The 553114-nt window shown below is 41.4% G+C and overlaps 13 protein-coding genes across 42 annotated transcripts; 6 read left to right on the forward strand and 7 right to left on the reverse strand.

Annotated features, from left to right (window-relative positions):
- The first annotated feature begins 1228 nt into the window (after window positions 1-1228).
- Window positions 1229-12307, forward strand: trpc4b (transient receptor potential cation channel, subfamily C, member 4b). The gene is given in 12 exon segments (XM_068725567.1): window positions 1229-1266; window positions 2658-3060; window positions 4557-5075; window positions 9189-9534; window positions 9772-9911; window positions 10209-10522; window positions 10633-10828; window positions 10918-11112; window positions 11398-11439; window positions 11572-11661; window positions 11746-12193; window positions 12196-12307. Coding segments are annotated over 11 exon segments (2688 nt in total). The 5' UTR covers window positions 1229-1266; window positions 2658-2682; the 3' UTR covers window positions 12216-12307.
- A 5823-nt stretch (window positions 12308-18130) lies between these two features.
- On the forward strand, window positions 18131-30447 carry postnb (periostin, osteoblast specific factor b). 2 transcript variants are annotated; one of them, XM_068714716.1, is made up of 22 exons: window positions 18131-18268; window positions 18775-18873; window positions 21951-22015; window positions 22212-22369; window positions 22447-22611; window positions 22705-22851; window positions 23175-23316; window positions 24226-24438; window positions 24569-24703; window positions 25388-25536; window positions 25691-25827; window positions 26007-26137; window positions 26242-26372; window positions 26681-26783; window positions 26919-26986; window positions 27320-27365; window positions 27483-27500; window positions 27903-28097; window positions 28188-28235; window positions 28726-28782; window positions 28871-28909; window positions 29555-30447. In XM_068714716.1, the coding sequence occupies exons 1-22, from the start codon at window positions 18150-18152 to the stop codon at window positions 29581-29583; spliced, it is 2394 nt and encodes a 797-aa protein (XP_068570817.1). In that variant the 5' UTR covers window positions 18131-18149; the 3' UTR covers window positions 29584-30447. The 2 variants fall into 2 exon arrangements, with proteins under 2 accessions (XP_068570817.1, XP_068570827.1); XM_068714726.1 differs by lacking the exon at window positions 28871-28909.
- Window positions 30448-49937: 19490 nt separating this feature from the next.
- spartb (spartin b) lies at window positions 49938-57454 on the forward strand. Of its 4 annotated transcripts, XM_068714769.1 has the most exons (9): window positions 50236-50467; window positions 50710-51551; window positions 52775-52972; window positions 53991-54132; window positions 54236-54430; window positions 54524-54682; window positions 54764-54854; window positions 55071-55117; window positions 56241-56447. In XM_068714769.1, the coding sequence occupies exons 1-9, from the start codon at window positions 50440-50442 to the stop codon at window positions 56345-56347; spliced, it is 1809 nt and encodes a 602-aa protein (XP_068570870.1). In that variant the 5' UTR covers window positions 50236-50439; the 3' UTR covers window positions 56348-56447. The 4 variants fall into 4 exon arrangements, with proteins under 4 accessions (XP_068570860.1, XP_068570849.1, XP_068570870.1 ...); XM_068714759.1 differs by lacking the exons at window positions 50236-50467; window positions 55071-55117 and adding an exon at window positions 49938-50012 and having other exon boundaries at window positions 56241-57454; XM_068714748.1 differs by lacking the exons at window positions 50236-50467; window positions 55071-55117 and adding an exon at window positions 49955-50204 and having other exon boundaries at window positions 56241-57454.
- Window positions 57455-61305: 3851 nt separating this feature from the next.
- On the forward strand, window positions 61306-101780 carry LOC137875533 (serine/threonine-protein kinase DCLK1-like). 2 transcript variants are annotated; one of them, XM_068714881.1, is made up of 16 exons: window positions 61306-61523; window positions 61936-62308; window positions 62526-62872; window positions 70543-70642; window positions 71409-71525; window positions 93541-93635; window positions 94521-94608; window positions 94705-94874; window positions 95206-95325; window positions 95592-95738; window positions 96525-96658; window positions 96834-96911; window positions 97072-97168; window positions 97309-97389; window positions 97497-97610; window positions 99503-101780. In XM_068714881.1, exons 2-16 carry the CDS (start codon window positions 61948-61950, stop codon window positions 99665-99667), a joined length of 2214 nt encoding a protein of 737 aa, XP_068570982.1. In that variant the 5' UTR covers window positions 61306-61523; window positions 61936-61947; the 3' UTR covers window positions 99668-101780. The 2 variants fall into 2 exon arrangements, with proteins under 2 accessions (XP_068570982.1, XP_068570991.1); XM_068714890.1 differs by having other exon boundaries at window positions 97075-97168.
- On the reverse strand, window positions 101716-292668 carry nbeab (neurobeachin b). Of its 10 annotated transcripts, none has more exons than XM_068714813.1 (57): window positions 292184-292668; window positions 245320-245551; window positions 243701-243801; window positions 243362-243457; window positions 242210-242331; window positions 239448-239574; window positions 236946-237065; window positions 234899-235045; window positions 229503-229700; window positions 229249-229382; window positions 227494-227602; window positions 225126-225278; window positions 223496-223664; window positions 217928-218007; window positions 217485-217547; window positions 216996-217093; window positions 216424-216516; window positions 214787-214895; window positions 214600-214681; window positions 214375-214498; window positions 213331-213523; window positions 212170-213168; window positions 211059-211276; window positions 210613-210766; window positions 209643-209823; window positions 208506-208633; window positions 207862-207906; window positions 207286-207451; window positions 205185-205602; window positions 200055-200209; window positions 198549-198672; window positions 197668-197787; window positions 196732-196859; window positions 192660-192721; window positions 188432-188496; window positions 186346-186454; window positions 184073-184239; window positions 174460-174584; window positions 166945-167091; window positions 161303-161439; window positions 139942-140059; window positions 139753-139855; window positions 139092-139207; window positions 136524-136636; window positions 127623-127763; window positions 126461-126580; window positions 122894-123046; window positions 120329-120496; window positions 115606-115695; window positions 114397-114589; window positions 113436-113507; window positions 113122-113277; window positions 112223-112393; window positions 109570-109671; window positions 109020-109216; window positions 108330-108481; window positions 101716-103481 (listed from the first exon to the last, which is right to left on the reverse strand). In XM_068714813.1, exons 1-57 carry the CDS (start codon window positions 292448-292450, stop codon window positions 103391-103393), a joined length of 8721 nt encoding a protein of 2906 aa, XP_068570914.1. In that variant the 5' UTR covers window positions 292451-292668; the 3' UTR covers window positions 101716-103390. The 10 variants fall into 10 exon arrangements, with proteins under 10 accessions (XP_068570914.1, XP_068570897.1, XP_068570905.1 ...); XM_068714796.1 differs by having other exon boundaries at window positions 198549-198666; window positions 207862-207927; XM_068714804.1 differs by having other exon boundaries at window positions 114397-114574; window positions 207862-207927.
- Window positions 158314-160677, forward strand: mab21l1 (mab-21-like 1). The gene has a single exon (XM_068714902.1). The coding sequence runs from the start codon at window positions 158706-158708 to the stop codon at window positions 159783-159785; it is 1080 nt and encodes a 359-aa protein (XP_068571003.1). The 5' UTR covers window positions 158314-158705; the 3' UTR covers window positions 159786-160677.
- A 3605-nt stretch (window positions 292669-296273) lies between the features above and the next one.
- Window positions 296274-365634, reverse strand: stard13b (StAR related lipid transfer domain containing 13b). 5 transcript variants are annotated; one of them, XM_068714915.1, is made up of 18 exons: window positions 365522-365634; window positions 354702-355782; window positions 347635-347769; window positions 346297-346443; window positions 340834-340867; window positions 305952-306023; window positions 304763-304844; window positions 302633-302696; window positions 300295-301658; window positions 300012-300182; window positions 299658-299817; window positions 299332-299530; window positions 298891-299104; window positions 298374-298488; window positions 298046-298267; window positions 297618-297835; window positions 297329-297505; window positions 296274-297166 (listed from the first exon to the last, which is right to left on the reverse strand). In XM_068714915.1, the coding sequence occupies exons 2-18, from the start codon at window positions 355665-355667 to the stop codon at window positions 297049-297051; spliced, it is 4458 nt and encodes a 1485-aa protein (XP_068571016.1). In that variant the 5' UTR covers window positions 355668-355782; window positions 365522-365634; the 3' UTR covers window positions 296274-297048. The 5 variants fall into 5 exon arrangements, with proteins under 5 accessions (XP_068571016.1, XP_068571025.1, XP_068571042.1 ...); XM_068714924.1 differs by lacking the exon at window positions 365522-365634 and adding an exon at window positions 357346-357458; XM_068714941.1 differs by lacking the exons at window positions 340834-340867; window positions 346297-346443; window positions 347635-347769; window positions 354702-355782; window positions 365522-365634 and adding an exon at window positions 327361-327609.
- A 1192-nt stretch (window positions 365635-366826) lies between these two features.
- hdac12 (histone deacetylase 12) lies at window positions 366827-370285 on the forward strand. The gene is made up of 8 exons (XM_068714962.1): window positions 366827-367179; window positions 367266-367409; window positions 368735-368894; window positions 368981-369177; window positions 369290-369440; window positions 369646-369762; window positions 369848-369990; window positions 370071-370285. Exons 1-8 carry the CDS (start codon window positions 366859-366861, stop codon window positions 370092-370094), a joined length of 1257 nt encoding a protein of 418 aa, XP_068571063.1. The 5' UTR covers window positions 366827-366858; the 3' UTR covers window positions 370095-370285.
- A 266-nt stretch (window positions 370286-370551) lies between these two features.
- On the reverse strand, window positions 370552-378031 carry trmt9b (tRNA methyltransferase 9B). 2 transcript variants are annotated; one of them, XM_068714974.1, is made up of 4 exons: window positions 377828-378031; window positions 373490-373689; window positions 373145-373318; window positions 370552-372645 (listed from the first exon to the last, which is right to left on the reverse strand). In XM_068714974.1, exons 2-4 carry the CDS (start codon window positions 373644-373646, stop codon window positions 371690-371692), a joined length of 1287 nt encoding a protein of 428 aa, XP_068571075.1. In that variant the 5' UTR covers window positions 373647-373689; window positions 377828-378031; the 3' UTR covers window positions 370552-371689. The 2 variants fall into 2 exon arrangements, with proteins under 2 accessions (XP_068571075.1, XP_068571085.1); XM_068714984.1 differs by lacking the exon at window positions 377828-378031 and adding an exon at window positions 376519-376647.
- A 4478-nt stretch (window positions 378032-382509) lies between these two features.
- On the reverse strand, window positions 382510-385353 carry n4bp2l2 (NEDD4 binding protein 2-like 2). Of its 2 annotated transcripts, none has more exons than XM_068725688.1 (6): window positions 385267-385353; window positions 383986-384995; window positions 383724-383848; window positions 383122-383210; window positions 382959-383035; window positions 382510-382875 (listed from the first exon to the last, which is right to left on the reverse strand). In XM_068725688.1, the coding sequence occupies exons 2-6, from the start codon at window positions 384993-384995 to the stop codon at window positions 382710-382712; spliced, it is 1467 nt and encodes a 488-aa protein (XP_068581789.1). In that variant the 5' UTR covers window positions 385267-385353; the 3' UTR covers window positions 382510-382709. The 2 variants fall into 2 exon arrangements, with proteins under 2 accessions (XP_068581789.1, XP_068581874.1); XM_068725773.1 differs by having other exon boundaries at window positions 383986-385000.
- An 842-nt stretch (window positions 385354-386195) lies between these two features.
- brca2 (BRCA2 DNA repair associated) lies at window positions 386196-399622 on the reverse strand. Its single transcript, XM_068714995.1, has 27 exons — window positions 399489-399622; window positions 399018-399116; window positions 398581-398802; window positions 398290-398353; window positions 397811-397863; window positions 397679-397707; window positions 397457-397568; window positions 397320-397375; window positions 396765-396855; window positions 395941-396612; window positions 391381-395835; window positions 391096-391194; window positions 390950-391019; window positions 390412-390863; window positions 390150-390340; window positions 389865-390052; window positions 389584-389754; window positions 388950-389322; window positions 388715-388870; window positions 388477-388624; window positions 388291-388403; window positions 388002-388200; window positions 387728-387894; window positions 387484-387622; window positions 387141-387397; window positions 386774-386917; window positions 386196-386690 (listed from the first exon to the last, which is right to left on the reverse strand). The coding sequence occupies exons 2-27, from the start codon at window positions 399070-399072 to the stop codon at window positions 386316-386318; spliced, it is 9051 nt and encodes a 3016-aa protein (XP_068571096.1). The 5' UTR covers window positions 399073-399116; window positions 399489-399622; the 3' UTR covers window positions 386196-386315.
- A 677-nt stretch (window positions 399623-400299) lies between these two features.
- Window positions 400300-452530, reverse strand: frya (furry homolog a (Drosophila)). 9 transcript variants are annotated; one of them, XM_068715044.1, is made up of 61 exons: window positions 452409-452530; window positions 436530-436723; window positions 432846-432899; window positions 431842-431981; window positions 431616-431706; window positions 431337-431416; window positions 431154-431234; window positions 430153-430321; window positions 429912-430004; window positions 429684-429782; window positions 429000-429101; window positions 427775-427878; window positions 427286-427394; window positions 427034-427120; window positions 426325-426496; window positions 426074-426206; window positions 425734-425841; window positions 424761-425016; window positions 424371-424553; window positions 424191-424277; window positions 423509-423768; window positions 423186-423375; window positions 422818-422942; window positions 422329-422386; window positions 422061-422152; window positions 421690-421862; window positions 421048-421208; window positions 420290-420400; window positions 419610-419764; window positions 419200-419302; window positions 418942-419113; window positions 418296-418552; window positions 418057-418203; window positions 417789-417957; window positions 417461-417551; window positions 417291-417373; window positions 416638-416788; window positions 416228-416331; window positions 415251-415436; window positions 414208-414409; window positions 413618-413739; window positions 413314-413501; window positions 412710-412804; window positions 412029-412609; window positions 411753-411850; window positions 411502-411672; window positions 411232-411372; window positions 410515-410694; window positions 409587-409751; window positions 409356-409430; window positions 409095-409265; window positions 406964-407164; window positions 405902-406045; window positions 404906-405069; window positions 404615-404822; window positions 404133-404282; window positions 403946-404044; window positions 403764-403847; window positions 402197-402307; window positions 401897-402102; window positions 400300-401798 (listed from the first exon to the last, which is right to left on the reverse strand). In XM_068715044.1, the coding sequence occupies exons 2-61, from the start codon at window positions 436647-436649 to the stop codon at window positions 401540-401542; spliced, it is 8871 nt and encodes a 2956-aa protein (XP_068571145.1). In that variant the 5' UTR covers window positions 436650-436723; window positions 452409-452530; the 3' UTR covers window positions 400300-401539. The 9 variants fall into 9 exon arrangements, 8 of the variants coding, with proteins under 8 accessions (XP_068571145.1, XP_068571118.1, XP_068571108.1 ...); XM_068715017.1 differs by lacking the exon at window positions 452409-452530 and adding an exon at window positions 446829-447315 and having other exon boundaries at window positions 419200-419299; XM_068715007.1 differs by lacking the exon at window positions 452409-452530 and adding an exon at window positions 446829-447315.
- Window positions 452531-469402: 16872 nt separating this feature from the next.
- On the reverse strand, window positions 469403-527187 carry b3glcta (beta 3-glucosyltransferase a). Of its 2 annotated transcripts, none has more exons than XM_068715087.1 (15): window positions 526972-527187; window positions 518552-518595; window positions 505239-505278; window positions 495447-495598; window positions 489290-489366; window positions 488476-488587; window positions 486307-486443; window positions 486107-486170; window positions 485050-485181; window positions 482436-482505; window positions 480308-480421; window positions 473931-474030; window positions 473325-473444; window positions 472291-472435; window positions 469403-470536 (listed from the first exon to the last, which is right to left on the reverse strand). In XM_068715087.1, exons 1-15 carry the CDS (start codon window positions 527033-527035, stop codon window positions 470369-470371), a joined length of 1539 nt encoding a protein of 512 aa, XP_068571188.1. In that variant the 5' UTR covers window positions 527036-527187; the 3' UTR covers window positions 469403-470368. The 2 variants fall into 2 exon arrangements, with proteins under 2 accessions (XP_068571188.1, XP_068571196.1); XM_068715095.1 differs by having other exon boundaries at window positions 469404-470536; window positions 495447-495556.
- Between the last annotated feature and the right edge of the window lie 25927 nt (window positions 527188-553114).

Raw genomic sequence — 553114 nt, forward strand, 5'->3', positions numbered from 1 at the left:
CATTTATTAGAGAAGGTACAATAAGGAAGCCATTTCTTAGTTTCACATACTACAGCGGATCTGTAACATACCAAAGTCTTTAGAACAGCAGGTGGATAACATGAAGACAAGATTCAAGGACAGAGGATCTGATGATGAACAACCAAACACAGCATTGAATGAAGTATTTGCAGATTCAAGAGTGGAAAGAGGCCACTCCAAGTCTTCCATGGTATGTGCCCATGAATACTCAAACCAGGCACAGCAAAAAAAAAACGTGATTTCCTGTACAACCACCTCATCAACTGTCCCTGTGGTGACGTATACAAGACAAAAATAACTTTAAAGACTAGAATGCCGGAACTATTCTGCAAACAGAAATGCGAACAAAGACAGTCCAGTTGAATGAAATGAAACATCCTCCGACATAATGGAATTAAGAGAGTTCAGATTTTCAGAAGAGGAGGCAACTTGAAGGATTCTTTTTTAAATGTATCAATGCAGAGGTGATGAATTGGAATTGACTATTTTCTTTAGAGGTGGATATTTAGGTAATTCCCTGAGTCACAAAGAAGACAAAGCAAGTGGTGTGTTGCTACTCATCATGGCCTTTATTTCTTATTCCCTCTGTTTAAATTGAAATCTCATTGTTTTCTGATCTGCTCTTTTTTGCCCTTTTGAATTTATGTTACTAAATGATCCTGCTAATAATGAATACAAGCTCAACACTCCCTGTATCCATTTCTTCTTCACAGCCTCTCATCGGACAGAACCCCTTCATTCCTAATACGGCTTCATAGTGAAACATTTGCAGGACCATGTGTGGAAATTTCTTGCAGAGAACACCCAATGAAGCTATTGACATTGTGGCACTGGTACTACCAATACAGCTGTGCTACATCAACACTCACATATCTCACTGATGGGATCATTTGCAGCAGGCTAGATTAAGTAGAGCAACCTGTAATTACCTATTTAGTATTTTCACATTCGGAAATTTGAGCATATTCAGTTTTATCAAATTATATGGCTCCAATGTTTACTGCCAGTTGCAGCAGTTGCGGTACAGTATTCGTGTTTTCTTATGCTATATTTACATAAAGTCATCCTCACACAAGCCGTTAAAGTAGTAGCAGTTCCCAGAGGCCACCAGCAGGGGAATCTTAGCAATGTTGAGCTCCATCAAGGGACACCTGCGGCTTCCTCCCTCCAGGTCATTCGCTGATCATTGATCACATGATTAAGGAAAGTTGTTGTCCGCGCATCTCTCAGTGCTCTCCTTTTCAGGTAGGAGTCTCGCAAGTACATGTTTATTTGTGTTTTTGGTAAACGTATACACTTGTGAAAGAAACATAACTCTTGCAAACCATCTTGAGAAGATGATGCTGAAGTGCAGGCTTCTCCTGAAGCTATGAATAGTTGTCTAGTGCTGCAGTGACTGGGGCTACACCTAGCAGACATTTGCAGAATTACTTTTTGTTTGTTTAAAACATATCTTAGCTCATATTATATCGTGGATTATATTTTAACTTGCTTAACCGGTATCAAAGAGACTTCAACAAGGGCTTACGCTGCGTGGGTTTTGTTGATTAGTTGTAGCGCAAGCAACGGCTTCACGATTTTAATCAGTCAGAAATAAATAAATTAAGCATAAATAAATACGTATAAACTATTGGGATTCCTATATGTCCACGATACGTACTTTAATTAGCCTATCAAACCTGAAAAGTGAACAAAGATAAAGGGATACCTTTACTGCCCCATCTTATTAAGAAAACTTGTTGCTGGACTTTAACATGACTGTCCTGACAATATTAATAAAAAAGTAAATGTATTGCTTTTACATGAAAATGAACAAGGTGGAACTGGTTGCCCTGATGGGAAACTGCCCTCCTACACCAAAACTTAGGGGCTACACTGATACAGAAGAAAAGGGGCGGCGATCTCTAAAGATGCGTTGTCCGCCGATTAACAGTTTATATACGAAGATACAGTCTGTCACCTGATGCGACGCGTGTGTTTTGCAGAGACGTGCAGGACAGGGCAGTAACATTTGCGTAAAGCTCCAACAGACGACAGAGCGAAAGGGGTGGAGGGGCACATGCGAGTGATAAGTTACAGTGTCTCCAGTGGAGACTTTTACTGATAAGATGATGATGCGCCTGTTTTCTTTCTGACTGCCTCATCCTCTGCTTCTCCGTCGAGTGGTTCTTGAGTAAATCACAACTGGAAAGCAACAGGAGGAAGGTAAAGTTTCCGTGTTTTGTTTGTGCATGATTATTGCCGAGTTGTCATGAGTGATTACGCACGTTTCTAACGAAAATGTGTCGGGTTTTTTGTCATCTATTTAGTCGTCTAGTTGTAAATTGTGAATGAAAAAATACTTTTAATCATGTTTCAGGTTACGTTCATGTTTAAACAATAATTTGAATGAAAAACACAAATAGGCCTAAATCTTTTTAGGCACAATTTGTTGTCAAATTAGCATTAAGCTTATAAACTAATACTGACCTAAATGCTTTGTTTTCCGTTGTGACATTTTGGTTTCGTTAGATTGTCCAGATGATTATAGAAAGACTGTTTTGGGGGGTTCCATACTGATACTGTGTCTGAAACATGAAAGCTAACACTGCAACTTGATTTTCTCCCTTGTCTTATTATTTCTCATTCATTCTCAGTTGAGACTTTGAGGCTGTAGCAGCAATGTCACAGCTATATTACAGGAAAACTGACAACTCCTCATACAGGGACCGCATCCCCCTGCGGATCGTGCGAGCCGAGTCTGAGCTCTCTGCCCTGGAGAAGGCCTACCTGGGTGCTGTTCAGAAGGGGGACTATGCCAGTGTGAAACAAGCCCTGGAGGAGGCTGAGATCTACTTCAGGATCAACATCAACTGCACCGACCCCCTGGGGCGCACAGCGCTGCTCATTGCCATTGAAAATGAGAACCTGGAGATCATTGATTTGCTGCTCAGCTTTGACGTATATGTGGGTGATGCCCTGCTACATGCCATCCGCAAAGAAGTGGTGGGGGCCGTGGAGCTGCTGCTCAACCACAAGAAGCCCCGTGGAGAAAAACAGGTAGTACGTTCATGGGCACATCACATGTACAGTTTACATTCCCACAGGGTCTTGTTGTTGAAGTTGTTGTTTATTGCTAACCTTTCTGGCATCTGTCAATTCCATTTCATTCATTTTTGGACTTCAAGCTAATGTTCACAAGACTTTTTTTCTAAGCCGCTTTTCTTCTTTAACAGAATTTCAACCAACCTGCCCACACAGTTATGCCTCCTGTGATTACTGTACTGTACTGTACACTCATTTTTACATTTGTCACCAACCTGTGTATCAATTTTCCAGAAACCTTTGTCGAGGTTAGGGTACTTAGTCGTCTTACTCATTAGGGCAGAAGAATCATGAGGTCTCACTGTCGGCTACGAATCCCAGTTAGGCTTCTAAAGTTGTTTCTATTATGTGATACTTTCTTTTTGAAAACATCCTACTCACAGTCTGTCTGAATTGCAAATGCACGTACTGTACAGAAAAAAGGAGTCAGTGGGCAAATGTACAATATGTGGTGCCTTCAATCTGCTTCGATGCAAAACATTGTCAGCTGTCCTGTTTAGCATAGTAAAACATGGTAGATCTATAAGTTTGAAACTCAGTCTGTTAATGTTGTTTTTTAATTTATTCTTCAATGAATCAATTCACCTTTACAGCAACATTTATGTATACGATCAAAACATTTTTTAACAGAGTACAGTATATTACGCTCCCGTTAAGTAAATTTTTTTTTATTTTTTTTCATTTTTTTCTAACACTGGCAACTTGCCTGGACTGGACTACAACACTCCAGAACTGTCAGAAACAAATGCAGTTTAAAAAATCGATTTTCCTAGATTTTGGTAACATGCCTGCCATTCTTCAAAACTAGCACTAGCTGGACAGCTGCTTTTAAGCTACTAGAAGAGCACAATATAACCATTTAGGTCAATGTTATGTCAGCTATCAGTGACAAGTTTTCAGTCTTTTTATTCTTAAGTCTAAAACTGATAGAGAGAGAGAAACAAAATGATTGCGCTTTCCTCCCTTTCCTTCCGTTTCAGACATGGCTGTGTTTATTTTTGGAATCTATCTTTCTTTCTATCTATTTTCTTCAGTGTTGTTGGTTTTTTTGCCACAGCTTTTACAACAAATAGTGATGCTCCACTGTTTGGGTTGCTTTCAAATTCTTGACATCTTTGTCAATATGTTTTTGACACTGCTGGGTCTCCCTGTAATGGACTTGGTGTATTATCTGAAGACGAGGGGAAAAAATGAAGGATGTAGATATTTTGAGGCCAGCTGAACCACAAGCCATTAGCTTGTGGTTCAGTGTGCTTGTTGTTAGGCACGATCGTCAGAGACCCAAGACAAATGCAATTAGACCCATTCAAACCAGTTGTTTCAGTTCATGTGAGGGGTTTAAAAAGCAATGTTGTTTTGTGAACTATCTTAAAAAAAAACTAGTATACTATAAATGTATTCTGTTTCATTTTCTCCTAACTTTTCTTCGCCTCTCTCTGCTTCCTGAAAAGGTTCCACCAATTCTACTGAACAAACAGTTTTCAGACTTCCCCCCAGACATCACTCCAATCATCCTTGCAGCTCACACCAACAACTACGAGATCATCAAACTGCTTCTGCAGCGAGGTGTTTCCATGCCTCAGCCACATGCTGTGCGCTGCAACTGTGTGGAGTGTGTGTCCGGTTCAGACGTGGACGGCCTACGCCACTCACGCTCCCGTCTTAACATCTACAAGGCCCTTGCCAGCTCGTCTCTTATCGCCCTCTCCAGCGAAGATCCTTTCCTCACGGCGTTTCAACTCAGCTGGGAGCTGAAGGAGCTCAGCACAGTAGAGAACGAGTTCAAGGCAGAGTATGAGGAACTGTCCAAAATGTGTAAACAATTTGCAAAGGACCTCTTGGACCAGACCCGGAGCTCTAAAGAGTTGGAAATAATCCTCAACTACCGCGATGACATCAACCCTCTGCTGGATGAGATCACCAATGATCTGGCCCGACTGAAGCTGGCTATCAAATATTGCCAGAAGGAGGTAAGCTCTTTGTAGATTATGATATCCTCTTTGTCGCATTATTGCAGTGTCCTACAGTATTTCAATAACAATTTGTCTTGGTAATACTGGCACACACACACGCAACAAGGAATACATGTTGCATTATTTGAACAACATGGACTGGATAACAAGAACGGTTCCAAAATGAGTTGTAAATGGCCTCAGATGGGTGGAGATGTCCTCAGGGAGTTTAGAGCAACATATAATTGCCAGGCTGGCTCTTAGCAATGCATTACAGTAGCACTCTAAGACGGTCCCGTGACAATTGGCTAATTGGGGATAATGATGGAATAAGTGATGGCCATTTCCCTGAAATGCATACTCCATAATATTTTAATTAGGGAGGGGACCTTTTACTGTCTTTTACCATCTTCTCTGGAGTATTTATCCATTGGATGCAATGCTAACTTTTTGTCATTTGTTTTGAAATAGAGCCACTAAAAAAACTTACAAATTGTGGTTACACAGTGGCAGTAACAGAATGAGATATGTCAAAAGGGTTTTATATTAATCAACACTATTTCAGCACCACTTGTGAGGTTTATATCAGCATGTGTCTGTAAATGTAAATACTTTGCATGGATTTTTGCTTAACACAGCAACAGGTGATAACAATGGAAGCTGGTAAAAATGACTTCTCTTTATAGTGGGAGGTCAGGAAATGTGGCACGATAAAATTGTACTGCATTTACACAAGTAAAGAAAAGCTCAGGATCGTTTTGTTTTTTCTGTTGGTTCTTGCACAACCGGCTTTATATAAAGTATAGACTGAGTCTCAGCAGTTGTCTTTCATTTGTTCCACTCATTAAAGAGACTACGTTGAGCTTTTGGGTTTTGTTTGTATACAGTAGGTGTGTAGTAATTGCATACTTAAATGCTCATAAACTATCTGGCACTGCTCATCTTCTACATTTAGTTTTGTCTCGCCTTCAGCAACTAAGAGTCTTTCCATGCAGTGCTTTTCTGTTGTATTTTGATGCGACAGTTGGTAATGTGAGAATGACAGATCAGTGTGACTGTTAGCAGCCCCGTGTGCCACAATTGGTCTCCATGGCAAAAGGTTTTACAGCTCAACTTCAAGGGCTCAGTGGCTATTTGTTTTAACACAGATGGGTGTTTAGGACAAGATTTCTTTGGTCAATTGTGGACTACATTTTACATTGATCATCACTGCACTACCACACTACTACTACTACTACTACTACAACTACTACTGCCAATAATAATAATAATAGGAGTGATAATGATAATAATCACAGAGTCTTCTGCAGTGAGATTTGACTTCCTTGAGATTAAAATTCTTTAAGACTTGACTCAAGCTTTGGAAACAGATGCTGTCAGTTTTCAGCCAGTAAAATCCTGGAGCAATAATGCATGAGACAACTTTATCTTGTGTATTTAAATACTTGGCCTGTGTGTCCCGTAGTGATGCTGAATCAAGAAAAAATCATTGAACTTGATAAAACAAACAGCTTAATGGGTTCGTTTTACTCCGACCAACCTCTGTTAGAAGAAGAGCGGCTGTTTCCTTTTATTTCACATATTTACGATTAGAATGCATTGTAGAGATTTGTTCTTAGCTCTGTAAAAGACACAATTAAGAAAAAGGTCCGAACCATGTAGCTTTTAGAAAACTTATGTTTGCTTATAAAAACTTTGTTGAGACAGACTGTAGACTTCACCTGAACTTTCCTCTCAAAAAGGTCAAACTTTTAAGTAGGCATTGTTATTATATGTACCAACAAACAGATGTCTGAGTGAGTTCCATAGTTTTCATTTCAAGATCGGATATTGATGGAGTAAACAACTCCTTGGATTAGATTGGAGGGTGTCATCTATGTAGGCCTGTACGAGGTTTTGAGCAACAGATACCCCGCAAACTAACACCACATAACTCCGGACAGTTTTTACAGCCAGCTAAAATGTGTCAAGCAAGGCTGCAAACAGTAGGAAGTAAGTCAAATTGATTGAGTGTTCATTGTTATATCCTGCACAGATGTGGCCAGTGAACAGTTGTTGTATTCTGACAGTATAGTAGGTTTTATGCATAGAGCACGCGTGATATAGTTGTCCATTGGTTTATTGATGCTAACAACCAGACAAATACCACATTATTTAGCTTGGTTGCATTAAGAGTTTGATATTTTAGACTTCCTTGAAGAAAAAGCACCAAAGTGGTGACAGAGTTTTAATGGACTAGACTAGTGCTTATGACAATGTTCACGAGCACTTATAGTACATTACTGGATGTTAACATCATTAGTGGAAAAATCTCCCTTTATTGTATTCAGTTAAGATGTGTCTTTCTGTTCTCCTCCTACCCTGCACTCATTTTAACCTCGACACTCAATCTGCTCTGACTTGGGTTGTGTTTTCTTGGACCTGTAATGGTAAAATGATAATGAAACGATGCGTGGTAAAATTGTGGTGGATTAAAAAGTAGAAAATGTGCTTTTATTTGTTGAGCAGAGCTTGATTATCAGGTTGGTAATTTATCATAATGATGAATGATTTAAGTGGAATTACAGATCCTAGCTCATAGTTAAGTTCACATCTTAAACTATCAAAAGTCTCTCTCATAAGTAAGCGTTACATAATACCATGTGACCAGAGAACTCATTGCTCTGCATACAATCTCCTGCAGCGTAGCGTGGCGCCCCATGATGGCTTGTTATTTTAAAATTTAACAAGTGCAAAACATGGTCAAGTGTTGAATAAAAAATGTAATCGCTGAATAAGCGTTGTTGTGTTTCTATCTACAATATGCATGTACAGAAACGTAAACTGACGGTTAATGTTATCTACCAAAAATGGCAAAAAATTATAGTATACATTTAATTTTCTGTGGAACTGATTTAGGTCATGTTAAAATAAACTGACATGTTTTTTATTAGCTAATTAATAGGCACAACACAGCATGTCATCACTAAGAACATGCCTTAGGAGATAATTAATATTTTTTTAGGAGGAGAGTGGTGTGACGTGTGAAAGAGGGGGGGTTTCAACTTCCAAAAATGTCCTCAGGCAAAATCTGTTCCCAGCAGATGCCACCTTTTTGCCTCCAGTCATGTAACAGAAGGTCAACATCTCACAAGGCCGAATAGGAAACATTAAAGATGTCAGATTCTGCATTGATAGATGACCTCATCATCCCCCATGTAATGCTATATAGAACCATAATGGGGGTCCATTTGGCCGTAACTTGGTTAAGCTGAAATTAACTTCGATCCCCGTCTGCAGATGTCCAGCAGATGTTTGTATCAAATCTCACAGTCAATCACTTCTCAACAAGAATCGGAAATGTTTTCCCACTAGAAACTTTTGTCTTTCATGCTTACAAGATAAAAGTCTGTTGTTCATTTTGTGTCATACAAGTCTACAATCATGTAGTGATTGGACTGAACTTTTGCGATTGGATGTTAGATAAGTTGTGCTAAAAATAAAATAGACAACCTACAGTAAGAAAAAAAATCTGATCTGAGGTGTTTATACCTCTGGTTCCAGTGGCAGTTTAGATTTCATAAAACAAACACAGGCTAAGGATGTGATACTAACCAACATTACTATATCTTGTCAAAAATATAAAAAAAAAAACATATAGCCTCTTCTTATAGCATAATAGTAAAAATACACATGTATCCACTGGAGTAAGCAATTATGTCAGCAGTTTTGTTTGCAGACATTGTTGTAATTATAATGTATTTAACATGCTTATTTAAATCAAAACATGTAAATGCTAGTTAGCATTTACATCATTTATTTCACTGTATAGAGATGAGATGGTACTGAGATCGTTATTGCCAAGATAATTGTAATAATTAAAGTTGACATCCCAACATTAGGGAGATACTGTAGTGCAGTGAGCACCATGACACAAGCATTTTGAATACAGCCTTTAATGTCTTGTTAATTGTTGGTTTTATGTATAGTTTTGTTTTTTGTTGTGTACAGTTTGCAGGTCTCTAATGCAGGTAGTTTAAGCTTAATGGCCTTTGTTCTGATTTGTCCATCCTTTTCTCAATGGAATTTACGGAAAAGGAGGTAGTTAATTTTTTGTCCATATGTCTTTCTTTGTCTCTCTCTTACTTCTAGTTTGTTGCTCAGCCCAACTGTCAACAGCTGCTGGCATCTCAGTGGTATGATGAGTTCCCAGGCTGGAGGAGGCGTCACTGGGCTGGGAAACTCATCACATGTATCTTCATTGGCCTCCTCTTTCCACTGTTATCCATCTTCTACTTGATCGCTCCAAAGAGCCGTTATGGCTTATTCATCCGTAAGCCTTTCATCAAGTTCATCTGTCACACTGCTTCCTACCTGACCTTCCTCTTCCTGCTCCTGTTGGCCTCGCAGCATATAGCCTTTTCACCCTCGGATTATCAAGACTATCAAGGCCCAGCACCCACCATTGTGGAATGGCTGATCCTGCCCTGGGTGCTTGGTAACAACACACACACACACACACACACACTCTAACAGACTGCTGTTTATCCTGATGTTATCGTGCACTATTGTACATCTCTACACATTTGGAAAAAGTCAAACAAAGGTGCTTACTGTGACCATGACCATACTGTTCTACCTGCACACCAGTTGTTTGTCGCATATTCTTTCCTGTGGAACTACTGTATACTTGAGTGATGGTTTTGACAAATAACCTTTTGTTCTTCTCTCCGAGGCTTTATATGGACTGAGATCAAACAGATGTGGGATAGTGGTTTCCAAGACTACATAGATGACTGGTGGAACTTAATGGACTTCATTATGAACACCTTGTATATTGCAACCATTTCTCTGAAGATTGTTGCCTTCACAAAGGTATTGTACATCTTACAGTGCAAGGTATTTGACTATGATTATCAACACAGTATATCAAAGATTGCAGCATTTTAATGGAATTGAAAAAACAGGTATGTTAACCCCAGCTTTTAACTTTGCTGCAGCCTCAATCATAGTTTACTATTAAGAGGAAAGGGAAAATATATGGTATCACAATATTGTACTATTATGCAGTAGAACAGTTAATTTGTGTGCTGAAAAACCTGAAACGTTACAGCATCTATTTTTTAATGGTAGTCTATGAATTCATTGTTCTTGTTCTCTTCTTTTTTACAGTACGGTGGGCACAAAGACAGACACTGCTGGGATATGTGGCATCCGACTTTGGTTGCAGAGGCATTGTTTGCCATTGCCAACATCTTCAGCTCCTTGCGCCTCATTTGCCTTTTCACTGCCAACTCCCATCTGGGCCCCTTACAGATTTCACTAGGCCGCATGCTCCTGGACATCCTCAAGTTCCTCTTCATCTATTGTCTAGTGCTGCTAGCCTTTGCAAATGGCCTCAACCAACTCTACTTTTACTATGACACAAATGTGGTCAATGGATGCAGGGGTATTCGCTGTAAAGATCAAAACAACGCCTTCTCAACGCAAGTTGGAGTTCTCAAATATTTTGTCCCTGACAAATCTGCTTTGTTATTAATTACACTGTTAGTTTTTCAGCAGCGCATTGTGTGATGTATGGTTGTTTGCTTTTCAGGCTGTTCGAGACACTGCAGTCATTATTTTGGTCTGTATTTGGACTGATTTCCCTCTCTGTGACCAACGTGAAGCCACCCCATGAATTCACTGAGTTTGTAGGCCGCACCATGTTTGGCACGTATAATGTCATCTCCCTGGTAGTGCTTTTGAACATGCTAATTGCAATGATGAACAACTCCTACCAGCACATTGCTGTGAGTGCTCGAGCTTACATATATTTTTTTTGTTTTACCACACTAATTTGTATTGTTTTTTTACAAATTCTTTTTGTTTTTCTTTTCAGGATCATGCAGATATAGAGTGGAAATTTGCAAGAACAAAATTATGGATGAGCTATTTTGAAGAAGGGGGAACTTTGCCATCTCCATTCAATATCATACCCAGTCCAAAGTCAATTTATTATTTTTTTGGATGGATATATACACATTTATTTAAGAGGACTATTTTAAAAAGGCTTGAAACCTTTGAAACTTTGGGGGTAAGAAGATATTTGATATTTGATATTTCTTCTGATCTATGTTGTCACCCATGCATTGCATATGTTTTCAATGCCTGTCTGGTATTATAGAGTCAAAGCTGGTGCTCCAAATGAATGAAGAGTAAATTACATCACCTGTTATCTTCAGAATTGTATTATAAGTTAACCAATAATAAAACGTTGTATTAAGAAAGGGCAAGTAAAGTAAGATCAATTTGCCCTACCATTGCAAACCGAAATAACTTAATCACTTGGTTAATGTATCATTTTTTCTTTTTGTTTCAGAGGCGTGCGGCTGAAAATGTAAGATTAAACCATGAGTATCAGGTAATGACTTGTATTCCTCAATGAACTGTAAATATTTGATGTATTGTTCTTGACTTTGGTCATTTTTGATGAAACTTTATTTTAAAACAATGCCATGGTTTTTTACCTCAAGACGTTATGTATCTTTTTTAGGAGGTTTTGAGGAACCTCATGAAGCGCTATGTTGCAGCAATGATCAGAGATGCCAAGACAGAGGAAGGGCTAACAGAAGAGAATTTCAAGGTAGTATGCAGTCAATTACTCAAGTTTGTTTTTCACTGCTGTGTTATCTCTGCTGTTTAATCCCTGGTTCTCAATACTTGATAGGAGCTCAAGCAGGATATCTCCAGCTTCCGCTATGAAGTCCTCGGAATGATGAAGGGTAAACCTCAACGTGGGGTCGCAGGTAACGTTGCAAGCTCCAGCTTGGCTTACCCTGGAAACTCGTTCAAGTATTCTCCCAAATTCCCTACTGATGAGTCTCAACAGAAGCTAAACGTGTTTGACATCAGCTCCCCCACCCTGCAGAGCGAAGCTGGCACCACCACCAGCTCTGTGGGCTCTAACAGGCAATCACGTTGTTCAGTTGTTCTGTCCAGCATAGGACAGACTCAGAAGGAGCTATCTAAGAATGTCTCAGATTCTGGGTCCCTCCAGGGACAGGAACTCCCCTCTCCGAAATATGATCAAATATACTCAGAGGAAGATACGGCGGGATTTGGTGGACAGAACCTTCAGACTGAGAGAGTGATCGTTGAAGTCGTACAGAAAGTGGACAAGGACATTCAGGAGATTGAAATTTCTTGCAAAGAACACACTAAGGCAGTAAAAAATGGACCAAAAAAATCTAAAAATTAATTTGTGTTTATAATGGAGAGATTTTGATAATGATTTAAAACATTTTTGGATTAAAACTTTCAGTAATTCAACTACCATTTGTAAAACAGTTTATCAATAATAATCGTATTATCTCATGATTATAAGTTAAACCATATATGCAGTTAAAATAATCTTGTATCCTGCAATATATATATATATATATATATATATATATATATATATATATATATATATATATATATATAGATATATAATGGTATAGTAATATTATGTTATCTCACATTATATGACATGCATTCACCTCTGATTGATAGAAGATGCAACAAAACTGAGAGAGGATAGACCTCAGTAAGGGCTAACTTGAATAGTGAAGCAACTTCCTAATTCCTATTTTACTATGAGCGTTTAATTCCAAAGAGCCCTGACATCCTGCTGCCTGTTATATCCTCTTCCACCTTGAACTGTCTTATGACTGTGATATGCAAAATCATCTTCTCTATGTCTTTAGAAAAGTAATATTCATTGTATACTTACAATATCCATTCCTCCGCCACTGAGTTAACAGAAGTTTAGTTGTATTTAATACCGGACTGAATTTTATATTAAATTTGGACAAATAATCCTGTTGATTAACTAGCAATGTAACACCTAGCTAGTTCAGAGTGTAGGGTCTTTTTCTCTTTTAATCCACCATGAACTCCCTAACCTGTTTAAGGTGAGAGCAACATATTTTACTGGTATTCTGTCGTTGAAGCAGAAGAGGCACGCAATGCAATCTAATTGAGATTTGTTGCGAGCTGTATTCCTTAACCTGATGTGCCATATACTGTAAGTTGCAGGCCCTTATTTGAACTGTGTGTTACTGTGCTATTTTATTTATTACTTATAATGTAATGAAATTGCTCTGCAAATAAATAAGAGAATGTAATTCAAGAAACATTGTTCCTATTTTTTTTGAGTCATTTGTTGCCACTCCTTTCAACATGCTGTACTCTTTATCCATTTTGAAATATGCATATTGCTAACATTAGGACAGAGAGAATATGGCACAACGACAGCGAAGAAAACAACTGAACTTTTTAAGTTGGCCTTTAACTTGAGTTGCTTTACGGCTGGAATCTTCGCTCTCATGTTGTTTACTGCAGAAAAGATTTCAGTAAATAGTTTGTTACCTTCTCTCTGGCTGTATATACAGTGGTCCCTCTAACACCAGGGGTATTCAGTTAACATTCCAAAAGGTCCAGATTGAGAAAATCTCCTCGGGCAAAGGTCCGGAACATTACAATAATATCTAACTTGTGCTATTTAGTGCCATATATATATATATATATACATACATACATACATACATATATATACATACATACATACATACATACATACATACATACATACATACACATATATATATATATATATATATATACATATATATGTATATATATATGTATATATATATACATATATATATGTATATATATATATGTATATGTATATATACAGGTGCTGGTCAGAAAATTAGAATATCATCAAAAAGTGATTTATTTCACTAATTCCATTCAAAAAGTGAAACTTGTCTATTATATTCATTCATTACACACAGACTGATATATTTCAAATGTTATATCTTTTAATTTTGATGATTATAACTGACAACTAAGGAAAATCCCAAATTCAGTATCTCAGAAAATTAGACCAATACAAAGAAAGGATTTTTAGAAATCTTGGCCAACTGAAAAGTATGAACATGAAAAGTATGAGCATGTACAGCACTCAATACTTAGTTGGGGCTCCTTTTGCCTGAATTACTGCAGCAATGCGGCGTGGCATGGAGTCGATCAGTCTGTGGCACTGCTCAGGTGTTATGAGAGCCCAGGTTGCTCTGATAGTGGCCTTCAGCTCTTCTGCATTGTTGGGTCTGGCATTTCGCATCATCCTCTTCACAATACCCCATAGATTTTCTATGGGGTTAAGGTCAGGCGAGTTTGCTGGCCAATTAAGAACAGGGATACCATGGTCCTTAAACCAGGTACTGGTTGCTTTGGCACTGTGTGCAGGTGCCAAGTCCTGTTGGGAAAATGAAATCTGCATCTCCATAAAGTTGGTCAACAGCAGGAAGCATGAAGTGCTCTAAAACTTCCTGGTATACGGCTGCGTTGACCTTGGACCTCAGAAAACACAGTGGACCAACACCAGCAGATGACATGGCACCCCAAACCATCACTGACTGTGGAAACTTTACACTGGACCTCAAGCAACGTGGATTGTGTGTCTCTCCTCTCTTCCTCCAGACTCTGGGACCCTGATTTCCAAAGGAAATGCAAAATTTACTTTCATCAGAGAACATAACTTTGGACCACTCAGCAGCAGTCCAGTCCTTTTTGTCTTTAGCCCAGGCGAGACGCTTCTGACGCTGTCTGTTGTTCAAGAGTGGCTTGACACAAGGAATGCGACAGCTGAAACCCATGTCTTGCATACGTCTGTGCGTAGTGGTTCTTGAAGCACTGACTCCAGCTGCAGTCCACTCTTTCTGAATCTCCCCCACATTTTTTAATCGGTTTTCTTTCACAATCCTCTCCAGGGTGCGGTTATCCCTATTGCTTGTACACTTTTTTCTACCACATCTTTTCCTTCCCTTCGCCTCTCTATTAATGTGTTGGACACAGAGCTCTGTGAACAGCCAGCCTCTTTTGCAATGACCTTTTGTGTCTTGCTCTCCTTGTGCAAGGTGTCAATGGTCGTCTTTTGGACAACTGTCAAGTCAGCAGTCCTCCCCATGATTGTGTAGCCTACAGAACTAGACTGAGCGACCATTTAAAGGCCTTTGCAAGTGTTTTGAGTTAATTAGCTGATTAGAGTGTGGCACCGGATGTCTTCAATATTGAACCTTTTCACAATATTCTAATTTTCTGAGATACTGAATTTGGGATTTTCCTTAGTTGTCAGTTATAATCATCAAAATTAAAAGAAATAAACATTTGAAATATATCAGTCTGTGTGTAACGAATGAATATAATAGACAAGTTTCACTTTTTGAATGGAAATAGTGAAATACTCTAACTCTAACACAGTGCACTAGATGCACAGTTACCATAGACATCCTCCTTCTGAGAGATTTTTCTCTCTTTCAGACCTGTCAGAGAACAAGCATTACCCAAGGTTCTGGTGCACTCTTAGTTTTCGAATAAATTCTTGTTTGGTACATTATTCACATCCTGCATGCCTGTCCAATCAGCTGTAAACTGAGTGATGATCGTCCAATAATAACATCATTCTGAAAGGGGCAATTCTGCATGTTGACGTTGATTTAAAGTATTAACTAAGTTAATTTAGGGGCCTTAACACTGTTAAAATGTACCACTTAACAACACTGATTATGTTTTTTTCCCAGCTCTCTCTAATCATTTTGTGATTATGCGGTTAGAAGACTAATTACTTTGTGTTGAATTATTACTACTTATCAAGCATCAGGCGCCCTCTAGTGATGTGTAAGAATGTAAAAGACTAGTGTATTGTTGTGGGCTAAATGAAGATATGTAAACATGGCATGACTGTATAAAGACTGTATACCCACCCATGAACAGTACTTTTAAAGTGAAAAAAAAAACTCTCAGCACATCTGTGCAAAACATTCACATACATATGTTAGGTCTTCCTTTAAGCAGCTTTTAACCACTAACATTGAGTTTATTGTGGTACAGTAGTTGCTGTATTGTTGCTATAAATACAGTGTTTATTGATATTAGTAGGGTTTAATTATTATCAATTGTATTGGTGTGCTATTGACGTTTAGTTACTTATATTCTGTATTTCCACAGATATTCAACTTCACACCTTCATAGCTTAAAACTGAAAGCAACCTGCGGTGCTGGATGAAGTCTTTAGGTTTCTGTTACCATAGCAGCTGTGAGCAAATCACACTGTCTATAGGAAGCCAATCAATTTAGCTGGATCTTTGTTCTTTATCTGAAGAGCTGTCATTTTTTCTCTTAAAGTTCCACTCCAATAAGGATATACAAAGAGAGTAAACTACCCATGACCAAGACATACCTTTTCCCATTTCTTTGTGACACATGCAGTGTTTGTGTCAGTGTGTGAAAGAATGAGAACATTCAGACGGTTTCTGAATCAAAATGTAAAAACACTCTGCATTTTATTATCACTGCAGCTAGTTCTTCGGTACCATTATTCCTCCATGCAAGCCAGTACTGTCTGAGTCTTCACTTTACTTTTGTTGGATATGGGGAATTGTTAATGTATTCCAGTCTTTAGCAGAAGAAAAGACTGTGAAGGGATTTAATCTGTAAGTGCTTTTCTGAAGGCATTGACTAATCAAGGTCATAAGAGGCTCGTTACCTTGAAAGTATCGCATTTTAATGAAAATTTGGTTTGCGGAATGGTTCATTTTCAGATATTTTTTGTTTTTCTACTCACTGGATAAAATACACACATAACACACAAGCATATGCAAGGCCACTGGTTTTCAGTCTCAGATCTGTGCTGCAGTATTGGATCCTGGACTGGCTCTTTTTCCCACTCTAACAATCCACTGCTCACATTTGTAACATCTGTCTAGCCAGGAGGTTGGACAACATGTGGCAGAGTGAATGGTGCAAGTGATGCCACTTGGGCATCCTGTGAGTAACAACACCCACTGGTAAAGCTTAACAACAGCTGCACTTTTAGAACTTACAATGTTTGATGCCATATGTCATTTTGCTTATTAGTAAGGAATCAAGAAGATCCAATAGCATATTTTAAATTTGCGGATTTAATATGTTTGACACGTGTGCTCATGTTGTTTGTAGGTTGCAGCTTATTATCATTTTCTTCAAATCATTTTTGGATTTCATATAGTGCAAGTGTGTGCCAATTCACAGACAATTGCTCACAACAACAAGTGCTGTTTCTGTAAGATGCGATTGTACACGTTTTCAGATTTAGAACTGAAAAGAACTGAGACTTTACATCTCAGTTTAGGTGTTAAGGTTGGGTGGTCATGGATTGATTGGAAGTCTTAAATATCTCAAATAGTGATTTACCTCAGTATTTAATGCCTCTCTAATGTAAAAAAAAATATTATCCACTTAAAGTACTGATGCTCCTTAACACTCACTGCCTGCACTCTTTCCCACCACTTGGTGGAGCAAACTACATTCTGAAATATTTATATGATCAGTGTTCTGACATTTCTTCAGAACAGAGATTGTGCAATGTTTCTTTGTTTGCGGTTCAAATGAATGACACTTTAACAGAAGCGATGCAGCTGGATAGTGCATTCCATCATGTCTCTAAAAATGTGCAGAGCAGTGCAGCGAGAAGTATATTTACTTAAAAATCATCTAAAACCAAATATTGAGCTTTAAATTCTTAAATAGTTGTTTTTAACAAAAGATGTTTCCTAATGTTTTTATGTTTTTATTTTTTCCAATGGAATAAAATCGACTCTTTTGTTGAAGCATTCTCAAATAACACTGCCAGTGTTCTAGAGCTGTAATGTGACATCTAAACAAATTTATTAAAACAGGTTAAATAAACACGTTTAGAGTGTTTTGGTATGACAAAGCTTTCTGTGAGAAATGCATCAAAATGTGTGCATCTTTAAATATGCATAAAAGAGGCAAATATTACAAAACATTTTGTGAATGTGATGGTGGTCCCGTTTATTTTATTTTTTTAAATGGTTAACTTATTTAAATACGAATCATCATAATTTATCACACCAAAAAACCCAGTATATTTGTTTATAGAATGTGGTTTTTAAGAGGTTCTGGGTGGTCCATGCATACATGAAATGTTGCCATCCTCCAGGTTGAGACTAGTATAAAAACTCCCACTCTGAGTCTGCTCCCATCACTCTGGGTCTGGAGGGGCTAGCTTAGAAATCAAGGATGAAGCTCCTTTTTGTAGCTGCATTTGCACTCTTTGTGCTCTCCACATTTGACAAGGCCGACTCTTCAGCTTATGACAAAATTGTTTCCCACAGTCGCATCAGGGCAAGAAAAGAAGGGTAAGCTTATCAATATGTTTCATTCTGAATTTTTTTACACCCTTGTAATGTCATGTTAGTTCATTTTGCATGCAAAAGTATTGAGCCTTGAGCATAACAAGCATAGTTCTAAACATTTCAGCATATTTGTCTCTGCTAAATCTGCTATATTGTATGCAGTCACAATTGTTTTAAAATATCAATTGTTAATTTATGACATATTATATAACATAACATTACGTTTCACTTAGAAAAGGTACAAACCAGCAGGGTTATAGTTGTCAAATTATAACCCAAATCTGACAAACCAATTTTATATCCAGCAGATGTGGATGTTGTTATTTAGAAATATTTTACTGTCTGGTTTCAGAAGCAGCTGGGCCAGTTGCTAAATATACAAATTACACTCTTGACAGTAATCTGATGTCTTATCCAGCAGGGCTGTTTGTCACATAAGTATTCTTACTCCTGTGTTTTACCTGCTGATATATGCTTCATTCCTTTTTTCTACTCTCTATTCTCATCAGACCCAATGTCTGCGCGCTCCAGCAAGTCATGGGGACCAAGAAGAAGTACTTCAGCACTTGTCGTAATTGGTACCGTGGGGCCATCTGTGGAAAGAAAGCGTAAGTGTATTTTCATGTTTCCAATAGGACAAGTTATTTCTCTTGTTTAAAAATGAACATTCCAAGCAAATTCAATGACTAAAAGGTTTACTGAGTGCTCAGTTCTGTACGTTTTTTGAAAATATATCATTTATCTTCAGTGTCTGCTTCTTCTCCTGCTTCTTCTCTAAGGGTTTCGTGGAAACTTGAATGTTTCCATAGAGACAGACATCTGTTATCTTACTTTGAATAAGCTACCGCTTAAAATGAAAAACACATTTGTAGACACAGCCCTAAATCCTTTGTATTGGAGACTGTCCTATTCAACCCTCTGTGCGTTCAGGTTCTCATAACTTAGGAAGCCTGGTTGTCGTTGAGTTATGAATCACTGATTCCAGGCTATGATGTGGCAGCGAAATGTTGACTGTATTCATGAATGGAAAAGTGTTCAGCTCATTCATACTAGACGGCCTCTTTTTCTCATATTATTCCAGCCCCTTCAGCACTTTTGTGTTTAAACATGGATCAAAGCCATGCCTATTTTACAGTCTCTCGCTTCCTCTCTCTCTCACTCGCACAAACACACACATTCAGCTTGCCCTTGACGCTTGCATTATGCCTAAGTCATGCTAAACAGGCTTAGTTCTTTGTGATGAATACCCACTGTTCATTGAACTTGGCAAATGATAATGTTGGAAACAGCCAAAGAATGTTTATCTATTTCAATGGGAGCCTGACATGGGACTGTGGAATCAATCAAAATATAACTGGGCCAAAATTGAATTCACATGATAGACTGGATTACTAACTTACACCGGTTACAGTATGATGATGCAAGGTGTCCTGAAATCACAACTTATAACTAGTAATTACAAGTTTGAGCTACACCCATTTAGCCAAAACTGAGCTGCACTGGAGGCAGAAATGTTCTGATTAGTTGATGAAGTTGACTTTTCATTAGTGTTTTAGTGGAGTTGATTTAAAAGAAAACTGTTTCGCTAATCAGCTGTTCACTTTGCCTGCTGCAGAGTACATACACCTTTGACTTCAGCGTCTCTGTCCCACACTGATTTAGAATAGGATCAAGTTTATTCTAAATGGAATTGGTATAACTTATGCAGCAAGGTTAACTTGTGTATAAGATCAAATCAAATAAGATATATCTATACTGTATCAGAGAAGCAGCAGGAAAGCATTACAATCTCAAACATATAAACTAATTCCCGCTAACTCACTGACCAAAATGATCTAATATGGCTTAGATTGCACTTTTTACAGTGGTGTCTGGCAATTGATGCTGTGCAACTTCATTTAGCCAGCCAAATACTTACATGTCCCATTGAGTTTTAATTCAAGAAGTAAGATTATTTCGGCTTCCAGAGCAGCTCTCTCTCTCTCTAAGAAGAAAACTTTGCACAACCAAACTTCCAAACTGCCCATTAGTGATGGGTTGAATTGGAATAAGACCACATACAGCTTATTATATGTTTGACAAAATGATCATGGTTCATGGAACAGTTATTTTATAGAGATGCTGACAAGTCAAATGTTTCCTACGCCATGGCCAGATACAATCCCTCTGTGTGGGAGAGCGGTGTAGCGAGGATTTTGCTGACTCTGCCCCAATAGGGCTTGTATGATCTCATCCCAGTGCCCCCAACTCCATTCAACTTTGATTCAAATACAGCTGTTAAAGATTTGCAGTCAGCCATGACCCAGAAGCGTCGGTCTGTACCCTGTCTGAGACAGTTGAAATAGGTTTTTCTTCTTCTTCTTTTTTTTTTTATGATGTGTTGGAATCTCACTATTAGAGGTGTTTTGCCCGAGAGCAACTATTAACAATTACTGCACGTATAGCATCTTTTAGTCATCCATTCATTAAATCTAATAACGTCTTTGTTTGTCCCTAACCATGCTGACAAAGTCACAATTGTCTGATTTGAACTACATATGGCACACATATGGAGCATTCCTGGTGTGCAGATCTCACAGGGAAACTGCTGAGAGAAACTGCTAAATCTTGGTGCAGTCCTCATCTTCCATCTCCTTTTGTGTCATGTAGAACCAGCGTTGTTCACTCCCATACACAACCAAATGAAAAGCTATTGTTACATTATGCCATTTACAAGCGATCAAAGAATTAATAATGTTTTTTCTATTTTTCAAGATTATTTAAATCATGTTGAGCTGATTAATGGGGGAAAGAAGCAGCTTCGAGTTTTTTAACGATTCTACTGCAGTCTGCAGTAATGCACTCCCCAGCCAACTCTGTTCTTTATGTCTTGTGTTTCTTTTATTGGTGTTAGTTATTTGAGGTGAAACGTACGTTTCAAAATGTCTGGTTTTGCAAGAGCTGGAAACAATGATATAGTTCCAACATGTTCAAACCTGCTGACCCAAGGGGCATAGTCATGTTTATATGTAGCAGCTGCACTTTGGATTTTACTACCCTCCTCGGGCTACATTGTCCAGCACTATTTAGTACAGACACTGCTTCTCAAATGTTTGTCCAACAGCAAATAAACATATATCATGTGTGTTAATTTATATAAACTGAAATCACAATAGTTATCTTTCTAAATTATAAAAGTAAAAAAAACAGCTCTAAAACAGCTGGTGACAATTCAATAATGTTGTTTTTCAGATTAGCCCAACTGTTTAAATAAAGACCATCAAACCTTTTAAATGTTCCTTGTCAACCAAAATTTCCTAAAACTCAACTGTAATTGGACTGCAGTTTTTCAAGGCCAAAATGTTTCTGAGGTTAACCAAATAAGTGCAATCGTTCAAACTAATTGTTTGGCTTCAAAGAGGAGGTCTTGGTACTATAAATCTACTACTGTAATGGTAGCACAATCCTTGAAGCACCCACCAATAGGTTTTGGCCTAAGCTGTAGGATCCCATGGTCGGTTTGGGTTATAAAAGAGATAATGACTAACATCTGGAAACACTGAATACACCAATGTGGAATGACGATTCAGCTCAAAACATGGCAGCCAGAAAAAAAATGTTTTACAATGTTGAAAGATGCTTTCAGGCCATGTGCTACTTATTTAAGATAATACCCACATTTGTGATTTGTGTATTTTGCCTGCAGGACTGTGCTTTATGAGTGCTGCCCAGGGTACATGAAGTTGGAGGGCATGCGTGGTTGCCCTGCAGGTACAGTGAGTTAAGTCTGTATATAAAGTTTAGATGAGGCCATATCCTCCAACTGTAGAGCAGCTGTATGCTAGTTTTGAAATTAGACCAAATAAACTAGAAAAAGATGGTGAAGCATACTTTCCACACATGTAGAGTCTATTATTGGAATGGCAGGCTGACGTCTATTAATGCGTATTGTAAATCTCTTTCTCAGTGGCCCCGATTGACAATGTGTACGGCACCTTGGGTCTGGTGAAGGCCAGCTCAACCCAAAAATACGTTGATCTTTCTAAGCTAAAGCCTGAGATTGAGGGATCTGGATCCTTCACCTTCTTTGCCCCCAGCAACGATGCCTGGGAGCTTTTGGATGAAGTGAGTCAAGAACAAAATAATAAGCTAGAGGCTCTCTGTCTGTGAGGTTTTAACATCTCGTTTTCCTCACCTATCAGGCAATGAGGGGTGCACTGGTCAGCAATGTCAACATTGAACTGTACAACGCTCTGCATTATCACATGGCCAACAAACGCTTCTTGACTAAAGATCTAAAGAATGGAATGACAGTCACCTCCATGTACAATGACCTTGGTCTCCATATTAACCATTACTCCAATGGGGTGAGTATTATCATTCAAGATTACCACGTGGTCCTTTTGTAGTTGTGCTATAAACACTTTTCAGTGGTATAACATTGTGTATGTTATGTGCAGGTGGTGACTGTGAACTGCGCTAGGATTATCCATGGCAATCAGGTTGCCACCAATGGCGTTGTGCATGTCATTGACCGTGTTGTCAGTGCTGTTGGAAACACAATCCAGGATGTCATTGAGGTTGACGATGACCTGACAACTCTGAGCGTGAGTAAATACATACAAGGATAGACAAAATAATGTAAACACCTCAAGGACCAGGATTGTAAAGAAAGTTCAAACACATTACAAGTTATTAGAATGGAATGCAAGCATGCAGAGCAATTTAGAAAATATTGCAGGTAAAAAACTCACCTATGCAGGGATTTAGAGGGAATGGAAAAACACATGCAGAGTTTGCATTTGCAATATAGTTACTTTAAAATATATTTTTTTCAGATGATTAGATTGTTATGTCTGTCTCTTGCAAATGTTTCTACTGTTTATTTAAGTTAATTGAACATAATCCTGCTGGTGAAATCACCATGTAGGATGTGGCTCAAACGGCTGGATTCTTGGAGAAGCTGGGTCAACCAGGACATTACACTCTATTTGCCCCCACCAACGAAGCCTTTGAGAGTCTGGGCAGTGAAGTGCTGGAGAGACTTCAGGGCGACAAGGAGGTCCTCAAGGGTAAACTAGACTTTTATTCAAAGAGGTCAATGCCTTCTAAAACATTGCATTGGAAACTGAGGATTTATATTAACTGTTGCAAACTGGGACCATGTTTACATTTGTCGATGAGGTACAGGAAAATAAATTCGGTGATTCCCTGTTGGCATTTTTCTTAGACTAAGTCAGCCATTTTTTCACATGTTCAACTTCTCCCAACTCAAAACAGATGACGCAGCAATTGATCCGAAACTTACACACATTTGGCAAGCTGTACATAATAGAGTTGAGACTTGTAAAAATAAGTCTCAAGTTTCAAGTCACGCATGAAATTGTTAATGGAAGGTCAAACAATTTGACACATTTGACAGTTTTGGTTTGATATTTTTAGAGGTATACATGTTGTGAGTAAGTCAGGATTAATATACTGTAGCTATCAGTATTTTTCTCAGACATTTGCAAGAATTCTTCCTCTATAATCGTCAATCAGAGCAAGTTAAAGCTTTCAAGTATACAGTGACTGTAAGCTCTTAAAAAATCTGGGAAAAAACAATTAAATAGTTTTTTTTAACATTATCTTGTTTTGTGTAGACACTGAGAGGAAAGAAACAGCTGCTTTATTGAGCAAGCTGGTCAAATTGGCAACAACACAAAACTTTTTTATTGGTCCACAGCTTGCCTTATGATGTGAGATCAGACCATTTCACACAACGTTAAACAGAACTGTTAGAAAATCACAAGTCTTCTGACTCAAGGACCCAAGGGATCCAAAGGGTCCTCGGGTTCCCAAGGCATTTTTATCCTCAGCTGCAGTGAAACATGCAAAAGAACATAAAATAGCCCATGCAGCAAACTGACCTACTTCAAATAAACATCTATCTTCACCTAAAGTTAACTATACATTAATTCAAAACTGTCTTGCTTTTTCAGCTCTTCTGAATTTCCACCTTCTGGACTCAGTCCAGTGCTCTGAGGCCATCATGGCTGGCACCTCTTATGAGACCCTTGAGGGCAACAATATTGATATTGGCTGCGATGGTGAAAGTCTAACAGTCAACGGTATTAAGATGGTGCGCAAGAAGGACATTGTCACCACCAATGGTGTCATCCACCTTATTGACCAAGTGCTCATGCCAGACTCAGGTTAGACTCCCATCTTTTCCTCTTATTTAAGCATACCTGGTTTACTTTATGAATATATAATGCACCAGGTGTTTCATCTTTTTCTGTAATCCATATTTTAATGGTGGTGGGATTCTCTTTGTCCTTTAAGCTAAACAGGTGATGGAACTGGTAGGAAGTTCCCAGTCAACGTTTGGTGACATGGTGTCCGAGCTGGGCCTTTCTTCTGCCATGAGACCAGGCGCTGAGTACACATTGCTGGCTCCCTACAATGATGCCTTCAATGGTGAGCAACATACTGTTCATTACATCATGAACGCCCCTCTGTTTTTCACTCAGCACGTGGCTAAATATGAACCTAAGCTGCTCACACTCAGTCACAGTCTGGAATGCAGAATAAAGGAGGATATTTTGTATTTCCCCTTTGCATGCTGAGTCATAATGTGAATATAAATGTACATAAATGGAGCTTCAGGGAAATCATGGATTTATTGGAATACTGCAGAATCGTTATGCCATGTAAGACCAAATACCCACTCCCCCTGACAACATTCCTGGACACCCAAAGGGAGTAAAGATGTTTTGTGTCTGTAACAAGAATGTGTAATTGATCGAGGCAGAATACTTTTATCTTCAAAGGCATACGTAAAAAGGTGCATAAGTATGCACAAGCAACAGCTGAATGTAACAGAATATTCAAACTGTAAATTATTTCATGTAGAGGACATTATGTCTTATGATTTATAGGTTAATTTTGTCCACCTACAGAACTATAGAAAATCAAGTCACTAATGGCAGATGGGTCTTTGCGCAGTTAGAATGGTTGCTACTGCTCTCTGGACATTATGTTCAAAATAATGTTAATATAAATGCAACTTCTGATGCGAAAGCCAATACATTAGATGCAAATGTACAATGTTGCTGGTATGTTTCATTGTAATGGGGAATATAAAATGTCTTTCCTCTACAGATGAAGTGATGTCCATGGATCAGAGTTTGCTCAAGACTATCCTGGAGAGCCACATCTTGAAAAGAAAGATTGTCCTGGGAGAGTTGTTCAATGGCCAGCGGCTGGAGACCATTGCAGGAAAATTTCTGAGAGTCTTCATCTATCGCACAGTGCGTCCTCTTCTCTGAAGTTGTGCCCAAAAATTGTGGCTGTGTGCCACTAAACACACGATATATACATTACCCCTGTTATTTGACCATCAATCGTCATATCTTTGAGACATAACGAATTCCCTTGCCTTTAACTCGTGGATTATTTCTGCAGGCTGTGTGCATTGAGAATTCCTGTCTGGTAAGAGGCAGTAAAGAAGGAAGCAATGGGGCCCTACATCTCATGAGGACTCTGTTGAAACCAGCGAAAAAATCGATGTTTGAAATTCTGACAGAAAATAGTGGGTTCAAGTAAGTAAAGAGCAATGTTGTGTAGTAAAAATGGACTGCCCATATTAAAAAGCAGCACAACCACATATTTCTGTATCTTTCCATTGAATCAACATGGCACATATGGGAAAGTGCTGTTGTTGCAATATGTTAGTGGTTTCTGTAACAGACAAGTTGCTGTTTTCTTCTCTTGGCTGCAGGATCTTTTTGTCTCTGATGGAAGCTGCTGGCTTGACAGACCTGCTGAAACAAGAGGGAGACTTTACTCTGTTTGCCCCAAGCGATAAGGCTTTCGCTGGTTTGAGTGAAAGGGATTTGTCCTTGTTGAAGAGTAGGTCTTCCATACTACCTTTATAAATGTGTTTCAAGCCCTTATGTTACTAGTTGAAAATCACAAACAAAACAAGTTCATATTTTTGCTATTCTTTATTTCAGGTGACGTAAATGCTCTCAGAACCATCCTTATGTATCACATCAATAATGGTATCTTCATTGGTGGTGGTTTGGAGACTGGGGTGACAAACCTTCTCAAGTCTCTTCAGGGCAGCAACCTCAAAGTGATGTCTGTATGTATTTAGAACAGCAAGACTAAACATTTATCTTGTGTCAATAAACTTTTCACTTTTATATTTTGTGTTATCTTTAAGTATAACAGTGTAAAACTGTATTTAAATTATTCATTAAGATTATAATAGTCTAGATCATTATTATCTGATAAAATATCATCCTGAATTGTATAACTCAGTAACTTTAACAAACTAATATAATGATTTACTGAAGAATAGAGTTAATTCCTTATTTTGAAATACAGGTTAATTTAAGCCCATCATTGTGTGTTTTTCTTGTTTGTAATTGTTTTAACTGTCTTTCTCAGGCAAACAACTCTATGCTAGTGAATTCTGTCCAAGTCCCTGAATCTGATATCATGGCCACAAATGGAGTCATCCACTTCGTCAACCAAGTCTTGTATCCAGGAGGTAAAATGTTTACCCTGTCAACTTTGTTAATATTAATATTACTTTAGTAAATCTGTCAAGTGATGCACTCTCTGCCCTTCTTTTATAACAGTTGTAAAGGCCCAACCTAAGTTAACGCCCTGTGCTTTCTTTTAGATATCCCTGTTGGAAGCCAGGATTTACTCATGCTATTGAAGAGGCTCATCAGTTACATGCAAATCAAGGTGTCATATCAAAGAAATACATCCAGTTATTAAAGCTGTGGCAGGGTGCAGTTTTCTGTGTGCAGGCGTTGTTGTTACTTATTACCTCTAAGGCTGCCAAAAATATAATTTATGTAACTCAAGGTGAAGTACAGAACAAGACCCTGCTTGAAAACCATCTGTACACAGCATCCTGCTAGTGGTTTTGAACAAGGGCTTTTTGACTCAGAAGTTGGTTTTATAGATTAATTGACAATTGGCTTTATTATGCAGCATACACAAAAATGATGGTCATACTATACATGTTGTCAATGTGTAATCAGCTGTAACAGATTTTCTACTTATTTTTTACAGTACATTTCAGGGTTCAGATATCAGGAAATCCCCCTTACATTTCTGAGTAAGTATCAGTATTATTATGTATATTTGTGTGTGTGTTTTGCTATACAGACGTTTTAATCTCTTAAGAGGCATTCTTCTCTCTCAATAATGGTTTTATATCTCCTGTTGTTTTTAGAGAAGATCATCATCGAAGGTACAGTAATGATGATTGATTGATATGTCATTAATGAAATAGTTGCATGCATAGAATTGTCGAAAAACTAGTCTGCTTCCTGCTGAATTGAAAACGTGTTGATCACACTTTTCGTTAAACCCTGATTCTACAAATGCATGCTCAAAACGCAGTTGTAGCATTTGACAGCTGAAGTATCAGAGAGAAGACAAGAGTATCTCTTATCTGCTACAGGCTAATTCTCGTACCAGTCAGCAATTATTATTATTATTATTATTCGCATTTTTGTCAAAAGCAAACTTTTAGATCCAATGAAAGCTCCAATATTATGATACCTGAAAGCAAATATTCTCTATTTTGGAGGGCAATGCTGTACTGCCTGCAATTTGAATGTAGTGCAACGTGCTGTGTTTTTCTTTCAAGGGGAACCCACTATCACCAAGGTTACCAGGGTCATTCAAGGTGAACCCTCCATCACCAAGGTTACCAGGGTCATTCAAGCTGAACCCTCTATCACCAAGGTTACCAGGGTCATTCCAGTTGAACCCTCCATCACCAAGGTTACCAGGGTCATTCAAGGTGAACCCTCCGTCACCAGGGTTACCGGGGTCATTGACGGTAAATGTGTTTTACTTTAATAAATACGTCAGTAGTTTTAAATCATTAATCATCTCACAAATCTCATGAATTGCTGTCGTCTGTCTGCAGCCTCTCAGTTCTCAGTCAGCTCTGGCTCCACCAACATCACTCTGGAAGGTCAGTTAAACTGATTATGATTTAAACAGAAGAAATGTAAGGATGAGTCCAGTTATATTAAGCATTGGGGCTTATTGTTCGATGTCACTATCATGATCAATGGTGTTCATGTTGAGTTGTTTTGCTCTCTTCCCTGCAGTGGCAAATCTGGTTGGATTTGTAGTGAAATATTTTTATATCTCTCTTATAATATTAAATAATATAAATTAGATTACCACTGGTTCAAGTAATCCCATAAATAGATCCAAATCATAAATTTATAAAATACAAACATACTACACTTAATGTTTATGACGATTATAATGTTAATCTCATGAAATTAAGCTGTTTAAATTATTTAAATCGTAATGTTAGAATTTTTATATTAAGGCTAAAATAACCAGAATACAATTTGATTTTCTTTAAGGTTAAGTTTCTTGCGACACAATAAAATGCATCTCTGTACAAAATATTTCAATTTCACTTTAAGTCTGTTTTCTCTTTCCTGCAGGAACGGATCTTTCAAACATTGAGGGGGAAAGTGAAAGACTTGCCCAAATTATCCAAGGTGAGTCTTATCTGTGTGTTCATCTCAGTGACAGTGAAAGAATAATTCAAACATAATGTGGGATTTATATGTTTGTTTGCCTTTGTAGAAGGCACTTCAAGGAGAACCCCCCCCCGGAGAGTTTTAGGTAAAGAAAATCAGCGAGTCTACAAAAAACCTGCATTTGTAATAAATGCAGCGTAGCCTGTTAGCTAAATCAGGCAGTCAACATGAGTCCGCTGCTATGTTCTCATGGCGTATTCTTCTCCCTGTATCATTTATCCAACGCACTTCTTCTATCATGGTGGATGTACTGAAAGGAATAATTCAACATTTTGAGTAATGCAGTTTCTTGCTAGGAGTTAGATGAGAAGATTGATACCAATGTCGAGAATAGTATCAATCTTCTCATCCAACTTTTGGCAAGAAAGCAAATAAGCTCATTTCCCAAAATGTCTTCCTATTCCTTTAAGCTGACTGTGCGCTGCTCCATCTTTTGCTGCCATGCTTGCGGCCACAATGCTCAAATGAACGCTGTGCTAATGCCCCTGCGGCTGCTGTTCATACTTTATTGCATTTGAATGAGCCCCACCTCCACCGCAGCATCCACCTGAAGGCTTGGAGTCTATACGCCTCCGTATGGATAAAGTTATAATCATCACCCCCTGCTGTGCTGCTGAGCTTGATATTCCCTTGTGGCCATCAGAGCCTAGATTCAAATACATATTCCACATTCTCATAATAATGTATTCCACATGAGTTGGCTGACTGACATGTATTGTTTTTTTAACAGCTGGCAACAGGAGGAGGGGAAGGGACTGAGCATGGACGGATGAGAATATCGACCATGTAAAGGCAGAGAGAGACACCAAACCCAGAGGTTGAAACTGGTGTTTTTTAATACAGAATACACTTAAAATGTCAGTGATTTTAAATGTTTTTTAAAAGTATAATTGACAAAAGTAAAAAATTGCTTTGAATGTATATCTATTATGAGTGTTCAATGTCTCAAAAGCGTATGTAAACAGGGTTCAAATTTGCATTTTTGGCATTACTTTAAAGACGCCAAGCAAGTCAAGGTAGCAATATTTGTTTTAAATCCGAACCATTAGAGTAGCTATAAAAATATTTCAGTTCTACACTTTAAACTTTCACTAGAGGTTAAGGTTAAAACAAGGAGATTTTACGAGCGGTATTGGAAGATTTATATATCTCAGCATGATAAAAAACAGAAAAATAAATGGTGTGTTTTTCAGACTTCAATGATTTTTTTTCGTATCCCATGGCTGTGAGTTGTTTATGGTTTCATGTAAATTTTGTCTATGCTTGTATTTTTTGGATCGATGTATCCAACTGCAGATTGTTTCCTTTCTATTTTTTAAACATCTTCCAATAAAGTGCATTCTCTTATCTAAATATGCCAATTTGAAAAGGCCGTTGTTTGGAGTCATTTCTAATGTACTTGGAAGGCTTTTAAGTAGTCGACTATGGTTTAGAAAAGAGTTTGAATATCAAATGTCAAATCTAAATGTGTCTGCATTTTGTATTTCCAAGAACAGACTAGTCTCTTAGACTCTAAGATTTCTGAGTCATCTTTTTCAATGCCATCTTTTTAATGTATATTTAGGAGGGAGCTTGGCAGCCCATTTTTGAAAACTTTGTAAAATTTGAAATAAACTGGGTTTAATGTGCAAAAAAACTCTTTTTCCATTTTTCCTGGAAAATATGTATCTATATAAAACTGTACATGAAACACTTTTAATGACGCCCATGTCTATAATGCACTATAAAAATACTGATAATGCCTTTTAATCTGATTTTAATACCGTATACTTATAGTTATAATCAGTCATTCATATTCATAATTCGTTATAGCAATAACCCTAACACATTATGAAGCATTTTGAAGGCCAGTGGTACAGATAAATGATAAATTGATAAGATCAAGTATCGTAATGCTTCATAATTGCTGCTCAGTCAAGTCAGCTGTCTATAAGACTCTGCCGAACACGGTGACATCATTTTATATTTGTGGTGTCAATGTGTGAGCATGAGAGCAGGTTACAAAACAGGTACTGTCTGTTAACTTTGTGAGTTAACATTGAGTTCAATAGGGCACTTGGTTGGCATTCATTTCACTTTCAGGCTCCCTGAGCTAAATCTGTAAGTCCATTTGATTCCATAGATCAGGGGTCACTAATAGGCGGACCGCGGTTCGGATTCGGACCCAGACCCCGTTGTATCCGGACCCAGGACCTAAAACAGATAGATAATTGAGAATTGAGAATCAGAATGTCCTGGTCCTCTCTGAGTGACACATTGAGGTGGTCTGCTATCAACCTGAGGTGAAATGATTTTGTAACTATGCACCATTTCCTCTAAAATCACATCTGAAAAACAACAGACACGTTGTTACTATTCATAGGCTTCTTGAATATACACACATATATATATATGTAGCACTTAAGACCTTGAGACCACAGCTCACCGCTTTGGCAATAGAAGCTTTGAACATCGTCCATTCCTGTTCGATGCCCCCAACCTCCACAGGGATGCTAGAAAAGCTCCACCGGAGGTGTGAGTTGAGGATCTCCCAGACACGGGCCTCCTCCAGACGTTCCCAGTTTGCCCGCACTACCCGTTTGGGCATACCAGATCTGTCCAGAGTTTTCCCCCACCCTCTGACCCAACTCACAACCAGATGGTGATCAGTTGACAGCTCCGCCCCTCTCTTCACCTGAGTGTCCAAAACATACGGCCTCAGATCCGATGAGGATCTGAGGCCATATATATATATATATATATATATATATATATATATATATATATATATATATATATATATATATGTATATATATATGTATATATATACATATACACATATATATATATATACATATACACATATATATATACATATATGGCAAAATAATAGCACAAGTTAGATATTATTGTAATGTTCCGGACCTTTGCCCGAGGAGATTTTCTCAATCTGGACCTTTTGGAATGTTAACTGAATACCCCTGCTAAAGATGCATGTCTGCGACCAGCACAATATGTCCTACATTTTGACCTAAAATGGTGTATGAAAGGAAAAGTGTGGTAATGAGGACAAGTTGTTTGGACAATCTACAAAATCATTTTCAAGCTCCTCTTCTCTCTAGCGATGATGTCACTGCTCTAAGTCTGAACATTCAATACACACCCATTATTTTCAGAAAAATTTGAAAGCCCAAAAGCAATGAACTGCAGTAACAGAAGTCGTAGTAGTAGTATCAGTACTATTTGTAGTAATGGTAGTGGCAGCAGTAGTAGCTGCAATAGTAGTTCTATCAAAAGTAGTAGTTGCAACAGCAGCAGTTGTAGTTGCACTAGTGGCAGTATGAGCAGCATCATTAGCAGCAGCAGCAGTAGTAGTAGTAGCAGTAGTAGTAGTAGTAGTATCAGCAGCATCAGTTGCAGTAGTAGCAGTAGCAATTTTAGTGGTAAAAGCAGCAGTAGCACCATTACTAGTAGTTGTGGTAGAAGAAGGAGCAGTAATACTAGTAGCAGCAATGGTAGTACCAAATGTGCAGTAGTAACAGCAACAGCAATAGTAGTAGTTTCAATATTAGTAGTAGCAGCAGCAGGTGTTATAAAACTCTACTAGAAACAGTACTACTGGTAGTAGTAGTATCAGTAGTAGGAGTAGGAGTATAGGAATAGTAACAGCAGAAGCGACAGCAATAGTAATACAAATATCAATGGTAAAAGCAGTAGTAGTAATAGTAGCCGTAGCAGTAGTAGTACCGGTAGTGCCAGCAATAGGATTATTATTATTAGTAGTAGTAGTAGTAGTAGGAATATCAACAGTAGTATTAGTAGCTGTAGAAGACGTAGTACTATCAACAGTATTATTATCATATAGGTGTTTACAATGTACATTGGGTTTTACAATCTATTTGCCTGAACATTTCCTAGTCCTTTGTGTGTGTGTGTGTGTGTGTGTGTGTGTGTGTGTGTGTGTGTGTGTGTGTGTGTGTGTGTGTGTCACTGTCTCTCTGTGTGTCAAACTGCACTAATTAGCTCATCTCAATCACCTGTTTGTGCCTGCAAAGTGACTTATCAGTTATAGGCTTTGCATAGGTTACATAGGTTGTTGAATATTGTTTTCAAAACATTTTTAGAATGTTGTTTTCAAAACATTCTCGGAACATTATATATCCCTTACATTCTCAAAACGTTCATTTCCTAACGTCCGTGGAACGTTGTTTTCAGAATGTTCTCTGAACTTGTTTCCCCTAATGCTCAAACTTTCTTGGAATGTAACATTCCTAACACTCTCGGAACATTATATCCCTAACATTCTCAAATGTTATAAGCCAAACATTCTCGGAGCATTGTTCTCCAAATGTTCTCTGTACATTATTTTCCTAACGCTCGGAACGTTATATCTCAAACATTCTGAAGGTTCCAAACGTTCCGAACATTCTTAGAATGTTGCTTCCCTACCTTTTTCGGAAAGTAATTTTGGAACGTTCTCAGAAAGTTATTTTTCTCGGAAGGTTGTATTCCTAAAGTCCTCTGAATGTTTTCTGGAATCTTCTGGGAACATTATATTCCAAACTTTCTTAGAACATTATCTTCAAAACATAACGTTTCTGAAAAGTTGTTATCCAAAAGTTCTCAGAACTCTGTTTTCCATAGTCGTTTTCCTAACGTTTTTGGAACGTGGTTTTCAAAAAGTAGTTTTCAGAAATTTCTCCGAACATTGTTTTCCTAATGTTGTTTGTTTTCTGAAAGCTTTCAATAGGTTATAATCCAACTTTCACAGAAATTTTCTGGGACGTTGTTTACAAGTATAACAAATGAGGTATTATTTTTCATTGGATAGGTAATGGTAGAAAAATTAAGACATTGATCATCGTTGTTTTCCTATGATATTTGGAATGTTGTTTTCAGAACGTTCTTGAAACATTGTTTCGGAGCAGTCTTGGAATGTGTATCCCTAATGTTTTCGTAACGTTGTTTTCTTAATGTTTTCGGGACTTTTTTTCTTCCAAGCATTCAAAGAATTTCACCTTCACAAAAAGACCTTGGAGCCTCAAAAACGTTCTTGGATCCTCGTATTCTGAACATTCTTGGGACGCAGATTTCCTAGCGGTTTTGGCTGTAGTTTTTCTTACGTTCATAGAACTTTTTTTTTTTAACGTTGGTAACAATAAAAAATGAAAGACATTGATCATCATTGTTTTCCTAACGTTTTCGAAAAATTGTTTTCAGAACGATTTAAAAGCATTGTTTTTAAACAACAAGATTATGATAACATGAATCAGCATTTCCACAATTAGGCCCAAAAAGATAATAGTCAGTGTGCTGTACACAAGGCTTAGTGTTCAGCCACACTGAATAACTTATCCGTTGTATAATGTGATTACAAATGAATCATTCATCAGTAATTGTTATTTTATTTACAGTGGGTATTATGATAATATCAACAATGAATGCATTGTTATATGTTGAGGTTGCAGGGATATTGTGTGAGCTGTTGTGTGCAGACATTTGGGACATGTTATTTGGCTCATGTGCAAAACCCTTCAGTGCTTTTTATGACTTCTTGGATGAAGTAAAATGGGTACAAATTGCAAACTCTTGTAACATACAGAACTAAAGCACAAACACGACATATAAAGATATTTTTTGTACATTGTTTAAAAATTAATTTAGAGCATACAACTATAGGCTTTATTAGCCAGGCAGCTGGTTTATCACAGCTTGAAGTGATGAAGTCATTGTTGTCTTGCCATTTAAATACTGTTTTATTCAGCAATACTAAAACGAAATCTGTTCATCCAGCCAGTGACCCGTGGAAAACCAAACAAATGATTTGCCTGCCAACCAAACAAAAACTACGATAATATGTTACTCTATTGTTTGCTATACAGCAAGATCAACGAATGTAAGAAAAATAGAAGATAGCCCTTAAATCCTGTACCAACACATTCATATCTGAACTCTGTGGTTGTTGCAACAAGTTTTGTAAAACTTGCTTGCTTTACTTGGGGAGTTTAGTGTCTTGTCCATGGTCTTGTCCTGTGTTATGAGGGTCCTGTTACAACTGACTGACCCTAATTCAGTATCATTATTAGTCTTTAATAATGCTGGTGGGAGGCTGGGAATACAGTCTCCATGAGTCATGGCCATAAAAATAAAAAAAACATTTATTCCTCTGCTTGTTTGTTTGGCAATATTTCCCCTTTGTTTAGACTGTATCAGTCGCTATTGCATTAGGTGTACCAGCAAATATTAAGTAACTATTTAAGCAAACCACTACAGTAACATGAAAATCTTTCTAGTGAGAGATTGAATACATTCTGCAGTCAGGTGCACAGCAGGACATGAAAATTGAGAAAACATCTGCTGGAGGATCCTATTGCTTTTCCATTTGGTTTTGGATTGTCCACACTGTATTCTTCAGTGATCTCCCAATCAAATATTAAATAATTTATTAGACTGCTGGTATCACCAACAATTGATTCAAACTTCACTCAACAGTTTCCACTGCTCATCACTATCAGCAACAGGCAGCTGTCTGCTCATTCTTAAGTGAAACCACACAGGAAGCTAATTCATTTCCAGTATCGTTATCTGACAGCCTTTTGTTGTTTGTAATTGTGTGACCTAACACTGTATTAATGACATGAGTTTCAGCCTTGAAAGTTGCATCACCGTGTACATTTTTTTAAAACGTGTTCTTTGTGCTACAGACTGAAATTAGCATCTTAGATTGTATAATAGTGCTGCATTAAATTTGATATCCCTGAAACAGGCAGAGCAGAGCAAAGTCTTCCAGAATCCAAAAATCAATTAATTATTTGATTATATACATACTGTGCAATGACAATATCAATATATTTGGTTATAAACTCAGCCTTTCAGGTGTGAATTATCCAAATAAGGTCTAAGTGTATCTAATCACACTCCAAAATCTAGGATGTTTGCATATTTGCATTTAGAAAAGTATGATGAATAGTATAATGTCCTTGATGTAATATACACGTTTACCTCATCTGACCTACAAATGTTGGAGTTCAGGGAAGGTTTCAGTCTGTTTTTAATTGGCCCAAATCAATCAAACATGTATAAGCATACCAGGAGAACTCTCTGGCTCAGTAAATGTGTGCACCAGTGAATGCCTTTTATGCAGCTGTGTGAAAGTAACTCTTCATCTGGATGCATCATTGACTCCAAAGAGCTGACATGTTCCTGGCATGGTTGTTGAGCTTTGGATGAGTTTTCACTACAGTGCCATCATGTATAGACTTGGTGACAATAAAATAAAACCTTAGTCTTTATCCAAATGAGTCAGTCTGACACGGCTAAACAACAATATAAATGCATGAGACATGCATGCAGCTAGATGAGGGTCGACTGGCAATTTCAAGACAGACAGACAGGTGTCAGCATGGACAGATTGAGGACAGTAAGGTGCAGTTACGTTCTAGTGCTGACAGAGCTAGGCACTAACTAACCATTTCTTTAATTGAGCTTTAAATTAACTGTATGTTTGTAGTTCTCTAATGGTCACTGGGATGGAGTTCCATTCTAGTGCAGCTCGTACAGAAGATGCAGACTGACTGAAAGCACTTTTCCTGAGTGGGATAATGCAATCCCCTCTTGCTGCACCTCTTGTGAGCTGATATGCAGTTATTCTTGACATCTAGTATAGACACTAGGCGTGATCAGATTCATCAGTGCTTTAATTTCTCTTATTTTAAAGTAAAAATGTGAATTTACAATTGTGGTTTATAGTAAAACAATCCAATCTGTCAGTTATTTTCCTATTGGCCAATAGAGTCACTGGGGAACTGTTAGTTCTCATAAATTTAGACTGCATCATTTCCACTAACAGTAAGGTTAAGACTTTCTAAGGCTATCTAACTAAAAAGTAAATGATACACAACCAAATGTTTGCAGGACTCTTATCAGGTTTGGTATCATGTGAGCTGTTAAACCATCCTAACTAACATTAATAACTATACTGGGTAACGCCATTTGACATTTTAGATAGTTGCTAAAGATCTGTAGAGCACAGCGACTTTTGATTTCCATTTCTGTGGTATGTGTCATACAGAGAAACAGTTACATAACCTGTCATACTCTGACAGACTGCCAGGAATCATTGCTAGAGCGACATAAATGGAGCCCAATAAATAATCCTCTCTATATTTAAGTAAAATCTTTTGCCAAGAGTTTTATATACTTTTATGCTATGTGGCTAAAAATCTTATCTTAGCATGCCTATATATACTTCCACACCTAAATGTCTTGGGTTAGCACTCTATTTTATTTTTTATTTAATATAAATGTAGAAATTCCAGCTATAATTTCAAATATATCATAATTATTAATCAGAATAAAATCAGTAACTCTATGCAAGTCTTATCGTATGACTATGTCCAAAACATGCAGACCTTTAACTTTGTTTGACTGTTTCCAGTCATGAATAACAAGATGTTACATAATATTTGGGCTGCTAGAATGATGCATGGGTGGAAGATTACAGGTTCATCCCCGGGATAAATGTATTATAAAAGAACAGATTTCTCAAAGATGTTTTAAAAATGAATACTAACCTGCTTTCGTCTCCATCACGTTTGATATCTGTCAATGAAGATTAAAGGACACTTTAATGTGTGAGCATTAAAGAGCAAATCTGGCAAAATGAACTCTGCAGATAGTTTAGAAAAATGTCAGTATATTACAAGATTCAAATTCTATAAAGGTCTAAAATGTGATTGAAATGGTCACAAATGAATATGGTTAGAAACTGAACATGACTGACATACTTCTGTTTCTGCAAACATCAGTGCATAACATTTACCAACACAGCACCATTATTTATTGAGACTGACAATTTGTTCTGCAGTCAAAAACGTCAAAAATAATTTGAAAGATGCAATAATCACAATAAAATAGTAATGGTTGCTTTAAGAAATCAATACGCAATTTTTACCAAATAGAAATGTATAAAAGCCTTGGAAGGGCACATTTAGTTTATTTTTAAAACCCAGTTTAAATGCTCTTATGCAATAATTATGTAACAGCTTCTGAGCCTTACCATTACTTGGGAAAGGCACCATTACTACAAATGGGAAAGTCACTAGATTATTGACACACAGAAGCAATAACTCTGTGGACCAAGTTATTCCTGGACTCTTTTCTGGTGCTGGATTAAAGTTTTGTGTAACTGACATAAGAATGGCCTCTCTGACTTATATCTGTACCTGATATCCATGTACTGAATGTCTAAACTGCTTGACAAAATGTGAGCTATGGACAGCAATTCAGAGATGTGGCTACCTGTCAATATAGCCAACTCTATTTCAGGCCTATACAGTTTGCTATTGAATAATGATTCCTGCAAATAACTGTTATGGGTTGGATAGTGATAGCTGGATTTGATGCTGTCAGTTTATTATACACATTGTGTTTTGTTTGATTTCTGTATTTTCATTATACTTTATGGTATTGTATGTTCATGTGTTTACCTAGAGCAAAACAGGCACATGAGAGACAAGATTTGATAGTGTAACATTTTTATTCGTTCTCTGTTAGTAAGAACTCTAAGATCCAGTAGTCGGATTATTCTTAGTTTTGACAAATCTATCATTTGTTATCATTAATGCATTTCTTCTGAACTACGTTCATGTGCGGTTTTGCATTTGAACTGTTGACTTATTTTGAATTATATCCTGACAGCGGAAACCTCCTGCGTGCTGATGAAGGACACCTGAGGATACGATGTTCAAATCAATCTTGTTAAAAGCAATTCATCGCCTTCAGGTTCAACATCTTTCAATGCCTGGGCCAACCCAAATACTGTGAAATGGCCTGTACTTATTATGAGCCCTGGCTTGCAGGACAGCTTAGATGACATAATAAGGATTTTAACTATTTCAGAACCTAGCAGAACCCTGTTTATTAGTGTATATTGTACGCCGTATCATCTAATGGTAATTTCTATGACATTAATGGCAGACTTGTAGGTGTTAACTTCTGTACTAATTGTTTCATTGTCTTTTTTGACCAAGAAAGAAGTTCAACAGCTGGTAAATGCTTTTCAGTGCAACTTAAGTGCTTCAAAGAAGTGTCGTAACTTCTGTCTAAACAGAAGATATAGAAAGTCTAGTGTGACGTTAAAATGAGCATTCTGCTCTCTTCTGGAGCACCATCCTCCTACATCATACATGCACACATATTGGACAGTGGTGTCATGACACACTTTGTTTTTATTGGATTTTTACTTGAGCACTCTTGGCTTCAGTGACAGCAAGAAGAACATTACTTTTTATTTGGAAAGTGCAACACAGTTGTAAATACAACATAGCCAACAGACCATGCGCAGGTTTGACTTCAGTTGTATTTTTTCATAACTCACCCTCATGAAAAACATCCCGACATTTTCCACTGTGCCACAGAAGAACATGCAGTGTAGTGATCAAATGTGTATCCAAATGGTGTAACACCGATTAGTGATGTAACTCCTCAGAATATAATTTACCACAACTTTTACCTTTTGGCTAATACCATTATATAACCTGTTCGGGAAGTAGCTAAAGATTAAGTAGCTTAAAAGGGTAATCAACTGATTTTACATATCAAGGCCAGTTTATTTGTCACAGAATGCAACTTTTTCAACCCTAATGCCAGGCAATGGACTGTCAATATTAAAAGATTCTGCAAAACCCCAGGATACATTCAATGCCAATGATTTGAAATCCCCTGTTTCTACAATAACTGCAGATAAAAACTACAATATGGTTAAGGTTGCAAAAAAGACAGTTATTGCAAATAATATGGCACAGCATTATAAAGCAAGTAAATACCTGGTTAAGTTGTGGTTAAAGTTAATACTATGGCAAAAGTTAACTGCAGGTATGTAATGGGATACAAACTCAAATCTCCTGCATAAAAGTCTGAGGAGCTACACGCTCATCATCCTCAACAATCTCATCATCCTTACTTTCTGCCTGCACTGGATATAAATTGTGAGACGCAGAATTGACCATTGCAGAAAGACATATTAACCAGGAATTCTGGACTGACTTTTCTATAAACATATCTCTATAATTTCTTCTGTGGTTTTGGAGGACGTTTTGTCTTGTCTGAGATGATAACCTAAGCGATGACACCAAAGTTATCTCGGCTTGGGCTTGAAGGCTTAGCATTTTGGACAGAAAGCCTATACATAACAAATGGGGGGAAAAGCATCTCGCGTGAGGGAAGGCTGCAATGACACTACCAAGTTGCATAGTGGGAAGTGTAGGATAATGCATCCTGGAGCTTGGATTAAAAGTTTGAATATCTTGCCCTCTGCTGCATGATTTTCCAACTTCCAACTCTTTAGAAGCTAGAGGGCTCGCTTAACAACAGCTTTTACTGAAGTTACGTAATTATTTATTCTCTGACTCTGTTGTAAAATACGTCTTTTTTATTTTCAGTGAAGTATACCGGGTTTTTTTTTTTAAAGTTATAATGCATCAGAATGGATTTATGAACAGACATGCACAGAAGAGCCAAGGAGACTGAATTACAGTACGTCAGGGAATGATGTTAAAAAACTATCCACTGCATGTGACTTAATAATTAAACCATTAATGCACAGGTTCACAGTTTCATCACTGTTTGGGCTTCATATAAGACTTTTGTTTTTGCTGCTGGTTACAGGAGTGGGAAGGCAGTATTTCACTCTTTTCCTTCATGATCAGTTAGCTGGTCGCCAACAACACTCCCCTTCCCCTCCTCCAGCAGTTTCTGGGAGTTATGAGCCACGTAGACGGGATTCCCTGTGCTTCATGGTTCAGATTTCCTGTCTGCCATTTCCTCTCTCCAGCCAGTGATATTGTGATGGTCTGAGAAATAGCTCAGTGTTTTTGCATCACTGCAGGCGGACAAACATTACAGACAATACAATAATCTTGCCAACTAACTAAATCATTAACTACACTTCAACACACATGGAAGAATTTTTATGCAAAATTCCCTGGAAGATGATTCTCTGCAGAGAACTTGATGTGAAAGGAGCAGATTTGTGTAAAGTTTCCTTAAGCCACGCCTGAACTAACCTCATTATCCCCATGGACTGCAGCCATCATCACATATTGATGTTTTCAAGGATGATTCAAACCCACAGAGGTTCATTTTGAGTTCAAGAAAGAGTCTTCAAAGAAAGTGGTCAAGTTACTGGAAAATGTGAAAAAATGATTTACAATATATTTTGAATTTTTCATGTGATGCAATGCTGAAGTCCATCAAAGCTGATCACTTGAAAATGAATACCTCATTAAAGTCAACGGACCGACTAAAATATGTGAGTTCAAACAGCATTTTGAAAATGTTTAAAGGTCCTCTTTAGACTTCTTTTAAGATGCACAAAAAATATCTGCTTTGAATGGTAATTTGCCTCTGATATATAACTGCTGGATACAAGATGACTCCTACTTCACTGAACGGTCTATTCCGTGTATGTGCTCTGGATGCTTTGAGTTTGCACAGCGCACTTCTGTAAAATGAATGTTGGACTTTGATTGGTTGCCAAACACAAAATCCTGCTCGTAGGTACAGGCCATAAAGTCAGATTTAATGTGAACATAGAAACTCTCCCCCTTCGGCAGATCAAGTTGAAAACAGCCTTCTAGTTTCAAAATCTGCTTGGAGGGGGGGGGACTTCAAACTTTGAAGCTCTATGGGAAATTTGAGGAGATTAGGAGATAGGACAGTTAAAAAGGTAATATTGTGTGTCTTAACACAGTACTTTACACCATGACTGGTGAGTCATAGGGTTGTGGGGTACATATTGGATTACAATACCTTTTAAAAATCCATTATTTCTTAAATTTTTGTATGTCAAGACAATGTAGCAGAGCCACACCTACATGCAGCTGATGAATTCCTTTCTGTGTGCTGGCATGCTGAACACATCTCCATTTTCCACTCTTGGAAATGTAGCCAAGAGTGTTGTAATTCATGATGTGTTAAGACAAGTGGGAACATTACTGTACGGCAAGATTTGTGGTGACTTCTTACCTTATTTGTGGGCTATGCTACACGAGTAAATAAATTAATTTGACTATTCTTTATGTGATACACATCTGGTATCAAAAACAGGATACAGCCAAAATGAAGAAACCCCACCTCAAAGTTTGTGTTGGTGGCTGTATCGTGGCACAATGTTCTTTTGAAAGTGTCAGAAAACCTCCAGGTCATACAGAAACAGAGCAGTGGGCGGAGCTCTAAAAAGACATTTGGAGAAACAAATGGACACATGGTAACCAAATGATATTCATTCACACTAAAGGTGTTTTTTCCTTTACATTTTGATATTATATGATTTTCCTTTTATTTTTAGCCATTGTAAATTGCAAAAACTAAATATATATGGTCGAAGACGTGGTATCTGTAATAGCAGACTTGCTGTGCGTAATAGCGCACGGCCGAGTATGCAGTTGGCTCAGTTACGCGTGACTTTATACGCCCCCAGGAAAGCTCAATTTGCACATGCAATACATTGTTAGAACGCCTGAAGTCTCCTCTAGACGAGGGGCTTGGCAAGCCTAAACGTATCGCTAGCTGTTACTAATGAAATGCAGTCAAACAATAACAAAGCAGATCCCCGTTTTCAGGACACGGTAAAGATAGCTCGGTCTCCTGGCTTCAATACATTACTGTCAGTGAACACACAAGGCTTATCCAGATGCTAACATAGTGCACTATTGAAAACCGGCGTCATTATGATCGCCAAAGTCATTTTTAGACACAAACACACCATAAAGAATCATCAGAAAAAAAACGCACATGAAAAGTGAAAATTATGACCTCGTTGGTTGACGGCTTGTACAAGAAAACTATTAGGTTTGTACTATAATTACTTGCCTTTTCTAAAGCCCGTAGCTCCATGGTAACATCTGCTAGCACATTCACTGTAGAGTCGGGTCTGTACTGTATCTTTCACCGTCGAAATGCTGCAAGACCCGACTTGCAGCAGTTAAGGCGACTTTGGACAGTATGCGTTTGGGCTTCTCTTGTGAAAAATCTATAAGAAATAAAAGAAAATGTATGTTTTCTTTGCAAAGATGAGGATTTTGTGCATGCTGGAATACCTAACATGGCCATGTTTAATGACGTAGTTTGCCTGAGCAAGCGGTCAGAACAGAAGGGGAGGAGTCCTCGTCCTCGTGGAGTGTTAGACAAATTCCTACTTCTGCATCATGCTGCATTCGGATAATGAAGCTGAAAAAACATAACTTGTCAGTCATGATGATAATAACAGAATCTTTTCACTCTCAGGGATGCTTGGACTGAGTGAGTCCTTTTATTTCAATCATTTACCCCCATGAGTGGCTTCTGTTTTTCACATCACTGTATTCTGCATCATTATAAAAATATATAATTTATTACAAAAACATCTTTCCATCTAAATGAAGTTTGCTGATTATTTAAAAAAAAATTGAATACAAGCAATACCATAAATATGTTCCTTATTTTTCTATCTCTTAGATTGTTCGTTGGCTGTCTTGATGTTGATGTAGTTGATCCAATGTGCTTGGCCTTCCTCCCACACTTTCCTGCCAATGATATTTTAGTGTCTTGGGAAACCGCACCAATGATGTTTGCATGTGTTTGTGAATCTTCCATTACTGGCATTGTTATTAGTATTGCTCATCGACTTGATATTTTTAAAGTATGGCCAGTGATTTGAGGTTCACACACAAGGCAAATATGGCAAGATACGGCACATTAGACCTGACTCAGACTCCTGAATCGGGTTCATGATCATTGATAGCTCAGTCATGACTATCAAACATGGTGTGACAAAGACAGAACTTACATTTCTGATAACCTCAGGCAACTTTGTAGTTTTTGAAATGGAAATGTAGTTCATCAGACTAGCTGGAAGCAAAGCCATTACATGTGTCTATGTTAGAACAGATCCAGTTCTGCTAAGAAAGTATGCAATATGCACATTACTATAAGCATTAGATAACTTCTGCACTGGTAAGTGCACTTACCTCCATGGACTTGAAGTTTAAACAGAGTAATACATCTTATCTAAATATCATGTTGCTACAATTAAGCAAAACTACTTCATGTGCTTTCGTATTAGAGTATTTCACAACCACGTGATCACAATTCACTAGTTGAGCCATGCACAGACACAATTTAAACTGCCTTCAATATTTTTAACGGTATTATAAATGTAAGATCACAGAAACAAGCTGCAACAGGGGCAAAATGTACTTTAATATCTCTGAACCTAAACTATGTTCAGGCACAACAACCTGTTAAACTTTAAGTTTATGGGAAACATAAACCTTTTTTAGTGCAAATGACGTCACTTATCTTTGTCATTTCTCCCGAGGTAAAGTGTTCATGTGTGCGGTGCTGTCAGATTGCTGGAAGGACTTACTTTTGCCTCCGGTAAAACTAATAACATTTAACAGCTGAATGATTTATTGAAGAAACTTGTATTTATTTATTTATTATGAGCGAGCACTTAAGATGTACCATAATGTTACCTTGTATAAGACTGTTTCAGATTACTTGTACCCCACACTCCATATTTAGCACTTTCAATCAGACACAGCAGTTGCTCTGAGGACAGAGTGTTTTTCCAAATATTGAGTCTTGGTTAACCTCGAGAATGAAAGCTCAAGACTCTGCAGCTTCTTGGAATCAGAAAGGAACAGGATCCCTCTGCCCATAAATCAGGGGACAGAGAAAGTTTTACAAGAGAGCTTGATCCAGTCCCGTTTTCTTCATCCATCAATTTTTAATCAGCCTCCTTTTATTTATGAGGATGTCATCTGAGAACAATGAACACTTACTAAAAATCTGAACTAAAAGAAAATGGGATGAGCACATTTACACTGAATGGAAGCTTTTCGCCATCAATATGATCTAACACCCATCTGTCATTTCTTATGATTAATGGAGTGTCTTCACATTCCCTCTAATACCTTTTTAAGCTGAAGATGAGTTATAAATGAACACCTGAGGCAACAGTTTAGAGCTCCACCCTGACCGAGTATCAGACTCTATCACTTTGAGCCTTTCTCTCATTGACACAAAGAATTATTATATCCTAATAATTACATCCTGTGGTGCTTTTCTTCACTTCAACACAAGAAAAATTATCAAACAACTCCTGGATTATTATTTCAAACAGGACTCAGTTAAACAGTTGTTGTGAACTTGCTGGGTGACACTTTTCTTGAAGCCGGAGCACATATTTGGTGACTCAAGGAGAGATTTGTATGCACTGTGGGGACAATAACTCACCAAATGATGAGCCTCAGCAGATGGTGAAGGGGAAACTGGGACTTGAGGTTCTGATGTCCATAAGGAACTGCATTAATTCATATGAATTTTATTAGGTATGCAATTGTGTCTGAAATATAATAAAATGAGAGACAGAGGACACAGCTGCTCTATTTTTTCAGTTTCTGTCTTCAAAAGGGAAAAAAGACAACCCAAGTTTTGACACTAGCCTTAATTGGAATCGTGTGTTTTTCCCCTCCGTCCTGGTTGCATTCTTTCCATCTCGTTCTGTCTATAGTTACAACATCGCTTCTTCCATCACGCTTTAATAAATCTGTTTATCTCACGAACCGGAGACACAGGGCATTCCATAATTATACCTTCTATTTTTTAGATAGAATACTTTTAATTGGTGACAGCATATGTTGTTCTATATTGATTTCAACATGTGTAGATGTAATCATTTTGCTGTGTCTTAGTAATTAACTTCACATGGCAGTACAGTGACATAGCTTCCTTGTTCCATGTTGATAGCTCATTTAATGGGTTTACCAGAGGAGCTGTGAATACTGGAGACAGTAATTACAAGTGACCACTGCAGTTGATAGAAAAACTAGAGCAAAGCATGTTTTTAATTCAAAGTTTGATTTGACAGTCACAATTGTATCTATGCTACAAATTACACATATCAAGATTTTTCCACCAAAAAGTCCCATGTGTGACCCTCTGCTTGCACTAACACGTGTTACACCCATGTGTTTTTGCAGTTGTTTAGACCCGGAGCTGTTGCAGCTCTTCTTCTGACCTATACCCTGTCATTATTTGAAAAAAAAAGAGAAGTGGGGTGTAGAACACCAGTAAGAAAGTATGGCCATAATTGTATCCAGAGCTGAAATTATAAAATCTGGAACAGAGAAAAACAAAAAAAGTACAAAACAGTTCTGTGTCTAATTATTAAAAACATTCTTAAATGTAACTGTGTGTTGCAGTGTAGGCAGGGATTAAACTGAAGACCAGCAGTCCAGAAAAATAAGATACCAGAGAAAGAGCAACATTTTATGATTTTGTTTTGATTTGCAATGACGCAAAATGTACAATATAAAAGCTAAGAGTTGTACTGTAGAGGAGATCCACAGAGCAGCCTGTAAAAAGCAGCAGTAAACGGCAGCACATTCCTTCAAGGCTCATGTCCAGTTTCATCCGCTGAGATGTTCCATAAACATTTATAGAGGTTTAATTTATATGTTCGTGCCATTCAGGCAACTACATTGAGGGGAAAACTCAAAATTTCAACTTCATGAAAACACAGCTTGGTGAATTTAAATGTACTTAGATAGCTAAGTATCAATTGAATCAATAAACAAATTAGAATTTTATTTAGCGTGTTATTCTTCTTTCACCAAGCGCACATGCATATCATTTGAATGTTGGCTGAGTTATCATTCCTCATTTATCACTGTGCTATCATTCCTTTCACTGAGTACTGAAACAATCAAGTCTGCTCATTTGCACAAAGAATGCTGACAGGCTGTTTTTTGATTACATGTAATCTTAATGTGGCTTCTTTGTGTGTGGCAACTGTTGATGAAGAACAATAACAATGAGAACAACATAAAGAGGTGATGGTATCAACTGTGCAGCGATTATGATAGTCCGTGGTTTCTTTAACAATGAAACTACATTGTTATTATTATGTCATATTGAAATATTAGTGCTCTGACCGAACCACATCTATGCTTCTATATATTTAAAATAAACCATTCATGCAAAACCATGACTGTTCACATATGTTGGTCATATGTGAACATTCACGAAAGACAGAATACGAGTATCAGCAGTTTGTTTCAGTTCCAGTCCTTTGTTGTTGTTGAGCTCACTAGGAAACAGTGAATTTACAACTTCCTCATAGGGGTGCAGCTAGAAAAGTAGCCAACAATATGAATACATGCAATATACTGGCAGTACAATCAATTACATCTCTGATGCATAATGAACCATATAATGTGCACAGCCAGATAACTAAATAAAGTGAAGTATATAGAGGTTACAGTGCTGTGTGCTGTATTTTACTATGATTTTATTCTCAGGAGAATCATCAACAAATTGTCTTTTACCTACGCTGGCTTAAAATGTTGACAATATGTACAATAGTAATTAAAAAAAATAATAAGCACCCAACTTTTAGGAGGTGAGATAACTTACAAATAACAAGCTTTGTCTGTGATGGGGACCATAAATATGATTTGTTACAACATAGTTAAATAATATATGCACTTGAACCAGAGCACCAATGTATTACCTCACCATGTGTGAAGTACGTGTCCAGTCTGGTCCCTCTGCTGTGGCATCTGTACAGGATGTATGCTGGGAACATGTCAAACTGGTGATGAGACCGATGTTTATCACATGCCTTCAGGCTGACAGCAACTATGTGGACTCAGCAGAAAGTGGTGTCAGCCACAATAGCAAAATGGACACATGAAAAATTGTGAAAAAAGTGGATTATGCATGTTTGTTTGACTTTTAATGCCTCTAGCCCTCTCTTTTTAATGTCCATATGCTGCCGATTAAATGTAATTAGTGGCACATTTATGCCAAGCTGAAGGCCTAAAAATTTCCATGCTCTGACAAACTGCTTGAATTCTGAGGGTTATAAAAGATTTTGATGTACTTGAACCCACAGTAGTATAACCACCACTCTGTCTTCATTTCCACGTCGCGTCAGAGCTTTCCATTTAGGATATGATTTGGCGCCCTCTGCAGAATATAGTCATCCATCAGTACTCCTCTCCTTATGATAGCACTCTTCGGTGTATTTCTATTTAATACAACTTTGTCTTTACAATAGTAAAGATGAAATTACTGCAGATAAAATATTATCATTATAACTTATCATTGTGATAATAGGTGTGCACACATACAAACTTTTCACATACAGACTACAGTATGATATTTTACCACAGTTTGGCATTCGCTGTGAGGAATTTAAATGAAGCACAGAAAGGTGAAGAAGTGCCTGAAGCAGACAAGATGGCTTGTCTGCCTCACTCAACCAGTTGGTCCTGAGAAATATGTGTCTAGTGAATCATTAACTATGTGGCAACAATTGTTGAGATAGATAGATAGATAGATAGATAGATAGATAGATAGATAGATAGATAGATAGATAGATAGATAGATAGATAGATAGATAGATAGATAGATAGATAGATAGTAACTTTATTGATCCCGCGAGGGGAAATTATTTCGTTACAAGCAGCAATAGGTTCCAGAGCAGCAATAGGTCACAGGTATAACAATCTTAATATTATATATATATAAAAAGAAAAATACACATGTCACAATACACAATATATACAATTATAATGATAGTAAAGATGTTATATAAAAAATGCACACTATATACACAGTGAATAGAATAACAGAATAATATTAAATCAACTAAATAAACAGTAGTGCAGTAGTGCAGTGGGGAATTCAGCAATCAACCTTATTTTCATAATTTGTTCATTTTTAAGTGGTCATTTTCTGTCTCTTTTTGCTTTATAACATGTTACACGTTGCGTTGATGTTGCATTGTTGGTCACGTCCTGATGGAAGACATTTCCAGCTAAACAAATCTAGTATAAACGTAAATAAACGTAATTAAGTCTGGCCACTAACTTTGTCCTTCCACTTCCGATAACTTTAGTTTGGTCAATGTATTTTGAAAGAACTTACCGGAAGTAGTAGTTTGCTGCCATGTTTATATTAACGCTGGCTTGATATATTTTATGTCTTGTAGTTTCTCACTTTGGCCACCAGAGGGAAGTAAATACTCATGAATATTAAATACACTCAGGTCAACTCTGCTTCGTTCCTGCGCCAGTCTTGTATGCGTACTGCTCTCCAGTGGCCACAGTGACGAATTGCAACACATTAGTCAAAGCAGCGTCAATAGTAGTATGCATATTATTTATTTATTATTATGGCTTATACTTTAAAGTTGATATGCTCATTTCATCACCTACATCCACAACTCTACAATCATACACCCCAATGTCATATTTAACTGATAAAGTATGATATTTGATATTAATATTTAAATCCCCCTATCCTGCAAAAAAAATCACATTAAGAAGCCATTATCCCTCTGATACACAACGTTTGATACGATTGCCTTTTTTAAACGTAATTTAAAATTCAGAGGCTGTTCTTGCCTCGTTTACCGTTATGTGTCGCTAACTTTATCCAGTATGGTTCTCATTAGCATAATATTTTATCTGTTAACATTCTCTAAATCTACTAATTTAGTGGTGAAAAATCCACGAACATGATGTAATGCACATGCGCTTTCAGGTGTGGTGATGATATAAAATGTATTTCTTTAAACGTCTTGTCTGTTAAAAATCACATCACGAACGGTCCATTCCGCTGCAACTCTATAACGCTGCTAGTACACGCTGCTAACTTCCATTGCAAAAAAGCCCCATTGGAGTGAAAGGAGATGACGGGACTCTCTCTAAAGGGCTCTGGTAGCATGCTGCCGTGTCCACATCATAGACACACATTTGCAGCAACGAACTGCTACATATTAGTAAAACCAGCGTCAATACAGTTCGCTGTTGATGTTTTCCGTCAGTATATTTTTTTGGTCACTGTATTTTGAAAGCCATGAAGTGTTAGTATGCTCCAACTGACGTTGACTTGACTAATTTTAATCAGTTGCAGTTCCTCATTGAGGCCACTTGGTGGCAGTACAATCCAGTGATTCTAATACGAACTACCCTGTCACCATTCATTCAGCCTCGAGACCGGTCGAAAAAAACGTTAGTCCAGTTTGCGTTGCGTGATAACACTTCCGGTAAATACTTTCAAAATAAAACCGAAAGTGAAGATCACGCTCGAGGCAAACGTTATGTTGTCGTGTTGAGGCGAAGCATCGACACATCCTGTCACGATACTTTTAAAGGTAAATACTGTGGAGAGTAGTGTGTAACACCACTACTCTATATTGGTGAGTCGTGAACAACTTTATTTAAGAAGTTAACGCTGCTCGAGAGCCAGACGGACCCTTTTGACCAGAGTTTTGACACGTGACGTTAGCTACAAGATAGCTAACTGGCTGATTAAGCTTATCTTCGGATTGTTTTCGCTCACTGGGGTAAGCGTGGATACCGTTAGCTACTGAAGGGGCTAGTGTTAGTGCAAACTAGCTAATAATACTTTGTTAACGGACTTCTCCATGTTGTATTTATGTTGCTGTTAAATGTACAATGACATGACGTATCAGCTGAACGCGTGTAAACAGAGACGTTAGCTGTTGTTAGCTCGTGTTGGCAACTCATATCATCATCATTAGCCTGTTGTAGCTACTGCTGCGACCTCTCCTTTTCCAGATGAACCAGCGCACAGAACTAGAATCAGGTAATAAAACATCAGTCAGAGACATTAATAGTCAATTCAGCTCCACGAAATGTCCACTGATTGTGGATGAGCTGATCTTAACAAAGTTAAATATAAGGAACGTTAGAGTAGCTTTAAGTAACTTTAAGTATTATGAAGTGTTTTAAATTCTAGTTATGGTGACCCCCCCCCCCATCATTGTAAGCCAATGATTGGATGGACACACAAATTGTAAATAAAGCTAATTGTGAGTGTTATTTCAGAGGGAATGGAGAAAGCTAAACAAGATGCATTCGACAGTGCCAGACTTCAAGTGATCAAAGACGGCTATGAGAGGGCCTTTGAGTGCATCAATGAAGGTCTCACTGTAGATGAAGCTGGAGACAAGGCCCAGGCCCTGGAGCTGTACAAGCGGGGGCGACAGCACCTTCTCAGGGCCATCAGTGTGCCTTCTGGGGGAGAGGAGTGTGTCGGCAGCGCCTGGGAATCAGCCAGACAGATGCAGCGGAAGATGCAGGAGACGCTGAACAACATCACCACCCGGCTGGCCATAATAGAGACCAGCTCTGACCTGGAATCTGCACCTGCACTGGACAATAGCGGTGTGTCTGGCCCTGGTGCCACAAAGGCGTCTGAAAAAGGTCTCTACCCAAACCTTCCCACCCAAAACAAGCCAGCTCCACCAAACCCTCTCTCTGCTAATGGCCAGGCAGCAGGAGCTGTAGGAGGCCTGCCTGCGTGCAGCAGTGAGGGTCTACCGCTCTCACCCAGCAGACAGCAGCCCGTGGCTCCAGCCGAACAGCCTCCAGCTTACTCTCCTCAGGCGGCCGACGGCCACTTATCTGTCTCGTATGGAACAGACGCAGGGGAAATGTCATTGGTCGGGGACGAGTTCTACAGTCGTACATCTAACTCGACGCCGTCTCTCCAGAACATGGGTGAAGATGGAGAGCAGCTGGTGTACATCCCTCATGGTGTGCAGATATTCTTTGTCACGCCTGAAGGGCAGGTGAGCGCTCCGTCGTACCCGGGCTACCTGCGGCTGGTCAAGTTCACCACTGACCATGACGACAGGATGCCCAACCGACCACCAGCATTTTTGCAGGTAAGAGAAACCCCCCCCCCCCCCCCCTTGTTTCAGCACACTAAAAGCCTGAAAGGACTAGATATGCAACTCTTATGCACATCTGATGCAAGAAGTGAAATGTCATCACTGCCGTGTCACCAGTCTCTTTTTGTGCCCTTTAACCTGATTTTGTAAGACGTTGAGTCATCAGCAGGCGGCGAGAGGCTTGTTAATGATCTCCTTGCCTCGCCCGATGGACGTGATCATGTGAGCGTTGTTTACTCGGCATCCTAAGCCCAATGGGTTTATGGATATGATGTCATCCACCTGAGAATTCCCAAATCGGGATCATTACTGGTTTAAGATTAGGACACAGATGGTACCTTACTCATGACCTAGAAATGAACTAAGGGCTATGTTCGCAAACAATACATATCGTTGCACTCCTCACGTGTTATACGAATGCCACCGAAAGCTCATCTTTTTCCCAGTATGGTGCTGAAAATACGCAGTGAAATACAGCTGTACAATCTGATGCAATCAAAGCCAGCAGCACCACAGTGACGCCTACATCGAAGAGGGTTATCATGTTTGGTTTTTGTTGAGATAACAAAGGTTTTCACAAGGACGGCTGAATGTTACGTTCTGTTGTCCTCGGCCAGTGTGCAGACCATCGGGCCTTTGAACCAATCGGGGATAATCACGGGAACCATAGATAAGAAATCCCATGAAGCTATGCAAAGGAATCGGCTCAAGACTAAATCAATACTTATCTGTTTTTATCCAACTCCTCTTGTTTTGAGCAATTTTGTGTTGTGTTTTTGTGTTTTCAATAACCGATACACTGACGCTAGTGGATCATGAGACTGAAATTTGACTCTTCATTGAGGAATTTCCCGGGTGCTATTGCCAGCGAGTGACATCAGTGATTCACATGAGTGCTAAGTAACTATCTAAACCCTGCTTACACTGTTATGCCCTATAATCCTGTTGGACATGCAGCAGTCAAAGGGTCCAGTGTCCTCTGAGACGGTTCACTGTGTTGCACTAATTAGACTCTCCATGAGAAATTTAAGGCTTGTCATTTCGAGGTTATATTTAGAATCCTGTGTTTCAGCCCGATGTACTTCCATAGTTCAGAAATGAATTGAACATTTGGGGCTGATACACATCATTACAACGTCAAGCGTGTATCTATTTACACATCAAATATTCCAGCTGTCTTTATTTTTCATATGTTTTTTTAATTTACTTCCTGGCAGGTGTGTGACTGGCTGTATCCTCTCATGGCCTCGGACTCGCCAGTGTTGCTGTGTAACACTGGCGTGTTTATGTTTCCGGACATGATGGCGCCAACTCCGGGCTATTATGTGGGGGTGGTGCTGTCCGCTGAGCTGCCTGCTGCAGACAGACAGCTGTTCCAGGACCTGCTCTCCCAGAATACGGATCTCAGAGTTCAGGTCATTGTCACCCAACACAAGTGTTGACATTTGTTGGGGAAAAAAATGCAAATGGGGGCAATATATTTGAATATATATATATATATATATACATCAATACAGGTCATCTGCAGCTTAATGCCATTCACATCAACATATGTTTACATACGTTTTTGAAGTCGGGGTGAATACATTTATCCTCACACATTAATATTATTATTTTGGTTTAGAAATTCATCTTGGAAATGCAGATGAAAGTGCAGACTGACATAAGTGCACAAAAATAGTGCTGACAACCTCTCCTCTCCTAAAATCATCACATATTCTGTAATCTTTGCAAACACTGCAGATGTTAAATCTATTCCTCCCATGAAAAGCTCTTAGTTACTGCTTACGCGATACTTTGAGGATCTAACACTTTTCACTGTTTTAGCCTTTTGCATGAAACTTTTGCTCCGTCTTACTTCTGAGCTGGCACACTTCTGCAGCTTACCCCTGCCTCAGCATTGTGGGGCTTTGAAACAGGCAGGTGAGGGGAATTAATCAGTCATAATGCTCTTATCTGCAGCAGTTGGAACAACCTTTAGAGTTTCAGCTGGAAGACAAGTGCCAGTTCAGCCATGGTGAAGGTGCAGACGCTGGCTCAGATCGATGCCAAACGAGGTCATTTTTGATGCACGCAATCAGGCTACTTATCTTCTCTGATGGACGTAATTCCCTATCAGCAAGTACGCAGTTTTGTGTTTTGAATTTGTAGATCAAGTAGAAGATGTGAGGTTTTTCAGCACAATGGGAGACTGTTTTCAGACTGCTCGGAGACCTTTTCACAGTCTCTTTGTAGCAAACAAATAGTGCATTGTAACGAGAAGCACAGAATAGTGAGAGGATCTACTGTGTGAGTGGGGGGGGGGGGGGGGGGGGTGTTACTTGTAGACAAGCATATGAACAGAGATGTGTACAGGTTGCACAATATAGCAGGTCTTATTTTTCAGCATGCATTGTCTGTCCTCGTCTTGAAACAATGTGTCTCTATGATCAGGCTCCAGATGAAGCTGCAGACACCGTTAATCTCAGTCAGAAGGTGTCCATCGCTACACCTGAGGAGACTGCACCAGCGGTGACCGAGGAGGAGAAGGCGCTGCCCGAGTGGAGTGAAAAGGTGGCAAGTGGGATCTTGACAGGTGAGGTCGAAACCGCATCTCCCCGCTCAACATCTTGGTGCTTTTTGTTTGTTGACAATCCGACAGGAAAGACTAGCCTTGTGTGATCCCGTTGTCCTATCAGGTGCGTCATGGCTAAGCTGGGGTCTGGTGAAAGGAGCCGAGTTCACAGGCAAGGCCATTCACAAAGGGGCATCTAAGCTCCGAGAACACATCACCCCGGAGGACAAACCCACCCACGTCAGCCCCTCGGTCACCAAAGGCCTCCATGTTGCCAAGCAAGCGACAGGAGGAGCTGTCAAAGTCAGCCAGTTTCTAGGTGACTAAGTCGTCCCCAGTCAGCATGTTTCACTCCCCTTGTCTGGTTATTTGGCAGCGGACCTCCTAATGAAGTAATGCTGTGTTACTGCAGTGGACGGGGTGTGCATGGTCGCTGGCTGTGTGGGTCGAGAGTTGGCTCCACACGTGAAAAAACACGGCGGCAAGCTGATCCCAGAGTCTATGAAGAAAGATAAGGATGGGCGGTCCAACATAGATGGAGCGATGGTGGTGGCTGCCAGTGGAGTGCAAGGTAGAGTACTTACTATTCTCTAAGAGGAAATGGTTTACCAGAAGAGTACTAACATGCTGTGTATTTTGTGTATTTGCTCAGGATTTGCGACCATGTGGACTGGTTTGGAAGTAGCAGCAAAGGACATCACTACGAGTGTAGCATCAGCGACGGTCACCACCGTGAAACACAAGTAGGTCTTCTCTTCCCTTTTTGGTTACTTCTTGAGCACTGTCACTTGCTTTAATATAAAGTAATGCACATTTTCCTCACCCCTGCTTACTAAACAGGTTTTTGATGTGTGTGTGTGTGTGTGTGTGTGTGTGTGTGTGTTGCAAAGGACCTCCTGCATTACACATGCAGAACCAAACATGCACTCACTTATGTTCCTTTTCAATTTACTTTGCAGATTTAGGGGTCTACAAAACATCCTTGACTCACCTAATGACAATAAGCGTAATTTTTCCTAATTTTACACAGCTCTTCAACTCTTCATCACTACAAGCATGCTGTGCCTTTTTTTTCTGAATGATTTGGCTTAATGCTGTTCCAATCCACTGCCCTTCCCTGAGTAACAATTCACATGATGGTGCTGCTTTTCACTGATTTCTCTCAATGTTTCTAATGGAAATTTCACAATTAGTAACTTTTCTGTCCCACCTGATTTTAAAATCTTCCTATATGTACAATATAGGAAGATTGTATTGGTGCTACATGTTCCAATGGTGAGCAACATATCGACGCAATATAGCTGATTATTGATTTCTATAGGGTTGGGTGGTTATCATGTTACACATTATGAGTTGATATATTTATCAAACATTTTTTTTATACAATTTCTCCCTTGAAAGGTGCTCAATATGAAATTCAGAGCATTTCTATTGCCTCCACGCAGCTCTCAGCATGGAGACGGCTGAGCAAACAATGGCAACATTGCTGAAAGAGACAACATTGTTTACCTTTATGTTGCCGGTCTGAAAAACGTTTATCAGCTGTAAGCACCATGTGAGCCCAGTGCAGAGCGACGCTCACATGTACTATAAGGCATGCACACCCTGTCTGGCCATGTAAACAAAGCACAGAGCGCACACACACACACACACACACACACACACACACACACACACACACACACACACACACACACACACACACAGGGAGAGAGACTTCATACTCAGCTCAGGTACTCTCTTGTATATTTACATTGCTTTATTAATGCTCTGAATATTGTGTAGAGTCTTTTAAGGGAAGTACTTGATTTGACGGGTATTTATTAACTGAATTAGGCAAAAATAATTGTTTTGTTTTCATTTCAATTTCAATATACATTGATATTATGGATAAATAAATAAATATTACCATTACAGTTGATTATATCCATATTTCCCACCCTTAGATTTCTGAACCACAGTGGAAAAACATCATTAAAATTCTTAATTTAATATTGTGCTTGCATGGGTGTAACATACAGCATGGCGTCTTTGCTATCCTTGCACCGCATATTAATTAATTCTCCCCGAAATCCTTCTGTTTCTCGCCTCTTGCTCTGACCTCTCACTCAATCTGACTCCTGATGAAGGTACGGGGCGGCGGCAGGACAAGCCACGGACCACGCTGTCAATTCTGCCATTAATGTCGGCCTCACTGCCTTCAATGTTGACAACTTGGGGATCAAAGCTGTGGTGAAAAAGACTGGCAAGCAGACGGCGCGGACCATTTTGGAAGACTACAAGCTCCAGGAGAAACCAGAGAATGGGAAGCAAGTGGAGAAATCGGGCAAATAGCAGGTAGTGGCCTGCCTCATTCCATAAGCCACACCTTTAAAGTATAATTTATATTCTTCTATCAAATACATTTTATAAAACTGAATATTCATTATTTATAAAAAACATGTTCTATATTTACAATATAACTACTGTTATATGCATATCCTATAGTTTGGCATAGCTCTTGAGCACTTTAATCTTTATGTTAAATTAGATAGAGGACCTAAACAGCAGATTTCATAACTCAAATTAAAACATGGTTTCAACGTTTATTGACAAACATTCAGGTATTATCACTTAATTTGGGAGATATCGGTTTAATTCTGCTCTTTGTACTAAGACAGCATTTAACTATTGCTGACTAGACGCTGGAAACGTTCCTAATCTTTGTGAAGAATCTGTGTGTTTGAGTTTATCCCTGGTAGGGTAAGTGCAATTTATATACTTTGAATGAATGATTAAAAAATAATATCTGTCAGTATCTTTGGATATAATCAGACCAAAAAGCGTCTGTTGTACTGTTGTTTAAAGTGAGGTGTAATCACTGCTGCCCACTGTGCCTGCAAACATCAAATGATGTACAAAAACCGAATGTCTTGAGAAAGCTGAAACTGTAACACTTAGTCGATAGTCATTATGTGTTTTTGTGAGATCTTCATTACGTGTTAAGAGTTTTTTTTTTTCCATCTCCTATGAATGAGGGTTTCTGGTACAATGCGCTGTGCTATAGTCTGCTTTTCAGTTCAGTTGGATCACAATGATGTTTATAGTATTTCATATTTAAATCTAGATGTTATTTTGAAGGACAACGTTTAGATAAATGTGAATTTTGAAGTGTGATGCTGATTTTGTTTGCAAACCTGTTTTAGTCTTTTGTTTTTGAGTGATCTGGTTTGTAATCTTTCTAAACCCCAGCTTGAAGACTTCAGCAGGTTAATGTAAATGTTAAATGGCTTTCTAGTATTCTAGTTGGCCCTTGAGATTTATTTCCCTCCTGAAACACTGAGAACTTTATGAAAAAATAAAATATTTAAAGAAATAAGAAATTCTGTATTTTTTGTTTTTGAGCAGTATGGTTTTATTGTTTAAATCTAATAAAAACTACCTTACATCTGTCAGCCTAATACCTCCATCTAGTGGCTGTATGTCTTACATGTTAATTACAGAGTATTTTTACAGTCTAATGAACTGACAGTTTATTCTGTTACTTATAAATATGAACATCAACAGAGGAAATCATTTTTTGTCCAGCCAGGGTTGTAGTCCTTTTTATGGGCTTCATGTTTTTTTGTTTTTTTTGTGCTGCCGAGTCAGCTGAATTTCACTCAATACAAATGTAATTAAAAACTGAAAATTTGGGCTTGCTTGCAACTTTTAGTCAAACATGCAAATTTCAAAGATTAAAATTGTCTATATATTTGTTTCTTATTCATACCTAATGTGACAAAGTATTCAAAAATATTTGTATTCAACTGAAAGACAAACTTATATAACACAAGTACTCATTTAATGTGGATTGGTTATTTATAAATAAAATCAAATGGATGATACAATAAAACATGACTGATCTGCTTTATTTACTTCAGATATTGAAGAGATGCAGGGCTATTGTTTCTTACAATGTTGTGTTAAAAAGTAAAAGATGCACTAAAGATGATCTGAGGTTCCATTTGTAAATGGGGAAATCAGAAATGAATTTATTGGGGCCCATATTATATGCTGCACACAGACCTCGTGGACTTTGTCAATACAAGCTAACTTATTTGTTGGCTGCAATTATGCCCTACAGTATACAGATATTAATTGCATATCAAACTACTGTATGTTGACCAACTTAAGCAAATCATAGCCATGCAGCTCTAGGTCAATATAAAAGAGAGAAAAATATTGTTTACATATCCATTATAGACCAAACTAACATTAACACTTTAACCAATATATCTATTTCTCTAATATTTGGCCAATATATGCTGTTAATACTACGCATATCATCTGTAATGTCTCCAGTCGTATTGTTTGTTGGAACCTGTGCACCGTGAAAGAACAATGTTTACAAGATTAGCATCAGGGGAGCACAAGTTACCGTTGGTCAAAATTCACTGATGGTAGAGCAACAGCAACCACCAGGCCAGGAGTGACATCCCATAACGCATGGCTTGAAGATGGGTGCGGCTCCACCTGTGGTAAAAAGGCTGGCTGATCATTGCTGACATGAAAGCACATGAAGCCGGGTTCATAAATGCAGAGGTCGGATTTATCCAGTTATTTTCCACAGACTGAAACAAGGCACAGAAAGATTGATCCTGGCACACTGGCAGCATTTGTCCCCAAGGAGCAGACGATTTGTCCAACAGTATTGGCGGAGCATGCACTGTGGTCAGGCCGTCAGCTGGAGGAAGCATTTGAGCCATTGTCAGAGGATTGGTTATTGTGCTAGATGTCCGACTTACTTGTCGACAGATCTTCTGCCGAGTGTATCTTCTTGAGACATGATCTGAAATGGAATACTAAATCACACTGCAGCAAAGATTCTCCAACAATGCAATACCTTTATTTGAAAATTGCTATCCCAGGCCTATGAGAATTACTTTTTATTTATTGGTTTATTTGGTTAGGGACAGTGCACATTAATAAAACATTTCTGTAAATGCGCCAGAGCTAGCCAAGAGGCTATTTTTCATCTGTAGTCCCAGGGCAGATGTTACACATCTTAGTCAATACAACTGCATCAAAAGACACAAAATACAATAAATAAATATTCCTACCCTCAGTTGACTTCTTAGCAGTTGGCTTTGCTCTGTGCGAAATATTCTTCTTTAGTCGTAATAACTCTTTGGCTAGGAAAGTATGTACCGTATCTTCTGCGGCCTTCGTATGTTTTTCCTCGAACTACTCACATTCTCCTCAACAGCTTTATTAACCTGTGGAAAACAAGACATTAAGTCATGAAAATGATCACAGCAAAAGATTGTCTTCCCCTGCTGCCAAAGGGGTACAGTAGACCTACTTTCTGCTCGGAGGCAGAGTCTCCTTCAGGTAGTTCATGTACCTCGCAGTGAGCTCTAATGTGGTTGCTGTGTCTAACTGACCATTGACAAAGGGCAGAAGGTCACACGAGCGTCCACAAGATGTTCTGATTTGTAGCCTGCAGAATATATGAGGATTTGACCCAAAAGTTATTGTTGATTCAGTTTCACCACTAAAATTAGTATCCCCAAATTAGAAGTATGACACGCACAACAACATAAAGTACAAAATTCCCAAGACTGTGCAGAAAACAAGAATTTCAGCAGATAACACAATCTGGAATTGACTAAGTCTAACCTCCGTTTCTGGTCCTTGTAAGAATGAAGAGAAGCCTGTAGGTCACGTTCCTTTGCTGGGGGGTAGCACTTCTCTCTATATTTCATCTTTAAGATCCTCCTTTGTCCTTACAGCAAAAAACAACATTGATTTACATATTAAGCAACTTAAACAAAGGAAGATGAAAAGTGATCAGTGCTCTTCTCTAGTCAAGTCAGTTTTTAATATAATTACAAGCTGTACAGCATTAGACACTATCCCTAGATCCTTACTGCTCAGGTGCTGAGGTTGAATATGATTGGAATGACTTACTCCCAGGTTATTGACAATAAATGAAGTCCAACGCTTATCATGCTGTTATATCTGAGGTGCTTTGAAAGTGCATCTCTAAAGACCCACATTACGTCCCAAATATTCACTGAAAACATATGAGCATTTGTCTATAAGCATTCAAGTATCTAACCATCTAAATCTCTATACTCTCTGGGGCAATAAACAGAGACACAATGAGAAAAAGATGAATTTTCAACTAATATTTTAAGATACAAAATGTTGAAAGTAGAAAGTAAAGACAACTTTTGAAAAAGTTACAAGTTTGTCCATTGTTTTAATATCTTTTAGTTGGACAGCCTGATCAGAAAACAACCTTCATCATGTTGAGGTTAAGTGAATTGTGCCTGCAGCAGGCCAACTGGACAACAGCCCTATAATAAAGTAATTGGTTATGTCAGGTTGAACAAATTCAAAAATGCTGATAGTCATAAAAGTAACATTACGTCACTTGTCCTAGACCTCCTCCTCTCTCCCACATCAAATATTCACACAAGATGTTGGTCTATGGAAGTGTGACAGACTGCTGTGAAGATTTTGTTACAAAAACACGTGCAAATCACCCATTAAGTGGGATTCTGCTCATACATATGTGGTGTTTATTAGTTCCTGTGTGGAATGCGTCCTTCACCAGCTCGTCATTACTTATCCACGCGCTCCAGGTGAACCAATCAATTACAAACATCACCTACACCTGTGTGGGTTGGTCTCAAACAGGCCAGATACCTTGTCGTATCACATTTGTGGTGCTCAATCTGTAACCCCAGCATGTTACTCTGCTCGGTCACCTCGTGAAGGTATTTTTAAACGCCTAATTTCCTGCAGTGCAATTTAAATTGTAACGTTAACGTAACCGGAAATAAACAAGAACCCGTTATGACTGTTAAAAACAGCTAATGTTATGGGCTATATTAACGTTAGGCTAGCCTACTTGGCTATGAACTGGACACTAACTGGCCAACGACAACGTTACAAATTCATTGACTATGGTAGATTGGTAGCTTTAACTGTATTAGACGCTTCTCTGTCCTTGTGTGCTAATTAGTGAATGGCCATATGTGGATTTGTTTTATTAATATGTAGCTAGTATCACAGGTATGAGGTCAACGTGAACGCGCACCATGTAGCTAAACTAGCATTGAGGTTTCTATGAGGGTGCGTTCTGACAACAATGTGCACGAGGAGCGCTGACCCCCAAGCGCTCTGATGTAAATCACTGCGATGGCAGAATGGGAGGGTAGGGGAGGGTGGAGGACACCGGCTACAGCCCTGCCTCCTCTCTGCATGCGAACACAGCGGAGTAGACATACGGCAGGCAAGCAGGAAGACAGCACCATCACGGGGGCAACAAAAGGACGCATGCTTAATCTACAAGGCATCAAATGAATAAATGATTCATTGAGACAAGTTCTGCTTACAGGGGGAAAAAAAACCGCTTTATTGCATTTGTCCTGGCCTCAAAGGTAAGAGAGATTGTACCAGTACAAGAAAATCCATATGTTCTAGACCATTTTCTTGCTATGTTATATATTTTTATTGTTTACCTATCAATAAGCTTTCTGCCACTATTCTGTACCAGACTTACACTATTGGATGTTCTATTATCCACTGCAAACGCATGTGAATTTCATGCTGTAAAGATTGAATTGAGTATCACCAGGGAGCATGAAATGGGTGTGACATGTTAATTCGTAATGTGTGTAGGAGCAGCAGCAGCAGCAGCAGCAGCAGCAGCAACAAAGCCTGTATCAGTGCTGTATCAGGAGTGTAAACAACTGACAGAAAGCCTAATTGCACTAATGTCTTATACAAATTCAAATGAAATGGCATATTCAAAAAGTAAGCTTTCTCCCTGTATTATTTACGGTCTAACAGCACTGCACAGACATGGAGCTGGAGCACTTTGATGAGCGGGACAAGGCTCACAGGTACACCCGAAGGGGCTCAAGAGGGAATGGGCTCCCCAGTCCCACTCATAGCGCTCACTGCAGCCTGTACAGAACCAGGACACTGCAAAAACTGACCTCAGAAAAGAAGGCCAAGAAGATTCGTTTCTATCGCAATGGGGACCGCTACTTCAAAGGGATTGTGTATGCCATTTCTCAGGACAGATTTGGGTCTATAGAAGCACTGCTGGCTGACCTCACACGATCTCTGTCAGATAATGTCAACTTGCCACAAGGGGTGCGGACCATATATACCATTGATGGGACAACAAAGATCACCTGCATGGACCAGCTGGTGGAAGGTGAGTAGTGTTCTTGAATTGTTGTAAGTTTGCTCCAGATTATGTTTATATTGAGTAATGTGAGATCAATCAAGCCGCAAACCCAACCAAAATTAACAGCTAATTCAGATCAAAACAAAATGCACGACTTACTCCATCTTGTACAGCAGAATAAGCCAGTGGCACACTATCATGTGATAATCACTCAAAGATCTCTTTCTGTCTTGATTTTCTGCAGGGGAGAGCTATGTTTGTGCATCCATAGAGCCCTACAAGATGCTGGACTACACAAAGAATGTAAATCCAAACTGGGCTGTTGGTGCTTGGACTGCTGTGTCCATCCGTGACCCTTCTTCCCTTGGAAGCGCCATGGCTGGATCCCCGGAAACTAGGGAGAGCAAGGACTTTATTAAGCCCAAACTGGTAACCATTGTCCGCAGTGGAGTAAAGCCTCGCAAGGCCGTACGGATCTTGCTCAACAAGAAGACTGCACACTCCTTTGAGCAAGTCATGACTGACATCACGGACGCCATCAAGCTGGACTCTGGAGTCGTCAAAAAGCTATATACTGTTGACGGCAAGATGGTAAGTGTTAACTTTTCATTTCTAGTGGTGATTCTGTGAGCCTCACTTTCACTCATTTTTCCCCAACATGCTTCCGAGTAGCGTCCACTGGAGAAAATTACATTTAGGGAATGACTAGATAAAATAATTTGCTTGTTTGTTTTTTTATACTTTTTAAATCCAACATTTTTTTTTTTTTTTATATTTTTATATTTAAACTAAAGAAATAATGTAATACACTGTGGAGCATGATGACACATTATGTGTGTGTGTGTGTGTGTGTGTGTGTGTGTGTGTGTGTGTGTGTGTGTGTGTGTGTGTGTGTGTGTGTGTGTGTGTGTGTGTGTGTGTGTGTGTGTGTGTGTGTGATGTTACTTTCTTCTGAAGTACACAGTCAATATTAAGTTTTAAAGCTAGCTACAGCATGTATGTCACAATATGTGATATGGTGTCTACCAGTAAATGAAGGAATCATATCTACTTTAGTTTGTGAACGTCACATAGGCATTGCCCTACCTCTGTCTGTGACTTCAAGGGCTCCCTTTACTCACAGGGGAAGCAGCTGGCTGCACATTTGTAACCAACATTGACTAATCTGTATGTTTTGAAAATGAACCTAATTGCCATACATTTAAGAGACGTTAACCCTTTTATAAAGCCCATATTCTACTACTACTGTTTATTTACAGTATGCTTATTTCGAAGGGAAGCAGCCAGGACAACCTTAAGACGTTCTCTATACCTGAGAGACTGTCATTAATCTTACACCCTGTTCCACCACTGATAAATTAATTGCTCACATTGGGGAAGTAGAAACTATGCTTTTGTTGGATATAAATCACTGGCATGACCTTCTCTTATCTGTTCATAGCTTGGCTGTGTGCAGTACCGAGATGCATTTGGTTGTGGAGACTAGTATTTTACTGCTTTAGTTTAGATGTTCTCTCCACATTCTGTCTTTCCATTTGTGGTGCTGTATCTCGCATAAGAATCTTACATCCCCACACTGCACATGAGGCAGACCTGGTACACATTTCCTTCAATGCAGGCTGAGTTTTTCTAGCGCAGTAAGGGAATTTTGAGGTTTTAAAGAAGTAGAACTTTTCCACTGTCATTCTCTGAAAATTGCTTTCTCAGAGAGAGACTGACTGACTGACTCACTCACTCTGCCCGGTAGGTTCAAAGTCAACTGGGAAAATGTACTAACTGTATTACAAGAAATGTGTTTATAGTACCCTATCTCAGTAGCACACTGTTGAATAGTTAGGTTTTCACTTAATGAGTTAGTAATACACACAGATACAGTAGCCATTATTTACATTATTATACTTTGTTGACATCCTGGCACACGTGCCTTATTTCACACTACATTTTACTCATAAGTAATTAATATTCTTCAAGATATTATCACAGTTATGGGGGATGGGGGCCATTATGGGTTGATATGATTGAATAATACTTCACATAACGCATAACTTCACATAGAGCTCAACTGAAAAAAATTAATTTCAAAACATCCCACAGAAATAATGAGCTTTTTAACTTCCCTTTATCACCTGCATTGTGCATTAGTATCCTTATCACACAATATTATTATTTTTTTTTCTTCTGATGGTTTCTATGGTGACATGGTTTCCTGAGCTGGTTGCTAAGGAACAGCCTCTGCGGCAGAGCAATGCAGTAGTGATGTCAGGACTGTAGGTGTAGTGTGAGAGGGCTCATAGCGGCAGTGCTCGACCTGTCAACCTCTTGATACACATGGCGGCAAGACGGAGCACATGGCTCAGGCATCATCCCATTCTGGTGTGGTGTGTAGAGCGTACAGTTCAGGATTCTCACACCAACAAACAAATCTGCCTCTAGAAATCCTCTGAATTATTTTAGGAATACAGATTGTTTAGCAAAGCATAAACGGGTATGGCATTGCAATAGATCAAAGGTGTGTGTGTGTGTGTGTGTGTGTGTATATGTATGTATGTATGTATGTATGTATGTATGTATGTATGTCTGTCCATCCATTGTGTATACTCTGAAAGTAAAATATTAGAACTTCTTTCTCTTGTTCTCCATTTGTCTCTCACACAAGGTATCTTTGCTTATTCAGCTTAGTGATTTCATTGCCATGCTTTCCTAATGAGCTGTTGTTATGTGCTTGGTGATGCAGCTCTGTGCTCTAGTTTCCCTGTCTTTTGTACTTTTTGTCATGTTGGTACTGCAGATGGCCAAATAAGCACCCTTTGGCATCACAGGGCCTGTTTTCATGTGTGTTTAACCTTTTGTGGTAAAAGAGCTGCTTGTGCTGTTGGTCCTGAGACGATGCCATTCTGCGGAAACAATTATCTCTCTCGCAGGTTTGTTGTATAAAACAATCATCAAACTCAACCAACAGATTAGCCTATATATTTACTTAAAATGGTACAACTGCTTGTTATGTATATGTCTGGTATTGGTGTATTTGCTGCAGTTTTAAAATGAATATAATCTCTGCTGATATCTTCAGTCAGTCATGTATAAAAGTAATCGACAGACGAGTTCTGTTTTCACATTTGTTTTGGACTCATGATTCACATTTAGTGGATCTGCTTCTCAGGTGGCTCTGCTTGATGGCTGTGATCCCTGGCCAAATGGGCACAGCCAAGTTAAAGTTTTTGGGTTGCACTTTATACACTTCAGATGACTAATAGTTTATAAAACATTTTCCACACTGAAAGTAGAACAATCATATAAGGTAGAGAGAAACAAACAGTCTGCAGACGAGGTCCGTAGCAAGAATACGCGCTATGGCCTGGTGTGTTTGTGTGGGATGGAGCTGAAAACATTTGCATGACTTAGGCCATGGTATTCCATATGGCATGGCTCTGCTCTGTAATTGTACTATGCACATTGCTAGCTTCTGTGTTTTAGAGTCAACACTTCTTGTTGAAATAGATGTCAAAACAGCCACCCAAAGACGGAGCCTGGCATGACATCACTGCACGAAATCAGAGGCTTAATTCTCCATCGTAAAATTAGTAAATCAGTAGATGTGAAAGACAACCTCTTTGCATTTAAGAAATGAAATGCAGAGTGGAAGAGGTTATGAAACGTCTGGCGCCCCGTTTGTCAGAGAGTAAGTTGACCTTGACTCTGCCACTTCCTGGTTTGGCCTGTGTGTGTCCATACTGGATCTCTATTGGTCTCTGCTCATACCACAGATGTCATTCCTGTATGATGCATAGTGGCCATATTTTGAAATCAATTATATTTCACAAAATTATTATAAAAGAGCATCAAATGATGTTCTCCTCCAAAACGTAAACATAGGTTTGGTTTTAGGAGACCTCCCAGGGATTTGGTATTTAAGATATTTATTAACAATAAAAAGACTAACTACCTTTCTGGTGCGAATGTAACATAGTGAATTAAATTACTTTTTTTTTTTTGCTGTTGATGGAATAAAATATTCTCAAACCTTGCTATTTTTAAATATCTCTCTGTAACTAAAGGATGAAGGAGATAGTGAGGATGTCTGGCTTTCTGCTCACCTACTGCTGTGACTTGGCTGTTGAACACAAAACAATGACATGCTCAGTGTCCGACTGCATTTGGTGTGTAGAAAAGACATTTTCTGCCTTATCCTCTTTTTGTTCTGGGAGGCTACTGTTATGCTTGAGCCAAAGTGGAAGTTTCTGTTGTACTTTAATTTGTACACTGCAGAAACGTAACAGCATTTGTAATGAGAACTAAGATATGTCTGTATACATAAATATAGATAATCATTAATTTAACATCTAAACATGTTTTAAATATATTGATACATAATATATCTGCTGCTAAAATGCATACCTTGTTCGAACCGCTACAATTGAAATAAAGGAATTCAAGACTAGGACATTGTGATTAGGAATGCTGGAAATGTGAGGGCTAGAGTTATAGCTCATGTGTGCTTGAGTTATGGGTGTGTTCTTATGGATGTACTCATAGTGCTGACTTGCAGTTTTTAAGGCAGCTATTACTCTAATCTGTCTATGCAGCAACTGCAGTTATGTCACAAAATTCTGCAGCACATCTGAATATTGGATAATGTATGTCACTGAAGATACTGTTTTCCATCCTCTCTCTCTCTACTGGACATTCTTAATCCTGCACGATACAAATTTTGAAAAAAAAGTAAAACATGTTCTGAAACTGTAAATGAGGGCAGCCCATGCAAAATGAACTAGAACAATTAGAAAATTGCATGTGGAGATGAGTCATGTTTCTCTCTGACATTCTGAGTGACGCTGCTTTGTTCCGTCTTCCGCTTCAAAGGGGCGATTCAGCACCCTGGAGAGCTCCACCTGTCTACTGTTTGAGCAATGTTTTATTACCAGTTTGTGTCTTGTGTATAATCTATGCTCTTTACTCTGGCTCAGATGGATTAGATTCCAAAGCATGCATACCTCCTGTTGTTTTTCAAACAGATAAAACCCTGACGATCAATATTTGTACAGGGTGCTTCAGAACTGGTGTGTGTGTGTGTGTGTGTGTGTGTGTGTGTGTGTGTGTGTGTGTGTGTGTGTGTGTGTGTGTGTGTGTGTGTGTGTGTGTGTGTGTGTGTGGTGGGGGGGGTGTTAGGGGGGATGGTAGGCCTTATGGAGCTGCTGTGTCACTCAGCCAGCAGGCATCAATATAAAGCACAATCTCAAATGCCTCACTTACGCTGCTCCATCATAAGTTTGGCGTTTTCCTATTTCCTAGTATTCCGGATGAACAATATGTAATATGAGTTATTTAAGAGTTGCATATAACGGATAAAGAGTGGCTCTTGTTAAGTCAGCGAGACATATTTGACTCGAGACCTTTTATATGAATGGATCCATATTTTGTCACTCTATAGTTGAACACATGTGTTGTTTTGAGGGTGTGTATTGTTGATTAGATCTCTGATCCTATTGGGGAATATTGTCACTTCTTTCTGCTCCGATTTACTCATTGCTTCAGATAGAAATGGAGGGTTATGGTGGGTGACCATTAACCATAGGTCTGAAGCCAGATTTCAACCCACATCTTCATTGTGACATGATGTTGTAACTGATTCTGTCTTACCTAGACTGATTGTGTCATTGTTCTATTGTCTGCTGTTCGTAATGTCCAGTGCTCCAGATAGGCTCTGACAGGACAATCTTAAAGCAGTCGTGTCCCTCTCATCGTCTCAAACTCAGCTGTGATTCTGTCTGGTCTCCTTGACAACGGCTGTGCATCTCTCCTCCCTTTGGGATCTCACACTCTTGGAGGAGGGGTGGGGGGCAGGGGCTGTCAGAGTGGAGCATCTGCAGAGAAAATGTCCATATTAAGCCTCCCTCTGTGCTCAATTTCATAAAAAGATTTCATGGTGGGAATAACCTGTACCTATTTATATATTTATCTGTAACCTGCAAAAAAGTAATTCCAATCCCTTTGTTTGGTGAACAATCCAGCGTTTCAATATCTTGGATGAAAAATATCAAAGTTGCATATACCGTATTCTTTTAATTAATGACCATTTTAAAGGTTACATTTCTTCCAAAAATAATCTGAGATTTGTACAAATATAACCAGAATATATTCACATTCATAACTGAGGATGATAACATTTAATACATGGTTAGAGGGCAGTCGGGTTGACAGACTGTGGTGGTGGCTTCCTTGTCGGTCCGCTTCATGTCAAAGCACTCAATTCATCCTATTAGGCTTCTGCTGAACTCCTCGTGGTTCTTAACGATGAGACAATAAATAATGTATGTACATATTAGATGTTTGCAATTGTCTCGTTTTATAAACCTTTTTGTCCCTCACTACATTGTACGAAGACAATCCTCATGTTTTAGGTGACAATCATGCAGGTTCACCAGAAAGTCCTTAAGCTCAGACTCCAGTTGGACCTTTGGCAGCGACCAGCCCTCCGCTGACAGAGATCCGGCGTTGCTCACGCCTTTTGACCTGCAGTAGGAAGCTCCACCTTAAAGAAGGAGAGCTTCGCACCCCGCAGCAGCTTCTCCTTCTCTGGCCAGGAGTAGAGCTTTGCCTCGCTGCAAAGTCAAAACAAGATAAATGTCCACTTAGGGACGAATAATTTATATGGAATCACATTTTTGACGATGGAGCTTTTGCAGAGTCCACCTTTCTGTAGAGAAAAATGAAAACATGTTCTGGCGCATTGCTGTAGTTAAGCACATCAATAACCCTTTTGAGTAGAAGGTCAGGACTCCATTAGCATCTTCATTTATTTATGACACTGCATCCACTGCGATGGGGTCTTGTGTTAATGACCACAGCAGATCCATCTACTCCGTCATCTAGTTTCTCCTTGTAGAAAAGTGAGGGTTGTAATTTACATTTCTCTGATATTATTGAGGTCAAAGGATATGTGATATGTTATTTTACCAAAAGTTGTTAAATATCAAAGGCACTATTTAACTTCCTACCATTTTAATAATTTATTTCAGTTTTAGAGATTGTAGGCTTATTTTGTGTATTCAGTTTGTAATATTAGATTAGTTAAGTTTATACCATCACTTACCATATTTGGGCCAAAATATCTAATAACTTATGGGTCTGCTTCCATCTGAGAAATAATACGCTCTGTTTCTTGGTGACACATGATTAGCTCCCAGAATGGATGACTGAATACAATCCAACGGGTTTAAAAGGAGCTTTTTTTTTGCTTAGTTTCCCTAGATGCATGTTCATATGCAAACAGGCTGATACACCAGTAGAAAGAAATGTTAATTACATTATTCATATGCTGTACACTGTAGCTTTTATTTTCCTTTGTACTTTGGCCATTTTGAAAATGCGATTACAGCATATCTTCTCAATTGTAATCCTTAATTCAGTGGTATTTCTTTCCTGGTTTTGTCTCTTGTACACTGAGAACCTGAAAGAAGATGTGTACATATGTACAAACATTTATATAATCTAGATTTGAGAAGATTTTTCCAAATATGGTAAATCATGATAAGGCTCAAGTTAAAAAAACCAATTTGTTGATCGTAACTTCATCAATCACAGTCATGTTGTTTACGGTGACGCACCGGTGTCATGTGGACGTGTGTGTCCTTTTGACTTATACACAGCACCAGGTATTCTATTGAAGTATATTACAGAATAAACTCCTCTGTATCCTTTAAATGCACAGATATGTCATTATTTAAAATTGTCGCTTGGGCATGTGGAAGTATGGCATTAATACAATATAATTGCTAATCGTAATTACAGATAAAATCCAATTACACAGATGTATATATTTTTTATTTCTCTTTTTTTTTATTGCACTTGTGAGTCTGAGCCGGTACATTTCATTCAATTTATTTTGTATGGATGTCATTGTTGCCTCGATAACATAATATGCTGTCTAAAAACTATACGACTCTTTGAGGTGTTTTGTTGGGACCTGGTCACTGCCATCGCACACTGAAATATTACTCAACCTCTGATACTGAACCAAGATACTCCATTAAAGTTTGATAGCGGTTAAAAACTTGACTTGACTGCAGCAGCAGACTGTCTGTGTAATGAGTGAAACATGATTGTTCATTTGATTTTTTTATTTTGGAGTGTTACAGTTATTACGAGAAAATGGTACTGTCTTTGGACTTGATATTATGTACAGTGTCACTGGGTAGAGTACACATCACTTATCAAACTTGTTTTTGAACTGTAACTGAGAGAAGCGTCTCCATCTTTACCAGGTCACCTGCCTTCAGGACTTTTTTGGGGAGGATGATATCTTCTTTGCCTGTGGCCCTGAGAAGTTCCGTTATCAGGATGACTTCAACTTGGATGAAAGTGGTAAGTGTTTCTTCATTTATATGGTCGCTCAGTGGAGAAAACATGGGAGTAACGCTGTTTGTGAATAGCTTTTTATTAAACCATCCTTCTTTGTGGCCAAAGTAAATTCAGGATAGTCCAAACATGTGGGACTTTTATTGTTGTGCTGTTCCAGATTTGTTCTCATACATCTATTCTTTCTAGTGCTGTTACTGCTATTGCTCATACCTTTTGGAGCTCTACTAAAATGCAGTATCAGGTGTCGCTGCCATCTTGTTCCCTGTTACCTTTTTTTCATTACAAATCTTTTTGTTTAAAATGTAGACGCCATATTTATCAAACAGAGCGGGACTCTCTGATACCACATACTGAAGATCCGATTTCTGATTTTATTAAGATCACTTATATGGAGTGGTGTCACAGCTTTACCACAGTATTTATGCTTACAGTTGTTATGGTGAGGAGAGAGTTGGACTGAAATACAATTTTGCTTCACATTGAATACAGATGATATGAAGGGCATTATCATTAACTTGACCTAGTTTATAGTTGTGGTATAAAGTTTGATGAATGTGCAGGTCAGAATAAAAGAGGATGTCATCACTAATACTTTGTGGCTCTGTGGTTTATAGGCTGTTGTACACAAAATAAAATACTTCATATTAATTAAATTAATCTGTCTGTCACATACTCAAGTCTGACAAAATGGTAGAATAAAGTAGCCTTGTATTATTTAGGAAAATGTTGCTCCAGCAGTGTAAGTCTTTAAGTGTTTCTTTCTATATAGACTGCAAGGTGGTAAAGTCTGCATCATATGGCCGGCTCCCCTCCATTCAGGGTCTCTCTTCACCAAGAGGTGGTGGGATGTCCCGCAGGAGCAAGTCCCCGTCATCCACTGGTTCAGGTGTGTGTGGGTTTGTGTCGAAAAAAGTAAAAAACAATCATGTCAAAAGTGAAAAACAGTCATTATAGTATGTCGAAAAAAGTAAAAAACAGTCATGTCGAAAAAAGTGAAAAAGTCATAGTATAGCATGTTGAAAAAAGTGAAAACCAGTCATAGTATAGCATGTCGAAAAATGGAAAACAGTCATAGTATAGTATGTCGAAAAATGGAAAAAACAGTCATAGTATAGTATGTCGAAAAAAGGAAAAAACAGTCATAGTATAACATGTCGAAAAAAGGAAAAAACAGTCATAGTACAGCATGTCGAAGAAAGTAAAAAACAGTCATTACAGTATGTCGAAAAAAGGAAAAAACAGTCATGTCGAAAAAAGTGAAAAACAGTCATAGTATAGCATGTCGAAAAATGGAAAAATACAGTCATAGTATATTATGTCAAAAAAAGTAAAAAACAGTCAAAGTACAGCATGTCGAAGAAAGTAAAAAACAGTCATAGTATAGCATGTCGAAAAATGGAAAAAACAGTCATAGTATAGCGTGGATAAGTGGAGAACAGGGCTGCCTTACAATCAGACGGACGGTGGTTCGATCCCCAGCTCCTGCTCTGCTAGTCTCATGTCAATGTGTCCTTCAGCAAGACACTTAACCCCAAAATTGCTCCCGTAGCTGTGCCTGAAGTGTGTAGATAGATACTGAATTTTATGTCGCTTTGGATAAAAGCGTCTGCTAGATGACTGTAATTTAATGTCGAAAAAAGTAAAAAACAGTCATATATAGCATGTCGAAAAATGGAAAAAAGCAGTCATAGTATATTATGTCGAAAACAGTCATAGTATAGCATGTCGAAAAAAGTAAAAAGACAGTCATAGTATATTATGTCGAAAACAGTCATAGTATAGCATGTCGAAAAAAGTAAAAAGACAGTCATAGTATATTATGTCGAAAACAGTCATAGTATAGCATGTCGAAAAAAGGAAAAAACAGTCATAGTATATTATGTCGAAAACAGTCATAGTGTAGCCTGTCGAAAACGGTCATAGTATAGCATGTCGAAAAAAGTCATAGTATAGCCTGTCGAAAACAGTCATAGTATAGCATGTGGAAAAAAGGAAAAATACAGTCATAGTATAGCATGTCGAAAAAAGGAAAAAACAGTCATAGTATATTATGTCGAAAACAGTCATAGTGTAGCCTGTCGAAAACGGTCATAGTATAGCATGTCGAAAAAAGTCATAGTATAGCCTGTCGAAAACAGTCATAGTATAGCATGTCGAAAAAAGTGAAAAAACGGTCATAGTATAGCATGTCGAAAAAAGTCAAAAAACAGTCATAGTATAGCATGTCGAAAAAAGTCAAAAAACAGTCATAGTATATTATGTCGAAAACATTCATAGTATAGCCTGTCGAAAACAGTCATAGTATAGCCTGTCGAAAAAAGTGAAGAACGGTCATAGTATAGCATGTCGAAAAAAGTGAAAAACGATCATAGTATAGCATGTTGAAAAAAGGAAAATACGGTCATAGTATAGCATGTCGAAAAAAGGAAAAAACAGTCATAGTACAGCATGTCGAAGAAAGTAAAAAACAGCCATAGTATAGCATGTTGAAAAAAGGAAAAAACAGTCATAGTACAGCATGTCGAAAAAAGGAAAAAAACAGTCATAGTATAGCATGTGGAAAAATGAAGAAAACAGTCATAGTATAGTATGTCGAAAAATGAAGAAAACAGTCATAGTATAGTATGTCGAAAAAAGGAAAAATACAGTCATAGTATAGTATGTCGAAAAAAGGAAAAAACAGTCATAGTATAGCATGGATAAGTGGAGAACAGGGCTGCCTTACAATCAGACGGTCGGCGGTTCGATCCCCAGCTCCTGCTCTGCTAGTCTCATGTCAATGTGTCCTTCAGCAAGACACTTAACCCCAAAATTGCTCCCGTAGCTGTGCCTGAAGTGTGTAGATAGATACTGAATTTTATGTCGCTTTGGATAAAAGCGTCTGCTAGATGACTGTAATTTAATGTCGAAAAAAGTAAAAAAACGGTCATAGTATAGCATGTCGAAAAATGGAAAAAACAGTCATAGTATAGCGTGGATAAGTGGAGAACAGGGCTGCCTTACAATCAGACGGTCGGCGGTTCGATCCCCAGTTCCTGCTCTGCTAGTCTCATGTCAATGTGTCCTTGAGCAAGACACTTAACCCCAAAATTGCTCCCGTAGCTGTGCCTGAAGTGTGTAGATAGATACTGAATTTTATGTCACTTTGGATAAAAGCGTCTGCTAGATGACTGTAATTTAATGTCGGAAAAAAGTAAAAAACGGTCATAGTATAGCATGTCGAAGAAAGTAAAAAACAGTCATAGTATAGCATATCGAAAAATGGAAAATACAGTCATAGGCCGCGGACCTCTCGCTCTTTCTCTGTTGTTTGAGCAACGAAGTCACGCTAAGAAAAATCAGCTGGATCCGGCTTACAATGAAAAAGTTTTTAATAATTCACAAATGCTAAAAAAACAATTACAAACTGAATTACACTGTCGACAGTAAGGAATCGCGAAACCGAGTTCAAACACTCTCCCCCCTAACCGGCCAACAAACGCCAGTTTACAGTAAAGAAGATCGCCAAGAACTGAATAACGTCTCTTCGAACAATGGTTTTATACCCAAAAGTCAGTGGTTTACATTCAAAATCTAGTAACAACTTCAGTGACTGGCTAAAATTCAATTGTCTCCTCCTGGCCTCAGACAATGCTCTCCATTGGTCCAAGTGTTGATCCTGGCAATGTCCGTTGGTCCACCTCCTCGTAAAAGCTCCGTTCATCCGACCCCCGCTTGACCATCGTCCTGTCTCCCGCGGCGCCGATTCCCCTCCGACTCATTTCATCTCCATATATGGTCATGAAAAACTCTGAAACTCTCGCCCTTCCTCTCCTTGCCCTCCCTCTACTCTAAACAGTCAACTACTATACTTCTAGTCTAATACATTCAATTGATTAAGATTGTGTGGTTTAACACTTTTGTAAGTAATATATGCTACACTTATACTATCCTTTACAAGTGAATATACTGTAAACCTATTATACATTACATAAGTGAATATTTTGTGAACATGTGATATTTTATACTTTCTTTAGGTGTGCTTTAAATCATACTAATGTACTTCTAAACTTAAATTCCTCGCAATAGCATGTCGAAAAAAGTTAAGAACGGTCATAGTATAGCATGTCGAAAAAAGGAAAAAACAGTCATAGTATAGCATGTCGAAAACAGTCATAGTATAGTCTGTCGAAAAAAGTGAAAAAACGGTCATAGTTATAGCATGTCGAAAAAAGTCAAAAAACAGTCATAGTATATTATGTCGAAAACAGTCATAGTATAGCCTGTCGAAAAAAGAGAAAAATGGTCATAGTATAGCATGTCGAAAAATGGAAAAAACGGTCATAGTATAGCATGTCGAAAAAAGTCAAAAAACAGTCATAGTATATTATGTCGAAAACAGTCATAGTATAGCCTGTCGAAAACAGTCATAGTATAGCATGTCGAAAAAAGTGAAAAACGGTCATAGTATAGTCTGTCGAAAAAAGTGAAAAAACGGTCATAGTATAGCATGTCGAAAAAAGTAAAAAAACAGTCATAGTATATTATGTCGAAAACAGTCACAGTATAGCCTGTCGAAAACAGTCATAGTATAGCCTGTCGAAAAAAGTGAAAAACGGTCATAGTATAGCATGTCGAAAAAAGTAAAAAAACAGTCATAGTATATTATGTCGAAAACAGTCACAGTATAGCCTGTCGAAAACAGTCATAGTATAGCCTGTCGAAAAAAGTGAAAAACGGTCATAGTATAGCATGTCGAAAAAAGTAAAAAACAGTCATGGTATAGCGTGGATAAGTGGAGAACAGGGCTGCCTTACAATCAGACGGTCGGCGGTTCGATCCCCAGCTCCTGCTCTGCTAGTCTCATGTCAATGTGTCCTTCAGCAAGACACTTAACCCCAAAATTGCTCCCGTAGCTGTCCCTGAAGTGTGTAGATAGATACTGAATTTTATGTCGCTTTGGATAAAAGCGTCTGCTAGATGACTGTAATTTAATGTCGAAAAAAGTAAAAAAACAGTCATAGTATAGCATGTCGAAAAATAGAAAAAACAGTCATAGTATAGCATGTCGATAAAAGTGAAAAACAGTCATAGTATAGCATGTCGAAAAATGGAAAAAACAGTCATAGTATATTATGTCGAAAACAGTCACAGTATAGCCTGTCGAAAACAGTCATAGTATAGCCTGTCGAAAAAAGTGAAAAACGGTCATAGTATAGCATGTCGAAAAAAGTAAAAAACAGTCATGGTATAGCGTGGATAAGTGGAGAACAGGGCTGCCTTACAATCAGACGGTCGGCGGTTCGATCCCCACCTCATGCTCTGCTAGTCATGTCAATGTGTCCTTGAGCAAGACACTTAACCCCAAAATTGCTCCCGTAGCTGTGCCTGAAGTGTGTAGATAGATACTGAATTTTATGTCACTTTGGATAAAAGCGTCTGCTAGATGACTGTAATTTAATGTCGAAAAAAGTAAATAAACGGTCATAGTATAGCATGTCGAAGAAAGTAAAAAACAGTCATAGTATAGCATGTCGAAAAAAGTGAAAAACAGTCATAGTATATTATGTCAAACAGTCATAGTATAGCATGTCGATAAAAGTGAAAAACGGTCATCGTATAGCATGTCGAAAAATGGAAAAAACAGTCATAGTACAGCGTGGATAAGTGGAGAACAGGGCTGCCTTACAATCAGACGGTTGGCGGTTCGATCCCCAGTTCCTGCTCTTCTAGTCTCATGTCCATGTGTCCTTGAGCAAGACACTTAACCCCAAAATTGCTCCCGTAGCTGTGCCTGAAGTGTGTAGATAGATACTGAATTTTATGTCACTTTGGATAAAAGCGTCTGCTAGATGACTGTAATTTAATGTCGGAAAAAAGTAAAAAACGGTCATAGTATAGCATGTCGAAGAAAGTAAAAAACAGTCATAGTATAGCATATCGAAAAATGGAAAATACAGTCATAGGCCGCGGACCTCTCGCTCTTTCTCTGTTGTTTGAGCAACAAAGTCACGCTAAGAAAAATCAGCTGGATCCGGCTTACAATGAAAAAGTTTTTAATAATTCACAAATGCTAAAAAAACAATTACAAACTGAATTACACTGTCGACAGTAAGGAATCGCGAAACCAAGTTCAAACACTCTCCCCCCTAACCGGCCAACAAACGCCAGTTTACAGTAAAGAAGATCGCCAAGAACTGAATAACGTCTCTTCAAACAATGGTTTTATACCCAAAAGTCAGTGGTTTACATTCAAAATCTAGATAACAGTGACTGGCTAAAATTCAATTGTCTCCTCCTGGCCTCAGACAATGCTCTCCATTGGTCCAAGTGTTGATCCTGGCAATGTCCGTTGGTCCACCTCCTCGTAAAAGCTCTGTTCATCCGACCGCCGCTTGACCATCGTCCTGTCTCCCGCGGCGCCGATTCCTCTCCGACTCATTTCATCTCCATATATGGTCATGAAAAACTCTGAAACTCTCGCCCTTCCTCTCCTTGCCCTCCCTCTACTCTAAACAGTCAACTACTATACTTCTAGTCTAATACATTCAATTGATTAAGATTGTGTTAAACCACACAATCTTAATCAATTGAATGTATTAGACTAGAAGCATGTCGAAAAAAGTGAAAAACGGTCATAGTATAGCATGTCGAAAAAAGGAAAAAACAATCATAGTATATTATGTCGAAAACAGTCATAGTAAAGCCTGTCGAAAACGGTCATAGTATAGTCTGTCGAAAAAAGTGAAAAAACGGTCATAGTATAGCATGTCGAAAAAAGTCAAAAAACAGTCATAGTATATTATGTCGAAAACAGTCATAGTATAGCCTGTCGAAAACAGTCATAGTATAGCATGTCGAAAAAAGTGAAAAACGGTCATAGTACAGCATGTTGAAAAAAGTGAAAAACGGTCATAGTATAGCATGTCGAAAAAAGGAAAAAACAGTCCTAGTATGTTATGTTGAAAACAGTCATAGTATAGCCTATCGAAAACAGTCATAGTATAGCATGTCGAAAAAAGTGAAAAACGGTCATAGTATAGCATGTCGAAAAAAGAAAAAACAGTCATAGTATGTTATGTTGAAAACAGTCATAGTATAGCCTGTCGAAAACAGTCATAGTATAGCATGTCGAAAAAAGTGAAAAACGGTCATAGTATAGCATGTCGAAAAAAGTGAAAAACGGTCATAGTATATTATGTCGAAAACAGTCATAGTATAGCCTGTCGAAAACAGTCATAGTATAGCATGTCGAAAAAAGTGAAAAACAGTCATAGTATAGCATGTCGAAAAAAGGAAAAAACAGTCATAGTATATTATGTTGAAAACAGTCATAGTATAGCCTGTCGAAAACAGTCATAGTATAGCATGTCGAAAAAAGTGAAAAACGGTCATAGTATAGCATGTCGAAACAAGTGAAAAACGGTCATAGTATAGCATGTCGAAAAAAGGAAAAAACAGTCATAGTATATTATGTCGAAAACAGTCATAGTATAGCCTATCGAAAACAGTCATAGTATAGTCTGTCGAAAAAAGTGAAAAAACGGTCATAGTATAGCATGTCGAAAAAAGTAAAAAAACAGTCATAGTATATTATGTCGAAAACAGTCATAGTATAGCCTGTCGAAAACAGTAATAGTATAGCATGTCGAAAAAAGTGAAAAACAGTCATAGTATAGCATGTCGAAAAAAGTGAAAAACGGTCATAGTATATTATGTCGAAAACAGTTATAGTATAGCCTGTCGAAAAAAGTGAAAAACGGTCATAGTATAGCGTGTCGAAAAAAGTGAAAAACGGTCATAGTATATTATGTCGAAAACAGTCATAGTATAGCCTGTCAAAAACAGTCATAGTATAGCATGTCGAAAAAAGTGAAAAACAATCATAGTACAGCATGTCGAAAAAAGTGAAAAACGTTCATAGTATAGCATGTCGAAAAAAGGAAAAAACAGTCATAGTATATTATGTCGAAAACAGTCATAGTATAGCATGTCGAAAAAAGTGAAAAACGGTCATAGTACAGCATGTCGAAAAAAGTGAAAAACGGTCATAGTATAGCATGTCGAAAAAAGGAAAAACAGTCATAGTATATTATGTTGAAAACAGTCAAAGTATAGCCTGTCGAAAACAGTCATAGTATAGCCTGTCGAAAACAGTCATAGTATAGCATGTCGAAAAAAGTGAAAAACGGTCATAGTACAGCATGTCGAAAAAAGTGAAAAACGGTCATAGTATAGCATGTCGAAAAAAGGAAAAAACAGTCATAGTATGTTATGTTGAAAACAGTCATAGTATAGCCTGTCGAAAACAGTCATAGTACAGTATGTCGAAAAAAGTGAAAAACGGTCATAGTATAGCATGTCGAAAAAAGGAAAAAACAGTCATAGTATAGCATGTCGAAAAAAGGAAAAAACGGTCATAGTATATTATGTTGAAAACAGTCATAGTATAGCCTGTCGAAAACAGTCATAGTATAGTCTGTCGAAAAAAGTGAAAAACGGTCATAGTATAGCATGTCGAAAAAAGGAAAAAACAGTCCTAGTATATTATGTCGAAAACAGTCATAGTATAGCCTGTCAAAAACAGTCATAGTATAGCATGTCGAAAAAAGTGAAAAACGGTCATAGTACAGCATGTCGAAAAAAGTGAAAAACGGTCATAGTATAGCATGTCGAAAAAAGGAAAAAACAGTCATAGTGTATTATGTTGAAAACAGTCATAGTATAGCCTGTCGAAAACAGTCATAGTATAGCATGTCGAAAAAAGTGAAAAAGGGTCATAGTATAGCATGTCGAAAAAAGTGAAAAACGGTCATAGTATAGCATGTCGAAAAATGGAAAAAACAGTCATAGTATAGCGTGGATAAGTGGAGAACAGGGCTGCCTTACAATCAGACGGTCGGCGGTTCGATCCCCAGCTCCTGCTCTGCTAGTCTCAAGTCAATGTGTCCTTCAGCAAGACACTTAACCCCAAAATTGCTCCCGTAGCTGTGCCTGAAGTGTGTAGATAGATACTGAATTTTATGTCGCTTTGGATAAAAGCGTCTGCTAGATGACTGTAATTTAATGTCGAAAAAAGTAAAAAAACGGTCATAGTATAGCATGTCGAAAAATGGAAAAAAACAGTCATAGTATAGCATGTCGAAAAAAGTGAAAAACAGTCATAGTATAGCATGTCGAAAAATGGAAAAAACAGTCATAGTATATTATGTCAAACAGTCATAGTATAGCCTGTCGAAAAAAGTGAAAAACGGTCATAGTATAGCGTGTTGAAAAAAGTGAAAAACGGTCATAGTATAGCGTGTCGAAAAAAGTGAAAAACAGTCATAGTATAGCATGTCGAAAAAAGGAAAAAACAATCATAGTATATTATGTCGAAAACAGTCATAGTAAAGCCTGTCGAAAACGGTCATAGTATAGTCTGTCGAAAAAAGTGAAAAAACGGTCATAGTATAGCGTGTCGAAAAAAGTCAAAAAACAGTCATAGTATATTATGTCAAAAACAGTCATAGTATAGCCTGTCGAAAAAAGTGAAAAACGGTCATAGTACAGCATGTCGAAAAAAGTGAAAAACGGTCATAGTATAGCATGTCGAAAAAAGGAAAAAACAGTCCTAGTATGTTATGTTGAAAACAGTCATAGTATAGCCTGTCGAAAACAGTCATAGTATAGCATGTTGAAAAAAGTGAAAAACGGTCATAGTATAGCATGTCGAAAAAAGAAAAAACAGTCATAGTATGTTATGTTGAAAACAGTCATAGTATAGCCTGTCGAAAACAGTCATAGTATAGCATGTCGAAAAAAGTGAAAAACGGTCATAGTATAGCATGTCGAAAAAAGGAAAAAACAGTCATAGTATAGCATGTCGAAAAAAGGAAAAAACGGTCATAGTATATTATGTCGAAAACAGTCATAGTATAGCCTGTCGAAAACAGTCATAGTATAGCCTGTCGAAAAAAGTGAAAAACGTTCATAGTATAGCATGTCGAAAAAAGGAAAAAACAATCATAGTATATTATGTCGAAAACAGTCATAGTATAGCATGTCGAAAACAGTCATAGTATAGCCTGTCGAAAACAGTCATAGTATAGCATGTCGAAAAAAGTGAAAAACGGTCATAGTACAGCATGTCGAAAAAAGTGAAAAACGGTCATAGTATAGCATGTCGAAAAAAGGAAAAAACAGTCATAGTATGTTATGTTGAAAACAGTCATAGTATAGCCTGTCGAAAACAGTCATAGTACAGTATGTCGAAAAAAGTGAAAAACGGTCATAGTATAGCATGTCGAAAAAAGGAAAAAACAGTCATAGTATAGCATGTCGAAAAAAGGAAAAAACGGTCATAGTATATTATGTCGAAAACAGTCATAGTATAGCCTGTCGAAAACAGTCATAGTATAGCATGTCGAAAAAAGTGAAAAACGGTCATAGTATAGCATGTCGAAAAAAGTGAAAGACGGTCATAGTATATTATGTCGAAAACAGTCATAGTATAGCCTGTCGAAAACAGTCATAGTATAGTCTGTCGAAAAAAGTGAAAAACGGTCATAGTATAGCATGTCGAAAAAAGGAAAAAACAGTCCTAGTATATTATGTCGAAAACAGTCATAGTATAGCCTGTCAAAAACAGTCATAGTATAGCATGTCGAAAAAAGTGAAAAACGGTCATAGTACAGCATGTCGAAAAAAGTGAAAAACGGTCATAGTATAGCATGTCGAAAAAAGGAAAAAACAGTCATAGTATATTATGTTGAAAACAGTCATAGTATAGCCTGTCGAAAACAGTCATAGTATAGCATGTCGAAAAAAGTGAAAAACGGTCATAGTATAGCATGTCGAAACAAGTGAAAAACGGTCATAGTATAGCATGTCGAAAAAAGGAAAAAACAGTCATAGTATATTATGTCGAAAACAGTCATAGTATAGCCTGTCGAAAACAGTCATAGTATAGCATGTCGAAAAAAGTGAAAAAGGGTCATAGTATAGCATGTCGAAAAAAGTGAAAAACAGTCATAGTATAGCATGTCGAAAAAAGGAAAAAACAGTCATAGTATATTATGTCGAAAACGGTCATAGTATAGCCTGTCGAAAACAGTCATAGTATAGTCTGTCAAAAAAGTGAAAAAACGGTCATAGTATAGCATGTCGAAAAAAGGAAAAAACAGTCCTAGTATATTATGTCGAAAACAGTCATAGTATAGCCTGTCGAAAACAGTCATAGTATAGCATGTCGAAAAAAGTGAAAAACGGTCATAGTACAGCATGTCGAAAAAAGTGAAAAACGGTCATAGTATAGCATGTCGAAAAAAGGAAAAAACAGTCATAGTATATTATGTTGAAAACAGTCATAGTATAGCCTGTCGAAAACAGTCATAGTATAGCATGTCGAAAAAAGTGAAAAACGGTCATAGTATAGCATGTCGAAACAAGTGAAAAACGGTCATAGTATAGCATGTCGAAAAAAGGAAAAAACAGTCATAGTATATTATGTCGAAAACAGTCATAGTATAGCATGTCGAAAAAAGTGAAAAAGGGTCATAGTATAGCATGTCGAAAAAAGTGAAAAACGGTCATAGTATAGCATGTCAAAAAAAGGAAAAAACAGTCATAGTATATTATGTCGAAAACAGTCATAGTATAGCACGTCGAAAAAAGTGAAAAAGGGTCATAGTATAGCATGTCGAAAAAAGTGAAAAACAGTCATAGTATAGCATGTCGAAAAAAGGAAAAAACAGTCATAGTATATTATGTCGAAAACGGTCATAGTATAGCCTGTCGAAAACAGTCATAGTATAGTCTGTCAAAAAAGTGAAAAAACGGTCATAGTATAGCATGTCGAAAAAAGGAAAAAAACAGTCATAGTATATTATGTCGAAAACAGTCATAGTATAGCCTGTCGAAAACAGTCATAGAAAAGCATGTCGAAAAAAGTGAAAAACGGTCATAGTATAGCATGTCGAAAAAAGTGAAAAACGGTCATAGTATATTATGTCGAAAACAGTGATAGTATAGCCTGTCGAAAACAGTCATAGTATAGCATGTCGAAAAATGGAAAAAACAGTCATAGTATAGCGTGGATAAGTGGAGAACAGGGCTGCCTTACAATCAGACGGTCGGCGGTTCGATCCCCAGCTCCTGCTCTGCTAGTCTCATGTCAATGTGTCCTTCAGCAAGACACTTAACCCCAAAATTGCTCCCGTAGCTGTGCCTGAAGTGTGTAGATAGATACTGAATTTTATGTCGCTTTGGATAAAAGCGTCTGCTAGATGACTGTAATTTAATGTCGAAAAAAGTGAAAAACGGTCATAGTATAGCGTGTTGAAAAAAGTGAAAAACGGTCATAGTATAGCGTGTCGAAAAAAGTGAAAAACAGTCATAGTATAGCATGTCGAAAAAAGGAAAAAACAATCATAGTATATTATGTCGAAAACAGTCATAGTAAAGCCTGTCGAAAACGGTCATAGTATAGTCTGTCGAAAAAAGTGAAAAAACGGTCATAGTATAGCGTGTCGAAAAAAGTCAAAAAACAGTCATAGTATATTATGTCAAAAACAGTCATAGTATAGCCTGTCGAAAAAAGTGAAAAACGGTCATAGTACAGCATGTCGAAAAAAGTGAAAAACGGTCATAGTATAGCATGTCGAAAAAAGGAAAAAACAGTCCTAGTATGTTATGTTGAAAACAGTCATAGTATAGCATGTCGAAAAAAGTGAAAAACGGTCATAGTATAGCATGTCGAAAAAAGGAAAAAACAGTCATAGTATAGCATGTCCAAAAAAAGAAAAAACGGTCATAGTATATTATGTCGAAAACAGTCATAGTATAGCCTGTCGAAAACAGTCATAGTATAGCATGTCGAAAAAAGAGAAAAACGGTCATAGTATAGCATGTTGAAACAAGTGAAAAACGGTCATCGTATAGCATGTCGAAAAAAGGAAAAAACAGTCATAGTATATTATGTCGAAAACAGTCATAGTATAGTCTGTCGAAAAAAGTGAAAAATGGTCATAGTATAGCGTGTCGAAAAAAGTGAAAAACGGTCATAGTATATTATGTCGAAAACAGTCATAGTATAGCCTGTCAAAAACAGTCATAGTATAGCATGTCGAAAAAAGTGAAAAACGGTCATAGTACAGCATGTCGAAAAAAGTGAAAAACGGTCATAGTATAGCATGTCGAAAAAAGGAAAAAACAGTCATAGTATATTATGTTGAAAACAGTCATAGTATAGCCTGTCGAAAACAGTCATAGTATAGCCTGTTGAAAACAGTCATAGTATAGCATGTCGAAAAAAGTGAAAAACGGTCATAGTACAGCATGTCGAAAAAAGTGAAAAACGGTCATAGTATAGCATGTCGAAAAAAGGAAAAAACGGTCATAGTATATTATGTCGAAAACAGTCATAGTATAGCCTGTCGAAAACAGTCATAGTATAGCATGTCGAAAAAAGTGAAAAACGGTCATAGTATATTATGTCGAAAACAGTCATAGTATAGCCTGTCGAAAACAGTCATAGTATAGCATGTCGAAAAAGTGAAAAACGGTCATAGTATATTATGTCGAAAACAGTCATAGTATAGCCTGTCGAAAACGGTCATGGTATAGTCTGTCGAAAAAAGTGAAAAACAGTCATAGTATAGCATGTCGAAAAAAGGAAAAAACAGTCCTCGTATATTATGTCGAAAACAGTCATAGTATAGCCTGTCGAAAACAGTCATAGTATAGCATGTTGAAAAAAGTGAAAAACGGTCATAGTACAGCATGTCGAAAAAAGTGAAAAACGGTCATAGTATAGCATGTCGAAAAAAGGAAAAAACAGTCATAGTATGTTATGTTGAAAACAGTCATAGTATAGCCTGTCGAAAACAGTCATAGTACAGTATGTCGAAAAAAGTGAAAAACAGTCATAGTATAGCATGTCGAAAAAAGGAAAAAACAGTCATAGTATAGCATGTCGAAAAAAGGAAAAAACGGTCATAGTATATTATGTCGAAAACAGTCATAGTATAGCCTGTCGAAAACAGTCATAGTATAGCATGTCGAAAAAAGTGAAAAACGGTCATAGTATATTATGTCGAAAACAGTCATAGTATAGCCTGTCGAAAACAGTCATAGTATAGCATGTCGAAAAAAGTGAAAAACGGTCATAGTATATTATGTCGAAAACAGTCATAGTATAGCCTGTCGAAAACGGTCATGGTATAGTCTGTCGAAAAAAGTGAAAAACAGTCATAGTATAGCATGTCGAAAAAAGGAAAAAACAGTCCTAGTATATTATGTCGAAAACAGTCATAGTATAGCCTGTCGAAAACAGTCATAGTATAGCATGTCGAAAAAAGTGAAAAACGGTCATAGTACAGCATGTCGAAAAAAGTGAAAAACGGTCATATTATAGCATGTCGAAAAAAGGAAAAAACAGTCATAGTATATTATGTCGAAAACAGTCATAGTATAGCATGTCGAAAAAAGTGAAAAAGGGTCATAGTATAGCATGTCGAAAAAAGTGAAAAACGGTCATAGTATAGCATGTCGAAAAAAGGAAAAAACAGTCATAGTATATTGTCGAAAACAGTCATAGTATAGCCTGTCGAAAACAGTCATAGTATAGCATGTCGAAAAAAGTGAAAAAGGGTCATAGTATAGCATGTCAAAAAAAGTGAAAAACGGTCATAGTATAGCATGTCGAAAAAAGGAAAAAACAGTCATAGTATATTATGTTGAAAACAGTCATAGTATAGCCTGTCGAAAACAGTCATAGTATAGCATGTCGAAAAAAGTGAAAAACGGTCATAGTATAGCATGTCGAAAAAAGGAAAAAACAGTCATAGTATATTATGTCGAAAACAGTCATAGTATAGCATGTCGAAAAAAGTGAAAAACGGTCATAGTATAGCATGTCGAAAAAAGGAAAAAACAGTCATAGTATATTATGTCGAAAACAGTCATAGTATAGCCTGTCGAAAACAGTCATAGTATAGCATGTCTAAAAAAGTGAAAAAGGGTCATAGTATAGCATGTCAAAAAAAATGAAAAACGGTCATAGTATAGCATGTCGAAAAAAGGAAAAAACAGTCATAGTATATTATGTCGAAAACAGTCATAGTATAGCCTGTCGAAAACAGTCATAGTATAGCATGTCGAAAAAAGTGAAAAACGGTCATAGTATAGCATGTCGAAAAAAGTGAAAAACGGTCATCGTATAGCATGTCGAAAAATGGAAAAAACAGTCATAGTACAGCGTGGATAAGTGGAGAACAGGGCTGCCTTACAATCAGACGGTTGGCGGTTCGATCCCCAGTTCCTGCTCTTCTAGTCTCATGTCAATGTGTCCTTTAGCAAGACACTTAACCCCAAAATTGCTCCCGTAGCTGTGCCTGAAGTGTGTAGATAGATACTGAATTTTATGTCACTTTGGATAAAAGCGTCTGCTAGATGACTGTAATTTAATGTCGGAAAAAGGTAAAAAACGGTCATAGTATAGCATGTCGAAGAAAGTAAAAAACAGTCATAGTATAGCATATCGAAAAACGGAAAATACAGTCATAGGCCGCGGACCTCTCGCTCTTTCTCTGTTGTTTGAGCAACGAAGTCACGCTAAGAAAAATCAGCTGGATCCGGCTTACAATGAAAAAGTTTTTAATAATTCACAAATGCTAAAAAAACAATTACAAACTGAATTACACTGTCGACAGTAAGGAATCGCGAAACCAAGTTCAAACGCTCTCCCCCCTAACCGGCCAACAAACGCCAGTTTACAGTAAAGAAGATTGCCAAGAACTGAATAACGTCTCTTCAAACAATGGTTTTATACCCAAAAGTCAGTGGTTTACATTCAAAATCTAGTAACAGTGACTGGCTAAAATTCAATTGTCTCCTCCTGGCCTCAGACAATGCTCTCCATTGGTCCAAGTGTTGATCCTGGCAATGTCCGTTGGTCCACCTCCTCGTAAAAGCTCTGTTCATCCGACCGCCGCTTGACCATCGTCCTGTCTCCCGCGGCGCCGCTTCCTCTCCGACTCATTTCATCTCCATATATGGTCATGAAAAACTCTGAAACTCTCGCCCTTCCTCTCCTTGCCCTCCCTCTACTCTAAACAGTCAACTACTATACTTCTAGTCTAATACATTCAATTGATTAAGATTGTGTGGTTTAACACTTTTGTAAGTAATATATGCTACACTTATACTATCCTTTACAAGTGAATATACTGTAAACCTATTATACATTACATAAGTGAATATTTTGTGAACATGTGATATTTTATACTTTCTTTAGGTGTGCTTTAAATCATACTAATGTACTTCTAAACTTAAATTCCTCACAATAGCATGTCGAAAAAAGTGAAAATCGGTCATAATATAGCATGTCGAAAAAAGGAAAAAACAGTCATAGTATATTATGTCAAAAACAGTCATAGTATAGCGTGTCGAAAAAGTGAAAAACGGTCATAGTATAGCATGTCGAAAAAAGTGAAAAACAGTCATAGTATATTATGTCGAAAACAGTCATAGTATAGCCTGTCGAAAACGGTCATAGTATAGTCTGTCGAAAAAAGTGAAAAACGGTCATAGTATAGCATGTCGAAAAAAGTGAAAAACGGTCATAGTATATTATGTCGAAAACAGTCATAGTATAGCCTGTCGAAAACAGTCATAGTATAGCATGTCGAAAAAAGTGAAAAACGGTCATAGTGTAGCATGTCGAAAAAAGTGAAAAACGGTCATAGTATATTATCTCGAAAACAGTCATAGTATAGCCTGTCGAAAACAGTCATAGTATAGCCTGTCGAAAACAGTCATAGTATAGCATGTCGAAAAAAGTGAAAAACGGTCATAGTACAGCATGTCGAAAAAAGTGAAAAACGGTCATAGTATAGCATGTCGAAAAAAGGAAAAAACAGTCATAGTACATTATGTTGAAAACAGTCATAGTATAGCCTGTCGAAAACAGTCATAGTATAGCATGTCGAAAAAAGTGAAAAACGGTCATAGTATAGCATGTCGAAAAAAGGAAAAAACAGTCATAGTATATTATGTCGAAAACAGTCATAGTATAGCATGTCGAAAAAAGTGAAAAAGGGTCATAGTATAGCATGTCGAAAAAGTGAAAAACGGTCATAGTATAGCATGTCGAAAAAAGGAAAAAACAGTCATAGTATATTATGTCGAAAACAGTCATAGTATAGCCTGTCGAAAACAGTCATAGTATAGCATGTCGAAAAAAGTGAAAAAGGGTCATAGTATAGCATGTCAAAAAAAGTGAAAAACGGTCATAGTATAGCATGTCGAAAAAAGGAAAAAACAGTCATAGTATGTTATGTCGAAAACAGTCATAGTATAGCCTGTCGAAAACGGTCATAGTATAGTCTGTCGAAAAAAGTGAAAAACGGTCATAGTATAGCATGTCGAAAAAAGGAAAAAACAGTCCTAGTATATTATGTCGAAAACAGTCATAGTATAGCCTGTCGAAAACAGTCATAGTATAGCATGTCGAAAAAAGTGAAAAACGGTCATAGTACAGCATGTCGAAACAAGTGAAAAACGGTCATAGTATAGCATGTCGAAAAAAGGAAAAAACAGTCATAGTATATTATGTCGAAAACAGTCATAGTATAGTCTGTCGAAAAAAGTGAAAAAACGGTCATAGTATAGCATGTCGAAAAAGTAAAAAAACAGTCATAGTATATTATGTCGAAAACAGTCATAGTATAGCCTGTCAAAAACAGTCATAGTATAGCATGTCGAAAAAAGTGAAAAACGGTCATAGTATAGCATGTCGAAAAAAGTGGAAAACTGTTATAGTATAGCATGTTGAAAAAAGGAAAAAACAGTCATAGTATATTATGTCGAAAACAGTCATAGTATAGCCTGTCGAAAACAGTCATAGTATAGTCTGTCGAAATAAGTGAAAAAACGGTCATAGTATAGCATGTCGAAAAAAGGAAAAAACAGTCATAGTATATTATGTTGAAAACAGTCATAGTATAGCCTGTCGAAAACAGTCATAGTATAGCATTTCGAAAAAAGTGAAAAACGGTCATAGTATAGCATATCGAAAAAAGGAAAAAACAGTCATAGTATATTATGTCGAAAACAGTGATAGTATAGCATGTCGAAAACAGTCATAGTACAGTATGTCGAAAAAAGTGAAAAAACGGTCATAGTATAGCATGTCGAAAAAAGGAAAAAACAGTCATAGTATAGCATGTCGAAAAAAGGAAAAAACGGTCATAGTATATTATGTCGAAAACAGTCATAGTATAGCCTGTCGAAAACAGTCATAGTATAGCATGTCGAAAAAAGTGAAAAACGGTCATAGTATAGCATGTCGAAAAAAGGAAAAAACAGTCCTAGTATATTATGTCGAAAACAGTCATAGTATAGCCTGTTGAAAAAAGTGAAAAACGGTCATAGTATAGCATGTCGAAACAAGTGAAAAACGGTCATAGTATAGCATGTCGAAAAAAGGAAAAAACAGTCATAGTATATTATGTCGAAAACAGTCATAGTATAGCCTGTCGAAAACAGTCATAGTATAGCATGTCGAAAAAAGTGAAAAACAGTCATAGTATATTATGTCGAAAACAGTCATAGTATAGCCTGTCGAAAAAAGTGAAAAAGGGTCATAGTATAGCATGTCGAAAAAAGTGAAAAACGGTCATAGTACAGCATGTCGAAAAAAGGAAAAAACAGCCATAGTATATTATGTCAAACAGTCATAGTATAGCCTGTCGAAAAAAGTGAAAAACGGTCATCGTATAGCATGTCGAAAAATGGAAAAAACAGTCATAGTACAGCGTGGATAAGTGGAGAACAGGGCTGCCTTACAATCAGACGGTTGGCGGTTCGATCCCCAGTTCCTGCTCTTCTAGTCTCATGTCAATGTGTCCTTGAGCAAGACACTTAACCCCAAAATTGCTCCCGTAGCTGTGCCTGAAGTGTGTAGATAGATACTGAATTTTATGTCACTTTGGATAAAAGCGTCTGCTAGATGACTGTAATTTAATGTCGGAAAAAAGTAAAAAACGGTCATAGTATAGCATGTCGAAGAAAGTAAAAAACAGTCATAGTATAGCATATCGAAAAACGGAAAATACAGTCATAGGCCGCGGACCTCTTGCTCTTTCTCTGTTGTTTGAGCAACAAAGTCACGCTAAGAAAAATCAGCTGGATCCGGCTTACAATGAAAAAGTTTTTAATAATTCACAAATGCTAAAAAAACAATTACAAACTGAATTACACTGTCGACAGTAAGGAATCGCGAAACCAAGTTCAAACGCTCTCCCCCCTAACCGGCCAACAAACGCCAGTTTACAGTAAAGAAGATCGCCAAGAACTGAATAACGTCTCTTCAAACAATGGTTTTATACCCAAAAGTCAGTGGTTTACATTCAAAATCTAGTAACAGTGACTGGCTAAAATTCAATTGTCTCCTCCTGGCCTCAGACAATGCTCTCCATTGGTCCAAGTGTTGATCCTGGCAATGTCCGTTGGTCCACCTCCTCGTAAAAGCTCTGTTCATCCGACCGCCGCTTGACCATCGTCCTGTCTCCCGCGGCGCCGCTTCCTCTCCGACTCATTTCATCTCCATATATGGTCATGAAAAACTCTGAAACTCTCGCCCTTCCTCTCCTTGCCCTCCCTCTACTCTAAACAGTCAACTACTATACTTCTAGTCTAATAGATTCAATTGATTGAGATTGTGTGGTTTAACACTTTTGTAAGTAATATATGCTACACTTATACTATCCTTTACAAGTGAATATACTGTAAACCTATTATACATTACATAAGTGAATATTTTGTGAACATGTGATATTTTATACTTTCTTTAGGTGTGCTTTAAATCATACTAATGTACTTCTAAACTTAAATTCCTCACAATAGCATGTCGAAAAAAGGAAAAAACAGTCATAGTATATTATGTCAAAAACAGTCATAGTATAGCGTGTCGAAAAAGTGAAAAACGGTCATAGTATAGCATGTTGAAAAAAGTGAAAAACAGTCATAGTATATTATGTCGAAAACAGTCATAGTATAGCCTGTCGAAAACGGTCATAGTATAGTCTGTCGAAAAAAGTGAAAAACGGTCATAGTATAGCATGTCGAAAAAAGTGAAAAACGGTCATAGTATATTATGTCGAAAACAGTCATAGTATAGCCTGTCGAAAACAGTCATAGTATAGCATGTCGAAAAAAGTGAAAAACGGTCATAGTATATTATCTCGAAAACAGTCATAGTATAGCCTGTCGAAAACAGTCATAGTATAGCCTGTCGAAAACAGTCATAGTATAGCATGTCGAAAAAAGTGTAAAACGGTCATAGTACAGCATGTCGAAAAAAGTGAAAAACGGTCATAGTATAGCATGTCGAAAAAAGTGAAAAACGGTCATAGTATATTATGTCGAAAACAGTCATAGTATAGCCTGTCGAAAACAGTCATAGTATAGCATGTCGAAAAAAGTGAAAAACGGTCATAGTATAGCATGTCGAAAAAAGTGAAAAACAGTCATAGTATATTATGTCGAAAACAGTCATAGTATAGCCTGTCGAAAACGGTCATAGTATAGCATGTCGAAAAAAGGAAAAAACAGTCATAGTATGTTATGTTGAAAACAGTCATAGTATAGCCTGTCAAAAACAGTCATAGTATAGCATGTCGAAAAAAGTGAAAAACGGTCATAGTATAGCATGTCGAAAAAAGGAAAAAACGGTCATAGTATGTTATGTTGAAAACAGTCATAGTATAGCCTGTCGAAAACAGTCATAGTATAGCATGTCGAAAAAAGTGAAAAACGGTCATAGTATAGCATGTCGAAAAAAGGAAAAAACAGTCATAGTATGTTATGTTGAAAACAGTCATAGTATAGCCTGTCGAAAAGTCATAGTATAGCATGTCGAAAAAAGTGAAAAACGGTCATAGTATAGCATGTCGAAAAAAGGAAAAAACAGTCATAGTATAGCATGTCGAAAAAAGGAAAAAACGGTCATAGTATATTATGTCGAAAACAGTCATAGTATAGCCTGTCGAAAACAGTCATAGTATAGCCTGTCGAAAACAGTCATAGTATAGCATGTCGAAAAAAGTGAAAAACGGTCATAGTATAGCATGTCGAAAAAAGGAAAAAACAGTCCTAGTATATTATGTCGAAAACAGTCATAGTATAGCCTGTCGAAAACAGTCATAGTATAGCATGTCGAAAAAAGTGAAAAACGGTCATAGTACAGCATGTCGAAAAAAGTGAAAAACGGTCATAGTACAGCATGTCGAAAAAAGTGAAAAACAGTCATAGTATAGCATGTCGAAAAAAGAAAAAAACAGTCATAGTATATTATGTTGAAAACAGTCATAGTATAGCCTGTCGAAAACAGTCATAGTATAGCATGTCGAAAAAAGTGAAAAACGGTCATAGTACAGCATGTCGAAAAAAGTGAAAAACGGTCATAGTATAGCATGTCGAAAAAAGAAAAAAACAGTCATAGTATATTATGTTGAAAACAGTCATAGTATAGTCTGTCGAAATAAGTGAAAAAACGGTCATAGTATAGCATGTCGAAAAAAGGAAAAAACAGTCATAGTATATTATGTCGAAAACAGTCATAGTATAGTCTGTCGAAAAAAGTCAAAAACGGTCATAGTATAGCATGTCGAAAAAAGTAAAAAAACAGTCATAGTATATTATGTCGAAAACTGTCATAGTATAGCCTGTCGAAAACAGTCATAGTATAGCATGTCGAAAAAAGTAGTCATAGTATATTATGTCGAAAACAGTCATAGTATAGCATGTCGAAAACAGTCATAGTATAGCATGTCGAAAAAAGTGAAAAACGGTCATAGTATAGCATGTTGAAAAAAGGAAAAAACAGTCATAGTATAGTATGTCGAAAACAGTCATAGTATAGCATGTCGAAAAACAGTCATAGTATATTATGTCGAAAACAGTCATCGTATAGCATGTCGAAAAAAGTAAAAAAACAGTCATAGTATATTATGTCGAAAACAGTCATAGTATAGCCTGTCAAAAACAGTCATAGTATAGCATGTCGAAAAAAGTGGAAAACGGTCATAGTATAGCATGTCGAAAAAAGGAAAAAACAGTCATAGTATATTATGTTGAAAACAGTCATAGTATAGCCTGTCGAAAACAGTCATAGTATAGCATTTCGAAAAAAGTGAAAAACGGTCATAGTATAGCATATCGAAAAAAGGAAAAAACAGTCATAGTATATTATGTCGAAAACAGTCATAGTATAGTCTGTCGAAAAAAGTGAAAAACGGTCATAGTATAGCATGTCGAAAAAAGTAAAAAAACAGTCATAGTATATTATGTCGAAAACTGTCATAGTATAGTCTGTCGAAAACAGTCATAGTACAGCATGTCGAAAAAAGTAAAAAAACAGTCATAGTATATTATGTCGAAAACAGTCGTAGTATAGCGTGTCGAAAACAGTCATAGTATAGCATGTCGAAAAAAGTAGTCATAGTATATTATGTCGAAAACAGTCATAGTATAGCCTGTCGAAAACAGTCATAGTATAGCATGTCGAAAAAAGTGAAAAACGGTCATAGTATAGCATGTTGAAAAAAGGAAAAAACAGTCATAGTATAGTATGTCGAAAACAGTCATAGTATAGTATGTCGAAAAAAAGTAAAAAACAGTCATAGTATAGCATGTCGAAAAAAGTCAAAAAACAGTCATAGTATATTATGTCGAAAACAGTCATAGTATAGCATGGCGAAAAAAGTGAAAAACGGTCATAGTATAGCATGTCGAAAACAGTGGGTGGGTCACTTGACACAAAGAAACAAAGTAAATATATTGTTCTGAAACTTCACACAGTTTTCTGATAGGACTGTAGGTATCCTGGAGTATTTCATCATTATGCTGATTGTTTGTTTCCAATTCTAATGTACCGACAGCTAACGGCACTGCTAGCAGTCAGCTGTCCACACCTCGATCTGGGAAGTCTTCGAGCCCCTCTCCGACCAGTCCAGCTAGCCTCCGAAGACGACGGGTAATAAAAATGGATGTTCCCGTAAATAAGTTAATGTCTTAAAGATGTCATACATCATACCAGAGCAACTTTGGGTAGGAGTTCAACAAGTCTCTTCACCAATGTATATTATTTAAAAGTATTCTAGTGACATGGAATTAAACAGAAGTGTTGAACATGATTGATCCATTTCTCACCTTTTTAAAATATTGGCGAGCAAATTTGTGTGAGCCTACAATAGCTATACATCGTTGACCTTACTGTTTGTTTGTGTCGCTCAGTAATGCAACTGGAAGCACTGCTAGTGTTGTTTGTGTTACTGAGAAATCTTAAGAAGATGACATGGGTGATTGCAGGTCTGTGTACACAGGTGTACAGATATACATATCAGCTTATATGCATGTTTCTGAGTGTTAGAGCTTGTGGGATTTTTTTTTTCTGTTTGTACATGTATTATGATGTTTTAGAGCTATCTCTTGAGTAAAATGTGGTTTGTACTGCAGCAACACATTTTTGCTGTGATCTGGGAAGGACAAGCAAGTTTGAGACTGCACAGCACAGTCAGTCGACTCTGGAGCGAAATCCAATTTTCAGTGATACCATCATTAATTAATCAGAAGGCTGGCTGTGTTTGGTATTGTGGCTGTGGTGGAGGATATTATTTTCTCTCAATCCATTTTGTAACCTCTTGCCAGTCTTTATGCTGGTGGAAAGGTTAGTATAATGTTTCACAAAGCTTTATTTATCTAATTTTAAATGGCATACTCAAGGCTGGTTAGAGTGGAACAAATAGGCTTTGTGAAAGCTGGTAATCACATTTTTTAAAGCTTTGCCTCTAAGGTTTGTGTAAAACAAGTGCATCAGTGTGTCTTTCGTTCTTAAATCATGGCTGTCTCTTATTTCCAGGGATCTCAACACAGTGGCTCTTCACTCTCTTTAGCGTCTACCAAGGTTTGCAGCTCAATGGATGAAGGAGATGGGCCTGGCAGTGAAGGTAAGAAGTAGTCATTGTGGAAAAATACTGTTTGCAAGCAATGTAAAGGCTACAGTTCATATCTTTACATTATAGATCTTTTGTTTTTCTCCACAGCTGAGCCCGTGGATGAGTACCGCACAGTGCCTGTGCCCATAGCAGAGAGGTACAAAGTGGGGAGGACTTTAGGGGATGGAAATTTTGCCGTGGTCCGAGAGTGTGTGGAGAGATCCACTGGAAGAGAGTACGCTCTGAAAATCATCAGCAAAGATAAATGCAGGGGAAAGGTGAACTTACATCTACATCCGCTGACTTTTCACATCACCAAGTTTGGTCAGATTCATTATCAAGAAGTTTTCCGTGTACAATCTTGAGTTGTGTTTTGGATGCTCATTCATTCATTCTTTATTTTTCTTCATCAGCAGATGGTGCTATCTCCTCTGGGACTAAATTGTCTTTCTTTCTTTTTCATGTACCAGTCTAATATCAGATAAAGCTAATTAGGTAGTGTTAACGAGGATCAAAAGTATTCTTAATTGCTGATATGTTTCTGTATACATTCTTTTCTCTGTGTTGATAGATGTTCTTCCTTTGATTGATATTCCTTTTATTACCCAGGAGCACATGATCCAGAGTGAAGTGTCAATCCTTCGGCATGTGAAACATCCCAACATCGTACTTTTAATTGAGGAAATGGACACCTATAATGAGCTCTATCTTGTAATGGAGTTGGTTAAGGTAATACATATTTGTTAATTGTTCAAAGCAATTTTACGCTCAAATGCATTAAAAATCCTATTTTAGGGCTAATTGTGAAATTTTAGGATCAATAAGTTTTGTTCTTTTTTTTGTTTTTTTTTTAACTAAAGATCGTTTTTGTACCATAGTTTTATATTAGTCCATCTAAAGGGATTTTGACTTGATTCCTGTTAATGGATAAAGCTACATCAGCCCATTAACATTGCAGCCAGTGCTCTTTCACACCCTAAATACTGTTTCTCCAGGGGGGCGATCTCTTTGATGCAATCACCTCCTCAAACAAATACACAGAGCGAGATGCCAGCTGTATGCTGTTCAATCTGGCAAGTGCCATCAAGTACCTGCACAGCCTCAATATTGTCCACAGAGACATAAAACCAGAAAACCTGTTGGTAAGTATGACCCTACACAGATTCTGTACTGGCAGTGAGTGGAGACAAATTGTAAATGCTTCCCATTTTCAAACCTCATAGGTCCATGTTCCCCTATTGATCCTCTTTCCCATTGTCACTTTTCTCCTCAGTTTGTACATGCAAGTTTGCACTTAGAACTAACAATTACACATGCAACATGCATAGGATAAATACATGAAATCATGAAAAGAAATTACTGTACACAATTCCACAAGGTATTTCCTGTGTCATATCACTGTAGTCATTTGGAACTCAGGTTTCTAACACCTCCCTTCTGTAAAGTCTGACCTAGATGTAAAATAGCTTTGATCTATTAACTCTATTAACTAAACTGTTAGAAGCAGAATACTTAAGTATCTTCATTGAATGAATGCAGGATATTCATTCGCATCAGCAAAAGAAAAGACTGAAATGAAAACAAGGCACAAACCTCAATTACATTAAACTCAGTCGCAACTGCACTTTTTATTTGAGCCTTTGCATTTATTATATAATATTCATGTAATGATTTAAGCAAAAACAAAAAAATTATTCTACAGAGACCGCCCGTATTTGCGTTGTATCTTTTCTGGTACTTTTCCAAAACGGTCTGTTTTTACTGTAATGCAATTGCAGCAAAGTCCCTTCCCAGGTCTTTATTTCTTCTATTCTCTGCACTCAGTGTTACCTAATTTTATAATCACGTCAAGCTCATTAATGAATATGAATTGGAGACCTATTTACTTGCAGTTTCTCACTTTCTCTTACTGTCTCATTGTTTCACAGGTGTTTGAACACGAGGACGGTAGTAAGTCTCTGAAGCTAGGTGATTTTGGCTTGGCTACTGTCGTCAACGGGCCCCTCTATACTGTGTGTGGCACACCCACCTATGTAGCACCAGAGATTGTCGCTGAGACCGGGTGAGTCAGAGTCCTCATCCGAGACATGATTATTAAGGCATTTGCTGTAAAAAGAAAGTAGAACAAAAGAAACATTTGCCCAATCAAAAACTTCTACAGTAATTCTTGTGAACTATTGCTACTTGCAGATGTGCTTAGTCTTACTGATACCGGATAGCTTCCTCTTCAATTACAGGTATGGCCTCAAGGTTGACATTTGGGCAGCTGGTGTCATCACTTACATACTGCTGTGTGGCTTCCCTCCTTTCAGTGGGTACGTGCTCCTGTATCAGGGTGTTTATTTTGAAGTATGATGTTTTAACCACATTAAATTGTCATTATTCAGAATGTCTAATGTATGCCATCACATTACAGACTATTATGTGGAACTTTAGTTTGAGCTTCTAAAATACCTGTTGTTTTATTTTCTACAGCAGTGGTGAAGATCAGGATGCTCTCTTTGAACAGCTTTCGCGGGCCCAGCTTGATTTTCCTGCTCCATACTGGGACAGTGTTTCTGAGACTGCCAAGGTTGGTGCCTGGAAGTGATCTCCTCATCTGCCATTGTTATTCTCCATGTGAAACGCCACAATCTTTCAGTGGTGTGTTGAGATGGTGTCTCACATTAGCCATGAGTATCCAGTATAATAATGTAGCCTGTCTTTTTTTAGGATCTGATCACTGGGATGCTGCAGGTAGAGGTGGATCAGAGATTTACGGCTGTACAGGTGCTCGATCACAGCTGGGTCAACGTAAGTTCAGCATTTTAAAGTTAGTCCTTTCACCGGACTCACCTGTGTACATACAAACATGATAAAGCAAGTAGAGTTTCTGAAGCTTTGTTCTTTGCATTTTCCAGGATGATGGCGTGTCAGAGAACAAGCACCAGCTGCCTGTGGCCGGGAAGATCAAGAAGCACTTCAATACCGGGCCCAAGCTCAACAGCACCACTGCAGGAGTGTCAGTCATTACAGTAAGCTCTGCACCCCGTCACACACAGACACTGCATGCATCTCTGCATTCGTAGATTACATTTGGGCTCCTTTTTTATGTGCATTAGCAATGATGCTTTAAATGTCATTCAAAATTGCGAAAAATCATTTTGAACCAGTGTCCCCTATATGCAACTGCAGCTTAAATCCTCATTCTGTGCCAAAGCTTTTTAACTTCATCCTTTGGATGTCATTGAAATTCAGTCGTGGTTCAGTTGAAACTAGCATTGTACGTTTGGCAAAGCAGCAAACTACTCCATTAGCCATATTCTATCTTTTGTCATTCATAATTTAGTGACTTTCTGCTTTGTTCTGTGTATACACCAGTTCATCCGTCTGCCTCTTGCTGCCAGGGTTTCCTGTGTGTGCTATGGTCTCTCATCCACTTCTTTTAGATGGACTGTCAGCACCGTCATTAGGAGATCTTATGAATAACAAAGTTGGCCTACAATGAGACGGTTTCCGTTCATATGATTTCTTAAATAGTTGGAAGTAATAGCTGGATTTTTAGGTTTGGCTGTGTAAAGTTCACAGAATGTCAGTTGACAGTGACGTGACAGTCACATTTTATGCCAGTTTTTGCTCTCTCAACACAGCAGTTATAAAATCAGTTCAGAGTTGAGCACCTTAATGCTAATCAGGTCAGTGATTCTTGGAGTTCAAGGTGATCCTCTGAGTTGCACTCGTCTCTCTTTGCTTAGCTGCACCAGGACTTTACCATCCAGAGGTCAGTTTCTTTGGCCCACAAGCATCATCCAGGATTGTACTAGATAGGGTATGACGCAGCATAGCACAAATATGCAGTCGACCGATAGTGGACTTTGAAAAGGCTGTTATAATACAGATAGTTTGGGGCAGCAAAAAGCCGATATTCAATTGATCAGCCGTTACCAAACCGTAATAAACATCTGGGTGAGAGCCTTTTTATTTTTTTAAAAGAGAGAGGTGAAAGTTTCACCATGACATCAACTAGTAGTTCTTATAGGCCAAGGTGCTGGCAGTCTTCATTTACCACCTTCAAAGGGTTTGGCCCATTGCCAGACAATGAAGCCCTTCTCATGCCTCGCCCCTTATCTAACTCATCAAATGTATCACTTTATCATGTTCCTTCATTTCACTAGTGCTGTAGCTGTTTGTTCAGTTTAAATGCTGTTTACTTATTCTGCATAGAAAAGTTGCACATCCATTATGCAAAGTGTAGTCATAAAAAGTATCACACTATAGTATGAAACTTTAAAAAGTCATAGTATCGAATGCCATTAAAATTCCAGGAAAGATTAATAAAAAGTCATGTTATAGCATGCCCAAAGAATCTTGATATTCATAGAAAAGTATGCCAAGTATATCATAGTATGCTGTAAAAACAATTCACTCTAATAAAACAGTCATAGTATGCCATTAAGATATCGTACTATAGCGTGTCACAAAAATGACATTTAAAAAGTCATGGTATATAACACATTTCAATATAGTATGCCATGAAATATTCATTGTATAGTATTCCATGAATACAGTATGTCATTCAAAAGTATTCTATAAAAATATCACACTATAGTAAGTCACAGTATGCCATTAAAAAAAAAATCTTAAATAACTCCTTAACTAAAAAGTCATAGTAAAGTAAAATACATAATGGCAGACCTTGTTGTTGCCCTGCTTCTGTTGAAGTCTGCCCTGTTTTCTGCGTCACTAAACGTTAAACTCTAAAGAGAAGAGTAGTGCGGTTAATGCAGCTTTTTCCACATACAGCTGCATGCTAACTTTAGCTCATCTAACATTTGCCCCGTGTCTCACTGGTGGTTGATTGGATGCCACTCCTCATCTCGAGTCATGTGGAGCACCTAACAGTGGCTGCTGTGTCACCCTCTCTCAGACCACGCCACTTGATAAGGAGAAGCAAGTTTTCCAACGGAGACGCCACCAGGATGTGAAATTCGCACCCCACCTACCACACGGTATCGGTGCCAACACCTCTGAGACTGAGGACTATTCCCCAAGTTCGGCTGACACTGTTCGTTCACCCACTTCTCCGTTCTAACACTCTCCCAGAGGCCACAGCCCACATCTACCCCTCTGGAAGTAGGAAAGGGTGGAGTGCAAAATGGAAAGACCCAATATTGGGTTCAGTCTGCTGACCTTAGGCTGCATACCTACCTGCACCTATTTAAGTTTCCCCCAGTCATAATACTTTTACTTTAATTATAAAATGCATTGATGATCTCTAGATCAAAGAATACAATTTAAGAGCATGCAATAATTTTTTTGAAGTTTTCCTTTTTCATCTCTTCAAAAAGGTCACAAAACTGTAAACGCCTTATATGTTCACCAAACCCTGGTTCATTGTAGTACCCTAGAGCCCTCTACTGGTTTATAGTGTATACTGCAGGAAAGACGGCCTGCTTCATGAAGCACGTAGCTTTTTAATGGAACATGTAAATAAAAAACATTCAAACCTTAGCTTTTAAACATTAAATTAAATGATTTTGTGATATGATGGTAAATTCAACTTATCGTGGTTTAAACACCAATGCTTGTTTAACAATTACTCTCAATACAACAGTAACAGTCACCTTCCTTTTAGATTTCTCTGTGCCGAGGTACTTAAGGTTCTGGTGCATAAACCTTAGGCACATTGTTTAATACGACTTAAGAAACTGAAATGACATGCTGCTATATTGTACCGTAAGCATTATCCGTACTTAAAATGTTTTTTTTTTGTGTAGGGCAAATATTGTCCTGCCACCCAGTACCATTACTTTTATGAGGGTGGTAATCTTTGACTATTGATAGTCCAGCTCACCTGGGTGCTTGAGGATGATTATTGAAACGGTAGATTTGTTACACGTCTGTTTGAGTGGTTGTAATTCAGTGGTGGTACAGATGAATGTCAGTGCTGTGTAGTTGGTAGTAAGTGCATGTTTAAAGCCTGGCCTTGGCTTATATGGATTTAAGTACAATTAGGTGTAGTGCCCAATGAACACAGTATCAAATTTGTCCTTTGAAATGCTGGAATGAGTGACAATGGATCTATTGCTGGTATTATAGGCAGTCAACTGACACACTTCTCTATCAGATGGGAGCTATTGGCTCTTGTGCAACGTGGATTTTTGTTTTTTTAAAGAAACAAGTTAAATGTTAAACAACAGTGCTTCCAGTAAAATCCATTATTTTAACATTTGTTCAGTCAGTAGTAAGAAGTCTTGCTCAACAGACTGTGTTCTCTGACCACTTCATACATTGGTTCACCAGAGACCGTTTGTTGGTGTGAATGTCCTGTTCCCTTCATCAGAGACTGTAACTTGCATGTGTGGTAATATGCATCCTAAATCAGTTGTATGGTCTTCTACTGTTTGCTATACGCCTGTCAGATATCAAGTCATTTCTGTTGTCTTTGTACATGCTGTCTTGGTGAATGCAGTTCAGTTAAGGCAGACTATAGTCATACCACAGCCAAGTTAAAACTTGTATACACGTATTTAACAGAAAAGTAATATCACACCGCTAACTTTGTTGTAAAAGGGCTTTTAAGTTTTTGAATAGAAGGGATTGAACCAAAAAGCACAAGGACAGAAAGTTGTGATAGTGACTTTTTGGGAATGTTTTGCTTTCAAGAACCTTTTTTGTTTATATACATTATGACAGAATGGTACTCTAAGACAACTGGGAATGTCAGTATTAGGTGGAAGCGGATGAAGAATGTGAATGCTGTATTATAGTCATCCATATTCCATTACTGTAAGGATGTTAAAAACTATTTAGATTAGAAAAAAAACATTAAAACAATTGATTGTAGTTAAATATAATTCAAACAATGTAGCGATCTGCAATGAAACCAAACCTGGGAATAAAAAGGATTTAATTAACTTGTGAATCAGCGTAACTGTTTTTGCAAGATGACTTGTGGTGGACCTACTAAATCTGCAGCAACAAATTTAGACAGCAGGTGGCAGTATAATCAAACAAGCTTATGACATCTTATAATTCCATTTATAGCATGCATTTACTGAGCACTAGTTATAGATACTTTATCATGGGATTGCATTAATACATGCATGAATGCTTTGGAGGCAGGCACACATACACAAGTTAAAGCTCACTGGTATATTTATTCAGTTTTATTATAAACACAAAAAAAATAATGAAAGCAGCTGAATTTAGTTATAATCACAAGCTTCAAACATCCCACCTCTTTCAAAATGTATGCAAAAACAATTGATAATGCAACAAAAATATATAAATCATAGCATATTTTAAAATATATTACACTAAGTCAAAATGCACTGCTTAATTGTAACATGTAAACAAAATTGTTTTTGTCAAACAAATTCACAATGAGAATTATTTCACAGGACAGCAACGTGTAAACCCATAGCCTTGATTAGTTCTGAGCATGTCGAACGTCAGCTTTGGGTAGAGTGGTGTCTGGCAGCACCATTGGAAAATCAGAATGCAAACTCAAAATGTATTTGCATATTTTTGTTCATTTTAAATTCTCAACTCACAGCGACAGACTTCTCCAATTAAATGCAGACACAATAGCTTTCACATCACCAAAAATAGACCATAGTCATATTTGTAACACTTCATCCATCATTCGATAAATTGTCAGGCAGCTGAACTCCTTTACAACAACCAAGTGATAATATTGCTTACCAATGCACGGTGTCTCAGCATGAACTGGTGTTCATGAATTCACATATCCAAAATAAACAAGCAAAACTTTTTGCAAAAATAGGCAAACCGAGATGGACAAGTAACAGTACTAATGTTTGCATTTACAACAATTGTAGACTGCCTTTTAAAATGACACTTCCTTTGACAGAGGTTCTTACAGTTTTACCACAAACACCGTAACAGTCATGAGATACCGCTCAACAAATCTGGTATTAAATCCTCTGGATATGTTTTTGGAAGAAGCTGAAACAAACAAAAGATTGATAACTGCTGTTTCAAATGTCCCACTTGTATTATTTTAATTCTGTCATTGATAAACCAAATGGTCCTCGATTCAAAGTTAATATGGAAATATCACAATTTATTGTCATGATTAAAAACAAATATTTCACAAAGGACTAAGCTCACACTGAATTTTACTTTTCTTCCACATAGACAATCAAATACAACAAACTAACAATGAACATTTTGTCTTTTCACATACATTTGACCACTGTTAACAATGAGCAAACAATGGCCATATACATGTATTATTAACCAACTAATATCTGAAGTTGAATGAAGACAATTTTACATAGCTCGTGTGATGGAAATGTTGGTAACATGGTGGCTAGTTTAACAGCATTTAGATCTTTTTCTCAGCCTTTACACTGTCCATATTTACAGTATAAGTTCACTTTTTTTTTTTAGAAAAGTGTTCCCAGTGAGATATGTATCTGCCATACAAATGTTGTATAAATGTTCCTAATGAGGATTCATTTTTGTTTTGCATTTTCACAGTTTAAAACAGGAACGTTAACGCTTACATGTATGTTTTAGTAACTGTGATCTCAGTCTCTCTTTGCCCAGAACAACAGAGCTGTTTGAGTTGGGGAAATGTGTCAGCTGGTGCTCGGGTAAGACATGAAAACCGACAGACACACATAGCAACAAGTTTGCCTTAGAGGCCACATGTAAACACACCTTGTTCTTCATTAGTGTCTCCATGGTGATGTTCTCTGGCTCTCCTCCATCTTCTGCAGCACATCTCGGTCACTGGTTGGTAGGTATTTCTCTTAATCCTCCTGCTGCATTGATCTGTCTCTCCTCAGTACCTGTTCTGATGCTCGTAGTGCCATCGGTTGAAATCAATGTTAAATGCCACGATGCTGCCGGAGGCCATGCCTGTGATCAAAGTCCTGAAGAGCAACAAAACCATGAAATGACATCCTAATGTCAAGAAACCGCTTATAAACATAGAAAATCGCTACATTAATCTCATCATTTTGTCATATTGTGATTTATTGTATTATGTTTTCATATTTCAAAAGGTATATTTATACATGCAAGGAACTAATGTATTAAAATGTGTTCATTGACAAAGATTACTTCCATAGTGTTGAATGAAATGAGCACAGGAGGTCATCAAGGGCTCTGACTTTAAATCACGGGGTTCCTCTGACAACTGAAGCAGACCATTGAGTCCTAGTATCTTCCTGCCACCACTTTGCTCTTGTGTCCGAGGCTGACTGGTATGTAGGAAAAGCAGCTGATTTCACAGGGTCGTCTTGTACTGCTACAGCCCAAGGGCTTAAATGCTCAAGTACAATGAACAGAGCAGCAGCAGAATGTGCCTCTGTAAATCCAGTGGCGGTGCATGGCTCACTTGTGTTACCTAATGTCAACTTACTGATGGGAGATGTTGTAAATTAATTAAGTAGTGCTTAATTTCAGTAAAAAGAAATCTGTGAACAAATTCCATCCTTAATCGAACCATTCTCTGCTTACCTTAACAGGTGGTGCACTTATTTTGCTCAAGAACCAGGCCTCTGTTTTGGGCCGGACCGTAAGTGCTGAGGGGCAATTGACCGGTGGTTGTAAAGTGTAGCTTGAATGTTCAGACTCTATAACCTCTCTTGACTGCCAGGGTCACATGATGACATCAGGCTTATAGCCCCAGAGCGAACACTGTTTCCTCTACGCCGCCAAGCCAGCTCCCATTATATTTACTCCTTACAAATCTTGCAGAGATGCACATGTTAAGGAAAAACATGCTGCCGACCTGACAATAGACTTTTGCAGTATCCAAAATGTTTTGTTCCTATGGCAACTGTAGGTTCTATTTAAAAGAAAAGCATGGTGGATATTCCACTAACTAAAATGCACAGTGACATTTAACCGCAGTTAAGATGCGTTAGCATCGTAGCACACACAGCCACCAGTAAGCGAGCCCCTCCAATGATTCAGTAAAGCCAACAACACGTCTCATTCTTATCATTCACTAAAATATACAAACCATTTGGATTTGCCTCTCAGTAGGGTTGGGCAATGTCTATCAAATTGGCACCTGAATATGTCTAAAGTGAAACATTGCGCCGGGAGGCACTTAAAGAAACTATGTACTATGATCGTGTTCTTTTATGACCTACTATGACTTTGTGTGATGTTTGTATGAAATACTATACTATGCATTTTGAGGTTTGTTTGACTATACTATGACTTATTGAGACATCTTTTATGGCTCACTATTTTGTGATTTTTTTTTTTTTTATACAAAACACTATACTGTGAAATTCTTATAGCATAATATACTATGATTATTACTTATGATTTTTGATATATTGCATGTCATAAACAGTGACATTGTTGTGACTTACTTCTGGTCATCAAGCTATGATTGACATTTTCATGAATTTGTTCTAACATTTTTCAAGACATTCTAAACCATTTAACACTTTTAAATGACCTTTTTATTAATTTATTTCATGAAATGTAGAGATGTTTTAATGACGTACTATTATTTATTATGGTTAATTATACTATGACATCTTGTATGGAATAATATTCTACTATGACTATGCTTTATGACATACTATGATTTTTTTTATACGACATACTAAACAATAACTGATGACATTTTAATGATATACCATACCATGACTTTTTGTGCCATACTCTAACAGAGATACTATGCTAAGACATTTGATGCTTATTTGTGATATACTATATGACTTTTTTTAAGCTTACTGTGTGACATTTTTTGATGGATTTATATAACATACTATACTATGAATGTGTGTGATGTTTTTAATTACATAATAAACTATAACTTGAAATGGCATTATACTATTTTTTTCATTATAAACTATGCTATGACATTTTTTATGATACACAATACTATGCTAGGATTTTTTTTGACAATTTTCATGATATGTACTTTTGACTTTGTGTGAAATTTAACTTTTTCTGTGACATTGCTTTCATAATATTCCATACTAAAGCTTTTGTGTGAAATGTTTTGACATGCTATATTATGACTTTTTATATTATAATATTTTCATGGCTTTTTTTCAACTAACTACACTATACGATCACTTTCTGCGACATGCGATACCATGACTTTTTTCTACATCGTATGCTATTGATTGACTATAATATGACTTTTATCCACATACCGAACTATGACTTTTTCGACTACTATATTATTATTTTTCTGTGCCTTCATTTTGGACTTGAGTGGGTATGTTTGCCTGGTAGTGGTGCTTCACATTGCTGCTAATAATCGTCACGGTCTCTGAACATATGAGGATGAGACACACTGGTTTTAAACTGCTCGTGGGAAGAATTAACATGTAGGAGCCTGTCCATTGTCGGTCAAAGACTCTGGTCTCACTGACCACTTCTCTCTTTTTGGAGAACACCATGTGAAGTAACTTCTCTGACTCGCATACCATTCTCCAACTACTGGGTCTGTAGCCCGTCTCTCCTGTATGTGTAAATCTCACTCGAGTCGGGAAGTCTATCAGAATACACGTTTGATTGGCTGAGCAGCATCACCTGAGATGATTTACAATGCATGTAATTGGTCTGGACCGCTGAATGAATGCCGTAAAGATTAAAAGAAGTTAAAATAGAAGCGCTCCGTCAAAATGTAATTATTCTCTATTGGTTGTAGGTCCAGGGTCCAGATACAACAGCATCTGGGACCGGATCCGGACTGTGGTCTGCCTATTAGTGAATCCTGGGCTTTACTGAGACATTTACATGACTTTTTTCGACGTAATATACGAGGATGTTTTTATGACTTTTTTCATCATACCATACTATTACTTTTTTTGGCATACTATGCTACGACTTTAAAAAGAAATTTAAATTCCGATGTACTGCAACTTTGTGACACACCGCCTGGTACGGCGGTTGCACCACCCTAAGGCTCTACAAAGGGTGGTGAAAAGTGCTCAGCAGCACATCACCAGGATGGAGCTGCCATCTATCGAGGACCTCTACGAGCTTTGTTGAAGGGAACCTGGGATCTAACATTTCCATTGTTGAACATATGTTAAATAAAAAAACATGAAAATTGTTATGTCATTTCTATGATGTTATTTAGAAAATGTATGGCATTCAAAATATTGAATTGAATGACTTTTAAAGTTATTTTTCTTTGACATGCTATACTACGACTTATTTCGCCATACGTAATGATATTTTCATGGCTTTTTTTCAACATACTATACCACCACTTTTCTGACATACAACATGATCAATTTCTGCGACATGCTATACAATGACTTCTTTCTACATCCGATGCTATTAATTTTTTCCACATACTATCCTATTACTTTTTACGACAGACTACATTAAGACTTTTTAGGACTATAGACTGTATAACAAAGAATGGATAATATATTTTATGTTCATTCTTCACACAGGCAAATCAAAACCAGTATGTCTCATATGTTCAGAGACCCCGACGATTATTAATAACGTGGAGCGCAACTACCTGACAAAGCACAACTCCTTTGAGCAAACATACCCACTCACAATCAAAATGATGTCACAGAGAAATAAACCTAAAAGCCCAATGTGATCAGAATCCTAACACATTCATTCAATGCCCAACAATGATGTTAACGAAGAGGAATAGAGCTGAAACAGGTGGTTTCCGTAAACACAGATATAGTCCCTGCACACAGATTACTCTTTTTAGAAGATGAGGCGAATATAATTGCATAGCTTTTTTGATTGACATAACTCCACACCTGAATTAAATGAATATAAAGTTGCAGGGCAAGGAAAATTCACTTAAATTCATTTTTCTCAAATTAAGTTTACTTATTTAAAGAGTAATTTTTCAAAAACTGTCTGTCATGTATTTTTTTTTTTTTTTTTAAATCCAGCCCTTATTGTACTTGAAATGTAAGAAGAACCTTTATTTATTATTAGAGTATGTATTACTTATCCAATAAATATTGTTGCGATATTATTCAATCGAACGTTCTTTCTTTTGATGTGACAGTCAGTTGTACATAGGTTGATACAACTGCTGGGCTACTTGAATATATATGAGGAAATTCTCTCTACCTAGACCTCGCTGAATGTTAATTGAATACTCCTGTACTATACTATGACTTAATGAAATACTACACAATTACTTATTTCATTAATCATTTGGGGGGCTAATTTTTGTATGATATATTACACTATGTATTTTGGTAACGTTTTTCACTATGATTTTTTTCTGACATGCTATGGCATAACTTGTCATGATATTTTTGTGACATATTATACTTTGACCTTTTTCATGTCAAAATACACTGCAACGTTTTTTTTATTACTATGAATTTGTATGCATTATTTATGACATGAGATACTAGATTCTGATCATATTTACATTTTTAAGGCATACTATTCAGTGAAAATGTTTATGGCATACCATATTTTTTCACATACTATATGACATTTTTTGTGACAACCTATGTTCAGAAATATATACTATGACTTTAATTACGTGCTACTCTATGATTTCTTTAGAACATTTTGAGGTGAAATCTTTAATGGCAGACTATACTATTCATTGATTCAAATATAATGCATGTATTTCTTGCCACATTCAGGGGCTGCACTAAATGTTAACGAAGGCCAAACTTTGAGAAGCTATACTGTATATGATGAGTGGGAGGCAAAGCATTAATATGGTTTTCTGTATACATTGTCTCAGCTCTTTGTGGCCTCAAAACTGCTACCATACAACTGTCTGCTCTGACCTTTGATCGTGTGACAGGTCCATAGCTCGGATACCAGCATCACAGCCAGGGTAGACGTAAAGCTGTTTGAAGTCACAGGCCTGCCACACCTCCACCACACCATTATCCCCACCTGTGGCAAGGTTGTGGCCATCACTGCTCAGCAGAATAGCCTACAATTGGTACAGAGAGCAGTTCAACATGTCACTTTTATTGTACCTTGTAACGATAGTCGTCTTGCTGGAGCATGTAAAAGATGTAATTGAATGACAAATGGCTATATACACAAATTGAACACCAACATTTGTGATCGTAGAGCTTCATGTGCAATATGAGAATAACGTGCAGCAGCGATGTGCAGTTGCTTTGTACACTAAGTGTTGTACATATTTCAGATGGATAATGGTAATAATACTATTTAAATAATTATAATAATAATATTTACATCTCAAAACCTGGCAGGGACGACTTAAATTTCCCTCCCCCTAAAACAACGTATATTATGACCCAGGCCATGTAAAGTTGATCCACAAACATACTCTATCAGTCAGATTGCTCTGTTCACAGAATGCCTCAGTATTTGAATCCAAGCTTATATACTTAAAGATTTGTAGCTGCCCACTATTTGAATCGTTAAAGTATCTAAGACTGCAGATGAGCAAAGATACATTCACACGTCTAATGGATTATACTGGTGTCAAAAAGTCCTACCCTGGTGGAATCATTGACTTCCATCTGTGCCAGCAGTTTTCCATTAATGCTGAAGTTGCAGAAGCGCCCCCTCTCATAGTAGATGATGCAGTGGCCCTCACTGGACACTGAGATGAGCCGGGGGCACTGATAGTAGTCTGGTCCCTCCAGAGCCCGAAGCAGGTCCCCTGTGATGGTGTGGACCAGACATGGACCTTCTGCCGAACCGAAACATACACAGACAAATATGAGCAAACTGCTATCATGTAAAACATCTATGCTGTCTTTATAAATCAGTCAATAACATGTCTACAGTTCTACAGCGTGCACAGAGATAGATTCCTTGTTCCACCACTTTCTGTGAGGCGTTTGCATGTTGTTCAGCTGGGTAAACATGCAGGTCTAGAGTTTTCATTGAAATAAAATATCTGTCTCTCTATGTGGGTTGGTAATAGACTGGTAACCTAAAGTATTGTATTCCAATCTGCCAGCTCAAAGCACGAGTGCCCCTCACTTGCTCTTTCCTCTCGGATGGTGATGACATTAAAGGGGAACAGAAAAGTACACTGACCTTTGGCTCCGCTGATGACCAGGCCCAGCTCTGCACAGACGGACACACACACAACTTCCTGGTCATGACCCGTCAAAACTGCTCGTGGTGCTGGATAGTCACCTAAAGAATGACACATGTACAATATAATAAAACTAATGTATTGGCTTAATTGATTAAATGTATTGAATGACACTGAAAACATCACCTAAAAAAATCTGAATATCCAAATAGGTGATCAAAATGTATTGGTTGAATTCCCAAAATTAGGAATTCTGTGCAATGGTCTTCAATAACCACCACACCTTCACGAGGGAATAAAGTCAAATCACATGAGAAACACAAGCACAGTGATTGTGACACACATCTGCGAGTAGGCAGGTCCCTTTGAATTGTCATGTAAATGCGAGGATGCCCACTGATGGCAGCCGAGCCACTTGATTTCATCCCATGTGTCACATGATTGATGATGACCAGGGGAGAGGTTAGTGAGGGGAGTTCCGCGGCACCGGACCCGACCTCTTGGCTCATTCAGAAACGCACTGATCTCCAATACTGAATAAAACCTCATCATGTCCCTAAATACAACTGCGTCTTATGGAGAGTTTAACATATTGAATCCATTACTAACATAATGTAATCAAAACAAAAAATGAAATGCAGACCAAATGCAGCCAATGAAAAGCAAATAAACTGTCTAAAACGTACATGAAGTATTAAACCATAAAGGTAGGGGAGGAGTTAGATTGGAATTCAACAGAAAAAAAAATACTTATATTTAATTGTATATTTTGTAATATTCTTTTATTTTTTATTTTATTGTTACTTTTAAATAAGATAATCACACTACAGTTTGTGTGCTCCACTAGTGATGTCAAACTAACATATACACTATTTGGTGGTGTCCACATGTGACTCAAAGTTCAGCCAATTCAGTAAAAGTTTCTCTATCCTCTGCGATAACAGTTAAGTCCTGATAGATGATGTGGACATGTGTCAGACCGCTCTCCTCCTCTCTTATCCCCTCCTCCTCCTCCCCCATCATCTCCTCGTCTTGCTCGGCATATCGCCTCTGCAGCTGTAGCGGTCCAGTCAGTGAGCTGGACTGTGATCGATGCAGCACAGTCCCTTAGAGACCAGGACCTGAGCAGCGCTGTCAGTCCCAGCACCCACTGCTGAGGGAAGCTGAATAGGACAAGTGTCAGAAAAAGCCTCCAGGGGGAAAAAGGGTCCTTGTGCAGCTCACCTAACCGACAAAAGATTCAATCAGCCTGCATTGCGTACCCCCCACCCTCTCCTAGCCCTTGGGACAAGCCGAAGTCACCCACCACAATTACCCAGTGCAAATATCCCCTTGCACCAGTGTGATGGGCCGAATCTGTGAGGCAGGGCCATGATTGAGCTGGAAGTTGTTTTAATTATTATACATTTAAGACCTTTTGGGGCGCTTGTGAAATCAATTTCTTTGGCATGCCACAGGGATGAGGTAGCAGTGATCCGGAGGGCTGCTGCTACATATTCACACAACCTTCAACCAGCAAAATAGAAAATGGAATAGGTATGAAATCACCAGAATGAGACTAGAAAAGATTGTTCAATGAAAAAGCAAATAAGTACGGGAATAAAGAGGACTCTGGTGCTCTGTGTGGTATATGACATTATTTTGAGGGCTTCAAGTGTGAAGACATGAAAGGGCAGTCGGGGTTTATGCCTGCCATCTATATCTGAACATGACTGATAATGACTCGCTGTAGATACTTGTACAATGCCGTGTCAAACATACAGTATGTAAAGTTTTTAGCCGATTCTGCACTGCCCCTGTTCCTTCACACAGTCCGGGCTCCCACACACTTGCTCTGCATTCTAGAACCCAGCTAGATTGTTATCTGCTGCCCAAAGTGTTTCTGACATCATGATATATTGATTAATTATTGATAAGACATTGGAAGTGATGTGATTGAGTGAAAACACATCCTGTGTCTTGTTTCTTGAGATGAGCCGTGTAGTTTCCTTCTCCATTGTCCATTTGAAGATGCATTGTAAGCACTAGCAGTGTGAATATCAGGGGAATACTGTTTGCCAGTGCTTTTGCCCCTTGCTAATTGGAGGCATCCAAGCTGAAATTCTTAATTAACTGTCGGAGCCTCTGTGAAGTTAATTAGAGAACACTTGCAACTAAACCGGAGCTCCTAGAATCTGAGGCAATTTGAAATACAAAATTGTTATAGCACACACACACATACTCTCCCCATCTTCAGTTTTCTAATTCCACACCATATATGGTGCTCCTCACTTGAAATGTTCTGTATATCTGTTTCCCCTACCCTGATGGATTGTTTTGAACACACACAATCAGTGAGAATATGCAACTAAATGAACAGAGCAGAAGAAATAACACTGGGGTCTACCATTTTGAATGCCAAGACATCTGGAGTCCTCTATTTGAAAGCAGCACTAATATATCATATCTACAGTGCTGATTAATGATCCCCTCTCTATCTCTCCACATTATTTGATTTCTAGGGTAGAATGCCTTTTTTCCCCACTATTGATCAAAGCTTTACAACCAAGTATCATTTTTCACTGATGAAATACTCAACAACGTAAAAAGATTCCTGTAACCTTGTATACACTCTGTGTGTGTGAGCATGTGTGTAATCTTTCTCTTACTCACTGTTATTGGGATTGTCGCCGATAATATGGTGCCGTCCACTCCAATACCACAGCAGAAGTGTGGCATCCCTGGACCCAGAGACGATGTAGCAGTCTCCTCCAATGTAGGACTCTGATCTGGCCAGACACGTCACCACGTCCCAGTGGCCGAAAACTATCTGGGTCAGCTTGCCTAAAGGAAATATGTACAAACATGTTCTTGGTGTTGATAAAAAAAAATTGCGAGTCAGATGTTTCCGAAATGAAACACGATAAAAAGCCCCACTAGCCCCCCTGTAGTTAAGGGAGTATTGAATGAAATAGTGGAAACATGTTTTCGATGTGATTAAATCAGTAGTTCCCAGCCTTTTGGTTTGTGACTTCTTAAAATGAAACAATGTCTGCTTGTTACCCCTCATCACAGTTTCTGGTTTTAGTGTAGACAGAGTTGAGCAGTCCAACCCACAATAGTGTTTTTTCTCTCTTAGTTTGTAATATCTAAACGATTTTTGTAGGCGGGAAGAGTTGAACGTTTCCAGTATTTAAGGGAAAAGAAAAAGAAGAAAAAGAAACAACAGATCAATCCTCTTGTGAGATTCATCTCTTCCCCTTGTGGCTGTCGTAACCCCCAAGTTTGGAACAATTTAGTTAAATGCTGCTTGTCAAGTTGGAGTGAAAATAATTGATATAATTAAACAGGTATGTTGCTGGTATTATCATTTTGCTCCCAGGGAATTATTGTCAATGCAAAGGAAATTAGCAGAAACTTATCAGTGAGTTCCAGTGTATTACAGAATATTCATCAATTTGTCTACAAGGCCTGTCAGGAGAGACAATACCGTATTATTCCTATCGCAGCACTCAGCCCTCCACACATCGGCGCACACCTCTACAGGAAATAGAGTTTACACTGTAACCTACCTGTCTCGGAGGAGTACACACGAAAGCTCTTGTCCCAGAAGCCACACACCAGTATGTAACGGTTGTCAGCTGTCACCACAAAACAGTGTGTTGTGATTTGGATGCTCTGGTCCACTAGGTCTGTGATCTGACGCTTGTTGCTTCCAGTATTGTTGGCTGTGAAAGAAAAAGAAAAAACAGAACTCATGTCAATAGCTGAGGTGTTCAAGTTATTAATTAAGACCCTTATAGCTAAATCAGATATAAAAGCCAAAGGTCCATTTTTTTTTGGTTTGATGGTGTTTTCTCAATTCAAAACAAGGAAGCTTACTCACCAACCAGAGCATCCATCTCTATAGGAAGGTGATGGGCCTGCTCAAGAGAGTAGCCTGGTGCTCCTCGGAGACCTGGATTCAGACAGGGATACATAAGGACATTATTTCTCACCGCTGCATGTGTGCATTCATGCATTCTTAAACACACGTGCGTGCGCACAGACACACACACACACACACACACACACACACACACACACACACACACACACACACACACACACACACACACACACACACACACACACACACACACACACACACACACACACACTCTCCTCCATCAGGTCGATCAGAAAAATTTCCATCTGTCTTACTAGGCGTTTTTGTCAGAAGTGTCAAACTGAATGGAGACATTTCATCCATACAATCTGTATCTGGAGCCAGTTTCAAAACGGCAACATGCCTGAAAATATGGAAACCATATTATCATCATTATTCTGAAAAGCCAAACCACATTTCCCTCCTCTCCGACAGGATGGCAAGGGTGCTGCAGCTGTGTTCATTAGTGTGGGAGCAGCCAGAGCAGCCACACAGTGCGGACTCTTTGGTCCTGAGCTCAGTGTGTCTCTACAGTGACAGATGGGGACGTGTGAGGAGAATGTGGCGCAGTTGCGGCCTAATTTCCTAGTAACCATTGCTTTGGCCCTCTGACCCAGAGGTGAGGCTGATTCTCAAGGAGGGGCTCTGTGGGTAATGTTGTTCACACATGTCTGAAAAGGAACATGTGGAAACACTCATGGTCAGCTTACCTAGGAGGTGCTAGCCTCTCACATAGCCAGCTGGCTACAGCTCTATTATGAGTGGTGGGCAGGTTTGTGTGAGACAGTGATGAAGTGATTTTACAGGGCCACTGCTGTGGTAGGTATCACATGTGGTATTGCACTTTTCTTTTTTTTTTACAAGGGCATATGTGTATGCTTGAACACAGCACCTGCCATGTGTGTTGAGCTCCACTCACCAACGGTATTGTGCCATCGGTTGACGGCAAATACGCGGCTGCAGGTGACAGTGACCACAGCAGGTATGGTGAGATGGGGCAGGGTGTTGGCGGCAATATGGGTTACCGGCGAATTGGATGGAAACTTCAACACCATGATGACATCCTGCTGCATCTGGTCCTTGAACATGAGGGGACTCTGTGGAAGGAAACACTATTGAGTAGAAGAGAGAAAAGACGGGGTGCAAAGGATGGAGGGATGTAATGGTGGTATAGGAGGAGGAGTACAAGGAAAGAGGAGCGGGAAGAGGAAGGGGACGGAGCAGGAAGGGAGGGGATGGAGAAGAGGTATGAAAATATCGGAGAAAAAGAATGGAAAGAACCAATTAGTGTGGAGGTTGGAGGAAAAACTAGGTTCAGGCACAGAGGAGAGCTTCATGCACTGCCCCCTTTGGACAGTGCAGTCAGACGAGGGACTGGTCAGACAAGGGTAAGACATGGAAAACTGAGATGGCGTATGCTGTAAACATGAGATGGTGCATACATGACACACATGTATCAGAAAGATTGACATTTGTCCAGAAAGAACCATTAAAAGAGGCTGCATGAGTTTTTGAAGATGCGCTCATTTCACCACTGTAAAAATTCAGCTCAACCTTTAGAACACTGGCTTATACTACATGTATAGCATACGTAAAAGCAATGGAGGTGATGGTGATCCTGACCATACTCTGAGTTGTGAGCCAGATTTAGCTCTCATCTTGTCCCAAATTTGGAAGGCTTTTGACAGTAGCGTATGAAAATATATACGTCTGTTGCAAACGTAGAAAATGTATCTAAAATGTATCTCTTACAAAGAGAGAACCATGTTGAGATAATGACGAAAGAGGGGAGCTACTAGGCCAGTAGGGAGCACTCTTCCCTTTACACCACACTGCTAGTAGGAAGTAACAACTATAAAACAGGTTCTGGTATATACAACTGGTACTGAAAATGTGTTGTTATACTGTGGGTCTGTGACCTACATGAGGTAAGCCCTTTGAAATATTTAACTTTTATATATATATATATATATATATATATATATATATATATGGATAGTAATAAATCAGGGACAACACAGGCACGCACACCATCACCATCCAGGCTTGCACAGGTCGACACATCCTTTCTCACACACACCACCACCAGAGGTGCATGGAATTTTCCCAGCATGCTCGTGGCTCTCACCAGGTGCATGGCGGAGCTGCGTGGAGGATGTGGCTCAATAAGCAACTGAGATGGCGTCTGTCCAAAGCTCTGGATCTGTGCCTCTGTGGCCTGCGGGAGAGAGAGAGAGAGCAGAGAAGGGGAGAGAGAGAGAGAGAGAGAGAGAGCGGCTGTCACAATCAATATGCATCAAAGTGATGGGTCAATGCGTTACTTGACAATGCAAGCAAATCCTAACTCAGCCGTGCTTCTGAGGAAAGGGGGAGGTAAAGGAAAAGGGGAGCACTCCCAATCCGCCTGGGTGCTCCTCCCCCCCCCCCCAAGCCTGCAGAGTCATCCAAGTGTTAGTATGGAAGAGACAAGCCTTTTCCTATTAACATGCTTCAGTTAACCATTCCCATTTCCAGGCGCAGGGGCCCCCACTGCATAAACGTTAACCTGGAGTGACATCCAGCTAGGACTGCAGCAGGCCGGCCTGCTTTTAGATGTTCTTGTGCTTGAAACAAAGGGGAAAAGCATGTCCATGCGCACACATAAGTATGAAACAGAGGCACAAAATCACACAAGCAGACCAAAGCAATTTGGCAGAGGGTACCTTGATGAAGGATGACTTATTGGTTATATAATGTGAGTATGGATGCTTGAGACAAAGAAGAAAAAAAAACTAAAAACAGCACATGTCGCACCAGGAAAAAAAAGCTGGAGGAATCAAGCATTTACTATAATTAGAAAATAACTTCCTTTTATACAGACAAAAGATCTCCCTTGCCTCCAGTGAGTGAGGAAAGAACAAGCAGTAAGAGCTGCTGAGCTTGACTGAAAGTGGGGCACTCCATGGTGGAAGTGATTGATGTGACTGGAGCCACTTCCACCATCAGAGGGGAGCTTGTAGACGTCCGTCAATGCCACTGTGCACAATGGAACATACATCGCTCAGCCTCTCGCCCGCCCTTCTGACTGCCTGGGTGACTAGCCCTCATTTTTCCTCCGCCTGTACACACCACTCACAATCAAAAGGACCTATTGGGTAGCACATGCCACAGAGGGAGATGTGGGAAGGGAAGTTTGGAGGTGATACTGATTCAGGACAGGCCACCTGCAAGCCAAACAGTCTCCCCCAACACCCCCTGGTCACTTCCTATCTTTCGCAGCACCAAAAAAGGCGCTGTCCACACGGTTGAGCGCTGTCGCACTGCAGTGAAAGTTTCGTGTGAGTTGGTGAGCACATTTGGCAACCATTAAGTGCTAGTCAGTGTTTCTTTACAACGCAGTCCGTCAAGTAATAAGCAGCTGACATTATGGCTATTTAAGGTTAGGTTTGGGGTGAGGGTCATGATGTCTGTTCAAATAAAGAAATTTGATACAAAGATCAGAAAGACTGAAGAGGCCATGTGGACAGCATCACCATATTTCTTATGATGATTCTATTAAAAGGGAAACTGGGCAGCTGCATGTCCCGTTTTAGTTGTCTTAGACAACCTTGACACCCAATAATTGTTTCCAGAGAGCAAGGGGAATGATTTGTTCGTATGTGTTGGTGTTTTTGTGTGTGTAGGGGGAAGGGAGTCTGACTTGTTGAAGGTTACCTCAAGTACATGTTCCTCCACTGTACGATCAAAACATGTCAATATTCTTCAGGTGCTTCAACACTAATCCTCTCTGAGGTATGTCAAAAACGTATCTCTATATCTCCGTTTGAGATGGTGAGCACTTAACAGGCAGTTCATTAGTTTAAGTCACTTCAGGCTCTGCTTTTTTGGCTGATAAGTGACACTTATTGCCAAAGCCATCTGGATGATCTCCCCTCCCAGCAACAACTGCCTTGCTTGGGTGAGCACCAAACATCCGTCATAACACACCGTGTCTGCATGTCTGTCTGTGTGACTTTGTTCGCATCTGATTTTGGCATGAGCGAAAGGCTTCAGAGGTGAGCGGCTGCAGCTCTTTCTCTATCTGCTGCCTGGTTCCCAAACTGGTGACAGAGAGACTCCGTGGAGGACGATCCCCCCCCAACAGCATCCTCCAGTGCACTCATGCAATACGGCAACACAACAGCTCTGTCAGACAGAATGCAAACATGGCCTTGCAGTGACCCGCTAAGAAGCGTGGGATCATGCTGAGTCACGACACCTGAGATCAGCGATGGCTAGTACAAATATGAAGCTGCTCAACCTTTAACCTTCTGACAGACTCTGCAGATCGCAGAAGCAAATTGCTTTCATTAGTTAATTCTGGCTTTTAAGTAGTTAAACTGATTCTAAAAACAGATAAAGCAGCACAGAAAGCATACTGACACATGCCAATAAACATAAACAAACTATTAATGTAATTGTGATACTCCCTCATGTGACGACACTGCTGCCCATCCTTTTTTTTGTTTAAGATAAGCTTAGTTGGATTTATTTAAGTCCTTAAGTACTAACAAAGAATTAGCCTGAGGGTGTTTCTTGAGTGACAGCTTGGGAGTTGACATGAGCACTACTGTATATGTGGGAGCAGAAATGTCTCAAACAATGTGTTTACCAGTGGGTGATTATCTCTAGTGCAGTTATCATCAGTGACAATGTACACTGATTCCTTTTCCATGTGATGCATATAAAAGAAGTTTCTTATCATTAAGGTCAAGCATTTAAACACTTGTGTCCCAACACCATGAGAAGATCAAGGTGAAATCAATTTAAATAAACCTCAGCTACTTCAAACACTTCATTGGCTAGCCACAGCACACTTTGTTGTCTCCGTCGATTCAGAGGGGACGGGAGGGACAGTGGCAGCTGAGGAGGAATGGAGTCCCACTGATGAATAATTTGTCTGTTTACTTCTGAGTGACACAGCGGTCTGAATCAAGGGGTTGCTGTCATGTTTTTCCATAAGAGAAGGCTGTCAGGGGGAGCACTGCATAGAAGGACTGCTGTTCCGGCAGTGTGCCCAGTAGACCCGTCATCGTGCCCTCAACCAGAGGCCCGGCGGCGTGTCAGAGGGTGTCATCATTTCAATCTGACACACGGGTGGAAATTATCTCTCATGACCTCTAATTTATCGACATTTCAAATGCCTTAATTGTTATGACTAACGCCAGATATGCAGCTTCACCTGTCAGGCCCAGAATGAATCAATACCCCGGAGTCAATCGTCACATTTCAGCAGGTCTTAGCGAGACATTCATTGGGCATTTTTCCATGCTCCACCTCACTGACTCAGCCAGGCAGCTCACAGACCTGGCCTGTGCGGGATAGAAGGAGTTGTAAAAAATTATGTGAATGATGACACGATAAATCCTGCAGAAATCACCAATCAATCATTTCACTATAGACTGTGAAGGACATTGCTCAACTTGAATCCAATCATTTCATAGGAGAGAATCAAAGTACAGTAAAACTGTTGTAATGTAATCAGCCTGAAGAAATACTGTACTTGGGAAATTATGATACTGGCTTTAAAAAAATACTGATAAGTTAATATACATTTTTTTATTTTCTACACTATATTTTTTTCATGTTATTGTTAAAAAATTACAATGATCTCATTTGGAATTGCCAATCATCTGTGCAAGGAAAGACAATTATTATACATTAACTGCACTGTCTAGACTTATTCATAATGCATTCTTAGGATACTGCTTGGTTTTAGAGTATGGAGTTTAAATATACAAGGTTATACTTTATGTATCAGGGAGAGGAAGAATCTATCTGGAATGAGAAACATGATTGAAGGTATGAAGGCTTGTCGTAATTAGTGCTCATCATACCAGCATTACATCAGTTGCAATTAGCTGAGGCAATTTCTCTCTCCAGCACAAATACATTCACATGTCACAATAGCGACAACATCAACTGGGCACAATTAGGGAGTCTGAGTAGCAGGCTTCCTAATGTGCAACTAACTAACAGTACTGTCATCTCTCAGGGTAACAGTAGGCGGGGTGTAAGACAGCTAAAACCCCTCATGCAAAATATGCTAAATAAAAAAGGCATCACCTAAATCTTCCTCAAAATGATGGAAACCAAACCTCTCACAATACGGTTTGGTAATTAGATCAGCCAAATATTCTGCAGGTGATTTGCATAGTGGTCACTTGATAAATAAAGGCGCCCCTGGAAGTGACAGTATATAAATGACTTGTTTTGCAGACAGCAGATGGTGGATATCACAGGGAGAGACAAGCTCAAACTGGAAAGTACCACAATGCACGCCAGCTGCTACAGTCTCTGGTCCCCTTTCCCCTCTACGCAATTAAGCTATTCACGAGTAGTACAGCCGAGCTAATAGATATTCAATTAATTTGTTAAGAACAAAAGGATTCAGTCCCTCATCTATTGACAGAGTGACCTCTGTTGATTGATCAAAGAGCTCAATGAGATTCATTGATCTGATTAAGGAAAGGAACATACAGTATATTGAGCACCAGGAAGAAAAGAGCAAAGAATCCCGATGTTAGGAGGATCTATGAATAATGCGGACAGATATTAAAAGATTACTGTTTATCTGAGAGAGAAAGAGGAAATTAATAACTCATGTCATCACAAAATGATGCTAATCCCAAGGCAAACTCGATGACTCAGCAGCTCTGCCAAATTCTCTCACGGGCTACATTTGCATGACACAATAATTGATTGACAGATGCGTGATATGAATGCTCCCGGAGCTCCAACACATGCCAGGACAAATAGAGACAGGAAGTTGTGCCTATGGTAAATAAGAGAGGGGGGGAGGGGCTTTGTCTCCATGGCAATGTGTGCCTTACCTCTCTGAGCAAAGGGTCAGTGATACTGTCCAGCTTGACGGAGCCCTCGTAAGTCAGGTAGTGAAAGACGTTGAGGGCACGCACCGCCTCCGGGCCTCGCTGCTTGTAGCCGAAAATAAGGTCAATCCACTGATGCAGCTGACATGACACAAACTCGCTTTCCAGGGCCTGTGAGAGAAGTACAGGGCAATTAGAGGTGAGAGGCATACCAGCAGCACACGGGCCAAAAGACAACACAAAGTGTACTTCCACACAACGAAACACAGCCTACTTTACTTTATACACAAGTGACCTACCAGGGCATTACATCACATACAACCACCCAAAACTAATTATGAGTACTGTAAGATTTTTGTTTTACTCAAGTTAAACAAATAAACATTTGACTGTTTTACTATGCATAAATACTATTTATATATTATATATAAAATAATAATGAGGAAAATAAAAACAAACTGTATCCCCTCCTTTTAAGGCAATCAACTAACTCAGGACAAGCCTCTCATATCACATTTCTCTGTCTACTTAAAATACCCAACAGGCCACGTTTGCATGGAGACAAAGAAATTGGTTCAAATCTAACAGGGATCCAGTTTACTGTAAAACCATCCGCAGGAGCAACATTGATAAATTACTCGTGAGCATTACAAGAGAGATTTGATTTCTTGTGGGAGTGTTAGTGAGAGATTTGGGATATGATTCAATGCTGATAATTATTCTAAATATACCAATGGAAGCCATGCAATGGGGGGTTGATGTATTGTTCCACAACACGGTACAACATAATTCCAATGCATCCTGGTGTAAGGCTTTGCTAGAGGAATTTACACTCCTCCCCTCCCGTCAGGAATAACAGCCATTACCAACAAAGCCTGCTCGAGCACACAGAGGCAGAGTTTGCCACAGGGCATATCACTTCAATTGAAAGTGGCACATGCAAAGATGGGAAGTGGGAGGAAGAGAGAGAGAGAGGGAGGGAGTGAGGGAGGAAGGGACAAAGAGACGGAGGGAAGGGAAAAAGAGGTAGAGTGAGACAGAGGGGAGGCAGAGAGAGAGATTCACTGACAGAAATGAAATAATAGAGGAAGCGAGAGTGTGGGCTAGCTAGGGATCAGAACAAAAGAAAGACAAAAAAATGGAGGACTATGAATGTCTGGGCGTTGAATACACTGGTCTGCGAATGTAACAATGCAAGGCAGAATCACACACATGTATCCTTCAACAGGGGGAAAATATCTTTTTTCAGTCATCCTCTCTCCTTGTTTTGGAGATGCAGACATGCCCTTAACAACTCCCCGCCTATCCCGTCTCTCTACCCTCCTCCCCCCAAACTGCCGTATACAAGCCAGAAAGAGCTCAACCAGGCAGCATGGGTAGAGCACAGGGAAAGGTCACCTACAGAAGACCAGCCCAGATCTGTCACTCCAGCTGAAAAGGTCAAGTGTGTTCCCTGAGCCTCTTTCAACCTCTGGTCCAAAAACACTGTGGCCCCCAACCTCAGGAAACATAACCTGCAACCTGCATGAAACTGTGTCTTCCTAGCAGTATTATTAAAGTTTCTGAGGTTTTAAGGAGGAACTACTCATCAAGCCTAAATTAGAATGCATATGTGGCCATTCATCATGTAATTTTGAACGAAATTGAGTTGAGCTGTTGAGTTTCTACAGTAAGTGATTCCAGATTAAAAAGGGAGAACGAGGATTATCTGACGGCAAAAGATATGTTGGATCTCCATTTCCTTCTCCGTGCTGCTCCTGAAATCTGCTGGGAGTAGTGGTGGACCACATGTTGATAGGCTGTCTGTTTTAAGCGTGCACACGCAGACGTGCGCACACATGCACACAGAAAGGGCCCTGCACACTGCCAAAGTGATGAGTCCCGACATTACAGAAGGTAACAGTATAGGGCAAACTTGCCCTCAGTCCTGTCCTTTAGTGACATCACTGGGGTCAGGGGTACAGCGTTAGTATTGAGCGGTGCACTTTATTAGATGCTTCATGAATAAGACAAGGAGACACAGATGCATGGGAAGGTTAGCAGGAAGAGTGGGAAATGGATTTCTCTACTGCTGTGAGACGGAGGCAGAAGAGCTAAATGCAAAGAATGAACTTTAAACAATACATCTAAATTACATCGTGACCTTTAGTAGAATCTCAGTTTAGCACTAAAATGGGCAATGTTGATGTATATTATAAGTACAAGGATATACTACTGTACGTAACATGACTGTACTGTAGTGAATGAGGATGGTCTCTGCTGATGAGTGTAAGAAGGGGCCAATAATCATTACTCTGTCATTATTCATCTTGGTAATAATGACAGAGTTAGTAAAGTTATTTTCATTACTGCAACCTAAATTGACGAGGAATAAAAGGAGAAGTAATGTTTTGTGGGCAGAGACCCAAAAAAAAGCATAAAATGGACAATAATGAGGTGGTATGTTTCGTTATTAATATTTAGGTTTCCTAATATTATATTTGAGTAATAAAGGTAGTAGTATCATATTCAGGTAGAATTTTGGCAAAAGTAACTACCATTTTAGCCTGACACATGCCTAAACCTTACCATCCGGTTGATCCTAACAAGATCTTCAGGCTTCTTGGCCCAGGCAGGCAAGTCCACGTCACAAACCATGGTCCTGCCCTCCCTCATTCCCAGATGGTAGCCGTTGCTGTTGACAAACATCTCTGGGAGGTAGTAGAATTCAGGAATCAGTTCCTGCGTTTGAAAGGAAGAGAGATGATACATTTTTACAGCTCACTGACGAGACCACAACTTTTAATACCACAATTTTCACCATATAAATCGGCCAACAATTCAACAAAGTGCAAGAAATAACATGTGTGATGACAGAGCCACGAAAAAACAGAGAAAAAAAAAGGCTCTGTATCCCACTGAGATGAAGTGAGAATTCGAGGGGAAAGGTAACACAAACAAACTTAACAGCAGGCCATGAGAAGGCGGTGAGAGGTGCTAGTCCAGTTATTCCAGGCAGAGGTGTAATGTGTGTTAAATGAAACTGGAACTGAGTTGGGTTTTTCTGCCTGGTCTCTGGGCTCTTGTGATGGGGTCAGGACCTCGCAGCAGAGGGGAAGTCAGCACGGTAAAGGAGCCCCCTACATAAAGCCTGGTGTGATTCTATACACTGAAGAAGAGAGCAAATATTTACCTGTGGTACCTGTGTTTTGAAGACTATTCCTACATTTCTGGGAATTTCTCCTGTGTCGAATGACCACACTGGTATTTATACATTTAAGTACTAACTACGTATCATTTCATGACTTTCGGTCAACCATTTATACAGTATATCATGAACATCAGAGATTATTCCAAAACTCTCACAACATTTATGTTTGCTTATTATTTTGTCTTTCCAAAAAACACATCTTTCACAATGCTCTTTGGCAGGTCGATTTAGATGTCACACTGTCCTTGAAAGTAAGAAACTTATGACATACAGCTCCAAAAAATAAGAAATTAGATGATATTTAATGATGACCTATCTCAATAGCAAAAGCTAATAGCAATCAGAAATTAAATGGTGGCTTTCTGAATGTCAAGCAGTTGATCTAAAAACTATGGCATGCTTTGGATAGGTAATGGGCTCAACATGCAAAACTACCGATATGGTTATTTAAGAAATTCTAAAGATAAGGCATTTGCAACATAAATTACTGTATGTATACTCTCTACGATTTTGCAGTCCCCACTCTGACCCTTTATCCTCCTAATCATACAGCTCAGAAAGGATGAGTTAGTAAAGCCTCTGCACAATGAGGCATATGCACACGAGGAATGTAGATCCTCCACTCTGTCCTCATTAGAAAACAAACTCACAAGACAAGTTAAATGCTGTTGTCTGTCTCTTAGCCTGAGATTATAAAGGAGGGTGCAAGACAGTATTTTAACTCCTTGTAAAAGGCTTGTTTTATGAATACTGTGTTTGTCAGATTCAGTAGTACAATGAAGTTTTATATTGCCTATGGGATACATAACGTGCAGAGCTTTTAGGCCCCTATAAATCACGGGGTTTTGACAGAACAAAATAGCATGACATGGTACAGGCCAATAACCCTGCTGGTCTGCTGTTGGTCACATTTCACCCTCCGCACACGAAAGGGAAGGGAGTAAAGTAGCCATTCCTCTCGGTTTCCCTCGGTCTCTCCCATACACACAACCGCACTTTCCCTCCCCTTTTTCATTCGTAAACTTCCTGCCGTAACTCACCGCCAAGCCGTTAAAACTGCCAGCTCTGTTTTCAAGCCAGCCTCCCATGGCAGCCATTAATTCTGCAACAGCATCGTAATGGGCTAACAAGTCAATCACACATGCCTCCATTGCTTTACACTGTGTCACCTTAATGACATGTTCGTCAAAATCTGTCACCGGTGGAGTGCTGCTGGATTCCTTCAGACAGCATGGTGGCAGTTTGTGTGTGTGTGTGTGTGTGTGTGTGTGTGTGTGTATGAGAGTGTATGTATGTGTGCCCACTACTTCCAAGAAAAGTCTGTCTATCCCTGCCCATGGTGGCTGTGCCAGCTTAAACAAGCTGTGTATGCACATAGAAATAAATGAGAAGTTTGGATGCACAATAATGATGGGGTGGTCGAGGAGGTGAGGGTTTGGTCGGCACAGGATTGTTTCCATTTGACTTGCTCTTTTAGGAGGTCATCCCCATCAGGGGTTCAGCCTCCTTTGGTCTTGTCGTCATTACGGCTGGAGGAGGCCGGGGTTAATGAAGGGGAGACCCTGGTAAAAACAAGCTGCCTTTTAATCTGAGACCCGATGGCCCGCTCGGTGTACTGGGCCGGAGCTGACCTTAACCCCGGACTCTCCGCTCGGTCTCAGTTGCTGCTTTGTGGCTGTGCATGGCATTTGTGTGTCTGTCTATATTTGTTTGAGTGCCTTTCAGTTGGCATAAATGCAAACCTATGACTTTGTATTATTTTATGTAATATTATCATATTGAGCAATGCCCTTTTAATACATAGTAGATTATATAAAAAATAACCTAAATACTAGGTTAAAGGTATGCAAGGAAAAATAAGAGAAATAACTGATGTTGAAATTATAATGAAAAGGATCACAGCAACATTCTAACAGTCATTAAAGTGGCATTGCCTCATAGTTTACCCTTATGGCAGCATGAGTAAACCAAACAAGCGCTTGCATAATATGTTCCTGCTTCTAATACATTATGAAATACTGTTAGTAATCCAGCATTGTCCTCCACAGTACAATGCCTCTCCCAATAGATCACTAACCATCCAATGTGTGTAAAAACAAATGCATGCAGACATACAAGTAGTTGAAAGTAGGCTGTATTTGTTAACAGGGTGGCTTTGACTATTCAGCTGTTCGCTGGCTCGCAGCTTTCTGCCTCTGTCTCACAGAGTTGGCTGCTCTCCCCCCCATCCTGGCGAGTAAAAGCCCTGTCCGTACATAAAAGACTACATTTTAAATAGCTTTTGTCATTAATGCTTTATTAATTGCCTGGGGCAACACTACCCGATGCAGGGTGTGCTAGAAATATATGACACTTTGAGGTCAGTGCGTATTCCTGCTGCGTGTTATGCAGTGGGCAAAATGGAGGCGTATCAGCAGGGTTCAGCGTTTTCGGTGACTGCTCTGTGGATTTGCAGTGGGAGGGCTTTGTCTTTCTCTCAGACACAGCCTTTGTTCAAACTCATGAGTGCTTGCATGCACTGATACGAGATCAGTCTACCTTTGAGATGGTTTGTTTTCTGCATGAGATAAATCAAATGTGCATTTCTAATTGCTTAGGGTATTCCTGTACAATATGGGTCTCTGTGATTCGCTGTTTGGATGAGACATTTATAATTAATGGTATAGGTTTTTGCAGTGGTTTTGAAGCACATTGGCTGAGGAGGGGAGCATATATTGCCAATTATACATACTGTAAACATTGTGCAACATATTGACTATCATTGTCCTATAATACGATACCCAGATGTCCGTAACACCAGCTTATAAAAGGTGTCTGGCAAGGAAACACATAGATAATGATCACGTATTTGATTTCCACTGGTTTTAGGGAACTCTTTTCTAGACCTTTGTATCCTTATAAATGTAAACGTGAATTTTACTTATCGCTTTTCTTGTGATTCTCACCTTTACGTCATGGGTGTCCCTCTGACAGTTTCTCCAGGAGCGGGCAACGGCTGAAAAGGTGCGGTCAGGGTGGTCGAATTTGTTGCTATTGGCACTAAGGAGGAACGTGGTGAAGGGCTCCTACAGAGAAAGCAAATAAGACATTACAAAGATCAAAGTTCTCCACCCTCTTGATCTCCATTTCAGTTGTAACATAATCAACATAATAAAAATATCAGCACTGTTTTGAATTTACTGGATTACCATGCGGCTTATTAAAATACATCTGAATATTCTGAATTACTAGCACTATTTCAATGTTATTCTTTTCTGCGGTAGACTACAGGATCTCTGTAGAGATCAGTCTTTCATTGTATGCAAGCCTGGGGGAGAATTAATTAGTGTTCTTCCTGAATACAGTAAGCCATAATGATAATTGGCTCAAATTTGGCTCTCTCCGCCTGAGATGGCGACCATCGCCGGTTGGAGCGGATGGATCACTCACCAGAGGAAGAAAGGGATTGTGGGGGAAAAAAAACCACAGAGGCCAATCTAACTGCTGTCAAGGGAGCTCCCTCGGTTCATCAGCCCATTCCTACTAATGATGAGGGAGGAGGATAAATACAGTACAAAGCTCTGTCAAATAATAAGCTGATTTCAAAATCAAATGTACACCAACTCAAAGAAGCTGTGCAGCTTTTAAGGGCCTGTTTTGTGAGGAACAGAATGGGTTAGAGTGTGTATGCCTCCTCCTCCTCTTTCAGAGTAAATGAGGACAGTGCTCAGTAACCTTGATGGACATGTCTCCGGCGCTCACTAGGTTGCCTGAAACACATAAACCTGTCAGAGCAGCCTCTGTAAATCATTACCCAGCCACTCTTTATTTAGTTCACATATGCCGGTTTACTGGCCTGTGAAATGTGTTTTCTGAGCGCCATTGGTCTAACTCAGGCCCAATCAAATTGAGATGTTGAGCTGTTTCCTGTGCAGAAACCGACAGACCTCAAAGTAACAGCATCATCAAGTCTGACAAGTGACAATCAACTAATGCAGACTCAAAAATGAAAAGCCGTCTACGGGTGTGGGTTAGACGTCATTCCTATTCAGATGCTTGACTAATTTGGGGATTTTGAACACACTACAATAATGAGTGTGAAGATGGTTGAAGGAGTGAGTTACTCACCACTCTGACAAGCCAGTGCAGGGTGGAGGCAGCTGTGGAGTAGTGGGAGTTGTAATGACAAGGTGGCGTCTGGTCATCTTCCCAAGTCTCATAACGTTCAGCATAGAATGCTGCACGCTTCGGATTCAGAGCACCAACAGGCTGGAAAGAAAACAAGAAAACATGAGGTCAAGTTCTTGCAAATGAGTCATATTCTCCTGATTTGCCTGTGTAAGTAAAGCGAAGGTTTTCCCCTCATAGAAACCCTGAAGAAATTGTACACATTTCCTATTGTGAGGATTTTTAAGTCATATGCTTTGTGATACTTATCATGCTCAATATATTACAACAAACCACAACAACTACAGAACACTGTCAAAGTGATCAACCAGTTATCATATCGACATAAAACTGAATAAGGAACCTCGATGTATCTTTCTTTCTATTCCAATTCCTATCTTTAAACTGTTGAGGGTTTGGATACAAAAAAAAGAAGCTTCAGTGGGTGTTTGGTTCAGTGAGCAGCAGACCGTCTGTAGATCTGAGTACTATACCAGGTGTGTGTCTGGGCAGCATATTAACAATATAGTAAAAGACAAGTCGTGATTTATAGACAGGTTCAAGGATTTTAAAATATATATTGAGTAACAGTAAGCCATCGAGAGAACTTTATAATAGAAGTGATATGAGGTCTTTTTTTTGTTCTTACAGCCTTCTCATCGCAACCACACAGTCTGGCTTAACTTACATTACAGTGTCATCAGGTTAGTAGAAACGTCACTTTATGTGTAGCTGCTCCAATATTTGGCTAGTTGAAATACTGGAAGCAGAGGCTGTTGTCATTTTCACTGAAATCCAGTTACTACAAGGCATTTTAAGGAGTTTGGCTTGTGTTCAAATCACCAAAATTATCTCTGTGGGTCAGTATACAAGCAAGACAATGCTTTATCACAGAATATGTTACGCAATTGGGAATAATCTACACTATGTCAAATTATGAAGATCGGTCTCTTTGAAATGGAAAAGTATTTTTTGTTTTTACAATGTATCATCTACGATCTTATGTTCTCCAAAAACAGAAAAACTCAGTCTTCACGATAAGTAAAACCTTTTATGAAACATCGGTACTGAACTATTCATATAATGCAATGAATTTGACTTACGCATTGGAAAACCACACTAGTTACACTCAAAGCATAATGTAAGAGGGACCTGGCTTGTTTTTTTCTGCATGAACCACCCAGTGCTAATCTATTTTGAGTCTCAAAATGGAAAACGTTACAACTAACAGCAGGTCTCATGACCGGTCTTCCATCTAAATCAAAGTTTAATGATCATGCGGCTAAATGACAGTCAAGAAAGAATCACTGGAAATGCGCACTCCATATACTTGTAAAATAGATTATTAGTGCAAAAAACATCCATAGAAAGTTAATGTTTTTCGAATAGCCCATACCATGTGAAGGGTCGTTTTTTACATCCTATATAGTGGTTGATGTGATGGTCCAAACACATGAAGCTACGGTACTTCTACTATGATTTACAGGTAATAATATCTAGTTGGGTGCGTAGCATTAACTACTGCCTTCCCATTACTTTTGTTAAGACAGAACAAGGAAATAGGACAGAAAAGTTTAATTGAGTTTAATTAAGACAGACTTGCAGAGTCAAAGTAGTTCCCCATTACGCTACATGTGGTGAGGCCGGCAGACAGGCTGGGGGAAGAGTTCAGGGCAGTCAAGGAGCTTTACTCTGGGATTTGTCCGTCAGACCCCATTATTCTCCTGAACCCTAAAAATGTCCTGTTGCGCTGTCTTCTGTCTAAAATTTACAAGGGTATGGTGGCAGGGGTGAGCAGGATGGCGCGCCGAGGATGGAGGGAGGAGATATGCGCGCCTCCTGCTAAATGTTGTGGGTAATCCATGTGGATTAACCCTGGCTGACCTGATTTACACCCAACGCACCCACCGAGCCGAACACTTTACTCAGCACAGCCACTCCCGTCTGTGTTCAGAGCCCCTCTGAGCTACTGGCCGCTGCTGATGGGCGGTACCACGATATATACAATACAGTGCAATCTAGTAATGCAACACCACACGCTATGGTCTTATATCAGTAGGATTAAATCATTAGTGACATTTTGAATCTTATAAAAAATATATACAGTAGATATAGTCAAGAAGTAGAGGAAAACCCATTTGCTAAAAAACACTCTTTTATGATCATACAATTTTCTTTCTTTTTTTTATAAACATCACTGCAATATTTATTCGACATCCATGCAATTATTTCATAGTTAGGCCAAACCTTGGATTGCATTGTGAATTATTTAACCGCAGCCTCAGTAATAATTTCAATATTGTACTGACACCATCATTGGGTTTTTGCCCTTTGGGGGCTGTTTCATTTCCATGTGTTCTTAAGGCAACAAAATTACTCCCATTAAACATACGTTTAGTGGTGAAGAAATTGCTTTCCCTGCCTTTTCAATCACCCTGTCCAATATAAGAGCCTTGGAGGCATATTGGCAGTCAATATTAATATACTCAGTATCACTGACTCAGTTACTGATGGGAAAGGGAGACTGGTAATGTAATCAATGGCAGCTTTTCCACCTGAAAGCTGCAGCTCAGAGGTCAAAAGAAATAAAATTAAAAATTCACTTATTCTAACATTATTAAAATTGCACTATTATTCTTTAGGCTGGGTTCAGTTTGTATGCAACCTCAGTGCGACAGACAGACTCTCTTGGTCATTTTGAAGATTAGTCATATCCATGTGTGGCACAGTGCACATGCCTGAAGCTCCAAGTCAAAATGAAATAGGGCCAGTTTTTTTTTTTGGTTCTTCCATGTATGGCAGTCCACATCAGTGTTAGCACAATTGAATAGACTGAAAGAGAAGTTTATTGAGATCTGCGTAGATTTATGGGGTGATAACGGCCTTGCATGTGACGTCTTGGCCCAGCTGGATCGGGGCGCAAGCCGCAAGACGTCTCGCACTCTGTAAAACCGCCGCTAGTGTAACTAATGCCGGGGCTGTATGAAAGATCCAGATAATACATGTGACAGAGGGAGAGGAATAAGGAAAAGACAGCTGCAGGGAATAGGAATATGTGGGAGGAATAAGTAAACAATTCACATAACAGGTATTAGAACTTAAGGCAAATATTTTGATTTACAGTGTTATTAAATGTTTGACTAGTCCATTTAAATATTGTACGAGAAAAAGCTGGAAAAAAAAACTAAGCAATATTAGCATAGTCAAGAGTATGCGATATGAAAAATTCAATTGTGCTTAAATGGATATTAAAAGCTGACATTTAATGCTAGACTCAATTTGGCTGCCACTACCCTCTCAACCCTTTCCTAACCACAAACACTTCTAAAATGAAACACCAAGTTACAAGGAAGGGATGTGAAGACATGTTTGTTGACAGTTATATCCTATTAATTCTTATTTTTGGTGCTACATAAATGAGGCAAAAATGTTCTCACAGTGTTCTCGGGTTTTTCAGCCGTGAAAGCATAAACATAGTAATACGTAAAATAAAAAGTTTTCTCTGTGACTTGAAAAAGTAATGCTTATGTCTTGTTTTCTTGAAAATGTGTGTTGTTGCTGAGACAGGATAATTATACTGACTGTATCAGTTCACCTATATCCTTGAAGGGTTATTCTTCGGCACAGGTTGCTGTCATCTTAAAGGGAATTTGCAGCTGGCAGATTGTTGGACACCGCTCAAATTGACTGTTATATAAGAAAAATACAGCAAACTCAATAAAATGTAAAAAGAAAAAGACAAAATTTAAAAGGGTAACAAATGGCCAGCTGGCTCTTTCACAGGTAACTAATACAGTTGCATTGACGCAAATAATAAAGTAAATTCAATGTATATTCATAGATGTAAGGTGCATATGTAAACATAAACAGAGGGCTGTTAATTAAAAAAACATGAATCAATTAAAGCAGAAGGAAAGTGGAAGGAAAACAAAAGTCGTTCTGGTGGCTTGTGGTCTCGTTTGTAGTATATTACAAAAATGGGTTGTAAAGTGTTGAGTGTTGGTTAGTGAGCTCATTGTATCCCACCAAAGTCAATATATAGAATATAGAGACGACTGCAATTCCCTGTCCCAGCAAATCTTGAGCAATGGATGGTTGTATTGAGTCCTTGTGCATTCAACACCTTTGTGTTCCAGTTCTTTTTGGATGTGACACAATGGTTGTGATTGGAGTTCATATTTAAATAGGTGATGATTATTACCACAACGTTTCAACTCATTAATTCTGTGGAACGTTACAATCTTATATAACAATTGAGAGAATATCTGTCCCAACGGTCACTGTTTTCAGAATGAAATGCATGTAATGTGTCATAGTATGAAGGCAGTGTTCGAAAGATAACCAATAAAAGACACCATGTCAAATTGTAATAAATGGACCATAGTTAGCCTTGAAAGAGACTCTACTTCCACAGTATGTTTGTTTGCTGGCTGCTAGTAGAGTTCAAGCATAAATAAACTAAAAGGCTACTTCAAGGTTAGTCTAAATCCTGTATATCTTCACATAGACTCGGTGTGCAGCTTAGGCCATAAAGAAACACTATAAATATGGTATATTCTGTATCTCAAATTCAGGTCAAATAACACTGTCCAAAAATGAATGTATGCTTCTGATATGCTTTTATTTGGACTCAAATATGAGAAGAAAGTTTGATTGATTAGCAATTGTAAATAAAACCCTATTTATGATAAGATAGGATAGGTACTTCAGCAGTCTTTTAGTACCTCTCTTTCTGTCATAGCCACATCTGTTAATAATCTCAAATCAGGCTTTGCTTACCTCTATTCAACAACAGATAATCACCTCTTCCCTTTTCCCTGCATTGCATATCATACTGATCACAGGTATAAGACAATGAAAAGAACTGGTTTAGACAGTTCCACATTTGCTCCCATCCGAGTTCATTTCTTGTATAACACCTGACCCAGTGAAATACATCAACACAACTAAACAAAGTATGATCAAACTTAGATTTGGCTTCAGATTCAATCAGGATCATTTCTGCCGTTGCTTTCCAAATGCAGGAAATGAACACAGCTGCTGGTGAATGAGTGTGCAGAGAGTAGCTCCATTTGCTTGGTTATATCTAAGCTACCTCCCAAAGAGACGCATATTGCATTTTATATTTCAGAAGTAATTACATTACAGTATGTTGCTATGGTGCTCTGTCAGGAGAAGTCACGGTCATTTTTGCTTGCCTTTTCAGAGGCAGCGCTGCATGCAGCTCCAGTCTAATGCAATCAAGTTGCTCAAACTCAAGATAAAGCAGATGTACTTCCAAACAGCCTGACTGGAGTGGAAGTGAAGGTGAAGAAGGCTCCATTATGGAAAGAAAAATGCAGAGGGGGGTCTTTACAACAACCATGCTCTGTGTTTATTACTCAATGTGTGTCTCTAAGAGATGCTCAGCTTTCAATGAGAACCACAGCAGGAGCTTTAAGAAGGAAACCGATATTAAAAAAAGGTTTCTCTATCTCAGCGCAGCTCATTCAAAGTATGCTTACCAGGGTAGATTAACATTAGCAATATTATGCCAGTCATTTGAGTTAACACTTTAAATGGCACTGTGTTGAGAAATGCTCATTTCACTTTTTGCTCTTGCCTGTCTTCTGAAATGATATTTTACAAAGAATACATCTAATACATTTTAGTCAGTGGGTGAAGAAGCAGCGTTATTAAACCATAGCTGCTTCTTTTGCCTTCTTATGCAATTCTATGATTTTACATCACATCATTTAACAGCTATGAAGAAGATTGGCTTCCCCCTATATATCATCCACTTGTCACTCCATCAAGAAATAATCATTAGAATCTAATGAAACACTTCACTGCATGAATGTGTCTGACGTCCAAATATGCACAACTCTGGCCCGAGGCAAAGCAATGCAGTGTTCAAAAGCACTGTTCACAGCTGACTGAATGCCCAACCAGCAGGTAATTGTAGGTGTGTGCAGAAGGTTTGGGAGGATATTACTTGGAAAATCAACACAGAGCTCCGGCAATTTGAACAATGCCGTCCATCAAGTGGCAGTAACCACTAATTAACAAATAGGTCACAGGTATGACTCTGATCTGTGGGAAAGTAAGCCTCCCAAATTGTGCAATGCCAGCGTGGGAGTATTTGAGAATCATTCATAGTAATAATGATGCTTCAGTTTGCAGTGTTTAGCTGCAATAACAATTTAGCTTTAACTTTTATATTGATCTAAGACCATATGACATAATGCTGCAGCTCACTGTGCTCTGGAGTAGCAGATCATATTATTGAAATGCAGAAGAAAAAAAAATAGACACACAAATTAAAACAGAAAATGGACAAAAAGAGCTTTATGTAGCAGCCACTACGAGAAACAGAAACATACTGATGTGACTGTAGCACCGTGTATCAAAGAACTGAAACCTGGCTGTTAGATTTGTCCTTTTCTTTACTTAGTCTTTAATCAGACAGTTGTTTAAATTCTAATTTTGTTCTTGTATTATTCAAGTAAAGTTCTTGTGCAACTGTTTGTGGTTGGCACAATGAACATTCAAGAATCTGGGCTTTTTTTTGTTGAGTGAAAAAAAGGATTGTTACCATCCACACAGCCTGTGTGGTACACAGCCACACCCACTGGACATACACCTCAGAGAGACACACACAGCCCTAATATACAATGAAGAAGTCTCTAGAGACTGTGCTGCTGCCTCTGATCCATAATTGAACAAAAGGGCAGACCAAGCAGAGAGGAGAAGTGTGGGGGCCTCTGTCCCTCCCTGCTACACTAGCTGTGAACTTTTGGAGCTATAACAGCCCTGGGGTTCCAAGGACAACTGTCAGGAGACACAGGCTGTGAACTCATGCTAATAAAGGCAGCTCAGCCCTGTAAACAGCATGGGAGGATGTCACTGGAATACATTACAATACATAACTGTCTCCCCAGGGCAGGAGGTTTGCACATGGCTCAGCCCTGATCATCCCCCAAACACACACACGCACGCACACGCACACACGCACACACACACACACACCTTGGCTCTATCAGTCCACCTGGATGGCCCACAGGCTTGAGCCACCAATAGCAGTGCTGAGACGACGGTGGCAAGACGCACATCTGGGCTGTTAGTCCAAAAAATTTACTGAAATGCGAATAAGTGCTCCAGAGCGGCTGGTGCTCATTTTTCAAATTCTCAACACTCAAACTCGTCCATGATTCTTTGAGTGTTTCATAGTAACCTTTTTTTTTTTTCTCCCTACTTCAAAGTTATCCTCCACACCCACTACAAAACACAGCACACGCATGCCTTGAAAAGCTGAAAATTGATACAAACTGTTGAGAGCTGAGATGGCAAAGTGATTCTCTCAAGTCAGAATGTTGGCATTTTGAGGGAAACAAGGGGGAATGAGGGAGCGATAAAATGAGCGAGAGAGAGAGAGAGAGAGAGAGAGAGAGAGAGAGAGAGAGAGAGAGAGAGAGAGAGAGAGAGAGAGAGAGAGAGAGAGCTCAGACAGGAATGTGACTGTTTTCAGGTCAGTGAGCTGCAGTTTGCATGAGCAAGAGAGAGAGAGAAAGAGACAGAGAAAGAGAAGGGGGTGGTAAACAAGTAAACCAGGCCACCGTTTGTGCTGCCTTTTACTCTTCAGTCAAAGGCAGAGCAAACATAAAGCTGGACTTTATCTCACATGGTTGTGGGGCATTAGTGTCATTGTGTCTGAGCTCTTGTGATTTGGCAGCGCTCGCAGAACTCTTGCTACTGCACAGCGTGATGCGTTTTTGACGAGCCACATTTAGAAAGACTTTCACTGCAACACTGTGCTCATGACCCGCTCTTATCAATTCATCAACCTTGAAAGTCTCATTCAAGCAGAAACTTAAATTATTAAATAACAATGTTTTATGAAAACACTTACCGCTATAATCTTTAAATAATACAGTATGTGATACGTTTTTGTGTAAAAATCTGTTGTAAAAATGAAGACTGGAAAATAATTCAATATGAATCCTCTAGTGTTGATATGACCACATTCTTTTACAATGTGTTTAAATGATTCCGAACAAGCTGTAATTAAAAACTAATACAGTTAGTTATTGAAGTTTGTCCTTTACACATACTAGTCTGGTATCAAACACAGGGCGCTGCACTGGACAGATCTGAGTATGATAATATATAAGATATGCAGTATATCGACAATGGAAAACATTTTTATCAAGCCACATCCAGCAGATACGTAGCAACATTAGCATTCATCTGGAGTCGCGTGTATGGCCACCCGGGAATGTAAATCCAATATTCAATTTTCTCTTAGCTCCGTTTTGCTCTTTATCAACTCCTGTCTTAAGTATGTGGCTCTTAAGCAGCTAAATGCTCCAATGTGTTAACCAGCTAGTCACTAACTTTGTCTGTCTGGCCTGCAGAGTTGGGTCATAGTTCTCTGTGGGTTCATCATTACGAGCGAGCCCTTTGACATTATAGCGATAATGTAAAAATATGAACTATAACAACTTTAACGAGGTCATAACGGTTTTAAACCACATGACCCAGGGTCTACTATACAAGGCACATATGGTTATAAAATGTACAACCCGCTCTAATGCAGAAACCAGGAAGCCACTATAAGCTTACAGTCAAGTGCAAACTATGTGCTGAGACAATACTTAAGAAGTGGGTTACGTATTGGAGAGCATTTCAGGATGTTACAATCAGCATTTTCCACTTTTGCATTCCATCTCATGAGTTTATATTCTGAACATGGTTCGTTAGCTATTAAATATGATATCATTTTACAGTCAGGAAATCCCCTGCCGTCAGAGTCAGCTGCAGCTACTCCCCCCCCCCCCCCGTCTCGCTGTCATACTGAGGTGCATGGCCAAGGGGCCTCGGTACCTTTGAGAGATCTCTGAAGTTCCCTGGCAAGGTCAGGTTCAGCTCCTCTGAGTCGTAGTTGGTGAGGACCCAGGGAAAGACCGGGTACTGGTTCAGGTCATTGTATGTCCTCCCTAGACACACACAGAGCAGACAGAAATCTGTGAGTGATGAAGGGCTGGAAGGGAACAGAGGGGTTGAAAGCGGGGCAAGGTACACTTGAGGCTTCAGTTACATTGGGGGATCAGCATGCAACATTCCAACAAGCCCCCCAATCTCAGAGCCCTCAATCAGACGTACTTCCTGTCTCATACGGCGTCTGCCAGTGAAACGCATAAACTAATGGCAAACTTTCTTTGCTATGAGGGAATGTTTTCTGTGCTCCCCATGCCTTTTCCTGCCGAGTACTTTTATCAATGGGCTGTGGGAGTAACAGGAGGCCTGAGGAGGCCGTCTTTAAGTGTATAGAAAACATAAGTATCTCTAAGTTGTGAGGAATGGATGTAATTTGAGGGATATAGATTCTTTTCAGGGCCATGACTCTAAATCCCTGAAATGTCACTGCAAGTTTGATGTGCTGATTGGCCAGATGTGAATTTCCTCTATGCTTTCGCAGCAACAATATGGTTTTCAGATGGCAAAACGTGTCATAAGAAATCCATGGGAAAAGCCACGAGCATCTACCATGTTGTTATTAATGCTCTATTCTCCTTTTGAAGATGACACTGATACAGCTGTGAGGTCAGGTGATGGTCAGTTGTAATCCAGGATAGGGCTGCTATTGATGGTGTTGTTGGAATGTTTACTACTGGTAATAAATCAAACTAAAAATGTAGACTCAAAGTAAAAAAGGCAAGAATAGTTCATTTTACCCACAAAGAACTATTAAACTATTAAAATCTAAATTGTAAAAGGGAGCAGAACTAATTCTAACGTCTAACCACATTCCTATGACATCCTTTCTGAATAGAATATAAGACTTACCAAATCCACAAACATTTCACACAATTTATTATTTTCTATGTTGTTGATGGTGACTAGTATACCACGCTATCCTAAGACTAATACTAATACAGAAACAGTGTCAGGTCAATTGAAACTTAAAAAGTTACACATTATTGCATTATCACAAGGTCCAATGCAGGAAATGAGACACTCATGCTTTAACATTAATAATATTACATTTTCATGACAGTCCAAGTATACCTTAGATCAACAAGTTCAATTTGCTCAAATGTTCAAAGAACTTCGTCTTGTGAAGATGACACATAGCTCTATCTAATAACGGCCAGCACATCCAAAGCTTTGAGCATTTCAAATCAAGGTATAATCAAGAGGTGCCAACTAGAAGGTCAGAATAATAGATGCTGTTTTATTACATCGATATGAAAGCTCATGCGTAAGTATACAATATTATGCAATAGAACAAAATGGGTAAAACTCATTCTGAATGTGCTTGCTGGAGCCGTACAGTTCTTAATGAATACCTTCAAAACTGTATTAACTTACACCAGTCCAGCAAAGGTGTCTCTGCCCACTGCTGCAGGTTGGCATTAAATAATCTAAATCTAGCTGAGCGAGTGATAATGCGTGACAGGCTAGTCAATGGGAAGGTTTTGCAGAATATCCAGGGTCTGAGGGAGGATACAGAGCCTAATTACCCAGGTTAATGCCACATAATGAAAAGCTACGCCAAGTGTGGAAGAAGAGTTGGGTGTGTGGTTCGACCTGATGGTGCTGAGGCCTGAGTTAGGGTGGCAGGATGTTAATAACAGTGGAATAGTGTTTAATTAGAAGACCACTTCCCGTTCGCACCTCTTCCCAGCACTTCACCCCCCGCCTGTCTGCCACCCCACACTATTCTGACATCCCTGTCAGCCCAGGTCATTACCAGGGATTTTTAATGAATTTTGGGCATGTTTTTCTCTCTGCCTTACATCTAATTAGCCGACAATAATGTATCGAACTCAAGCACAGGCTAAATATAAATATGCATGAATATGCAGCGAGAGAGAGGATGACACCTCTCAGAGCAGAGTAGCGTGCAGTCGCTCTCGCCTACCCTGTTAGTTGCAGTTCAGATCAGAGAGTCGACAACAGAACCTCTCAACTCCGCAGACACACATGTGTACGCTCTCACAAAGCCAGGCACTAATTATCTGGAAAACTCTGCTGTGCCTGCTCTTTGCTTCAAACAGCACACTCACATGAACAGTGAAGTATACCGCTATGAGCACCACTTAAGGTTACCATGGACTCTTAAACAAATTCGACAAACCTGAGGCCACTTATAGTATGTTTTCAGTGCCACTGACACATAAAGTTTATTGATCATGATAGCAAAACTTAAAGTCTAAGACTCTAATGGTGAAGTGATTCACGTAGATAATAGATTAAAACTTCACCTTTTCACTGGATGTGAATTTTCCCCGGAATAAGGAAGAAAACAAATCAGAATCTATCTATTTAATTGATGGCTGTGAAAAAGAGAATATGGTATATCATTTCCATACTTACAGCTATTTCCAAACTAAAAGTCTGGAGTTTCTCTTGGGAATCATATCATTGTAAAGCAATATGAGTCCTTACCTGATATAGTGTTGAGAAACATGAGGTACTCGAAGTTGGAGATCTCTCTCCTCTGCCAGCGCTGGGTCATGTTGGAGGATTTAAAAAGCTGCCGAGGGGTGGCCAGGGAGATGCGCCTGGAAAATAAACATTTGAAAAACAAATCAGGAATTAGAAGATTGGTGGTAGTTGCAATATTATAAAAACCTATACTCTTACAAGCTGTAAATTAGAGAATAATTATGGCAACCAATGCAATGGCATTCATAATTACACAATTTTGATTCCAGTAGATTAAATGAAAGGTAGGCTAATTTCCTATATGTTAATTCAGGATGGCTTGCATTCACATCCACCTAATTAACATAAGCCTTAAGGAAATGAGCTTGTTTTGCAACAGTGTATAAATGGGCCTGTTAGCACCACGAGAGTGGTCAGTGGCCTGGCTGCAGCTCTGCTGTATAGAGTCTTCTGTCAGAGAATTGGGTCAGTTCAGTCAGGGTCAGCGCACATCCACTTCAATAACTGGACCAATGGGACTTCAAATGACTCTGCTGCAGGCTAGGCTGAACAGATGCTTCACCACACAATGCAGAGGAGGCAACATCGGCTATGAAGGAATTACAAACGTGGAAAGATTAAACAGCACTGAATTCATTTTCTTTTGGCATACATGACCCACCTGGCCTGTGGAAGTCCATAGCTGGTGCCCACTCCCACTCGAGGAAGACTGTAGACCACTTTCTTTACCGTGGCCTGGTCAGGAAAGTTGAACATAACTGATGCTGTGAAACAGTGAGAGACATCCCTTAGCGATGAAGAGGAAGAGAAGCATGGATTTGAAAAAGCTGTAATTGGCACTTCAACTTACTCCTATTGGCCATAAAGACCTCCATCGCTGTGTTCTGCAGGAGGTAGCGTCTGGAGAACACCGCCCGAATCTCACTGAACATCCACTTCCCATGTAAACCCTCAGTGTATGCTAAGACCTGGAAGGGCCGAGAAAGAAGAGAAAATGTCCTTAGGATATAACAGCTGTATAAAACCAGAGATCATGTCAGGTTACGACTGTCCAGTTCATTGTGTTCAATGTTAAAGCTGCGTATGACAAAATAAGAAAGCATCACCAACACAGTATGTTACAGATATGATAAGTCAAGTGTTCCAACAGGCTGTTTGATTATTGTGGAATGTTTCTCTACAATGCCACTGGCAAGCTCTAAGATTATGATATTATGATATATTTGAACTAATCAAAGTATCAGTGTAAACTAAGCCATTGCTTTGTTGCAACATGGACACAAAAGCAATAGTAGTAGATATGACCTACTACAAAGGAGAGATCAGTGTTCAACATTGGTTTACCGCTTTACTATTAAACGGTTGGCAGCTGTTGCACTTTCCCGTACTTCTTTGTGAACCGTCTTGTTTATTGGCACCACAGCAATAGTTGGTGAGACATTGGTGCTTTAGTTTACTCATTATTTCACCACTGGGATTAAACCCTTCTGCTCGCAAGCTAATTCCTCTAACCATAAGGCTAATCAAATAAATTCTTAAGAACTATTCCACCAGTTTTATTCAAATTGGAATAAAAATATCACACCAGTACTGGTTCATTCATTCTTTATTTGTAACAAAGCGTGACTGAGACATACCGGATCTCAAGGCACTTTTCTACATAATATGAAACTCTCTACAGATTCTCTTTGCGTGTTTCACACTTTTTCAGGTGGTCTATAAAACTCAAGTGGTCAAAAAAGGACCCCTGGGTTAGTGACACATAAACAATCAATAACGACCACCATGCCAAGGAGAAGAGCGACTAGACAAAGGATCATTAGTGTATGCAGCACCACTGGGACTGCAGGTCCACACAAAAAAACAAGACAGTTGTTCTGACAGGTGAGAATGGTCCCTCACACACCTCCTCCCCTCTTTCCATCTCACTTCCATCTGACTGAACAATTTTGTCCAACAGTGTGAACCGAGGAGCAACCTCATCAACTCCCCAGGTTATAATCACACATAGGTTCAGTTCAGAGAGAGTGTGTGTAAGAGAGAGAATAAAGATATAACAGTATAGTAAGAAGGTGAGGCCCTACAGTACATTAGTGTGTGTGTGTGTGTGTGTGTGTGTGTGTGTGTGTGTGTGTGTAGGTGTCTGTGCGTGTGTGTGGGGGGTGATTGAGGTGGAGTATGCAGGGAGGGAGGGAAGCCGGAGTGAGATGTTCAGCTGGGTTAGGTCTGATGCTAATGCTCATTTAAAATAGTGACAGGCTGGAAGAGTGCAGCGCGAGCCGGGCTGCCTTAATTTCTCCCTGGAATAGCTCATGCTCGACCTCCGTGCCACATCCAAAATCTCTGGAGCTCAATTAAAATTGGATTAGGTGGAGATGCTGGATGTGCAGCACAGCATCTCTGGTGCTCTCCTCCCAGTAATGCCCTGCCTGACACCTCTGCAACCCCCCAACTCAAACAGTTGTCATAGAGACAGCATGGCCCAGAGGAGGCAGCGTGCTGAATGGAGAAAGAGTAGAGCGGTATGGAGGTGAGATGGAGGGACGGCTATGGAGCTGCAGGCACACTGTTGAGGGCCAGCAGCAGCTCACTAGGAGGCAGGGTAGCTTTTATCCCCTCCCACCCCGCCCCTCAGCCAGATGCTGTGGAAGTAGTCTTCTGAGTGCAATGCTTAAAAGGCAAGTCATACAGATATGCATCATGGGAAGGTTACAATAGCTTACTCCATCAAGGCACTAGTGAGCTGTTATTTGATTACATATCAAGTTATGTTGATGTCGAGAGACTTTGACTGGTTTGCCATTTTCAAAGTCTCTATTCATTTGAATCTTTTTACTATTTTATTCTAACAGTGCCATACATTTGCCTCCTAAATATTGAATTATTTATATCATGTATTATAAAAACAACCCAGCAAATAATAAATAATGCTGTTTACACAGGTTTGTCACTTCAGGCTCTCAAGATTTGAAAATATATAGATATAAAAGAGTTATAATATGGCAACTGATCATCAATATAATATTGTTTTAGCATTGGCTGTTTCTTGTTACCCAGCTTAAGTGAACATTTTGCTGCCATGACAAAGTGCAGGCCAAAGGGCTAGCTGTCAACAAAAGAGAGGCTAAAGAGGAGAAAAAAGAGCGGATTTCAAACAGCCCAGATCAAAAAATTTGTCATAACAACAAAGCTTTGGTCTAAACCAACACACAGGGGCCCCTGTAGACTTGGAGGTTTGACAAAGCCCAGCCCTCATTTTTGGAGGCCCAGCTGTAAAAAATGCCATTTAATGAACCTGTCTGCTGAAGCTGTCCCCTGCCTGTCAGAGGTGTCAGCTAGTGACAAGCGCTGGGGACGGCCGCCTCCAGTCACAGACAGGCCTGCCAGCTGGAGACTTCGGCCCCAATCTAATCACGCCACCAGGAAGGGACCGGCGCTCTGCTCTTGGTCTGTCACGCTCAGGGCTGGGGGAGCAGCGAGGGGGCGGGTGGAGGGGTCTGGTATGGCCGACAAGTGCAGCCTTTTGTTTCCACACAGGTCCCTCCACGCAGGCTCATTAAGACCCACAGGCGCATGCGCCGCTCCGCCAGCTGCAGGGAAATATACCACTACAGCATAATAGCCATAATGCAATTTAACGTCTCTGTCCTCTCTTTCCTTTATTCCCCTTCTCTTCCTTCCCTGATTTGACAGAGGGCAGGCTGCATTCCGCCTGTAGAACATCACAGGTGGAGAACGGAAAAAAAATATTGTGACAGATGAGATGAGGCGAGGCACAGGTGACACCGGTGTTTAGGCTGAAACTCATATATGATAATGTGCAGATGCTCAAATTGAGCACATCATAGTTAAAAGTGATAGAAAGCCACTTCATGCATGGAAATAGATTCTAATCATATCTGACTTCCGAATAGCTTTAACCCAACATTGGCTGAGACACTATGACAGAGGTTATTAATAAATCTAATGAAGCATTTTCTATAAAACCTGATGCAATTTTACAATCCCCCTCCACTGCGTTTATACAAAAACAGGAAAATAATACAATTCAGCGAGACCTCCAAGCCAGCATGACTGATATATTTATATGAGGCTGTGGAGCACTCTGACAACCTGGTATCACAGCACCTCCGCTGCATTCATCTAAGATTTGTCTAATAGGCTTCCACTATAAAGCCTCACAACTGCATGGTCCCAGGCGGCCAGAGAGAACAGCGAAGTGGAAGAATAAGGGGAGGATACGAGAGGCAGTTTCATTTTGAGTGGTATGACTACTCCCCCAGGAGCGAGTGGGATGGATTTCACACATGGCAATTTGGAGGATCAGCACACACTGCATATACAGTATTCAATGGCTGACCCAAGGCAATATGGGCCAAATCTGAGAAGAGGTTGAGCAGGCGGGGAAGGCAAAGCCTGGTAACAGCGAGAGCAACTCTCAGCCCAGTGGGAGAGTATCGTCAGCCATATACGATGTGGTAGACCAGAGGGGGGGGGGGGGAGAGGGAGAGAGAGAGAGAGAGAGAGAGAGAGAGAGAGAGAGAGAGAGAGAGAGAGAGAGAGAGAGAGAGAGAGAGAGAGAGAGTGAGTTTAATATACAATTTCAATGTCAAATTAAACTATGGATAGATAGCACTATCTGTAAGGAAGAACATATCATTTCTTATAATTTGAGTGAACTGACCCTTTAAAGGAAAAACATAGGAACAAACATATTGTATGTATTCTTCTTTCTACAAATAACTCAGGTGCTCCACACACTGTGAAATTAAACTTAAATCATATCAAACGGTGTAATGATATCCTAGTTGTCTGACCACGACATGCCCAAATTCACACTTTTACTTCAGCTGTAATCCCTTTTCCATCCTGCAAGAATTATGCCTGAGCATGAAAGCTAGTCGCTCATCTGATCCCCCATAAATATGACAACTGTTATGAAATGTATAAAACAAAAATGTAAAAAGATCCCCACAGATTATTAAAAAAAATAAAAAAAATAAATCAGCATTCCACTTGGCTCCTCACTGTGAGAGCCATATCTCAACTTCAATAAAGTAGCAAGCTCCTAATGCAGGTATTGGGGGGAAAACAAGATACAGATTTGCATAATCAGTGTCACTATACATTTGGGTGGTAGCTGGAGTGTGGCAAGATGACACAGCTCGGGTGCTCTAGCAAGACCAGTGGGATAAAGGAGATGAATATGCATTAAATATGCTGGCAGTTCACTGCCCCAAATGTCCAGCCAAGTTTGTCAATAACATTTATGTCAGGGATGGTATTTCACGCACATTAGCAGGCCCTGCAGCGCCGTCTTCAACACCGACATGGTAGGACAGGTGGGAGGGGCCGTTGTCCTAGTATGCAATTTCTTCTTAAAGAGTCAAGGCTCTTTAAAAATTATTTTCCGGCTACGTTAAAATATAAAGCCTCAAGAAATGCAATGGAAATAAGAAAAAAAAAAAAAAAAAAAATTGTTACTCAGACTTGTGGTTCCCTAAAGAGATGATACACAAAGTTTGGCATCGAGCCACGAGGCGCCTGCAGAAGGCTTCTGTGAGGATAGAAGAAACAACACAAAATATAATGTAGAAATATGTTTCCTCAAAGATATGCACAGAGCATTATGTCCAAGTGCAGCAGGAAAATTCATATTCAGTGAAGTAAATGTAACTAACCCCATTTTATGTATTTTCTTCTATTTAATAAACAGTCATATAGTTACTTGTACATTCAGACACAACTGCCTTTTTTAACATGTTAACATGTAGTTGCATGCGTGTGCCGATTACAAAGGCATGTTCACACGTTTACCCTTCACAGGAGTAGTGCACAATATGGGTATTTAAAATAGTGCTGAAACTACTAGAAAAAAAAGACACTTTTAAGGTGATCACTACTGAAATCACAGCTAGGTGGATCACAGTCATGAAGCATTTCAGCTAATTTCAACATACACTGGCCCTATTTTCCAATGGAGACTGTTAATTGAATTAAATCATTTAGCCTTTTATTAACCAACCACATACAGTTTGGGAGCATATGATTTGACCTCTTTGTGGCTCTAATAATCCGTGTTTTTAAAAAACGTAGACATCAAAGTACTGATTTAACACTTATTTTAAAGCATTCAATGCTTGTATGACTGTTCTAGGTAGCAGTGTTCCATATGGTGAATAAGTTGTTTCAGAATTAAAGTCCAGAAATGTTCATTATTTTGTCTCCTCCCTGTACATCATTGCAAATGATGTCTTGCAAGTAAATGTAATGTAGCTAGCAAGTAAACAAACAAAGAAAGGGTCACAACTAACATTTAAATACACATATGAACACGCTCAAGTGATGACCCGCGCACAGCCACAACCACACACATACATGAACACACTTAGTGAGCACATCATCCAGATAAACAGCTTGAGGGTGCCTTCACTAAGGCGCTTGAGAGAAGGGATGCAGTCATTTGGTATGTGGTCTTCTCAGCAAGCTTTTCCTAATAGGACTTTTTCAGGGACTTGTCAGCCTTAAGATGACTGAAATCTTCCTGGCCTGGGTACCCGCTTCCTCTGGCTGCCACTGAGAGTGCCAAGCTGATCGCTATAAATCCCACTTTGCTTTTTTTTTTTCTTCTTCTTTTTTCTTTTTTTTGCGCTTGTGCGTGGGAGGGATAGGGGCTCAGAGCAAGGCCGAGACGAAGAGAAAGAACGAGACAAGGATGGAGAGGCGGAGAGACAGAGGAAGAGAGGGACAGAAAGAGCAAGTGGTTAGACGAGAGGGCCTGATGAGCAATGAGCGCCTCACTCGTCCTCAATTAATCTTGTCTCTCTACCTTTGCTTTGCCGCTTCCCTCAGCACCAAGGTAATAATGACACCCTCATCCATTATCCTTTTATCCCTGTTATTCAATGGAAATTGCTTAATAACATGTTACAGAATTGGCCTCCTCCGTATAATTCTTTCTGTCATTCGCAGTATATCATCTGGAAAACACACAGCCCCCTTTCTGCTGGACGCTCTTTGAGGATTATCGTGGGTGACACCTTCGGGGTGCAGCCAGAATCTGGAGCATCATTTTTTCAGGCATAAAGTGGAATTACCCTGACTTATCTGTCATTGCCAAAAGCACAACAAGCCATTCAGGGCCAAAGCAAAAGGTGGAACAGGTTCTTATCGGCTTCTCTGAACGAGAGAGCTTGTAAATTTATGCTAATGAGGGTCTTTTGTCATCCAGCCTCACCCCTTGGGGCTGAACGGGGCTTGCAGGGGTATGATAATCTGGCTGTTGAGTGCACTAGATAATTTGTACTTTATCCTCATGTAATTATATAGTTTAAATCTTTTTACCAATGCTAATCCTAAGACATGAGGAAGTGTCTTAACCATGTCTGTGCTTCTTAGCGGCGCTAGTTAGCGTGCATCTGACTCTCTCTCATAAAATCACGTAGGAGGAGTGCAGCACCGATATAATTACTCTGACTTTCTGTAGCCCGTGCTGTGAATCCTCATATCATTTTGATCCACCTTAGCAGGCAGGCAGAAAGCCAAGCTAGCAGCCTGGGGGTATGGGAGACAACTCAGAAAAAGGTGAAAACGTTGTAGCATGGCAGAATGAGCCCTCCGCATTTTTGTGAAGAAAGAAAGATGGAGGAGAGCAGGAAAATGGACTGAAAGGAGTAAAAGCAAATGCAGAAGGGCGGCTTTGCTGTCCAGTGGGAGTCCAAGGCCATCTTGTGTGCCAAAGCCGACAGCCCCTGACAAGCTGCTTGGCGTGCTGTAATTTGACTAATTACATTGGATTAAACCATATTAATGCAAGCTGTTTTCTCCAGGGTCACTGACCCACCCAGTGTGTCCCTTACTAGTTCCCCCCTATCTGGTGTAGACAAAACATACACAAGAAAGAAAGAAGCCTCTTTGTTTCTTGGAATTCTAAAACAACCATCATGTATCTATATCCCTGACATTATTTTTATAATGGGAGAGAATGTGTTTCAAAGCATCCATCGCAGAGATAGCTGTGAGATTCAGACTGCACTTTCCTGAGGCACATCGTCACAGGATTCTTTGAAAACAAACCAAGTCCGTTGCCGGCTTTATCTCACAAAGTTCACAAAAATGTTTTTTACACATTTGATGGGGGTAGTGGGGCTGAGGAGGGTCTCCGCATGCTGACAACAACAGATCAACGTTTCATTTTAATTAGATTTTTATCTTAACAAAATAGCGGAGGGGAAATCTGAGTAATGAGGCGCTGTTTTTATGTGTAGTTTGGTCACACAGTTGTTTTTCTGGAGAAATGGTGTGTTGAAATCCATGATAAGTATAAATAATAAAGGACACGTCATTTGATCCGTTTTAAAAAATGAGTAGATCAGTGCTCAGAAAACCACAGAGAATACTTTGTACAAAGAAGGAGGGAAACCAACCCTCATTTGCATTTGCAAAACTCCAAAATGAAAGGGGGGAAATGAGCCATAGAATATGTGTGTTTTAATACAAGTGCTCTCCCAATTGTACCAAATCAATCTGAGTTTCACACAATGGAGAGGCAGCTTCACTGTTTGTATGTGCCCCTCTCCCTTGAACATGGTGTAATAATAGTCTTAAACCAGGCGTTATAAAGAGAGAATACCAAAGAGGCTTACAGCCTTGGTTTCATGAAACATTTAGGCAAAAGTTCCAAGGGCTGAGAATGATGAAAGAAGGTAAGCTTGAAAATGGGCTTCTGGGATCCCCAGCCCTTATTGTACAGAAGTCACATCGAATTAATACTGAGGGCCATTTGCAGCCTTTCTTCTCCTCAGCTTTTCAGAACGGATTAAGCTATGAAAACTCAGAAATTACTAAAGCACCTATTAGGCATTATGCTCACCCAGTCTCCTCTTTCCCTTTGAAAGTCTGTGAATGTGCTTCACTTCACTCGCACTTCAAATTACAAAATGTTTGTATACTTAAAAGAAGGGCAATTTTATAAAATGTGTCATGAAAAAAATTCACTGTATATCCCCACGTGCACTATGAGGAACCAAATCGCTGCAGTGTTGCTTACTTTCTCATCTACATATTTAGATGTAGAATTTATTTGCCATTCTACAACCCAATTATTTATAACTTTGAGAATCTTACATAAAACTTTGGCCTGAATCGTCAAACTAAGTTACAACAAAGTATTCTGGTCAGTCTACTGAAGGCCCCTGAGAGTGTTTCCACACTGACGAAGGGCCAGTAGTGCTAGGGCTCTCTCAGGCTCTCCGCACCCGTCTTTGCTCTCTCAATGCCTCTTCAAAGAAGCGCAGGGAGTGCATGAATTGTAATTATGGCTCCTAACAGGATTCAAGAGCGCCCAAATGATGGCACTTGAGAACCAGGTCGTGTGGAGTTAAACGGCTGTCAGACACTCAAAGCTCCCCAGCATGTGAACAAACCCACAAAGGCTGAACGTGTCCACTTCTAGGGCCCTCCTACCCACTTTCCCTCTCATAAGCAGAGATTAAAGATCAACCAAGGCCCCTTTAAAGGCCCACATAGCCTTTGTGCATTATTACTCACATTCCAAGGTACAAGAAGGGTTACAGTTTTCCAGGTGAGATACTAAACCCAAAAACCAGGGATTACAAATGAGTTAAGAGCTGTATGATGTTGACTTGAATAAGAATCACTGAAAATATGTTATGTATAAAGTACTAAATGCTTGGCAGAATTCAAGGCAAACAAGACTGCACCAGTGGGGCATATGAGGGGGGAAGCAAAGGCTTGTGAGAGATCAGGTAATTGGTACCACCTGAGAAACCAACACAAACCGCAGTGTCAGATTATCTCCCGACCTCGCCTTCAGAATAACGGAAAAGATCATCTGTGCTCCCCAGACAGTTTCAATGACTCACCAGGGCACAGGACCCCTCGGTACACATTAAAGAGACCAGCCTTCAGTCAGGCCCTATCCAACTTCAGCCCCTTCCTACTCCCCAAAGGCAGCCAAAAGAAACCAACCTGCAGCGTGAAGTCCCTATGCATGACCCTTATTAAACTCCTAATTGGATTGAGAGCAGCTAAGAAAAAAAAATTCAACATTGTTCATTCAGCTGAGATTTTCTTTAGCATTCCTTCCAGTAGTTTGCCTCTCCAACAATAACATTCAAAATCAAGTCACTGAAAACTTCTTTTTTTTTCCCTTTTCAAAACACAACCAGATTTTCCAAAAATGGGAGTTTAGGCAAAACCTTTTTCACCTTTTCTTTCAAGGCAAAGGTCTATTTGATTTTCACAGGGGGCAAGTGACAGGCTGAAACAAAGCCCAGCCCTAGCTATTGTGTAGCCTTTCACTGTTGTAATGGTCTTAAAATGGCTACAAGCAGGGCCCCATTCAGTGGTGACCAGGCTGCTCAGCTCTCTTCTCCATATCCAAGAGAAAATCTGCACCAAGCGGGAACTCTGAGGTCAGCTGATGAGTGAATGAGAGGCCGAGTTCACTTATAACAGTCTCAGACTATCAGAGCCTGAGCCCACAAGTTCTCAAAACATTTACACTAATTATAAAGAATAAATACTGCCATACCAACAACATCAATCAAGTTCATTACAGAAAATAGCATAATGACAATAATTACAATAATATCTCATTAAGAAAGAGAATGAGAGACAGGGGAGAATTAATAGCAGACAGGTGTACAACACACCGCAATTACGGAACCTGAAATTAGTTCATTGCCTGAAGGCAAACAGAAGAGAAAGGGAAGGTTGTAAGTGTGTGTGTGTGTGTGTGTGTGTGGGGGGGGGGGGGGGGTTTCAGGACTGTACTGGGAGTAAGACAGAGAGAGGCTCACTGACAAAAAAAGGAATTGCAAATAAGCAAACAAAAATGTCTTAAATGTGTAAATTAGGAGGAAAAATAAGAGGGAAAAGCAGCTTTTCCCTGCAGACTGGTGCCTTAGATGAGAAGGGAGCAGCGAAACGTGATCAAGGGGAGCCGTGGAGCGGTGCGGCAGGCGTCAAGATGAGCACTCAGCCAGCGAGTGGCAGCTTCTCCTTTTCCAGTCAATCATTCATTACAGAGCCAAGTGCTGTGGAGGAGTGCCTCCTCTTTTTGACCTATCATATTACTGCCTCTGTAAACTCCTAATCCTCCCTTCGTTAGATGGTGTCAACAGCCGACATGCTCTTACCCTGCTCCCGCACTCAGACACCTCCCAAGCCCTGCCAAGACCACAGAATTGACACTCTAATAAAATCATTTGAAATTCACCAGGGTAGAACGGCACAACTTGATCCATCTTTTCGGTGCCTTCATCTACCTTTTTGACTTGTTTTTGTCATTAAAAAGAGATTCAGAAAATTCACATACTAATTAGTTAACTTAACTTTTCCATCAATTCCAGTAAGCACCACTAACACAGTCTGACTTTAGCTGTGTGGCCTTTCATTGGCTGGTCTGAGTGGCCTGCTTCTGTTTTCTGCCTTGGGGCTGTTCCTGAGCAGGTGAAAGCCTCAAGGCAGAAAACAGGCACATCAGCACTTCTTCTTCCATCATGACTCTTTCATGGGGAGCCCGTCTCCTGTGCTTCTTTACAGCCCAGTGAGAGGACTACTATAATGAGTCCAACAGATGAAAGCCCAGCAGGACAAAACAACATTCAGATACATCTATATACACACACACACACACACACACACACACACACACACACACACACACACACACACACACACACACACACACACACACACACACACACACACACACACACACACACACACACACACACACCTATCAGGGACTTGCTGGGTGAATGTTATTTAGTTGAACAAAAGAATCAGAAGCAGGCTGGAGAAGAGGAAACCAGATCAAGCATCTGTGTTTTGGCAGAGCTCCAAAAAGGAGTGTTGGAGTGGGTGATTATGCATGTGTCATGCTGATCACAAACAGCAATCAAGTTCATCACAGGCAAGTGCAAACATATCACATACCTTACTGTCCTTCACTCGCATGCATGAGCGCACACACCCCTGTTCACTTTTTCTCACACACACACACACACACACACACACTCACTCACTCTCACACACACATCCATACAATGTGTGTAGGGGTTTAGGTGGGGTCCCAATTTAATCTGACAGATACCAGATAGTAGATACTCAAGGAAATGACAGCACTGATTTAGGATGGTTCTGGGTTTAGCTGAATGTGACACTGACGCAACAAAACTATTACACATGAGTGAAGGCCAGTAAAGTTCATTCATTCCTTAATGACATACGCCTTTATAGTTCGTTAGGATTTGAAAATATCTTACCTTACTGGGAATATATATATATATATATATATATATATATATATATATATATATATATATATATATATATATATATATATATATATATACACACACATTTATGTGATAAACTTTGTCACGGTTGAGGCACACCTACCACATAACACGGTTTCAGGGATGTTAATTACCATATAAAATAAGCAATTGGCACCCTGCCCCATATGTCCCACTTTTTCAGCGAGGAAGATGGAAATGAAGCGGGGTAGATTTGATTGTGACATGCTCTCCGTCTGTGCTTCACAATGTGTGGCTTTGCCAGTTACAGGCTAATATTCAGCACAGCTCACCCCCACCAGAACTAATGAAAGTAGACAAAATGTCTCTGCTGCCATCTTTGTCTAGCATCCGCTCAGGGTGAGCCTCCCTCTCTCCCTCCTTTCCTTTTCACCTCCCCTCTTTCCCCTCGCTCTTGAAGGGAGGGTGACAGCGGCATAAAATGGTGGCGAGCAAATGTGCCTTCCATGTGGCAGCAGTGTGGGGGTGACAGGGCAGGCTGAGGCCAGCGCTATCAGCAGTGTGTGGCTGTTGCTTTGAACAATTTGGATGGTCGCCATTGAGGATCAGGGCCGAGCTGACGAGACACCAGCGGTTCCAAACAAAAGCCGCTCAATATCAAATCAAGAAACAGGAGGGAGGCCACCCATCCCGAAAACTAAACACTTCTCTGGTCAATACAAACATCGGTCTCTAAAGGTGCCTTAACCGACTGTATATCACTTAGTTAAACCTCGCAGGCAGTTTTAATGTTCAGAATTACATTTAGAAAGAATTATAGATGATGGTTTAACCAATATATTATTTTAGATGTAAATATCAGATAGAATTAAGATGATTCTAAGACTCTACGGATAGATGTTATACGTTGAACAAATTGTAAAATCCACAACAGATTAGAGAAATCCCCTTGATTCCACTTGAAATCTAAGATCTAAAATGTATAAATATCACTTAGAGTATATCCAGCATGCACTAAACTACTGAACAAAGCAAACTCGCCTCATCCAGTAATTTGTGGTTCAGTCATTCGGGGGGTTGTTAGTTAACCCTAAGCTCTGAGGATGATGAAGCAAGGGCATAAATCACAGAGTGAAACAAGGCAGACTCCTCCGATTCATTAATGGAAATGATCTGTCAATATGCTGGAGTCAATTCACACGTGTCAGCTGGGCTCAGCACACAATGGGCCAGCCAACTTATGAACTCCCAGCACCACTCCGCCGAGTCCATAAAACAACTGGCATCGCCGCTGGGGAGCACCCCGAGACACCACCCTCTCGCACAGACCACCAGATGACACAGATGGGGCGAAACCAAACAAAGACGAGACTCCCTTTGTACAAAGAGGGACCCCTTTCAAAAGCCATTCATGCAACAAATTGGGGAAATCTGGCCATGCAACACTCTGGGTTTGCTCTTTTATTAGCGTGGGCCTTACGTCACAGTAAGAGAAATCAGATTTATGGCTCTCTGCTACAAAGGAGGTTAAAATCAAGCACACTTTAAAGACACAACTTCTTTTTTTTTTTTTTTTTTTAAAGCCATGTTAACCAACAACAGTTTAGCTGTGTTAACCAGGAACAGCCTGTTAGTTTGTTCATGAGCCACAGAGTAACAGGCCATTTATCTTTCTACAAAACTTTGCCATCCTGCACAATAATGACCACAGAAGAGCTGCTGAGGAAAACGACACACAAGGACGATGCTGATCCTTTCTTATACTAGAGTGGATGGACTGTTTAGCTAAAATTAGAGCTAACTTTTCCGACATGACATATTTTCATTGTTAAATCATCTTGACACGCTTGCAAGCAATCGCGAGTTGATTATAGTTCCTATTTTTTTCTTCAAGGCATCGGTTTAAGCATGAGATAGTATTGAATATTCGTAATAGAGAATATTGACTATTAATAGCAGTCACAGGTACTGTAGGGGACTCCATTTTATGATAGCAGCATCAAGCTCTAGTACTTTCAAAGGCAGCCCATCAGTTAGGCAGCTTTGCTTCCATGTAGGTCATGAAATATAAGCACACAGGCTTTCTCTCAGTAGGCCCTGTGCTTTTTTCTTTTCTTGTTCTTTCTCAGCTGCAGACCCGTGCTGCTGCAGCAATCTGCATAGAGGGACATTTGTCATCATTAGCCTTGCTCTGACAGTTGGCACCCGGCACTTCAGATCTCGAGGACTGGCAATTATGAACCCTTCATCCCTTATTTAGGCAACATTGCCTAATTTTATCACAGGCCTCACCAGCAGCATTTGATTACCAACAGTCCCAAACCTAGAATATGCCACCGATTCTTCCACTCTCGTTTGTTTTGTGCTTCAATGTACTCCTACTCTGAGATCACATGACGCGTGGGAGAGAACCGTGTTCAGTTAATCCGAGATTTGAAATTACTTATAAGACACGGGGGGGGGGGGGGGGGGCTGCAAGGAGGACTGTAGATGAGCATCATGGGGTCAGTGGGCAAATGATTACAGCGCCCACCTTTAGATGGCAGACATCTCGCAGACATTAAGATTAATCACACTGCTGCTGGTGAACGGTTGCCTTTGACGACAGACAAGATGGAAGTCAGGCACAAGGTTTTCTTTGATAAATAAAAAGGAAACAAAAAAGAACTACATGTTCACAAATAAACTAGTTTGAATTATTTTTCTACAACAATCCAAGCTCTACGGATTTGTGGAAAATAGGAAAAAACATGCTGAATAAAGCAATAAGACAGTCACAATCCTGCCCCAGTCTCAACACATTCGATGTTTAGCATCGTCACGTACAACAATATACAAAGGCTAAACTGTGTGCTTATAAAACCACTGGAGAGCACTGTACCAGCACTCGACTGCATACCTGCGCAGGAAGAAAGTCCACTGAACACAATGTAAGCCTGTATTTCCCTTTTGTGAAGCAAACCAGACATTTTCTGGATCGTTATTTTGGCAAACAAAACGGATTTGTGCTAAATTCATGCAAATACATGCATGTAATTTATCACGAAGGCTGACAAGCGCACCATATTGCAGAGGGGAGGGGTGAGGGGCCAAATGAAGCTGAGACAATCAATTAAGAGTCATAATTTACACTTTCTTCCACCTCTCCGTCTTCTCAAAATGTCCATCATGCTGATAAGTTTGATGTTTTCCGCGTGTATGTGCCATGGTGGATATGGTTCATAGTGAACAGAGCCTGTTGAGGTGATCACTGAGGGTCTCTGAGAGCCCCTGGCCACGTGGTCCCGCTTCCTGACTTCCCCAAAGGAGGCTGCTAATACACTGTGGAGAATAAAACAAATGAATGGACACAATCCAAAGGGGGTCCTCAGTGAGGCTCCGGGCCCAAAAATTAGCTGGCCTCCTACAGAGACACCATATTGCTTGGAATAATAACATCCTGTTATTAAAAATCCCAATGACAATTTCATTTTGTGACAAATAAAATTATAGGAAATGTGTCAACATGAGAGGCTATCCCATGAGATTAAAGTATATTATTTCTCACAGTTTGAAAGCCAGTGTTGTCACTTCTCTGAAGTGTCACTGCTTTTAATCTGATTTATATTGAAATATGTCATCCTATTAAGTCCACTTTGACTAATCTGCATATTAGCTTGGGAGCTAGCTGTTAAACTCCCTTTGTATGGAATATGGCTTGAGAGTCCCTTTTTGAAAACTAAATGACCCCAGAAATGTAATGAAAAAGCATATGGCAGACCTTATTTGTTCTCGTGTAATAGGATTATTAAAATCATAAAATGCCATCCATAATTACGATACCAGTCAGAGGATTGTTGGTCATTTAAGGTCTTGATCCAGCTTAAAATCAGCCAAATGCTGTAATTACATCGCCATTGATTATGTAGGCATGAGGAAATACAGGAAATTGAAACTTAAAACGGCATGCATAATTGCTACGGTAAAACCTTTTGTTTATAAAATATGGATAAAGCCAGAACCACAGAGGATAGTGTTGGCCAAAGTAGCCAATAAACATTCATGGATGTAAAGTACGAGTTTCTCATTTTCCCTCCGGAGAGTCACTTTCAAAATATTATAATTTTTCATTTAATTCTTGGGGCTACATATTGTTTTGTACATACAATAAAAAATTATTTTACTCATTTGTATATGAACACATATGCTTTAGTTAAATGATATTACTAGTTTGTGTGTATTAATACTGCATAAAGCCTCGAGGATGAAATATAAAATAAAGCAACATACATTGAATGGCTTTGGGTACAATCAGTAGGATATAATTTCAAGTCACTCATAGAATGAGTGGTGTCATCAAAGGGCAATTTCAGCCATCAGACAAGCACCATTGACCTTATGCCCGGGCATGTTAACAGGACTATCAGTCTTGCCAGAAGAAAGGAAAAAGAAAAATGGAGGAAAAAAATGAATAAGTGTAGAGGCATGCTCTGGAAACAAAGAGGCCTTGAAAACAGGGTCACATGCTCGTGCAAAATTAGGGGAAGTAGAAGTCATTGTATTGATTTACACAATCGTGCATGCATTTTGCCGGGTCAGAAATAGGCCTGTGCGGGAATCACAGCCCCCATATATCACACTGAAGGGCCTCCAATAGCTTAGCGGGATAGCGAATGAAGCAACAAAGCTTGCAATGTTGTAATGGTAAAGATATGGCAAAGAAGATTCGATTGTCTAAGGCGAGACCTGACAACTGCTGGCGTCTTGGGACTGCAGAGCAGGTTGAGTTACTGTGAGATCTGTGCAGCCACATGCTTTAGATTAAGAGGTGATCATCACAATGAAAATCCCCCCTTCCATCGCACATATGTATGGCCAAAGGCCGGAGCACAAACTCGAGAGGTGGAACTGGATTCGGAGGTATCTGTAGTGAGGCTAGTCTGGTTTCAATAAAAGGCAAGTACCTGCTGGGCCACAGACAGTGAAGTGAGAGGAAAAACTATCAAAGCCTGAGAGCTTTGAGCTACCTCTCACCACATGAAAACCCTCCATTATGCAGCCTTCAAGACATTAAACATACATACATTTTCATATGTGAAATGTATTCAGTCCTGAATGTGATAAGTGCCAGAAATATGGATTTAATCTTGTGATTTCATTTTTGTTAAAAGAAAAGGAAAGAAAAAGATGCTACTCCACAGCTGTAATTTCTGCCTGGTAACAGTATGAAATTATCACTGGCTACTGGCAGTGTGTCCGTGACAGGCTGTGATGATAATGGGAGTCACCTATCTATCAGGGTCCTTCCCACACACGCCACCTCCTGCTCAGCCGCATCCATGTAGCGAGTCAGAGCTGACGAGTGCCGGTCTGCCCTCCTAATGTCTGGTCTTCTGCAGTTCTGACTAGAGCCGAGATGAGCGTAAATGCCTTTGTGTTCCTTATCTGATCCGCGCAGCATTATCTTTTTGAAGTCCTCTTCAAAGCATGCACTGTACCTTGTGAGATGGAGTGCCAGTGCAATGATGAGAGCCAGGGAGGGTTTAGTGTGGATGCAAGATCTCTTTATTGTGAATCACTGCCTATACCAGACCAACGTAGCTGTGCCTAGAAACAACACACTAACACATCATGGGGCTTCATATAAAATGGTCAGCCATATTGATCTTAATTGTTAGAATTATAAGCAATTAATGCTTTTTATATTGTTTTCTTTCCCCCCCTATTTTAACATTGACACTATGTTCTTCTTGCTGTTGTTTTGTTGCTTATATCTGTATCTTGTTGAAGAAAAAAATATAATAACCAATAACAAGGTTGTAGAATATCAATGTCTATTATTCAGCTAAATCTAATAATTAATTTTGATTGCTGACATTTATGAAAACAAAAACAATAACAAATTCAACATTACAAGCATTTTCAATATAACCTAACAATTGTAAAAGCACACGTTCACTCTTTGAAACATTCTTCTTTCTTTAGGCAGATTGACACACATTGCATTATAACATTTATTTGTATATTGGTTAATGTGCTTTTCGTTTTTGAGCAATGCAATAATTAATCAAATAGATGTATATTGTAAGATATATGTATATTGTATATATTATGTAATGTACATTACAATATACATTAATGAATTAAATGACTGCGTGTGGAATTGTTGCACAACATACTACAGAGGTCTGCCGCACAATAAACGAGCAAAACAACCTGCATGGCCAAACAAGCTCGCGATGTAAACTGGAGATATAAACTCTTTTATGCACGATAATGAATGTGTCAGATATGATCCCAATGCTAAATGTAAATAGCACGAACACTGTTCACGTCTCAGAAAGAAGCCTGATACCAGATTGTTCGATTGAACTATTAAAAAAATATTTCATAAATATTTTAATAACCTGTGGCATCAAAAATAAAACACACAAATGAGACAAACTCAATTTATAAATTGCGATTACATTTTCGTTTAAAAAAAACAAACAACTATTCCATTCTAATCTGTATTTATCTGATGCGCTTTATGTAGAAGAAAAGAGATCCGGTCCACTGAAAGAAAAGAAAATATTCAAATAATATGGCTAATTTTTTTTAGTTCTATCATCCGAACACATAAATACTTAACAGTTCTAAATCCACCTACTGTTTCATACATGATTCAATATAGCGGATTTAAAAGCAGCAGATACAGTCCAAGGAAAGCAACGCAACGCAGTGAAATTGCAGTTGTTTTTTTTCCCTTCTCTCCAAATACGTAGGTGTACTTCCGCTCCTCGATATACTACTACTACCTGTACTTTTTACTCGTATATAGCACCCGGGGATGAATTTGTTTTCGATAAACTGGGAAGCGGTGACGCATCAGACAGCGATTGGACATCTTGGTTTCAACTCCTCCCTTATAATAAAGAGTGTGTGTGTGTGTCTCCTGTTGTAAAACACAGCAACACCGGGCGTCTGCGTCTGGAGGGAACACTCCACTCTGCGCAATTACGCGGACTCCTAACTGGCACAGTGATCAGAGAAAAACCAAAAGGTATTTTTCGGGCTACTGAACCTCACAAGGTAGAAATGGACTTTTAAGCAGGACATCCTGATAGATCCGAGGACTTGCATCGTGCACTTCAATGCAGTTTACGGTACACCAGCTGTGAATGTTATGATATGATTAGAACGCATGTGCTCTGAGCGCTGCTTTAAATAGTTGTCTTATAAATAGACTTTTTTTTTCTTTTTAAATAGATTTCTTTCTTCTCTAAAATTGGCTCCCATACAAACAGCCGCGTTGGATCCCTCGGCTTACTGCGAGACTCCGGTGTATAACCCGGATCTCTGCCCAAACATGATAGCCGCCCAGGCAAAGTTGGTGTATCACCTCAACAAATACTACAACGAGAAATGTCAGTCTCGAAAAGCAGCCATCTCCAAGTCCATCCGGGAGGTGTGCAAGGTGGTGTCGGATGTCCTGAAGGAGGTCGAGGTGCAGGAGCCCCGCTTCATCAGCTCTCTCAGCGAGATGGATAACCGTTTCGAGGGACTGGAGGTCATTTCACCCACCGAGTTCGAGGTTGTACTCTATCTAAATCAGATGGGAGTATTCAACTTTGTGGATGACGGATCTCTCCCGGGCTGCGCCGTGCTCAAGCTCAGCGACGGCCGCAAGAGAAGCATGTCTCTCTGGGTCGAATTCATCACAGCCTCCGGTTACCTCTCGGCTCGCAAGATCCGCTCGAGATTTCAGACGCTGGTGGCGCAGGCAGTGGATAAATGCAGCTACAGAGATGTTGTCAAAATGGTCGCTGACACGAGTGAGGTGAAGTTGCGCATTAGAGACAGATACGTGGTGCAAATCACGCCGGCTTTCAAGTGCACTGGGATCTGGCCACGAAGCGCTGCGCACTGGCCTCTCCCTCACATCCCCTGGCCGGGACCCAACCGGGTGGCAGAAGTGAAAGCGGAAGGTTTCAATCTTTTATCCAAAGAGTGCTACTCCCTGAACGGCAAGCAGAGCTCGGCGGAGAGCGACGCCTGGGTCTTGCAGTTCGCCGAGGCCGAGAACCGGCTCATCCTGGGTGGATGCAGGAAGAAATGCTTGTCAGTCCTCAAAACGTTACGTGACCGTCACCTCGAACTGCCCGGACAACCTCTGAACAACTACCACATGAAAACTTTGGTTTCCTACGAGTGCGAGAAGCATCCCAGGGAGTCAGACTGGGATGAGAACTGCCTCGGCGACCGCCTGAACGGGATACTATTGCAGCTCATTTCGTGTTTGCAGTGCAGAAGGTGCCCGCATTATTTCCTGCCTAATTTAGACCTGTTTCAAGGAAAACCTCACTCTGGTCTAGAGAATGCGGCCAAACAGACTTGGCGACTGGCAAGAGAAATACTGACCAACCCCAAAAGCTTGGAGAAACTCTGAGGTAAAAACAGAAACGTGTTAGTTCACCTCGTCTTAAAACATTGTGGTAAAGAGGCCTAACGAGCTCTTAAACGGACAGAACAAATATTGCCAACCAATTTGCAAAGTCTTGTGAAATGTGACTGTCCTCTGTTATGATTTGGTCTAGCCTGTTTCGAGATGATTTTTTTTTTTTTTTATGACAGTTGAGTTTGCCATTTTCCCCCCCGTGCACCTTTTGGTGGTGTCAATAATTAGGAGCAAGTCTAAATTATTGGCAACCATTAATTCAGGAGGCCACATCCACAGTGGGTTCTTTTCTCTCCGTGCCACATGGCTGCCTAAATTCTACATTTTCCTTAAATGCTTTAAAATAAAGCCCCGTGACAAACTTTGGAAGAAAAAATAAATACAAACACGCATCTGTACATTTTATACTGTAAATACATTCATAGATTGTGATTCAAGTGGTCTGAAAATTGTGAATGTTGTTCTGTGACACGTAAATAGGATCCACCTGTTTAAATCTACTTCTGAACTTTTTCTTTATCTGGTAGAAACGTTATTAATTTATACTTGCATCAGTGGTAGTCTGATTCATCTGTTTCAATGGACATTGTCTAATTTTTGAAAGTTTACATTTTGATAGGCGTACAACATTTGCTACATTGAAAACATTCCATCAATTTACTTGAATTATTATTTAAAGTACTCGAACATGTTTGGTTGTTGTTGATCTCTACCATGCTTAGGCCTACATGATAAAAAATGAAAATGATAACATATATATAGTATATATATATTACAGTTTAATTGAAAAAATGCACTTGAAATACACTGGATTATAACATCTGTGATCTGATTTTTTCTGTCTTTGATCTAATTTAAAGAGCTAATAAAACGAGCTGTTTTATATTTGTGTCCCATTACGGTTTTCTCAAATGTGTTTTTGACAGTAGGCCCAGCAATAATAATATAATGGGACCTTTAATTGTGGGGGCCCTTAGGTGTTCCACGATGAGTTTGACAGGGAAATAGGAAAGGATCATTTTCATAGTCAACATTTTAAATAGATCTGCAGCTGCCGAGCAGTTGGCATTTCTTGAAATCACAACACCATGTTCAAGAAATTTGCGTGCATTTATATTTATATTTATATATATAAATTATATATTAAAATTCGTGGATAAACCATCAACACTTGATGGTTGAACCTGCACCACGAAAAGTCATAATAGTCATCTTATGATATTTAAAAAAAAATGCATACATGCAGCAAATTTAAACAAAGTAGAAATCGGGATTTACAATAACGTGCTGGGCACAAAACGCCATTTAATAAAAAAGCAGGGCACGGCGTGCAGGCGCAGCGCGTGTGCAAATCAGCGCCTTTTCGTTTGAATTTAAAATATAATAAATATTCACTACATTTCGGGCAGTTACAGAGAAAAGAAGAAACAACAACCGCAGTGAAACATGTCGGAAGCCGACCTGCCCGCTTTAAACTTGGGCTGCACACTTGCTTGCAGCTTACTTACCTTTGAGTCGACCCTTTTGAAGGCAGGGTCATCCTCGTCCACCTCGAAGTAGATTTCAGTGGTGGTGATGGACAGAGTCCCCCGGGCCACCAGGACGGGGGCAACAAGCTGGGCCGGGCTGCTCAGGACCACTGGGCCTGCAGAGTGTGTTGGGGGGCAGCAGCCACATAATGAATCAGTAACATGCACAGAATAAAAGATGATATTTATGTTGAATTAAGCGAGGCTGGGGTTAATCCTGCTGATCAATGCGATACCATCATACCAGCGGCCTGTTTGCGTCTAACTACCGATACACACTGCGCGTGTAAACATTAGGGATTTAAAAAATGTATCCACGTAGTTTATTCAAATAGAATTCATCACGAGAGCTCCGTGAAAGTCTTCATTTGTATAGCTTGTGTTATTCATCGCGCTGCAAAACAAAGGCGTTTGAACACTTTTGTTATAATGCGTATAGCTACAGTGGATTTACCAGGATAGATACACAGAACCTATCTGTACAGTTAGTAAACAAGTGACGCACTAATAACAGTTAAGGGCTTTATGACAGGATCGGATCAAACGCAAACAAACACCGAAATCAAGAAAAAAAAAATGTTTTCCTGAAGTTCAAAAAATGTAATAAAACCATTCCTTATTCCCCTCGCATGGTAAGATCACCATAACGCATTTGCAGTGCAGTTCTGAAACAGGAATTTACGTCACTGACATTCAGGGCTGCTTTAAAAGGAGCAGCCTATAAAGGGATTCTGAAAATTTAAAAAAAAAAAAAAAAAGAAAAAGAAAAAGAAAAAAGCTGCTTTTTAACCGTTTAACAATGCACACAGATACAGATTAAGACATGTAGGAAAACAATCAAACTACAAGCTCGTTCACAAGTCAAAATACTTGGGTATGTGACCCCGCCAGCTGATAGTGATCACGTCTTTATTTCAGCCCCCCCCCCTCCCCTCCCCTCTCTCTCTCTCCCCCCCCTCTTCCTCTGCCTCATCCTCCATGTTCTCAGATCAGTGTCGCTGTGGAGCACCGTTACAGTGATTTGTCTGCTCTCAAACGAAAGCTCTCGAAATCAGGATATTTATCGATCCCTTAAACTCCAAAGAGCCACTTTAATGTCTCATCAATCTTAATCTGCGTTCCTCAGCCAATTATAGCCGATAGTGTTACAGGAATACAAGTGGATTTCGGTCTCAACTCCCAGAGCGCCCCTCCATCGCTCTTGCAGGCTGCGCAGTCAAACCGCCCTCTCTGGGTTTTTCCTCAGCGTTGCTCGGGTCCATTAACGGTGATCCTATCTGCTGATGCTATCAGCACAGGCGCTACACGTTGCACGCTTCATACGAAGAGGAAATACTTGCATATATTTTTTTTTACTGCATTTGAAATAATGTTTAGTGTAGTCCATTTACAAAAGAAGAAAAAACAGTACATACGTTTAAATTATGCAATTGCAAGCCATTAAAAAGTAAAACTAACATTGCTTTTATATGCATATTTCTGCCAAATGAGGAGATTGTCTTTATTTTCACTCAAGCCCTTAAAAACAAGCCCATTCACCTCTTGCTAAAAATAACACTTCTAGGGCTGATGTATTGTACTGCGGCCCTAAAGGGCTACAAAGAGAGGAAGACACCAGCCTGAAGCATTAAGCCACAGGATCCATTGCTCATGGGGAGGAAGAGGATTAGGCAGTAATCCCTCAGGGATCTTTCCATAATTAGGCTATATGGCATTAAAATGTTTACACGAGAATAATGAAATTAAGGGCAAGTTACGCAGGATGAGTGGTGTGTAAATAGACTAAAGCTCGGAATACTCCGCTGTTGGGTCTTTCTTTTAATGGAAACGCAAATATTTATCAAACAACAGGGCAATTTAATGAAGTAAGGTGTGGTGGGAGTTTGGAAGAACTGCTGAAAAGATGGGTAGAATATCATCCGCTGGACTGCAGTGGTTGAGAAGGAGAGCTTTTATATGTTACATTATGAGAGAAATACAAGTGGAAGTGGGTTACCTGAGCACCATCATTCACTTTCAAACACGTGCATATTGACTTACTGTACACTACACACACACACACACACGCACATGCACAGCTGCAGCCATTATGCAGTATCTGAGGAACAGTGCCTTGTTCATTTGAGTCATTGAATGGTCTCTTTTCAACAACATTTACATGTAAAAGCTTGAGAAAATCTGCTCTACAGACTATTTAATAAGGCTGCAGCATCATTAAAAAAATATACATACATAGAATAAAAACACAATATTTATTACAAATTATAAAAATGTTCAGGGTTATATATATATATATATATATATATATATATATATATATATATATATATATATATATATATATATATATATTATATTATAAAAAGAAAATAAAAAAACAAAAGCGAAACAACACCCGTCTTGCTCTCACTTCTTTTCCTGAGATTACACATTCAGAAATGTTGGGTTGGGTTTTTGCTCTTTTATAAACATGTCACCACTCAAGGGATCAGTATTGTGAATGGGGACTAAAATGGATACAGAAAGGCTAAATTAAGGCAGAACAAAATGGTTGTGGCTGCTAAACCACACTTTGGGATTTAAACCAACATGGTTCCAGTATGCCAGCAGAACAGTCAAATCTACAGACTTGCTTGACATGAGAAATGCCTGGTGAGGCTCAGTCTCCCCTCTGCTGTCCTCACACACGCTCATCTTACGTTTCTATGTTACCTCATTTTGGAGACAGTATATGTGCATAGAGAAAGGCTAATTTAATGCAAGCGCAAGCACTGACAGCATTTTCAATGTCTATGGGGGAGCAAAACTAATCATAGGTTCAGTAACCACAACGGCCTGGGCCATTGAGTGCAGGCACCGCCCCTTTGGCAGCAGCAGCAGGCACTGACCCAAAGGCTGGCAGGAGGAGCCCTGCTGTTGACAAGGATCTAGTCCCAGATCTCTCATTAAGGCTGTTCATGCCTGAGATTAGATACAGGCCAAACACAGACAGTGCATCCTGGTATAAACATAACCCACATTTTACAGTGTGAGGGAGCTCCCCTATTGGTAAAAACATGAGCTCCACTTAAATTTATTATAAAAAAATATATATATCCTAAAATCCAAGCACTTAATCCTAGAAGTCAATGTTTATCCTTAAGATTTAGTTAATAATTTGAAACAAGCTCACACATCATGAATGTATCACAAATATTCAGTCACAGCTTTTCTGTTTTGAACAAGGTCATTATTTGGATGATACATCCTGCTTGTATGTTAGCCCTCGCCTTCCTCCCTCGATTGGGCATGGAGTGTTGGGCTGCCTGCTGGCCCTGGGACAAAGAGGAGGGGTCAGCGCCCAGCCCCCCCCCTCTGAGATTCATCTGTCGGATCTTAGGGGATTTCAGCGCTCAGCAGTGCCCTGGTTCAGCCTGAGCCTCATTTACTAAGCCATGATAACTAGGCAATGTATACAGGGCTACATGTCTGTGAGTCTCTCCATCACAGTACCTGGAATCAATTACATACATGCATTTATATCCGTTACCGTTAACATGTTTCAGTTGCAGCCCAGATCCTCCTGGATTAGTAAAGACATTTTGGTAACAGTAAAAATGTTATGCAAACAAACTTGTGACACTTCAGTTAAAACACAGTTTACCACATCAAGCTGCTCTGTAGACTGAACAATTCAACTTGTAGAACCTAGTCACAAAATCCATAACTTTAGATTATTATTGCAATTCCATTACCAGAACCAGAACCTCTTCCAATTGCAATGGTCCTTTGTGTTACGTACTTCACAATCTAGCTAGTAAATTATCTGAGGATAGGAAAATCTCAAAATTAGACTTGCATTATTATTTCATTTTTTTTAAGAATACACAACGTATCAGCCTATACAGTCTCGGAGCAGTGAATGTTCATTTACATTGTGTGAAGTAGCCAATAATGCAAAATAAAACCACATCCAGTGACAACAGCTGTCAACAACAATGTCCCAGACTTCTCACCATTAGAGGAGAAACCTCGACTTCTTCACTGCTCATTATCATTGTCACTGGAAAGTTATTATTGGAATGCTGCCAGGGATGAGTATTACTTTATATTCTACAAAAAAGGCTGCATCATTAGGCAGCCTCTGCTTTTTTTTTTAAAACACCAATTATTACTGTGAGATGTTCAGAGAAGATTGGGCTTTATTGATGAGTATGTGGGACAGTACTCCTGATCTAAATCTGGATAGCTGACCTCATGAAAAGTCATGGCGGTTACTCGAAAAGTGTGACGGTTGGCTTGATAGTGCGATGCCAGAAAATTACAGGAACTTTGGGCAACCCTGGCCTTGGCAGTACGCTGCACAAAATTGACTGAATTTTGTCAGACTAATTATAAGAGCTGGGTTAAAATACAGGGGTGAAATAAATCAAAAATGTAATATTCTATTGGTCTTCCCTCAACTGTTAAATGGCAAATTATACCCTTAATGATTGTCAACCGTATGAGAGAATGAGGGTTAGTTTGACTGCGGGATAATTGAGTTGCTGTCTGCTCTCCCTTAATATCGCACATCAACATGGAAAATACACTTTCTTGGCTAACTTCTAGGAGTTGCTTGGTTCAGTTAAAATATAAAACATTTGATTCATTTCAATGAGGAAAGAGTATTGCTGTGTTTTCAGATTGTGAATGGAATGGACTGGGATCGTATTTACTGAAAAATGTATGCATTTGAAGAATGTGTTGATTGATTATGTTGCAATACAAAGTTTGATTGTGTGAGTAATATTAATAGACTGGGTTTTAAATCAGAGTAATGAAATACAGCATCTGATTGTATGAGATTTTCTCTCAGTGGCTATTAATAATTAATATGGCCTTAAAGTGTAGTGATCGATATACAGAAGCCTCGGCGCAGCAGAATTTCCTTTGATTAATAATGCTCTTTGCATTTAAGTATAATAAACTTAACACAATTACTCAATTTATATATAAATAGATTTTGAATGGTGTCGCCCAACCTCTGAAGATACAGACGAGGTCAGGTGACCGGTTAAATAAGGCCACTGCAAAGCTAAGCATTAGCAAGCAGTGGTTCACATCAACTTTAATTACTGATCGCTTGAGGAATCCTAGATATGACTCCTAAATGTGACATATCTGGATTGATCATCTTTCCGGTGTTAGTTTAACTTTAGAAGACTTGCCTCTGGAGATAAACACTCGAGGAAGGAACCGTGCTGACAAGATCCAAAACAAAACAGAAGGACACATCATGTCGCTGTCAAAGCAAAGCAACGCTGTCCAGATTAGAACACAGAGGCACAGTCTATGACTCTAGAACTACATTGATAGTGAACTAGTGAACTGCAGGAAGCAACCTGTGAACTCAAACCTCTAATGCAATAGATAAATAGATTTGGAATACTAAACAGTAGCCAAATATCTCAAAGTCTCCCCCTTTCAGTTGTACTGTTGCCAGTGCACCATAATGATTAAAAGCCACTACACTGATATTAATCATGTACACTTTAACTACGCCAGCAATTAGGAAGACGACAGATAAAAGACAAGCCCTAGCGCTACAGCTGAGGCGCTGCGGTCTTGGGGTTAATGGAGGTGCTGGTGTGCTGACTTACCACCCAGGTTGTCCATCTCCTTCTCCTGCAGCAGGCTGACGGCATCCTCGTCTCCCTCCAGCATCAGCTCTATCTCCGGGTTCTGGCTCGTCACGGTTTGGCTGCGGAAGATTTTCTTGGATTTGACCACCTCGTCGTCCTCTGTGCCTGTCAAAAGAATTGCGGGGAAGAGAAAGCGCTAAATATTGCACTGTGACCTTTCAAGCTCACTATGCTTAAATGGAAACGAATAGCTGGCTATGGTCTGTTCACCTATTTCCTATTCTGCAACTTACTATTGCAGTTTCATTAAATGCATTTCTGTCCGGCAATACTGCACTATCCTGTAAGTATGAAATGCTTCAACTGTTGTACTCATTGACTGAGCAACAGCCTGCTTCCAATGTAAGGCAAGGCAATACAATTTAAATGATACAGTACATTTCAGTAACGCATAAAAAACAACATAGAAAATCATATAACATATTTAGTAAGCATTCATCCAAGTGTTATTTGAAGAAATAGGAAAAAATAACCTGATAACCACAGTATGAGCTTAACAGGTTTATTCTAATGAAGTTCTTGCATATCCACAAGTTCAAACACGAGCGTCTTCTTTTATGGGTTATTAAAATACATAACATATAGTCAGATATATAAAGAGATATAAACCGTGGAGAACCTCTGTATGAAATGCATAATATGTGCAGGATGAAGCGGAAATGACATGCTCACTAATGTACTTGCCATAGCATATGAAAGAATGTCAGGGTACACGTTCGTTCACTGAATACACTTTGCGTGGTTGAACATCAGAGGTGTTTCAGCTTTTATTTTTAGACAAGGTCAACAATGAAACACTCTCTGTATCTTGAAAGACCAACAGCTGAGTCGGGGGATACATCTCGAGCTCGGAGTCGATTAGAGATATCATTTGCCGCTTTTGGAGACTTGACAAGAGTGAGACTTGAACAGGCAGCACAATTAGGAGGCTGCCTACAGCAGGACTTCATCATATGGCTATAGTGGAGCAAGCTCATTGAAAAAGATGTGTTCATACATCCTGCAAAACAAAGAGGTCTCTCAACACATTTATCAGCTTGAATCTGCCCATCTCCAACATGTGCCTGCCACACGGCTGCTCACAGCGTTTATGTGAATTTGTCTTTCTGAAGTACAATGCAGGAAATAACCAGAGGAAAAACTTGCGTGTATGAAAGGAACACGAATCAAGAAACGGGAGGTGGCTGACACCCGTCTGACATGTTTCATTTCAGCTCAGTTCTTAATTCGCCTCTCCCTCCCCTGAGGAACATGTACCTCGTCTTGAAGAGGTCACATTTGACTGTTGTCAACACTGCTACTGAGAAAGAAAGTCTGCTTCCTGCTCTGTCTCGTATCTGGAGTGCTTTCATCAGACGGAGGGAAGAAGTCTGTGCGTTTCGGAAACAAATTCTGTGTAATGTTAAAGGCAAAAGCCAGCCAGCGGTCAGAGATCAAAGCAGAACGACTGAAACTTAAAACTGTAATTCTGTAAACTGTCACTGCGCTCCGAGTAAATGAGGGAAAGTTCGGCAGACGGGCTGACGTTCTGATTGGCAAGTCTGTGCGGGGTTGACTTGACCAAATAAACTATGCTGATTTCTATACACAAATGACCAACATCAACTGCTGTGGGGGGGGGACCATCTTTACCCACAATGCAATTTTGTTCTCACAGACAAAGTAATATGGTTATAAATAACAAGAAATGAAGAGCTATGACATGCAGGAGAAAATGTGCTGACATGAAAAGAGATTTTCTCATGACTGATAGCCCGTTGACTCGGAGACACTCTTGTATTAAAAGTGCGCCTGTGAGAAGGGTCGCCATTCGTCACTATTAAAGGACTTGCTGTGCAGCGGGATTACAAACGTGTTCACCGTTGAACACTAAATGGCAAAACAAAGAGAATGGCCCTATGAGTATCTGATATAACTCACATGAATTGCATAAAGTGAAAAAGAACAAGGGACAAGTGCAGGCTGGGGCAGATATTATGCATATACATATAATCATCATATAGTGACTGATTTAAACATTCTTTTTCCAGTTGATTTTATGATGTGAGAATTTGAAATTCTTCTACATTTATATTTTAAAAGAGGGGGAAAAAAGTGAGAAGTCCATCAAAAGCCACTGCCGTTGACTTCTGCACATCTCTGGGGGAAAAAAAAAAAATCAAAAATCACAGAAGTTTAATTTCATGTCTACTCTCAAGCCCTTCAGGAACAGTGCCAGGAGGAGCAACCGATCACCAGTCTCACGGGTCCTCTTGTTCAATCACTGAGTTAAAGCTGCCTCAGAGTGCACTAATTACACTCAGTAAAGTGCATTTCAGAGCTTTCATGACCCCATTGGAGGCTGATGAAGACCTGCCAGCTGTGACCAATGGAGGACGCCCCTGAGCACTCATCACTGGGGTTCAACAAGGATCCATGGTCCCGAGTTCGCTCTAGGGTGTCTACCGATTGGTTGTTGTGGGACAATTTTTCACACACGTCCAAGACATTGACCATAAAAACAACAAAAACATGCTGACGGGTGACATTTTTTTACTTCTTTTATAATGTTCATGATCACAAAAAATGACCCGATGGGTCTTATACAAGCACCAAATACATTTTTCAAGACTTTGAGTTTCAGCCCAGAGTCAGAGAGAACTTATTAGTGTTTCTGTTACTGTAAGTAACCTCCTTCATAGATATAAAACTAAAATGATTTCAATAAACTTTATAATCTCAGATACAGTCTCCCACTTTGGAAATATGTCAGTGTTCAGTACTTTTACTATTGAGGGTTAGGAATAGAAAAGAGTTGAAAGGCCTTAAAAAGACTGTTGAATTAAGCACAATACTGTTGCCAAGTGTCCATGTTTCACGTACTGCACCACTGGCACCGGCCTTTCCTTTCATTTTTATAGCCTCAGCGTGAGTTTTTCAACATCTCAAATGTATTATACACCCAGCCTCAACCACTTCACTGCCAGTCCTTAAAAAAAAGAAAGAAATCCTCAACATAATGTTTCAATAAACGTGTACAGGTAGAAAGAAAAGCAGAGTTCCCAAATACTTTGTTCACGACCATAAATAAAACACAAAATACCTAAAGGTTTTCTTAAGGTGCTATGATCTGGATGATGCTGGAAAAGGAAGCAAAGCAAAGGGCAGCCTCTTGTAGAAATCACTGAATGTTTGTCGAATGATACGAGAAGCTACATTTTGGACCCAGCTGAAGACACCCAGCTATCTCGACCTCTTTCTAAACAAAGACTTGGAAGCAGAGCTTAAACTCCGGACTTCTGCAGGAACCATTCTGTGCTGCGTCTCATTCTGTCAGATCTCTGTAGATAACACGCATTCGCACAAACCCCGGCTCCATAGCTTATTTATCATACTACCTTATAATGAACATCAGTGTTTCGTGCAGTCATTCATATAACATGAGCTCTATAGAACGTTTTAAATATATCTCCTCTGTTTCTCAGACTATCCGTTTTAGATCCTGCCCTCCTACGCACCCTCTCCACGGGCTCCACATTCCACATGGAGAGAAAAAGTCCAGTCCATGGGATTGCATTACCGGCAGGGCGATGCAATTCTGCCCTCTGTCTCTTCACTTTTATTTACTCTGCACTGAAAGATGAATTTTCAAGGGGGGGGGGGGGGGGGGGGGGGGCAAAGGGGTGACAGCTTCATACTTCCTGTGATGCAAGCCACCCGTTTTGCGGAGAATGTGTTTTGAGACTGTAAAAGTAAACAATACAACTTTGATGTAGAGAGAGTTTATACGGTGCAGACACTTCCTCTTGGGGCTGATCTTTATTCAATACCCTGGGATGTGCAGTGCGTGTGCTGCCAGAGGTTACACACAACCTCATCTTCTCCCTCATCAGAACATTAACAGCAGTGCGTGTCCAGTACTCTCCACATCTGGACCGGAGCGCTCGGTTCACACCAGACTTTACCGAAAGGCTGCATTCAAATGTCCGTATGTGCACGTTAGTAAATCTCTGGGTGTCCTTTGTCACAGTTGAATATATTTGATTGTAAAGCAGGAGAAGGTTAATATCACATCAGGACACTGGTGCCTCTAAAGAGCTATAAAGATCTCTGCCCAGGTCTCCGCTCTGAGAGAGGCCGCTCACCTGAAATGAGACAGCAAGGACACCGGGAGGTAAAACACCCCGTTAAACATTTGGATCAATATTAACGTGACTTCCATTTCATGCTTGCCCAATTCCAATCACCTAACAATATACTCTGATACCGGGCCGAGGCTGGCTGTTAACAGGGCAGGTTATTACAGGCGCAGGGCAGAGACAGAATGTGCTGGCTAAGCTGTCAATGCTGCTAATAGACAACGAGGCAGAGTTTAAGGCAGAGTTTAACCTCCCATCACACGTGTTCATGAATGTTCACGCTCTCACACACACAAGGACACACAAATTGCACACAAGTAAAAAAAATGTATAAAAAAATACACTGGTTTTGCCAATATATCAAATTAATTTAAAAAAAGTTTCACTTTAACACTTGACCTCTCAACATGTTTACGAAGAATGTTGAATATTTGTATTGGAATAAACAAATTCAAGGAAAGCATTGAACTTTTACAAAAAAAGGTCAAGTTTCAAAATGGAGGTTTAAAAAATATAATTGGTCAAATACTCTCTCATGGAAATCCACAAAACAAAGAACACATGAAGCCAGTTTCTAAAATGGCAAAGAATCTTTTATTTTGTTATTCTGTAAAGAGAAAACACAAACGATTGTGAGACTCTTGCAATAGTCTGCTGTCAAAAACGACACAGGCCACTCACTCTTTGTGAAAAAAAACAACTAAAAAAAACTTTCCTGCTGACTTTCATTTCCCCCAAGCGAGCTTGTGAGACTGACGCTTACTGTGAACACAACAGTTTAAGTCTGCCCTCTTCAACTTCAAGATGGTGGCTGAGCGTATGTTGTCATATCCTGCTGTCAAACCAGAAACCGTGTATTCAATTTGGACAACCTACTTCTGCAACAGTCCCAGATTTTAAAGCTGTAATAATGACTCTCAAGGGCCAACTCAAACAACCTCCTTTGTTTTTCTACTCTGGTGCTTATGCAGCCGGAAACCCACTAACAAGTTCAATAGGATCCCTGTCAAATCGAGGAAACACAGTCGGGATGTTATGACTAATGGATATCCAACCTCTGAGATTCTGCACCAGGGTTATCTTCTAAAGACAGGTCCTATCTTTAATATCACGCTAATTAAAAATGAATATTCATTAAAAAAAAATAAAAAACGCAGACAAACTGTCACAGTACATTTAAAATAAAAAACTGCCAACGAAATCTACTGAAGCTCTAAAAAAAGAACAAAAGATCCTTCTCACTTAAACTCATAACAAAACCTCCGCTGTGCAACCACATCAAAGCCTGAAAGTGCAGCTCACCTCTCAGCGAGAGCAAGAGGGCCATCCCACCGCGGGCCATCCCCTTCACTTGACAAGTTTATACATTATTCTGCTCATTAAAACTACTGCCTGTCAGCGGGATGTCAACAAGTCTTCAGTCAACTTCAGAGAGATGAATGTCAAACAACAGAGACAAAACTAATAGCTGAAAAGTATAGTCTAACGACCTGATGGACTAATATGAAGTGTGTTTGTAGCATTGTCTTGAGCACATCGGCCACATAAGTGATACACATGTATACTAATTTGAGCACAGTGTAGGTAAAAAGGAGGGTGGCATCACATCCACGCACCTCAGAAGCTCCACCAAAAATAGAGTGTTTGCATTAGGGCTGGGCGATATTTTGATGTTATATCAACATCTTGATTTGAGACTAGATATCATTTGGAAAACGGATTTCTGCATAATGTCTTTTCCTGGTTTTAAAGCCTGCATTACGGCATAGAGACGTAATTTGACTTACCAGACTGTTCGAGCTGTTTATAAATCTCATTGTGTAAATATTTTGGTCGACGCTACATTATTGTTGCAATATCGATATTGAGGTATTTGGTCAAAAATATTGTGATATTTAATTTCTCCATATTGCGATTCTTTTTTGGGCGCTGTCACCCGCTGCAGAGCACTATTCTGGTGGCATCGAGCCAGGGAGGAGGGGCCAACTCTGTATGTTGTGTTCAATCCCAATCGACAAATCCGACTCATTCTGCCTTAAAGTTACAAAAGACTAATAACATAAAATACTCTTTACAACAAGAACACATAAGTAAACAGCTACAAAAACAGTAGATATCCACAGCTGAAATGGCTGAAAGGTATAAGCTGAAGCCAGAGTTTATTATGCATACCCTTATTAGTTATTAGCAAGGTGATGTGCAGCATACTGAAAATATGGGCCAAAAGCGTGGATCATGCTGCAGAAATAGGTGAATAGGAGAGTTTTCTATTTATTAAAGCTGTGCTGGTATTTACAGGTGGGCAATGTTGATACAATGCAATTAATTTTCAAACAACACGGAAGTTCTTAATAACCTGTAATCTTTCTAAGCGGGTTAAAAGTGCTTAAATTGTAACATTTGTTAGCTTGAGTCCTCTCCTCAGCAGTATCTACATGTCACCAAAAGCTCATGAATTAGCATATGGCTAAGAATAATGGAACCAGCACAAAATCTAAAGCAGACGGTGCAATTATTGCCTGTGTGTCTCTATATGGACCACCTGCAGCTGAAGCAGCAGCTGGCACGCGTTTATCCACGGTGCTGCCACGAGCTTCATACAGCAGAGCTAGCAAAGCAGCAAGACGACATCCCGAACCCACCCGATGGTCAGCTTCAGTATAGCTAAACACTGAAGCAGCCAGTGGTCAGTGAACCTTGTGATCATTGTGCATGTGTTGCTGTAAGTCTACGGTCATTTTAAAAGGCTACCCTGACCATAATGCATTGCATGTTTTCTATTTTCTAGAAAGTAAACGAGACGCTTACTCCGTTAATTTCAGAATCAATACATTCGCCCATGTGCCGTTAATGCATTCGCTCTGCTATATAATTACAGATGGGAGAGAAGGGCCCATGGTGTTTTATAGTACGAAGCTGCTTTCCTTTATAAGGTCGGTGTTGCATGACATAAGGCACAATTTAGATGGTGGGGCAGCACTGAAAGAATGTTTGGGTCAATACAAAAAAAGTTTCGGGCAAAGAGAAGAAACAATAAAGGGAGAGAGCCAATTTGTTCTTGAGTATGTGTTGTGATGGAAATAAAAAAAGTGCAATAAAATGTATGTGTCATGTTCAATTCACAGCACTCATAAATATGTCACCTATAAAAAGAACTCCTAACTTCCACTAAGCAATATGCTAAACAAGCTTGGGCTAACTTTAATGATTTTTTCTTTTATGCTTTCAGGCAATGTTGATATTCTACATTTAATATGGGGTAATGATATTCTTGAAGGTTAAGCTCCCGAATTCTGATGGCTTTAAAAATAAATACTCAATCAATACTAATCAAAAAAAAAAACAATAAACTCACCATACTCCAGCAGTGACTTGCATGTGACATCCAAGTGGGTGGATCCAAATGGGTTTCTGACAAATCTCCGCCTCCGCCGCAGGTCATCTTCCCAGTAGTCAAGTCGCCAGAAGTCGTGCAGCTGACTATGAGAGAGACAAGAAGACAGGCAGGTCAGATGGAGCACACACCCCTCACTGATGGTCTGATTACAGCAGCCACTTCCTTATCAGGGGGAAACGTCTTGAGGAGGAAAGTAAGGCCACAGATAGCAGATTTAATAGGACTAGTGGCATGCTCTGCAGAGGTCCAGTAATGTTACCTCTGCTAAAGTCTATAGCATTAGAACAGCAGGGAGCAGCAGCAGCCGCAGCACACATAAATCACAGGCACTCCCATTAACAAATACAGCATCAAATTACAAGTATAAATGGCACAGCTTGCCTCCTTTTTTAACAATGTTTTTTAACAAGTCTTGTAAATCAAAAGGTAGGAACCTCTACGCAGACAGCGTGGGGTTTAATGATCGGGGTCTTGGGGCGGTTGAGGCATGAGCCTATAAAACAAGCCCCCTCCCTGCATATGCGGAGCCATGATTAAAATAATGTGCTGAAATATTCATTGAAATGATTCCCAGAGCCCTGGAGCAACCCGACTGAAAATTGCATTTTTATTCATTATTAATAACAGCGAATTAGGGTCGTAAAAAAAAGAGAGAAAGAGAAGAAAACAGTTCCAGCATGTGGTAACCATCTTTGTAAATGATTATTCCAACATTAGTGAGGACCTGGGATAATTTTATTGCTTGCAGCTAATGCAAACCATTAAGCACGTGGCCTAGCATTAGGTTACTAAGTGCTGCTTGTTCCAACTGTGCGCTAGCAGGATCTGTTTTAAAGCCTCTATGTTTCCTTTAGGGGGAAATGCAGCAACAACAAAAAAAACTGGGGGCTTGGTTTAATTTACACTTGACAGTGAGGCGCAATACATAAACAATAGTGAGGATTCAAATAATTGGTGTGCAGTTGACAGTACGGTAAAATGTGATTACATCAGCCTGGCTCGAGGTTCATTTTCAGCCAAATTTTAAGGAATATGGCATCATTCAATTTGATTTTGTGGATCTTCAACAGCCACAGTATGTGAGGATATGACAGCACATTCCAATACCCACACAGCACATGAAGTACATGCTACAATAGAACAAAAGTCGTTTAGCTATTATCGAAAACGTTGCCTTTGCCTCTGTATTATAAAAAAGTAAAACGCTAAAAGCAGCCACCCAAAGCTCCATATAAAACCTTGGATCTAGTGCTTTAAGAAGAGATTTTTCAGTGCATGCAGGACACAGTAAGAGCTTGGCAGGCAGCTAGTCTATCGCATTGTATGGTTTCTGCAGCCTTCCCTGCCACAGCATTGAAAGCAGTCTGAACAGATTAAAGTGTTACAGGGGATCACATCACAAAATACAGCCTCCTTGCCCCATGAATATAATATCTACAAAATGTCAGAAATCAAGAGGCTCAGGAGACTTAGCTGGGCTCTGACAGCAACAAGAGCTCAGTCTCAGTTAAGTATCAATCAAAATTGAGTCCATGTGCGCACGTTGTATGCACAAAGTATCAGGAGTCGCTGTATGCAAAGCGAGACTCGACGCCTTGAGCTTGTCCCCTGTCAATCTCCCTCAAAGCTTAACGGAGGAAAAGAGAGATGTCAGTGGGTTGAAAGGAGAAACCCACGTAAATGATATTGTAAATGCGAGATTACACAGTGTGAAAAATGCAAATCCACTCTAGGCAACTGGGCGATTACTCCTGAAGATTATGTCCCCTAATTCTTGCAAATAGACAGCAGATGCCAGTGGGGGATAAATCCACCACTTTGAAGATTTCCTTATAACAGTATTAACTGCATTTGATGCTTTTTATTTGGCCTGCTCAAGGACGCTCATTTGGGTTTTTGGTCTAAGCCATCCATTTGTCTTCAACAGCAATCAAATGCACACCATACCAAACCCTTTAGTTACAATGACTGATTCATGAGTTGAATGCCAATATTTTTGATGGGTCTTCCCCTTGATCCGTCCTGTGCAGATGGTTTCAGTTTGAATGTGGTATTCTGCTATTTAAATAGGACCTGTGATGTTCTAGACTGCGTGGTAAGTGCTTGACCGGATTTGGACCGTGCCAAAGTGCTGTGCTGCAGGAACCTCCTCTCTGAGGGTGGTCCAAAAAGTGCTCAGGAGGGATTGCACCCCTGATGGAGATCTATAGCTGGGAGCTACTGAGCTGTCACACAAGGGATTTCTGAGGTGCCACTGAGCTGCCAAAGAGCACATCGTCTTAAAAGCATGATGGGAAATGAGGAATAAGTAAGAAGTTCAACTTTTTTTGTCAAAACCAGTGTCATCCTCACTCATATGGGACTCAACTAGTGGTGTAACGGACCTTGGTTGATCCGTAATCCGTACGGATTGCCCATCGAGGTTCGGCACGCATGTGAACCGCAAATTAATTACACAGTTTAACGTTAACTATGTGAAATCGGTAAAATATGCGATCACGACATCATTTATGCTTTTCTAGTCACCGATCTCTGACAATGTTACATTGTAAACAACTAATCTGTGTTTAAATTGACACAAGGAGAACGAAGTTGCGTTCAGTTACATTATGAGGCGTTCAGGCTTTGTTCAGTGAAAATGAGTATTGGGCGAAGGTAAATTATTACGTTATGATGTGTTCACGTGTAATCTCGCAAAATGTAGTTTTGGTGATTAATTTGAATAAACATAGTTGTTTGAAGGAAATATTTTCACAACAACAACATAGATATTAGAGATGAATTATTTCCTAATCATTTGAATTGTGTGTTTTAATAAAAAATAAAAAAAACATAAATTACTATAAATAAAAAGAAAGTATTTAGAGTTTTTGATGGTTTACACTTCAGACTTCAGAGCGGTTGAAAATCATTTTTGGGACGGTGGCAAAAGAAAACAATAGTCTGGATCCTTGTAGACCAGCTGCTATAATAATAATAATAATGAATCAATATGGGTCATCAATGATCGACAATTAGTATCAGTGACAAAAGAAAAACCTGATCAGGGATTTTCTTTTGTGCCGATCCGATCTGTGACTCTGATCCGTGAGTTTTATGATCCGTTGCACCACTAGACTCAACCATATAATAAAATGGCACACGTTCCCACAACTGCACAATGGTCATTTCGGAATCATTAATAGAAAGCTAGTTGTCTGTATTGTCTGTGAAACAACAATAACAAATTGTCCACAGAATAGCATTCTTTATTAAGAGCGGTCGGCTCGGGACCTCCTTATTTTCCACATCAAATTTGTCTTGCTTCATGACAACCATAAAGAATGGCTGCGAACTGGCCTCCTAGAAACTGCCAAAATGTATTAGTCCCGTCACCCATCAATCACCCAAATGGATTTCAAACTGCATTTTAAAAGCTAATTTTCCAGCACTGATAACCTACAGGAAACGGGAGCACCATTATTTATGGATGCTTTCAGACTTGCTAAGTGCAGTAGGATAAATGTGTATGAGGACTATCGTCTATTCTCTTTGCTTTTAAATAGGTATTTAAAGCACACCTTTCCTCAAGGAGCCACTGTTGAGATTTTTGAGTTGCCAGATCTAACACCCCAGTGTGCAGGGAATGCGTTTTGTTTGTAAGAGGAAAGGGAAAGCTGGCAGGCATAATTCAAAATAAGATGGGGAGGAAAATAAAAGGATTGATAACAGTTTTATAGGAAACTATGACATCATTCTAGAAGAGAGAGATACTTTTGACAGCTGACAAGAGCTCATATTAGATTAGAGGGTGATATATGCTTTGTGCTGCTGGTATAATAGGGCAGCAGAGACCCTTTTGTTTTTCGAACAATAGTATTGGTGTTAGAGTAAAAAGGTAAACTTGAGCCAGTGCAAGGAAAAAAACAGTGCTGTTACGAGGTTAAATGTGCCTGTTTGAGGCCTAAATTGTGTGTCAAATCACCAAGCCAGTGCTCCATGCTGGATTCATAAGATTCACTAAGATTCACGCAATTGCGTTGCAAAATAAAATCCCATTTGATTACAGTTAAATCATTGAAATAAAAGCAATTACACAGATCTATTGTCAAAAGCAATAACTTAGAACCTTCATGTTTTTCCAAGTCACTTAAACCAGAATGGCTCAATGCAACATGTACGGGGCTGGATTGCAGACAGATGAGGATCTCACGGTTAAATATTTCCTTTTTATTCTATTTATCCTATTTATGAGATTTGTGTGAGGCGGTCAGGAGGAAGGACAGGGACATGCTGATTCAATAAAACACCATTATATTCCTTTTAAAAGCTTCCACTGGTGACATGAGTAGGGGGTAATTATAATAAATACCCGTAATCAGTGACAATTCTATTCAAAGGCGCAGTGACTGGTTTCTATCACACACACACACACACACACACACACACACACACACACACACACACACACACACACACACACACACACACACACACACACACACACACACACACACACACACACACACACGGACACTGAACACATGTCAGTTTATAGTGCAACTCTGAGAACAAGTGGTCTTTTCTTTCTTTTTCAGTTGTCCCAACAGGCTCCGACTACGAGCTACACAGTACATGAGGAATTTGTTTGAGATGCAAGGGTGTAAAAGTCATGACGAAAAATAAAATAAGACAAAAAAATATAAATGCTTGACTATAAAATAAACAAAAGAAGTAGTTCATTGCTACCTCCTTAACATTTACCTGCCCAAACAGAATTATTGAGTACAGAGATGTAGGAAAACAACTGTCATTTGACTAAATCACATTACTTAATGGAACCGGTCCTTTGATGCCTTTAAAATGACAACCAGATATGCGGGTCTGTGATGATACAGAAAACCATCAGGCAGCCAGCAGACACTAAAACCAAAGCGAGGAAATTCTAAAAACATTGTCTGTCAACAATTGCATTCTTTCTGGTAAGCATTTCTACAGCCCATTCCTCAACATACTGCTGCTGGATAAAAAAAATAATACTAAATAAATAAAATAAAGGCACTGTGCATGAACAAGTTGTGACTGGAAACCATATGGTGATGAGCATTTCTCAGCCCACTGCTTTCAAAGTAACCTTAAAACTAAGAAAAAAAAAATACTCAGTGATTTCCTCTATAAAAACACATCAAGTTTGATCATGCCTCTGCTGAATCCAAGTGTGAAGTGACTATATGGCCGCCATCATGATCGGATTACCGCAGAGGGTAAGAAGACTTTCATCTCTGAAATTTCGCCATTGCCTATCATCACTACGCTCAACGCTGTTGCAGACGTGCGGAGAGCAAGCTAAGATTCAAATGCGTCTAGTTATCGGATATGACTTTTCTTTTGTAGATTGAGAGATAGAGCACAGACACAGGGAGGAATGGGTATTGGACAAAGACGAAAGGGAAACAACACAGCAGCAGCAAGATTAACTCCAGGTCATCTGGTGTAATGAAGACAGACGTACGCGATCAGACGAAGGATGAGGAGCCCTACTGTACTGTTGGTGAACTCCCATGGATCGCCAGCTTTGTGGATCCCCATCTTTCATCGGAAATGGGGCACAGTCAGACCGTGCCCAGTTCAATTTCAACACCCGGGCGAAATTGATGATTGTGTGAGTGGGCCTCTTTCCAGAGATAATTAGCACAGTGTGCAAGGTTAAGAGTACCCCACGGGACTAGAGCCTGCTGTAGGTCAAGAACAAATGCAAGCAGAGAGAATATCAGCTTGCAAGAACAAAAGGAGCATCATGTGATGAGTAAGATCTAATTAAATGAAGAATAAAAACATTATCACTCGCAAGCTATTATAAAAGGGGCGTCGTTTTATTGACTGAAGAATTAAAGATGCTATGCAGAGGACTGGGTCAGACCAAAAATAGCTTTGGAGGAGTGGGCAGAGTAGAAACCTCTAAAGTCTGCATGCAACCATAGCAAAACATGGCTTCTAGGATTACCTCATTCTACTATATTCTTAGTAATTGTAACAGAATATTAAACATCGATGACAAGAATCTGTTTATTTAAAAAAAGTGAAGTAGTTACATATTTTGCGACACTGGATGTCAAAAGGAATACTATTTTTGAATTATATCCATTTTATTATCAGAATGATTTTGGTTTTTATTATCAGGACCAACCAGAGACCTTGGCCTTTCTTTTCCACCCCAGAGGGGCCATCAGACCTCGAACCCTCTGAGGCTATAAAGGTGCCCCCCTCCTGTGCTCGAGGACTTCTATTAGAATTGATAACCCTTCCAGGCGAGACCAAATACTCCGTGCGCATCGTGAGTAAAAAGGTTCATTCCATCACAAAGTTATTATCCACAGGCAGATTGTTACCATTCATCAAGTGTGAGAGATGAAACTCACTGTTAGTCAAGGGAAACGGCTGTTTCACTGCCTTGCCACAGATCAATATATGCCGCCATTTTCCTTTCTCTCCTCTGCTACAAAAAAGTAATTATACAGAAGAAATGTTGACAATCGATAGACTAGTCAGGTAAGGTTAAGGTCTGCTGTGGGGGCCAGCGGAGGCTCCTCCGTCACCTGTCACTGATGCTGCTGATGTGAACACGGACGCCTGCATGGGAACAAAGGGAGGTTTGTCTCCATCAGCCCCTTTTACATTTCTGTTAAGGTGGTTGTGTCGAAACAATTAGTAACCGAGGAGTGCTGGAGAGTGAACGGTAGACAATGACGAAAGGAAATTGCAGCTTACTGTAAGTTTCACCTGTACGTAGGTGTGCCTGGATATCTGCGTATCTATAAAGAATACATTGGCTGTGCAAGTGTTTTAAAAACATTTGTGACGCAACATTAAAAGGATGCAAAAAACTTGGCACATACACCCGTCTGTATAATTCTCAAAGTCTATTTAAATCGTTTAATGAGTTACAGATTTTTGAGGTGTATGAGACATTGAAGAGTTGCTTCTTGATTTACTCCTCAGCAGTGTGAGAGAACTGCAGAATGAGAGCGACTTTATAGTATCATCACAGTGAGGCAGTCCTACGCCGCAAAAGTGGTGGACCCTATTCTTCAATGAATTCATCAACCTCGCCTTGACATCTACTTTCACTTTAGACGAGCCTGAACTTTATAATCCACTGGCAGGGTTCAGAGGTCAACAGCAGAGGGGACCAGAGGGCATGAAAAATCACTCCCTCCCTGGAAAAAACTCTGACATCCAATTTTCAACTTGATTTATCAGTGTAAAGCTAAAATTGATAGTGTGTCATTACTGGGCAGGGAGCTGTCTTGGAGAGATGTATCAAAGCCTCCTCATTTTGATTTAGCACGGCGGATCAATATAACCCTATACTGTTTCAATTTGAGGAGTATTGATTTTCCCATGCTGACTCTATACAGCGGGACATTCATCATCAAGCAAGCATATAGTATGATCTAACAGGGCACCATAGGGTCCGATCTGCTTATTCTTCACTCAGATCGCACGACTGCAGAGCAGCTGTTTTCAAGCCTTGCACTGAATATTTCCTTTTCGTCAGCTGTTGTCGTCGGTGCCGCGACGCAGTGTCTTACGCTGGTCGCCACAAAGAGAACGACTCAAAAATGGATGTCAGAGATGCAGATAATGTGCAGATGTCTGTAATTCAGACAAAAGCAGATTGATCTTATGGTAAGTCAGATGGTTAAATCATATTCTAATGAGCGCCGCTCAAAACACAGACTGGTAAACTATGAACGTGTATGTTATACTAGTTTCTGCCCCCTGCATGCCTGAGAATAATTTTGTTTATAGACAAAAAACAAATATCTTTTGGCATGTCTCCAGGCAGAACTTAGGAGTAAAAGGCAAAGCAATTTCTGTGCATGATGGCGAAAACAAACATTGATAAGTCTGTCTCTCTCTCTCTCTCTCTCACACACACACACACACACACACACACACACACAGAGACAGACATAACAGACAGCCACCTCAAAATGCTTGAGGGCTTTATATCTTACAAGAGCAGCATAAATGGGAAAGTTAATGTAGCATTGAATAAGACTAAGCTGCTGAACTGCAACACTGCCTTGAGCTTGTGAGCATATTGCATCATTTTTCTTCACCAGCAGGTTACCATTAAATTTGAATTTGTTGGAAGTTTTGCGGTATCATTTACAATGCACCCACGCTCAATAACCTTTTGTTTCAATGCAAATGCTATGCCTCTGAGGGGCTCCATAAATATTTGAACATGAGCCCAGAATTCAATGCAATAGATTTTGTCACTGGTGCTACTGCTATGGTGCAGCCAGTTTTATACTGCAGCCTTCTCAGTCACGGCCAACATATATACACATATACATATTATATTATTTTTTAAACATTTTTTTCATTTGACAATATCTATAAAAACTAAACATAATTGTTAGACCATTCCAAGAAATGAATCACAACACGTTGATAGCATAGAAACAAAAAAAGAGTGAACAATGCCAAAATACAAACATTTGATTTCATGAAGTAAGTAGACATGGTGTGCCACAATGCATAATCTAATGAATCTATAAAGAAATAAACAGAATGTAGCTGCTTATGACAGAAAGTCTTTGAACTTTACTGCAAGTCAAAAACAAACTATAGCCGTAAAAAATAATCACGCCAGCCAGAATATTATATGGTATAAGATACAGTATGAAATAAACCCAATTTCAGCAACCACGGTTGAACATCTGCATTGTATTTTCAAAATGTAATAATAAAAACCAAAGCTACCGTTTCAGCGACGCGGCTACATTTGTTTTGGCAAATCAGCAGTGGTGGTCTGTGCCTTTCAAGGGCCTTGTCTTGCAGAATGCAGCTCACAGCATAATTAGGTATTCTAATTATTGTTTGGGTGAACATGTTGCTGTCTGACTGCACATTTCTGCATCTGAATCCTGTGATTTAGAGTCTGCAAGCAGCGACTGAAGCTCCCCATGTAGACTTTATGACAATTGATGACGTGCTGTTACATCTGTAACAACAGATACATGTTAAAATGATCAGCTCTTAGCTCAGCACACAATAGTATGTTGTAACACGTCTGTTTGTCCATTATAGCTAGCTCTTGATCCTGCCACTCCACTCTGTATCTGTGGGACCATGTGGATGCAGGTGAGAAGTGGGAGGCAGAGCAGGAGAGCCCGCGGTTATTTTAACAGGGCCCATGGGGAAGTCTGCAACTACCACCAGGTGCTGGGCTGTGTTACTGAGCGGGTCAATGAATGCCTGGACAACACTGCAGAAACACCCCAACCCCCTTCTTCCCCCTCTGCTATCCCGGTCTGTCGGAAGACTGGCCAATCAGCTGTCCCCAGGGGATTAAGCCACTCCACACTGTAATTGCGTTTGCTGACCTGATCGCTGACCCTATCGGATCCTGGGAAAATGACATTAACTGGTGGTCCAATCCCATCACTGCAGAGTTTTGTGAAGAGGTAACTTCTGTCCTCTAGGTTGGACCTAAGGTTGAGCAGCTATGGTTCACGTTCAAGACTTAGTGGGGCCCACGTTGGTCCGAAGGTGAACTTGTACAAGTGTGAGGGCTTACCTCTGGGCCAGGGTCCCCCAGGCACTGTGCTTGTTGGTGAGGATGTTGACGATTTTCTGCTTTAACTGGTTGGCCGTCACATGGTCTCTGTGTTTAGCGGCACTGATCAGGTGGTCGCACATCTTCTCTTCTTCTTTTCTGTCAGCAGCATATTGGGCACAGTTGGACTAATTTGAGATTTAAAACAAAAGGGGGGGAAAAAAGAAAAATATAGTGTGAACCTTGTTGTATATTTATGACTTTCAGTACAGTATCCACTGCCAAAAGTGATGCCTGACGTTATACTAATAGCATTTGAGAATGTTTTACTTGAATAAAGCCAGAATAATATATTCCCTCTAATGGAGCATTTGTCACACTGAAGAATGTTATGGCTTCATTCAACACACTTGAGTGCATAAAGATATTAGTGGACAGCTGAGAGATATATTTCTGCTCCCTTGGAGGAGTGCAGTAAATCATGGCGAGCACATGAAGGCAGTCCATTCCCTAACTGCGGACAGATGAGGCTCCCCGCTAGGTAGCCGTGGATGGTGCTATTAGAGGAGAAAGGAAAATACTCTAATAGATCCACAAAGAATATAGTCTGTCAAGGTTAACAAATCTACACTGCCAATATATCTAGGAATATGTTATTGTCTCCTGGTATAGGAATGGTGTCAAATGCCTGCAGTCATTTTCCAGAACAAAATGTACCATGAGGACACATTGCCTCCTGTAAAATGCAAACCTAAAAAAATAAGAATAGTGATGATACCTTAGTCCAAATAATGTTTGATATCCAAATGATAGGGTTAAATTAATCTATTTAAATTAATCTATTTAAATATGAATTGGCCTCAATATGAAAAAATGGCGATATTGGCTTTAAATCAATTTCCAGAAGTCAGTGCAACTCTATAAGTGTTCCAGGTGGCTAAAAGTAATCTAGAGGAGCACATCTGACCTTATCTTTGCTGCTAAAACAAGATTGTCTCACTATGCCACCCTGGGGGAACCCTTGCTAATATTCAAAATCTAATTTGCTAACAGAAGCTGGAAGTTAATTGAATTCCCTGTTTCAAATTTGAATTCTGTCAGATATTATACTTCAACATATTCTTCATACGGCGGATAACTCAATCTCCGCTTGTCAACTCACATCACCACGTGACGCAGTGACAAATATCAAACGTTATTTATCACTTTAAAGCATATGACGCTTTGCCCTGACACCAACTTAATTGTAAAAATGTCTTATCTGCGTCCTGAATCTTCAATCTTGGAGAGTGGGTAATAAAGTAACATCAGGCTTAGATGAAAAGTGTAGGCTGTCTGGCGTTGGCAGACAGAACGGATGGGGCCAGGTACACTTCCCCGTTCTACTGACATTGCATATCTAGCCGTCTCTTCCAGTTTATCTAGCAGGTCAAGGATCCTCAAGAACTGTATATCAAGCAGCTGTTTGAGGATGGCTGCTTTTCCCAGATAAGAAACTCATCACTCCACACATGTACCCGCTGCTAACAGAGGCGGTGAACTGAGTGTGTGTGTGTGCAGGTGTGTGTGATTGTATGTCATCTAATGTTCTACAATAACCAAACAAACTAGTTTAATACAGCACAGCTTCTTCATATTTTGCTATCAATCTTTGTGGCATTTATTTGCTTCATGTGCTAATTTGCTGACCGGCTTGCACTGAAAAATGACAAGGGCCGCGTTTTTCTTTCTCGTATTTTCTATAAAAGACAAAGATTAGGGAAATATAAAAGCTAAATACTGATTACTGCAAGAAAATTCATATTCCAACATTGCTTAAATCTCGTTAGCTTTTCCTTTCATGTATGAAATATGAGAGGTTTGATGTGGGCAGGCTAAATACAGACTCAGGAGGCTGTCCTGTGAGTTGGTTGGCAAATATATGAAAATCCTAAATTAATATTAATTGTGTTTCACTTTGCTACCAGCAATTTAATTATTTGATAGGAATTGTAGGGGTCAGGAGATAATCCTCAGCAGGACACAATTACTGAGCATGTACACCTGAAGGATATTTTGTTTTTATCAATTAACATAACTTGTATTACTGTTATTTAGAGTTCCATAGAGGATTGACAATATATTCCATTTTCACAGAAGATAGTAAAATTGGAGTTTGGAGAACCGGTGATCTGCAATACTGCTATTCACTGCTGGTTATACTCTCTTTTGTGCAATATTTTGTCAGTAGCTCGACTCTGTGCCCAACTTTACCATTTCGGTTCGGCTGCATTAAAGCGTTGCACAGTTTATACCTCAAACTCTGCGTGTTTGTGGACGTCCTCCGCTCGCTGTCGGTTCAGGATGAACTCGGCCTCGTTGGCGACTCGAACTATGTGGTCCTTCATGGCATGGCAGAGCAACCTTTGATATTCCAGAGAAACGGCGTACATTTACACACAAAATATCATTAATACGGAAACATCCAGTTCTTTATGAGATACAATCTGTCCTAATGACACCTCTAGGGGAGGAGCAGGGTTAAGGCAAAATATAGCTAGTCAGGATTGTGCAACATTCTGCTTGTTGAAAGAGCAGACTAGTAAACAGCATCATTTGTCTGTGTTATATTGCAAGGCTGCAGGTCAGTGACAGTTCCCTCTGTAGCATTAAGGAGGGAATGGAGTGTCATTAGAGCATTGAAGCTTGTCTGGCATACTGCTGATTGACTGAGCATCCCTTCCCACTGACCAGAACATCAACCCAGTGCCTGTATTGCTGACGAGTCAGGCCCGTGAACAACTTCTCACATGGCTGACTCTGGAGGCTCCATGGTCTCCACCCACATTCACATTTAAATTCCGCTATCCTTAATAATTGAGAACACCCTGGCTACTGTGTGCAGATTACATGCCATTTTACACACCATTAGGCTAGCTTTGTTTTAATTAAAGCAGCCCCTGTTCCTCTCCAGTGCTTGATACAGATTGTAATTTCCCTCTTGTCCCAAGGAGAGGCAGTAATCCCGAGGCTGCATTCATCAGCTGCTATTGCCTCTTTAATTGTTGACAAGCAGTCATTAATAGACAGACGTTCAACTGTTCAAAGACAGAGGCTGACAACGCCAAGCTTTGTTTCGAAACCAAGAATAGATGAGAAAGCGAGTTGACGGGTGATATTTGGAGACTGAATGAAAAACCACTTCTGTGCTCATATTTTATAGAAAGGCAACACTAATCAATACAGGTGATCACACTCTTTGTTCAGAGGTTGTCACCTAATATCATTGACAATCCCAGTCAAAACCTGACAGTTTGTTGCTTGTGCTGTAAACAATAAAAAGAATTGTAAAACTGGTCTTTGGAAGTGCAAAATGTGTTTGTGTATTCTAAGATTGTGTCTCACAGGACCCTATATTTTGTCTTGTTCTTCAGGGTCAACATTGTGATCCCTGCATTATTTGCTTTTGAGACTTTAATAAACTGTCTTAACAGAGCTGTGTGCATAAAGAAAAAGACACTGCATGTCTCTGTAAATACTGTACCAACAGTAAACCTAAGGCAGCGCTCTCACATAGATAGTGACTTACAGCTACAGTCACACAAGAGAGGCCCAGTGGTAGTAATCAAGTAAAGTGATCCCTTTACTTTTAGACAGTTCAGGGCATTTTCAGTATGTTGCAAAGTGGCTTTGCTTTCAAACAGCTGCAACATGAAACAGAGGAACAGCACACAACTACCTGATGTATCCGTTGCCACACATGCAGCAGGAACAACGTCTTTGTCGGCCACGCCTTGTAAGGCAAACAGATTTACCAGACTCTCGCTACCTCTGGATCTGTCTAGTTAGGCAGAGCAGGTGTGCAGAGACTTGAGTAACACTGCGAAATTATGTATCCGTCAGCAGCACCCTGGACAGCGCCGTGTGGCCCGACTGACTGAAGCTCTTTGTTCCAGGGCCAGCAGGGGACTCAGAGAAGCATGGCTGGGCTGCGGCAAGAGCCCGGGCATGGAGAAGGTCTGGCCAGATGGGTCAGCAGATGGGCAAGGAGGCTGAGCCGCCCCTGATCTGCTCCGTGGAAAAACCCTGAGTCTGGCCACACCCAGAGACGTAGAGGAAGAGGGAGGGGGACAGAAAGAGAAACGCAGACACTGGGACGTACAGTATGACACGCACAGACGGAGATATAAGAAGGCAGACGATAGGAGAGGGTGACCGCGCTTCAGTTGATATTCTTACTTCATCCATCGCCACGACCGTATTTACCGTTGACCCCTACTGAGCAGTCACCAAGAGGTTTAGAGATAATCCATTTATTTTTAAAGGACATACTTAAAACGGAAGGACAAATAAAAGACTGCTTGGCTGACTTTATGTATTAAAGAGAATGGACACATTTACCTTCCTTCGTTGATTAGCTCAATGAAAGCCAGGCCAGCGTTCTTCTGAATGGAGTTCTGCCATTCCTGAAATGAAACAAATTTGTGATCCGTTACTTACAGAAGAGCTCCGTTTTTTGGGTGTAGTTTTTGGGCTGTAAATGGTTTATTCAAAGTTCTAAAGCACAATATAAATACATCCTTATAATCAATATAAGATATGGGTTGAGAACAAATCATGTCAGTGTAGCAAGGTTTACCCAAAAAGGCAGTAAAGCTAAAAGAATACTTTCTCAAACAGCTTTACTTAAAACAAGTAAAACACAGTAAAAAAAAACACCATTTTGATCCAGCAAAATTCACATTTCACCATCCAAATTGCATATTGCAACTGTAATCTAGATTACATGTCATACTTTGTAATTCAAGTGGGTAAACAAAGCATTTCGTTCATCTACCCTTAGACAAAAGGCTTGTGGCTATAAAAAGTTAAATTCCTGCACAGCCAGCGAGGCCACCCTTTCTTCCTATGTGAAAAGAACTGTACACACAGGAGGGATGTAATTGTGGGATGAAACTGTATCCTCTCACTTAAATACAGCCATTTCCTCTGTCCCTTACAGTGACAGATTACTGAGCAGGCTCACTGAGCCCTGCAGTGTGCGCCTGGAAGGGATCCCAGCCCTGGGCCAGAGTGCTAGCACTTGCTGTCTCACAACATGCTCTGGAAATGATTAAAAAACAGTTTGAGAGCGTGCCTTTCACTGTGGGAAATCCAGCTCTCCTGTACCCTCACTGAGGTGCAAATGGAAGAGAAAACAGAGAAGGCCACAGTTCAAAAGAGGAGAAAAAACAGAGGAAAATGAAGGGAAAAAGGTTTTCAGTCCTGAGGGCTACTAATGTAGTAATGTGTAAACTATTCACATTCATAAGGAGCCTTTGAACTAGACTATCCCTTTCAAATTTGCCGAAAATAATGTTTTCATTTTCAACGGAAAGACTATATTGGCGGTTTTACTCCGTAGTTGTAGATGCGAAACAGTGATCCACTGCTTTTTCTATGTCAATGCCTGGTCAAGGTAAGCAGCATTTGTTGTGTACAGTACCAGAATAACTGACATTATTACGTATGGGCATGTGTTTTTGTACACAGTTGTCGTGCCTGACACATACAGGTTCACGCAAGAGTACGCAGTCTGACCCTACAACGCGTTAAGTCGGGGAGATGGGGCTGACAAACTGCTGAGCATCTGGTATCCAAATGTTCCCCATGACCCCCTTCCTCTGCTACAGTATCTGCCTGGAATAAGCTGCTTTTGATTTGGACAGGGATCACGTACAGCCAGTCGTCTGAGGTTCCACTTGCACCACGCTCACGTGACAAAAATAAATACAGAAATCAAGGCAGATGTGACACTGGGGCGTTGCCAGGAAAATGGCAGTAGGTCAGTGGAGGTATAGCATGAACTAGTCAAATTTGGTATCTTGTCTGAGCTATGCTTGTTGACAGCTGAGAAAGCACTTCAGAGGCTCTCTTTTTTTTTTTTTACTGGAGAACAGAGCTCCCAGAGGAGGCTGCCTTTGATTGCATGAGATTCCTCTGCTGCCCATTTGAAGAGAATTAGACATGACATGCAACTGCTTAAAAAAAAGAGAAAGAGATGTGGTCCTTGATGTAAATGCAGACCATGACCAGAATGCAACACCTCTGGCAGGCGGTTGGAAGTTTTTTTAGTAGCTTGGATTTCTTTTTCATTATTTAATTTGAATGTGCATCAATTAAGTTGTTGGCCTTTTAAGGGCAGGCGAGGTCAACAATAACAGTTACCTACTTACATATTCAGCAGGCGTGGGCAACATTTGCGTTGGTCATGTTTCAGGTGAGCTTACAAATGAAAGTCCAACGGTTACTAAACTAGTCACTACATTTTTACTGTGAGGAAAAGGATCTTGCTAACACTGTATTTGGCGTTGGACACGTTGTATACAATTTGTTTGCCTGAGCTTTTTCTTTTTGCCTGCGACTGCTAGAAACAATTTTAATGAGAGCGGTGAAACTAAAGAGTGCTTCATAGAACTTTTGTGTGGAATACCAAACAATTTGCTGGAAGCTGCTAAAAAGCAACACGCAACACTTAGAAATGACGATGCCGTAGGTTCACTTGGAACAACGTTACAATTCTTCCATCCATCTTCAATAAAACCACCACCTTTATGTCGGACCTAAACTCCCAACAACTCCCAACCCACAGAACAGTTTTCTGGCCTTGAGAAGATTTTCTCTTCTCCCACTTTCATCTTCCTGAAATTCAACAGGGCACCGCGTATTTGTGGCGTTTCAATCCACCCTGTCAGTGTGCAGGAGCGTTTGCTTTTATCTGCTCTGCTGTGCTCCGTTATACTCTCCACATCTGGAGGCCTGCCCTCACTAAATCTCCGAGGCTCCACTCTAGATCCCCCCCCTGTATGTTTAAGCTGTTACAAGAAACAGAGCTGCTTGACCTTTTCATTCAGCTGCCCAGGCTGAGGAGAGACACACAGTGTCTGCAACCGTGGCAAGCCACACGATGATTGCTGCGATTAGTATGCATAAATAAAAAAAGGCAGATCATTAGCACTAATTCATTCATAAAACTGACAGGTCACAAAACAGAGAGGGAGTAAAGGTCAGTTAAGTGCCCTCCTGGCTGTCTTAAAACATTAATGTTGAAATATGTGAGGGATACTTTGAAGTTGGCATTTTTTTTAATGATGTCAGCCACAGCTCATCCTGCATCTGAGAAGACTTGTTGGGCTTTTTGAAAGCACTTGAGATACAGTATGTAACACCAAAGACATTATTTAGGAGTATATGACAATGTGATTATCAGTCAGAGCAAACATATCTGCTTGTGATAAAACAGCTCTGCATACATATCAGCTTTGTCACCTGAAAGAAGAAGTAAGATAGAGGACACTGATACCAATTATCCATCATTACAGAGTGATTTTAAACTCATATTAGCTGGCAACATGACTGGATTCATTACTGATCGAGCAGCATTATGATACAAAGCAATGGCTCATCTTTATTTGAAAGGTTGTAGAAGGACACCAAGCTATACGGTCCAGTTTCAAGCCCTCGCTGTCTGATCGATATCTCAGCCTGGATTTCATCCCTAGAGCCCTTAATGGCAGGAACCTCTGGAGCTGCAGTAATGCTATCTGTGTAAAGGGGGGGGGGGTGGACTCAGACCCCTAACAGCATGCTGACGCTCTCATCTGCAATAAATCCAAGAGCTGAAAAAAGCAACTTCCCACAGATACTCCACAGACAGAAAAGCAGTGCAAAAAGGAGCCCGTCAAAAACCTTCAAAAGAGCAACAATAACTCAATGCTGGCTGCCCTATTTATGTACGTTCTTTGGAGGAAAGCCCCTGAATAATGGCCTCCATATAACAGAGGCTGAGCTCCCTGCTGAAGAGGGCTTTGGACTGCGGATACCACGGAGCGCACATAGTGGCAATCCACCTCCTCAAGGCTCTGGCCCTGCAGTCTGGATCCACAAAGAGGCACCAAGTAATGGCTTCCTTATGGGCTCCCGACGCAAGACTGATGGGCTGACAGAAGGTATGTTAAATATCTCCTGTTCTAACTGCTACATCGGGGCTTTGACCTTCTCTAAAACAAGGGCTTAACAAGAGATTCAGAGGGTCAGGTCGGAGGTGATCAGTCACTAGCAGCGTTGCACAAGGTGGGACTCATTCTTTGAAGGAGGGCTCTGGACTAAAGCTCTGGGGTGTAGTGAGAAAGTCCCTGGATTCTCAGAGAGCTGTTAGTGTCGGCATGCCGTCATCGGTTTGGACAATTTGCTTGTGGAACATTTTACAAAAGAAATCTTCAAATCAAAAATGTAGCTTGTTTCGACAGTGCTCTCAGCATTTAACAAAGCATTAGCCATGAAGTTATACAGTAAAGTATTAGCAGTTTTGACAGGATAAAGACTGAACCTATTTTTTGTGTTTAAAATATATATTTAAAAAAAATTGGAGGTGCGTGAAATAATGTAATATTGACCATGTCCAATTTGAAACAAATCTCAAGCTGACATCCACATAGTGTTGACAGAAATGATATCTAGAGAGGAGTAGCAGATAAAGGCATATTACACAGGGAAAGGAAGCGAGGAGGGGAACTAGAGGAGGAGACAAAGAGAGGCTGAGAAAGAGGATTGTGAAGAGGAGGAGAAAGAAAAAAAAAAAAAAAGTCACCTGAGAACAAAGCAGCATGACGAGCTCCACTACCGAAGTGCTTGACTTCATGCACACGAGACCTGTAGAGACAAAACAGAAGAACAGAATTATATATTAACTATAAAGGTAGTATATAACACAGTATAGCCGTGGGTGCAATCAGTCCTTATAATATAATATAATATAATCGGTCGTGTCACAGTACAAGATAATCATTTAAGAATAAATAATCACGTTTAAATTTCTGACACATAGTTTAGAACTTGGATGAAGCTATATTGTTTTTGGCATAAGGTCAATGTCAGGCAGTGCTAAAGAATTTATAAACCCCTAAATTGTGCTTCCAAGTTGCCCTTCATAAAACTGTAAAAATAATAATTTGCATGGCTACATAACAGATGAACACATGTTTATGTTCCACACACACACACACACACACACACACACACACACACACACACACACACACACGGAAGTGAACACACACATTCACAGCTTCTTTCCTCATCTCCATTCTGTAGCCGGTGAGCCGCAGAAGCAGACAACTCTCTAATGAAACAAGGGCAGGTGTGAAAAGCTCATTTGCAGAAACAATGGCTGCAACTGGTCTCGTATTCTGCACCTCCAACTCCCTCTGTTGCACTTGGCGAGAACCATTAAAAGGTGCAGTCATTAAGTAAAGGGAAGAATGCAACTCTCCAGGACTCATTAAAAGCTGGCAGGAGTTTAACTCTGTGCCACACAGCAGCCATTGTTCCATGGGTGACGGGGGTGTCGATCAGAGAGAATTGAATATTCTTAAGCTAAGATTTCAGTTAACGTCGTTGCACTTTGTTGTGCATTGTACAGTACAACATACACACGAATCCTAATATTAGTGGCACTATTGGTTGTACTCACAATGATTCTCAGGGAGTGACACAATAGTATGCAGTATATAAATCGGACCACCTTTTAGAGAGGGAAACAGACCTTAACTTAATGACATATGCAACATATATTCTGTTTTTAGGTTTACTTGCCTTGGGACTACAGATGAAAAATAGCCTCTTGGCTAACTCCGGCACATTTACAGCAATGGTTTTATTAATGTGTCCCTTATCAAATAAACCAAATAAATAAATAAATAAAGAGACTAATACTGGACAACAACAAAATATATAAGCTAATATTATAGCGTGATATTAACATTGAATTGACTCGGTTTGGCTAAATGCTGTGCAATGTAACAAAGAATTCTAAATATTCAGCACTCTGGACGTACGGATCTCTTGGTCGCCGATCTCCACCCCTGCCTCTATTCATGAGCGAAGAGTGTCCGAGGGAGCGCATTGCAAATACTCTGAGAGGATGTGACCCTTCTCTTGTACACAGAGTGCCACTGCTGACCCTCTTGTTATAGCAGTGACATGCTGAGCCATAAGTCAGTCCAGTCTGACACAGGAGTCAGGTGGCCAACTGACCCTGGCCTTGTGCTGGTAGACAAACTAAATGCATTCTATTTAAACACGGCCTGCCAGTCCTTTCCTGTAAACAGGGCAGGGTTAAGGCACGGGTGAATGTGGCATTGTGGGGCAATGCGCCGGCAGGCTGGGCCACTCTGGGGACAGCGAGAAGCAGGCGGCAGGCATCACAACAGCGGCAGTGTTCACACACAGGACTTAGCCACCAACTCCAAGTGCAAAGCTCAGGGTGCACTCAACATAATTGCCGCAGTGACCACGTCTGCAGTGGGGGGGGGGGGGGGGGTTGAAGGAATAGGGTGAGGCGAAGGGGCACACGGGGCACTGGGGGGGCTTGACCTCGGGCAATCTAAGGAGTGATGGATGACTGGTAATTACTGGTAAATGGAGCGCCTTTGCACTACAGCACAGTATTTCAACTGTGAGCCTGGGAATGGCCAGGGGAAGAAAAAAAAAAAAGCAGAACGAGAGGGAGGGACAGCTCCACCATTTGGACAAACACACTTGCAACTGGGACTGACCTGAGTTTAAGATTTACGGTACATGCGGTGAATCTGCGGGTTTGTTTTGTCAGATAAACCTGCTCTAATTCATGTCAGGCAAAGGGTGCACTTTTCACAAACCCAGACAGGGTTAAACACGTCTGGTGAGGAGCAGTGAGGCCCGAGCTGTCTATCCGCGACCTTGTTTGTGGGGTTACACTCTCAGCTCAGCTCTGGTTTGTCAGCTTGGTCAGTCTGCTGACAGACTTTGAGTGAAAGGGTAACAGACATATTCACACTTGTCAAGGCTATGCTACCTGATTTTGCATTCCTTTTTTCCGTGAGTTTGAGTGAGTAGCCTTAGCCACATGTGCATGGCATACCCACATGGCTATCTACATATGAATATATGGATGATATATGCATGATGTATGGAGGAAAAATGACATGTGGCTGTTTGTGGAACTTTACTTGCTGGAATGGAAACAGTAATTCTTGAAATGCCCTTTGGATGTCTGCAGATGAGAACTTAATTCATCATTTCTACAGGATGGGCAGTATAGTATGGAATATTATACAGTAATGGCATCAAATTATTAAGACGCAGCTCATAAGCCTCCCTAAATCGATTACTTTCAACGCTTAAATTAAATCCCAGTAATACATTCTGATAAAAATAAGTTCTAGCTGCTTGATAACAAAAATAAGCCAAGAAAAACAGCATAAAATAGTTTCTATATTATGTTATGCAAAACACAATAATACTGGCAACAATTAATAATATGAATCAATAATACACATCTTTTAATTAAAAGTAGCTGGCAGTGTAAACGGTGCAAACACACAAGTAAACTATGCTCAGGAAAGTGGACACGTGTCAGACAACTTCTTTCAGAATCCAGCTTTCACAAAGTCATGGGAATGCATTCTTCCAGCCTGCTGTCATTCTTCGCATGGACTTCTGAAACTAATATCGGTTTTGCTTACACTTAAAAGAAAAGACTTTGGCAGTGAGAAACCACAGAGATATAATTTCACTTTGTGCAAACTGCAGACTGAAGGCCACACATGAATTTCGCACTGTGCACGCACAGGCAAACGTCTGCACACACAATCACACGCATGTGTGGTAGCGTGTGTGCGTGTGGTGGCAGCGTGTCCTTGCATATGCAAGCCAAAACAAGTATTGGGAATGGAGTGGCAGAGCACACACATGCAGGCAGACAGTCCCTGAGGTTAGGCACAAGTAGCACTGTGAAAGACTGCCAACCTGGGGCCTGAGGAAAGCACCGGGAGCCTTCACACAACCACCAGGAAATGTGACTGGAGCCCAGAGTGGAGTGCAGCAGAAGGATCACACACTGTGTGCAAACACTGTGCACAACCAAGCCAGTCAGACCAGCACTTTGAATATATGCAATGTGACTGCTCCAACGCTTTTTAAAATAAAATCACGAGGCTTCAATGGGAAGGACATTAATCTTGAAGGCTGGTTTATTGTGACAGAGATTACCAAGTTTGCGCTGAAGCATCCATGATTCCAGGTTTCGTTGCAATGCTACATCACTTTAACATCAACAAACCATTACTGCATTATCGCTTCGACATTACTTAACAATTAACAAGGGCTCTGTAAGAATCTATACTTTCATTCCAATGTAAATACAGTTAAAAGATTTCAAAATGTCCTACAATCACAAAACATCCGACAAACATCACTTCCCAAAAAAAAAATTGACTAAAAATGACAAAAATCCAGCAAGAAGCAGGATGACCTAAGATACTAAAAATATCACTGGCACGAGGCAAAGGCCACCAATTACTTCAACATGACATCTGTTGTGACTGTGAGACGCTGATGTTTAAAAATACTACATCTCGGAATAATCCTCAATATGTAGAGAGAATCATGAGGAAGACAAAACGCACAGACGTCACAAGATGAATGAAAGGGAAAGCAGATTTAATCAGACTGTGACAGACTCCCAGCTTGTGTGCAAAATAGTGACTCTCCTGTCAACACCTACTACTGTGTATGCATCCATCAATGAGGCAGCCGGTGTAGTACATGCAATGGTACGGTGAAAGGGGGGCAGGACTCCACACACGGCTTGGGGAATCAAATGCACTCCACAACATCTGTACCTTCGATGAGCAGCTCTTGCCCATGGCTGCCCAGCAGGGTGCGTGACAGAAAGGGTGCAAAGTCCACGAAAATCTCTCTCAGCAGGGGCGCCACCTTCTCCAGGGCCCTCTCCAGCTTCGTAGTGATGCTGTCAAATAAAAACACATCAAAATAAAAGTCACACAAGGAGATTAGACACCTGACAGGAGTATACATGTAAGGGAGGTAGTGTTGTGCCCTTCCATTGAGGGTAAGAGCAGTGATGGCCTCACAGTAAACCCAGTGCACGCAGCTAACACCAGTTAGTGTGTAGCCTGACTGACGGAGTCCTAGTGGGTGCAGAGTGTAACCAACACACAGAGGATGCAAACCAAGCCGGATGTCTGCGATATCATGGTTGCTATCACTGTAGATGTCAATAAGAGATACGATTTTATTGTCAAAATTTTGCCTATGTTTTTTTGGCATTTAAAGAGGATTTCTCAGCAGTTTGTTTGCATTCTTTGTTGTGACATGTTACCAAGCTTGCACATGAGATAACAGTTGACTGCATAGGGAAGTTTTTTTTTTTTTTTTTTTTTTATCTCCTACACACTCACTACATGCTGCTGCCTGACATTATCTAAGCACCTCAGACAAACTGTGAGCTGGAGTCATGCAGCAATACAACTCAAGACTGTATACAAGCAGAGATACGACTCAAGCTGCAACATATCTCTGCGCTCCTACGTATGTGTACAAACACAGATTCTAGGCAACATGAGGAGAGGAGAGGCTTGTTTTCCCAGCTAAGATGGACAGAAAGCAGCGGGATAGAGAGACACAGAGAGAGGGAAGAGGGAAGGTTTGGTTTAGGATTCGTATGGAGTGTACAGTGTAATCTGCCTTCCAGCACCCTGGGAAAACACAGCAGAGGGATGACAGGGGGTCTAGGTGGCTAACATAAATGTCCTTGCCTAAGACACTGGCCTGCATCTCTGGAGGCTGCTTGTAATCCTGTCAGGGAGCTAAAGGGTTTGAGCTCAGGAGGTGTCAGTCCCTGGCGTAGTGGACACTGGTCCACTTCACAAAAGGCACTGAAATAGAGAGAAGAATGACAAATGAAGCCACAGGCAGTACTTGCTTCATGTTGTTTTGTGACTTGAAGGTTGGGCTCATGAATGAATTATGATATGATAAAATACATAAATATACTCATATTTTCAGTTCAGCTGGATGTTTTTGTTTTTTTTTCCTCATCTAAAATATAAGGCTCTCTAGCGAGACAGTAAGCCTACTATCATTGACTTCACGGTTACGCTAAGTGATGTCGGTTACTGCTGCCATGGCAACTGAAAAGAGAAAGAGAGAGACTCTGGAGAAAGACCTGGTCTCCGAGCAGTCAGTGGGAGAGCAGGACTAAGGACGCATGTCACAAACTATTAGAGCAAGTGAGGAAGATGAGTCAGGGTCACAACAAGATACAACAGAAATACACAAAGAATTAGGACAAACTTCGCCATGTTGTTCACAAAAAAAAAAAAAAAACACTTCCATTTTTATGTTGGATTTTGTTTTGATGTAGAGGCAAAGGAAATTGTTTCATCAAAGGTGAGCATCTAGACACCGTTGTTATCCATCAAATCAGATCAGGGAAAAGAAATTATTCAGTTCAATGGAGAAGCAAAAGCAGAAAATAGCAGAACATTTTGAGGAAAAACAGTGCGTTTGAAAAATGTGCTAAATACACAACTCTGCGTTTGAGTACGTTTCATAAATATGTCACACAATTTGAATGGAGTGAATTAATGAACACAGGAAATACAAGTATGGCTGAACAGTAAGGACCCTTTTGTACCTCATGTTTTCTTCTGTGTCCTCAGGCATGGGGGCCACCGTCTGCACGGCCGGCAGATTCTTACTGGTCGCTCCGTTCACAAAACTGGAGGAAGAGGAGGTAGAGGGGGCACCATCAGCTGCTCCTGCAGGGAAGACCAACACAAACATTAGTACTAAATATTAGTACTAAATATGTGGAATAATCTTTAATCATTTTACAGAGAGGAGAGGATTAACTTTTAGGGAATTAAAACATATTAAGTCAAATATATTTAAAATACTATTTTATATATTAAAATAATGAATTAAATAAGAGTAATAATAATAATGTATAATTTAAAAATTGGGTTTAATACAGTCACAGTTATGTGATCAAATCTAAAAAAAAAAAAAATTAAATATGTTCTTCTCCAGAGGCTGTAAATCCATGTGATGGCACAAAGAATAAAAGAATTGAAAAAAAGAATGGGAAGTTAGAAAACCAGCCGCAATCTGGCCTGACAGTGGACTTCAGCAGTCGGCGCAAATTTCAAGTCAAACAAATAAAACTGTCACATCGTGCAGCACATATTTAACTAAATCCAAGTGCACCTATGCTGGTTGCTCAAGCTGGTGTCATCAGCAACATATGGAACTATTTTGCTTACTAAATAAAACATTGCAAAAAAATGGTTATATATTCCACTTAGTTTCGGTATCAAAGCCAAACTTCGGGAATAGTGACAGCAGTAATTTAAAGGTCAGCCCTGAGTCAGAAGTATGAAATCATTAGGTTAAAACCACAGCGAGTGTGGTCATGGGGTCTGGGTGAAGGCCTGTGGCTTCAGCTGAAAGCACACTTTGACTTGGATAAATTTCTCACATTCCTTTAGTGGGACTCAGAGAGGAGAGGCTTTTTTTTTGTTGTTGTTGAATAGAGCACATTAAAAAGGTGTTGGAGCTCCTAATGGTTCTTGGTGTTAAGTGGGACCTTTCAGAGGCCCAGACTACAGGAGCCCTGAGGTGGAACTGGCTTAATGCAGCAGAGAAGCAACGTGACAGCAGGGGGAGGGAGAGAGGGCTAGCGGCCAATCAGACAGGAACACCGAGTACACAGGAAAGCCGTGCGTACAAACCATTGTCACTACTATAAAAAGGCATTTGTTTAATATATAATTCAGGTAGATTTAAATGGACTTGTTTGGTTTGGTTGTTCAGGATCAGGAGGAATACTTGTGGCTGAGGGAGAGCAGTATTTGTTGAGCGGTGCACAGAGCCGCCGCAGACACCGATTGGAAGGTAAAGAGGGCCATCTAGTGGCAACACTGAGCTCCTGCAGAGGCACGCAGGATCACATGACCCAGTTGATGGAAAGTGCTTTGTTTCTATTCCCGGACTGGCATCAGACAAAAGCAAGGTCTTGAAAAACGAACAGCAATAATTGAACACGCCGTAAAACATTTGCATTCAAAATGAACTACATTACTAGGGCGGAATGCTGGAATTTAAGCATAAGCACATTCTAGTAACCTTGTGCTTGACCTACCCGTGGTGTTGATCATGCTTCTGGGGTTCGCAGAGGCAGCAGCAAAGATGTTGGGGGTGCTGCCAGCTGTCAGCCCAGAGGTGCTGCTGCTGCTTCCCACTGTGTTAACTGTGAGGCTGCCAGGGGAGGTTTTCTTCACAGGCACCACCACACTCCTACAGGAAACACACACACACACACACACACACACACACACACACACACACACACACACACACACACACACACACACACACACACACACACACACACACACACACACACACACACACACACACACACGATACTTTATTCACACATGCACGCACAAGTTAAACTGAACAGTTAGAATATGAGAAACAGAAATTCTTCGGAGTTAACAACTAATGAGAAATGGATTGAACCGGGGCAGTTGAGTGGCACAGTAAAGAGGAAAAGGTTGTGGGTTTATTATGCCCAACGTTTACAAGTATTTTTTCTAACAAAGTGCCCTCGAGCAAGACACTAAATCCCAAACAGCTCCAGAGTGCTGCAGGTAGTAACAGCAGATTGTTGGTGAATACAACCTTGATATTTTTATAAGTAAGGTTGTAGTTGAGCACAATAATTGGGAGTCTAGCCTGGGACCAGGGGTTCTAATTTAATTCGGCAGCCATACACAGGCTAGCTTTAAGACAAATGCTGTCATAATAAAACTGACTTTCAGTCAATCCAGCATCTGGAACAGAGTTTTGAGAAGAAAAAAAAAAAAATCCAGGATTTCCTTGACTTTCAAGATAACTGTTGACTTTCTAATCCTCCTTTCTGAAAAACAAAACAAAATGCATTTATATTTCAGAGGAGAAGAAGAGAGTAGTCGTCCTCAACGTCTCTTGGTGCTCTCAGGCCCTGCCAGCATGAGCATGCCCAGACAGACGTTAGTCAGGACATTGGGAAAGGTAAACATCCTGACCTGTAACTCCATCCGTCAGCGTAACGCAAGCAACGAAAACACGCACGCACGCACGCAAGAGGCTGAAGTAAATAAACCGGAGGGCAAGAGGCCAGCAGCCAGCTACTACACTTTCCCTTACATCTGCTGGGCCCTCTGAAGAGCTGAACACATCCTCAGCCTTAATTAGCAGCTCTCCAGGAGCAACTTGGCAGTAGTTACGGACACACATTTGCATAGCTACCACTTGTGTTCAAACTGACAGAACTACAGCTCGTTGAGGATGAGATTCAAGACCTTTCCATTCGGCATTTGCTCTGCATACAGAGCAGCATCTGGTTTTTGACATAAAGTACATATTTGCGGATCATGGCTTACGTTTGACAAGTTTTCGATAGAAGACTTCTTTTTCTGAAGAAACAGAAACTTTGATAGGAGATGTGCAAGAGAGGGCACCAAGAAACTGAGAAGTCAGAATAAACCATGATAAATAATTAGGTATGTTAAGTCGAGTACAAAAAGAACATAGTACCACAAACAAACTTGTATAATCCTTTTCATTTCCAAATATACAAGCATACACACACTGTGCGCACACAACTGGATATAAACACTGTATAGTGGATAATGTAGGCGACACCTCGATACAAACAGACATATTTTCCTTCTGGACTTAATGTATATAATTATCTTCATGGTTTATTCGGACTTCAGTTTATTGCTTTTATAATATACATTATATATAAACATCGAGCAGACAGCATATATTATCTGGAGCTACCAGACTCTTAAAGCCAGCCAGACCACGGTGATAATCCTCTAACTGAGAAGCTAAGACCACGGAAAACAACATATTGTAATTCATTAATGAGCGCTGGCTTCCCTTTTATTTCTGTGCTAAAAGGGAAAGCGGCCGAGGTAATGAATTAAACATAACAAGAAAAGCTTGTGGAGCCTTGAGATGAAAGTTACACTTGTGACCTCATGTAACGGCGCAGGAAACACAGACGCGCCACTAACCCGCCAGACCTCTGCTCAAATGCAATCTGATTGGCCAAGGATTAAAGATGATGCAGTGAGCGCGGCCCTGCAAGAGCTCCCTGACAGGAAGGAGAAGGAGAGCTTGTCCTTATCAGGTCTGCAGTTGGCCTTAGGGTTTGTGAGGGTGCCAGATAATGTCTTGTCCAATCTCCGGCAGTTACTCTGGGTGACACAGGCCAGGCCTCTGCTCTGTCACGAGCTAAGCCTGCTGTCATCTGAAGCAAATCCCCAGAAATCCTTCCTCAACAAAAACAACACAGACTTTTACCATTTCATGTTGCAATTACACTGTATATCCACAGTCCATCTCATAGATGAGGCAAAACATGCTGGACTCCATAGCAAACAAATCAAACGTGGCTTTTTGTAATTTGTATCACATCCTCTTCCACTGTTTCTCAAAGTGATCAAAACCATGTTTTTTTTTATGTAACAAATGAAATAGCTCGGTAATTTCTCTATGGATGAAATATGCAAAAAGTAGATTATGTTACACATTAAGTGACACGCTGTTGTTTCAATGACAAACACCTAACAGGCGAGCATCCGAAAAATAGTAGTACAATATATATATATATATATATATATATATATTATTTTTTATTTTTTATTTTTTATTTAGCAGATCAAAATCGACTCCGTTAAGAGAGAGAGAGCGAGAAAAGCTTAAAAGCCAACTGGAATTTTATCTCCAGAGATACAGCTGTGCTTTGAAGAACACTGATGACAGGAATAATTTATTTAGTCGATCTCCTGCTGCTCTCCTGTGAAATCTCATCGACACATATCAGAACATCAGGAGCGTGTTTTGTTTTGATTGCCGGAAGTCGGCGTGAAATTAATCTTGCTTTCCAAAATGCATCCCTTGCGTGCATCTTCCAGCAGAGAGCCGTCTGTTCTTTGACATAACCAGGACGTTACATTTGATCTACAGGACGCAGATAAAGCACGGACCTCTTTTAATGAATAATTAATTAGCAGAGTACTCATGAATCATGTATAGATTATCTAGCGCATATTTTATTAATAGAATTGTCTTAATTGAGTTGCAGATAATAAAGAAAGGATTAATCTTGGAGTTAATATTAATGAGTTCTGCGGCTGTGTGAGATGAATGCTGTGTAAAGTATAAGAAATGTTGCCTCTACGTATAAATCCAACAGATGGAATCCAACCTAACGGTGCTTTAATTCAGGAATACATTGATACACACACAGATGAAATATGCTCACTGTACATTCCACACGCAAACGTAATTGAAACCAATTATCATTGCTCTACAACAATGGGAAAAATCAAATATGTAAGAGCAAATAATGAAGCTAATATGGAGACTTCTGGTAAAGGAGAGGGGGAAAGGGAGTAAGTTCGGTAAACCTGAATTATTTCTGTACTGTAGTCTCATCTGGTCTAATGTACATCTGGATGTTGAGCAACTCAAACCTCTATGAAAGTGTGTACTGGAGGGGCCTCTGCGACGACTGCTCCTGTGCACTCCACTTTAAGCCATTTTTCCCCTCCTTTTTTCCTTTTTGATGTTGTCACTCCCAATCTATTGTCGCCCTGACAGACAAATGAAAGGCCTGTCCATGTCTGGCAGCTCATTTCGCTGGCAGGTGGCAAACAATTAGACACAGCAAATAGAGGCTAGAGGGGGGGGGGGGGGGGGGGGGGGGGGGGGACATGAAAAGCATGAGACAAAGTTGTATATGTGGTCAGGAGGGTTTGTGTGAAAGCATTTCAAAAATAATACACTTTGCTGTGGCGACTCATTTCAGGCTGCCAGGTCCCATTACGGGTGTGAGCGGTGAGGGCGACAGGGCTGGCCATGGTGTGGCGTGAGGCCGCTTCTGTTTAATCTGTCATCAACGCCCTGGAGACCCCCACCCTCTCAGCTGTCCTCTCTCCACACACTCCTCCATCTTCTCCCCTATTCATCAGGCTCACCTCAGCCCAGCTCAGCAGCAGCATGCATTAAAAAGAAGGGAGGCCTCATTGTTCCTTCTGACTCGGCGTGTCCTCTGCAGTCTCTCTGGAGCCCGTTTGTGCTAAACAGACTCAAACTACTTTCAGAAAAATTATGATTTTCAAAACTTTATCAACCATAGGAGATAGGGATCAGATGCTTGAAGCCTGAAATCCCCTGCAGGAGCAGGTTTGTAAACTCCCAAATCCATACAGATTACTGTGTGGTTTTATCTAATCCAGGAACGTAAATAAACGGCAGCAGTGCCTCCGTGCTCCAGAGACCTTTTCAAACAGAGGAATTCCTTACCGTGGGGGATGAGTACAATACCAGTGGCCTGAAATGAATAATGTGTGGCGTGCTACTTAGAAACCATTAGTGGTAAACTGGATAACTAAAATAAACTCAGAGGATTAACATCAGCATTTGAGTGATAGCACTTACACACACATCTTTTATGGCATGAAATGCTTTTGTTGGGTTAAATCTCAGAGGATGGTACAGTCAAACGTTTATTATCATTAATTATCATGTTCATGTATCAGATCATCTAGATTTCCTTTTGCCTTTAGCACAGTTCAGTTAACTGGGGTTTCAGCAAGTTATTGCTTCTCACCGTAACTACAAATCGTGCACCGCATACTTTACTGTCCAGTCCAGTTTAGTTTAGATTTTTAGTCAACATCGAGTTACATATAATATTACTAAAAATTGTGTTTTAATGGCATGATTTACCAAGTAATGACCATGTGAATTTGATGAAATCATTGCATTGTATTTGACAATTGATTAATTGATTTTCATTGATTTTCATACTGTAAAGACATAACTAGAATCCAATGAGTGCTTGGAAAAATACAGTGTTTCAAAATGGTTAACTGTGATGATAGTTTGTTTATTATGAGATTTATTAAACTTGGCAAAGGTTGTCTGGCACGTCAGGGATGCAATCATAGTGTGTCTGTGTTTGGTAGATATTTTTTGCTTCCTAAGAAGGAGATCGACCATTTAAACAGCTAATTTAAGCATTTAAAGAACAGAATTATACATAAATATCATATAAATATCATATATGGAGCCTCAAAGAAGTGTAGTGATTTCAAAGTGATCTAAAAGTTTAAGTGTATCGGATTTGTAGTAAATGGGACATGCCAGACCTCTGGTACACTTCTTTTAACAGTGATTTTCTGAACTACCAATGACACTTCCTCACCTGTCAAATGAGTGAAACTGCATGGGCAGCATGGCCTGTGTCTGGGTGTTGGCAGCAGGGTCTGGGTAGGACACCGCCTCCAGCCCAGCCTCCAAGCCCTCCACTGGAGCTGCCACCAGGCTCTTCAGTATCTCCTTCACATTGATGCCCTTGTTGGGCTGGCTAATGCTGATGATGGAGGAGGGCGGCTTCAGCATCTCCCCGCTGGGCGATTCAGACAGACTCTCCTGGGACTTCTTCACCTCTGAGGACAGCGTAGATATGAGCAGACCCCCGCTGTGGTCCAGATCAGACCCGTTAAGGATGCTGGCTAGCTGCTCCTCTCCGATCCCAGAGTCCGTGTGGGGAAGGGAGCTTTCCATGCGGAGGTCTGACGGCGCAGGATGGTCCTTACTGCTGTCAAATGCTAGGGGTGTTTCTGTAGAACAAACACACATGGAAAACAGGGAGTCAGCCACACAACAATATACTGTATGAACAATGCTAATATCCACATTGGATAAGAGAGTTCAGTGATTCAAATAGTCAAAAATGTAATTTTCTGTTGATCCCTACACTATATTGATCAACATATCACAAATATTTTCATAGTCAGTCTATCCATGCCTACAATTAACATTATGTCAAGAGGAGTAAGAAATGGGGATTTAAAATTGAATAATCAACCAATAGCATTGACTTAAATTGAACTGCATTCAGAGCTAGCGTTACATTCCTAGCCAAAGAGCAGATTCATTATGTGTAGAAAGAGCCATCGGCCAGCACAGCTTCTTAGATCTTTCTCCGGAAGCTCTGATCCTCTGGTGAGGTTCTCTCTCAGTTATTCTCCTTCCACGCTAATAAAACATACATGAATCCTTTTCTTCAGCTGCCTCCTGCCTAAAGGCTTGGGAGGCTATCTATTGAACTGCTTTAAAGCAGTGACAGAGGAGTCAGATAGCTGCTCTCTTATTATGGCACATAATATACTGTATACTGTACCTCTCTATATACTAGAGATGCAGAGTGTCAACCAATAATCAGATTTAAATCTGCAGCGTTCTGTCTGTTCATACATTGAAAACGCATCATCTATGCAACAAACAACCGTTTGCTTTTTTTATCCTCAGAAATGTGCAGAGGTGCCTTTCTAGTCTGATTTTGGTTCACTCTAACCCAGTAGTTACCTACAGTAGATGCAAGGCCGGCTCTATTAATATTCATCACATGCCCCCCTAACGAGGTCAGCAGGGCCTGATTTAGCCAGCAAGTCGTCTGGCTTCCTGGTCCATCAGACAATCGCCTGCCACATGCCGTCTGGAAAATTCCCCCATTTTCTGGTGAAATTTATGAAGGCGGCAGTGTGCCTCCCTCTCCTCCCAGCAACCTCTATGATCCCATTCTCCTCTGGTGGATTGCTTGCCTAATGGGCACTGACAGATGGGGCTGAAAATAGCAAGCCTGGCTCCACTGCCCCAAAAACCCACAGTAGTTGGCCTGCATGCTGCTTCTTTCCCATCTCTCAACTTCTCCCTGCTCATCTTCCTTTTTTTTTTTATTTTCTGTGTGTTCCAAGCTCTTCAAATTGCACCCTCATATTTCCTTTGGCCTCTCTCCTCTTCCTATTGTTCCTTTTATTCACATCACCTTTTGTGTGAATGGAAGTTGATAAAGTACGCTCGCTCGCGCATCTCATAATAGCGAGTTGGCACTGCAGCAGACATTGCATTAAACCTTTGTAGGCAGCCACTGATTTCCTTTCATGTGGCTTAATGTATGATTTATGACTTGAGGCAAATACTACCTTTCATTTCTGAGAGAACTATGATGTCTAATCAAGTTCATAACTTCTATCTCCAGCGCCAGTCTCCATTTGCTTCCACATTTAATTCTGTGCGATGCAATTAGCAAAGCTCATGAATAAATCATAGGTGAGCCGGTGGAGTGCAGGCAGGGTATCCCTGCTATTTTACTCAATGAGCTTTCAGCTCAAGCTGGCAGCAATGCATCAGAAAGGACCAAGGACACCTCCTATTCATTTATATCAGACGCGGTCACCACAAGCTAAGATTAGTGAGCAGGAAGAATGGATGTAAGAGAGGTAGGGCACAGCTGTCAACACCTGTGCTGGTTGGCGAGTTGATCTCCTGACGCATGTTTCGGCCCGATTGGCTTATTCTGGCAGTTTCGCGTTGGGGCTCCAGGATGTCGCGGTACTTGGAGACCATGAGGACAGAGATGAAGTACACCACAGCTAAAGCCAGGAACTGGGCTTGCTTACTGTCATCCTGTGGGGAGGAATCACAATACGGTTATGCCCCTCTCTATTCAGAAGATCTCATTTCACACAGTCCACTGCTGCTGTCTGAAATGGTTCACTCACAGCTAACGCAGCTTGCATAGAGCATGAAAACACATTCAAAGTACTAACATTACTCTGTAACATATTTCTAACACTTGCTTTGATATATATCCCTTCAAATGTTTTGGGCTTGTGTTCAACAGACAGCAGCTCGGTCGACAAAGGCCCCTTTAGTGTTTAACCTGTTGATTGAAAGGTATTACATTGCACAACTGTTTGTCTGACAAAAAATTAAATAATCCTATCATCGTCTCTACCTGCAGCCAACAAACACACACACACACACACACACACACACACACACACACACACACACACACACACACCAGCACTCACCACATCACGAAACACCACAGCGCGCAGTCGATTGATGTCCACATCCTGCAAAAGGCGATCAGGGTCCTTGATGGGAGACAGGTTACTAGGGACAGTCTCTATGGCTGTCTAAAGCAGAGAGATAACAGTATGGCATGCTACTCTGTTCAGTCGAAGCTCAATCAAACTCATTTTTGCTATTACTTTTTGTTTTTACATAATTTAAGATACTAGAAAACGGTCAAATTTGGAACTGGTCATTTACATTTGTATGTTAGTACACAAAGACAGACTTAGTACCACAGGGGGTATAAACGACCCTTAGCAGGGCTGTGGATTGGCAAGAACCTGGCGACACCGTCCGATCGTGATAAATGGGTTACAACATTTAACAGGGGTTAAACATAACACAAAATGAACCACGGTCTGCCATGAATCTTTGCACGTAAACTACTCATTTTAAATCTATGGTGTTTTTGAGAATCGATACAGTATCAAAAAAAAAACATAATGGCGCGATAGAAATTCTTTCACCACTAATGCCCTGAATAGGAGAGATGATTTAGTACAGGTCAGTACAGGTCACATCATTAAGCATGGGGTTATGTGTTCTTAGGCTATAATACATTGTATGAATGACATTTTTCTAGGGCCACACATCCTACCTTGTTGGAAGTCAAAGCATTTTGCAGGAATTCCTGAGTCTTGTTGTTGTTGGGAATGGAAGACTTATTCCCTCTGTCTCTGTGTCTCTGTCTGCACTCAAGACAGTTCCTAACAGCCACACAACACACTGCGCACACACACACACACACACACACACACACACACACACACACACACACACACACACACACACACACACACACACACACACACACACACACACACACACACACACACACACAGGCCCACACTTCAGAGTTAAATGGAAATTAAATGTTGATAACATGCATGACCTCTTTAAAATGAATCAGTTATCTCTGATGACTATTTGTTCCAGAGTGAAATCAGCAGCCAGACTGATTTCACACTGAACCCAGTGATGAGAAACTGTATGTTTGCAACAAGGACACAGTGAAGTCTGAAGGCTATTTCTCATCCCCCAGAGCACAACTTGGAGTCAACAACCCAGCAAACACAGGCTCACGCGCACACAAACCCACGGGCGCTAACAGATATAGACACAGAAACACTCTCAAGCACGCCGAGACAATAAGAGACACAAATACACAAACCTATGATATGATTCACGTATAAAATAATTCTACTAAAACAACTGTATTCTACATTTTACAGTTGATTCAATACAACTCAATTTACTAATTCTGAACTTTTGGAGTTATCTACTTTGCATTCAAATGTAATTCATCAAATCTATATTACGTACACAGACACATTTAAACACCTACAAGAGCAGAACGGACCTTGTGAGTCTTATGAGACACACACCGATGACAGACACAAAAGGCTACCATTTGCAAAGAGTACCCGGTTGCACTGCAAATGATTCCCTCTGCATGTTGTGAATTGCAGATTGATGATTGTGTCATTTTTGCCTGCTGTAAACTGCAGCAAAAGCCTGCACATTCCTCAATGTAGTACACAATTAGCAAAGGACTCTTAAAATAATTAGCTTTACTAATCAAACAGAGGATTTTCGGAGATTAGAGGAATTATTAGTGTGTGAAGAGAATACTGTCACGGGATTTTCAATTTTCCAGTGTCGTAATGGTTTTACCGTCTCACTGCACTGACTGATGTTCACGTCTGCAGCAGCAAACGCACAATCATGATCTTACCAAGCCTGAGGCACTGACGCATCAGGCCACCGGAGGACATGTTCTTCTCGGCCTCAATCTCACTGAAGTTGAGGGAGCTTGAGAACACCAACACGTCCACCATGACCATGAGACGGGACAGGAAAGTGATGGCGGTCTCCGAGGACATGCCCTGCGTTGCCTCGATGTTCTCCACCTCCGTCTTGCACAGGCAAAGAGGAAGAAGACACCAGTCACATACAAAAAGTGCCAATGTACAAGATCATCTCTGCTGCTGAATTTAGGACAGAGACACTCAGGGGCAGGTCAGGAAGAGGGCAGCAGCAGCAGCAAGGGCCTTTACTATTGCATGAGGGTGAGTAGCGTCTCATCTCTGATTAGGCAGAGATAATATTCAACATTTTTAGAATTGAAGAGTTCGATCTGAGTTCGGCTGACTATCCAACTCCACCCAAGGTTATATTTTATCAAATATTTGTTTAGGGGTTGAGCACAACACTTTTGTTGGAGCTCATTTCCTTTGTGTTAAAAACACAAAAAGATTTTCAAAGGGAAATATTTGAGAAGGGTGCAATCTGACCCGTCCACAGGGACAGTGCATTCTTAGATCTTAGAGTGTTAAGCACAAAAGCGTTGTGAATACAGTAATTAAGACAGAGAGAGAGAGAAATTAAAACGGCATAAATAATCTAGCGATAAACAAAATAAGATGATTAAAATCCATTTTAGTTTAAGACAGCTAATTAAATCTGATAATTACAGTAAAACAATAAAAGAAAAACCTGAATGACACACAGGGAAGTTAATTACAAACTGTTCCAAAGTAATGTCCTAAGCATTAATTGGAGAAAATTAACACAAATAAGTGTTATTTCCGACAGGTACACGCTGTCCTGTAGTACACCGCAGACAGCCACAAACCGAAAGGTTATAATAAACTACCACTAGATGGCATTATCCCCCCACAGTGAAGACAGTGAGGCGCACTTACAGTGGGAGACGTGGCCGCTGAGAGAAGGGGCAAGATCCCTCCACAAGCGATAATGATGTTGTCTACCATTTGTGAGATCAGGTGGATGGTGTTGTGGACAAAAATGATGTTCTCGTTACTATTAACAAAGTCCATGACAGATTTGGTGGAGTGGCTGCAGGGGAAGGAGGGGGGGGGGGGGGGGGGGGGGAATCATTATTATGGGTAAAAGCATTGTTCACATTCTATAAATCACATGGGTATTTTACTCTGCAGTAAACTAAAAACATATATAGGATGTTTAAAACAAGCCAGATTAAATACATGTCTAAAAGCAGAAATAAAATATGTTGGTTCTGATCCGGAAAGGGAAACCTGATTATCACCACAAGCACTATGCTCACCCTCCCTCCCTCCCTCCCTCCCTGTCTGTCTTTCTCAAGTGCACATAAAACCCCTTCACACACCTCCTCCAGACATGGACGTCGCTCTCCAGTGCAAACAGCAGGTCCGTGAGCAGTCTCTGGTGCATGGCTGACCATTTGAACTCTGGGATGCGGAACATGGTGGTGCGTGGGCCGGGGCTGAACTGCCGTCGCTGCTCCTCCGTCATGGGCGTCCCCCTGAAGCCCAAGTCCACGCGAATGTCCCTCTCCATTTGAGTAGCTAGGTGGCCATGTAGACTCTGATGGGAGACCGATAAATCAGTAGAGTACTGTAAACTAAATAATTTGGCATCGCACATTCAATCAGCATTTGCTAATCCTCTTCGTCTGTCAAAGATCAATAGTGCCCCCTTAATGAGATGTAATGCTACTGTCACACTGTTCACTTTGAATGATAAATTGCCAGATTTAAGTGAGTCCTCAGATAACCTCTTCCTGCCTGCGGGTAAGGAAAAATAAAACGAGCTTAATGCAACCTCTAAATTTAAGTTGAATGAGTCAGCAAGGTGCTGCAAAAAAAAGCAGCGGTGATGAATGGAACATGAGCAATTACGCAACACCAGAGTAAGGTTTAAAAATAAGCCCCGACCCCCCCATTGGCCTTCCATCAGTGACCCAGTCTGGGCAAAAGAGCCTGACCTCTGAGGAAGCTCATAGGAGAGGAGGGGAACAAGGAACAACTCCCAGGCGATGGTTGCAGAATAACGCTTTATCTATTTCTGCCCTTCTGTTAGCTCAGCCGACTATTCCGGCAGCCCACTTTTCACGAGTCTCAGAGGGATGTTGCCCGATGTGCACCAGGCCATCCTGTCCCTAATATAATCAGAGTTGGGAAAGGAAAGGGTCCCTTTGGGTCTGCTAATACAGAAGTGTTCAAAAAAAAAAAAAGGCCGACACATCCTGACAAATGGTCTCCCTCCTCGCTTTCCACTTTTTGACTTAGGCGCTGCTCTGTTTCGGCATTCATGATCGTCTGCTGTTCCATTTCCCACTGACAACGCTTTTCTTGTTATTTTGAACCTGGTGAAGTCAGCAAACCTCTACCATTTCTTTCCTTAAAAAAAAAATGGGATATTACTGGAGAACTCAATTTACATAAATGAAGTACATAGTGATTCAGCTTCGGACCAACCTGTGTGGTGGCTGTAGTCTGAATCTTGTTCATCGCCTTGTCTTTGCCGTCATCCGATCGCTCGGTGTCAGATGTGTTGCTTGTGGCATCTGCTGCACTGCTGGTCCTAACAGATGAGGGGTGCCCTTCGGATGCCGCTGCAGCTGTTACCTCTGGCCTTGTGGAGGAGGCCTCGGCTTTGGTACCGGCCACAGAGCTGATGCCTTCCAAGGCTGCCTGTAGTTCAAACTCATCCTGCTCCAGGATACTGGGTAAGGAGCCAAGCTCAGAATTGCCTGTCATGTGAGCAAGAAGGCCCAGTTCATCACTGGCGCTGGTGTGGACTGGAGGCTCTGGGCTGGGCAGTACCAGAGGCTCAGCTGTACCGAGATCAGGCAGTGGCTGGTCTGCCATGCTGCCTGCCACCTTGCCAAACAGGAAGTTGTTGCTGTTAGGGATGCTGTCCTTGTAATCATCTAGAGTAATGAGCGGGGGTGCATTTTGGTCATCCATGCTGCACTGTGGCATCAACACACTGTTGACATTACTGTTGAGCTTTTCCACGGCAGCACAATAAACATTATTCAACAGAGAATCCACCTCCACCAGTGCTCCATTCTCAGACACTCCCAGAGTTTCAGAGGACAAGTCCAAATCATCTAGCTTAACCTCAGTAGCCTCCACCTTTTCGGCCTTGATGTCCACCAGAAGGTCATGAACTTCGACCCTGACCCCATCCACCGTATCCTCCGTTCCTCCGAGAGCTTCTTCCGGCCCCTTTCCTTCAGCCAGCAGGTTGCGCGAGTCTGCACTCTCATAGTCCTTTTTACTGTCGGGTGTCTGGGAGTTATCGTCCATTTCTCCGATCTCACTTGCGCCAATGATGCCAGAGGTCTGTGCAGATAAACCAGAGATGGTGCTGACCAAACCCTTCTTTCCTTTCTTAATATTCTCCTCCTCCTGGCGCTGGTACTCTTCATACAGCTTAGCCAAGTACTCTTTATGTGCCTCATATGTCACCTATAACAAGGGCAACATTAAAGACGGCGTCAGCCAGATATTTATGCTTGAAGCGACTGCGAGGATCATTTTAGAAGAAGCTTAACGGTTAGGATTAGACAAAACAGATAAAAACGTCTCCATCAACAGCAGAGGTCAGTATTTCCACTGTGTTGCACTCACCTTAGAGTGAGCTATAGAGAGCGTGTCCACCCACACGCGCCATCCTCCCCACTCATACTTGATGGCATGGTAGAGCAGAATACGAAAGATGTTATACACCATCTCAGTGATCTTCTGCTCGTCGGAGTTTTTAGGGTTGATGTAGCCGAGAGAAAACATCCAGTCCTGCCACACCGAGCACTGAAGCAGACACCTGCAATACGCACACAATCGCACAATCAGCAAATACAAATATGCCTTATGTAAGCCAGATAATAGAAGTTTCAGTAATCTCAGTAAACTCTGATCCTCTTATATTTAACAAGTGTAGCATTTATAATTGATGTTGGTGTTCAAAGAAATCATTTTCAACGACTTTCTGCTTCCATCGAACTTAAAAAGCATTTAGGCCAATTATTCTTTCTGCGTCTCAACATCTTTCCGGTGTCATTTGGCATTTTGTTATTCACATTAAAACACATTGTTTTGATCATTCGGCCATTTGTATTTTCATTTGTTTATTTAACTGGCAGCAGCAAAACAAAATGACCAAATATTTAAAAAAAAAAAAAAAAAAAAAGGGGGGGGGGGGGAGAGAAGCACGTGAAAACCAATTAAGTGTTGTTTTTTTTCAATTCAACAGTTCAACTTGAAGAAGCTCTTTCTGCCTATTCATTTTAGGCTAATCATGTTGTTGATTTAGGTCGGTGGTTTCCTAAGACCTATAATTTAATTGCAATATGTTTTAAAGCGTGTGTGTGTGTGTGTGTGTGTGTGTGTGTGTGTGTGTGTGTGTGTGTGTGTGCTCATCAGAAGGAGAGATTGGGTGGTGGGAGTGAAAAAGAGAGTAAGCAGCAATGATCAACTGTCGCAGAAACATCTGCTGGAGAACATGTGCACGTCTACGGATGATTTAGCACCAACACGAGTGTAGCTACTGGAGCCTCTTAAACACGGTACAAGGAGGGGGAAACGGGGCGCCATATTTTCTCTGTTCTTTGATACAGTAATCAGCAAGATAACTGATGGAGTGGGTGAGTAAAAGGCGGTTTAAGTTCTGCTCACCGTCTGTTCTCGCGGCTGTTGCTGAACAGTTTGATCATATCTGAAAGGAAAAGCCGTCGAACTTCCATCAGCTCTGCGCTGGGGGCGGAGCTCTTCAACAAGCTGGCTACCACCTTGAGAATCACTGGGATCACATTCAAGCAAATATAATATATTATATATATAGTCAATTTTACTGAATACTTTACAAAGAATAAAACTCAATGTGACACATAACAGGCTTACTTGGGTTTTGAATCTTGACAGTGGAGTCGGGCTCAGGATGGGGTTTGTGAACTACCTGTGTGCACACCTGCTCTGTCAGAATCTGGTGCAGGGAGTGGTGAGAAGACATTCAGTCACACATTCTGTGCAGATTGAAACAATTGTGCAGTAATGCTGGAACATTGGAGAGAGGAAAATGTTTTGTTACCTCATACAGAGTGTTGTAGGTCGTAACGGTCACAGTATTGGTGTGCAGCATGAGCCTCTCTCCCAGGAGAGTGAAGAGGCTGTGCGTGTGCATGATCTCCACCTTTCTCCTGTGGATAAACACACACACACACACACACACACACACACACACACACGCATACTGGTAAAGTGGCTTGTTTAGAGCTCCCTAAGCCGCTGAAAGGATCAGTGAGTGCCGTCAGCTTGCTTCCCGATTCTCACCCACAGGGAGCTGGGCTCTGGAGACAAGTGTCAGAAACTGCCTGCTGTCAAGAATTGGTGGAATTCCGTTGGAGGTGTGTAGGATAACGAAGTTGCCCTGTCACCAAGGAGGGCTCCATGATACAACAGAGGCATACCACAGGTGAATGGGTTCAACAGCGACAAACTACCTGTGCAAACAGCATAATGACTGCTGTCACAATGCTAAGTCAAAGCTGCTGCCACTGCCTCGAGCCGAGCAGGGACTTTCCTAATAAGTCGCCAATCTTTTTTTTATTTATTTATTTTTGTTATTGCAGAGGCTGGCAAATTGGCCACTTAGGAGCAGAGTAGCATTTTCTCTCAACTGCATAACTATGGAAATTTGGGAGAAAAGGGTAAACTGATGATGCAACTTACAATTGTGCTCAACGAGAGAGGTACAGTGGGAGGATGGGCCTGGTTGTAAATGCTTTCATGACTTTAAATTCAGGCAAAGTCACTCTCTGTATCAGTTCATACAAATACACTGCTGTTAGAGGGATGAGGTCATCACACAGCAGGAAACATATTTGGTTCTAAAACTACATACTTGACATGTGTTATTTGACTCATCAACACACACGTAACTTACAATATCTAACATCACTGCATCAGTTGCACTAGAGCTCGTACAGAGCAGGATGGTATAAAATGTATGAAAGCTATTAAAGTGAGGGGTGAAGGCAGGCTTTCACGAAGCCCTCATGTCCCTCGAGGATATAGGCCTTTTTCGCTACTGTCGGGGGGGTTTAGTACGGGCCAATGCCTGCCCTTTTCTCCATTCAGCAGGCACCAGGAACACCTGGTGTCCTACCATTGTGAGCACAAATCTTCTCCATCCATCCCTGCATTCCACATTTCTAATCACAGGCTCTCCATCCGTATAGACACTCTTTCTCCTCTCCAACATGCAGCAAACAGAAGACATGCTGACACGTCCTCGTAGGTAGTTTATTATTTATTTCACTCTGTGGGACACTAACCTAGACCTCTTGCACCATTCTCTCATGTGAAGTAATGGTTTCAGGGCTCGACGCCAGGAATTCAGGTGTTCCACAAAGAAGCACACCCGAATCTGCAAAACTGTCAACCAGTCAGAAGAGCCAAAAAACGTCTAATTGTCCACTTTTTAAAAAAAGTGGCAAGAATCATCTCTCTGGATGTAAATCCTGACTTGTGATTTTTCCGTTTCGAACCTATTAGCCCATCTCAATGTCTTTACACAGCACAAGAGTAGATAACAGCCTTAAACATCTAACGGACACCTATTTTTAAAAGCATGACACTTCGTTAACATTTGGGCTGTTCATTCTAAAAACACTTAAGAGTGTGTAATTACAATCTACTACACAGCTTTTGAAACTGTTTACTTACTTGTGGCCCAAATGCTTGAGGAAGTACCCAAGGACTTTGAGGGACTGTACTCGAATGCTTTCACTCTTGGAGGCCATGAGCTTGTAGATTACCCTGGAACAGACACAAGCAGCGAAAGCTGGCAACAGCGCACCGTCTTGACAGAGTAAAATATAGCACAGTTGATAAAGAGGCCCTCCACTGGTTAGCTGACAACCACTTTCCATCAGAGTGAATTTACATTAACATTAAATGAATGTCCTAATGAAAGGAGCAGCCCATCCACAATGAATTCCTCAGAACTCAAAAGCAGTGCTACACTGTGTGCATTTATGTTTGACAGGGTCACATGCGGGTAGGCTGATCATCCGTGTCATATTGTGAAATCAATATGTTAATATTGTTACTTTTCCATGCATAGGTTTTTCTTTTTTTTTTTCCCTCTCTCACAGAACTTATGAATTATTCATGCGTCACGTAGGCCCAAGGCAGCAGCACAAGTGTTTAGGCGCTTAGGTATATTTTGTGGAGTCACCTCTTCATTTTTGAGCTTGAGCAGCGAATGGAACTGTGCCGTCCCCTAAGGGGCTTACCGTATTCCATTTCTCTGGTCAAAAGCAGGGATCATGGAGGCTGGATGCTCAGACATGAGGGCAACCACCAGCTGCAGCACGTCATGCAGATTCTCATCCTGCAGACAAACCAGGAGAGAAAGATCGAACGATAGAAAAGGGAGCGGGTGAAGAAAGAGAATAAAGTTTTTGTTCTTGGTGCAGACTCTGCAACTGCAACTGCAGCAAAGACATGATGTATACGCCTGGGAACTGTATCACCTGTAATTGTAGAATACACCTGGGCCCCTGGTGCACCTTACAACTGTAAAGGGGCAGTGGTTTCGCCGTTGCACAATGAAAAATACGTTGCTAATTGAAATGATTTGTTCAGCTGGCTGGTAAGCTTGAATGCTGGCAAAAATAAACAGCAACGCTGAAAGATGAAATGTGACCTTGTAGCTTAGTGCAGCGAAGTGGCCAACCAACACGCTGAATGAATTCACCTGCGGCAGGCATAGACTCATGTACCTCATGCATTGTCAACAAATAGTTCAGGATGCTCTGCAGCTCATCTTCCTTCACACCTCGGTCCTGAAAATAGAAAAAAAAACAGACGAAAAATGAAATGATGCATTTGGCAAAGAATTCAGGGTCATTACATTCCAAATGCTACAGTATGTCTGCCGATAGCCAGAAAGCATCACAGTGTTTCTTGTGTGGTACAGTTAAATAGAAATGACTTCAGGAATAACCAACACATTTTCTATTTTTACTTGAAAAAGCACAACTGGTTTACTTCCACATACCTTTTTAGAAAATATCAAATAAATATCACTGATTTTATCGAGGAGCAGAACGGCAGAATGTTTTAAAGGATAACAGGGAGGGTTGACGATCTCCATATTTCCTCTGTGCAGCTCAAAATCAAGCCGTGTGAGGGGCTGCGAGGCATGAAGACAGGTGGGATATACCTTCAGGATGAGTTGCTTGAGGAAGAGAAGCATGAACGCCCGCAGAGAAATTATTTCTTTCTGGGTCGGCCTTGGACCATCTGCAGTTTGAGAGAGAGAGAGAGAGAGAGAGAGAGAGAGAGAGAGAGAGAGAGAGAGAGAGAGAGAGAGAGAGAGAGAGAGAGAGAGAGATACAACTGAGAAAGTATTGGAACCAAATAAGACATCTTCCAGTTTTCTTGTTACCAGTCTTGTCTATATTTTTGGATGCGTTTACTTGACATTTTATTTTTGGTTTTTCTTTACATGATCTCGAGTTCCTTTGCGATGCGTTTTTGATTGGAAACCTAGCCTTGAAATATCTATCTCATTGATGTCGTGTGTTGTCATCCTTTTGTTTTTTTGTAAAACTCAAAACAGACAAAACAGTGACACCTTCAATGACATCTTCAGTTTTCTTCGCTCCATCATCAGCTTTGTAGCGACTTACTGGATTCACCTTCAATGTGCGTATCAAAGGTTTTCCCAACAACCTAGACAGGGAGTGTGGCACAAGGAGCCAATGTTCCACTTTGTAAACAGAAGAATTTGCACATCAACAGTTAGTAAAATGTATTTTATATAAATAGCATGAAGGAGAAGTCATTCTGAGTATTTATTTATTTATTTATTTATTAGTCATGCTGCATCTAAAGTGTATTCCAGATTCCCAGGGAGCCTTGGTCACAACATAGTGCTCGGGCAGCCAGCCCAAGGTCACCGTAGTCCCACCTGCCCATCACACTGGCCAACATCTCATAAAAACTACCCACAATGCCTCTGCCAACTTAAGGTCACTTTGGCACTCCGAAGTGGGATTCACATCGCGATCAATCTCCGTCATGAACCTCATTCAACATCTGACGGGCCGAATGTTGTCAGCAGGTGTATGTTTGTCGCGCAAATATAGAAGAATGACGGAATATGACAGCAGGCATTGATTAACTGTCATATCACAGAGATGCTGCTGCTGCTTTGGTTTGGTTTGGTTGGCACAAGGATTCATTTTGACACGGTAAGATCCTATCCAATATGTCAAGTTCTTTTTGTTTTTCACCAAAGAATGTTTGCACGTACGCTGAATAAGCACACTAATGGGCTGCAGCAATAGACAAATCAATACAACACAAAGCTACTCAGTCACACACACACACACACACACACATTAGAAAATACAGGATATGGCATAATATTACCACTTATAACAATACGAACATGAATCCCCTTGAGATTAGCAGCGCTCTCACTGTAGCACAAAGGCTCCCTTTTGGCTGTAAACCCTGGCATATATTCATTCATTGCTTATTCATCCTGTGCAGCCAGCCAGGTAGAAACACACTGACAAAATCTTTTACATTTGCAGAGGTATTAAATGGCAGTAACTGGGCCGGATACAACAGCAACAGCCTTTCAGGGAAAATTGGTCACCTTGCCCAATGTCTCCTTCTCTCCTCTCAGCCCTGATAAACTCCAACCTCCACCTTGGCTGGACACATGTTCATTTGAAACGGGGACAGTGCTATGATGGCAGATACAACGACAGCAGACACCTGACTATCCCGCTCCTCCGACAGCCAGTCAATGTAATCAATTGTGAGGCTCCCTGAGGTTGCAGGCGGATGGCGAGTGCCGCTGCATGCCGACACTGATTAATAGAGGGAGAGAGGAAAACCCAGTGCAGGGACAGAGCCTGACATGGAAGGGGTGATAAGAACATTATTACCGCAGCCACTGCATCCAAGTTATTCACAACCAATCATGCTCAGCAGCCCTGCACACCCCTTGTTCCTCATTCACATATTGCTTTACTTCCTGCATCCCAAGGGCACGAGGAGAGAGAGTTTATTGAAAAAACAATTTATGTCCGTGTGATTAATGCAGGAATCTTATTTCGGCTTATACCTAATGATAATAAAGTCATGCATTCACAATAGAATGCATACTTGTGCAAACCTTTCAATAGTAAACAAGTTATGTTTTCAATCCCTAAATGCTTTTAAATAAACAAAAGGCTGAAAAAAAAAACTATAGCAACAAGTATTTTTAATCTCAGCTTCAATAATTGGTTTCCAGGGTTCTTCTTCAGTTGTAACTAACCTTTGCTTTGCCTGTTTGGACAGCTGTGGTTGGAGCTTCTGGAGTATTTTGACTTAAAGTGGCAATGACTTCAAACATTTCATCAGACACACACATACATGAATGGAAAAATAAATAATTTAATGGGTAAAGCACTCATCTATGGAAGTCCTGACAGGCAAGTGAGAATGCATTTCCGGCGATCCATTTTCGATGTGCGATTTAAATTGTTTTCTCCCCTGTGTTTATGATGTTTAGAGTGCATGGAGAGATTAAAACTCACCTGGAAGAAAACATGAATGTTTTAGTCCTATTTAGAACATTGGGTAGTGGGGCTCTTCAGCCTCTTGCGTGCAAACTTCCCCACCTGTTTTCACACTGAGAAAATAGCAACTCAAAAAAACTGATCCTGGCAAAAAAAAAAGAAAAAAGAAAAAAAGTTGATCTTTTCCTAAGTCATAAACACAGGAGAGAAAAACATGTTTACATCAGACTGGATCTGCAGAATTTATTTTTCCTCGACTGGCTCTCAGGCCTGCTGTACCCATCTGTGTGTGGATTTTGCATGTGTGAATCTGAAGCAAGTCAGTGATGAAAGAAGAGCAAGCCCGTGCCAAAGCGTTCTTGTTACCTGTAATCAGTCATCTGTGTCTTACATGAGATTAATTAATCACAATGAAGGAACACACAAAGATCCTCCACAAGCCTTGATAAGATTATTCATCTGGAGCACCTACATGTCGGTCACTGAGGATTTCTCTTGTAATTGGAACGAGACGGAACCAGCTTGAATTGCAACTGTCCAACAGCTTTGCTGCACATCTCATTATTCATTATTTACTATAACAGAGGCAGGGCAGAGACTAAGACGAAGGGAGAGCGATCCGAGATCGAGACAGATTACGTGTTGGCTTGTGGGCACATGTCACAGACTGGAAGAAGTTGAGCAATGGGCGTCTTTCTGCGACCGCCTGCAGTGATTATGTGTATAAATGGATGATACATAGCTTTAATTTGATAGCACTCTTTATTAAGACCTGCGGTAAAAAAAGAAAAGAAAGAATGAGGCACTTCCAGAAACAGAGCAAGTAGCTAGAGGAGCTCCATTTGAAATGCGTTCTCTGTGTTCCTATAATTGAACACTTCATTATCTGCTTGGCTCTCTCCCTCTTCGTTTGGTCATTTCTCAGTTTAGAAGGACAGCGAGAAAAAAAGTGACCTGCCAAATCGAGCGCAGATAAGTGGAACCAGACCCCCACTCTGAAAATCAACCACAGCAGGACGGCGATCCATTCTGAGATACGTCTTGCGCTGAATTCCAGCCATTTCCACAGGCCATCACAATCTCCAAAGACTTCAACAACAATCAGCAGCATATTTACAGTTGTGTTTGAGAAGGCGATATTCAAGTAAGGCTTAACTAGAAAGCTCCTTGAGGGATGGCTGGAGTCCAGTATGTGTACATGTGCACCTCTTTGTGGTTGAAAACCTATGACCAGATGTTGGTTACTGTGTATTCCATTAAGTCTCTTTCATCACACGCTTGGAAAAACTATCTTTGTGTTCACCGTTTTGCCGAGCAGTGATTTTTACCTTTCCTTCTTACAATATGGAATTCTTTATAATAGCAAAACATGCTCTATATATTGCTATCCCATAACCACAGAGGACTGAGTTCCGGTTTTTTTTGTATTTGCTTCTGAACTTCAACCATCTTAAAGTTGTAATAACTTAGACATCTATATCTGTCCTTGCAGGTGGTAGGCACACATAGCACACTGACATTATGTCAACATCTGCACTTATTATTACTGTGTGACTCTCCTGTAAAGTGTGACCAAATTGCAGGAATCACGGTAAGAACACTATAGCACATCTGGACTTGATTAACCCCGTTGACATCTCAGACAAATCTGAATATTACTCCGTCTTGTGATGCTGCTACAAAAAGCAGAACATAGATACGACAGTGCCTGAGGCTACACAGAAACAGATTTCCCAAACAAAGTGATTCCGACATCAAAATCTATTATTCAGCAGAGGTGAAAGCTCTGCCAAGAGTGTCCAACATAGTGGACGTGATAGAAATAAAGTCAAGCGAAGAGTTCCCCTGATGTCCAAGCTAAATATAGTTCATTGTCCTAGAATATGAGCTCTGGATAGGTGGAGCTTTCACCGGTTATTAAGCCTCGTTACGTTTCCTTGCACAGCATAAGAAGGGATAAGGGACACTGCACCGTGTAGGTAGATGGGACAAGGAACAAATTAAAATGAGGAAAGATGAGCGTATGGGTCCCGTGGATTGACCCAATTTACAGATGCATGTGCCCATATTATCCCAGCTAACCTCAAGTCTAGGAGTCACTGCCGCCATTAGTAGGAAATCAATTAGGATCACTCCCAGCTCTAGCTCATCGAGAATGTCGGCCGAGTGCCTTGATGGGCCATATAAATAGGCTAAAAGGCTGGGGAGAATTTGTTTTCATCTTGCAGCTAATAAATAGGGTGTTCACTTGAGATAGAAGACAATTATTAGTGGTGATAACCATGTAGATGGGAGTCAAGAAAAACCCTTTGACTGTATGAGAAGAATTACATGAACGTTGTCAAGTACAAGCCGGTCTGGCCGTGTCAGTACATGGGATTCCATCTGAGCGTGCCCCACTCTGGCTACTTTCTGCCACTCTTAACTGAACTCATACGGCGTTTAATGGCTCATAATCCCCAAGTTAACACCGTTGGCTCTATCGCCGTTGCTTGCACTGCTCATGCTGTTAGCATGTTGCTTGTTGAGAGCCCTGTGAAGGCATTCCCACAATCATAGATATGTGCTAAATTTAGAATGTAACACCTTTAGCCTTCAGGGAGTAGATGTCATTAGGCCTTGGGGCGGCATAAAATGAGGTCTCAGCGGCATTGTAAAACAACCTCTATACTGCGATACTTTCAGAAGAGAATAATGGAGAGCAAAAAGGAAATGACAGTTCAAGGACACTTTCACTTCCAGGCTTCCAGCCTGTTATGTGAAGTATGTTTGTTTCATAGAGAGAGGATGCCAGTCTTACTACTGGCCCAGGTTTCAGAGGCCTGACACCCACACCAAGCATCCTAGTGGGATGACAGTATTGATGTGGCGTGTCTGCCTCACTGTCATCTCCAGTGATGGCCACGGTCCTAACAGCTGACAGGCAAGCGCTTCCATGTGGAGATGAGTCACTTTAAATGTGGGGGAGCCGCTGCCATTTCACCAAGACACTTTGATTTGAGGATTGTGACAACACACACACACACACACACACACACACGACGATTGTGATTGGTTCACTCGCAACAATTTCATTTCCAAAACACTAAGCTTGGAATAGATGCATGGAATACAGTTTATCTAAAAACAACCCAAATCAAATCATATTCCACAGCAAAAAAAATGAGCAAATAAACTTTTTCAAAATTCGAAATAATAAATATGCTCACCAAGACCTTTGGGCGTGATGCCGCTGCTGTCTGCAGGGTTGATGGCCCAGTGGTAGTACTTTAGCGTATGCATGAGCTGAAGCACTGTGCCCACGCGACGAATCGTGTTGTAGATGGTTGCTGTGCCAATGAACTCAGCAGAAAGGTAGGTGTACAGAGAGAGCTGTACCTGGAGTGGGAACACACACACACACACGCACACGCACACGTACACACACACACACACACACACACACACACACACACACACACACACACACACACACACACACACACACACACGTGTTCATTTTATTAAGTGCACAGTGTAATTAATCCCCTGAACCTTAAACCTTTTAGACTAACCAAGACATTTTACTGTGGTGGATTGCACCAGCTGAGCCCATTATCCTCGCAGGTGTATGGTAGGGATGGCCACTGACCCTATATCGCTCAATTTCATAATCGCACAGCTCCACTCTGTTCAGTGATGATTAGCATGTTCTCTGTAATTAGCAACAGACCTGACAAGAATCCTTAATTCCACCACAGCCATCCCAGCTATAAATACCGAGGGCTTTTTCCCATATGTCATAAATTATAGGATATTAACGAGTCAAATGTGAGTCATGATGAAAGGCAGCTGTGTGGTTACAGTGTGAGCATTATGTGATATGTTTTGAGGCTACTGAAATGAAACACTTTCAGATAAGGGTACACCAGGCGGTTGGTAATCTAATTTCCAAAGAGAAGGGGAAAGTAAAATGCACTCGCAAAATCGTATTTGTCGATTAGGTCAAGGTCAGTGGACCCGTGTAATTATTGCATATTGCATGCTGCCATCATTCACACAGCTGCCTCTCTTTACCCCGTGCAGCTTGAGGATAGGGACAGAGGAACTGGGACTTTGTGGCATGTCCTAAGGGAAAGAGCCAGCGTAGTTCTCTGTGCCGATGTAGCTAAAAATGTTCTAACCCACTTCATTACCTCAGTGTTTCTCTCATTTTTTTTGTCTCCCTCTCTCTCTCTACGCTCTATTTTGGAGGACTGTCGCAGGCAGGCCTCCAGACACTTTGTATTTATTTCCTCCTTTTATTTATTCATGGCTTGGCCCATAAGCAGCATTCCTGAAGCAAATATATTTGCCACACAAACTCAGCTCCTTTGATATACCTCATCCCGTTTTTTCACGGGTCATTATTTAAAAAGGCGTGTTGGGGGGAGGAGGGGGACGACAAGTCTGGAACATTTAAAAAATACTTGGCTTGGTTGAGGACAGCAGAATGGAAGCAAGCGATGAACTCTGCAACCATGTAATGTCTTAGAAATCTATGCGCTCCACTCTGGTAAAACGGCATAATATTCTCATAATAACTCAACTGAGTCAACATAGTTTGCATTGGGCTCATTAGTATGAGTTGCAATTTAAAAAAAATATCCATCTGCAATCATATTTTACACTCGGTGCCATGCGGAATCGGACACCAGTGTGAAACCGGCTTGCGTTTTATTTTTCATCTTTACAGAAGCGACGATGATGCAAAGGATTACTACAGCCTCCTGTGGTTGAAGGCTCCCGATATAAATCCACTTCAGCTCACATGAAAGTCACCTGTCCCTTCATGCATGGGCATTACCTGCAGGAGCTCACCTTGGCAGGGGTGTGGATCCAGATGGCAGCATTGAACAGGATGTGGTCACACAGCTGCTTCAGCAGCGGTGCCCCGTGTGTCAGACCGTCCAGATACTTTGCAAAGGAGAGGAATTGCTCCAATACAGGCCTGGAGATGTGTTCACGTGATGACTGGAGGGAGAAGCACAAAGGCATGTTAAATAATAATGCATTATGGAGAGCAACACCCATCGGTAACTGTTCGTTAAATGTCTCTTTGCAGCACCCATCAGTAGAGAACACCTACGAGTCACACAATAATAGCATTATGTGTAACTGTCATTTTGGGTTGAATGACAGGTAGAAGAAGCCTGATTTAAGCAACTTTTTGCAGTTTCCAAATTTGAAAATGAAAGTGTGATATTGTTTTTCCTGTATGTATTGTTAAATGATTCTATTGACCTGGGTTGCTTTGCATGCTATTTAAATGCGGCATGCATTTTTTTGGTACATACATATTAGAACATACGATACGAAAAAAGCAATTGTTGAAATAATCAAGTTCCTCCTTGAGAGATCACTTGGTTTCATGTTCTACTCAGGCGGCAACCTCTGGTTCTGCTGAGTGAATACATTACAGTCATTTAGCAGACGCTTTTATCCAAAGCGACTTACAATAAGTGCATTCAACACAGGTATTCAAGAGAACTACTAGTCACCAGAAGTCAGAAGTCTTTTAAACAAGCATCTAAGAGCATAAACCAGAGCAAAAGTACAGTGCAGAAACAAACTAATACGAATAGTGGAAGTGTCTTAAAACGTGCATTCTCTCTACTAGCCAGCAGGGGGCGACTCCTCTGGGTGCAAAAAGAAGTATGGAAGTCTATGAGAAAATGACCCTACTTCTCACTTGATTAATTACGTCAGTAAACATTGTGGACATGAGTTTATGGACTCAATCGCTGGTTGCAAGTTGTCTTCAATACAGCATGATGTTCATTTAGTAAATTATGGATAAAATAGACCATAAAGAGGAGTATGCTTAAGGGCGGGCTTAGTGGGATTGACCGGTGGCTGCCGCTACCAGAGCCGTATACGGCGTCTCTACATCACTCCTCTGCATTGCAAATATGGTAACATTCGTTCATTGGTTGCCGACAACCAACATGCACGGTCGTTATCCAAAGATGGCTTCAAAACAGCAATCCACAAACCAATGGGTGACATTTGTGTGAAATTGTCATCATTAGCAAGTCTGTTTTGTGAGGTCACAGTTCATCCTTGAGTCCAAGGTAACCTTTCTGGTAAATTTGAAGAAATTTCGTACCCAAAATATTGTATTTTCAAGACTAGAACGGGCGGCTGGACGGACAGATATCCTGAAGACAGCTTTCACCAGCGCGGAGGCAAAAAAAATGTTTAAACAAAATTCAGGCAAGTTGTAGAAGCTTGACTTTGCACGGTATTTTACTTTGACGAATCTTCTTCCCGCTCCTGTCTGGCACCTGTTCTCTGCCCAGGTGGGGACTTGGTAAGGGCAGGAGAGTGGGAAAAATGAAGGCACGGGGAGAAGGGAAGGTGTGGCATAAACAGATAACAAACAGATGGTGCGATATGTGGAAGTGTGAAACCTGGCAGCGGGAAGGAAGCGAGAAAAAAAATAAATAAAACGCAGCTCTCAGGTGCCGACTCTGCCTGGCTGTTAGTTAACAGCAGCTGAAGCCAGCAGGCAGGCGAGTCACTGAGTGACAAAGTGGAGTCATTTCTCAGCGCTCTAAAAGAGCCAGCGCTCTGGGGAGGCCGGCAATCTGCTAGATCTGCATCACATAATGGGTAAATAAAGATTGATGTGGAAAGAGAAAAAAACCAAGGTAGTGAAAGGGGAAGAGAAGCAGTCTTGTGTTGTTCTTCCTCCGGCTCCGTTTAGTTCAAAGACACATTCAGGACTCTGCTACAGGCAATGGAAGATCAGACCGTTGACAAGGCTTGGAGAGTGCAGACAAGATCCAGTGCACCTCGATGGTGGGGAGGGTGAAAGAAGTTTCAAACGCAGATGGGCTTTTCCGTGAAAAACATGTCTGCACATCAGTGTATCATTTCCCATTTCATTCAAGACAGAAATGAAGAGTTGGACATATTCATTTTTTCTAATCACAGTTCAAAGTGAGAAAAAAAATGATGCTTTGATGAGTAGCCTGCTCCCACAGTATTGGTCTCCATGTATTGGGATCCCTAGTATTGTATTGGGATCCCTAGTATAATGTACGGAGAGAAAAAGTGTAAACAAGACGGTTTATGTATGGGTGAGCTGAAATGGGTTAATTTTGAAAATGGCAAGTTCCTGAGAAGTGACGTGTCACTGAGGTTAGGGAAACAGTTGCAATGTGTAAAGGAGGCTCTACCATACCTTCTCTAGCAGGTATCCAATGACCAAGAACCCCTTTCCTCCCAGCATCTGCTCCTGCATGGCCACAGAGCTCTTGAGCAGCTCAACCAGAAAGGCCAGGAGGGTGGCACTGCAAAACAAGAACACACAAGATCTCACAGAGATGAAAATACCCATCTATACGCACACGCACACACACACACACACACACACACACACACACACACACACACACACACACACACACACACACACACACACACCAGGTGGTAAATGAGTTATTCTTTAGACTACAGCAGCATGAGCAGACAGTGTGGCAAGAGGGAGAAAAAAACAAGGTCATTTTCAGAGGATGTCAGCAATCAGCTGGGGACTCTAGCTCACCACTTTCATCCCTCTTCAGTTCAGAAGAAAGCCTGGGCTCGCTGGGTTCTCTAGGGACAGAGTGGTCTGGGGGGCAAATTGTAACAGGGTGTGCATGTATGTATGTGGATGTGGGGGGGGGGAAGGGATCCATGGGGGCAAAGCAGTGCACTGAAGATAATTTTTTTTTCTTTTCAGCTGAGCGACAGTGTGGCTCGCTGACACTTCTTAATCGGCTTTCCCTCACATCCTCTAGTGGCCTTCGCTCTAGCACAACAGTCGTAAGGACACAATCACTCCTGTGCAGGCTTGACTGCAGCTGCTGCACATACACTACGTGCATTTAAACTCACACGATCGAATGTGAACATCGCACTGCGTCCGTCTGCTCCATTATAGGCCAAGTTGGAGCAGTAGTGAGATTAAGGAGTAACAGCAGACTGACATGGTAGACAAAGGAGACAACATACAGACGTGGGTGACAGTCTACTCTGTGTGCTCTTGGTTTAGCCTCTGATCCTTCACTGCAATCACAGCTTCCTTCCAATTTGGCAGAGCACTTATGTCCGTGCCGTTCGGAATTCAACGTGGCACAGATTAATAGGAGTGAATTAAAAGGAATGTTTTTTAAATCACTATTCCAGGGTGCTGCTGGGAACAGCCACAGCAGAAGATCCATGGACATTATAGAAAGTTATTGTTGCAAAAGCTTATTCCAAAAGCCGAGGCAAGGGCAAACCAAGTGTTGGGGAGAGTGACACAGTGCGAGGGAGAGGCCCTCGACATGCTAGCGAGGGAGAAAGAGGGACGGAGAGCAGAGATGAGAGGGAACTACAGAGGCAGTGAGCTTTGGGCATCGGGGGTTTGTGCTGCTGTGTGGCCACTGCTGCGTCTATCTGGTGCTGCTGTCGTTGAACTAACACAGGATTAGAGCAGAGCTCAGACTCTATACAGGGCACAGCGGGGAAGTGCTGGACTGACCAGCTCAGGATGACAGGGATGAGAGGAGTCTTGAACCAGAGAGTAGAGATAATAATGAAAACTGGGATTCAGCTGGTAATATGAGCAGGCAGTGGTTCATCTCGGATATATGGGTAAGGAAAAAGTATACAGTATACAATGCAGAAATAAGTACTTGATGTAATACAGATTTACCTACTCTATTTCTGGCTTTTGAAACTTTAGCACCGATGTGTCACTTTCTGCACTGTGATTTTACTGCCTGCAACCACAACACCACCGAAATAGTGATTTTAATTATCAAGTCTATGGCATCACAATTAGAAGATGCTGATAATATAGATACTTACAAAAAAACTGCAAAATGCACTCATTCACAAGTCTAAAAGGGTTCAGCATTTAAGGATCAAAAACATTCACAACTGAACTTTTAACAGCCTTTCTACTTCTTACCATACAGAGGGTTCCACCTGGCTGTCATTCAGCTGATGGTAGTCCAGCTGAGCGAAGAGCGGGAAGAGTACCTGGATCCCACCGATGGAATGGATGGCACTGTGGATGGAGTGAGTCACTGTGGCTTTCACATCCTGTGAGGATAATACAAAACCAAACCAAAGAGAAGTTGTGTAGTGACATCTCAAAACGAGTGCAACAGAAATGAATCCATCGATATCTAGGATCTATCTGGCTTGGATACAGCAACTGACCTGGAGCATAAGGGCGTGCGGTGAGTGCACAAAGATGGAGGCGTTTTCTTTGGGCGAGGACTCCAGGCAGAGCTGGGCGTCGGTGGCCTTGGAGTTATAGGTGAAGGCGATGGAGCTGGCCAATTTACCGTCGTACAGCACCTGCTTGTGATGCTCCGCTAAGTGGATATCACTCTCGGACTTGAACTTAAATGTGCTCTGGGAAAAAGAAGAAAGAGAGCGCAAACAGGGCTGAACGAGGGAGACGGAGAGAGTGAGAGATGTACTAGTCTCTTGGGGGTGTTATCTTTTGCTTTTTGTATTAGCAACCACACGTTTCTAGAGGTCGAGATGTCTTTCTTGGAACTGGGTGCATTACTGTAAAAACATGTTTTTCCTATCGATTCAAATCCATCCGTTAATCTCAAATCATGCTGTAACACTGCAACCACCAACACAAAGCAAAAGTATTTGCTTCTTAGGGATGCGAACCGTTAACGTGATTAACAGCAAAGCACAGGTTTGTGTCAGGGCACGACGCAACATGAAGCTGCAGTGCGACGTTACCTTGCTTCATTACCTTGAGCAGCTTCATTAAAAAGGTGCAAGAAAATGGAGGAAGAAGGGACCCTGATTCCATTTCAAATAAACGACGCAGAAAATGTAACAATAATAGATTATTATTTTGCAGTGCAGACATTTTAATGATTTTATCTTTATCTCTCATAGGTGGAATATGACATTATATCGGTCAATTTCATTTAGTTTTACTTTGAATGTTAAAGCTGTAGCCTTCCATTTTGATCTCGGTGGGGACAATGTTTGATGACAATCTTCAAGTTCTACTTCAGAGTGCAATGATCAGGAGGAACAGGGGCAGATGATTGTTCACCTGCGTCACTTCAACCGAGTCATTTGCTCCAGCCTGTTCTCAAGCAGAGCACAGTCTCGGCTGAATCCTCATGAAAAGGCGAGTGAGTGTGTGCCAGGATTGCAGTCTTTTACTTGGCACATGTTAAAATGTTCAACAATGCATAGGTTTCTTTCTATTGATATTTATATTTCTTTCTACCCTCTCGAGGTTTCTTCTGTTCAAATACGCTCTGCACTCATGGAAAAGGAGCAAATACCAGTCGAGTTTATTCAGTGTGGCTGGAAACGCCTTCAAATTAAAGCCGGCAGTCTGCAACTTAGCACGAGGCGTCACTTCACAGCCACGGTAACCAGACCGAGTCAAAACACTGTGCAAAGATTAATACAAACTCAGCGTTTATTTATGAGATTATATATTACCTTATACCAAAGAGAGGGAAAAACTACAACTAAATTACACCAAGCTGGCTGAGATGCATCTACAAACCGTATAGCAAATCCACACATGCTTTTCTGACCCTTTTCATGATTACATTGATGATGTATAGGGATCTATATTTTAATGTGTCATATGTATTTTGAAACTACATTATGTGTGAAGACATATGAAGCCTGTGGGGGAAAAAAAAAAAGGACCGGAGATTCCATCGGTCAACGGCTCAGCAACACATTCATTATGGCAGGACATAACGAACAGCTGATCGATAACAGACTAGACTTAATTTACTCAATCAATTAGCTGCTGACAGATGAGCTGAATGAATCCGTCAATGCAGTGTGAATTGAATATGCTTATTACGGAAATCAAGTCCTCTAATCAGGACAGTTGAATTATTAATGAATGAGAGAAATGTTTTCCCTTCCCTCGCTGTGCCATGAGCAGCAAGCGGATGGTGATATAAGATAAATGGAGACAGCGAGAGCTGAAGTAACAGTGAGGAAACAACCGTCTGGTCCTAAAGGGACTGGAGATAAATACAGTGTGCAACACAAACTAACAGGGTTTGTGCACCTGCCTAAAAGGCATCTAAATCTGGGCTGCTTGTTGTCACCGAAGGAGTAAATGGATAAAAGGTGAGCTAACTCATGTTGTCAACTTAGCAAGGGTTATGGGCACTCCGAATCAAAACAGAAGGCAAGCTTTAGAGGAAACATACAAAGCGTTTAATACTATTTATATCACACTATATACCTGCTACCTACTGCATAGATCCGGCCACAAATCCATTTCTATCTATACCGTGTCCGTTGCCTGGCCGCATTATTCTAGCAGGAGTTTCACAGGCAAGTTTCAGAAACGGTGAGGGACGGTTGAGCCACATTTAATGGCATATCCTTTAAGTCAGATGATAAAAGAGACATAAGATGCGCTCTGTTCATCCGCTGTGATCAAGTCCACACGGCAGCCAGCATGCATCTCATCATGTAGTCTCTAACATCCTTCAAAAGTTCCTACTCATGAAACCCAAGTGACAAGAAATAACAAGCTCTAGTGCCCGGCACTTTAGTGCAAGCCCTACTGCAGTGTGAAAAATAATGATCTCATGGGTTGTGGCTACAGTAACAAACCCTGTAGCATGACAGTATCATTCCACCGGCCAGACATATAAAAGAATTACAGTTGCCTCCTTTTCAGCCCAGTGCCGAGAGCCGTCATCGACCAGGGGCATCCCCACAATTCCCCACAATAAACAGGTAGATATCCGAAGAGCTGGGGACTCTCCGCTTCAGTACCTGCAGTCTTAGTACCGACTACAAGCTGAACCGTATAGTCAATAACGCAAACCGATACAAAGCTTTTCGGCTAAAAGAAACTAGTTTGCCCGGCTGGTAGGGTTCGTTTGTGGCGTGAAAGCAGATGAACCACAGCATTTTGTGACGGCAGATATGTGATTTTAGCATGATTTCAAAAGCTGAACTTCGACTAAATGAATCTGCCGTTAGTGAAATCTATTCAGGAAGCGATCTAATTGATCTCTATTTAAGGACAAGTATACATCTGTGCGGGTATTTTCCCTGATTAATAGGTCAAAAGCTGTTCAAACTTGGGGGCGATCACACAGTAATACGGCCCATGCCCTCCCCGACGTGTTCGCACCAGTCATCTGGGAGCCTGTAATGGGGCTTCTGTACAGCCCTGTCTCTACCACTGCTCATTAAAATGTGATCAATTTGGATACCAAAAGTGTTTTCTGATGCCGATCAGAGAAAATGTTACATCAAACGTGAAACATCTTTTGTGGAGTCTTGGCTGTATTATTTAGTCTTTAATTAAGTATGAGACGAAGCTGTTGCTCCATTGACACTGCTTATTTAATGCAAACAGGCCTACATTTGTTGACCCGTATAGCATCTCAAAATGTTTCATCATCTGTGAGCTTGTCATTTAATGCTCTACATCAATATTGTATTATTGCATGGCGACTACCAAGAGATAACATTCGTCTTCCCTGACAAGGGAGGACCGGGACTGTGCAGCTCCTCAGTCTCGTCTACAGCAAGCTGTGGTGCAGAGTTGGAACAAATCCAATGGGCTAATCTGACGCATGTAGAGCACATATGGTAGTGATGATAGGGCAAAGACAGAAATAACTCTAAGTGCATCATATGAAAAGGCGCAGAGTCATGGCCTAATTGTTTTGACTAGTCAACTAAATGACTCATATTTTGTGTTCAGTGAAGCCGTCTTTGGATATTGCTGTGACAGACGTTACATCATGATGCAGACCAGGCTTCCCCAGAGCTTGAAAGAGGTTTAAAAAAAAAAAAAAAAAAAAAAAAAAAAAAAAACCTCTGTTGTGTTTGACAGTTTCCATTGCAAATTATTTTACTTATCCTGAGTAACATCGCACACACAATTGTGAGGCAATTCTCTCGTATGAATCCTCCAGCCCACTCCTTTCTAGACTTTCACCAAAGCTTATGAACTCGGCTAAAAACAGCAGGGATGAACGGTGGTCCAATATGACAGCCGGCTCCCCTCAGCCTCATTGTGTGCAGAACCAACACTGTCCCTTGATGTCATCTCCGAATGGCTGGGAAGGTTTCAAGCAAAAGTTGTTGGTACTTTAAATTAAATAACTGGGAGTCCATCTCAGTTCAGAGTGTACTTTCCATACAGAAATATGAGCCCAGGGAACAGATTCCACTAACAGCCCTGTCAGATTTTCAGCCATAAATCATAACGTGAAATAGAAATAGTAACCCTTGGCTGCAATAATCTCTGCATTTCAACTAACCGTATGAGTTACAGTTACATTCAACACACTGTGCGAGCAAGGGAAAGCGTGTCGAACATCAAACATGAATGAGAGGACCATGGATCGGAAAATAAATCATACATCAGCTCAGATGTTTGTTTGTTTTCCTCTGGCTGTGGAGCTGAGCAGACGAGTTGAAACCGATGTACAGAAAGTCCAATGTACAAACTGTGACTGTGATCTGCTGCACTTAAGACTCTTCCTGGCAGTTCTCAATTAAAACAGACAGGCCTCTTGTAGCCTGGACAGTACTCCCATTACAACAGCCAATCAGTGAGGCTGACAACTCTCTGACCTTCTTCCTCAACTCACCTGGCTGGCTCTATCATACTCACCATTACCAACACCATTCACAGCTTCATCAATTGCGGGTAATTGTCTCCCCGGGACACGCTCTTCATTATTGTGTGAAATCTGGAGGATTGCTCCGTTGTGTGTTGCCTCTCTAATAGAAGGTCTAGAACCACAATTAAGGAGGTAAATGGCAAGTCGTCTGCCATTAGCGAAAAGACCAAACAAAGACTTCACCTGGGAATCCCTGTGCATTCATAGACCTGATTGAAATCACAAACATCCATCTCACAATCCTCACAGTGCAGGTTTTACAATACCAATGAGCAATATTCCTTTCTGCCATAAAAAAAAAAAAAAAAAAAAAAAAAAAAAAAAAAGACTGATTTTGTCCTGGAAACGGCTAACAAAGCTGGTGTAAAATGATTGTAAACTGTCAGACACATCCTGTGTAAAATCTGATTTGGCAGTGTGCATCATTCCTGCATTTGTGACATGAGCGCAGGGCTTAACAGGAAAAGTGAGACAGTGAATGTGAGAATAACCTAGGAGCACACGCTGCATCTCTTTCAAGATGGGTGGAATATTTGGGGATAGAGAGTAACTACCGTAAAATAAATAGTTTGTTACCATGTGATTAACATTCACAGCTGAATCCCCTTTTGGGTAGGTCAGCATCTTTCTATATTCCCTATCTTTTGGTCTTTGTCAAGAAGCTCGGGAGCGCTACACCTGCTGCAGCCGATATAGGTCGGCTCAGGACTCCATCCCTTCAGAGGGCCCGCTGCTTCCCTCGGTGCATTGTGCCATTATTTCCCAGTAGCAAGTAATTTATGCAGCCGTTTATCTGGGAGGAAAAGCATCGCTCCGAGGACAGAGACACATCATGGCGAAGGAACTGTGGCGGCGCAGCACTGGGCATTGATTTCACAGATTGATAGGTGATGCGGACTGCTTACATGTAATCTAATTTAGCCACCCTCAAGTACACACCTTATAGCCAGGTCCTAGCTGATGAATTGCAAATATCTGCGCGGGATTGAGGGCTTCGCTGAACACGTAGACGGCTCCTAGCTGCCCGCAGAATACTCTGTTTGCGTCTGCCGTCTCCGAGGACCCAAGGAAGCACTTATCATAACTCTGCAAGAGAGACGAAGAAAGAAAAGGCTACAGCGTTTTATATTTTGAGCAAAAATATATTTTTTTAAGCAAAAAAAATACCCAAATTCACACACAAAGCTGACTTAGGAAGAGGGCAAAAAAAATGAAACAACATTTGACAACAAGTACAACATTTGATTTCCCAAAAGGTTTAGATATTTCTCCAAGAAATAGTATTCTCAATATAACTATCACAAACAACACCACCGTCTGTGTTGTTTCAGTGTCTAGCTCGACAATTCCCTATCGGAAAGAGGAAAACAATGTCCCTGATTTACAAAGATAGGAAACCTTAATATAGCCTCTGGGATAGAGAGAATACACACTGTGATTGCAATCAGGATCAAATTGAAGGATAACTTACAACAGCAGCAGCTTTTTAACAACAGACAACACAGTCAGTATGAAGGCTTATATAGTACAAGTGGTACTGGGAAAAAAAAATATCAGATTTGTTTACAGATAATTTAGTATCTTGGAGCTTAAGCCAATCTGATTTATGAGTGATGTGATACCTACAACTTGTATGAACAAAATAAACTTTACACACACATTCATATGATTATTAAGCTTGTGAAAATATGACAGTTACTAAGACTTTTAGCTCCAAGCATACTTCTATAGTTGCCAAGAACAGAGGGATGGCAGTAATCTATAACTTTTTTGAAGTGAATAGGCAAAAGACACAATAATACTATGACAGAAAAAAAAAAAAAAAAAAAAAAAAACCCGGGGGGGAGAAGGGAGAGATGCCACACAAACACAGCTGTTCAACGCTCGCTGCCCGGTTCTTGAGTTCAAAATGTCACCTTAATAATAAAAAAAAAATCAGAATCATTATAACTGTATTTTAACTGCTACTGTGTAAAGGGAATACTGCTGTTAAAAAGAACCTGATTTGTTTAAAGTGTTTGCAAACCAAATGTTATTCCACTTTTGTTCATATAGCAGTACTTTTAAAATAAAAGTGCGCCATACACTACTTCTGAATTCATTATTGAACTTTGACCAGCATAATGCGTTACACTGTGAGGGTCTGGAATATTTCATACTTGGTACTTCAATGTGGTTGTGTGATTTTTATTTTTTTTTTTTTAAACCACCTACCTTGGTTGAAATACTGTAGGCTAATCTAAACTAAACTCTTGCTGCGTCTGTTGGTTGAGTTACCGTGTCTTGGCGACGCAGCTGGTTCTGCAGCCTCACAGAATAAAATCCTCATCAGAATGATGCCACCTTTCTTTTCAGGTGTGGGAACGTTTCAAAAGTCAAAGTAGCTTTAGTTAATGTGCTGGAATATGTCATGAACACCACTTACATCTCAACCTGTCATTTGCGCAATCTTTCCTTGAATACACAGCTAGTGTGAAGCACACCTTTTGGAAATATTCTCATCTCTACAAGTGCAAATTGCTTTTTAACTCCGTCACCGTGAGCCATGTGTGACAACAGGTTTCCTTTTGGCTCGGAGAAAAACGTGCAAACATCCTAAAATGTCATACATTTTAAACAAGAATGCTTCCGTCTGATGGTATCTGCAATTTCTGTTCACATATTTACAGTAGATGCTGACATTTAATCATTTTTCACTCTGTACATAAATCTGTTGTCCAAATGTTTGATATTCCATCTTCCATTCTCTGCAGAACAACTCTGTGTTGAACGGATATTCAAATATATCGGAGAGAAATCCATGTCGACGTGGTGAAACTCGTTTTGCCCAATGAGCGCCACGGAACACGTATGGATGTCACCATTTCCCGGCCGTGAGAGACGGCGATGTGACAGTCTCAGTCAGTCCTGAGCCAAAAAAAAAAGAATCGAGACCAGGGAGGAAAAGGTGCCAACAGGGAGGAGGAGTAAAAAGAAGAGCACTTACATCATTTGTGTTGACGTGCCACGCCATGTCTCCATAAGAAACGAGCTGCCCGTTAACATAGCATCTGATTTCACTGTTCCTCCAGCGGCTGTAGATGTGAACTATACTGATCATGTACCACTGAGGGTGAGAAGAGAGTCAGAGTGAAAACATTTAAAAAGCTGTAGTGAGCTACAGAACAGGTCACCTATGAAGTGGGTCATTACTAAAGAACGACTTTACACTTTATTCATTTCACCGCGCTTAACTTATTGAACATCAACAACATTTCTGGTCAGCTCACCAATTTGTCTCTCTTTAATCCGGTTAACTCAGATTAACTTCAACGTTACTAGAAAGCCGCGGCAGTGAGGTTCACTATCTAATGTTCTGAAATCTGCAGTGGAACAGTGTGAATAATAGATCAGAGGAAAGGCTAAGAGGAGGCAAGACAAGTCATTTTCACTCTGCACAAAGCCATGTCAGACACTGTAGTTATTCAGTTATTATTAAAATGTCCATCGAAGGCAATTATTCCAACATTTAAAAAAATATATTTACAGATGGAGTTCTTATATCCTTCAAGCTGGTTCATTTTTTTTATAATATAAAATATATATATATATACACATACATACATACATACATACATACATACATACATATATATATATATAGTAATTTGCTTCAGAGTTTAGTGTTTGTCAACAGCTTTCCTATATGTTAAATAATTCATGTTATATGCAGTAAAGCCTTTTTACTTGTTGTACAAACAGTCAGCAAAGTGGACCATATGTTAAGTAGTGTATGTATAGCAATCTGAATTTAAGATGATATATTCACAAGAACACTTTGTAGCTGCATTTCACTTTTTTCAAGTTTCTGCTTCTATCCCAGGCTTTATCTTACATCCTCTGTCGCTGATGCAGCAGTCGCAGCACTGAAGGCAGTTCTTTTGATTTAACATTGATAAAGGTCTTTCAAAATGTTTCTCCTTACTCGGATCATCTTTTTGCCTCTTTGTATTGTAAAGGTGAAAACGGAGGGATCAGTTTTGCCAATTTAGCCCAAACTTCAGGATTCTGCCGTTCAGATGAAAAACATAAAGGGACACCATAGAGTGACAGGGAACCGTCGCGCTGCACCGCTTCAGACATTAAAGTGGGGTTCTTGCCATAGAAGGGATGCAGACTGCACATACAAACATAACTACACATATTACATTATAGCTTTTCATTGGAAAGAATAAAACAAAACAAAAATCGAATTCAGTCACGGACAAGTGGCTGTTCACCACTAAAGTCACTTTTACTTAAACAAATGGATACCCTAGGGTTCTTCTTCTATTGTCTTCAGATCAGCATCAGTAGCATCAACAAACCACGGCGTCATAAACAAACAGCAGCTCAGGATGGTCAACAGCTTGCAGCCATTCAGAGTTTCTCAGCTCTCAACATATTTTATTCCAAAGACTTTATGGAAACGAATGACTGTTCTGGAGTAATTTGACTTTTTTTTTCTGTTATCAGAAAACAAATGAAACAAAAAGTATCAGAGCAGAACACAACATGTGCCGTTCACAGCTTTGGAGCTGCAGACTGCATGAATGCAATCTGGCTACACGGAATAGAAAAAAAAAAAATAGAAAAACACACAAACAATCAAGAGGCTGTTAAATTAGCATGAACACTGGGTAGGACTGGCACAACCACTCACAGCATCATCTGAGACTGTGTGTGCCCACTGTTTATTAGTTCAACCCATAAAGGGCACTGGGAGCAGTCTAATGAAATTACAGCCGTCTACACACAAAAGGTAAAGACACTTAAAAGAGGATTCACGGCTCAGGGGAAGAGGGCAAGCTGCCCGCAGATAATTTACAACGACACTTATCTGCAGATGTCTGAGCCCAAAATCAATTAAAAACTTAATTTGACATGTTTTATCTTCTAAAAGCTTCTGCAGAACGATACCTGCACGGTGGCAGTAGGATTGGGATGAATGCTTGTTCCCAGGTGCTATGTGAAGGCTCTAAGTGTTTGACACATGCTTTGAGCCGGCTTCTCTTCTCTGCAGGGACAGCGACGCAACATTCCATGCTAAATTAAGCTTCATTTTTCATCTGCATTTACATCCAATTACACCTGTAAGACTCCTCTGGGGGATTTAAACACTTTGGTATATGTGTAAACGTACAACTTTGTAATACCAACAAAAGACCAGGTGGTGGTGGGTATGGAGTCACGGGTGTAGCCAAAACTGCAGGGTGTTTTATAACAGCATTGTAATTTATTTATTTTTTCCCTCCAAATGAAATCTGAAGCCTTGCTTATTTTTCAGCTCAGGCCATGATGCAGTTATAGCATTTAGTGTTTGGTACAATGGCTTACATATAGCCGGAGTAGCTTCTACTTCCGTCTTGAGGATCCGCTGTTTCAATCCAAATGGCTTTGGTCTAAATGACATGACCGCCTTTCGTATAACAGCTGAAAACACATGATTAAAAGACAAAGCTGCCCTTACCTTCCTGGGCGGAAAATCGTACTTCACACAGTGCTGGAAACCTTTTCCTTTAGACTTGAGTGATGTCACGATCAAGCAGTTACCAACAAAATGTGCAGAGTACCCGATGCCCTTGCTGGTCCGAAAGCTGTAAGCAAAAAAAACATGCACAGTATATATCGTGAGCTGCGAATCTGACACGGTACAATTAATTAATTCATCAACAAGCAGGATACAATGTATTTTAACACATAAGTTGGACCAGAGGTCTTCAACAGGGGGTCCGTGACCCCTAGGGGGTCCGTGGAGGTGCCACAAAATCTTTGGTTGATTAGACCATTTTTTTTCTTTTTTTTCCCCAAACATGAATCTGTCCATTATTTTAACAGTTCAGTATTGTATGCAAGATAACAGGTATGTTTATGCATAGCAGTGGTACTAATAGGCCATCACTCATTTACGTTTCCACATTTATGTAATAAAAACAAAAAATTTGAATAGCTTGTATGCATGATTATCATACAAGGTGTGATTATGAATGTCAGTGTCACGGCCACACTACTCACTGTACCTTTAACATAAAAACATGAATACATGAACCTGTGTATTATTTGAATAGCTTAGTATTGAATGCACAATAACAAGGTATGTTTATACATGGCACTATAGCCCAGTTTAATATAAAACACAATTTTAAACAATATATATAGTTGGGGTCCCTGCTCCATCTCCCTATCAGTTTGGGGGTCCTTGGCCTCGTTGAAGACCCCTGAGTTTGACGTTTTCAGACCACTAAGTATTCTACTGGATATTTCCTCCTTTACAATACAGCGCAATCATACAAACCAATAAATGGAGTGACCCAGTTGCCTCGTTCTGCATAATAAAATTGGGGCCAACATCATTTTTGACTGCCTCGCGCTACGCAGACACAAATCAGTTTGCAGGAGAAAATGACAGGCATCTCTTACGATTCTTGTGAGAATTATGATAATTCACTTCACCACTTGGAACAGGGGAATTCCTGAGGTGAGACTAAAGCTACTGCAAATTGTGCAGACATGGTAACAACCACAAAGACAACAAGGAGAACACTTAGTTGATGAGCGCACTTCAGTGATGGTTAATCCCTCCACTGTGATCTCCTCGTCTCCACAGATAAAAGACACGTCAGCTCTGTCAACACTGCCACCTGTATACAATACGAGCAGACTCTGTACAGCCCACCCACACACACACACACACACACACACACACACACACACTACTACACTAGTTCTCTCTTCTTTCTCTGCTCATATTGAACATCTCTATCACTGCTGACATGCACTCACTACACTCCCACAGTCTTTAGGTCCATAGCAGGCTACCATCTTCAAAGCCTCCAACCGCCACCGCCCATTGGCACCATCTAAAACAAACGGGCCTCTTTGACAAAGCAGATAAAGACCGCATAGGCTTTAATGCTGTGGGTACCGCATGCCGGGCCAGAGAGATGCAGAGCCTCACGCCGAGCTACCGCTGAGCCAGCCGAGACGCTCCAGCGGACAAGCCTGCTTGTGATTACACATCAGGTGGAAGGCGCCAACCTTGGTCCGCTTCTGAAGATACAATTCTTTTATTTGCTGTCTACATGCCCTGCCACTGAGCTACGAGGCCCTCGGAGCGATGCATAAAAACAGGATTAGCTTGGCATATCTCAGCCTTTTTTGTGACTCTGTCAGAAAGGAATCGCTGCCGCATGAATACCAACAACTTAGGCAATATTTCTTTTTTTTCTCCCTTCTTTTTGATGTTCACATCAGAGAGAGGCAGAACAAGTCCTTCCAAGGTGAGTAGATTCTTTCATTCGACCGGTGTGATCCAGGTAAAGCAATGGCAGCCAGCAGACAATACAGCTAACAATACCGTTATCTCTGACCAATTAGTGTGAACAGTCTTCCCTGTCAGCCAACTCTACCTTTTCGTCTTTATTATTCCACTCTGTCTTTCATTCCCCTCCACAACTCTTGTATATGTCCCATTGTATTGAGTGATTTTCTCCCAAAGCTCCTCTCATAAACAGGAAGAACAGCAGCTGAATGTCACTGCACTTTTTAGTTATTGATTTTAGCACTAATTACCCACAAGCCCCTACAAGAGAAGGTATGTGGGCCTAATGTGGAAGATATTCAAATCAAAATGAATACCTCCGCAGTGCCTCCCACTGCAGCAGTGGCTGTAGTTCATGCTTCCATGGGTTGTAATCTCAATAATCTCGCCTAATTTCTCTCTCTCTCTCTCTCTCTCTCTCTCTCTCTCTCTCTCTCTCTCTCTCTCTCTCTCTCTCTCTCTCTCTCTCTCTCTCTCTCTCTCTCTCTCTCTCTCTCTCTCTCTCTCTCTCTCTCTCTCTCTCTCTCTCTCTCTCTCTCTCTTGTAATTCATGAACATTATCTGGAAAGAATGAGGCCCTTTCACACACCGGTGAAAATGTGTGTCTGTGCAACTTCTTTAACCTTGAAATACAAGTTCCAGTCATAATCTGTTTAGATGGGGAAATCACAGTAGGTCACAGAGTATCAGACCGCATATTGCTTTGTCAATAAAGCTGCTGGCAGCTTTATAAGACTCTGCAGAGAGGGAATGATTTCTAATACTAAGGCAATTAGATTGATGAAAAACAGGAAAGAGTAATTTTCTTCTCCTTGGTGTCATAATGTTACAGCACCCCTGTGAGAGAGCTAGGCACGTATTGCAGACATTGGAAACACGGAGTGCACAAATGTCAGTAATTGTTTACTCACCAGTAGAGATATGGTTTATCCTTGTCGACATTGATGTTATTTAAGGGATCCATCCTGAACCAGGTGTTGAATGTAAACCCGTTCTGATAAGGCCACTTAGCAATAGGAGGTAAAGCAATGGCCTGGGAAAAAACACAAAGAGATGGCAATCGTGCAGTATGAGAGACAATTGTATTAAAAATGTGTCGCACTTCTAGACTAAGTCACAGTGAAAACAACACAACACTAAGGTGCTAAAAAGTGACCAACTGGAAGTGTAATATGAATATGTTGTGCTTCTTTTGTGCCGAGTAATATTAATTAAAATGTATAAAATATTGGTCAATCAAATGTTCATTTCTATAAAACTAAATAATACAACTGAAATTGCAAATATGTGGTGACCTCCAGAATGGTACTGGGCGATTGATCGTACTACAATTCTTTTTTTGATTTGTTATGATGGCAAGGGTCCAGCCTCTTTGAAAATAAATCCAGCTGTGACTTCTAGCCTTACTTGCATTTGGAAAAAGTTGTATTATTATTATTATTATTATTATTATTAATCTCTATGATTCTTGAGAGGATAGTTCAAAACAAGTCATTAACCATCAGTGAAAAATTGTATTTAATGAAATTACTGCGATGACTCATTTGCTTCAATCAACATGCTTTGGAATGATGCAAAGGTAATGAACAGTATGCTGCACTCTGTAACAAGCGTCAACCCATCTGCCTCCACAACATCATCCCAAGATAAACTAGCAGCACCTCCGAACTGCACCTGCATCTCATTTGGTCACACTACGACGTCAACCCGACACTGGCTTGGTTAGTCACATTTTCTTTTCTCTGAACCCTTTAATACAGTTTCACTCCTGCTTAACACAGAGTACATTTATATGCAGTACCAGTGGAGCGGTTTCCATCTACATGTTAAGACCACTTCACACCTCTTTTCTTTTTATATGTGATCAAAATATACTAATGGAGGCAAATGTTTCGATATATGGATTTACTTTTTTTGTTGCTTGCTGAACACATCATGCGAGTCACCTTTGACATTCAACGATTGTCAATCGTTTTTTTTACAGAGCAGGTCTCCGTTAAAAAAAAGCACAGATTTGTGTCACTTTAAAATTGATTGCAGAGTGGAGACTTGTGAAAGCTTACTGCTGCACTGCGACCAGGGAAGTTGAAGAAGGCATCTGGACCGTGTCTCTGGGGCATCTGATTCAACACCGACAACATTTTGACCGCATGCTTCGGCTGCACAGGTGGCAAAGATAAAACAGGAGTAATAACAAGACAGTTAAGGCTTTCTCTCTGACTGATTGGACGGCAGTCAATACACTGTCAATTACCTCATTCACTCATCCTGCAGTTTGCCGATAACACAACAAGCCCTAAACAGATCAGTGTGATGGCTCTCTGGGGGCGACTCAAGTGAGAGTGTAAAACTAACATACACTTGTGTCTAAGTCGCCGCATTCGGTCCCTGCTATCACTTACCCAGAGGCCTCCTTCCCCTCGTAGCATGCTGAAGAGCAATTTCAGTTCCTTCACTGTGATGCTGTAGCTGGCCAGCACTCCCAACATGTCCACTAGTAAGTCTTTAAAAGGCAAGATAGCATCACCAAACACACACACACACACACACACACACACACACACACAAAGACAAGGGAAGAAAGAGGAGAGAGAGGACAATTATCATATGCAGCTGCATTTTGCAGGTGTTATAATTCATCCACACTGCACAGTGGGTCCTCACGGTGAAAAGTATTCATATGCATCGACTCCTGAGATAATAAATGAACTCAGAATGAAGCTAAATTAAAGCGAAACAGTTTTGTCTGTGAAATCCCATTATAAATAACACAGAAGCACTTCCACTACAATTACATGGAAACTGACTTGTAAATCATAGTAATGTCTAACCGGTAGATTGTTGAACTCACGGCAGGGAAAACGCATTTAGATTTGATCAGCAGCTGAAACATTATTTAGAACTTACACAAGGCATGGATCTAATTTACACAGGTAAAAATATCAAAGTGACACGGACTTCCACAGAGAGCCCCACAGGGACCTGAATACAGATTAGAGTGTAAAAAGTAGAAGTCCCTACAGACTGCAATGTTCATAGACAAAAGTTCAGGACTTAACTAGCACACAGGGACGACTACACCGCTATCAACCTCTGGATGATCACTAAATTCTAAATAAATGAACACTTATTTTTCAAAAGAGTGTCATGAGGCTTTGCTACTAGAGGGGCAAATATATCTAAAATATTCTGGCTACAGTATGTAAAACTGTAATATGTTTGTAAAGCAAAGACTTAAGCTTCCTAATACCAATTATTAAGTACAGTATAATTGTTTGAATTCAATTTTAATCAAGATTTACTTTGAAGACCATTGACTTTTTGCAATAGTTGATGTCTGAATTGATAGAATAGAGAGGTGCAGGAATGAGTCCTAAAACCCAGAAATGAGTCAAACATTTTTTGCACTTCCAATTATTGTTTTTTTAATGGCTTTTTGGTTAGACGTCTCTTAACCCAAGCTTAAGAGGTTTCAGCGTTTTGTTCTACAGTATAAGTAAATTCCTCCCTTGTGAATTTTGAAGCTTCTACATGTCTTTAAAACAGCTTTTGCTAACAAGTGGCTCAATGATCCTACAAACCATCGTCACACAGATCACATCAACCCTCCTGGTCTAGTTTGTTTATAGCCTGTCGTTAGCGCTTTACTTCTGGCAATCACGCTTCAAAAATCATAAAGTCAAAAGTGGTATTCCTTTGTGAAGATTATCTTGCAGAACAAATGTAATTATTATAATTGTTTGTTTGCCGCAGAGTTTATTTTCTGCAATAATTCAATGGAAAAACCATTTGCTTTTTGTCAAGGGTCCCAGGATGATGCTAACTTCCGGATTGGCCTACAAAAACACATTACCCCTGCAGCGCTCTATTGCTGACAAAAATGAAAAATGGATGACAATGAAAATAAAATACCCATACAAGAAGGCATAACCCATGTATACGTCACTTGCACGACATTACCAAGATAACAATCCCTCTGAAAATGAAAATGCATGCTCTCCCACTGCTACCATTATCATACCTGCTATCATGTCATCCACCGAGCTCATTTTGAGCAGCACCTGCTGGATGAGGCCCACCTCGGTGCTCGTTTGCAAGTTTCGAACACTTTTCCGCAGGATGGCGGTGAACATGCTCCAGATTTCAGCCTGGCAGGTGACGTCACAGTGCCCCAACAGCTCCACCATGCAGCCGATGCCTTCTGCATCCTGGATAATGAAGTTTGTCTCCAGGTCGAACTCGCCACCCACCAACTGCAGAACAAGATGGGGACAGACAGGGAATGCAAGAAAAGATTGGATTTGTATGCCTTTCACACGCTGTTTGAATTGTGTTCCGTTGATGCAATGCTCCAGCCTGGAGAAACGTGGATTAAACTAAACTTTCACACTGAACATTGCCGTCTGACCCGGCTTTCAACCCTGTCCTCGATCAGGTCTTTCCTCTGAGGTGAAATTAACCAGGAGGCCACTGCTGTGATGGTAACGGGCCGGCCAGGACCGGAGAGGTGGAGATCTCTCTCCTTCTGAAAGGTTTTGATCAGAATTTAAACACTCATGAAAACAAAATAGCCCGGCATGCTAATGAAAAGAGGAGGGGAGCGGAGTCCCTATTGCCCTGCTGCCCCGTTTGAGCCATAAATGATAATCACCATTAAGAAAGTAGAATACAACAATCAATAATGCAGTTCTTCAAGTTCAACAAGCATGAAATTAGCCCCCTAAAGAAGTGCATGGTATATATGGAGGGCACTGACAACAACCTGCTGGTGGGCATCAAAGCAAGCAGGTGGAAAATGGGTCTAGATACCACTGCACATTACTGTGACTGACAGGTAATAGCTGGGTGAAATCAAAAGCAGCTTAAAGTAGAGGAAAGAGACTTGTCCGTGGAGGTATGAATGCGGCCTAACCTCAGTCAACATCAGATCTTGGGGCAATTACATTTCAATGATGTGTGTCACTGGACTAAATGGAGAGACAGTCTTTCATCAGAGTGCAGCTGTTGTGCAGATCAAAGATAAAGTAACTCTGCAAAAGCTAGGTATGAAATGCAGGTGAAAGAAGAAAGTTTTATGGGAAATCATGTACTAAAAGGGATTTTTGATTAATCGGATTCAAACCGACGAGCCATGTAATACAAAGTCATTTCCAAATCGCAAAAGTTGCAACTGAAATGAAAAAGGTTTTGTTTTTTTGCTAATTGCAGCTTTTGCTTTAACCCGCCTCCCAGCCACTCTGTCTGGGGCTCATTCACATGAATGGAGGAAGGGAAATAACCCTGCTATTAGTGCATTTTACAGCTTTTAGGACCAAATGATGTAAATAACAGCTAGTTAAGTGTTCCTACTGCAACATTTTATTTACCTAAAAAGAGATTATTCACTGATTTACTGATGTCTCTGTCCCAATCTGAGTCTATCGGAAAAATAGTAATTTTGGGCCCCAAGGTATCAAGCCCAGTACGTTTTCTGGAGGCTTGAGGCCAAGGCCGGGTTTAAGGGCATTGTTGTTAGAATAGTGTAACTCATTTGGGGAATAGCTGAGTGTGTGCGGCGTGCGTAATGAGTGTGTGGTTGATCAAGAGCGATAGAGAGAGAAAGAGAAAAACAGTGGCTGTGCTCAGGGCAGACAGCTGTTGGCGATCGTAGCAGAGAGGAAATTAGCAGTCAAGTTTTCAAGTGGTAGTAAATGTACCGAGTAGGTTCCAGTTTGTCTCTGACTAAATGCTGCAGCTCCTGAAGATCGAAGTAAAGCTCCCGTAGTGCCCTGAAGTGAGCGCCAACATCGGCCCTGGAGGCAAAACAAACTCTCCCCCCCGTCCTTCCCCACCGGGTCTGGAGCCATGACGGCTAACAACATGTTTACTACGAGGCTTTCAGTTGACTAAATATTTTTAGTTGACTAAATATTTTTTAGAGCGGTAGAGCCCCTTAGTTTGTGTGATTTGGTTCAATAGCGTTACTGACTGGAGATCAGTAAGATTCATATTTATCAATGTTCAGACTGGGCCTCTGGGGAATTAGGAGAGAGGGGGCCGCTCAGATCGTATTCATTCAAGTTAAATCAACATGTTACCATGTTACCATTGGGATGGAAGTGATCACAGCCATAATCAGGTGTTGAAATTTGCTCTTTTATACTCCTGTAGTTTGTGAGATTTGTTCATATAACTGACAAGGGATCAGTCAGATTCAAAGCCTGTTGCTCTGCTGTGCTTTTTCAGATTCTATTAAAAAGTTAAGTCATGATGATTACATTACAAGGCTTGAAATTACTATATTCTACTACAATAGCTATATAAAGATATGTTATTCATATCAACGCATGCATCAATGCATCTCATTAACCTGTAGGCCAGCCTGCATGAAAGAGCAGTTTGTGTGTCGACTCTATCCACTGTTGTGTTGGTCATACTATAGCATGGTGTATTGTTTGTGTATGCTGAATAATATAGAAGATAAGGAACTTTTTTAAAAGTCGCATACTGAATCAGTCTAAACAAACATTGTTCAGCTCTACTTCCACTAATTTAGAGAATTAAATCTTATCAAGCACAGTTGAGCCACATTTAAGTGTCTACATCCAACTGTTGCTGCAGATACGTAGATCCTAGAAGTACATGATGGAGTGAATCTTAAGAGGTTTTTAGCAACTAGGTTAGTCTAGAAAAAAATGGCAACGCTACAGCTGCCAACATCATTTCAGAACCATCTCCAAAGCTTAAATTCAGCTTGAAAAACAGAGCCGTAAGGCACCAACAATAACAAGAGTTCCACAGACTGAAAACTCATGGGTTGAGGGTAATATGAGTCGGCTCAGTGGCCAAAATCTGCATACGAAACCTATAAAGCCAAAGCCGAGCAAGGTGTAGCGCGTCTGCCTTCTAAATATAGCCGCTATGTTAACTGGTATGGAAAATGAACAGACTGGTGGAAAGTTTGTTTTTGACATGCAGACAATCCTCTTTGCCAAACTGCCCACTCCTCCTACCACCTGCCTAATGCCACCATGCATGTCCTGCTGCACAAAGCCAAACACAATAAAGCAACATTTTGTTGCTTCCTCCTTCTGTCGGGCAACACATGTTGCCTCTGGTGGCCAAGTCTAATCAAGTAGTGAGCGTTACAGTTTGCGGTATGATATCAGTTTGGTACCAGAAACACTGCATCGTGCCTTAAACAAAAAAATGTATGGGCAGTTACACAAAGCAATAGAAACACACATAGTGGATACACCACACACACACACACACATGTTCATTAACACATTTACGCAAGACACACAAGATTTTATATATATATATATATATATATATATATATATATATATATATATATATATATATATATATATATATATATATATATATATATATATATATATATATATATATATATATATATATATATATATATATATATATATATATATATATATATATATATATATATATTCTCTTTCTTTTTTCTTCTCCCACAACCCCAATGCTTCTTACTGTATGGCCTTCTGTGGCATAAAGGAATACCAGGAACTGCCTTTGAAGACGATACTTTGAAAGGCTGTCAAAAGGTTGTTATCTTATATAAGAAAAAAGAAAGGCTTCCGTTTCAGCCATCATGGATGCAAGCAAGTAGGAGAAAAGAGTCACGAGGTTTAGACTAAACCTCGTCATTCAACGCTATTGTCATTATTCCTACTACTCACAGGCACAATCCTGAGAAGTGGTATAATTGCACATTAAGATCCTCAGAATATTTTTCACATATTATGCTTCAAGAGGTTAATAAAGACATGAAATCACTGATTACACACTTAATGTGTGGAGAGCCGAGCTTCTCTGAGCAATACAATAATTCTACAGAGGAAATCGATGCCGTTTGAATGCCACTTAAGTTCACTGATGAACTGATGTAAATCATTACATTCTCTGCATAAAGAGGCAAACTGCTGTTCATAGATTACAGCAATAAAAGCTAAATTGTTCACAACCCGTAACCAGTTAAATTCATTCTAACAGCAGGCATTTGTGTGCATTGAATTACACACCTGTGTAAACAGGTTTTGAAAAATGTCCGTGGGTGTCATGTTTAAGACACATACCATCTCGCTGACTTATTTCCTGTTGTCTCCCATTTAATAAAAGCAGATTGCAAAAAAAAAAAAAAAAAAAAAAAATTTTTTCACAGACAGGACAAGCCTGACAAAACGAAAAATATAAAAAGGTCCAAAGAGCTGTCAACAGAACTTTGAGAAAACCATGTTATGGCACTAGTATAAAAAATGTTACCACTCTTTGTTACAGCTTCATTAGGACAAAATGGCCACTCTAACTGAGCTTCGGAGTGATGGAGAACCTGCCAGAAAGACAACAATCTCCTTACCAGTCCATTAATTAGGCCTTCTTGGTAGGCGATTCCACTCCTACAGAGAGATTCCACTCCTACATTAAAAAGGCATGAGGCAGCCTGCCTGGAGTTTACTTAACGACCGTAAACACAAGACAAAAATATTCTGTTGTCTGGTGAGAATGATGAGAATGAATGGAACGTTGGCCTGAACGTCATGTGGCAAACCAAGCGGCAGCTCACAGCTACGGCTCATCACCTGACTAATGCTGCTCCAACAAAGACGACGACGACGACGGTTGCAGCATAACCAATACGACTAAGAAAACAATAAACAAAAGCTGAATGCAAAAAGACTTCGGAGTGTGGTGAAGATTCAACGTTCAGCCTCTCAGCACACAGCACAGTCAACATGCAGTGGCTCCATGACGAGACTCTCGGTGTCTAGTGACCCAGGGACCGGCTGAGGACCGGAGGTGGCCGGCTGTTTGAAAGTCTGGTGGTGCGAGCGCCGAGGCTCCGGTATCTTCTCCCAGAGGGGCAGGAGGCTGAAGAGACTGTGTGAGGGGTGGCTGGAGTCACGCACAATCATGGTCGCTTTGCGGGTGAGGCGGGTGTCACAGACGTCGTGCAGGGAGGGGAGGGAGGATCACCAATGATCCTTCCAGCTGTGTTCACTGTGCGCTACAGGGCTTTCCTGTTGTAGTCGGTGCAGCTTTTTGACACAGTTTGTCAGGATGCTCTCGGTAAAAAAAGTGCACATGATGGGTGGGGGTGTTCCTGCCTTCTTTAGAAAGTAGAGACGCCTCTGGGCTTTCTCTGCCAGTTGTGTTGTGTTGGCTGTCCACGAGAGGTCCTCACTGATGTCCACCCCCAGGAATTTGATGGTCAGTGGTGGGTGTTGAGTGCGGCCTCTCCGGAAGTCAACAACAGTCTCCTTGGTCTCGCTGTTATTCAGAAGGAGGTTGTCGTCTCTGCACCACGTGGTCAGAAGGCTGACCTCCTTGCTATAGTGGGTCTCATCATCCTTGGTGACGAGACCTACCAGAGTTGTGTCATCTGCACATTTCTTAAACAATGCTTAATGCAATTTAAAAAGGTGTTACACTTTACATTATACAACAGCAGTCTGTGGGTGTAGCACAGCATCATTTGGCAAGTGAATGATCTATTCTGCAATAGTGGCCGCTGCTACATTCTCATGTTTAGGAGGGAACAATAGAAGCAACAAGAGGAAGAGACAAAACACGCCGGTTGAATTTTTTCGCTCCCTCCAAAACTCCCGTCTAAATTATACAATTAATTTACTTTCTGGTTCCCTGCTGGCTCTCCAGGACTTATCTTAAATACTATAACAGCAGGAAACACTGGCAGTGAGAGATTGCGGCTGTACACTCATTTATTTTTGCCCCTATCTCTGACTTCTGCTCCCGATGGTTTCCGATGATAGAGCGCTGCTAGCCTTGGTCGGTTTACCACATTAGACCTAACGGCAGCTCAGGGTGCTGGTGAGACTGAGCTCCTCTGCTGAACCCTTTCTCACTGAGACTCTGACGATAGCCCTATCAGTCATCTGCACAATAAAGTCGGAGTTGCTTCGGGAAACAAACAATTGTCGTAAATTCAGATGCAAATGAGTCAAGATATTCAAAGAAACCAAAAGGTTGATTTAACAATTTAGCACATTGATTGCTGGGCTGCAGTACTGATTCATACTGTTAAGTGTTGCTATTATCTATTTAGCTGTAATGTAAGTATGCAAGCCAATTGGAATTGAATCTATTTATTAAAGTGACAATATACAAGTGTTTGGCTTTAATTTATCATCATGAATTTAATGTAGATAGCACAATGTAATGGCTATTGAATAATGTAATCAGCATTTAGATTGGTTCCCTATAAGCCCCGCTTTCACTATGCAATTCTGTCTGCCACCGGGTCACACTCACCCGAGAAAATGAAGCCTTGATTTACGACACAAAGGCAGAGAACGCCGCCTGAGTTGCACCAATAAGATAAGAACGTAGTCTGACGGGGCCTCGCAAACTCTTTATTGCCACCCAAGTTGTGAACGGAAGGGCGTTACAGCGACCCTTACGCCGTCCTTTCCTTTCACAATAAAAGGCCTAGACGCATACAGTGCAACACTGCTAACCATAGAGCAGTTCACCAAGAGGCAATTCTACCATACCCAGGCAGCAGAAGTGGCAGACGCCGGAACAACCAGAGTAACGGTAACGATAAAGGAGGGTCTATTGGTAGATATGGATCAGTAAGTTTGTTGTCTTTAGTGTATAATCACTTGAAAGTAAGAATGTGTTGTCTTTTAGTTACCTTAGAATAAGCCATTTATATCTATATATGGAGCGGGGTCCTCTTTGGAAAACTAAAAACAACTAAAACCTACAAAAACAACGACTAAAACCTCAACTAAATGGCATCAGCGTATGAGAAATAAGGAATCATATTAAGAATTCTGGAGGAGTTCATCGTTGCAGGCCTCCTCATCATGTTGTCAACATGTTGCCAATGAATCTGCCAGTCAATCTGTGTTGTGCCTCTGTTGTTCACAGTTGCCATTCGACCCGATGATTTCAAACTTAGCTTGAAGCATGAGTAAATACTGAAAAGCACGCCCAAAAATAGTTTTTTTTACAAATGAAAACAAGCTTATTAGCCTGCAGCTGTGTATGTCGACCCGTATTTTTCTTTCCGGATGGGAGAACTGTTAATAAACGTATGGTTGGTGATAACACCCTCAGGATTCATTCATCCATATGGGAGCGCTGACCTGAAATGTCAAGCCAACTAATCATTCTGCGTACAGCAGCGTGCTCTTTTCTGTGTCTGTGTCTCACTAAAGGGTGGAAATTGAAAAATGATGGGCTGACTGAAGTCTTTCAGGAGCTACCGGTCTTTGAAAGTCTGCGTTGAATTCCTAGTAAAAGACAACTTGTCAGTCAGCATGTCAAGTGTCAGCTAACGCATTGATTTCTGCACACCCACCCAATTTGCATTCACGTTGTTTTCACTCAAACAGAAATGCCAACGGAATTAAATCGTGTGGCATTTCTTTGAATGCAACATAATTCAACATCAAAGAAGGTTCTATATTGTGTGAATGCGCCGAACTGCAGAGGCACACAAACGCACGCACGCACGCACACACACACACACACACACACACACACACACACACACACACACACACACACACACACACACACACACACACACACACACACACACACACACACACACACACACACACACACACACACACACACACACTTCCAGAAAAGCTGAATCTAGTGGAAGCACAGCGTAATGGAGGGAGGCAAATTCAGCAGGGAGTAATCCATGCTGTATGATGCAAATACTTATGTGCTGGTTCAACTCACTGTTGTGCAGATAGAGGAAGAGCGAACCCATTTCCCTGTTTGCAGAAGAGGGGCCAGCGGAAGAAGGAAACCTGCCTCTTGCAGCTATGGTTAATCGTTCAATTTCAATTAAGAATATCTGCTCAGGATTATGAGGACGCTCAGAGGCTCAGTGGAGCTGCAGGTCGATGATTTACAAAAGCAGAGAGGAAGGTTTGAGAAATAACACTAGAATATGAGGCAGGAGAGTAATACCACTTTAATTAGGCTCTAGCTGATATCTATGCAGCTGGAGCTGGCAGACCTGTCAAGGTGGTTACACCAGAGTAGTGACAGCTAGCTCCCTTCACTGTAATAGCGCAGAGACTTAGAGAGAAGGATTTACCATTCACAAACTGGAGGTGGAACTAGATTAGCAATAATGCCTCTCAGTCAATCTCGCACATTAGCCTGAGGCCCAGTGAACTGCTCACAAGCTTATGCTGCATTCACGTGGAACCAGGTAGACGGCAAAACCGGATGTCATTTTAGTGGCCGGGTCAGGATGGTAGAATCGGGCGAGGCCTTCGGAGGATACCAGCAACAGGAATGGTAGACGCCATTGCTGTCCAAAAGTTGAAATGTTTTAATTAGTGACTTTACAAGGGGATGTGCGTAGCTCCCTCACACAAGGAGAAAGGTGTTTGCAATAGAATGTCAAGAGAAAGCGGGATTTTAAACCTATATGCATTCCTAGAATATTAAATAAAATGGTAGATAGAGAAGAATTGCATTGAATATGTTTTTTGCATGCTGTCCAGCAGGTCTTGTCCGTCTGCCTGGTTCCATGTGGATGCAGCATTGTAGTCCCTTTTCAAGTGGCTGGCCAGGAAAGATTGAGATCCTGTGATGTTACTGTGAAATCCGGCAGCGCTCGTTGTGTCTGAGGAAATGAAAGAGCCTTAGCTATTATTGTTATTCTCCTTTAATGTGCTGGGAATAGTAAATTCCACCAAGCAGGCAATTAGTTTACAGTGCGGCAAAATAAAAAATTGTTTATGTGAAAGCAATTAAGGTGTGTGCTTTAGTTTAATTGTTCACCCCCGTGGCTCCTTTCTTCCAGCCGAATGATCATGAGCCTCAATCAACTATGTTGTTGTTCTTTCTTAGAAAGAAATACATTTGTGCGTCATCGCTATGGAGGCAGAGAATTAAGAGAGTTCCATCTGAGCCCTCGTGAATCCCTCCACTTTCGACTGCTTTTGATTAGGCCGGGGCTGAAGGTTCGCCGTCGCCATGGTGACAGGCAGCGAAGATTGGACTTGAGACAGTTTCCAAGGGAAGCCTACAGTGGCTACTAAATTGGGTGAAAATAAATAGAACTGATGTCCTATTTACAAAGGCTGCTGGTGGAGTGCGCAGTGAAGGAGTCTCTTGGGGGCAGATGTGGAGCCCACGCTGGTTGTCCTCCCAGATGTTGAACAAGAGAATAGAATGAGAAGCGTTCCAGGTTCAGGAACACAGTCATCCAGTCTGCCAGATGTGGACAGTAGCAGATCCTGAGTAATGTCCTGTCCACCATGTTATTTTTGAATTAATATTAAGAGATGTGTAACATGCCGTTTCCCCTTTTTCCAAAATCTAATTTTTGCCACTAAAATCCCTACAATCACACTAAACTGTGCTCTACTGCCTCATCACAACCACAGACTGCAGTGGCTTGATAAAAGCCCAGGTAAAAGGTTTGCCTACTTGAAGTGCATGTAACACTGAAACAGATTCTGTGTGGTGCATTTGTGTGCTAGCATGAAGCTGCTCAAATATATGATGGTTAGTGTCGCAAGCAGAAGACCAAACCAGGGAAACAAAAAAAAAAACATGGATGTCGTCAAAAGGACCATATACAGTAACTCGCTGACTTATTCCAGTCAGTACAAAACAGAAGGCAAACTCTCAGAGTGGACGCAACAGTTAGCTTAGCACAATAACAAGGATCAGCTCAGCAGAGTCAGAACAGCCTGCAGCTCCCTTTTAAAACAGAATGCAGTCAAAGGGATAAAGTATGATGCAAAAGCGGCGTAAGTAAAGAGGGGGAAACAAATAATTGACCATTCTGAAGCCAAGTGCTTAGCAGCACCAGAGGGAGAAAACACAATATCCATATAGAAGACTTCCAACAACCCCTCTCACTTCACAGCCACTCGAAAAAAAAGAAAAAAATCATTTTTCAGCCATGATGAGGAAAAGGCAGATGAATGCGTTTGAACTTTTCAAAAACGAAAGACTTAAAAGAGAAGTTATCTAATGCTAATTCATTCACAACTTCACAAAAGCAGTAGCATGAATACATTTTAATTTCTACAGATATTTTGTTCTCACACATTTTTGGAATATGTTATTGAAAAAAATGATGAATACTTTTAAAATGCCTTCATTGTGAAGTGTAGGTAGTTCTATGATTATGAACAAAAGACAAGAGGACTGAACAGAGTGGAAAAAAAAAAAATGTTCGACACTTTTAAGTCATTTGGATGCTGGAAGTGAAGTGGCAAATAAATGAATTCTTATAGCAGCAGTTGTAGCGCTAATGTAATGAAACTTGAAGGTTAGAACGTTAATAGTTTAACAGACCATTATATCAGGCTGCCAATATAGTCATTATGACTATAATTATAGCCAGTTCCATCATACTAATTGGTGTTCATAACCCTATGTAGAAGTGATTTTCTTTTGTTGTCTGTTGGATTATTACCAGCTAACATCTCATTCCCTACTTCCGAGTACACAGTATACACTTGTGTATTGCAAAAAACAAAAAGTTGATCAACACAAATCTATTGCCAGAAGCACAGAAAGAGGAGGAAATGAATCTGGATTTTTGTTTTGCACCCCTGACATGCAAAAAGTCCATAAATTGGCAAACTGCACTTGTTGTCAAAGCACATGTTATCCCAATTGCTAAGATGACAATCATTAGCATTTAGTTCCAGTCTCTCTTCAAAGTGTCAAAAGCTGAAACGAATGACTTGGGGAAAAGAAATGTGTGAGGATATCATGCAAACATTTGGACATAATGGCGCCGCCACTCCAGGGAAGAGTTGAGCTGGAAGCCTATCGAGGGCCATTCTTCCTTTACCCTAAACATGCTGCCAAAATAAAAAAGGTCAAGCCATTTAAGGACCAGGGCGGTGGAACATTGACAGGTGGGGGGGGGCTTCTGTGGTTCCATTAACTTTGATGAATGGTCTTCACATCAATGCTGACCTGTGCTAATGACCACACTTCGAATGCCTACCCACTCCGCCTAAATGATGAGTTAAGCACAGCACAGATTTTGCACACTGGGTGAGAAAATGATTCTTTTTCCCCTTTAAAAAGGAAATAATAATCATGTACAAAACAGAAAGAAACAGAGGGGGGAAAAGAGAAAGGATTAATGAGCCAATTTGGAATCATTAAAGTACTTCTTGTGTATCTGTTGTTTGTTGTTGTTCAGTCCCTAAAGTAAAATCATGAGCCAAACTTCAATAGAAATGTAGACGTTAACGTCTAGACTTGAGTTTTCAGAAATGCTAACAATCGATGTCCCAGACTGTTGACATGTTGAAGCGGGGATCTCAGGCATACTGATAATTACGAGTGGAGAGATCCACTACTGATGCAAAGGATAACAAAAACACAAAGAAGTCACTATGTATAAACATCAGCTGCCTCCCTCTTTTTCTTTTTTTATATATAAATAGGACATAGCCTCAATGAGAGGAAAGCTCCTATCCCTCCCATCTCGTCTCCAACATCCTTCAGCTGCTAGCGCGTCGTTATTGACCACAATAAAATCAAAAGCGTTGCAGTGTCTCGGACAACTGGCAACGAGGTCAAGGTGCTTTCTGGAACCGCATGAACTAGATGCAACCTTGTGATGGACATGTGGGCGTTTTAGAATATACTAGTGTACGAGCAAAAGAGAGCATGACAGACAGAGAGAGCACAAGGCTTGTGATATCTATCCATCTATATATACAAAGTATATATATCTATATATCTATATAGATATATATCTACATAGAGATATATATATATATATATATATATATATACACATACACACACTATGAGACTGTCTCTGAACAGGACCCTATCTAGCTCCTGACATGCTTGAGAGAGTGGAACACTTCCTTATTTTCTTTATCTGGGCTCATATTTGCATTGCCCCCCCCATCACCCAAGCATCATCATTGAGGGGATAGTACATGACTGAATAGCTCTAGGTGAGAGGACACAAGGACTGCATAAAACCCACTTCCTTCTGCGTGACACCTGGAGAGCCGCCTCTCATTCACAAAGAATTAGGCTCAGTCTAACGGCTAGCAGACAGCAGCCACCTGGTGTGTCTGACTTTACATGGCAGGAGATGTACTCAGAAATTCAGAGTGTGTGGATCCACGCCAAGTCTATATTTGACGTCCATATGCCCAATAGTGGTTGAGCTGTGTGGAAAAAAAAAAAGCACTTGTTTCCTCATATTTATCATTTCAGTGGTAAAAGCTAAACAGGAAAGGGCTTGAAAATAAAAATAAAAAACTGGATCATAAATCATGAAAAGAAAAGATTACAATTCATACAAGGAACCATGAAGTCAACAATTACAAAAGCAATATTTAGGAACTAAAAGTCAATCCCACCACCGACCACTGAGTACAGCCAGTGTGCCTGTATTTACAGAAGCTACACAGGAGCATTGGCTGCATTTAAACAGAGGCCAGCCGAAAACCTACCAGTGAGCACTGAAGGGCCTGGAGAGAGAATGTGACCTGAATTTTAGACCAACCCTCTTCATGTGACCAGACTGTGATTGAGATGTCAGGAGGGTCGTGTGTATTGTTTGTGGAAACGCTGCTCAAGATTTAAAGATTACAGTGTTTATGCTCCACTGAACTGGATGCCTGCAGCATACAAATGCGGCTAACAAGCCCCGAGGAAAGTGGAAATGAAAGGTGTTTCATAACGATTCGGTCTACCGGGGAGTCCATCGCTGACGATGTTGGAAAAATCTTTACAGTTAATGGAGCCATGCTGCGTTTCTTCCCGTCTCCAAATTGAATTAAGAATGGAACAAATGTATGATCTGTCTGTAAACATCTGGCAGTCAGTTTAGTAACAACCTTGTTTTCCCACCTTGTCATTACCAGCTGGACTTAGCCTAGTCATCATCGATCAGTTAACTAAAAGCCGACACACTAAGGACTCAACGCATTCGATTTGCGGCTACTTGCAAAGAGTTAAAAACCTCAGATAAAAACGTGATTTCATCATCTCAGCCAGGAGAATCATGCTATCCTTTGAGTGTGTCTGCGAGTGAGGGTGCACCTCTGTGTCCGTCCATGGCTAATCTCTCATTCTGCTTCAGCAAACTGGATAATATTCTGGGTGCCCAGTTACAGCTGAATTCTCAAGGACCTCTTGAGGTTGTGGTGACTCACACTTTCTAAAAAAAAAAAAAAAAAGCACCTTTTATTGGCCGTTTCATACTGCCATTGACTGCCTGCTGACTCCTCACTTACTAATCTCAGCAGGGCCCCCTGGCCGGTAGGGGCCACTAGTGGTGACACAGCTGAGTGCATCGCCGACCCCCAGCAGCTACTCTCCGCCAAGAGACAGGAAACAGTCGGGGGGGGGGCTATCAGCCAACAGCTAATGCAACTACCAGCACACACCTTGCTGAGTACAGCCAATTAGCCAATTGTGGGTTTTATTCATTAAATCACAGAATACAGCAGTGGTTGTTGCCGACACACCTGCGGAGATCTGGATTTTTTTGTTTAAAGATGTTTTTAACACACCTTGTGCTTTTGGAATATGAATTTAAATATCGTGCATTCTTCCTGTATGTGTCCATTGAACCCAAATCACCACTACATTAGTCCTGGCAGTTATTTTAAGCTCATGTAAACTATATTTCACAGTTTTAATTGCCGCTAAATTCCTTTTCATCTCAAGGTCATAGATTAATAGTTGCTGCAGCAATTTCAATGTTTTTAATTACTGCAACGTGTACCTCTAAATATAAAGGATACAATATATTAGTCATTTGCCAATAAATTAAGTAAGTACACACAACAGCAATCTGCAGAATACAACACCTTTTTAAGTTTGTTTCACTATTTACACTCAATGGTTAATGACGTAATGTATGAAGGCTGTGCAATGCGCGATAACGACAAGATAATGAAAAAAATATCACGGCGCATATATAAAGCCGCAGGAGCACCAGGGGTGAACGATGCCGTGAAGTTTCGAGGTTGAGTAAATACAAAATGTTCAAATGCAGACGCTCTAGCTCCGTCAACAGTCGCACAAACACTTGACCGGACCGGCTTCAGCGGAACCTCAAGGTCGGAGTAGATGATATTTTCCCCTGGCTCCATTTCACTCCAAACAACAGGGTGAGCCCGGGTTAATTGGACCACAACAGGGACACTCGAAGACAGCATTTGGTGCAGATTCCCCGAGAGTGTGAAAGCATTGGATACCTAGACAGACAAATTACATTTTTACAAATGTCTGATTTCATTGGGCACAATCTTGGTGTATTTTTTTTTTTTTCTCCTTTTCTTGAGGTGACATCCAATCAACAGCAATGTGTGGATTTAACAAAGACGAGCCTTTATGTTTATTCTAAAGTCCAGTCTAGGATTAAGTGGCTACCGGGAAGGCAAACGCATTGTGTGCGTTTGTGAATGAAGTGGAAATCGGGATGGCAGAAAGTAACACGAGCCAATATGTTTACCGAGAGGTTTGAGATCATCATGAACTGTGCGGTTGAGGGCAGATCAACAGCGATCGTATGGAGCGCACTGTTGCTGAGACTTGGAACTCGTCAGCCCAGCAGGCTAAGCCTCCAGCAGCAATCAGACTTTGAAAACATGGCAACGATACAGATTGTGAGGGAAAGAGCAAATGAAAGAGGCGAGAACGCTACAGTAGGAAGAACAAAGAAAGAGAGATGTATAAGGTGTACTGATGACCCTGAATAAAAACAAGTCAGTCATGTTGTCTTCACTTGCTTGTTTTTCATTCAGGGTCAAAAGCATGCACTGGTAATAAACCGGACTAGATGAAACCTACAAAACACAAAAAAATAATAATAGGGTAAAGTTTGAATACTGGAGCTTTCGGGGAGGGGTCAGGTCTAACTACACCGAGGCAAAACACAAGTAAGACTTTGTGGTGATTATGACCTTACGCTGTGAGAAGGCAGGGGAAGATCGCGTGGGTGAAGCCCGGACACAACTGACGGAGGCCAGAGGGCAGGGCAGTGCATCTCCCCATCTTATCTCCCCATCACCTGCAGCGCACAGCAGAGTGACCGCGTCCCACCAAACATCACGGCCGCCTCATGTATATCTAATCTTTTCTCGATCACAGCTGCCACTGTACAGCTGCATCGAATGCCCTGGTCTCTGCTTCCTGCCACAACATCAGCATGTGAGATTTCATGTCTAAGATGGAATAACGGGATTCTCCTGTAATAGCCAATCTATGCAGGGAGGAAAAAACATCAAACTGAGAGAACAACATCAACTGGAGGAGCAGTCAAACAAACATTGTATTTTTAACTCACACCCGCCCAATAATGTGTTGTCACTTCACCTTTTACACTCATTCAGTAAACCCACTGTATACACCCATTATTTATATACGACGTTCATCTTTAGATTGGAAACTACAAATTACCAAACTGAATGCAATCTTCTAATTTATATGACTTTGTTTTATATTTTAACTATGCAATATTTTGCCCCCCATTTTAACTTGCATTACTATGGAAGCCCATTTCCACCACTGTGAGGAAAAAATACATACAAGTCATTATAATGAGATACTATCTCAAAATTTCGACTTACCATCTCAAAATTTCGACTTACCATCTCAAAATTTCGATTTACTATCTCAAAATAATGAGATACTATCTCATAATTTCGACTTACTATCTCATAATTTCGATTTACTAAATCAAAATTATGAGCTGGTATCTCATAATGACTTACAGGATGTGTATTTTTTCCTCACAGTGGGCTTCCATACTTTACTTTATGTTTAGAGTCTCATTTTGTTTTTACTTGCATGACCTTCTTTTTCATACATTTTTAATCAGCGTTGTTTGAGGGAGCCGGAGACTTTAGATTTTCATTGCCAATGACTGCTTCTCTGTAATTGTTGCATGAATGTGATCCGTAAAGAAGTTTAATTTTTACTTTTCTTTAAATGTTTCCCCCCGAACTGACACAGCTGCTACAATTATTTCAAATCACAGAGAAAATGATATAAAATCAGCAGTCCCCAAGCAAACACTAAAAAACATTTGAAATGGATCGAAGAGAATGGTTTATCTCACTAAAAAAAGACAGCAGCACAGAGACATGACCTGGATATTAAACACACATTTCATTGTCACGTGTAAGAAGCCTTGGGAAAGGTGTTAACTCTGTCAGTTTTCATATTCTCTGCCAATAAATTAAGGCGAAGGTAAAATGAAGCAAATTTCAAAAAGCACAGAAAGTGGCTTTTGTCTATAGCTGCCTGGACTTAAAGCAAAATGGTCAGGATGTTTGATCACGCTTATTCACTTAATTAGAAGTAATAGCATCACTACAATTTCCATCCGCAGGAAAATGGAATAAATGGAAATGCATGTCAAGTGTGGTAAAAATCATTTAGTAGCACAAAGGACCATGAAGGTCCTGCTATTTCAATGTGTGGTGTCACATTAATCATAATTCCCCCGATATAATAAAAAACACTTGATGTTTAATCTCTCTGCTAATCAGGAAGCTTTCAAACTAAAAAAAGACGGCGCAGTTGTAAGAGTTTTTAAAAAAGGTAGCTTTCCCAGCGAGATGGGATATCTATCTATCTATCTATCTATCTATCTATCTATCTATCTATCTATCTATCTATCTATCTATCTATCTATATAGATATGTCTATATAGATATATCTATATAGACATATCTATATATATATATAGATATATATATATATATATAGATATATATATCTATATATATATATATATATCTATATATATATATATATATATCTATATATATATATATATATATATATATATATATATATATATAGATATATCTATATATATATATATATATATATAGATATATATATCTATATCTATATATATATAGATATATAGATATATATAGATATATTATCTCAAAAGCCAAACAGTTTTAAAAAGTGTGAAGGTGAACTTGAAAACAATTGAACATAGGGTTTCTCTTTCCAGAATATGTCAAACCACTCCTACATTGATCTGCCCTGTTTTCACTCCCACAATTGACTTAAAGCTCATCATCTCATCATGAAATGTTAAAACTAAAAATCATATTTCAGGGCAAAGTAGCCGGGTCCTAAAAGATTCCCTCGAGGCCATGAGGCGACAGACCACTGCCATGATCCCTCACCCACCAGCTGCCCGTCCCGATGATTTCAGCACCGAGGACAGCTCCTTTCTGGTGGAACACAGCGGAGAATCGGCGCAACGTTTCTGACCTGTCCAACGGGAGGGTCCGCTTTAGGTTCTACACAGAGTTCTCACTTTCTATGGATTCATGATGGTGTGAAATGCTTTTACACAGCGTTTCCACCGTGTAGCCTCAGAACCTCGTCATGTGGAGCAGCCAACGGTCAAAGAAGTGAAGCCTTTCATCTGTGGCCAGTCTTACACTTTAAAAGCAGCCAGAGTGCAATAAACTTAAATGGGGATCAAAACCCAATAACGCTAGTCGGTTTGCTTTTGAATAGCACTTAAGGAAAGAGTGTGACAGCACTCTGCCTTTGTTTCACTCCACTAATTAATGACACCTTTTAGCTGGCAGCATTCAGCGGGGCATTTAGTGGAAAAGCGGTCTAGGTCCAAGGGGAAAAGTGTCCCAGCCACACTGCTTTCCCTATCTCATATTCACAGCTTACTGTGTGGCGACAGAGGCATGTTTACTATTCTGGTGGGTAGCATCATCTGGTCGTTCCTCTAATCCCTTGAAATGCTTGGAATTGTAAAACAAGAGGAGTGCTCACCTCTCCAGAGGGGGAAGGAAGAGAATTAAAAAGGCAACCTTGCAGGAAATGTACTTTGCAAAGGAAAGAGGAAGTGCTGTGTGAACACATCTACAAGGAAACCGTGATTGAATAAAACACACGTCATCCATGGCACACAGGAAAGAAAATATGTACAGTCGAATGTCAAGAGAGGATATCAGGTCAAATTTGAAAGACGGCACAGGCATCAAAGGATGCAAAAATACAACATTTCTACACGATCTGAATAGGAACACCCCGTTAATCCAAAGTCAGGGTGCAGAGACATGAAGCTGCTCTCCAAAAACTATAATTGTGTACACCGGCAGCTATCATAACTTAGTTCTAAATGTGACCCGAGATAGACAGTCACCTTGACGGTACTCTGCACTGCAGCATTCTCCTCTGTTCACCTTTGTTGACGCAGACAAGCCATGTGACATAATCCCATAATACAGGACAACTGAAACAAAAACGTCTTCCTCTCCATCTCCGAACACACGCGTATCAACCGAGCCCCTCTAATTCCCAGCTAATTAAGCACATCAGATATGGAGCAACAGTCGTGTGCCGGTATTAACCCCGGCTGGTATCGACCTTGAGATAAAATATGGTTGAAATCCAGCTCACATTTCAAAAAACGCGTCCTGTTGCATCGACGCTGGATGAAGCCGACAAGCTGGGGATAGACCTAACAGTCGAGGGGTTTTGTGATTAGTGTGCACAGTTTCCTCCTGCTGAATACTGCTGTCAAAAGACATATGCTCTCCGGATGTCTCGTACACTGTAAAGAGAGGAGAAAAGCGCATCCAGACAGAAATATGTGCTGCTCGTTTTCCATCTGGAGGAGGAGGAGAGGAGAGGAGTGGACTTTAAAAGGTCCACTGCTGATACAAACATCTCTTGCTTGATAGGGGCAAAATTACACTGCAATGCAGAGATAGAACGGGGAAAACAGAGAGTGCTGAGATGGACCCTTTGGAAGGCAACAAATGCAAAAAGATGAGAAGGGGATGACGGCAGAAGAGCTCTTGACTCTGTCCTCTCCACATCATCAAAGAGCCATTCCCCGTTACCAGGCTGGGACGAGATGTCCTCGGGTTAGAAAAACAGGGATCAGTATGCAGGTCACAGAACTGGGGAGGGGGGGGGGGGGGGAAGAAAGTGGTGGAGACAGTTCAGTGTTTACTGCGGTGATCCCCCACTTCTGTCTGACCACAACACTAATGACACCGTTTCCTCACAGACAATGTATCAACCCTCTGGCAGCAAGCCACACTGCTTCCTTCCACAGAGCCATTATGATATTGGCAAACCTCAGATGACACGTGCAGACAGACACATGTCGTCCGGGCAACAACAGCGTTGAACACACAGGAACTACTTCAACAATCATCATATATAATATAATATAATATAAATATATATATATGCCAACATATGTTTTCTGTCTATTCTGCATGAGGGCAGATCCAACGTAGCTACACGTCCACACAGTGTTGACATGCTGTAAACTGTAATAAACTGTTGTGGGTTTGGAGGCCGAGGCTTTTATTCTTCAAAGTGAAAATCACAAGAATATACTTGCAGCTGTGTACTTGAGGTCAGAGCTCTCTGCCTTGTAGTGAATCATATTTCATCTAGCAGCGGTACTTTGGTTAAACACCAAAGGGTAACCACTGGGTTTATGTACAATTAGCTGAGTAAATAAAGAAAACATACATTTCCCTTGTCACAATTCATAAAAAAGGAAAAATGTAAATTTCTGAGCCCCAAAACAAGAACACAGCACCTACCTTGTCACACTCCCTCTCTCAGGGATAAGCATAATAAAGCGTTTCCCTTTTTTCCCTTTCTTTGGACTCCATTTCTCTGAATACCACACTCACAATCCTCGCCTGGGGTATGTATATTTAAATCCCCCTGATCTTTTTGCAATTTGTATTTACAAGTACCACCAAGCAACCATCCACTATACTTCAAATGCTTTAGATACCCAACATGCCCAACCAACAGAGGCTTTCACAGCTCACATCTGAGCCGCCTGACGAACAGTAGATATAGCGGACACGCAACATCCACCGCTTGAAGATATTCTGTAAGATTCTGGATGGAAATATGGATAAACAAGAGCAACACAAAAAGCAACGGGGGTGGCAGGTATGGATTAAATAAATGAGGACACTGGTCGTCCATGCATCATTATGCACAGATACTAGTTTTTCTAATAGCCGGTGGATCATTAATCATGTGTTCAAGCTCATCGTGAACGCCTCCGCAGAGCTTTGCATATTCAACATCGGAGTGAGGCAGGGGTCAAGAGGGATACCCTGTCGTCTCGCAGTCCAGGTACATTAACAGCTTCATGGGGACTTCAAAGGCATTCTGCTAGGAGTAATGGGAGTAAGGGGGGGGGGGCTGCTGTCCTAATTCACTGACGTCCATCATCTGATGTTAAACCCCAACAGCTATGACAATCTGGACAACGGCAATATCGAGAGAATCTGTTGCGATGCTGCACTAGGGCCCTATGCTTTCCGCAATGCGGAAAATACAGACGGAATTTGATACTAAAAAAAAACACGAAATATTGTGGAATTTGCCAAAATGTGGATGTAATATATAAATACGCAGGGTGTTCCCTGCAATAATAAGAGGCAGGAAAAAACTATTCTACGTTTTGTTTTAATTTATGGGTACCCTGCTTCTGTCCGTCTTTTACTGGGAGCGCGCGCACACACACGCACACACGCCCGCCCGCCCGCCCGCGCCCGCGCACACGCACACACACACACACACACACACACACACACACACACACACACACACACACACACAAGCACAAGCACCAGCTGCCCTCTTTCAGCAATCTGTCACCTCCACAAGAGCAGGGCCAGCCACTCCAGCCACTCTCCTCACCTCCGAGTCCTGTCCTTCTCCCCCCCGGTCCTGCAGGGTAATTACTGCACTGCGTACCGCCTGTCCCACCTGCCTGGCCTGTCACTACTGGGAAATGCACGGTCATTACCCCGAGACAAAAGGACAAATCTCGTTCCATGCCGGCCCCATATGCTCCACTTGATGCTTAGGGTGAAACCAGTAACATACCTGCTTTATAGTACACATGCATGAACATGGCAGAGGAACTGTTCCTGTATTCTAGGCCAGCACTTAACAGCAAAATGAAGAAATCTCTGCTCCTTTGTGAGGATTTACCTATGGCGGCTGGTATCATCTGTGATTCTCCTCTCATGCCACATGGAATATGAATTCAGCGTAGCCGAATATTATCCAAGGCGGGCTAGACACTTGCTGGATCTTCCTCCTAATCCTTCTAATTCAAAAGGATGCATGCTGCTGGTGTGCCGACATAAACCCTCTCACCTAACATGCAAGTAGTCCAGAATCATAAAGTGAATCAAAGCAAAACACAGCAGTGCAGAAAAGTTGAAGAAAGTTTCAATGAAAATACAAGTAACAAAAAGCAAAAATGGAAAATAAATGATTATCTCTGAAGTGCTTCAGGCAAGGTGTCAAGGTTTTTCTGGTTTTGGAAAAACAACTGCCACAAGTTCCAAAAGAACTCTGGTAGCAAGTGAAGTTTAGTGCAGTATGCCGAAAAAGTATGTCGAGCAGGTTTACTACACTACAGTATGTGCAAGGAAATATCACATGTATAGGCAGCGATGCTGTTTTGGTGAAATGTAGTTGAATATACAACTGACTGATTGGGGATTTATTTCCCTCTTTTTGGTCTTAATATTACATTAACAGTCGTCTATCTATTGTTCAGGTAAAAATGATTGTTTTCTGATACACCGCTTTCCTGAAGAAGTATTTTTGCTTTCTGCTTAACAAAAAAAAAAAACGAGTAACCGTATTTTTAAGTAAACAGATTAATTTCATCAAAGACATAAGGTAATAAATTACCAATCTTAAATAAATCTGGAATATAACGCAAATTTTAAAAAAAATGACCCAAACCACAACCTCAAAGTTTACTGCAGAATTAACTTAATAATCCTGACACATATGTTTCCACAGAAGTGTTTTCTTGTTGCTTGGCTATCCATGCCATTGTACACAAAAACACATTTTTGCAATATACATTTTAACTTAATATAGTCGTACAATGGAATTATTTAGCCTGAATGTGTGGGTGCATAGACAGTAGAAAAGAGACAATTCCTATTTAATGTCGATGTGGTGTAAAAATTTTCTCTCGTCACAGCTGATGCTCCGCACCTCATCCTCGGTCACTGTGTCATCGCTTCACAGCGTGGAGCCGAACCCTTGTTTTCCCAAATATGAAGAGAGTTCAGTAGCAGATGAGTGAAGCTGTATTCAAAGTGAAGAGCCAGTCAGGACAGAAGGCGGCGAGTCTTTCCTTGGACTTGCTCGTACTTCAACCCTGACTGTCATGTTCATTTTAGGAGGAACTGAAAAGAGAATGAGTAGTTCAAGCTCAGCCTGGGCGTTCTATTGAGAAATATTAGAGTAGTACGAGCGAACCGAATATTTTCCGTCATCGACTAAATTCTTTTAACAATGATGGAAAAATCCGAAGGACGGCAGTCACTTTGACGGATTAGAAGACCGAGGGCAACCTACTGTTAGTGAACATTGTGTACAGTAGCGTGTTGAAGAGCTAAGGACCAATACGGGTCACAGAAACACATTCTCCGGCCGTCTAACGATGACGCTGATAGGTTCATACAGCGGAGTTAGTGGAAAACCTGGTGCGTCTCACACAGACGCCAAAGGGTGCGTCTGTGCGTCGGCATCAGACGACCGAGGAGCGCAAGACCAAGCGTCTGAATCCGACGAGTTGGGATAAACGGGTCGGTCACAGACGGATGCAGCACTGGTGCAGAAGGAGCATTGCGTGCTGCGGGATTTCCTCCCAGTGAAGCAAGAGCCTGTGTATTCATTCTCTCATCAAAAAAATTAATTTAAACCTTAAAAAGGTTTGATAAAATGACAAGTAATTATTGATTATGAAGAAATTTTTACAACCCTGACCATCAAAATGAGACGGATGAAACGGTAATGTCTAATGCAGCTGCACGTCATACATTAAAGCATGCACGACTCAAACTGAAGCCAGCTGCACGGCTTCACCAGAAGGTGTGATAGTCGGTGAAACCATACAGTCATCCAGATCCACTGCCGGTGGACTCTGTTGTGACGTTGGAGGGAGGGAGAGAGAGAGAGAGAGAGAGAGAGGAGAGAGAGGAGAGAGAGAGAGAGAGAGAGAGAGAGAGAGAGAGAGAGAGAGAGAGAGAGAGAGAGAGAGAGAGAGAGAGAGGAGAGAGAGAGAGAGAGAGAGAGAGAGAGAGAGAGAGGCTATTCCCTTCCCCTCTGCAGCAGAGATTTTTACAAGCTCTGAAAGCTCCTCTGAACCACGGCAAACAAACATAGAACAACAAAAGGCGAGTGCCATGCTCAGTTTATATCTGGCAAAGACAAAGTACGTTTCACTTCTCTCTCCAGCTGAATGTCAAATAGGTTATCAAACGCCAAAAACAAACACAAGACAGCAAGAACAAGCTGGGATTGTTTGCATGGAAAGCTGTTATTGACAGTCTCTCAACATTGAGGAACAACTTGAGAAAATCAATGCAAAAATAAATAAAAAATGTCAGACAGAGTATACAGATGCTTGGGAAATAGATAGAAAAATTGAGCTGCGGTTTAAAACAGAATGTATCAGGAACACAAAATTGCTTTTTCTTAAAAAACGGTTGTCTAAGAAAAAGCCTGCAGTCATTTCATCAGGCTCTCTGCGTGTGTTCATGTGGGTACGCGGCGCATGTGCACGAGTGCGGTATGGTCTCAGATTGATGGCTCTATTATGGTCTTATATGAACTACTGTGTAATTACTTGCATCAACACAACCCGTCAGCCTCAATCTGCCTAACGTCACGAGGCCGCCGAGCAGAACGTTGCTCACTGAAAGTCGGAGTAATATCAAAAATGCATCCTTCTTCTCGCGCGCCGATCAATTCCAGGCCGCTAGCTTCTGCGATGCATATGAATATTCAAATCAGATTTAACTCAGATTACGCTGACTCAGATGGTCAAAACATGAGGTTTGTTTGTTCTGTGCACGGGGTAGAAGTGTGTAGATTATAACACAATGAAAGAAAAAATGAATTTACATGATATGCTGTTTAATCATGTTGCCTTAGCTTAAATGATTTCTGCTCCGCAAGACTTGAAAATAATAATAATAAATGCACCAATTTAATTACAGATGCACCGATCAAACGACCACTGGTCAAAACCGATCAGACGATCAGTCTCATTTTTTAATAACCAACTAACATTCTCTCTCCCTCGCTCTATACATCTCTTCATAAAATTAGCATTTTCATAACACACAACACTCGTATTGCTTTCTAGCGTCCCACTTGTTGATACGTTTGAAAGTGATGCCATAAAGAGGCAGTACAGTGTTTCACATTGCTTGTACCAACACACAGCAGTCAAGGCATCACCACAGAGGTACGGCAACACCACTCGGACAAACTAAACGCAGAACTAAAAGGGTCGGTAATAATAATGGAAATATTGTAATTATTCATATTATTATCAATATCAATATGTGAGAGGGACATTTTGAGAATCTTCATATTTATATTATTATGCCAAACAATACAGGAATCATTGCAAGAATAAGATCAAAATCGTGTGCAATTTTTTGACCCATATAACGCAGTTTATGAGCAAAAGCACATGTATCAGTCATAGATGGACAGAGGTGTGGTGGAGCAACCTGAGTCCAGACAGACAGACAGACAGACAGACAGACAGACAGACAGACAGAGGAGCCAGGTGGCTGTGAAACAGCAGAGTCACCTTATGCTGCCAACAGTGGAGTTGGTCCACAGCGGGAAGTCCTTTAGATCATCACAGCACAGTAATTACCTCCAGAGATGGAGGGGAAAGCAAATATTGATCATTTCTATAATTATGTAATGGGCAGGAGGCCACTAATTAAAACAAGTAAAAACTACTTTAACCCTCGTTACGTTCCTGCCAACTGACAACATGTCGGCAAACTCTGCAACAGGTAGAACAGCATTTGTTCTGTCATAGACACAAACAACACATCTAGTCTTTCAGCAACTCCACCGCTAAGAAACAGAAGAGTTTGAAGATGAAATGTTTTAAAGGGATTTATTTAGTCTCAGTTTTCTTAAATGTAAAGGTTACCTATGTACAGACGGGCCCACTAGAAAGCACACAGTAGTGCACTGCCCCACAGTCAATGGAGATAAGCCGACTCATGTATTCTGTGGTCTGTCTCTATAATGACTTTAATGACTATAATGTTTTTTGTTTTGTATTGATAATGTATTGTTATGGTTATTTTGGCCATCATGTGGTCCTAACTTCATGTTTTAGAACCGGAGAAAAATCTGCTCTACGAGAACAATAATATTGTAATAGCTACACAATGATTATATGAATAAAACAGATGACGTTGAAACAATTAGGTGGGTTTACCAGCTTTTAGTTAGGAATTAATGGGAAGTTAGGAATAAAACGTAAATAAGTGTACGTCATGCACAGAATACAGCTGCATTGCTTTTATTTTGAAGGACACTGTTGCTGTTTTTTTTTTTTTCTCAATTTACGTACGTCAGTACGTTCGTGAATGTGTGTGAGCAGCAGCGTCACTGCAAAGTGTTGACTGATGCAGAGCGGACACATCTGAGGCTTTGCTAGCGAAGCTGCAAACCCAACATGGTTATTAAATATATATATATATTTGTTTGGATCATTATTCCTGCTGCAGATGTTTCAGGTGGAGCTTATTCTAACTCTTTTATACTCTGTTGTTCAGTTTGGGTAGTTAGGAAGGGTTCGAATAATTATAATGTGCAAAATAACTCTTAACTAAAGCTGCCAGACAAATGTAGTGGAGTAAAAAGTACAAAGTTGAATAAAAGAGAAATAATCAAGTAAAGTACCTTGACTTTGTACATAAGTACAGTACTTAAGCAAATACACTTAGTTACATTCCACCACTGATCATAATATTCACTCTTACCACTCACAGCTTATCAAAACCATACAATTTGCTTTTTATAAAGGAGGTGGAATAATATAGAGCAGGACTGAGTTCAGTCTATTGGACTGAATATTCTCTCCACAACAGTCCCTGTTTCTCACGAGGCCCCTTGGGAAAAATAATTGACCAAACCTGTTCTAGAGGAAACGTGCATGACAGCAGCACGTCAAAAGAGAACCCAATAACTGCCATATAGGCTCCAAACATTGCTACCTTAATGCTAAAGTAGGGAACAGTAGTACAACTGGAGTGTCTTTAGGATACCAGCCAGCATCTTAAGGAAAGGAGAGGAGAGGATTGGACAGAAGCATGGTCACTCAAGCAACGCACACTAATCTGCAGATGCCCCGAGTGAGACTTGGCCATGCTCTCTGACACATGGCAATCACACGGCTCAGTGCAGAAACACAGGCGCATCGTCCACAACACACCGAGTCAGCGACGGACCTGGAAGCACCAGCTGCCCTCTGACCGAGAACAAATGTACCGACGGGGACCGACTGTCTCGCCCCTCAAGTGTCATTCTGGAGGCTTTGTGGACAGAGAGAGACGAGGAGAGGTTATCTGGAGCTGAACCGGGAGCGTTAGGAGTCAGCGTTTGATTCAATCAGCGGCCACGCTTACAGGCATGGAGAATGTCATCCTTAATCCGGTTACTCACGTAATCCAGTTTTTGTGCAGCGCGCGTAAATGTCCTAACTTGTTTAGAATAACCTGGTTAAGCTCCGACTGCTATCATGAGGATTAGGTTAAATGGTCTCGCATCAATTCTTAAACTGGTTACTGAGATATGAACTCCAACCGTCTAACCGCTTTCATTTTTGGTAAATATTGTCAATGCAGATGGGTTTTTTTATTCTTCCGTGCTGATGAGATTCTGATGTCATCACACAGCCAACAGAAATTCTCTGTGAAAAATATAATCAAATATTATTAATTATTATAATAATGACCACACAAGCCATGGATCCCACAGTGACGCCTACTACTAACTCAGCACTTCTGTCACTAAGTGAATATATGCAGTGTGTTTAGATGCATCATTTAAAATGGGGTTAACTTGAAGTCGTATACATGACAGATGACAAATTAAAACAAGACACTGGGGTCCAGCCATGCACAGTCAAAGGGCCTGACTAAAAGACTGAATACAGGTATATCATATATAATATGACAGCAAACATCAGTCTACGACATTCTGAATCACACGAGTCCAGCAAACCTTTTCTGCAAAGTATGAAAGGAAATAGTTTGAGTTTGTTTAAATATTGAAAAACAGAAGTTCTGTTGAATATGTCTTATTAATGCTGATGAGGATGTGCATGCAGTTCGTTTCAATTAAGAATTGAAAAGAAATGTTCATCTCTCATGAAAATAAATGATCATTGATATGCATTAAAATAATTACTGCCAGACTATCTGAATGTGTGTACGTGAATCCCAGTGATGGAGTTGAACTGTGGTGAATTGCTGATGCCGACGGGTTGATAAACTGAGTAGAACATATTTTCTCCTCTTCTGCTTACCCCTGTCACTCACCACATACTTCCCTCTTTTTCCCCTGCCAAGCTCGAGATGACCCCCCCCCCATATAACAGGTCACACTCAATCTCATAAACCAGCAACAGAACACCGGTCCAAACTCGAAACATGCTCGACTGCCGGTGAAATCATTCCCACTCAGTGACTGAAACGACAGCTGTCGGAGGGAATGAACGACTAAGACTTCACTGACATAAAGCAGCAGCTGAAAACTCACATATTCACAAAGGTAGGTATTGTACAGTATATGCAGTTGAGAATCACTGCACAATGTGAACATGCAGCACTATTTTTTTATCATACTAAACCAGGGGTCACTAAAAGGTGGACCGCAGTCCGGGTCCAGACCCAGAAGCCGTTGTATCTGGACTCTGGTCCTACAACCGATAGAGAATTGAAAATTATTACATTTTGACGGAGCGCTTCTATTTTAACCGGCGCAGCTTTTCTAGCCTTTACGGTATTCATTCAGCGGTCCAGGAAGCACACCGACATGCGTTGGAAATCATCTCAGGTGATGCTGCTCAGCCAATCAAATGTGTGCATTCTGATAAGCATCTCCAGTGAGATTCACACACACACACACACACACACACACACACACACACACACACACACACACACACACACACACACACACACACACACACACACACACACACACACACACACACACACACACACACACACACACACACACACACACACACACACACACACGACCCAACAGGAGAAGTATGTGAGTCAGAGAAGTTATTTCACATGAAGTTCTCCAAAAAGAGGGACGTGTTCTCTGACTGAGAATGGCCAGAGTATTTTCATCGGGTAGTTTAAAACCAGTGTGTCTCATATGTTCAGAGACCGTGAGGTTTATTAAAAGCAGTAATGTGAAGCGCCACTACGAGACAAAGAACAACTCTTTTGAGCAAACGTACAAACTCACATCTGAAATGAAGACACAGAAAACAGACCTAAGAGCCCAATATGATCAGAATTCTAACACATGAATTCATTGACCAACTATGATGTTAACAGAGAGAATAGAGCTGAAACAAGTAGTTTAATAACCACACATGAAGTCCATGCTCACACATTTATCTTGTTAGAAGATAATATAATATCATGGTTTTCTTGGTAGACATCACTTTACCCTGAATGAAATGAATTTAAAACTGCAGAGCAAATCAGTGAAATTCATTTTTCTAAAATGTATTACTTATTTTAAGATGCACAATTTTCAAAAGCTTTTGAAAATTTACTTACATTTACTTATTATTAGAGTATGTACTATTTATAATTCGTCCAGTTCAATCTTGAATTGACAGTCAGTTGTTGACTACATACAGACGTTAATACTGTTAATAATGTTCTGGACCTTTGCATGAGGATATTCTCTCTAACTGGACCTCGTTTAATCTAATTGAATACCCCTGTACTAAACTAATCACATTTACGTTCACACACACACACACACACACACACACACACACACACACACACGCACACACAGGGTGATGAATAAAAATCACGTGTGGCATCTAGTACAAAGCAGTGTGCACAACATTCAGGTAGCAGCTTCTCAGTTTTAGCAGACAGCGCCAATCGCTTTTGGCTGGTTAAAATGACAAACGGCGGTGCCGGGTCACATCCGCTGTCACTAATTAACGTTCATTGTCAGAGTGAATTGATGACGGGCCAATATTAAAACTTGGCTGTTGTCAGGTTTGTGTGCTCTCTGCAGGCTGTAAGCATTACAAAGAGAACTATGCCGGTGGATTTTTCATTAATATATCAGACACACAGTGAATATGCACTGGGCAGCTGTGTCATTCACATTTGACTGGACTCCGTATAGGCAGATACCAAATATCAAAGGACTCGGATTGGGATCAGGAAAAAAAAAAAAAACACGATTAACGATACCAAAAACCCAAACGTCTTAATGCTCCGTCTTCTAATTCTCATGTTACGATGACTTGTTGCTGTACTGCCAATTGTCTATTTTGTCACTATTGATACAAGAAGCCAGCAGTCTGGGCTAATTATTCACGATCCATTAAAGGGAGGTACAGGGTCCCTTGTGTAAGCACCATCCTTCTTAACATTTGGTTGTCCCTCTGTCAGTTAAACTGATTAACGACTAACTCCTGGAGGATAGGCAGAAGAGTAGGGAGGCTCTCAGGTAACGGCAGGTCTTCACCACTCGAGTGGAAGCAAAGGGAGACGCGTTTGTTTGCTTGTAATGTCGCACCAAGCTGTGTATGTTTTTCAGAGATATGACTAGATTTTAACAGAGTGATTCATTTGCTTGGTTGATTTATCTCAGGCTGATGTTTGCGTGTGTGTTCTTATTAAATGGTTTTTTTATTGTCATGTTTACGAGGTAACCATGACAGTCCCGGTGACTTGAGTCGTACAGAACCATAAAGTGTTCCTTGAATGCAGTCGAGTCTGCGTTCCATAAAGAATGAGGTTGGGTTCAGGGACAAACAGTCCATGGAGCTCTGTGGATCCGTCAGAGTTGCTGCTCAGTATGCGTAGGTTGCCAAAAGACCAGATTTTAGGATGTTTTGCAAATATTAACTCACAGCGAACAAAACATCTTGGCCCATCGGCCAAGTCGGTAAATTGAAAACGTAATCTGCCAAAATACCCTTTACTGGAGAAAGATTTTAAGTTACATCACAGAAATCTGTTCCCCAGGCTAAAAAAAAAAAAAAAAAAAACGAACATGTACAGGAGGAAAATGTTAGTTTGCTAGCACTTCATGTTGAGCCAGTGAAGCAGACACCCAACTGACTTTGTGTTAGACAGAGAGCCATGCTTCTACCTTCATTTCATCAGTTCAGACAATGTTCAGTCATGTGCTGGTATTCACTACAAACAGCCAAACAAACAGTACATTTCCATATTTTATGCAAGCAACCACGATTCATCCACCAGCCCTTTTTATGCTCGTTGTGCTGCTGAAGTGGTTGATGTCTTCTCACCGACGACAACTGTGTTGGATTTTATGCAACAAACCACTCGATGCAGCTACTTTATACAGACTTTGACGCTCTGACTGACAACAGAAATGGATCTCTTCAGTCTCCGCAAGCTAGCCAGCTCCACCTTCAAAACAGGATTTTCCTACTGCTGTTTTAAGCCTCTACACGCATAAAAGTGGCTCCTTGACCAAAGTCAGAGGATGCACAGGTTGTTCTTCTGAGACAAAGACAAGATTAGTCAGCAATGACACGGGATCTTTGGGGGATTGGGAAGTTTTTCGACTGTCAGAGATTTGATGTACAACTTTGTTAGAGTTGACAGCGCAAATCTACTTTTAAGCCTCAAGGACATTTGTGGGCCAGTAGCGGCTCGCTAATTTGTTTCGACACTCTTAATAAAGTCAGACAGATAGAACTGTTCCTGAAACGAGACTCTGACTCCAAGTGCAGCCGGACACAGACCGACACGGACTCCCGAGTCACTGGTCCACAGACATTTGGGAAGACCACGAGCATTAACTGTTTTTATAAAACTCAAATCATACTGACGTTCATTGGGACCGTCAGAAACAGACTACCTGTAAAAAGGGTCCAATTTCTAGAGGAAGGATAGCACTGGAGCGCCCTCCTTTTAACAGAGGAAATATTAGGACAGCTACAGACAGCATCCTCTGGCTGTGAGCAATAGACGCAGAGCTGCACGGCTGATTGGAAATGTTAACAATCACCACTGCAGGATTGTAGCCGCAGGGACACTTTTTATTGTTAGCCGTGAAGATAAACTTGGAACAATCTAATCGTTGTCAACGCCTACATTGTGAACATATTGTTGTTGTAAAATGCAGTCGCAGCCGCACCACATGGATTTAGCTCGGCTGTCCTCTCGTGCCCTGCGGTCCCGGTGAGGCTGTCCTGAACTTCTCCTCACCCCATTCCCCGTCCTCCATTCTCCTCCCCCTGCGTGGTGATGCAGGGATTTTCATCCAAGGGCAATAGAGACCTGCTTCTGGCAATGGGCCACTTCTGTGTGGCATTGCTGTGACCCGACCCGCAAACTGTAAAAGCAGTCAGGAACGAGCCAGGCAGCGTAACACTCTCCTGAAGAAGCATCTTTCTAGAGAGTTAGGGAGAGTTAAATGCGTTCTCAAAAATATAAAATGTGTTGCTACTGGCACCATCCTATCAAGGGATACTGGGAAGAGAGATCTCTGCCTCATGTATTGATCGACTACAATGCTCTGTTTATCTGTCACACTGTGCAAGTGATTGCCAAACAGAATTGTTTGGTTTTCATTCTAATCCTCCATTCTTGAGGTTTTGATTTAGACCTGGGACACCTGCTGAAGGCAATTACGGCCCTAGTGGGAATGAAAACCAGTACGTTTGAGACAGGCATGTCCATTGGCTCTCAATACCACCGGGATGCAAGTAAACTAAATAGCACACTCAAGACTCTCTCCAGGAACTTACAGCCCTATATCCAAACCGTGTGCGGAAAAGGTCGTCAGGAGGACAATGACGACAGCGCGCCATCTAGGAGAAGATATGCCGCCCTCCACAAACGTACACCGTGGACACAGAGCCACTCTCCTCGGTGAGCCGACGCTCCCTCGAAGAGGCAGTGCTGCACTACTCGTCTGGCTCGCGACCTGGACCCCTTGAAGTATTGCACATTCATAGAGAGACTTGCTCGGTGTATCGATTTGAATGGAAATATAAAGCGCAGTAAGGCGCAGACCGTAAATACAGGTATTTACCTTCTTTAGTGCAGGCAGCAGCGGGCCACACTGATCATTGTGTCGACAATTCACTTTTCTACGAGAGCTGTCGTTTTCTCTGACACAATCTTGATGCTGGTGAACCAGAAGATAATGTCTAAAATATCCCACTGTCAAGGTTGCTGAAGGGCCTAAAACACTTTTCCAAAAAGCCCTTGGAAGTGTGTTTCGGGGCCGTATCAGATGACCAACATCTCCAGGCTTATGTTGATGTTTTTAGAACGTAAGAGAATCGGATAGAAGTAGAATAAAAGAGGGTTTTTTTTTGCTAGTTATTTAATGCTTTACAAGCCGTCTGGTTCTTTTTCAACATGTATAAATCAGTACTTCTCATTGTCACTGTTTTTGTTTGGTTCTTTTCCCTCAGACCCTGTGTGTAGAGGGAAACGCTTGAGGGGAGAGATGGCACTGACGGGTGGGATGCCGATACTATGGATAGATAAAAATCAAAATACAGCCGGCAGCTCCGAAAAAGCTCCACGCCGTATGACCGTCCTGCTGAGAAATGAAATATGGTCAACACAACTTATAGAAATGGGCAAATACAAGCTGTGTCAAGAGTGGGAATTGTCTGCCAAAGCCAGGGAATACGAGAGAAAGTCGTTAATCAAAGCATGTATTATCAGTCAGAGGCATGATGCCGGGATTCAGCAATCTCCACAGACTTTCACCACTCCTAACACCCTGTATTCATTTTAACAAGAGGAGTAAGACTGTCACACTGTCCCAGGCTGTGCTCCATATAGGCCATCTAATTCCAGGCTGAATCATCTTAAACCAAATGCCACAGCAGTAATCCCTTCTCTGCTTGAGACTCTGCTGAGCAACAGTGAGGCTCTCCAGCCAGATGTTCCTTTCAAAGCAGGCCAGCTCTCACAACTAATAGCATTAGCCAGTTGACACACATTTAGCATAGCCTATGCTTGAAATTGGGCTTCAATATGCCCATGCGTACAACACACAGAGACTGAACTGCATCCCCCAAAGCCACAAAAGAGATATGCAGTGTGGTATGAAGCCGTTAAATGAACCCCCTTGCTTGCTGTTCTCGTCGTGTTAAGGACAGACACCCCCGGGCACAAACATTTTTCCTGCTCTGGTCAATTCTGAAAGTTTTCGGCTATTTTGCTTCGATAACGTTGCTTCTTAGCGGTAAGAAAAAAAATCAAAAATACACACTTGTCACACTTTGTTTATGTGTGTTGGTAGATTTGTTCTAAATTCACCAAGCATTGCATATTTAAAACACAACATTAAACTTGAAATACACAAAACAACCGTCTTAACGTAAGTAATCGACTGGGGAAGTTTCATGGTGATTTGTTTTTACTCTATTCACCTTTAGTGGTTTGTTCCCGTATCATTCATAGCCTAATTTATATACATATAATATTACTTTCCCCAAACTAGGCTATTGACCTGCAGTGATACAAAGAGATATCAAAAATTCACTCAGTAAAAACTTTTGACTGTCAAGTAACACAACAAGAATTTGTAACCTGGTTTTATCCAATGTTAAGATTTGTTTTTGCAAATAATCACATATTTGATAATACAATGCATCATTAGCATATTTAAACATACATTTTCACGAATCTCGTTATACGAAACAAATGATTGTTAATGCAAGTAATGGACTGGGGGAAGTTTCATGATGATATCTATTAGTTCTTTTACCACTATTCCCCTGGGGTGTCTCCACTTAAGCAGCATTTGAAGAGGCATTCAAAAATGTTTATGCAGAATGTAAACAGGTAGTATAATATGTTTTAACAGGGGCCACGATACACTGGTTCCTTTGTCAAATCAAATTTAAACAGAAAATAAAGTTCTATAGGGTACAGTAACTCTTAGGTCTAATAGAGGAAAAACACCGAGTGCAGTTGAAAAGTAACCAGTGTGAATTGATCGACTGTATAGGAGAAGCAAAGCTTTTAATTAAACGAGGGAAGTGGAACATCATGTAGGTGTCCATTAGTCTCTCATGAATATATGTATGAGCAACACTTTTGTGGCATTTGAAGCAGAAGTTATGCTCCACTGATGTTTCATTAAAGACAACACACCTAAATATTCAACAGCAAACTGGTGAGAGTCCATCACAGTGTTTGTTTAGAGCTAGCGCTTTAAACCAGATGGGAAAAAAAAAACAAGCGGACTGTAGACAAAGTATGTCCAAGTGACTAATTATAGATGGGTCCAGTTCTAATGTGGCAGGGAGAATAATGAGCCATACAAATGGAGGGTGTCTTTGTTCATTACGCTGATCCCTTAGTATTAATTGTAATCCAAACCCCTAACTCTCACTAAGCCCCCCCCATTACTTCAGCTACATTAAATCAGTGTGTGATCTAGCTCTTAGAGAGCCCTTCATGCTCCAATATCACCAAGAAATGGAAAGATCCCAGCTGTACTGGAGCAATAAATACAAACATCCAGGAGATTGATTACACTAACCTTTATCAAAAAGCAGAGCCTTTTACAGGACTGCACAAAGCAGGAGAGCAGGACGGACGCAGCGCCCTCAGCCATGTAACGGCAGCAGCAGCGCGTCGACACCAGAGGGGATGAAGTTTACAGGGAAGCGTAACATATTGGGAACAGAACCACCCCATCAACAATGACAGCATTGTCAGGCATAATGTAGAAATCCGTATTCACAGCACACATCATTAACTGCCTAGTGGCTCGTGTGCAGACGTATAAATCTGTCACTTGCTGTAATACGGACCCCAGATGCTCTCTCTCTCTCTCTCTCCTCTCTCTCTCTCTCTCTCTCTCTCTCTCTCTCTCTCTCTCTCTCTCTCTCTCTCTCTCTCTCTCTCTCTCTCTCTCTCTCTCTCTCTCTCTCTCTCTCTCTCTCTCTCTCTCTCTCTCTCTCTCTCTCCTAGAGGAGATGGGAAGAGAAATTGCTTATACAAAAGACAATATTTTTATTGGGAAGCCACCGTCGTGTGACAGTGAGTGAACATGTGTTGAAGTACCTGTGTTTGTTGATGCACAGCCCTCAGTAAAATACTTAATGCCGAGGCACACGATACAGACGGCTCTATTCTTTCATTCACTGCCTGAGGGAAACGTCAAAACAGGTACGTGATATAGACCCTTCCACGGCTTCAGTCACCAAACCATGCTACTGTAATTAATGACGGCTTCAACTGCATCTAGAAAAACAGAAACTCATATATATATATATATATATATATATATATATATATATATATATATATATATATATATATATATATATATATATATATATATATATATATATATATATATATATATATATATATAGTAAATATATATTACTGAATGCCATCTTAACTGGTTCAAATGGAGCTAGATAGAACTAGTTGTGCTGACATCCATACATTTTTCTTTGCTTCACTTACTTTTATGTCCACACCCTTTGTAATCACAACCTGGTTTCAACAGAGTAAGGCAGCTGAGAAAATGTCATGATTTTCCTTTCCAACATGATTTAAATAAGTAAAAGTAAAGATAAAGGAAGAGGTGGAAAAGAAGAGGTCGACTGGTGGCAAAGTGAGAAAGCCGCTGCAATTAAAAGCAAATACCGTACGTCTATTACTTGTTATCCACCTAAATCCATTTGTTGGGTTTCATGACTTCAGAGTGTACAAATAATTCCTCGGCACGGAGACAATGCAAACATGAAATCACTCACACCCCGACTCCCAATTACACCGATGACTGCTCTAGGATTCATTTGCTTTGTGTCAAACGCAAGTTTGTTTTCGAGCTGGACCGCATCCAATACAAGCCAAGCGTTCCATTACAGCACAGAAACACGTTAGCTGGCTTTCATTCATAGACTCCGGTTAGAAACAAATCAGACACCTATTTCCATCTCCGAGCACAACGGTCTCACGCGATGACTGTCGGGATCAGGGCCGCGGATGTTTTTGCACCTCCTCCATCTAGTTATCAAGCAGTCTTTGCTTTTCCTGCGTCTGCACTCTGTGATGACTCTTTGCTACAGTAAGTGGCAGTCACCCTGCTGCAGCCAGCGATATGACTTTGCATGTTTGCCTGATGAGAGATGCAGCTCATCTCCATAGAAATGAGCGTGTGTGTGTGTGTGTGTGTGTGTGTGTGTGTGTGTGTGTGTGTGTGTGTGTGTGTGTGTGTGTGTGTGTGTGTGTGTGTGTGTGTGTGTGTGTGCAGGGCCTTGTTCCTGTGGGAAGAGACACACATTAACACCGAGGCTGGGATTTGGTTGAAGGCCAAAACCAGCTCCACCCGGGAGTAAGCCCGAGTATTCGCATTGCTGCTGCTGCTGCTGCTGCTGCTGATCCAACCCACTTGTCCCCCGTCTGGTTAACAACAGCTCAGTAACTGACCGCTACTAAGTAATGCTAACAATGTGTTGTGTGACGCAGCAGCTGCTCAACTCAAAGTGGGTTAAGATCAGTCAGCAGCTTTAGCATGCAAAGTGTAATGTTACCAGTGCCATTCAAAAAATGGGTTTGCCAACAGTGCGTAAAGCATATATATTAAAAAAAATTATGCCCTTTGGTTGGCAAAGGAAGAGTGATGCCAAATTGGATAAAGCATTAACAGAATGTAACCACACTCAGACATCGTTTGATAGGAACAGTGACATACTTTTGATAATACTTAGCAAAATACAATTTGAAATCTAAATAGGACTCTATTTTGTTCAATGCATAAATGACTAAATACATATTTTCAAAGGAAGTTGCAGCAAAATTCTGTTTCGACTGCTCTGACCTCAATGTTTTTTTGCGAACAGACTCAAAACTGAGAAAGGCAAACAAACAGCCCTCAGCTCAGTGCATGTGTGCACGTGTGGATATGAGGGTGTAACAACACTGTTCAGAGTGTGAGCACTAACATTCATCAAGCGTTCTGCTATCGCACCGTTTCAACAGGATCTCGCACCACTTTTCCACACCATACTGCGGCACAGCGACACATTTGCATCGATGAAGTCCTGACAGACGGGGTCAGCCACAACAACCAGGCGGCAGTTGTGACCCGGCTAAACACTACCCCACCGAGCTGGCGGACGCGTCCCAGAATTCACCCCGACAACAAATGCAAGCAGCAGCCAAATACCAAATACCACACCATCAGCATCTCTCCGGGGTAAGGCTGCATGAGCGAGAGCGAGGGATGAGCAGAGCAGGAGAAGAGTGAGGCCGAGGAGACACCGCCGTGGCCTTTGAGCAAACGCTTGACCTCTCTAGCCTTCCCTTAGGGCACTGGCTGTTGGTTATCAATAACACCACTAAGGGTCTGTCTGTACCAAACAGCATTTACATTTTGATAATGTTATCTGGAGAAGGCCGACTTCCAGAACTAGCCTCAAATTCTATTACAGCAACATTACAAACGGTGAACAATCGACAGAGAATAAAATTGAATGCACATTTGTTTTCATTTGCAATTACGATTATCCCAATAAAGTTGCACCGGTGGAGAGTATGAGAGTAAACTCCTCCACAACAAAAGAAATCGACATTGACATTTCTCTATAAACATAGTAAAGGGATATAAAAGACCAAAATCATAAAAATGAAGTGCATCAAGAGGTTTTTTTTAAAAAGGACCTACAGATACCTCATGAAAATTAGACACAACAGCACTTCGATATCAGAGAACACAGACGCAATGCACAGAAAATGTTGGAAATGCAGTCCGTTCATTTTGTCCTTGGTCTCTAGGGCAAGGAAATGTGCATCAGCATGGTCCCTGAATCAATCAGCAGTTCAGATAAAACACTTTTAAACAAACAAATTTGCACAGAATCAGAATTTCAATTTTCCCTCAAATCCTGAGAAGATTATCGTGAAGTAGGATCAGAGGAAACTGTTCTTGGCAGAAATTGGATGCTTGGTAGAGAATAAATTTTACTGAGGAAGCACAATTTAAGCATACAGTAGCGCGCTACAGTGCATATGGCTCAAAGTGGAAAATATGAAAGGCTTAGTAAAGATTTCATGAAGGTGAAGAGTGATATTCCTGATGAATGTTCCCCTATATAGAGCTTGTAGCACACTGGGTCCTATCGCAGGTACATTTAAATGATGCTTAATTGATTCATGTATATAAATTATATTTCAATGCACAGATGTCTGAGTGCACATCTCTGGACCTGAAGGAGAGATTAATGCTTCAGGACATTTCAGCAAGACATAAGTAGAGCTAAGGGATGGAATAACGATCAATCAACGATCAGATCGATAACTAAGACACCTCTTTTGGAGGTCAATTGTTTTATTAGAATTAATCATCATTATCGTGCGGTCTCCACTGCAGCAAAAAAAAAAAAAAAAAAGGCCGGAACCCATGAGGTAATGTTTCAACAGTGACACAGAAAACATTCGTGACATTTGCAAAGCTGTAGCGGTGCCTAAAAGGTGATATCGACCAAAGATTGATCAAACCGTGCAACTGACTCAACAGCAGCAGAGGGATGCTTAAAGAGAAGGCCAACCCTAACCAAAGTATCTCAGGCCACACACACACACACACACACACACACACACACACACACACACACACACACACACACACACACACACACACACACACACACACACACACACACACACACACACACACACACACACACACACACACACACACACCCCTCATCTGTAATACCTTTTCAGATACACTGATTGTCCCTCGACAGCAAAAAGGTTACGCTCTGTTGGTTCCACTGATTTTCATTCAACACTATGAAACAAAAATTAATTCATTTAGAGCAGCTTTGATTTTGTTTTCAATTAAGTCTTTATGTAATAATGTGTTTTGCAATACCCAATAAACACTGTTTTCAATTGCTCCAATTACAAAACATCTTTGTTAAATTGTCAGCTTGGCAGGAGATGGACAGAAGCAGGAGATGGACAGAAGCAGGAGAAGGACAGAAGCAGGAGAAGGACAGAAGCAGGAGATGGACAGAAGCAGGAGATGGACAGGAGCAGGAGATGGACAGGAGCAGGAGATGGACAGGAGCAGGAGAAGGACAGGAGCAGGAGATGGACAGGAGCAGGAGATGGACAGGAGCAGGAGATGGACAGGAGCAGGAGATGTACAGGAGCAGGAGAAGGACAGAAGCAGGAGATGGACAGAAGCAGGAGATGGACAGAAGCAGGAGATGAACAGGAGCAGGAGATGAACAGGAGCAGGAGATGGACAGGAGCAGGAGATGGACAGGAGCAGGAGATGGACAGGAGCAGGAGATGAACAGGAGCAGGAGATGGACAGAAGCAGGAGATGAACAGGAGCAGGAGATGGACAGGAGCAGGAGATGGACAGGAGCAGGAGATGGACAGGAGCAGGAGATGAACAGGAGCAGGAGATGGACAGAAGCAGGAGATGAACAGGAGCAGGAGATGGACAGGAGCAGGAGATGGACAGAAGCAGGAGATGGACAGAAGCAGGAGATGGACAGAAGCAGGAGATGGAAAGTCTATCCATAATCTAAACAAAATGTATATTTATGATTGACATAAAGAGTTCCCAAACTCTTCTGTTCCTACCAGATGTAAGTAGAGGAAACATGCGAGACGTCTGCTGCTTTTGAACTGATCTAAAGAGGCCACGTCTGATGGGCTTAGAAAGTCAAGTGGGTCTTAACCACTGACAGAATTTTTAGTAGCCATCTAGATAACATTGAAGGTGTAGTTTAGTAAGGGATCGAAGCTGAGCACGAATGTGATGGAGTTGAGGCCTGAGGTCAGAAAGGTGATTTACTGTTTTGAGATTGGTTCTTTAGTTTACAGACCTGCCCTGATGCTGCATTGTGTGCATTTCCACCTCAGTAAGAAGCGTCGCTTGTTTTCCAGAAACACTTTCAACGACTTCCAGAGACAAGCTGTCACAATGCGTGATGATTAATACAGTGACTTCTCACACCGCACCGCTGCAGATATCATGTCTATAAATACTGAGCTGAAGTCACATCTAGTCACGTTTTGTAACCAAGAGGAACGTTAAAGCAGTGTGCTGAAGCACGATGCCTCATTCCCTTTGTTTTTCCACTGGTGTTCTGCTTCTGACAGATGCGGTGGTGGATCTATAATTTTAATCAAGCCTTTTGTAATCACAAGATAAAAAGTGAGTTAAATGCCTCAGAGAGGACTGCTGCAAATTAGTGGGCAACTTTGAAGAAGATTTTGAGAAGCTGTAAGCAACTTTATCTGAGGGGGACGCAAACAACATGACGGCAAAAGTTCTAAATTGTGGCAACAGCAACAGGAAGAGAGCAGATTACACCCAATGAGCAAAACCTTAGTCTAAACACACTTTGAGTCTTTCAGCACCACTGTCAGTGGAGGAAGAGCTATGTCTCTGCAAAAACATACGCAGACGCGACAATCCAAGCAGAAAATGCCCATAACTGTTTATCATTACATATTCAGTCATTTGGCCGACGCTTTAATCCAAATCCAGCGATTTACAATAAATGTATTGATAACATAAGCTTATATGCACCTCTCAGCAAATCCAAACGGTTAAACATCTGGTGTCACCTTTGAACAGCACCACTGAAGCAACTTTCTCCCACCTCTGTCACATTGCTCAAGTTCGACCCATTTCTAAAAGCAGTCGGACGCAGAGTTTCCAATTCATGCATTCGTCTCACCTAGATCGGACGACTGTAACATACTCTGCTGGTACCGTCTTTATCATCTCCTCAAAACTAAAATAGATGTGCGATACGGCCAACAAGCCATTCCTCTTTGTCAGGTGGCTAGAGTGTGATTTGAGTGTGAGGATGCGCACACACCCTGGTGCATCTGCACACATTTTCTCCTCAACCTGCTTTACGTCACATGGTCTCAGTCACAGCTTTCATTTCAGGCTGCCGTTACATGGACGATTAACGGCACTCCCTCCTCATTAGTTTCAATAACAGATGGTGGCGCAAAACTAGCATTGACGCATCTCTGTCGCACAAAAAAAAACTACGTTTTTAAGATTCATGTGGGGAAATTATGTTAAATTCTTGTTTAATTGACCCGTTAATGTTTACAGTGAGACACCGCTTGGTGATGTGTGAAAAAGTATGGTTACCCAAGCTGTTTTATCATTACTCCAAATTCATTTTCACAAGGGCATTTTTTCTATTTAGTGATGGGCCAAAATATATGTTCTTTAAATATCGTTAGGCGTATTGTTACTCAGGGGACTGACGCTTATCCAAGAGCTCCGTTGGCAGAGGACTACAAGTCTCTGAGTAGATGGCCAGTCCGTCGCTGGGGACAGACGGAGAGTTACTCACGCTCACATGCTGACCTGAGAGCTATTTGGAGCCCTCAATCCAGCTAAAAGTATGTCTTTGGTCTGTGGACATAATGTCCAAGCAAACAATTGAGACTCCACAGAGGACCAGCAGATTGGACAGCTGTGCTTCCAGTTGTGAGCTGACAGCCACATCTACTGCACCATCACGCCACCGATATAGATTTGTTTTTTGGGGTAATAGAATACAGAGAAGATTCAAATAAAGTCTCTCAGAATGGAGCAAGCCGACAGCCTGTGGGATAAGTGACTTCTTAGACACATTCTTTGTAGTCAGAGGCTTCCTGTAGCGCCTAGCAGAATTTAGCTTCCCAAATCTGGAGAACAGAGGAAGTAAAGGATTCTCTGAGACGCACGGAGTCTTCCTCCTCGCCCTTCGTTCCCAAAGAAGCCCAGGCTGGCTCTGTGGAGGTCTGATTAACTCACTGGCCACATTAATGAGCCTCACTAGCCCGCTCCCATGCCATGTAGTGGTAATGTATGACAAAACACTTTCAATGAGACATTTATAGACTACTTAGAGAATCTACTGTCTCACACCAAATTAGGTAGGACGCATGTAAATATGTTGCAAGAGTTTCTCATAAACAAAAATCAACAAATCACACAAAAATGATCTATGAATATTCCTAGCAACTTTGTCTTCTAGAAATTCTGTCACCAAAACACGATTTTAGGGAAAGGTGAGGCCAACCGGATTACCTAATCAAGACATGTTGATTAACGTCTCTGGCAAGTTGCAATAATGTCGACCCTGTACCCGGGAGTAAATGCATTTCGTATGTTTTCTTGAACTCTGGACACTCCTCGTATTCCCGTCGTCAGCCAAAACCAGCTCACTGCCACTCCGGTGCAGATCGTGTGGCGCTTCATTCAGGAGGAAACATGCCCTCTGTACAAAAAAAAAAAAAAAATCTAGGCAGCAACAACGCTTAACGTGATTGGGGAAAACAAATCCGGTAAAGCATAAACAGAATTTCTAAGTCACATGGTTGATTCCTATGAGTTAATTATGACTGGCTGAGTGGCAAAGTCCTGTTTGGAGCAGATAATCAGCTCCAAGCTCCATTGCACTCTGCTGACACCAAGCCTGGAGAGCAGTCACATGGCGCAGGATTGCCGACTCTCTAGTCACATTACCCTTATACAAAAGGCCAGCGTCATGACTAATTCGGCTTTTGATACAACAATAGGTCTCACATGAGGAATGCGTTTCACCTTGGAGCTTTTCCTTTCCTCGCTCGGTCTCGCAAGCATTTTAGAAAATCGGAAACGGCAAGGATCAGCGATTACTAATCATAGTCCAATGTGCATCATTGTGCCTGGCCTGAAGATGAATGCAGCATGTGTAAGGCCATTAAGCTAATGAAAATAATTGATTTGTGATGATCATATATATCTCCAACAAAAGCAGTGAGGGCATATAAAATAATGAGAATCTGTACATTTGTCATTGAAAGTATCTCATATCCAGGCAGCCAATTCAAAGTCCTATCAAATGAGCAATAAGTGGGCCTCTGTGTAGTGAGGACTGAGCAAGTAACAGCTTTAACTGTAAAGTCACTGAAGCAGATGGGAAGTAGGAAGAGTAATCTACCGACATGTTGCAAATGTTTTCAGTAAAACTGTTATTGGCAACTGGTAGACCCCCCCCCCCCCCCCCCCCCCCATTAAAAGACCATGTTGCCATTTTTTTTTTTTATACATACATTCCAACACCAATAATGTAAAAACGTATCAATCCACTTCTGCAGCACAATCTCTTCCCTTTTCTTTTTTTTTTTACCTGCTCAGTATCCAGATTCATATTTTCATCATAATCTGCACACTGTACCCGTTTGTAGCTTTTCTCACTCAGTCCCTTGAGACGCATAAGCAAATGTAGTCGCAAAGAGACAACAAAATCAGCTAAGTGGAGGAGCAACAAACAAACAAACAAACAAACAAACTGTATTATGCCATATTTTGACAGATTGGGTAAAATATGAACACGTGGAGCACGAGTAAACGAACTGATAGCGGATAAGTTGATAACGTAGGAGTGGTTTGATCTTTTTTTTTTCTCAAGCATGTAAACATTGTAACCACTAGAATCCATGCAACGCTCCTGTTCTTTAGGAAGGAATCCACCACTTTTAACACACACACACACACACACACACACACACACACACACACACACACACACACACACACACACACACACACACACACACACACACACACACACACACACACACACACACACACACACACACACACACACACACACACTACAGTTGACCAGCGATGAGCGTTTGATACTGAAAGAGCAGAATGTCCGTGAAGCATCAGTTGGAGGAGGCTGAAATAAGCTTGGTGATAACGGACCTGACATGACAGCGTTCCCTTTGTGTAAACAGCCAGTTGCTGACAGCAGAAAGGTGTTACTCCCACATGTCAGGATCAAGATGGAGATGTGCGGTGAAAGCTTTTCTTAATTTTATAGGTCACACGTTCTTCTACTCACATCTCTCTCCGTTATCCATCAGCTCATACTTGACTTTGATCATGAAGACGAGGGCCGTCGAGTAATGCGACTTTCTCTTTTGTCAGAGAAGTTCATTGAATGATTCATACCGAGTGACAATTAGCTAAGTAGAAATATCCACTCCTATTTTCTCATCTCGGAGAAAGCGGCGAGTCGGCTGACGGCTCGCAAAAGGGGGCGACTACTGTAAATTGCACATCTGGGCATGAGACAAATCATCTTCATGGTTAGAAGATAACAAGCCATATCGTCTCGCTTGTACCAAATGTGATTAGGTGTGCGACTTATATTTAGGGTCAGAGCTTGAAAGCCTTTATGTGTGCAGCTGATGATCCACCTGAAAAGACACCTATAGGGGCAACAGTTTGATCTTAATAGCATAACTCGGTTATCAGACACGCTATCGATTACTGTTGATGACTACTTTGTGGGACATTTCAAGCCGATGACGACATGTTGTTCTCTTGATATTATAGCATTGAAATGAAATGATGGGTTTCACATTGTATATTATAAGAACTTTTGTTATGTGTGTGTGTGTGTGTGTGTGTGTGTGTGTGTGTGTGTGTGTGTGTGTGTGTGTGTGTGTGTGTGTGTGTGTGTGTGTGTGTAAACTGGTGGCAGTCTATGTCAACCTGAAGATAAACAAACTGTCCAGAGTATCTTGACTCCTGATAAAGATCCCAAAGACCCTGAACAGGAACAATGCAGTGAATGAATTAGTTCATTCTGAATAGACTGAATAGACAGAAAAAAAGCTAGCACAGGGCGAAGCACAGAGCTTTGTGTCTGATTCAATTAAGATTCACCTTTCTGACGGGCGGTGGCCATTTCATAAATCAAATGATGTGCCTGATGTCAAAATTTGTCCAACAAGAACTGCAGCTACATAACATTTTTTTTTTTAAACAACACTTTTTCATGATGGAGGATCCTGGTCTGAACGTCTAACTACAATTTTTTTTTCCAAGACGCTCCTCAGAAAAAGGAGGAAAACATAATTTTTTCATTACTCCGCAAATTGGACCCCACAAGATGCAGTTACGGATCCTTCTGGATCCTCGGGCCGTCGCTACGCTTCAAAAATAACCTAAAAACTTATAAGCAGAGAAATTGCTGGAGTCGTGGCATTTTACAGACGGGAGGGTTGTTTGCGTGACAAGCTTTCTCTGCCCTCTTCCCTGGCTAGTATTATTCATGCACATTTTGTGACGCAATTCAGATGAAGAGGCAGATAGAGCAACAATTACCGTGTCATCTGGTGACTGGTCCCAAGATAGCTGGATTATATGTGGTTCATTTGTATGCACATAATTTGGGTGCAGGTTGTGTTTCCGTTTACAAAACGCAGCCGGCAGATTCAAAATGTGCCCGATAGCTCAAATAGCTCACCGGAGCAAGGCACAAATAACCTCTTAATGATATCTGCCATTCAAATGTTTGACACCTGTATGCGACTGAGACGCGTCTGGATAAAGTGCACTCTGCCGCATGTTACAAGTAAGAGCGCGCACAAATGACTTTGAAATCTAAAAAAGGCAGCTGTGACAGCACTGATCTGCTTTCAATGGCTCAACAGAATAAAGTGAAATGGAGAAATTATAATTATACTCCATAAACAAGATGGTGCTCTATCGTGACAATACGTGTTGTAAAAAAAAAAAAAAAAAGCCATCAGTGCATTCTTCCTTGTGAACATTGCACTGCACACAGGGAGAGGGGGCAAGGTGTCACAGACTCCAGCTATTGCAGTACAACTCGTGTCCGAACATGCCAAAGGCTACAATTTGTCTTGCTCCACAGAGTGGATTTCTGTTGTGCCAGAACAGGTTGTAATTACTCTCTGGTGTGCCAACAAGGGGAGGCCGACTATTGCAAACAGGGCTCTATGTAGTGTTGGTATTCCTGTAGATGGTCAAGGCAAAAAAAAAAAAAAAAAAAAAAAAAAAAAAAAAAGGTGTGAGCTGGCTGTACAGTCTCTACATTAGCAGCCGGCTGCTGACGCTGGGCACACCGTCAGGTCAAACGCTCCCCATGCTTGTTTGGAAAGTGGAGAAAAGGCATAGCTTTGCACAAGACACACGTTATTGAGTCAATATGAATCGGGGAAGAGGGTGATGACCACGCAGACTCATACTCCAGTTAGGAGAAGGTCCAGCAACAAGACTCGTCGTCTTAACGACACGCTGCTGAGGAGCAGAACTGGCCAAATTATCACCAAACACCGGCAAATTATTGAACTCCCTGGCATGTTATGGGGATCTGAAGCTCAGGGCCCCCCGCAAATACACACACACACACACACACACACACACACACACACACACACACACACACACACACACACACACACACACACACACACACACACACACACACACACACACACACACACACACACAACTTAATTGTGGCCCAACATTTAAACTATAAGTACTCACAAAACACTTTAATCCAAGCAGGTGTGCACTTCTCCTCTCACTGACACCATCCACACCAGTGTGCCTCATTTACAAGCAAACACAAGGAAGTTGGCACTTTGTTGAACTTGTAAACTTCACCCCATGCTTTGTATCAGCATCCCCTCATCCCTCATCCCTCATCCCTCAAACCACCTCATATGTGTGCATGTGGGACTTTAGAATGCTCAAAAATGTTCCGGGGCACTTATATCAGTACTGCAAAAAAATTAAAAATAAATTGTAATCATTTACACACAGCCTCGACGTCACAATAGCATCATTTTGCCATACGTCTATTATGTCAGCTTTTGTTTCCATTGAATAGCACTCCGGATTTAGGAATAAAGCAATAACGTCCAGTCATAGAGTGATCGGAGGGAAACACGTTTACTCACCAAATTCAGCACCGTTTCAACGATATCCCGGTTGTTAACCTCTCCAACCTGGATCAGTCCGATGACAACAGCAAATTTCATTCTGATATTCCGGATCGGGACCGATGGATTGACAATCCCAGCCGGGAACACCATTGAACCTGAGCCGGACATCATCATTGTCTCACCGGCGGAGACTGCAGCCGCGAGTTGCCTCTGACCGGGAGGAGGATGTCGGTCCGAGAGCGACATCGAGCCCGGCATTGTCACCGGTCTCTCGCTTGTCATTCCAACCCGAACCGGGCGGCTTCAGACTCTAGTTACACGCTTTCTCCTGGCAATAAATCCAATCACCGCTCTGGAGCACCAAAAAAAAAAAAAAAAGAAAGAAAGAAATGAGAGGAGAACACTCGCGAAAAGAAAACACAAACAAGAAATCACTCTCTGTCAGTAAAATCCACTCCCGAGAGTTCCGGTGAGAGAGTCCGGTGTGTTTTGTTAACTGAGCAGACTGACCAGCAAAGCTGTGTGTGTGTGTGTGTGTGTGTGTGTGTGTGTGTGTGTGCGTGTGCGTGTATATGTGTATGTGAGGAGAGTGCCGCTCTCTTAAATGCGTGTCTCCCACGTCTGTGCCGCTGTCACCGCCATGTTGCCGCCCCCTGCCTGCGGTTCCACTCACCACGCGTGCGCTGGCTGCAGTGATGGAGCTCGAGAGCTCTTCTGTCCACCTGGCAGGTGGGGAGCAGCGAAGGGCGGAGTGCTTCGTTGAGAGTTCAGCATGCTGGCAGAGTTAAATAAACAAAACAAAAAAAAGATTATGTTGCCATCCACAGCCATGACACAAGTTATGTCCGTTAGTCAAATTAAGCCAATCCTTCTGCAAGTTAACCTAAAACGAGCAATATTCCGCATAATGCTCACTTAGCTAACAGCACGGGAACTTAGCTTCATTCCGAAACAAACTTTATAAAAGCTGAATGTAACATTCTGAGCATGAATTTGGCAGCAAACAAGTAAAGACACGGTGGAGTATTGTCTACCTGAGCAGAGAAATAAGGCGGCGCTCTCACCCGGTGTGTGTCGTTATCGAGCTAGCCGCGTGTGCTTTTAGTGCACGAGAGGGCGCCCCACTGGTTAGCTCGAGACTGCTCCTTTACGTTGGTTTCATACGGCGGTTACAGATGACCGACAGCATCGCTGCGGTACCGTACGCACACCTCTTCAAGCCCCCCCCCCCTCAGGTTAACACCGTTAGCTCTGTCCGCATTAAGTTTGCACTGTTTCACCGCTAGCTATGAGCCGCTGGCACGCCGTCGACAGGTGGAGGGTCGTTGAGCGGTAACAGCAATGACAGCCGGAAGTCACCTGCATAGTTACCTTTGACCTACTGTTGCTCATACCTGTACGAATAAACAATATTGTATAAATAGAAAATCATTTGGAGTTAAAGTAATACAAAAATTGGCTGAATGAAAAAAAAAAACCTTGTTCATAGTTACCTGTAGTTTGGCTCCACAGGAAATGCACAGGTGCACCAAATATCATTAATTATGACTTTGCTCCATTTTGGTGTCCCAGTGAGCTGACACACATAAATTGAGAGATTCATATTATTAGTTATGCTCATCAGTGCGTTAGATTTATTGGTGCTATGCTTGAGGTGTCTCCCTGTACATTTTAAGATAAGATGTTTTGAGATATTAAGTTTTGATGGTAATTAGTATTGACTATTGCTTTTCTTCTTAAAGGTTATTATATAATTAAGACCTTTCTGCAGACACTGAGCCATTCAGGATGTTGTTATGATTATTGTTATCCTACAATTTCTTCTTTTCTTCCCATCTCATAAATGTGTTCTGGTCTCATGACAGTTTGAGCTCCAGGTGTTTAGTTTATTGATCAGTCTGTGAGGCACAAATGTTGCCGGGGATAGTCATATGCAAAGCAATACAAAGAATCCTATTACAGGGAGATTATTCCCTTGGTCACGTTTTCTCCTAATGATCCTGATGAGTTAGTCTGCTTGTTGACCCATCACATTTAATTGGTAATTACAGACAGAATTTAAGCATTTACCGGCATTGGTGGAAATTCATGAATTGCATGGTTTATTACTGAACATTTTGTAGAAGATTCTGGTTTGCATCCATCACTGTTAAACACGCATGTTTCCATTTACATAATTATATCAATACAATGTTTGTTTTCAAATACATTATTGTTTTTTTTTCCTTTCCAATGAGGAAAATACTTGCATGTTAGATTCATTGTATTGTAAAAACAAACTGTTGTACTGGTATTTTACTGCCTTTTGTCTTGAATGTTTTTTTGAGACAATCATGAGGAGTGGCTTCTCCAATAAGCTCATGTGTGGCCAATTATGATTCGCCCAAAGTCATATGGACAAATGAATGCAATAACAAATAATAATAATAACCAAAAAAAGCCACCAGGTTCCCGTGGTTATATAAACGAGACCGACACTGACAGCTTGGCAACAATCCTGCCCATCGTCCTGACTGACAGCCAGAAGCTGAGCTTGCATTTCATGACCTCACTAAGCTGATGTGTGTCAGCAGAGCTTCAAAAGAGGTAGACATAATGTGAGGCTCCACACAGCTGTACCTATCATCATTATTACTGTGCACCTTTACAACTTGATTTAATTTGTGGCAGTGCAATGCAGAGCAAATTATTATTTAGCTTCTATGTAAATTAAATATAATTAGTTATTGTTTATTGTTGTAACTATTGAAATTATTGAATCAGGTGTAGTTCTTACATTCTGGATCTTAATTACTTTTATCATGTTTTTATGTTTTCGCACTTTGTAGCTTTGTTGCGATATTAATAAAGTTAGTATTATTATATTGCGATGTTGGTTATTTTGATCCCACTGTGGTCTTATCTTCTATTCTAAATGTTTATCTTTTTTTTCAGAGTGCTACATCTTTGGATCAGCAAATGACTGAGGTGAATGGAAGGGGTTTGATTTTGCCATTCACACACTAAGAGCATATTAGGGAACTGCAGCAGATCCAGACTCAATAACCTGCAGTAATGTTCATGCTAATTATTGTTTGGGTCAGGTCTGCCACTGCAGCCTCTCACTGTATTCTGTAATAGTCTCAGTGAATGATCTCTTTGTATACTTCCATTATGTCTGAACTGACACAACCTCGAATGTCCCCTTAGTAAGATAAATAGATACCACATTCATCAAGCAAAATGTATTTTAATACAGAATGGGTATAGATCTTTCAGACTTTAAGACTGAAACAATGACTGTAGTTGCTCCATTAGTCCATTCATGACATGAACACTTCCCATTAGTAATATTTGCAGTGGACAGCTACCTTCCCACTCTCACTACCTGTTGAAAATAACTGAAAAAAAACATGGACTTCATTTCATTATGCCTCAGGTGGAAATAAAATGTGGCCACAGTAAAGATTAACATTCTGCTGATCAGAAAGGGCCATCTAGTGGACAGAAATGACAGTCAACCAGGTTTATGTGTTCAGCCCAAGTTCTTGCCTTTCCATACAATTTGTAAAGAAAGGCAAGCCACAACTGATTACAGTCTGCTTTAGATTTACTTTTGAATCACGGTTATGTCTGCGTTAAAAAATGAGTTGCAAGCTCCAATAAGGTGTCCATGTCCAAGTCCATCATCCACGTGGACTGCAGTCGTGTAGTTCCTTCAAATGTCCAGTAGAGGTCCCTCTCATCCCAGATCAGAGATAATTGTGTTTGTGCAAATCAGTAGTCCTACATATAGACATGATTGTGGAATGTAAACATGTTCACAAAAGCGTTACTGACACTGTTTAATATCAATCGTTCGTCCACAAAACATAAATGAAACAATGCAAAGTGTAGGTATCAATTGTCAGTTGTGAAGTGCATGCATGGGTGTGTGTGTGTGGCAGTGTATAGCAAGTAACAGAATATCAGCTAAAAGAACAGTGTCATGGCGACGGCAGAACGGATATTCTCCCCCAGAGAGCGGGGGGGGGGGGGGGGGTCGTCACAACGCCATCATTTCTTAAAATTTCCCGTTTTGTCTTTTTGATGCGGCAACGAGATGAAGAATCACTTCGTGCAAACATTTTATGATTGTGATAGTTTTATTAAAAAAGTATGTCTCCTGTACTTGACTGCACAATCCAGTACCCTTAAGCAGGTATGATCAAGTCAAACCGTAAGTCATTCTTTTCACAACCATGGGAGGTCAAAGTTGAATAAAATTACACCCATTCCAAGATGGCAATACTGGAGCAAAGTAAAACCAGCTTACAATTTCGTACCATGTGTACTACAGAAAGGTTGACACAGTGAAACAATCAATATATAGGATATTAACATATGTACTATTCATCCCTTCACATATATACAATATATACATCTGGTTTGGATGTACGGTATATTCACACACATATATACAGAGTCTACATCATAATAATTATAGCTTTAAATCTGAAATGAATAACATATACATGCTTCCCAGAAGCGTTTAAGAACTTGAATGTCCTAGACATTGTATATTAAAAGTAACAGTAATACAATATTATTAAAGATAATAATTATAACATACAGGTTTAGCAACATGATCGTAAATAGAATACTACGGCTAAGGACATGGGCAGGATGATTAATTTCCCGCTGAGTAATTATGCTCAGAACCTATAAGATGTCCTCTTTTTGTCGTTGTGCAAGTACAGAGGAGCTCAAAATCATTTTCAGAGCATTTCTGCTCTGGAAAATCAAAATGTTTCAAACTGTGCTTTAGTTCCGGGGTCTTGTCTATGCTTTGTGTCTGCCTGTTAGCAATGACTCAAAGGCTCAATCTTGATCTCAAGGCTGAGCAGACACAATTGGCAGTTTCAGATTTTGGTCTCTGGGCCGTCTGTGATTATTGGCTGAAAGGAGTTGCGTATCCGGGCAGCTTCGGCGGCACAAAGGTGACCGAAGGCTTTGTTGTACCAGTCTGGAGTCCTTCCCCTGAAGTCAGAACAGTAGAATCAATATCCTGTAGCCTACAGGCAAGTACAAGGAGCTTCAAATACTCATCTTAAAAATGCTATTAATAGCACACATGTATTTTAACTAATGCTAAAAGAGTTAGTGAAGAAAGTGTTTTAATAGGATTTTTGTGGGACTTACTTCAAGTCCACTCTGCAGATGTGAGTTAGTCTGGACTTTCCTGAGCCGCAGGGCTCCAGCAGGTAGTTGGACTCCAGGACTATAGCTCGTACCCCTCCAACAGGAGGACAATCCTCATGCTCTACTGACACAGAAACCAGGGAGCAGGCGCCTTTGGGCAAGTCGGTCCTCCATGATCTTGAATAAACAGAAAGAGATTGAGTATGTACCCTAACAGAAAATACATTATGGCTTCTTCCAAACAAAAGGACAACACGTTGCTTAGTGTTTTCTTCGTATCACCACTCACCTGAGTACTACAAAGTCCCTGCTGGGATGAGGGGGCATGCGATTGAGGACGTACTGAAACACCTCCGTCTGCTTGTCCAGTGTCTCACACACTTTCCACTGCAGCAGGTCCACATCCCACAGGTGGCGCTCTCGTAGCACACGGTTCAAAACTACAGACGGCGGGGCTTCCACCTCCACGGACACTCGCCAGCGTCTCAAAGGGTTCCCATCTCCCACCTGGACGGGCCACACAAAAACCATCACGTTAACTTGTGGATCTGAAACCAAGATCTATTTTTGAGAATTCAAGCTTTGCTTGTTATAATGTTAAATTCTGTTTTTGTATTTCATCTTCGGAGTTGATAAGGGACATTGTGATTATTTTGATATACTGTCATATATGAAGCAATCCCAAACTAACGCCACAATCAAAGGAGGAACACCAACCTTCTTGTAGTAGAGCTCTGTGTTATCAGAGCTGCTGCAGGACACCCAGTATTTGGACTTCTCCCGGGCCTCTTTGAGCTGGCTCTGAAGTCTCCCCTCCAAGTGAGTTTGGTACATTCCGTCGCCATCCTCCAGATGCTTGCACAGCTCATCAATTGTTGGTGCATGCAAGTCAGCCTCCACGTATGAATTACGCGACTGAGTAACCATCTCATGAGGGATCTAATGGGTGCATAAAAGCATGAGGCAAGATTCACAGAAGGGAGGCATGTGGATATTGCATCCAGGCTTAAAATTCTTGCATCATCTCAACTACAGGCTCTCGTACCTCAAAGAGACGGTTGCACTCTATGATCATATGAGCAAGACCCTGTGTTGCTGCTAAGTTTTCATTCAGATCCTTCTGGTCTGGTCTGCCAGTGGCATACTTCTTCTGCATGGCCCTGTGGATTGTGGGGAAAGAAAACGTATTAGGCCAGCAGAGTCCCCGGGTCAATGTCTCCACAAAACACAGTCTATAAACCCTTCCTCCTCTCTGCAGGAAACCCCTTTGATCCCTTTAGCAACAATTTCAACACGCTAAATTAGAGAGCTTTGCTTTGTTTGTACACAGCATGATCTCATAAAACACTGAGCTTTTATGCCATGTCCTTTCAAAAGTGGCCCAGAAAGAGAGTAATCTATTGCACCCCTAAGGGTTTCAAAAAACTCTGTAACCCATTTTATGGAGTAGGAGAAGATAATCATGCAGGAGTTAATAGAAAGCATGCATGTCTTGCTCATTAGTTAATGATGGACAATGTTGCTGCCCCAAAATCACTAACTAACACAAGAAAAAAAAGCACCTTGGCGAGAGATTGTCTTTCTTGAGGATGTTGAGGTGGAAGAGGGAGGGAGCCAGGCACACGGCGATGTTCATGGGCGTCATCTGGTTCTCCTCCACAGAAGAAGTGACATCGCTGAGGAAACAGAGCAAAGTCTGCAGCACCTCTCGGTTTTCATCTGACATCAGCATGATGGCCGCCTGGACAGCTTGCAACCTTTGGTCCTTCGGCACATCTGCACACACGAGACAATTGATTTCTGTTATTTCCACAGAAAAGCAATCATGAAACGTCAAAAGGTCATTTACTAGATTTGAAATTGCATCCTCACGCAGCCACATGCACTCTATGTTAGTTCAGGTGCAATGTCACAGTGCCATCCCAGTTTAAACAAAACCAATTGAGAGAATAGAATTAAAACCCGCCGTGGGACAAAAGACAAGCAAACAGCCATGTCCTTACATTGGTAGATATGGAGGAAGGTCTCCCCCAGCTTGCTGGTAAGCAGAGGCTCAGGTAGATCTCTGAAGAACTGCTTCACCATGTCAGCCACATCATAAGCAGACTGATCCTCATAGTTCACATTGTCTGGAGAATTCTCATTCATCTGCCTGAGAGCTTGAATTCGAGACTTCACCCCTGATTTACGAAAGAGACCCACCTGGAGGAAAAACAGAGGTGTTATATTATTAACATGACAGCTGGCAGCGACACGTACATCTCCACTGCACAGCAGTTCCGCTCATTATTATCAAAAGCAGCGTGAGAGTCTGCGTACTGTGGCTGACCTGGTCAAGACACTGGCTCCTCAGGTACCGCAGGGCCTGCTGCAGGCCGAGGGGCAACGGCTGTCCAGAGCGCTGCACATGCACTATCAGAGGCACTCCGAACACATTCTTATCCTTATAGTCTGGTACCTTCATTCTCTTCATAAACTTTGGCACCGACCTAGGAGAGACATCGACACAACATCCGTGACTCCACAGTAATTCATGAAGGCCTATTCATACCATACTGGACACACTACGAATATAATAATTTGAGCAAATATTGTCACATACCAAATCAGTTTAAAGATGATAAATGGAGCTTTCACTAATAAAGAAACTCAAGTGGATCTTGGAAGTTAAAATTAGACTTACCAGGTCCAGCCATGCTTGTTGGACATTGAGTACTTCTCCATGGTTGCAGTAAGGCGCAGCAGAGAAAACTTCTGCAGCAAACTCAGCTGGCCCGCTGACTGGTTGGTGATCTGCAGTGATGCCACTGAGTGACTAAGGCGATTAGATATCTGAAAGCTGGGCCATCGTAACCTAATGCCATAAAAGATGAATGAAGAAATGAAAAAAATCTCATTTTTCTTTTTGTTCAGAGAATAACTTAAACTAGGGTTCAGCACTTTTAATAGGATTCCATGAGTCTTACCGGTTAGGTCTTGTGAGTGAAGCACCTACTCCAGAGTCCCTCCTTTCCCTGAGGATTGTGGATTCTGTCTCTGCGAGTGATACTCTGTCTCTGTCCCCATAACTAGGTGTGATCTGGCTTTCTGTGACAGAATTTCCCTCAAAGTCCAATGTGATCTGACTCGAGGACTGAAGGCCTACTGTATGTTCCCTCTCGCCGTCCACCTGCGCCAACCCTTCACTGACGGGCAACACATTCTTAGACCAGTGGTCCACTATCTGCTGTAGACCATTGACATGCAGCAAGATATCATCCAGGTGAGGGAACAGGTCCTCCTTCTCCAGGTCTATCAGGTCTCCAGTGCTGGCGTACAGATGCGAGCCAGGGACGTTATCGTACACACTGATGCGGCTGCCTCTGGAGCAGCACTGGGTGACAGGCCTCGATTCCTTCCTACATGAAATCAGTGGGGAGTCCAAGTGCATGCTGCCTGTGTGCCAGTTGATAGAAGCCCCATTGGTTGGGGACAGGCTCTCTATGGACAGTGCTTTGGGGAAGGTTCCTGGCTTGTGGTCTTTGGGAATGTGGACCACCAGGTCTTCATAGGAGCAGAATTCATTCCTGCGGTTTTGTTCTGCGACTTCATTCACTTGGGTGCCTGAGAAGATGTCTATGTCCTCTAAATACATGCCGCTGCGCTTGTGGTCAGCCCGGTGGGGATTACGCTCTTTCAGGCTCGGGGTGCTGACAGCGCTGCCGCTAGAATGGCTGCTACCCTCACTACCGGACTGGGACGGCAGAGCTTTGTTGGACGGTATTTCTGGAGCCCCGCCATCTCCGTTTGTGATTTCGACACACTGCAGCGTCTTCAGTGCCTGGGCCTCCTGCTGAAGCACCGGAGAGCTGATGACCAACGTCTTACGACCCCTTCCCAAAGTTCCTCGGGAGCGCAACGTCTCCATGCGCTTCAGGAAGTCTTTGGCACGGATGCGGCTTGTCTTGCCGTGCTTGTCGGGTAGTGAGCTGTAGTGAGCAATTTCTTTGTGGATGTGGGGCATCGTGAGCGAAGTAGAGTCTGGCATTGCTGCAGAATCGGAGCCGGTGCGGTTGGAGCAGTCGGAGTCCTCGGTGCTGAGGCCCCTGTGGCCGCTGCCCTCGCTGCTCTCACTGTGCAGAGAAGAGATCTCCGGCTCCGAGATGTCCGTCAGAACACTCTCGCTGCTGGTGGTGGTTCTCAGAGGCACGTCGTCCCTGCAGGGCTGACCCTCTCCGTGGTTTCCCAGCAGACAGTCAATGTCCTGTAACCTGGACCAACGCCGGCTGCTCCACTCAAAAGTCCATTTGTCACTGATAGCAAACAGGTCTTCTTCATCAGAGTCTTCACTCTGGGGGAAAAAACAAATCATGCTACATTAATTACTCTGGCCTATATGAATTCATTTGGTATTTTGAATCTTCTTTGTAGGAATTAATGTTATATAATATTATATAGGTCTCCTCATAACTACCCAATTAAATTATAATAAATACAATTAAATAAAAAAATGCACATACAGTGATTGAGATTGACATATAATGACTTTACGGCTGTTGCATATTTTCACATTTTTCCACAAAAGATAAGCTGTACATTTGTCCTGTCGTGAGTAGAAAAACCATTCACAACAACAGCTGGCTTGTAAGGTAAGGCCTATATAGTGTCACGCAAATCATCTCTTCCATGTCACAAGGAACAGTTAAACAGGAAATAGCGAGAGGATAACATAAATAACATTATACAATCGGCCAACAGTGCTATAACACAAGACAAATGATTCCTTTGACTTGAAGACTGTTCCATAAATAGACCAAGGCTGGAAAAAAAAAAAAAAATCATTCCTATAAGCCAGCGGGCTACATTCCAAATTGGGAACAGATAACAAGCAATCCCACTCAATAGGCATGAATTCAACAATGGTACAATCTCAAATAGCATTGAATCTAAGTTAAAGGGATAAAACCTAGATTCCTGCATTATATTTGCGTTGGTGCAGGGAGTATGTGCATAACTTAAGGCAATCTTTGTAAGAAAATACCATTCTTTACAAAGGCATTGACGTTTTCTAGGGGGTTACATAACACAACAAACCCTCATGGGTACATACACAGTGCTGTATTTCAGACATGACACCCACTCTCTTCGCTGAATTTGTTTTCCTACCTTCTGAATCATCAATATTTTGTAAATATGTGTTTTTTTTAGGGCGAGGTCTTGTCATCGTGTTGCACTTTTCATACAAAAAAAATCCACCTTAAAAAGCTAAAGACTACAAGAGCATCCTTTTCACATTGAAGCATGTAATGAATAGTCCACACTTACTTTCTTTTTCGGAAGGTTCACGTCAAGTTTCATAGAGGCACACTTGTTCAAGGTGTTGAGTCGCCTGAAAGAAATAATAATGATAATAAACTTCATTTATGCTGCACCTTTCACAACAAACTTACAGAGTACTTTACATGGTTGAACCAGGAATAAAAAAAAAAAACATGTTAGGACTGCAATGAAATAAATCAGATAAACAAATCAACAAGACAAGTTGAAATGGAAATATAAAAAATAGGAAAAAAATAACATTAAAAGGATAAGTCAGGTGACATATGGGTTTTGTACCAGCTGTAAAATGGCCTGACGATGAAAGCTGTTCTGAACAAACACCAGAATAGCTTCCTAATGACCACTTCAGAGCTAAATCCCATTCCGTTTGCTATTTAAGTGTTAACCAGATCAGCGTCTGGTCTGGATGTACAACCAGACTCAGAGGAAAATTCAGTTTGTCCGTTCCACAGTATCCTGAACCTAATGGACACCGGTAATGGGTGGTTGCTCTGCTATCTTTCTCTCAGCATTGGATTTAAGTGATTGTGGCTTGAAAAGTGGTTTGCAGTAGTTTGAAGACGGGCAAATTTAAAAAGGTAAACCAACGGATTAGCTAGATTTATGTTCCAATCACAGCCTATTTTTCTGAAGATCTTACAGATGCACCAGTCTTCCATGCTATTTTGCACTTGGCATGCTAATCATCTGATCCGTTCATAATTTTGAGGGTTTTTAGATTCTAGTTGCGTCCGACAAGACGAACACAAACATGCAGTTTGAATCCTGAACTCAGTTGTCAGGGAAGCAAAGTCATGTTTTCAATATTTGGAATCAAACCTACAGCCTACGCCTTGGCGCATGTGCTTGGTGGTTAGAGGTTTTGTGGGTGTGCAAACTGGGATATATATAAAAGGGACAGAACTAAAAATGTACATGAACCAGCAAAAGCATGGGGGAAAAGATGACGGCATGACAAAACACACTCCAGCTCACTGTGACTTGGCTTTAGACAAAAAGTAACTCTTGTGGTATGATAATAACAAGCTCCAGATATTGCCAACAGTCTTTTTTTTTTTACAGACTGACAGTATTGTTGTGACAGTGAATGGCCTCAGATGGAGGCTGTAACTATCCCCCAGTGCTATAGACAACAGGGGTTAGCCACACACAGAGTTCTCATGATTGTTACTGTAGACAGTGGGACCCAGCGGAAAGCGGGATTTCTAAGTTGGGGGGCCCTTTATTCCACAGGCCTAAAGAGCTTTGAATGCGGTCGCTAAAATAGGAGGCTGCTTAGCCGGGGATCAGAGAGAGCACTCACATACATGAGATATCTTTCAGTTTCAGTTCAAAGACACCCGCAGTATGTTGGGTGGTATTTATTTTTGCGCACACTAGACTGTAGTGGCGTAACTAACAACAAAGACACCCTTATGTTACCATAGAGATGCTGGGAAGTCGCGGGCAAAATCCCATTGGAGGTGGAACTGTTTCCAATTGTCTTCTATTTATCCCGTGGCTAGTTTGGAATTTAGATGAGTTGCTTTAGGGTTGTTTAGAGTCACAGTATATTGAGCCGTGCGAAGCGACCCTCATGCTCCTCCTGCCTGCCTCTCGGGATGGTTGCCGCGGTTACTGTGGTAACTGAAGTGCCGTTTTCATCTCGGCTTGAAAAAGTACATGAGCCGTCTTGCTCTACAAGGGGGCGATGTGCAACCACCAGTTGTTCAATTAGTGCACTTTTATATTCTTAATACTGTCTGGCAAAGTGTGAAAAAACACATGGAGCTACGTGAGAGAGACATCTTTAAGAGAAGGTTTTCGCCAATGCTCCTGCAATTGCAGTTAATGGGTGTTTATTAAATCAGTCCTATAGTTCAGCCCTGACAGAGGACGGTCTCTATGAACTGATGTCCTGATTTAATACGTTTAATCTTCTTATCCTCACGAGACTCTTTATAGCCAAATATATGAAAATATGCTTTCAACATGATGAGATCGGTTTTCACTCTCAAGATCATGTAGGGATTTCCACAACGTTCCTCCTCCTTGGGGCGAGGAAATGATTTGTGGCATTGACTCATAGACGACTCACTCTTTTTTCAATGTCAATCATCATAAACATCTGGTTACCTGCACAGAGGTTCCACAAGATCTTTGTCCAGAAAGTCATGATCTCTTTTCACAGGAGTGATGTCAATGGGAAACTGGGAATCTGAAGAAGAAAAAACAAAACCAAACAGACATTAGAGAAAGTGTCATCCATGGATTGAATGAATGGAAATAAAGATCTGGAAACCACATTCTTTCCAAAAGTGCATTGAATGCCGGGAGACCATCAGACTTTTGTATGTGATGCTAATGAGCAGAGACAGAATTTGCCCAAATAACAGCGCTCAGGCTTGTGCAGGCATTACGTCTTTCTCTGGGTATGGGCCTCCTCTTACATAACTTAAGAGACCGAATCCAGACCCTCTGAATCTAACATTCCACCGCATTCATGTGAAGTCGTTAACTTTTTATGAAAAGCAGAAGCAGCGGTGAACGCTCAACAAGGCTCGGCCTGTTCTTTTAAGAGGGCAGACATTCAGATGCACTGTAGGCTTTGAAACATGAGGATGTCCTAATAACAGATTTCATCATTAATGTTCCTTCTCAAACATGATCCCGCGTTATCTGCTCTGCACTCCATCAGCCATTATCGGCGCACATTGCTCGAGCTCCGTTACAACTATCTTCAAACTGTCGGCAAACAAATATATTGCTCCGAAGCGCATGAAAAGTCTGGCCTTGACACAAAGATCTGAGGGAGCAGAGCTACTTTGAGCTCAGATAAAACCCAGTTCTTCCCATGACTTCAGTCTTTAAGCACAGAGGACATGTTTATGTTGTAACCGTAGCTCGGGCCAAGATTAGACTTTTAAAAGCTGCTGATGTTCCGCTTGTTTTGTGGTGTCTGGGGATCAGAATGGAGCTGCGAGGCAGCCTGAGGACAGTTGTGTAAAAGAGGCGCACTATGCAGTCAATGAATACATGGTTTTGTGTAAAGTGTTGAGGACTAGGGTGACTGACCGGATGACTCTGTGCACCATGATTCACTCGTTATCTGACATTCAAGCTTTAACAGTGTTTCGTTTCACAACAGATATAAAAAAATAAAAATAAAAAGCCCAAATAAAAATGCTATTTTTGGTTTATCACAGAGCCCTTTTATTGGTGTGCTACTTCCTTAATCTCTATCTTTTAACCAAACAACTCCCCCCCCCCCCCCCCCCCCTTTGTGATGAATGTGTGTGGGAGTAGACTGAGTGCTTTTTATTACCCTCAAAGAGTTGAGCATACTGGGGAAATCCTGCTGCCCGCAGCCAGTCGCACGCCTCTTTCGCCTCGATTTCTGAAACACAAGAAAGTGCGCGTGTTAAAACAGGGATAGAAAAGTGAAACTCAACCACATTAGGTCAATTTCATTTTGACAAAAACCCACTGGTGCTTCAACCAATGCCGTAGAAGCCGCTCGGCACCTGGAACCCTCCAAACACAACAGACTTTAAGGAAGGACAGACCTGGAGGATGGTCAAACTGAAAGCCCCCCGTCTGATTATTGTGAGACAGCGTGGATGTGATGACGACGCTGCAGGTCAGTCTGCTTGGATGGAGGCATCCCAGCTCACTCACATGAAACAACACTGGACCTTATATCACCAAGTCTGCTTTACTTCAAAGTCAACACGTGTGTTATGAGAAGAAACTGACGACTTTAAATGAAGGTCAAATAGATTTTTAAAAACAAACAGTCTGCATATAGAGCCAGAGATAAAGTCAAGCGTAAACCACAGGACAACAACAAAATGAAAAGAATGACACAAATGTCTTTATCACAGTCCCCTCGTGACTCCTTGCGTTCTACAAAAAGCTATCATACCGTCTCTCAGATAAAGAAATAAGCACAGCGGTCAGGATCACATGCTGGTCCTGCTGACCGACGGAGCTCGCCGTCTGCAGGCTTCAGAGCCGCTGATGACAAGCAGAGGAAACAGACCGTTGGCACCTTTCCATTAATGCTAATAGAGTCGGGTGCCATTTACCGCCTCAGTGAGACGTGCTGTCTGACACACCGGTGCTACAGTAAACAATCTGCTTTCAGATAAAAAATGAAAAGGAAATGTGTAATTATGTTCAATAAATAGCTAAATAAAACAACAGGATTAACAAAACAAAATATAGTGTCATATTAATTTACTCTTTGAATATATGTGGACACAGTTTTCCCTCACTTTTAACAAAATTAGAGCCAAAACAATTAGTCAACTAATCAATCAACAGAACATTATCAGGAACGATTTTCATAATTGATGAATAGTTTTGATAATTTCTTGCCTGTTCTGGTGTTGTGGTTTCCTCAGTTCTCTATGATAAACATCTAAATTTGAAGACTTTTTTTATACTATTTCCTGATGTTTTAAACAATTGATATATTTATTGAAAAAAATAAGTGATAGATAAAATGATAAGTGTTGGTTGTAGCCCTAAAAAAACCCATCTACTTTAAAAATCTGAAAAAACACGAGCAGGGTATTCTGTAGCAAACTACACACGCAGTTATTTCCATCATTAACTATGCCGAGTCAGTCACTCTACAACTACATTATTGAGAATTAGGAATCACAATGTGGTAAATATCATCAATCATTTAACACACATATCTTTAAAGCCAAGACTTTCAATCTAACACGAAAATATTCTTACGACTTCCAGTGCTCCTTTAAAAGCCAGACAACTAATTCATTTCCCGCTGCCTCTTATTCTCAGACACATACCTGTGATTTAGCCAGCTTTCCACAATGCTCAAAATTCCAGGAGCATTTAAACATCACGTCCGAGAAAAGTTACACATAAGCTGCACCTACGGGTAACACGGCGCTCTCCCATCACACATCTGAGGTCTCAGTTCCACTCCCTGTCTGTGCCTGTCACACTACGGCTGAAACATGAACCGCGGCCATTCATCACACAATACTGTGCAATTACAGCGACTGTAACCTTGCAGTGAAGATACTGCTATCACCTGTTTTTCTTTCTTTTTTTTTTTTGTTGTGGTCAAAAACACTGTTTATCCAGGACTCACCTGTGCTGCTTCACGTCTGTGTCGCAGAGAAATCAATGAAAAGTGACTTTGGTCTTCAGGCTGACCAACAACTGAATAAATATTAACAGTTCCCTGTGTCCTTGGATGGCAAAAAAAAAAAAAAAGAAAAGCTCAACTGTTTACCCCCGTAACCAGCAGTTGAGTCAACATGTGCCAGGAGCCTCTGCTGCTGCCCTGTTCCCACCTGTATCACCAGGAGCTAAATGCTCTCCATGCATCTAGGCTTCCCTCCCAGGTGGATAATATCAGGCCTTTATTATTCAACTGCGGCACACAGTGAGGGCGCTGCAAGGTCCTCTTGTGTCCCATAGCCGCAGGTTGCACCACTGGGAGCAAAGTAACACGAGCTGGGAATTCCTCTCTGTTTGGCATTCTGTAACACGATACCGAGACATTCTGTCCTCTCATCCTCTCTCTAAGGAAATCTCCTGTGGATAAAAGGCTGGGCGGGCATCATGCCAAAGAATGAGAACTTGTGTTTGCTCTCCACAACCCACAGCACTAAAACTGTGTACAGTGTAAAATTACAGTTGCACAAAGAGATGAAACCCCGCTTGGCTGTGACACAATGGCCCAGAATGTCAAAAAGCTGTGTACGACTAAAGTATCTGTGGCAAAGGGTGGGGGGGGGGGGTGGGGGGGGGGGGGGGGGGGTGGGGACTCCTTCCTTCACAGTTCACTTTATGCAACGTTCACTATCAAGAACGTTGGGGTCATGCAATTCGTTGCTGAGATATGGCGCGTTACAAAGTGCCACAGGAAAAGATACGGCACACTTGGACAGCGCTCGCAATCTCTGACAGAATGATGACAGTTTTAAAAGGTAGCTCACATTCCACCCTCACAAAATATTTACAACCCAACTGCAAGGGTATAAATTTCCGGGCATTTTACGGCATGCTTTGTTTTTGTCCTGAGCTGCATCTGTCTGACAAGCAAAGCTCTGTGATTAACAGTAATCCCTTCCTTTAGTGCACTTTTGATCAAAAACCCTAAACGAAACAGATGCATTCATTCACGTTTATGGTGAATAACAACAAGCCATCATCATCATCATCATCATCACCGTCATCATCGAAGCACAGGCCTTAATATGTCTACTCTCCAAAAATCCTTCAATCAACTAACTCCACGGTTTGTTTCGGGGAGCAAATTGTTGTGTACTTACGGGATATTTTCATCATACAGCCAGAGTGGTTCATATATCCGTGAAGACTTAAAAGAGTCTCTCAACATGTCAGAGCATCTTCATTCCCACGCTGAGCCACATTCCAGCTCTCTCTCTGAGCACAGCTTGCAGTTTGAACTCAGATCCACGGCTCCTTCGTTCCCCTTTCTCTTTCCATCTACCCCCAACCACCATGTGCCTGTCCCAGCACTAAATCTCTCCTTCAACCCACCCCTTTCTGTGGCAGGCTCCCTGACGTTCACCCTCCTCTCCCTCCCCCTGCAGCTTCTTGTGCCCGACCCTCCTACCCAGCTCTGCCCACGACAACTCTTTTATACCCCACTCAGCACATCTTTTTGGCAAGGATCTAAGCTTTCCTCTGAATTCTGGGACTTTTCTTGTATTTCAAGACCCTGTTTTCAAACCTGACAAATTTACTACCATTTCCTGATGCGTGTTCTTTGTTTCCAGTCGATTTGGCCAGATTGCACGATGTCGGCTTTTACGATCTTTCAAAATGTCATCCGAGAAGTGTCATCGCTAACGTGGGAAATGTTTCATTTAAACAAACAAAAAGGGAAGCGTGGTTTTGCAGAGTCCAGATGTTTTTCCAGCAGGTCACCGAAATGGAAAAAAAAACGCACGCAGCTGAACTGGGGGGAAAACCATGACATCAACTGTCAGCAATCAGCGGCGGTGAATCATGCCGAGGCACTCGGCTCACAAGACTCGGCGCTCACATCGTCAGAGTGATATATTCGTCTGCTTCACCTCAGTCTCAGCCTCTCCGTCTGAGGCAAAATCAATGAATGAGAGCAATTGTGTGATCTGTGTGATCAGACAGTGGCACTGCAGCTGTGTCACTGTGACACAAAACAATGAATAACTTATTTCAAGAGATATCCTTAAATGTAATGAACAAACTCAACTTGCAAAGAAATAATGAGGGATTGTAAATATATATATATATTATGTATCATAGAATCATAGAATAGATCTTAAGTAAGTTATTTCTGAGTTAAAAACATCTAAAAGCCTCTCAAATATTTGGGCAAGTTTCACCATTTCCATCCAAGCTACAACGTAAATATAAAATAATATTGTAAAATATAATAAAATATGAATTAAATTTGAATCACAATTAAAAGAAACTTATAAGCAAACACACCGTTTAACAATTTGACTTATGTAACGGTCCAATTTTATATTATATCATTAAAAATGAGATCACAATAATCTATGATGTATAAGGAAAACCTATTAGTTTGTGGACAAAATGAGCAGCACTGGAAATGACTTAGATTTGCCGTGGCGCTACGATTACACAAGGACATCACATCCATCCATAATTTCCTACAGAGTAATTACTATTCCATATGTCGCCCACCGCTGCTGCGCCTGCTGCTTTGTGACGTTTCTGCCATTTCCTCTTGTAAAACACAACTCTTCTGACCCACTGGGGCCAGGGCTGGGTACTCGGCTAGACAGAATGACGCAGGCGGTCCACTTTAGTCACCTTAACAAACCGTTCAACAATAAATACACTCGGCACATATCCCAGCTTTAAAAGCACTCTAAAACAAACTGCTGGGATTTATAAGCACAGTGGAGACCCTTACAAGAGTGTCTGTCCATACCCCACACCCCCCCCCCCCCCCCCCCCACACACACACACACACACACACACACACACACGGCAGAGACAACCGAATGAATCAGCCAGACGCATATGTCAATCAAAAAACACACACAGAGCATAGCTGAGCACTGAGATGTACCAAAAACACCTGGAGAAAGACGGAGCGAGCCAGCAATTTAAAAAAAAGAAAAAAAGAAAAGAAAAAAAAAAAGATTCCAGTGGCTGGCGGAGAGGTGTCGTCACGCTGGGAGGCACGGTAGAGGCCTCTCTTTCCCTTTATGATGCTAATTGCATACAGACACCCACTCACAGTGAGCAGTCAGCCTTACTGTAAAAAGTAAAGACCAGACAGCCAGCCAGGGGAAACACACTGCCCCCTCTCCCAGTCTGCCCGAAAAAAACCACAACATCTGATGTCTCATGCCCAAAATAGCCGAACATTTCCTTGTGTCTCACCGTTGGTAAGTGTGCACAGGGGGAGCAAACAGGAAGCCCTAACAGCAATAGCCAAAAGATGGAGACGCAACACGGCCGCTGATAGAGGAGGCGCAGGAGATCTGTTCTCTGTCTGTGAGAGTTCAGGTCGTCTAAGGGGAATGCCGGCATCGCATAAGGTGGATTGATATTGCAGCGCCCCGTGTGATTCGCCAAATGTCGTGGGAATAAAGCCTGCCCATTTTCAAGAGCGGGTTTTAATTAACAAAGCCCCACATGTCCCTCACACGCCAACATCCTCGGCACAACGTGCTCCGATCGTCAGCGTGACAGGAGGTGCCGCTCGCTAATATCTCGGCAACGTCTTCGGGTTCTCAGCTTTCTCATCATCCGCGGCAAGGTGTTGAGACAAAGGACAATGGCTAAATCCAAGAGAGTCTCTGTCTACAGACGGTGACTAACAACACAGTGCCTTTGTGGATGTGACTTTTTTTTTCTCGACGCAGTGATTGGCACATGGGCTGGCTGGCTCCGCGGGCCAGGAGTAATTACAGAGTGCCGGTGTTGAATCACACACGGCCTTCCAGCCCCCTCATTTGATCCCGTGGGGCACACAGGGGACCTGTTCTCCTGCAGTCGGGGTGCAGATTTAAAATGATCAGCTCTAGGCTGCGTTGCTAAGACACCAAAGCAAAATTTCTTCAAATACAAATGAGCTAGCAAATCCTGGGCCGCCATTTGCCCTGTGGTCCACAGTGACCTGTGGAGAGATCCTTTCAGTGGACCACAGGTCTCCAGTAACAAGTGCATGCACAAAGCAGACATCAATGCCTCCTGGAGGACGGGGACTTGAGGACAAACACAGTGCCAGTCCAGAAAAAAAAAAACAGTGCCAAGGAGGCATTAGCATTCTGAAGCTGCGTAGGCCAGGGTTTCACCGACATCCACCATTCATTTAAGAGCCTCTTTATACAATACAGATCAGCCTTTTATAGCACATATCATCATTATTTGCTTCTTCCAGTTCTTTGTCTTCTCTGTTAAAAGCCGGATCCCCAGATACATACTGATTTAAGTATGTACACAGTCTGGTTGAAGAATCGCAGGATTTTTTTAATGACTCCACTGGTGAAAGACTGTCTGTCCACCTTTCACTTCGCAGCACACACACACACACACACACACACACACACACACACACACACACACACACACAGGAAGAACTTATTGATTCTGAGTGTAAATAACACGACAATGTGAGCTAGGGAGCTGCTGTTGTTTGACCATTGCCAAAGCCTGCGGGTCAAAAGTCATCGGAGCTGTGTTTTTCTCTTGAGGTCCTGTATTGAATTTAAACAAGGGCAGCACAGCTGTGGTAACACTCTCCTTCACCTCTGAAGGACACCCAGAGAGAGGCTTCTTTCATCTTCAGGGGTAACAACCCATCAAACTCTCTCTCTCTCTCTCTCTCTCTCTCTCTCTCTCTCTCTCTCTCTCTCTCTCTCTCTCTCTCTCTCTCTCTCTCTCTCTCTCTCTCGTCTGTCTCTCTTTTTGTCTCGCTCTCAAGTCTGGAAACACACCAGCTTCTGCAGCATTTACATGTCACTAATGAATACTGACAGCATTTAAATACCTGCACGTTCATCTACATTATTCCTGAGCAGTGTTGGTTACCAGTGGTCTCGTTACATAAAAGACAAAGCCGATTCATTTCTTTCACACAGTCCTCTGTGAGAACTCAACAACGAGACGGATCGCTGCTTGACGGAGGGCTATAGTTAGAACCATGTGGGGTCAGCATTATCAAGTAAACAATTTGAAATGACGGAAAATCACTTCAAGTCAAAAGCAGACATTGTAATAGCTCACGGTCTCATCCTACCACAAATAGCCTTTGAGCGAAGGCTTATATTTCGATGATGGCCAATGATAGCCCACTGGATCGGGTTGGGTGTCACAGCCAGAAGACAAATAATAGGTTATGCTGAACAAGCCAAGGCTTCAAAGTTCAAACTGTTTGCGCTGCTGTGGGTTCATCCAGCTCAATGCACCGTCTCACATTCACTCACTTTGGAGAAAATGTTCTAACAACCACATGTTGATTCCCCAGCGACGCTTAGCAAACAGCTACCAGCGAGGGGAGTGTGGAGTGAACCGCAGCCTCACGGACAGGTGTTCTCCTTCTTCCCCTTTGGTCACACTACAGGACACTTTGCAACATGACTTCCCAGCAGACACTTCAAGAGAAGTGCCCTTCGCTAGAAAGGGGACCTCTGACCCCAAACCTTGAAGAAGGAGGAGAATGCCTCAGCAATTTCCAGATCCCCGTGTACCTCCGCTTCACCGCCAGCCACTCCGAGCAGAGCAGAAATCAGCGGCGCTTTCTGTGAAATACACACTACAGTGACTTCCAAGGCCCGGTGCTTCAGCTAAACGCTTCCAGACACTGGATTGCAGCCATGTTCCCACGCATGTTTAAGTGTTTTCACAACCATCTTGGAGGCCTTTATGAAGGACATGCTTTCTTTGGTGATAAAAAAAACAAAACATCAACTTTGGCGATTTCCTTTTTCATTTCATCCAGGCATGCCTCCCCAAAACCCCCGGACTTTTTCTTCAACCCCGTGTTGATCTTGCAGAGTAATCACTGTGCTAAAGTTGTTCAGTTGGGGGGTTTTTCAGTCTATCCACAGATAAATACACAACACAGTGCTGGATGACTAATGCAGGCTGGTCAGCGATAACACACATCAAAGGGCCAGCTATCGCTGATGATATTTCTTCTCGCAGAAATGCTGATTTTAGCCAAATAGCCATTCTTATCTTCATGGTGTTTTTAGTTTTATTTCCAAAATACATAAAACATTTTTTATTAAAAGTGAGAGCCTCAGAGTTGATAGCAACCCGACAAAATCATATAAACAGTAAGACAGCCTAATGTAACAGATCAGGAGAGCTATTGTATCGCTCCAACAGACTTCAGAATGGGAAAGTTCAACCCTGGCCCTGTCTGACTTTCCCCCAGCTTCGTTTTCTATCCACTAACATCCCCTTGAAGCTCTCCACTTCCCTCTATCTCCTCCCTCCTTCTTCCTCCTTCTCTCTCAGCGAGTCTCTGATCTGACTTTTTTTTCCCGCTCATCTTCCCTCCTCGTCCTTTATGCCAGTTCCTTTACGGTTGTCTCCTACAGTGCCCCATGTGGTCATATATCACAAGTCCTTAGAGTTGTGTGTTTGTGTTTGTCCTGATTTGAAGTCCATACATGTCTTGTCTTATGTAAAGCCCAGTAGGCGGCATGCCTTGCCATGTCATGCTGTTTTCCCACTCGTAATATACGGTTGTGAGGCTGTAGTTCTCCCCCCCCACCCCCCCTTTGATAGCCTATATAAACACTGTAATTTGGTTTTCCGAGAGCGCCGTATAACACAACTAAAAGGAGATGACTATGAATTACTGACAAACACTCAGCCAACTGACGTGAAATCTCGACTCCAACATGGAAAGAGACTGACTGGAAAGCTATCAACACATGTTTTGTGTGTCCTGGCACCCACACAAATCAAATGTCTCATGATGAGAGACCTTTTGAGTTCAGCGGATGCTAATAAGAACGAAGATACTGTGTGAACCAACACACAAGGTTTCATGTGCCACCACAGCCCTGTAAAGTACAGGATATGGGTAAAAGAGAAGAAAAACATTGCAGAAGAAACTCCTCTGAAGTCGAATCCTGCGGAGCTCCATTAGGTCCACCTCCCTGCTCATTTGGACTGGATCCCAGAGGGGACTACGTGGGGTTCCCTCCTTCTCTGGGAATGGCCTCAGAGAGTCAGAGGGTAGAGAAGGGGCCAATGTCAGAACAAGGGTCCCTACCGTGAGAAAGCCCCCTCAGGACCTCCACAATAAAAGCATGGAGCCATCCTTAGGGACGCTGGTCCTAATTAACGACATCAAAGTGAGCGGCCACAAGACTGCCTCGGGAGCCCCGCGGCCCTCATGCAACAGACTTGTGAGTCGCAGCAGAGACGATGATACTGTCAGCGCGTGTCGTTTTGCTCGATGAGGTGCGGCGTATCAAGAATGCTACCCATTGAAAGAGCTAAGTGATTGTTCTGCTTTATCAGAGCGTTCACGGAGTCTCTCCCTCACACACACACACAGAGCACTAATAGAAAATTTGCCATGCGTGGCCATGAATGACAGGCTGTGTTCAGACAGTCACTCCCTGACTAAAAGGCCTATAAAGTGAAGAGACAGCGGCTGAATGTCTGTGGCCTGCATGCATGCTGCCTTTGCGCCTCTTGTCACTTTTTCCAGCTAATGACATGTAATGTACATTTCTACCACAGGAGGGCAGCCAAGTGCTGAACTCTGGCATTGGTGTACATGCAGATGGGGGGGGGAATGGGCTAGCTAGGCTATATGATGGATACAGACTGTCCAATATATGTGAGGCACAGCAACCACTATCTAACGTGCTTTTAAGTGAAGAATTAATAACTGAAAGAGATATCTAATAAATATGAATTCATTTGAGGCATGTTACTCATCACCTTACAGTTATCTCCACTGTCTTTTGATATGTATGTAAACCTTGCTTTCTTTAGATACACACATGTGGACGTTTGGATCTGTTTGACAAACACTGGGTCATAAAATGTAAATGTGAACTTAATTTGAACATGCTTCATGTATTCAGTAAACATGTGCTGCAGCTACCTTAAGAGGGTCAGAACATATTCGGTGTACTTTTTGCTGGATTTAAGTTAATGAGGGGTTGTTTTTTTTTCTCCGTGAATTAGCATTTTCTAATCTGTGGAATGTAAGAGACCTGAGAAAAGGAGAAGTTTTCCATCACGGCTCCGTTAATATGTGACTTTCCGTTCCTGTTACAGTGCAGCCGAGGCATTTCTCAAATCTCCTCTTAGTGAATGATTAGCCCCGCACATGTGGCAGCTGTCAGCTAAACTACAGCGATTCATGCGCGGGAGAACGATTTACAGGAAGGACATGAGCTCAGCCTGCCACCTAGAGGCAGAAAGTGGGAGTCTACATACGAGCTTTATGAATGTGACCTTTACATACCAGACGTTGGTTGGATTCAGGCAGCTTGTTCCCGAACATTAAAACAATTCTTGAATCATTTACTCGTTCTTTATCAGCAGGGCGGGGAAATACCATCTGCCAACCAACTGTCGGTACATTCTGACTTCAGGATTAGTGGCTGAATTTTGGGATGTACAGTAGTGAAGCAGAAGTACTCAGAGCTGGAGACAAATACAATCTCTTCACCGTCTAGGTATTTATATATGCAGATGAGCTCTGTTTGTTTGCTTAGATATGGTTTCTTTTCTTTACCTGCTCAGCAAAGCAGGGTTGGAAAGACAATATATAAACTTTCTTACAACTTCTTACAATATGAATATATAATGATACAGTATCTGTTCATGTTTATGCATTATAAAGAGGCATTCTAAAGCCTTTCAGAAATCATTTTCAGAGAACGTTGGATCTGCAATTGCTACATGTTGCTACTTTAGTCAAAGAATTTGTAGGATTTAACAACATGAATGATCAGGACTCAATTGTAATGATAGGCATTAGACAATCTATTTTCTTATTGTCTTCAGTGTCATTTTATCCCACATATCACATTCCCATTCATACACACATGGAAATTATACGAGTACATGCAAACATCGGCATGTCCCCAATCCATACTACATACTAAAGCTATACAGTATGTATGTATTAAAAACGAGTTGTGGTAGTTAACTGTTTTAGCATTCCATTTTTTTCCATTTAATACTATCAGTCCCTTTAAACTGTCACTGCCAAGTCATCTTCAAATAGACAGAGCCTCTACAACATGTCCTTGTGTTCCAATTTATTTGAATTGTTTTCCAGCTGTGAGCAGCTTCCTCTGTGCATTGCATTGTGGGAAAATAGTGTACAAAAATACTAATACATATGTATCACCTTTTCAACAGAATCCTTCTATAATTGAAGAACAAAACAGGAGCACAAGCCGTAGATTGAATTAGTCAGAGTGTGATGACGGTATAGCGCTAGAGGTGACGAGCAGCTAATCACATTTTTAGGATTACTTCTTCGCTCCCTGTCAGTATTATTTACTGCCCCCTGAAGGTAGCAAACAAAATCTGCATAGCAATTATATCTACAACAGAGCGGTTCATGAATACGGCTACATCTTCACTAATCACCAAAACCTGCATTTGAATGAGGGAGCAGTTATATTTGTTTCACACACAGATGATCAAACGCGCCACATTTTGAAGCAGACCGCTGATGAATAATTCAGTGCTTTTGAGAGAGCAGTCTTGAGCGGGAGAGGACAGAGCCTGGCTAGATTCCTCACCTTGAAGTGCCTTTTTACCGTTACAACTTCTCAAAGGACAGAACAACCCAGAGCTGGTAGATAACAATTATCCATCTGCTATACAGAAGAGGAACAGAGGGACCAGGGTAGAGCTTGTCCTCTTAATGAGCTGAAGTGTTCCTGTCCTCTCTATCTCAAGTGATTCAAATCGTCGAGTGCGTAAGTGTTGCACACTATTATCCTGCTCGGAAACGTTTTGCCTCTCGCTGAGTAGCTTTTCTCTCTAAGTGCATTGAAACATCGCAGAGGATTGAAAAACCACGGTATGAAGCAGTTAGTGCACATGCGCCGTAGAACTGAGTCAACAGTACAAACACAGACGGCAGCAGGAGGACCAATGTGGCCGATAGCATGATAACCTGGAAGACAAAAGCCTTTCAGCCCACGCAGCCAAATAGAAGGCACTCTTTGTAAGACCGGGACACAGACCGATTCACGATAAGCACACAGCTGCCACGCAATAACTCGTGTCAGTTGACAACAGATGCACTGACATCCTCAGCCACGGCTAAACGCACCGATGGCCTTCCCAGGGCAGAGATCGGAGCCCGCCGGCTGCACCGAGCTCAATAAGCCGTGAATAAGGGCACTCGGAGGGGTCACACTGGACAGAGCTTCTTGTCCGAACCACAGTGAGGAAAAAGAACCAAGCGGCCACAGTCAGCGAGGAAGCTTTTAGTCACGGCGTGGCATTCAGCTGCTCAGGGTTTCCACCGGAGCCTCCACGAAGTTTACAGGACTTTTCCGTGGCTAAACAGGAACACTTAATAATCTGCGAATAGTCTGGTTGGTGCACAAGGAAAACGGCTGAAAACCATCATCTAATACAACAAATATGTGAGTCCTACACTATGTAAGGACATGTTACGATAGGATAATTCGTTCATATGCTGGGATTTGCTGAAATCCCATTTTGTGTATGAAACACATCTCACTACATCCCTACATTTCCTGATATTCCAACAAATAAATTCCATACTCAGCACCCCAAACTACAGTACTACAGCAAAGTACAAACAACGCCCCCAATATAAATACAAATTCCTTTAAAAGCAATATATGCACAAACATGCACTGTACATTTCTATGTCCTACTATCTATTTGAGAATTTTGCTATGAAATTGCAAAAAAATGAATTAGTTAGAGTTCAAAATTTGAGAGAGAAAAATAAAAAAATGTAAGATATTTTCCTCCATGATGGCAGAAATGTGTCATTGACTCACAAATGATGTGTTCAACAGTGTAAAAAAAAAACAGGTGTGAATGTAGGGTATATTTGACACATGCATAAGCAGCAGCACCAAATGAAAGAAATCCTGAGAATCTGATGGGCCAAGCAAAGAGCAATCGCAGCAGACAGAGCAGAAAGCTGCAAAAACACAGTTTCCAGCCAGAGTGATGGACTTTGGAATACTCCCCCAAAATATATTTTAAGGGAAGGAGACACATTCCTCCGCAACGAAAACAGGCCCTTTCCCTTGCACAACAATCCCACTGTGCAGCACTGACTTCACACAGCTGTGCATTTATATCCATGGACTGTCCAAGCTGATGAGGTACATTGGTCAGACAGGAACTTGTAGGTCTCCCGTCTGTCCTGGTACTTCGTCAGTAGCTATTCATAGAGGACTAAACGAGAACCCACACACACACACACACACACACACATAGCTCTGGGTGCTTTGAAAGGCCATCAAATCGGAAACATGACTAAGACCCCAAAGGCTTCCCTGGAATTCGGGGTGAAACAATACATGAGTAACTCTGCCCATCACCAAGGCCCCCTCTCACTTTCAACCTGCTATGTCAACAGGGCCGGCCAGCTGGAATGCAGGAGCCACTGCAACGCATGGAGATCCATCCTGTGGCTCTGCAGCCAGTTTCTTGAAACACTCCCTCGCTGTTGTGCCTCGTATTTTAGACATGTACGCATCACACAAGGGGTGACATGAGAGGAAATGAGATTCATCTAGGGTTGAAACACTGCTCTCCTGAGGAAAATGAAGAAAACCTGACACACCGCAAGAAAATTGCTCAATTAAGGCAAACTTTAATTACCAAAATTAGGCTAGACGGTTGCTTAGGTTTGCTTAATTATAGCACTTAAGACAGAAAACAAAAATGGGTGGAAAACAGCGTTTTCTTTTTTTGTTTTAGTCTTTTACCTTGGAGATAATTGTATTGTCCGCCATTTATGAGGAACATTAATAAAGTTTTAACAAGCTGCTTAATATTGTGTGGGCTTAATTCACTGGAAAGTTAACATTTACTGTAGCTTACTGCCTTTTGTTTTCCGTTAGTTAAGCTAGGCACATCTCACATTTTAACACATCCAGCTACATTTGCAGTAATTTGATTGTTGGGATATTTAATACATATATTTAGCTTGATTGGCATATTAAAGACGAATTTATGATATCGAGGATGAACCGTTCAAAGCTTAATGTCTGGTTTCCAAAGCAGTTTAAAACCACACAGTGAAAACTGTCAAATGAATCAAAAAGTTCACCCATCAAAGCCCATGATAGTCAAAAGTGTTTAAAGGTCCCATCTGACAATAAACACACAAGTAAAAACTGATCAAATGAGCTGATCCTAAAACCCCTCTTCAAACATGTGCATGACTTTTCTGCCCTTGACACAGATCACCTAAATTGTTGGTTTGCTGTCCTACCAGACATCTGTAATCTGAAAACACATGCCAGGTTACGTGACTGCACACGTCTGCAAAACATCAGATCACGGAGATTTCCTCCCGAAAACAAGCGTACGTACACACAGCTCCGGGACATCTTCACGCATCAATCCAACAGCGAGGCTCTGTGTATCCTTCATGACGTCATGATGCCTCACGCGCCGCCTCGGTCCTCTGCGGTGATACAGGAAACCTTGCCCACACAAGAGGCTGCATTATGTGACTCAAGCTCTCGTTGGTGTGACTGAGAGGACAACTATGCTGCGTGTTGGCATCTCATGGCTGAAGACGATCAAGCGTCTTCTGTTAGGAAATGCGGCCTCCCCCTTTGATCCGGCGTTGGGCCGCTCACGTCTGCAGGAGGGAGCAGGAGTGCTAGCGCTTTGTCCTCTCTATTGTTATGCTGCCCTGCCCCCCTCCCAGGACCGGGGACCTTAAATCTCCAGGTAAAAGCAAAGGCGAGAGGTTACAGCCCTTGGAGAAAGATCCTGGCTGCCTGCAGCAGTCCACAAAAGAGCTGAGGGCTTGTAAAACTGTCAGGCCGGAGACATTCGTTGATATCCCTTGTTTACATGTGGGCTAACCTCGTGTTACGTAACTGGTCCTATAGCTTATCACCTATCAGCGTTTGTTACAGTCAGTCAATACTAATTATTCACCACCGCTGCACTCTTGACTACCTATTGGCTGAAGGTCAAGTGTGGCTTTGTCTGCACACACACACACACACACACACACACACACACACACACACACACACACACACTTAGTTACCACTATATTTGTCTTCCAAAGATAATTATTTTTTTTTGAATTCCACTTCCATCTGAAAAAGAGTGCACAAGAAAATAAAGCCAGAGATATCAACTGTTATTTGACAATCAGCTGATCCCAAACAAACACAACCTCGTTCACTCAGCACTAGGTTGTCCCGCATACTGTCATATTTCTACGTATGCATCATATCGCACTCGCTCCATATTTTGACTACCAGCTTGCTTCTCTGTTGCTCCTAACATTCCTGGCGGTATGACAAAGAAGGAGTCATTGAAACAGAAGACTTCACAGCTTTCTCTGCAGCCACGTCTCAAAAAAACACAGGCTGATTTCCAACCGAACGGCCAACGGTCCCAACTGTCACTTCTATCCAAAGAGCTCTCTCCTACCTCCAGCGATCTTCTTGAGTAGTTGCTGCCTGGCAATGATCCTGCCCAGCCGGTACCCGGAGCGTCTGCGGTGATGGTCCATTCTCAGGTAGAAGTCCTGAGTCTCTGGGGTCATACTCCCAAGACACTCGCTGCCTGTGGACTCCGGGAGCTCCCGAAACATAACTGAAACACTGTACCCCCGAACAAGCCCCTGACCGCTGGCCGATGAGACACTCACCCACACACTCTCCCACCAACAGAAAACTTCACATACAGGCGCAAAAAGCCTAAAGTGAGCCGAGGAGGAAGGCAGAGCAGAGCTTAGGGGGAGGAGTGCCAACACTTCAGTCTATCTCTGCAGGTCATGTGACCACAGGGGGGGGCCAATGGCAAGGAAGCTGTGGGAGCACTGCCCACCTTGCTGTGCTGAATCCAATGTCTGTGTGAAGGCTCGTCCACTTCCCCCTGCTCTGGAGGGAAATATAAATACCATCGGAATGCCTATGAACTGAGTAAGGAGAGCAGGAGTGGAAGAACGACGGGTGTGGGAGGGCTTACAAAAATAGTGTTTTTTTGGACCCGCCCTGCTAGAACAACTCTTCTGCTGTTGCTGGTCACACAGGTGCCAAGTTCACTGGGCGAAAGTGAGTTTGTGCCATTTGAGAGAAGACTGCAGAGGAGACAGAAAGAGAGGGAGAAGCTGTTTTCTTGGTTGGAGAATGAGAATTGCTGCTCCCCCACCCCCACCACATAACCACTAGTTCCAGCCAACAGGAAGGCCTCTCAGCAGGTCTCCTCGAAGTGTCACCTCCTCAGGGGAAAAAGACATTTTAGCTTGAATACATAGGAGCGATCCCTTTTACTCAGCACAAAAGGAAAGATCAGCTCCGACATGTCATCTGTTCAGTGTTGATGGCTGTTCAGTGACGGGATTAAAAGCCTCGTGTGACACTTTGTATCTATCCCCACGACATACTAAACATACATACAGTAGTATTTAGTAGTATTTAGCAAAGAGCAATGTTCGCTGTATATCATTTTTGCGAGAAGTCCTTTGCTTTTCCATTTTGTACCAAGAAGAAGTGGTTTAAGATCAATCAAACTGACTTTGAATGAAGTTGTAAAGAACAAAAGAAAGAAAAAACATTGAAGCTGGAAAAATAATAAACTCCATACTACAGTAAACACTCATAATATTTCATAATCACTGTATACTAATTTTTTAAGTATACAGTTCTTTTCAGCTACTGTACAAGACGCTAATCTACTTTTCCATTTTCTGCTAACAGGAAGTGATATAAGAGTTATGGACAGCACTGGAAGACAGTTGTAAAGAACAAAATAAAAGATTTAGATGGAGGAATTTCAAAATAAATCAATAAAAAATGCTATTTCATTTGACTATCTATATTGAGATTAAGACATGTGAACTGGGATAAAATGACAATTTGAAAACAATGTCACTTAAAACATAAAATATAACTGTTGCCAATTCAAGATCTTTCACCATCATCCTCAATTTATTTTCATTTTGTGCAGCTCTGAGTAGCTCCTGCACTTATTCATGCATTGCATTGTGGGACATCGTCAGCAACTCACTAACTAATTGATTTAGTCTTTTTTTTAGTGCGAACACACTCAGAACCTGCTTTTTCTACGTAAAATGTATTTGGGACACAGGCTGTGCCGTTAGTGGTAAAACTAAAAAAGAGTCAATTAAACATTTATCTAGTAACATCTGAAATATCTGAAAAAAAAAGAAGCTATTTACACCATTTGTGAGGAGTATTTTTTAATGAAAACTAAAAGCTTCTCTGATTTAAAAGTCCACACATATCAGCCTGTTCCCAACATGGAACAACAATCTCCTCACACCTGAAGTAACGTCCACATCCGCACAAGCCGACCCACCCGGCACCAGTCGGGGCCCCTGCCACTCTCCTAGCGACTGCCCTGGCCTCGGCATACAGGCCTGCCTGTGTAGCACAAGCATGGCGCCATACATGTGAAACGAGCACAAGCGGGCAAGCGACCAAGTCAAACACAGGCCCTGTCTGTTTCGCTCCCTGGCTGGCAAAATCCACCCTAGCTTAAGCTCACAAAGACCACAATTCAGCAGCACACTTCAGAGCCCGCTGCACGGTTTCATAAGCGGCTCCTGGGTTTAACGGCCCTCTCCACACCTCTCAGGTGGAACTGTTTAAATATGTGATTGTTACTTTATTTTTTAAAGGTACTAGGTGATGGTGTGACACTATTCAGGTGATTTCATCGGGCGGTGACTCGTTTTTTACACACACACACACACACACACACACACACACACACACACACACACACACACACACACACACACACACACACACACACACACACACACACACACACACACACACACCTGCGTTCATTCATACTGTAAAAAGAATCGCTTCAGGTGTCGGACTCTAAGAATTTGAGTGGCAGCATGTTGGCAACAGAGCCTTCTCCTTGAACCCACTTACCCACTTCTGTGTTTTCTTCTTCCCTCTCCGTCTAGACGGAGAAATTCACTAAGTGCATCACGCGTATCGCGTTACGGAATCAATCACCCACTGCTATGCAACATCATAATGAACGAGATTAATGCTGTTTTCGTGTCTGTCTGCACTCGAATACCTCGGCGGGGATTGTGAAAGAGCTGCGAGATCGGCAGCATTCCCTTTGGATGCCCCCCCCCTGTGTTTAACTCTGTGCCGCATGCCATGAAGAAATGGCTGTGGTGTGTCCTTAGTGGGAGTGTTGTGTGTCAGGCACAGTGACTCCAGCCCTTATCAAACTTGTTCCAACACGCCTCTGTCTCGGTTTCAGAGCTCAGCGACTGAACAGCATGGCAACCGGAATCCGGACTCGCATTACAAGCAGACAGACATATACCGAGGCTCCGTTAGATTCCAGTTTGACAGCCCGGATTACACTGTTCATCCAAATAAAGGCAGATGTTGTTGCTGCGTGATGACAAAGTAAGCCGCGTTGAAATGCAATTGTTGTGCGGGCATTAAATGCATGTCCAGCCTTCATTCAGCCTCCGCTCCAGCGCTCGGCTTATAGGCCAGATGTGATTACAAAAGGGAAAAGTTAAAATTCTGAATCATGGACTTGAAGGCCACAGATGACGAGCATGGAGGAAGTTGAGTGGGGTTTAGACACTCCTCTGAAGTGGTTTTGATTCAGCAGCAGACACATGTAATCTGCGCTGGGCAGTTGCGGCTCTGCCGTGGCTGTGTTTCCTGTGGTTCAGGCTTAAGAATAGCCCCAGTGTGACTGAAGATTTCCAACTCACGATCCACCAAATGTCTGAATTCTGAGCCGCTCACTTCTGGAAAATAAATCTCGCTTTTTAATACTGCGAGAACGGGTTGAGCTGCCGCGCGGAGTAACCTGAAGCGTTTGAGAAGCCCCTGTCCAGCGGACGAGGTGGCAGGCGCTCAACGGGAGACCTTTTACCCACTGTAGCTGTGACTCAGCCCTGTGAGGATCACTCCAATGCGGAATTATTCAGAACTTAATCTCATGTGAGCAAGAAGAGCGTGTGACTGCTAGGTTTTCCCCCAAAACATAGGTGTGTCACAGTATATTCTCGCCTGCGTATTATTAACGAATGAGTAATAGTAACGTACATTAACTATGATTAAAAATAAAAGAAGTAAATAGTATATGGGAGGGGGAGTGTATGCGTCCTGCATTACATTTGGGGGTTAATAGATTTCACATCAACATAAATATAGTGACCGTGTCATGATTTCCAATTATGTGAGGGATGGTTCTAGCCAAGCACTTTGACTAACATGGCGGATTATAACTCCTAAGTGGAATTTACAATTCATTATGAAACGCAATGACTCGTCGATGATCTCAACAATGAATCTACATCAGTATTTGCCGCCTGCTTTCTGTGACAGTTAATGCCTATTAATCACACAGCAGTAGATGAAGCTCTCCGTGTCTTTTTATATATTTGCTCACTGCAGAGTGACTCTTTCAACAAAGCGGCAGGACACAGACACAAACAACAACGTGTGACGCATAGGCTCCACGCTTCTTGTCTGATGGATTGACGGACACAATTGAAGTCTATCAGGTCGGAGTGTATGCTTTGGCGTGCAAAAAGATGTCGAGCAAACAGACCGCCATCTGTGATTTGACACACATCGCTTTCCTTGCTGATCATCTATGATGAGCGAGAAATGAGCTGTCAGGGGTCTGAAACACCTGACCTACATTTTGCACCAATCCAGTATTCCACCCTCTGATTTTCTTTGAATCTGTTTTGGAAATGAGTTTTTTCCTCTCAGCTCAAGATATTACATCAGCCTACATTATATATATATATATATATATATATAAGTTTAGTATACGTGTTCACATAACTTTCCATTTAATCTGTCAAGCCAGTCAGGTGCATCATGTCTATATGTGTCCTCTTGTTCGCTGTGTTTATAAGCACTGCTTCAGGACTGCAGAGACCGCCAGATGTATGGCGCTGCCATCACTGAGATACACACTGTACTGTACATGGAAACAAATGCCAGATTTATGTGTCAAATATCCAAACAACGCAGGACTCAGCTGCTGCACGGCTGAGCCGAGCACGAATCAAACTTCCTGTACACCATACAGCAACCTCGTGTGAAGCTCTAACAGCAGCTTTGAATCCTGTTAAACAAAGCAAAAGCAGTTGGTCTTGTCTCTGTTTGTATGAAAATGAGCACTGATGACGACATGAAGACAGAGCTGCTTTGTGATTCATGTGACTTTCCCACACCAGGAGCTGATGTGGTCAATTCACAGCACCTAGTGGTAGACTGAGGTTACTGCACACATTATTTTCACTTTTCACACACACACACACACACACACACACACACACACACACACACACACACACACACACACACACACACACACACACACACACACTAGAGACCTTTGACAGAATCATTGCACCAGGCATAAACCTCTACATCTTCAGTTTCAAATGTATCCCAGAGTAGCTTTAAAGCTGAATCCAGAAAATATTCACACTGTATAACATGTAACATATATTTGTTTTCTACCCCGATGTTCTTTAAAGCAATATCTAGATAGATAGATAGATAGATAGATAGATAGATAGATAGATAGATAGATAGACAGATAGATACAGATAGATAGATAGATAGATAGATAGATAGATACAGATAGATAGATAGATAGATAGATAGATAGATAGACAGATAGATAGATAGATAGATAGATAGATAGATAGATAGATAGATAGATAGATAAGACTAAAATTCAACTGTGAAATGGTGCTACAGGTCTATCGTCCGCTCTCACTCAGCTTTCACAAACTTTCCATTTCACAGGGCGAACATTACTCATCAGCGCCACTCTGCGGCACTTCCAGGCCAGTGGTCCTTGATAATGTATAAAATGAACACTATACAACGGCAGCATGAATTTCCTACACGTGTACACGCCTGTACTTGAATCGCATACTATCCATTGTGATGCATTATATATTTTTTTTCCAAAAACATAGCTCAAAAGAAACAAGTCTAAAACCTACATTATTCCCTTTTAAATCCTCATTTAAAGTCCTTTAGAAATTCATCTCCAAAAGTCGTCCAGTTGTTTCTCCCACGTGAAAGAAAATGCACTTGGACCACTATATGCTAAATATGAGTTTAAAGCAATATACAACTCAGTGGCGTTTGAGTTCACTTGGCCAACTCAACTTCAGTTCTCAATAGAACTTACAGTGACGCATCGTAATCTTTAAATCGCACTGGTCAGGCACTTTGAGTATTGATCTATTTCAGGATGAATATGTGTTTGCGCTGCACCTCGCTACCCGCTAATTAGAAATAAAAAAAAAAACTGCCTATTTTCTCTACCAAGGTTCCCTCTGTTGCACCACTTTAATGACAGCTATGATGCCCACTATGAACCATATCCTCGTTCACTGCTATCCGGATAAAACGAGTTGACCGTAAGCTCCTGCTGCGGTGCTGAACCCACCGCGACACTCTTTCAGCGGAGCGCCCGGTGGCTCTGCAGCGCGGCGGCGGGCTACTGACCTGCCAGTCTCCGCTCTCTGACATTCTTCCAGAGTAAATCCCAGGCTTTGGATGTGGAGGTCCGCAGCTGCTCGCTGAAGGAACGCCGGAGCTTCAGTTTCGCCGAGTTTCTTCTAGATGTCATCGCAGATCCTCCACTCGGAACATAATAACACAATCCTCTCCGTCCACGCACGAACCAGTTACGTTAAGGTCTCCGACTGAATGGCACCTTCCCGTTTCCCGGTGATAAACTTTGTTTCTACTGCAGCAGCAAAGCTGACTTTGGAGCCCGGGTCTTCAAAACGCAGTTGTCAACATATTAGAGATAAACAAAATAAATATTTTCCTCTCACGAGCAGAAGTAACAAAGTGATTGTGAAGCACCAAAGACAGACTTTCACACTTCACACCAGATGTGTGTGCGTGTGCGTCTCTGTGTGTGTGTGTGTGTGTGTGTGTGTGTGTGTGTGTGTGTGTATGTATATGTGTGTGAAGGGATTCACGCAAAGCGAGCGCTGCACAGCCGTGATACCTTCAAGTGCTGCAGGAAATAAGGGAATTACCAGCTGAGCACATATGTGATCCACCCAACAAGGGAGTGATGGACAGCTTGTAGGACTGATGGTATCGACATATGGTGAAATATGTCATATATAAATACATATATACATATATAGCAGTTTATAATTGCTATTTTGCATGATATGTACATATTTAGTAGGCTATTGATGATATATGAGGGTTATTAGATGTCCAGCCTTTGGTGAATATTATGTCACACATTATGACCCATCAAACATCAACATTTTTGTAAGGTTACACCGTGGAAATATTTTATTTACCCTAAAAGATCACCACAACGATGCCTCTATAAGTGTTCTGTCAAGGACATGTTAGTACTGAAGGTTCCTGTATGATTATTGATCTCAAAGAAGACTAAAAGAACATTCCTTGAAGGTTTCTATGACCATGCAATGTTATAAAAACTACATCTCAGGGTGTAGTTGTAGATAGAATGTTTTCAAGTCCCCCCTCTACCCAGAGTAGCATATATTCTCAGGAAAAAAAAGACAATTAACAAGGGGGACATAATAAATAGAGATAAATGATTACAGAGGAAAAAAAAGTAATACAAATATAAAAATGTCCATGAATGTTTCTTTGAAACCACGAGTCAGTGCATGCAGCTACCCTTCATAAAGCATTTCCAGAATATTTTTCCAACTAAAACTAGTTTGTTGTGTGTAAACTGTCCTTGAGAACACACCTGATAATATCTGACAGACTACAGTTAATTTAGATTATAAAGAAATACTCTATGTAATAATGCTGTGATGGTATGTCCAATGTCAACTTCCCATTCAATCTACTTTCCATTACAAGTCTATGCTGTCACTTTTTTTTTTTTTTTTTGGACCAAAAGGCTTCCAACAATTAAAATCTAAGACTCTAAAGTAGGAAATTGGAAATCTACACAGAGCACCTGAAGGCATCACAAGCTGCAAACGCTCAACAGCCCACATACACACATGCAGCTCTCAAATAACAGATTACAAAACGGAGCAATCACTCTCTCCAGTCCAGCCACTCACTTCATTACCGTACCCAAAACAATACGATGTAAAAGGAAAGACGACCCTGATATATATATCACAATTGTTCCATAATAGGGAAAACTCTGAAGAATACCGTGACAATCATAGCAACTTGAACGCATATATTATTCTTTTCTTATAAACTATAGTTAAAGTGTTTCTTGGGTATCATTTTTACTTGCTGGTACTTTTTTCTAAAACAGTTGATTGACAGAGACCTATTTCTTTACTATTATTAGGATTTTGACCTAAATCTCCCATCAGCAGGATGTGCTCTATTATTTTAAGGCTTAGCGAGGGTTCAGAGAGTTCTCCCCAGGTAGGTTGGAGAAGGTCAACCCTTCAACAGAAACATGGGTTCCAGTTTCAGCACCATTTACTTTTGTTGTCACAATATCTTCCACCGCAGATACGGAACAGACAATAAAACCTCAGCTCATGTCTGGAGAATAAACACGATGCAGCCTTCTATACGGCTGCATCCTGGACACCAGCTTCAGTAATGATTATACCGTAATTATTTTAAGAATTTCCTCCTATTATTGTGGGAGCGCATGACCTAAGAGCGGCGATATCATATCGGCTGTATTCATTTCTCGTTCGCCAGCTGCGATCACTGTTATAACAGGTTTGAAACCATTACACACAGAGCGACTGGCTGAAGAGTGACACTTTCTTAAATGAACAAGTCTCTGCTGACCTCAGTTTGCCCTCTCTGTATGAAGCTGAGCTAACAATACTTCATCTCAAAGAGGAGATAAACCCCATTTGCCACCGAGCAGGACAGGTGATTTACAGATTATTACAAGGTCACACAGTGGGACACCCGAGCGCCAGAAGAGTGTGCGGCTGAGGGGAGAATATTAATGATTCCATTTCTTCTGAAACCAAAATGATGTGCAGTCAGGAGGAATAAGAGTGCCTCAATGAAGGGCTCTGATTTTACTGGATCTGACATGAAAACATTGACATCTACATAGTCCAGGTTAATAGACTCTGCTCAATGCTGAAGAGAGAATGACAGAAACATCAAAGATTGCACCTTCCTGTGACGCGAAACATCACAAGTTTCTGCTCATTTGCAGTGAGGGAACTAAATAATTCCCAGAGTGTGACAGCTTTTCATCACCGTTACTTGTCACAGGAACGAAACAATGTGTGAGAAAAACACGCAGGCCTTTTTTTTTTGGTTCAGTGTGGGTCGGAGGGAGGAACCTGTTCACCAGTGATCATCGTCACGCTGCTATTTTCAGCCCCACTTTGTTGAGACCCCAGGACAGAAAATACGCACACTTGTCAGGAGAACCTGTTTCATTTGATCCTGGGACTTTTTCAGGAAGGGTCAGGGTTCGGCCGAGTCAAGCGCCTTGTTTCACGCTGGTCACGTGAACCTAGGAAGCTTACAGAGAAAAAAAAGGCTGAACATACTAACTAACGCACACGCACTTTAACGCAGAACTGGTAATAAAACCATCTATTTGCGTCCATTTACAAAGGTGCAAGCATTATAAATTAGACATTTTTCATAAAGAACCATTAAAACAATCTTCAAAACATCATCTGTCCATCATTTTACAAATCCCTCGGTCGACATGGGATAATGAATGAGTGTAATAAGTTGAAAACAAAGTATCAATCTCCTGACAAGGCAGGAACGGACAGACGGACAATACCGTCCCTGTCAGCCCACATGTGTAAAAGTGATGGAGGAAGCGCAGCAACAAGGCTCTGACCTCCATCCACATGAATCACCAGAGAGGTGAACACAGCCCACCGCCGGGCCTCTCCTCTCTTAGCCCAACAAAAGAAAGCTAACTTGTACAATAAAGATGAGCATTAATCGCTGCGAGGATCATTGTGGCGAGATGATGACTTAGCCTCTGGAGCGGACCTTGGCAGTGGAAGTAACAGCAGATGCAAGGAGAGGAAACATCAATCAGCTTGGGAATGTTTTCCCTTCGCTGACTCACCCGCTTTGTTTGTTTTGGCCGGGCAGCTGAGAGAAGAGCGCCCGTTTCCCCCCCAAAAAACTGGCCCATTTTTTGGTCCAGTTTTTGGTCCACTTTCTCTTGTCATCTCCCTCCCCCCACAAACAGAGAAACACACACATATTTATTTGTTCTCAAGTTATCTGAACTCCAGAGTTTGTGTGTGTCTATGCTGTGTCCGGGTCTGGTGACTGATGTGGAATGCTGCCCCATAGCTGCAGTGGGAAAATCCCAGATGTGAGGAAAACTGGTTTCTCCTCCGTGATTGGGTCATGTTGTGGGCCAGGAGGTCTTAGACCAGCCCCAGCCCCCCCCCCCCCCCCCCCCCCAAAATAGTCTGGGAGATTGCTCTTCCCAGCCTAATGGAAACAAGGCTCGGGGAGCGAGGAGTGGGAGATCTCCCCTCCATCTCCACCCCGGCCCCTGAGGGCTCGTCCCAGGCATGTGCTATAAATTTCCTGACAATATATTCCCAAGTCCAGTTCATTTTTCCAGAGGAGCCACACATGTGGTGTATATCTGGGTTTAGATTATGGGGTTGGGGAAGGAGGAGCTGACTTTGGTCCCAATCCATTAAAGTGGCCACTAATTCTGTTTTCTTACAGGGCCGCGTGTTGAAACGTTTCTTCCCTGAGTGGAGGTTGTTCTTGACGGAATCATTAATTCCCAAACGGATGATCAATTACATAAAACCTGTTTTCAAAATAGAGATGAAACATAAAAAAAAAAGAAAAAATGGCAGATTTTCACATGACTCACCCATAATGTGTATCAAAATCTTCCCACATCAGCAGTTTGTTACAGAAGAGCTCTCAGGGGTCACCGTGTGTATAAAGAGGCATGAGGAATGTAAAGCTGGCATGACAAGCGTACGTGGCTATTGTTTCATTGAATGACAAAGCATGTAATGCTGTCAGGTCTGAATCTCTTAAGGCTGTGTTGCCCACAAAAATGCATGGGAAAACATTTACACCACTGTCCAGCACCTGGTTTCCATTAGAGCAATGAGGATCTAATCACAGAGGTACATTTCTCTCTCAATCTCTCTCTCTCTCTGCCTCCATTTCACTCTTTTTCTCACAGAGGTGGCAGACGGAAAACAAGCTCATGTTTTATTGATTTGAAGTCGTTTTAAAGCTTTTAAAGGTTTTGAGTCTCTTTTTTCACCAGGGACTAATTTCCATCACCTTTCTGATGATGTGAAATGCACACTTGGGGAATTTTGCTCCAAGGCATCTTCACAGCAATCACCGATAAATATAGCCGACAGGATAACTCTTCATAAATTACAGCTTACTGTAGCATGACATTGGCCTTTCAAACAGGAAGTCGATGTTTATATTTCAAGATGACCGTCGTCCCAAGAGAGAAACTGGAGTTAAGAGTCTGACAAAGACCAAAGGAGAAAATGACAGCTGTTTAAAATTAAAGTTTCCCCCCCTATGACAAATGTGTGATATATAAAATCCTTATGAAATTACAGTTTCAGCCCAAAGGTCTCAAGCTGCTACACATGATTCTCAAAATAATAACAAAATAGAACATTTCCATCGAATAGAAACCAAACTGCTGTCAACATCTGTGTGAACACATGAAGTGTTCTCAGACCACATGTTTACAAAATACATTTTTGTTAGCGACACAGAAGAAAACAATGGTCCCATTTGGAGTAAAATGGATGATAAAGCAGGGTATGCATGAGGGCGTGGCTACGTTGGGATAGAGAAGACGTTACCCCGGCGCTGTGCGGTCTGTACGTTGTCCGTGTTTTCGTTTTACAACTTTAACCCTTTCACAGTCTGTTTTCAGTTCATGAATTTCAATTGTAACATTATAGTCGCCTGAAAATGTCTCGTTCAGCTTTCGAGTGTACATAGCTCCACCCCCCTCGTGTCACTTGGTTGCAAAATAACAAGATTGAGATGGCCAAAAACAAAGATGGCGATGGCCAAGATGCCGAACTCGAGGATTCAAAATCGCAGTCCACATGACAACAGGTGACGTCAAAGCGATTATGTCCACTTCTTATAATCGATGCTCCACTCTGATAAAAAAAAATGATGCGTTTGTGCTTTCATCATCTCTCTCTAAAACATCAGCAAATGAATGATCAGTTGTAATAATGATGTGTGTTTGGTTTCACTGTCCAACAATCCCGCTCAACTCATCAGCCATGATAAGCTGGAGGCACAGTGCAGGTATTGTTTTCAAGCTGAGATACAAACAGGTCCTGCTGGGCCCTTAACTTTGAATGCCGCCGAGCAGAGAGGACACAGGAAGTCTGCTCTGCCTCTGCCTGCTATTGCTCTTTGATTACCGAGCCAAATTGTTTAATCAGGTCTGAAACCACAAGAAAGCTGAAGTGCTACACTGCCCCGGGACAGAGCCTCTTTTAACGGCGCGCTGCCTTTTTTGTTATCTGGGTGCAGGTGGAAGTGCACAGCTATGTAAATCTCCGGTAGCGTGGTTACTCCCGGCCTTGCTTCAGTGCTGAAGGACACAGCGCTTGGTGTGAGCCGTGCCACGCGCTCGGCCAACCCGAGCATGGGGAGGCCAGGGCTGCGGGCCCAGCGGAGGAGCAGACGTTTTTGCCTCCCTGCAACATCTGGAATCTCTGTGGTTTATGTGGGAAATTTGGGAGGCCAATGTGGTTGCTGTATCTAAACCGACCCTACGGAAATGTTTCTTGGCTTGGATACTGTGTGTGTGTGTGTGTGTGTGTGTGTGTGTGTGTGTGTGTGTGTGTGTGTGTGTGTGTGTGTGTGTGTGTGTGTGTGTGTGTGTGTGTGCGTGCGTGCGGGCGTGTGTGTGTGCATGCAGGAGCACTGAGGAACTACAAAGTGGAGCAGCAGACTCGATAAAGCTTTGGATGAGAAAGGAGTTATTGTCTGGATTTGTTTATCGCAGAGTAGTGAGCATTCATAGGAAAGGTGCACACACACACACACACACACACACACACACACACACACACACACACACACACACACACACACACACACACACACACATACACACAAAAGGAGATATCAGGACTCCAGCCTGTTGACTGTTTAGTCACTAAGTCGTGGTGCATGCTCTTGAGGTAGTGTGGACCGTCCTGCCTCATTACTTCCTAAATCTGGTTTCTGCCTTTCTTCTTAGTTGGCAGCTCAGTGCTGGACCAACCTGCTAGCTTTTGTGTTGCCTCATGCCTCATACACACACACACACACATACACACACGCACACATGCACACACACACACACACACACACACACACACGCACATACACACACACACACACACACACACACACACAGTGCCTGTCCTCCTGTGACTGGCCTGCATCCTGACACGGCTGCCCACGTCTCTTTCCACTTAGTTTACAAAACCCAGGCCTAAATTCCTCAAGACACACACACACACACACACACACACACACACACACACACACACACACACAGAAACACACACACACACACACATACAAACACGCACCACAAAAGACACAGTCGTTTTGAGAAAGTTGTTCCCCAAAAGGATTTATTGCTTCTTTTCTAATTGGCAGTGTGGTAATAATTGGGAATCAGAACAATAAATCAGTTTCCTTTCACCAAAGAACAATAAAACTGCCGGATAATACAGTTTCTGTTCAACAGCTCTATGAACACAACGACAGGATCAAACCAGATGATTTATACTTTGCAATAAATTAGGCCCAAACATGATGGTAATAGTTGAACACGATGATCTCATTCAGTAAACGGGCCTTGAAGGCTTTATTAAACGATATCATGGGCTATTTTATGTGCGATAGCAACAATAATTGCAATGAAAATGTTGAAATTGCAATAAAAACGTTGAAAGATTTCAGCGTGCGTTAACCAAATAGTTTCTCTAATGTTTTCACAACCTTGACAAATTACTGTATATACAAAGAAAAGTCTAGAAATACTACCAGCCCCGCTCCCCCCCCCCACTCTCTCCCTGTCAAACAGCCGAGTTGGCCTCTGCACTCAGGAAACCACAAGTCATTTTCCATCTCTCCATGTGTGGAATTTTGCATGCACTCGTCATGCCAGCAGCACCCTTTATAGTCGGAGCTGGATCTACAAATGACGACTTGCTTATAAATTTAGCGCATGATGTCACCGATCTGGCACCTGTTAGCCAACGGACAGACGGGGAGCACAACCGACGGTACGACCTCATGAAAACTGATTTCCGTGCAGCTATGTGCAGGCTTTAAATCACGGCGTTTCACAGTGTCCAGGGCTTTCTTTAAATAGTCAAAGAGCAGATGAAAATGGAAATGATCGGCCATTTTCAAACATCGGGGTGGAAAATAAAAGTGCTACGTTGCCTTTTCTTCTCACTACTGAAGCCACTTCTAATGCGCCACACATATTCTGAGGGGTGACAGAGAGGTGACACAGGTTCATTCACACGTCTCCTTTTACAACCAAGTTTAAAAACTCCTTTGTGGCGATGACTCTTACATCATGGCTCTTGTTGTATACGGTTCAGTAAGAAGACAGAGAAGAAGAAGGGTCTCTCTTCCCCTTAGGACTCTCAAGCTAATCCACGTCGTCTTGAAGGAATACATTGGTTCTTGTCAAATTTTACATTTTTCCCTGTCAACCCAGAATTTTACAGACTGTTACTGTTAACGTCTTATTTATGTCTTTGCATGCAGTCTGATTGCTGGATGTCTATAACAGCGTCGCTCAAAAGTATGGAAATATAACTTAAAACTTCCAGAGAAGGACAGTTGATCTGTCACTAATTTCACTTTTGATGACACCAATATATATTGTTAAATAATTGAACCACGGATTTACATGTGCTCATGGACACAGAAACAGAAACAGTCAATTCAAATGATGATTGCAATGCTGTATGAGGCTCTAAGTATGTGGACACAACTTCATATTATGAGAAATTCTGAATGTGACAGCAGACAAGAACATTTTTGACAATAGTGTGTTTTCCACCTCGGTGGTGTGAAAGAACATGGACTGCACAGAACTTGACCTCAGCCCCATCCAACATCTTTGATCATGGGTTCGGATGAATGGTATATAGTACAATTCTTCTAAAATGATCTATTCCTTTAAAAAAAAAAAAACGTGATTTCCCCTGTGAGCTAAGTGTGAACATTCTCAGTCACAACAAAAATAGAAATCAGAATAAAAACAGTACTGAGGTCAGAATCTAATAGAGACCAGTGAATACCAACCGAGTTTATAATCCTGTTGCAGCTCAAAACATCCAACGTCTATCATGTTTTTGTGGTGTGCATATTATGGTCTGTAACAGGCCTCCAGAGATAGAGAAGGAGAGACACTGCAGCTGCCTGAGGTCACAGTCAGCCTCCAGCAGCAGGCAGTGACCCGGGGTGAGACTGAAGGCCTGGGCTCTGGGAACAGCTGACAACCCTGCTGTAATGCATTAGTACCTATAGACATTATATAATACACACTGGTGTTTCATCTACTGCTGGACTGGTGATTCATTTCACAACTACAAGGCTAGAAAATGAAGAAATGTTTCACATAATTAATAAAAAATTCTAGTTTCCAGAATACGATTTGACATGTTTTGAGTTGCTGGAAGCAGCAAAACTGAACAGGGAAACCCACTATGGATAAACATACACTATGAAGAACTAGAGCAACTGCAGACGCACTTACTTTGACATTGACAGACGATTCAAGGAAAAGTACATCAATTCAAGTGACCTCTTCCACGCACAGTACACGATGCGCCAAAACCCCCCCCACAGCTATTACTGCTCATCAACAGAAACGCTGCCAAAACAAAACAACATAAAAATATATGTATATAAATCCCACCGATACCGTTATTATTTCATTAGAAACATTTGCTGCCAAGGGGGTACTAAATTAACACTTTTCTCTGGTTTTACATCCCACTTATTCAATGTTTATTTCATCCTCCCCCCCCTTCTCACAGTCTGGAGCCAAAGACACTTGTCTCTGTGGGAAAACAGTTTGCAGCTTGATTAGACAATCAATAAAAGCAGCAAGGCTGCATTTGGGAATCCATCATTTGACACAGCCACTGAAGGAAACATGGCCGGATTAAAACACTGAACACATCCCTTTTCCCTCTGCTCAACAGCTTCTCACTGGGAATCATTCACACCAATGTGTGAGGGAGACAGGGCTTAGCGTTACTTTCTTTACAAATAGAAAGACGTCTCCAAGGGATTCACAGAGGTTCCTCTTTGTTTTTCTTATAATCAGTAGCAGGAGATTTCCACATTGAAAGTAGATTAGCATATTTATTCAGAGAGAGGATCTGTGTAAATGCGCACAGTCTGTCTGTTTGAAAGCTCAGAGTGGGAAACTTCGCCCTGACAGTTCTGGGCCAGAGAGTACTGTTTAAGCCTCACTTTCCCTCAGACTGGTGTTTGGGAAGGTGATGTTTATCATAACAAAGCACATGACCATTTATTTATGCAAGTTAAAAGTCACAGAGTTCTGCGTAGCTGCTTCTCCTTGGACCCTGTCAATCTTTCCGTTTATCTAACCTCTCTGCTGCAATCTTTATTTTTCTGTTAAACACAAATACATTTACAAAATATACATTAGCTGTGAACAAAATCACAACCGTATCCATTACAAAATATTATGTCTGCCAACCAAAAACGTGTCTTAGGCCAGAGAGATGAATGCAGCAGCATTCCTTCTTATATGTACTGTAACTCTGACAGAACGCGGAGCTCTCGGCGTCGCGGTGTCACCGCGGATTCATTCATTCTTTGATTAATGTCAGTCAGCAGGATGACCATAGCTGCCTCCTCTCACCAGAGGAAGCCATTCATTTCCACACCGCAATTAAAGGTACTGGAGGGAATAGATTTCTGTACAAATTACGCCGTGTGAGAGGGAATGAGGCACTTTTGGCCCATCATCTACTCAAGACTTGAAAAATGCTCTATACACGTTGAGTAATGCCTTCAGAAAATAAACATTTGAGAAGGAGGATTAAGCTTTTCTTCCTCCCTCCATAGACCAAATCTTCTCTGAGCATATCCATATGCGGTTTTAGGATGGAGCTCTGGGTTTTGGGGTTTTTTGCCTCAGGAAAAACAAAACAACAAGTCAAGTGGGCTAAAAGGTCTAGAGTTTTTTTTTTTCTCTATAAATTCCTTACACAGTCTTAAATAAATTAAAACAAGAGGAAGAGTTCTGAAATCCCCCAAACTATTTTTTCTCTCTTCACTTCCTCAATCCTAAATGGTGCCGTGCTTACCGTCAGTGTTGACTGTGACACAAACTGGCCATTGTGCAGCACAATTCAAGGCTGTTATAACGGCTGCAGAGCTGAGTGAAATGCATTCCAAAAGAAAAACTCACTAATGGCTCCTGCAGGTTCCTTAAATGTATGCATTAATGTTACAGAACTTTGTATATGTATGCAAAATCAGTTGATCACACTGCAAACATGTTTTAAGATGCTAAAAAGACCACTTGTCTAAAAGGTAAATTGACCCTTTACTAAGCCTGCCACCCCAATGCTACTCCATCAAGCTGTCAGAGCTGCCATGGAGCCCACACTGTCACTAACTGTACGTCTTGCATCAAATATTTGGGGAAAAAACAAAAAAGTGACCCCAAAGAGAAGCAGAAGCAACAGTCTTCAACATGAATTTGAAGGATGTCAAACTGATTCAGCAGTGAAAACAGGTTGAAGAGATAAAGATAGAAACTGAAGCCGATGATCACAGAGTAAAATCAGCTGGCAATCGAGACAGAAGACCATGAAATGAAGGAACAACGCTGTTCCTGTAAAGCCAGATATGTCTTTATACACTGGTACAATCATGACAAAGTAAAAGCGGCATGAGAATACATTCAGTGTACTTTCAGTACACAGAGTAGCATAGAAGTGCTAATGCTAGTTATGAGGCTAACGTACTCTTCTAATGTTAGCTACACAAGTATTTAGGTAAAAATGTAACGTTTTGCCGATGCTGCGCTATAATTGGCCAGACTCCGTTTAAGGGCGGGACTTAACGAAGGATCAATCGGGAGCCTGTAAGATACATAACCCTGTTTACTTTTTTTCTATTTGAGATTTTAAATAGACGCTCATTGCACATGCTGTTCTTTAATAGCTTGCTATTGTTGACCAGATTGCTTTATTTATGGGCAGCTGTCGATGGACGTGTGTGTGTGTGTGTGTGTGTGTGTGTGTGTGCGTGTGCTTGCAAACACACTGAATGTGCAGACCATGTGCATATGAGAGCAATAAAAAGACGCTGCACATTCAAAGCACAGAATACCAACGGTTTTCTCACTGCCGCTTTGCTATTTTGGATCTGGACCCAGAGAATGCTTTCCTCCCCTGGACAATGTCCTTTTAATGAGGTGGACAGCATTGTTATGGACGAGACTGAGAACCATCTGGCCACCTCGTATCCGTGTCATAAAAGAGGTCTCCTTAGCCCAGCTGTAAAACACAAACAGGGAATATCACACCTAATGTGTCTGACTCTCTGCCAGCTTTTACAACATTCATCACTCTCATTCAGTCATATTATTATTAGAGTCCAGATGAAGCCATATGTTGATTTCATTAACTTCAAGATTAAATATAAAGTTGACAGTGACACCGTCTCTAGTCTGGTTTATTTCAGCCGAGACAGCCGGCTAAAAGAGAAAGCATGTGGCTCAATACGCAGCTTGCTATAAAAATCATAGGTTGGGAAAATAGAATGATGAATGTGTTTGAGGAGAATCTCATAGCCGTGTTGACAAACTTGTTGATGTTATTCACGGTGGTCTCACAATGGTTTCCAAGAATTACAGTGAGGAGCGACCAGAGATCGGTCACAGCGCATATCTCATACACACCAGCAGACCACACATTAGTTAACTGCTGCATAAAAGTGACATGGAATTTTTCCAGACCATAATGTCCACTTGTGCGTTACCATCAGGCACAACAGAGGTCATGTGAGAGTGCAACCGGAGCCCAAAATGGCATCTATCCAAATCCCGCAGCTGCCCCCCAAGGGCCACATCACACAGGCCAAATATTTCCCCTCAGCAAAACATAAAACAATGATCTGGCACGCTGCCTAATTTTAACTGCATCCCGCCAAGTGACCAATACATAGAAGGCCTTTAAAAATAAGAGACATTCTTGAGACGCCGGCTGGGAGGGCGGGAGCTGACACCTGCGGCTGTCAGTCTTATTAACATTGTCTGAGGCCTGAGCAATGCCACCATTCAAGCCAAGACTCGGTGCAGGATCAACTCGCAGGGAAGATTTTCATGATGTGCCCGACAGCGGTGTTTCAATCGCAGTACGGTGCTGACTGCAGACCGACACTGAACAGGCCCAGTAAAAGATCAAGCTTAAAAAACGGATTCACACGTGAAGTTCGGTCAAGAACTCAAAGAATTCTTATACTCGGCATGTGCAAAAGGAAATTTCACAAGGCAACAGTGTCTAAAATTCTACATTCCAGCACCTTTTTGTTGCCGGAATGGGAACAGAAATATACCGGGGCATCAGCGCCAAGATTGGACATTGTAAATGTATTTACCATCGGATTAAGACAGCATTTGCAGGCAAAGTGTGCGGAGTTCTAAAGGTAGTGTCTGCCATACAGATACATATTTATTGATCTTTTTAATATCCATTTGGTCACTACTGTTATCCCATTTCCTGATCCGTTGTTTCTACCTGCTATCCCAGCATGCACAGAGCACAGAGGAAGAGAAACAGACCCGGACACGGTTGTCAGTGCATCTCAGGCTCATGACAGAGGGACAACATATTTAAGACCCGGAGATCTAAACTGACTCGTTCTTATGTATAGCGATAGTGTTAACTTGTAAGCACATTGCGGCAAAAAACTGCTGGAAAAATAGGAATAAAGTCTTACCTGCCCCTGCTGCGTTGGTCATCTTATTGAACATCTACGAGACAAAAGAAATAAGAAGCTATCAGTAACACAGTAAGATCATTTTGAGCAGAGTCTGGTCATCACGAGGAGGTAGATAGCTGAAACCATGGAAGAGGGATTAGAGCAACGACAATAACATTGAGATTTTTGGCTTTGGCTATTTGAATGTAGCTCAAAAAGCATGTCACATTATTTGGCTGTGAAAACCCATTAGAGGCACACACCCAGTTCACTGAATTCAGGGATAGAGGATGTCACCCTGCATTCTTTTAAAGTGCAATCATTGTTGTAGTGACTGAGTCAATAAAGAGAATCCCCAGCAGGGATGGCGGCATGATTTAGCACTTGTTAACTCCAAATTAAGTCAGGAAACAGAAAAAAAAAGAAAGACAGGAAACACCATGAGATTCAAACTTTTAGCTGAAGATTACAGGACATTTTATTGAGACACATGGTGACATGGTTTGTGTTTGGGAAAGTGGTGTAAGGAAATGGATGACACATACAACCTATTCCTGCAAAATGAAAGAAAACAAAACTGGGTTCTCACTTAAAACCAGGCGTCAACCTCTGATTCTGACAGGTGAAGCCTTTAAGTGCCTTAAACTTACATTTTAAAAAGGTGTGGCTACCACTCTTCCGCAGTCCAAATATGGTCACTTCCGTTCACTGGTTGCAAAAAAAAAAACCAAGATGCCGACGGCAAAAATCCAAGATGGCGATGGCCAAAATGCCAAACTTAAGGCTATAAAAACCACAGTCCACAAACCTGGTCCTGGTGACTGCGTCCACTTCCTATATGCAATCTATGCTCAAAACACTGGGTGATAGAGGTCCTTGATTTTAACGGTTCATTTTGCAGGTGATGAAATGACCGCCAGAGGCCAGAGCACTGAAAGTGTCTTCCTGATCTGGACCTGTCAGCATTGCTTCCCCTCCCTTGCCAAAGTCTCTCCTCCATTTCCCCTCAGTGCCCCACTGGTCTGATTTACGCTCTTGTTTGCTTTCACTGTTTCCACATTTCTCCCCCGGCAGAGATAAAACGCTGCAAAAACTCCCAATACGGTTGACTCTCCTGTCATGACGGTCACTTGGCAATCAGCCCACGTGGCGCCGATTCAAACTTCCATCAACGTGATGTGCAAAGGTGTTATTGGTCAGTTGGACTCAACATAATAAGTTAGTCGTGTACTGCATGTTTCATGAGGGCCACGGCCCCCCCCCACTGTTGTCATGGCAGCAGAAACGCTCGCAGTGTAAAGAAGCGCTTGGCTGGACGAGCGACCTATATGGCTGCCACTTTGCTGTGACGGCAAACAAAAAGACCCGATTGGCTGGATTAAACAGGACAGGTGGTTTTGTTTGGGCACGATCTGTCTTTGTTACACGGTCTTTGACACTTTTAGGCCACGCCGGCATGAGGTCGGAGGACAGCGGGCACCTGGGAGTCCAGTTCTGATTTATTCACAAGGAGAGGAAGATTTAAAGCGAAGAGAGCCACAGCCAAGAGATTTCTGGCAGTTATACTAAACCACCAGGGGTGTCCATGTGGTTCCAGGGTTAGCACGCTCAACCACTCCAGTATGTGTCTCTGACTCGTACTTAACATAGAAACAAGAAAAACAAGTCGTAAACATATGACTCAGACCCTTAAAGATGTATTTTTTACCTCCGTTTAAATATGGAAGAGGTGAGCGGGGTCGCTGAAAACTATAGGGGGCAGCCACTGATGTATCCCTCATTATTGACTGTGAGATTTGGCACAGTCTGGCAGAATTCCATCACATATATAAAGTTCAAAGGCAGGGTTTAATGTACAGAAACATGAACCGCCATCATCTCTGTGCATTCAAAACCTGCATGGGTCTTTGAAGGGAGGGATAAGTTATTCTCCACGGACCGGCTTTAGACCCAGTTTCAGAAATAAACTTGCAAAAATTAGCACTCCAAAAACCGGATGCCGGGCCCCAGTGGAGATGTGCCGATTTGACAGGGCTTCAAAGACTCCAACACGTCACTCTCCCTTTTTCAACAGCCAAGAGAAAGTATTTCATCCTGGCATATATAGAGCGCTGACCCACTACACATCGGCGTAGTTCAGTCCAGCGGCTGTCAGGTGGTGAACACATGTCAAAGGCTGCAGGTCAGGAAAAGTGACATCCTCAACGCAGGAGCGGCAGGAGTTCTTTTCAGAGCTGTTGTCTTTGCTTTCACCAACAACTATGTTTACATGGAGTGACAGGTCTGTGTGTGTGAATGACAGCTGCTTGGCCCAGCACAAATGACACCTTGACTGAGAGTCAACAGGGCAGTTACAGGACCGGTCGGTCCGAATGACATGCGCATCTCTGTCAACACCAATTAAAGTAAGAATCCTCAACCCAAATACATCCCTGAGCACCAATACTAGAACACATTAAAGAGCTGGCCTCAACATTGTGCTGAGCACCAAGCTCAAGATAACTACTAACAACATTTATACAATAAGAGCGAAACTCTTTTCATGTCTTGATTATTTTACCAGTTCATCGTTTAGCCCATAACATCTTTGAAAATATAGAAAAATTACATTTCTCCAGAGGCCAAGATTATGTTGTCACGTTGCTTGTCTTGTCTGACCAACAGTTCAAAAGTCAAAAGATATTTAAAGTTACAAAAAGGAACAACTGATGCCCAAAGCAAACGAGACCATCAGCGAGAATATAGTCTACTTCTATGTATTTATTCTTATATCTTATGTCAGAATCAGACAAAATGATTTACAGACCCAGTTTTGGCTTCGCTGAAGCGGCTCCTCCTGCAGCCAGGAGCAGAGCTTCGCTGAGCAGCTCCGCCGGTCAGACCCTGCTGCAGTAAAATGAGAGGTTTTCTAAAGGGATTCTGGACCGATCTAGTCCACATGGACTGCCAAAATAAACACAAGAAAAACAACAAATCCTCTCATTTGAGAAGCTGTAAGTGGGGAATGTTTGGGCACTTTATCTTGACAAATGAAAATATTGTATTAGTTGACAATTCAGTTAATCAACAAATCTTTTCTGCTCTAAATACAGTGTATAAAAAGAGCTTTTAAATAAGTCACAGAAGACTGGTTTTGAGAATAAAAAACACACTTGGAGCAACTACTATTAATGATAATCCCACTGATATGTTCAGTCAGTAGACTTTTTGACAATATAACTGCAAGTTATGGTAAGTTGCAGCTCTTCAATTATGAATATATATACGTATATATATACATATATATATATATATAGAGAGAGAGATTTTGCCCTTTGCTATTGAAACAATGGCTGTTCTGAAGTCTGTTGACTAAAGGTGCATACCATCACCTTATAGACATTGTGTAATGATATGAAGAATAAACAAACATATATAAATATTCATATCTCCCTGCATAAGACAAAAGTCTTTGTCAACACCCAACACATTCCAGCGAAGATTAGCTCTGCCTGCATGATGTGCAGCAGATTTAGGGAGATATGAAGTGCATTCCAGTTTTTAGAGATCATCCAGAGGCGGGGGGGGAGTCAAAGGTTATCGGGCAGGTGCCAAAAACCTTTACCAGATACATCCATAAAGCATCGCTCAGTAAATCCATACCTGCTGTTCAGGCAGGGTGTACTGGCTCACACATTCGGCCTGTTTATTCTTAGACTCCAAGACTGTGATTTAATCCGTATCGCATTCTCGCTCTCCGCTGTCAGAAGTTTCATGCGGTCTTCCAGAGCTCTTGTGTAAGACTCAGAGGAGGAACTCTCTGCATGTGCAAAGCTGCTGACATTTCGTCTCATCTGTTTTTGGAAACTTTACAGGGTCACGCTGAAACCAGTGCACAAACCTAACGGAATAGTTTGGCATTTTGGGGAATACATTCATTTGCGTGCTGGTGTAAAGCTGCCGGCATGGGGATCTGGTTACCTGTGGACAGAGCCAAAAGTGCTGTTTCCAGTCTTTATTCTCAGCAAAGTAATATAACCTCTGCCAGAAAGCCGAATAAGCATATTTCCCAAAACGCCAAACCGTGCAGTATTTGTGAAATTCATTATTTCATCATTTATGATGAAACTGTATCCCATATAATCATCAAACACCCTAAAACATCTCGCGACTGAATAAGATGTGATCTCATTATACTCAAGGTTACACTGCAGTCCAAATACTCTTGTCTCTAACATATGTGTACATTCCCAGCTGTCCTCAGGCCACATTTTAACCCATGCTGCTATCATTTTCCCTTATGACTTCCATAAAAAAAAGAAAAAAAAGACAGATGGCAACACATCTGAGAAGTAAGCATCATTTCATTTCAAGTACTTAGTGCTCACAGACAAAACAATCTCCTTAAAGCTCAACTCCGTCTCACCCCAAGAAACTTCAGTGTGATTCCGACCTTCTGCAAAATGTAGTCTCAAAACTATCACAAGGCAACGTGGTGAAAAATGACATCACTAAATGACATTGTAAAGTGAGGAGCGTATGGAGTTTCCTCTTAGAAGCAGGTTGTTTGCCATCCCATCGCAGCAGAGCCATCGAGACGACACAAAGCCCAAGCTGAAAGGCTTTGGATTTAAACCCGCCCTGCATTCTGCAAATCTCTCAGTTGTCTGTTTCCTTTAGGGCCGCTGAATAGTGACAATTATATACTTTGTCCAGCCGAAGTGAGTCCTGCTTGTTTGAGAAAGCCTAAGCTGACCTTATTCTCAACGAAAACCTCAAATATTTACTGATGTCGAAGGAAGAGCAGCTGAACAGATGTGAATGTCTGAATTTCAGCAGACTGAAGTTGGATTTATCTCAAGAAATCTGTGATTTTTCTTCTTCTTCTTCTTCTTCTGTCAACACAGTGATCATGACACAGTGGTCAAATATGTAATTGTGAAATGTACGTTTCACAGAGTGGGATTGTTTTCATGAAGGAAACTAATAAGAAAGCTTATGAAATATGCTGTAAAAGTTGAAATCCTTCTCTCACTGATGCCGTCTTTACAAGCATCTAGAGCATCTAGATTGGATCTGATGCTCCACCATAAAGCATCTTTTCAAAAACATAAATCATATGTCTAAATCCAAACTGTTCAGCGACCAAAGACGAAAGGTTCAACTGAATTTCCTTTGATTCTTTTCAGTTTCATCTACGGACAGACAAGACCTTTGAACTGGCTGGGAGAAATACTTAGCGCAGTCCCGGCAGTAAACAGGTCATTGCAGTCAATGCTAAAGCCAGATTTGAGCTAAGAAAATAAAACATGTGCAACCGGTTGTGGAGTTAGACTCGAAGGAATATAGCAGCTCACGGCCTTAAAGATGAGAGGTTAAAAACAGAACTGTATATAGCAGGTTTGCAGGTACTGTACTCACTGCCGGTACTGTATGATTTCTCTTTGACTCACAGAGACCGTGGGACCCCTGCAGGAAGCTGCTATGCTCAGAGAAACTTACCGTCTTCTTGGTCGTTGCTCTTGTTCCCATCGAGGCGCTGCGAGGAGCGGAGGACCTGCTGTGGCTCGGACATTCCCCTCCGTCTGGCCGTTGGAGAACTTGGTGGTTCAGGGCTTGGTTCAACGTGGATTTTGAAACAGCGCCGCTCTGCAACAACATCACAACAACAATCAAAGACCCGGGTCCGTCTCTGTCCGGCCGAGCAGGCTGGGACAGGATGGTCTCAACGGTGGCCAGCGGAAAAGAAAACAAGAGGCTGAGGTCAACTGCTGGGGAAGTGAAATCTCCACTCTCAATTCAGCTCGACAGAGGCACACAAAAGAGCCTGTATGTGCGGATCGTCTTTGGAGAGGACGGAGAGGATGACCTCGTCAAATATCCCAGTAAAGATGTCTCGTCCTGCCCAGTCGCCTGTCATTAGTTAAAGCAAGTAATAGTGAATGCCTGGGATGGTTATGCAGATGCCTGCGAGGCATGTGAGCCTCTCCCAACCATTCCTAATGGACCAAATCATACAAACTCCCTTCAGTACAAAAGCTCTTCTGTGCGGTACACGCATATGGACGCCGAAAGAGCACTTTTGTTCCCAAATGCTAACTCTGTTGGGATATTTCATGAAACATGCCACCATGTGAAGAGCCCCTTTTTTTTTTTTTTTTTTTTTTTAGGGACAGAGCTGCTTGGTCCCAGTCGCAAACCTCAAACGCACAATGGCTGTCTGTTCCCGCTGCACCATTGTGACCCGGCTGAAGCCCTGTACACTCCAGTATCACATCTAAGAGCGGCAGACCTACATCATAAAACAGACTCAAGTCAGAAGGACACTATGAGATGGCCTGACAAAGCGCGTAGTGTTGCAGGCAGACTATATCCCCATATGTCACAAGTCCCAGACACAGTTACGACTCACAAGAGATCAGCGCACTGGACCTCCTCTGTCACATACTGGGTTTATGGATTTGAGAGCGCTTGTTTGAATCCAAGCCTAATGCAGAACACTTTTAAAACTCAGCGGGACATAAAGTTCCGATGAACACCTGTTTCTTCACAGGTCCAAATAATCCATAGGGATTTTCTCCTCACAGAGCAAAGCAAATTGATTCGGCGGAGTTTACAAGCATGACCAAGTATGCAGCGTACGATTCACATGGAATGTGTACAGTTCCAAGCGTGACAGTACGCATACCATCAGGCACCGCATGCTGCTCCATAACGCAGTTCATTTCTGCGTTTACATCACAGCACGAGGTACAAAGCTCTTGTCAGACCCCGTAGGAGGTGTGGTGTTAAGGTGAGCGACAGCAGTCGTGATGCAGGGCTGCGTGAACACACTCTCACCTGTTTCTTGCGGGTGGTGCAGGGCGTGTCGGAGGGGGAGGAGTTTGCACTCAGCGCCTCCTCTATGTCTAGATTGAGTTGGTCCAGTTTCCTCATCAGCTGGCTCATTGACTCGGACCAGGGAGACTTGACCTGCTGGTAATCAGAGAAGCAGTGATTTAAGCGAAGACAAGCTACTGCTGCTATATATAAGAGCATTGAGTCAAAGATTGAGCCAACAGCAGCAGGTTGATACAATTCACAAGGTTTTGTTTGCAATTTGTGTATTTAAGCACAATTACTTAGTCTTGTTAAATCTTAATCATTTTATTTTATTTTTTTTATCATGAATTGAACCATTTTAAAATAACTTTTTGTATTTTTAATATCAATCAATTGATCATGTTGTGTTTCTCCCCAAAATGGCAGCATTTCTGCATTATGGAAAGTCCAATTCACAGCAATAATCAAAGGAAAAGATACTCCCTTATTCAATCACATGAACTACATTATGCACACACACGCTTCCACGTAAGCTACACACACACACACACACACACACACACACAATGCTACGCATATGAGTTTTCAGTCGTTTGAGGTTAATGTCAAGTAGAGCTGCTGACACATCATCAAAATCGATTAGTATCTTAATTATACGCTTCAGCTAAACCAATCAGAATCAGAAACTAATTTCTTTATCTGACTTTCAAACCCGCAGTAACAGTAATTGAAATCAGGTTCATTAGTTAGTCCAGTGATTGCCTGTCATTCTTGCCAGACTTATTTAACACATGAGAGCTTTCGGTGAGGTGAGAGCTCTGTCGATTTACCACACTGCCCTGAACTCAAAAAGAGTTACAGGCAAAGCCCGAAGAAGCATCTTGCGAATTGCAGATGCTACCTCGGTGGACTTCACTGCTGCCACACATGGAAATGTGATCTCCTCTGCTGTGTCTCAGGGTGAAAGAGCAAAGGAGGAGGGCTCCAGACATGTGTACCCTACAGAGCATGATGGAATTCCCTGCGCTGGTTTTCACTACTCCCCAGACGCACCGTGTATATAAATAGACCATCCTCACACAGACAGGAGCTGTGTCTGAGGAGCTGGAGGTCCAGCCTCATAAATCAGCAAGATGCTCCTCAGTCACCAAAGCATAAATTAACATTGTTAATCCTGGATGAGGATCACATGCTGCAGCATGATGCGCACTCTTCTACAGCAGCGCTGTGGAACATTTTCAAGAATCCCAGAGTGAAATCCCAGAACTATTGAGGAGTGGATTTTCTAGAGAACATCTCTTCCAAAGTTTTTGACACAGTAGTAACAATATTTCCTGGGAAGCCCCTCCTGGAATATGGTCGCATCAGGAAGCAGCAACGAGGGTCAGATGAGGAAGTAAATGAGAATGAAAAAGTAAATGATCTAAATATGGATAAATATGGATGACATAACAGATCACATCTATGTGTTTCTACAGTCAGCGGTTCTTTAATGTTTAAACTGACTCCACCTCAATGAATAAATACAAACTCAATGTATGTAATTAAAACTAATTACTGTGACTGAGCCCTGATTACGGCCAGTCACATCTAAATCAAGTCATTATTCCATTTATAACATCAAGCCTCTCAATGCACAATCATTTCATTGAAGGGACTCATCAATAAATATTCCCAAGGGAAATCCCCAAAACATCTCGGATAAACAAGTATGACACTTGTTTTCGTATTTTCACTGATTCGCTGTAAAAGAGCTAGAGTCCAAATGAGGACAGGCCAACCATGTAACCTATTTTCAGAGTGTTTTGACTTCCCATAACTGTAAATATCATTCAGTTTAAAAAAATGTCTGTTTTGCATATAGCCTTTCTACAGTTGTGAACATGAAAATCATCACTTCTAAATCATAGAACAAGTTAAGGCACCGACAGACTTATATTGTGTTGTATTCTCCCTAAATTGGGAGGAATCAAGTGACCAGACACCAGACGGCGCATTTACTCCGCTGACCACCCAGAGTCAGCTGACTGACTCTGCACTGCTGAGAGAATGCCTTTTACCACTCAATCTCTCAGGAATGACCTAAATCAGGCCAATCCCCTGCTGACCCCTGAGGCCTGAGGGGTCAGCAGGGGTCACTGAGAGGAAGACAAAATGCTACGCTTCTCTGCTCTGTCTGCCTTCCAAGCTGACCAGGGAGTAGAACAGGTTTGACACGGGATCAGTATGTTTAAACAGCTCAATCCTCTGTGTCTTCACATACTTCTTATAGAAGACTGATCAATAACAAATCCACTCCACTCTCACTCTACAGCCCTGTAATAACGTAAGACAAGAATACCGTCGATGAACCTCTGCTCCTCCGACACACTTTATGTTTCTGTTTCCATCTTTCCAAGATATTTTCCAGGGAGCATCAAAGTGTCATCGCAGATAAAGGACAAGCCTAAGAGAAATGAATACTTCTTTCTGTATTGTAATTAGATACATACAATCACAAAAAGACTAAGAATGATGCCGTTTAATGAATATTTTTTTTGTCGTTGACAAAATAATGGTGATATGGTTGGTTGTATACGATTATAACACCAATAATGTACTAATTGAACTGTGAGCAGGAACACAACTGTGGCGACTAGCTCACTAGGCTAAGAGGGTTGTCTGGGGACCGGAGGGTCGGCAGTTCGATCCCTGGGACGTGAGCTGAGTCGAAGTGTCCTTGAGCAAGACTGTCCCCCTTGCTCCCTGGGCGCCTGTCATGGGTCCACTGCTCCCTGTTACAGGGATGAGTCAAATGCAGAGAAAAATTTCCCCCTCAATGGGATAAATATAGTGTAGTATAAACAGTTCTATAAACAGCTCTAGTTCCTGTTTATCATCGTTCTGAAATCAATGAAGCCGAGGCATTTTTGTAAAATTAGTCAGAGGGTAACATCAGTTTTTTTTTTAACCTGAAGCCTATTTTCCCATGTTTTTGTGTCTAAGTGACTAATATAGGACAACTCCTCACCGTAAATGTACGTCCACTGAGCTTGTGTCTGCCGCTGACAGGCTCACACTGCTGTTAAAAGTGTCTGACAACATTATGGAGAGAACCCTACAGAGAAATAAAACCTGTTCTTTTACCTTTCACTTGATCCCTTTGTTATTGTGTCATCTGACGTGTTGCTGGAAGGCAACGGTGAGTGAGAGTTGGTGAAAGGAATGCCAGTGCTGTCAGAGTCTGTAGCGTTGAAGTAAAGAAAGTGTGGCTTCGATTTGTCTAAAAGATCTTCAATGTCATGCTTGAATATTTAGATGATTTTGACAATGTGGAAGCGACTCGGGATTTCAGAACAAGACTTCGTCGAGCGAGACGCGCCATAAACAACAGGCCGGATCAAGCGAAAGGTAAAGAAAAATGTTTTATTTCTCTGTATGGTCCTTTTCATGATGTTGCCAGACACTTTTAATAATCTGAACCCGTCAGTGGCAGAAACAGGCATTTTTAGAGGACGAACACTGACAGTGAGGAGTTGCCCCGAGTGCTTACACTGCAGCCTGTTTAGAGTCTGCAGCGTTCTTGCTCAATACTGAACCCATTTTAAGAATTGTTGTCCCCATTAGTCGCTTCCACATAAAAACATGGGAAAATAAGGTCCAGGTTGAAAAATACCATAGCTACCCTTTAAAGCACCAAATCAAAAGGAACGAAAAGCATATGCGTATAAAATGTTATCACGTGTGAGTTCTGAACAAATCCTGATGTCTGCGCCTCAGTGGGTGTACATTCCTCCAACTAAACACAAGACAGAGACTGATACGACGGTGAGTCTATAGATATTATGTTATGACTTGAATTAATCTGGAATTAAGCTGTAATGATGGCAAGCACCAATCCTGCTGAAAGGCCCCGTGAACAAGAAATTAGCCTCCAGCGTCGGTGTGTGAGAAAAGATGACTGCAACTCTTCAGATCAAGAGCAAAAAGCTGCACCTCAGTAATCTTTCAAGATATGTTTGAAAAAAAAAACGCTTGATATTCTAAGTCAAATGTATTTTGTATGAGAAAAGAAAATGAAAGAAGCAGCAGATCTTGGGCGCTGGACTCCTAATTAACCCCTGGAGTCAGACAAACAGAAATGCAAGAAACAGATGCCCCACTCTGGCACATGCTCAAGCCAAATCTGGAACACATTCACACTGTCTCTTTTCAGTGACATCCCCACAAGGTGCTGGTTAGGAATGTCGGCACTTCTACTTCGAATGAGACAAATTCCAGAGAGGGCTTGACGCTCAAGTGAGACACTACCCTTGATTCATCTCTCGGTGCCTTTCCCCTCGATCCGGCCCCGGCAATTGTGTGAAGTCTTCACACCATGGCAACTGAGCTGGTATGAGTCAATCCTTTAGGTAAATGCATTAATGTTATCTTCTGGGGACAACAAAATGTGAGCCCACTATAACTTTATCAGCGCAAATTGGCCACATTGTGAACCCCAACACAGCGGCTTTGACATGGAAATGAGGAGTTAAGTGTGTGAGCTCTGGGCTCGGTGCCTAGTCTGCGCCACCCACAGAGAGTGCCAGAGATCACCATGGAGGTATCCAAATGTAGCAGGCGGTCATGCGAAAGGGCATCGGCTACCTGGCTACTCGGAGGAATAAATTACAGTCTTAATATCCTCCGACGCAAAACACCAACTGAACGCAGCCAGGAGAGTGTCCGTGGGGCGGGAAGGAGAGGCGAAGAAAAGTGTATTTCTGGGGGCATTTAGTCAAAGTTGAGCTAAATGATGCAAGCAGGAGAGGGGGGGGGGGAGTCATGAGACGACACACAGTGAAAACACTATGCACACAGTGCCCTCATATGGTCACTTTCAACAACTGCACCTATGTGCCGTTCCCCTAACTTTACCCCCACTTCAATAGTTTCACACAATTTAAACACAGATTAAATTGCAAAACTAAAACATTTAGTTCAATAATTGTTGTGGCATTCTGCAGTCAGGTAATTTGCCCATATGTTTTGGACTTGTTGCATTATTGATAAAAACGTATGCATGCATAAATGATGAATATTGGTCTTAATTGCTGTCATTTTGTCTTTTTTATAAAGTTTTACAGTGTGGGGTTGTAATTAGGATGCAGTTCAAATGTTATTCTGATGCAAATGAGACTCCCATTCACGATGAGTATTAGTACTTTGCTCGTATTTACTGTCTTTTTCATTCTAAGCATCATCTGTTTTTAAGAAAAACGACTTAATTAAGTCGTGGCTATTTCAGTTAATTCTACTCTCTGAAGGGAACCAGCTTTGAATGCAGACATGAACGACTTATTTTAAAGGTAACAAAAACAAGATTCTTTTTTCCAAGTGATTATGATATTCATTACAACACTAAATGATATTTCTGCCAATAGATCCACCTAAATGCTACACACTGTTCCTTTAAGCTCTTTCATATGATGAGTGGCCTAATTTTTGTGGTTCTGCGGTTGGATAATCTATCTAGTGTGTGTGTGTGTGTGTGTGTGTGTGTGTGTGTGTGTGTGTGTGTGTGTGTATAAAGTGATATGTAATAGCTTGTTTTCACTCATATATTTTCACTTTTTCTTTCCAGCCTGTTCCATGAAACTGTAGGCTTTCCTATAGCCATGCCCACATCGCAGTCCACCATTATGATAACAGAGCTTGTGGTGGGATGACATGAGCAGCATTGACCTGCAGTTCTTTGATATTATTGACAACAGGCTCCCTGGATTCCCTGCATTCCTCAACCCTTCTCCAAAACAGCTCATTCAGAGCAGAGTGTCATTTGGCACACAAAGCTGGCATTACCTCAACGTCTTACCACACCGACAGACGGAGACGCTAATCTCCACCAGCCGTTCACTACACCCTGTTTACATGTGCACTATTATCTGCAGACTGTTTAGAAAAGGATGACAGTTATGTGTTATTGGATATGTTCCCACCAGTCGTAACGGATTTGAACCTATCTATGAATGTTCACATGAGGCTTTAAAAGGGCAATACAAGTCAGGGATGAGGGTTTAGACTTTAGAGGATGGTTACAACCAAGGTCAGGCAAGAGGCTGTGTGAAAAAGAGACTGAAATGTGCCTTTTGTTGAAGATTAAGAGAGCCGCTCAGTAATGGATGTTCAGTGCTCATACGGCCTGCAATGGGATCTGTCAAAACACCGCTGCCTGCTGAGGGAGTGGAGGGAAAGCAGAGGCCGTTTGCATTCCTTCTGGATCTGCCTTTCACCGGTACAAATGTGAAGTCAGTGTACTCCTACACACTTCCAGGATACCAACTATGCATTATCTCTCAGTGTAATCATGTCAGCTCAATTTGAACGGACCAAATGAAGCTGAAAAAAATGACACAATAAGTCCATTTTCTTTTAGAAACAAGGTTTTCTAGAGTTTGAAGTGCCTTTGACTGATTCATTATAGACTAGAATTTGGGGTAATTCCTTACTGAACAGTACCTGCATTAGAACTGTATTACTTGTGGATATATTTTATTTTACTATCTAAAATGTTTTATTTATTTAATAGCTCATGTGGATTTATTACATGTGAAACTACGTTTACGTACTAGCTACATTACGTACTATCTTGTTGCACTTATTGTATTCGTATTACTTATAGCACTAACTGTTTCTCTTGTTTCTGCTCTGTACTTTGGCTCTGAGTTATGCTCTGCTTCATGCTCTTAGATGCTTGTTTGGAAAAGGAAATGTACTTATGACTTCTGGTGACTAGTAGTTCTTTTGATTACCAATGTTGAATGCACTTATTGTAAGTCGCTTTGGATAAAAGCGTCTGCTAAATGACTGTAATGTAATGTAATGTAATGAAACACAATTTGTATATTAAGCAGAGATAAATTCGCAATTGTACACGCAGGGTTTTCGGACATTTTCCATGGTTTTGAGGTATTTCACATGTGAAAATCTACTTGTGATAAATTATTTCATAGGAATTTTTTACACCTTACAAAAAAACATGTGAAACCACATGTGGCATTTGGACATTTTACGTGCATATTTGTAAAGGGTTCCTCGTAGATGCTTTTAAATGAATAGCAGCGTACCTCCTTACTGCCGGTGTCCCGCTCTGCTTCAGAACCACAGCTTCTGGCCGCGTGGTTGATCTCTGCTCGGGCGCTCACAGCTCCTCTCCTCTTGTGTTTGTCTTTGCCTGTGCTCCTCTGTCTGCGATTGACAGCGTACTCTCTGCTCTGAGGCAACTCTGAGAACACGTCATCGTCGTCCCCATCATCACCATCACCATCATTGTGATCATCATCCTCCTCCTCCTCCTCCAGTGACGACTCTCCGTCGTCAGAACTCTCATTGACAAAAGCATGGTCGTCAGCTACTGAGGGACAGGTGTAGTGTGAGAAAGTGATGGAGCTCGGTTTGTACTTCACAATGCGTGGGAGATCCAGGACTCTCAGGCCGGGATCCGGAACAGTTGCAGGGACGGTGAGGGTAGGAGTGGAGTCAAGGTTGAGGATGGGACACGGGTCCCCTGGAGGCATTAAGACATGGCCATTTGTGACCGGCTCTAACCTCTTGAAGTGTGTTTTTACACATTCAGAGTTCAAATCTATTGTCTGACCAGCATGATTCTGAACCACCTGGTCTTCTGCAACCGGAACAGGAAGCGAACAGCAGTTGCCATTTGTCCGAGGTAATGTGGACGCAATGCCTGCTTCATGAAGGTGGGCTGAGGCCACTGGACCAGGGTCCAAGGGTGCTTCACTGAGAAGGACTGACTGTCCAGACTCCTGTAAGCACACCGCTTCATCAGATTCAATGTTGTTATGACTGACACAAATAAAACTCTTCTTTAGCCTGTGTATGTCTTCATCCGACTCCAACAGCGAGTTTCGGGCTTCAGGGAGACAATCATCCCCTCTGTGGTCTGCTGAGCCGTTAGCCGACAGAGCAGAGCTTTCTGAGGTCAACTCCTGCGTTGAGAAGGCAATGTTCTGTAATCCTGAACCTGTCCAAGACTGATGGTCCTCCAAATTCACCACAGGTGGAATCTCCATGATGGTTTTCTACAGTTTTTCATAATTCAAAACATAAATCCACAGATACTTGTGCTTGATGTATCGGATGGCCATTTTTATCCAAGATGCTTAGTCAAACCACGCAGCAGATGACCTGAAATAAACAGAAAAGAAAATACGTGAATGGCATGCAACACATCTGACAAGCGAGTGAGATGAAGATTAATTCCAAAGACAACACAGGCACAACACGATGGACCATACATACGTCTTAGATGTCTCTGCGTCCTGTAATTGTCGACGTGTCGCTATACTACCACCGTTTTATGTAAAGCTTCTACATCCAGCCCTGAACAGCTCTGACTATCCAGTGAGAAGTGTGCTGTGAAATTCAACATCTGGCTCAGGCTGGGCTGTTCAAGTCTGGATCTGTTTCACACACGGTCGTGGTGACATCACTGCACAGAGGAATCCGACTGCTCTTCCCCAGTCGGTGATTTACTACGAGCTGCACCATTCATCAGGGCAGAAGATGTCCCCAGTCGACTATGGTTAACATCCCACTCACCCCTTCATTAAGGCCTTTTGTTAAAACACACCTTTGACAGGTTTGAGACATTCATAGAGCGCACGGAAAAACAAACAATTGCAATATTATGCCGCTAACAGATGATTATCATCTTGTTCAACCAAAAAAAATCTTTCCTCAGAGGACATTTTTGGTCAGGATAACAGTGCAACTGAACCAATAAACTTTGAAAATAAACAACCTGCACAAGACCTGCTGAGTCCAATATTTTTCCCCCTCATGTTTTAACAGCAAACACTTGATCGTATAAATGGAAGCCCAGAAAACAATCAGCTAGTTCAGTGCATTTTCTTGAAGTGCTCCACACAGCTATATAGAGTTAATTAATTTCCATTCATTTACACACATGTCTCCGCTGTTACTGTGAGAAAGCTGCAGTTGGCAGCGCCTTTACCATGGCCTTGAGACACTTGAAACTCACCCGAACACGCACACACACACACACACACACACACACACACACACACACACACACACACACACATACATACACACGTACGTACACACACACACACACACACACACACACACACACGCATACATGCAACGACACTCTTTTGCTTTTAGGACACAAGCAGATAAAACAACCACGGACAAGGACAAAATCTGACTCTGAAGATATGTTTTATAAATACAGTATGAATATGGTGTAAATAATAAGTAAATGAAACGGCGTATAGCGCCTCCTGTAAAACCTGTGCCTTCATGGTGAGAGTGAACGAGAGCGTACAAGAGATTAGGGTTCCTTCCAAGAAACCCCTCTTTTAAAAAACACTAAGCAAAGAGGGTCTCATTATCCTCAAATGAATGCAGAGCAGATTTAAATGGAGGGAAGAAGTCACAGACTGAAAATGAACTGTGAGTGTTGACTCGCAAGCCAAAACCACAACTTATTTAGAAGAGTGAAAAAAAAAAAAAAAAAAAAAAAAAAAAAAAAAAATCATCTCGGATCATTTTCAACAGAAACGTCCCAAACAAGTCCTCTCACGCAGAAACAATCTATAGCAGAACGTTCTCAACTCAGCACCGGAGGATTAGCAAAGAGAGGAATTGAGAGTTTGAATTTGTTTCTCCATCATAAACACATGCCAGTCACATTCACAGGTAGACAGAAGACAAAAGACTCACCTTTGGGGGGGGAAAAAAGTTGTCTGTGTTGCCCAAACAGTGTCACCGAGAGCATATGGCTGGGAAAAAAAAAAAAAAAACAGTGGCAGTGAGGCTCGCTCCTGTTACAGCAGAGAGGGTTGGACTGCCCCTCGCAGAGCCACACTTATGTCCCCATAGGCCTATTCTTCTAACTGGCAAGCTTGTCATCACAACCACCACCCCCTCCTCTTGTGTTTCCCCTGGGGGGCTAGCAGTGACTAAACCATTCAGAATATGCGTAAGAGCAGGGAGTATGTGTACGCGTTGGGCAATGGAAAGAGGAGGAGAAAGCGGGGGGGGGGGGGGGGGGTGTTGGAGGGAGCAGCAGTGGTTGGCACTGTAACAAGGTGAACTGGGTTTCCAGCCCTTACAAACAGGCTGTGAGGAATGGCCGACTTCACCGGGCCGAGCTCTGCAGCAGCAAGATGCTCTGCAGCCCTGACCTGATCGCTTCAAAACACCGGGCTGAGGAATGCTTTCAAGTCAAAAGGGGGAAAGCTGCGAAGCACCGTGATTTACTGGGGCGCATTAGGTAAAGATTATTAAGGTGATATCTCCACAAGAGGATTTGATGCTGAAATGAAACCAAAAGCATGTTTCCTCAAGTTTGTGTGCAACACTATATATAGAAAATCTGCCACTGAGGAGCGAGCCAATTTGCGGCGTCTCGTTAAAATCATGCACTGACAGAATGCTTCATGGTATGCTAGGGCAAAGCACTCCCTATTGATAGTCGATACACATTCTGTTAGTGTCAAAAAAAAAAAAAATCAGGGAATATCCAAATAATCGAAAAACACTGAAGTTAAACATTTTCATTCTCAAAAATCCTGGATTCATCCTTTGATAATCCTGTAATATTGACATACTTTCTACTTGGTGTTCTGCTTGTCATTCAGCTGTGAGCGATTCCCATTGGACATGAATGATAAGTGAACAAACAACAGACCTGTTGTGGTTTAGAGTTAAAAATGCATGCAGGAAGAGCCAAGTACACCACACATAGGGATGTGTGGGTGAAAGTGAGAGAGCATGAGAGGGGCAGGGCTGAGCATTTGTGTGTTCATTGGCTGAGGACTTGTTGTTTATGCAGCCCCTGGGCTCCCTGAAGGCCCTGATAGGACTGAAGTGCTGAAGAAAGAATTTCTGGGTTCACATTCTGTAAGTCCTTGACTTTTGAGCATGGGGGGGGGGGGGGGGGCCTTCATTCATTCATTTGTTTATTCACTTTTTCCTTCAGTCCCCTCACCGGGAGAGAGACGGTGAAGCCACCACCACAAATCATCACTTGGCCTCAGTTTGACCTCTGGCCAGCGGGGAGAAAATGAGCGCCGACTAACTTCTCTCATTCATAAAATACTTTGCAACCTGCCCGGGGCCGTCATTCTCTCTCTCGGCAATGCTTCAAAGCTTCTTCCTGTTTTCCCCTTTTTTTTTTTTACAAGTCATCTTTAGCATCTGCCTTGATTTCTGAAAATATATACTCACTTTACCCATCAACAAGGCCAGAGGGTTAGGGTTAGGGGTAAGGACAATGCAGAAAAGAGTATTTTTCCAAATAAATTTCAGATAGAAATACCCTGTGGTGTATTTGGGATCAGTCACGGAGCCATACACGACATAGCAGCCATGCAACAGCAATAAATCCACTGTTTGACCGCTGAGATAAGGTACGTGTGCAAACCTTTGTTTGTTTCCTAGATCTTTTGTTCAGAGCGAGTGACATTCCTGATGTCCTTGTTGGATATCTGTGTTTACATTTCCCCTATTGTCTGAAAGGTTGCATGGAAAGGTTGCAAGGAGACAAGCGGGAGGTTTGGCCTATATGCCAACTAATCATATAAAAGAATCGTCCCTGAAAGCCAAACTCCTTAGTCAGCAGTTTATTCAATTCCTAAAAGACAGTCAACACCAAAAAGACAAGACATCCTAAAATAATCTTCGTGCCTAGGCTGTGTACACTCGCATAAATGTGTGCACAACATGAATTTGGAGCAACTCGCAGAAAATGGTCTTGTTGACTCTGTCTGAGAGAGGTAACACTAGTATGCAGGTGCATGAGGACGAGAGAAAAGGAGCAGAAGAGAGCCTGTGTCGGCTCTTACAGTAAAAAAACAAAAACAAAGAAACACCAACTTGAACAACTGGCTGCTCTTAATGAGCCTTTTCTCTGCCTGGTCTATCGGAGCTGTGCAAGTGAACAGTCCAAGGCCAGTGGGAGTGAGAACATTTCGGGCTCAAACACGGCTGGATGTTCTCACGCTAACCCTGGAGACCCCTCTCTGCCCACGCCTCTAGTGGAAACAGCCTTGTTTGTGTCACTGCAAGAGAAACACTGACTTTACTTTCCACGGGGGATGGAGGGCGGACTCAGCACCTGGAGCAGGAGGGAGGAAATAAAAGAGAACAAGGCCTTTGTAGATTTAGTCACTTTACACAGGCCAAACACCAAGCTCTGTCGCTTCAGTCAAGTGTGTTCAACCGTGTTTCACACTCCTCTTTACACCCAATCTCACTTTTATATTAAAAAAGAATTTGCTGTTTTGGGTAATAAGGCTGGTAACAAGACTAAATACTAACATTAGCATGCTAACATGCTCACAATGACAACACCTAACATGCTGGTGATTAGCAGGTATGACCTTCACCATCTTACAGAGTGAAGACTGAGGTTGATAGGAATGTCAAATGTTAAATTTCCCCGATATGAATTACAGGTCTACGGAAAGAGGATGACAAATGTTGTATGGATTATAAAGGCCTTTGAAGCAAATTTGTGATTCGTGATATTGGGCTTTATGGATAAATTTGTCTTGACGTGACTCAAATACAAAGTATATTTAAATATCTAAATCTCATTATCCTAAAAAGTCCTGAATGTGACCCGTGCGCCCGTTTGAGCTTCTGTTTTCTTCGTTCCAGAGGTTGAGTGAAAATGTTCATCTCCTAAATGTAACTTTTTCTAACAGCAGTAGAATGAAAACAAGACAAGGGCTCCTGCTGCAGATCACCACTGTGACAACTATCTCAAGACAGGAGGGGGTTTGTGGACAAGCTGCCAAAGCAAAGTGCCAGAGATGGCAGGCATACCAAGGCCCGGACGCAGATCCTCAGCAGGCGGAGAAGCTCAGTGCCAACCCCTCCAGAAAAAAAAGCAAAAGTGAGTGTAAGAGGATATTACTGTTTGTCTTTGGCTGATTTAGAGAGCGATAAGAAGGATAATTTGCCACTCTGTTCACCGCTCACTTCAGCTGGAAGAGTGTAACAGATTGAAGTTGACAGAGTTCATGAACTATTCACTAAAGAATTGCAACACCTGAGGGTACAAAATACGTTTTCAAAGAATAATCAATCTCGAGCCAGACTAGACATATGCACTTTTTATTATGACATTTTAATCTACGAAAAACATATTTGTTTCTATTTTGGAATTCTTCTGGTCTGTTTGCATTTTAGACTTTATAAAATATGACAGTATGACAAGTAACATCCTGACTCAAGCTTGTGCAACATATTTCAGCCCAGAGTACAGCAGCCATCTGATACACTGTAAAAAATATATTCATCAAAACATCTCAGCGCCTCAAATCAACTCCAGATAGGTTCTAGTAAATATGAACTTCTCATAAATATCTTTTTTAGCGTGCGTGGACGTTTGAAAGGTTTACTTTTTATTCTCTAACCTAACTGTTATGTTTATTATGGATCTGTTGAAGACAGTATGCTTCAGTAATATTTACCTTAGAGAGTTTATATCAACTACTTTATTAGAACCTGCAGTGAAAATATCGGTTTGAGATTAGTTTCAAAGACGTGACGGTCTAACAAAAAGTCATGAACAATGTGCATTATGGGAAATGTAGAAACATATTTTGGAGTTTGACCAATATGTCGGAATAAAAGTTAGGACGATTCCGCCTCTGGTGAAACAATGTTAGACATTCATTTTCATATTTGAGCACACACCATTATGAAAATGCAATATTCATTGTTTAACTACCAAAATAAAAAATAAAACAGGTTTCTTTTGCCATTAACTGTTATACATCTGACTAAAGTAATGGAGATTTATATGACGTTGGTTTACGGCCCATGAGAATGTTTTGCAGCGTATGAGGAGAAACACCTCCTGCGCTGTCATTTCACTCGCTGTCTCTTCCCTCCCTCTTATCAGCGCTATCAACACGGCCGTCAAGATGGGGCAGACGTCTTGAATTGCCTGTGGTCTTCACGTGGCACGGTGAGATTAAAGTGAGGGGAAGAGAATGGAGCCAGCTGTGTTGCTGAAACATGTGGCTGTATGGTGGCGGGGTTTGCCTGCCAGCAATGCAACAAGTTACAGCTGCACAGAACAAGAGTGAGTCTGTCAAAGCAGCGAACAGTGACAGGGTTAAGCTGCGTCTACAATATGAAGAATCATCACATTTCATCTGCGCCCGCCGCACTGATAACATTCATTTCTATCGAAGGATAGTACGTGTAAAAGCATGCACATCTATTTCAGTGTGTGTGGGGGGGGGGGGGGGGGGGGGGTTCTGCCGTTGCTTGCAGCACTCTTATGTAACATGAACCACTCAACTGTGGAAAACAGAGGAGTATAAAACAAAATGTAGACATCATTAGAAAACATTCCAGCAATACCACAGTCTGACTCGATATCTCTGCATGCTTTCAGACTCCCCATCGGATTCCAAGCATACCACAGACCACGGGGCAGATGTTCTGCATTATCACTTCTCTCTACATCCTCACGTTGTCTCGGTCCCGAGAGCCGATCAAATCAGCACGGAGTTGTTGTGGGTCCTAAGAAAACGGCTTTTATGTTCCCACTTTTCAGATTGAGGTGTAAATTCAATCTTTCGGGGGGTTTTTGTCACAAACTAACCGTCCGTTTGACGTTACATTTTTTTTTTTTTTTTTTTTAACATACATTCCAATGAGCAAATGTAGAACTAAGGCATGGAGGCGATAATCCTAATTTGACTGTAAATATAATCAAAGTAATTAAGAATCAAGACATTTTCTCCATGTTTTTCAGAACAAAGCACTTGGTAGCTAACTAAAAAATATCAGCAACATGCAAACGGGAACACATTGGATAGTTATAAAGAAGAAAATCATATCAAATGAGAAATGTGTGTTTTCACTCAGCAGGAGACGACATCCACAGCGAAGCTAAGACTGAGGACGTTTTTGTCTCACAGCGTTTCGATTGTGTAAGATTACATAAGAGTAAAAGTGTAAAAACCTTCCTGGGGAAAGTCTAATTTGGGTCACAGATGAATACTAAGAGACTGAATTCACCTCTTAATCGTGTTGAATCTCATATCAAATACAACCAGTTTCCATTGAAGTATTCCAAAATCCCCAAAGTCCATATATTCCACTGTATTTAGGAGTGTTTCATGTAAAATGGTGGACACATCCTAACTGTGGTATCATTATCTAATAAGTGTTCCCACCAGCATGGAGTTAAAATCACACATCTCATCATTAATTAGAATCCCAGCTGCTTCTATAACACCCCATGAGAGCTATTCCTTTCATAAATGCTGTGTTCTTACCTTTATTTATTTCTTAGGTTGTCCAATTGTTCAGCTTTGCCAACCAATAGGCAATTGTTTGAGAAGTTAAAAAGCTGATTAAATACTAAACTTAATGCCCTCAGACACTAAGAGCAATGTTCCCATTCAGAACGTAACAAAAACGCAATGGATGAACTATTTGCAACAATGATTTATTTATTTATTTTTTGCCTACGCTTTGGGGCTTGGCAAATATTGGGGTATGTGCATATCCTTGGCCTCGCTCCTAATCATGAACTCCTGGTATTTCATTGGCTCACACGTTACTGCTTTTTGACGACACATGCGAGCAGCAGCACCCACTGCTCACCGCGCAACAGCCACACGAACAACACGGCAAACCTCAGAGAACAGCTGTGAGGACATTCCCAAACAATGAGTGGCGCTGGAGAATTTGTCAGATCCAGTGATAACGAGGACGGATGTAAACATTGAGGGTAAATTATACTACTGCACCATGATTTCATAGCACGTATGTGATTATAGGAGGCCGGGGGTGATGAGCGGCGAATCAGCTCAGCCTTTTTTTTTTTTTTTTTTTTTTGGGGGGGGGGGGGGGGGGGGGGGGGGGGATTGCCTCGGAGGGACGAGGCAGCAGGCCGTCGCCGTCGCACCCAGAGAGAAGCTACAAATTAATTCCCTCCAACAACAACCCCAGTCCTCACCTGCTGCAACACGCTCTGCCAGCACTCGCAACCAACCAGCAAATTCCTTCCGCTCTGAGTTGTGAGGCGGAGGGTGAGGACCGGGGTGTTGTGATTTGTGCCGTTGTGTAATTGACAGGTATGTTTGGATCCAGTGTCTGATGCACGCATCACACCACCACCCACTGCCCCCACTGGGGTCGGACAACAAACAGGCTTGCTTCCAGGAACGTGACGGTACATGCCAAGATGACAGGGCTATTCAGAGATGACGGGGTGATTCTTTCGGTTACACCACATTGCGTGCAGCAAGTCATTGATCCCATGCTTGTGTAAACCAAAGGCCTACAATATGTGTCCAACACGTTCTTTAAGCCAAGTCCAACATGTGGCTTTTTTGTTTGAATAAACTTTAACTCTACCTTCAAAGCAGGGAAACACCTGAGAACAATCTGACTGTAATTTATGACAACACAACGCTGAGATTTAGAAAAACTTGTTTTTAGTCGGCCTGCTCTTATTTTGCCCGATGAGAGCAGAGAAAATGTTATCAAAGCTGAGCAGTTGTCAGCCTCTTCTTTATCTTTGCTAGGAGCTGTAAGGCCTTGAAAGCAGCTGCTCTGAAGCAGACTGCTGCTCACTCACAGCTGACTGTCAGCTGTGGTTTCTCTTTCACTGCTGCTAAATATTAAAGAAGCACGCCAGCGTGTTTGCAGCTTTTAACTCTTGCTTCAAATCGGGTACACTTTACATTTTGTTGACCATTTTCAAATGCATCCTTTCCAGTTTTAGATTTTTGGATGTACCGCTACTGTTGTTTCAGGCATCCATTGGTTTTCATTGGTTTGTGAATGGTACGACAACCTATTAGCATACACTTGAAACTTGCTTGATTCGGGCCATCGATCACAGTAAACATCAACGTCTGCATTACAATTACAGTTTACATGTAGACTGATTAGAAGGCTCTGCAATAGAGCTGAAACATATAATCTATTAGTCAATCAACAGAAATTTAATCAGCAGCTATTTTGAAAATAATTGATTAATCAAGTGTGGATCATTTTCTGGTTTTCTTAGTCCTTTATGATAACAAATTGAGTGTATTATGTGCCTTCAGACCGTTAATCGTGCAGAAGAAGCATGTGAAGATGCCATCGACCAAAACGATTGGATTCTAAAACAGAAGCATGGCTTGCAAACCGATTACCAGTGATGTAAAGTAAAGGTGAAGCTAAAACATGCAAAACCAGTGGTGTGGGCCTTTAAAAAGATAAGATGAAATATTAGAGAAATCAATATGTTAAATAAATGAATATAACCTGTATCTACTGCATGAAGCCAACAATGTTTCTGTCAGGATATACTGGAGTCTTTCATTGAGAAAGAGAGTCCCTTCCTTCCTCTCTCACAAAGCTGAAGCCGGTAATCGATTTCAGCTCTAATCTCCTCTCTCTGTTATGAGGAGATCTCTCCTGTGCACCTGGGGCCAACGCTCTCATCTTTTTTTCCTTATCTGGCAGATTGTCATCTGCCTGTGAGCACACTAGCCCTACCCAGTGGGGGTGCACTAATCCCCATTCACCAGACTCTTTATACAGAGACACACACACACACACACACACACACACACACACACACACACACACACACACACACACACACACACACACACACACAGACGAAAGTACGGCAGACAGTGCCTTGAGCTGCCTGCTAGCAATGTAAAACAGCGACAGATGGGAGAGGCAAAAACCAGCCCCAAAAGCAGCTAATCACAGGTCATTACAGTGATATGGAAACTATGGCATTTTATGGCTAAAAAAATATACATTTTTTTAACCATGAAAAGCACCAAAATGCAAATGTTGACCCTTTTTGTGAACTTATAAAATGCAAGTAAATTATTTGCATCACATCACTTACCCTTGGGCAGAGTCCTCTGTCACTTGAAACTGGACCACGGCGAGAGAGTGGAGAGAGTGAAGGCTCCGAGTGTGACGTGATTTCGGCGTGACACCATAAATGATCCTCGACGACTGTGATGAACCACCTTGGCCACGACTCGCTCTGGCGTGACAGGAGGGGAGATGAAGGCTGCAGAGGAGGAGGGGATAAAGATGGTCAGGGTACTGACAAACAACGAGGAGGAAATCTGATGAATGCAGAGAACAAATGCTCTCATAGCTTTGTGTAAATACGCTAAAAGAGCTAAAAGTAAAAAGAGCTTTGATCATCAGGAGGAGAGAAAAAAAGTGCAGAATGAAAATCATGAATTCATCTCCTTTGCATGGGGTCTCCACTCACCCTGACTTTGCTCTCGGAAAGAAATAAGTATGCATGCAACAATGTCATCAGATAGGACAGAACAAGATCAAGACAAATTGTCCACTGATTTTTCTATGTTCAAGAAATTCAAACCTCAGGGTCTCATTTGTTCCAACAAGGAATAATTAGAGCAGAAAACACAGATTGATGTAAGGCTAAATGCCTTGGTGGATTTTGTGATGCAGTTCTAGTGCTGAGGCTTTATCTCAATCTCAAGTTTAGGTGATGCTTTTCACATTCCACGATGAAGAAAATCACAATTGTTGTACAAAAAATCCTACTACAGCAGTATTAATTAAAAATGTTGTTTGTGTATAATACAAAAAAAAAAAATCATATGTCAATACTTTTGATAGTATTGAGTCTGTTGGTGATAGTTTACTTTATAGGATCACACACTGTCACAAACAAACATCAGTAAGAAGTGCCTCACTTTATATAGTAAAGCAGAAATGTGATGCATTCCTGCATTCAAAATCGTGCTGCTCGTCTACAAATCACTCTGTGGCTCAGGGCCCAAAAAGACATCTCTGATATGCTTGTGTCATATGAACCCCCTAGAACCCTTAGGACATCTAGGCCTGAAAACCAGGAACCAACTCTGACCACTTTTAAGTCAAACTACCCAGCAATGACTTCAAAAAAGAATCCTCTTAGCATTTTAAAACAGCCTGTAATGTTAATGTGGGAGTGTGCTGTGCTTGTTTTTTTAAATCTTTTTTATACTTAATTCAAACAACACTACTATACTTTAATGAGTCACTTGCCTGTACTGTTACACTTAGTTTTGTTGTATTTGATCACCCTGTAAACCACATTAAACTGCCCTGATGTATGAAATAAAGTTCTTCCTAGAGAGATGAAAGCAGGACATATTTCACTTTCACTTCTCACCATCATGTTGTTCATCTGCAGTATCCACTCCGCATCGTTAGATGGTGATGATCCACCGTGTAACCGCCACACGCACACACACACGTCTCCGTGTTGTTTTCACTCCATCACAGCAGATGGCGGGAGAGAGGACAAGCACGGTGAAACATCCGCCTTCAGCACGGTTACTGTCCCGTTTCACAACATCGAACTGCAGAACATTGAACATTTCCCCGCAGAGCGCTAGTCAGTCTGTCAGTGGCCTGACGTCGGAGGGAGAGATGACCCGCATCACACTCGTATGTTCTAGAAGACCTCGCATAAAAGTCGGACGGCTGGTCGGTGCGGCTTTGACCGCCTGCAGATGTTTCCACACCGAACCAGTAAGAACTTCATATCCATTGAGTATACTACATGCGCTGTGACCTGCATTCACATTGACCTTACAGTGGGACTCCTCACCTTGCAGGTCAGACATGAATCCGGCGCACTTCCGATAGTTCATCACAGCAAGTATGTGTGCGACCTCCCACCCAACCACAGGTTCCCCATGGGCAAGTTCCCCCGGGTTCTGCAGCATTTAATCAAAGATCAAGTCATTACAGAGAAACAGGTGAGCGACTCATTCATGTAGGCTGCCTTCAGGGGCGTTTCTAGGATTCAAAGAAAGGGGGGCTTAGCCCTAAGGGGAGAGGCATGTTTGGCAATTATTTATTTTTTTGGGGGGCGGGGCATTTGGGGCCGTGGATATCCATTGTTTCAGACTGTTCATAGATTGGTTCAATCAGAAAGAGTGTGATTTTGCTCTGTAGTTTTGCTTGCATTCAGTATAAGATAACACAAGAGACAGAATTTCAGAGTCATAGTGACATTTTACACAAATATGAACTTTTCTCAAATAAAGAGAGAGAAATCATTTTCCTGCTTGTAAAGGAAAGACGGATAAACTAGCTTTCATATCCGCGTCACTCCCAAATCCTAATTGTTAAAGGGACCGCACACAATGGATGGAGAGTGGACCTGACACTGTCAACTTTTGAGTTGTTTACTTGTTTTATTATGAGCAGAAGGGAATACGAGTTTGATCAACATTTACATCTGAGATAAAGATGAACTAGTTCAGTGTCAAATATGCCATTAACTGATTATAAACAACAACATTCTATAGGGACTGATATTATTGTTTCGAAATACTAGAGAGATATATTAATGCAAAGAATAGAGAGATGTCGATAGTTAGTTCTTGTATTTCTAATTCGCTCGTTCACTCTTGCTCACTGGAGACAGTTTCTAACAAAATAGCTAACTTAGCTAGCTTAGTGTTCACATAGCCCGCTACAATATTCCTTTTCATTTGCCTCAAGTAAAGCTAAATTTAAGCAGGTAACAATTGTTAACAACTACAGATAGCCAAATTCTGTAACTACCTATACTTACAATTTCACTCCGTGCATCATTTACTATGAGCTGACGTTAAACTCCTTGGCTATAATCCTGGCTGTCGTTGAGAGAGACGTTATTTGGCAGAGTGAGAAAGCCAGCGCAGCAGCCTCCCCAAGGTCCTAGTGCCCGGGATACTTAAATGTAAGTATGAGCTTCAGCCCCCCTAAAATAGGCCTAACGACGCCCCTGGTTGCCTTCAAACATCTGGCCGGGGACAGCAGATACAAACTAGCCTCTCTGGCTAACTCTGGCTCACTTACAGTTTTACAGAATAAATAAATAAATAATATGTTGTGATTCTAAATATTTTTTAGTGCTGAAATGTCACAAAATATAATCGATTAGTCAACTGATATTAAAATCATTTTGACAACACATTTAAAGATGTTTCCCTGGGTGCTAGTACAATATGTTTAATAGCAATGAAAAAGATACAGATAGATCATCGTTTCCATTGACAGCACTTATTTTCTCACATTTCTTTCTTCGCAGTAGGTGTGGGTCCCTGAAATTGCCTCTAAAGATTTACTCAGCTGTGTGCACACTGAGGAATACCTTAACAACTTCATAAGTGGGAAAATAAAAGAGCAAGAACAAAGGAGGACAGGTTTCCCCTGGAGTGAAGGTTTAGTGAGACGCTGTCGATATGAAACAGGTGAGGAGAACGCCTCTCGGTGATCCCGCAGCTGATTGGCCCGGAAAGATCACGCGTGACGATGTCACCTTCTCTGCTGTCGACAGGTGGGACTGTTCTCGCTGCTGAAGTAGCTCTGCAGAGGGGTCTGGCCTGCAGCACAGCAGGAGGAACCCATCATGCGTTTCCAAGCTACGGTTCAGGGTTTTGTCTCCTCAATGACTTGGCGGTTGCAGCCAAATACCTGATGGGCGGCTCCTCGCCCAAAAGGAAGGTTCTGATTGTGGATCTAGATGTGCATCAGGTAGCGTTAACTTGTCTCTGCTGCTTTTATTAATGTCCTGCCAATATGTCATTCTGTCATTCAGCTCAGCTCTACGCCAGCGGTAAACCTTTCGTCTCTTGCGTCCAAACAGGGCGACGGCACTGCTTTCATTTTTAAAGAGGAGCCGTGTGTGTTTACATTTTCTGTGCATTGTGGGAAAAACTTCCCCCTCCGGAAACAACAGAGTGACCTAGATGTCAGCGTGGAGGATGGGCTGGAAGACAAGGAGTACCTCTCCACAGGCAAGTTCACACAAGCCATAATAATAATAATAATAATCCTCATTATAATATGTGTTGAAAGTTAAGATCCAGATAGTGTTGCTGTGTTCAAAGGTTACTTTTTTCTCTTAGCTGCTTTAAAAAGCGTCTTAAAATGAACAAGCTAAATGAAATGCTGAATGAAGAGTGTGTTTCCATGACCTTACATGTCTGATGTTCTCTCCAGTGGAGGCCCACCTCCCCCGGCTGCTGGAGACCTTCCGTCCAGACCTGGTCCTGTACGACGCAGGTGTCGACCCTCATTGGGAGGATGAACTCGGGCGGCTCCGTCTGACCGACCAAGGTGAACCGATAGCTTTGACACCCGAGCTGGTCTCCACCTACAAGCCGTTTCTGGGCTCTTTTGAATGACTGTGTGTATCTCCTAGGGTTGTATCAGCGAGATCTGTACGTGATGAAGACCGTGGTGAGCAGAGGTGTTCCTCTCGCTGCCGTTATTGGAGGAGGATACTCGAGAGACATCGACGAACTGGCCGTGAGACACTCCATCGTTCACAGAGCGGCAACTCGGGTACGAACACGGGGGAAAAACAGATGTTGGACGATCATACAAAAGTGTCTAATTTTGAATTAATGCTCTTCATATTTCAGGTGTGGAGGGAGTGTGGAATGTGAAACCTTTATGCCCTAAATCAAGAGGAGCCTCAGAGCCAAACCGGTACTTGATCTTCAGGAGACAATGTTTATATTTCAGAATTAATAAACCTGGTTGTTGTACATTATATGAATCAATACTTGTTTTATATACTGTATATAGTATTCTGTACATGCAGCAGCTTTACCCTTCAGTAAAGAATTATGAAAAAGATATTGGAGAAGATTCATTCCTCACCGATTCTACCGTCTACTCAGGATATTTTTATTTGGGAAGCCATTTGTCATGGTGACTCTTTATTACAGGATGCGGTATGTTTTGATTGATCAGTGATTTAACGTTGCCGTTTACCTCATGGAGCTACTGTATCAGTACTTCTATAGTAGCAACTGTCTGTGTAACTATTAAACTGTTAAAACACAAATTGAGGATCTTCCAAGTTATTACAGGTATCATTCATGACAGTAAATGCATCACTCATGAACAAAAATATTTATTAAGCAAAAACAAATTTTAAACTCAAAAAGTATTTACATCAGGTCACATAAGACATTAAGGTACCAGTGTCACTTCAGAACAAACACAGTTGGTCCACACATACTGTACTGATGAAGACATGCACCGTCCTTGGCACACAGGTCTCAGATTCGACCATTGTCATTCAGCAGCGACATATTTGTGGTACAGTGCAATGTTTATTCACAGTATATGAGGCAGTGTATTTGTTACTTCAGCACAAGACTGTATACAGCTATTACAAACATCAAGCGCACACACACACACACACAGACACACACACATACTGGCAGCACGTTCTTGGAAACGCTTGAGACGCTTTGGAAGATATTCTGCACAACTTTGAGCTCTTCTTATGATAGCGTTATGAGATATTACACAAGAGCAGCTTAAGGAGTCCCACCAAGCAGTCCAAGGAACATGTAAAACAATGAATTAAGTACGAATTTTACACTTGTAATCAACGCGTTAAAACATTTAAGAGCAGGTGGAAGAGTGAACTGTATTCCCACAAATTCCTCTTTGGCTAATATTAAAAGTCCAAAGAGAGAAACAGTGCTTTTCTTAAAACCTCTCGTGCAGAAATGCTCTTTTTAAAAAAAAAAATTTAAAAAAAAGAGTTCAAATCATCAGCGGCGCTGGAGCTCGCTGTGGTTTGGTAATAAAAACTCATTCTTAAAACTAAAGGGGAACACACACTGGACATGTGGATACTGCTCGTTGGTTTCATGTATCGACATAGAATAAATACTTTAAAAAGTGTGGTATAGTATATACAGTGGTGGCCATTGTTGAAACAGCTCCATCCTCTACTGCTGCTGCAAAACCATCCCAATGATACCATCTACAATGATATTTAATGCTAGATATTAAAAAGGTCTGTCACACGGCTGGCTCTAGTACTACCAGAAACTATTAAGTTACACTAACAGTTAAGTAGAGAATTGCAGCAAAGGAGTAGTTTAGTGTACTTTCAACAATGGCTACATCTGTATATTCACTTTTCAGTCACAAGAATGGCATAATCATCAAACGTGTGATTCAGTGCTAAAACTTGAGGCAGAGTTGATGCGAGAAAATAAAATCAAACAAGTTCAAATCATATTTTCCATAACCGAACTTTCTCTGCCACCACACACCAGTTGGCGTGATCAAAGTAGGCGTGTTTGACATGAAGCTCTTCGACATGATTCTCTATCAGCTCTGCCAGTTCTCCCTCCCTGAAGACGTGATAGTACCTCAGGCAGGAGCCCTCCACCTGCCCCTCGCTCCCCTGAGGACTCCTTGTGCTTTCCTGCTGCTCTTTTCCCTGCAGCCCTCCTTCTCTTTCATCTCCAGACTGCTTCAGGTGCTCCTTCTGGAAAGGGACCAGATCCGGCAGGGCCAGAGAGCCACACTCCCGGGCTAAAGAGACTGAGACACTCTGGTTCTGTGTGCCGTTGTTGTTGTTGTTGCCTCCAGGATCATTCTGTCCCTTGTGCAGGTCTGTGACGGAGTCAAAGACGTCCTCCTCTGATCCGATCACAGGCGACGGGGAAAAGAAGCTGGAGACCTGTTTGATGAGGCCTCGCCCTCTCCCGCGCCGGCTGGCCTTGTTCCTCCCCTCGCTTTCTCCCGAGGGCGACGATAAAGTGCTCAGGTCTCTGGAGGACGACCGGGAGATGGCTAGGCTTCCAAAGTCAAACACAGAATCCAGGGACCTGGAGAAGAACCACAGTCTCTGTGTGCTCTGCTGGGGCGTGGCGCTGGCCAGATCTTCCTCGTCCGCCACGGAGGATGTGCTTCTCACCTTCCTGTGCTTGTCAGTGTTGTCTATGGCTTCGCTCACACTCTGAGCTGTGGCCCTCCTTCTGGGTTTGGCGCGCTCCCTGGTGAAATCGGAGGGCGAGTGAGGGTTGGGGTTCCAGGGGACGAAGATGTCCTGTTTCTCAAACTTACGACGTTTCTGCTCCATGGCCCACACGTAGATCATGATGCGTCCACCCACTTGCAGGGTGCGAGCCATCTCCTTTATTGCTCGAATACGACGTTCTTTGGTGGACAAATGATGGATGACTGTGAAAAATGGAAAAAGCATTACATTTGTCAGACTTAAGTAGGATGACGAGTCGGCATTTATTTAATTATGAAGTCACATTCAGCACTTGCAGTCAACAAAACACTTTATGGACACTGCGTCGTGCACAACACAAATTAATAATGTGGGCGTCTGCTGACGTCTTTGCTCCTAATTGCACTCCTTTGTTGGAGGACACAACAATTATTTCACAACGTTGGCTAGGCAACACAAGCCTGTGGCAAGCTGATGTTTATCATTGTTATGAGTTCACATAATTTGAGGCAAATGGCAGCTACAGCAGTGTCACCTCATGCATATGAAGGGAGCGATTCATTACCGAACAGCAGGAATCAACAACATCAAAACCTCCTTTCAACTCTGTGTGTGTGTGTGTGTGTGTGTGTGTGTGTGTGTGTGTGTGTGTGTGTGTGTGTGTGTGTGTGTGTGTGTGTGTGTGTGTGTGTGTGTGTGTGTGTGTGTGTGTTTGGCCATTACCTGCAATGGAGAGCACAGCGTCGAAGCAGCCGTCTCTGTAAGGCAAATGCAGCCCGTCGCACATCTGGACCTCGTGTCCTTGGCTCCAGGCAAAGTCCACCAAGGGGTGACAAACATCACACCCCAGCTTGAACACCTCCTTGTTGATGTGGAGATACTTGCCATTGCCACAACCTGCCAATGACACGACAGTCAGCTGCCACACTTGTCACTGATTAGGAATGAAGTGGTCTGATTACATTTGAAATGACTTGTTGCGTTTCAGTAAAAACATTTTTTTTTTTTATTAATGATCAAGTGTCGCGGGATGGCCAAGATTACATCACTGCTGGAGGGGACACCCACCAATGTCAGCCACGATGCTCCCCGGCTGCAGGTCCAGCAGGAACTGTCGGACCTTGGGCCAGGCTTTATAACGGCTGTCGTTGAAATATGGAGCGATCTTGTCATAGACACTGTGCACATGGTCCCTCTCGAGCTGACTGGCAGCCTCCTCCATCATGCCCGTCCAGGCTGCCTCATGCAGCGGCCTCACAGTATCATGCCTGCAGGGACAAACACATCTAATTGCTCGTTTCCAGACGACACATCCGTCAAACGTTCACTCTATTCCTATAGGAGAATAAAATATAGCAGTGTGGACCCCCTGCAGAGAACAGTTCTCGAAGTTCACACACCACCTCAAGCTAAACCTGGACAAAACCGAGCTACTGTTCATCCCGGGGGAAGGGCTGCCTGCACCGGGACCTGTCCGTCACCATTGATGATACCGTGGTGACGCCGTTCTCTACACTGGCTCCCTGTAAGAGCTCGCATCCAGTTTAAGACTCTGGTGCTAGCCTACAGGGCAGTGAAAGGAACAGCTCCTTCCTATCTCCAGGCCACAGTCAAGCCTTACACCCCCGCCGGACCACTTCGCTCTGCTGTCTCGGGGCGATCGGCCGCCCCGTCGCTCAGAGGTCCTGGCGGCCGATCGACTCGGTCATGGCTGTTTTCTGTCCTGGCCCCACAGTGGTGGAATGAACTTCCCACTGACGTCAGGACAGCGGAGTCGCTGCCCATCTTTCATCAGGCTGAAAACCCACCTCTTCAGGAAGTGCTACCCTGAGCCTTCCACTTAGCGCTTATTGTATTCATACTAGCTTGTTGCACTTATTGTATTCGTATTACTTTTTTTTCCTTTGTTTCTGCTCTGTACTTTGGCTCTGAGTTATGCTCGGCTTCATGCTCTTGGATGCTTGTTTGGAAAAGGAAATGTACTTCTGACTTCTGGTGACTAGTAGTTCTCTTGAATGCCTGTGTTGAATGCACTTATTGTAAGTCGCTTTGGATAAAAGCGTCTGCTAAATGACTGTAATGTAAAAAATGACTGTAATGTAACAGCACAGAGGAAACCTTAAATCAGGAGAGACGCACTCAAACGAGCAGTCGCGGTGATTCAACACCAAGCCCTCCGCTTTGTGCTTGAAGTACGTGCTGCGGTCATCATCGGTCACTCTTCACACATCCACCCAAGGACAGGCTGATCTTTAGCACTATGAATACAAAGTCGTGTTTAATCTGTCATCAATCGTCTGTAACTGTGAAGAAAACAGAGCGGGGGGGGGGGGGGGGGGGGGGGGGATCATAAATTAACTAACAAGGTAACAGCGAGGCGGGAGTCCCCATCTCACAGAGCAATCAGCAGGTCCATTTCCACAGCAGCCGTGTCAAATTGTTTTTACCGTAATGCAGAAACAAAAGGTCAACTCATAAATCAGTTTTTCTGGCGACAAGGTGCAAAAAAAACAACATGGATGATGTAACTGAATAGAATAAACTGTGTTGCAGCTTTTGTTGAGGTTATTACCGTTTGTCAAATAAAAAAGATGTCTTTTTTATTTCATACATTGTTCCTTCTTTCATGGTCATTTCACAGTTTTTAAAAAAAATTCTTATAATTTGTGAGAAAAGATTACGTAGTCGAGCCAAAAGCAGAGAAGCGAGTTAATATGGTTTGAAAATCATCCATGACATCTGTAAAATCATTTTAATGAGGATTTTACTGTGAAACGTTCAGAGATTCATCGCAGGGATTTCAGAAGAGATTTGGGGATCATGGAATTGTGATGTTTGTATTATGTCTGGTGTTTTTATAGTTCCCGCTGCAGTCTTCTCAGTTTATTAGCTCCTGCAGTGCTGCTGCGGCTCCATCAAGCACAATGCTGCACACAGAGTATTCCCTGCGTTATTATCCAAAGAATAACATTGTTGTTTAAAGGAAAAAGAGATCTCAACATGCAGGCTTCTCATTTACACAAAACTATTTTCAGAGCTTTTTTACCAAAAATTTTCAGAGCTTTTTTTTTTTTTACCTCAGAAAGGTCAGAACAGATATCCTTCACAGACATTTGACTCGTCAAACCTCACAGAGATTTTGTTTCCTCTTCACAAATGTTGAATCACTAAGACTATTTCAAAATGTGGGCTGCTTTCATTATCTTTTGTAGACTGCATATCTCCAACTTAGCTCCTGAGGAAGTTCATGAGGAAAATACCCTTTTCTATGTGGGAGTAGCTCAAAAGTTCTCTTTCTAACAATTGAATAAGACCAGAGGAGCAGTAAGCCCTCTGTCTTTGTCTACATTCAGCATCTGATTGGTACAAACACTGATATTAATAAGCAACACATCGTCCCTCGATCACAGTGCAAAATCAATGCGCAAACAACGCGGGTGCATTTGCTGCTTTCTCAGGCTGGGGATGTTCTGCTCTGTGTGATATACAGATCATTCGTCTTTTTGAATCACACGTGATGGATGCAAGTTGTCAATGCCAACCCACACCAGCATGCATCGTATATATACATCACTGCCATCATACAGCCGACCATATGTCGCAAAATGAATAAGCGCTGAACATATTTTAATATTAAATACTGAATTGCTTTCCACTTCATCATCCACAGTGTGAAAGATCAGCTTGTAATGGTTTTAGCGTTCTATTAGACAGCAGCACATTTAGACTGTCCTCCCAGTCGACATCTACCTCTGTTATAAGCATGATGTCTGCCTGTTGAGAAATTCACAACATCAAATCTAAAACAGATGCAACCCAGTGAACCGTGTGTTGCCACAGTGCACTTCACTGATGAGGTTATCCAGAAGGAAAGCTATTAGACATTTATTTACCCCCCCCCCTCCCCTTCTTAGCAGACATTAGACTGATACGTCCTTGAATGTAATATTGTCTGGTGACCCCTTGTGTGCGCCGATGTACACAATGAAAATGACATAAAAAAACGGCAACATTACCGGCAGGATATAAGTAACAAAAGACCAGCCTGGGCTAAATGAAAACAATATACGTCTCTCGATAAACAGCCAGACCCGTACCCTCACAGTGCACTGCCAGGCTCCATTGTGTGCGCCTCCGTTGGTAAATGCAGTGTGTGCAGCATCCCCCCTTTTCCTTCACTCAGACCTATTTCTGGACCACCATCATCTGCATCCTCCCAGCCAAGTGGAAGGAAAACATCTCTGTTATGTAACGTTGCAAACCTGGCCTCCTTCAGTATTGTCAGCTCTCAATTTCGCCAGCATTGCTCAACCCCCCCCCCCCCCTCCCACGTCTGCTCAGTAAAATGTGACAGTCCTCGGCTGACATTATGTAACTGGCAGCTGGGGAGGCTCAGAGCCTCTGACTGACAATGGGAACGAAAATGAAATCAAGAGGACAGAGGTAACGTCTGGCACACAGATTCGTCTGAGGTAGAGGACATTCACTGGATGGAGATCAAATCAGACAATACTTTTAGCCTTTGCTTTTTTTTTGGAATTCAGCATCCCTGATGAATCTCCACAAATAACAAAAGTATATACATACACAAATCTATTTTTGTCACAACACATACAGCTCACAATATGAGCAGCGGGGCTATAGCCTTTAAAGTTGCACAGTTCTGCACGCATCTAACTTCAGACAAAATGTTCCTGGAGAACTGAGCCCTCGGGTCAGACCTCAGCAGTACCTTGATGAGATTAGTGGTGTTATTATGAGCAGACAGGGCTGCGCAGTCATGCTGCCAGCGGACACTAACCGCTGCATGAAGAGGAACCACAGAGAACAGGTTTACCCATCAAGTGTGCCAGTTAATGACTCAACATGTAGGGAGAGGTAGTCTGCTAAACTTAGACTCCCTTCACTGCTAGAAACACATACTGTTCTCACACTGCAATGTGCAGGACGTAATATATATATATATATATATATATATATATATATATATATATATATATATATATATATATATATATATATATATATATATATATATATGCATGCATGCAGAAAATGTTGAGTTAAGGTATTCATAGGCTATAGAGAGCACAGTCATTGGACAGGTAAAGTGCAACTTAATTAAATCTAAATAATTTATTCAATTGTATAGGTATTCCAAATTATAGCCAAATGTATTTCAATTTAAGAATGATATCAGACATGCCCTATCGTACTACTTTATGTCCCATCAAAGATATATATACTGTGTATATATATATATATATATATATATACATAACCAAGGTCGGATTTTAAACATTAATCAACCAAAATGCAACTCCCATCCTGCAATTAATGCAACAATGGTGTATATATACATTTGCACATCCTCCGCTACACCCTTCAAATTGCAAAGCCTCTTACCGTACAACGTGTAGCCTGAACCGCCGTGCAATGATCCGCCTCTACACTCGGGTCGCTGGAGGTAAATGCCCCTCTCTGATCTAAACGATCGATCCGCCATGAGGATCAGAGGCACGCGCTCGACGCGGCGGCACCGAGCACATTATCAACGACACCGTGAGGACGGATAACGTGAGAGGAGTGCAGTACCTGCCGTGTGTGTAGCCGCCAGCAGCGTACCGTCCGCCCCCCCCCCCCCCCACACCCCTGGACGCTATCAAAGCCCCACACCTGTCAAGGTAGAAAGCAATGAAAGGAAGACTTCCGATGACGGTTTTTCAAAATTAAAGCGTCATTGGCGAGAGAGTCGCCTGAAACAACTGATGACCAAATATTGAGCGCTGACTCCAAATGTTGGAGGCAGACCTTACCCTGTACCATAACAAATGTATATGTCTGTGTTCACGTAAAACTAAATGTATATACTTTTTAAATTTTCAGATTTTCACTCAAAGCACCAAATCATGGAATCAAGGCAATAGCCTATTTGTCAGTGAATATATTATGAGATAAAGGCAAAGCAAATGTAAGATGATTACGTTTATTCAGTATATTGATTGAGTAGATTTAAGAACATAGCATTTCTAAATGATAGAGAAGACAATGAAGACAACTTGCATGCTTGAAGAATGCCACTAAATTAAATGTTGGACTGCAGTGTCCAGTTGTTTTTTACTAAGATTATAATCAAAGTACATGGAGATCACAGTAACTACAAATATAAACCAAAAGCAAAGCTATGCGGATTCCTAGAAGAGATGGTTTCTCTGTTTAATAGAAAACTAAAATCAAAAGTGAACAAGAAAGTGTGATTATTTCAGCGAGGCACACTTTCATTATTGTGTTTAACCTCAGTCCAGTCCAGTATTTACGAAAACTGTACGTATTTGTATACCGTACATTTTCTACACAGCTGCTCACTACTTGTCATTTTTTTTATTTTTTTTTTAACGCTTTTATTTTGAAGAATAGAAGGCTTATTGTCCTGTCTTATTGTGGTGGACTTGAGCCAGATGATTGGTCGGTGGTGTGTACAGAGATGACACGCTGTGCGGTTGCGCAACACAGTTGTCATTGGCTGTCAAGGTCACGTGACAACCACAATAAATAACGTGCCCTGTAGTCTGAATATCCAGAAAAAGGCTGATGTTTGTGCATTTAGTTGTAAAACCAAAAAAAACAACATAATTATTACATTTGTTTGGTTCTCATGATAAACTTAATTTTGTGCTTCATTCCCTCTCAGACTCAATGTATTTTAATCTCTATTAAATCCCTGTTGGCAACTCAGTTTAGTTTGCAAATCAGGCGGACAACAATCTAGAGTCTGTTACTTGACAGTATAGCTCACATGGTGGTAAATAGATCTGCGACACACATGAGGGCTATGACCTGTGTTTTTTGAAAAACTAAATAATATATTGTTAAAAGCCATGCAGTGACCACCTCCTCTCTTTGGCACCAAGCATAAACAATATAGTGAGCTACAGTGTGCATCAGTGTACTGGATTTTGCAAAGACATAAATGAAATGGAGGTCATAATAATGCAACAACTGCCGTAATAATGAAATATGAACTATGGTTTGCAGTGAGTTAACCATTTTGCATCGGTGGGGTGGTAATTAGCACACATTAGCGTGTCGTGTCCACTTTGTGTTGTCCTCTGCCTCCCATGTGTGCGTCAGCTCTGATTTCATCTGCCCTTTTCTGTCCCTAAGATGGTTAATGGCTGTGACTTAATTGTGTCTCATCACTACCATTCAGACGGCACAAAGCCCTCATCCCATCTCCCTCGCTTCATCGCCATTCAGGGCACGCATGCTCTGTTACGACTGCTGCACTGCCTCACATTACAATTACACACGTTGGCAGAAGTATAGCCTGAAAACACACTCCCACACAGCGGGCCAATGAACGGGGAGAGATGTTGAAAACACACGTGTCCCCGCAGGTGAGCTTTAGAGGCTCATAAACAACAGTGACTTTACCTCCACCTCCACAGCGCTGCGTTCACTGTCAGCCTCTTTCCCAACGCTCTGTTTAATCCATTCAATCATGGATTCGCCTAGTAGGCAGGCACCATCCTTCACATTGTTAATGTTTCAAGGACTCCACCATCCCCCAGCATGAATAGCGGTGTTTTTACACAGCTGCAAATGTTAGTCAGAGGCATGCATAATCTCACAGGTCGAGGGAAAACCAAGAGTGTCTCTGGCTGAGGAAACTAAAGCACAGTGAGAATAGCCAAACGAGGAGCCAGATCGTCATTTTGTTGATTTAAGCCAATGATATTTATTTAAATTTCTGTATGTTTATGTTCGTATATCCAATCCGAGCAAAACCTCCAGAACAAAAACACATCAAAATAGAGGTACAAAAGATCCTAAGTCTTTAGGTTTCCTATGCGATGTCACAAACTGACCACCTGCTGTTTCAGGAGCTCTGTGTTAACTACAAGCTTGTCTGTCTTAGGTCCAACTGTTGAGAAGTATTTTCTGCGTCGGCTCAGATTTACATTGCAAATAGATCATTTCAGTCTCCATTATATAGTCTAACCAGAAAGATGGAACCATCAAAGCCTCTGAAGTGTCTACGAGGGCCACGGCTCTATACACAAACACACATATATAAACCACAATATCCTTCAAATCTGTCTCTGCAAAAAGAGTTGGGACTAATTGTAGTCAACGTCCCTCAGTCCTTTATCGCTTACTGAGCTCAGACTGTTAGCTAACATTAGAGAAAGGGAGGCATTGCCATAAACCCAGTTAAAAGCCCCTTTAAAACGGCCTCCACATCGATTCTCTTCCACGAGGTCACCGCTATCTCAGGGAGCTCTAACGGAACAGCTTAGCCTTTATATCTGCTGAAAGTCAGGGATTTGGTGCCACATCCTATTTACCAAGATCTCATCGGCTTTTATTTACTCGAGTTAAAATCTGCAAATACCACGCTCGCGTCTGTTTTCGTTCATCTTCCTTGCATCTCTCTCTTTATAATTGCACCATGCATACTCTTTTACAACATGTCTAATTAGATTTCCCTGTCGAGATTGTAATCAGTTAAACAAAAAGCCCTCATGACTTCTCCCCCAGTCGGCCCTTTCTTCGTTTCAAATATCTTCAATTCAGTAGTTTTGTACTTCCTTTTTTCGGTAGCCGTTACAGATTAGGTTACTCTAATCCCAAATTATGTATGCCCTTTTGTTTCTCCCCAACACTGATACATATAAACTGCAGAAAAAAGCTGTGATTCACATTATTTCCTTAACCACTAAAAGTTGTTTTGCACATTAGCACTGGATTTTGTAGATGAAGGTCAGCGCTGTGTAAATAACCCTCCGGAGAAAAGACAGGAAGCTGTGGACAAAAGTACATTTCATACTGAGTCATCCGCATGTTCACAATTACTGAAGGTCACCAAACGTTACTTTCATTGTTATTATGATGGAAAAACCCCACTGTAAGCTCCTCGGACAATCACAGCTTCTGGGTTTGTGGGAAAACTTTCAAAACCAAAAAAAAGCACAAAGTCGAACGAAAAAAAAGCACAGCTGTGAAGATGAAAGAGCTGCTGAGATCTCTGTGTGTGTCTGTTCAACAGGAGATGGATGAATTCATAAAAGTAGCATACGATACAAAACAATGCAAGGGCAGCGAATATCACGTTGCCTGGAAAACTGCTGCCAAATGAAATAACGGGGCAGCTGGAAGTCTAAAAAGTCCCGACATAAGACAAAACACTGAAACAGAAAGAAGAGGAAAGACGATCACAAGCAGACCGTCGCTAAATGAGACTAACCCTGACAACAACACAATCTACTGACTCAAAACGACCACTGACAGGATCAACAAAAAACTAAAATGATGAGCTTCATCAAGTTGACTTAGGGCTATTAACTTAAGATGTTTCTGTTATTTTGTCCACCCCATTCTGTTAGTGTTTCAAGCCTCCACCCTTGTGCACCCCTCTGGCAGTGTTCTTATCCTCCTCGCTATTTTTAGACATGAAATAGAGGAGCGGAGAACAGGAACCCAGATCTGTCACATGAAGCTCCCCAGAAAAATAGGTTCAGTGTGTTTACCAAGACTCAACAGTTAACGGATAGTTTGTTCTATTGTGTATTTAGCATTGCTTCACTGACTTTCAGGAGGGAATTTGACACTAAATGACCATAAGTTTGGATCATTTTCACAGATTGCTGAAGCTTCAGATCAACTTGACATTTTTGCACTTAATGAAGTTGCAATCAGCTGAATGCCCCTCCCTTAAGTACTACGGTGTACTATGGATGTATATACCATAATACACAACACACTCCTGCATGCTTTTAATGTTAGGACATTTGGCACTTCCTGGGAGGGGAATGGAAAATGGCCTTTCGGCGCCCCTTGCAGGCATTAGGCAAAAAACAACAACTCCTCGCCTTAAAGAAACATCTTGGCAAAACCAAAGACGGAAATCAACTACGAAACTTGTGGTTTACCAGAAAACAACTTTGTTGCAGTTCCTCTGCTCATTTCGAGGCAGATGGTTTTCCATATTGTTGCTTTTTGTACGTAACACACAATCTGCAAAAAGGACAAGTCTTAAATACCAATTATTAAATACAAAAATAAAGCAGACTTCTATTCCAAGCAAAGACGTTAAATGTGAAAATTTAATTATGAAAATCCCTCCAGAAAAAGTAGATTTCTTCCTCCTTTACATTCATTTACAATATTAAAAAAAATAATGATTAAAAAAAATCCTGTAGAAAACAGTAGCTAACAATATTTACTCCATTACAAAGGTTTGGTTCTTCGAGGCAAAAATATTTTGCTGGTTAAATTCCTGTGAAAACTAACGGAAGTCTCGGTCCTTCGTCATGGTCTGCTGCTCCGGTCGGTGCCTCTGGTTCACGTGAGCTGGCTCTTGTGAACTCATGACAATGTCCACAGATATTGGAAATGAAAAACGGTCCCTCATCTGTGCGATCTTCTCCTGCGGAACGCCGTGCTTGTTCCTCCTGGAGGAAAAAAAGTTAGTATCTATACGTATTAAACGTCTGCACCGGCATCTACATTTAATATGATAATTAAGGAATCGTACTTCTCCAGCTCATAAAGATCAAACTTCCAGCTGGTGTCGGGTTCACAAAAGTCCACTTTGTATCCTCTCTCCAGGGCCTGTTCAAATGGTAGGAAATGTGATTAGGATCTATGTAGTACTCCGTAATCAAAACACACAATCATATTTGAAATGCCATACCCACCATCTGGACATATGGCTTCATTTCCCAGGCTTGGACATTTGTATTATCAATAATAATGGGAGACCGGCCATCATGCATAGCATCTTTAGCTGAAAGAGAATTAAACACAAAAAAAACCTATTGAAAAAAAATCCCATCAAATCCCATTTTATAATCCGTCATCCACCTGAAGGCGAGCTCAGATTACAGATGTTTTAAAATGTAAAAACTTCACAGATGTTCTTCTCTCTAATCTCAATCATGCACACACTACGAGATATTATTACGATTATAGAGCAAAAGCACAAAACTTGAATCACCACCTTGTGGTTGAATGTCTCCGACAAGTTGCAGTTTACATATAGTGTCTGTCCAAAATGTCATCACTTCATCATTTTATCCTTTTAGACACTTGTGTGAAATTGTCATAACTGGAGTATAGATTATTGAGTTCTGGCATGATGACATTTTCCCAACAGGCAGAGACACTGAACTACTCTTCATACATGTCTGGAAATACATGTATGTTTGACAGAAATGCCTTCGTGATGACGTGATAACAAAACAGAAAAGAAATAACTTTTATAACATTTAAGCTGTCTGAGCATTTAAGGAGACAGTACCTCTGTTCTGGTTCCATTCATGCGCCGCACCGAGAAGGCCCGGTTCATAGCGGTACCCGTCTCTGTAAGCAAAGTAGTCATCTGTGCTCAGGATCAGCCCGTTGGGACCGGCGAAGAGCCGCTCCCTGTGAGAAAGATGGGACGCAAAGTGTGCAATGAAAATAAAAACGTCAAGTCGTGGAAGTTTAGAGATTGGAGTTTTAGACACCTTTAAACTGACAATGCACTTATTTATGAGACTCGGGATTACACAAAGACGTACCTGGCCAGTGTCGATTTCCCAGATCCTGGTAATCCCCTCATCAAGATCAGCACCAAGGAAGAATGGAATGCATTAGTGTTGGCAGGAGGTCGGCAGCGATGCTCCCACGGGTCGTTTTCTGAGTCGTATCTCTGGGATCTGTCATAACCTTCAACAAAGTGACACGATTCTTCCTCTCTACCAACATTTACATTACCCGAGTGCCGGTCATAGCTACGCCGTTCGTCCCTGTCAAATTGGTATGGAGAATCTCCATAAAAGCCCTGAGAGGGGTGACTGCATACATTTGGCGGTGGAAAGCTGGAAAATGTGGGAAAGTGCGACTCCTCTTGATACTGGTTCGTCGGGCCTGAACCGCTCCAGTTTGGACTCGCGGTGGATGGTGGGTTTTGTGGATTTGGGAATGCAGTTGGGTGCGGTGGGCGATGGAACGGGGCTCTGTGAAATCTTGGGTCTGGCGGTCTGTTCAACGTTTGAGGATTATGCCATTGATTTTGAGCAGGAGCAGCTGGCCTCGGTCTTCTAGGGTGGTATGGCTCATTCTGATACCAGTGTGACCAGGACGGCTGTTTCTGTCCACTGCTTCTCTGGGAGCCCTCTGTTCCCGCACGACTGCTTGTGTAAACATGTCTTTCCTCGCTTACGTCCCGAGTGTGTTTGCTTGTAGATGTTGTGGGAGGCGTGGGTTTCCCCGAGTTATCATGAGCACCATCGGGTGCATCGATCTTCTCAAGCTCTTTGTAAAACTCACTCAGTGTATCTTCAAATTTAGACTTGACCGTGGTGGATTTTGGAGGAGGAAACGCTGGACCGATGAAGGTGGTGCTGGTGAGTCCTACCTGCTTTAACGCTCGCTCCCTCACACGTCTGTCTCGACTGCTGGGGTCATTGCTCGCAAATGTAGCGTCTTTGTCAGCGGAGCCATCTCTTCCATTGTCGGTTCTTCCACCCACACCCGCGAAAGGGTTTTTTATGCGAGAGGTCGTACAGGAGGATCCGGTATGAGACATCTGCACTGGACAACAACACACATTCAGTCTTTAGTGCTGAGGAAGCGTGGTTACAATGTACGTGAATAGCTAACAGTTAAATAAGTAGGTATGTCAGTGCACTTGGGCTGAAACAGAAACAAACTAAAACATTAAGTTAGCTAAAGTCACCGCACGAGCTACACGGAAGACGGCGTAAAACACGTTACAATATTATTATTATATGTAGTATATTATTATTACTACCTTCATATTCAACATAAAGTAAATGTCACTATTCATCAATACTCACCGTATATATTCAGGACGCATAAATGATGGAAAAAATGACATTAACAAAAAAAACACGAGTTTCACATAGCAGGTGCCTGTGTTTACGGAAGTGACGTTCTTTTTCTTCTTCTTCTCTTCATTAGCAGCCGGAAAACTGGGGGCGAAGGTATGACCGGCTTGCCTCTGATTGGCTTACCCCGCAACCAGAACTAGCCAATCAGAGGCAGAGTATGGCTGGCAGGGGAACCAGCTAAAGACTGCGTCAGCACCTCCAGCTGGACTGGAGTGTGACACGACAGACATCGCCCAAATAAATCCATGATCAAGTCGCTGAGAAAATATGATCGTAATCATATTAAAAATATAAGATGTTGTTGCTTTCTCTTCCCCTATTTCTCCTTTCAAAAAGAAAATATTACCGGAAGTGGGCTTAATATTTGGAGTCAAATATCTTTTAACTTAAGGCAAACTGGGTCAGTTTAGGATATAATAAAAGTATTTTGATGCTATTAATCTTCTTAAGTTATAAATAATCTTTCTAAAAATGAGAATTTGTGACAGTTTTCTATAATTGAACTTATGTTTTTGGACTAATTTAACACATAGTATAAACTTTTTCTGCATTTGGTAATTTTGTAGCGTCATAAATTACTAACTACTACTAGCAACTTAACTACTATAATGATGGACACTTGTACTTTAAATAACAACCCTGATATAGTATATGTAAACATTTTAGAATTCACCTAAATAAAATGACCCATGTCATTATCTACAGGTGTGACTCCCTGATCAGACCTCTGTTATTTGTCCTCAAACAGCACAAATAGGGAATCATGGAGCTAAACTGCAGGAATGCAATTCTAAATTAGAGTTCACCTTTACAGTAGACAAACGAGAAGAATGAAGATCCGTATGAAGCAATGACATGATTTTACTAATGTGAAGTGATTTCAACTCTTTAATTTGCCCAGTGGGACAACAAAAACAAGGACAAAATATGTTCCATATGCAGCCTTTACCTTCACGTATTTGTACAGTGTATTAAAAGTTGTAGTGTGTTTGGCATCATACAGTCTTCTGTACCTGCAGTAAATCCCCAACATGCAATGCCTGAGTATCAATCATAGCCAGTTCCTCGTCGTTCACCCATTCATCCTCCACCGGTGAACTGACAGGTTTGCGAGCTGGAGTCTGTACAGATTTTAAAGTGCTAGGTGTCCCAGACCTCCGAGGGGGGTTGAATGTCTTATTTACACATGGAGAAGCCACTGGGCCCAGATGGAGGACAGGTGGTGGAGACGGGATACGAGACAGATAGTCCAGAGCTCTCCTCCGCTTCACGCCGACGGGGTCTTTCTCTGTCGAGCAGTTTGCTGCAGGAGGTTTCCTGCTGACAGGTGTGAAGGATCCAAGGCTTCGGACTAGCTGCTGAGAAGTCACCTGCATAAAAGGGACACATTTTTAGTTTTGAATGAATATGAAGTGAGAGCAAAATGCATCAAAGAGCAAGTACATGAACTCACACTTGTTTTCGTGTCTTGTCTTCTGACCGTTGTAGAAGCTGGGGCTCGTGTTTGCAGAGCTGGAGAGGAGATGGACCTCAGGCCGTCAGATGTGACTAAATGTGAAAGCTTCTCTTCAGCAATTAGAAAGAAGTTTTCCTGACTCTGAAAACACAAGACGAAAGTAATAGTTATGTCATTTTCCTATTTTACAACATTTTATTGTATCCAAACTAAGATGAGAAAGCTTAAGCTTAAACCCTTATAAACGCTCTCCGTCAGATCATTAGTCCATTACATTCTATAGAATACTGATCAAAGTAAGATTGTCTCTTTCCAAGTGTGAAATGAAGTTCTATAATATACGTTTGGGATTTCACTACCGTACCTGGACCAGGTTTCTGTTTTGGCTGAGCGATTCCTGCAGATGGCCTTCCTTGGGGTTTGTTGAGAAGATGGTCAGATCTCCAGCAAACACAACAGGAGTGGGAGACGTGGACTGACCTCTCAGCTGCAGGTTGCTCAGAGTCAACAGGACACGTGGTTTTACCAAATCCTCCAAGCCAGACTGAGCAAAGCTGCTGAAACAGCGCACTTTAACAAAGTCGAGATTCCCATCGGCCAAATAGAATGCAGGAGAGAAACCTGTGTTCAAAAGCACAGACAATCATTTAGTAAACTATATACTGGAGCTCTGGCAGAAACTGGTAGGAGAGAGAAAAAGAACCTACCCTGTCCATCTATGATACTGATGACACATCCTGTGAGATCAACTTCTCCACACAGCGACTGGAATTCTGGGTTTTGTAGATCCACAAAACAGGTAGAGACCCTCGGTTGAAAATGTGTGGATAACCATTCTTGAGAAGCCTGAATGATTTACAAATATTACATAATTAGAAATGATTTCCATCATCTGTCTGACTTTATAAATGCTGTATCTACAATTCATCATGGACACAGTTTGCACAGTACCGGTAGGTCCTGGAACTGTGTTTTCTTTGTCCCAGTCAGCTGAACAGTTGTGCTGCCGCCGTGTTTCTTTCCATCCGAAGTGGTGAGATTATAGACTTTGTATCGACAGCCTTCCTTCAGCAAAGACTGAAGATCGGAGCACGGTCGCCAGAGGTTTAACTGGTAAACTAAAAAAAACAAAAACAAAGAAACCCATCATTTGAAACCAGTATTTTGAATTGTATAAACAATAGTATATACAGCCATAGTATGTCTAAAATCAAGAAAAACACACCAGTGCCGCTTTGGTCCGTGGAGTCAGCGACGCAGAGTCTCCACACAGGTGTCACGTCTCGCTTGGGGCAGCTACCTTCGCCGTCCTCTGCACTTTCTACAGCTCGTCGGTAGCGATCCTGCAGCTCAGCCTGCTTCTTCTCCATCAGAGAACGCCTGTAGGTGCGTAGAGTCTCCAACTGCTGGTCACTCAGATGAGCCTTGGGCACGCAAGTGAAACAGGCGCGCCATTAAAGCTCTGTTCATAAGAGACATCGAGTGAACAACCTGTAAAGTACATTTCTTATCACCTCGAGGTACGCTGGGTCATCCCCCACTGCTTCATAGAGCTCCTCTCCAGCTTGGAGACTTGCAACACCCTGACGACTGATGCTCCGTCTTCTACGTTGAGGTTTGTTATGACCTGAAGATGATAATTGTGTTAAAACTAATTCCCTTTCAACCTGTACCAAACGTGATGAAATCACAATTCCTACCTTTGTCCTCCTTTTCAAATTCTTCTTGAATCTTGGCAAACAGGATCTCCATAGCTTTTTGCTTGTGGCCGTTGTATCGTCTCGCCTCCTTCTCTTCGGCACGAACGGATCGGAAGACAACGCCTCCATCTGGTTTCCTCTCCATCCACTGCACAGTGTGACAAGCACGCAGTCAAAGGGGACATGATGAACTCCCAGGCGTAACAGTGATAATATATCACTTCAAGACTGAACGCACCTGTATGGGGTAGCTTCTCAGTACGACGATGTCCACACATCCTACTGGTCCTCCGCTGCTGTACAAGCAGGAGACAGGAAGCAGGAACGGCCTCGGATCCTTGTGAAATCCCAGTTTTGCATCCCATCGTGCGGGTCTGCTGCTATTGGCGCAAATCTAAACACAAACCATAAAATAAGCCAATTTATAGGATTGCCTCGTAGAAAGATATAATAACCTGTGCTTCTTGAAGTACCTTTAACATGAGAGATTCAGGCGCCTCCAGAGGGGAGCAAGCTTCCTGTGATCCCAGCAGCTGAGCCCCATGGATGATCAGTTTGCCCCCGACAGCCACTCGACCGCTGTGAAGCATGGCGGTCAAAGGTTCATCCAGCTGGGCTTTGATGGCATACCATCCGTCTGTCAGCCAGACAACTGCAGAGGGGTTTTCCCCCATGGCATCGGCACCTCGTGGGGTCTTGGCGTCGTCGAAACTTCGTCTGTTTGGGGACTGACCCCTGGAGACGACCCCGCAGACGCAGAGGACCAGGGTTCTGGCCGCCGTGTCGTCCTTTTCCATGATCTTCCTCAGAGCCGGCCTGCGGCTGTGGTCCACCTCAACATCATATCTGACACAACATGAATTCAGTCAAAATGACATCTACAGTTAATACATAAAACACGTTGGATTATCTTGATTGTATGAATACGAAATAAAAATAATGAAATCCTTATAGAATGTAATTAATCCAGCCTTTTAATCTTTCACAAAATGGCAGTAGGCTATGTTTTATATTTGCACATATTTTGCAACAAGATGTGTGCTCATGTTAAACACATGATGAAATCAACTTCAACAACAGGAACACATTGAACTAAAATAGGCCCACCTGTACTTGAGCTGCAGGAGAACCTGCTCTGGGGTGAGACAGAGGCTTCCCATTGTCTCTGGAAATGATCTTTCCATGGACGCCTGCTTCCACACAACCCATCGGTAGTGATTGTCCACCCAACCCTCACAGATCAGTTTAGGATCCACGCCTGGGGTGTCACATAATGCTCTGTGGACAGCGTAGAACAAGATGGTATTCAGTACGATCAGCCTGCTTTTAAACACACACCAAGACACGCCTCGAAGCCTGATTTAAACTCGACTGAAAATCAACAATACCTATGAAACTCTTCTTTCCCTGCCGTCCCATCCTCGCTGGGGATCAGCCGTCCTCCATCAGCAAGCTGAACCCCGCCTCCGTCTAGAAAAGCTTCCCGTTTGATGAACTGCTTCAAACTGAAGCGAAAAGATTCTGCAGTCTCACTGGAGATCTCACACACATGCTGATGAACTCCATGTCCATACAGCTGAAGGACAAGAACATGTGAAAAAGATTTTACACGTGGTGGTCTCAGGTTTACCCAAATACAACAGAATCTACGGACAAACCGGTTCCGGCCTTGCCTGTTTTGGGGTGCATCTCGCAGGAGTCCTTCCGTTGACTGCAGCCTTCAGCGGTATCCTCGTCACTCCTGAGGTTTTGGTTAGAAACAAACTTCCCGGCAAAGGTCGAATGGTCTGTCGCTTCTTTTTCCTGATCCTCATGTCTTGCATATCTCGTGCCAGCTCTACATTATGAAGATTCTGAAATATCTCTGGAGACCATAAACACATCATTAGTCAGAGTAATTTATAGTGCCGACTTCGTCCAAAAAGCTTACTGCACCTTGGCATGTGGACAATGTGTCCTCCGCATGTGATGTCTCTGCAGCAGTGTCCTCTGATCCACAGCCAACAGGGATCAGTTTGTCACTTGTATTGTCAGCCATGGTCTCAATGTCTTCTGTGCGTTCATGACCAGTTACTTCTGTAGTGCATTGTGTTTTTGTGGGCGTTACAAAGAGATGGTGGCGTTTATCCTCCTCCTCCTCCACCTGTGGTTTAGAGGAGCTCTCTTGGACACCAGGTCTTTGTCTTTTGAACGGAGGAACAAACGCAGAAGGCGTTCTCACGCTGACCTTGAGCATCGTGTCCTTGCGACTCTCTGTCTTTGTGTTGGTGAGGAAAGGAGGAACGAACGCTGGCTTCTTGGAATGTGCTGATCTGCTTTCTGCTGGGGTCGAGTATTGCGTTGGTGTTGTATCTTGAATTCTGGTTTCCACATAGTTTTTGCCGTTGCTGCAACGCAAGAGAATACATCACAAAAGAGCTGAGAAGCGTGTCAGCCGCTTGAAAACATGGCCAGGAAATCACAGGCAACTCACGCGTGTGGCCTCGTGACGTTTGGATGGAGAGAGACGCTGTACTTGAAAATCCTTCTGTCTTTCATCACACCTTTATCAAGATAAAATACAGATCAGTTAATGTACATGTATTCTTTAGATAACATGTTACAGTGCTAGGGATTTACCGCTTGGACAGCTTTTTTCCGGATGGAGCGTTGAACCTCTTGAATCGTCAGCTGTTCTGTCGAATTCTTCCAGCAATCGTCTTTTCAGGGGAGGCTGACCTAGAATGTTTCACAACAGTCAGGAAACCATTGATGGTTAACAGCGGGAACAATTTATTTAAATTAGACCGCAGTGGAATAACTTTGTTAGCAAATAATTCAGATCCAATAAGTTCTTGAGACAACCTGTGCAGCATTAACAACAACACGTTGTACTACTTAAAGGTGTGAGTAATAACCACTCACCAGTCGTATCTGGGTCCTCTATTGGTCTTTTGCCCGTCCCCCGTCCCCCATCCTCTACAGACCTCTGGATGGATTTGGGGTTTTCTTGCAGTGGCACATTTTCTAAAGTCATTGAGAGACTTTGGGCAGCTAGACTTTCGTCCTCTAACAAAGCTTTAGTGCAGTCCAGCGCTTCCTGGGCGAACAACTTCTGCTGGGTTTCAGTGCAGCCACTCAGGTTAAGTGACTGGAAGTTTAGAACCTGTGGCCCTTTGACCGTAGATCCCTCTCTGCTGCTTGTCTGCTTTACACTCGACACTTCCTCTACAGGGCCGTCATGGAGGTTGCCCGACACCGTAGGGGTCATTCCGTCTTCCCTGACCCTAAATCCATCTGCATGTTCCTGGTCTTTGATAAAAATGCAACGGGGTACACTTGCATTTTGAGGAGTTTCATTTTCATGGTGAGTCTCTTGCAAAGAGGATGAAGATTTAACTACCTGAGGGGCGCTAAACGTGTGCTTGTAACTGGCTGTGGTGGGATGACGAGGTATCTTCACACCCTTCACGTTCGATAGATCTGACTTACGGTCATGTGGGCTTGTTGAGTTTGAATCATGACATTCAACATCAGCTAAATCTGTCAGTTTCTCTTTTGCTTTCGACAGACTTTCCTGTGACACGTGGACTTTTGCTCCCCCTGCAGTTGTGAAACCACGATGTGTTTTCTCTGTATTGTCAGCGTTCCCTGCATCTGGAACAGCTGGGATCTCTGCATTGAAACCGATGTCACTGAAGAGAGCTTTTGCCTTCTGGAGGGCCTCGGATGAAAATGCCACTTGCTTCCCACTGGCTGCAAGAAATCCACTATTCCTGAGCGTTGGACCAGGAACCGGCATCTTGGAATGAGTTGGTTTTACAAAGATGTTATCCTCAACTTCATTGCATTCACTCAACAGAGTTTGTGCTTTCTTTAGGGCTGCGGATGAAACGGCCACTCCTTTGCCGCTGGCCGTCTGAAATCCACCAGTCTGTGGTGGAAAAGTGTTTTCCTTTTGTTTCAGTTGTTTGTTTGTGTCCTCAAATGTAGCACTTTCATTCAATAGAGACTTTGCTTTTGTCATTGCGTCATCAGACACGGATACTTTCCCCCCGCTGGCTGTACAGAATCCACCACCGTTGCTCATCTCGCTCCTGGTGGAGGAACCACTGTTCTTTGATGTCGTGCACAACAGGGGAGAAAGGCTCTTTGTCATCAAAGGTGGGTTTCCATGTAAAGCAGCTTCGTTGGAAAAATCAAATGTATTCTTAAAAACACCTTTGTGACTCTCCACATCATCCCGATGCATCGTCTCAAGGTTTTCAACTAATCCCATGTTCACACTTTCAAACTCGGTGCGTCTCCTTCCGAGCCTTTCAGAGATGTTCATGTCCATCCTCTGACCTTCTGTACATTTTAAAAGGGGTTTCTTCTCGCTGCCACTTCCGCACACAGGTGCTTTACTTTCCTTCCGTTTTACCGGCATGCCATCGTCACCATCCGTCATGTCACAGTCCTCGAAGAAAGCGTCCGCTTCTTGCATTGCAGTTGCTGAAACAGAACCGTCATTGAATCCTGTCAAAAGGTGTTTCGCTTTCGACAGACTTTTCTGTGACACGTGGACCTTTGCTCCCCCTGCAGTTGTGAAACCACGATGTGTTTTCTCTGTATTGTCAGCGTTCCCTGCATCTGGAACAGCTGGGATCTCTGCACTGAAACTGATGTCACTGAAGAGAGCTTTTGCCTTCTGGAGGGCCTCGGATGAAAATGCCACTTGCTTCCCACTGGCTGCAAGAAATCCACTATTCCTGAGCGTTGGACCAGGAACCGGCATCTTGGAATGAGTTGGTTTTACAAAGATGTTATCCTCAACTTCATCGCATTCACTCAACAGCAATTTTGCTTTCTTGAGAGCTGCGGATGAAACGGCCACTCCTTTGCCGCTGGCCGTCTGAAATCCACCACTTTTAGGTGTTGAAACCTGACTTTGATTGCAGAGAGGGCCGGTTCTTAAAGCGTCCCCTTGTCTTTTCAGTTGTTCGTTTGCGTCCTCAGTTGTATTCGTTTCATTCAAGAGACGCTCTGCTTTTTTCAGTGCATCAGCTGACATGGACGCTTTGCTCCCAGTGGCTGTACAGAATCCACCAACACTGCTCAATGTATTGACGGTACAGGAGCCAATATTCTCTGATGTTGTGCATGAGAGGGATGAAAGTGCCTTTGCAGAGGAAGACGGGTTGCCACGGAAAGAGGCTGCATCTGCTAAAGCCAGTGTTTTTGTAAAACCCAAATTGTGAATCTGCTCGTTTCGCTGTACAACCTCTGTAAGGCGCGCAGCTGGTCCGCCGTTCACATCTTCAAACTCACCGATTGGTTCTTTAGAAAAGTTTACTTTCTTTCTTTGAACTCCACATTTTGGAAGAGTTTCCTCATGACTGACACTTCCGGGCAAGGCTTCTAAGCTCTCTTTATGTTTAACCGACACGCCGGCGTTACCGTCAATTGCATCACAGCCTCTGAAGAGAGCGTCTGCCTCTTGCATAGCTTTTGCTGAAACAGAAATCCCTTTCCCACTGGCCATCTGGAACCCACTTTGACGCGTGACTGCGTCCCTTTTGCTGTTCATCAAACTCTCTGCAGCGTCTTCATCTCCAACGCCTGTGACCCGTCTGTCTGAACAGACAGACTCCTCCGTGTTGGAAAAGCCGCCCTGAACCTGAGCATCAGTACCACGACCTGTGAACGTAGAATCATCCTCTTCATGAGGCAGACGGTTACCCGTGGGACTATCCACACTGCGCCTCAACTGTCTTTCAGCATCCGTTTGCTTGTCCGGTGCCGTTTGACTCGTCACAAGATTCTCCTCCAAATCTGCAAACAAAGCTCTAGCTTTGTCCAGACACTTTTTCGAAACCCTCAAAACATTTCCTCCCGCCGTCTTGAATCCCACACCGAGCATTAAGGGATGCTGCGTGTTCTGCAGCTTGCTCGTTTCACCGTGCCCAGCTCCGTCAAGGTTTTGGGCTTCAGCTGACGTAACACTACTACTGCCTTCGGAGATGTGCTTTGAAGAGGTCGACGCCTCTTCAGGAGAGGAGTTCTCTCGCTTCATTCCGCTCGACAACGACAAACCTGTGGATTTACGCGTGACGTCAGGCGTCTCGCGGGTCGTTTTACCATCTGAGATGGAGGTCGTTTCGTCAGGCACGGTTGCTGCCTTTTCAGCTTCTGAACTAAAACTGTCATCAAAATCTATACCCGAAAGAAAATCTGGGTCAAGTTCCCTGTCAACTTTTAGGGGAGAGGGGCCATTATCGGGACAGTTGTGTTTCGGCTTTTCAGTTTTAAACTGTGTGAATTCAAACTGGCTATCCGCTTCTTCCAAGAGAGTGCACAGCTCCGTCACATCAGCTCTCTGTGAAGCCGTCAACTGGCAACTGATATCCTCGTGTCTTTCACTTGAAGAAAGCGGCTGGTTTGAGTTAGCGGTTGGATTTTTCACTGATCCGGGACTCATTTCCTCTTTAGTGTCGCGGGCACATTTGGTGGGCTGGTCGCTTGAAGCTCTTTCCCCTTCCGTCTCTTCAAAGAGACGCTTGGCTCTTTCCAGGTTGGTTGAAGAAATGCGTATAGCCTTATTTGAAGCCGTTTCGAATCCCGATGGATGGACGGAAGGAAGCGAAACCGTTTTCTCTGTCAGATTGCCACGAGCTTGACCATTAAGTGAACTGCAATCTCTGTTTTCGACAGCTTCTTTCGTGCTGCTGGGCCGTCGTGCTGATGTGCTCTCAATGTGCAACTCAGTCTCTCTGCCAGGCGCCAGTGTCTGGCTTTCCCCGATTGCACTGGACCGCTTGGCATCTGTTTCGGCTGCTTGTAAAATATCATCCAGATACTGGGCTGTTCTGTTCCCCGTGTTTGTAGATGTGACAGGAGCGGCCCTTTGTTTATCGGCCCGCTGTAGACCGCTGATCTCTGAGCTGGGAAGAACAAATGACGGTGCAGTCCCGTGAGCGCTATCTGCAGCAGCAGCAGCAGACTGGAATCCACTGTCACCTATTGTTCCCTCACCGATGGTGTTATTTTGATGAGCGGTAGAAACGTGTCTTCTGTCACCGACGCCGTCGTGGTCTCGGTGAGGGTTCGCTTGCATTGCTTTCTGCTTGGCTCGCTTCATGGCTGACAGACAAGCCGATGGAGAGAAGCCGTCTCCAGGAGCGTCCTCTGGTACTTTACTCACTTTACAGGGGTCGGGCATTTGACTGAAATCTTGTGCAAAATCTTTGCAGAGCTGCGACATGTCAAGATCCTGGATTTTTGCTTGCCCAGAAGGACGCAGATTAACGAGATTTCCCCGTTTCTGCATCTCAGTCGTCCCGATACTGCAACAGTCCGCTTCATCTGAGGCTTTCAACCGCTTCGCATTGACTTCATGTCCTGAAAAAGATAAAATTCAGTTACTGTAGAGAAGGGGCTTTCATCAAGTTAATACATAATCTACTTCAGCATTGTTACACTTAACATGCATGAGACGTGCGTTACCACAATCTGGAACTGCTGCTGATGATGCCTTCCGCTGACACTGCGTTTCCTTTCCTTGAACTTGCAGTTTTGAGGTCTCCACAGTGTAAACAAATGTTCTCTTTTTCTTGGTAAATCCAGAGTCTGTGGATTTCATAGGTGGCCTGACTACTAGCTGGCCAGAGTCAGAGTCCTGCTGCAGTTCTTCTGTTGGAATATTGTTTTCCACTTGTATAGCAGGACTATTGTCACGGCAAGAAGTTTGCACGGTACAAGGTGGGAGTTCGGATAAACTCAACGGCGACCACTGGGTGATTCCGCGCTCCACAGTTGTCACCGGTGGGGGTGAGGGAAGCCTGCCGGGTTCCTGATCAGCTGTTATCTGTTTACCGGACGCAGCGTTGTCTGTCGACGAGACGTCCGTAGAGCTGCAGACGTGTTCTTTTGTTGGAATGATGTGCTTTCTTTTGATTCTGTCAGTTTTCACTTTCCTCAGTGCTGAGCTACTGTTGGTGAAAAACATAGACAGAACATTTTCAGCTCCATCAAGAACACTTGCTACCGTTCTGCGAATTTCTCCATCCTCAATAGCATCTGGAAGCGTCTGTTTCCAAACAAGGTCACTCTGATTCAGTGAACTGTGGGGGGAGTCGTGGGACTCTGTTTTCTGAACAGCCTCAGGGGAAACCGCACCTGTTGATTACAGACAAGCAATAAGTAGAATTTTGCATTATGCTTCTAAAAGCCTGTGCAATGGAAAATAAGTATGACATTGTTGCAATTCCTAGTTTTTATAATTCATATTCAGCACTACTGCACCGTCTTGTAATGAATAAACACAGTACCTTGGAGGACGGTAGCTACGTCGTTGTTTTGGGGTGACACCACTCCAACTCTGGATGCATTTGAAAGAGATGGGAAAAGCTTCCGCACAAACTGAGAGAGACAAAAACAGAAGCAATTTTGATTATTCACTATGTTTACTGTACACTGGAACAAGATATGGACCCTCCAATTTAGAGCAAGAGCTGGAGTACATGACTCCTCTCCCTGCAGCTTAGGAGGGAGGGTGGGACGGGTTACGTTTCAGAGGCCAGATATATGTGTGTGTGTGTGTGTGTGTGTGTGTGTGTGTGTGTGTGTGTGTGTGTGTGTGTGTGTGTCAATTAAGAGTTATACAAATATAAAATACATAAATTAATGACAACATCTACTGCCTTTTTTCTTCCTCTTGATCCCTTATCTATTGACATTTCATATAATATGATGAAGAATTACAGATCATGAAATATAGAATAAGCAGAATATTTGTAACTCTTTTATTTCTCCATTCTATAAATTGGGGCGATATATATATATATATATATATATAGCATGTTTGGACTGGACAAAGTACTCACCACAACATTTCTGTCTGCAGAAACACTCACTGGACAGGGACTCTCATCACCTTTAGCTATACAAGAAAGACACAATTATTTACATTTCATTCACACATCTAGATTTAAAAAAACAACCAGCTGTGTGACATGCTTACACAAAATGAGGGTGGATGGTACGGCTGGTGGGGTATTCAGAGAACTGGTCCAGGACATATCAGGATGAAGCTGTACTCCGAGACTTTCACATATTTGCTTGTCATAGCTGACCTGTATCAGAATAAAGAGGGGAAACATTCATGTTTTCCATTTCTCCACATTCACACACTGACATTTCCCGAAAACAAGTTAGATTAATAAGTTAGATTCAATACACTTACTGGGGATTTGTGTGGGGTGTGAAGCAGATCTGTGCGTATGACAAAAGCAAACAAATTAACCGGAGATGATTACATCTTTTTTTTCCCAGATACAATTCAAACAGATGAAAAACAGACACATTTACAGCTCACCAAAACGGTCCTGACTCTGAGGATGGAAACCTCCATAATTTGCACCTGGGATCCTATAAAGAGCACAACAGACATCACAAACTGCCAACAGCAGTGAGAAAACACATAACTTCGGCAAAATGACGTTTAAATTATCTCCATAAAACACTGAATTAACAAAGTATGGAAATATAATTTAGTTGTGAACTTTTACTATTATTATTATTTCTATAGTATTTTCTCAAAGACATTTTTTTTTTACCATTAAGAGATATACAGTATAAAGCAATATTTGTTCCTTTTTTGCTTTAACTAAAAAACCCTTCAGGATGCCTAATAACATTGAAATAAGAACTATGTAAAATTGTATTTGAAATATAAAATTATATATATATCTCTATATATATATATATATATATATATATATATATATATATATATATATATATATATATATATATATAGCAGAGACAGTCAAGTCTCAGAGTTGCTGCACTCACCCCTCTTTTGACGTCTGGAACAAATATGGACTCTGGGTTGTCGCCCACGGCAACGTTTCTTTTTCTAGGCGGTACCAAAGAGAAACATGAAGTTCAAGAAAGCTTGTCAATGCAGACACAAGTAGATTACCACAATTTACAACAATTCATTCATAATGTCCCATGCAGACATCCATGATCTTGTTGTGCTTAGCGTGCGTGTATGTAGCAGAAATAATAACTTAAATAAATGCATACATAAATAAATACACGCAGTACTGTCACACTTTAATCAAACGTAACCGTGTTCACCAGTGAATGACGGCTCATCCTCAGTTTCAGGAGACACAACTCGACTGTGCCTGAAGACTCTGGGGGTTGAGAACAGCTGACTGTCTACTGCAGCTTTGTCAAAGGGTGTTTTAAAGTCTGCCTCCTGGTTCCCACACAGGTCATCTTGATCAGAGACATTGCCCTCAGTCAACAGTTGAGATGTCAGCGCCTCAAACCAGTCGGGATCCAAGGCTCCCAGCTCTATATTAGAAAATGAATAATAATATGAAGAAGAGTAATGAGAACACAAACTCCTACATTCAGAACTTTATGTTTTGTCTGTTGTGATTGCACAAAAAAAGTACCATTTTGTGATTATGCTGCTGGATTTAGACACAACATCAGGAACAGCTGTACAATGTAATGCATTATAACAGTCCTGCAACATGGACAACATGAAAACAGAGCAGTCTTACCTTTCCAGATGTCATCTTTAAATGTCTCGTACATGTTTTTAGAGGGTAAATCCATTCCAGGTGATTTAAGTAACCCCTCAACTTTGGTATGTGGCACAGCTGCGAAGACAAAGTAACACAAGTTTAAAGTTTAAAACTGATCTCAGTCCACGTTTGTTAGCTTCCAGCAGAATGGGCAAGGACAGCCGTGGGCTAGCTGCTAGCGTTGATCAACTTCATTAGCTTTCGTTAACGTTAGGTAACTCAACTTGACATTTAAAAATACTTTGGACAAAATGTCGACAAAGTAACGCTTGCTAACGGTGGATTCACAGCCATAGCAAATGTTATAGTTGGTTGTCAACGCCTAGAAAACACCTAGCGCATCACGAAGGTTAACTTACGTCGACTGCTAATGTTACACGTTCATGAAAAGAAAACAGAGCACAAACAGATGTAACTACTGACTTTAACGACGTTATTCTAACTTACCATGGCGGCGTCGTGTTGACTTTCATGTCTCAATGTGACTCTTGAGAAAATGTTGACGACAATCCAGAAAACCACGATATAAAATGATAAAGAAGTTTTAATAAGAGTCAACCTGCTAGCTAGTTTGCCCTGCTTAGGAAACAAACCTCGCGCGTCGCACAGCGGAAGTCTAACTTCAAAATAAGAGTCCTGTTTAAATTAAACTATGGAGACTGAAGTCCAAATAATTGTACATGCTCTTAAAACAATATGGAGCTCATTACATGGATATCAGGATATTTTGTATTAGTAGGTGGCAATTCAATTTGAATCAGTCGCATTATTTCGATAACGGATGGACAATATATTTGAAACTTTATACTATACGTATGTTCTCGTGATCTATGCAGAAAGAAAGTGCAAACGTTATTATATACAGTCCATAACAGCCCGACGCGTGGCCGAGCGCATTGTAGCAAAGCAAGAAAACAAACAAAGATATGTTCATTCTAAACGCATTTATAAAACGTCAAACACAAACGTAATCAGGGAGAAAATACGTTTCCAGTCAAAAGTATTTGAGAATAAATTTTAGTGTTGGGGGAACGTAATTTTTAGAAGACAGTGTTGCATATATAAATATAATATATAATAGTGTCGCGGTTAAAGATATTTATTTTACTGAAAGCTGACAGGTGAAGGTGTCAATAAGTAGAATAAAAATGATCCATTCACATCACAGGACATGTTGTTACGTCATAAAAGAAGTTCCAAATGGTATTCCAGACGAGGCGCAGCTCACAATCACACAAATCACAAAATGAAACCACAATTAACAAATGTACATTTTATTTTTTACTGTTACAGAAGTGTACAGAACACCAAAGTACAGCACATTGCAAAGGCAGCAGTATTTACAAGGCGAGAAGCTACACAAACAGTTCTTGTGGAATCTTTATAAATAGCTATCTCTTTCCCTCTACATGCAGCTCAAATTGTAAGTTCATAAAAATACAATCTTATGAGTCTGAGCAAAGCCCCCATTGCACTATGTACAATCATTCAGTTAAAATAGTATCTGTATTTCTTCATAAACGTTACTATTACACTTACATAGAAGCTTGGCAGGTTTAAAGATAAAACTAAATGTTTGGTTTCTATACATCTAGTCTGATAAATGCATGTTTTTTCTATTGCAAATAATATTACATAATTTACCTAGTTGCTAAAAGCTGCACAGTTAAAAGGTACAGTAAGATGTTTCATGTAACCAACAGCCCACCCAGCAGCATGTAGTGTAGGTTTGGGAGACGTTACAGTAGTTTTGCAGCATGTCGAAGTAGTTATATGCAAACAATTTCTGTAAATCAGTATCCATAATTCCATCTGTGATGATCTTCAGGTTTATATCACACACTCGAGCACCCACACACACACACCACAAGCACACTCACACACACACACACACACACACACACACACACACACACACACACACACACACACACACACACACACACACACACACACAAAAGACTCACTACTTTTACCAAGTAATAAAGCCTCCCTTTTTCTGTACTAACAATGTTTATGTTTTCCAATGCTATGATATTCAAATACATTCTTTCAGGATACAGTAAAATTCTTCCACTTTAGTGTAGGATTGCACATTTTCCCTTGACAATTAAAACAACATAACTGAAAGAGAATCACTTAGCTTTGGTATGTCATTTGTTAAATGTGAAAGTTGTTGACCTCAGTAGCAAACGGTCGCTTTGTGACAATTTTCTATTATTAGTGCAATAAAAGCCTACGTTTCTCTGCAACAACAAAGTCTCTCATCTTTCTAAAAAACAAACAACAGTATTGCTGCACATCTGATGACCTGACTTTATGACATTCTGATGTGCTCTGAGCAGGAAGAGGAAAGGGGGTTTGTTTTTTTCCCCCAGGTGAGAGCAGAGCGCTTGTTAACCACTGAGACAATAGCAGCAGCCCCCCAACAGGACCAGAGGCTAGGCATGGGACAGGTTGCTGTGCAGGAACGAGTGTCAGGCGCTGCCAGACCGTCATCAAAGAGTCGAGCCCGAAACTCTGGAGTCTGGGAGGAAAGCTGTGATGGATCGGTAGCCTTGGGCTCGTCGGATCATGTCCCGGATCTCTCCGTTAAGTTCCATCAACTTGACAGATATTTCTGTCAGGTCCTGTTTAGAGCCCACCAGAGCAAAAGTTCCCGTCTGACCCAAGGTTTGATGTCTGAAGTAGATGTTGAGTAAAGTCTGGACCTCCTCCTCAGAGTGGCTGCCGAAGATGTCTTTAGGCCACATTGTTCTGCATTAAAAAAAAAAAGGAAATGTTATTTGTTTTACTGGGGACATACTTTAACGGCATACGTTCCTCGTATACAAGAAAAACACGCCTTTTCTCACCTGCACTCACGAATGTAACGGATGGCCGTCGGAAACTCGTCGTTCTTCAGACACTCGAGGATGGCCTGCACAGCGGCCTCGGATGAGCTGAAGGTGGGCTCAGAGCAGGAGCGCTCACACGCAGCAATCTCATCATTGGTCACAGAAGCTGCTGCCACTCTCAGGTTGCCCTTCAACTCGTTTAGCTCTCTGGACATATTTGTCAGCTATAAGTTAAGATGGATTCATATCATTAATTCATCAGAAAGTGGGTGCCACGGTTCCGGAAAGAGAGGACAAGCAAATGCATCATGTACCTACCTCGGGAATAGAGCTTATCGCATGGACCTGTTCAATCAGCTTACAGTAGGACTGAAAAAGCAGCAACAGCTGAAAGTGGAGTTTGTAGAGTCTTTGACAGAGCTCCAGTTGCTGAAAGTAAGAGAAAAGTGGTTGTTGGCAAAAGGCCTTTTCATTGGGCCAGGTCTCTCTTTCTTGTGTATTAACTGATACTTTATCAGGTACGGTTCTGCATTTGGTGGATAATACACTCACATGAAGCCACTGGTGAACTACTTGTAAATAGAAGTCAGACCTGCAGCAGTTATACAGAAATCTTTAAAAGTGCTGAGAATAGGATTACAGTGAGCCAAAAGTTTGCTTTTAAAAAACGGAAAAAGACCATTTAAAACAACAAAGAGGAACAAGTCATTCCAACTTACAGCCAGAGATTCCATTTGCTACAAAGCAAGCATGTTACAGGACAGAAAAGAGGTAGGGAGAACAGAGAATCAAAAGAAGGGCATGCAACTCCTCATTATTTCCATTTGAAAGAGGGTGAAAAGTATTAGCACAGGTTTTATTGGCATGCAGAGAGGAAGGAAAGTGAGGGTCGGTGTATGTGCAAATTAGAACTGAAGGGAGGGCCGGTAGTCGCCATGAATTAAAGGATCCCTGTGGAGTTTTTGACGTCTAGCAGCGCTAGCAAGGTGCTTTTCTGAGGGGGTCCCTGTGTTTTTGTTTGTTTATCATGTACGTCCATAAGGACCTACATGCACACATGCGGGTGACGTGATACAGAGTCCTCCCGACGGTGTCACATTATTCTACTGATCTACAGGTCATTTACCAAGATATGATGCAATGCGGCAACAAAGATCCAAAAACACTTTGCAAACGTTGAATGAGGAAGGAGATGTACACTCCGTACGATGCATTTTTTTCTACTTATTTTTATTTACAAGAAAACTCCCCAGGGCACCTTTCATAAAAAAAAAAAAAGCCAAGTAAGAACAGCCAAGCAAAGAAACAATTTTGCCTGTTAATTAGCACAAATGCACTCACTTTGGTGGGAATCTCTTAGCTATTAAGTACAAAGTTTTAGCAGCAAAACTTTCCATTTAGCTGTTTCCTTTCCTCTGTTTTGCAGTGAGTGTACTTGTTTACTGCTAGATCAAATGCAACTTAAGAGACCTCGCTCCCATGCCCAGCAGAGCTGAAAATGATCACAATGCACATTGGAATGAGAGAATAATCAATGTGACGTGCGGCAACTCAACGTTGTCAAAAAACTTAAAATTTACATAGTGTGAGAAAATTAGAGGTAACACTCACAGAGCTAAAGTATCACACAGTAATCGTAGTGCAGAGAGTACAGTATGAGAGGTCAGTTGAAGTGATTTTATTAATTCCATTCTTACAGAAGCAACAACTTTTTTCATTAAAATCATTCAGCCTTTTGTGTGTTTGCACACTGGCTGGATGCATTAAACCACAGAACCAAACCAGTATTTTTCACTATCACTCATTTGATATGACAGCATGTCAGAGTTATAGCTCAAATTCATGAAAAGTTAAGGTTTTACTGAACCATAGAAAAAGGTTTTACCTTGTCCTTGTGCTCCGCTGGTTGACTTGTTATCACGCTGCCCTCAGCACCCCTGGGAAAGGTGGCCTTACAGTTGTTCAACCACTGTGGGCAACAGAGACAACAGAATCACAGCGTTAACTATTCAGTGACAACATGCAGGTGACATTGAGACTGCAGGTTACAATATTGAACGTCCTTACAGTGAGAGCTGCCTCTTTTCTGTTGTTGTAAGTATCAAGATACTCTTGAAGTTCCAACACGCTGAATTTCATTTTTTCCAGGAAACCATAAGACATAATCTGTGAAAATAAGAGTTTTGTTGTTGAATTTGTTCAACTACCACAAACGTCATTCCGTTAAAGAAAAAAAACATCTCATGTTACTCACTGTGTCCGCATCAATAAATAGCGTTGGGCACTCCGAGCATGAAGTCAGCATCTGAGAAGACCGTAAAAGCTTTGATCCTAATCCTCTCATGCCATCGCCGAGGTAACTCACAGCGTCACAGGTCAAGGAACAAAATTTGGCCTGGATATTCTGCAAAGTACGAAAAACAGGCCCGGCTGTGACACTGTCAAAGTCGCTCTTGGATCATGTAAGGGACCTACATTGTCAGCTCCCCATTGTCAGCTTTGGTCAGTGAAGTGAACAACATCTGCTTAATAAATCTGAAGATTGTCAAGCTGAACGCATCTACAGACTGCCCCGGATTTGTAGTTATTCAGATGTTGTCTGAAAGCAAGCCTCTTTCTCTAGAGGTTAATCAGCCTCATAACTAATCCCGTTAGCCTTTCAGTTTAATTATTCACTTTGACCAGGCACACTGTTAATGGAATGCGGGGGCAATGCTGGTTACAATGCTGTCATACCTGAAACAGTGAAGAAAACACATGAAAAGTGTAGACCGCACAGGATCCATCTGAGTCAGACACAAGCTGGTTGATGTGACTTCGCCAAGCCTCCTCTGCATCGTCGCACACTGCAGGTTGGAAAGCTGCGAGGATGGCGGAGAAGAAGGGTGACGGCGGCGGTGAGGATCGGGACTCCAGCATGTCGTCTCTGTCCTCCTCGGCGAGACTGAGTGGACATGAAGCCATATTATCAACGTCTTTCTTTCCCCGGAACATTATCAACTAATGACAAAAGTTGTGAGTAGCTACCTGGGCTGGCAGCTGCCAAGCTCAAGTTCTCCTTTGTAATTAATGTGAACCATGTCCATTATCAAGCTGTCTCCGCAGTGAAATTCAAGGGGTAGTTCACTGATGGAGAGAGAGAGGTCGTCCTCGTGGACATTGGTGTCTTCATCCTCTTGTGACACCTCATGCTAAAAGAACACAGGGAAGACACACGCGTTCTCAGCAGCTGGCAAAGTTAACTAGTCGTGAACAAACACTGAGACAGCATGCGGTGAAGGTTATAATGAACTGAAATGTGTTCCCTATGTTAGACTTCACTATTAAACAGACAATTGCGTGGGTAAAATGGACACACTAACCTTGGCGTGGGACCCTATGGACACTCCTTGTGCTGTTCTCTTTTATTTGGTAATTTTCAGTGTGCATAAATTAGGCCAATCAAATAGAGTTTAAATAATTTCAGCCAGCATTGTGGCCCTGCACACTCATGTTTTGGGGCAGGCAATGTGTAAACCTTTCTTGACCTCCCACATGCCAAGAGTTTTTAGTTGTTGCTTAGAGCCACCCACACAGGAGCAATAGGTATACACATTGCCTTAAACAGACAGACAGAAAGAAAGAGATTTTTTTTTTTTTTTCTTCTATTGCTGGCTACGACCCCCTAACACTGCCACAATTAAAATAAGGCACAAACTAGCCCATAGCCCAAAGCATTATAGATTGCCTGCTTGCAGGGTTTTAGTTCATTCTCCTTTAGCATGCAACCAATGAAATAAACATCAAGAAAAGGCCGACTCATGCACTACTCTGAAGAGGGCAAATGTAGAAAAGTCACAGCGCCACAAAATAATACTTTACAAAGACTGAACCCAAAGCACATAAAACATCCAAGACACTTCCCAGGAAAAGATGCAACAGAATAGCTCCCTATTTGGCAAAATTAGTGAAGAACTCTAGTATGGAGTTGCGATAGGGATTAGTAGTTCCCAGTATCTCAGACACTTTGAAGCCCTTATTCACCCGCTGCTTCGAGTCCTCTGGCAGGTGGACATCGAAACTAGGATTTTTGGTGTTCAGGGGAGTTGAATCAGCTGAGGTTGTATCAAAAAAGGCAGAGGGAGAGTCCCTGTTACTGATCTCAGCTGTTGGAGAGAGGCTGACCATCTGCAGAAGAGACAAAGTATATTTTTGTTGAAATCTTCTCTAAATCATTTTTTTTAATAAACAATTAAGTTTTTTAGAAACAGAAAAAAGCAGAGCTCAAAACACTGGACTGAAAACTGTGACGCTGCAAAGTCTACATTCCTGAATTAGCTGTAAGCACCGACAGTGGTAGACTGGCTAACCGATCAGGAACAAGAGAGGAGGGGGATGACAGCTGTTTGGACACAAGGGCTTTCCTTGAGCTAATACTGCAAGAGGACCAGCGGTCGAGGGAGCCCCTGAACACTGCAGTGTTCATTAAAGCCTACAATTTATGTTGGACGAACAAACAGCACGTGGACAATTTTGCTATTTTTATTTAGAGATTTTAAAATTTGATCCTGTGGCTGGAAAAGCTTAATGATCATTAACGTCGAAAGGCCATATTCACTTGGGAGCTTGAATGTGCTCAGCAAGTTAATTTATGAGATATTTTGTGTGCAAAGCTGACATTAACCTGAGGGTGGCACAAGAGGAGAGCTCAAGGATTGTTTCCTCTGAATGCTCTAAGTAGCTTTCATTTGCCAATATGTTTTGTCAGGGATTATGGTTGAAATCAATATCATGATACTGATGAAAAGGTTGCTGCAGGGTTCACCAAGTAAAATGTAAGACCTTTAAGATGTTTTAAATGCCACATAGAATGCAAATTAATATAATGTTTTACTGCTTGAACAGCTGTTGGTTAGCGAATTATGTCCGCCAAAATGAAATTCAATATGCTTTAATGTTTGTATTTTAGCAAATTACAGTGTTTTTAAGACTTTTCAAAACCTGCTCATACCCTGTGGTAAAGATAATTTTCCTGATGCTTTACCAGCTAGGTCTTCCCTCCATTATGACAATAATCTATTGGCATACAGATGGAAGTGAACTTACGAGCTGTGATTGGGAGAGTATCTGGCTGGCGATGAGGGAATCTTCCTCAGACGACTCGTCTGAGTCTTCATGGGTGATCTTGCTGAGGCTGGGCATGCTGCTGGACAGCTGACTCTCCTCCAGGGGCTGCAGGTCACTCCGGTCCAGACTGTCCATGGAGCGTCTACGCACACCCCAGTTGAAGTTGTCCATAGTCTCTCCCTGCAACAGAGAACGACGTTAAGTTACCAAGTAAGTTCCAAGAAGTAAAGCACAATCCAACACACATGCACACACAAAAACATACCGTACACACACATCCACGCAACCATGCAGTGCAGGTTCAGGGAGGGGCTAGTCTCTGAGGGAGGTTTTTCCCCCCTCATAGCTAACAATGGAGGGAATACTGGAGCATAGTATCCTCACAAAGAGAGTTTTCTCAAACTACAACCAAACAGCCAAGATGATGGTGAAACTGGCAGAAAAATGTGGGTGTAGAAACACTCTGATATTGTCGGACTTAAACATTCACAGGTCTTTAGCCCCTGAGTTTGTCTGTTTCTTGTTTAAAATGCGGACGGACTTTTCAGCTGGACTCAGCCAACTTCCACATTCCACCAAAGCTCCACATCAACAGATTCAACAAGGGAGAGTTCCTGTGGCGATTAGCTTAATGCCTACCACTGATAGGAAGCAAAAGGCTTTGACTTTGTTCTATCAGCTTCTTTTTCTTTTCAAATAAACCATTTGTGGCCAAAAACAAGGTTTGTATGTGGTCAGGCCATTCGACTTGTTGTGGTGTCATTAACTTAAAAACTGACAGCGTCGCACTTTTGGCGGCCACAGCATTTGTTTTAGTTTTCAGTCCGTCTGAAATTTAAGCAGGCGCAGGGAGAACAGCTGACGCTGTTTTCCAGTGTGCAAAGTGTGCAGCTTTACATACACAGAGATGAGTTATTCCCACAGCATCACTTTGCTGAAAATGCCAAGATGTTACTGTGGTTTATAAGCTTGACTAAGAAGTACTAAAATGAAACAAAAGAGATATTCATAATTAAACAATGCAACATGAATGATGTTAAATTGAATCAGTTAGAGCAACGTTATTGCGGCAAACAATGTGAACAACAATGTGTGTATCATCAGCGTTTGGGCTTCGGTGTAAATTGACAGAACTGATTTGAGAGAGTCTAATGTTCTTCTCCTCAAGGTAAACCAACAGAAAAGTTTACTGCATGAACGTATTCAATAAATAAGTGTACACATAGTAAGGTGTTTAACTTACTGTTTGTAGTTCAAAAACAAGGATTTCAGTGTGATGTGTGTGAGAATAGCAGAACACAGTGTCTGTTTGTATTGTGTCTGTAGATGGAGGTAACATCCCATCTGCAGTTACAGTTACAGTTCTATGTACAAATGAGACCTACGACTGAGTGTACATACTATATCTTGTAAAATCAAGTGAGATCTGCAACTTCAATGAAGGGGGAAAGATGTTACTCTAATATAGGTCAGCTGTGTGTAAAATATAAAAAAAAAACAGTTTCCTCTCCATAACCAGGAAACAATAATTAAAGACTGTTTAAATCAACTGAAGATATAAACATGAGCTAAAAAGAATAAGTAACCCTGGTTAACGATACCTTATGTTGCGTTTCACTGGTGACTATCAGACTAGTAGTCCTATGTGATGTCTATGTCTACATGCTAAACCTACTGTGTTTCTAATACTCATATATCTCTCTTACACTTTGCAGAATCGGTTTTGTAAATTACACGGCATGCACACACACTTGCTTCTCTTTGCCATCGGTGGGGCAGTTCACTAAATAATCTGCACAAGCAAACGCTCTTTTAAAGAAAATGTAACATGACTAAACTTACCTGTAGCTCCTAGATAGCACAGACAGAAAAAAAAAACAGAAAAAAGAAACCCCATTACTCAGAGCAGGCAACCTGACCCAGAACAGTATACGAGTGCTCTTTGGAGTAAAATACTCTGGCACCTTTGTGCTGATCTCAGTCATGTTTCTTTTTTGTTGCTTTTGCTTCACAAGTCTGACAATGTTTATTTTCAATCAAATGTGCGAGGGGGTGAGAAGGAGAATACATTGTTTTCTTCTTTCAAAACTTTTGAGGTCCTGAAACTCACCTCTCCGTCTTCAAGCTCCACATCAAGGAAGTCAAAGTCTCTGAAGACTCTGAACTGTTGCTCTGAAGTCGTGTCGTCCGTGTTGTCTGGCTCCCGGGTCCCATCATCGGAGGACACCAGGCTGGGCTGGTGCTCCATGAGGTCCAGCTCCCCACAACTGGAGAAAATCACCTACAAGAGCAACAAAATGTCGCAAATTAAAAAGGGCTTACGGCGAGTATTACAATTCACTCAACACTGCTAAAATAAAGTGTATCTTACCGAAGGATTTTTTGTGAGCCCCACTTCTTGTCCACACAGAGACAATACATTCACCAGTTTTTCCCGTGTTCTTTTCTGCAGAGGGCAAGAGAAATGGAGATATTTTTCCACAAAAGATAATAAATAATAATAAAATGAATTAAATAGGCACCAAATAGAGCCATTATCAAATCATCACCCATTATATATTTATGAGCATTATTCTAAGAAGGAAAGAGCAGAAGTGCTCACCTGGGAAGACTGAGGCCTCTTCCAGCTGACTGGCACCAGGACGTTGTTGGAAGTGGACCCAGAGGAGGTGGAGGAGGTGCTGCGGGTCACTGCTGTGGTCCTGCTCTTCACATCTAGGCCTGGAGAACGCTGCAGGTCGTCAAAGCGCCGACCAATCACCGGCGTCTAACAGCGTGGAGGCAAACAAAGACAGACATGTGCAGTAAGAAACCTCGATGAGTCAGGGAAAGTTTGAAGAGGAGAAAGTCACTCTCTGCTTAATCAATCAATGACTCAGGCTCCATAGCAGCTCCTGTGTTTATCCGAGATGGCCGTACAGTGATCAATATTTCACGTTTCATGACTGGCATTCATCTTTTATCAGTGTTCACAATTTATACTCCGCTCGTTATTCCGAATGCGTGAAGCATTTGAGGAAAAACAAACCTTTCCTCGGCTGTATCCCTCTGCTTCATCCCACTAGATTCACACACTGTTGGCTATCTACTAAAAGTCAGTGATTCACATACAAAGGACGGTAGCAAAGAGCTGACATCATTTCCTGCCATTCATGAACTGCCCAAATAGCTCCCAGTTTAGTTCCCACACACACACACACACACACACACACACACACACACACACACACACACACACACACCACTCTGTCTGTATCTGTGACATCACTTTCCAGCTCCTGCTTGGCTAATTGTGTTTAACTTTGGAGCTTTCAAGCTAACCTCGAGGGGTTTGGTCAAAAAGAAATATCAGCATTAAGGAAGGGGAAGAATTGTTTCCTTTCCAGAAAGCTTTACACACAACCTCAAAAAGCACCGCACCCTGGAAAATACAGGAAAAAATACAGGGGAAATCAGACAAGCATTAGGCTCTCCCCGAGCTACAGGGGCTTTCAAACCAAGAACACGGTGAAAGAGAAAGCGTCTCTAACCTCAGATATGTCAAAGTGGAAATCCAGCGTTTTCCCAGGCAAAGCCTTGGAGGAGCGGTCCCATACGCGGCTGATGTCCTCATAGGAGAGGACACTTTGTGGGGATGACGGCTGCACCAAACTGGCTGATCGAGAAACCACCAGCTTCAGGATATTCAATGCTTCCCTCCAATGGACAGTCTACAGTTGACACAGACATACACACATCAATTCACCCGTACACGCAGACAAAAACCAACATGTTTCGAAAGAAACAACCACAAATGTCTTTCTGTGTGTTTTAATGCGGTTCTATTTTTGGAGACAAGTGTTCTGGTCGTTGGAGGAAAGTGTGAGAATAAGCAGAGGCCTAGCCTGCAGCCGAAGGGCAGACTGTTTATAGCTTGGGTGTGTCTACAAATTGACTGCACTGACACAAGACAGCTTTTTGGGAATCTTTCTTTTTTCCCTCCTTTTTTTTTTCCACCATGAACACTTACAAAAGGAAACACAAGACTCTTACTCAGAGCACGATGCCTAAAGGTTTCCAATGATCACATCTGACGCAGGCGATCTGAATGTTTTTCCTTTACGAGCACATACAGTCTATCTCATAGAGTAGAAGGGTTACCACATCACTACTCTATGTACAGCCATTGACTGAAAATCAATGTGAGGCACACTGTCACCACACATTTACACCTAATTATCTGCAGTAGGGCACATAGTCAAACTCACCTGGACAAATTTCTCAATTGTCTTGAGCACCTCCATGTTGAACGGTTTGGCTTGAATTCCACCCAGGTCCATGTGACTCAGGAGGCTGTAGATGATTTGTAAAAGAGTCTGCTGCATACTGGGGAGACCCTTCTCCAACAGCTGTAACAACACAACGAAATGCCATGAATTAATGTAGCACCCTTTTGAAAAGCTGTAAGATATAATTACTGTACAAGCCTTTTACTGCCACTTGGCAAATATATGATCAACTGATGTAGCTGCACAAACCTCTGCCATGTAAGTGACCAGGTTGAGGGTGATATCCGAGAAAGCCTCGTGAAGATACCGACACACCACGTTCACCCAGGAGAAGCAGTCCCGTGTGTAGGAGTGAGTTTTATACAGAGTCATGACATGAGCAAGGTTGGAGAGCTTAGCGTTCTTCTCCTCGAGGCATACCTGCGCACAAAAAGGACATTAGCTTAAAACACATTATCTTCAAGGGAAAATGAAGAAAAGACATGTTAATGGAGCCAAACCTGGGCTATCTTCTCTGCAACGTCTTGACAGAACTGCGTGGGTCCATCAAAGTTCTGCACGAGATGCGGGAGCAGGCAGAGAACGTTCAAGGGAAACCCTAATGGATGAAGCAGACATAATCCATTCAATATTTCACGCAAACATATTCACATATGGTCAATGTGCAGCACAACATTGCCACAAAACAGCGGTTTACAGACACCTAAAATCTAAGAATATCAACAATCATATAATCTGTTTTAACAATCCCATATCTACTGTTTCCTACAGTGTACCTATGGCTTGTGACGTGTCCACCACAGGCACTCGTGACACCGGTGTGAGTTGGCAGAAGAGCTGGAGCGTGAGGTCAGTGGTGGACGCGGAGGTGAAGCCCTTCAGCAGCAGCTGCTGGAGCCCGGTGAAGCTGCTCCATTGAAGCTGGCTTTGCAGCTTCTCCAGCTTCTCCCTGTTCTCCTGTTTGTCTAGCGACATGTGGCCCAGCAGCTTATTCAGCAGTCTCAAAGACATCTGATACTCAAACTCAAAGTCAGACTCCATCAGCGACACTGCCACCCAGAAGATGGTGGCCAGCAGGTTGCTGGGGTGGTTGACGTTGGTTGGGTCGTTGATGTTGTCTTTCGATGAGGAAGAGCTGCGGGTCTTGGCTAACAAAACCTGCTGTTCACAGGCTTGGATGCGGTCCAGCGTAGCGCTGCGAGGTGGATCAGACCACCTGTCCGCCTCTCCGAACTTCTTGGGGACAGAGGAGCTCCTCTGATGTCGGCTCCTCTCTTCTCTTCTAAGATTGAGCTGCCCTGTGCTCTTCCTGTTGGACAGCAGCTTGAGACTGGTGAGGAAATCTGGAGACGAGGCTCTGGAATTAAACAAACAACGAATTAAAGTCGCTGTATGTTTTTAACAAAAAGAAAAAAAATACTTTCAAAAATAAATGTATATGTACAGGAGACACACACCTTGTCAAGATAGCCATGAGATCATTGTTCTTGAGACATTCAGCCAAGTTATCCACCACAGACTCCAGAGTAAGTAATACCTCCATCACATAGCCCTGCAAAAGAGGAAAAGACAACTGCAGCTCTGTGGAGGATTTTCTTGTATCATTTAATCATACCGGAGCACGTAATTACTGACGAAAACAGATTAAAAAGCAACAGCTTGATTTAAATAATATTTGATGGACAGGTAGTTCAAGGATATACTGATTATACTTTAATGATGATCCAGGATTTCTGCCATTAGATGATTACTAGATTTGTTCATGTGCTCATAAGAGGGTCAAACATCTGGGGCATCCAACTCATTTGCTAAGCAGCATTGAATTTATGTGCTACTTCCCTAAAAAAAATACTATTTTATATTTATACTGTTATTGAGGCAATTCCTCAGTTTCTGCAAAGAAGAAATTCCGACATGGATGATCACTAAACACTTGAACCTATTGATGTCTAATGCTCTCATATCCACGTTCACATATCAAACGCATCATGTACACACACACACACACACACACACACACACACACACACACACACACACACACACACACAGAGCACTAACCTGCACCTCCTCTCCATGCTCTCCAACGACTTCCACCAGCCGTGAGAGCAGGTCGGAGACAGCGTGGGCAGAAATGGGCTGCCGGAGGGCCCGGAACACCTGGAAGGAACGGCCGGCGTAGTGACGCGATGAACTACACAAGGCCGTCTGCAGCGCCACGTCGCTGAGCAGCTGCTCCAGGTGGAAATCTAACGAGGACACAGATGAGAGCGTTCTAATCAAAATGAGAATAATTGAGTGGTGAAGTGAGGTTCTGTAGTTTACTTCATTAGCAGTGACTGTGAAGGGTTTACTGAAGGGTTACCTGACTTGGACTCTTTGAACACAGAAACCACATGTCGCAGAAAGTTTGTCAGCTGCCCAGTGCTTTTTGAGATGTAGTTCTTTGCCGAAATGTCCTCGTGGCACCACAGTGGTCCATATGCTCTATGAAACAAGTATCATAGTTACTAACAACACACAGTACATTGTCTATGTGTCTCTGTGGAGGTCCACTATTGTAGAAAGTGGGACAATTAGCTGACTGTTCTGAATAAGCCCAATCAAGCCCAAATTCAGACGTTACTCTGGTTTCGTTTAGATTAGTATTGTCCGTACTTAAACTGGCAAAAAGCAGTTCTAAACAAATTCAATTCTAAACATTTCAAGAGAGTTTGCAAGATGATTGACAGTCCTAACTGATATTTCCAAAGTGTACGATTAATCATGGTAAATGCCAGCTGCACTCACTAAATTGAAATATGTAATCTAACGTACTCATAAAAGAATCTACTGCAGTATGTAGGGAGCACCACTAGGTGGTAATCTACATCAAGAAATATGAGAAAGCATATCAGCGCATCAGAAGGTCATCTCTGCTGTGTAATATGCCTTCACAGCGTATTGAATCAGCACCTTGTGGTTAAAAACTCAATGAGCTTGTTAGTCTTCTCGTCCATTTTATTGGAAGGCACCAGCTCCTCCACCACATGCGAGATCTCCGGCAGGTTGTTGCTGCTGCCTCCCAGACTCAAACTGGACGATGTAGAAGAAGAACTCAGACCAGAGTCTGGCACAGGAGACGCTTGACACTCCCGCAGGAAGTCAAAACATCCTCCTGAACACAACAGAGGAACAGGTTTGTGATCAGAAACAGGTTACAGCGGTTCAGTTGGATGTTTGATTTTATTTCCATAACTGCAACTTGGAGGAGTAAACATGTCGGGAGCAGCATGGCCTGTGTTTTGACATGTCTGGAATTTAAATCCAATTAGCCTTGTCTACTGATAAGATGCATTTGATGTGGTAAACTGTCAAGTTTAACTACTAAATTGCTGCACAGTTAATCTCCTTGTTGTTGATTTACAAACTGATTAGTTGTGCAAAATATTACACAAATCATACAAATATAATAAACACGGGAGATGTAGATGTTACCAAGGCTGAGAGGAAAATGGGATGTTTTCTTTGGATCTCAATGGCAGTGTGAAAGAATACTATCTTTTACCATGCAAGTTGGACAAGTTGAATGGACAAATAATACATTTCACAATATCTAGACGTTTGCAAAACAAATAATCGACAGGGAGAGGTGGGGGGGGAGCCAAAACCAGCCAATCCAATCCCGAGCAGATGGCCCCAATTTGGGCAAGAGGACGAAAATAGCATAATGGAATGCTTTAATCAAGACCTTTGATGTCCTCTGTGCTCAATATTGCTTTTGACACAGTGTCCAAATATTTTCTCTCCCGATAAGAAACCTATCCATCCTCTGAAAGGATACATGTGTTGGTAGCATTCCCCTCCTGTTGTTGAAGTTTATTAGCCAGAGAAAGGAGCGATGTGTCAAGCCAAGCAGCTCTGTCGACTGGACCCAGATCTACTCCAAGCCTTTCAGTATCAATGTGTTTTAGTTGAGAGAACTCTGTTGAGTATTACTAAAAAGCTCATATTTTTACCTGAAGGTAAATATTCCGGCTTGAGACTCGGTTTGCAGGTGAGGGTCTTGGTGCCGTTGACCTCACGTGTCTGCAGTAAAACTGAGGCGATGGTCTGGAAGTTGTTGTTGCAGGACAACGTGATGAGCAGGTGGAGGAGGAGACGTTTGCTGTGCTCAAAAACCTCTGTACGGTAGTGATCCATACCTGAGGAAAGGAACGGACCAGTCAGCCTGTTTCAGTGATCTTTAAGACAAAGCAGCATTGTAGTCGAGAAGACCACCTAAACCAAAACCAGAGTGTATAGAGACCGAGGAGTTGACACCTAGTCAAGACCAAGACCAAGGCAGGGCAAATCTGAGTCAAGACCAGACCAGTGCGAGTCTCCCGCTGCATGACAAACTTATGATAAAATGTGGAACATGCAAACCTTAAGCACTCCTCATGATGATCTGAAAAATCCACATTCCCATAAAAAACAACCACAAAAAACAAATGAAGACATGTATACACATATATGTGTGGATGTATAAGTTTAACACGAGGAATGTCTTGATAAAATAATCAAAAGGCATTGCAAAGGGGAATTTTATGCGGCAGGATTTTCCTTTGTTTTCTATCAGCAAAGAAATCTAATGAGCTGAAATCTTTATTCAACATGTTCTATGACCCATTACACTTTTCTTGTTTCGTAGTTATTGGTTGCACTTGAAGCAGGGTGTTTTACATCCGGTCACAGTAATGATAATAAATAAATCAAGACAATGCACAGGCAATTCAGTGATTATTGATCTTGACTGAAGTCCTCTCTGAGACCGAGACAAGGCAGAGGAAAAATGCACAGACAGGACCTTCAAAGAGTGCTCTTGAGACCAAGATCGAGCAGTTCGGAGGGTTAAACATTATATGCCATGAGATTTTTTTCTGTATTATGTCAAATATCATAAAATGACATGGATGTTTTTTTACGGGAATGACTGATAATAATGTAAACTCACCCAAAAACAAGGCATGTAGCAGCAAAGGCAAGTGCATGGCCCAGTCCTCTCTCACACTGTGGTCAACCACCATCTCTGTCATGAAGATGACTGCTATATTGCACCTAAACCAAACAGAAACATCAACTGCTAAGACTCTCAATCAAATGAAACACAACAACACACCAAACATATCTCATCCCCAAAAGCATGACCGTGAAGTGCACAGCATCAGATTGAAAAAGCTGAGTGCTGCTGCCTTTATCTGCGGGCATTCAAAGGTAAACTGTGACAGTTTATTCAAGGTCCAAGATCAGTCTGCTCTCAAAGTAAACAGCCCTAGTTAGTTATTATTTTGAAAGAGATTTTGTTTAGACATTTTAAACTACACTCAGAATCACATTTTGCATTAATGAATGCAGCAGTCTAACCTGTGCAGTGGTCCTCTGGGAGTGATGGTCTCCGGCAAGAAATCCACCAGTGGAGCCCAACATCCTCCATTCAGAGGCATGGGCAGAGGACGGGGCTGATTGGTCTCAATGACAACCATCAGCCAATCAGCATAGGGGGGCAGAGGTTCACCTAAATTATTACAGAAAACGATAACGTTGGCATTCATCCAACACACACACACACACACACATATATGACAAATTGCGCTCAAATTGCAATCAGAGTTTGTGGAACTCAACAGCTGGACATGGCATGTGGGCAAATAACAGATTGGCGATTCATTTAAATAATGTACAACTTTATAAAATCATGAGAACTTCCATTTTGAAACTTAGTTGTCAAAGGGTGCTTTTCATTCTTACTCACATTAGTCTGCAGGACCAAGTCAGATCAAGAGTATCATGAAGACGTTTTTGGGTCACTGGCAGCAGTGCCGAGGCCCTGGGCTTGACTACTTTTATTTCAGTGCCAGTTCTCACAGAAGCCCAGGGCACTCTGCACTGCTCATGCATTAACAATGACACCATGCCGGCCACCATCTTAGCCTCCAAACCAGCCTGTGTATTCCACACTCACCAGACTATGACAACTACATTTTTTCAAAGGGTGTCTGGTACAGAAATACACTCACTCTTATCTTCGTCGTAAGATCCTCCTGAGCTGTTGCTGTAGCGTGATTCCAGGCGGTTGTGGGCTCTCATTAAGTGGCTCAGCCTGAGGTCAGGAAAAAAAAGTGATCATGATGGGCATTGGTAGGACTATAATTCATCTAATGATAAGCTTTAATATCTTGCTCCCTACCTCTCCTCATACTCCTTTACAGTCTTGGTATCATCTGTGTCAGGAAAGCTCTCTTGGCCTGCAACAACAGTATTGCTACTTGATGTGGTGCCTAGAAAAAAAGAAGAAAAAAAGAGCAAAATACTTATATTTTACAGTATGTTTAAGGAAAGTCCACTGAGAATAATCTTTAACACCGCTGGGATCTGTCCAGAGCAAACACAATTTCCTGTGGTTGGCCACAAAATGGTTCCACTGGAGCATTTCGGATTTCCTAGTTAGTTGATCCTTCCTCATTAAAAATTTCAACTGGTGTTCACTCTGTTCAGTGTTTTAGATGAAGACGCACCTGAAGCTGCTGTGGAGGCCTTGCTTGTAGCAGTGAAGCGATAGAAAGGAGGGCTATCACAGTGCTGCACCACCGGGTTGACTGGATCTGTTTGTTGCAACTCAAATATCAACTCCTCCATGGTTTGCATGGTGTTGTTGCGGCACAGATAGATCACTACCTTCTTGATCTGAAGAGATAAATCACAGAACATACGTGAGAAACTAAAAAAAAAAAGAAGTAGCTACATGGTGTTTTCCAGTTGGCCTTAATGATACATATATCTTACATATGGCAGGAGGGCGGTATCACTGCTGACGCCGCATAAGCTGATGAGAAACTGCAGGGCGGTCCTCAGATTGTTGCGCCACTTCTCATTGCAGACTAAAGCATTCCAGGAGTTTTCCATCTCTGGTCCAGGAAGGTCATCTCCATACTGACCACAGGGGTTAAAACAAGACGACATGTTAGCTGCACTGACTGATTACCAATGGCCTATTTCATCACGTTTCCCCAACACGACTTTACCTTGGCGGTCATGAACATGAGGTTATTGAGAACCATAGATGTGGCCTGTAAGGAGCCCCAGCCACTGCCCTTCAGTTGGTGGGATGAACCTGTGCTGGTCGTCCGGATAGAAGCGTTGTAATCCGAGGTGCATGATGTGAAGACCGGGAGCAGCAGGCCGCTGTCCACCAGCTCAATGTTACTGAGCCAGGGAAGGAGGTAGGTCAGCATGATCTGCCTCCCATTAGGATGAGTGGTGGGGAACCTCTGGCTAACCTCTGGAACAAGCAGGAGAAAAGGCAACGTTAACATCAGAAAATCATCAGCGGGGACTTCTGGGTTTATATTCTACATGGAAATCAAACATGCTGTGTACTCAGCTTCACCATAATCATCAGTTTAATCCTGAACCGCATATGAATTCAATTTAAGCCTGGGATTCCCTTACTCGATTTAAGCTCTCAGTGTTTCTGTGGTCAGTGGGAGTGTCCATCTACACAGTATTTGTGTGGGCGGTGGGAGAGGAAGACTATTGAGCGCGCAGCATTTAGTGGGAAACCATAAGAAGATGACAAGCCTGAGAGAGTATTACAGCGGGCGGAAATACCACGGCTAGCCCTACTGTGGCCAAACACACGCAGCACAGATATATGACATCAACAGCTACCTGAGAAAAGAGGAAGTGTGAGTTCAGGGTACATGCTGGCCAGCTGGCTGGAGAGCTGGGGCAGGGAGACACTGTACAGAGGTGGCAGTGGACCGTGGGTGCCGTAGAGGATGCTGTTTGGCTTCTGCTCTGTAATCTTCTTAGAGTACACAAACAACTTTGCTTCAAGAATCTGTTCAAAGAAAGAGGAGAAGTGTGTCATTTATCCATTAAACCCTACGCGGAAGCACAAGAAGCAGCTGTGTTTGTGTATCTCACCTGCATTAGCTGCATTGAAATCTCATAGATTTCTCTGTTGGTGTCTGATGCCTTGAAGAGGACCAGATTCAGCAGTGTTACGATATCACTTGGATAGTTTCTGCTAGTTAGGACACAGAGAGAAAGAAATAACTTAATGGCTCAGTATTAATATCTTAAGTGTCCCACATAATGTTTGGGATCATGTTTAAGCACAAAAGGAAGTCCAACTTCAGATAAATAACGAGCTCTTTAAGAGGATCAGCTGAGGTGATCCTCTTAAAGAGCTAGTTTGCTGTCGGTTTCCCCACTTGGGCTAGAAAACCGGATGATCATAGCGGATGGAACATAACATGAAGACTGTGTTTGTGCACAGGCAGCTGACCTTAACTGGCTGAACAGACAGCAGAGAGAATGTGAGATTTTCCTACCTGCTGCCACAGACTGTAGCGATGGCTTTGAAGCAGCCTGAGGCGAGCTGGTAGGAGCCTGTGTAGCAGCGATCCACAGCCCAGTTGAATAGGTTGACCTGGTCGGCGTTGAGCTCCAGGAGCAGGATGACGACTTCACAGCCAAGCTGGTGGACCTGAGCCAGGAGCAGATACCAACACAGACATATTTTTTAAGCATCACCTCTATTCTATTGATTTTACGCGACACAAATATCTGAGGCTGTGTGTATTTCTCCAAGATCCAGGAGACTGAGTGTAAAATCATTCCAATAGCTTTACTCATACTGTCATACAGCAAATATGATAAATTACATTTTCTTGGCTACCTGCCCAGTGCCTGCTACACATCAAGCCACGTACTGATAGGATAAGGGCTCAAAGTCAATTTGACAAGGAGGAATGTGTTCAATAAACATGCAGGTGATTTATCTCGTATCACAGTAAACTGGAAAAAAAAGAGAACATCAGACAAATTTATTTTGATACAAAAACTCTCTTCACTACTTGCCAGCAATCCTGCAAGATAATGGCGAGCACTTGGCAATGTCTAGTCTTGGGCTCTTAGACAAAGCAGGCCTCAGTAAGCGATCAGAAGGGGGGGCTTTCTGGGTCAGCTCTTTGTTTAAATGCGCCGCGGTGGTAAAGCATTGGCCACATACCCGCTGATCCTGACAGGCGAGTATATTATCCAGCCACTTGTAGAGGTATCCGTCTGGAGAGAGGCCAACGTTATCAAACACAGGCCCGCAGCACAGCACGGCAGACATGGCCTGGAAAAACAAACAAGTCAACAGTTGCAACACTGCACACGGCTCAGAATGGCCGCAGGAGGTACGTGTCGAGGCTCCCAGGAGCCTTTTCGTGTGACTTTACACGGCAGCGCTCGTGTTTACCGATCAACAAAGTCTGTCGTTACTTTAAACCTAAAGATAGACGGATTTACGCTCACGGTCACACTTCAGTTCAGGAGAGAGAGAGAGAGAGAGAGTGCTGTACTTGAGATAGTATTTGTCTCGTGGGTGGAGAAGAGTCCGTACCAAACAACAGAATTACATTTAAAGCAGATAAAGAATGGGGGGATTTTTCTCTGATGCAGCACCACCTAGTGATGCAGGGCGCCTTTCACAGAAGTGATTTGCTAGCACGTACAGTAGATTGCAAAAGGTGGCAGCATCTCGTCAGCAAAATAGGTTAGATGGTTATAAACACAAAGCATATTTCACTGTATCATTCTACAATAGACAGAGGAAATATGTGGACTTATTCTGCACTTGTTCTCAAACATACGCTTTGTAATTGAATAAAAACTAGATCAAGACACGTGTTTCTATTTCTTCTAGGCATTAATAATAATACAAGTAATATTATTTCATGTAATAGTTTGTGGAAGGCAATAGATTGTATTATGCGTGTTTACCTTTAGGGCACAATATTGATATCTTGTGATCTGGTGATTCCTGTCACTGTAGCGGTCCAGAGGGGTGAACATGATGCTGAAAGGACCGGCCCACTGACTGAAGAGGAGGAAGAGGTGATGCCGCAGGCTCTGCTGTGGAAACAGGAAGCGCCTGTGGTGCACTGGGGAGGGAGACATGAAAGTCTGTTCTAGGTCTGCTCATTGAGAGAGTAAGGAGTCAGCGATAAAAACAAATTCAGGCATCTTAAACCCTTAACTAAGTACTAAAAGTGCATTTCACGACATGATAACAAGGTACTGATGTCCCTTGACAGATCATTAGCCATTCAGTGGGGACCTGTGAAGGCTTGGCAACCCATGAGTCATCATCTATCCTTGGCTGCTCTGTCCTTAAGCTGCACTATTTTTGGATCTACTCCCCTTGGGCTACCTCCACATCAAGATCAATACCGGGAGTCTTGTGCTCCATGCGATGTGCTAACCCCAGCCGAACGGGAGCCTATTATAGAATTCACAATCCACAAATTGATGAAAAGGACAGATAGATTGTATCCAGGCATCCAAATGAAAACAACACATTCAGCAATTTATCAATCCGACCTGCAGAGCATTCACAAGAAAGGCCGTTCAGGCTTTTAGTACCTGGCACACATTGGATGAGGTTGGCCACCATTGCGCTGAAGTGAGCTCGGATGTCCTTGAGGATCTCTGCATCTTTGTCATTCTCAGCTTCCAGGAGCATCCGGTTTAGCTCCACATACTCCAGGAAGAGGGCGCCCAGGGCGAGGGTGTCACGTTCCAGAGCTCCGTTTGTACTGTAGGAAAAACAGGGAGACGCCCAGTGAAAACAAATTACAAACCAAACGGAAATATTTCAACATGTATTAATGCTCAGGAGTCATGTAACACAAGGGTTATAGCTTGATGATCTTGTTTTGATCTTACTTGTGCGTACAGTGAGTATGATACTGTACAGTGTGGGGCTGTAATGTGACAACAAATGCCACACTAACCTGTCACTGATGACACCTGCATCAGCCAGCAGCTCGAAGATCCGCAGCAGCTGCAGTCTCAGCAGGTCTCGTCGTTCACGCCGCTTCTTGTTCTGCAAACAATTGTTAAGAAGTACCCATATTATTATGAATCTTTATTTAGTGACTGAGATGTTCTGAGACACGTCGGCTCTCTGATAACGTCACAGAGCACTATCGAGTTCATTCACAAATGACGTCAAGCTGTATATGTTTTGGTTTTGTTGTGTACTGTGCTGTAAATACCAACCTCAGGTCTCCTTTCTAACGCTTCCTTCATTAGGGGATGTAGCTCTTCCACAAGTTCCCTGTGTGCAGGCAGTCAAAATACACACAAGTCATCTTAAGGTAAAATGCATTATCAAACAACCATCGTAAATACAGTTCATTAAATGGACAAATTACACTTCAGTAAGACTGCTGTTATTTTCTAAGGAAAAAGAGATTTGAGGTAAAAAAAAAAGAAAGATTTTTCAGAAACAGATGCAGTTATAAATAGTAACAACGCATCACTCAACTATAATCCCCTGTTTATTTTCTCTGTAAATCCACACAAATACAGGTCAACTTGCACTTTTAATACAGAGAAAATAATGGATTAGACAAACTTTAATTTGACTGGTCCTGTGCCATTAAAAGGGACAATAATACCTCAATAATATTTTGATGTTGTGCTGCTATCCATCTTTAAAACCAATGTGTCAATCAATTATAGTAAAAATGATGCTTTCTGATATACCTGAAAACAAGGGAATTGGTGCGACCAAAACCCAGAACCAGTGACTCTGTCAACTCGATGCTCTCCGCTCTCATCAGTGGAACCAACTGCTTCAGGAGCCAAGCCACAGATGGGCTCCCGATGACCTGAAACATCAAACACCGACGGTTCAGTCACACACATCAATGTCCCACGCTGCTTGAACATCACTAATTACACAGGGCTGCATTAAGGTGTTTCTGTGAAGTTAACAATACGCCGGCATGCTGCTCCATTCATGTGACATAGCTGCTGTGAAATTCGATGCTTAGAGTTTGAATATCAACAAGCTCCGGATGAACACCTGATCCTGGAGAGACAAAGCACTCGGGGACTTAATAGGCAGCTACCTTGCTATCGTAGCTGACACCGCTGTCGGGCGTGGCGGCTGTGATCTCAGGTGTCGATGCTCTCAGGTGGCCGGGGCTCATGATACTGGGCTTGGCTACCCCGAAGCAAAGGATAAGGTAGTTTCTCCACAGGGTGACGTAATTGTCCCCGCTGCCAGACGTGTTGGTCTTCTTCGCATACACTGGGTTACTGGTGAATCACACAAAAAGAAAGCCATTGTTTTTATCTGAGCTGTGTATAACAAGGGATCTTGAGGAGGTATGCAACGGGGAAGTGGTACCAAGTGGCTATTCTTAAAACGAGAATGTTCAAGGACACTTACTTTGGGTCTACCAGGGGCATGAGCATCTGCATTCGAGTGAAGGCGTAGGGCCAGGCATAGCTGAGGGCTGTGGAGCAGTGCTTGGGTAGGTTGTCCTGTCGGAGGAGGCTGTATACACACAGCACCCAGGGGTCCTTCACGGACTGGGCAAAGATCCACAGGTGTGAGGGGCTCCGAATGTCATAATGGCTGTTTACGAGCAGCGCGTTCCACTCCACGAGCCACTGAAGGTCCACGTGGTGGCCAGCCGGCTGGGCAACCTGCAAACAAGCAAGCGGCACAGTAGGGTCAAAGGTGACGACTGAACAACTCGTCCAAATAGCAACATTTCTTTTTCGTCTCTCTCTTCATCCTGATGTTTAAGAATAATGATTTAAATGTAAATAATGCAGTTATTAAAAGAAATTCCTCATCAGATAATCAAATGGAATATTTAGAAAAACGCATGCGTATACGGACATTTACTGTATTATCCCTTTCTCAATACATCTTAGCGTCATGTTGAGAGCGTGATGATTACATAAGTCAGAGTCAAAAGGTCAACAGCTGCTCAGTTCCAGCTGTTTGTTCCTCTTTCACACGCTAGATTACGAAACCAAGCTTCTGTTTTACAGTCGACGTATCAAGCATTTGCTGTTTTGTGAACCAGTTTGGAGTTTGTTTGGAGCTACAAACAACTTACCGTGTCAGAGACTGTCACATTGACAAAACTCTCCAGGATTACAGGGCTGAGCTGGTCCATGATCTCTATCATTGGTTTATCATCATCCTGCGGTTGACAAAAAAAGACATCGAATCACAGTTTGTAAACGCAGTCATCAAACTTTAAGGTATTCTGTCAGTTTAACGTTGTCCCATTTACCTCAGACTGCCCGATGGTCATAAATAGACTTCGTATCTCTTTCAGTATGGCGATGGCAAGTCTGCGGGTGCTCAGCTGACAGGAGCAGAGCAGTACGAGTGCCAGTCCCTCCACTGCATGCAGCACAGTGGAGTGAGGACCTCGCTCTGCCGGCATCTTAACACTTGAGCTGGACTGCAGCAGCTGTGACATAAACATGGAAAGAAAACAAAAGCTGATTTTTTAAAAAAGCATGATTTAAATGAGACTTTAGCACATAACATTTTTATTTCTAGAACAGGTATTTGTCAAGTGTTGGAGCAGAATAAACCTGAATGAGTTTGATTACTCTTCACCACTTGTGAAAGGCACAAAAATATGTCGCGACTGACACAAAGGTGCGTTCTGTACCTCGGCTGTGTGTACTTTAGCGGTGTCATAGCTCTTCCCTGGGGCGGCCAGCGTTAGTTTCCACTGAGTGAGCAGTTGCAGCAGTAATTTGATTGACGTATCCAACAGTCCCTGGTGAGTGTCTTGGACCTCACGCAACAGGAAGTTAGTGAATCCAAACAGAACGTCGTCGCGCCAGTCGGAGAAGTCAACCAGCAGACTTTGCAAAGAATTCTGGGCAATGAGACGCAGCTCGTCGTCCATGTGGATCGTCAACCTGACAAAGAAGACAAAGAAAAACTAGAATCAAACAGGTTTCTTTAGAGGTGTTACATTAAGTCCCTTATCTTCTACCAATGAGAAGGTTTCATTTCAGATAAATTTAGCCTGAAGATTAACCGGCGGGCAAGATGTCAACAGTGCAAAAATCGTATCCATCTCATCTGAGTCACTTCTTTAAATTTAGCTAGCGTAAATTTGCCTGCTGTGTATGATAAGATAAATTGTCGAGCTCCCAGTTGCCTCACATCTGAAACAAGCATTAAGTAAGAAAACAAACTGAAAAGTGCTGATCAGGATTGAAACTACTTTGTCATCTATGGATGGTAAGTGCGCTTTCATCAGACGAGGGTTTGTCAAATCGACAGAAATCTGAATAAAACCCCAGATTCTGAGTCTTCAAACAGTAATGAAAATGAAAGCTGCATATATGACATTGTTTTAAACACAGTAAAGTAAATAACCATTATGTGTGGATACTGTATAAATACACAAACACACATTTTACAATTATATATTTTAAGTATTCTCTTAGGTTAAACTGGGATAGCAGGAAATTCAGGTTCTTACTGTGGCCGCTGTTTTTCTCCTAAACACAAACATTAATAGCACTTGATTCGATCTCTTCCCGTTAATTATCTTGTCAGGCAGTGGGAGTGTGCCGCCAGTGCTTTGTCTTCCTCATAAAGGTGCTTTCCTCATAAAGGTGACTCACCGAGAGAGCAGGTCTATGAGCTCTGGCTTGGACATCCCGTCAGGCAGGATGCGAGGAACGGCAGCGACACACGTCCTGAACAAGTCAATCTTGGGCTTTCTTTCACCTCTGTTAAGAACACATTTTACAGTAGGTTTTAACGGCGAAAGCTTGCTTTCAATGTGTTCAACTGTCAAGTGTAAACTGAACTAGCATTGGGATAAATAACCAGATTGTCATCCAGGGTTAATTAAGTTAAAGTAGAGTTTATGATGGGGCTGGAAACATTTTTAACACTCGTGAGTTTTACTGACTTGAATTGTTTTGGCTTCGAGGCTGACAGAGAGGCGTGTGCACTTACGTGATCATGTCCTCAGGCTCCTTGTTCAACATCTGAGCATTAGTCATCATCATGCAGCGTCCCACCTCTTTGTCCAGGTGTCTGAGGATATTGTCAATAGCCTTCCGCACATGAAAGTAATACTGTGACATCCCTGGAGAAGAAAGAAAAACTGTTGATACCGCTGCTACTCATCTGCACACGGCCATTTAAATTCCACATTTGATGCATAAGCTGTCACAGCATTCCTGACCACGGTCTGTCTCACTCACCAATGACTTTGGCCTCCTCATCTGTCAGCGTTTTGCTCAGGTATGTCTTCTTGACTCGGAGTGTATTCCCAGAGGGTAAAGTGCAACCAGTGTTAGGCATGGGAGGCTCGCCATCCTTCTGCTGCAATTTATCGGCTATGACCAGGAATGCTCTCAGACCAATATTCATTCTCTGCACAAAAAAAGTTCAGCTGGTTTTTAATCAATTTTCAATATTGCATTATTTGTCCTGCGAGAAAATGTGAGTAAACACAGCAGACAATGAAACACCACTTCAGCTGGAAAAAAAATCAATTGTATCAGCAGTTACTGCAGTTTCAGGACGTAAACAATAGATTATTATAGATTGTTCTGTTGCCTTACAATTGAGGGAAATGCTGTGACACAAAGTTGTAAGTCGAGTGGATATACAGTAGTCTCTATTTGACTTCATGCGCCCCTCATATATTCAAAGAATCTGTCAAATTAGCTGAAAATATTTTTTAAACCTATTTGTAACCACAGCAACACTATGTTTATTTCACATTTACTTTATACGAGACAAACTGTGGATCTGTAAGAAGCCCAGGACGGTTTATGACAAAGAAGCAGTTAGTATCATTTCTTTCAGAGAATTATATTTTGATAAAGAGCTAAAGGGGGCATTTTCTTCTTCTCTACATTTTTCTATAAACACATTGAACTGTATAAGTGAATGTTGAATGCGTACCTCTGGATTAAGACTAAAGGCTTTTGCTGGTTTCCCGACATAAAGAAGGTCGAAGATAATCTCTCTCATGGCAAAATCAAGCCTTTCCTGTAATGAAATACGAAGAGAAAATGTGTTAAATATGATGTCATGACTGTCAAGAGATACAAGTTTCAATAAGAGACCTTGTATTGGTATATTTAACATACAGTTACGTGAATTATAATTTGTGTGACTTCTCTATAGTGCAGTATAGCACATTATTGTGTTTACCTGTGCAATGAACTGGATGATTTTGACAAAGATATTGAGAGGCATGTCTCTTGGTACCACACTGCGGGAGCCTTTGGGGAAAAGCGTTGTTATAATGGTGTTGAGGCGACTGTGGACACAGAGAGACCAAACACGTTATGAGGAGACCTTTAACAAACATTTAAAAAAGTTTGATGAAATGTACAGAGAAAACTGTAATAAATTGGTTTACTCCATCGCTTGAGAGGAGGTTTATTTTGGCTTGACCCATTTGGTATTCTTGTGGCTCATAACAACGTCTCAAAAGAAAAGAAAAAAGCATTCCTTTTTTGGCTAACACCACTAAAATAAGTAACAAAGACAGAGGGTTTGCAGTAAAAAGGCAAGTTTTTCCTTCCCCTAAAGCCAGAATCAATGCCGACTGAAAATGATCATCACAGAAAAAAAGTAGTAAAAGCAGTCCACAGCTCTTCCTCTTTGACTGAGATCAAAGAGTTCCTAGATATTTACCCCTGCGTTGCAGTGTTGCTCTCACACTTGATTCTGATCATGTAGACCCACAACAGTCGATACAAGGACTCCAGTGCAACACGAGCCATCTTAGGGTCTCTGCTCTGTAATAAAATACAGTTATGAAACAAAGTCAATGACAGAAAAGCTTTTCAACAAGTGGCAGCCTAAAGGTTTATTGTAAGTTATGATATGATTACTAAATGACAGGGATCTGTAATCACACAAGGCTCATATTTTGGACTCATCATTTATATTGGACCTCCAAGTCAAAGTCAGCTTCTTTCAGCTAAGACTCTTAGCTAAAGTCAAAAGACCTGCAGAGAGTTATCCCTGCTTTTATCACCTCCAGGCTGGACTATTGTAATTCTTAGTATGCTGGAATCAGCAAAACAACATCTATCGCGCCTTCAGGCGGTGCAGAACTCTGCAGCGAGACTTTTAACTGGAACACGCAGGCCTGAACACATTTCACCGAGTTTAAAATCCCTTCATTGGCTACCTGTAGAGTACAGAATTCATTTTAAAATGTTGTTCTTTGTTTTTAAAGTGTTTAAATGGCGGCGCCCCCGTTTATCTGTCTGACCTGCCGCTGCCCTATACCCCACCTCGCTCACTACGATCTCTCGGCCAACAGCTTTTAGTTGTTTTCCGAAAACAAAAATGACAACCCGGGCCGACCGGTCCTTCTCTGTCGCTGCCCCTAAGCTCTGGAACAACCCTCCCCTTCACATTAGGTTGTCATCCAGTTTACCAATGTTTAAAAGTCATTTAAAAACCTATTTATCTTCCCTGGCCTATCACCTTTGATCTTAACACGGCACCTTTGTGTGATTTGTGCCAGTTTGTCTGGATTTTAATGTAACTTACTGTTATTAATCAAGTCTTTGTTTGTATGACTGCATATCGACTGTGTGTGCAGAACTTTGGGCAACCTTTGCTGTATTTTAAAATTGTGCTGTATAAATAAATGTTGATTGATTGATTGATTGATTACATCCTATATTTAATGCTGATGAGAATTGTTAGAATAATTTCTGCCTGAAGCAACGTTATCAAGCCACGAATACAATAAAATACCAAGCAGCAATGCATATTAGCACGATTCTGTTGACAGCTGAAGCGGAGGCAAACAATTTGTGCACATTTGATAAACACAACCTTCATGTATCTGAACAGTCCTCCGTGATTAACAAAGACTACTGTAGTCTGAAGGCTGCCTTACCTTCAGATTTGAGAGGCAGTTGTTGAGAAAGACATGCCATCTGTTGAGGAAGAACTGTTTCTGGCTGACACACAGCAGGCACGTCACCAACGGGTAAAACGCCTGCGTAGAGAACAGTCAGTGTTCAGATCTCTTTCATCATGTTAAAATAGCTTCACACTGACTTAACGAGAGGTTAAAAAATGATAGTTTCCAGGTGTAATATTTGAGTTTGTCCTAATAATTTGAGGAATTATGCATTATCTCTGAACCATAGCTGCATTACAGCAATGTAAGACCATGTTTCTTTTGAAGACCTGCTGAGCTTTTCTCCTTTTGTTATGCTTCTTGCTGTTGCTGTTAGTGTTGTCTTTCCATTTCACTGTGAAGTGCTGTGTTGAAATGCTTTATTGAAGACTTTACTTATGCTTATATATACTCCACTGCTTTCATGCTCGTTTTAATGCTTTGACATGGCCGCCTGTCTTCCCTCATAAATTATTTCTAGTGTGGGCGATGACGTTGCAAGAGAACATTACACAAGAGTGACCTTGAAATGCTTGAGGATTCACAGAGACCACAGGCATCCAGGAAATCTAAGCATGCAGCGGAGGGTGTCAAGAGTGAAAACGAAGCGGAGGTCTACAAATCTAACAAGGCCAACAATCAAGTGTCAGTTTGTTTTTTTTCTGCCGATTAACTAACCAGCGAGTGCTTCTTTCTGGAGGACAAGTCCAGGGTTGTGTCGTACAAGCTGTCCACAAAGTTCCTCAGGCAGGGTACGTTCACCTCGTTCTTCACGGCCTAGGACAACGATACACTCGGTCACGTGACGAGACACAGTCCTATCCAGAGTAGTGCTCCTCTACGATTCAAATGAATTATTTTGTAATGCATGCAACGCACACTGAAGGAAAAAAAACAACAACTCACGGCTGCAACAGGAACCAAGATTTCCACGAAGAGACCAGCCAAGGCGTGCTTAATGTCCTTGTCCTTGACTTCCAGGAAATATTGGGCGCACTCCTGTAATAAACAGAGTAGCAACTCATTTAACACACAATGAAAACATATTACACAAACAATGTATTACTGATAACTTATAACACATAATGAGTTTATACTGTAAGGCAGGTTTATAATAATCATTACAGATTCTAGAAGTCTGCTGTACCTGCATGAACTGAAAAGAGGCTTCAAAGTCCTCGACAGGATACATCTTAATTCGGAAGAACTTGACCCCCATGATGAGGCTAATAGTACTCTGGATTACATAAGGACTCTGCTCTTTCTGCCGCAGCTCCTTTAACTCGGTCATAAACTTCTTCTTCACAGCGGGAAACCTGAGAGAAAGACAAAATGAGATTCTATATAAAGACACGCCTGTATCGCTCAGTCAGACAAATCCCAAATCAGCACTTCCACAAAAAAGTTCCTCCACTTCAGAGTCGTGACGGGGAGAGAATATAGACAATATTCAAGGAGCACGTCTCCCAAAAATACCAACCCCTCGTCTTACCCTCAGCATGCAGACTCTGAGTCTGTGCCCCAAGATGAACTGCTGGCCTAGCACCGGATCCCTTGCCCAAATTGAACCAGAGATGGGATTCTTCAGCTGTTCTAAATTTAGAAGATAATTCATCTCTTAATCTCTTCTCTGGTGCCTGGTAGTACTCATACGAAACCGAATACAGCTGTTTCTGCATCTTAATAAAGTGAGGAGAACTTGTTTCTGGTATTTTATTGTGGAGAAACCACCAAATATAACTGTGAGTTATACCCGAATACTTTTTAAAGATCTCTATAAAAGCCTCTCGGTGAAGTATCTTCTGCAGGAAATTAAGCAGAGCGCACTTTTGAAAGGAGGAATGAAGAGGGCTTAACAACCATATCTCTATTTAAAGGGTTTGTTCCTTGCTGCAATGATCTGAAAACTTCAAATAAACAGACATCAATTTCCAGTCCTAGTTTGGTGTGAAAGCGACCTGTCCAAAAGTGTGTTGTCCCTACGGTCTGTTCCAGTCTCTTGAACAGGGAGATGTTTTAAAGAATTAGGAATGGCAACACAGCCCAATAGAGCAGAGAATGAAGAATTACAATGAAGACATGGAAAAGAAAAAAAAACGAAACAATAATACTGAATTATATAACCATAGTTCTGCCTCTGCTACTTACTTGGACTGGGCTAACACGCCTATGATTTCTGCATAGAGGTCAGCTACAGTGTGCATGTTGCCAGTGTTAGGACCATGATACCTGAGGGAAACACAACACCAGACAGACAGAAAAACAAAACAAACCTTAGAGAAACTTAAAGCTACAAGAAAGAAAGAGCGGTGCTCAAAGACAGACGCTTACCCCTCTTTGTATCTAAAGTGCTTAAAGGCCAAGTTAATGACCTCATTGACCAAACTGTCGAGGACCGGGTGGAGCGGCATCTAGTTAACAAGCGGGAGACACAGTGGCGTGAGAAGGAATGTTCAAAAACAACACATTCACAAACTACCGGTCATGATAAGTATCCTCTTTTTCAGCAGCAGTAAAACCACAACAGCTCTACTTAAGTGAGTTTTATATCATTAAAAAAAAAAAGGATAAACTAGTCAGCCTTTGTGCACAACAGTTAAGTCAAGTCACCTGTTTCAAAACTTCTATAAGAACAAGAGAGAAGATGAAGTCGATGGCCAAATCCCTCCTTTCAAGTAGATAATCTCTCTGCTGCTCATCGCTGTTAGAGAGAGAAAAAAAACAAGAGCACAGGTTTGCTAAAATTGCACAGTGCATGTGAGCATCACCGTTCCTTCTTTATATTTTCCACGAGTGACCCATTGTTGCATGCAGTAATCAACGTAGCGATTCTCACTTTTTGGACTTGGTGTTGGCTCTTGGCCGGTACTCGTGCAACTCCTCCTCTAGTCCGTTTTGTCTTTTGTACCAGTCAAACAACGTGCGCAGGATGGAGGGGAGACAGTACTCAGCCAACGAGCTCATGGTGCTTATCAGCTGGAAGAAGAAGAAGACGCACACATCGTGCAAATGCATGTTTGTGTTTGGCAGTTCGCATACCAAACTAAGAGATAGCAAGCTGGCGTTTCCTTTGTTCATTTGTACAGCAATGTAAACGAAGAGAATGCATGTATGTTTCACTGTGTTTTCCAACATTTGAACAATAGACGGGAGTAAATGAGGGAGCTTTTCAGTCCAAAGCTGCATTAAGGGACAGAGATGAGATTGAAGGGGGAGCTGGTCCTCATTGGGACTGTGCAGAGAGACAAGGTGCCCGTGGGGCAGCCTCCCTCAGTCTTGGGGGAGGGAGAGGGAAGAGGAAGGAACGGGCGGGATGGGCCGGGCACACAGGAAGGGAGGAGAGTCTGGTCGGGCTTGGGAACACAGCGAGCCCTTCATTCAGCACGAGGCCGGGGAAGAATCCTGGCTCTGTGTGGCTGCTGAATGGCCTCACGCAGCAGCACAAACACACCTCTGTGGCTGTGAAAGGGCCTTCTCTCCAGAGCCACGGACCTGCTGGACACACCTAGCGCAGAGCTAGCGCCAGCTCTCAAGGTAAACACTCCTGCCTTTGACTGGATGTGAAAGACCTTTTGGGATGTGAGCAGAGCTTTCACCCAGCAGCTCTTTCATGGCACAGTGCATCATACTAGAGCAGTATTTTAGAAGTGACTGGCCAAGGTGCTCACAGGGAGAGACAAAACAGTTCAATGTCGGTCTTGTATATAACCGCTTGCAAGTTATACTGTAAAACTCGTGGAGATAAAATTACAACCACAAAATCCCATCCTTTAATCTAATTGTTAAATGAATAAAGTAACTATGAACATCACTTTTATTTTTATTTTTCGCAGCACTTACTTGGTCAAACTGAGGATCTTCTCCCCTCTGCAGTGACTTTGTTAATGGCTTTTCCTAAAAAACACAGAAAAAAAAAAAGGAGTCATTTTACAACTTTTGTCGGTTTTCTTATTTGTACAAAGTCAAACTGACAAAGTTTGGTCTGAAGCTCGTAGCTCCATCCGCTAGGTCCGAAGACCGTGTGGAGTATTTTTTAACGGGGACTCATTACAGCCCAGCTAATGAGAGAGCCATCAATCAGTCTGATGCCAGGCATGAGCAGCCAGGGTCAGATATTAGAGATGAGGCAGACATGACAGCTCCCGTTATTACAGTCTTCTATCAGCGGAGATAAAGGCCGTCATGGGGGATTTGGGTTAAACACTGTGAGGACAGTCCTGACTTCTGTGTATCATTAGTAGCACATCCTACTTGTTGTAAATGAAGGCTGAGTGTGTTTGGATATCAAGAGCTGGTGACCAGGATGGCGAATATTGTAACACTTGACTATATATTAACACATCAACTTAGCTTCCTTAAGCATTTATATCTTTTTTTTAATCATTATTTACAGTAAATCTGAATTGGTTACAATAAAACACATTCAAACTTTATATGGTTCGATTCGATTTCATTTTTGTAGAAATAAAACGCCTTGCCTGAACGCATCTGGGAAAAAGTCAAAATGAAGATGAACAAATAAAATTACAAAAGGTTTTAATTTGAGTTTTTAAAGATATTTAACGCAGCTTTAGCAGGGCACACTATCTAACACACACACACACACACACACACACACCAGTAATAGGAGCATGTTTACATTGCCACCTGATCTATCCTTGAACAAATAAAAGCATCTGCTTCCCTTTACCTTTCTGCTACTCTGCTCTGCCTGATTGGTCCCTCTGCTGCCTCGTTGGCCGGACAGCAGATCACAGCACATCGTTTACTTGATGATTAATCCGAAGCAGGTCTGATGTGACTGACATTGACATTGCGTGGGCTGATGGTAATGTCGCTCTGTCTCTATTGCAGCTGCAACGCCAGCTAAGGCCCTGATCTGATGAACTTTTTAGTTTTTGGACGAATGCTTGCATCTGAGGAGCCCATCGGTGCTTGAAAGACAGAAAGGTCGATGCCTCACGCCCAGCTGAGCTTTAAAGGACTTTACTGCCCTTTGTGGTCGTCTGATACAGCAACACTGTATTCAATTATCTCACAGATTTACAGCATTTTTGTTTAATGCATTCTCTTTTTTTTTTTTGCAAAATGAAATTCCTTCTGGATTTCATGAATTAATACTGACTACAGTTTGTCGGACAGATTGAGTGAAACAAATTCCCCTGAATGATGAGGATGAGCAGGAGGGACAACTGTGTGCCAATAACTACAAGGCAGGGCTAAAACAAATTAGTCAGCCGAGTCTCCACTGAGAGGAAAAACAAGGACAGACACGTCCTCCCTGTAGTTCTCTAGAGGAGTTACACTGAAACGACGGGGTGCCCACTTTCCCTGTGGTAATTAATTAACACTTCCCTGCAGACCGGGACCGGTGACTAACAGCTTCCTATAAATCACACTCCCTAAAACTAGAGACTGCCATAGCAGCCACAAGTAAACCAGACCTGTACAACCTGCATACAAGCATTGTAAATAGTATCCACACCTTCTTTTTGTTCACCACATTTTGGTTTCATTCACACAACGATAAAGGGCAACTATCTGTGGTAAACAACGCGTCAGTGACATAAAGCTACAGGTTCTGCTCTCTGAGGCTTTTCTTAGTAATATGGATCAGTTGGTCATTTTTAGTTGACTTTCAGCAGCTCTTGTATGGTACTAATGTGGTTCTGGGAGCAGGTGGTGAGCAGTGCGGTAGCCTGACTGTCTGTACACAGAATTATTCATGACAGCTGTTGTTAGCCCCACTGATCGGCTTCAACCTCCACTGGACAAAAAAAAGTCTCTCAAAGATTTCATTGGAAGCTTTTACCGTCATCTAACTTTCAGGAAATGTCCATTAAACACAGTAGATGGAAATTCATTTAACGACTTGCTGATTAATATTCAAGCCGGAAGTACTTTCCTATTTAAAATATCAGGCATTTGACAGTTAGCTGAAAGCCTCAGAATGGTGCGATTATGATTGTGAAAAAAAAAATCCCAAATATTCTCTGATTCTAGCGCCTCACATGAGAAGATTTGCTGATTTTCTTTTGTCATATATCCTTCTAAGCTGAATATTTCAAGGGTCTCATATCCTAAACGATTGATCAAAAAGAATAATAATTACCTGCTAATGAAAATAATTGCTACTTTACCCTCCTGTAAAGCAACAATGCAGTGCAAGTTTACTGAACTGAACAATGAAGTGAGGTAGATATTAATCCATTCATGCAGAATGTCTCTGAAAATCAACCCAAGGCTGCTTCATGCTTTGTGCTGATGGAGCTGCCGCTTCACACAAAACAACCAGGCTTTTAGCTGACGGCAATTTCATATGACAACGTAGTTAACATCTCCGCTTTTATGTGTGTGGGACTCAGTATTATATCACTTTGAAGTTTAAACTGTTACTGGCTTCATTAGCAGTGAGTCAGGCTGTTGGTTGTTACAAAAATCATGAATCAGATTAAAAAAAGATTCAGGATGATAAGCTTTTAAAATGAGTTATTGAAAGCAGTGGCTTTGTGATCCGTCACAAAGCATAGCGTCTAGTTGGGGGAGAGATCTAGTTTCATTTAAATAACTTTTAGAGGCCAAAAAGGTAAAAACAAAAGTCCAAAAATGTTGCTCGAAGAAACCTGAGGAGCAGAACTTAGTTTTGTCTTCCTTCCTCTCCAATGAATCATCTCACGACCCTCCGAATAATTATCTTGTGACTCTTAAGCTGTAGTTTTGTTACCACTGGACTAAACTACCAGACTGTACATTATTGGTTAGTTAAAACCAAATCATCTCAAGCTACGGCAGTAAAATGCTTCATTAGCATTGATGTATTGGTAATTACAATCAAATATTGTTATGTCTACTAAGTTATCAGTCACAGAGGACATTTTTCTGCAGAATAAGTACTTTTTTACTTTACATTTTTCTAATAATATGTACTGTACCTTAACTTAAGTAGATTTTAATTATTGGAACTGGTACTGAAGCACTTTTTCAATAGTTGTATTGGTACTTTTACTTAGGTAAAGAATCTAAACCACAGTTTGTAATTCATTCATGTCAAGCTACTGTTGCCTATCTAGGAGGCTTCCTGTCTGACCTTGTTACAGCGGTTCACAACCTGGGGGTCGGGACACCCACAAGGGGTCATGAGATGGTTAACAGGGCAGCAAATAATAATAATAATAAAAAAAAAATGAACCTTAAAAGCAGATGTGCTTATGTTGGGGACTTTCCTCCAATCTTTGCTTTTTACTTCCTGAATAATTTAATACAGTTTTACCAGCCTCTAAATGTATTCAAACGGGACAATCACAAACATCTTCACTCAAGCTGTGTTTAATCTGCTTATACTCCTCTGTCAGGCAGTGATAATATCTGATCTGAGCATCAACAGACGATTTTTCCTTCTTATTTTGTGTCAACTTCTGAAGCACGTGACGATCTCCACACATCTTTGAAAATATCAACAACAGCCAATCGCCACGGGACACAAAGAGCAGTAACCCTTCAGTCCGTCGCTCTCTGACGACTCACCAGCGGCTCAGCCATGATGAAGCGGATCTTGCGCTCTGACATGGTGGTGAAGTTGGCGAACAGGCTCTTGAGGACGTACTCGCCCGGCTTGCTCTCCGGGTCAACGCTGATGGGCAACATGGCCGGTGGGCCCTTCTCTCCCTGAGGACAGCAGACTGGAGCGATGGGGGGTTTGAATCCGTTCCCAGGCGAGGCTACGGAGAGAGAAAGCACGAGACGGTAAACAACGGCGTTAGGTCGAACATTTCCTATTCAAGCGCAAAATGAGTGGGACAGGACCGGCCGTGGATCTGTTTACGAAGAGAGATCACCGAATAGAGCATTACTGTGAAGCTTCCAAACATGGACATGAAGTTCCCAACATGTTGAACATTCCTGAGGGAGACGGTCCAAAGGGCACTGGCTTGCCCCGAGTCGGCTCTTTCTTTTCCTACTGCTACAGTGAACAGAGCGCATATGGAAATGAAAACACCATGGCCAGCAGCTGGTGTTTTCATTTCGTACCAAAGATGTCATTGCCCTTTGAGGGAAGCAAAAGATCTTGTGCATGTGACCATCCTTCAACGATGCGGCCCACGTTTAATTACGGCTGGCTTAGGCCGTAAAAAGCACGCAAACTAACACACAAGTTCAAATGCAGCTCGGTGTTACGCTCTGCTGCTTCCAGACACAAAAGTGCTAAATATAGTGAAGAACTGCATACAAACATCTCATTAGAACATGTGAGATTTTTATTTAGCCTGAAACTCCGCAATGGCTAACTGCACGTCCGCCTCCCACAGTGCCGTAAATCTAACGTGTTAAATATTCAGAGCGGACAGAGGAGAATTACCGCCTGACAATTACAACCACATTTCCTTCAGCCGAAGCAATCTGAGCGTGTTAAAGTGTGCGAGTCTAATAAATAAATGGGACTGGACAGAAATCAGCAGCGGCAAAGTACAGCCTGCATTGTGTCAGGAGGACAATACATCTGCCAAAGTATCATATCAAGCACCAGACTTTGTGAGCCAGCATGAGTTTTGTTTTCTTTGCTCGTTGAATTATGGATCATAACTGTTTCAAACCTTTGTTGAAAACCGGTTTGGTTAGAGCTTACTGAGACAAAACACAGTACGATGAAAACAGCTCGGCCTTGCTGCAAAGTTATGCAAAGTGAAAATGTCATATGGAGAGACTTCTCTGAGACCATTATGTGAAATGCTGAATTAAATGAATGTGAGATAAGATTATTAGAATCAGCACTTCATCGTACCGTAGGCCTGAACGTCATGTTTAAGCACATCGCATGCAGACCTGTCGAACCTCGAAATTAAAGTAATTTACGTTCATGTATTCATGTTGAGACAAGGCAAAAACCTACAGTATGTATTAAGAAGAGGAATCACATAGCTGATCATTTAATCTAATGACTTCTATAGTCTGCCAAAAGTGGAATCAGACAAACAGGAGCATTTTCGGCTCTAATGAATTACCTGAACTGCTTTACTCAGAACTATTACCTCTTTACAGATAGTTGAAGGAAACTGACAAATGCGCACAAAAGAACGGGGAACTGAGATCAGCACAACAAAAAGACAGGAGTTGAGCGAAGTTCCAATCAGCATATTTCAGAGGCTGTTAAGAGTGTGCAGCTCTGACAAAGCTGGAGAAACGCTGTGGTACCAGGAAACGGGTCTTCTTCTCGAGGTCCTTTCAGGACACAAAGCGTTTCGAGGAATGCCCAGCACGTGTGACGATCTCTCAGAACACGCTCCCCCTCACATCTGGCAACTCAGCACCTACCCAGGCCCTTGATGAAGCTGATGACGCTGGCCTTACTCCAGCACACAGCCGTCCCGTCCATAGTGGGGAAGGACGATACGGTGTCCAGGGTTGTCCTGAATCAAGGCAAACGCTTGCTACTAAAATCCCCCGACGTCCATGTCTCGTGCGTCAGATGGCATTGTCCTGCTGGGCATAGTTTCCATGGCGCGCAGAGCCGAACGGCGGGTGTGTTTTAAAAAAGTGGGAGTAGCGTTTGGTACGGGAGACCACGCAACCTCCAGAACTCTCCCCCGTTCGCCCTCTCTCCCTCTCTCTCTCTCTCTGAGCTGCTTCTGCTGTGGCTTCCTCCAGCCTTGTGACCACCCCGGTGCCTTCCAAGAGTGAAGGTCAGGCAGGAATTTTTAGCTGAGGCACAGCGCGGCGATGAGGTCTAACATGCTACGGTGGCATAGTTGTGTGACTATATTTATCCCGGGGTACACACTATACTGACAGAGCAACTCTCCCCTTTCCCTTACCATCCTAAAGCACGAGGGACAGACCACCAGAGTGTAAACACCAGTGTTGATCAGGCGCTGCTTCGGCACGCAGGCGAGTTCTTAACGACTTTTTTTTACACTTTTTCAAGCACTACACTCGTTAAGGCAAATCAGATCAAACTCAGGCTTTTAGGTAACTTCCCAGCAGCAGAGTCTAGATGCAAACACGTCTGATTTAATCAACATTTTAAAGGGCACAACTTGTTAGATAAAATCGAATCGACATATAATTTTGTCAAATGATCCCATAATTAAGTAAACTGTAAATAGGAGGTGAAGAGAGCAACCAGTGTGCATATCGAGCCCTTTCTGTTGCCCCGTCTCCAGGACTCAGACGCGACATGTGACTCTGCAAACAAGGAGCGCGGGCACAGCGTGCATTACATCATCGCCATGCTGGAAACACCCTGAGCATGGTGGTGCTCCCCAGAGGACAATGCAAACAGGCTAACAAGTGTCCCTCTTGCACACACACACACACACACACACACACACACACACGTGCAAAGAATGCAGTTCACTACTGTCCCACTGAGTAAACAACCGCCTTAGCGCTCGTTTGTGAGCAGAGTGGGTGGATATTTAGATACCACTGACCTCCTTTAGTGAACCAGAAATTCCAACGTCAACATAGGCCACTGGGAGCACTTTGTCCAGCTGCTGGGAGAAGCATTGACTCTGCATTTCTGTGAGGGATTAGTAAGCAATCTATAGGCTTTTAAATTGCATTTAATTCTCTCCTCCGCCACTGTACAGTATTATCCTTCTAGGCTGGGCATAAAGGGACACTGTTCTTAGGCGCTCCACCAAAGGTGGGCGTTAATAAAGAAGTTTGCGTCATGTAACGTAATGATGTAACGGGAAAAACGTTGTCGTCTGGTTTTGATCATAAAGTTTAAGGTCAAAGGAAATAACCCTGTTAACCACCAGATGTGCCACACCAGCTATATTTCCATATTAAAATGAATAACTCACTGGAGCTTTCATTTAATCTATGACTTAAAATCCTGGAATGCTGTTTGGTGTTGAAGCTGAACTATTTTTGATGAAATATTTATCAAAAGAGGAGGCAGGCAACAGCTGGAGCCAACAGAGCAGAGGTATTCAACTAAAGTTCAACGAGGTCCAGTTCGAGAGAATTTCCTCACGCAAAGGTCCAGAACATCACAAATATGTCCAACTTGCGCAATGATTTAGTGCTATAATTATTGAAGCAGCCTAGCAGTTGTATTAACGTCTGTATGTAGTCAACAACTGACTGTCAAATCAAATAAAGAAAGTTTAATTAAATAATATCTCTACAATATGTATCATCAGTTTTCAAATTTAACTGGATGAATTCTAAATAATAAATATTCTAATAATAAAAAAATGTTCTTCTCTTATTTCAATTACTATAAGGGCTGGATGTATACAAATACAAAATAAACAGAAAAGAAAGCTTTTGAAAAATGTTAAAATAAAGTACTTAATTGGAGAAAAATGCACTGAACCGAATTGTCCTGCAGCTTTAAATTCAGTTCATTCAGGTGTGAAGAGATGTCACCCAAAAAAAACATGATATTATATTCTTCTCATCTTCTAAAAGGAGAAATGTGTGAGCACAAACTTCATGTGTGGTTATTAAACTACTTGTTTCAGCTCTATTCTCTCTGTTAACATCATAGTTGGTCAATGAATTCATGTGTTAGGATTCTGATCATATTGGGCTCTTAGAATTATTTTCTGTGTCTTCATTTCAGATGTGAGTGAAAAGAGTTGTTCTTTGTCTCGTAGTGGCGCTTCACATTACCGCTTTTAATAATCGACACGGTCTCTGAACATAAGAGACACACTGGTTTTGAACTGTCTGTGGGAAGAATGAAGATATAAGAGTCTGTCCATTCTTGGTTAAAGACTCTCGTTCTATTCCGACTGTTCGGCCTCTCGTCCAGTCTCTCCTGTCTCTTTATATCTCACTCAAGCCGCGATGCTTATCAGAATACACACATTTGATTGGCTGAGTAGCATCACGTGACATGACTTACAACGCATGTAATTGGTCGGTGTGCTTCCTGCTAAAGGCTAGAAAAGCTGCGCCGGTCAAAGTAGAAGCGCTCCGTCAGAATTCAATCACTTTTAATGATCTTTCGGTTCTCCGGTCCGGATACAACGACGTCTGGGTCCGGACCCGGACCGCGGTCCGCCTATTAGTGACCCCTGCAATAGAGCAACAGCATCCTAATACTAATACATTATCACAAGTTCACAGTTTGAGTGTCCCAAAAACAAACAAAGGAATAGGGAGAGTGGTGAGAGTGATTACAGACCTCTGTGAAAAGATTCAAATGTCAGTCTGAAACCACTGACCATCAGCCCTGTTTTAGCCAGCTGACATCATGCTGCAAACGGCCGCCTGCTGTGAGGGAGCGTTTCATTTAGAACAGCCCTCGACCATAAAAAACGCCTGCATCCGTCTCTTCCAGCTAAACGGAAGGGATTCGTCTATGAATAAATTCTGCAATTTCATTCACTGTCGAAAAACACTATTTTTAGCTCCTCAAAAATAGAGCACAAGTATTGCACAGCGCACATATAGCATCAAGCTACAGCATGGAGGAAGGATTATTTAAAAAAAAAAAAAAAAAAAAAAAACGTGGTCAAAATGTGAGGAAACTAAACGGAAATTGTGCACAATAGCGTTTCACAACAGACACGACTGAACTGGACACGTGTGACTACTCATAAGAGGAGCGCCGCTGTGCTCGGCTCGCTGCAGCTCATCTCCTGCTCTGATTGGCTGATGGTGGACCGGCCTTCAGGCAATTAGAACACCAGACCTGATGCTGCTGCTGCTGCACAATGCCAGTTCTGTGCTGCTGGTTGTCACTGTTTTATTAGAGCTGGACACACTGATTTATAAGAGGCCACTGGCTGAAGGACCTCGACTTTGTTTACCCGGTGGTCACAGAGCAAACAGTATCTGATTAACAGCAGCACAACACACACTGTTGTTTCTAGTCTTATTCAAACCTGATCAATTCTTATATATTCAACAATTAAAAGATAAATATATATATATTGATATTATCCAGATCAGTAGCCAGTGATTATTTATACACTGTCTCTCTCTCTCTCGTCATCTTGTGATTCGTTACGAAACAGCGCATGTAAACGGCAGCAGAGAGATGAGATTAGGAGATCACATATTTACATTTACGTTTCATGTTAAATGCGTCGCTGTGGGCTGCCACGGTTGATATTGCACAATATGAGCGCCTGTGCCTTTATCAGCAAAGTGACCCACTCTGAGGATTATGCAACATCACCGGGAGATGGCTCAATGTTGAGTGTTTGGACAAGGACGGCATGTTCTCTGGTATCTCTTTTCATTCAGATTCAATAGCGCAAGCTGCCACGCTGCACGAGAGCCACGGATGACTTTCTGACATAACTCACTTTGGATCTTAAGCATCGTTACATCGTCAGCTATGTTGCTCAATTGTTGTTGGGGATCTATGCTGCAACTGTTTCGTTGGCTGAGGTGACATTTCCTGGTTTAGCTACTGCCACTTTCCCGTTTGTTTTTCTTCCAAAGAGAGTCCATCTTCACAATCCACCTCTCATATCTTACATAAAACAGAATTATGCCGTGAATCGGTTGCAGAGAGGCATCCCATCCCATCCTCGTGGGCCGTGATGGGAGACAGTGGAGCTGTGAGCTCTGGACAGAATATGCAACCAAGCTGAACCTCCACTAATCCTATTACTGTGCCCTCGCACTTAATAAGAGCTATTTAGACTCTGTTAGAGACTCACAGTCCGAAGAAAAATAAAGCTGAGAATTGAAGAAAAGCTGCAGATATGATATGCATACATCAGCAGAACTTACTGCATAGTACACAGGGTAATCTGAGTAATAGTGACTGTACCACAGCACTGTGAGCCTGTGTATAATGAGCAACTTCTCCTCAGCCAACAACTCTTGCTAGATACTCATCTCCCTGGCTGTTGCTATGAGACAATTGAAAGCCTTTCGGAGTGCGGTGTTCTGACGCTAAAAGTACGACGCTTCCCAAATCCAATCCCGAACACTCAAATCACACTCTGCTTCATTCTGCAACGAGCAACAGCCCATCCCGCTCGGATCCACAACAGGAACAAGAGGCTATAAAAAGTCAGGTTCCGCAGTGGAGTCAGTCAGCTCTGTCAGCTGAGGACAAAAACCACAACAACAACAGACAAACTGCTACTCACTGCCGCTCCACGATTTCAGCAGGGATTTGATGCTGATTTCAAAGAAGCCTGAGTCCTGCTGGCTGGCCATGGCTGCAGCTTGCCGTTGAGTGTCCCCCACTTTACTTTTGGTTTCTCTCCAGTAGCGGCGGCAGCGGCGGCAGCAGCAGCAGCAGCTGAGCTGGGACCAGCAGGTAGCGCCTGCTGTCACCTCTCTGTGACGCACACAATGCTGTGCTGACGAGACCCTGAGAAAACACAGTAGCACTGCTCTACTCCTCCTCTTGTGTCCTGTCCTTGGCTATCAGCCCTCTCGCTCTCTCTCTCTCTCTCTCTCTCTCTCTCTCTCTCCCTCTCCTTCCTCTTACTCTCTCTCTCTCTCTAAAGCCGTGGCAGGCAGTGGGCGGCAATGCAAGCTCCCTTTAAATAACTGCGCGGAGGCTGAGAGTGCAGGAAGCAATCCTCTTAGCGGAGTGCGGTTAATAATAACCACTGTTTGTCTGCGTGCGGGGCCTGGTAACGATGACATCGCTGGGCCTGTTGCGTCTTTCAGCGTGACTCGGAGCATCTGACAGGCCGCCGCCACTGACAAGAGGAGATGGAGAAAACGCGGGAAGTATGACACGTAGCAGGCAACATCTGTGAGAGCGGCGGAGAGAAGAAGGCACCAAAGTGATCAGCGGGCAGACGGGATTAACTGCACACAAGGGATCTGCATGGGAGCAGGGGCTGACTGCTGGCTGTTAACCCTGATCTGTTTCACTATGAACACTTGTCAAATAAAACGTTTACCAAATTTGAATGCATGCCTTTAGTTTTTTCACACACTTTTCTTATTATTACTATCATTAGGGGGATAATTCTATTTTTCCCCCTATATTCTAGCAATTATTTTATCATATATATTACTTGATTTATCAAATCTAATATATATATTATCTAAAATATATAAAGATATATATTAATTTAAAAATGATAAAATATGAAGTAAAAAGACAAATAAATCATTTATTTCTGTCGATCAACTATTTTGAACCAACCAGTTTACAAATATGATTAATACTTTTCCCTCATTACCGTTATTTTGCATCAATTAGGAGATATGTACTGCAGGCATGTTGAATATGTGATATAAAACACTTTTAAATTCGCAACAACTCCAGATCTGTATTTCCACCCTTTGAGCCTCAACCACTTAAACAAATAAGACATTCTAATTGCTTTTTACATGCAACAATTACATCCAGTCCTCACAACATTTTCCTACATATAAAGCAGATGCATGTCATCGACCATATGGACCAAAACGACACATCCTCCAATCCCCCATTACTCTACTGTCCCTCAGCGCTCTTAGCATAATCCTATCAGAACTCTGTCCGTCCATCAAGCGACAGCCACTTGCCCTTCCTTACATAACACACTCTGCGACGGAGCAGCGTTGCTAAACACACGTTTCAGGGCCTCAGGTGTTCCTGACTCGACCCAAGGCTGCCTGGCTGCTCCTACAGGACGTCCCTCCTTCCCACAGCAGTGACTCTGTTTTCATGTTGCCACCACATAATAAACCGCCTCGTACGACAGTGCTGTTGTGACTTGTGCCATCATTCGCGAGGGTTGTGTTTGCAACCTCTTGCGCTCCCTGACGCGCTCATTCATTTTGTCACGCCATGAATGATTAACACTCCCAAGGGACATGGAGTCAGAGAGCTTTGTTTTTTTGAACGTGTGAAGAAACCTGACTGGTGACAAAGTGTGGACTTTGCGGAGCAGCTCTGCTGGTTATGCGAATGAAGATCGCGCAAAATCGGCATTAAAGGGAAAATACTGCAACTTGTCATCACTTTTAAGTTGAACAGGGTGTTGAATAATACATGACAGAATAGACACCAGAGGTGGGACAGTGTGTGGACACTGAAAAAGCACTATGTGGCTAAGCTTTAGGGTTGCTACAGTTACTGTAACTCGCATCTTACCTAAGCTGGTGCTGACACCGACACAATTCACATGCGGATGATATTTTTGGTGAAAATCGCACACTCATATTCATACTATTGACACAAATCTATACGTCCCGGCTACTTTTTTTTGCTTACTTCTTCTGTGGTGTCTATTAACGTGCCTATGCCTTGATAAAAATGAAGAGAGTAAGAAGCTCCGCATGTATCCTGGTGAACATTAAAGCTTCTTCTAAAATAAGTACCTGTATTTTTGCCCTATCAGCAAATATCTCCCCACCCTAATACAATGAGCCAATATTAGCATTTTAACGAGTTTCTACGGCATCATTCTGAGTTAGAGGACAAACTCTACAATAATCAGCTCTCTCTGTAAATTACAAGTAATCTGACAACGATAAAGTTTGAGAATTCTGCAAAGCAGCTCTGTTCTAGATATGATCAGGGCGTATTCAGAAAGACATCTCTCACTTACTACATGTACTGTATGTTTACGTCTGCGCCAAAATCAACACACACAACGATAAGACATATTATAGTCCAATCAGACTAAATTTGACTTATTATGGGCAATTGCTTGTCCTTTTATGGTCACAGCGTAATACTCTTTGACCTATCCATCAGTAATAATCTGGTCAGCCTGTCCATTAAGAGGGCCTCTGTAGGGCAGGTGGTTATGTAATTCCCTCGTAGAATCATTTTAGACGTTTTACAACAAGGCTGCTAAACAGGGAAAAGTTAAAGTAGAGGCGTAGCGATGGAGATATCTCCCAAGCTTCCTGTTATTTGAGAAGCAGGAACAACTTTAGTGGACTTGTCTCTCAGAGAGATTCAAGGTGACTGAACTAGACAGCCATGACTCAGACTGTACGCTTCCACAGATATCTAAAAAAATAAATAAAAAAAAGCACATGTAATGAATATGCCAGAGAAGACACACACACAATGTTCTTATCGCACCACATCATAACAGCCAGGAGTGGATATCATGGACATATCAGACGCAGTGTCACTCTGAAGACGCTTAAATACGATGTTTATGGCAGAACGTCTTATCTGTAAATCTCCAAACTTGTCGGCACGACTGCTGCCACACATTTAGAAAAGCACTGACAGTTTGGATAGGATAGGATCAGCGTCACTTCGTGAAGCAAAACTACTTCAGTGATACTTCCATAATTACCAAGTTTCTTTCTCGAAGCAACACGTTCAGAAAAATCTGAAAAGCATTGCTGCCCACAGAAAAGATCGGAAGCGTTTTTTTTGCTTAATTAGGCTTTAGGTGGGCGATGGCTCTGACACATTAAGCACTTATTAAAAGCATTATCAGGCTCTGATGGAGGTCAGGAATGTGAGGTATGTCTGTCCAGTTCAGCCATCTTTGTGGTTATCAAGCTCTAACACCTGACTCCCTCTCACTCTTACTCTCTGGCCCTGGTGTCCGTTGTTTCTTCATCTTCTTCTCTGGTTTTTGGTCACATATTCCTCAAAGTCCCTACTTTCTTCAAGTCTTTACTGTTTCACGGCTGCTCGTTTTTCTAAATACGTAAAGTGTACAGACGTTTTGGAAAGTGAGGTCGGACAGAAAGCTAATTTCGTGAGCTCAATAATATCACAAACTGTGTCTCGCACCGTCTGACTCCATTACTAACAAGCCATCACATTCCTAGGTGCGTACGACAAATACAGTGGGGAGGTGAGGCATTTCACAAAGTGGCGATGGTAGTAGCAGCTGAACTGCTGGTATTGCCTCTCGCAGCAGATTTTTCAAAAGACACATTGCTCCCAGATGAAAAACGCAGAGTCAAAGCGGTACCTACCTTCAAGAATGGTGGGCCTATTCTTATGGCGCATCTTTTTAAACTTCCTTCTGAAGTCCCTGGGTGGGAATGGATCCAGAGGAAAGCTGGCAATGCGCCCCAGGACAACCTCACCCAGTCCCTCAGAGCAATCCGTCTCACCCTCAGCCATGTCTCTCACAGCCCTCTCCTCTAAAGACATGTTGGATGGCAGGGATCCCACATCCACTTCTATCATTCTTCTACAGAAGTCATTTGAAGCTGTGCCAGGTTTCCCCCTCTTTTTTTTTTTGAGTGCAGTGTCTATTTTTTCTCTTCCTTTTTCCTTCCTTTGCGAACCTCTCTGGGTCGAGCAGCAATTTTTTTTTTCTGCCGTTCTGAGATGCAGCCAGAGCTGTCAGCTTAAGGCCTGCTGGTGTGTTTTAACCCCTGCACTTGTCAGGGCAGTTCAGCGAGTTACAGTAACATTCATGAATTGGGCAGCTATTGGACGGACTTAGACGGCCCCTCCTCTTTTCAGCAGAAAGGCAAGAGGCACAGAAGAGAGGGGCAAAGTCGTAACTAAACAGGGCGGGAGAGGGAAGGACAGGCCGCTGTGACAGCTACGACATCCCCGCCTACTGCATGCCCACGAGCCATCCCTGAATAAATATCCTGTATTTGTTTTGGAGTCCACACATCAAAGTCACTCATGTCTTGCCTCTTGCGGCGTTAATGAGGCGCAAAGTAATTTCGCAAATAATGGCGTTCTCATTACCGGCATAAATGAGAAGATCTGAAAGCTGCACAGTGACTCCGCTTCACGTTCAGAGGTGTTTACATCTTCTCCCAAAAAGTCCCCACTGGTTCCATCAGTCCAGAACGTCTTCTGTGCCGAGGACCTGGTTGTCCTCCCACTGCCTTATTTCCTGCTGCTTATGGCTGGCGTCATTGAGGAAATTAGTGGAAGGCGTGAAAACCATCAAGTGAGACGTAAATCCTGAGGAGCATTCACACAGCTTGCTGCCTATGCTCTATTCAGTCTTTTCAAGCACTAAGTCAAACTGGACACACCTACAACATGAACCAGTTTTTCCAAGTCTGACCTACATCGGCAATACAAACACCCTGTGTATGTACGTGAAGAGAAGGCGTTTTCTGTTTTAGGAACAAGCCACAGTTAGAACATGGAACAACCAGCCTATACACTCTTTCTCTTTTCTTTTTTTTTTCACTGATGTGTTTTTCAAGAATTTGCGCTGCTGAACAAAACAGAGCCATGTGGCCACAATTAAAATGTCAAACATCGCACCAAAATATCATCAACGTCTCAAGTGACTGAACGTACAGAGCTGAACTATGTCAAATAGCTGCACAACAGGGAGCGCCCGGCAACAAGTCCTCCTTCAGTCTAATGAGTCCGGCAGTAATTTCACTTTTCACCCAGCTGTCAAAAGAGAAAGGTAGCCTAAAGAAAACAGCTTCAGCGGAATGCTTCTGCAGCAGCTCGCTTGAGAAAACTGTCAAAAACAACAAAGTGCATTCATCATGTCTACAGCACACCTGCACAGTCTGAATTGCAATGATCTATGAGCCCTGGTCCTGACCCACATCAAAACGTCCCTCGGGACAAGAATCATCATGTTGTCATAGTAAATACCAGGCAGAGAATAGACAACATGCAAAGACACGCTTTGTCGGTAGACCAACAGTAGGAATCCTTAATATCATACACATATATGCAAATCACTTAAACAAATACAAAGTGACAAAAAAAACAAAGTCACACCCGCCTACGCTCACTCTACTCCACTTACTAATGAGCCTGATCAGCGTTTCCAGAGTCCAAATATGCACATTTAAAGTGGTTTACATTGTTCCATTTCAATTTTTAAGATTTTATTAATATTTCTACTTTAATCGGAAATGATTGTCCCCTTTGATAAAATATGATGTAATGAGAAACCCTTAACATTAAAAGATTGTAAGTACCTGAGGCACATGCCACTGTGTAGTATTGTAGTGTAGTATTACTGTAAATAACAGCAGGTAGCAAAGGATGTCGCAGTAACAGTGCACCCTCTAGTGTTGAAGAAAAGTACACTGACAAGTAATACACACACACACACACACACACACACACACACACACACACACACACACACACACACACACAGACAGACACACAGTTACTCTCTTGCTGAGTTTATTATTAACCAGAATTGGCTAAATAAAAGTTGTAATCCGTCACCATGATACCAGCAGTCCCAGTCACCGTTCAGTACTGTTTTTGACTATTATTCCTCTTTACCAATAATAATTGTCCTTTCTGTCTGTTAACAGATACAACTGGTGCTGATGCAACTTTCTCACTCTAATGAAATATATTGCAATATTTAAGTTATGTCAATAATAAACAACAACAACTTTCATTTTTGAGGGAACGGCCTAGCTTTTGTGTGAAAATGTTCGAACTGATTGTGAATTGTTTGAGCTTCATCAGCAGGATATGGTAGAGACACTGGTTATTATATTATAGCAGCTTACAACTTTATTACGATCTATAAATGAAAAAAAACCAAAAGTATGTCAGCAACAAAACACCCACTAGATCTAATATTAATATGCACTTTGTAACTGAGCGTGAATATAAAACTACAACTGTACTTTATGCATCCAGGATCAAAATCAACCCGAGCAAATCCATCAACAACAACAACGTGGAAAAGAAAAGAAACAAACCTACTAAGAAACAAGCCTTCATAAGCTAGTAGTACTTACTTATATATATATATATACTCACATCTGTCAAGTCTGAAAACAATCTGAACCGATTACGAGTTGACCCGTAAAACCCACGACAAACTGTGAAGTTAGGCCCGTGTTTGTCTCATCGCATGCATCCGAATGTGGAGCAGACCGGGACAGCCTGATCCTGAGAAACGAGGTCGGAGTCGTCGCGGCCGCTGAAACACCCTCCGGCTGAGACAGAAGGCTGTTTCCATGGTGAGACACATTTAGCTTTGCACAGGCAGAGCAGAACGCGATGAATAATTGATAGATATCAGGCCGCTAATGTTAGCCGCAAAGCAGCTGAAGGTTAATTTTACAGCCACGCTCGTGGACTCTTGAAGTCGCACACTCGTGCAACAAGTAGACAAACCCGCAGCACAGTGTGGGAACTGCTCCAAACGGCCGGTATGTAACGCACTTAGCGGCTTCAAGTGATCAAATATTGGTGTGCGTGAATGTGCCTGAAGTGCATTTCACTTCAGTGTTTTTCTCTAGCAGCATTAGGTGACAGTGTTTAAACGTTTTGCAAATCTCTTGAAAGTGGAAAGAATTTGCATAATGACAACCTAATACCACATGGGATCAACCTTTTCCAAATTGTATTTTGTCAGACATGCCTCCTAGACATTTGATCCATCCATCTTCACGTACATAACTTCCTGTAACAGGTAAGGAAAAGACAAGGAGCCAGCATACACAGTGCATTGATATTAATATGGTCGCTTCTCTGCACGGTCCTGGGTCTGGCTGGGTCAACACACAAAAGGACTATTCAAGGGCTGCAAACAAGTCCACAATCTGCACCTGTTCCTTGCTCCGCCGGCCCATTATCAACCTGGGGAGGGAGGGGCTTCACACTGAACACACTGAGGCCTCTGACAACAAGAGACCAGGTGAGGTGAACGCTGCGCGGATCAGTTACAGTGAGGCGATTATGTTCGTGTGCATCAACGAGATTGCCTCACTTTTTTTTAGGGTAAAAAGAAAAATCACTTCTGTAAATGCCGCTGATGGGTATTTGAGCATTCGCCCAGCATGGTACGCTTACTACCTTTGAAGGACATGTTCGCTATCGATTCAGTCTTTTTTTTTTCGGCAGGTGGATAGCTAGGGGGTTTATCCGTGTAACTCAGAAGGGATCATAAATATCAAAAAGGAAAGACATGTTAAGTTGAGTTGTTAAAGCCTTCATTTTATCACTGCCTACAGGCATGCACAAGCTCTGACGAAGAGAGAGAGAGAGACAGAGAGATTGGAAATCTTTAAAAGCACTCTTCTCCTGTGCTAAAGACGCCTGACCCTCTTGGAAGAGGATCAATTTGAAACTGTTTTGAAAAATGTATTTCTCGCCTGTGTTTTTATTGATTACGCGACTTAAGAGCTAAAAGAAGAAAAGGAAGAATCTTCAATCACATTGAACTGAAGCGGAATTGCTGCGCTGAATTCTAAATTAAAATGTTCTGCCTCAATTTGCAATTTAATCATATTGACAGTGAAGCAAAGTTTGACAGCTTGAAAGTTTTTGTGAGAGAGAATTTGAAATGTTGACTTTGAGAAAGAACACTGAGGACCGCTATTCCAAAAGTCCACGACTGCTCAATAACAACAGAAATACTGTAAGAAGACCAAGCACCATTCAAACATCCATCAAGGGTCACCAGGGGGCTGCAGTCCAGCCCAGCACACATGAGGCTAGAGAGGGGACATCCGGGGCAGCTAGTCCATGACACGGATACAGCATCACATATTAATAACTCTACAGTTTCCATTTTCTTCAAGCTCAAGGCATCAGGCTTTGATCATTAAGGAGGTTGCTTAGAGGGAAAAGTGCATTTTAAGGCCATTAGCTACATTTGCTGGCAATAAAGAACAAAGTGTTTAAATTCACCAAAACATTATTTTCATTGGAATGTTATTTTGCCAAATGAAAGACACCGCCCTCTTCGGGTAATTACTTTTCAGGAACTTCAGCTAAAAGTTTATTCAGTACAGCATGCAGTGCTTTAAAGGGGCACTACGCTCATTTTCTAAATTCCCACATGTTATTCCCATGGTGGTCTAATACAATCCCAAAATATTAGTAAACATGAACAACTCTCTCCCAAATTCAAAAACTAGAGTGCTGGAACTGAAATTTGAGACGTCATCAAGTGTAAAAGTGTGGAACTGCTCCATAGACAATACATTGGTGAGATATGTTATAGAAGACACTGAGAGCAGCCAGGGAAATACGGGTACATTTTCTGTTTCACCACAATAGAATGAAGCTCATATGGGTTTAAAAAAGAGAAAACAAGCATCATTCTCCCACTCACTGCCTCTGCAGCAGCTCCAGACTGTGTACTTTATGACAGCACAGCTTAGAGAATGAGACTTCTCTGTTTCCTGGCTTTGAGAGAGAGAAGTTCGTGTTCACAGTTATTGACTGAACTTTCCAAGGCCATGGAAATAACATATTGGAATTCTTCATTTAGGTGGTGTTTCCCTTTAAGATCGGGTTTCTTTTAGGAAAGAAAAAAAAATGGCTAAAACTCAATTTGGCGACATTTTGTGTTACAACTAATCTCCATTAAAGACTTCTTATCCCCTCTTTAAAATGCGACTTAAGACTCCGACTCCAATTTATGCTAATTAGAGTAACCACACTATAATTGGAAGGACACGAAAGGCCTCATGTTACTGAAAAAAACCTGCAGAGACAAAAAGAAACTTAGCTTGAAAACAACACGACAGTTACTGTGAACGGCAGTAAGATGAACGGCAGTAAAAAAAAAAAAAAGAAGTATAAACTTCGACAGAGTTGTCAACGTTTGGAAATATGATAAATACCTTCGACTAGAGTAGGTGCGTTTGTTTTGCTTACTCCATCTCCACTTGAGAAGTGGTTCCAAGTTTGACACTCAGCGTCCCTCCAGGCGATCCACTTGTTCAGATGCACTTCTCCGCCTCGCGCTCCCTCCATCAGCTCTGCAGAGACAGACTCCGCCCCCAGCAGCCACCCTGCTCATGTCCTCCTGAATAATGAAGAACATGCAAAGCGTTGGCTTTCTGCAGTCTGCACGATGGCCTGGCTCAGGGCCATGTCAGCCGCTCTCTCACACATCTGCGGCCCTGTGCTTCGCTTCACAGGGAGGCCTACTCACAGTGATGTATACGAACTACAACACCGCTGTGGTGCTCAACAGTCCCTAGAAACCTAATATATATATATATATATGTGCAAAAATTTTTATAAAAATACATATCCTTGCAAATTTACTCCACGTGCATCTTTGCATGTAGAATCTATCGCAAACACTTTTCAAGTAATTCTTTCTTGTGATGCATTTGACAATATAGTTGTTTAATGTGTAACGTTGTGGGGACATGTACGGACCAGTGCCACATACCACTGCATTTATTGTTTGTTTTGAATAGTTGTACTATGATGGATGGACCTTTGCACAAATACATAACTCTACAGGAAAAAACATAAAAACTTAAAGTTATTACAAACAAAAACAATGTTATAATTAAGATATAACAACAACAAAAAAGACTGATTGATAGCTCTTTAAAAATGGGTTAAAAGGGTCCAGTTTTTACACATATTATTAGTTATAGTGCTGCAGCACTACTGTATATACACAGAACTGGTGCATGTGGAGAGTTTGGCTGATAGACTTAGTGAGTGTTCTGGCTTGTCTGCCATTTCAACTCCACACTTTGTTTTCCTTGAACAAATTTGTTTAGTGGTTGCACAACAAATCAATAAGAAAGGATTATGAAATAGGAAAACAATCTCAGTGGCAAAATTCAGGAAATTTGTGCCACCATTCCTTTGCCTCAAACAATATTATGTGGTTAGGGTTAGATATTAACTGCAAATGTGATAAACACGAACACAGCGGGATGATAATTGTATTGATGTGTACAATGAGTGGGACTTTAAACTTTCAGTGAAATGTATCTAATGAGGATCCAGCAGATGGCGTCAAAGAACATGACAAAGGCAGAAATAGCTTTGAAAGAAAAAAGGGGTGAAGAGCAACGCATGCATGTTTGGAAAATAATAAGCCTGAGAAGTGTAGGAGAGAATGATTATCAAAAAAGATATTAGGAAAATAGGAATAGGAAAGTGCACATAATTCTACAGCTTGGTGTTTTCTTCAGTTTACAATCGCACTTCAGACACCCACACAAATATCTCTCAAACAGATGTGTCAAAACTACAAATGAAGGTCTGTGTTGCTTTTCAAAAAAAGATCTTTGTAATGTGTGAACTCAAAGCCTCAGAGAGACACAGCTGTTGTAGACGAGAGCAGATACCCTGCTACGCAGTTCAAAGGCTAGCCATCAACCTCTCAGACGTCACTGTTTTAGCACTCAGGGAGAGCATGCTACTGATTCAAGATGATAGCATGCCCAAGAGCTCCGTCCAGCCCAGGACAACAATATTGCTTCGTCGCCTGTATGCACACACACCAGCGCTTGTCAGTTGTCACGATGACAGCAGAGCTCCTCAGTGCCAGAGTTAAAAAAAAAAAAAAAAAGCACCAGGTGCGCTACAAGACAAAGAAATAAATAAAAAAGAACAACATCAATTTCTTTTCAAATCACGGAGAAATAAACAGACATGGGAATGGAATATAAACAGAACAGACATGTGCATGGAGATAACTGGTGTTCTGATAAAACCAGCATGTATTCATTCAGCTTGAATGTAAAGTAGCACTGATGCAATTTGCAATTAAGTCTTGGAAAATGTTTTTCCTGTGCGTCCTCCAAAGCCAGGTGTTCTTGGCTGCAACATATTGGCTGTGGTGATAGGCTACCCCATCAATGAAATAACACATCAGTGCCACGACACAAAAGAAGGACACGATTCAAAGCGGCTTCCCCGCGGCTTTGACCCGAGTCAAGTGTCCCTTTCTGGTTTCTTCGGGGAGTAGAGAAAATGCAGGATAAAGGAGGATGTGGATGATTGTCACAGTGCAACACCGGGGCTTGATGCAGGTACTTTTCAGCCCAGATGAAATTCTGCAAACCAATTTAAAAGAGATTCCATAAACCAGCTGTGAAAGCCACACAGACATGCATAAAATCACATTAGCCACATCGTCTTCAAAGTGAGTCATGTTTTACCTTCCACTTGGAGGGAGCGTACAGTCGTTCAAATGCATACTTGACATTTTTTCAGGGTTATTCTGTGGCTGCTGATGCTCCCGCAGCACCGCCATATGGGATTTCTTGCTATAATGTGAAAGTTTTCCGCATGGAACCCACCTCACAGCTGAAAGTCGGAGGCATGATGACCCCTCGGTTCATGCTTTGGCTCTTCTAATGGATAATACGAGTTCCTTTGAAACCTTTGAGTTACGGCACAAGAGATCAGTCCCCCACTGAGAGGCGGCTACAGAGGGAGAAGGCACTGAAGCGGCAGGTCAGCAGTGTGGTTCAGAGCTCTCATGTCTGGCAGGGATGCTTTGGCCGCATGGATCGGGCCGTGCTGCACCATCCCACAAACCGTATTGAAGAGGCAACAGATGTGCTGTGCCTCTTCTGCAAATTATTTGAACAAGGACACACTGTGACGTTTTGGTGCCACAGTCCTGCAATAGTTTGTCTGCATTAGTTAGTTTAGACCAGTAGCACAGAGCTTGGTATTGTAATTTGAAGTCCCGTCAAAAATACCCAAAAGTAAGCATCAAAAAACATGATTAACATTGTTCAGATAACTGGAGTCGACTGGGCTTTTTTGTAATTCGTACCAAAGAGGAACTTGGCAGAATTAGCAGTGCTTTCTTGGCAGAATGTGATGTTGTTGCTACTGGAGAGGAGGAAAATAAGAAATGATGTGAGAGGATATGTATAAAAACTAAGCAAGAACTTCAAGGGCACTTGGGAAAGCTGGAGATTAATGTGTGGTCTTGACTGAAACAAACAACAGGTCGATGGAAAGTGTGCAATTTGCTGTTTCTATTTTAGTTTTGAACGTAATCATTTTCTGCGAGCTGACAAGTGTTCAGGGTCTCACGTACTGTAGCAGGGGCATGGAGCTCTTCTCCACTGCAGCCCTGGGATCTACACGGGCTGCTAAAACAGGTGTCCTTTCCATAAATATCTTGCCTAGCGTGGCGTTAAAGCTATTCTGCCACCCTCATTACAGGCTCTAATGCCACCACAGCAAAGGTAGGTTTAATGTGCATATCAAGACTATTTGTACATGAGCAGAGACGATCAACGCAAAAAAAAAAATAGTAAGAGGATAATAGATTCTCTAAGTGGAATTAAGAATCTACATCTCTTTGTGCAACCAAACCTGAAACCCAGTGCTAATTATCCCCCACATTAATAAAGCATTCTCCTTCACACCAGTGGTCAGAGGAGAATTCACCTTCAGTGAAGGGCCTGGAATTTACATAGAGAGGTCAAGGAAGGACAAGGGACGGTATGAAATTAAAAGATAATATATCATAATGTTCAAATAAACCAGTAACAATTGACACAAGTGCAAATTAGGAGCTGGCATTTTCAGCCACGGCAATGATTTCCTTTTATGCACAGCTAGCCACTTGGCACACCGTGCACGGCGCACTGCAGCCCCCATGCTCTGCACTACTAAGAGGACTTTAATGGGTTTTTCTTTCCACTTCAGATTTAGCAACAAATCCTAGGGCCGCTCGCTGGTCAGGACATCAGTGGAGTCACACTTGTCTCGTTTGAGTGCATTTTGCGTGGTCAGCCTTTAACACACAACAATGAGGCCTTGAGGTGACTTGTAAGGAACTTTACACCCTGATCGTTCGCTTCCAGGGGGCAGCGATTTATCTACCTGTCGCAGACAAGTTCAAGGCGTAAAAGGACACAAAAATAAGATCATAACTTTAAGTATATACTGTATATATAAGTGGCGAATTGTGCCAGCATCCCAAGACAAAAGAGGTAGTGTCCCTGAGTAGTCTTCCAAAGCTGAATACATTCCACTGATATCCATAAACACCAGATAGATCTGTTCAATTTGCATGTTTTCCAGTGGTGGCTACTATGCACGTTGCCATTTTTTTATTCGAAATGTTTTAGGCTTGGTTGTCAAACCGTTGATGTGATGTAATTGAGGTGAGTGATTACAAACGCCGTAAAAAAAGAAATCACTTGAGAGATGATTGAGTGTTGCCGCCTCACTGCTGTTGGGATCTTATCATTGCTGGTAATAAATATGATGGCCTGTACATCTCTGTGTCCAATTTGCATAATCTGTGATTGTTGCATCTGATCTCTTTTTGACCTTGATGTTTCTTGTTGTCGTTACGACGGCTCTGTGATTCTTATTGACTGCTCCGCATTTGATTGAGGCAGCAAAAATAATCTAACTATATTAAATGGATATGAGTTAATAGAGTCTAATGGACGCGAAAAGCTGAAAAGCAGCTGGCACATCTGGGCGTGTCTGTGTGTGTGTGTGTGTGTGTGTGTGTGTGTGTGTGTGTAGGAGCAGCATCAGTCTCACTGTTAGACGGAGATGAGGTACTGTGTATGATCTGACTGGTTTCAATCTGTCCTCTACCTGCTAATCTCCCCAGGAGGATTGGAAGACCTGGGCCTGGCACAAGAGCGCGCAGGAAGGCCACTTGTTTATCTTTGATTTTATCGACAATCTGCTTCTCTGGAATTATAGCACACCGAGAGATAACCCAGCTTCGAGTTATTAGGCTGTCTTCAAGAAATAACAATCAAAATTAAAAGATCCAAAAAGAAAAGGAGAGGGTGCTGAGACGGAGTTATCAAAGCATTTCGGTAGGAGATTATTATTGGATATGGTATGATTGCCTAAGTCTGCCTGGAGAGACATATATTCCTCTCAAGATGATATAGGACTCACGGTTGGAAAAGCATCACAGACAAGAAATAAAAATGAAACGGAGTCACAATTATCTATTTGTTAATAGTCACGGAGAGGCCTCTGATAATATTAGAAGTAACTTCTAATCCTATTCCATGTATGGACATGCTACTAAAAGAGCACAAACATCTGTCTCAGAATCTGTGCATTTTGCCGCGGGTGAGCTGCTCTCTGCATGTGTTTTTTTTTGTGCGGGTCCAAGGCGTAGAATTTGTCCTCCGGTCGTTTCCTAATTTGATTACCGTGTAAGGATCCAAAGGATGAAGGGTAGAGATCATCATTATCTGCAGGAATATGTATCACCCTTTTGTGTTTTACACCAATTTGCCTCACATAACCGGATTGGACAGCTTCAATCAGAGCCTCTATCAGGGGCTATACATCTCTAACAGATGGCAAGTTGAAACTAATAATATTAAGAGAGACGTTCACCCACACAGAGTACACTAGTAGGGAAGCAAATGGGGACAAATCACACCGTATCACAGACAATATACTCTCAATGTTCTTACAGTGCTTGTAATGCACTATTACTCATGAACATGATGTGTAATTCTATTCCAGTAAGCCAAAGGGAGCTGAACAACACTTTTAATCTTCTCATATCTTGCGTAATTAGCTTTCTCATATTTCTAACAGTGCAATATCCTCTCCTATTAACACAATTAAATGCATTACTAATTACATCTGTGATGTTTTTTTTAAATAATGCTCTCAATAAGTAAACGCTCAGCAGACCAGGAAGCCTTTTTAGAATTGACTGCAATACAATCAAAATTCATCACATTTCTGGCCAAGCAATCATGTCTGGGTGAGAAGGTTAACGCAGGCAATAAGGGCTTGCTTGCTTGCATCGGAACTTTGGTCGCCTTCAACTGTTCCGCGAGAACGTTGAAGTGAGTTAGTTAAGTAAAACAAAAGTCAAAGCGCTCAATCGATAACGGAATAAGATGTTTAGCCATGAGGCTCAAGTAATATCTCAACAGATCTCAACACGTGTATCTTTTCACTCGGTGGTGATGACGTTTGGAACACACATTTGTTTCCCCCTCGGGACCAATCGTAGTAACTCTCGGGCCATCATCAGGTCAAAACTTTGATTTGTGTAAGTTTAAGACTAGACCTAATGACATTCCCATCAGCCCCAGCTGTACGTTGTGTTTCTGGCTAACAATTAGCAAATGTTAGCATGCTAGCACACTAAACTGTGCTGATGAATAAGGTGAACACTTTCTCGACAGCCTAACAGAGCCACTAGCATGGGTCAGACTTGTCTTGTTTTAAAAGACATTTCAAAGTACCTGGAGTCAACCACTGCTTTTACAGCTTTGACTTGGAACAGGAACCGTATAGTTAGCTGAACAGAGAGCAGTGTGATTACTACATAAAACAGAAGGGGAGAGAGTGTGTCTCTGGCTCTCTTCAAGGTCCCTGGGAACAGATGAAGCTTCATTCTGCTTTAAATGTCACCCTTGATTACATCGTTTCCTTTTTTTTCCCCCTACTGATCAGTTGAACATTTCTGCGCTCTGGCATCATCGCTGCCGTATGAATTCGCATGAGGACTATATTTCGTGAGGCCAGAGCAATAATAATGGAGACGGTGAAGATAATGCAATACTGACAGCAATTTAAATGATATTAATAACCATTGGGACACATTACTGTAGGAATGCTGGACTGATGTATGTAGATTTGCACCAGATGAGAGGACACATTTATCCCTGAGCACCCAACGTTATTAGTTATCGAAATGCAAAGAGGCTAAACCCGGGTTTTAAAAAAAACTAGAACCAGGACCAGCGTCTCTGTCTTTATAGTTTCATGCCACAGCTGCTGAAGGGCAAACTCCTTTGAAAAGAAACTCACAAGGAGCGCCATCTGGTTGCCTCCATACTCCAGGAGCACAGATCCACCTCTTACATCTTACAGTGGTGAGGAAATAAAAGCCATAATGGCAGTTGCATATTTTAGTAGTCATCAGAAGGAAACAATTTAATAGACCCCTGACCCCCTCCATGTGCAATTTGCTATGTATTCTCTGCTATTTTAGTTCGGCTGAGTGGGCACTAATGCATCCAGCAGTGATTATTTTCCCTTTGTTATGCCTAATTATTCACATGTTTGTTTGCTGCTGTTATTTTACAGGATCGGGTCGCATACAGGCTCTTTTGGCCGAGAATGATTTTGCTAGTGCAAGATTTAGGGGTTTAATTCGCACTGACGCTAAACATGCTTTAAAATGCACATTTTAAAAACATATATTTTTCTAGCCTCGAATACAAAACTTTGCTTCACCACATCTTAGTGCACCTCTCCAGAGATTTAAGTCGGAGATGCAGAATGAACAGAAAACCATCTTCCAACAAATACATATACATATGTATATACATAATTTATAATAAGATGATGCTAAAGACCAGACCAGCCAGGAAATCTATCAAGTGTGCATGAAAGAAATTGCTAATCACTTGTAGCCACATGCTGCTTGGTATTTGCCAACAGTTGTCAACATACAGAGCAGGGGAGGGAGTATTCATGAGGTTTGCGTCCTCTGTATGGTGCCGCCATCACAGTGTAGATTCACAAATGAACAATTTTTCAAAAAGAGCGTAGCCTGGCGAGCTTTGTGAAAAATCTAAATGCACAAGAAAGCGAATGAACCAACATCAACAACAAAGCCGTACCAGATGCTGGTCACACTCAGAACATAAGTAACAGTGTTTGGACCGTAGTCAGACTGCTCATATTTAATTCTGCTCTTCATTAAAATGCTGCTCTTTTCAAAGCTGCTCTCCCCTCATCCACCGCGCCATTTTGTTCTTGCTAAAGGGCTACAGGTCATACATTCAAGGTATTAATATTCACCGAATCCACCATTTTCACTCCTCAGAAATGCTAATAAGTAATTCATGTACTGTTACATTACATAGTGTTATATGTTTTCATTGTGCACTCCGGTTGGGTCAATAGGTCATCAATAAGTGTTCAAGGATTTAAAGAGTCAGGACTGATTGCTGTAAAAGCAAAGCTAATGAGCTGATGATTTTCCATTGATTTTGTTGCTCAGGTATGTTATTACCAACAGTAAGGCACACGGTTTTTGTTACTTTATTCCATGTTAACTTGTTCTCCTGTGCTGGCGGATTTCACTCTGCATATCATACAACTGCACCAACATGTCATAAGCGGATTATGAGCTTTTATTAATTTATTCCAATTTTATTTCTCACCTCCAACATCAAAGAGAGAAACTTCGAGGTTAAAAATGAAACTTTGAAAATATTAAGTCACAAAAAAAATTAAAAATTAAAATTCTGGCATTAGGTGAGATACACAAGAAGTGCGGCATCCAACCTTGTGGGAGAAACACAAAACATCCATTAACCAGCACTGAATGAGTTCTGAATCAGTACTGTGAAAGCTGGGCTCACAGCGCACTCTAAAAGAACATTTCTTTTGTCACCACTGTCACCTAACTAAGATTAAAGAGGAATCTCGATTCAGTGTACTCCACGTTACGTTCTCGCCAATGAAACACTTCAAGAGAGAAGTTCAAACAGAGGCCTCCCATTTTTGAATCCAAAGAAACAAAATGAACTGGCGCAGTATTTCTTCACATATCAGAGACCATAGCTGCAACTCATGGAGCTTACCATTCTCCAACTAACCCACACCTCTCAAAATAATTACATTCCATGCTGAGATGAAAATGAACAGGTGGCTTTTTCTTCCTCTGCTTTCTGTGTCCCAAAGATAAATGAGGGTTATGTGTGGGAGGCATTGAGACTAGTTCCATCCCACCATGTTGTTTGCATTGCACAGTTACAGTATCGAGACACCTGCACACCGGGCTGCTTTGCACTCTTTATTTCCTGCTTATTGAATAACGATGCTCACCATCATCATTATGGTGGTATCCTTGCTTGCACCATTTGAATGCAGACCAGCAACGAGCAGTATTATTCTAAAAGACACCTCCAGAATATAAGATGTGCCTCGGTCAAGGACAGTGGGCTCAGAATTGGAGCTGCTCCCCGGGTGCAGCAGCGCGGCGGCCTACTGCTTCTCAAAAGTTGGGGTCGGGTCAAATTCGGAGGAGAAATTATCCACAGGAACTGTCAGAGGCACGCCATATATTAATTCAAGTGGCTGTGCTGTGAACATTAATGTACCAGACAAACACGTTGTAGTCTTAGGCTGCAGGAAAAGCAGACATTATACCGCTGAAGGAAAATCAGTGTACAGCTTCCTCTGTGACAGCACTGAACTCTCCTCTAATCCTGCAGCTATGTCACACCTCCATACGTGTAGCTCATACAGTGTTGGAAGCCGGAGGTGAAAGCTCACGTATGCAAGTGCTCCCACTCCTTTCTCACAAATATAAGCTTGTTAAAGTTAATACTTTCCGTGAGCCCACGCCTATCATCATAGCTACTGTCAGCCTCTACCTAATCCTTGTTACTTTTTTACACCAACGGCTGTAAAAAAACAAAAAAAAACAACACATTCCCAAAATAAAGCCTCAGGTTATATATACACGTGTGACTCAGGAGTGTGATGACAATTTCTTCCCCAAAAAAAAGATGTAACTTTCATTTCAATTGAACATTAAAGACACTTTTAAAGACCCTTTTCCTTGTCATGAAGAGTACCACCAATCAACACGTAACCATTCAAGGTCACTTTGCACTGACATCTATGTGGAAAGGAAAAAAGTACAGTTATAGTTTAATAAGAAATGGGGACAAAATGTTTGGGTTTTTTCACTGTAAATACTATATTTTAGGGATTTATGTAGGTTTTTTTTGTCTCATATATAAAAATGTGATCACACAAGAAAATACATGTAGCCTATATGAGTGTATATATCAGCAGACTCCACTCACATCTTGGACAGCTAAAACCATCTCTTCCCATCAGGCGGATGATACAGTGTCCCATGCTGCTGCCTGAACAAATACTATGAGTCTGTTGTTCCCCTGCCAATAAAACTGATTAACTCAGAATGAATGTCTGGGTCTCCACTGCGCAAACACACTGCTTCACATTCCTATTCTTTCCTTAGTTCCTATTATTTATTTATGAGCGAGTTGTTATCACTGTTGTATTTTTGCGGTAACTTAAAGGCAGCACTGTGGCAGAATGACACTGTAACTGCTTTATAGTATGACTATACAATATTTGTAATGACCCAGCCACAACAATTGGGAGACCAACTATGATAAAGTTTCCAAAAAAGATGGTTTATTGAACTAAATGAACCCAAATTAAAAGTGAACTGAATGTTTACGGTGTGGACTGTTTGGATCAGTGGTGGTGGTAGTAGTGTGCGATGCATGAGTGTGAGTTCGAGTGTTTGCAAAGGTGCGAGACTAAATATGAAGTTACGCAACAAAAGAATCAAAAACCAAACCAAACGACGGGAGCCTGAAAGGACAAGTGGAGAGCTGCATTAGCAGCAGCAAAGCAGGCAGAAAGAGGCTGGTCACAATCAGGGCTGTATTGACACCAGGTGTTCCCGGTTGGCCTGAAGGATCCTCTGCCACCAGGTCTCTGGAAAACATGACAGATTTAAAGGGAAGGGCAGGGGTCGTCACAACTGTAAATCACTAAATATAGCCGACTACTATACAGTATTAATTGCAAATTATTTACTGTAGATTTAAACACTGGTTACTGTTAAATATTTCACAATAAAAAAATTGCATAGAAGAGGTATTAGTATGTAAGAAGGTATTTGTAAGAAGGTTTTGTGACAGGTATTCATTGGCAAAAATGTGTACAAATTAAATCCATTAGGTATTAACAATGTCACAAAACTCATTGAAGACGATGGCTTCACACATGCACCAACATGAGTTGGACAATTGCATTTTTTTATAACTAAAAAAATGCAATTGTGCATATTAATATGCACAATTGCATTTTTTTTAGTTATAAACTAGCAAAAAAAATAAAAAATACTTAACTGCAACTACCCAGATATACCCAACGGCTGTACAGATGCAGCCCACCCACTCAATTCTCATTTCCACGACATCCATCGGTTATCAACTAGTAGAGGAAATGCAAAGCAGCAAAATGTAAATACAGTAATTCACTGAAATATTTATTAAAAACAAGGCATGCCACCTTGTGATAATGAAAGTGAAAGCAAAAACTGAATCTTAATACCCAGGATTGTTTTGGAACTCAGGTCTATCTTTGGCGTGTTGGAGCTTATTTGAATATACGTGAAAAGTGTTCTTTCAGTTCAAAAAGTTATTCAAATCCTCTTTCCAGCTACGTCCAATCGGTGTGTTGGAGGGACAGTCCTCAAGCTCTGTCCACGTGGTCGTAGCACGCAGCATTCGAAGCACACCATCCAGATATCAGAACACCAATAAGTCTCTATACTCTTTAACCAGACATGTCCATGTACTCCGTTTACAGACAGTGAGCATGCTCACTCAGAAACTCAGAAATGTGTTTCCCCACACACAATCAAGTCTCCTCTCATCCCAGCCAGTGAGAGCGGATATGGCGTGGTTACCGTATTTACACCAATTAAGAGAAAATTACCAACTGAGCTCCAAACAAGGCTAACTTGACCATTTTACAGGGTTACAACCAAACACAAAACTCCAGGCTTTTAACTGAATGAACAAACAGAAACTTGGGGGGGGGGGGGATGACTCAGATGCAGACATGACCAGAGGCAGAATGAAATAGGTCTTTAATGAACCAAGAACACAACAGGAATCTCACAGGGAATCCAAGGACGAGACGAGACGATGGGGGGGGGGGGGGGGGGGGGGGGGGATCCAGCAGGGCGGGCAGACTGGAAACCCGGGAGCACGCCGAGCCAAACGGGCAGGTTGACATGACAACGATCTGGCGATGTGTGTCTGAGAGGCAGGAGTTTATATAGTGGCTTGATCAGAGGCAGGTGAGTGAACAGCTGAGGGGAGTTGTGCTGATGAGGAGGGAGTGCTTGATTAGTGATCAGAGGCAGGTGTGAAGGGAGTCAGGCTGACGATGAGGGAGTGGCTGACAGGTAGAGTGAGGAGGGTGTGGAGCTACACACACACACACACACACACACACACACACACACACACACACACACACACACACACACACACACAGAACACAGCAGGCAAAGCCTCATGACGAGCTCTTCTCACATGCTCTCGTTAACCTAGGTCTATATATATCACATTGAGGGAAGACTAACACTAATATGGCAGCGCTATACGATAAGCCAACACCATATTCCACAGCCCTATAATGAGCTATGTATGGTAGGTTATGACCTATAACATTTAAACAAGCCACAAGTTAAAACATCCATTAATGGCATACTTTCAAGCCACAAACTAGGGACCAGGAAGTAAACAAGTGTTCCCTGTTCTCTACTGAGGTGATTAGAAGTGTGGCCGGGCGACGGCAAGGCCTTGATTTGACTTGAAGATTTGAGGTTACAAACTAGTCCACAGATCCAATCTAATGAATACACTGTCAAGCATTTCACCAGGTACTCAAACTAACCTTTTGAAGGAGTTGCCTTTTAGAATGGAATGTTGAAGAGAAACTTAATTTAGGTGTGCAGCACGCCACTAATACTTGTTTAAGGGGGATTCAGGTGGTCCGTCGTGTGTGTGTGATGGCGTTGCAGCAGGTGTTGTCTTCACCTCTGGCCGGCGATGTGGAGACCCCAGGAACCCTGATGTCTACGTTCAATATGCTTGATTGGGATGTACTTTTTTTAAAACGAAGCTTTTTTTTTTAAGATATACAAACATGTGGTGTTGTTTAAGATCTGCTTACCGTTGCAGTGCTGCGGTTGTTGAAATGAGGTGATAAATGATGTTTTTGTCACCCCATTTCTCATCCTTTTTGTTTTTGTTATGCAGTATGCATTCAAATACATCCAACAAAATGATTTTCATTCGGAAGTTTCAAAAGTATACTGAGCTCAATGTGATGATAGAATGAAAACGTATCATTTTTGGTTGTTTTGAAAAAAATGTGTCACCACCATAAAACCATGACTTCTGTGACTCCAGTTTTGGAGACTAATGGCTCAGAGTTGTATTTGTGTTTACATATTTGGATGGGTAGTTTCATTCTTGCAGCATAAATGTAATTGTTTCACTTAATAATGATTCGGTTGAACTACGAGTAAAGCCTGAGTGGATGCAGCCTGTTTAGAGACATTGAAATGCGTGTTTTCTGTAAGGTGTCAGTTGGACCAGTATGAATACCTACCTATCAGTGAAGGCAGCTGCCCAGCTCATGTTCCCAATCATTTGCCTCAACTCATAGGTGAGTTGTGAATGTGACTAGTCCACCGGTCCTGTAGATGTATGAGGCCCATGGTACTGATGTGCATTCATTTCAACATCTTTTTAAAGTGTGGTCATCACCTATGCCACCTGCAAGTGCTCATTTGAAACTGTACTATATGTAAAATATGAAGTAGAAATAAAGTATACAAATATGTGTCACTTGTGACTGCATTTGAATAGTTTATTGAATTTGAAATGCTCAACTTCAATAAAAAACAAATAATAATTGCATTTAAAAACTGAATCTAAGCTAAATGTTTCTGTTATGTACCAAATCACTAGAGCAAATTCCTTGTAAGTGAAAACCTAATTGGCAATAAACCTGAATCTGATCTGCATAGCATAATTTGCTTTTGCAAAAGTTACTGTAAATTGCATACATCTGCACAACAAGCATAATGCAATGCAAATTACACTAACTGTAAAGATGTTGAGGTTTATTGAGCATTTTGTGGTAATAAACTACGAAAAAGGCAACCGGTGAACAGTAATTGGTTTAAAAAGATTTATATTCCCCATGGTGTATGTCATTAATTGCAATTTTTGTATGATATATTTGTTTTCATCCTGCACTGCTGTTTTCACGTCCTTGCTGCTTTGACTTCCATGTTCAAAACAAATTTCCCTTCAAGGACAATAAAGTTTATTTGATGTAATCTAATCTTTTTCTCACAAGCAAGCTGGTGAAGGGGGGGAGTATTCAGAACCATCTTAATCGCGATCAGTAGCCTGACACTATGACAGCACACTATTTATTTTACTATGAAGTCGCTATAAAACCAATCTCGTGTAACCGGTGGTTAAGAGCTGGTGGCGTTTTGACTTTCAACACTTGTCCTTGGCTGCATGGCTTTAACTGCATCCGCCCATTCACCGGCACATCTGCACAATTTGAACACCCTGTGTGTTATCCACTCACCCCTCTGGAGATCACTATTATAACTTAACACCGGCTTTATTCTGTGAGGCTAAATCGCGCCGGCAATCGTATTACCCTTACAGGCCGCCGCTGAATTATACATATACATGAAAATAATTAATTCAACAGCCCTGCTGCCAACATTCATTACCATGATTTTTCTATTCAAAATAGACAAGCAAAGTGATGACTCCTGTTGAGGAACACCTTTTGAATGAATAATGTTCAAAATTAGTGCTTAATTTGATTGGATGGTATCAGTGAAATTGGCCATTAATATCAAACTGATGTATAAAGCTTTCTAAAAAAGCAAAACAATGTACAGACTCACACAAAAACAATTCTACCAACTACAAGGCTTCAGTGCTTTGAGCTAAATGCTAACCTCAGCATGCTAATTGTTGATTTAGCAGGTGTGTTGCCATGCCAACGTGCTAATTTGCACTAAACGCAAAACACAACTGAGGTCATGAGTCATTTTTGCAGGTGTCAGGGAATTGTCAAAGTCGCAAATACAAAATTTCATATTCATCCAACAGTCGAACAAGTTCCATCCCTACAGAGCCAAGTGACACTAAAATGCTACAACAGAAATGATACCGCATAGTATATAGTTCACCAGGCATCACTTTCACCAAATGAGATCACTTACTGTAACTGGGGAGAATTAAGTTTCTTCGCTCGTGTCTCATAATTGTTTTGCTAAAGAGATCTTTGCAGTCCCTGTTGTTCCCCTGGAGGGACGGACAACAGATTGGCAACAAGTGAGATCACTGAGTGATGATAAAAGCCCCAGCTGAGCCGCCTGTAACGGAGATTGGCGATGGCACTGACTGCGGCAGCTCTTCTCATCTGCTCCATTTTTGGAGGGCCCGCTGGTCACAGAGAATCCTCTGAGGAAAAAGCACTTCAAACTGAAAATTCTATATCTCCCAACTGCTTTCCAGCCGGGTCTCGGCTCGGCTCACACATGCTTTTATTCAAATACAGCTTAATGACTATTAATCTGGCCACGTGAGCCCCAAATCTATAGTAAAAAAGACGAATGCATACGTTGAAAAATGATGAGAACCTGAACTTTCCGTACAGTTAATTTTCCAATCTAGTTAACTGCTTCAAAGGGAGGAATAAAGGTGAGTGTCTGCAGAGTGCCACCTCCCTGCTGCTGTTCCCAACCTAATCCACAGCAATTATGAAAGACTAGTTCGCCCAAATTACAAAACATGCATTCCAGTTTTAATAAGGACTTTTGCTTCGGTAGAAAGAATCTCACATGCAGAAACACCTGGACAAGAAAACTGCATGACACCTAGAAGTAAGCGAGGATGCTGTTTTGCACACACAACCCTAACTGGATGAAATGTGTGAAGTATGATGATACCAAAGAGGAGAAAAAGGCAAAACATATTTACAAAAAAAACACAGAGCAATACTGTGGCACAAATGAATTAGGTAATGCAAGCCTGGTGTTTCTTTAAGCATATGATGCAAAATCCCTGCAGTAACTAAAACGATCATCAAAGCCACATTCATAACCGCATAGCTGATGTTTTTAAGCAAGGTCAGGACGTCGCTCTGCAGACTGTAGTGCTCTTCACTACTGAGGACACCCAAGTCATGTCTTTGTTTCTGTGAATAATTTAATTTTCTCTGCAGGAGAGTTTATAGTTGAAGGTTTCACATGGTGTTTTATTTAAGCATTTATATTTCTTTAGGCCAACAAAAGAAAAAATATAATATTTTAGTTGTATATCTGGCAGTGTGGAGAGGCCTCGCAACCGCAATTAGACCTTTAAGTAGGGAAATAAAATCTACAGAAATTCAATCGAGCAGGATAAAATAATACAAAATAAAAAAACACATTTGTTTCTTTTAATTCTTCTTCTGAGGGGGTGGAGTGCATGACCTCAGTATTTCTAAAACACTCTTGACTCTTAGCTGAACAGAAAAATAAAGACGTTTTTTTTTAGGAGGGAACACAGTGCTACACTCATCTTACTGTTTCACTGTTTTGGACGAGGATTAAAGCATAAAATTCAACACCAGACAAAGTCTAACCTGACTAGGATGTTGTTGCTGACACGCTAGAAATATCGGCGGAGCAAGCATGTTGTGTGGACCTACTTAGAATTACGCAGAGGATTTCCCTCAGTGCAAAGTACTGTCTTACCACCACTCATCACTCCATGTGTGGGTGAGTCCCTCTAGGACTTTAACTTGTTTCCAGCAAATAGGTTACAATTCATAGGTGTGTGAGGAGACGTCTGCTTGACTTATTACACAGCTTCACACGCCCGAGGCCAATAGACTTTTCATGAACTGGAGCCGGCCTACTGTGCTATTAGGACAGAGTAAATTTAGCACACAGCTCTCACTGTCTAGGAGTACCAGAGAAACATCTTCTGTATCACAGTGGGTCTTTCACAAACTGACAGTAATGCGTTTTTTTTTTCCCCACATTAACATTTCAAATTTTCATTAGTTCAGTGTAAGTAATATCAAGGCTTTCATAATCCAGGGCCCACAGGACCAACTGTAACGTGACCCAATTACCCCCCCCCGAGGATCAATATAGTATTTATGATTCTGATCCTCAAGTTTTCTAAAGCTTTTGCCACCATGAGAAAGCAGCCACCTCCATTTATTTCTTTGGAGAATGAAGCATTATAGCTGCAAATTCCTTTTATTAGGATGGCAAACAGCCAGGAGACAGGTTTAATTCTTCAACATAAGCTCAAGGTCTGTGAAAGACCTTTCATAATGTTCAGCAAACTCATTGGGTCTGCCAAATAAATATCTGAGACAATTCGTTTTTGTGAAAAATGAATTGTGAAAAACAAAAGATTATTGATGTTGATAAAAACAAATTTCAACCTCGTAGCTCAGGACATCAGCTAATGTTTTACAAGCAATTATGTCTTTGAAATGATGCTCCTTTTTAGTTCCTGCAGCTTTCAAAGAGAGCCTAAAGAAACAGATGGTCTGAGGCCAAAAATGTAATGAGGGTGAGTCTGAAGTAAAGGTAAGACGTTTATCTGCCCGAGCAGCAGTTGGACCCATTTAAAGGCTACACATTGGGAGTAATTACAAACCGTCAGCATACTTTAGAGAGCTTTAATGCCTTTTAGCTGCACTAAACAGTCTGTGTTTCACCATCTTAGTCGTAGCACCAATGAACCTTTAAATTTATACATTACTGGTTTAAGTTAAACCAAATCCTATAATAAGCCTCCAATGAAAAACAAAACAATTCAATCTCAATTCTATACTTTTATGCCAAAATAGAGCACATTGTACAGCATTAGTGACCCCCTTTTTTTTTTTTTCAAAGATACAGTATCTCCCAGAGAAGCAGATTCTCCTTTGTAAGGTTCAGATTATTCATATGATATAAATATCCACATATTATATCCATATTTCCAAAATAACATTAACCTCAACATGCATCTCAGCCATGAAGAAACTCACAGATTAAGTCGTGGACACACGCTCGCACGGTCCCTCTTAACAACAGTTCAACATCAACAATACAAAAATGATATCTGTGAAGGACAAGGTTTCAGTTCCATGACTCTATAATACACACACACACACACACACACACAGACTGTTCATACATACACACTCATACAGGCAAGTTGTGCGCTTAAAATGATTATAACTCCGTCTTAGCGTTCTCATTAAGTCCATCCGAAGCTTTTGCCCTCAAGTCATCCTTAAGCCATTTGTTGTAAACAGCGACGGGGTCGATGTTCCAGTGTTTATGGAAAGAGATGGGCACCTGGTGTGCTAAGAAGTCTCTGGCATAGTCCTCTGGGCGTGCCTGAAAGGTAAGATGAAGTACAGTAATTTATTTGGAAGCAGCCACAAGAGACTGCGTGCGAGTGCTGCAGAGAGCAACGGTGAAAGGCGTGACGGTATACGTTTATGTTGAAAACTGAGCGACTGAAACTATTGTGTGTTTCGAGATGAAATTCAACCACACACACACACACACACACACACACACACACACACACACACACACACACACACACACACACACACACACACACACACACACGAGTAACCGTACTAGTGAGTTGTAACAATAGGCCCCTTTTTCGCGGCAGCCAGTTTGACATGTCGTTGCAGGGTGAATACAGGTGTAATCAATGACATTAATTATGGTCCTCTTCCTTTTAGGCCCTGGTTTTATGCACGTTGGCTCCCTGGAACGCCTGTGACACACAAATGAATTTGATCAATTACACCTGGGTTTACCCTGCTATGACATGTTAGTACTGTATCTGTCCCAATAGCCTAAAATTCAATGTATTGATTTGTCAACGTATTAGAAATCTGGTATCTTAATACAAGTCCTTCACACTCACACTGGGTGATTTCTCTCCTCTCTGCTCATTAGCACTCCAAACCAGACTGTGTGAGTGAGTGTGTGTGATTTTGCTTGATTGACTAGTTAGGCTGAGGACAAATTGCAATTCTCTTTCAGAACTCATTTTGACCTGTCATAGAAGGAAAAGCTCAAGTGTGGTTAATAATAAAACGAATGATGGATGATTTGAGCTGCTTCAGTCTCAGGGTCTTAGTATTGTGCATGCTGGCTCATTGTGCCACTGCCATGGCAAACTGGGACACTGTAATAGAGCAGATCCATTGTTAATGTCATGAGTAACACATGTGCTTTTCCTGCTATGATGAAGGCAAAATGTCTGCTGTGGTTTTTCTATAAGCGCAGATACACGTCCTGAAAGGGTTAACATATGGATGCCCATTCAGATCCATCATTTAAAGTAATTACACCCATATTAATTGATATAGTGCTATGATATCATTGCACAGTGTGCAATACAGTGTGTTTAACCTTCACAAAACCAATCCTGCAACCATCTTGAGTCATCCAATGATGTGCATAGTCGCAAGTTATACCCTGGGGAATCTTTTCCATCTTTACCATCCATCCCGTGTGACGCGAATGTGACACGATGCTGCAATTACATTGTGTCAGCAGAACGGTTAGAGCTGGAAAATCCTCCCGTAACTGCAAGCTTTGCAGTCATTTTTTATTCTGTTTGCCAGATGGGAGCTACGGCGGCTGTCAGAAATTCTCAATATTTCCGAGGTAAAATTACAAGTACCGTAAAGCGGTCTAAGATAGGACTTAAACGCTGCATGAGCAGGGGTCGAATGAGCTGGAAAAACTGAAAACACCTGTGAGGGCTCCTGACTATCAGATAGCAGCCAGTTTTGTTGTCGACTACCAACAAGATAGAGGTGTCTATGTGTCTCAGGGTGATGAGTCTGTAAAAGCTGTGATGAAATCTGACTTTCTCTGCAGTATATTCGTTTAAAAGCATCGCGAATCTCGCTGCAAAATGTCCCCTTGAACTGAACACGCACCGAAGGGAAGATGATTTGTCACCGAGCTAAAAAAAAAAAAAAATGTATTTCCAGTAAATATTTTGATTGTATTTCATTCCAAAAAAAAAAAAAAAAGCCATATCAATCCCACCAACGGTGGTACAAATACACACAGACAGAGACACAAAGAAAGTATTGTAAGAGTGTGACGACAACCTGGTGGAAGAGTGGACTGTGTGTGACGGGAAGTCCGACGGCATTGAGGCACATTCCCAGCACCATGTCATCCGGTGCGTCATTGCTGTAGCACTTACAGCCGCTGTCAAGAAGTCGGACCACAGCCTCCCTGCTGAACACCATACTGCAGCGGCACAGAGAGACGGAACCGGAGTTAAAATAGAAACATGGGACTGCTGATTTTTTTTTTTTTTTTAGCTGCACTGCAAATGATCAGTTTGGCAGCAAATGTTGGAAATGACCAGAAAACAACAAGTATATCTTTCAGCTGTCATCTTGTTCAGCATGCTTATTTTGTTCAGTCACAGAGGGCGACAGTGTAAGAGAGAGAAACTGGAAATCAAGCTGAGAGCGAGATATGGTTCTTCTGTGAATCGGCTCTGCGCAACAATGATGTGACACCTCTTTGGAAAGAGACGCAATTACACATGAAAAAACAAAATCTTGGGCTGCCAAAAAAATATCACTCATCTCTCCACTCATAACAGTTATTAGAAGATATCACTTTTGAGAAAACTGGCAGCTGCAGTGCTGTAAAGTGTCACAGAGACTGAAGTGTCCGTAAATAGTTTCTCACACGGCTCACTCACAGCCCGAGACGTGTCTGTTGCACAGCTTCCCTCCAGCACTGACAGCTGACATGTAACTTGTGCTTATTGCCCAAAAAATATCGTCCCTTTGGAATTATTATTTTAGTCCTATATGTTGTCTTGCAGTAACCGACCGTGTGTATAATGTAGTGTGAATATTAAGCATTGACTCCCTGTATTTTCTTATCAAGCGTTTGCTGTATTTCGCGGTGATTCATTCCATATTTTTATTGAGTATCTTTACTTTTATGCAGCCCGCAAACCACGATGTCCCTTAAGGGAGCAACACACTTTTAAACTGAACTGAAACGGTTTATCAGTAAATTACAGATTACAGGTTTCCCATTACATATTTTACAGTCCCTGCGCCGCCTCTGTATCTTTCATCATTATTCCCCGAGCACCTTGCGCCGAGAAACTCACCCTCCGCCTCCCGTGATGTAGCTGTAGCCGCCTTGGCTCAGGCCGTAGCCGTACCTCTCCCCGAGACACACCGGTTCAGAGGGGTTGTAACAGCTCAGCAACACTTGTAGTCGGGAGAGGCTGAAGGAAGCACAGATCAAACTCATCCCACGCTCATAATCGTCACAGGCACATGCCCGCGCCGTACACACATAATGAAACCGTCCATTTAGAAGGCGAAAGAACTGCTGTCCCTCATGCACCATTACACATCCAGGGGCTTCCACATGAGGGGGCAACCTGACAGATATAGAGTGAAGCCAGCCGGACTTCAATTTATGCACTGAGCTTTTTAGATGTTCGACAGGATGGTAATATCTCCGGAACTCATTTTCCCAAAATGACTTCATTCGGGGCGTTTCTCTCTTTCACCGTGCAAACCTTTTCATGGCTGTGAGACAGAATGTGTTACAAAATGTATGAGTAAATGTCACTCAAACTCGGAGAAAAATGAAAGCATGGCATTTAAAGAATGAGACGCTGTGTCCCAGTTGGAAAAAAATTAAATAAATAAAAATGTGAAGAAACGCCACGTTGAAAACCCATTTCAAGATCACGAAAATATACCTGATAAGTGTGTCATCATCCACGACGAGGAGCCACTTGGTGTCCGGGACAGCGCCGCTTAGGAATCTTTGAAGGATTGCAAACGTTTTCCCGCAGTGGCCTGCAAAAAAGAGACATGCTATCAATACACCAGCCTGTACGACTTAATCACATATTGACCATGTGCTGCATCCTGGTTTACAAAGATAAATGACCCTGTCACAAAAAACACACCTGGCATAAGCGGGTATTTACATGCACACACACACACACACACACACACACACGCCTGCATACACGCACAAATACATACGGAGGACAACAGCTCTGCCACAAAAAGAAAAGAGTCGTCGTAAATTACGCTAATGCTAAAGGATTTGAAAGCTAACCAACTGTCACAATTACTAACTAAGAAAACAGCAACATTATACTTAAGAGAAGACATTACATGAGCTTCAATGCCTGATGGGAAAAAAAACAGCATTAGATGTGGCCGATAGGGCTTTAAACAATATGAAAACCATTGCAACAAATTGTTAATTAGACTTTCATTCTGTTGAAAGGCGCCTTTGAGGAGGCGATGCAAACGAGTGCGACTACGGAGCCCAAACCTAATCAGGACGCAGTACATTTGCAACTTTTGGACAGTTTGCATGCTTTACAAGTTACAAAGTGTGAACGAGTAGCGGTTCTGCATTCTATTCAAGGACACCTCAAAAGCATTCGGGGCTGTAGGCGGACACCTCAGCCATACTGCAATGATAAAACAAGTGTCAAACATTAAAGGGGCAAAAAAATGACTTTGCCACCTCGTTAAGATTCGTATTGTACGGCATGGAAGAAAATCCCTCCAATGCACGGATGTGTCCTCTAGAGCTTTGTGAGCAGAGAGAAAGCTGTTGTCTACATTCTGGCATCTCAAAGACATAATAAGGTATGTTTCGCATGATGGGCCAGGCAGATCAAACTTTTACTCTGGCATGTTTGACATGACTGCCAGATGGAACAAAATGTTCTGCCAACTCCCAAAAACAAAAAAGTGATGCGGTAGTATACAACACATACGTACAAGGAACCATAAGAGATATTCTCATCAAAATCCCAATATCTGCGCACCATCAGGGCTGAGACATGGAAATCCCTGGTGGCAAGCATCACAAAGAATACTGAGACCGTACTGTTTTATTTATAAGGCACCCACGGTGTTTTCTTTCCCCGAGTATCTGAATATAGAATAAGTAAGGACACCTTGAACTGCTGACAGGAATAAAATCCAAAAATTCACTTTTAGAGGCGGATTTCCAGACAAGCCTGGTAATCTTATTTCTAGTTGGAGGTTAGTGAGCGCCGTTCAGGGGGCATGGAAAGATGCAGTATCTATCATTACCAAAAAAAAAAAGAGACCTACCACTGCTACGTTTACTCGAGCATAAAGCTCCTCACAAGTGTCTTCCATCACCGGGTCTTCCCCCGGAATAACACACTTGACCATGAATAGCTGAGTATTTACTTGATTAAATTCCTGTGCCATTTTCCCATTTCAAGGTCTTGCATCACCCTCACTTGCTCCGTCTTGACTGTATCAAAAAACTTGCAACCTCAGACTGTCGAGTTTATTTTTACACTTTAAATATATATATGTATACTGTCAGGCTTTTGTGTTTTGACCAGACTTCATATTTCTTTGTGACTACAGATGGCGGCGCCATTACCCAGACAGTTTTTAAATGGGGTCCAAGCTTTTTACTGGAGGCAACCAAGAGAATGTCTTTATTTTTGGTTAAAATAGACTTTAGGTCAGTTTTCTTTATGTTTCATGCATAGTATCTATCCGTTTAAAATGGATCAGCTAAATAATAGCTATGGTATATAGCTACGGTGTGACCATTCTCTTCAAAATATATTTTACAAGCCTACATTAGTGCTGTAGTCAAAGCGCTGGCAAGTCAGTGGAATCAATGAAGTCAGTGGAAGGTGAAAAAATATATAGGATAAAGCGGGTGACTACAGATTCCTGACATATTGATGCCTGTTGAGTCAAGCAGCAACCGTTACCATGACGCTTGAGGTCACGGAGGAACAGAAACGGGTCAAAAAAAAAGGAAGTAAATATGTAAATATGACTTTATCTCAACTCTAGTCTGATAACCGATCGGTATCATGTGGGTATCTACTGAGGGATAGATGAACTGCTCATTTTTCATTTGCCCTCAGCCATGTATCATTTGAATGCATGCTTATCTGACTACCAGAGTGGCTAGTAGCTTTACCTCACCCCTGAGTGACTGACTGCATATATGTTTTCAAATATACGGTATAATACAAATTAGATTTTCTGTTGACGTGGTGTTTAATCAAAGGTCATTCGTCTTTAAAACCTCCCTTTTTTTCAAACCCCTGTCTGTCATCCTGTCCGTATTCCAGGATGTAAATGGCCTTAAGAGTGCTTTGTTTGATTGACAGTACGCATAGCTACCGAACTGAAAGTAGCTTCAGTATCTGGCTGCTTACCAAACTAGAGAAAATCCCCCTGCCTAGATGATGGCATTGTGGATCGCTGCCAAACTTCCAACACTCAATTGTTGCCTCCCGAAAAGTAAAACTCCTGGTGTGCAGTGGAAGGCAGAATCAGAGGAAAAGACTTCAGTAGGAACATCATGTATTGGCTGAGAGGAGCAGAGCCGTGGCTTTCTCCGGTGTAAGACATCAAACTCGCGAGCAACTCTCGGTGCTCTGGGCTAGGTAACGTGTCGAGTTATGCAAATGAGCAGGTTTGAGAAGCCAGACAACTTGCACTTGATTTTTTTTTTTTTATCTGTCATGGCATAACCAGCTGTCAGCCTGCCAGCTTGGGAGTAAGCAAACCGTGAATGGGAGCACACGTCACCTGTTGTCCTGACCCCAGTATCTGTAGCATGAGGCACGATATCATGACCAACATCATTTAAACATCTGGATTATTAATGTTGCTCTGCTTAATGGGAAAGAATAGAGGACCATGGAACATATCTTTAGGTCAGAATAGGTTCCCGGTTTATCTACGTGAGTCAGCTAATTGATTCATTCGCTAGTTCCACATTGTCAAATAGGAGGATTTGATTCTTTTTCTGTCGATATATTAAATCAGAGTAAAGTTAAAAGGGATATATCATGAAAAATACCCAAACTGTGAAAATACGACAAGCCAGTCAGCTTCTTAGTGGGCTGCAATGGATCAGAAAGCACGTGATTCAACAAGCCAATCAGATGTGGCTCCACTTCCTCTGTCACGCGCAGGCTCATCAGAGTGTACCACCGCTGGAGAACTACCTTTGTAAAGGTGCACCATATGTTTCTCACAAACCAATCAGAGCAGAGTGGGCTCGTTCCGGAGGGAGGCTTAAACAGACGGCCGTTAAAACGGAGCGTTTCAGAGGGTGGACGTATGACCATTTTCTAGGCTTCAGATAGCGGTGTTGTACTGGACTTCATTATGTTCTCGGCCTGTTATGTGTGTAAATGCAGTTGGACTGGACTTTAAAAACAACCTTATTATTATTATTATTCTGACTTCCACCAATGGGATGAAAACCATGCAATCAGTATGTCAATATAATACACCAATTAATAAGAGAAATAGGAAAAGGTAAACAAAAAAGCAGGCAGGGTTTCATTACGTATTTAAACCTTGAGGCTCTATTGAGTCTATCCCTGCACAGTATGAACATGTTTCCACATACAATGAACCCTAATGTGTCGAAACATGTTTAATCATTTCTTCGTCAAATGTGGCCTGACTACAAACAATAACAAATGCAGTGATGATTTGGGGATGCATTAGAAGCAGCACAGAGGCACTGTGGTGGCCTCTGGGACTTTACAGTCACCTGGCACCTCCAGCTTTACAGTAGGTATGCCGTCTCCAGAGACTCCGCAGTCATGATTCTACTTTTATGGGATGCGTCCGTAAGGTCAGCGGTTGCAGCAATGGTGTAAACAACTCACACATTTGCATTTACTGGTGGCATTTTACCACCGGATAGGGAGGGGACGTAACAAGCAGCAAGCTGGACGAAAGACAGATCGTCTTGCTCTCCACAGAACAACGATATCTAGTCGCAGAGTGAAACTCCTCCGTCCCTGCCGGTCCCCGCTGCTGTCTCGCGGTTAGCTGACAGGGGTAACATCGCTCTGAATGTGACATTAAGGTGTGACGTAAAGGTCTGAAATCAGTTTGAAATCGATTTTGAGCAGCTGGGGCCGAGACACATCTTCAGAAATCTGATCAGACTTTCTTAAATCAGATTATCCATGTGGATACTTCCCATGAACATTTGATTTAAATAAAAAAAAGAGAAAAAAAATCCAATGTGATTACTTCAGTGATGATCCAGTAGTAGGCCTGAAATCTAAGAGCATTGACAATTGGCGCACGGACTATCTGTAGTTCAGAGTCGGGAAGGCAAAGGAGCTGGTGGTGGATTTGTTACAGAGCAAGAAGCAGCTGAGACCTGTCACTATCCACAACGAGGAGGTGGAGATGAGGCGGCCCTCGAGCACGGGGGTTGCATATCAACAACAAACTGGACAGATAACAGAGTAGCTTTACAAGAAAAGGTTGACTTTTATTCTCCACGAGGCTCTGCGAGAGACTAGTCCGCATGTTCCTAGTTTGCATCAGTCACTGCCTCAATGCAAAGAGGCCCTTGTTAAATATCTGAGCCGCCTGCGTACAGAAGCTGGAGACTAAACTCTTTGGAAGAACAACCCCCACCAGTTGGTCTGAAAGCGGCTACAGCCTTTTCATCGTCTCATTAAGGTGCAACATAAGAGGTCCAAGGTCCTGTAAAATGGCCCAAGTGGCCTCTGGCAACCAGAAGAGACGCAGAGATCTACCGCCGTCTTCACACGCTACCCTGGACTGCTTTGAGCGGTTGATGTTCTCATACTTGTTTCTGTTTATTATTCATTATGGATTTCTCGCGTCTCGCATTTCCCTCAGGAGAAGCTGAAGGATTCACCAGGCTCTCCCAGCTGCCGATTGCGTTTTCCTTCTCTGTGCCAGGTTTTCCCATTCAGCCATAGCTAATGCACAGACATCAAGATCCACTGTGGGCTTTGTTTTCTTGTTTTCTTTGCTTCTTACTTTTGAGTTCAAAGTAAAATAAATACTACATGATACATGTTCTGTACTTGCTGCACCACTACATGAAACATAAATATTGAAGATGTCTTTTGCATCGTTTAAAAACATTCTGTTACATGATATTAACACTTCATTAATAACGAGGCTCAGTGGATTTGAAGGAATAGTTTGACACTATGGGAACTGCTCTGATTGGCTTAATGAGAATATGTGCACCACTCTCACATGTGTAGAAACTAATCTAACTAAGCATAGAGACTGGAAACCGCCAGTCCATCTAACTCTTGAGAAACACGTTGAGAATCAAAGTGATGAGCGTTTACAGAGTGACTTTCTATTCCTCTGAACATGAAGACCACAAAGCGCTTTACACTACATGTCAACATTCACACACACATCGATACACCGATAGCAGAGGCTGCCAATCACGCTCACTCACACACCGATGGCACAGCCTTCGGGTGCAATTTGAGGTTCAGTATCTTGCCCAAAGACACTTTGACACGCAGAGTGGAGGAGCCGAGGATCGACCCGTCGGTCTTCCTATTAGTGGACGACCCACTCTACCTCCTGAGCCCCAAACGCCCCACGAAAACAGATTATCACCAGCTCTTATCCAAACAAATATCTGGAGCAAACATTTCATTAAATGCTGACAAGTCCCGCAATTCAGCAGTGGCTGTTGGCCAAGCTCCTGGTGAGGTAATGTGCAGTTTACAGCTCTCAGTCAGAGAGAAGCTCTTCACACTCAAGAACAAACTGAAGGCACAGACCCATTTATCAACTCTGAGAAACATAAAAGAAGGCGTGCAATAGTTTGAAAAGATCGGAAAAGAGCACCGTAAACTCAAAAATACCAACACAATTGACAAAAATGTCAAATAAAAGTTCAACCTTGGTTTGACATTTGGTGTAGCTTTTGATTTAAAGATGATTTTATTGGCATCCCCTTTGAAAAAGCAGTTTTTTACTACTGCTATGAATAACAGACCATTGTTATGAACCATTTTTTGATATCCGTACTCAGCAAGTGGACGACTTTTCCAAAGGGGATGCCAATAAAATCATCTTTAAATCAAAAGCTACACCAAATGTCAAACCAAGGTTGAACTTTTATTTGACATGTTTGTCAATTGTGTTGGTATTTTTTAGTTTAAGGAGCTCTTTTCATCTGCACGCCTTCTTTTATGTTTCTCAGAATAATTCTTAGCGTGCCGTTATTGACCAATCAGAATCGAGTATTTATCAAAGCTGTGTCATCAAAAGCACTTACCTCTTTCAGTATTTGGGACTCCTAGATTAATGGTTGGTATTGAAGGATCCGCATGGTCGCTGTAGTACTCTAAAAAGAAGGCATCCTTTTCCCAAGTCTTCTTTATCACTGGAACTAAAGCAAAGAGGAGCAAAATCAATAGTGTTCACCAAGTTTCACAACAAGCAGACCTCTGGTTCCGTGCAGATGATTATTTCATAGTTATGGCTGTACGCCGCTTCTCTGATGTTTCTGTCCGGTTTTTGATAAACGACGACTGAAGGAATAAATCAACAGAACGGTTGATTTATTCCCTTTAATAGAAAATAAGAGAGGAAAATATGAACAAATATTGTGCGTCTGTGATCAACCCACCTTGTTAAAAGTTCCAGATACCTAAGATCTAGGTATTATGTGTTTGACACAGATGCAGTGTGGAGTGTACAAAACCTTTTGTCATTTGAGGAATTCCAAGGTTAAATACGTTTAAATCCTTGCCGCTTAATGTGCCATTAGTGTTATTAATGGTTAAAATCACGAAACCTTTACAGCCTGTACAAAAAGGCACTCTCTGCAGTTGCAGCAGTGGTTCCCCCCCCCCCCCGACAGTTTTCCAGTAGATTTGATTGGGACCTGACTGATGAGATCTGGAGGTTTTGTGATGACTTTCTGGGTTGCTGAGGCGAGAGTGTACGCGGGCCGAGAAACACAGAATAGCCAGAGATTCACAGCAGCAGCTCGAGGCTGTGTTCGACTCTCATAAATCAACACAAGTGAATCAGAGTGGCAGATCGAACGCTGACAGAATGAACCAAAGAAGAAGAAAAGTTGGGTTGGCTGGCCTTCGCTTCCTCTTATGGCTCTGAACTGAACTCACGAAGAAAAGGAAAGACAATTAAGCGCTAAATATCGCCACACGTATTCTAGAATTGCATCATGCAGGTCAGATGTTTACTGTCTGCCGTACTGTAGCAGACAATCGATAGATGTTAAGGATCAGTTTGAAAACACATTAAAACACGCTGCCAACCCACACATCCTCCAACTGAACAACCGACATCTATTTCAGACTACTGGTACCGAGTTACAGTAAGACACAAGGTCCTTTTTAAATTCCTTTAAAGCAAATGGTGACTGTACTTAGTATGTACAAATGTACCATATGAATGTACTGTATTACTACACTACACTATACTATTCAAGCATGTCACAACCAGAGGCACAGCACTCTTCCTTTTATACATAAGACATTTGTATTATATGCTTTTTACAGTTTCTTTTATTTAATTTAGTATTTTCTTTGTCCCACATAGGAATTACATTTCTGTCTTTTGTTTTGGTGTTCGGGAGAATATTTGGAAAAATGTATTGTGTGCGGATTGTTGTTGATACAATAAAACCCAACAAACCTCTGAGCTACCATAAAAAGACAAGGAAAAGAAAAACTCTGCAGCCACATCAGATTGTTTAGACCGTTCTTTTTCCAACGCCTTTTAATGTCCGTATCATTGTTTTTCTACTACTGTGTATAATCACTACAGATAAAGAAGAAGAAGAAACACTTAGTGCCACTGTAAATGAAACACGAGGCTCTTTCATGTCTCTAGCTTCTTGATCTAAGCTAACCTTTGATACATAAATCTGATATTCATTTCATCTTGAAACAGATGATGGCAGCTTGCCAGTGGAAATGGTAATTAAGGTAATTAGTGCAATTTCTTTTGAGTGACACTCTTTGAATGAAGTGTACAATTTGTCTGATCCCTCTGAAATTAATCCGCAATTTGATCTATTGACTGAACCGGCTACATTTTGATCAGGTTAAAAGAGAAGCAGATTCACAGATAGCGTAATATCAAGCAAGGCTTGCAAATAAACCAATTCAAATCAGTATCTTAATATCTGCAGGATGCAATTAGCACTCCAAATTATTTTTTTAAGCCTTAATATGATCAAATCCATTCAGACAAAACGGTGGAAAAATGAAATAAAAGACTATTATGATGATGAGATAAAGCTCTTTTATAGTCACACATGACACAAGGAAAACAAATCCATTACGAGTCAACAACAAGACAAAAGCATGTGCCATTTTAAAAGGAAATTGCACATCTTTGGTGGATTCTGGAAGAGTGGGAGTGTGACTTACCTCTGTCACTGTGAAACTTCCTACACGTTTTCACAGCAACAAATATATCTTCTTTGTTTACAGGCTCCCCCTTTGATGAAAACAGGAGACATGAATCAAAGAAATGCTCACATGAACATAAATCATACATGATTAAAACAATCTATTTTACTGAGCATGCAGCTGAGCCAAATGGTTGAAATTGAGATTTTCAGGCAATATCCAGTGTCTAAGTGATCCGTGGGAGTTGTTATCTTCAAAGTGAAATTAGAATTGGATATTTCTTTAAATGATCTGAGGTCATCTGGCATTCTGATTGTCTTTGTTCTCCCTCTGAAACTACAGACAAGGAGCAGCTGATAACATAACACTGCGGCATGTGTAAAAAATGAAGCACTTTATGCTGAATTAGTTGTACGTTTGCAAAACTTAAAAGCCTTGGGAATAAAAAGACGAGCAACAAGTGAGACTGGGGGAAGATGATGATCCGTGCGCATCTCTGAGCCCTTTGTAACCACATGCAGTGCAAAACGGAAGAGGCCGGACTGTTTCACAAACTCAAGCAGATTCACTAAATCAACAACAGACCGAATGCATTAGGGGCGCACGCTACATTCAAAATGTCATCGGCTGCTGCACAAACCAGCACTTTCCCAAGGATGTGAAGTAAAGTAACTCTTGTGCCCTGATAAAGCCTGAGCGTCACACAAAACTAACGTTGTGATTTAAAACAATGATGTACAAACTAGGGCAGCAACTGGTCCTTCTTTTGTTGTATTCATTTCCTGTTAGGAAACAGTTGTTTACTTACACATGCAGCAGTTATAGAGCAACATATTTGAGAATCCACAAAATGTTGATCACACAGAACATCCAGCTACGCTGACAGGACCATCAGTATTTCAGGACAGAGTGTACTGTCAGCAGGCTCTTTTTGTCTGGTTTTACTCATTTTATAAAAAGACTCATGTCTGATACAAATGTGTGCCTCTGTGCTGAAATGCAGAGAGCGGCAACACCACTCTAAGTTTACTGCCTGAAATAAAAAGGACATGTTTTGCCGCCGCGGCCACTTTGTTGACTGTCGTCCTTCGCCTCCTTGAATCTGCCTCTTGAGGCTTTTGACTCTTTGTTGACACTGCAGCCCGAGTGTCGCTGTGGTCCCCTCTTGGCAATTTGTCTTGCAAGTGTTTCGAAAACTGGCCGATTGCGATACGTCGCCTCTTGTTTGGTGTGAAGGGAAACTTCTCCCTGCATACTGGTTAAACCTGTGACCTTCACGATTCTCTGCACAAGTCTTTGTCCTCTTGCTGGTCAAATGAATGCCGTTTTATGAGGAGAGGGATTTCCACCGGGAGGTAAAAAAAAAGGCATTAATACAAATCTGACAATTCAGACTGCAACAAATATGTATCAGACTCTAAACCGCATATGCACATGCAGAATGTGATTTGAATCACAAATGAAAAGATCAGATTGGATTTCTTCTCTGGCAGATCTAAGAGGGGGGAGGGAGGGAAACTCAGAATTGGGATACTTTCTGCTGTAGTTCTGGCATCCCAAATATCACTCCTCTCACCTATTCTCAAGAAAGCTACAGTCAAGCACACATCCCCGCACGCATCTGTTCTTCTCAACAATATTGATCGTTTTCGGGCGGATGTGTGGTCAACAACTGCCGGCTAACGGCTGGCTGACCCTTCTAATCGGCTCACAGCTGGAGAACACATAATACTGACAATGTACCGGGTGTAATGTGGCAAAGCGTGCCACAATAATATACTGTAACAGCATGTTCTTATTTTTTACAATAAATGAAAATGCAATGACAAATTGATTTGAAGTAGACTAAATGAGTTGTTTCGTACATGATACTTACTTTGTGACCCGATCATTATGTTTAATGTTGAAATAGCCGAATCAATATATTATACCCTTAAATTCATCACAAAATATGTGCTCCTGTAAAAGAATTCTGACGTGCATGTGAGTAAGATGACTCACAACAGAGATAAAGAGGATAAAGGGGATAAAGGGGATAAAGGAGCGGTTGAGAGCCGCTAGTCACCGGCTGTGGACAACGTGAATTTGCATGTGAACACGATGGAAGGATTAATCTAACAGAAGATGATTAGCCAAAAAACCTATTCAAACTACTTCTAATGTTCGTATTTGTTGACACCAAGTCAGTATTGGAGATGGATAAACTTGAACACATTGAGATGAATATCAAAAATAAGTTTTAAAAAAGTCAGACGTAACTCTAGATTACGGGAGGATGTTGAAGGATGTTGCTTAGTTTCTTTCTTGGCGGATGAATAAATCAAATTTAGCACGCAAGCAGAGTAAAAAAAAAAACTGTCTTTTTCGGGGGGGGGGGGGGGGTTAATGCACAACGTTCTGCTGAATGGTGGTTAAAGGCAATCATATCCAAGGCCGTGCTGCACGGTGAAATACTGGTGCTGCTCCGATGCGGCCGTGAGCGTGCCAGAATATCGTACATCAACGCAAGAACTGCCAGCATCTTCGAGCGAAGCGCCCTCTGTTTTATGTCGCTTAATTCTGCTCCCTGACCATCTCCTGGGAATCGAGGACAATCCAATTGATCCGCACACAGAGCGAAGGCGGTACTCACACACAGAGGAGGCTCGGTGCTCAGAGCGGTGGCACAGTGGCGGGTCTGAGGGGAGTCCTCCGGCTCGGTGCACAGCTCAGGGACAGCGGTGAGAGGAGGACCGTTCCCATTGTCCCAGATATACAAAGCAACCTGTAATAACACAGACTGATATATGATCTGAAGACAAGATGCAATCGTTGAGGCATTAATGCTTTATTACGAGCGTGATAAGCTTTATGTTTTCGGTCTTCTCTCCTAGTAAATACAACAACATTTTCTCTCACAGCTAATGTAAAATTTAAGATGCCTAACAAAAGACGAAATTGAGAGCTTGAGAGTATTACTGTAGAGCAAAGTGAGATCTAGGATTCAAACTATTCTGCAGGGGACGATCTAGACATTACAGTAAGAGAATACGTAATGAGGACAGTAAAATCAGTGCCGTCTGAATATTGGCAACTGTCGGGAAGAATAAGCTACAGAAACCGGAAACTATGATGTTTTGCTGACTTACAGCCTGGAGCTAATCTACTGACAGTGAACTGGATTGACATCGAGGATTCATGCAATATTTGTCTGTACTTTATTTCTATTTGCGTGTTGTTGTATGCGCTGTGTTGTTGATGTGCATTGTGGTGCTTGAAGGCTTAATAATCTGCAAAAAAATATAAGGTAATATTATTCTATAACATTCCATTTGAAAAATGTATAGAATATACCGTGCCATAATATAATTGAATCTCTAGGACTGAACTCATGCCATCTCCAGCCAAAGCACCTCTTCCAGACTGAGCCTGATAAGTTTGATGCCGTGTTTACTCAACAAAATCCCCATAGATGCCTCCCTGACTGCATTTCAGCGATAAAAATAAGAACCTCAATGCTGCACCATGACAATTCTCCGAAGTAATACGATTTCACTCCAGGGTTAGATGGATTTCATGCCTCGCTCCTTTTGTGCAAATAGATTACAGTCAGTCGGCGCTGGCTTGAGTGTGAGAAACAGGCCGCTTGATCATCACTTTCCAAACACAACAGGTCTGAAGGTAACGGCTCGTAAAGTGTGCTAGCTCACCTCATGTTTCAGGTCAATGGTGAAGTCAGATTTCAGCGGCTCATCTCTCACTTTGTTTGCAAGCCTGAAATACCGAATCACAGAACTTTAGTTGAAACACGCAACAAATGGATACACATATAGCTCTCAAATATTACAGCTGTGATAGAACGGAATGAATCAATTTTACAGACACTAACAGATTTACTGCACATACTCACCGCACAACAAGGGGGGCGCTTACGGCCCAAGCAGCAGCAAAGTCTGGATATTTAAAGACGGAGGGATTCTCTGCAAACGCGTAATGATGAATGATGGTCGACTCCTCGTCATGAAGGGGCTTACCAAGAAACCACTCCTGGTAAATGACAAGTACGTGACAGGATGTTAGCATTAGAGCAGATTACTTCTCTTTACTTTAAGATGTTTACATTTTTTTTTTATTTTTTTTTTTTACCATTAACATATCAAGCTTCTGGCCCAATTTGGGAGTTTTCACACTGCACTTGCCAGAAAATCTTTGAAATTCTTTCCTGTCACTAAGTTTGTCACCGGCTGTGAAAATAACGAGATTTTGTGATCGAAAAAAGATCAAGAGATACCAGGTACTGTAGCCATAAAGGCTCTAATCAAAATTCATGACATATCTCGAGTAAAAAATATCTTATATTTAGAGAAAATACGTACATGAATAGATTCCTTTTAAAGGAATAGTCTCAGTGTGCCTTAAAAGTGATGGGAGGCAAATTTATGTCAGCTTTGGACAGAGCCATGCTAGCAGTTCCCCCCCATTTCCAGTCTTTGTGCTAAGCTAAGCTAACCAGCTGCTGTCTTTAGCAGCATCTTCACAGCACAGATATGAGAGTTGCATCAATCTCCTCATCTAAACTCTCCGTCAGAATGTCACACTATTGTTTCGATGGAGGTTACGTGAGCTTATGAAGTGATTTGAAATATTGTATTCAACACACTGACGTGGTTTACCAGTTTATTTGAAACATTGCTTTATGCTGAGAGGTGTTTTTGTATTGCTTATTCCAGCACACGGCTGACCACGCTGACCTGTAACACCGGAGAGAGAAGTCTTTGCTTTCGGGCGTGTTGGAATGAATCAAATCATAAACCGTTGCATCCATCGTCTCCTTCTCCTCAGGATAAGGTTGTAGATAAACACACAATCATGAACACTCTTGTCCTTTTGGCTATAAACTCACCTTTGATCATCACACTACCTACGTCCACAAACGCTACCAAAACAAGGCTCTCCGCCACCAGAGACTCAGGGCTCTCTCTCCGTCCCACCTTCTGCTCCTTGTGCACAAAGAGCATCACAGAACCCGTCGCCCTCTACTGTCACGGTCTTGGGTTTTGTTTTGTTCATTTCCTGTCGTATTTTGAAATTCCCTGCCTCTCACCTGTGTGTCATTAGCTGATTAGCCTATTGTGTATTTAGCGCGTGTGTTTCTCTGTGTCAGTGTGAGGTCGTCTGCCTTTGTTTCCTGATGTCAAGTGGTCCACCCTTTAGAACTCACGCGTGTGACACTTCCACATGTAACCTCACCATGCCCACTGTCCCCCAACGAGGAAGAAAACACCTCAAAAATCATTGTTCTCTCTCTGCTCCCAAACTCCCCCAATTGACACAAGCTAAGCACTCACCATAGCACCTGACCCCAGCCTCCCCATGAACTCTATCTAATTCCACCTCTGACTTGGAAGTGCTACACCATGCAGGATATAAATAGCCCAAGATGACAATGAATAAGGGTTCCATTCATGGGATTTTACTGAAAAAGATCAAAGCAAACCTAAGCATTTGCTGATAGAAACAACTTTGTTTTCCCCTATAGGCTTTACATCAAAGTGTAATCAACATCAGTTTTGGCATTGTTTCACTTGAAAGCCAAGTCACACTTGTGTGGTGAAGGCTTGTCAACAAGAACAAATAGCACAAAAAAATTAAATGCGGCAGTTATTTGGAATATCTAAAAAATTCATAAACCGACAAATTATTGATGCAGAACAATTTTGCTTAGTTTGATTGAGAAAAACGACCGTAGTCTGCAGTCTGTTTATATTCGAACTGTGCCACCGACCCATATTCAAGAAAAATAATTTCACGAGTGCAGAGACAGAGCTCAGATTAGCTCTACAGTAGAGGACGGAGTCTGACAGGTTACAATGTGAGCTGGCAGAGCTCAGTGCAGCCGAGCAGCTGCAGCGACGCCGGAGCCAAACTGATACTGTATCTCTTAATTGAACCGATGATCAACTAAGCTGGAGCTCGGAATAGGAGGCTTTGGTGTTGCTGATGAATTTGGCACGGAGAGACAGAGCTGCAAAGACAGGCAGAGAGAGACGGAGGTTTACGGAGAATATTGTATACTTACTTTATTCTTGTTAAATTTTGAAAGGACTTGAACCAGCTTAGTCATCTTCACATTGGTTTCCTCCTCGAGAAATACAATCCAGGATGAGTTTTTCCCAAAGGAGTGCGATAAGCTGAAAAAAAAAAAAAAAAAAAGTAGCATCAAAAGGAGAGTTAAACAATAAAACAAGAATAAATGGAACATTGCCATGCACAGACAAAAAAACCAACACAAAGCAGTTTTTGTTATTTCAGTCCAGTCTGAGGAACTATAACCAACTGAGGCTCTTGACCCAGTCGGATCAAGGCAGCCACACAGTTCTCCCCAGAGGGCCTAAACTTCACAAGCACACAGACTTCTTTCAGCGAGGGCTGCTCTGTCATGATTTGCGGTGCTTCTGGTGATTTAAGTCCGAAATCTTCACGATGGAGGAAGAAAACAGATTCAGATGTTATTCCACATCTCCTCCAAACAATTACTGAACACATATTGGGTTTTTGAGAAGGCCCAAGCATGTAGACGACTGTAACTAACGTCATTATCATGCTGTTGAGATTACTGCGGCAAGAGGCTTATTGTTGCAGTTACAGGCACATTACGAAGGCCTTTGTTATAATGTGAGGCAATCTATCACAGTTATTGTGTCGGTAATAGCTTCTCAGCAATTCGTAGCCTTCCAATGTGGCAAACAAACTGTCCTCAAAACCAAAATATAACCTCCAAAATCTCAACTGAAGTAAGACACAGTGTATCTGACATGTTGTCTTCATTTGGAGCCCTGGAATCTTTGGTTAATGACATGCGCACCGAGTCCCGACAGTTCAGGGATACTTACTTAGGCAGCAGAGGAAGGATACTCCAATCTCCTTCGCTGTCTGATAAAGTGTGAGAGAGCAAAACCACCGGTGGTTTCTGAAAGAAACGCCACACAAACAGAGATAGTTTGGTTTATTAACTGCACAGCAGCTACACAAAGACAGTGAAAGCAGCTTTTCTTCAACAAAGGACCCGAAGGGGGCGCTGGTGTTCAGGCATGCTCAAGATTTTAGCATTGACCGTTCGTCTGTTACTTAAGGAGTTTTAGTTTTTGCCCATTTACTGCAAATGACGTAATTAAACTCCACATTAAATCCAACCATTCTGCAATCCAGGCTGATTTGTTTCACATTTTTGAACATATTCTCTCTACAGACGCGACGCGGCCAAGCAGTCTTCTATTCCTGTCTGTAAGAGATGAAAAAAAATCCATTAGCAGAATCTTGACCCGTTAAAACTCACATGAGTTGTTTAATGTCAGTGAACACCATGTCTGCCGTTATTCTAGTTAATGATACATTATCACTGCATGGTAATTCAATTAGAACAATCTGCGCCGCTTGACCTCGCAGCAATATTGTGTAATGTTGACAAAAATGAACACAGACTGCAGAGTTGCAAGTCATCAACAAATCCCATGAAAAGACCAAAACCAACTGAACATTTATACTACAAGCATTGATTGTGTTGCCAAGTCTGATGAGCCACATATCTTCAATGTTGTACTGCATTGACATGTTCCTTCATTACCATGAAATCCGGCCGCCTTGCATACTGACATTAGATCAATGGTAACATGCCAGGAAACTACTTAACGATTCCACTTGGCAGCAACGACGACGCATGTTTACATATGTAAACACACTTTTATGAATGACAGCGAACCTGCAATAAGTCATAAGTCAGCGCAGCACACACTGCATACAGAACTGCCCTCTGAACTGACAACACAATGCTCAATCGAATGTGCCTGATCTGAGAGACTCGATCCTGAAATGTCAACCACCTAAGCCTCTTAAAGTGAGAAAGGACAAGGTAAGTCTCATGGGAAGATGAAGAATAACCCTTACTACCGCATTTTGAAAACTCTGATTTTAAGGCAGAGGTCTTCAACAGGGGGTCCGCAGACCCCCTAGGGGGTCCGCGGAGGTACTGCAGGGGGGCCGCGAAATGTTTTGGTTGATTCGACAATTTTCTTTCTTTTTTTTTTCCCCAAACATGAAACGGTCCATTATTTTAATAGTTCAGTATTGTATGCAAGATAACAGGTATGTTTATGCATGGTAGTGGTACTAATAGGCCATCACTCATTTTTCATTTCCACATTTATGTTTAAAATAAAAACATCAGTTTGAATAGCTTGTATAAATGATTATCATACAAGGTGTGTTTATGAATGTCAGTGTCACGACCACCCTACTCACTGTACCTTTAACATAAAAACATGAATATATGAACCTGTGTATTATTTGAAAAGCTTAGTATTGAATGCACAATAACAAGGTATGTTTATACATGGCACTAGGCCCAGTTTAATATAAAACACCATTTTATACAATATATATAGTAGGGGGTCCCTGCTCCATCTCCCTATCAGTTTGGGGGTCCTTGGTCTGAAAAACGTTGAAGACCCCTGAGTGAAGGTACAAAGTTAGCCCATGGTATGAAGCTCAGGCATAATCACTCCTGCTTTGCCTACAGGCCGATGTCACAGAACACATTGTTGACGCTGTTCAGTCTTTTTTGTTGGGACGACAGTTGTCTTTCACTGGGACACACTACACATAGTGAGATGAGCAATTGTTGCACCCGAGAGCTCATTTCCAATAAAGTCCATTTTATTTATACAGCCAAATATTACAAATCACACATTTACCTCATTTCCATCCCCGGCGTCTGTACGGTCGGCCTTTATCAGGCTCATATTGTGTAGTCTGACCTTGGCTTTCCTTAGGTTTTGTTTGTTTTGATCTTTCCATGTCATTGGTTGACAATAAGACAATGTAGAGTAATTACAATCTTATCTTTTAAGGAGATAAAGCTAGTAAACAAACTGCTATTATCCCTTAAAACCCAATTTTGCCTTCAGTGCTAGCTGCTCTTGTTTGCCCTCACAACTACGCAATGCACTGTAAGCCGGAAGATATTAATGGAAATAAGCCGAGGATATTTCAGGATGTGGACAGTGAACACAATCACGTCCACACAAGAGCAATCTGTTTCAGCGAAATGCTCCGCGGTGAGGACGGCGAGTAGGTGTGTGAGCGTTGTCTGAGAGAGCCAATGCTTCACACTGTGAGGAAAACAAAGCAGCAGAGCGTAAGACCCTGTGGTTCATTACTGCGTGGTCCACTCATCATGCATGAAGTCAGGGGGGAAGAGTCTCCTCTGAGCCATTCTGTTTGATTTAGGGGCTGGGTCTGACACTGTTTACCCTTATTAAACCCTGTTAGTCAGTTAGCTCTCATCTAATATGAGCTTTATAGTAAAGCTAATGGCACAATAACGCCTACCTTCTTTTATTAAACTGCTCCGTCTTTGACTTTCGCATCCATCGCAGTTATATAAAAAAAAGAGCAAAAAGTTCAAAATGAAGCATCATCTTCTGCTAATAATGCAATCACAAAAACAAAAGCTTCTGCTTCAGAGAGATAGTGGCATTGCTGTGACGAAGGAAGCGTACAATAAGAGGAGACGGATGCTTTGGTGGCAACTGTGTGCAAAGCTGCAGACTCCGAAACAGATAAGAGCCGGGCCTCGTGTGGACACGGATAGAACACTGATTGCTTGGTGACTTGGGAGGAGATAGGGGTCACTGAGACCTGGTTGTAATGGAGGGACGGGAAGCTGGAAGGGCTGGAGGGGGAGACTGTCAAAAGCACTTCAGTGATGAAATGCAGTCAAATATGACATTGTTGATGTCAACGAGGGCCAAACCACCGACTGCAGAACAGGGACCCACATTAAAATAGTTTCATCCCAGTGGCCCCTTAGATGCAAACATTGTTAAGATAATATGTGATGCATGAGAAAGCTTTTGGACACATGGTGTGTTTTCACTACGGTGTACAAGGTCTCTGAGTTTAATCTCATTCTGTTATACGTGTGCGTCTCGGCGGACACGAACATCGGCTAAACGACACAAACACTGTATAAATGCAATGTGAATTCCTCCCAGGAGACACAGTGCCAAACTGTAAGAAAATGGGCTGAGAGCCGCCACATAGAATACACAAGTTCCTGCCTGTGTAAATCTGTGGATATCACAAAACCGTCCACAGTCAGAGGAGGATGGAAAAAAGGCTGGGAGATAGAAAAACAGATTGTACATGTGTTTCCCCGTCTCGGCGGTGCAGCGATCAGATCATAAATCTTCAACTTATCGTTGATGTTGGCCGAGATTCAGTGATACCAAGTCAGCCTCAAATCGTTTAAGAAGCTTTAAAGAAAGCATTTTTGTATTACAATGCTTTTCACCACAATGCTGGTCCTTTGTATTCCGCTTTTTTCCCCCTGACCTACAGAAAAGAAAGTCCAAATACAAGCGGATGATAAGGGTTTGAACAAAACCTGAACCTTGTGTCTGGAGCATAGGGCTAGAAATCAAAGGTTATTGCAGTTCTCCAAAGACTCCACTGTCTTTCTGATTTCAAGATATTTTCAAGGCAAGGGTTTTGCGCAGAGCTTTCCGTGGCAACGCACCACACGATACTGTACATCAAACATGTTTAACAGCTCCAAACTAAGCTAATCTCTTGTATTATTTGGCTTTCATCTTTTTCCTTCAGTATCCCACCAGCACTCTCTATGATTGTTAAACAGCTGAATTATAGGCATGTGTGTGTGTGTGTGTGTGTGTGTGTGTGTGTGTTGTGCATCCGAGGTGGGAGTGAAGTGGTGGATGGCGAATTGGAGAGTTTACATTTTTTCAACAGTGTATACTCTAATCTTACTAAAATATTTAGCTTTTGTTTTACATTTTGCATTACAGTATGCCATAATCCCCAGACAGTTTTCATGAGTGCTGGTATTTACTCGTCTTATGCTGTGAACAGGGCATTAGTTTCAAAGCTACTTTGCTGTCAGTGTTAAATATATTTACAACTGAAAAGACAGTTATGGATCTTAAAAACAGATTTTAATGAAGTATGGTGTTCAGTTGGGTCATGGTCTAAGAAACGAGCCAGCTTTTGGTGTGGATCCATGATTGTTTAACATTGTTTGTTTATTTGTGACATGATTTTCATAAACTCCTGTTCCTATTTGAATTAAAAATTATAAAACAAAAAAAGAATTAAAGCTTTAAAAGAAAAAACAACAACAAAATACTACTCAATAAACAAGGAGTGAACAATAAATAGGATAATAAATGACAAATTAATGGTATTTTTAATGCAAAAATGAAAAGCTTAAATGCAAATGTTTGAATTGTAATGTGCAGTAGAAACGTTAAAGAAACATATCAGTCAATTGGAAAGGGAAAATTAAGTATTAATATATCCTTTTCATTTTCATCCCTCTCTTTTGTATTTCCTCTTTTCCACTTCCATTTGGCTTTTCAAGCTGTATAGAAATGGTTTTATAATTTAAATTGTATTAAATCATCTTCTATACAGATCTGGATCCAAATTCAATTAAAATTGTTAACATTTTCTATTATCAAAAAATAAATTGTTTTTTTTCCCTCAGAAGACCGTGGCGGCGGTACAGGATGCACTGTCTGAGTGCTTCCTACAGCGCGAGCACCTGAGGCTAAAGGTGTTTGCGTTCTGACTCTGTGAAGGTAACTCATTCTGATCACCAGTCTTTGGGTCTTATATCTCTTTGAAAAGCTGTCAAGCCTTTACTGCCTCTTTGAGAAGGCGCTGATTAAAATTCTCCCTGGACTTAGTTTGTGTAATTGCATGCAACAGAAACTAAAAACGCCAGACATCTCGGAGATCCTAAAAGCAAACACAACATGATGTGGTATTTATAAAGTCTGTCTCTTCTTGTGAAACGTGACGTCCATCAGTGTAACCGAATCCGTTCAGGATAAATACCATCCACGGGCACAGACTGATGCCACTATTCATTACAGGGAACATGAAACAATCTTTCCAAATTGGGAACAAATTTCACTTATAATATTCAAATGATAAATGTATTATTTTGTATTGCTGAAGGTGGAGTAAAGGATTTCAGTGTTGTTGTAGCAAGATATTTAAATGCTGTGTGATACTAAAAACAACAATAAACAGAGAAATAATGACTCCGAGTGATTATTTATACATTTTTCAGTTTGGTACAGCGAGTCAGTAGTGAAGATAAAAGGTGTGTGACATCCAGCAGTAGTGGAGACAAAAACAACGACAAACGCAAGAGCGCAGAAGAATAAACCCAAATAGGAGATCTAAATTAGTCTCTTGCTACAGCAAACACAGCGAGCAGCTCCTCCATCTAATTTACTGTAACATCGTCATTAGGGATGCTGCATTCACTTCTTAACCAAACGGAATACAACTCGTGTATTTCACCCCATTTCATTTGGCTCTGAAGAGATTTAATGAACAGGAGTAAATTGGCATGTCGACCTGTAAATGTGCTCCGTGTCTCCCTCTGACATGATGCTGATGTCTTTACAAATTGCAAGGAATACTGAGCCGACGTCTCAGGAGAAAACACAGGTTCTCTTTCCTGCAGCTTTTAGGGAATTACAAACATCCATTAAGATGAAAATACACCTTTGGATAATCATCACTTCTCATTAAAACTGTACCTACAAGAGGCCCGGGGAATGGAAGGTTGATCTGCTGAGAAGAGCGCTATATCCGAACATCAAAGCTGCACAAATATATATATATTTCGACAAACTACACTTTCATATTGTGGACATAAGAGGTTTAATATTGAGGCTGTGATGAATAATTCTTCAAACTATCATTCAATATTTAAAATGATCCGTATTGGGTAGTAGTGAATGTATGTATGCATGAAGTGAAATCATGTTTACTTTATCCCAAATAAATTTTCCAATCAAAGAAATGCTGCAACTCGTATTCAGACGCTGCTTTTGCTGCGAGTGATGATCGTTAGCTACATATAGCTTCAGAAATCTGCGTTGAGCTTTCATGTGCTCTTCCTCTTCCAAAATAAGAGCTCGTGTGTGCGTGAGGGGAAGGTGTCTTGAATCTTACCTCTGCGAGGCTGCGTGCCTGCTTCAGCAAGTCTGCTCTCCGTCTTTCCGCCAGCCTCACATGGAAGGAGTTGCTTTGACTCTGGATGACAAACACTATCTCCCGCAGGTCTGGAGGAACACAGAGGACGGAGATGTGAGACTGCTCACATACTGTGGGAAAAAAAAAAGAAAAAAAAAAAGAGGATCATGGCAATCGATGACCTTCTGAGTGCACGACAAGATAAGAGCCGCGGTCTGAATAACTGAGGTGGTTTTGCTCATCTCCATTATTGGCCTGGTGATAATAACCAGCGCATCAAGAGCTTAATTGGCTTGGGGAGAGAGTTTATAAATGTCACAGCCCAGTCTGTGTTACTTAAAAAAAGATTAGCAGTCAGAAGAGTCTTCCTCTGAGGTGCAGTAAACGCCCCAAAAGGTTGACACAGCCCAGCTGTCCACTTCTGGCTGAGCGTCACAACTGCACTGACAGTAAAACTCAGCATTGTTACTGCACGTTTAGGCCAAGGTTAACAGGGAGCCACCTGCTCAACAATGCCGGCGTAAAAAGCTGCTAATACAGGCTACTTCAACGCTGGCGACGTGTTTAGACACCGTCCGCTGTCATTGGCCCAGCTTGCTGCAGTTCCTCTTCGTGTGAAATCCATTCAAAGGGACGTAACAGTGACACAGCTCAGTGAAGAATGACATTGGCTGCACAAACACGTCCACATAAACCCTAGGGCTCTCACGACCAGTACAATCAAAACTAGACCAGAGCACCGGAGGGGGGGGGGGAGGGGGGGGGGGGGGGGGGGGGAGAGAGGAGGAGAGAATGGAAAAAGAAAAAAATATCCTGTCATTTCGTCTTTGGCTCAGTACAATTACATTTGACAACTCCTAAATCCTGTAAGCTGTCCCTCACATAAAGTCCGCAGCACCTGGCTGGAATGTCTGTGACAACAAAATAAAGCTTTTCAAGAATTTAAAGCCGAGAGGTGGGAACCAATACGAGGTACGAAGAAAAGCAGAGGAGATGTCGGAGGCTTTTTTTTTTTATCCTGCTATGACAGGCAGCTCAGAAACTTCCCGGTAATGAGATGTGCTGAGATTCTTTTTGTGACAAACATAACGAGCTTTGTTTCAAATGATTCACCCTGGCTTTAGACATTTTAATTAGCTGCTTAAGTATTTATACAGAACCTAGTCATTAAGGGTATACCATGTCATGAATTATGATTAGATGGACCTTTTCCCATGAAGCTCTGCAAAAGTTGCCGACTAAGTGTATTATAGTGTTCCAAAACATAAATAAGTAACAGCCACTGCCGACGGGTCTATAATCTTCCCAGTGGAAGCAATGCAAAGGGAAAGGGGACGGCCGAGTGCTGATAATTAATGGCAGGATTAGATGGATCGCTTCCTCCTCGATTACGCTGCTTGAATCTATTCCATGGGTTCAGATATTAGCAGCGGGGTCGGGGGTAGACGCCGTGTCAGAGTACAGTATCTGTGTCCGATCTTTTTAATGAAGTGGTGGTGGGTGTGTCGCTCCTGTGCCCTGCTCATAACAAAGATTCCATTGATCCTGGAGCCCTGGTGAGGGGGGGGGGGGGTTACTTGCTAAATCTCAGCATGTCCATCTCCCAACAGATCTAACCCCCGTCGAGAGCTGAGCTTAGGGAGTGAATACCACGACACCACCTCTAAATGTCCTTCTGCTGAGTTTGCTAAATGACTGACTATGCGTGTGTGTGTGTGTGTGTGTGTGTGTGTGTGTGTGTGTGTGTGCGTACGTACGTGTGTGTGCATATGGTTTCACATAAAGCAGTGCATTTTAAAGCCCCAGGTGTGGTACCAGCCTCCTGATACTGCACAGTTCAGCAATAATGCCAGCTACATGAGACTAACCTCAAAATCAGATAAGCAGGTTTCCAATCCCTCATTGTGCAGATAATGCACATCCCCTATGTCAAAGAGGAAACATGCCCCGGCACTGAAAGGCCGTTATAGGGGGACGTTAAGGTGCTGGGAGGTGGCCAGGCTTTTGATGTAGGCGCTAGGGGGGCTGCTAGATGGTTGCTAGTGGATTGTTACATCGTTGTTCGGAAATTGTGAGTGCTGCCAGGGTGTTGCTACTGTTCATGGTTGTGAGGGCTTTTGTTTTTGTGCCATGGGTCCCATGAGAGGCGTTTCCCACCATCAGAACAGGGATTTGCGACCGTTCCGAGGGCAAGGCAGCACACCAGAGATTACTATGCTGTGTAAGGGACAGTGTCCTGCAATGTGTAAGAGAAGCTGCATTGGCATTACATATTTAAAAAGCATGGTTAAAAAAAACAGAATTTTGTGTCTTTTTATACGTTGTCTAAAGCTGGGGTGCAGAACTTTTGTCTTCCCCATCAGGCATTGAGAGTAATTACACAAACACCGCCGACGCCGGTTTATGACGTATGCCTGCAGGTGAGCTCGCTGCACTTCCCCCGGTGATTAGTGTTTGTCCTCGCCGTCGATAATTTCCTCTTTTTTTTTTTTTTTTTTGACTTCAATCCTTCCTCTGAACGCCAAGTTTTTTTTGCTTATCTGGAGAAGCCACTCCAGAACTCCTTTCTTGGATACTTCTTAGGATTTTCAACCATAGCCCATAGTCCTAGCAGCTGCTCCTTCACTATGTTCTCTCCCGCCTTCCTTTTTGTTTGTACCAACTTAATTGACAATTATATAACAAGTTTGCAACATGTCAGGGGGACTAAACGCTGTGATAGAAAAGAAAAAAAAGTCAAACAAATATCTTAAAGCTTACAGTGGTACACGTTTTATTGTTTTTTCATTCAGATATAGAGGAAAGTTACTTGTTTTCCAGGTATTTGTGGTCATTGCAATGGTTGTTAGGGTGACTCTGGGGGCTTGACAAGATGTTTTTTTTAATTTTTGCACTTGTATAGCTCACTAAATGCAAAGCCCAAAGCAAAAACAATATCACAATAAAATCCCAATACAACAAACAATGACACCATTAAAGTCGAACCGAATTAAAAGCCAAATAAAAAAGGTGTCTTTAATTTATTTTTATAACTGCCAAGGGAGTTTGCTGTTCTAAGATCTACAGTTTAGGGCCGTCAAAACAGAAAGCAGCCTCATTAGATTAAGGTAATGATATTAGCACCAGCAGTTTTTATCAATAGCAGTATTCCCAGACGTGAAAGTATGCATTTAATTCATCTGTTTAATAGTACGGCAAAGATGTGAAGCAGCAGCCTTGTGCCAAACATACTACAAAGCTCGTTTTTTTGTTTTTTTTTGGTGGTTAAGTGAAATTTTCCAAGGATGCCTCTTGGCTGAAAATGATATGCTTCGAATGAAAAAGATTGAAGGTTACTGGGAAGATGAAGCTAAAGCCACTATCACCTTGGAACAGATGATTTTATTTTGCCAGGCTGATGGAACTAGAAAGCATGAGACTAGTGTTCGTTTGTCTCCCCTCACTCATTCAGTATTCCACAGGGGCCACTCCGTAGAAAGGAAAGAGTGTATCAGCCTTGAAATATATTGGACGAAATGAGACACAGGAGAATTCTGCCTCATTCTCTCCCTGATCTGATGATTTTCTCAGCGCACGGAGCCACCCTTTAAAGGCCATCGCCGACTGAAGGCCTCTCTGCATACGAGAGGGCAGAGGATCAGGCTGATAAAAGAATCGAGGAGGATAAAGTAAAATATGTTCTGTACTTCTTGGCGTGCGCACGTGCACGTGCACGTGCACGGGGGAGGTTAAAGTACATATCTGCACTTGAATGTAGCTCTCGCAGTGGCTTGGCCCCCGCAGTGATGTCACCTCATTGACACAAATCAATAGCGACACTTCCTTAGAGCGGGATGGCAGACGTTGCCAAGTGGCAGAGGAGCTGAGAGCACACTGACCTCTAGGCACTCCTGGAGCTCTGCCATCTCCATCAGTGTCACGGAGCAGGTGTGTTTGGTCTCCAGAGCTGTCACAGGAATGTTTCCTTTCAGCCTGGAGTACCTCCATCCCCCATAGGTAAAGACAAATAACACCCCTCCACGGCATGGCAACCGGAAGTGAGCGCGCACAAATGAATGGGTAAGTTTGGGAGAGCGGCGCTCGAATCTAGTTGAGAATTCTAAAAAGAAAAAGGAGGAGCGTGAGGAGGGACAGCAGATCAATAGTGCAATTTCAATGACAAACGTCTGCAAAAGTAGAGAGGGATAAGATTCGGCAAGTGGGGCCATTAGGCTGTTGTGGGAACAATGAAACTGTCACGACAGATCCAGAGCTCTCCATTGCCAGCACATATTCAGAGATGACAGAGGATGTCAATAGCTCATTTCCATAATGGACTGGCCAGGCTTCCTCACCCAGCAGCTGATTGTGCTGGTGTAAAACCTGCTACACTCCGGTGACTCACATTATTGCACTCCCAGTGACAAGATGGCCAAGAATCATCCTTCTCCTAAAAAAAAATCAAAAAAAAAATCCCCTTCATCTCTCTCTTTCTCACGTCCAATCCGGCCCATCCAAGAGACATACTACACCGAAGAGAATTGGATTGCAGTTTCCTGACCAAACTAACCATGACCGTCACACCAGACAGCACCGGGGTTTAATAGCCAATTCACAGACATCCGGTGATATTCAATCTGGAAGGCCAAATTCAACCCCCCGTCTCCTAGAAAATGATGTTTCCATACAACGAAACTGCCTTTTCGATTACGCTTATTGTCTCCCGGGTTGGGGCCGCAGCTTTAAACACGGGTTTAACATTGAATTCGAAACAATTACGTAACAAAGACAAGAAAAACAACTTAGTTAAGTTAAGTAAAACATCAGTTTGGCTTAAAATAGTTGCGTTTGTTTCGTCATTCAAGTCAAGTTAAGTCATATAAGTCAACCGTAACTTTTTTTGTTTCACCTGGGACACAAAGAGTGGCAACTTGGGTAAAAGTCCTGTTTGTTTGACCCATCCACCCTGACCGTCCCAATGCGCAAGGATATAAAATGTATTTGTGATGCGTCAGAAACAAACATAAATTTGGGAGATAAATAGCTTCCCTTGAAATGTTATCGACAGTGCAGTTTTTTGTTTGTATGGGAACGTAATTTTTAGGTGACCAGGCTGCCAAATCCAATACAGCGAGCTTATTAGGCTGTTTGTGGTTTGATTAAGCCATAAAAAATGAATTTACCTTCCCCATAGGCAATAATCTAGTGTGGCAGAGACCTATGTGTCTTGCAGCAAGTGAAACGATTTGCTATCAGCCTTCTTCTCATATTAATACAGAATTTGAATTGCCTTGCACACGATCAATAGAGAACATGGTGTATTTAACTTTCAGCTTACTGCTGAAAAGGTCAGTGTCATAAATATCTCTCAGTAAAACAGAGAAAGGAATATAGCAGGGAGGGGGCAGACAGAAAGGGATGAGCATGCAAAGCAATAGGAGGAGAAAGGTAGATGCACAAAGAAAGAGAGGAAGTGTGTGTGTGTGTGTGTGTGTGTGTGTGTGTGTGTGTGTGTGTGTTTATGTGCTAGGTATGCATGAGGGGGAAAGCCATCAGGGGGAAAAGTCGCTCTCATGTAAAAGTAAGCTCATTACAATTCTCTGCAAGTCGTAAAGCAAAACACACACACACACACACACACACACACACACACACACACACACACACACACACACACACACACACACACACACACACACACAAAACAATCACGCAGCAGATGCAACACGTAAAGGTTGGAGAAAAGGGTCTCCCATCTGTGATAATCACACACTCATTAGAGGTTCTCCAGAGTTCATGACTCTATGGACAACTTTGCCGAAGACTAATGAGAGCTGAACTCAACCCTTAAACCTCACTTAGCATCAATAATTCAGGAAGCTGGGGCAATTAACGCTTAACAGATTCCAGGTTTGCTTACGAAACCCATTATCCATAAAAGTGGAAATTGGATGAGACACCACTTGAAAATACGTTTGTTTTATTCTCAGTAACAGATCTTGTTTTGTTTTTTGTTTTTTTTAAACGATACGTGATTTCACACTCAATATGTGTTCAGATTAATAAAGAAGGAAAAAGCAGAAACAATAGCGGTGGCATGCAGCCGGTCACTAGGACACATGAGAGGGTTGGAGACAGAAAACAAGTCAAAGTAAATACACGGGGAAATGTTCGCTGGTTCAGTCTACATCTTGTGGACATTGTACCTTCTGGGGAGACACAATGCACTTCTCGTGGGTTTGAAGAAGCTGGCTCCGAGCCACTTCCTGAATATAATACAACTGCTGAGGGGACAGCAGCACTGCTTTCCTGGCCACAATAACTGTGATAGTAATAATCTGATTTAAATTCTTGGCATACCTTCTCTGCTCTCAAACAATACCATTCATTGTTTGTGGTACAGAGTTGCCCTGTGCCCTAAACTACCAAACACTATACTTTAAAAAGAAAAAAAGGAATTTGACATAACAAAGAAACTCATCTTTTGTCGATGTACCTTGTATCTGCTGTACGCTGAAACATTTTCCTTTCTCTCTCATATAAAAGAACCAAACCCCGAGGTCGTTTATTTTTCTACAACTCCATCCGGTGAACCTCTGATGCTCTTGCTGTGGTATTCCCTTAAAGTCAAAGAGGTAGGTTTTATTCCTACATCTGCAACAACGTACAACAATCGTAGGAAACACAGATACCGGCCATGACCTGAACAGAAGAGGATCAAATCCTGCTTCATGGTTTCTGTGTTCAGTTTTCATTTCTTTCTTTCTCTGCAAATAACTGTTATATATCGGATTAAAACTTGCATATCTGCTTTTCTGACTTTTTAACTAAAATGTGGAGGGGGAAAATAAATCTGTGAAAAACATTGATTGCCTAGATTTTAAGAAAGGTGCAGAATAGGACATCAGCTTAATAGTAAAGTAGGTAATTACTGTGGTCTGGGTGAAAAGCCAACTGGATTTCAGTCAAAACGGCCTCCTTTAGACATTCCATAAGAGATAAGAACATCATTGCCTCACATCTACTCACTGAAACAGCTGAGCTTGGCAGACAAGACATCAAAACGTCTGAATCAGGATAAAACTCGACTTTTTTTCTCAATTTCTTTACAGCTGCTTCTGTCCAAATGTATTACTTCATCGTGTGTGCAGGAGCAGTGAGTTAGAACGCCAGACATGATCGGAAACTCACTTCTATGCTTCTATAAAAAGGTTTAATTGAAAAAAAAGTTCTTAACATGCATTATCATTGGCGACTGCTCCACTGGGCCAAGGCATATAAAACAGCATTTTATCTGTTGTAATTTTTCTCCTTCTTAGTCTGAAAATGAAGTGAACTGAGTGAATGAATCGGGCTGGACGGCCAAAGGCCCGACAAGATTTGTGTTATTAGGATGTTTTTCGTGATGCAGCAGAATATAACGTTGTTTCTTTAATACTTTAATATAAATTGATTTAGAGAAGAAGGAGACGAAAAAGAAGATAAAAGCATTTTAGTGCAATATTTCTACATTTATGAACTAAATTGTAATGGCCAATTGAAGAAATATGCTCCTGTCAGCTAACATTTATGCTGTGAAGCTACAATAAGATGTGCGGAAAACAGACATTTGTGAAATGAAGTTACATTCAGTAGGGACTTGGGGCTCACGGCACTGATGGAGGACATTTTTATAGCACTCATATTTTAACAATGCAGATATGCATCTTTATACTGCGGCTGATTTGAACAATCTCTTTTCTTGAGGCATTTCTCGAGGTGATCTTCTCCTCTGGTGTGTTGGGAGATGTACGATGTCACAGTTTTATAAACACTACAGCACAATACGCCCAGAGGACTCCCACTGCTTCTTGTAATGTGATCATGTAGATTTGTAGTGTGTACAAACTTCAATATAATGCCTGGTTTAATTCAGACATAATTGAAACATCATTCCATTTAGATTTGGCACCCTGCATTCCCTCTAAAGTAACATTGTTGGAATCATGACTTGCAACACCTTCTAAAAGGTCACCAGTTCTTTTAAAATAATCAAGCTAGTTATTCCTTTTGTTGCAGTACTGTTAAAACGATAGAAAGCCAGACTTTCCTTTATACATGAATTCCTGCTAACAAACAACATTCTCTGAAGGCGACTGCATCTTTTTCCCCCGGTGTGACAAAGGGAATTACTATGGCGGTGCCAGATAGTGGAGCTCCATTTTTCAGATGGCTGTCTGTTTGTATTTCCTCTCTGTGCCGAGGTGCCAAATGAGAGCATTATGAAGTTGCTTTTGTGAGCTTTTGCGTCTGCTGTGACCCAGTTGAATGAACAACAGGCAGAGGTCCAGTAAACGGGCTCCAAACTCCTCTGCATGCTCACGGAAATCACTCTCAGATAGTGATTGTGTGAGCCCCCCGTAGCATGAAAGGCACGCATGACATCTTTTTATTTGCTCTACTTATGAAATTTCTGGTTCCTTTCAAATCGATAAAAAGACGGGACTATTTTTATGAAAAAGTCTGAGGAACTCGGAAGATTACATTTTCAAGGCGGGCACCACACAAAAGCCCTTTGAACAATTTCATTCATTAGCGTGTGCTATTCGAATGTCACCCTGTCCGTCATTTTTCATTTCAAGATTTACTATTCATGATTGTATCAAGTGATAGTGTATTTCAATCCTTTGAGCACACAGTTAAAACTGAAAAATATGCAATAATAACAATAGGTCATCCCTTTGAATGAGTTCCTCTGAAGCAGACTTATTCAAATATCAAACACAATAACAGAGTCCAAAATATGACCCTATCAAAGACAGCAGCGATCTCATTGATATAAATAAATACAAAAATGCACAGATACATTATACGTTATTATTTTTTGATAGATTACAGCCTTGGTATATATATATATATATATATATATATATATATAGGATATCAGTGAAATACTCACTGGGTACAGTTTACCAAACAACGTTGTGTTTAAGAGAGAGAGAGAGAGAGAGAGAGAGAGAGAGAGAGAGCATTCACTCTATTTAACAATTACAATTTTGTAAAAAGCTTTTTGTTGTTGTTATTAAAATGGTGTAGACCAGAGGTCTTCAACAGGGGGTCCGTGAAGTTTTTGGTTAATTGGACAATTTTTATTTTTATTTTTTCCCCAAACATGAATCTGTCCATTATTTTAACAGTTCAGTATTGTATGCAAGATAACAGGTATGTTTATGCATAGCAGTGGTACTAATAGACCATCACTCATTTTCGTTTCCACATTTATGTAATAAAAACATAAATTTGAATAGCTTGTATGCATGATTATCATACAAGGTGTGATTATGAATGTCAGTGTCACGACCACCCTACTCACTGTACCTTTAACATAAAAACATCAATACATGAACCTGTGTATTATTTGAATAGCTTAGTATTGAATGCACAATAACAAGGTATGTTTATACATGGCACTAGGCCCAGGTTAATATAAAACACAACTGTATACAATATATATAGTAGGGGGTCAGTTTGGGGGACCTTGGCCTGTAAAACGTTGAAGACCCCTGGTGTAAACAACATTATTGTTGCTGGGGGAAGAAAATGTTAGACAAAGCCTGGGAAGGAAGATGCATCTATAAAGCAGTAGCTATAAAACAGTATGTCTTTAGATTAATGATCAAATGTACAGTATTGTAATTTTGGGGTATGATCTGTATGTTTGGGCTGTAATCTAAAGCAACACCCATTTATTCTTTCCTTCTTTTCATTGTCTTACTTCCCTACTGCTTAAATTAGAGAAAAAAACAGACTTACCCAGCTGATTGTTGTGGATGACACGCATATCATCGTGGCTCTGAAAAGACAGATGTTTTGGTTTTTTTATTAAAAATTACAGCAACAAAAAAAAGATCTTCAAACACATCTAAATAATGACCTATATAAATCCACTTTTATGTTTTAACAAAAGATGCAGAAAGTGTCAAAAGACGTGTGAAAATGCTCAGTTTTCGGCTAACTGCTCCATTTCATCTTCCTAATCACTAATTAAGACTTAGTGATACTAAATATGTAAAGCCCTGCGGGTTATTTGGACAAAAAAAAAAAAAAGGGTGGTACCCCACGTCATTAGTCCTCCCTAATTGTGTGGGTTTTCTGCCTGCAGCGTTTAAGCTCCGCGCATTCGGCTCAATTAAGGCGCTCGACACCGTTCCACCTCCAGAGCTGTCAGCGCACGCGGCAGACCATGGAGGGATGAGTGAATCAATCACAGGCTGAGCAAACTTTGAAGAGCTGTCTTTCCCCTCCATCTTCCTGAGGAAATCTCTCAGTCTTTGAGAGAAGGCGAGTTTCTAGAACTCCAGAACGAGAGCGGCAGAGTATTAATAGATAATGACAAACCCAGGCCTGTTTTGATTTATCGCTTCCTCTAGACTAACAATCATTTTACTGGCAAGCTGTTGCAGCCTTCAGAGAGCTTAACTAAGTCATAAATTCACTCTCAGTGGGGGTGTTGCAGTGGTTACAGGGAATCACAATACTTTTGGCGGTAGTTGTGTGAGCTGGCCTGTATGTAACCCGCTATCTCATCACATTTTGGAGGGCGAGCAAATTTCATAATGGAAAACAAATCATTGAGTCAATTTCCTGCCCATGAACCGCTTCCTGCAACTGTCATGGCAACACATCATTTATTTTTCGGAGGGCACATGAGTCAGACACTTTCTATCCCTCCAATTATATTCTATTATTATTATTATTATTATTATTATAAGTCTTTTTCAGATGCACAAACAATAATAGAAAGTTCTCCACATACACAGCGATGACTCACATGCGAGGCTCTCTGTCTCTGGTCGGATTTCCAGGTGATCAGAGTTAAAAGGAAAATATATGCACAGGCAGTCAAGATCATATCAGGGTGATTTAATTCAGTGGGTACAAGACATCAGCTTAATTGGACTCAGTAGCATTAGTCATGCCCGCAAGGCTTCTGTCTCATCTTATCACACACACACTTCTCCTCTGAAATCATTTCCTCCGCTGAAGAGTGAGGGCACCTCAAGGAAAAAAAACAACAACTGCGTAAGCCGGGAGAATTTGACTCGTTATCAGATAATTACTCTTGTAAAATCTTTTCAACTTCGACAAATGTGATACACGGCAACAGGCAAATAATCATAAAAGAAATTTGCTTGGATGAATATGGTTGTTGTGACAGAAGAGTGGCAGGTGCAAAGATTTTTTTTTTACTCCGTCTCCTTCAGCACAACTCAGCTCTGAGGCAGAGAGGAAACGGAAAATCACTGCACTGTCGCTGTCAAACAAAATAAATCAAGACCTCCGGTGTGATGAACGGACTGGTCGGGGAGACATTACCAATTATATCGATTGTGTGTGTGCAACTCAGTGTGTGTGTGTGTGTGTGTGTGTGTAACTGTGTGTGTGTGTGTGTGTGTGTGTGTGTGTGTGTGTGTGTGTGTGCGTCTGCAATGTGTGCATGCGAGTTTCGTACATGATTTTACATGACCTTACGGTAGAGAACACTCAATGTTTTAAGACAGGATTTAATGAGGTCTTAATTAGAAATCTAGCCAAACAGCAGACACTGCTACACTGTCTTAAATCAGTTTGTAATGCTCTGCGTATATCAGGAGTTATTTTGTTATGAGCTGTAGCATTATAGCCTGTGTTGAGTCTGAATTAAAGGGCAGCCCTCTAATTCATTTCAATTAGTACTCTGTTTTGTCACAGCAGGTCTGCCTACGGCAAAGAAACCTCAGGGTGATCTGGCAACACCTCATATTTCAAAGCATTGCTCTGGCCAATCCGCTGCATGCAAGCGCACATTCTTTGTACTGTAAATTACTTTTTACTGTTAGGGTTGGGCGATATCAAAATACCCCGACTCACAATGTTGCCTGAAGAAAAACAACTGGTGAGTTGTATAATGACGTACAGATGTGTTGCTCTTTCTGATACGCTACAACAATGCGTTGAAGCACAGAGAAAAGCCATTACTACAGGTGTTGCATAATTGAATATGTTTTTGTTATTGTGGGCATGTGAGGACCATTATCCAGGCCCACCAATAATTATGCTGAACGATAATCTTGTCATATCGCCCGATTCTAATTACTGTTGAATGCAATCGCTGTGACAGAGGCTACAATAACCGTTGCTGTCTTCACAGAGTTGTAACATCCTGTAACATGCCGACTGTGTAGCCTTCAAGCTCATGGATGCATTACTCAAACTGGACTTCTTGGAACATATTCCGTCCTCTCACCTGTTCCTATTTGTAGAGACTGAACTCCTGTTTGAGATACCTGGATTTGTTTGGTTTATTGACGATATTTGAATATATATATATATAAAAAAAAAAAAAAAAGACTTTGCCTGGAAAAAAACAACAACAAAAAGTCTGATTTCAATCTTTGTCCTTTGTGTTTACACACCAATATGAATATGACAAATAGTTGCTTTATTGCAGTGTTAATATTTTCTACGTTGCATTTTTACTCACGGGGACAATCTATGATCCAAATGTAAACAACCTGGTGAAAACAAGATGAATGCACTTAGAACATACATGGTCTAAATCCTGCTCCTTGATTACACTTCACAGAAGATCTGTGCAGCTGAGTGACACCGGGGCCACACATCTCTCTCTAATAAATGATCCAATATTCTGCGCAAGAGCGAACTCAGATCAGGTCTAACATCATTTTCGCCATTACTGAAAGAAGAATTATTCTCGGCTCACAGAGCTCGGCTCTTTTCGGCCTTCTTCTGCACACAGGTAACGCTCTCCTTAATCCCATCTGACAGCCGGCTGTCAGCCATTTTGCAGCAGGAATCAGACACCCATAGGTGTTGAAAAGGAATTGCTATGAGTCTACACTGTCTATCTGAAGGGGTTAGTTTCACCGTGCCTCCGAGCGCTTTTGGTCTCTGGCACCTCAGCACTGATGCAGACAGACAGAAAGATTGTGCCTCGTGTAGTTTAACCTCAGAACATCGGCGGCGCATCGCGGCGGAGGTTTTTTCCCCGGCTGAGGTGAACATGCGTAAACTCCTCGGCATGCTCAACCGACATAATGGGATTGTTATGTAATCAAGGACACCCGCAAAGACAACCCTTTGAGGCCCGCCTTTTGATTTGGAGGCCCTTCAACGTGCCAGGCAGAGCTCCTGCCCCGTGCTGCATCGCTCCATCCCGAGGGCACCGGCGCTCCACTGATGTGAGTGACCCGTCAGGTCCCATTAGCTTTCTGTTCACTGACGGCAAGAATGATTCAAGGTTACGAGATTTTCTGAATTCTGACATGTGAGAGAAAAATATGGGATGTTTACAGAAGCTAGTTGTCTTAGAAGGACCGTCCGTACCTAAGGAGTTGAACCTTATTATTCATATTCCCCTTTCTATATTTACATGTAATGAGGAATAAAGTGATTTTTCGCTAATGTGCAAATGTTCAGCTTCATTTTGAGGACGCTTTCAGATCTATTGAGCAGGTTGAAGAATGAAAACCCCTTTTGTATCCTTACTCCATGTCAGAAAAAAAATTGTATTCAAGAGTCATTTTTCACAGCAGAAGCTCTTAATGTGTGATGACTTAATGACTTGGAACGTCTGCTGCATTGAAAACATCAGAAGGATTATTTTTCACAGCCTTTTTCTGCATCTAGTTGACTTCAACTGGAAATTAGGAGAAAAAAAAACAAAACTGCATAAAGGCAGAAAAACTGTTTGGTTAAAATTGCTTTTAATGATACTACCATTTCCTCCATGATGATGTGGCTGACAGTAGCTTTCAGAAGACATTGTCCACCTGGCAACCAAGGATCTCTTTAATTGACCTTTCGCTAAGGCCCGCCCACTGATACTGTTGCTAAGCCAGTCAAGCCTGGCCTTCTGTTCTCATACATCACAAATGCAGTTTACAAAGATTACTGCGGCAGATTTACACTTTTTTTTTTTCTTGGAAAAAGGGGTCTTCAATAGCTACCATGTAGAAGACATGCTATAACACAATATTTAATTCTCTTTAAGGCAATATTTAATACCAGTATTAAAATCAGTTGGTAGACATTTCCATAATTTTCTCTCGTATAACTTCTAACAAAACCCTGTTTAGCATCTTAGTTTAAATACTTGTTTTGAGCAAAAACACGGTTGAAAATACATATATGAGAGAGAAGGCCTGTACAATTAGGACCATCCGATGTGTTAAGCAAACCTAAGGAGGTTTACATTTCTGGAGTACAGTATACACTTCCAAAAATACAATAAAGAGCTGGACAGAACTGACCCTGAACCTTGATAGCATCCAGGTCCGGCCTACACACACACACACTACTCGTAGATGGGCTTTTTCTCACGTAACCTGTAAACCCACAACATAATTTAGTTTATGATGTGCTCGTACGGAGGACTGCAGCACTTTAAACACACTGTTTAATCGATTGCCTACTCTCATGCTGTTGTGTTTTTGGAAAGGCTAAAAAAAAAAACACTCTTAAAATGCTGAGTATTGCTCTCATAAAGAGCTTGATACACACTAGTTCGGTGTGTGGAAGAGCCACAGACCTGCCGTGCCTAGCTACGGTTGCTAAGCTGTGGTTGGACAATAAATGCTCGGGGGGGGGGGGGGGGGGGGGATTTAGCGAACAGTCAATTAAAACTTCCATCTAAGTTATAAAAGTGATCTCAAGAATGGTCAAATCATAAATATTGGACTGCCTGCCTCGGTGTGAACTTCAGGGAAGTGTGTGACAGATTCACTCGATGTGGATCGTTTCGATCTCTGCACCGCCTGAGAAATGAACAGTGCAGAGTGGAGCAACATATACAGATGGCTCATGGTCAGCGTTGCGGACTATTTTCAATGGGAAGAAGCCAAATCCAATGAGGCCACGCTAAACTTCACTGACTGTAGCTAGCTTTATCATTATCTGTTAGCATTTTTTAAGCTGCTATCATCTCATCAAGATGCATCTAAATGTCAAACACTTTATCAAGTTGTACAGACGTATAGTGCCATGAATAGAAGCAGTGCAATAAAGTTGCTCTTGTAAAGATGAATAACTTAAATGGTCAAATTAAATCGTTGGATTAAAAGCAAGTAGGTGCCTGTAAAAAGAATGGGGATCAGTGATTGGACGTTAGAGATTTCTCTCTGGCGGCTGATTGGTCAAAGCCACCTGAGAGCAAATTCTCTGAGAGATACTGGCGACGTATTTCCAGGGAGAGGAGCTCAGATCGGCCCGAAAAGTTGCCAGGTGTCTCACTAGGCGCTGTGTTGAAATAAAGTCGCTAAAAGGGGGGGGGGGTCGCCAAATCTAGCGAGAAAGTCGCTAACATGGAAACACGGCCAGCGTTAGCTAATGCTAGGCTACATCGCTGCAGCTGCTGCTGCTAATTTTTTTTTACTGTGCTGGTAACAAAAGCAAAACAAATGACAGAGTCATTATATGCTTCCTGTTCAGGCATTCTATATTTTGTAGACTAATTAACTGGCGTAAGATGCTGTGTTTATATAATTGGATGGTATCCATAGTAACAAGCATCATCCTGCCCCCAGTGAAGTAGGGCGCAATGATCCATCTGACTGACTTCATATCCACGGGTTACACGTCTGTGTATACAGTGTGCTCTGTGCGTGTAGCGTTAAGGGGCGACAACTTACACTTCAGTGAGCAACCCTGAGTTGTAAAATGACAACTAAATAAAAACTTTGTCGCCTTGAAAACACCTTTAAATGACACACTTTTTGTGTTACATGGCCTTCTGTGTTTCTCTCCCTTTTGTGTAACGCACAATTAAATTGGATTTGATTAAGCGGCTTTTGCTTCATTAATAATCTGGAATATGAAAGTGAGAGTGAACAACTAATGTTACTGCATTTAAATTTGCCATTTGCAAGATAATGTAATTAGCAGGATAAATTACAATCGGCTGCATATTTAACTTGTGCGAGCCTAGGTTTAATCTACAGCTCGACATTTTCTGTCACATCGGAGAGGTGTTTTAATATGGAGACGTGAGGCAAATCGGAAAAGTCCAGGCAGTCCAGAATGTAGTCAACAATATCAAAGGTTTGTCAAGATCCTGACTTTCTGAGCTCATACTGAGCACAGTTTTGGTTTGTTCTCATGTAGGTGCACCTGCTGCACTGCTCTCTTCCTCCTGTAACATGGTTCAGCTGCTAAATGTTGAGCTGGATGAGCAAACCTACACAGTTTGATGGATATACTTTATATTTCTTCACACAAATAGTTGTTTATAACCTCACAGGCTTTGATGAAGTTTCTACTACTACTTATTTCTGTCATCAATACCTCTTTTTTTTACTCTTCATTCTAGAATTTCTCACAGTAAAATGGTTCAACAAGTGCACTTTCACTGAGTTAGAAGACTGCACACAGAGGGATTCAGCTTTGTTTTTCCAACCACAGAAGAAGAAAAAAAAACAAAACTGTTGCCAACAGAGGCGACCAGACCGCGCACAAAATTGTTGACAGCGGTCCAAATCTGGTTGCCTGGGGCAGCGGGGCAGCGGGGCAACTGTTACTGTCAAGCCCTGCTGTGTACGTTAGTTAGGGTCACAGTGCGCTCCCTGGACTCACATGAGAGATGGCTGATATTTTTCACCTGATTTTAGCCACTCGGTTACACAGGAAAACATTCCTCCAGCTCTGATGCTTCGGCTTGCTGGACTATATCTCAGTATTGTCGCCACATTACTTAACGCTCAAAGTAAATTAACTGAGTGGGCACAATTCTATAAATATAGAAGAAAGTAATAGAAGAAGTCGTTCAAAAAAAAAAACCAACAACTTTAAATGCAGGGTCGTTAGTGTAGAGAGTAGAAAAACAACTCATTTAAGCTTAAGTACCAATTTCAATTAAATTGTTTTGTTGGGGGCTGCTATAGCATACATAGCTGCTCTGTAAATAACTTGCTCTGTGATAGAGAGAAATAATCTGAAACCAAAAGGGAAACATTTCTATTATTTCCTCCTCCTTGTTTTGCAGTAATTTGACAGAACACCATTACGGTGTCCGTCTAGGTAGGGAGACTTTCTCTCGATGCAGCCAATCACATCTTTGATAAAGCACTAAGGTGCGCTGTCATAGGCAGAGCAGACGGTCACACTGAGCAGCACAGCAGTCTACAGCTACACAACACAAGATGACCTTTTACCTTCTTCCTTCTAATAATCCCCAAAAATATTGAGAAATAGAATGACTGCCTCGGGGTTGTATAACTCTGTCAACCTGTCGTGTGGCAGTTTGCATCCATATCCGTCCAAAATGTCATCACTTCAACTTTTATCCTTTCAGACATTTGTGTGAAATTGTCATAATTAGCATATTCATTCTTGAATTATGGCCTAAACCGTGTTTCGTGAGGCCACGGTGACCTTTGACCACAACATTCGGATCAGATCAACCTTCAGTGCCAGTGGGCGTTTGTGCCAAATTTGAAGAAATTTGCTCAAGGGTGTTCCTGAGATCACAAGAACGGACCTGACGGACAGAAAACCAAATTTGCCAAATTGCCTTTACTTTACTACGAGTGCTGGAAGTATTTACAAGCACCACAGGTTTTGTTCCAACAACATGGTTCCAGAAAAAAGATGTTAAAGGATGCAGATGTGTGCGTACAAACGGAGAACTGATGAAAACCACAGATTTTGTCCAGTTGGATTTCGAGGTGCACATTGACAGCATTCATGCAGAATTGTAATCATAAAAAAAAAAAAAAGAAGGTCATTGCAGCGGAGTTGAGGCAATGATTCATACATCAGTCACACATCTCATCTTGAGTTTATTTTTCTTTTCAACAGCTGCCTAAGGTAAGGAGATGCTGGAGGATAAAGAAACGCTGATGACAGTTTTTTTTTTGCAACGTTAATCTTTGCAAAATGATGTTTGGAAGAAAGCAGAACAACCTGCAACTAAAAGAGAAGATGTTGCTGTCCGATCAGAACCGATGATTTGGACTAAATGGGTCGCTGGTCATCATGACGACAACTGAACGGCACTTAAGATCGAGTGCAGTCTCCACGGAGAGATGAAGATCTCTTCAAGAGACAAAAGGCGACAAACAAGAAGTGCGTACGGCTCCCGTGTGGGTTACAAGTTTACACTATTTAGTGTTTTGTCATTATTTGGAATTCTAGTAAATGTGCTGTTGACTTCCTGCACAGAACCTAAGAAAATGTTTGGGTTATGTAACCTTGTGAAGCCACCATTTAGCCTGGAAAACACATGAAAAAAACCGTAATGACTCACAAAGATCAGCACTTTACTTCTGCCGTACTGCTTGTGTTCTTGTGTATGTCGTATGACTGGTTGTTGCTTTCACCAACATCTAGGAACAAGCCTGAAGGCAAAGTAGCCCCTTTCAGAATAATCCTTCCTGCTCGGGCCGGGCAGTTACTTTCAAAAGTGTCCTCATGTGTCTTGAGAAGACACGGATGTCGGCAAAAGTGAAAGGGACATCAACGAGTTGAAGTTGTTCGTCGGCTGTGCCCTCAGCAGGAAGTTTGTACATTATTTCTTGGTGCATCCTCTCACTGCTCTGAGTCCTCTGAGTGCATGAGATTAAGACACTTCTGCTTAAATTACCAGACCTGTGGTACACATGTTGTTTAGCCCGTTTATGAAGCCCTGAAGCGGCAGATAATCACGGCACCTGAGCTCGCCTTCGCCAACTCCTCCAAGTCATTCTAAGTTCAAACCGATGCCAGTCATCATAGTCTCCAGGCTTCTAAGGAGGAGGAGGGGGGGGGGGGGGGGGTGCTACAACTTGTTCTGTATGCAAGTCGTGGACTGTGTTCAAAGACACTGAAAATTACACTTTAATGTTTACTGCTGCAACCATGTTTCCTGCTTTACATATCATACGGCTTTTGGAGCAATGTTTAGCAACTACAGTATCTGGATCAAAGCAGAGCAACGTTTCAAATCCTGCCTGCAAACTGAAACAGATGAGCATCTCTTCCTCCGCGGTAAGGGAGCAAACAATAAGCCACGGGTTGCAGAATCACACTGGAAATGTTTTTATTTATTCTATGAGCAAGTAGTTGGAAGTGTAATACTACCGGTTGCTGCTTTGCATTCTGAGATCAGCGGTACCCCATATCACACACACTTCAGGAGCCGCTGCAGATTTAGCCGGCTTTTAATCCTGCTGAGCCTGGCTGTTTGAAGTCAGATGGGGAATCCTCTCGTATTCAGAGCCAGATCTTCTGTACCGACCACTGGCCCAAAAAAAAAAAAAACCCCTTTAAATAAGCCGATGACCTAAACAGTGCTTTAAAGGCATACGTTGGTGGTTTAATATGCAATGAATGCACTCTACCTTAACTTGTTAACCATTTTCTAAAGCACACTAAAATCTCAACTTCTCAGGAGCCATATATATACTTTACCAACTATATACTTTGTGATTATTACTGGTTTGTTTAAACGATCAAATTACTTCCACCACTACTATTTGCAACTGTTAAACAGTAATGTTTAAACGTTTATTTAAAAGAGAACACAAATTCAACCACTGCCAGTAATTTCAGGCTGCAATAATCACAATCAAGCTCTGCAAGACTGGCGGAAACTGTCGAAGTTGTTTTTTCATATCGGTTAAAAGTGGCTGACCGAAATATAGGAAATGTGCATTAAAGAAATCTATACTTTTGAAAAACATATGTAAGGTATAGCATTGTTATCATATCACGATTTCTTTGCAGGCAGGATTAAGATCCACAATCTTATCGTGACACTTATTCATGTTGGATTTTAAGACTATTTTGCAAACTAATTTCCCCATTTAATAAAAATATATACAGCCATATAAGCCGCACCAAATTCTGTTCACTTTAAAAGTTTATCAGTTACTTTTTTTAAATCCACACGAACCACTCTTCATATCGGCATTAATTAAATCCACCTCAAAGCACTTCAGTAGTAAGAAAAGACTTTTAACGCTGGTGGACTTGCTACTGCCGTTATTTCCTTCTTCCAAAACAGTTGTGAAGAACACCAGGAGCAAATGCCAGGAGTTGAGTTTTCAATATAACAAAATTATGACTGGTGTGTTTCCTGCATGCCAAATTAATCAAGAGCACACAGGGCCAAATTGCCTCCAAAGTAACCATATGGCTGGCTGCTGACAAACAATGTAGCAATTAAAAGGCTATTTCTTAAACGTAGTCTGGCGCAGCGCTCGCTCCACATAAAACACACCGAGGCTACGTTGCATCACTGCCAGCAAACTTCACAGAGAACATCGAGGGCAAAACAGCATCGCTGCTCCGGGACAGCTCAGCTGAAAATACAAAAACATCAAAAACTGTCATCGTGTTAGCGTGTCGCTCGTTACCGAACCCGTTGGTAACCACCAACGACCCAAAACAGACAGCTGAACTGACGTCATATACCGCAGGTGGAACTAATATAAAGAGCGACTGATTCGTTGTAAATCATCAAAACGTGTGGAGCGTACTCTGTTTAGGCCAGCATGATGTGTTAAAACTATTTGAAGTATTATTTTATGATTCCAAACAACTCTGTATAGTTAAAAGAAATATCATTTTGATGTCTTTAACAACTGAGTTATGGCTGTTGTACACTCATGTTCCACAAATCCAAATCTCACAAACATCTAGAACCAACAAGAACACTCAACACTCTACATGTTAGGAGCATGTGCTGCAAAATGTTGTGTACCGTATGTGAATGGCTGCCCGGCCTCCCGCCATGACTTTCCATGACTTAAGTGGAGCGCTTCCATGACCTACAAATTTGTATTCCTCTCTAATTTGTTCACGTTGTTCTTTGGCTCAGGAGACCAAAAAAGGAGGCAAACAACCTGGTTTCTGCTTTGCAGGTGGGCTTGATGAGAAAAACACACAAAACTATAAAGCAAGGAATCTCAATCGGTCCGCTCGTTCTTCGCATATCTGGAGAACTGCTCTTTCAATAGTTTAAGGCAGGGGTCACTAATAGGCGGACCGCGGTTCGGATCCGGACCCAGACGCTGCTATATCCGGACCCAGGACCTAAAACCGATAGATAATTGGTTTATAAAGCGCTTTGAAGTTCGCTCATGCATGCGATTTTGAAGGGCTTTAATTGTGAAATGCTACATCAGAATGTCCTGGTTCTCTCTGAGTGAAACCTTGAGATGGTCTGCTATCAACCTGAGGTGAAATGATTTTGTAACTATGCACCATCTCCTCTAAAATCTAATATAAAATTAGACAAATTGTCTCATGAATGTGATTTGAAGTTAGCTCATGCATGCGATTTTGAAGGGCTTTAAATTTGAAATGCTATATATATATATATATATATATATATATATATATATATATATATATATATATATATATATATATATATATATAGCGCAACTTAGATAAATGTTCTGGATCTTTGCCCAAGGAGATTTTCTCAATTTGGACCTTTTACAATGTTAATTGAATACCCGTGGTTTAAGGAATAAAAACGCATTATGTTTTAATGGAATCTGTAACGTAACCAGAAACAGTTCCCTGACACATGTAGATTACCATACAGCTGAGTTGCATGGTTTAAGTGCTTTGTGGGGATTTTGCAGATTATTTCGGGGTACAATGACTTAGAAAAGTGAAATATTTTTCATATCTAAACATTGTAATAAATCTTAAGCTGTTAGGGGCCCTTTTAGTTGGAGGCCCCAGACCCGGGATGCAGTAAAGTCAGCCCCAGGTGGGGTTTTTTCCGGTGAACTAGGCTGCAGACCGTGTGTGATGCAACTATGTCATGGCAGGTGTTTTGCCGAGGACCAAAGGAAGCGCCGTGTCGAGTGTGAAATTGTCAGTATGAGCGAGTCTGGAGAAAGCTGCGAGCAGCATCGCCACGGGCCGAGGCGCCCGGCCCGTTCTGAGCAGCCATCTTTGGATCGGGCTCTGCACCAGTTTTACTATAAACGTCTGAGGCGAGGAGTAAAACACATTTTGACCCGACTCTTCGTCTGGACAACACAGACTCAGAATAGTGGTATTAAAATGCATTCATAAACACAGGGCGAGTTGGGAGAGTGAAGCAGACAAACTACCGCCGTGGTCCAGTTGTAACTAGGCAACACCACCCGTGAGCTGGACAAAAACACCAGCAGTCACATGTCAGGGTCAACAAGGGGGACAGAAAGCTGCTTTTCTGATGCTTTTGACATTTATGTCTAGATATAAAGTAAGTGTTTAGGCAAAAATTAACTCCATAAAACAGTTTCTCAGCTTTTATAAGGCCTATTTATCCCGAACACATTACATTACTTTGAATCCTTATTTCCATTGTTCAAAAGCACTGCTCTTGTCTTTCCTCTAATGGGTTTCTTCTCGGATTTAAATCTTTGCTTTATCCCTCTTGACAGGTAGCTGTCCCCTAATCGTTCTTTTAAAGGGGAAAACACAGACTGTGCTATGACTGAGTATCATTTATTAAAAGACAAACTGATAATGTGACTCACTTCTTTTAGGGAAGATAACGGACTTCAGCAAACTTTTATTTTTTTTTCATGTTTTTTTTGTATATTTTCACTTAGATTACACTGCATGTTTAAATAATTGAAATGACGGCCGAACATCATTTACAGCTGTATGAGAAGAATGAAAAAGCGACAAAGCACAGGTGTGAAACCTCCTCTCCAGGGAGAGAAGCGGTCGACGTCAGTAAAAAGCAAGACGGTAATTTCCCATTTCTGTGATGCTAAGCACCACTGCCGAGCGACTTACTGTCAACGTCTTCTCACACCAATGAGAAGTAGAGCAACCGAACATGTTAATTATTTATCGAGCAGCAGACTTAGAGAATGCAACTGCAGAAAATCATCTCACACTTTAAGGAAAGAGCTCAAGGATTTGTATCGCGGAGGAATTTAAGCCTCCGATCGAGAGGATACAATAATCCAGCCATAAAAAAATAACAAAAGACGGGTTGTTAATTTCAGCTGGTCAGGTAATTAAGGCTTTAATAGAGGTGATGAATGATTAAACTTAATTATCAAGAAACAAGCAACAGTGCAAAGGTTCAGACTAATCGCCACAAGAAATAAAGAATCAACTGTTGTCCTTACCTGTGAGCCTTTTCCTGAGCTGCCAGCAGAGAAGTTGATATGGACTGTAAGAACAGAAAGAGAAGAATTATATTCTTTTAGACAATGATACAAACAGCAATGAATTATTTTTAAATGAACGTTCAACCTCAGGCTATCCTAAAGCTGCCGTACGCAGGCGGGGCTAAACAGAATGACCTGCTTTAAGTTATCGTATTTGAAAAAATAAAAAGACGTATTTAGGAGATAACTCAGAGCCTAATTCTTTTCCTGCTGAGTCTATGTTGGAACTCTGAGAGCTCCAGTCGTCTATTCAAGTTTGTAATTAGAGCCCTGAGAGCTTCTAGCCAATTAAATTGCCATCGATTCTGAGATGAGAAAATCTTCTCAGAAAGATTCCCAGGATTTCAAATCAATACGTCAAAAACAGCAGCGTCTCTAACAATGAATTTATACAGCCATTCAAATTAAATCAGGCTGCCTGCGCTCCAACATCAGTTGGCTTTAAATCTGACTTTAATTAGGCGATAGAACCGAGAAAGAGTTACATTTCCTCCTCCTGAGTCTCAGCAGCAGACATTAGAGGAAAACTGAGAGTTGATCAAAAGTTAAAAGCAGAGGAGGCGATTTCTAGGAATTAAGTTTCACTGTAATAAAAGAAAAAAAAAAGAAGGTACATATAAGATAGACACCATCTCTGTGACTTTGTTTTTTCGACTCATTCTGCAGTAAATTGATCAGATACAATTTCCCGAGCAAGGGTACCCTCTTCTTGAATTATTCAAAGAGCTGATTTAACTTCAAAACACTTCAGTGTCTAAAGCCTGGAGTAAAGCCACCAGTTCAGAACAAACGAACAGTGTAATGAACCGAATTATTTTAGTCATTAAGGCGCCAAAAAAACAACAATTGATGCAAGCCAGTTTTCACGCAGTCCAAATGTGCCAAAGGAATATCATTTCTGCATGCTGCTCTCAAAGAGCAGAGAGCGCCAACATCAAGGCAGCGATTACACCTCGACTGAGTTCACAGAAAGACAAAAGGGAGAAGATCTGATATTCACACGTTTTACAACCTCTGTTTGGTTTGCTGTTTGAACAGGACCCCGTTCACTGCAGTTTACTGTTAATAGAGCATTTTTTGTGATGAGAATATGAATGCTCAGATTATGCCTTCTTCTGATGATCCTCCATATCAACCAGAGTCCCTGGACATAATGACAAATAAGCTGAGAACAAGAGCCATCTCATTAATATAATTCACCCGTTTAATATCTAATATAATACTAAATAACATCAGAAATACTATAAATAAGAATATTGTTCCAATCGCTGATTATTGAATAAACTGTCACTCTCAAGCCATGAAAGAGCTCAGAATACTGTAACGTGTGAACATCTCATGACGATCACATGATATGGTTGAAAGCCCCAGAAACCAAAGCTAAGTGGACCTTGAGCTATACAATTTTTCTTGAACCATCCATTACATATTTTCAGCAGTTGTTGCACTAGAACCATTGTCCTCTATAATTTCCTATACGGATCATTATGGCTCCCAAAGAAAAGAAGAGCCTTGTGCTGGCTGATAAAAGGAGGAACTAATGGGAAAATATAACAATTTGCATTACACTGCCTCCTTTATTTATCAGCCACCAAAAGCCAACTAAACCAAATTCAAGCTAAACACAGTATTTATCTAATGTCCACAAATCATAATTGCCATGTGAAGCTCACAAACAGAACCATACCCGAGCTCCGTAGAGCGAGTAACCACTGCATTGCCAACTGGCAATCCCAGTTTCGGACACGGCTAGAAATGCGACATTCCTACAGGAATATGCTCACAGAACATTCTACAAGGAACTCGCCATCTTTTCATGGCTCAGCCTGGAGAGGGAGAGGCAGAGACTCGCGGAGGAGAGGAGTAACTCCCTACATGAAGTCAGGAGTGCTGATGGGAGCACCTCCGTCTCGTTGCCTCTTCAGCCTGCATAATCAAGTCTGTTGTTTTCCACGCGTGTTTTCATTCCAGCCGCACCGAGGGGGAACCCGCCCGCTTTTGATTTTTAGAAACTCTGCAAATCACTCCACTGTACGTGCTGAAAGCTCGGAATTCTTCTCAACAAGCTTCTCAATTTTTCTTTTCTTTTTATATAATATTACAATTTTTTACCTGTGACCTATTGCTGCTCTGTAACCTATTGCTGCTTGTAACAAAATAATTTCCCCTCGCGGGATCAATAAAGTTAGTATCTATCTATCTATCTATCTATCTATCTATCTATCTATCTATCTATCTAATTAGCCGGGGGAACACTGTGCTCGCAACTATGGGAGGGAATCGGGTTGGGTGTACAAAGAACAGATGCATTGTGGGTGGGGGCGACATACTTTACAGGACTACAATTCATTTTTGTTCCAGGTGAACGGTTGTGCCAGCAGCCATGTCCTTCTTGCGAACTATTTGTCTAAAAGGGCAAAAAATCTGGATGGATTCAAGGGAATTAAGCCATGATTTGCTTGATTGACAGTCGGTTGGTGTTTGACTGAACTTTCCACGTCATCCAGGATTTAATTGGTACAGCGGGAGTCGAAATAAATGGAGACTCCACATGAAAGTACTTTGAAGTAGCTACACACTTTACACTACACAATTCCAATGGACAAACGTGGAGGTTGTATTATTAACTTGAATGCTAATTAGCAGTCAGTGCCAGCTTTTAAAAGGGCTCTGATAATCACCACGTCCACGTGTCATTGTTCAAAGCAAAATGAGACGACCGAAGGCCTCCAAAGAGGCTGAGCGGTGAGGAGCCCATGCACAAACATCCCCAAACGGAGGGCCGTTAAACCTGGATTCAGCTCTCAGCAAGCCCTTCCAAAGCCACGGACAGAAACGCTATCTGCATTGCAAGCAATGACGTCGAGTGGCTGGTGAGGACAGTAAAAACATTCAGCGAGCCAAAAAAAAGAGACCCAGATGTTTCCTCTACAGCTGGCAGATCAAATAAGAGGTAAGAGCCCAATGAATATTGGACTTCCACCCGTGGTGACAAAGTAGACTCAAATGGGATTCTCATGTCGCCCGTTTCTGCCATTAAGATGTGTTAAAATTTAACACAAACTTCACTTTCATCTTCATGCAAATTTGATGGCTGCAGAGGGGCTTTTTTTTTTTGCCGTCTGTAATCACCACAGTAAGAGTGCCGACTACCGAGGTGAGCTGCGGCTGTTGGTTAGCCGTGCCCTTTCAGCTCGCCTCGAAAATGACGTCCATATTGGATGATTCTGTGATTCCAGCGGCAATGTTTAGAGCCAATGCAGGAAGCAGTTTGCCTAATATGTAGCGAGGCGGAAAGTAGTTTGTTCACATGTAGCAATGGTCCATTTACATTTGGCTTTCTATTTGAACCATGTTCATTCACCATACCTAAGCTACCGTGCACAGATATTTTTTAAAGCATTGGCATTCAATGGAAAAAAAAAAAAGAAAAAAGAAAAAAATGCCAATGTGACCTCGTCACTGAACCTATTCTGGCTTTTTGCAGAATGGTTCTATGCGGACGCTCTTGTCGGGCGATATGTGTTGGTGCCGCTCAGACTGATCTCAAAACTTATCAAGAACTCCAATCGTGTCTGCTGTGACCTCTCTCGCTTTCATTCTCGTCTCGGTGCATTGGAGGAGCGGAGTCACACAGCTCAATGAGAAACACTTTAAACTCCGCACACCTGATTTAACATCAATTTGAGCTCCACAGATCCAAGTCCGTTTGATTCTTTCCATCGCATGCTTTCGGTCTCCCTTTGAAATTTGCTTTGTGTTCAGTCTGAACACATTTCATGATAAGTTGAAATAGAATGTCAAGGTTTGTAGTAGTGAGTTTTGGGATACCAAGATTACTTAATGCAGCTTTTCACACATTTATTAAACTTCTTTTTTTTTTTTTATTGTTGGTGAAAATTCTGTTAAGTGAATCACAAAATGTAAATGTTTCTATTTCTATAATTGTTTCATGGACGAACGCTTCACGGTGACAGACGCAGCAGACACTATGATGATAAAAGGGTAGCTCCTCAAGGAACAGGCACAGATGGCACACCGTTTGCTCTGCATATACAACTGTAATAATGCATCTGATCTGTATGTTAGGCATGCAAGGTGCACCGGATTCATCTGCCATTGGGTCATATTAAAATCTAAACTTTTCATGTCCGCTCAAGCAGCCGCCAGCAGCCGACTAGGATCCATACCCAACGCAGGCAGGAGGGTTCTCTCGCGGATTTTATTTTAAATGCTAAAAACAGTTAAAGCTTAGAATGCTTAATATGCAATATCTTCAGGTGTTTTGAAAGTGAAACAAAAAAAAAAACAGTTAAATATGGAATATTTTGTCTGATATAACATAAAGCATTGCTCTACAATGTATGTCAAATATCACAGTTTTAACACTAACCGTTAACACCAATGTCCAAATGTTATCGTCAATGACTTAATACATTCGTCATTTTTACAGTTTTAGAACGGTGGCTCTGCCTGGAGGGAAAGGCCAAACATAGTAATGTCTTTAGCGTCCCTTAAGTGTAGATGATATGGATACAATCCCATATCACAGTATGTGTCATTTGATATATCTCTGCATAGTGTTAAAATCACCAGACGTGTCATGGTTTTAGGACTAGGAATCAGTCCTGCTAATAGGTGGAGCTGAAAAGCTCAGCTCATCAATTGATTAGTCAATTTATCGAAAAATAATAATTTTGATAATTGAGGCAAAAAAAACAAACGCTCTGGTTCCATTTGCTCTAATGTGAAGATGTTCCGCTTTGTCTTATGTGTTAAGTAACTGAAGTTCAATCACATTTTTCTAATCATGATTCTTTTTGATACATGACTAAGACCTCCATCCTTTCATTCTTTGGAGGCCGTCTCTACCAGGTGCCTGCTCCACTTCAGCTGGCTCCGTCAGTGTGTGGCAGCCACAGCAGCAGCTGAACCCTGAAGCCCTCTTGAATCGCACACCTCCTCACCCACAGTGAGGCCGTCCAGCGGGCCGAGAGAACTCAACGCGGCCGCTCGTGTCTGTGAACTCAGTCCTTCAATCACTCCCCAAAAACTTGTGACAGCTGGCGGTCAGAATGAAGACGGATTTACTTGAGATCTTTTCTCCGCGGCGGAGCTTTCTCTCTCTCTCTCTCTCTCTTCACCACCCTTACGGTCACTTCTGAGTGAGACCCCAAGACACTTGAAGTGAGGTGTCTTAGGATCTGGGGATGGAGAGACGAAATGGCAATCAGTAACTCTCCAGATGTTCAACCTTAAATTAAGATGACAAAGCAGGTGTTGTTTGTTCGGCGTGCTATGAAACTGTCGTCGACCGACCAACCGAGCGTATGAAGATCATCTCCAGCTGCAGTAAATATGAGATATGCAGTGTTTCACCACACTCGCATAAAACCAGCATATTAAAAAAAAAAAAAAAAACAGCTTTAAAAATCAGATCCACACTTTGTGTACATCAATCTCTGGCCAAAACATCGCGCAATCGAAGTGTCCCCATCAAAAGTAAAGCGTCTGTAACTCCACCTCTGAGGAGCTGCTCCTCATCCCGACGCTCGGACCGCTCCAGTGCACATCAGTAATGACGGTCTGTTGAAGCCGTCGTGAACAACATCACTGAAAAACCACCAGCGGTGGCACCCTAATGTGACCGAACCGGACGCTCTCCACACCTTGGCTACACCTTGAAGTCAGCGCCATGAATATTAGATAGAGGGGGAGCAGACCAGCAGCCTCGTCAGAGTCCGGCGCCCAGCTGAACGGACCCGTCTCTGTGCCAAACACACTAACTAACACCGGTGAAATGCAGCACTGACCCTGGCGCTCGAGACTTGAGAGTGAGAAGACGATCCTAAGTGATATGTGACGACTTTAGCTGCATTCCCATGAAAACTTGAAAAGATCAAGCAGATTTTGAAATGCCATAGGCTTGATCAGGTAACTGGAAAAAAAAAGAGATTAAAAATGGATCATCCAAACTAGCTAAGGAGATTGAGAGAGACTTCTCAAAGTTTGCATGGCACGGCAATAAAATAAAATGAAACTGACACAAACAACAGGAACTTCCCTGCAGGAAGTAAAAGTGCTCGCCACTTTATTAACAGATACAAGGTAACTCAGTACAAGACCTTTCTTTGGGCCAATTAAAAAATCTATCAGCCACCACACAAGACACAAAAGGTTGGATTAAATATTCCCATGACACCTTCCTATGTAATGAACAAAATATAGACACGGTGGAGGAATGATGGGAAAAGGATCTTTCAAACCGTTTATGAAAAGGACGGGACGACTGTATCTGAGCCTCGCACCCGCTTTCTTTCCTACGTAACAGATTTAAGGAAATATCGGATACCAGACAACATAGAACAAACATGACCCCAGCAGACATAGCCTCTGTGCGCCGTGTGTGACGTGTCAGCTGGAGCTTGTATGCAGTGTTTTTGGGGACTGTTCTAAAAAGGCTATAGCTCTGGTCATATATAGGAGAGGAGTTGAGTACAATGCTGAAATGTAAAGATCCGGAGCAGTTCTCATACGCTCTGCCATCCACAGCAGAGAGTCTTAGACTCTCGAAGATCTAAGTTGCTGAATGAACTTGTTTTTTAAGCAAGAGAATGCATTGGATAGAAAAAAAAAAACATTGGTAACACAATGGAATGAAGAAATCTTCAGAGTACTATCCTTGGAGTCAGTGCCAAAATAAAAGGAAATGAGAGCAGCTTCATAAACGCATGGCAGCCGCTGATAAATCACTTCCCAATGATCTAAGTGACTTGATTCAAAGAGGAAGGGACTAGAAAGCTCCAGAGGCCCTTCAACAATTCACTTTACCAATGATTTGCATGTAAACAACGGTGGCTTAGGAGCAGTAAGTATATGTGTGTACAATAGCTGTGATCAATGCTGTGTTTAGGACTCTAAAGGCATCGCTACACTCCCTCCTTTCTCCCAAATGGTGATGCAATATTCAGAACAATTTATTTTTTATAATTTCATTATCGAAAAGAATAACCTGATTATCCTACCGTACCTCCACCCCAATTAATAATATCAGTATATGACCAGAAGCAGTTTCTTGCAGCATTAGGATCCATCCACACTGTAGCCGATCTGTCCGTTGTCTTGAACGTGACATTATTATGTCCTGCGTTAGTCACCCAGGCAGATGTTGCCCCTTTTTTTGTGGCCGTGCTTACATACATTTGCGAGATACTTGTGTATTCTGGACAATTTTTCGTTTATTATTGCAGTGACCAATTTTCAGAGCCAGCACGGTGGACAGAGCGTCCTGCGCTCAGCGTGTCTCTCACACAGTTCAGGAGGAACATCCACATGGTGGTACACGGGGCCAATGCAACATCGGCCACTCACTGTAATCCTCTCCACAGCTGCAGCCACACGTTGTGTGTGTGTGTGTGTGTGTGTGTGTGTGTGTGTGTGTGCGCGCGCCGCACCCCACCCAATGTCCATGACACACCGCCGAGTAGATCATCCTGTATGTGCAGAACACGTGCATTGGCAATCATGCACGTAGAGATCTGTGTTTTTTAATGATGACAGACATAGCACGCAATGCCCTACTGGATTTAACACGAAGCCATTAACTATCTGACCGATTAAACAATCAACTCCATTAAAAGGTCATTACAAATGTAACGTTGCTGCAGCGAATGCAACTTTTTTGTTTTGCTTAGATACAAGTGCACTAATAAAACTGATTATAGGATTTTTTTTCCCCCCCCTTTCTATGGCAACAAACGGAGGAATGAATCTCGGCGTGTTGTCAACTCTTCTACTTTAGTCGCTGAATTCCTGCTGCACATCCAGACTGACGGAGAGAACTTGGTAAAGCTTACAGTAGCCCGAGGTGCATTCATCCTCGAGCTCGACTCCCGCTAAGTGCAAACGTCGATGTGTCAGGAAGAAGCTACTTTGCGCCGCTCGCGAGCGGATTTCAGCAGCCGTGATTCCAAATGAGACGACTTTCAGACATTTTTTTTTTCTCCCGCGATTGACTCTCTGCGTAAACTTAACAGTCAACGGGTCTGCACGAACCCACATGGCAAAACCAGTACGTGGAAGAAGAAGAAGAAGAAGAAGAAGAAGAAGAAAAATCGCCTTTCAACTCCTCAGGAAGTTGAGGCTGAATCATGGCTCCGCACTTCTCAAACAGTTATGGAAATGCGCTCACGGCTCGCCTGCTCTCGCCGCTTGCATTCAGCGCTCCGCCGTCGCTTCGCTCCAAACCAACGAGCTTCACCTTTGGAGACAGCACGCACCGTTAACAGCGGAGGGTGTCGGTGCGTCCCTCGCAGCTGTGCGGTCTGAGCCCCCCCCCCCCCGTGACATGAACGTTAGAAAGTAAAGTGAGTACTCACAGAGGGAGAGGAAAACCAAGCAGCCTGCCACTTTGTGCCCGATGTGAGGGTCGTTCGACAGCATCCTGTGAGAGTCCCGTGAGCGGTGGAGGCGGTGGAGAGAGCTCGCAGTGCATGGGCTCTCTGACAATGTTTTAAAAAAAACAACAACCGCAACAGAGCTTTTCCTTCTCACAGTTCCACGGAAAACGGGGAGTGGGTTTGTGCTCTGCTAAGAGAGGCATCCCCGTTTTCTGTACGAGGCGCAGGCACGCGCTCTGCTGGCGGGATGGGGAAAAAAACAAAACACACTGGCTCAACTGCTGCTGCCTTCAGGTGCTTCTTGTAAAACTCCAGTTTCAAGCTGCATAGAGTTTGTTCAGCAGGAACGCGGATTCATACAGAGGTAGCTTGAACAGGGTCCGTAGCCAGGATTTCAAAAAAATACTGAGGTCAGGAATATCTTCATTAAAGGAGCTGTATTTAACATTGTGTAACCACGTGTAGTGGAAAGGCCGCCTCTAGCTGTGTAAAATATATATATATATATATATATATATATATATATATATATATAAAATTCTGAGGAACAATACCAAGGACAATGACTTACATTTTCTGAACTTTGACACACCAGACATTTTGTCCTGTCATAGCAGGAAAGACCTAGGTGTATAATTGTTGTAATGAACAATGGCTCCATTCCGTTTGGGTATCCCAGTAAGCCATGCCGGTGGTCCCTGCTTTTGGAAACCCTAAATAGGAAGCCGCCATCAGAATCAGAACCGTTTATTTGCCAGAGTATGTTGCGCATACAAGGAATTTGACCTGGAACTATCAACACAGTGCAATAAATAGAAACATGTTACAAGTGTAATGTAAAAGTGTCAAGTGTATTTAAATATAAGGGGATGTGCAGGGGCCTCGAACAGTCTATGTCCAGGGTGAGAGGGGTCGGCTACAATCTTTCTTTCTCGCTTCAGGGTCCTTGAAGCGAACAAGTCCTGGAGGGACGGCAGATTGAGGCCGATCACCCTCCCGCCAGAGCGAATGACGCGCTGCAGTCTGCAGCCTTGTCCTTGGCAATGGCTGCAGCGTACCAGACCGTGATGGAGGAGTTAAGGGTTAATATCGGAAACAACACCTGTGCTTTCTTACAATGACGAGTCAAAATGGCTGTTGTCAAAAATGGCCAGTCAGGGCTCGCAAAAAAATGCTGTGCATTTCCTGTAACAGGAATTGTTCAGAGATGTTCTTGTAAGGTGTGAAGTATGAGGATAAAAGTTCAGTTATGTCTCTTTCCCGGATCTGCTCAGTTATGAAATACGTCATCTGAAGGGAATGTGTTTTTCTGAGAGCTGTAAAGAAGCTGAGAGCTTAATGATCCTGTAGAAATGAGAGAACTGTCTCAGCCCTGACCACAGTGGTGGAGTGATTTAGCTTTTAAATGACATAAAAGGAACGTCGAAGCATGTGCATTATAGTCAAGTTGTTTTGATCAAAAGCAATATGAAACAAATAAAAAAAAGGTCTAATTTAATTTTGTATACATACGATATAATATCAATAAAACTTTAGTTGTTGACAATACCTCTGTGTTCTGAGCCTCATAAATGCCACATTTCGTCAACATGGGCGTTCCACTTTTACAGCTTTATAATTTGTTTTCTGTCGGGTGCAGTTGTAGAAACAGCACACCCGACATCCTGTCAAAGTGGCATTCATTCAAATGCGCTTTGACAGTCCAGATTTGTGACTTTGAACAAGTCTCTCCACAAGAAAATCAAAGCAGCGCCACCCAAGATGTTTTCTCCTGTGGCACTAAATGAAAGGGCACATTTGTGGACAGTGACGGTTACTTTATTTTACAGAAACACAGTCAGATTTTCTGGCTCATGACTGCTGGCAAAAGAAAAAGAGTGCTGGCAGTTCACTGTCACTGAAGCGTCTATACGTGTCTGTCTGATGAAAGCCTTGGGTCTGTAGTTCTGTGAGAGGTGTACATGTCCTTAAAAAATGGAGAATCTGCAGAAAACTGGATGAATGTCATTGTAATTAACAACATATTTTAGGGTTTCAACATCACACTCTTTTTATAGCCTGGGTGTAACTGAAACACGTGGATTTGTGGACAGCTGTGGCCTATAATTAAAATGTTTCCCACCCAGAATAGTTCTATCCTCCACTTTCAAAATGACTGTTCTCGCCCTCCCTCTATAAACACTTATATTCACTGAGCATACCGGAATAATAAAGACCTATGTGGGTAATTATGTTATAGGGTAGTGCTAATAGTTGCTGTATTAGAAGAATAATTGTGGTGTGTATAACCTCCCCTTCTTTAAAGAGAGAACAACTGCAACAAGGGCAATACATACATTTTCATGTTTTTCTCATGTATAAACTGAAACATATAACGATGACAAATTTGAAAGTATGCCGGCTTTCATTAATAATACAATATATGCCAGATCCTAGATAATGCCTTTAAAACACGGATAATACATCGTGTCTCGAAGATAAATAAATGTATAAAAGAAAGGATGTAATATGAAAGGATATGATATATTTCATTTTCAGATTAGAATCATTTCTTGACTACTGGCTCAGTAACGTAAAGTCTCTTTATCCCAGCCAGTAGTTCAGAACAAAAAGGTTTTAATATCTGAGAGAACAGGTATTATTTTGGCCACTTGGAGTCACTGAAACAAGATGTAAACACAGCTCAGAAATATATCGATTACTATTGATAATATTATCACATTTATGTTGCAACAGTTCCATTTTGTTGTTCACCTGATGAATGAAACGGACCTTTTAACTCTGTTTTGGTCTCCACCAACTCCTGAGGGAAAGACAGTATATCAGGATGTTTAGCCGCTGAATGCTCCGCTGCGCTATATTCACTAGCTCGTTTAATTCTGTCTGTCTGATGTTTGGCTGGGCATACAGCGGGTTTTCAGAGATTTCTCTGTGTACTTAAGTCTCAGGAATACTGAGGAAAATATGCTCCTTCTCACAGTCTGAAGTCATGAATGTCAAAGTTATTATTGCTCTAGTCTAATGGGAATTGGTTTTCCAACCCTTTTTTTATTTCACTTCACTGCATGCCAAGACTATGACCTGGACAGTTGTGTGTTTCAAAATGCAAATGCCTGCCTGCAGTACAAGAAAAATCACTCACTCAAAGCATTTTGATTTCTTAGTATTTTTTTTGCAATCCACATGTATTCACACATTCATTTCCTCCGTTACTTTACTTCACATGATCAATTGTTGTGATTACACAACAACTGATCCCTCATTCTCACTATTTCCACTTTTCGGTGGCTCCACGGCATCAAAGCCTTTCAGAGAGCCGTGGTTCGATAGCTTGTTAGTATGCCTGACAGTTTCATGACAGAGCCTGTGAAATGCAAAAGAAGACACACTTAATATAAATCTGTCGCTTTGTAGACTTCCAAAGCACGCATACAGTAGTCTTTGCTGTTGTAATGGTTATAACTCACCCAGTCTCGTGTTCCTCCGGGTAAAATGTGCTTTTAATCTTCCTCAATGTCTGTATCACTGATGGATGTTGGGGGAAGTCTCAGTTTACTCTGTGTCTCTGACTGCAATTATGCCGCAAGAGAAGCAAGCACAATTCAGTTCAACGTTTGTAGGAGGGAGAGACAGAGAGAGACACATAGGTTAAGCTTACACAGCATCATGGTGATTGAAGCAATGCAGCTCACCTTTGCTTCACCTCTATGAGCCCCGGTTTCGTCAGGATTGATGGAATCAGAAAGACGTGTGTTTACATTCAGAATTTCATGATCAGGCATACTCAGAGGATCAATCAGGACCTCATAGGGGACAGCAGGGTGTTTCCAAGACGAAGAGATGTGGACACTCCAGCTCTCAGACTGCCCAAAGGTCCCTGTGGACAAAGGCCAAAATGTTCCATTTCAGTGTTTTTCCAAGTTGTGCGGCATGGTGCTGAAGGGATGTGATGGAGTCAAAACTGTGGCTTTTTTAAAATGTCACAATGTCGGAATCCATTTGAAATCATTTCTCTGCAGCGCCCTACTGTGCAGCACAATTCCTACAAACCCAGATGACAGGGACATTTCCTTTATTTCCAATGTGTTATGAATCAGTTTGAAAAATAATTGCCAAATTGTTATTAATGACATTTCCTCACAGGCAACTATTTATTAAAAAAGGTATGCAAAAACATCAAGTTAGATGTGAATTTCATTTCCAATTTCCTGTCTTCTCTCTGTCAGAGGGAACAGCTAAAGAGCCTTAGCTGCATAAACAAATAACCCTGATAATAGGAATACCATACAAATAAATACTATGTTATGCACAAACTGAAATGCATCTTCTTTCTGTCCAGTTTTCTTGCAATATTTATGAATGCAGTGTCTCAGTAGGTGGATCACACTCTTCCCTTGGCTGTTTAATGGCATTTAGAGAAACACTGCAGATATTCAGTGAGAGTTGTAGCAGGTTTACGTCAAGGCTGGACTACCAACGAGGTTGGTGACAGACATTTAAAGGAATAGTTCCACATTTTGGGAAACACATTACAAGAGTCAGATGAGAAGATCAATACCACTCCCTGTAGGTTGTGCCTTAAATATGACATATGAAGCTACAGCCAGCAACCAGTTAGCTTAGCTTAGCACAGACACTATCTCTTTAAGGGGTTTGGCTCCTGAAATCCACAGGTTCACTGTGAGTCAATTGGTTAGTGGTTATTATTTAAATGTGCAGTATATTTGTTTGTTTACAATGCTATGACCTTATTCAACATATAGTTTTAATATGTTTATTTATTAGGCTAATACTGTGCTTACATGGTGCATGTTGCGCAATAAATTCACCAAAATGTAACTGACACGCTGTAAACCTGGTGCTAGGTAGTATTGTAGCGTCGGAGTACTCCGGCTCTCTTGGCAAAATATAATTAAGCTGCCATGTAATTTGCTGTGTGCACAGTACTTGACGGGTACTTGAAGGTGATAGGGCACATACACAATGCAGAGTGAGTGGAAGGAGGGTGGGTAGCATAAGGACCCAACAGCTAGTTGTTACCCCAATGGGTTAAGCCAGCCAGTTCCGTCGCATTGAAATGAACCTTCCCACAAATAACAGCACTGCGCCGTGATTAATGGTGTTTGCATGGACATTAATAACGTCTAGAAAGAGGGGATTGACAGATGCAAAATGACACCGACCTATGAATTCTCCATGTGCACTCCAAAGGCGCACAGTGTAGTCAGTGGATGAGGTAAGCACCACTTGATCATTGTCAACAATCTGCAGGCTGGACAAGAATAAAGAGACATGAGATGAAATGAGAGAAGGCATTTCTGGCAGAACACTCTAAATCATCCACTTTGTTGGTACGTCTAATGGCAGATGCACCCCGGGCCGCTTCTCACCTATACTGATCGTCTGTTTAAGACCTTCCCACACACAGTTTCTTCTATACTTTGTTTGTCTACTGCAGCAGAAGGAAGTAATGGAGCTCCTGCTGGCAGTGACACCCCAGACTGAGAATGACTGTACCTACGGGGACCATTAAGTAACAACAAGCAGCTAAAAATTTACGACACAAAGTCTAATTGCTGTTTGACAGCAGTTACCCGATCATTTTAAACTTAAGACAAGATTAATTTGTGACCGACCATAATAAAACACATTGTGTGTTTTACATACCCAGTAATTCTGCTGGTGTGGGCGCGCCAGAAGTTTTCAGCTGAGTGAAAGTCAACAATACAAACAGGAACACTCTCACAAATGGGATTTTGCATGTTGTGATGGACAGTTTCTCTTCACGTTTGTGTTGTCAAAGTAAATTGCAAGAAGAACAAAAAAAATGCAGCTGACCTCTAGGTGATTTTTGCTCAGGGGCAAACTTCTCTATGTTGTATATGTAGATGTAACCAATTTGGTCAGCAGCGTACAGCAACGTGTCCTTGTCTGTTTTAGCCAGTTTTGTAATCTTTTGTTGGAATCTAGACTGAAAATGAAAATAAAAAAGGAATACAATGGTTATGATTGCTTTTCAGTCATAGCACTGACATCCCAACTATTCATGTTCATCATTTGGCTAACTGTTCTCCTCCCTGCAAATATACATTCGCCCCGCTTAAAGTCCTCTCCAGATAATCTGATATATATCGTATCAAACCAAATGTGTCATTTCCGCTAATTAATCATGAAGAAACCAAAGATGAATTAAAAACACCTTAGTAGTTTAAAGCCTTTGTTGCTACGTAACAAAACACAAGTGAGGTGTGATGATAAGTAAAAAGTTGTCAAGTTCTTTTGTGTCCACTGTGAGATATAAGAACACTTTATGTTTAATAGCCTCAAAACACAATTTCTGCTTTAGGCATGAGTTTTATTTTAGCTTTATGCCCCCATGTTCCCCCACCTTCCAATATATAGGGTCCCACTATGCATCTGCAGGGAAGGTGTCTGCTAGAACCAAAGCATAGAAACAGTGCACCACAAATTATCTTACTGTTTAATCAGCAATTCTGAAGTTAAGAGAAAAAAAAGTGAAACCGAGAAATGCTGTAAAATTAAATATCTTACAGCTTTGAAGCTGCCCACAAATTTTCCTCCACTGAGCACGTTCCACAGATTTACACAACCTTTAAAAGCGGAAATGCATACAGTAATTAACGGTGTACTGAAAGGTTGCAAAACGCAATCATGCGCCGTAATTAGTGCTGTTCATAACACCGACCCGCGGCTCCAGAAGACAGCAAAGCTGGAGCCGAGAAAAGGTGCTGTAACCTGGAGATCTTCAGGAAAATGATGCTTGGAACACTTGTATCCAGGCCTGTGTAACAGAAAAAATACATTCAATAAATGCAATGTTTTGATCACGTCAGAGTTTTTATTGAACATCCCCAACATTTTCTTTGCTCCAAAATCACCTTCAACATTCTGATTTTCAGCTAGAAGAGGGCTGACCAACCGACACTGTATACGTCCAGAAACCACGTTCCACACTATGATCTCTCCATCATAGCTGCTGGTGGCTAGGAGAGAGGGGGGACACTGCGCCGCACACAGGATGTCCTCCTTATGGCCATTTGTCTGAGGAAAGACAAATTGTGAGTGTCTCTAAACAACTGCGGGGTTCAAAGTTCAGGCACGTTATTACCAATGGTCTCTAACCTTTGAAAGATTCCTGTCTTTGTTGGGACACAAAAATAGATATAGTGCATTACATTTCCTATGGGTTAAAGCTTCAAACAGCATTTCCTACATTGGCAAGAAAAGTACAATGTTTTGAAATAAAATAATCCATAATAAAAAACTAATATTTTTCAATTCAGAGAACTTGAAATTTGTATTAAAAAATAGCATATGGATTAAGTTAATTGAATATATATGTTGTTCTATTCAATATGTACTTAAAAAATTACATAAAACACTTTGAATTATATACTTAATAGTTCAATATTACAGAGTATTTTCTAACAGATAGAGCCTGATTTGGAACAAATGGTACAGATCTTTAGAAAACAGATTGTTCTTGGGAATGTTTAGGGGGGAAAAAGCTTATTTTCTCTCTCACAGAGAGTTAGATGAGAAACGTAGCACAAAGAATGGAACGGAAGCAGCTAGCTTTGTTTGTCAGGAGGTAGAAAGAAATCTGCCCACCAGCACCTCTAAAGGTCACTAATTAATGGGATATCTTGTTTCTCTAGACTGTGCGAAAAGCAAAGTTTAAAAATGACACAGTCAGTTAGCCAGGCAAGCTGTTTCCCTCTTTTTCTGGTATTTATGCTAAGCTAAGCTAACTGGCTGCTGGTGGTAGCTTATATGTATCATACAAATTACAGACACGAGAGTGTTATCAATCTTCTCATTTAAACCTCTCTTTAAATCTGAGAAAGTGAAGAAGTGCTTAAACCATATCAATTTAGACTAAGTACAACACAGAATAAATGACGAGAGATTAAAGGTCACCTGTCTGTCCACCAAAAACCTCAAGTAAATGTCTCTCTGACGACCTAAGGAGTCCCATTCAAGACCTGAGATAAATCGTGGTGAAAAATGTTTTGACTCATTTTAAGCCATGAGTCAACTCATAAGTCGGAGTTTTCACTAAAGATCTGCTTTTTCTGACAGAACCCTGGCCAAGTGTGTCACACATTTCAGATCAATGACTGTCTAAATGTTATCGACTGTATGTAAGAAGCTTGATGTCAAACCCCTGAGCGAGCCGAAAAAGCCAAACATTACTCCCACCGCTGTACTGCACACTGATACCATGCAATTCATCTTATGCTTCATGTGCTTCTTGCTTTCTTTGTCTGGTCTCAACAGGAATATTTAGCTTGGAGTGATGCTGCCAACATGAAACCGTGCACAAATCAGGAGAAAGCAGATGGCACGTTTTGACTTAGGCACTGATTAGTGGACTAACTGTAAATCATATTTTTAGGCCAAGCTAAATATTTAGCTCAGATGGGCTATGAGTTACAATATTAATGAGATGCAACACAACACTGGCCATCTGGAGGAGGAACAGAAAAATTCACAGTGAACCTGAGGCTCAATGAATAAGGGAAAGAGACCAATGTATATAGACCAACCCATTGATCTTCCTCTTGCAGGCCATTAATGAAAGAACAATTTCAAGAGAAGGCTTTGAAGATAGTCAAAGGGGTCACTTTTCTTACTGGCCTCTGTAATGCATTCTTTCTGCTCTGTTAATGGGCCTCTTTGGGGGTGAGTGTAACCATCAGCTATGATAAAAGAGATGGAAGGGGACTCAGCGTTACCGCCTATAATGGATCGTGAATGAGAATACATTTTCCCTCCTGTAGAGAGAGAACTTTTGCCCTGCTGTCAATGGTAACCTGACCACTTTATTCAGGTAGAATCAGATAAAGGAACTGTAATCTGTAATCTTTGAGAGCATGAGGCTGCCTTAATTATTGTATTTGATGGGTTTACCTGAGGCTGAAGTGTGATTTCGGTACTTCATTATCAGGTAAAATCATCAGTTATCAAACGTTTACAACATCAGCATGTTAGCATGCTGTCGGAACCCTAACAGTGTCCTAGGATTGCTTTACAGTCTTGCTTTAGAGTCTTGCTTATTGATACAGCAGTAGTTGTTTGCCTGATTTTATCTTTCGGAAATATTGTAGTTTAAAGGTTAAGAGTTTCTTTCACAATCCACTAAATATAAATTCTGAATGATAAGAAATAGAATCCCTACAGACCAATGCATTGGCAGCTATTGGATTACAAAACTATGACACGCAAGGGGAACAATCATCTGCATTGGTGATTGCTTTTGGGATAAACAATAATAAAGAAGCTAATCCTGATACCATTTTATATGCAAACAATTACAGGGTATAACATATTTAGGTAACCCTATAAGACTCTGGCAGGAGTGCATGGGGCATTTGGTGCACACCTTTAGTTCTGAACTGAGTCGGTGATAAAGGCATTCTTACGTTTCAGTGAGAGCTCAGGCATTCAGCACAGCCTGTCATAAACGACAGCTATACTGACAGGTCAAAGCTTGGCTGCACTGGGACACAAAGAAAAGCTGTGTGATGTGAGGACACCACCAATGATGTGCTTGGGAGAAAACTTTAATGCTATATAATTACACTATATATATATATATATATATATATATATATATATATATATATATATATATATATATATATATATATATATATATATATATATATTAGTGTATGGGTACAGGGGTGGCAAGAGACTAAAACATTTCAAAATATGTAATAGAAATTCTCAAAGCTGAGAGAAATCGAACAAGGAATGAGGGAGAATAGCAGCGAGACACGGGGGATGGGGTAACTTTCTGCATAAAAACAAAATTCTGCAGGTGATGCTGCACAGGGCAGAGATCAGGGAGGCTTTGTTACTCATGTCTCTCGGAACTTTCCAGCCAGTCAGCAAAAATGACTCGTAGAGCCAAAGACGACAGAGTTATTTGTGTGTGTGTGTGTGCGGGTGTGTGTAGGTGTGTGTGTGTGTGTGTGTGTGGCTGTTATATGAACAAATAACTAGCAGGGAGGCTTTATCTCTCCGGTTGTGAAGGTGCACTGAGGCAGAGCATGAACAGCACTGGCCAAGCACCCCTACTCTATATAACACACTGATTTAGTGGGTAAACAGCATTTTATGGGTATAGTGCAGTCAATGTGGAACTAATTTCTCTTTTATATACTACTGGCTATTCCAGTATATACAATGCATCCTATTTCATGTTTTGTATTTAAAATCATAATCTGATTCCTTGTAACCATGGCTGTCAATGGAGTAAAAACTAGAGTACCAGAATAAAATGACATTAAATGGTAATACTCAAGTGAAGTACTTGAAATACCTCAATGTTGTATTTAAATGCAGTACTTGCACACCACTGGAACATTTTCAGAAATAGTTTTTATAGATGAAAATAAACCGTAGCAACGTGATGATGCCTTGATGATTAGCTAGCACACAATGTGCTCTTGCTTAATGTGTTTTTGATCAAGCATTCAGTTCACAACAACAACAGCCAATTTGTCTTTTTGTCACTTTCAACACAGATAGCGGTGCTTTTTAGAAATGGAAGAATAATGGATGGATCCATCTAATGTTTCTGTCATCTAGTCTGCCTGAAATGAATGTCATGAGGGAATACTAACTGTCAGTCGGAGCCTATTGTTATCATTTTGGTCTGCCGGAACATCTTCTCTGCTAGTTATTGTCAAGATCATTTTCTGTTCATTAATCACCAGATCATCTTGCCACGCAGGCTGTGGCCTCTGGACATGATGAAGGTCCTCGGGTATGTCCTGACACAATGCAGACGCACAGTCAGCAAACAGGGCATTTTAAATCAAAACACACTTTGTAATGGGTCATAAAAAATAGCTGAAAGAACATTCTATTAGCGCATTCAAATTCATATTAACCAGACAATGACAAGAAGTGTCATCCGCCGTGTAGCAAAACATGTTCGTTATAATGAAATTCAAAATAGGCAATATAAGCAGCATGATCTATCGGTCTTTGTTTTTGTTTTGTTTGCTGTTTTAGAATGGAGTTCAGCTAGTAATGACAATGCAAACAAATGCAAATGGGATGCAATACGATGGAGGGATGGAGGGATGGAGGAATTGGAGAAATAATTGGAGTGGGATTTCTGAAAGACAACTGACAAATAGTATCTAGAACTCATGTCTTTTGTACTCACTGGGTAAATGTCTATCTTCCGGTCCCGGCCGACAGACATCACATAGCTTGAAATGTAAAATTACACAAGCTCAACATGGATTCAAATTCATACTGAGCCGAGAACACTTGATAAATATCACATCATTACTCACAAATTCCTGTGAACTTGCAGAAAGATGCAGTCGCACACTTCGTGACATTCACCCTCTACAAGAAAGAGTGGAGGGGATGTTTCACAATTACTGGATAATATAGTATTTATTGTTCTCTTTCTTGTTTTTGGTCTGAGGAAGTAATGAAAATGTACAGTTCTTACCCTTCTTAAGTGTCTTTAGGCACTGACCGTTGTTGAAGTTCCAGATCTTTAAACAACCATCTCTTCCGCCTGTGATGAGTCTGCAAACACAAGAACATGCTGTAGTGTGATGAAGTAGTGGCGAAATGTTTTTTATGAAAAGTGAAACATTTCACAAGCTGCTTCGTGTGCTGTACCGCCTCCCTTTGGGGTCAAAAGTCATGCATGTGGTGGCAGACAGATCATTTGTGCCACCAAACTCAAAAACCTGACGTCCGGTGTCAAAATCCCAGACTTTCACCACCTGAAACCAGTTACATTTTGAGTTAACTTCACAGATAATACACGTTGAATAAAAATGATAATGCTTAAGACACACCTGATTAACTTTTCAGTGGAAATGTAATGTTGTAAAGTACCGATGTACTCACAGATCCCTCAGTGCAGCTGACAACTTGACGAAACTCCTCACTGTAGCCGCAGCACATTACAGGCTCATTATGTGAAACAGTCAGACGTCTGTGAAGCCGAGGCCTTACAGAGGCAGAAGATAATAAAATGAATAACAGGGGGGTGAATATTAAGGTGCTGCAGTCATCTCTGAAGAAAAAAAATAAATCTTGAAAGCTGTTGGGTGACAGTGAGATGTTTAATCCCTCAAAAGTAAATCTTCAAAAGCATCAGCTGTCTTATTTCGTAGAATTCCACAAACTATCGTCCTTAAATGAGTTCAGTTGAGGAATATTTTCAAAAGTATCCTCAGAGTACATTGGATTCTATGATGAAAAAAGAACAAAGGCATGACAGCTAACCTTATCTTCAGGGAGAGCACAGCCATACAGTCTGCCGCAATGCAGACGCATTTCATAGCAGAGGAATAGGAGCATGCAGACATGTCGCCATGAATCCCGCTGGCTTTGGGGTCTGCTGTAAACAGGCAATGCTGATCTTGAATATCCCAAATCTGAAATGGGAACAGGTGAACAGCGATCGAAGGAGAATGCATATAAATAAAGTAAAAAGCAATACCACACTAAAGAATACCTGCATTTGAAATTTCCATTTAAGTAGAAGAACAGAAAAATGAGCAATATTTTGCACCCTAAAGTACCAAAATACTATATAACATACTTATATTGCAGACTGGCTCCTGTTTGTGTTATATTATACCACTGGATCATTACTATTAATGTACGTAAGCAGCACTGTTGAGGTGCAGCTAATGTTTTACTGCTTTTTATACTGCTGTATAGTTTAATCTGTTTAAACTGATTATACGTTACATATATACGATTATGCGTACAACCTTAATCTGAAAAGTATCAAAATAAATGTAGTAAAAAGTACAATCTTTTTTAAGACTAGTTTGGACATTTGTTTTTTACAAGAAGCAGGTTTCTCATTTCTAAATGTGCGAGAAGTCCAGCTTCCATTGCCTCTTCTAACATGGACTTCCAAGTCGTCAGAGGAAGCCAGCTCTCTTCCAAGTCTTTGGACTACTTAGTTCTGGATCCTGCTCAGAGGATAACATCCAGCCAAGTGTTGCAGCATCCTTTCGCTACAATGGGGCACCTGAAGGACTTCTGTTGTCCTGAAAGTCTAAGCTCAGGTGAGGATTACCAGACATCGACCAGATCCTCCTGTGGTCCACAAAACCCACTGCCATTTTCAGAGGACGACAGATCTAGCATTGTCTACATCAAGCCTCTGGCAAAGAGAAAGAGGGCTTATGCTGAAATTTCACAAAGACGCAATGTCAGCCCAGACAGCACTTCCCCGGAAAGGAAGAAGAGGAAGATGTCTAGAGGTACACCTGCAGTAAAAAGACCTTATGGAGAAATCTGACAAGACAGCTAAATAATCCCAGAGATCTCCTCCCCTGTGAGGATAAAGACATTGATCTAGGAAGGTATTTCGGTGACATTTCCCAAGGCAGAAAAATAATCCCAAGGATCTCCCTTTCAGCTCTCTCCCCTGAGAACTCTCCTACGAAGGAGGACATAAAGAACACAAGACCTAAGATATGGATCATCGGGTCTAGTTTTACGTTCGACGAGGGGAGGAAAGAGCGTATCAGAACTTTGGGGAGAACTTTGGACTCAATGCTAAAGTTGCGTGGTTTGGCAAAGGAGGCCTGCGCTGGAGTGGCGTCCTCCCCAGTTTTCATGCCGAGTTGAAAACTCAAAGTCTCCCTGACATTTTGGTGATCCACGCCGGTGGCAACGATCTGGGGTTGACGCCCGCCAATGAACTTGCATCCAGAATGACAAAGCACCTGATGCAGCTCCACGCAAAGTTTCCTCGAATGACAATTGCATATTCCTGCATCAACGAGCGTCAAGCGTGGAGATATGGACAGCCAGGGAAGGTGAATTTTGGAAGATCGTCAACAATTGCATCAGAAAGGCTGTTGGCAACTGTGACGGTGAAGTGATCGAACATCCCCACCTAAGATACAACAATAGGAACATATTTGTGGCAGATGGAGTGCACTTCACCAAAGAGGGAAATTGAATATTTGTGACCAGCATCCACAGAGTCCTGAAGAAGATCCTTCAGAAATACCACACATGAATCGGTCTCTCTGGGCAACTGGGGCTCAGTGGAGAGCAGGGTCGTCCTTCAATTGCTCCCGTAGCTGTGCCTACAGAATGGCCTGAATGGTGTATGAATATAGATGTGAATGGGTGAATGATGACATGTGTCAAACAAGTACAGTCAAGTACTGTACAAGTACAGTCCATTTATGATCTACCTATGTGTTAATGTGAATGCTTGTCTATCTATATGTGTCATCATGTGATGGCAGAAACAAAGTAAGCTGGCCTGGAATCACATGTACTCACAGAAATAAACTCTTTTTTCAGACATAATCTGACACGTAAACACGTGTACCACACACATATAGACAGGGGACCGTTTAGACCGTAGTAAAGTCAGCGAAACATTAAATAATAATTACTTTCACTGTGTTGTCTGTGGAGACAGAGAAGATCTGACTGTCCTCTGATGAGATGTGGAGGTAGACGATGGGAGCAGAGTGGCCTCTCAAAATCCCGGTTGGTTTCCTAACAAGAAAAACAGAACAAAGAGGAGTTGGCTTTTTAATTTAATGTCGATTTCCTCTAAGAAAGCCCTCAGAATTCTGCCTGCTTACCCAGAAAAATGTGGGTTCCACATGCGTACGAGTCTGTCCATGCCTCCAGTGACCAGCAAGCTGTGCTTCTGACACAGGTCAAAGGTCTTGACACCTTTGTAGATGGTGAAAACTGTCTGGTCACCCAATGCCCGGATCTGCGGAATCCAGCTCAGTTGGACCTTCTTGGTTTTACCTTCATAGCAGGCCTCTCTGATCTCACTCAACTGCTGCTCAGCGTCTGTTAAAGGCAGCGCACAACCTCAAGAACAAAGAGAAAAAAAGAGAAGTGTCATCACAAGGCCCGTGTGTATCGATCAAACGTGTTTTCTGGATCAAGGGTAGGTCATTATCAGAATAAATGAGCAAGCTGGCAATTGGACATGGCCGACCACGCACACACAACACGTACACACGCTGACATTGACTGGTGAGTTTGAGAAGGACGAGTCATCATGCGTCTTCGTTTACAGCTCTCTTACCAGGCTGCCTCATGTTCAACACCAAGCTTAATTGCTGCACACTGTAGAGCGAAAGTACTTGATGCTTTACACCATCAGGATTCGGCATTTTTAATCTGGATCTTAAATCACAGCCAAGTCACGATAATGAAAGTGTCGGATTGTTTGATATTGTCCCGATGGTGCTGGACATATGCCCCAAAAAAAGACGAATAAAAACAGAATTACCTATAACGAGGGAAGAAGGTTCTTCATTCGATGAGGAGACAACAGCTTGAAAACTTTGAAAATATTTTGCCTAGAGTTAGAGAGAAGAGTTAGTTGCTCAGTCTATTTCAGGGTTATCTACCCATAATGCAAGTCAAATGTATTGTTACACAGCTTCTGCAGATATTGTAAATTGTCACCTTTTTAAGGGAAGTGAACATACAGATGGAAAGGTAAAATGTCACCTGTGTCACCCAGTCGTGATGAACCTTCCATCTGACAAATGTCACATTGGGAGATAGCACTGCATTGTCAACCGCTATGTTGGGCATATTTTCAATCTTCGGTGATTTATTCCATAATCTATAAAAAAAAAAAAAAATTAAAAAAATTTGAAATTGAAATGAACAAGCAGGCTGGAAACAGGTCACATTTTCTGAGACACTGCCTAACTCACATAACGCATCGCATGCATATCATTTATTTGATTGTCGGGGAAGAGACAGGAAGCAAAGGTGTAATTTTCCATCATGCTTTTGAAGTTGTTGTGCTTATACAGCTTGCTACCCGGCTATGTTTTTAGTACTTCACTGAGTCCATACACTCAGTTCTCTGTGATAACCAGAACAAAATAATTGCACAATCACCACTGTGAAAGACGAATCGAATAAATGAATCAATCTCACATACATGTGGTTTCAACTTGAATGCATTAAAATGTATGTATAGATATCTATTTATTTATCCATATACAAATCTGATACCCCTTTCTCTCAGTAATAGCTACTTAATGAATTCACAGTATTCACATACTACTGAATTGAAGACCAGACATTTTAGTCCTTTATGTGATTGAAGATGAAACATATTTCCTTATACTGCCCTTCATATCGACTGATATGATAATGAATATTTTGTGATATAATGAAGAGAATACCATATAATAATGAAAAGATGAAAATGATGTTATTATGTTAGAAGAACCCGAATGTTTGATTACCTGCAAATGTGAATCATGAATGAGAATGGAAATGGAAATAGGCCATTTAAAAAATAAATGATGAAAGGAAATATATAAGTCTTCATCTTATTCAGTTAAAGTGGCTCTGTTGAATCACGCCATGACTGCAATCGATCACTTTATTCAGCAGAGAGTCTCACAATTTGTTACTTATCAGCACAAAACGTTATTTTGCTCAGGAAACACCAAAAACGGCTGCAAATGCATCTCACTCATAGAGAAGATTCCTGTTTTTCACTGACAAATTCCTTTTGATCAGTCAAGAACATGAGAGGGAAACAAGAAGGTACACACACATCTGATTGGCTGTTAATGGTCGATGTCTCCCTTAAGCTCAGCTATGTTTTCTTTTGCAGGAAAATAGTGTAATCACTGACTTTGAGTATCTGGCAGAATATTGCTGGAAACGTTGACATCATTTTTTTTCTACTGTACAGGTAGTCTATACTGTATACGTATACTAGTAATACCTTCATAGTGGGTTTATGATACCTTGCCATGGTGTCCTTTACTGTTTGAATAATACTAAATAACAGTGTGTCCTATGAATAACTAACTTTTTACTTATTTAACCCTTATTAAGCAAGATAAAATCCGACCATATCAATCATCACACGTGCTACAGATGCACCGATACTGATATTGGACATTTATCTGATAGTGACTCAAATAGCTGGATCGAGCATAAGTGACAATGGGCCGATCTGGTTCTGAATACCATTATTTAAAGAAATAACAATTTAGAAAATGTATATCTATGTATTTAGTTGTTACATTTTGTTTTACAAAGTTAGGAAAGCAACGTTTAAGTCAAGCTTGATGTTGCCTTACACATAAAAGAATGATCCCATTGACTTCCACACAGTGAGGCTTACAACTTAACGTTGGTGTCTGATCGGTACTTGGCATCGGCCTATACCCAAAGGCCAGGTATCGAGTATCGGGACTGAAAAAGTTGGATCCGTGCATCCCTAATCTATGCCTGACTGACCTGCCTACAACGGCCTTGTACATTACACCAGCTCTGCATCCTGCGCATAGCAAGTGACTAGCATCCAGCCAGGTTGTACAATGTGCAGTGAAAGACGATTGAACGCGTATTGAGTCTGTAGAAAAGCACATTTACCTGAGGGTATCTCCGACAGAGGATATTAAAATGATAGTGACACATCCCTGAAACACAAACACCAAAATGAACCTCTGCCAGCATTTCAGTAACCAAGTGGAACAAAATTCACATTTTGTATTGGATCAGGTTTTAACAAAAGGACCTACGTCTGTGTCTCCATACAGGATACAACATTTATCAGGGCCAGTGCAGCTATGGGGGGATAAAAACAAACCATGATTGTGACTTATTGTGACATTTGGAAGATACGTTAACATGCAGTTTTGTTGCTCACCCATAGTCTAATGTCAAAGGCACTGTGTCTAGTGCATTGATCTGGCAATAAGGCTCCAGAGTGTAAAGCTCATAAAGTTGGATCTCCCTGTCCCTGCAAGATAACGAAGACACGCACAATAAACAAAGCTAGAATAGTCTGGAACCTGCAGTGAGAGTAATCTATGTGCTCAATGAATAATGTAAAGCGTCTCTGGGTACTTAGAAAAGCGCTATATAAAATGAAAGTATTATTATTATTATTATAATGTGCTCTTTAATTCATTGTGTTAAAAGTTACCCTGTTCCGATCATCAGCTTGTTGAACTCTGTCATCAGAGTAAAATCGCTTGCCCACTTTGACTTCCTGTGTGCAGGTCCATCATTCTGAAAGAAATTTTAAAAAAATGATTTGTTAAAAATGTTCCACGTTTGAGACAATCAAGGCAGTCTTGAATAAGTATTTAAAAAAGATTCAGCTGTGGTATTTTGTCCTACACCTTCTATACATTTGGACAATACTAAAGGCTTGGTCTATAGACCTCCATAAAGTGGTGCAGGAAGGAGTCCTAAACCCGGAAATGTTCCATTGTCTCAAAGTAAAAACATTTTTTTTAGGTTTTTTGTGTTTAGATTCCTGAAATAAGGTCTGTGGTTAACACAACCTCTAGAGACTTTTACGTTGGTTCTACGACTACAATAGAAACTGCAAAACGTCATCGCAACTAACTTCAGCTGCCGATTGCATTCACACTTCAAAAACTACGAAAGTTGTGTTCATTTGTGAAGATTATCTTTCTGAAGAAAACGTGTCTACGTATCATAAACTTGAGTTTGTTAAGTTGACCTACATAAATACGTCATCCCTCCATTACTCTGTTGTCAACAAATGATTGAAAAACTATTGTTGACAATAAAACCATAGAATGACACCAAACGTATCCCTAAAGTGTTCAGAGACATGTAAAACAGGTCAAACATACAAACATGTGTTTGGTCTTAAGTGGTTTAAGTTCAGGGCTCCAGTAGCAAACCGCCCCGTCCTCTCGCACTGATACGATGGTGCCGTCACGGGTGGAGTGGATGTTGACGATGGGAATGCCATGACACAAGGCCTTCATGGCGGCTGGCAGAGTGAACGCCACCTGCTTACTGCGTCTTTCAGTCTCCTCCTTCTCCTTGTATCTCTGCAGCATGTGTGTGCAGAACTCACCCTGCGTCACATTACCTGGTGTTAGGTTCAAGTTGTCATGTTGATGGTTATTAAATTGTTATCATGGTTACATGAGTAGGGCCATAGGTTTGGTTTCGGAGGTAGGGGGGAAACAAAAAGACAGAAGTTCTTCAAGCAACAATAAATTAAGTGTGTAGATTATGAATGCAATTTCTAATATATCAATCTAGAAAGTATGAAGTTTGTTAGATCCTGTTTTCCAAATTAATAACAGTCTAATAAAAAAATGTGTAATTGCTGAATTATTGATACACAAACCCTGTGACAAAGTCACATTTTTTTGTTGTTTGATTGAGACCTCATTCTTTGTGACAGATACATATTATATGTCTTCACTAAAAAGAGAAAAGTGCTCTACTGTCTTCTTTAATATTTAATATTTGATTGATGTTCAAATATTGCATAAAAGTAGGATTTTGAAAAGTGAGGCAGATGTGTCTCCCCCATCGCCGGTGGAAATCTCACCCATGTATATGAGCACGATTGTAAAATTAGTTATTTGTTTCTTGAAATAAAAAAAATCAATCCATACTCCAGTGTTACACCAAACATCTGGAAATATCTTCTAATCATTTCTTTAAAATTGGCAAACCAGGACAACATGTTTCCGCTCTACAATCCACACAGCCGCTCACAATCGTACCCAGCTGAAGAAAAAAAACACTGACAAGATTATCAAGTCAAGTGTCAAAAGTCAATAGCAATGTTGGGAAACAATGAGCTTTGTTCCATGTGTTATTGCACAGTCAACTTGGCGTTAGGAAAGCTGATGTATGCTCGTGTTCAGATGAGTTACAGTTACACTTGCTCCTGTAACTGCATTACAATTGCCAAAAAAAACCTGTCACATTTCATAGTTGCAAATTCCTGGTATTAGCATGCATGAGAACTGAGGCAACTCTCCAAAATAAAAAAAGCTGCATGCTCTATAAGAAACAAATATGAATGTCATCTCACCCATGAAATCCTTCCTCGGCCTGAATAATCAATCTTCTTAAATAACCCTTGTATCTGCGCATTGCTCTGTGAAATTCAAAGCACAAAAGAATAAGGAGCAGTGACACTTATTGTGAATTAATCAGGGACTGTACTTGCAAAGGCTTGTCTTCCATTTGCGAATACGTGAGACACAGAGAACACAGAGATGAGAGAATCTGAGAGAGAGTAAGATATAAAGAGAAATGTCACATTGTCTTACCGTCTTAGGCAAACCCAGACACTTCTTCAGTATATGTCCAAAATGATTCGCATCAATGGATCTCAAGCCACCCGTTTCAAATTCCTTTACAAGAGAAAATAGATTCAAATCCTCCAGAAATGAATCACCAGGCTGTCAGTGTGTTTTGAAAAGATGCAGTTTAAACAGTACCTCGAATGCTAGTTTCAATTTCTGGAGGTTGTCGAGTGATATCGTCTCATCAATCTTATTGGGGAGAGGAAAAATTGTAACATCATATTATGAAATGAGCCAATTAATAACGCAGGTTGATTAGGAGCACTCTACGAAAACAGCACAATGCACAATAATACCAGTAATAGAGTTTGATTGGCAAAAACGCGCCAATTCGTAAAGTGTGCGTGCTAGAGAGGAGGAGATATTAACACTGTGTAATTATCAACACACATGATTAGGGCTCCGCCTCTGAGCATTAATGACTATCTGTAAAGGCCACCACAAGCCGTCACCGGCTGCAATTATCTCTGAGATGCTTGCAGAAGGCCAGATGACGGGCCATGCTCCCCGTTTAATTTGCCGGGGGTTTCCTAGCAACGGGTCCTTGATCCATTAACCTCTTTGATCCATCATTAATAAATAACGGGGATAAACAGCCTAATTCCTCAAGGATGTAACTAGAGTCGAGGTTTCCCCACGGTATCTCCTGAACTGCAGAGATAATTGTTTTTATCAGTCAGCGTGATGGAAAGTGCTGAAAGTGTTCACACAACCTGGACTGCTTTCCAAATCCCTTTATTAGAGCTGTGTAACTTTGAACTCCTGAGCCTATTCCGTCTAATCTGTCACAGCACATTGCTCATTACATTAAGCAGGAGAGTATGACTGACATCTGCGACTGCAACTTCCACGTCAGTCCATCATTCCTGTCAGCTTGAAAGCTAGAATTTGAATCTACTTGGGACCTTTTAAGTAGTTGGCTCGGCAACTATGTTTGTTTTACTTTGGCCTGAAAAATGTCCATCCCTGGCTCTGGGACAGATTGTCCTGCCCGATGTGCTGTCATGCTGCGAGTATAAATTGATCATCAGCTTGATTGAATGTGGCCCTTTTGGTATTACCTCACATTCATCCTGCTGCTCACCTTGTGAGTGAGATATGCTGCTGCTGTAGTTGAGTTGAAGCACTCCAGAAAGAGTCTGCAAGCTGGCGAGTGTAACGATGTAACGCTATAGTGACACCTTGAGGCTATAAGCAGTAACTTTAACAAATGGTGAAAATCTATCATGGCCCTGAAATAATCTAGATTTACTTTTCAGATGAGCATTGATCCCATTTACTCATCTGATTTCACTTTGAGTGAGATGTTGTGAAAACGACACCTTGAGGCTGCAGAGTCTGCCAGTTGAATCAATGCTGTGGTGTTGTCGTCTCATCATTCCAGCCTCATCCCCCAGCGTGACAGAGTGCCTTCGGCCGTTCTGTCTCAGCAGCGCTCGAACCAACCACTCAGGCTGCTCTTGTCTGTCCTCGCTGACACGTCTTTGTCTTGGCGCTGAGAAGTTATCCGTGACTTTCTCACCCCGATAACCTGCTCCCGTCGCCCTGTTCCCTGTCCTCCCCAGTTCAGAGAGCATGCTGGGGGATTTAACATATAGTTTTGAGTAAATGCATGCCCTATAGAGTACATTGCTATTGTGTGAAAACATTGCTTTGGCAGTCAAGCATATCAGAAAGGTCAGTGTTGTATCTTTACTTGACTTTTACTTAAGTGCAAGTACTCATACTGGAGTATGTAGCTGCCAGGTGACCAGACTTCCTGTATTACTAACTGCTCAGTGCTGCCACAGATGGCAACTCAAGCGCCATGACAACAGTAAACATTTGCTGAACATGACAGAACCGTTGGTTCCCTTATCCCTTGCCCCAACATTAATACTCTTCATATTTATACTACATGGGATGTACAATAGCGATGAGGAGAAGAACAGCAGATTACCTGGTCTCATGCTGGGTTTCTAATCGTCCTGAAGCAGAAGAAGAGCGGACCTTTTTCCCCAGTGGCATCCTTGTCAGATGGTGCATCTAGAAGGTTGATGTAATGTAAAAAGCAGACTTGCGTGCCGCACATTTCCTCAGTCAGAACTCCAAACAGATGCTGATCGAACAGATCTGACATTAGCCTACCCGACACTCACTCTAACATTACACCTGAGCAGAGCAGGTGGCCCCACGGTAACTAAGAAACCAAGAGTGACAACTGAGACTGCAAAACTAAACACAAGAACCTGCACAGGGAAAGAAACTGCTTTGATACATCTAGTTCACAAACTACCAATATACTGCCAACTTGTTTGTACCGTCATCAGTCAGCTGTTGTAGATAAGTTCAGGTTCAGACACATTTACTTTTTGGACATTTTCAATGCAACTACCACGGGAAAGAATAAATTAAATAAAAATATAGTGAAATTCCTTCTGAAAAGACTCATAAAACAGTGTTTCACAATGCAAAACAGAAGAATCCAACAGTGCTTGTGTGGCGATAGATCAACACATTAGATCAACGCAACACATTTTCTGTCTTGTTATCAGGCCGCAAACAGACTGCATAACATCAGACAGCAGACTATGGGGACTATGAAACATAAAGCCTTTTTTTTTTCTTGATTGCTTTGGCACCATTTTGAAAAAAAGGGCTCATTTTGAAACACTTCATTCAAAACTATACAATAACTTATAAAAAAAAAACCATTTTTGTCACCATATGGCACACACCTGATTCATACGATCTGATAGTGTATGAACCAGTTACACGCTGCTGTGCTCAATCTAAAACGATTTGAATAATTTTACTTTTCTAATGATATAGTCCAGGTTGGATTTTTTTCAGAGACAATTCGCACACAAATCTAACCGGCATGCATTCTATGCAGCTAACACAAGAGAAAAAATATATATAATGCAAAAAAACAACAACAACAAAAAACATTTCACTGACACAGAATGAACAGACAACATATTGATGGTGCATGTATTGTATAATCATCCCATATGCAGATGCGTTTCGTATTCCATTCGTCAGCCTCAGTGCGACATCTCTGCAGTCTCCCTTATCTTCAACGTTCAGCTCATTGAGGAGGAGTTGTAGTAGAAACACTGGTGCGTCCCAAAGCATGGTCCTGTATGTGGTGCTGCTTCACAGGCCTCTATGTGGAGAGTGAGGGGGAGAGATACAGCACGAGGAAGGATAGATACCCATTAGCTGTAGCATCACAATCAGGATCTCTCATCTTCCATTCAACACACGTACATTTTCGTGAATGTGCTGAGATACTGTATCTTCTGCTGACAATATGTCAACTTATGTTCACAATATATTGACCTATCTATCTATCTATCTATCTATCTATCTATCTAGCTCTTATACAGTTTGAAGTTCAGGCAATCTGCTGCCCTTCATGAGTTGTTCGTAGAGGCAGCTTTTTTTTCTGATTGTGGATATTTCTTATCTGCTTTATGGTGTTCATTTTGATATATTATATTAAAGCCTCAGTTTAAATTCATATCTTTCTAAGGTTCCCTGTTATATTTTGTCAGCTCTCCCTCTCGTTTCAGATATCTTCACTTCCTGACCGTGTGATGACCTTTCCCCGCCCTGATCAGCTTCACCTGTTCCCAATCACCCTCCTCCTCCTCTCTGGATTATTTAGTCTGCCTGCTCCCCTTTGACTGTGCTGTTCGGACCCTGAGCTCTACATTAACAGTGACCATTTGTAAACATCTACTCTATCAGAGTTGGAGTCTTCTAACAATGATTCTAAACTGTCAGGTAACTGTTTTTAATTAAATTAATATAAAATATATATAGCCAAAATGGAAAAAAAAGTACTGGGGATAAAAACAGAAGCCGGTGTCAACAACTAATAAACATAAACTTTAAAAAAGACACAGTATTTACTGTGTATTTACTGTATATAGGGGTGTTTGTTTTATATACCCTGGCTCTTATAAAGATGACATTTAGTTTCAGTTAATTTATACTTGGAATGAAAACATGTAGCTTGTCTTCTGTGCAAAGAATACAATTGTCTGGGATATACAGTATAATACAGTGTTGAACATTAAATACATATACAAGGGTGTAGAACAGACGGTATGTTACTTTTTAAATAGTTCTTATGCTTCGTTACAATAGTATATATTTTATCAATTATATTCTACAAGTACAACTGTTACGGTTACCACATACTTTTTGTATCTACATGAACTAATCCGCGGACGTGAGCGCAGTTGTCCTACGGAACTGATGAAGTTAGCATGCTAGCAGGAAGTAGACGGACCCGAACGTAAACTAGCAACACAGCGCAGGTCAGAGTGAGCAATACGTTTATAACGGAGTTTATCTGGAGGAAACAATTCTGTGGTTTCGTGAAAATGACGAATGACCAAATGCTGAGATCCTTAGTCAGCCAGCGACTAACTGCGGCTGGTGAAGAGGTAATTGGTCTGTTTGAAGGAGAGATAGTAGAGCTCGAGCAGGAACTTTCTCGTTCCAAAGAGGAGAACGCGCGACAACAGAAACTACTGGACGTGTTCAACCCTGAAGTCCGGAAACGAAGAGCAGGTTGGTTCACGTTTGTTTGTTTGGGGGGGGGGGGGGGGGGGGGTGGTCAACCTTGACCTATAGGTTCCTGAGAGCAGTAAACCACTGACAGGGCTCATGTTTCTGATAGATTAGTACTTTTATTACTATTCTTTGTAATCCAATGACCTCATCTTCTGTTTGTCAGTTCAGTGAACAATGAACTGAAGTCAGGTTGAATGTGTGAGGTGATCTGTGAAGGACAGCTGATCGTCAATGCGAGAGGATCTGGATGAATTAAACTTCATCACGGAGACTGTTTGTTCACATATGTAGGTCGATCCAAAGAGAAGCAACATCTTCTGAGCATGTTGCTTTAGCAGCTTAGCTAGCAGAGCCTCAGATGTCCGTGTCCGCTCTGCATCACCAACACATCCCAGGTAGCCAACGTGACCTGGCCCATGCCGGAAGAAGCACTTCGGGACGAGTCCGGCTGCCGACACTATTATTGGCATAGCAGTGACGCTGCTGCTCGCACACATCCACGAACGTACAACTGCAATTCCCAGGTCTGCATTAGAGGGTGAACGAGTGTCATTGAGCTGTTAACCAGTTTACTGTTAAAGACCTGCACCCCTTCTCAACAGCAGATTTAGGAAACAACTAATAAGTCTGTCAGTGTATATGGATCTGGGGAGCTTGAGCCTCACTGCCGCCGGGTTGATGATCCTCTCGATCTCGAAAGGCCCAATGGGTCTTGGGCCCAGTTTCTTGGACTCTACCCGCAAGGGTAGGACCCGGGTCGACAACCACACCCTCTGACCCACCTGGTAGATGGGGGGGGGGGGGGGGGGGGGGGGCGTCGGTTAGCTGCTGTTGCGTAACGGTCGGTTGCTCGGGCCTTGGTCCAGGTCTGGCAGCAGCGGCGGATGAAGGTCTGGACTGAAGGGCAGGAAACCTCCTTCTCCAACTCGGGGAACAGAGGCGGCTGGGACCCATATGCGCACTGGAAGGGTGACAAGCCTGTGGCGGGCTGTTTCCGGCACTTCGCCAGCCGCCTAGCCTGGATGCAACGATCCAATCTGGTGGTTGATCGCCAACGAGACTAGTTTGTCTTTAACGTAATATGCGTCTGTATGTAAAGGAGACTATTTGCTCAATACTAAAATGTCTTTGTAACATCTGTGTGTGTTTACTGTTTTCCTGCAGACGTCCAGCAGCCATTGGTGGTTAAAGAAGAGGTTCCCCCTGAGCAGCAGGAGTGGAGCTCCAGTCTGAAACAGGAGGACCCAGAGCCCCCACATGTTGAAGGAGGACCCAGAGCCCCCACGTGTTGAAGGAGAACAGGAGGACCCAGAGTGCCCACATGTTGAAGGAGAACAGGAGGACCCAGAGTGCCCACATGTTGAAGGAGAACAGGAGGACCCAGAGCCCCCACATGT

The sequence above is a fragment of the Cebidichthys violaceus genome, unplaced genomic scaffold (genome assembly GCF_023349555.1).
Source record: "Cebidichthys violaceus isolate CVI_PGR_0920_01 unplaced genomic scaffold, fCebVio1.0.p SCAF_1, whole genome shotgun sequence".
NCBI lineage: Eukaryota > Metazoa > Chordata > Actinopteri > Perciformes > Stichaeidae > Cebidichthys > Cebidichthys violaceus.

What these genes read in the sequence shown, in the direction of transcription:
- hdac12 (XM_068714962.1), top strand. Translation starts at nt 366,859, where the DNA reads ATGGTGATGATCCACCGTGTAACCGCCACACGCACACACACACGTCTC. An exon ending in AAGTCATTACAGAGAAACAG is followed by an intron (nt 367,410 to 368,734) that starts GTGAGCGACTCA and finishes TCTTCGCAGTAG; the next exon opens with GTGTGGGTCCCTGAAATTGC. An exon ending in TGGATCTAGATGTGCATCAG is followed by an intron (nt 369,178 to 369,289) that starts GTAGCGTTAACT and finishes GCGTCCAAACAG; the next exon opens with GGCGACGGCACTGCTTTCAT.
- b3glcta (XM_068715087.1), bottom strand. Translation starts at nt 527,035, where the DNA reads ATGCTGTCGAACGACCCTCACATCGGGCACAAAGTGGCAGGCTGCTTG. An exon ending in CTTGGTTTTCCTCTCCCTCT is followed by an intron (nt 518,596 to 526,971) that starts GTGAGTACTCAC and finishes CTGTTCTTACAG; the next exon opens with TCCATATCAACTTCTCTGCT. An exon ending in TACATCACGGGAGGCGGAGG is followed by an intron (nt 472,436 to 473,324) that starts GTGAGTTTCTCG and finishes GTGCCGCTGCAG; the next exon opens with TATGGTGTTCAGCAGGGAGG.
- stard13b (XM_068714915.1), bottom strand. Translation starts at nt 355,667, where the DNA reads ATGGAGATTCCACCTGTGGTGAATTTGGAGGACCATCAGTCTTGGACA. An exon ending in GAGCAACGACCAAGAAGACG is followed by an intron (nt 340,868 to 346,296) that starts GTAAGTTTCTCT and finishes TTTGTCTCGTAG; the next exon opens with ATGTTCAATAAGATGACCAA. An exon ending in TGAACCTTCCGAAAAAGAAA is followed by an intron (nt 301,659 to 302,632) that starts GTAAGTGTGGAC and finishes TTTTTCCCCCAG; the next exon opens with AGTGAAGACTCTGATGAAGA.
- brca2 (XM_068714995.1), bottom strand. Translation starts at nt 399,072, where the DNA reads ATGGATTTACCCTCTAAAAACATGTACGAGACATTTAAAGATGACATC. An exon ending in CTGCAGACAGAAATGTTGTG is followed by an intron (nt 396,856 to 397,319) that starts GTGAGTACTTTG and finishes TGTCTCTCTCAG; the next exon opens with TTTGTGCGGAAGCTTTTCCC. An exon ending in AGAGGACCCAGATACGACTG is followed by an intron (nt 391,195 to 391,380) that starts GTGAGTGGTTAT and finishes GAAACATTCTAG; the next exon opens with GTCAGCCTCCCCTGAAAAGA.
- n4bp2l2 (XM_068725688.1), bottom strand. Translation starts at nt 384,995, where the DNA reads ATGTCTCATACCGGATCCTCCTGTACGACCTCTCGCATAAAAAACCCT. An exon ending in GGGAAATCGACACTGGCCAG is followed by an intron (nt 383,849 to 383,985) that starts GTACGTCTTTGT and finishes TCTTTCTCACAG; the next exon opens with GGAGCGGCTCTTCGCCGGTC. An exon ending in GATCTTTATGAGCTGGAGAA is followed by an intron (nt 382,876 to 382,958) that starts GTACGATTCCTT and finishes TTTTTCCTCCAG; the next exon opens with GAGGAACAAGCACGGCGTTC.
- LOC137875533 (XM_068714881.1), top strand. Translation starts at nt 61,948, where the DNA reads ATGGAGCTGGAGCACTTTGATGAGCGGGACAAGGCTCACAGGTACACC. An exon ending in CATGGACCAGCTGGTGGAAG is followed by an intron (nt 62,309 to 62,525) that starts GTGAGTAGTGTT and finishes GATTTTCTGCAG; the next exon opens with GGGAGAGCTATGTTTGTGCA. An exon ending in AGATGGGCCTGGCAGTGAAG is followed by an intron (nt 94,609 to 94,704) that starts GTAAGAAGTAGT and finishes TTTTCTCCACAG; the next exon opens with CTGAGCCCGTGGATGAGTAC.
- postnb (XM_068714716.1), top strand. Translation starts at nt 18,150, where the DNA reads ATGAAGCTCCTTTTTGTAGCTGCATTTGCACTCTTTGTGCTCTCCACA. An exon ending in GAGTCTTCATCTATCGCACA is followed by an intron (nt 25,537 to 25,690) that starts GTGCGTCCTCTT and finishes TTATTTCTGCAG; the next exon opens with GCTGTGTGCATTGAGAATTC. An exon ending in CCAAGTCTTGTATCCAGGAG is followed by an intron (nt 26,784 to 26,918) that starts GTAAAATGTTTA and finishes GCTTTCTTTTAG; the next exon opens with ATATCCCTGTTGGAAGCCAG.
- frya (XM_068715007.1), bottom strand. Translation starts at nt 447,045, where the DNA reads ATGATAGAAGTGGATGTGGGATCCCTGCCATCCAACATGTCTTTAGAG. An exon ending in CCCAGAGGACCACTGCACAG is followed by an intron (nt 416,332 to 416,637) that starts GTTAGACTGCTG and finishes TGTTTGGTTTAG; the next exon opens with GTGCAATATAGCAGTCATCT. An exon ending in GGCTCACAAAAAATCCTTCG is followed by an intron (nt 409,266 to 409,355) that starts GTAAGATACACT and finishes TTGCTCTTGTAG; the next exon opens with GTGATTTTCTCCAGTTGTGG.
- trmt9b (XM_068714974.1), bottom strand. Translation starts at nt 373,646, where the DNA reads ATGATGGAGGAGGCTGCCAGTCAGCTCGAGAGGGACCATGTGCACAGT. An exon ending in GAGCATCGTGGCTGACATTG is followed by an intron (nt 373,319 to 373,489) that starts GTGGGTGTCCCC and finishes TGTCATTGGCAG; the next exon opens with GTTGTGGCAATGGCAAGTAT. An exon ending in CGCTGTGCTCTCCATTGCAG is followed by an intron (nt 372,646 to 373,144) that starts GTAATGGCCAAA and finishes CATTTTTCACAG; the next exon opens with TCATCCATCATTTGTCCACC.
- mab21l1 (XM_068714902.1), top strand. Translation starts at nt 158,706, where the DNA reads ATGATAGCCGCCCAGGCAAAGTTGGTGTATCACCTCAACAAATACTAC.
- nbeab (XM_068714869.1), bottom strand. Translation starts at nt 292,450, where the DNA reads ATGACAAGCGAGAGACCGGTGACAATGCCGGGCTCGATGTCGCTCTCG. An exon ending in TGTCAAGATTCAAAACCCAA is followed by an intron (nt 214,499 to 214,599) that starts GTAAGCCTGTTA and finishes ATGTGATCCCAG; the next exon opens with TGATTCTCAAGGTGGTAGCC. An exon ending in ACTTCAGAGATCTCTCAAAG is followed by an intron (nt 127,764 to 136,523) that starts GTACCGAGGCCC and finishes TTTTCTTTCCAG; the next exon opens with CCTGTTGGTGCTCTGAATCC.
- spartb (XM_068714739.1), top strand. Translation starts at nt 50,440, where the DNA reads ATGAACCAGCGCACAGAACTAGAATCAG. An exon ending in GCGCACAGAACTAGAATCAG is followed by an intron (nt 50,468 to 50,709) that starts GTAATAAAACAT and finishes GTGTTATTTCAG; the next exon opens with AGGGAATGGAGAAAGCTAAA. An exon ending in GTCACCACCGTGAAACACAA is followed by an intron (nt 54,855 to 56,240) that starts GTAGGTCTTCTC and finishes CTCCTGATGAAG; the next exon opens with GTACGGGGCGGCGGCAGGAC.